This window comes from Cetorhinus maximus, chromosome 14, assembly GCF_964194155.1.
Source record: "Cetorhinus maximus chromosome 14, sCetMax3.hap1.1, whole genome shotgun sequence".
Taxonomy (NCBI): domain Eukaryota; kingdom Metazoa; phylum Chordata; class Chondrichthyes; order Lamniformes; family Cetorhinidae; genus Cetorhinus; species Cetorhinus maximus.
Window position 1 is genome coordinate 10493247 of NC_135892.1, and position 487412 is coordinate 10980658.

The window sequence follows — 487412 nt, forward strand, 5'->3', positions numbered from 1 at the left end:
CCTTGGCAGTATAAATAAACAGGAAATCATTTGAGGGTTATTTAAATGCTTTCACTGACATATGTTTTCTGCTTTTTGAAAATGCATTTTTATTTTTCAAATTGAATTTGAAATGTATTTTCAACATTTACAAAAGTGTAAGGACAATATTTGTTTAATTATGTCACTCAATATCTCCTCCTTTTATTGATCTTTTAAATATAATACATCAAGTGTTTACAAGGTCATAATGTAGACTGAACATAAAGTTGGACAAACTTAAATTGAGCAACAAAATTAATTTGCACTTACAAAGACATTCTTTTCTACTTGACATTATTTATAATATTTACTCCATGTTTTTGGTATTACTTTTATACCATTTCCAGCTGTGACCAGTACCTGTAAGTATAGTGCAGATGGTGGCGTAGCAGTAACATCACTGCACCAGTATTGCAGAGGCCCAGGCTAATGCTCTGGGGACCTGGGTTCAAATCCAACCATGGCAGCAGAATTCAATTAATAAAGGTGGAATATAAAGCTAGTCTCAGTAATGGTGAACTGATTGCTGTAAAAACCCATCTGGTTCACTGATATCCTTTAGCAGAAGGAAATCTACCATCCTTACCTGGTCTGGCCTAAATGTGACTCCAGACCCACAGCAATGTGGTTGACTCTGAAATAGCCTAGCAATTAGGGATGGGCAGCAAATGCTGGCATTGCCAGTGATGCACGCATCCCATGGAAGAATAAAGAAAAACCTTCTGTTGATTAATAACAATACATTTTTCCTCATTTTACTGAATTTTTCCATGAATCAGATTTTTTACCTTACTCTTCCGTCATACTATTTTTGGGCTGGAAGTGAGAGCTGATAAGAGGGTGGTGAGAGCAAAAGGGGATCTGATCTGCAAACTCAGTGTACGATCAGTCTAACAGTCTATTTCCTTAAACAACTAAGTTTAATGAAAAGGAAACAGAAAATGATGGAGAAGGAAATAAAAACGTCAAATTAAATACACAAAGAGGAGTGAAGAGACGGAAAGAAAAATTGGATTGGGAGAGAGACAGAAAGGAAAAGTAGATATTTTAAAATTTTACTGGTAAAAACCTTGAAGAATAATTTACTATTGCAAGAGTGAGGTTCCACAATTTTAATTATTCCCTTTCAGGGCCTCTGAGATTGAGTCTCATTTCAGGACCATAAATTCACATCATTAACTGGGTCCTTAAACCATGAAATAGCAGCGGTAGCTTTCTGCAGCAATCTGAATTCATGTTCATGCCCCAAATCCAAAAATGTTTTGAAATCCAAGAGGTTGATGATGAGCTCCTGCTCTCAGGAGGCTAACAGCAGAGGGCACAAATTGTCCAGCTATTTCTGACTATTCTGTATCTTTTCCTTGTCACAAGTCAGTGTTTTTTTTTCTTTACGCACTAATAGAAGTAGACACCATGAACTCATAACTCTTTTTTCAGAAATTTTTGACCCAATGAGAGTTAGAGGTAACTATTTGAATTTTTTTGGTGCTTTAGTTTTTGAGGTATTTTGTGGTTTGCTGCAGTATTAGCAGTTGGAAGCAGTGCACCATGACAGTCAAAGAACTTTTAATAGCCTGTTAAGTGCATGAGTAGATGGATTGAATGCAGTACTCTAATGTGATGATGTAAAATGCCTAGCTTCCAGCATTTTTAGGAGGTTTTAAAACCTTTTCTATAAGAAATTAGTAACTGGTTGTTTCACTGACTAATCAGTGGAGGACTAATAACAAGGCTGGCAACACTAACCATAGTTACTGGGTAAATTGGACAGCAACTTATGATGTCTGTGCATACACGGTTAAAAGCAGAAATCTAGAAGGTGCTTTTAGTGATACCATGCTCATTCACAGGCTGCACTGTAGCAGTCTTCGTCGATAGAATCTGCACAGAGATCAGTGTAATGGTGTAAATTTAGGCTAATTGCCCCCTCGTGTCCTATTAAAGGCAGATGTTAGATCACATTCAGGAATAACTGAGTTTTTAACAGTGTTAATTATTGATGAACAACCTCTTTGGCCCTGGAAAGAATAATTTACAAGTCTGGAGCATCATTCCCTCAGAAGAAAATAAATATTGCAGATTTTTTAAATAATAAAAATTAAAGTAGTTGTTTGAATAGCTTTTTTCTTTTTCTCTTATGCTTTTCCCTTAAACCTGTGTGTATTTCCTAATCTTTATTTTGCTTCCTGTACAATGATTTAATGTAATTCATATTTCCTGTTAATTTTTAACTTCCTGTTTTCCAGCCTGTATGTTTCAGTGAGGATTCTTCTGTTTGATTGGCTGATGAACCTCACTGCTGCACCTCCTCCTCAAAGAAGCCACAGATCCCTTGTACATGGTGCCGCCTCCAAACGGACAATGGGAAGTCTCTGCTGGCAAACTCAGTAAGTAATAGCCCGTGAGCACTGGTACGTGAGCTGAATTTCAAAAGCTGTTCACAGCAAAATCCAGATCATAGAGTTTTGAAAAACTCGTTAATCCACTTTTCAAAGATTTCAAAGGGCTATTCATTTTTTCATTGTTTTTAATTCAGCTAAATGCAGCATATAAAAGGGCACACACTTACATGCATTAATATATTTTAATACAGGACAACTCCTGATCAGCGAGAAAGAAAAGTAATTTCAATGATGGATACCAGATGTACTCTTCAGGAAATAAAAATTCAGGGCTTAAGTGATCCTTAAAGCTGGACATGGACTTTTACTGTAAGCCAGCTTGCAGTATGTGACACAATTCTTTTATACCCTCTATAGTCGAGTGCAGCCTCTACATAAGTAATTGCTCAGAGCATTAAGTCTGCCAATGCCCACATATCTGATGTGGCAGGTAGTTTCATTTCTCTTATGATGTAATCTGACTTGCTGCCATATGGTAGAATGATATAGCACAGAAGGAGAACATTCAGCCTTTTCATAGAATCATAGAACAGAACAGCACAGAAGGAGGTCATTTAACCCATCAGGTCTGCTCAGACTTTTTTTAAGAGCAGCCCAGTTAGTCTTACTCCATTGCTATTACCCGTATCCCTGCAATTTTTGTCTTTCAAGTATTTATCCAATTCCCTTTTGAAGGATACTATGCAATCTGTATCTGTCACCCTATGGGGAGAATTTTCTCCCTGTCGAGGGATGGGGCTGGGCAGGACCGGGTGCGCAGCCGATCATTGCCCGCAATCGGCTGTGCCCCGCCACTTTACGGTGGGCGGGCCAATTAAGGCCCACCCAGCGTGACGTGCACCCGGAAGCGCTGAGCGCTCCCTGTGCAGGCCGGGGGGGAGGAGGCTGAGTCAGAGCACAGAGCTGCCTCAGGGAGATTATTTTGATTTTTAAAAATTTAAATAAAGAAAGAAAAACAATTTTAAGACATGTCCCCTCATGTGACAGAGTCACATGAGCTGGGACATGTCTATGAATTTTATTAAAAATTTTTGCTGAAGTTTAAAAACCTTAAATGCAAAGGCCGCCTGGGCTCTTCGTCTGCCTCCCCGCCAACCTTAAGGTTGGACGGGCAGCTCGGTTAATCACTTTAATTAGTTTTTCAATGGCCTTAATAAGCCTTTGACAGTTCGGTGGGCACGCAGCTGACTCCGCTGCATGCCAACCAAACTGAGGATCTGAATGACGCGCGGCGACATCAGGATGCATGGCCGCCGTCACCGCGTGTCATTTTACGTTATGGCGAGCGGGGCCCACCCCCGCACACCGACCCAAAAGTTCTGGCCTATGATTCCAAACCTAACCACTTGTTGCATAAAAAAGTTTTTCCCCATATTGCCTATGGTTCTTTTGCCAATCACCTTAAATCAGTACCCTCTGGCTATTGACTCTTCAGACACAGGAAAATATTGTCTTTACTGAATCTTTCTAAACTCTCTGGGATATCTCCAATTCTGGCCATTCTTTATTTTAGTCATGCCATCAATGGTGGCCATGCCTTCAGCTGCCAAGAACCTAGCCTATGGAATGTCTTCCCTAAGCATCTCCACCTCTCTTCCTCCCTCTCCTCCTTTAAGATGCTCCTTAAAACCTAACTACGTTACTTTCCTACATTACAACAGTGACTACACTTCAAAGAATACTTCATTGGCTGTAAAGCACTTTGGGATGTCCAGTGGGCGTGAAAAGTGCTCTATAAATGGAAAACTAACTTTCTTTCTTTCTTTTTCTCTTTCACTCTTTCTCTCTCTCCATCTCTCTCTTTCTCTTTCTTCCTCTCCCGCTCTCTCTCCTTTTCTCTCTCTCTCTCTTTCTACCTCTTTGACTAAGATCTTCCCTATTCTCTTCTTATATGGCTCAGTGTCAAATTGTGTTTCACAATACTCCAGTGATGAACCTTGGGACATTTTACTAGACTAAAAGTGTTACAAAATGCAAATTATATGTTGTTGTAGTTGCATCTATTGATCAGCCTGCGAGGCTTTCAGACATTCCCAGTTGAAGCAGGAAGTACTGAGATTCTAAACAATCGCCATTCTGATTAAAGTTAATCAAGCTTTTGCATATCACATCTGTGCCATCGAGTCTACTGTCAAAGATTGCCTTTGGAATTGGATTCTCAGCATGCACTAATGTCCACTTAACATCCAGCATTGTTTGCAGTACTCAGGAACAGGAAGTCAAGGTAGGTTTCTCCTTCCTGCATTGAATCAAATAAGGGAAACAAGGAGAAATTTCTTTACTCAGAGGGTGGTTCCCAAACTGGGGACTGCAGACACTCAGGTGCCTGTAGTGGCTTTCCAGGGGGTCCGCATAATAATTGAGTGGCGGCCAGATGCAGCTGTTGGGAGATGTGAGCGGAGTGCAGTGCCGTGTGCAGTTCAGAGTGGGCTGGCTGTCTCATCTGGGGGAGTGCCCATGGAGGAGTCCTGAGAGTGACACGAAGATCACTATATCTGTAAGTAAATATCTGAAATCATATATACTGTTTTTTTTCTTAATGCATTATTAAAGCACTCTTTTCGTGCAGTGCTTTCATAGTCTTCTTCTTAGGCAGTCGATCGGTAGCGAAGATGGCTTGCTTCCAGTCTGGTTCGATGGGTTCGTAGATGGCTGATAAGTCCAATGCGCAATCTGCAGACTCTGCCACATGCAGGGCAGGTAGTGCTTGAAGGGTTGGGTAAATGGGCAGTCTGGAGGTTTGTATGCTCCCTCCGATGCCTCGGCTTTGCCTCTTCACATTCCTGACGAAGTCTCTCGATGTGTTTTGTGTTTTCCCGAATGAGCCTTCTGCTTTTGGTTAGTCACAGGGCAAGGTCTCCCATGAACTTGTATATCTGACCCCTTCAGAGATGCTTTAAGAACGTCCCTAAAGCGTTTCTGCTGTTCTAGGAATGTCCTGCTATGACCGAGTTGTGAGTAGAGTAGTTGCCTCGGGAGTCTGGTGTCAGGCATACAAACAACATGTCCCACCCAGCGGAGCTGGTTTTGAGTGTTAGTGCCTTGATGCTGGGCAAATTTGCTGTTAGACCACTTCCTTGCCACCTGATCTGGAGGATCTTGCGAAGGCACCGCTGGTGGTACTTCTCCCGTGTTTTGAGGTGCCTGCTGTAGGCCATCCAAGTCTATATAGTATATATAATTATACAGTTTTATAGGTTAGATAGAGGGTTCATGATTATTACTCTATTTGAAAAGAGATTCTTCAACCAAAAATACGAACATACGAAATAGGGGCAGAAATAGGCCATTCGGCCCCTCGATCCTGCTCTGCCATTCATTAAGATCATGGCTGCTCTGTTTATGTTTCGAATTCCACAATCCCGTCTACTCCCAATAACCTTTGATTCCCTTGCCTAACAAGAATCTATCTACCTCTGCCTTAAAAATATTCAATGACCCCGCCTCCACCACCTTCTGAGGCAGAGAGTTCCAAAGTCGCACAACCCTCTTGAGAAAAAAAAATTCACCTAATCTCTGTTCTAAAAGGGCAACCCCTAATTTTAAAACAGTGCCCCCTAGTTCTGGACTCACCCACAAGAGGAAACATCCTTTCCACGTCCACCTTGTCAAAACTGTTCAGGATCTTGCATACTTCAATCAGGTAGCTGCTCCTTATGGAATCCCACCATAGGAAATGGTCAATGCTATGCAGCTGGGGGGGTGAATATAATTGGTGGAGAAAAATAAATCAACACGTGTAAGCACCTTGCAGATTAAAATGTTAAAACATAACTTTCTGCCCTGATGCAAGGAGAACCCTATTCATTCTTGTGCATTTGGGTGTTATCCAAATTTAACAGAGGCTGTGCAACCAATGTTTACAAATTACAATAATTTTTCAAAATGCTTCAATTAAAATGTCTGACCTGTTTTATATGAATGTAAATGTACAGTTCCAAAGCATCTCTAAAGTTCTTCCAAGCTAAAAGATGACCGATTTTATATCACCTTGAGTTATCCGTAAGTATTTATTACCAACTAGGAAAGCTACTCAGGTAAACAGAACCGTCTGCACCCTCTTCCTGCCCCTCCTTCCGTCCCGAAACAAGACTGTGGATTCCACTGTGTGAAATGTCATTGGTGGCAAATGTTTACCCAGATGTTTGGCTGCTGCTTGTGAGGGAAACACTTTGGCAGCAAGGAGAGATTTGATCCAAGCAACCTCGAAGCACATAAGAGAAGAGGAAAAGATTGCAAACTGGGAAATTAGAATGGCACAGTTCGCTTGTTGTCTATTTCCACTTTTGTTACTTGGACTAACACAAGCTGCCAAAGCAGATTTCATGGACAAACTTGCAGGGAAGAAAGCCTGTGCTGATGAGGAATGTACTTGTAAGTAGATTTGCTTCACTTTTCAGGAAGGAAACTCAAAAATCTCCTTACACGAGCATGTTCATTGTTATTGCTAACATTTTGATACGTTCTACATTGAGCAGCCGCTGCAAATTTGCTCACAATTTTAATATGTTCTCACAGCTTTTTCCACAATTTAATCTAGCTGTTACTGCCCTGGAATACAAATCTCCCTTAACTGTGACAGCACGCCAGGCTTAACAAAGTACCTTCTTAGTCACTGTTAACGCATTTCCTTTAGCAGTCCAACACAGGAAACATACCTCACCGAATCATCCCATTTTTTTCCCTTTCTCCGAAATTGTCACGCTCTGCTATCACACAGCAGCCCAAACACACCCAATGAGACAAGTTTGCAATGGATTTCAATATGTGACACTTTCCCATTGCCCAGTGGCCTCCTCGTGCTGTTTATCTCGGATTAAACTTCCCCAAAAAATTATTTTCTACAAAGCACAAAAAACTGGCCTCCATTCAGATATTCGTTTCACTTCAAAGTGCCCAGCAACCTGAACCAGGGGGTGATCAATTACAGGGACTGGTTCCTTACAGGCATGAACAGCAATTGAAAAAGCAACCTCTGACCCGGGACTCCTGCCACCCAAGAAGTACAAATTCTGCCATTTGAAAGGAAATCTGAGCTTATCCAAGCTTTCACTATGTAGATGTCAGATGCCCTGGTCACATTGCTGATATTTGGACTTTGAAAAATCAGGCTTCGGGGATTCAACATTGTAATTTATTTTATATTGTGCCATAATGAAATTTAAAAAAAAAAGCCTAGGCAGACCAAATTCAGATTAGCTTAAATATCTGATCTAGGTTAGCCCGTACCCATAAGTCACTGCAATAGTAACATAGCACATATTTAAATGGGCTAAGCTTCTCAAGTTGTCGTTACCTTCATTTTGAGCTAAGGGGGAAAGATTTCTGAAAATCTTTGAGACACTCTGGGGGAGTTCAAGCAAAATGTATGGTTTGTCTTTCAGATGTTATCTCAATTGGCCAGGTAGTCGATGATTACAATGCACCAGACTGCAGGTTTCTAGACCTTAAGGAAGGACAGTTGGTGTACGTATACTCCAAACTGGTTCGGGAAGGCCGAGGTGGCGAGTTCTGGTCTGGCAGTGTAAGTCAGTGCATTTTATGAGTTAGTATTCCAGTGGTCCTCTGCTGGCTCTTTGTGTGTGATGGTCTGCTTCATGTTAACATCTTGATCCTCCCTTGACAGATTTACAGTGATCATCAGTTTGTGGATCAGATGGGTATTGTAGGTTATTTCCCCAGCACTATGATCACCGAGCAACATGTCTTCCAGAATACAACAGTGGAACTTCCCACGACTGTGAGTACTTCATTGGTGCCTGTACAAACTAGAGTTCACATTTTAGCTCCCTCACAACTACTTTTACACTATATTTTTGTCTCGGTCTAGATTACTCTCTGTTCACCGCCCCCCCGAACCCCCTTCCCCTGCTCACAGCTCTGCCTTGCCTTGATTTTCCCAATTTTCTTTCCCTGTGTGAAGCACTCTACTTCTCCATGTCTCACACAGTTTTCCACTTCTGATGAAGAGTTTCTAATTTAACCTAGCCTGAATTTCTGCTGCTTCTTGAGGTGGGAGCCAGCCTGGGAGTGGGGGAGCTGAAAATCGGAAGGAAGCCTTTTTTGTGCTGGATCCTACTTTTTCATTGGTAACTCCGCAACCTTCAGTAGGGTCTGTTGAAGGGTGGAATTGTGTTTGAACCTATTGAAATTATGTCAGGTACGCCCAGGGCTACGTACAACAACAGGAAGCAAGGGAAAGTGCCATACGGAACCCCCTGGAATCTATACACTCCTTCAATTTTGGCTGCTTGCTCTTTTCCAATTTCTGCTGCTCCACCAATGTGACCAAGTTCAGCTGCCTGGGCCCTAAGCTCTGGAATTCCCTCCCTGAGCCTCTCTGCCTCCCTCTCCTCCTTAAAATCTACTTGTTAAATTGAGATTGTGGTCACCTGTCCTAATATCCTTTTATGGGGGTTGGTATTAAATTTTGTTTGTTTACGTTTCTGGGGGGTGGGGGACGGCAGCTTGGAAAGTGTTACTATGTTAAAGGTGCTATATAAATGCAAGCTGTTATTGAATACAGGACTCACTAGGTAGAATTCATGTGGCAGTTGGATTAATCTTGTTTGAATCTAAGGGCTACCATCCAACTATCAGCAGAAGACTCTTGAATCTTCCTTCAAATCAGATTGCCTGTGGTCCTCTTCATTGCAGTGACACAGTTACTCCAAAATGCAGTGCAGTGCAGATTCAGTAGAATATTGCCAGGCCTCCAAGGGTTAGATTGTGAGGAGAGATAACACCCAAAGCAAACAGGGTTCTTGGATTTCTGATGAGGAGTCTTTGGTATTGCAACAAGAATTATTGATACAACTATAGATTATAGACAGTTATAGATTAGTAAACATTTGTGCGTCCAATCCTGGAGTGTGCAAGTTGTGTCTAGGATCCTTATGTGGCGAGAGATATAAATAAGATTGAAGCGATCCAAAGACGAATCAGTATGGGACATGCACCAGTGTCACATCGAAGATTCGGAATGAGAATCACTACAGAAAAGGAGGGAGAAAAATAGACCGACCATCTTCTATAAAATATGGAATGGGCTGGTGGGAATGGACAGAAACAAGTACCTGGTGCCCTCCAGCATATGACAAAACGCGAGACAGCCATCCACACAAGCTACAAAGACCATTTGTTTCCAAGACAGTGTGTCAACAATCTTTCTTCCCAAGGACAATCCCACAATGGAACAAGCTGCCAAAGGAAATGGTCACAGCCCCATCACTTAAATCTTGAAGACCCATCTTTAGATTATTTCCATTTAAAAAATGTCATGATCAGGATGACCATCACAGCAGCTCATGCCTGGTTTATCTAGCGCTACCCAGATAAATGTTGGCACAACATGGATATTAGTCTGTGATGTCGACACACCTAAAGCAGAAGAAGCAGATACTGGACTCTTATTCTGTGGAATATAGGAGGTTAAGGGTTGATCTGATAGAGGGATTTTAGGATTTTGAAAGCAATCAATGGGATCAATAGAGAGAAGCTTTTTCTGTTGTTGGGGCAAGTCTAGAACAAAGGGACATAATACTCTTGCTAGTAAAAAATTATTTATCTCACATTTAAAATAATTCATTGAGTTAGCACCTATCAATTTTTGGGGGAGATTTCCATACATCTATCAACCTTTGCATGTTGAAGTGTTTCTTAACTTTTCCTCTGAATGGTCTGGATCTGACTTTAAGAAACATTTCAACATGCAAAGGTTGATAGATGTATGGAAATCTCCCCCAAAAATTGATAGGTGCTAACTCAATGAATTATTTTAAATGTGAGATAAATAATTTTTTACTAGCAATAGTATTAAGGGCAATGGAGCCAAAACAGGTGGATAGATGATCCCATTGAATGCTGGAACAGGCTTGAGGGATGGAATGGTCTCCTCCTGTTCTTATATTCCTATGTAAAATCCCACCAATTCTGAAGGGTTGGTGCTCCTGTAGTCCCACTACTGATGCAAGTCCCCTCCCAAAATATGTTAATGACTCAGCTCCTGGGATTTGTGATTGGATCATGACAAGACCTCAATGTGCTATTTAGGAGTTTTGTCCCAAGCTTCTATCTTTTTTGCTGATGAACTAAAGAAATCTAGCATTTTCTGTTGTTGTTAAGTATTTATAACCTTTTTTTCCCCAGCATAAGTCACAAGTTCTTTAGACAGCTCATGAAATAATAAATGCACAACTGGGAAATTATATGCTTATGTGAAAGCATAAAATCAGAGACCCAAAAGAAATGTAAATGGATTTACTTTGCAAAGGCAGTCTAATTTAACAAAAGTCGACAAAATATGTAAAAGCCACTGTACCAGCTGCAATAAATATTTATGGATATTCTTCTAAATGTGACAGATTTCCTTCAACTGTTTTGACATTTTTAAAACGCACTAATCTGGATTTAATTTGCTTGACTCATAATCATTATCACTGTCTTTGCCTGAAATCTGATGTGTTTTCAATAGATGCTACACAATGTGCAAACATTGAACATCGATCTGATTTACAATTACTAAAATACATGGTGTGTCGCATAACATGCAAGACCTCCATCCCCATACTAATCTATTCATAAACTGTTCAATGTAAATACAAATATTGCTGATAACATTTCCTCCATGCTGTCTTGCTCTGAAAAGCCTTTCTTGCTTTCTTTATCTGTTTATTTGTTCACAGGATGTGGGCGTCGCTGGCTAGGCCAACTTTTATTGCTCAAGCCTAATTGCCCTTGATAAGGTGGTGCTGAGCTGCCTTCTTGAACCGCTGTAGCTCATGTGGTGTATTCGGTTGTTTTAAAGCTATACTGACTGATGTGGGAAATGCTTTGATGTATTTGTCTGATAATGACCCTGCATTTTTCTCAATTACTAACTGATGTTTCAAACAGGGTTTAAAGAAGTCGTAATTAATTGGCTTTAGAATCTGATCTTTCCATTTTGTTTCAAATTTCCACTCAGGCTATTGACTTCTACTGTGACTAATGTTAATAACCTACTCCTCAAAAGGCGTGATCAAAGAAAAAAATGCAGAGCAAATTGCAACTTAATTGCGAAGATCTATTTAGTTTCTAGGAGCATTAATTGTTGCGTTTCTAAGAAATGAATGTATGCATACAATGCCATGTGCTGAAAACTAAGGAAAAAAGATCTAAGTCACCTATTTTGTACCTTTCTACAGTTGCAGTGACTTTGTTTAATAAACTATTGGCAATTCATTTATTTTCCATTTATCTTCAATCTTTCTATCAAGTATATATGGATTCTACGTGAGTTTAGGAACAACTGATGGATTAAAGTTACAAGGAGACCTGCATTTGCTCAATGCAAGTTCACTAATAACATGAATGTTATCAATTTACTTAAATGTCGTGTTGCTGAATTTCACTGTACACACAAACCTTGAGCTAGCCATAATGTGTAGTTAATCAATGTACTCATATCTCATGTGATGCAAAAATGCATTCAAGCAAAATTAAAGCATATTTGCTTTGATTAATCCGTTTGTGTGTGCGCTCCATCATCTGTGTGTGTGTGTGGTCAACTACATCAGGACAACAGTTGTAAGGAACAGATGGCTGCTGTCGACTAATATACACAATGGCTGATAACCTCCATCCATTATTAGCATCTGACAGAAATTACATGCGGACGGAAGCAGTTGATTCAGTTGCACAGACACGTAGCACAAGGGTCAAGAAACAACTGGCAGGCTGCATTAGAACCCCCGATCAGACTTAATTCTTTAGCTCACCATTTTTGCGCGGGTGAGCTCAACTTCGATTGCGCCCCCAGTTGGGGGTCTTTGGCCATGTAAGAAACTGGCGCTACTCGAATTTGTCCTTCAGCAAGTTTCCAATGATATGAGTATTTCCTCACAAGAGAGACATAATCCTTCGATGCAGCATCTCCTCACTGAGACTGACATCCTTTTAGAGGAACAGCACTATTATTTCTACATATGTCATCATCTAGTTTCACATAGGGCATGTGGTCAAAGAGACCCATAAAGAAATAAACAAGACTTGCACTTATGTAACGCATTTCAGGACTTCCCAAAGTGCTTTACAGCCAAAGAGGAATGGCTGATTAGTCACTGTTGTAACGCAGGAACCTATCGAGGTGGTGGTGCAGTGGGCACTGCCTCTGCCTTTGGCTCAGAAGCTTTGGGTTCAAGTCCCACTCCAGGACTTGATGACCAAGGGGGGTGTGTTCATAATGTGGCCAAACAGGTTGATTATCAACCTGGAAATCCTTCCAACATACCTGTGGCAGGTGGTAAAAGCGGGAGAGTCTCTTGGTCACCCACGCTTGATGTAGAGTGCTGCCCCTCAAACTATAGCCTCTGGTGACAGGCTAGTGACCTGTTCCAGGGCAAAACTAGTTACAGGAACAGTTAGAAGCATGTGTCACAAGGTGTAAGTGCAGGAAACCAGTGTGTCTCATTATTGCATAAAACTTGACAACACATTAAGTGCTATGTTTTCCACTTAAGTACAGCAAGCAGTGTCTACAATGCAAACACAAAATGTGTTTAGTTATAGTTACATTAACAATCAGCGCAGTGTGTGTGTTGGTCACAGGAGGGATGTAACATGCAGATGGAAAGATGAATGTTTCTTTCTTTATATTCATGATAACAAAATAATTTTTAAAGTGTCTTGGGACTTCAGCCTCTTTTGGATTTGGATCCTATTATGTTGAGTTTGTCTCCTTCTAAGATTATTTTTTAAAACCGGGTCTTACACAGACGTATTAAAAAAAGACATTTTAAATAAGTCAGAGCAAAATAATGAAAGTACTGGAATGGATCTGGAGGTTGAATTTGTACTGGAGAAAAAGGGGAGTTGAGTTTGCTGATTCCAAATTGAACAGACTTCCCTACACCTTTTCTTACATTAGCTTTGTGACACTGAAATCAGTAGAGGAAAGAGATGTCACGGTCGATGGCAAGACGATACAAGAGCAGAAGAAATAGGAGCAGGAGAACGCCACTTGGCTCCTCGAACCTGTTCCATCATTCAATAAGATCCTGGCTGATCTTCTAAGCTCCACTTCCAGCCCTATCCCCATGTCTCTTGATTCCCTTAATGTCCAAAAATAGACTGACATCTCTCTTGAATATATTCAAAGCCCAAGCATCCACAGCCCTCTGTGTTGTAGAATTCCAAATATCCACCAACAAGATGAGTGAAGACATTTCTCCTCATCTCAATCCAAAATGGCCGGCCCCCTTGCCCTGAGACTGTGACCCCGTGTTTAAGATTCCCCAGCCAGGGGATACAGTCTTTCAGCATCTACCCTATCAAACCCTATAAGATTTTAGACATCTAAACACCAGAGAATATAGGTCCATTCTTCTACAACAAAATTGAGGCCAAATTACTTGATTTATAAGCTGCAACATTGTGCCACAGCGATCTCCCTCTGCTGGGTACTATCAGAATCACACACACACACACACACATACAGAAAGCCTCACCTTCCATAATCTCCCTCTGCTGGGTACTGTCAGAATCATACACACACACACACACAGACACACACACACTCTCACATAAAAACACACACTCACATAGTCACACAGACACACACACGCAAATGTAGAAACACACACAGACACAAACACACACACTCTCACCTAGACACACACAAACACACACATTCACATAGACACACCCACATAGACTCATGTAGACACATACACACACTCACGTGGACACACACACACTCTCACATAGACACACACAAACACATACATTCACGTAGACACACTCCCACACAGACTCATGTAGACACATACACACACACACACGTGGACACACACACTCTCACATAGACACGCACACACACTCACTCATGTAGGCACACATACACACACACAATACACACAGTCTCACGTAGACACACACCCACACACTCTCATGTTGACACATATACACACACTCATGTAGACACACATACACACCCACTCACAGACACACAGACACACCCACTCACAGACACACAGACACAGACACACAGACAGGCCGGGATTTTCCCTGCTCGATCGGGAAGATGGTGTTCTGTGGCGAGATTGGAAAATCTCGTGAGGAGGCTCTAGGCGTGTTTTCCAGTGACATAAATCCAGGAAGCGATTGCTCCCTCCTCCCCGCCAATGCCAAACTGCATTCCAGGCTACTGGGAACCTAATTTGAATACACTTGCATATCATTATTGTAGCCACAAGCTGGAATCAGACCCCAACCTCACGTCAAATTTAAATCCCGCGTCGGCAGGATTTACAACTGGCTTTAAAAGGCGTACACCTGGCGACCTGAACTTCTTGGGGAACTCGGAGGTAAAAACACACAAATTATTGCAGCCTCCACAGTGATCCCAATGCAAATAAGTGGCTCTGAGGACTCAGTGAGGGGTCACAGGCAAGTCTCCACAGTGGCTTCTTCATGGCTGGCTTGTGGTGCTGGGGCTGGGGTAACAGTGTCAGGGAGAAGGGAACCTCGGGGCTGGGGTAACAGTGTCAGAGAGAAGGGAACCTTGGGGCTGGGGTAACAGCGTCAGGGAGAAGGGAACCTTGGGACTGGGGTAACAGTGTCAGAGAGAAGGGAACCTCGGGGCTGGGGTAACAGTGTCAGGGAGAAGGGAACCTCGGGGCTGGGGTAACAGTCGGAGAGAAGGGAATCTCGGGGCTGGGGTAACAGTGTCAGGGAGAAGGGAAACTCGGGACTGGGGTAACAGTGTCAGGGAGAAGGGAACCTCGGGGCCGGGGTAACAGTGTCAGAGAGAAGGGAACCTCGGGGCTGGGGAACAGTGTCAGAGAGAAGGGAACTTCGGGGCTGGGGTAACAGTGTCAGGGAGAAGGGAACCTCGGGACTGGGGTAACAGTGTCGGAGAGAAGGGAACCTCGGGGCTGGGGTAACAGTGTCAGAGAGAAGGGAACCTCGGGGCTGGGGTAACAGTGTCAGAGAGAAGGGAACCTCGGGGCTGGGGTAACAGTGTCAGAGAGAAGGGAACCTCGGGGCTGGGGTAACAGTGTCAGAGAGAAGGGAACCTCGGGGCTGGGGTAACAGTGTCGGAGAGAAGGGAACCTCGGGGCTGGGGTAACAGTGTCGGAGAGAAGGGAACCTCGGGGCTGGGGTAACAGTGTCAGAGAGAAGGGAACCTCGGGGCTGGGGGTAACAATGTCAGAGAGAAGGGAACCTCGGGGCTGGGGTAACAGTGTCAGAGAGAAGGGAACCTCGGGGCTGGGGTAACAGTGTTGGAGAGAAGGGAACCTCGGGGCTGGGGTAACAGTGTCAGGGAGAAGGGAACCTCGACCCTGGGGTAACAGTGTCAGGGAGAAGGGAATCTCGGGGCTGGGGTAAGAGTGTCAGGGAGAAGGGAATCTCGGGGCTGGGGTAACAGTGTCAGAGAGAAGGGAACCTCGGGGCTGGGGGTAACAATGTCAGAGAGAAGGGAACCTCGGGGCTGGGGTAACAGTCGGAGAGAAGGGAACCTCGGGGCTGGGGTAACAGTGTCAGGGAGAAGGGAACCTCGGGGCTGGGGTAACAGTGTCAGGGAGAAGGGAACCTCGACCCTGGGGTAACAGTGTCAGGGAGAAGGGAATCTCGGGGCTGGGGTAACAGTGTCAGGGAGAAGGGAATCTCGGGGCTGGGGTAACAGTGTCAGAGAGAAGGGAACCTCGGGGCTGGGGTAACAGTGTCAGGGAGAAGGGAACCTCGGGACTGGGGTAACAGTGTCAGGGAGAAGGGAATCTCGGGGCTGGGGTAACAGTGTCAGAGAGAAGGGAACCTCGGGGCTGGGGGTAACAATGTCAGAGAGAAGGGAACCTCGGGGCTGGGGTAACAGTCGGAGAGAAGGGAACCTCGACCCTGGGGTAACAGTGTCAGGGAGAAGGGAACCTCGGGGCTGGGGTAACAGTGTCAGGGAGAAGGGGACCTCGACCCTGGGGTAACAGTGTCAGGGAGAAGGGAATCTCGGGGCTGGGGTAAGAGTGTCAGGGAGAAGGGAATCTCGGGGCTGGGGTAACAGCGTCAGAGAGAAGGGAACCTCGGGGCTGGGGTAACAGTGTCAGGGAGAAGGGAACCTCGGGACTGGGGTAACAGTGTCAGAGAGAAGGGAATTTCGGGGCTGGGGTAACAGTGTCAGGGAGAAGGGAACCTCGACCCTGGGGTAACAGTGTCAGGGAGAAGGGAATCTCGGGGCTGGGGTAACAGTGTCAGGGAGAAGGGAATCTCGGGGCTGGGGTAACAGTGTCAGAGAGAAGGGAACCTCGGGGCTGGGGTAACAGTGTCAGGGAGAAGGGAACCTCGGGACTGGGGTAACAGTGTCAGAGAGAAGGGAATTTCGGGGCTGGGGTAACAGTGTCAGGGAGAAGGGAACCTCGGGGCTGGGGTAACAGTGTCGGAGAGAAGGGAACCTCGGGGCTGGGGTAACAGTGTCGGAGAGAAGGGAACCTCGGGAATGGGGTAACAGTGTCAGGGAGAAGGAAACCTCGGGGCTGGGGTAACAGTGTCAGGGAGAAGGGAACCTCGGGGCTGGGGTAACAGTGTCAGGGAGAAGGGAACCTCGGGAATGGGTAACAGTGTCGGAGAGAAGGGAACCTCGGGGCTGGGGTAACAGTGTCAGAGAGAAGGGAACCTCGGGGCTGGGGTAACAGTGTCAGAGAGAAGGGAACCTCGGGGCTAGGGTAACAGTGTCAGAGAGAAGGGAACCTCGGGAATGGGGTAACAGTGTCGGAGAGAAGGGAACCTCGGGGCTGGGGTGACAGTGTCAGAGAGAAGGGAACCTCGGGAATGGGGTAACAGTGTCGGGGAGAAGGGAACCTCGGGGCTGGGGTAACAGTGTCAGAGAGAAGGGAACCTCGGGGCTGGGGTAACAGTGTCGGAGAGAAGGGAACCTCGGGAATGGGGTAACAGTGTCAGGGAGAAGGAAACCTCGGGGCTGGGGTAACAGTGTCAGAGAGAAGGGAACCTCGGGGCTAGGGTAACAGTGTCAGAGAGAAGGGAACCTCGGGAATGGGGTAACAGTGTCGGAGAGAAGGGAACCTCGGGGCTGGGGTGACAGTGTCAGAGAGAAGGGAACCTCGGGAATGGGGTAACAGTGTCGGGGAGAAGGGAACCTCGGGGCTGGGGTAACAGTGTCAGAGAGAAGGGAACCTCGGGGCTGGGGTAACAGTGTCGGAGAGAAGGGAACCTCGGGAATGGGGTAACAGTGTCAGGGAGAAGGAAACCTCGGGGCTGGGGTAACAGTGTCGGAGAGAAGGGAACCTCGGGGCTGGGGTAACAGTGTCGGAGAGAAGGGAACCTCGGGAATGGGGTAACAGTGTCAGGGAGAAGGGAACCTCGGGGCTGGGGTAACAGTGTCGGAGAGAAGGGAACCTCGGGGCTGGGGTAACAGTGTCGGAGAGAAGGGAACCTCGGGGCTGGGGTAACAGTGTTGGGGAGAAGGGAACCTCGGGGCTGGGGTGGGGTGGGGGAAGGGAAGGTGGTGGAGTTAAAAAGGATGGAAAATAGGATAAATAGGGGGATAAAAAAGGGGATAAAAACAATGAATAAATGAATAAAAATAAAAATGAATAAAAATAAAAATAATTGGATAAAAAATAAAAATGAATTTTGTAAAAAGATGTTTTGATAAACCCCACCCCCACAAGAGCCGTCTGTAACTTATTGTTCCATTCAGAGTGCTTCCCCACATTCCGCTTTCTTACCTTAGCCACTATCAGCACCTTTTGTAACCCTCACCACTACCATTGACACCCCTTTATCATTCTGTCCATGACACCTTTGTCAATATCTCCTTTGCCCCCACCTATCGCTAGCCTTCTATCCAACTTCATCTGCTCCACCCGCCCCCCTCCTTAAACAGCATCAATTTAATCACATTTCTACTTCTCTGTAGCCCTGAAGAAGGGTCATACGGACTCGAAACGTTAACTCTGTTTTTCTCTCTCTACAGATGCTGTCAGAGTTGCTGTTTCTCCAGCATCTTCTGTTTTCGTTTCAGATTTCCAGCATCCGCAGTATTTTGCTTTTATCTCTGCATCACTAGTCCAGTGACAGTACCAATATGTCACTGCCTTCCCCCTTGTTTTGTACCAGCTTGTCCTGCATGAATACAGATGGAGAGGGTGCCGGGCCAGATGTGAAGGATGCCTGGTATGTGTGGATGGTGAGTGGTGCCATAGACGGGATGAGGACATTTGGGCAGATGAAGGCGTCTGTGAGAAAATGAATGGTGATGTCCCTTGAACTGACAGTGATTGTGACCCCTGGGAATGTGTGATGGGTTTGCGAGTGTGTGAGTTGAGAACGATGAAAAGAGTGACTTACCCTGATGGAACGGAGGAGATCATTCATCCTCTTTCGGCATAGGGTGGAGTTCCTCTTTTGGAGTGTGTTGGTGCTGACCACCACTGCCACCACCTCCGATGCTGGATTGGTGACCTTGCTTGCTGGTCTTCGCCCAGAGCCGGGGTAGAGGGCATCGCGGCGGGGCCTCCTCTGCGTCCAGTAGGCGATCAAAGGAGGTGTCGCTAAATCTGGGGGCAGCATGTTTCCTTCCTTTGGCAGCCATCAGTTCCCAGCAGCTTCCTATCCCTTGGAGAGTGCCCGCTCTGTGCAGGGGTGGCCTTTAATTATAGCTCCCGGATTACTGAAGGCCTGAGGTCACTGAGAGGCGCCACCAGCGATCCCACATGAAACCTGTGCCTCTGAATTTTTTAAACAGCATTCCACACGATAGGGGGTGAAATTCGCCATTGCTGTTGGTGGATCAAACGCTGATTTCCGCATCTAATATTGGCCCTTGATGATTTCAGGGAAATCCTGGCCACAATCACACACACAGACACACACTCACACTCACCCAGACACATAGACATTCACACTCACACACAGACACACATACGCATTCACACACACAGACAGACACACTCACAAAGAAACACATACACACCCACACAGACACAGACACAAGAACATAGAAACACATACATGCGCACACAGACGCACACTCACACAGATACAGACATACACACAGAAACACATACACACACTCACAGACACACACACAGACATAGATACACTACAGACAGACACATACACACACAGACACACACACACTGAGACAAAGGCACACACACTCAGACACACATACACACACACTCACACAGACACACATTTACAATCACACAGACACAAACTTGCACAGAGGCACACACACAGACACACATAAACACTTACTCACACAGACACACACTCATACAGACACACTCACACAGACACATGCACTCACACACACAGACACGCATACACATTCACACACACACAGACACACATACACATTCACACACACAGACACACTCACACAGAAACACATACACACTCACACAGACACACACCCACACAGACACACCCCCACAAAGACACAGACACAAGAACATAGAAACACATACACGCACACACAGACATACACACACAGACACATACACACAGACACACACACTCACACAGACACATACACTCACAAAGAAACACACTCACAAACACAGAAACACTCACACATAAACACATACACACATACAGACACACACTCACACAGAGATACATACGCACACTCAAAGACACACTCACACAGGCACTCACACATACACACTGACACAGTCACACATACACACTGACACAGAGACACACACACAGTCACACATACACAATCATACAGATACACACTTGCACAGAGACACACACTCACACAGACACACATACACACTTACACGTACTCACACAGACACACACTCATACAGACACACAGACACAGAAACATACACACAGACAGACAGAAACACACACAGGCACACATACACAATCACACAGACATACATTCACACAGACAAAAACACACATACAGAAACACATACACACACACACACACACACACAGCCACACACACAGCCACACACACACAGATACACACTCATATGGACACACTAACACAGATACACATACACACACACAGATACACACACGCCCGCACAGATACAGATACACACACACTCATACAGACGCACTCAAACAAGACACAGTCACACAAACACACTCACATAGACACACATACACTTGCAAAGACACTCACACATACTCACACAGGCACACACACACACACACAGAGGCAATCACATAGACACACACTCACACAGAGACATATACTCATACAGACACACATACACAATCACACTTACACACATACACAATCACACAGACACACAATCAAACAGACACACACTCACTCACCCAGACACACACTCACACAGAAACACATACACAGGCACACAGACACACACTTACAGAGACACGCATACACACTCACACAGACAGACATACACACTCACACAGACATGCTCACACACAGACACACACTCATACAGACACTCACACAGCCACATACACACACACAGAAACACACACGCTCACACAGACACACTCAGACACAGTAACACAGACACATAAAAACACACTCACATAGACACACACGCACACTCACACAGACACAGACACACAGACAGACTCACACACACTCACACAGAGACACAATCACATACACACTTGCACAGAGACATATACTCACACAGACACACATACACACTCACACTGACACACATACAAAATCACACAGACACACACTCACACAGACACACATACAAAATCACACAGACACACAATCACACTCACACAAACACATACACACACACTCACAGATACTCACATACACACTCACACAGACATACACATACTCACACAGGAACACACACACACACACAAACATAAACACTCACATACACACACACTCACACAAACACACATACACACTTACACACACACACAAACACTCACAAAGACACACACTCTCACAGACACAAACACACACACGCACACACACACAAACACATACACTCTCACAGACACACACATACACTCTCACACACATACACACACTCACACTCACAGAGACACACTCACACATATGCACACAGACACGTGCACACACAGAGACACATATCCCCACACACACACACACACACACACACATGCACAGAGTCTTCAGGGATATGGATACATCCAGGGAAAGGATTTTGAGAGCCATAGGGGAGTTGAAACTTTGTGGTTGCCAGGGTGCTTGTTAAGGTTGCTTTGTTTTGGTCTCTGCAATGTTTGCAGACGGCACTGGAGCACAAATCCTGCCTCCACAAATCACAACTTTCCAGAAACTTTGCTCAAGTTTCTCGTCAGCTGCCCTGGAAATAATGGCACTTTGTGAGGGGGGAAGGAGGCTGGAACTTTTCCTGTTTGTTTTGTCCTGCTCTGAACCGTCCCCCCCCACCTTTCTACTGTGCGTCTGGTTTTAGAAACTTTCAGTAAGTTGGAATTGACCGAGAAAGTTGGAGCTTTCTGATGGAGCTGATACTTTGATACTGCAAGGATTTTTGGTGAGATTAACGAAAATTACTTTCATAAATACATCTTTTGAAAGATTCCACCCAGTCTTTTACTGCCACAGATTATTTTGTTATTATCTTAAAGCAATTACCTATTTGCTAATGAATATCCTGTGTGGTTTTACAATGTGTTCAAAGGAAAAGTATTTGATTTTATGGACAATCACCTGCGGTTCTTCCCTTCATTTGTCGACAGAGAAACAAACGGTTTACAAACTGGAGAAGGAACATCACGCCTCTCTCTGAAAACATCCCTTCATAAACTCTTTGCGTTTGAAGATACTGAAGTCTCAGAATGCAGAACAAACAAGCACAGCAAAATGCATTAGCGAGGAACATGACTGGAATATACCTGGGAATGGTACGTTTTGTTGCCTGTGGCTTAACAGTGAACAGGAAAGTACGTGTGAGACACAAGTTCTGCTGGAGCTTGAAATTACTGGTTGGTGTCCTTTGGTGGTAAGCTCTCAGTTATTGCATGTTTCTTACAGGCTTATCCCAACCCTGCTTCACTATTGCCACGTGCTTCCAGCTATTGCTTGGTTTAATAACCGCTCTGGGCATTACCGAGTGTGGGAGCTTCCTGTGCACAAATTGGCTGCCCTGTTTCCTGCATTACAGAAGTGACTACAATTTATAAAACCACTTCACTGGCTGTGCTATGCTTTGGAACGTCCTGAGGTCACTCAAGAGGATTGTGAGTCTTCGGAATTCCCAGGATGCTTAGTCCTCGAGTATATCCAAGACAGAGGTTGTTAGGTTCTTGGGCTCCAAGGGAGCCAAGGGACATGGGGATAGGGCGGGAAAGTGGAGTAGAGGTGGAAGGTCAGCCATGATCATGTTGAATGGTGGAGCCGGCTCGAGGGCCAAATGGCCTACTCCTGCTCCCATTTCACATGCGAACATGTTATGTTCTTACCCCACTTTGTGCCAAGTGTGTATGAGCTCGAAAACAACCAGTAAAACAGAACAGTTAATATTAACAATATTTTTTAAGGAATGTATCATTATTTAAGCGTGGAAAGAGATTATAAATAGGGTTATTTAATCTGTTTTCCCTACTATCTCCAGGTGATGGGTGTTACTCATCCCTGGTACTATAAATCTGCTCTGCACGCACTCCAAGGTCTAGACGTCCTTCCTCAGTGTCCCGAATTGGACACAATATTCCAGCTGAGGATATACTTCTGGGGGAATTTTCAGGGGGGGAAACACAACGTGGCCATTGGCAGCTGGAATCAAAAATAAAGCAACACCACAGCTCCTGCTGCAAAGATTCTTTCTATTTCCAAAAATATGCTTTATTCATAAAATTTGTACACGTACATTCCAAAACATTTCAGATTGAATATTACAGAAAGTGCAATAGAATTTAGCTTTTCTCTATTCCACACATTCCACTTTGAGGTGCCTCAATACAATTTCAATACTCTCGTTATTTACAATATTCATCCCATGTCAGGCATATAGCCCAAGGGCTTAACCCAGTTTCCAGCCCTTTGGTGTGCTATGGCTGAAAAGCCTTAGACTGTAGCCTTTCCCCCACTGAGTGGTAACAGGGGGGTAAAAAGGAGAAAAACTTCAATCTTTCAATCTTCTCACAATATGGCAATCAAGTCACTTTAAACTAATTATATTACAGAGGTTGGCACCTAACAGCCCAGTTTATATGGACAGGTTAAAAAAAAATGGGTGTTAAGTAAATGGAAATGATGGAAGATCGTGCAAATGGGATGCAATAGCTTTTAAGATACCAGAAGAGTTTGGCCAATGGGATCTCAGTGAATAGATTCAACAGGGCATCTCCTTAACCAATTAGATTTAGCAATAGAGTAATAATTGGACTGAGAAGCAGGGTGGATCAGAGTGGGCTGGTGCAATGTCAACTCAGATACAGAAAGAGAAATAAAGAGAGAGGAAGAAAGATTGAATTAAGAGGGAGAGAAAAGTGACAGAAAGGAAAAGTTAAACAAAAATTAAATGTTGACATTTTTAAAAGTTCCAATAACCCTGAAGGAATGAGACGCCATGGTTTTAATTGTTCACTTTCTGGGCCAGAGAGGTTTGTGGGTAGTCATTAAGGATTATTATGATGTTGAAAAGGCACTTGCAAAATATTGTTAATATTACCTGTTCTGTTTTACTGGTTGTTTTCGAGCTCATACAGACTTGGCACAAAGTGGGGTAAGAACTTAACACGTTGGCATGTGAAATGGGAGCAGGAGTAGGCCATTCGGCCCTCAAGACGGCTCCACCATTCAACATGATCATGGCTGACCTTCCACCTCTACTCCACTTTCCCGCCCTATCCCCTAGTTAATTGCCAGGCTTGATTCTCTGTAGTGAATTTAATGAGCAATTAGTGGGCAAAAGCAGCAACTTCATGATCCTGGTTTGAGATTAAACACGAGCTGCAGTTTTCGCAAGGCTAAGAGTGGAACAGCACAAAGCATCCAGCCATGGGTGGTGATCGGCAATTTACAGGGTACCTCGGCCATCTCACAAGTCGCTGGCTGATTTACGCACTGATAATAGTGTGCACTGTTCAGACTCCGTTATTTCTGTTCCATTTCAGACCCAGCATTAGTCAGGGCTCACCTTATGGGATCCGCAGCCAATTTTTCTATCAGGAGAATTTAATTTAATTTAATCTAATTTAATCTAATTTAAGATCAAATTCCAACGTTCCTGATTGGGAAATTTATCCGAATGAGTAAAATATTGACTATAAACTGACAAGCTGCTCTGAATGCCACCAAATGTTGCTGTTAAAGGACAAATAAAACATGAGATCATGAAGCAGAAATTACAGTGCTGGGTGATCTAGCTGCTAGGTGTCTTATGACCATTCTTGCATTCATTCTCTGTAATTAGAGGAATTCTCAAACCATTGAGCTGTTCCTTGTAACCAATGGGAGCAAAGAACATGTCGAGACTTGCCCATTAACATGTCTAACGCACTTAGCTTGAATCTAGTGTTAAAACATACTTTGGTTTGCAAAGCAATTGGAGCATTCACATTTCCATAATCTTGTTTTAGTCGCTCATTAAGGCTACTGTAATATTGTTATATTTGCATTGATGTGAAGTGGAATTTGGCACCTTCAATGTGAAAATGGTGGCATAATTCATAAGCCTACTGGACACACTGAAGGTCCATGCTGCAGAAGACTATCTTACTCTGGTTTACCTTTTAAGTCCAATCTATGATCAAAAGTTCCTAAACTGAAGCGAATACTTGACTCATTGAGAAGAATTTCGTACATTTTTTGGGGCAGATGTATATAGTGCTTTTGTTTTTATTTTTCCACAGTTAATTCGACCTTTGCTTTAATGCTTTAATATTTCAGCTATTGGTTGTGATGAGACAAGATAGGGGTGTTGGGGGTTTGGAATGGCGGTGATGGGGAGGGGGTAGTGGAGAAATTTGACCTGCACACAAAATTCAGGTGCAAAGTTGGCAAAGCAACTGCCCTTTGTGTTGGCCCATACTGCCCTGAGGCTTAGGAATGCCCCCATGCAGCTTGCCAGTGCAGGAGGCTGGCAAATCAGCCAGGTCAAGTTTGGTGGGGGATGGTGGGAGATGAGTAGGAGGGTTTTGTAGGAAGGGGATGGGTACCTCAAATGGGCTGGCAGTGAAGCGAGAAATGTACACTGGAAGGCATTCAACAAAAATGCATTTCCCTGCACACCACCCCACCACCCCTCCATTCTTCCAACTTTTTTTTTTTTGGGACTTTCTCCTCCTGTCTCCTCACCTGAAGTCATCGCCTCCTTGCTGGAGAATTGCTGTATAGGCAGCAGTTATCGCCAGGGTCCATGATGCCAGCAATTTTGTGAGTGTGGATTCAAGCTCCTTGTCTGTAAGGGACGTTGCTGTCAAGGTTGATGATGACTCAGGCGGTGCATTACAAATCCTAACCACTCATTCCATTAAAAAAAAACTTTACCTCATGTCACCTCCATTTCTATTACCATTCACCTAAAATCTATGTTCTTTGGTTATCGACCCTTCGGTCATTCTCTTTACCCCATTTAAACCCTTCATGATTTTAGACATCTCCAACATATCTCCTCTGCTTCACTGTTACACGGTGAACAACCTCAGTTTCTCCAGTCTATCCACATAACGTGTAATCCCTCATCTTTGGAACCATTCCAGCAAATCACTTCTGCACCCTCTCCAAAGTCAGGGCTGCCCACGTGTATGTAGACGTGTTGTATTGCACACCAGTTCTCAATTCTAGGGGGAAATCAGACGCATGGGAGAATAGGTGGACGCACTACTCCATGACACTTCCCTACACCACTTCCATATGCCATTCTGATGCCACTTCCGGCCCTGGCATCCCGGAGTCCAGGAGAAGTCGGGGAGTGATGATGGAGCATCTGGACCAGAGTTTCGAGTTACGCCAGCTCTAGTTTAGGAAGGATACCCAGGCCTTAGAGAGAATTGGAAAAGGAATACCATGGAATGAGGGGCTTTAGTTATGAGGACAGACTCGCAAAGCCTGTTCTTTATTCACTGGAGCGGAACAGGGGAAGAGGGGATCCGATGGTGTTCAAAATTGTGAGGCGTTCACGAGAAAACATATTTCTGCTGGTCACCGAGCAGGAGAGGATACTGGAGAGAATAAAGTGAAGACCATCAGGGAAAGAACAAAGGGGAGGTATTGGAGAACGTTCATCGAGCACAGAGGCATTTGAGGTCTGGAATGTCCTACCAGAAACAAGGGCAGAAATGATAGCTTTTAAAAGAGAACTGGTTCAATATTTGAATTAGGGAAATGTTAAAGAGTTTTCGGGAAAGGGGTGGTGGATGGGAATGAGTAGATAGCTCATACAATGAGCCAGTGCAAATACGGTATGTCAAATGATATGTCACCATGTTATGACACTTCCATGGGGATGAGAGTCAGTTATAACTGCCTGTAAAATGGGCATTAAGCTTTTGAAATTCGTGTCACGACCTGCCCTGGCGGATCCAGATGGTAAGTGTGACAGAAATACCGCCGCCCTGCCTTTGAGCCCGCTCGAATTTCTAACACCCTTTTAAATTGGCATCAAACGAATCAATTCCCCCAGTTGAATAATATTGAAATGACCCCGGGCGTTACCTTCTAAAACATTGGGCGACACTTGTATCTTTCAGGAAGGCTCTTCCCCGAGGTTTACTCACATCTCGGCTGTGCCACCTCTTTTCCGTAGGCGAAGCTTTTACCGGGCAAAAACCTCTGTGGAATATCAGCGCTACGTAAGTACTATGTAAGAACAGCCCAATTTTAACCGCGGCCACGTTCTGGGGACTGGCGGGAGGGAAGGGTGGGGCTGGCGGGATGAATGCGGCGCCTTCAGATTCAGAGGCGAGAGGGTTCCCACGGATTCAACGCTGACACACCCAGGGCTGAATTTTCCGCACGTGGTTCAATCAGCTAAACTAAACCCTGAGGTATTGGACCCTAAAGCTGTTCAGAAATAAGGGGGTCGCCCATTTAAGACAGAGGTGGGGAGGATTTTTTTCTCTCAGAGGGTCGTGAACTTTCTTCCTCAAAAGGCGGTGGAAGCAGAGTCTTTGGATATTCTGAAGGCAGATGGCAGGTAGGTCCTTGATGAGCAAGGGGGTGAAAGGTTATCAGGGGTAGGTGGGGATGTGGAGCTGAGGTTGCAATCGGATTAGCCATCGAATGGCAAAGCAGGCCTCGGGGGGCCGAGAGGCCTAATCCTGCTCTTAATTCGCATGTTCCTAAAACATCCTGGAAATGAACAACTTTAACCATTTCATTATTTCTTGCTACAAGATAAATCCACAATAAGCCATTTAAAAGTAAACAGGGAAGCCAGAAAAGCTAAATATATGTGATTAAACCAAGTCCTAACCCCATGCAGCGATGTATACATAGCTAGGGGATCTTGCAGTTCTTATTCTTTCTGTGCTTCTTTCATTGTCCTGTAGAGGACCCCCTTCCCCCACTCTGCATGTACCTTGCACACTCCTTCATGGATTCCCTGAATCGGTACTTTCTGCATTTTGTATAGGCTGTGTCTGCTTGGAGGTTGTGATCTGAACTGGGTTAGGGAGGGGGAGGCTATCCCTGACACTGCTGTAACATGCAGAGATGAGAGAGAGAAGCTGGCGAGGCCGGGATGCAGACTATATAACCTGCTCTTCCTCTTCAACACACGGTTGGACCCATGAGCAGTCCTGACGCCTCTCTGTGCTGTTGAAAAGCAATAAACAGGGGCACGAGCCTCATTGGGTGCAGGAGGGCTGGAAGCTACACTGGAGAGGCTGTATCCCACAGCCTCCGAAATTGAGGCAGCTAGGGAGTTCAGTCTGACCTGCGGAAGAAGCAAGTGGATCTTGCTGCTGGAGTAAGGACACTGTCCCCACTCTGGGCCCAACTCTAATGCCCCTCAGCCCACGTCAGAGGAACAGCCACTACCTCGCTGCCAGCATTTCATACCTCAGATACCCTGGCTATACTCTAGGCAGGTGGTTCAATGTATCAGCTGAAGATTGAGCACTGGCTAACTAGAGGAAAGTCCAGCCCATTTAAGAATATTTTAATTGCTAAATCTCAGGGTATTCCTTGCCGAATTTGAGGACAATTACAAAGCAAGCGGTTCAACCACTGGTTCTGCTTAATTTCACGGTTCACCTCAAGTGTTGCTGCTGTAACTGATTTGTACCACAGGGTGGAGCCCGGAGGCTTGGTAAAGTGAAGGAACCTTGCAGCATGCTTTATGACTGTCACCTGGTCACAGGGATCAGACAGTGCACAAATACACCGTATCTCTGTATGGTATTGCTCAAATGCTTCTTTCCTTGAGCCGAAATTAAAAAAAAATAACTAAAGCTCAGAGGACCTTTAATTTGCACAATCTTCTTGTTTGACGATCGTAGTTTCTATTTTAAAATTTATAAAACATTTACATTTATATAACGCCTTTCACAGCCTCAGAATGTCCCAAAGCTCTTTAAGCCAATGAAGTATCTTTTCAAGTGCAGCGACTGTTGTAATGTAGGAAATTCCTTGCTCTTCTGCGAAATAGTGGCCATGGGATCTTTTATGTCGATCTGCGAGGACAGACAGGGGCCTTGTGTTTAATGTCTCACTGGCAGAATGACATTTATGACAGTGCAGCACTCCCTTAGTACTGCCCTGCAGTCTACATACGTACATACGAACATATGAATTAGGAACAGGCGTAGGCCACTCAGCCTTTTAAGCCTGCTCCGCCATTCAATGAGATCATGGCAGATCTGATTGTAACCTCAACTCCACATTCCTGCCTACACCTGATGGCCTTTCACCCTTTTGCTTAACATGAATCTATCTATCTCTGCCTTGAAAATATTCAAAGACTCTGCTTCCACTGCTTTTTGAGGAAGAGTTCCAAAGGCTCTGAACCCTCAGAGAAAAAAATTCTGCTCACCTCTGTCCTAAATGACCTTTCATTTTTATACAATGGCCCCCTAGTACTAGATTCTCCCACAAGAGGAAACATCCTCTTCACATCCACCTTGTCAAGACCCCTCAGGATCTTATATGTCTCATTCAAGTTGCCTCAGACTAGGTTCTGTGCTCAAGTCTCTGTAGTAGGACTTGAACCCACAAATGCCAATGCTATCACTGAATCTCGGCTGACTCCATGATAAGGGAAGTGAGTCATAAATTGAGATAAGAACAGGGAGTTCAGGGTAAAATATATTGCAAGAAGAGGGTCACATCTTAGAGCATCAGAGCTCAGTACACATCAAAAGGTGGGAAAAGCACAAGAGAAACAGAATACTTGACAAATCAACCTACTGCTTCATAACCCTGGAATGAAACATTATTTTAATGTTTCATACCTACTTCCAAAGTGAACTGCACTCATCAATCCCTATATGCTATTACCTCTGATTCAATACGTGACATCAAATTGTGCACAGAATATACTTGTTCTTCAAAGTGGAAGACATTGCAGTTCAATCAGTTCCAGCTTGTTACCTCCAGAGATTTGATCTTCAACATCCTGTTGAATGGAGAGGCAAATAGTTCAACAATGTACAGCTTAACATGGGAAATAGGAGCAGGAATAGGCCATTTGGCCCCTCGAGCCTGCTCTGCCATTCAACTGGATCATGGCTGATCTTGTACTCAACACCACTTTTCTGCACTATCCCCAAATCTCTTGATATCTTTAGCATCCAGCAATCTATCAATCTCTGCCTTCAATATACTCAGTGACTGAGCCTCCTCAGCCCTCTGGGGGTAGAGAATTCCAAAGATTCGTCACCCTCTGAGTGAAGAAGTTCCTCCTCATCTCAGTCCCAAATGGCCTTGCTCTTATTCTGAGACTGCGTCCCCTGGTTCCAGGGAAGGAACAAAGGGGATTGGGACTAACAGGATAGCTCTACCAAAGAGCTAGCACAGGCATCATGGGCAGAATGGCCTTCATCTGTGTTCTATCATTGCATGATTCTATGCTTAGGGATAGTTCAAAGCCTACTACGTGATTGGCAAGTTCTGTGGTCCCTAGGCCGTGCAGTTTGAGATTAAACTCATTAGATGTTCAGTACAGGAAAGCAGAAATATTAATCCACAATTCCACTGCAAAATGGTCAAGGGTTACTTTATGGATTTTTAAATAATAAGTTTATTCTCCAAGTTTAGAAAGATTCCCCCTGGCTGAACCACAGGCTGATCTCATGGTGAATCGTTGCGGTTTGATGTGTTGCATCAATTCCCCACATTCAATTCTGATTATTTTTAACCTGGCTTTGCAACTTTGGTAAATGAAAGAAAGAGGGATATTATTCGTAATCACAAAGGGCATCATTTAGCTTTGAACACCTGACTTTGCAGACTAACTTCTCTTACTGCTTGATATTTTTAGAACACATGCTCTAGTGAGTTTCGAATTTGTCATGTGACTGTGTTGTAACTGTTCCTGTCCTGGCTATCCTTGCACAGTGTCAGCAGCGACAATAACAGTCTGCACTTATATAGCACCTTTAATGTAGTAAAACCTCCCAAGATGCTTCACAGGAGCGAAAATATGACACTGAGCCACAAAGAGATATTGGTACAGGTGACCAAAAGCTTGGTCAAAGAGGTAGATTTTAAGGACCGTTTTAAAGGAGGAGAGAGAGAGGTAAAGAGGCAGAGAGGTCCTTATGTGGCTTGGTGCCAAATTTTGCCTCATAACACTCCTGTGAAAAACCTTATATTTTTTTACTATGTTAAAGCGCCATAAAAATATAAGTTTTTGCTATGTCAACTTCTGAGACCTTTTGCCCCTCTCGTTTCTAGTCTCTCAACATTAAGAAAATGTTTGGATTTGTCTTTCTTGTACCCAAAGTGGATGACCTCACGCTTCCCCATTTTGAACTCCATTTGCTCATTCTCTTAATCTGTCTACAGACTTTTGTAACTCCCCAAGCCCATCTGCACCACTTACTGCTCCATCTAAGTTCGTGGCAACTGCAAACCTGGGTATAGAACTCTCGGTACCTTCATCCAAGTCGTTGATCGATCGTGGTGAGAAGCTGAGGCCTCAGTACAGATTCCTGGGGCAACACACAGCAGACATACATCTCCTTCCCCCTTACCTCTCTCTGTATTCTGGGTAAAAGAGGGAAGGTCAAGAACTATTTATCATTTTTAAACCACTGCATTTTTTTTTCTTAATTCATTCACAGGTCGGGCTAGCATTTATGGCCCATCCCTAGTTGCCCCTTTTTCAGGGATTTAAGAGTCAACCACATTGCTGTGTGTCTGGAGTCACATGTAGGCCAGACCAGGTAAGTACAGAAGATTTCCTTCCCTAAAGGGGATTAGTGAACCAGATGGGTTTTTACAACAATCATTTCATGGCCATCATTAGATCCAGATTTTTTTTTTTTATATATTGAGTTCAAATTCCACCATGGATTTGAACCCAGGTCCCCAGAGCATTACCCTGGGTCTCTGGATTACTAGTCCAGCACCAATACCACTACACCAACACCTCCCCATATTCTTATACATTTTGTTATCATGTTTTGTCTATTTTCTCCTAGAAAAAAATTGAGATGCTGCGACTCATCGAGTCCAGGCAGGGTTTCACAGGTGCTGTTGTCAAGGTGAGATTTCTCCATTATTTTCATCTCGCTGTACCAGTTAATTGACTTTCATTAAAAAAAAAACAACTTTCTAGAAAATAAGAACAGCCACCTCTATCGCAGTCTGAGATTTCTGACTTTTCAGATTTGCTCTTTCATTGGACGGTGTCACGTGTATGATAACATTTTATAATACTGTCTCTAATGCTGGAGTCACAATTTGTCTGTTTGATCAGGTTTAGAGATGACATTTATTCCAGTAATCGAAAAGTAGCTGGATACATTTTTTTGGCTTTATTTTAATAGGAATACTTGCATGTGTTTCCCTTGGCATTTTTGGAATTTTATAGCCTGTTTAGTCTGAAGCTTGAATCCAACATAATGCTAATGTTCACTAGTCTGCCTTTTGATGCTACCAGGTGTGACTTTCCCTTCCAGCTTATTCACCCCTGGGCTCTGATGTGTTGCTGCCTTTGCCCGATGTAGCTCAAATCAGGCCAGAAGTGAACCTCTGTCCTTACTTCTTCCATCATACTGAGCACCACAGTACCAACGCTCCCTCATCATAGCTGTCAATGCCCTAAGCTCTGCAATCTCTCCCTCACCCTTTTCACCTCTCTCCTCCTTTAAGTCTCCTTAAAACCTACTTCTTTTCTCAAACCTTTAGTCACTGTTACATTCTTCTTCCCTTTGACATAAACATACCAATCATGCACAAGGATTGGTGAAAAAATAATGTGGCTGAGGATAAGACTATATGGAGATAACCTTAACTGGGAAACTATGAGGCACATGTCTGACCTCAATCACTGCTGCTTATAGACTGCCTACAAGTCATTGGACTAATACATCACATCTTGCTGCAGTACATAATGACTGAAGTAGGTTAAAATATGCTCCCTTAAAGGTGAATGCACATCATATCACAAGAGTGACCTGTCCTTATGTGGCTCGGTGTCAAATGTTATTATATAATCACTCTTGTAGGACTGTATTGGGATGTTTTGTTATGGTGACCAGATAGAAGTCTTTAAGATTATGAAAGCCTTTGAGAGAGTAAAGGTTGAGAAGACAATTCCACTTTTGGGGAAGATCAGAAGTAGAGACCATCAATATAAGACAGTCACTAATAAATCCAACAGGGAATTCAGGGGGAATTTCTTTATCCAGAGAGTGGTGTGTATGTGAAACTCACTACCACAGGGAGTAGTTGAACCAAATAACATAGAGGTGTTCAAGGGGAAGCTAGTTAAAGAGATGGGGGAGAAAGTAATAGAACAATATGCTAATGGGGTGAGATAAAGAGGGGTGGGAGGAGACTGAAGTGGAGCATAGACACCAGCATGGGCAGTTGGGCTGAATGGCCTGTTTCTGTGCTCGAAATACTTAATAACATGGGGAGGGAAGTGTTAACATTTCAGGATATGATAATGTAAAAATCTAACCAGCAACATTCCACAAAGTTTGAACAGTGGTATAATGTCTTCTTTGATTCCAGTTCAGGCTTTAATGGTTAATAATATTTGATGCCTTATTATAAAAAGCTGTGTTGAATCCAGGGAAGTCATTAGGAAAAACAAAACACTCCGGTGGAATTGGAACTTTGGAAACGAGAAAAACATATCTGCATTGCTGAGTTGTGTTCAGCCCCACTGCACAATTCCCTTGTTAGATTCAGCTAATTATCGGCAATTCTAGTTGCTGGGGCAATTCTCAACGACCACGTTGGCATTCCAAACTCTGCAAAATGCCTGACGTAACTCCCCACAGACCACGTGCAAACTCAGTGCAATCCAGAAATAATTCCTTGCGTGAATCATTGCTGCTCAATGCTACTCAGCTTCCCACATCGTTATACTGACATTGAAGTCATAATGGAGCTCTTGACAAAAATAACCCATGTGTGAGGGGTGACCGATTATACAGGACCCTTACAAACCCCCTCTGTGGGCTGAGGGAACGACCTTGATTACGTTGCGCCACAGGCTAATTTTGCCCTTTCACGGGCACATGTCCCGGGGGCAGATTTTGCCCTCCGGGCACTTCTTTGGGTTGGCAGAGAGCTTGATCGTGTCAAATGCAAGACCCCGTCCTGCCTTGAGGGCTGGCCTTCATTAACAGAGGGACAGCAGGCTGCAGACAATAAGCAAAGGCCTCAGGGTACAGCCTGTTGGCCCTGCGCCGCTGCCACATTGGGCAGCTTTGGGCTCGGGAAAAAGTTGATTTCTGAGGGGGCTGTAGGCGATTTCTATTAGATTTGGTTGGCGATACTCAGAGACTACAGAGAAGCTTGTTCCAAACTGTATTACAGTCATTAAAGAAATGACAGATGGCATCAACAAGTTTAAAATACAAATAGTACACTTATTAAACAGTGTAAGAGTCATTGACTATCAACAAGGCTCTGAGGTGACTACGCTCCAATGACCTTGCTACCCACTTGAGCATGCCCCTCCCACCCTACTTTTCCTCATCCTCCTGTTCTTTTCTCTCCCTCCTCCCACCTTCCCTCTCCACCCCACTTCCTCATTCCCCACCTAACCCATCACTCTTGCTTCTCGTCCTTCCCCACCCTCTCCTCTACCACTTCTGCCCTCCCATTCTCTCCTCCTCCTCTTCCTCACCTGCTTTGCCCCCTCCCCAGTCCACTTTGCCGCTTTTCTATCTCTCCCTACCCCCTCTCCCATTTGCATCCTCTGACCGATTTTCTTTCCCTACCCCCCTACCTTATTCAAACTATTCTCCCAACTTCTTTAGCCCATCTGAAGCCTGCTCCTGGTGTTGGCCCCCACCCCACCTACCCCCCGCAACACCCCCACACCCCCCCAACACCCCCCCACCCCCAACCCCTACCTCACCCCCCTCCACGTGGCACCATGTGTGATTGGCTTCTTGTAAGTGAAACATCTGAAAGATATAATGATGAGGAAATAAATGATTATTGCCACCTCACAACAACATGGTCTGACCAGAGGAAACATATTTCTGTACATATGTATCTAAGCATGAGGTATCACTGACTGTTTGAAAGTTGCAAAATATCAAAGCTGTCAGCAAATTGTCTTTCAAGTGTTTGCCCTGCTGGCGTGTTGGTTTTTCTCTGCATTCAGCAAACATTCCTTTTCACTGCATTAACAAAGTGACTGATGTTTGTAGAATACACTGTGGCTGATTCCCAGGAAATCCATCCGGCCTAATAGGTCACATTAACTAGTCTTGTCAGGCCATCTCCGTAATTAGCCCACTTCTGTGCTTTGGCTTGGGTACACCTCATCTGTTGAACGCGATCAATGTGACCTGAAGTGTTTAAACATGCTCAAACACAGTGAAAGAACCGAATGTTTGCTCTCTGTGTTTGTGCTTTCCAGCCGATGTTAAAGTCAACTTTATCCCTCCTCCTCGCTGTGTTTTGCTTGATGTGGCTCATTCTCAGTTACCGTTGCGGGTTGCATATCTGCAGATGGGTGGCAAAAGTAGGATGAAGTGACAGGAGGTACAGTAGCAATTGGAGACTGCTACAGCACAGAAGGAGGCCATTCTGCCCATTGTGCCTGTGCCAGCTCTTTGAAAGAGATATCCAAACAGTCTTGCTTCCCCCATAAACCCTGCAAATTCTTCCCCTTCAAGTATTTATCCAATTCCCTTTGGAAAGCTACGATTGAATCTTTCACCACCCTTTAAGAGAGGGTTTTTCAGATCCAAAGTTAAAAAAAATTCCCCTCATCTTGCAGCTGTGACTCCGTGGGTAGCACTCTCACCTTTGAGTCACAAGGTTCAGGGTTCAAGTCCCACTCCAGGGCTTGAGTGCAAAAAATCAAGGCTGACACTCCAGTGCAGTACTGAGGGAGCGCTGCTCTGTCAGAAGTGCTGTCTTTCAGGTGAGATGTTTATCCGAGTTCCCCAGCTTTGGGTGGATGTAGAAGATCCCATGGCACTGTTTCGAAGAAGAGCAGGGGAGTTCTCCCTCGTGTCCTGAGCCAATATTTATCCCTCAATTGACATCTCACAAAAAATAGATTATTTGGTCATCATCACGTTGCTGTTTGTGGGAGTTTTGTGTGTGTAAATTGGCTGCCGCATTTCCTACATTACCACAGTGGCTGTAAAACACTACATTAATGCAGGTCTTTGTTTTCTCTGGTTCCTTTACCAATTACCTTAAACCATTCAATTCGATCTGTGCCTCGGCACTATTTACCCAACTTAGTTCCATCTTCCTTAATAACCACACCCAATAAAAATCTATTGATCGTATTCCGGAAATTTCCAGTTGACTTAGGCTCAACAGCTCTTTGCAAGGGAGAGTGGGACTTGAACCCACGACTTGATCAGAGTGTTACCCATTGAGCCATTAACACAGGCAATAAAGCAAAACAACAACAAAAGAATGATCATTAGGAATTTAGAATGGGTTCATAGTTATTTTTCTGCCCCCTATTTCTTTTCTCCCTCATTGCCCTCTGTTCAGTTGTTCCACTGATTTTATATTTGACTCTGTTGGCACAGTCAGTGTATCACCTTGAATCGGTGTTATTTGCTACCATCTTGGTTTTTGCAGACTCTTGCTATACAAAGGTGATTCTGACTTGTTGTTTTCAAAGGAAGTCCATAGTGTGAGCAATGTTAATGTGGGGAAGGTTGGTCTACACCACCCCCCACCCCCCCCCCACCTCCCCCAACCTCCACCTTCATCTCTAACAGGGAGGAAGCCCTGTAGATGCTGGGAGGAGAGACAGCAGTGAGCAATGGCGGCCAGAGAGTTGACTCAACATCAGGGCCATCGAGACATTCTGCTGCTCTTCAAGCTAATGCAACTGCCCCCATGCAACTCCTTCCCCCATGACTGCGCCCTCTATGTGACTGCCCCTCCATGCCCCCCACAATGTGCCTGCCCCCCACAATGGAAGCTTTCAAAGGGAAGTTAGATAAGTAAGCAAAGGGTAAAGGTTTGCAGGACTGCGAGGAAAGAGCGGGAGAATGAAACTGGATAAATTTCCCTTGCAGAGAGCTGGTATGAGCTCGATGCATCGAATAACTTCCTTCTGTCCTATAACCATTGGATGATTTTATCCTATGACACAAAAATCTGCCCCAATTTATTATGCTTTGTATTTCAACTCAAAAACCATTTTCAAATCGTCAGTCAGAAACAGCTTGAACTGAAATTCCCTTCAGAATTATTCACAGGAAACCAGCTGAAAGGAATGAAGCGCACATTGATTTTTGTTTTCCAAGTGCAAAAATAGAATAAAGTAGCATTTGCTTAATCAATACCAACATCTTCACATTGATTCATAGACCGACTAATAGAACTTGACAACACGGTACAAAAGAATATCACTTTGTCCTGCTTTAGCTGTCTACCCTAGCTGGTTAAATGTTAAGCAGTGTTAAAAATGTTTCTCTAATGATTCACATAAGGGATCTCATCTGGCTTTTAACTTAAAGCTCTTGGCCTTCATGTGTCTCCATGATTTCTATATGACTAAATTAATTGTTGAGGAACTGCACTTCAGGAAGGATATATTGCCCCTGGAGGAGCTGCAATACAGATTCAGCAGAACGCTACTGGGGTTAAAATGGTTAAATTAAAAGGACAGGGATAGAGTAGCCTTGTATTCCCTTAAGTATAAAAGATTAAAGATGATCTAATTGTGGTGTTTAAGATGATTGAAGGAGTTGATAGGGATGATGGAGAGAAAGTATTTCCTCTGGTAAGGGGGAGTCCAGAGCAAGGGTGCAGAACCTTAGAATTAGAGCCTGGCTGTTCAGGGTTTATGTCAGGCAACACTTTCTCAAACAAAGGGTATTGGAAACCTGGAACACTCTCCCCAAAAAAACTGTTGAGGTGGGCGGGGTTGGGGGGGAAAATGATAATTTCAAAGCTGAGGTGAATAGATTTTTAACATTTCGAGTCCGAATGACTCTTCATCAGAGATATTCGGACTCAAAACGTTAACTGTATTCTTCTCCGCAGATGCTGTCTGACCTGCTGAGTTTTTCCAGGTATTTTTGTTTTTGTTTTGGACTTACAGCATCCGCAGTTTTTTGCTCTTACCTTATTTGAATAGATTTTTGTTGGGTAAGTGTATTAAGGGTTACCGAGCCAAAAGTGGGTGCTTGGAGGTAAGGTACAGATCAGCTATGTAACCGAATAGCAGAACAAGCTTGAGAGGCTGAATGGAAATCTCAGTTTTGAATTTTTTTATTGATTCCTCCGACCACAACAGCTTTCCATGGGGGAGTGTTTGAGATTCCCACTCCTCTTTGTGTGAAGTAGTGCTTCTTGACATGATTCCTTATTCTGGACTACAGCAGAACAGGAAATGGTCTCTTTCTATCTACCCTATCCCATCCTGACCATCAATTAGATTGCCCTTTAATCTTCTATATTCGAGGAAATTTTAAGGTAAAACAATGTCTATTCAATTTCCTATTCACATGCACTGGTAATACACACACCTGATTCCCTTAATGTCAAGTTTGTTGAATGAAGTGGGTCCACCAATTCTGCTGTCAATACGGGTTAGTTTTTATGGAGACCTGCATGTCCACTGTGCACTCCACCCCATTACTGTTCAAGGTCACAAGAAGCTAATGCATTGGGTGATTACTGTCTACTTGTCTGAATCTGTGTTAAGGTGAACTAGCAACAGATTTTGCAGTGAATACACTTTTTCAGGACTCTTCCTGGTACATAAAAGTTTAACATTATTATGCCTCCTTGCTTCCTAGAAGCATGGAATAATAGAATGATACACAATGGAAGGAGGACACTCGGCCCATCATGCCTATGCCAGCTCTTGGAAAGAGCTATCCAATTTCCCCTACTCCCCCCAGCTCTTTCCTCCTAGCCTTGCAAGTGTTCCCACTTCAAGTATTCATCCAATTCCCTTTTGAAAGTTACTATTGAATCTACTTTCACCATCCTTTCAGGCAGCACGTTCCAGATCACAACTCACTGTGTAAAATATTAAAAAAAATGCTTTCCTTATCTTGCCTCTGGCCCTTTTGCCTCTTCCCCTTAAACCTCCAAACTGTTTGGCCAGGAAATCAATAAGATCCTGAATGATCTACTGGGAACCGAATCCAGAATCCTTTTTAGGAGGGAAACAGTTAAATATTTGAGAGAGGAGATGTTTAATAAAGAAAGATGGAAGATAATTCTTGTGTGAGTGCTGTTTAGGATAATTTGCTCTGTAATCTCCCTCCTGATGTGTGTGAAAATGTGGAGTCTATTTGTGCTACTTCCTTGGCCCTAAGAACCAGGCAGGATTGGAAACTCCTGATGTGATAATTCTGGCTGTAAGCCAAGGTTTCTCTATGCAACAGAGTTTTTGCTTATAATTTATAGACTTATTGGGAGGAAAATCAATATTTTATTAGCCATAAGCAGCAGTCATCTACTATAAGCAAAGAACTCTGAGTTGCATGCCTAAATTAAAAAGCCATTTGCACCACAGTGCAGGTCAGAGTTAGATGTCAGATTTTTGCCACACATGGATCACTGTTATATCCTCTGGAAAATGGTTCACCCTTTGCCAGTCAACTTGTTGGCACATGCTGCAGTTTAGAATTGTGGAAAAAAGTCCTCTGCTCTGGATATATAATAATCATCCATCTAACTGTAATTTGATTGCTGTCAGTGATATAAAGACAGTTACATCCACTTCCTGACCTTTACAGTGCTCGCATACAGAAGCTTCATTCGAGTCACGCACTAGATTGACAAATGTGGTCCTGAATACATCAATGCAATAGAATCCTGGAATGATGCAGCACAGAAGGAGGCCATTCAGCCCATTGTGCCTGTGCCAGCTCTCTGAAAGAGCCACGCTGTTAGTCCCATTCCCCTGCTCATTCTCCGCGGATTTACAGATTCTTCCCCATCAAGTATTTATCAAATTCCCTTTTGAAAATTATTATTGATTCTGCTTCTATCGCCCTTTCAGGCAGCACATTCCAGATCACAACAACTTGTTGCATAAAAAAATTCTTCTCATCTTGTCTCTGGTTCCTTTGCCAAATCTTAAATCTGTGTCCTCTGGTTATTGACCCTTTTGCCACTGGAAACAGTTTCTCCTTATTTACTCAATTGAAAAGCTTCAGGATTTTGCACACCAATTTAGGTCTGCCTTTAACCTTCTCTGCTCTAAGGAAAACAATCCCAGCTTCTTTAGTCTCTCCACGTAACTGAGATCCCTCAGCCCTGGTATCATACTGGTAAACTGCCTTTGCCCTCTGTCTAAGGTATTGACATCTTTCCTAAAGTATGGCGCCCAGAATTGGACCAGAAACCTCCAGCCAGGGCCTAACCAGCCGTCCATAAATTCCTTGTTTTGCTTTGTTCCTTATTTGGGCAGCAACGCCATATTTGGCGCATATACCAGCCTGGTCCACTCTTGCTGACAGCAATTAATTTAAAGACATTGCAGAAACTCAAGGCTGTGTGGTTGAGGGAGTTGTATTTGGCAAGCATTACAAGTCCATCTTTGAATAACCATTGGTAGTACAGAACTTGAGTATTGCTGAAAAAAGAGACATATCGAAACTTTTCATCTTGCACTCATCAGGACACTTGCAAGAATACCAATCTAAGGGGAAAACAACAATTTATACTGCATGAGAAGAGAGTGATTGGTTGGCAAATGGACTTTGATTGATAGATGCACCTTTATAATGGAATTCTTGCAGTGTCCTGATGAGTGCAAGATGAAAAGCTTTAACATGTCTCTTTTTTCAGCACAAAACTTTTGATTTAATGGGGAAATTTTTAACTTTATGACTTTCCAGGACTGAGGGGGTGCCAGTGGCACATGGGAAATCCAGAAATTGGAGCTTTCCTACAGGTTGTGTGAGTGATGTCACTGATAGGTTCCCTGCCTGTGATTGATAGGTTTGGCTTCCTGCTGGCTGGAAAGACTGGAGAAGAGGCTATGGTGGTGGTGATGGTGGGTTATAGTTCGCTCAGGGAGTCTGAGTTGCTGTGGCAACGCACACTTTAACATGCATGTTATAGTTTGCAGCTATGGATAATGATGGTAGAGGCTCCAACTTGCTTTCCGAGACATGGCTGACTAGGAACCTCTCCCACTCTTACCATCTGCTTTTGGTGTTTGTTGGAAGGATTTGCAGGTCGATACCCAAGTTTTTTGGCAACGTTATGAATGCACCTTCCTTGGGCAGCAAGTCCTGGCATGGGACTCGAACCTGGAGCTTCTGGCTCAGAGGCAGAAACACTACCCACTGCACCACAAGGCCTCCAGAAGAGTTGTGGTCAAGCATCAAAGGCCTGAAGGACTGGAGGACATGGGGCAGAGCAGGGTTCAGGGGGGTTGCTCTGGGATTGGAGGCCAAGGGGGTAGGGGTTCCAGGCCTTCGTGGAGAGATAAAAGGCCTCATAGAGAGTTTAAAGGGGAATCAGAAGGGTTGGGGGGTATCTAATTGCTGGGGGTTGGTGAAACAGGTTTCCTAAATCCAGAAGGTAAGTGGAAAGGCACTTACCTCCTGGGTCCTGTCTCCTCCCTTTAGCTGATAGGTGTTCTGAAGGTTTCAATTGGAAACCATTGAACTGATGAAAATCTGCCCTTTTACACTATTAATCTTGCCGTAAAAAACTCTTGTAAATATTACACCTTGTTGAGTGAGGTACAACTAGGTTTTTATCAGTGCGTTGAGGTCATAATTATTGATGAACAACCTCTCTGGTCTCTTTATATTTGTGGAATGTTAAATTTCTCCATTATGATACTTTCCACATACTTTAAAAATTTGTTCCTAAAGTTTGCTTAAGATATTTCAACTTCTCCTTTAATCTCACATGTATGTCCCTACCTCTTATTGCTTCCTGTAAAATGATATTAAAAAGTAAAGGACAATGCAATTTACACCTTTGTTTGCTGTCTGTGAGAATTCTTCAATGTGATTGGTTGCTTACCCTGCTTGCTGACATCACTGCTGCTGGACACCTGGAAATCCCCTTGACTTGGCGCCAGATTCAAACTGACATCGGAAAAGGAGAAATTCATGCCACAGAGATTCTTAGATTTTTCTGGGTAGCTTTCATCAAGGTCAGCAGTGAGGGTCACCTCTAACCGTGAAATTGCCTGGATGAGTGCCACTCCAACAACACTCAAGAAGCTCTACGTCATTCAGGACAAAGTAGCCTGCTTGATTGGCACAACATCCACCACCTTCAACGTTCAGACTCTCTGCCACCGACATGCAGTGGCAACACAGTGTGTACTATTTATAAGATGCACTGCAGCAGTTCACCAAGGCTCCTTCAACAGCACCTTCCAAACCTGTGACCTCTACCACCTGGAAGGGCAAGGGCAGCAGATGCATGGGTACACCTCCACCTGCAAGTTCACCTCCGGACCACTCACCATCCTGACTTGGAAATATATCGCCGTTCCTTTGTGGTCGCTGGGTCAATATCCTGGAACTCCCTCCCTAACAGCACTGTGGGTGAACCTGCACCATATGGACTGCAGCAGTTCAAGGCAGCGGCTCACCGCCACATTCTCAGGGGCAATTAGGGATGGGCAATAAATGCTGGCCTAGACAGTGGCGCCCACATCAAGTGAGTGAATAAATAATAAAAAATCGAGGTCTAAGAGCTGGGTCTGCAGGGCAGAATCTCTGATCATTTTTGAATGCACTTTTCCATTTGGGTATGCTGTGTGATGAGAGTCGCTGTTATTTTCTGTTACAGCCAAAGGTGAAGACTGTCAGCCCAGAGGTGGAATTACATCCTCACTATCACACTAAACCCCGTCTGCTAACTGCAGAGGAACTGAGGAACCTGACAAGGTATGATCATAACATTCCTGCTCATTTCAAATGAAAGGGTACAGTTCAGCTAACATGAAATACTTTTCAACCAAGATTACGGATAGATGGGATGTGCATTCAAATGTTTGGCATTCAATTAATTCATTAAAATATTTAGCTTGTTAAACAATTAATACATGAAAATGTTTTGCTGTAAAATAATTAATAATTTATTATATTTGGCTTGTATGTTAAACAATGAATTAAGTAAAACTTTTAGCTGGAAGAAACAATTAATACATTTAACTTGTAAAAGTTATTAAATTAAAACTATTTGTATGTCAAACAATGAATTTGTCACTGAAGTTAAAAATTTGCAGTTTTTGAACCTGTCATTGTGGTTGGGATCATGCTTCCTATGGTCCTCATGTACTATTGGAGATTCAGAGCACCTCATTAACGTGAGGTGGATACAGCCATTATGTTTGGTTATACACACAGGGCAACCAGCATTCAAGTGTTCACTGGGGAAGGGTTGCCCATGGTCCCTCCTCTCCCAATCCCATGCATGGACGCATCAGCTCTCTTGGGGCTGATTGGTAAATTCTTTTGTAAGAAATTCTGTCACAGGTAAGTCCAGATCTGACCCGGACCTAGACTCCACTGGTGAGGTCCGCATGCATCCATTCAGAGATCAGTGCACCTCATCTGTCTCGGTGTATCAGCCTCTACTGATACATCATGTTCCAACTGAGCCAGCAGGAGCTCGGATATAGGGGGCCAGACTTTCGTCTTCATTTTGGGAACAGTGAGTTGGGCCATTTCCCAATGTTGCATTCACGACTTCCAAAAGGCACCGCTTTTCCACAAAATTTTGGTCTCCGAGAGTCGGCAGTGAGCTGGAGTTGGGGCCACCGCTTCCTGAGGCAGGCCCAAGGCGGCAACGGAAGTGAGCAGATGCCAAGACTGGCAGGTTAGAAACCCACCTCCATTTACCAAGACAATGGCCCTATTCATCCCTCACATACCTCATTCCCACCCACCCTCCCATTCTATCATATACCCTCTGCTCCTCCATGACCCCAAACATCCTCCATGCCCACTCACCCAATATCTACTAGGTACAGAACTCATGAGCCATATAATATCACTGGCAAGTCTTTGAAATGCTCATGAAATTTAAAAAAAATCAGCCATTCAAATTCCCTTTGAAAACAATTGCCTCTCTTACAATCTCATAAAACTGTCTATCAAACACAACCAGTGAAAGTCCCAATAAAAAACCTATAATCACTTACCATCTCATAATTCTGTCCAAATAAATAAACAGGCATTTAAAAAAGAGAGTATCTTGCAACTGTATCAAGAAAACAGGCTGAACAGATGGGCAGACATCTGTTTTGCCAGATAGTTTCTGTATGAATGCCTGGCTGAGCTCTAAGACTCACTGATGGATTCAGCCCTGTAGGGGATTATTTACACAGCTTGAAGGGAACTTGGCTTGATTAACAGTTTTATGAGCTTGCAATAAGTCTATTTTCTTTGAAGCAATTTTTCAATGCCTTATGAACTGAGTATATCATTGTAGGAGTAGGACATTGTGACATATCATCAAACTATTTGAGTAACTACACAGGGTGGTGAGAACATGAACTTGTTACCATAAGGATTAGTTGAGACAACTAGCATTGATGTATTTTAAGGGGAAGCTAGATAACCCCATAAGGGTGAAAGGAATAGAAAGATATGCTAATAAGGTTAGATAAAGAGGGATTGGGAGGAGGCTTGTGTGGAGCATTAACACCAGCATGGACCAGTTGGGCCGAGTGGCCTGTTTCTATGCCGTAGACTTGATGTAATGTGTAGCACTAATGGTGTTTTTAGGAGACTTCGCTGCTGAATTTGAGACCATTGAGATTTCTAAATTGAACACAGGTGTGAGTGAGACCTGATGTTATTTTACTATTCGTGAAACGCTCGAGAAAATGCAGGAACACGTGCATTCTTGAAAAATAAAAACACCAGCCGGTCACAAAGCACTGGCACTAATGGTTTTTTTAAAAACATCTCAAATCGGTGGGGAGCCTCTGCAACAGGAATAATCTCCCAGATTTCAATCAGCCAGCTGTGGAATTGCAATTGTGATAGAGAATGGCCGGATGCCAGGAGAGAAGATAACAATTTATCTGCAAGCCATTTAATGTGCCTAGGGGCAAAGTGGTAGTCACAGAATCACGGAATGGTTACCTGATTGATGTCCTCAAAACCATCAAAGAATTTAATTTGGCCATTACACTGTGCAGTCTAACACCATTAATGCTTAACCTGTTTGTATGAAATTGCCATTTTAATGGAGGCTTTAAGCCATTTATTTTGTCAAAGTGTGTCAAGCGACACATACTGTCATCTTGGTGATGAAACAGCATCATGAAGTCGCTGATGATTTGGAACTTGTGCCCTTACATCTGTCACATATGAGTTACTATACTCAGGATTAGTAATTGCTTGAAGGGATGGATAGGATGGTTGCCAAATTTGCTGATGACACAAAGTTAGGTAGGAAAGTAAGTAGTGAAGAAGACATAAGCAGACTACAAAAAGATATAGACAGGTTAAGTGAGTCGACAAAGATCTGACAGATGGAGTATAATGTGGGGAAATGTGAATTGTCCATCTAGGAAGGAAGAATAAAAGAGAAGCATATTATCTAAATGGCGAGAGATTGCAGAACTCTGAGGTGCAGAGGGATCTGGGTGTCCTAGTGCATGAATCGCAAAAGGCTAGTATGCAGGTACAGTAAATAATGAGGAAAGCTAATAGAACGTTATCATTTATTGTGAGGGGAACTGAATCCATAAGTAGGGAGGCTATGCTTCAGTTGTACAGGGCACTAGTGAGACCACATTTGGAGTACTGCGTACAGTGTTGGCCACCTTATTTAAGGAAGGACGTAAATGTGTTGGAAGCAGTTCAGTGAAGTTTTACCTGGAATGAGTAGGTTGTCTTATGAGGAAAGGTTGGACAGACTAGGCTTATATCCACTGGAGTTTAGAAGAGTAAGAGGTGACTTGATTGAAACATATAAGATCCTGAGGGGTCTTGACAGGGTGGATGTGAAGAGAACGTTTCCTCTTGTGGGAGAATCTAGAACTAGGGGGCCACTGTTTAAAAATAAGGGGTCACCCATTTAAAACAGAGATGAGGCAAATTTTTTTCACTCAGAGGGTCTTGAGTCTTTGGAACTCTCTTCCTGAAAAGGTGGTGAAAGCAGAGTGTTTGAATGTTTTTAAGGTCGAGGTGGATAGATTCTTGGTAAGCAAGGGGGTGATAGGTTATCGGGGGTAGGCGGGATGCAGATTTGAGGTTACTATCAGGTCAGCCATGGTCTTATTAAATGGTGGAGCAGGCTCAAGAGGCTGAATGGCCTACTCCTGCTTCTTGTTCATATGTTTGAATGAAACTTTGATGCATAGTTCAATGGAAAACACCTGACATGCGGACAGCTTGCTGCAATGTGTCCCATATATGGTGGAATGCTCCATACTGACAGACCAGTGAGTGCATGCTAACATGATTTCCCAGATTTTATTTACAGGCTGAAAACACAAGAACTAAGATATTGAAAGAACAGAACACCTAAAAACAATATAACAACCTGCAGTTATGTAGTGCCTTTGCCATAGTAAGATGTTACAAGGTGCCTCACAGGAGCATTATCCAACAAATTTTGACCCTGGGACACACAAGGAGATATTGGAGCTAATGACTAAAGCTTGGTCGAAGAGATCAGTTTTAAAAAACGTCTTAAAGGAGGTGAGGGAGAGATTGAGAGATGGAGAGGTGTAGGGAGGGAATTCCGGAATTTAGGGCCCAGGCAGCTGAAGGCAAGGCCACCAATGAAAGAGCGATTAAATTCAGGGATGCTCAACAGGCCGGAATTGGAGGAATGTGGAGATCTCAGAGGGTTGTGGGGCTAGAGGAGATTACAAGAGACAGTGAGGGGTGGGGCCATGGAGGGGTTTGAAAACAAGGATGAAAATTTTAGAATCGAGGAAGACTTTAATTGAAAAATTGAAAAGAAAGCTGCCATGCTAAAGTTACGATGGTAAACAGCTGGCCTGAGTTTTCATGCCATAAGTGTGCTGATTGGAACTCTGTCTGCGGGTGGGTAGTTAAAAGCTGTAGGTTACTCACCCCCATGGAGTTCGAACCTTTCCTTCCATTTGAATCTGCAGGGAGGATGGAAGAGCCTGTTAGTTGCATCTATGCTTTTTATTCTGGAAGAATTCTCTGAATTAGACCCTGTGGGAACACGAGGAACATCTACAACAGAGGCACCACAATGCGAAGTGACTTGGGACATTTTACCAAATTAAAGGTGCTATATAAATGCAATTTGCTGTTGTTGTTGTTGGCTAAGTGTAAAACCTGGCTGGAGTTGCACCTGCGTGTTTGAAGGGGGTTCTCGTTCCTAGCTGTGTAGCAGCACCACTGCAAACCAGGGCCGTGGATGGTAGCATGCAGCACCAGCTGCTGGAGTTTTCATCATTTTCTTGGGATCATGTGGGCAACAGCTTCCCTGAAAAAGGGCGTTCAATTGAATGATGACTGCCTGGGGCACTTGTCTTCCTGGCCGCGTTGATGTTTCTGCAGCCTCATCCCCTGGGTCAGTTTCTGGATCTTGAACACTCCCCCCCGCTTCTCCACACTTAAACCAACTTTGTGCAGCAAAGTTGTGAAGTGTGTAGCAGAATTCGATGGTCATGGAGACCCTCATGATTATGCATGTCTTCTAAGGTGCTGCTTCAATATGCTGATGATATTCTCCACTGGTGCTAGTAACTGCATGCACCTTGCTGCATGTGTGCTCTGTTCCTGTCAATGACTTCTGCGAGGATTTCATCAGCCAGGGGTGGAGGGTAACCCAGCTTGGTCTCTGAGCAGCCATCCTTCCAATTGCCCCTCAGTTTCAATTAAGACCGTTACAACTGCTTGTCTCAAAACGGCTGCAGGGATGAGGGGGCTTCAGTTAATTATGGAGAATCTGGGATCATTCTCCTTAGAGCAGAAAAGGCTGAGAGGAAATTTGATAGAGACGTTCAAAATCATGAGCATTCTTGATTGAGTAAATAAGGAGAAGCTGTTTGCAGTCGCAGAAGGGTTGGTAACCAGAGAGCACAGAGTCAAGGTGATTGGCAAAGGACCCAGAGGTAACACGAGGAAACATTTTTTTACAGTGTGAGTTGGTGACCTGGAGGCAGCTGTACCACAGACTGCTGACATGGTAGATAGAGTAGTACCGTGAATAGCCGGCTTGCTTCTGGGGCCATCTGATATCCCTGGCAATCCTAATTTATTCAGCTTCTCCTCTTCCATTAAATCAACTGTGAAGAGAGCACTAAAAGCAAACCCCTGTTCACAACTACAATAACATCAAATTAGCGCTGCAGCACTGCTGCTGTCTTGCTTCAGCTTCTAGTGTGTGAGAATCTGATTGGTCTTTAGTGATTGTTTGAAATGGGTTAGATTAGCCCGTTGCCTGAATGCAGGAAACTTGGTGCCTCTTTTGCTTGAATGGTGTTAATTGGGTACATTTGAATGAATAATGAGGTGACACCTGCTGCAAGGAAGCTCCCTGAATGTGTTTTCCACACTGGACTGAGGGAGTGGAGAGTGTGTCTGTTTAAATAGTTAGAAATTTGCTCCCTTGCTGATCGGAGTACCCCTGGCTTAAGCTGTCAAGCCAATAATGCTTCCAGTTAAAAATCAAAAGAAAATAAAATCACAGTTGCAAACTACTGTACATTCCACAGATGTTTATATCTCTTTATGATATGCGACTGAAACATGTCCTTTAAGTAATATGATGTTACTCAGTGTGATTGAACTGCTAGGCTGATTTCCTGAAAGCTCACCTCCTGACAGGAATAGTCAGGATGGGGTCTTTGATTTCTTGATATGCACCCCTGATTGGCAAGGGTCTATGCTCGGTGTGTGCATTTGGGAACTTCCCCCTAAAGATGTTTAAATGGTGCATGGTGGATGACTGAGGATGGATAAATCTGTCTTTTAGTGTATTCCATTCTTAGCTACGACAACCAGCACGCGTATCTATTATCATCCCAGCCTGAAAGGGGAGCAGCTGCATTATGTTGGCATCCCACACGAATGGAGTGATTTCTTTGTTTGATAGACAATTATAGTCATAATCATGTTTCTCTTCTGTTCTCAAAATATTGTGACACCATTAGTTGAAACTTGCAAACTAAATAGCCTATCATGTTTTAAATTTGATACTATCGAGGTATTTCCTCTGATATTGTTGGTCCATAGCATCCAAAAGATTGGGCTGGTGTATCTCATTAGCAGACACTGAGCGGCCTCACGAGGTGTGGCCCAAGTGCTTTGAACACTCAGCATTGGTGCCTAAGGCTCTTTAAGCTCCCAGTTTTACATAAGGGCAAAGTCCCATAAAGAAACTGGAGCACCACATCAGCAGGAGTACCTCCATCTCACACATGCCCAATCCACCACCATGGTCTCAGTTTTGTTTCAATGTGTCTTTTGTGTTGTGCTGGGAGTACAGTTGAAGTATTTATTAGCTATTCTGCATTGTTCCACTTGGCACATACCCTGTGAGTGTCAATCCCATAAGCATTAACTGTCCTCCTCCTTAAGGTACCATGCCCTAAGAGGGCATTGGTGATCATAGACTTCCACTGGATTGGTCTGTGATTATGCTTGGCAAAGTACTGCAGTGGTTTGCCACTGCCTTCTGCAGTATGGCTGACCAGGAGACTCCCTCACTCCAACTGCCTGCCATCAGGCACATTGAAAGGATTTACAGGCTGATAATCAACCTGTTTGGCCACATTATGAAAACCCACCTTCTATGGCCATCAAGTCCCGGAGTGGGACTTGAACCCAGAGCTCCTGGCTCAGAGGTAGAGACACTACCCACTGTGCCACGAGACCTCCCACAGATTAACATATGGTTGGCAGGCAGGCGAAAAGGCCAAGTGGCCTTTGGATTTTTTTTAGGAAACCTCATCCACGGGCAGGATGAGGTTTCCAACAGCAAATAAAAATTAAACATTTCATTAATAACATGTCCCTGTTCATGTGACAGAGTCACATGAAGGGACATGTTTTTTTAACAATTTAAAATTTTTTCTTTTTATTTCTTAAAATCTTCATCTCCCTGAGGCAGCTGTGTGCCTCAAGGAGCTTTTCCTGCGCGCGTGCATGGAAGTTCGCACTTGCCCTCCTCCCCACCCCCCGCCCCCCCCGCACCGCACTGAGTGCTGCGGCATGCGTTTCACGCTGGGTGAGCTTTAATTGGTCCGCCAGTGTGAAATCATGGTCTGGCCCCAATCGCGAGCGGCAGTCAGCTTCCTGGCTGCTCCCGCCCGATCCCCCACCCAGCCCACCAGACGAGGTAAAAATTTTGGCCATAAGATTATTCAGTGGGCAAGTTTACTTGAGTTGTTGTGAAATATGTAACGGTTTTTGGGCTTTGTTTAAACGCTTATTTGGATATTCAAAATCCCTGCTACTGAGAAAGAAAATGGCAAATGAAGAAAATTTCAGAAGCATTTTGAGTGTTTTATGGGAACTCTGCCACCAGGTTGAAAGTTCTCAGTGTAACATACACTTATTATAAAATAGCAGCAACATTGTGAAACCTCTAACATGGAAAATACTAATCAGAGCATTATCCACAGGAGGTTCTTATAATGACTGAAATGAAATGTTTGCTACATGTACTGAATTTCTTATCTGATATAAACATGGATACAAAAATATTGTGTGATATTAAAATGGGAATTAAATCACATCTGATCCAAGCATTCCCTGAAATCTGTGCGAATTGACTTTGTATCAATTCCACGGTAGATCGACGAGTAACTTTGAAAGATTCCTGTTTAATAAAATGAATTATGTGTGAGTTCCCCATAATTGGTCTTCAGCAAGTCTTGAATAGGCTTTGTTGATTTTTTTTTTTGGAGATGTAAGGTTGATCAAAGCTGGATTTAATATGCATAAATAATTCATTCGTATTTAGTACTCATTGTACCAGCTTTTATTGTGTGCTTACATCACTTAAGGCAGGAATTTTCCAACCATTTGAATGCTGCATTCAAAATCAAAAATATTTTGGAGGTTTTCCCATCTATTAATACCATGGATTCTATTTTTCTATGCAGCCGTGGTTTGCAATGACCTGGGGCTTAGTAAACACGAAGCAAATGGCTCAAATGCTTTTAGCCTGTGTCTTCATGTTTCCTTTCTAACCTTGAAACAATTATGCTGCAATCTGTAATTTATGTGACATGCGTCAGTTCTGGTCGGAAAAACCAAAGCCGTTTTCTGCTTTGATGTTCTCAGTTTCCACAGTAATGGACAAAGAGATGTTGTGAGAATACTATGAATTGATTATGAATAGAACTGGTGAATGCGAAGAGAAGGAATGGGACTGACATCTTGGGAAAGTTTAATGCGTATATACCATCCAGGGATGTTTGCTGCTTGTCTTTGTGCCTATTTAGTGTGTGGTGTGAAGTGCAATGAAGCAGTTTTAAAAGTGAAGTGTAAGATGTGAGTGCCAAATAACATATCTTAAAGCACATTGGTCACAGCAAGGGAAATGAGTGTGAAGTAACTGTAAAACCTTTCTGCACGGTGTTATCATGTTCAAGCTAATCCCTTATCGTTAGTCATTTCTCACAGGCTGGGATTTGAAAAGCTGTTCAAGCAAAGGCAGCATTATAGATCAGCTGTAGCAATGCTTTGGCTTGGGACAACATATATACTCATTGTGGCAAAGAATAAAGGCAAGTCTGAAAATCTTTTGTCTTTCATATACTTGGACTTTCGCCTGGAGTGGCACAAACACTCTGCCATCATGAGCTGCGGTTTATACCAGTCTCCTCAGGGTAGGAACTGATTGTGAGCAATCAGCTGCAAATTGCACATTGGCTGGATACATACACACACACTGTGTGTACAGACACACACACATGTGCACACAGACACACAAACACACACGCATATAGACACAAACAGACAGCCACACAAAGAGCTCTATGTGAACCAAAGTGGAGATAACTAGTGCATGGCAGCAGAGTCAAAAGCAGGAGAGAGAGCACTTAAATTTGTGTTGAGAGAGGGATGATGTGGTGCAGGATCCTGACAAGGGTGTTCGCCGCCAACCTCACTGTCGCCGCTGGCACAGTCCACATCCTCACCAGTCAGCACCATGGCACACTCCTCAAAGTGAGTGAGGGGCCTAATGTGGGCCACTCCAGGCCTGGTCTGGGACCTCTCCTTCCTGTTGTGAGCCAGCTTCTCCTGCATGAAAACAGATGGAGAGAGTGTGAGCAGGACACAGGGCACTGCGTGGAGTGTTTGTGTGGTGAACGGAGCCATGGACAGGATGAGGATGTGAGCTCCAGAGGATATGAGCCTGATGGGGATGTGAGGGTGTGTGTGAGAGTTAGTGGTGTTGTCCCTTGGGGTGTGAGATCCCTGTGGATGTGCGATGGGTTTGGGAGTGTGTGAGTTGGGAGTGATGAGGTGGATGACTTTACCCTGGTGGAACGGATGGGAGCATTCATCCTCTTCCTGCACTGGATGTCTGACCTCCTCTGTGCTCCGATGGCGCTGACTGCCACTGCCAACTCCTCCCAGGCTGGATTGGTGACTCTGGTGGACCTCCTGCGGTGAGAGTGGGGGTAGAAGATATCGCAGTGGCCTTCCACTGCACCCAGCAGGTGACCCAGAGAGGTATCACTAAATCTGGGGGCTGCTGTCACCTTTGCTTTTGGGGTCATCTGTCGCCTGGAGCAGTCCTGGTCTGTGGACATGAAGTAGGCTACGCTCTGGTGAGCTTTAAATATGGCGCCTGGAGTGAAGAAGCACCGAGGCATGGCATGGCGGGCAAATCCAAGCCTGCCCGCCAGTGATCTGGCGTGTTTCCCGTGAATGCAGTATTAATGAGGTGGATCATGCGGGAAAGGGGATGATATGGTGCAAACCCACCATTGCAGCTAACGGGTAAACTGTCTTTTTTCACACCCGCTACCGCACTGGGTGCAAATCTGGGATAATTCCACCCTCTGTCTACTAACCAAGTCCCATGCCTAGAGTACAAGATAGAAGGACAATTTGGTCTGTCTTTCAGGTTTAACCATGACTGGTTGGGTTTCTGTATGGTCTCTCAAACCCTGGGAAACAACGAAAGGAAGGTGAGGCCAGTTACAGGGCAAAGCTTTTCACCTTTTCAGCACTGCTTGTGGGCCAGGAGGAGCAGGGGTACTTACTCCATGGCTCCCCAAGCAGTCTTTCCATTAGAAGCCCCCCTCAATCCAAAGGAACCCCATCCCATCCCAGCGATCAGACCTCCCAAAATTAGGAATCAGACCATCCAGGATTGGTGACCCCATCTGAGAATCAGAATCACCCACCGTTCCCCCGCCACCAACCCCCACCAAATCCCAGGTATGGTGACCATCCCCCTCCACCAAAATCCAGATTCTCACGCACTCCCACTAAGCAAGCTGCAGGCTCCTCCAGAGCATCCCTTGTCCATCAGGTTGGTTTCTGGGCAGAGAACCTGCTTGACACAAAAGGTACATGTTGTGATGATAAAACTTCACAGCAACTCCTCTGTCCCAGCTTACAAAACCTAAGCCAGCCCAGAACGGGGTCACAAGGGGACTGTTTAATAAGTATAGCAATGCCTGGAGGGTCCGGTTAGCCCAGGCGGCTGGACAACTGGTGTATTTGCTTCAGAAAAACGGCAACAGCATGGGATTCAATCCCCGACCTGGTTGAGGTAGATTTGGGGCCCACCTCCTCAACTTGCCTTGTCGCAGAATCACAGCATACGCCATGGCTCTGCAACCCTCAAATAAGCGAGGATGCTACCCAGAGAAGAAGGTACAGGAGCAATGTCTGGTAATAATGTTGGCATAATTTGCAGCGCATTAAATCTAGCTTAAATCCACTTGGCCTTTGCTGGCATGGTTTCTGAGAAGTTTTCCCACCAGGTATTGAAAATCTAGCAAGAATTGAACCTTTAAGCACACGCAAAACAATCCTCTAAATTATGTGCCTGGTTAAGTAAGCTGGCCTAGTTTTGATTATTTATTCTTGGAATGTAAGTGTCACTGGCAAGACTGGTATTTATTGCCCATCCTTACTCGTCCCTGAGTAGGTGGTGGTGATCCACCTGTTTGAGCATAACTGAGGCCATTTTAGTGTCAACCACATTGCTGTGGGTCTGGAGTCGCATGTAGGCCAGACCGGGTAAGTATGGCAGATTTCCTTCCCTAAGGACATTAGTGAACCAGAGGGGTTTTTACAGCAATCTTTATTATTATTTATGAGACTAGCATTTTATTCCAGATTTATTCATTGATTGAACTTAAATTCACTCAGCTACCACAGTGGGAATTGAACTCATGCCTCTAGAGCATTGGTCCAGGCCTCCAGAAGTACTAGTACACTAACTTGATCACAATGCTACCACCCCCAAACTAGCTGAAAACTTTGGAGAGAAGAGGAGATGGAAGTACTTGGAATATAATCATTATAGGTTTAAAAATTCTCATCCTTGTTTTCAAATTTCTCCTTGCTCCTCCCTTTCCTTGTAACCTTCTCCTGTCCTATAACGCTCTGAAACATTTGTTTCTGCACACCCCTGACTTTTAACAGTCCAATAGCAGCTTGTTGTCATATAGTGCATTGAACGCCATGAAATGTCCCAAGGCACACCAGAGGAGCGTTATCAGATAAAATTTGACACTGAGTCACATAAGGAGATTTTAGGACAGGTTTGTCAAGGAGATGGGATTGAAGGAGCCCTTACAAGGAGGAGAAGGAGTTAGAAAGGGAAGAAAGGTTTCAGGAGGGAATGCCAGAGCTCATGTTTGGTGCAGATTCAGCAGGTAAAGAAAATATTCTTGTGGACCAGTTGTATCTCATTGCATAAATTTTCCCTTTACTTCCGTGTGTGCTCTTTCACCATTTTCCTGTTCTGATGAACAAATGCCTGAGCTTTCTGGGCATTTTGCAAAATAGGGCAACGTAGAGAAAAGAAATGCCCAGGGCAAAGCAAACTTAAAACAAAACAGGAAAAAAGAAATGGAGAAACTATTCTTTTTCCAAAAAATTAAGAAAGCGTTTAAACTCCTCTGTGTTTTATGATCTCCTTTAGACAATCCATAGTCTGGGTTTAACATTCAGTACTCACATTGTATCTCTAAGTGGTCAGGGAGCGTTTTATCCTGTGTGTCACCCCCTGTGCAGACAAAGCAACAGTTTGTGTAGGAAGGGCTGTGCATTTATTGTGCTAATTCTGCAGTTGCCTGAAAACATCAAATCTTGCTCCAGAATTACTCACTGATCTTGAGTTATTGACTCTGTTGCCCTTCTGTGCACCCCTCTCCCCCCTACCCCCAAAAAGAGGGAGATAGCAAACACGGTGATCCCCAGCCAAACCTTCTACAAAGAAAGAAAGACTTGCATTTATATAACCCCACTCACAACCTCAGGACTTCACAAAATGCCTTGCAGTCAAGGAAGGTTTTTTGAAATGCAGTCACTGTTGTAATGTAGGAAACATAGCAGCCAATTTGCACACAGCAAGATCCCACGAACAACAATGTGATAATAAATGGATAACCTGTTTTAGCAATGTTGATGGAGGGATAAATATTGGCCATGAGGCTGGGATAGCACCCATGGTCTTCTTTCACATAGTGCTATAAGCTCTTTTATATGAGCCTTGAGAGAATCCTGCAGTGAGTGACTCACCTCCCGACTCCCCAAAGCCTGTCCACCATCTACAAAGCACACATCAGGAGTGTGGTGGAAAACTCTCCACTTGCCTGGATGAGTGCAGCTCCAACAACACTCAAGAAGCTTGACACCATTCAGGACAAAGCAGCCCACTTGATTGATACCCCTTCCACAAACATTCACTCCCTCCACCACCAATGCACAGTGCAGTGCAGTGTGTACCATCTACAAGATACACTGCAGCAACTCACCTATGACAGCACCTTCCAAACCCATGACCACTGCCACCTAGAAGGACAAGGTTAACAGATACATGAGTACACCACCACCTGGAATTTCCCCTCCAAGCCACACACCATCCTGACTTGGAAATATATCGCTGTTCCTTCAGTGTCGCTGAGTCAAAAACCTGGAACTCCCTCCCTAACAGCACACAAACTGCAGCAGTTCAAGAAAGTGGCTCACCACCTTCTGAAGGGTAATTAGGGATGGGCAATAAATGCTGGCCTTGCCACTGATGCCCACAACCTGTTACTGAATTTAAAACAAAGGTAAGACAGGGCTGCACTGTAATGCCTTACCCAAAAGATGGGCTGGTTGAGATTTGAATTACCCACCTGAAGTGAACAGGCCTTTGGCTGGTTCGTCAATTTTTCCACCTTGCCCGCAACGATCCCTGCCGTGGGTGGGGTCAAAAAAATCCCGGCCAGCAGCTCTGACAGGGCAGCACTCCTTCAATCCTGCATTGGCAACATCAGCCTGTTTTTTTGTGCCCAAGCCAATGGATGGACTTGGTCCCACAACCTTCTGATTGAGAGGTGAAGCACAACTGACACAAGCTCTTGTAGAAAGCTTTTCCTGTCCCTCTAGCCAAAAGGCAGTACCCTCAACTGTGCAGCAGCCCCTCAGTACTGCATTGGTGCATCAACTCTAACTTTGGTGCTCTCGTCTTGGGGTGAGACTTGAACTCAAACCTTCTGAATCAGATCCATGAGCGCTGATCGCTGAGCCACATAAAGCTTTTTAGGAAACCTTTCCCTTGCCTCTAGCCTATTCTAAATTGGAGGGATGGTGGCGAGGTTGTATTGGAAAATTCACTGTTACTGCCCGCCTCCCCCCATGCTATGGGTGTGAATGCACCCACACAAGTGGCACCTGCATCACAAGCTTTGGTATCACTTAGGTAACTCATACTTCAGACACTTCCTTTACAGAATTAACTTGTCCCATTTGCCAGCTTTCTCTCTGAACTGGACTGGGTTCCTTGAGCTAACTCTGTCTTCTTTTGCCACCTGAATGTCTCTAAGCCTTCTTCCTGCAGTCTTGGTCTGCTTGAATCGCCTCTCATTTTCATTATTTCTATTTTCAACCCAGCTCTGTCTGACAGCTAGGGCCGGCACTTTAAAATAGTCCGAAAGGATTGCCGCTTGGCTTTCCATCTTGGAGATTTGCTTTTAATCGTAAAACAAAAACCCCACTAAACTTTAATAGGCTTTTGTGGCCCTGAAAATGAGAAACCATATAAATCCAAACTGCAGACGACTGGTTGCTTCCTGCAATGTTATTAATCTTGAGCAGAAGTCCAACCATCTGTTACAGTTCTGCTCTTCAAATCAGATGCTCACTTGGCCATGTTGTCATCTGAGATCTTTCCCTTCAGGATTTAATAGCTTTGCAGTATTTCACTGTGCTCGAAATAAAGAAGGCAAAAATCATTTTTATTCCCTCCTCTGCCATTTGTTATATTTTTCATGGTCAGTCTTTAAACATGCGAAAAAGAGAGTTTTAACCCTGTCCTGCCTGAAACCAGTTGCTCTGGGATGCCAACTGCCTCGAAACCCTGGCAATGCAGAGGCGATGCGGAACTTAATAGCAGGTGCTCGTGGTCTGAATTTTATGCTCCTCACTGACAGGGTTTTCAGGTGGGTGGGGCAGCATGAAATTGAAGGGACGGGATTCCCTCTGGGTTCCCACCCAACCCAACCACACAGCGATTTTACACTGGGGCGGGCAAGGCCATGGACGGGAAATTTCCTACATTACAAAAGTACTTTACTGGCTGTAAGGTGTTTCGTGACGCCCCGTGATTGTGAAAGGTGCTTTGTAAATGCAAGTCTTTCCTCATTAGGATTTTTCAGCTTTGTTTGCTGCCCGGCAGTCAGCCAGATTGAAAGACTGCCAAGCGGGAAAGCCAGCAGCACAGGACAGCAGCTGGGGGATGGTCCCTGGCAACTGAAGGAGACTGCGGGGTGGGTGGTGGGGGGGAGGGGGCAGGGAATTAGAGTGCAGGGTGGAGGTCATCGGTGGGGGAGACTGGAGCTCAGGCAGGCAATAGATTACGAGGAGGAAGAAATGGCAGGTGTGTGGGGTTGGTCAGTCAAAAGTAAAGTACTTTTGTAATGTAGGAAATGCATGAGCCAACTTGCGCACAGCAAGGTCCCACAAAAGGCAATGTGATTATGACCAGATAACCTGTTCATTTAGTGCTCTTGATAGAAGAATAAATATTGGCCTGGGCATCTCTCCTGCTCTTCTTTGAGACAACATTATGTGATCTTTCATATCCAGCTGAGAGACAGGCCCTTGGTTTAATGTCTCACCTGATAGGCAGCACCTCCAGGAGAGATTATGTAGAGGGAGGCACATCATGGCAGGTTTACTTGTTTTCTTCTCCTAGCCCACAAGCAGTGCTGGAAAAGCTTCTGGATCCAGCCGCTCTCATCAGCCTTTAGCTGCCTGGTTTCATGAGCCCCATAACCCACCTTGCAGCCATTAAATTGAAATGGCTCCAAAACCTTAAGGGGCACAGCCTCATTAACATATCAAAATCACTAACCTACCTCTTGAGGGTAGATTATGCCTTTCTGCAGGAAAAACCAGGAACAACGATTTAGATTATTTAATTCAATGTAAAATACTTTACAGAAAGCAAAATATAGCCGGGGTAGAAAGATGGCATTAATTGAGTGAGAGAGTGACAAAAGAGATGGAAAGAAAAAGTTAAATAAGTTTTTAAAAAGATCTCCAACAAAAAAAGTTAAGATCCAAAGGAATGAGACTCTACACTTGTAAAGTTAATTTTCAGTGCCAGAGAGGTTGTTTGACAGTAATTAAAATTTAACACTTCATTAAAAATTCACTTACACCTAAATGGACAAGACCTAACTTTTTCTGGTGAGTTTATTGGGTTTCTAGTAGGAAAGTACCATAACTTTACACTGTCATGTGTTTGAATGCTGAGTCTCTCAGTGATGTACTGGTGCAGTGAAGCCTATGGAGGAGCTGGGCAGCTTGGACAGCAATTTCCTGATTTCCAAGTTTAACTGCACGTGTGTCCAATTTACTGTATAATATCTGTGAGTGCTGATAACTTCACTATCATTCCTGCCTCAAAGTCTGGGCTGTTTTAATGTGTTTTTTTAGTGATGTCAGCTGAGGGATAAATATTGACCCTCAGGACACTGGGGAATAACTCCCTGCTCTTCTTCAAAATAGTGACTGAGGGAATTTTGACAACCCACCTGATAGAGGAGGTGGAGACATGGTTTGAAATCCCATTGAGGAGAGGCTTCTGGAATGTCAGAGAATGACATGAATGAGCTGAGCATGTTACAAGGATGTGTGGAGCTCCTGAGTATGAATGCATTGTCACTCCCATGTGCTTGAACCTGAATAAAAGGACGCACAGCACTGAGCAGTTGTTTAGGGTGAGAAGAGAATATAGAGATTTCCCATTGCAATGGAAACTGGGAGATTCAGCTGGTACAGTAACATACCAAATTTCCCATCTTTTAGCTGACCTTGTTTCATCTTGACATACATCTGTTTATATCAAATTGACTACATGTAGTCATGACAACTTACTAATGTAATCGCAGTGGCATGGAGACGTACAATCATGGACAATGGAATGATTCTTTCAATGCAGCACTGATTTTTAATCAATTTGAAGTCGGGTTCCGAAGAAGTCATATTGAACTTGAAACGTTAACTCTGTTTCTCTCTCTACAGATGCTGCCAGACCTGCTGAGTATTTCCAGCACTTTCTGTTTTTATTTAAGATTTCCAGCGTCCGCAGAATTTTGCTTATTATTGTGTTGCACAAATTTTTGTTTCTTAACAAAGATGGAAATCTTTGGGCTGGGAAGTTACCACTTGAATTACTTAAATGTGATTTGTTTACTGACCCAGAGCTGTTGAGTAGGAACTTGCTACCACAAGCTGTTGAAGCAAATTGCATAGCTGATTCAGTTGATAGTATTTTTGCTTCTAAGTCAGGAGCAAACGGGGTTGAGTCCTGCTCCAGGGGTTGAACTCAAAGTGCAGAGGGAGTGCTGCACTGTCAGAGGTGCTGCCTTTCAGATGAGATGTTAAATTGAGGCCCTGTCTGCCCTCTCAGGTGGAAGTAACCAATCCTATCGCACTATTTCGAAGAAGAGCAGGGGCATTTTCACCAGTGTCCTGGCCAAACTTTATCCCTAAATCAAAATCACAAAACAGATTATCTAGTCGTTATCACGTTGCTGTTTGTGGGAGCTTGCCGTATGCAACCTGGCTGCAGAGTTTCCTACATTACAACAGTGACTACACTTCAAAACTACTACTCCATTGGCTGTAAGGTGCTTTGGAACACTCTAATGTTGTGAAAGCCGCTGTATAAATGTACGTCTTTATTGTAATAGGTACATTTAAGGGGAGATAGGGGGAATGAAAGGAATAGAAGGATATGTTGATAAAATGAGAGGAGATAGAGTGGGCGATGGCTCATGTGGAGCATAAACCCCACCCAGACCTGATTCTGTGTTTTAAACTCTATGTAATTAACTTTCAAATAATGGACAGATGGCTGGAAAATTGAAACTAACTTATTTGTTTCCACAACACTGCACCAATATTATATCTGTATCAGAGCAATTAGGCTTTTCAGTTATTGGGTACTTACTGTACAAGTCCTTTGAAAAGACTGTCAATGTTCTTTGAAAGTAGTTGCAGTATATTCTTTGACCTTGGGGCAGACAGTGTTCCATAGAAGAAATTGCTACATTGAATGAGGATAAATTTACACCTGTCACGTTTCAACCAATTGTAATGTCTTCACTTGAAAGATGAAAACATTTCTCTGAAATGCTACATCTTAACTATGCCTGCTTTTGGGCAGGAAATTGCTTCAAAACCCCTTTTTGTTATTCAACTTAAGCTTCATGCATTTAAACAAGCGTTTAAACTCAAAGGGCGACACAGAATGACAAAGTTTTCCAATCCCCACTGGGAACATATGTCCTCACAGAATTGCAAGAAATTAGGTGTCAGGTTTTTCGGCTGAGCAATTTTCTGAGGAACTGCTTAGGGGGAACGAGAAACTCCTTTTTTTTTTGTCTAATTTGCTGGAACTCCCCCAGCAGACTAGGACAAGGGCACCAGCATTCTGCGCTCTGCTTTGGAGTGTGAGGCCATTTCCAAGGTCTTTGCAGCATGGCCCTCCCAACAGGATTCAATACTCACACCTTTCCAGAAAGAAGGAAAGACTTTGATTTATGAAGCACCTTTCACAACCTCAGGACACCCATAAGCTCTGTGCAGCCAGCCATTGAGGTGTCATCGCTGTGGTTATGTAGGAAAGGCAGCAAACAAATTATGCGCACAGCAAGCTCCCACAAACAGGAATGTGATAATCGCCAGATCATCTGTTTTAAGTGATATTCATTGAGGGATAACTATTGAGCATAAAAACATAAGAGCAGGAGTAGACCACAAGGCCTGTCAAGCCTGTTCCACCATTCATTGTGACCATGGCTGATCTGGGTTTCAACTCCACTCTCCTGCCCACTGCCCATATCCGTTGATTCCTTGAGAGACCAAAAATCTGTCTATCCCAGCCTTAAATGTACTCAACAATGGAACATCCACAACCCTCTGGGGTAGGGAATTCCAAAGAGTCACAATGCTTTGAGTGAAGAAATTTCTCTTCATCTCAGTCCTAAATGTTCGGCCCCTTGTTCTGAGACTGTCGGTCCCCTTCTTAATCTTGAATATTGCTTTGAGATCACCTCTCATTCTTCTAAACTCCATGGAATATAGACCCAATTTACTCAGCCTGTCATCATAAGGCAACCCTTCCATCTCAGTGAACCTTCACTGTACTGCCTCTAATGCAAGTATATCCTTCCTTAAATATGGAGACCATAATTACCCACAGTATCCCTGGTGTTGTCTCACCAAAGCCCCATACAATTGTAGCAAGACTTCTTTATTCTTGTACTCCAATCCCCTTGCAATAAAGGCCAACATACCATTTGCTTTCCTAATTGCTTGTTGTACCTGAAGCTAACTTTTTGTGTTCCTTGTACGAGCATACCCAAGCCTCTCTGAGCATCAACATTTACAAGTTTCACACCTTTGAAAAAATAATCTGCTTTTCTATTCTTACGACCAACGTGAATAACCTCACACTTCCCCACGTTATACTCCATCTGCCATCTTATCCACTCACTTAATCTGTCTGTATCTCTTTGCAGCCTCTTTGTGTCCTCCTAACAGCTTGCATTCCCATCTAGCCAGGGATAACTCCCCTGCTCTTCTCGAAATGGTCTTTCGCATCCACCTGAGAGGGCAGACAGGTCCTCAGTCAATGTGTCATCTGAAAATGTCACTTCAGCAGTGTGGCATTCGCTCAGTACTCTGCTTAGAGTGTCAGCTTAGATTGCTGCACTCCAGTCTTGGGAGTGAGATTTGAATGCTCAACCTCCTGACTCAGAGATGAGAGTGGTTCCCAAGGAGCCACAGCTGACATCTTACCACAGTGATGGAAAGTCCAATGGCTTCCATGCCAGACCCTGGTCTCAATCTTGTCTTAAAGAGGCAGATGTCTAACTTGGAGATGCAGCTATTCACCTTGGACAGATTGATGGAGCAAATGGCCGAGGGATTTCAAGGAGTCACCCACCTCTCCAGTCTGCTCTGGCAATAATTGTAGGGCTACAAGCAGAAGCTTGGGCTTCCAAAATTCACTGGCCAGAAAGACCCCCATAAGCAACTGTCACCTTCCCCCAGCATTTCAGGCAAGTACAATAGGATTGATCACTTTGGTGGGAAAAGAATTTACTGCATAGGTTGTGGAGATTGATGAATGCTTTCAAAGTTCTTTAATGTGGAATTTAGGGAGTAGTGTAGGAGTAACAAGAACTACTAATATTGAGGGACTTTTTGTCACTTTTCAGACAAAGGGATTGAAGACTCCAAAAGCATTCTTAGCAACTGCTCCCTTGCATCTCTAGCTTTTTTAGAAATTTATTCATTCACAGGGTCTGGAGTTACTGTAAGGAGTTTTTGCACATCCCGAGCTGCCCTTGAGAAGATGGTGGTGAGTCACCTTTTTGAACCGCTGCAGTCCGTGTGGTGTAGGTACACCCACAGTGCTGTTAGGGAGGGAGTTCCAGGATTTTGACCCAACAATGATGAAAGGAACAGCGATATAGTCCAAAGTCAGGTTAGTGTGTGTCTCGGAGAGAAATGTCCAGGAGGTGGTGTTCCCATGTGTCTGCTGCCTTGTCCTTCTAGGTGGTAGAGGTTGTGGATTTGCAAGGTCCTGTGGATGATGCAATGCAAGGCTTCTCCTTCATGGTTCTTCCTCACCTTCATAAGATTCTTCTTCCCTGCAATTTTTTTTTCTCCTTCACATATTTATCCAGTTCCCTTTTGAAGGTTGTGATTGAAGCTGTTCCCACCACCCTATCAACTGGTGGCTGAAGCTTCTAATGTATATGAGATAGGAAAATTTTATTTGGAAATTGTTGTATCTGTTTGGTGCTTGGCACCAATGAGGCTTTCTGCTAAAGGAAATATAGAAGAAAATATGGAAAACTATGGAATCCGATTCCGTGGAAGACCACCAGCCTCTCAATGGCAATGTTGTGTCTCCATTGAGCATGAGTTCACAGTGTTATTGGATGAAGTGATGTATTAAAGATTGATCTGATCATTTCTATACTACCAGGTAAAAACAGCTTGCTGTATACCACGAAACTGGGCTAACAACTGTGACAGCCATTCATGCTTTAATAACTAAATTAGAATGCTGAACACAGACACAAAAAGTCATTTTTATCGACTATAATGAGCAACAGGTGTTGGTCTAAACAATCAGGGAAAATGACAAACTTACAAGGCTGGAACACGCCTGATTAAAGTCTGCCTTTAATGGCCACTTTCTTGTTCTGAAGTTGGTCATTTTCATTCAGTAATGTATTCTTAATCAGGTAGTGGTGCAAACTGATTATCATGTGTATCTAGCCTATCTAAAAATAAATAGAAGTCTTGTGCGTAGTAATAAAAACAAAAAATCTGCGGATGCTGGAAATCCAAAACAAAAACAGAAAAAGAAATACCTGGAAAAACTCAGCAGGTCTGGCAGCATCGGCGGAGAAGAGTACAGTTGACGTTTTGAGTCCTCATGACCCTTCAACAGAACTGTTGAAGGGTCATGAGGACTCGAAACGTCAACTGTACTCTTCTCCGCCAATGCTGCTAGACCTGCTGAGTTTTTCCAGGTATTTCTTCTTGTGTGTAGTACATGTCCATAAATTGTGGGAATATTGATTTTCACACTCAAGATTCCCCTCATGCAATGGCCCTAATTTTCAATCCTTTCAAAGGCATTCTTCAAGCAGAGGCGACTTCATTGGCTCAGGCATGTTCGCAGGATGGAAGACAGTTGCATACCCTGGGATTTTCTTTGTGGCAAGGGAGCTGGATCCAGAAGACTAATGGGAAACCCAAAGTTCCCTAAGTATCAATTCTCACACCCGAGAGACACTAACTGATGACAGAGGAAAATGGCGACATCACCTGTGGGCCAACATACGTCACCTTGACGATCAGTGGCTATAGCAGCTTGACAACAGGCACCAACAGCAAAAACAACGACCCCCAAAGACACCGGATAATCACTTCACATGCGGCACTTGTGGCACGTCCTGACTCTCGCGGATTGGTTGGTCTCTTCAGCCAGCAGCAAAAGTGCACCATATAAAGCTACTCCCTAATGGATCTGATTTGCTGCATGTCCATCACCTTACACAGATGGAAGGATGATGACGATGATCACACCCATTGCAATTTGGTGAAGAGTGTTTAGATCAGGAGCAAATTCTGCCAGAACAACAGCATCCTACTTTCATGCGAAGGTTCTTAGCCAGCTAAGGAATTTACCAACAACGATGAACAGTAAAAGAGCCTCTGGTCCATTCAGCCTGTCCCATCGCAATATATACACAAGTCTCAACCAGTCAGCAGTTAAAATGTCAATGGCGGTCCTACATAAATAGGATTCCAATTTGTCTGAACGTGTGAGGCTCCTGTCTGATTCAGGTGGGTTCTATGGCCGTCCAAAAAAGACCCGGTAGAGTTGAAATCAGCCGTAGGAAGGGAATGGATCGGTAAATTGGTCCGCTCCATGTCGACTCCAGTCTGTCCAGTTTCCGCCAACTGAAGAGAGTTAAAAATCCCTCCTCATGGATTCAGGTTATGGTTGGGATGCTTTGTGCCTTTAGAGTCCAGTTTGATTTTGATTTTTGTTAATATGATCGTCAGTCTATGGTTTTTGTTGCCTAGTCCGTCAAATCCTCCATTTATACAAATAAAATTGGATCGAGTCTGTGGGACAGAAACAGGCTATTCGACCCAGCTGATCAGAACTAGCCTTTATGCTCCAGATGAGCCTCTTCCCGTTGCTCTTTAACTAACCCTATCAAAACATCCTCTATTCCTTTATCCCTCATGTGTTTATCTAACTTCTCCTTAAAATCCCCTATTTTATTCACCTCCACTATTCCCTGTGGTAATGGGTTCCACATTCTCACCACTCTCTGGGTAAAGAAATTTCTCCTGAATTCCTGACTGGATTTATTTGTGACTATCTTACATTTATTACCACTAGTTTTGGCCTTCCCTCCAAATATGAAAGGCTGGGTTTGCTGGCGCACGCACAGTTGTATGCTGGCGTTAGAGCGAGGTTAGCGGCATCTTTAAAGGGGGCAATGTACAGCAGGATACATGCGCGGCTGCCATCTTTTTAGGGGGCAATGTACAGCAGGATACATGCACGGCTGCCATCTTTAAAGGGGGCAATGTACAGCAGGATACATGCACGGCTGCCATCTTTAAAGGGGGCAATGCGCAGCAGGACTCATTCGCATTCATCACTGTCCCTGGCAGCAGGAGGAGAGTATGTTGTGAATTTCTACCCTGGAGTCACAGTGATGGATTTTGGAAACTCCTTTTACAGGGAGCTCAGGAGGGGAGGATTTACACCCAGCAAATCCAAACCAAGAGATCTGTTTGTCTCTTCTGAATTTCTATCCTGACAGTGGACCTTGGAAACTCCTTTCACAGGGGGTTAGAAGGGAAGGATTTGCAGATGGGACGGTCGTAGTATTTCTAAACTCTGTGTCAATATTCCGGAAATGTAAGGGGATTGTAGGTTGCTGTGAGTGTTAGACTATATTGCCTCTCCTCATTCGTCCCCCTTCTGCCACTCTGAGTTCCAGGCTGCAGGCTCCAGCAGTGACGTTATTAGATTTCCGCACATTCACGGAGGGGCATCGGAGGCCATCTTGTGTGGCCATATTGCATTGGCAGGAGACACAGTGAATATAGAAACGCCTTCTCAATGCCTACCATGCCGAGCCTCTTCATATTCTTTCGCTCTTGCTGGCTTCAGTGTTTACTCTCCTAATGAGCTGTATCAAATCAATGCCACGTGAACAGGGTTAAATTTTAATTCCCGCAGGTTTTGAAGCCATGGTTTGCCATTAGCAGAACGCTGTTTATCACGTTCCGGAAATAAACTGGGGAAAGTTGCTTCTGACTGTTCATGAGAGTGATGAATGAGCTTACTGACGATGGAAAATGTCTCAATGTTCCCTTTTATGACGTTGCTAAGCTCTCGTCGACCGAGTGAGGTGGACGCCAGCTGCTACCTCCTTACGTCTCCTTCATTTACGTCAGCAGCACAGCTTCAGTTGTATTACATGAACAAAATAAGCGCTGGCCTCGTTTTCTTCAGTCCGAATGGATATGCTTCATTAAGGCTTTGTAACAAATGGAAAGAAAGGCTGAGAGAGCCAGAAATTTCTATAATGCCTTTTACAACCTCAGGATGTCCCAAAGTGCTTCTTGCTTGTCAAGTACTTTTGAACTGTGATGACTATTGTAGTGGAAGGGAAACACGTCACCAATTTACTGGCAGCAAAGGTTGCAAGGAAATTATTGATCAGGCAGACTTTTTATTTAGTGCTCCGGGTTGAACAAAAACAACAATGTATATTTAAATAGTGCCTTTAATACTATTGGGGGGAGGGGGAGGGGGAGGGGGAGGGGGAGGCAGTGGCATAGTGGCATTGTCACTAGACTAGTAATTTGGGGACCTGGGTTCAAATCCCATCATGGCACATGGTGAAAAAAAATCTGGAGGCCAAGAAACCATTATTGTAAAAACCCATCCGGTTCACTAATGCCCCTTAGGGAAGGAAATCTTCAGTCCTTACCTGGTCTGGCCTACATGCAACTCCAGACCCACATTGCCTCTGAAATACCTAACAAGTCACTCAGTTCTCAAGGGCAATTAGGGATTGGCAATGAATGCTGACCAAGCCAGTGATGCCTCTATCCCATGAATGAATAAAAAAACAACAAACAAGCCACATAACTAAAGAGGTAGGTCCTAAGGAGGCTTTAAAAGAGGAGAGACAGGTGGAGAGGTGTAGGGAGGGAATTTCCAGAGTTAGGGAGTGATTAAAATCAGGATGCTCAAGAGGCCAGAATTAGAGACCTCAGAAGGTTGTGGGGCTGGAAGGGAAGAAGTGAGGCCATGAAGGGGTTGTGAAATCAAGAAAGACATTGTTTCAACAGGAACAAATGTAGACTAGTGAGTGCAAGGATGATGGGTGAATGAGCCTTCAGTTAGGAGGTGGGCATGAGAATTTTGGATGGACTTAAGTTCATGGAGGATAGAATGTGGGTGAGCATGCAGAAGTGTGTGAGAATAGCCAAGTCGAAAGGAAACAAAAGCATGAATGAGGGTAACAGCTGCAGATGAGGCAGCGGTGAAGCCGGGTGATGTTATGCAGGTGGTCTCAGTGATGATGTGGATATGTGATTGGAAGCTTACCTTGGGCCAGATATGACACGGAGGTTGTGAGCAGTCTAGTCCAGCCTCAGGCAACTGCGAGGGAGAGAGATGGAGTTGATGGCAAGAGAGTGGACTTTGCGATGGGGCTGAAGAAAATGGGCGGGATTTTCTGGCCCCACCCACCGCCGGGGATTGTCCGGTCCCGCAGAAAGTTGATGGAATTTTGGCTGGTCCGCCACATCTCCTGTGGCAGGCTCCACCACACCGGGACTGTAAAATCCCAGCCAATGCCTTTAGCTTTCCCTATACTTAGTTGGAAGAAATTTCTGCTTCTCTTGCACTGAATGTTGGACAAGGAATCTGCTAAATGTTGGTTAGGACACCAGACAGCTCTGCTTTAAATAGTTCCATGGGATCTTTAGGTCTGGGGCCTCAGTTTAATGTCTCATCCAAAGGACAACACCCTCGACAGTGCAGATATCCCTCAGTATGACACTGGGGTGTCAGCCTAGATTAAGTCTCTGGCATGAGACTTGAAACTGTAGCCTTGACTCAAAGATGAGAGTACTGCCATCAATCCAAGGCTGGGAAATCCCCATCCCCTAGCCTGCAAAAATATGAAAGCTAATACTTTGAATTGATGTCAACACACGTAACTCAGTTACACATTCAATTCCAGTTATAATTAAAACGTACAAAAGCCATGAATAACGTTAGGCTCTATGTCTATAGTGTGATTTCAGATGTCAACTGAAAGTGGTTATATAATTTGGGACTTAGGCTACCAGACTGGATCCTGGGCACGGTAAAGCTAAACCCATACTAACTTACGTCCCCTGGAGTCTGTAGGAACGCCTGAGAACTTTCCACACTTAGAACGGCTTTTTGTTCATGTCAGAAGACAGTGGGCAGAATCATCTGTGCCCGCTGGCGTCGGGCATGTTTGGCGGCGGGAGCGGACAATATGGCGAGAAGGCCAAAAATCAGTTTCACTACCTCGTGAAACCAGTTTGTGGTTGTCCGCTCAGCCTGTCGATGGCGGATTGTGTTTCCTGTCCTCGGACGTCGGGAACCTCATTGTAATACATCAGCATATCATTATCAGGCCAGCCCGCAGTACTCATTCCCCCCCACCACCAACCCCCCGACTCTGGATCGTCCGCCCACATTGGCAGGAAAACATGCCAGTGCAGAACACGTCTTGACAACTGTGATGTGCGGAAGTCAGGATTTACCACCAGGGCCTTGCTCACATCGTGGACATCCGAGCAGCAGAAGATGCTGGAGCCCAACACCAAGGGCACACGGGAGGAATGTCCATGGCAAGCTGGGTGGATTCTCATGGACATGACTCCACCGCGAAGCAGCTCACGGAAGTCGGAAAGTCACCGCTGATGTTCACAACGGATGATGGTCAAAGGGGTGGAGAGGAAGGTCTAGGATCAACTGGGCGAGGAAGAGGTGTCGGGGGGGTGGTGAGGCTGGGAGAGAGGGGAATGAAGGTGTCGGGAGGGTGAGGTTGTGAGAGTGGGAATGAAGGCGTTGGGGGTTGAGGTTGGGGGGGAGGGAGTACGGGGAGGAGGGGGTAACAGGGAGAAGATGGCAACTGGGGAGGTAGGTGTAGGGGAAGGAGTTTGGAGGGGGAAGGAGTGCGGAGAGGGGATGGAGTAAGGGTGGAAGAAGGAGTCAGGAAGGGGGAAGGAGTAAGGCTGGAGGAAGAAGTGAGGCTGGAGGAAGAGGTAAGGTTAGAGGAAGCAGTTGGGAGGGGGGAAGGGCTAAGAGTAGCAGAAGAAGTAAGGATGTCTGAGGGAGTCAGGAAGGGTGAAGGACTAAGTGCGGGGGGAGTCTGGGGGGTTGGGAGGACTAATCGGGGGCAAGGGGATCCGGGGATGAAGGGGTCTGGAGTGGGGCATTTCTAGGTGAATGTGCAAGGGAGGGGTCTGATGGATCCATGAGTGCCTCCTGGGGAGCGAACTGAGGGTGGGCGTGGTATGAGGGAACATTGAGAATATCCGAGGGCAGAGTGAGGCAGTAGGGTGGGAGGGTGAGGGTTCGATGGTAGTGGTAGAAGGAACAGCGAGGGTGGTCGATGGGATCTCGGAGGCAGGCACGGACCCTGGGGGTGGGAAGGAAGAGTTGGGGAGGTTAATGTGGATGAGGGTGGGATTTTTGGGAAGGAAAGGAACATGCACGTTCACCTGGACATCCCCGAAGAAAAAGGGTTGTGGCTGGTAGGTGACGGAGGGGAGGCGGAAGGTGATGCTGGGAGGTAGGGGTTGGGGGGGTTGGTGGGGTGTGGTTCAACTGTGACAGGGGAAAGGAAATGTGTGACCGGGGGAGGGTAAAGGACAGGAGAGTGAACATAAAACCGAATAAGAACCATGCTGTCCAAATGGAAAGTGAAAAAAGAGTCGTGGTGGGTGAGATCGGGTGCTGCATGGGAGTGTGATCAGTGGGTGGGCGGAGATGCAGGTCAGCTCAGATGGGCAACTGAAAGCGAATCCCAGCAGGCAACAACCAACATGCTCAGGACATTGAGATGGGAGAGCACGAGGCTCTGAAAGACCCTGCCACACACACTTCTTCTCCCTCCAGAATCACCCATCGGCCAGCTGCTCCCTGTGCGGTGACAGAGGACAAGTTTGACGGGCTCCCAGGCAGAGTGGACTCGGAAGGAGTGGACAGCCTTGGAGATTCCTGAGTGGATGACCCAGGGGTGTCCAGCTGCCGCTCCTCCTTCATTCGGGTGCCCGAGGGCCCCGGTCTGACTCGTTGAGAGGAAGGAGCACCTGGAGGGATGTCGAGGTGCCCCGTTTCCCACTCGCATTGTCACTGCAGGAACTCACCCATGGCTCCCACGATGGAGTGCAGGTCTGCGCACATCTCCGCATTCTGCTGAACCAGGGTCTCCATGGCATCCACTATCCTCCCCATGAGACTTCCATACACGCACAAGTGGGCACCAAGTCATCAGAGAGCAGGTGGACGCACTCCTCTGACCCACATGCCACTTTGTCGAGGGCTTCCAACAGCTGTGCGTGTGTTCCCCCACCTTCTACTGACTCTCCAGGATGAGTTGGAAGGCCGAATCCAGAGGCTCATCATCCGACTCAGACCCCACAGATGCCTCATCTCCAGCCGTCCTCCGAGTGCTGGGGAGCTCGGCTGAACCTGCCTCCTGCTGCTGTGGACACGTGTCCATGCAGTGACCACTAGATTGTGAACCCAAGCCTGCCCTAAATCTAGATTTTACTGAGGTGTGTATCTCTGCGCTGGTGCAGGGTGTGGGTAAGCGCTGTGACGGGTCTTCCAGGCTGCTTATTTCCAGCTCTTCAATGGAGGCGGTGTCCTCTTGGCTGGAGGTGAGGACCTGGATGGAGCTGAGGGACTGACTGGCTGAGGGTGTCGGTCGCTTGGCAGAGCTCCCTGTGAACCAAAGTAGAGATAATTAGTGCACGGCAGCAGAGTCAAAAGCAGGAGAGCGAGCACCCACAGTTGTGTTGAGAGAGGGATGATGTGGTGTAGGTTCCTCACATGGGTGTTCGCCGCCAACCTCACCGTTGCCATAGGCAGGGTCCACATACTCACCAGTCAGCGTGATGGCACACTCCTCAAAGTGAGTGAGGGGTCTAATGTGGCCATCCCACCCATGGTCTGGGACCTCTCCCTGCTGATGTGAACCAGCTTCTCCTGCATGAAAACAGATGGAGAGAGTGTGAGCAGGACACAGGGCACTGTGTGGAATGTTTGTGTGGTGAGCGGAGCCACGGACAGGATGAGGACTCGAGCTCCAGAGGATATGAGCCTGATAGAGATATGAGGGTTAATGATGTTGTCCCCTGGGGTTTGACATCCCCATGGATGTGTGATGTGCCTGTGAGTGTGTAAGTTGAGAGTGATGAGAAGAGTGAGTGACCTTGGCGGAGCGGATGAGACCATTCATCCTGTAGCGGCACTGGGTGGCTGTCCTCTTTTGCAGGGCATTGGCGCTGATCACTGCCTCCCATGCTGGATTGGTGATGCTGCCGCCCCTCCTGGGGTCAGATAGTGGGTAGAGGACATCACGGCGGGCCTCCACGGCATCTAAAAGGTGCTCGAGGGATACGTCACTAAACCTGGGACATGCAGTCTTTTTGCCTTTCACGGTCATCCTGTCTTCTGTGCAGCAGGCGTGGTCTGTAAGCACTGAGAGGTGTGCATGTGGCTGGACTTTAAATATAGCGCCTGGCCTGAGGAAGCAGCGAGGTGATGGCGTGGCTGGCGAATGAGAGCTCACCTGCCATGGAAACGGGGTGTTTCCCGGGAATGCATAATTAATGTGTTGTGTTTGGGATGATATGGCATGGAAAGCCGCCATTACTGCACTTAGTGCAAATCTGGGGAGATTCTGCCCAGTGAGTGTAGCATTCAATGATTTAATTGATCTCTGTTTGGTTGTATTAGCCTGTTCATTGATCTATATGTTCTCTGTGCTTGAATTCTTAAGCCTGCAGGTGGAGCTAGAGGGCTTAAGTAAACTGACATTACACAGAACATTCCAGAATCTGGGCTGAGACCATATGTTTAGAAATCCTGTAATTGCTGAGATATTTGTAAGTACTGGAAGTAAACCTGTTGTAGATTTAGAACAGGTGTCATCTCTGCATTGCTGTGAGATAAATCAGACACCTAAGATATACAGCAAACTGGCGAATACATAACAGAGAGCACCATCACCCCACGCTCTTACAACACAAGGCATGGAGCCCTGGAGCAGTGTATAGAGACCTCTTTTGATTGGAAAAATTCTGATGTGGCCAGTAATACAACTCGGGTCTGCTGGATGAGCATCACGCCAGAGGGTTTATCAATGTTAGAATAGTATCACAGCAAAGATAAAGCAATATATGGTGTAAAATCAAATAAAACATTGCTGTGCATTGTGACATGTAATACTTCTGATATTTAATTGCACCGAGTGTTATATGAAAAACTATTTAGCCTTTTACGACCTCACAACATCCCAAAGCATTTTACAGCCAATGAAGTACTTTTTGAAGTGCAGTCATTGTTGTAATAGGAAACGTGGTAGCTAATTTGCACACAACAAGCTCCCACAAACAGCGACGTGATAATGACCATAGAACCTATTTTTAAAAATGATGTTGATTGAGGGATAAATATTGGCCAGGGCACCGGGAAAAACAGCCTTGCTTTTATTCGAAATACCGCCATGAGATCTTTAATGCCCACCTGAGAGGGCAGACAGGGCGTCGGTTTAATGCCTCACCCAAAAGGTGGCACCTCCAGCAGCGGCTGCACTCCCTCAGTACTGCACTGGAGTATCAGCCTAGATCCTTATGCTCAAGCCTCTGGAGTTAGCTAATTCAATCTAGACACACATTAAATATACAAAGCTTAATGTGCCAATAACAAATCCTAGATTTTTGTGTAGAAATTGGTATAAAATTAAAGCATTTAATGTTTCTTGTGTGTTGTTACAGGAAAGCCCTGAGGGATTTTGGAATTCCAGGCCAAAGCAACAGGGACAAGTTGGACAGAAGAGGCAAGAGTTCCGGTCTCCTAAATAGTCCGTGGAAGTCCCCAAACAGCAGCTGCCAGTCAAACATCCAAGATTTGTCTGTTGTCACCAACTGTGGCAGGACCGAAGACCCCTACAAGATATCTGTAGCTAAACAAGAACTGACGAGGACCAAGCCAGGTCACCAGGAAGTGTGCGAGGTAGGCATGTCGCAAATGCGGTCTAATACTAATCCGTCGAATAGTAACTTAGATGTGTGGTTCACAACATTGAAGGTGGAGGTGCATTGAAAAATCCTTGGGCTCTGTGTACTGCATATTTTAAAACTGTGACCATGTACCAGTTCCAACTACAATAGGAACTGCAGTTAATCCCCCCGCGTAATATTACAGAAACAGGAGGCCCACTCGAACCTCCCCTGGGCCATAACCGAACCAACTTTTTCTTTCATACATTCCCTACTTTTGCCGAGATTCTAGTTACTAGCACCCTGAGCCTCAGTATAATTGGCCCGTTGCCTCACCCCATTGAAATACCAGCAGAAATCTCACATTCCCCTTTTGGTGAGCTCAAAACTGGGACTTGTTTTGAGAGCAGAAATACCAGCTCTCATCCTGACATTGAGTTCGCTGGAGCTTGGCAATGAGGAAGCGGACCAACGTGCCACACCCTCAGCTGAAAATCGGTGGTCGTGCTGGAGGGAGTTTACCATGTTCAGAGAGGCGTAGATCTGCTGGAATGAAGAGTGGGAATTTCCAGATTTGGTAACCGGAAAAGGGAGTGAACTCCAACCCACCATGTTGAGAAGGAAATCCGGGGCGGAATTTTACGCTGGCGGGATTTTACCGTCCCGCTGATGTCAGTGGAGTTTTGAACAGCTTGTCGCATTTTACGGCTGTGAGGGGGCTGTAAGATTCTGTCCCTGGGAGTGGCAGGGGGAAGTTCTGCTAAACTTCCCCCAGAGATGATATTCTGGAAACACACAGTCTGTGAAGAGGAAGTGGGGTTGTATGATGGGCACCCAATGCAATTACCCTCCATTTTGACCTCTGCTAATGTTGAATTTTAATCCCAGTGGCACAGCAGGGGGTGATGCAAGATTAAGAAAAGTGGGTCCTTGTAGGTCATGGGTGGGTGATGCCTTATACCAGTCACTGGACCCAGCTGAGAGTCCAGAATGTAAATGAGACAGGGGTTATTGCCCAACCGGACCCCCTCCCCTGCATACCCAGCCCGCCCTGAACACAAGCCCGACTGCCAATACTTAAAGTATAAAGGTTTAAGGGCTTCCCTGAATCCTGTCCTTAAGTCCGAAATGTTCCATGTTGCTGTCTTCCCTCTCTATGTAGCCATGTCCTTGCACTATGCTGCTTTGTTAGCTGTCTGCATGCAGGAGATAGGCATGAGAAAACAAATGGAATGATCAATCTCCATCTTGCACCTCCTCTGCCACCTCTCCATTTCCCATGTGTCTGCCCATGATGGTAATAAGATTTTGTCAATAATTCTGTCAATTTCTGAGGCGATCTGCTGTCTGAAATCCCATGACCTTGATATGTTTTGTACCTTGCTGTCATCCCAAAGTGCTTTCTTTTAGGAATGGTATAAGATTTATTGTTAAAATGAGTCCTTTTGACATGGTTTATGTTATATTTTAAATTCAACCCTTACATTGAAAGGCTATGTTACGTTGAAAGGCTTAATCTCTATCAGTTCCTTCTTCAAAATAATTAAATCCCTAACATCTTAAAAAGACAAATAAAAATTTAGAGCATTGAAGCCGTCCTGTGGTACTAGTCATGCTGTCCTGTTATTTAATTACAACAGCTCTCCAATTATATCTAGTTAAGTTCATTATGAATTTAAATAGGAAAGTCTAGTGAGTGTTGATTTAAAAAGAAACACTTGCATTTATATAGCGGCTTTCACAACCACCTGGCATCCAAAAGCGCTCGCAGCCAATGAGGTACTGTCACTGTTGCAATGTAGGAAATGCAGCAGACAATGAATGCACAGAAAGCTCCCACAAATGACGATGTGATAATGACCAGAGAACCTGTTTTTGTGCTGTTGATTAAGAGATGAATTTTGGCCAGGACACCAGGGAGGACACCACTTTGACATAGTGACATGGGATCTTTTATGTCCACCTGAGAGGACAGGCAGGGCCTCGGTTTGACCTCCCGCCTGACAGACTGCACCTCTGACAGTGCAGCACTCCCTCAGACTGTCAGTTATCACTTTTGTTCTCAGACTTGGGCTGGATTTTCCCATCCTGACGTGGGGAGCAAATGTGTTGGACGGGCTTTAAAAATGGTGGCCAGGATCCAATTTTGGGATTCCTGGCCCCATTCCCAGTGCTGGCAATTTTCAGTGGCGCAGGATAAGGGGGTTGGTCGGGAGCACGTGCGATGATGTCCCACGTTGCTGGCACTGTTGGGGAAGTGAGCATTTCAGACTTTCCCCAATTTCCATGGAATCTGGCCGGTTTTGGAAGGCAGCTTGAATCACGGATTTTTTTAAATTCATTCGTGGGATGTGGGTGTGGGTGTTACTGGTTAGGTCAGCGTTCATTACCCATCCCTAATTGCCCTTGTTTAGGGGGCATTTAAGAGTCATTGACTGTGGATCTGGAGTCCCATGTAGGCCAGACCAGGCAAAGATTTCCTTCCCTAAAAGGCATTAGTGAACCAGATGGGTTTTTATGACAAACAGCAGCAGTCATCATTAGACTTTTAATTCCAGATTTCTATTGAATTCAAATTCCACCATCTGCTATGGTGGGATTCAAACCTGGGTCCCCGGGAGCATTACCCTGGGTCTGGGTCTGAAGATTACCAGTCCAGTGATAATACCACTACACCATCACCTCCCCAACAGAAGAGATGTCCTGAATAATGGGGAACCATAGTTTGGAGTCGGGAACTGTGTGACGGGTAAGTTCAAGAGGTGTTGCCAACTTCACAGGCCATAATGAAATGCTGTCTCATAAGTTTTTAATACATTAAATGATAAGAGGGTTTTGTTTTAAGTGACCATGAAATAACATGTTTGCCAGGTTGTCACTTGTAACATCTGGCTGGTTGTCAAGGCAATGAACAGCATTGTGAAGGTGGAAAAGTCTTTGGATGCATTAAAGTACATTATAGAGTCATAGAGGTCTACAGCACAGAAAAAGGCCCTTCAGCCCATCGCGCCTGCGCCGGTAAAACAAGTATCTAACTATTCTAATCCAGTTTTCCAGCACTAGGCCCATAGCCTTGTATGCTATGGCATCGCAAGTGCACATCCAAATTCTTCTTAAAAGTTTTGAGGGTATCTGCCTCTACCACCCTCTCAGGCAGAGAGTTCCAGATTCCCACCACCCTCTGGGTGAAAAAATTCTTCCCCACATCTCCTCTAAGCCTCCTGCCCCTTACCTTAAATCTATCCCCCTGGTTATTGATCCCTCCACCAAGGAGAAAAGTTCCTTCCTGTCTACCCCATCTATGCCCCTCATAATTTTATACATCTCAATCATGTCCCCCCTCAATCTCCTCTGCTCCAGGGAAAATAATCCCACTCTATCCAATCTCTCCTCATAACTAAAACTCTCCAGCCCAGGCAACATCCTGGTAAATCTCCTCTGCACTCTCTCTAGTACAATCACATCCTTCCTATAATGCAGATTCCAGAACTGCACGCAATACTCTAGCTGTGGCCTAACCAGCATTTTATACAGTTCCAGCATAACCTCCCCGCTCTTATATTCTATGCCTCGGCTAATAAAGGCAAGTATCCCATATGCCTTCTTAACCACCTTATCTACCTGTCTTGCTACCTTAAGGGACCGGTGGACATGCACACCAAGGTCACTCTGATCCTTAATACTTCCCAGGGTCCTACCATTCATCGTGTATTCCTGTGCCTTGTTTGTCCTGCCCAAGTGCATCACCTCACACTTACCAGGATTAAATTCTATTTACCACTCATCAGCCCATCTGATCAGCCCATCTATATCCTCCTGTAATCTAAGGCTATCCTCCTCACTATTTACCACTCCACCAATTTTCATGTCATCTGCGAACTTACTGATCAACCCTCCTACATTCAAGTCTAAATCGTTTATATATACCACAAACAGCAAGGGACCCAACACCGATCCCTGTGGAACCCCTGTGGCATCCAGTCACAAAAACACCCCTCGACCATCACCCTCTGCTTCCTGCCACTCAGCCAATTCTGGATCCAATTTGCCAAAATGCCTTGGATTCTTGCTTTGGGCTCTTATCTTCTTATCAGTCTCCCATGCGGGACTTTATCAAAAGCCTTGCTGAAGTCCAAGTAGACTACGTCAAATCCATTGCCCTCATCTGCACACCTGGTCACCTCTTCGAAAAATTCAATCAAATTGGTCAGACATGACCTCCCCTTAACAAAACCATGCTGACTGTCCTTGATTAATCCCTGCCTCTCCAAGTGAAGATTAATACTGTCCTTCAGGATTGCTTCCAATAGTTTCCCCACCACTGAGGTCCATGGATAAAGTGCTAATCTATATTGTACAATACTGAAATTCAGATCTGATGGTGTGGAATGAGCACAGAGCTTTGCTTTTATCCTTCCAAGTTCAGTTGAGCCATCTGGCTGTTTCAAATGGGCCAATTTGTGCTTGGCCTGCCTGGTGACTTCCAGGTTGCTATGTAGCTTAGGGGGAACATTGGTTGGGAGTTTATCTATTGACACTTTATGACTGTGCTGAAATCCAGAGCAAGTGTAGTCCTAATATAGAATGTGGGTGCCAATCAGTGAAAACTGTTGCACAAGTTACCCAGGCTTATTTTTCTGGCTGTTGTACTGTTTGCCTGCAACACACAGTTCATAAACCATGTTCAAATGTCCCTTTTGGAGAAAAACAAGGTTCACCACATTGTGTCCACCCTTTTTATAAGCTATGCATTATGATTAGGACATTATGGGGCCTTGAAGGGTCACATAAACTTCATAAAAATCTTATTTTTCATTCTGGGTATCCATCTGTTGGCTTTACATATCAGACAAACAATAGACTCATTATTTCCATTTTAAAATCCTTGACAACCCATTGCTTGTTACTTTAAAATCATATGGTATCGGCAGATGATAAAGGCTTTCAGAAGAAAGAACTAATACCATTGCGTTCGACATGACAATCTCACAGTATTATAATATCATATGTCAGGAAATTAATGTGACATGGGGTCACATGTCTTTGTATTACCGTGCTGCTGTTATTACACAGTGCCACCATGATAAGATTTTTGCTGAACAATGCAAAAAATAAAGTGTAACTCATGGTTTATAAACACTGATAGCTCTTTTAAAAATATATATTTTTGGGATGTGGGCATCACTGGCTGGGCCAGCATTTATTGCCCATTCCTAATTGTCCTTGAGAAGGTGGTGGTGAGTTACCTTCTTGAACCGCTGCAGTTCCATGTGGTGTAGATACACCCACAGTGCTGTTAGGGAGGGAGTTCCAGGATTTTGACCCAGCGACAGTGAAGGAACGGCGATATATTTCCAAATCAGGATGGTGAGTGACTTGAAGGGGACGTTCCAGGTGGTGGTGTTCCCATGTGTCTGCTGCCCTTGTCCTTCTAGGTGGTGGTGGTCATGGGTTTGGAAGGTGCTGTTTAAGGAGCCTTGGTGAATTCCTGCAGTGCATCTTGTAGATGGTACACACTGCTGCCACTGTTCGTTGTTGGTGGAGGGAGTGAATGTTTGTGCTTGGGGTGGCAATCAAGCGGGCTGCTTTGTCCTGGATGGTGTTAAGCTTCTTGAGTGTTGCTGGAGCTGCACTCATCCAGGCAAGTGGGGACTATCCCATCACACTCTTGACTTGTGCCTTATAAATGGTGGACAGGCTCTGGGGACTTAGGAGGTGAATTACTTGCTGCAGAATTCCCATCACTGACCTGTTCTCGTAGCCATAGTATTCATATGGTTGGTCCAGTTAAGTTTCTGGTCAATGGTAACCCCAGGATGTTAATGGTTGGGGATTCGTTGATGGTAATGCTGTTGTGATGGTTAGATTATCACTTGTTGGAGATGGTCGTTGCCTGTCACTTGTGTTGCATGAATGCTACTTGCCACTTATTTGGCCAAGTCTGAATGTTGTCCAGGTCTTGCTGCAGTGTCCAGGCCGTATACAATGCTCATAAGTGTCATTTACAAAATTCTTAATTCATGTATGAACACACCACCATTTCAATATATACATGTTCATTCACATTGGCTCTCATTATGAGATGGCAGATCTTTTATTTATTTGGTTCCTGACACAAAATAGCTTTAACTGGTAAAAATGAGTGAATTTCTATGCACAATGAGGTAACAATAATACTACTGGCCGGTGATAACCCATACTTTGTCTCCATGTATGCCTCCTGCTTCCTAAAAAAGCCACCTCAGCAGGTTTGCCTTCTGGCTCCTCAGCTTTACTTCCTCTGCTCTTGGTTGCCAAGTAAAGGAGGAATCTTCCTTCTCCACCTGCCCTGTTCCTCAGCCTCTTGTATTTCTCACACTTGCGGCAATAATGATTCTGGCAGGGCTGTATTGTAAGGAATTTCTTAATCTCTTTAGGCCTTTGCATTGCTGCTTCAAGCTGCCTGTTTGTGTGTTTGGTAATGATCCTGTGGCTGCTTACATCTCATTCTATCTGTGCTTCCAAGCTGTCGTGATATAAGACTGAGCCAAAAAACTTCGGTCTCCCAGACACCTTTGTTGTATTCTACTTTCTCAAGGGCAATTAGGGATGGGCAATAAATGCTGGCCTAGCCAGCGACGCCCACATCCCATGAAAGAATATAAAAGAAATCTAATAATCCTGACACCATTGGTTGCCTTAAAATGAAGGTCTTGTGACTGCTGTCTATTTTGATAGTTGCAGATGACTTACACATTTCAGTTACTGAAAGCCACAGATGCAAGTGTCATTTGTGGCTCAGTGGTTAGCCCCCTTGCCTCTGAATCAACAGGTTGAGGGTTTTCAGTCCCACTCCAGACACTGAGTACAAAACCTTTTGGTTGGCCTCTGATTGTGAAGTGCTAAGGGTTGGGATGTTAAACTTGGGCCCTGTTTGTTTTCTTAGTTGGTAGTAAAGGATCCCATGGGACTAATTCAAAGAAGTGGAGGGGAGTTGTCCCTGATGTCCTGGTCAATATTTATCCCCCAATCAACATCACAAAAAGAACTGATTATCTGGTCATTATCACATTGCTGTTTGTGGGAGTTTGTTGTGTGTGCAGATTGGCTGCTGCATTTCCAGCCTTACGACAGTGACTACACTTCAACTGTAATTCGTTGGCTGTAACGTGTTTTTGGATGTCCTGAGGTGGATGTCACTAACCTCTCCTGTGGCGATTTGGAATGAGTGGCACCAGTAAAATCTCAAGCCTGACAGTGCTGGAGTTCAAAGTGCAGGAGGTACCATAATAGTATCTTTGACACTGTAGTGATAACTTGCAAAGGTGGTTTCCCTCAACTTTCCTAGTCAAGAATCACAGGAAATTTCACATCCTAATGATCACAATATATTAACAGTACCTCTTCATGAACTGATGCTCCCACAACATAATAATTGTCCAAGCTTTTTGTTTGAAGGACCCCATTTCAAATGATCACTAATCACATGCCATTCACCTAAATTATAATACTATATAATTCTCATGAGAGTGCTGCATGTGAAGAGCGTTTAATAATGCTTTACAGATTGACATACATACCTGCTTCATTGGCACCCGATCCACCACCTTAAACACTCACTCCCTCCACCCTCCACCACTGACGCACAGTGGCAGCAGTGTGTACCATCTACAAGATGCACTGCAGCAACTCACCAAGGCTCCCTCGACAGCACTTCCCAAACCTGCGACCTTGACCACCTAGAAGGGCAAGAGCAGCAGATTCTTGGGAACACCACCACCTGCAAGTTCCACTCCAAGCCACTCACCATCCTGACTTGGAAATATATCGCCGTTCCTTCATCATTGCTGGGTCAAAATCCTGGAACTCCCTTAGGTGTTTCTGCTTCTCAGTGCAGATTCTGTCTATCCTTGTACTGTGCCCTAGGTGAGACAGTCAACCCTCTCTGCACTGTACGTATGCGGTGGGCAAGCTCCACTCCCCCCTCCCCAATGCGCTTCATGTTATTTTGTGGACCTCTGGAAAGTGTTGGTGTATCTCCAAGGGTTGGTGCTCCAGCTGTTTACTACAGAACTCCCAAATTAATCTCACTGCCCTGCATCCTACCCATTTCCTTGCATGTTCCTCCGCTTCATATATTTATTCATCTTGCTCTTAAAGGATGGAATTGCCTCTGAATCAACCACCCCCCTCAACCCTCTAGCTAAATTCTCCTAGGCTCTCTCCTTGGTCTTTTAGTCATCACTAAATTCCCTATCCAGATGAAATCATCTTTCCCTATTCATTTTATTGAAATAATTTGGAAAAAGTTCCACTAAATCTGTCCTTAGCTGCCTCTGATCAGTGCAAACAGCATGGAGTTTGATCCCCATTCTGGCTGGGGTGCATGCAGGGCCTGTCCCCTTGTTCTACCTGTGGTGGAGATCGTGGTGCTGTAGATCAGACCTGCCTTCAGGCAGAGAGCTGAAGAAGAAGGCCTCTGTGAACAACTGAAGAGGAGAGCGCAAAAACCAAGAGGCACAGAGAAATAGGCAGTGGAACTGCCCTTAGGCAGATCACTACTACCACCATTAAACAGTTCAAATAAGTGAGTTAAGGTTTTCCCATTAAAACATCAGAGAGGAATAGAAGTGTTAAATGTTCATAATATGGCATCACTAATGGTAATGACTCGGCACACAAATGATGAGTTAACAACGCGTATGGCTATTGCTGCTATCTTAATGACATAACAACAACAGCTGTTCCTTGTGTTGCCGCTGCACTAGTTACTTCACATTGATTTTTCTCTTCACTCTGGTGTTATTAGAAATGACTAAGAACCAACGAGATCAATACTAACATTTTATTTTGCATTAGCAGCCCTGAGGTGAGCTTTCAAATCTATTCCAGAGTAAGTTTTGCCATCCATTTCTGATTGTAAAAGTCAAGCAGTTGTAAAAATTTGTGATTAACTTTTACATCCATTTCTCGCTGGTAGTAAATTCTTGGACTGGCACAGAAAATTGGGAATGGAGCCAATTTATTTTATTTGACAGCACTTCACTTGTGGTGTAGTTACAAAACCAAACTGACTCTGAAAGGTGCATATGTAGAAAATGATAGAGATAGATAGATGTATCGTGGCACAAATGTCAAAGTGCCAGCTGAAATCAGCATAGTTGATCATTTTAAAAATTAGTCAGGAGGGGGTGGGTGGTTGTGGTATAGTATTATCACTGGACTAATACTCCAGATATCCAGGGGACCCAGGTTCAAATCCCACCTTGGCCAATGGTGAAATTTGAGTTCAATACAAATTCTGGAATTAAAAAGTCTGATGATGATCATGAAACCATTATCGTAAAAACCCATTTGGTTTACTAGTGTCCTTTAGGGAAGGAAATCTGCTGGCCTTCATTTGACTCCAGACCCACAGCAATGTGGTTGACTCTGAAATGGCCTAGTAAGCCATTCAGTTCTCAAGGGCAGTTAGGGATGGGCAATAAATGCTGGCCCAGCCAGCAATGCCCACATCCCATTAATGAATTTTAAAAATTGCTATTGTAGAGGATGGCACCACCATCTTGAAAGCAGTTGGACAACTTTAAACATCAGAGTATACAAGCAAAAACAAAAACAAAAACAGAATTACCTGGAAAAACTCAGCAGGTCTGGCAGCATCAGTGGAGAAGAAAAGAGTCGACGTTTTGAGTCCACATGACCCTTCAACAGAACTGAGTATAGTTAGGAGAGGGGTGAACTATAAGCTGGTTTAAGGTGGGGGGCGGGGGGAGAGAAGTTGAGGGTGGGGTGGTTGTAGGGACAAGCAAGCAGTGATAGGAGCAGATAATCAAAAGATGTCACAGACAAAAGGATCAAAGAGGTGTTGAAGGTGGTGATATTATCTAAGAAAATGTGTTAATTAAGAATGGAAGGCAGGACATTCAAGGTACAGCTCTAGTGGGGATGGGGTGGAAAGACTGAAAAGGTATTAGTTGTAGATTTAAAAATAATGGAAAAAGGTGGGAAAAGAAAAATCTATATAAATTATTGAAAAAAACACTCAGTTGTAACAATGCAAGGTCAGGTCTTTATTGAGACACCATAGCTCACAATCCAATATGTGTGCTCAGGTACATCACACTTCATAATTGCAGTATAGGTACAGCATACAAAATCTAGCTCATACTGTTCTACCTCTGACCTCTACAATTAATGCCTGCTACCACTCAAACACAGTACATCAAAGATACTTACAACTGACATCAAAACATGGAGCCAGCAAACATACACTTAACTCTTCTCAGACCTTCCTAGTCATTCTGCCACCATGCTTATATTGCCGTCATAAATTTGACTAAGCATCTATTACTATAAATATAAATGACCAGATTAACATCTTTCAGAACATGAGAGACATGGATAAGTGAACTTCTCACATTCCATCAGCTCCTTATCTCTTGCCTGCTTCGCGAATACTTCCCATGCCCAGCAGAAAGAATACCGGGTTTCCTCCTTTACTCAAAATGCTACAAGGATAGTCTTGACTAAACAAAGTTTCGATCTTTAGCTGACTAATTAAGCTACAGTATTTACATCGAAAGCCTCATTCCAAAATGGAAGCTTTATTCTGAAATGAAATTTGCAAAAACACTTTGTTTATATGGGGCTCTCACCTTTAAATCGTCCTTTAACATGTGACTCAGTCACCACCACAACACATCTGATATTTTGTCCTCCTGCAAGCATCTTACGTCCTTCCATCTCTCTTGTCTTTCATTTAAACTTCTTGTCTTTACCCTGCCCCAAGCCACATGACATCTTCTCTCTGAGAAGCCCTCCTTTCCCCTTCCCCTCACTCCCAGTTCTAAGAAGTTGTTCATCCTCTGTGATTCGCATCTTCATCAGCTCAACATCGCCCTCCAGTCTTCCCTCAGTCTCACCTTTGATATAAAGTCCTCTACTGTTATTCTTGGCCACGCCATTGATCTTGGACTTCCCATAGCTGTAGCCTTGATCACTGCCAAGTGTCATGACAGTATTATAAATTGTGAAAATGGTATTTTAAAGGTAACATTTTTAAAAATGGACTGTAAGTCAAAATGGACTCTTGTGGATTTCAACTAATGTCTTTTACCTCATGAGGAGACATAAGGATGCATTCCCAGGCATGAAAGACATTTAGAATTCAATGAATGCTCAGCAAATGTAAACAGACGCCATTGACTTTGATGGTTTCCCTTCATACACAAAGACGTTGACTGATGAGAAACTTTAAGGCATGAAAAGCCAGCCCAGTAGGTGGGAGGAGGAGTCTGACTGTGATTAAAATTAAATAAAATTATTTGGAAGATGACTTGGCCTTTGTGACAGGGTCACATGATACAGTGGCCATCTTTACTCCCCGTTAAAAATATAGCAAACTCCATGATAGAACTTCATCAGCCATCGATCTGCTGCAATGAGCTAGGCTAACAGAAGGGCCACACCGCAGCTCCTTGAACAAGCAATAAAGAGCCTCCTCTCTGCTCCCCCGCCCTGTCCGCCCCACTACCTGGTTCCATTTTCAAGCTTACCTGAGAAAACCAACCTCCTGCAGAACGACTACGGGAGCCATCACAACTGTTGAGACATCTCTGCAATTTCAAAGCCTTCACTTCAGGCAATGGGACAACTAGACTATGAAATAACAGGCCTGCGTCGAAACAGACTTGAGATTCATTCCATTTTTATAAGAATTGTTTTTTACCTTCATCTAATTCTGTGTGTGTGTGAGAAAGTGAGCGTGAGTGGCAGAGTGAGTGAGATTTTTCTTTAGTAGCCTTCAAGGCAAGGGTGTGGAAAAAAAACGAACCCTTTTCCCCTTTTAAATACACTAGGGTTTGCTGCTGGGTCGTTTAAAATTGACTCTCTCACTCCAAGGGTAAGGAAACACACACACTCACGCACAAATATAAATGATCATGGGCAATAAAAGGTAACACCTTAAAATTGTCCACGACCACAAGGCTATCTTTGAACACTTGCTCTTCTCCCTTAGTACCCACATCCACTTACCCACTTCCAACCTCACAAAGGAACATAATCTCAAAATTAGAGCTGGACCATTCAGGAGCGAGATCAGGGAGCATGTTTTCATGCAAAGGGTGGTAAAAACCCCAAAAGGCTGTGCATGCAGCACCAGTTGAACCTTTCAAGACTGAGATTGTTAAATTTTTGTTAGGCAAGGGTACCGAAAAAAGGAGATCTTGTGACAGAGGGTAACATCCATACCTCTCGGCCAGAAGCTCTGGGTTCAATCCCCGCTTCAGGACTTGATGGCCACGGAAAGTGTGTTCATAATGTGACCAACAGGTTGATTATCAGCCTGTAAATCCTTCCAATATGCCCGATGGCAGGCGGTAAGAGTAGGAGAGTTTCCTGGTCAGCAGAAGGCAACAGCAAGCGACTGCAGTACTTTACCAAACATAACCACAGACCAATCCACTGGAAGTCTATGGTTGCCAATGCCCTCTTCGGGCATGGTACCTGAATGAGGGAAATGGAGCAAAGGTAGGCAAATGGAGTTGAGGGTGCATACGAACATATATGTGAACATACAAATGAGGAGCAGGAGTAGGCCGCTCAGCCCTTCAAGCCTGCTCTGCCATTCAATAAGATCATGGCTGATCTGACTGTAACCTCAACTTCACATTCCTGCCTACCCCGGAGAACCTTTCACCCAGATCAGCTATGATCCCATTGAATGGGCAGCAGGTTTGATGGGCTGAATGGCCTGTCCCTAATGTTTCACCATCCACCCATGATCCCGAACTGTCTATAACCATAACTTCTGTTGGCTCTTGACTCATCATATCTCTGCAACTGTTGATTTGCTTAACCACTGCCTCACTGTGTTCTTAGGAAGCCCCTTATTTTTCCCCAGGAGAAAAACATTATAATGTTCTACCTGTCTAGCTCTACCTGTCCTACCCCATCTTAAACCAGCTTATATTTCACCTCTTTTCTATTTTTCCTTAGTTCTGTTGAAGAGTCATACGGACTCGAAACGTTAACTGTGTTCCTCTCCGCAGATGCTGTCAGACCTGCTGAGTTTTTCCAAGGTATTTTTGTTTTTGTTTCAGATTTCCAGCATCCGCAGTTTTATGCTTTTATTATAATCTCCCACCCTGGTTGTTCCCCCACTTCATCTTTTGAACCCAAGCAGCACAAATTTAAACATACCTGGTGACTGACAGCTCTTGCCGTCCATCAGCTATGCCACAGCAATGCACTGACCGCACCCAAAACCATCCATTATTCCAGGATCTTCCCCAAAACCAAGGGATGGGCTGGTCTAGCCAGCGACACCTGAATCCCATGAATGAATAATAAAAAAGAAAGCAAGGGTAACCTCGCAGACTTCTTTATTCTATGACTTGCCCCTTCTCTCAGCATTCACAGAATGCAATGACCTAGGTAGAGCTTGGAAAACTGAAATAAAAACAGAAAATGCTGGAAATACTCAGCAGGCCTGGCAGCGTCTGTAGAGAGACAAACAGAGTTAACATTGCAGGTCAATGACCTTTCATCAGGATGCAACGCAAAAAAAAAGTTGCATTTATATAGTACCTTTCACAACCACAGGATATCCCGAAGTCTGTCACAGCCAATGAGGTACGTTTGAAGCATAATATTGGTGTAATGTAGGAAACGCAGTGGCCAATTAGAGCACAGCAAGCTCCCACAGGCAACAATGTGATATGACTTTTTTTTTGTGATGTTGATTGAGGAGAACATCCCCTGTTCTTCTTTGAAATGGTGCCATGGGATCTTTTATGTCCACCTCAGTTTAATGTTTCATCTGAAAGATGGCATCTCCGACAGTGCAGCACTCCCTCAAGTACTGCGCTGGAGCGTCAGCCTTGGTTTTTGTGCTCAGGTCTCTGCAGTGCAATTCTGAACCCACAACCTCCTCCTGACTCAGAGGGGAATGCTCTGAACCATGGCTGACATGGCAGATTTAATCCCCCCCCCAACCCGCCTACCAATCAGAATGCCTGCTTCCACATAGTTTCTATTCAAAATCCCATCTCCACTGCAGCCCAGGTCTATGAAGGGCGCATCTTAAATTCACCGATTCTTACATTTAATAAACAAAGAATTGAGTTGTCTTAAAAATAACATTCTTAACTGTGTTTCCACCAAATTGTTTGTACTTTTGGGAAGCATTTCTCAAATCCGTTCTTAAACTGTGTCACTAGTCCTAGCCGTGATTAGCTCAGGTCTTCACAAAAGTTGAAAGCACTGAATATAACCATAGTCTTAGAATATAGGCTTTCAATGGGGACTTTCCTTTTTATTTCACGGGATGTGGGCATCGCTGGCAAGGCCAGCATTTTTTATTGCTCATCCCTAATTTGCTCTTAAAAAGGTGGTGGTGAGCCACCTTCTTGAACCTCTGCCGTCCATGTGGTATAGGTACCCCCCCCTCCCCAAACCCCCCCACCGCCCCACCCAGCGCTGTTAGGGAGGGAGTTCCAGGATTTTGACCCAGCGACAGTGAAGGAACGGCGATATATTTCCAAGTCAGGATGATGAGTGGAAGGTAACTTCCAGTTGATGATGTTCCCATGTGTCTGCTGCCCTTGTCCTTCTTAGGTGGTAGAGGTTGCGGGTTTGGAAGGTGCTGTTGAAGGAGCCTTGGTGAGTTGCTGCAGTGCATCGTGTAGATGGTACACGCTGCTGCCACTGTGCATCGGCGGTGGAACGAGTGAATGTTTAAGGTGGTGGATGGGGTGCCAGTCAAGCGGGGTGCTTTCTCCCCCAGTGATTGCCTGTTCAGTGATTGATCAGGTCTGTAAATGTTATAATGTACTCACGGATGAATAAATAGATGGTGGCTATGCCATACTTTAAACAGAAGTAATTGTTTTATTGGTATAATCAGGGGCCAAAGTAGACAGTAATGTTGTCGCATTACGTTCCTCAAAACAAAGTCTCTGCCAAATTGTTGCTCGAATAGATGGTTTTAACATTTGACTAGTTCCGTACAATGTTTCAGTTCAGTGAGCTGATTTTATCACCCACTCGTGGTGTAGCCCGTTGTCAGAAATGAACTAGTGCTTTTAGTTCTAGGCAATTGCAGGCCATGGGTACTATGGGGGTCACAAAGCAGGACAGCGATTGCTGGCAAAATTGACATGAAAGCTCTTAAGTGCAAGAAATGTAATGAGGTAAAACAGTGAATTCAGCAACTGCACAACAGGTTGATCAGCATCAGAGAGAGGAAGGTTTGTTAATGAGCCAAATCTTCTTGGAAAAATAATGGGGTGCTAACAGCACATGCGGTTATTCCTGCGCAAATCGACCAACAATTTTCAGGGAACTGAGAGACGTGCAGTGAGTTGTGAATCTCCAGAAGTTCTGGTCACTTTACACTGCTCTGCCAGTTTCTGCTCACTATTTCTCCTCGGGCCTCCTTGCCAATTCTAAATGCTTGCTGAATTTAACATTAAACTTGCTGCAGAAAGTTAGGGCTGGTAATTATTGATATAAGTAACCTTTTAACAACGGTATAATTTTAATGCAATGCCAATTCATCCCCCTGGCCCAGAAAGGGAACAATTTATACTGCTGTGTCTCACTCCTGCAGGTAGTAAATTGTTGTTAGAGATTTAAAAAATTTGTAATTTGAAAATTTTCTTACTTTTCCTTGCTCTGTCTTTTTCTCTCTCACTTAATCCAATCCTTTTTTCCCTTTCTTCATTTCTCTTTCTGTATCTAGCGTAACTCTAATTCACCCGATTTTCTTCTCTGCCGATCCAATGTTTCTTTCTCAATCCTTAAGTCTAATTGGTTAAGGAGCAGACTGAGGTCCAAGATTCTCCGTTGCCATCCACTGAGGTCCAAGATCCTCCGTTGCACTCTCCATGCCAATGCACTTTCAGCAAGTTCACCTGCAAATTATATTGGAGCTAAAAGGCTCAGGAGAGATTCAAACAGACAGACACACTCTGAGAATCCCCCACCCCGGACGATTTGGGCCAAAGTATTTCAGCTGTGAGCTGTCAGCTGAACATGTAGTGGGACATAATGGAAGAATAATTAGTTTGGAAGGCAATTTAATAACAGACTAAATGAGTTCATGAAAACTTCCTCTGGTCAGCACTTCTAACAGTTTACTTTCCTGGGGCTTGCAATTTTACTGTTGAGAAAGCAGCCAGAAGAAATCTTCACTGTACATAGTTATCAGAACAATTTCTGCTTCACCATACAGGCAACTTGGGAACAATAAGTGCATTGTGCAACAATCACCCAATTAAAAGTTTAGTAAACTTAGTAAAGTTTGACAATAATGCAGGCACACCGCTCTGCTCGATTGGATTACTGCCTGTAATTATTTGGGTGGAAGCTGTTATGCCTCTGGCTCATTCCTGGCTGGAAATGTAATACCAGCTCAAATGCTGCCTACATGTGCATCAAGCTGCAGATCTGTCAGCATGGGGTGTACATTCATCGCTTTTCACAAAGAATAACATGACGTGTTCATTGTTACTATTCCCGTGGAGAGCAGTAAGGTGAAAAAGCTGAACTTTCTGAATGACCCCGATGGAAACAAAATGATTTCACTTTCTAAAACTTTTTATGTAACATTTAAATCAAAGCCAACATAAATTAAACACGAATTAAGAGGCAAATTGGATTCAATAGAAGCTATAACTTACACTTTAAATAGCTGATACAACAAAGATAAGTCCCACAGATTTCTTAGGCATCACTCTTGACAGATATATGGCACCAAGTGCAGTCCCAAAGTCTTTCACAACTTTATCTTCCCCCAATAGAGTTCAACTACTCTTCAACATGCAGGATTTGATCCTCAAGTAGGCTCAACAACTGCTTTACTCAATCCAAGTTCCATGGATATGATTATCATGAACAAGATGCACTTCTGAGGAACCACCTTCACTCAGTTCACAGCAGTCTGATGGCACCATTTTCCCAGAGTCATCTGTATCCAACCACACAATAAAACCCTGCTATGTGGTAAGGTGGTCTCTGGTAAAAGCCACCCAGTCCCTCAGTGTGTGTTGACTGCTCGCACAGCTCTTTTTCCAGGCCTTTCAGCTGGACTCACACATATTGATTCACAGCCACTGGCTGAATTCTGACCTTGCAGCCTTGTTTATTCTTCCCAATTAGCTTCTGTTTCCCTAGGAACATAACAGAGGCTGATTTCTCAGAAGTCTGATGTCACAGCCAGGAAATCCAATTAACCTATCCCAACGCCCAGAAACCGGGAGCTTTTGGCTTCTCTTTCCTTTAAGGACTTTCTCAGGAAACACAGGTCAATGCAGACTGTAGCTTGCAAAGCTGGATTTCATCATACAGCACTGATGTGTTTCCCAGTGTAGAGATGTTGTCCTTAGAAGTCACATGTCTAAACTTTGTTCCTCTTGGGAGCCATTTTGTGTTACACTTATTTTAATCTGTGGGTCGTGAGCAGGTAAGTTTTCATTTCTATATTCCAGCTTGAATGTGTTTCCTGCTGAGTTGTGGATCTTTTCCAGATATAGGCAAAAGCTGTTTATGTTAAGGAAATGACACAAGTAGGCAAACAACCATTGCGAGTAAATGTGCAAGAATTAACAAGGTTTCTAAAGTGGAATATTGGACCATTCAACAACAACTTGTATTCACATAGCTTCTTTAATATGGTATATGAATCCCAAGGTGCTTCACAAGAGCATTATCAAACAAAAATTTGACACTGAGCTGCTTAGAAGATAGGAGGGAGAGGGAGAGAGAGAGAGGGAGCGGGGAGGGGGAGAGGGTTCTGAGGCTGGAGGACTTTACAGAGATTGGGAGTGGTTGGGGGTGCCGGGCATGGAGAAATTTGAAAAACAGATGATAATTTTTAAATCAAGGCGTTTCTGGACTGGAGGCCAATGTAGGTCAACAAGCTCATGGGTGATGGGTGAATCGGACTTGATTTTATTTATCCTTTCCTATGCTGTGGGCATCACTGGCAATGCCAGCATTTGCTCCCCATCCCTAATTGCCCTTGAGCTGAGTGGTTTGCCTGGCTATTTCAGAGGGCAGTTAAGCATTAACCACATCGCTGTGGATCTGGAGTCACATGTAGGCCAGACCGGGTAAGGACAGCAGATTTCCTTCCCTAATAGTGAACCAGATGGGTTTTTACAACAATCAATGATAGTTTCATGGTTACCATCACTGAGACTAGCTTTATATTCCAGAGTTATTAATTGAATTTAAATTTCACCAGCTGCCATAATGGGAATTGAACCCATGTCCCAAAGCATTAACCTAGGCTTCTGGGTTACTTGTCCAGTGACATTACCGCTATGCCAACATATCCTATGTTCAGTCACCTGCAACAACCCCCATGCAGTGTGGCCTCGTGTCGAATCCGAAACCAACCCTTACAAAAAATGTAATCAATCCTGTGTAAGATTTGTGATAACTCTGCTACTTACTTAGTTGTGAAGTCGGATAAGATAGACATCAAACCTGTCACTTCAAGCGAAGCGCAGCAACAATTTGATCCTTTTCCCCCCCTCACCCCCAACTTGTCCTCCAAGCAGCTCAAGGAGCGGTGGATCTAAACCAGGCCACTCTCCATCAGCAATGACTGAACTCTCCAGCTAAAGACCACTAACTGGGACTGTCCCTCCAAAGGGATTCCACAATGAACAACATCTCCAGCAATTGTGGCTGCCAAAGTTAGATACAATGCTGACCAGTCAAGGAAACGCCCGGAAGATAGTAGAATCCTCAAACAGTTACAGTGCCTGCATTGCAAAATAAAGGTGGCTTGGCAACCACAAAATATCCCTGATGTTTCATAATCTTTGCTCTGATTTCCTTATTACATTGATGAATCAGTGGCCCTGACTTTGTGGTGATAATGACGATGAAAGTGTCAGTGTTCATTGCCATTATTCATCTGAAACTGACAGCAACCTCTGGAGTCCACATGTGTAGTTAAATGGGGAAATTGGAAAGTTGCTATCAGTGACTTCACGCTTGCTCTGAAGGTGCCTTGTTGGGATCTCTGCAGACGACGACCAATTAGAAATTGCCCTACTGACAAAAACCTCCCCTTTTACACTGTGATATCACTGTTAAAACCCCCTCAAAAAGCTGCACCTTGTTCGTGAGGTTTTTAACAGCATACTAAGTCATAACTACTGCTGAACAACCTATCTCACTCTGGAAAACTAATTTTATATTTATAACATCAAATTTTTACATAGAATTACCAAGTTTTTGAATTTTTTTTAAAAAAAGGTTTGTTCATGATATTACAGCTTCTAATGTGCAAGTCCCAATCTTTATTATACTCTCTGTAAAATTTAATTGGAAGTGAAGGATCATCAGTGCATCTTATTTCCTGGTTTGTTGTCTGTGAGAATACTTTAGTGTGATTGGCTGCTTACCTGACTTGATGACATCACTGTTACTGGTGATCCCCTTGACTTTGGCGCCAGACTCAAATTAACATTGGGAAAGGGGAAATCCATGCCACAGAGATTTCTAAACCTTTGTGGGCAGCTTTCTTTCTATGGCCTATGGTGAGTACAGTCACTTCCCCGCTGACCCCAAAATCCAGGCCTATAATTTTTAAGGAAAATTACCATGAATGAAATACACTGATATGCATCAGAATTGATTTAATATTAAACCCTGCTATATTATCTCTCGAACTTCCTTCAGTCCTACAACCCTCCAAGAACTCTGTGTTCCAACAACTCTGGCCTCTTGTGCATACCTCACTCACTTAGCCCTATGAATGCTACAGAGCCTTCAGCTCTCTTAGCCCCAAGCTCTGGAATTCCCTCCCCAAACCTCTTCAAGTCTTTCTCCACTTTTAAGAGACTCCTGAAAATCTATCTCATTGCCCAACTCTAAATATTTCCTTATGTTACTCAGTGTCAATGTTTAACTGATAACTGCCCTAGTGAAATACCATGGGATGTTTCATTATGCTGGAGTAGCTATATAAATGCAAGGAAACTTCCAGTCTGACAGTCTATGCCCTGACTATCTGTTGAAGGGATGGTGTATTACCAGTAATATTCTGTTTGGGCAGATTAGATACTGGCGAGCGAATATGAAGAAGAAAGAGGAGATAACGAGATTGTATAATCATGTATTCAGTTCTATTTACTAAAAGGAAAGGGCAGATCCAATTTGATCTTGATGCATTTATAATGAAATGTGTTCAATTTCAACATTAAAGTTCTTCTGGGAAATTGAGCTGTGCTCTGCCGAGTGTCTGGAGCAAAAGAAGACAGTCTAATAAGTGAGACTTCAGGAGAAATTAGTGTGGAGAGACCTCTGGCTTCAATGGCACATTAGACCTGATTGCTTGTAAAAGACTTGAGGTGAAAAACAATGTGCTCCCTGTCAAGAATGTAATAAGGATTCAGCTTCCAAGTGTGACCATGGTAAGAGAAAGAGCAGTTCAATTTTATTTTACAAATGAAATGTCAGTCACAGGGCTGCAAGTTTTTCCTTTCCTTAACATAATGTATCTTGTTAGTTTGACAAGCAGTAACTGTTGTGGTATATTTAGTTTTAACTGTTGCATTATACATAGAGTCACAATGGGAGACAGTGGTGCATAGGGAAAATAATTAGTCATTGTATAACATTGTGACAGTCAATCTCTGAGCTGAGTAAGATTGGTACCCCTACCCAGTGATCATTATCTCCTGCCTGGTCTACATGCTGTGCCCTTAAGTTCTACCTTCTTGTGGAGGGAACGTGAGAGAAAACAATGGGAGATTATGATTCATTCGTAAGAACTGTACAACAATCTCTCATGTCCAAACCCTCTGTAAATTTGTACTCATCTAAAGCTCTGCTGCCCATAGCCTAACTGGCACCAAATCCCATTCGCCATCACCCGTGTGCTTACTGGCCTACAATGGTTTCCAGTTAAACAATCTCCTGATTTTAAAATTCTCATCCCCCTTGTTTTCAAGTCCTTCATGGCTTCGCCCCCCTCCCTATCTCTGTAACCTGCCGCAACCTCACAACTCTCCGAAATCTCTACCTTCTTCCAATTCTGGCCTCCATCACATCCCCGGTATTCATCGTGCCCTCAGTAGCTGGCCCCTTAGCTCTGGAAATCCCTCCCTAAGCCTTTCAGCATCCCTACTCCTCTCTCTGCCTTTAAGTTGTTCCTCAAAACCTACCTCCTTAATTCAGCTTTTCATCACCTGTCCAAACATCTTCTTATGTGGCTCAGTGTCAAACTTTGCTTTACGATGCTCTTGTGGGGCACCTTATGATGTTTTATTATGTTAAAGTCATTACATAAATACGAGTAGTCTTTTAGGAACATAGGACTTAAAAGCAGGAGCAGGCCATTTGGCCCTTCGGACCTGCTGCCCCATTCAATAAGATCATGGCTGATCAGGTTGTGGTCTCAACTTCACTTTCCTGTCTGCCCCCCCATAACCCTTGACTCCCTTGCCCATCAAAAATCTGTCTAACTCAGCCTTGAATAAATTGAATGTCCCAGCAATCTGGGGAAGAGAATTCCACAGACTAACCACCCTCTGAGAGAAAAAAAATTCTCCTTGTCTCCATCTTAAAAGGGAGACACCTAATTCTTAGACTAGTTCTAGTCTCCCCCAGGAGAGGAAAAATCCTTCCGGTATCCACCGGGATTTTTTTTTTAACTGCAGATAAATCCCTCCTGCTTGGTCAGCGCAAGTATTTAGGAAGAGTGTTAGCTTTGCACTGGTTGATTTTCCACAAAGGCTATTCGGCCTCTCAATGCATCAGCAAGAATTAACTCTCATTTTCACTTCAGCGAAATGTCTGGGTTCCCGCCCCTTTGAAGTTTCTTCAGTGTTATTGCCTTTCCCTTTTCATGGGGGAACCTGCTGTTTGTGTTTCAGAGTGCCGATCCTTCCCAGTCTGAGAGAAGCAGTCACAACAGCCAGCCAAGAAGCAGCAGAGCTCAGCATCTTCCTCTGAAGTAAGAGCATTGGTTTTTGTACCTAAAGGTAGATTTATTTTTTCTGCCTGATTGGTGCTACTTGCAGTTGTTAATTCCCAGGATTAAACGCAATACTTTCCTCTTTGATATTCATCAACACTCTGGGTGTTCTGCATGTTCTACCCCTGTTCGCCATAATTATTGCTAAAATTAGATGAATTCCTGCCCACAAAAGCTAGTACAATCCAGTAACAAACTGCAAGCCACATTGGCAAGGTTCGTGTGTGACTCAGCTAATAGCATTCTTGCTTCTGAGTTGGGAAGGTTGTGGGGCATACATATCAAAGCTGGCACTTGTCTGCTGCTGTCTTTGGGGGATGAGAGGTTAAGTTGCGGCCTCTTGGGGAGATGTAAAAGATCCCGTGGGACAACATTGAAGAAGGGCAGGGGAGTTCTCCCCGGTGTCCTGGCCAATATTTATCCCTCGGTCAACATCGCAAAAACAGGCTATCAGGTCATTATCACATTGCTGTCTGTGGGATCTTGCTGTGCGCAACTTGGCTGCTGCATTTCCTACGGTGCAACAGTGACTACACTTCAAAAAGTACTTCATTACAAGGCACCTTGCCTGATGTTTGTGAAAGGTGCAGCAGAAATGAAAGTCTTTCAGGGTCATGTCAGCTCATTCCGCAATCCAGAGATTTATCTGTTTGTGATAGGAAAGGAACTCACTTAAAATGAAGGATAGTTAGAGTTACATCGGAGGTACAGCAGAGAAATAGGCCACTTGGCCCAACCAGTTCACGTTGGTGTATTTACGCTACTCGAGCCTCCTCCCATCCTGCCTCATCAACTCTATCAGCATAACCTCCTTTTCCACTTTCCCCCATATGCCCACCTTGCTTCCTCTTGAAAAAAGCATCTATACTATTTGTCTCAAACACTCCCTTGTGGGCAATGAGTTCCACATTCTTCACCAAATCTGTGTAGGAATGGCGGCATTGTTCCAAGCCAGGATGGTGTGTGGCTGGGAGGGGAAGTTCCAGGTGATGGTGATCCCATGCGTCTGCTGCCCTTGTCCTTCCAGGTGGTAGAGTTGTGGGTTTGGAAGGTGCTGTCGAAGGAGCCTCGGTGAGTTGCTGCAGTGCATCTTGTGTATGGCACACACTGCTGCCACTGTGCGTCGGTGGTGGAGGAAGTGAATGTTGAAGGTGCTGAAAGGGGTGCCAATCGAGCGGGGCTGCTTTGTCCTGGATAGTGTCGAGCTTCTTGATCCATAATAGTTGCTGGGACAAGAATAACCTCAGGCCAAAAATAAGTAATATTGAATGACTCCTCTGCCGTTCCCTTTTTAAGTCCAACTGAATCTGACCGTGCCTGTTTGCAGATGTAAAATGGACACAATGAGGCCCAATTTCAGGGATCAGCACCTTGCCTCCAAGCGGGTGAGACAGGAAATTGCAAATGCCATGGCCAAGCAGACCGAAGGAGTAATGTAGAAAAGAGAAAGGGTGGAGCGAAAGGCTAAAGAAGGAAAAGTATCCCAGGGCTATCTCCTGCATCCCCATGACACAACTTACTATGTTTCTGGCCTGACCGGATGCTCCAGATTTAGATGGGTTGTGATTGAGTTTGTCGGCAACTTGGAAGGCTGGCAAGACATTATGCAGCAGAGTAGAGGAAATACTTGTGCACATGTATAATGGGACATCTAATTCACTCTGCATTCACCTTCCTCATTATTTTAAAGACCTCAGGACAAGCCACACCTGAAGGACCCTGATTTTGTATTTGATGAGTTAACTCGGATTGGATTAGTCGGTCTGGACTAGTTGGGTTCAACATTCAATTGGTCAAATCCTTGGTTCTCTTTACTCCCACTGTTGAATGCATTATTCCAAATTTTTTAATTGACATTTTTATTGAGATTCTCTTAAGAACATTCACAAGTTAAGCTTGAGGATGGGTCAGACTCCAGCCTTTGAACTCAGTCCATTGAGAACATGATTGCATCTCAAAACCCCCTAATGTCTTTCATTTCACTGCCTTATCTGGTAGATCACTCCAAATATTTATTTCCCACTGGGGTAATGATCTTTTTCCAAATCCACTTCAAAGCTACTTTTCTCGAGTTAAATGAATGACCTTCTAGTAACATTTTGAGTTCACCTTTTCAGTGCTATTTAATATTTTATATACCCCATGAGGTTAAGCTTCTCTCTGGTCAACAAGAGTTTAAATTTCTCTAGTATTTCATTGCGATTGTCCGACTGAGTATTTGGGATCAATGTTGCTGCACTTTTGTGCATTGTGTTCCAACTCCCATAAGTTGTTAGAAGTGTGATGACCAGAAATGAACGTAGGGAAAACAGGTTCAACGTTCACAGGCCAGAATCTAATGCTGGTTCTGAGGCGGTGGTCGGGGGGGATTAAGTAATTTGATGCCTCTGTTCAAAGGCACACAGTGCCTGATCGAGGGACCTGGCATCGGGAATTGGGATGCTCGCTAGGAGCCACCCTCTCCCCCTTCCTCCGGACCCCCCGGCCGGTGACCCACTCTCCACAACCCCCAACCCGTGTCACTGACCTTACTCCACAATGAACCCTGGTGAAGGCTCGAGTGAACTATCGGAAGCAGCCACCACTCCCAGTAGCCGCTGCCTAGTAACGGCTTGGATGGTGGGACTTCCGCCCTTGTGAGGGACATCCTGCAATTACACGTCCCTGGTAGGGCCAGGAGCTCCGGCAGCAGGGTCTCTGCTGCCAGTTAGGGACTTGATTCCCTCAGGGCTACTGGTTAGTGGGACTAGCACTAGTTTTGGTGGCTGATGTCAGGGCCCCCTTCATTAAATTTCACCAAATGAAGCAAGAATCAGAAGTAGCCTGCAATGCTGTAACCCTGAGTCTTGGGTTGATGGGCAGAGAGCTAGTGAGTGTCTAAGACAGTTATCCTGGTGTTCCAAGTATGTGCTTTATAAAACCACAGCAGAACCTCTGTTGACTGATCCTCCACTCCTTTAGCTACGTGTCCCTTTTTAAATTTTGTTTTCAGTTGCTTCTCCATGTTGGCTTGACATTTGAAAGTGTTGTGTTTTGGGCAAGTTTGTTCTTGACCATTTTAGCTCCTCAGATATCAATGGGATCCCAGTGTTGTTTTCAATCAGAGGGTTGCGCTTGCTCTGTCCATTGTTGTGTTGAATAATCACTACAAACAGTTCAAACAATTTTCAGTTAGGAGAGCAACCGTTTACTGTTGCTCCTGAGCCCTGAAAGTCGGCACCTGCAATGTCCAATGCTCTGCACCCCTCCCCCGCCCCCAGAATCGTCTCTCATAAAATGATACAGGAGGAGGCTATTCAGCCCATCAAGCCCATGCTGGCCCTCCTCCCACCATTTTAACTTGCCTGCACTGGTTGGGCCTCCCTTGCTCTCTCCATAAAACTTCACCCCTCTTCAACCACTAAACTGCAACAACGAATGGGCAGCCATACACTGGCACTGGGCGAGAGGCAGGATCACAACAGCAGCTTTCTTCCCTCTGCACAATGGAGTTAGTCACATGACAATTTACCCCAGTGTATTTCTGTCAAGGACACCTGATTAGTGGCCATTGCCATATTGACTTTGGATGTTCTTCAAGCATCAGGGCAGCTCCCCTGAAGCAGGCGCTAGGCCTTGTGCATTAAGGAGTTGACTATCACTTGTTTTGGGCCGCTGAAGAAAATTAGACTTCCTTGAGCAGAGCAGGATTTTCTCACGCTCTCCCCAAGGTTTTCAGGCCTCGGTACAAAAAAATGACTGGTTTCGTTTTTACTTTTAAATTCATGTAAACTCGTCTTCTTCTTTGCTCCTTGTCAATTTTGCCAACTACCATTGGCTCTCCTTCCCCTGTCCTCCATTATTCATGTATCTTCTCTACTCCCTCTCTCCCGTCTCCTCCCTGTGTCCTCTCTCCTCCCTCCCCCTCTTCTCCTCTCTCCTCCATCTCTCCTCCCTCTCTCCTCTGTCTATCCTCTCTCACTGTCCTCTCTCCCCAGCATCTAGCCATGGATCTGGGCAGGTGAGGTTAATAGTCCCAAGCTGGTTTTCTGAGTGGGTGAGCTCCCTAGGCTGCAGGGACAGTGACAGCAACTCGCCAAACACATTTACGGGGGGCATGAGGGCCCAATTTCAGGACGGTGTCAGGCATTCCTGGCTTTGCTTAAGCAATGCCAGTTCTGGGCCGGCTTAACAGAGGCAGACGTGTCTCTAAGCCCGAAATAAAAACAGAAAATGCTGGAAAAGCTCAGCAGGTCTAACAGCATTTTTGGAGAGAAGAACAGAGTTAACGTTTCAAGTCCATATGACTCTTCAGCTCCGAAGAAGTCATACAGACTTGAAACGTTAACTCTGTTTCTCTCTCCACAGAGGCTGTTAGGGCTGCTGAGTTTTTCCAGCACTTTCTGTTTTGTTTCCGATTTCCAGCATCCGCAGTATTTTGCGTTTATCTTATTGTCTCGAAGCCTGTTTGTCAGTGACTGTTAGCAGCAGCCTGCACCAACCTGCGTACAGTTCAGCCTGTCTGCTCCCCTAATGATAAATGCATTTCCAAACCAGCAGGTACCTCCAGAGCTCTCAGGTGTTCACAAGGACAGAGCAGCTCGGCAGAGCTGCAAAGATCCACTTGCAGAGCACCGGCAAGGACAAAACGCTTCTTCCGTCAGCATCTGTCAGTGGGAGTCCATTGCTGCTTCCTCGCAAGACTACACCTCTGGGACAAGCCCACTTGGCAGGGAGATGGGGTAAGATTCTAAATATAGTGCTGTGACCTTCAAGTTTCAACTGTTGGTGCTCGTCTGCGGCTTTTGGTTAACTGTTTAATGCCATGCACCACCTTATATCTGCAAAGGTTATAGAGGCACAGTCATATTGCAATAGCAGCACTTCAACCTCAAATTCCCTTGGAAGTTTCGTCAGACCCCCTTGTGACTCCAAAACTCCAAGTCTTCCAGGCTTCCCTAAGCGAGGGTGAGAGAGATCAGTATTTAGTATTGACTCACCAAATGGACCCCGATTGGAGTGCTCCTGGGCCAAAGAATCTTCCTCTAAAGAAGAGCAATCAATAAAATAACCTAGTTCAGCTCTCCCCTTACACAGAGTGCCATGACGGAGGAGGCACACGGTGGGGTGTAGGCCGAGGCACCTCCCTCCTCCACCAACCACCTTACCTACTCAGCTGGAGACCAGGGGGCTGGGTGATCCAGCGAGATGTAGGCATGGCCACCTACTGATGCCACTTATGTTCACCCCACGAGCCCTCAGGATGAGGGGCAGCGTGCGCACTCCCTGTGTCTGCGCCTGCCCCCGCAGTACCACCCCCCCTCCCTCCCCGGGACAGTACCAGTGGATTTCTGAGGCCTTAGGGTTCCTTTCTTGGCCTCAGCTCATTATCATCATTATGCGCAGCTTCGAGGGCAGATTAGGGTTGCAAAGGAACGCAGAAGCGGTGAGAGTGAGGAATTGAACACAGGCAAAATGTACAGTGATTTGAATAGTTAAAGGAGAGCGGCAGAATTGGGGGCAAAAATCCTTACAACAACAACAATTCATATAACGCCGCTAACACACCCAGGCGCTTCACAGGAGCAGTTACTGGGCAATATTCGACATCCAACCACGCATTAGCCCAGGTGATTAAAAGCTTGCTCAAAGAGGTGGGATTTAAGGCATGCCTTAAAGGAAGAAAGCAAGGTGAAGAGGCAGGGAATTCCAGGGCTTTGGGCCTAGGCAGTCGAGGGCACAGCTGCCATAGATGGAGCGATGAGAATTGGGGATGCTTAACATGTCAGAGTTGGAGAGGTGCCGAGACCTCAGAGAGCTGTAGGGCTGGAGGAGGTTACAGAGATAGTGACTGGGATTTGACACCAGTGAGTGGATGAGAGACGGGGCTTTGGTTGGGGCGAAGGGGGTCATGGGTGCGCAAAAAGTCAGGTTGGACGGTGGGGACTGGCATGCCTGCGCCTCCCCACTGCTGATGGCATTTTACCAGTGGTGGGAAAGATGGTGGACCACCCTTAATTAGCCAATTAAGGGCCACTTAAGGGCTTCTTCCTGCCGCTGCTAGCATTTTACCAGCAGTGAATGGGCCCTCCGCCATATGGGGAGACTGCCAGGTATGTCCTGGTGGGATTGGTGGAGGGGGGAACCCACCTGTTTGGGCACCTTGTGACCCACAGAGGAGGCCCTTGGCAGTAAGAGTCACAGCCCCCACACACACCATCCCCCGCCCACCACCCTCCCCCCCCCCCACCCAAACCCCCCACCTCCCCAGAAACACCCAATCCCTGTCCTCACCAATCATTTATCCCCCCGCCAGGGCCTGTGTGACCGGCCCCTGTGATCCCCGACTCCATGCACCTTGGTTCTCGGGTGGCATCCATGATGCCTTTCTGGGCCAGGTGCAGTGCCAGCAGCGGCCACCGCTCTTGGTGGCGCTGCTGGGACTGAAGAGCTATCAACCCTCTGATTGGCCTGTAGCTCTTGAAGATGGGGAGCCCTGATGCCTGGCTATTCCCTGATTGGTGTAAAATTGGGTGAGGAGGCCCAGAACCAGTCATGTCAGGGTGGCCCTGTAAAATCCTGGACAGGGAAGGCATGGGACCATGGGTGGATTTGATAACAAGGTTGAGAATCCTAAAATTCAGGTATTGCGGGACCTGGAGCTGCTGTAGGTCAACAAGCACAGGAATAATGGACAAATGGGATCTTGCTTTGTTCTTTAAGCTGCCATCTGAGATGCAGCTGATGAGTATCAGCTCTCGTTTTCTGGACATTAATAACACTGAGCTGCCTGTACAAACATCATCAGGAAACTGTGTGAGGGACAATCCCCCCATAATTTAAATACTTTTGTGTATCTCCCACCAGTTTCAGGCAGGTTGCATAAATCTCCACGAACGACATCCACTGAATCTTATGACTGTGAGTCCAGATGACCTGATCATACAGTCAGCTCCCATGAGGGAAGTGGGAGCCATTAGTTCAATCAATTAATGCTGGATCAGTCAACATTTAAACTAAAAAGGGATTGAAAGTTGCGCAGGATAAATATAGTTAGAGATAATTTCACGTGGAGCCTGAAGTGATTTCAGAAATGTCATGCCAAGTAAGACAGCTGCTGACGGGTGACTATTAGAGTGTACAGTCAGAGGTCTATTTTGGGCTTTTGCTTGAGTCATTTTTGGCGTTTCTTCTTTCTAAACTGTGCTGGCACAAAATCCACAAGGAGTGTATGGTTTGAATAAATTAATCCCAGCTGCAGGGAGATACTTCAATTGACATCAGCGACGCTGGAGGGAAAGGACAAAAATTAGCTCACCCCTTCCCCACCCCACTGGCACCAGTTCCTGCTGGAGAGCCGATAGATGTTGATTTCGAAAGATGACTGGCGGGTTAAGTTTCCATGTGTGATACCCCCATTGTAAGTACGCTCGAGTCTGACAACCAATATTTGGGGTTTGCACTGCAATCCTTTTATCACGTGATTCTTTCACACTCCAAACTGCTGGGATTTTGTCAGGCTGACCTGACAGGGGGCCTCATCCACCAGTCGGAGAACCAGCGGAGAACCCCCATCAGTCCCATGGGGGAGGCCCCAGTGAAATCCAGTGCCCTTCAGGCACTTATGTGGCCACTGTCGGGCCATCCCCGTGATTGAGGTCCCCCGAGGCGGAAGTCCCGCCCGCCAAGAGCTACTGGCCAATCAGAGCCGGCAGCTCCTCAGGCCGCTGGCATGAGTTGGAGCGGTAGCAGCTGGTGACACTACGCCCGCCATAGGCCCAGAAATGTTGTGGGAACCCAGGCCAAAGGTGGGCGAGGGCAGGATCCGGGTCACGGGATAGGGGGTGGGAGGCAAGGATAGGGGATTAGCTTTTGGCGCCACCCCTCACCCGATGCTGGGTCCCTTGACTGGGCACAGATTGCCTGGCTATGAGGGAGACCCCCGTGCCCCAGGTTGCCGCTGGCTAACCTGACACAGTTTGTTGGGTCACCTTCCGAGGACGCGGGAAGGCTGCGCAGTTCCCACTTAATCCCTGAGCCATGACTAAATTGTCGTGAGCTCGGGGATAATGGGTGTGAATTGGCTCATTAATGAGTGTAATTGACATCCCACTGCCAGTGGACAGGAATCCTCTTCCGCACTCTGACTTAATCGGGGAAGGTTTTGGCTCCGCTGGAAGACTGACGCGGGGCCTCTCCCACAATTAAATGGGCCCGGCTGCCTTGTGCCACAATTAGCTGCATTAAATCCAGTTGACAATGCAGCCGACATACAGAGAAATTAATATAATCATCTCATTCCTCCTCTGGAGGGAAACACAATCTTTATCAATCCTTTTGATCCTAACTCTCTCTATAAATTGTTACAGAAAACACAAGACCTTTATAGGCTTCTAGTCATGCGCATTGCCCTTGCTGGTTCATTACTGGCCTGGCTGGTGTTATTGTGAACCAGGGCCCCAGAAATGAGAGAGTAGCTTCAAACTTCTAGATGGTCAAAACAAAAACAGAATTACCTGGAAAAACTCAGCAGGTCTGGCAGCATCGGCGGAGAAGAAAAGAGTTGACGTTTCGAGTCCTCATGACCCTTCAGCAGAAGATGGTCAATTGGTTTACCATCTACAGAATGTAGCCAGTTATCCTGAGCTCATTGTACCATTTCCTATCTCAAGACTGTGTTGGCTCTCTCCTTTTACAAAGGGGAGACAAAGGTGAGCCAGTAAGGCACAAATAATACATCCTGCACCTCCACAGAAGCTAAACAGAATGATCAGCAAAATTGTACCTGACATGTTAAAACATGAAGTTTCCTGGGAATGAGCAACTTTCTATATTTTATTAATTCTAGTTTCTGTGCAAGTCCACAAGACATTTATAAGCAACAATAAAGCAAAAACTGTGTTCTCATAAAATTAAACAAAAGCCTAACTCTTTGTATGTATGTGCGTGTACACATCTAGTGTATCTTACAACATGGTCAAGCCCTGACACTACTGACACACACACACACACACACGCACACAAAGTCTGGCCTTTTGCCAGGCATTATAGAGTTTACTCTGTTTGTGGAACCATACCCAGCATCTATTGTGTTTTAATGAGAGGAGGATGTAAACTGAAGGAGCACAAACAAATTAAATGTGTTTTGCACTACAGAAATGTGCCATTCAAATTGTGCCTCTTAACTCCATGGAATTATTCATCTGGCCGTGTTTGTTTACTCCCTTCTCCTAATATTTGGTGTGCTGGTTGAATGAATTATGCAACCTTCTTTATCAGAAGCTTTTGTATTGAGAAGGGGGAGAGGATGGAGAGGATTTCTATGTGTTCTGTTTACATTTCTCCATTCTGTTGTAGGAGGAGAGACACACCTGTAGGACTTAATCCTCTGAATGTTTAGTATGTATTCCGAGCTACTTAGAAGTATTATAGTCTTATTTTTGAAAAATATATTGAAAATGGTTAATATGATAAGCTATATAGTTACGCCATTTGCTGAATAGAGAGAGACAGATGTGTGTCTGAGTTCACTCATGGCTCCATCTCCCTTTCTTTCATTCTAATTAGAGAAGCTTATTCTTTAACCAGCCTGCTAAAATATTTGGTAGAGGAGAAAGACAAAGAAGTAAGATTGCCTTTATATATTTAGCACCTCTCACGCTGCCCTTCTCCAACCCTGAGATGTTCCAAAGTATTTAAAACCAGTGAGTGGCTTTTGAATTTAATCTGATAATGCTCCTGTGAAGCGACTTAGGATATCTCACTGAAGGTGCTATATAAATGCAAGTTGTTGTTGTATCATCACTGTTAGCCCCCCCCCCCGCCCCCCCCAAAACAACTGGAGCCAATTTGTGCACAGTAAGATTCCAGTAATTGAGGTAAAATATCAGCAAATCCTTTTGGGTGGTGTTGATTGAGTGATGAATCTTGGCCAGGATACCATGACAATGCCACACTCTTCTTCAAATTGTGGCATGGGGTCTCTTCCACTCACATGAGCCTAGGCAAATAGAGCTATGGTCTCACAATAATTCCCAAAGACAGCACTTCCTTCACTACTGCAATGAAGTGTCAACTTAGATTAGTGTAACAACAGCTTGCAGTTGTATCGTGCTCTTGTCATGGAAAGAGATGTCTCAGAGTGCTTAACAATAAAGTGCTTGAGACTGATATTCTTTATAAAAAGTTGTCGATGGAAAATACACATGAATAGATTGATCCCATCACAGAAAATCAGCTTGGCTGATATTGACTCATGGGCTAACAGTTCTGTAAGGGAAGAAGACTGAAAAAACAGCATTTATATAGAGCCATGTGATCTTCTATGTCCGCCTGAGCCGACAGAGGAGCCTCAGTTTAACCCCTCAATGGAAATAAGGGCATCTCCAGCAGTGCAGCACTGCCTCAGTAGTGCACTGGGATGTCAGTCTAGATCAGGGTTCAGTAAACTTAATAGCGAGAGGAGTCGTTTTTAAAATTCAGTCAGAAAAAGAGTGTTTACCTCAGGTAACTGTGCAATTAGCTCATTCTGGTGAGAATTACACTGTAGCTCATAGACAGGAACATCTTGCCTAATGTTGTTTTGGCAAATTCATTGTGCATTTATGAAATTGGATTTTTAAAAATGCTTCCCTTTGTATGGTCGGTATCGATGCATTTCTGAACTGTGTAAAGTTTAGCTAGCTCCAATGTTATGGGCACAGAAATATCATTTTTATCTTATTGGACTAATGATCCAGGCTCATGAGTTCAAACCCACGAAAGCAGCCGTGAAATTTAAATTTCATTAATTAAATAAATCTAGAGTGAAAAGCTAGTGTCAGTGATAGTGACAGTGATGGGGGAGATGGTAGCATAGTGGTAATGGCACAAATTAGTAACCCAGAAGCTCTGGATAATGCTCAGGGGACATGAGTTCAAATCCCACCACGGCATCTGGTAGAATTTAAATTCAATGAATCAATTTGAAATTGAAAGGACAGTGACTGTGAAACTATTGCCAATTTTCGTAAAAACCCATCTGGTTCATTAATGTCCTTTAGGGAAGGAAATCTGCCATCCTTACCTGGTCTGGTCTGGCCTAGATGGACTCCAGACTCACAACACTCTTAACTGCCCTCTGAAAGCCACCCAGTTCTAGGGCAATTAGGGATGGGCAACAAATGCTGGCCTTGTCAGTGAGGCCCACATCCCATGAAATAATAAAGGAAAAAAGAAGTGTGAAGATGAAACTAAAGACACTTAGCCATGAGAGGGATGGTAGCAACCTTAAAATCAAGAAAAGGAAATCTGAAAGATAAAGGCCTAAAAATGCAGTGCCCACTTTTTCGGCACTAACCAGCCTTCCATATTGCGACTGGAAGCACATGTTCATTAGAAGAAGCAAGTGAACTTATTATTAATAAAGGCAAGAAAATCAGCCTACTGTTTCCTCCACTTGATATGGTGTTGGGTTTCAATCGATGGTAAAGCTTGCAGACAAATAAGGCAAATAAAATTTGAACAGGTATTTCAATGTGTTGTTAGAACAAGGCAGAATAGGATGACTGGGGAGAAAGCTGGTGATATTCAGCAGTGATATTTTATTGCACAGGACTCCAAGGGTTAACTTTCAAGGAATTAAGTTCCATTAGCTGAGAAATCTAGGACTAGGAGGGGGCATAGTCTCAAAGGTCAGAGCCAGGTCCTTTCAGGAGTGAAGTTGGGAAACGCTTCTACGTTTAAAGGGTGGGAGAAGTTTGGAACTCTCTTCCACAAATGTCAATTGATGCTAGATCAATTGTTAATTTTAAATGTGAGATTGATAAATTTTTGTTAACCAAAGTTATTAAAGGATATGGGGAAAAAGCGGGTATTTAGAGTTAAATTGCAGATTAGCTATGATCTAATTGGTTGTCAGTACAGGTTTGAGGGGCTGAATGGCCTCCCCCTGTTCCTATGCTCTTTCCAATGTTCCCAAAGGTATGAAATTCAGGAGGTGGAACAATGATTTTGGAACTGATGCTGATTTCAATTGTTAAGGAAAATGCTGATTAAATTATAATTTGACAAATTAAAATTGTTTGCATAGATTTGTTTGGGGTGCTCAGAATCATGAGGGGTCCTTTTTTTCTTTATTCTTTTGTGGGATGTGGGCATCTTTGGCAAGGACAGCATTTGTTGCCCATCCCTAATTGCCCTTGAAATGAGTGCCTTCCCAGGCCATTTAAGAGTCAATTACATTGCCAAGGGTCTGGACTCACATGTAGGCCAGACAGGGTAAGGATGGCAGATTCCCTTCCCTAAAGGACATTAGTGAACCAGATGGATTTTTACAACAATCAACAATGGTTTTATGGTCATTATTACTGAGACTGGCTCCTTGTTATATTCCAAATTTATTAATTGAATTTAAATTCCACCAGCTGCTGTGGTGGGATTTGAACCCTGTCCCCAGAACGTTAGCCTGGGCCTCTGGATTACTAGTCCAGTAAAATTACCACTCTGCCACCATCTTCCTCTGAAGAGGGAGCAGATAGGAAGAACTGTTGTCAGAACGGTTGGATTTAAGATGACTGGCAAAAGAAGCAATGGTGATGTGAAGATAAGTTATTCACGCAGTGTGTGTTTAGGATCTGGAATGTGCTACCTGACAGTGTGGTGGAGGCAGATTCAATCATGGCTTTCAAAAGGGACTTGAATAAGCACCTGAAGGGAAATAATTTGCAGGGCTATGGGAAAGAGTGGGGGAGCGGGACTAGCTGAGTTGTTCTTACAGAGAGCCAGCACAAAGATGATGGGCCGAACAATCTCCTTCTGCGCTGTAACAATTCGATGATTCTATAATTCTATCTGGCTAAGTCAGCTAACAGAAGTATGTAGCATTGGACTACAGAGCGTACATGACCTTTAAAAAAGGCTGGCTGCAGTTCTTGCCATTTGTTTAATAGAATTTCAGATCTGCTCAAACGCAAGGCAACTTGAAAATGCCCAGTGCTATTATTCTTTTGCGTTCATTCACTGCAAATGGAAGCAATGCATCTCATAACACACAACAACAACTTACATTGTGGCCTTAAGGTAATAACTGTGCCAAGGTGCTTCACAAACAGGAATAATGAAACCAGACATTAAGCCAGGTAAATAGAGTTAGAAAGCGTGATTGAGGACTTGAGTGTGAAGAGAAGAACGTTAAGGTTTTCAAAGCTGGAGAAAGAAGTGCAGAGAAGGAGAACTTTAGGGAGGGAGTTCAAAAGAGTAAAATCAATACTCATAGTCGTAGTCATAGAGTCAGAGAGGTCTACAGCACAGAAAAAGACCCTTCGGCCCATCAAGTCTGTGCCGGTCAAACAAATACCTAGCTATTCTAATCCTATTTTCCAGCACATAGCCTTGTATGCCATGGCATCGCAAGCGCACATCCAAATACTTCTTAAATGTTATGAGGGTTTCTGCCTCTACCACCCTTTCAGGCAGTGAGCTCCAGATTCCCACCACCCTCTGGGTGAAAAAATTCTTCCTCACATCCCCTCTAAACCTCCTGCCCCTTACTTTAAATCTATCCTCCTGGTTATTGATCCCTCCACCAAGGGGAACAGTTCCTTCCTGTCTACCCCATCTATGCCCCTCATAATTTTATACACCTCAATCATGTCCCCCCTCAATCTCCTCTGCTCCAGGGAAAATAACCCCAGTCTCTCCAATCTCTCCTCATAACTAAAACTCTCCAGCCCAGGCAACATCCTGGTAAATCTCTTCTGCACTCTCTCTACTGCAATCACATCCTTCCTAAAATGCGGATTCCAGAACTGCATGCAATACTCGAGCTTGGCACATTGAGCTTTATTAACAAGGCCCTTAGTTAATGTTCCCATCCAGGCTGATTTAGCATTCAGGTATTGAGTATGGAGCCTGCAGCACAGGCTTTTGTTGGAGGTCCACCTGTGGTGTTCTAGCTGAAGGTTCGTTCGATTAAAGCCTCCCGGGTGTCCCTGCCTCCCTGGAGTATGCCTGGGTCAGCATCTACCCCCTTAGCATTTCTCTGTGTGTGTTCATCCTCGGACTCACTGCTGGAATATCGTGTGCAGCTGCAGCTACTGCGTCTACATCTTCTTCGTCCACTGCGTCCCCCCTTTCCAGCGCAAGATTGTGGAGAGCGCAGCATGCAACCACTATCACCGATACACGATCTGGGGGTACTGGAGTGCGCCCCCTGAATGGTCCAGGCATTGGAAGTGCATCTTGAGAAGACCGATGGTTCTCTCCACCACAGCCCTGGTGGAGGCGTGGCTCCTATTGTACCACTGCTCAGCTTCTGTTCTTGGATGGCGGAGAGACGTCATGAGCTACCTTCTGAGGTGATAGCCCTTGTCACCCAGCAGCCATCCATCAAGCCGGGCTGGAGCACTGAAGAGCCTTGGCACCTGGGAGTGTCTGAGGATGTAGGCGTCGTGGGAGCTGCCTGGGTGCCTTGCACAGACTTGTAGAACCAGCATCCTGTGATCACACACTATCTGCACGTTCATGGAGTGGAAGCCCTTCCTGTTGACGAAGGCACCGGGCTCACCTGCTGGTGCCTTGTTGGCCACATGTGTACAGTCTATTGCACCCTGGACACGGGGGAAGCCAGCAATGGTCACGAAGCCTCTGGCTCGCTGTGCCTGGCTTGCCTGGTCCCAACGGAAGTGGATGAAGGTCAATGCCTAAACAGAGCGTCTGTAACCTGCTTGACACAAGTGTGGACAGCTGATTGGGAGACACCGCAAAGATCACCCACCGAGCCCTGGAAGGAGCCAGAGGCATAGAAGTTGAGGGCTGCTGTGACCTTTAGAGCCATCGGCATGGGGTGTGCACCCACACAGTTAGCGGAGATCTCAGGGGCTATCATCTGGCAGATATAGTTGACTGTCTCCATTGAGAGATGAAGCCTCCTTTGACACTGCACCTCAGACATATTGAGGTAGCTGCTTCACCGCCTGTAAACCCTGGCAGCAGGATAGTGGTGTCTTCTGCGGCCCTTTCCGCCTTGGACTTCCTGTTGGCCCTGCGCCCCTTGCGCCTGCACCTCTCCTCCCAAAGGTGGCTCCCCTGGAGGCTGAATGTACACTCCTGGCCTCCTCCCCCTTCTGGCCCTCCCATCCTCCTCAGAGGAGGTGCTTCCAGTGGAGGCTAAGGGGAGGCTCCCTGAAACCTGCAGGCCCCAAAAAGGATCTTCTCTGTAGAGTGCTGACCTGAAGGTTGTGAGTCCTGTCCACGCAGCTGGTATGAGTTTTGAAGTATTTCTGCTCACACTGGCAAGTATCAGTAACTTTCAAAAATAAATATCTGACTGAGCACATCTGTGACCCCACTCTTATCCCGCCCGTGGATGAGGTTTATACAAATGTGTCCTACCCGCCTGCCCGTTGCGCCTGTGCGCCGACCTGAAAATCGCACCGGGCCCCGTAAATTTGGCCGTCAGTTGGTACCTCATGGGCCTTAAGTGACCCGTTAATTAATGGCGGGCGCACATCTGAGATCATTGCGCGCCCGCCCACCGAAATATCGCGATGGCGCGCGGTGACATCAGGACGCTCGCCCGACGTTACCGTGCGTCATTTCACGTGTGGGGCCCGGGAAAATTCTGTCCCATGAGTTGTTTATTTAGCTTTCCAGTTAGCAACTGTCTCTTCTTACCGAATATAAACTCTCTCATCGCTATCCTCGTACTTATTTTTGTTGCACCTTCCATCTGCAGACATTATGCTTCCTAAAACTGAAATTCTTGCACCCATCCCCGTTCTCTTCCTTCCACGACCCATATGAATATTTCTTGGAGGTTTTGAGATATGCAGCGCTTTGGCAAAACAAATGTTCGCTTTCATTCCAAATGTCATGCCTGCTGTTACTAATCTATCTACTAGTTCGTCCAATCCTTCTTCCATTCCTTGCGATCTGCAAGTCTAACTGATGTTATCATTCACTCCCCAGCGTGCCCCCCCACCATCTTAATGTCAGATTCCTCATACTTACTTCATTTCAAATTTGCCTTAGGATACACTGAAAGTGGTTTCCCTGGATGTAAGACGCCTAGACTCAACACAGCTCTGAGATGTCATCTAATTTCCAAAACTTTGGAGCTAAAACAGAGGAGTGATGGCAGTGACAACAGTAAACAGGTAGGAAATACACAATTATACAATGCACGCTGTACAGTTTAGTAACTGTCAGGACTCGGGGAACAATCATTGCTTTTTCATGGTTGCTGTTATTCAGATACAGGAGAAGGTGATATTTATTGGAAAGTACTTTTTTAGTACTTATAAATATTTACACCCCATCAAACTTCAAAATGCAGACATCACATTTTTACTCTTCATAAATTTTGGCTATTGCTTTGTTACATGTTCCAGATAAAAGTTTTGTGAAGATAAGATTAGAGAATCTAGTATTAAGAGGGCAAACCTGAAAGAACCAATAAAATGGAAAAAGCTTAATCCACTTTATTGGAAAATATCAGTGTTGTATTTGTAATGGTGGGTCTAAAATAACTGTACAAGACCAGTAAAACAATTGCAAATCGACCTTCCTGTCACTTGCCATTTCAATTCAGCATCTTTCTCTCATCACAGTGCTGTTATGGTGCAGAAAGAGGCTACTTGGACCATCATGTCTGCACTGGCTTGCTGACCATTATGACTCAGTGCCATTCTCCTGCCTTTTCCCCGTACCCTTGCACATTGTTTCTATTCAAATAATCATCTAATGCCCTCTTGAATCCCTCGATTGAACCTGCCTCCACCACACTTCCAGGCAGTGCATTCCAGACCCGAACCACTCGCTGTGTGAAACAGCTTTTCTCATATCTGATTTGCTTCTTTTGCAAATCCCTTTAAATCTGTGCCCTCTCGTTCTTGATGCTTTTTACGAGTTGGAACAGCTTCTCCCTATCTACTCTGTCCAGCCCCCTCATGACTTTGAACACCTCCATCAAATCTCCTCTTAGCCTTCTCCTCCCCAAGGAGAACAGTCCCAGCTTCTCCAATCTATCTTCATAACTGAAGTTTTTCATCCCTGGAACCATTTTTGTAAACCTCTCCTGTACCCTCTTCAATGTGTTCACAGCCTTCCTAAAGTGTGGCGCCCAAAACTGTACACAATACTCCAACTAACTAGTGTCCTATACAAGTTCAACATAATCTCCTTGCTCTTGTACTCTATGCCCCTATTAATAAAGCCTAGGATAATATAAGCTTATTAACTGCTCTCTCCACCTGTCCTGCCACCTTTAATGACTGATGCACATATACAGCCAGGTCCCTCTGCTCCTGCACACCCTTTAGAGTTGTATTCTTATTTTATATTGTCTCTCCATGTTCTTCTGACCAAAATGAATCACCTCACACTTCTCTGCATTGAACTTCATCTGCCATCTATCGGCCCACTCCACCAACTTGTCTATGCTCTTTTGAAGTTCTACATTGTCCTCCTCACAGTTTACAATGCTCCCAAGTTTTGTATTATCTGCAAACTTTGAAACTATCCCCTGCAAAGCAAGATCTAGATCCTTAATATATGTCAGGAAAAGCAAAGGTCCCAATATCGGCCCCTGGGGATCTCCACTACAAACTTTCCTCTAGCCTGAAAAATATCCATTAACCATTACTCACTGTTTCCAATTACTCAGTGTGAGAATGAATGTTTTTTAAAAAATATTTTTTGGGAGTATTGTGTTATTCTGTGAAGAGGGCTGTGTGTGTAAATGATTTGATTAAGCTGAGGAAAAGTCACTAGAGACACGTTGTCTGGGAGCTATAAGACATGAAAGGATAGAGACGTGCATTTGTGATGAGGTATTATGGTGGATTTGAGGTACAAGTAAATAGGTTGGATCTAACATTTGCATTTTCAGATAAGTTGAGAGTTTGTTTGAATATCAAAGGGAAGTGAGAGGTAATAAGAAACATTTTTGCATCCTACAGGAGTAAGATGGGTAACATGGGTAAACAGAAGAGGGTATGTTACATTTTATTGACCTGAAAACAGAGACATAATAGAAATATGAAAGTTTTTATATTTGGAAGGATCTGAGCTTCAAAGAGGTGTGAGAACAATGGAACCTGAGATGAAAGCCGGGAAAAGTATCTTAGAGTTTCTGTGGAGAGCTTAGGGGTTGGCTGTTGGCTGTTGGCTGTTGGCTGTTGGCTGGGTTAGGAAGACCTGGAAACAGCTCTAGGCTAGGAGAAGATGCAGTTTGAATCCGCCATCCAGTCAAGCAAAAATGCCTTGGCCTGCAAAATGTAGTCTTGTTCTGAAGTTTTGAGTTTCCACAGCAGAGTGAAAGAGAGTTTAAGAGGTTGTGTGGTTTGCCTTTAGCTGCAGTAGTTTGCCTTGGGTAATATTACTGGATTTTTATAGTTAAACATCTGTAAGGGAGTGTTGCCTGGAAGGTGTTTATTTGTGAGTCCAACCAAGTAGGAGTCTTTTGGGGGATGTTTTGTAAGACTAATTTTAATTGTGTAACTGTAATCTTGTGTGCTTAAGTTTTCTTCTTGTTAATAAAACTCTTACTTTTAATTTTTTAAATCCCAGAAGTGTTTCTGGACTTCTTGCTGCTGAGATCAGTATGTTTTCTCCTCATTTCCAGAGTGCAAAAAAAAAGTATGGTCCATGATCCAAGTTTCCCTCTGAGATGTAGTTTGCTCAGCAATTAACATCTGCTGTGGTCATAACATCAGCCAATTTTGTATCGATGTTGCTATTGTCCCTCTTATTTCACGAGCAATAACTTTTCTCACAAGCCTGTTGTGTGGCACTGTACCTAATGCCTTTTGGGGGTCCAGGTACACCACATCAACGGCATTACCTTCATCAACCCACTCTTATACCTGATGCTCATATTTCTACCTTGCCCTGTTACAATGGGCATGAACATCCATGGAGTGGCAATCACACTTGGATTGCCACCCCGCTCCTAGTTTCTTAGCTGGAAATCCAGCCACTCCTTTCTTGCCCAACCTTCTGATTCAGGCCAGCAAAAACTGAGTAGGGCAGCACTCCTGAGGCCTTCAGTCAAGGGATGGAGAGTCGGAGGTAAAGAAGCCATGCTTTCTTTTTTACAGCACTCGCTGTCATAAATCAGGTAGGTTTAAAGGTCCTGCCACTTTCAGAAACCAGAGAGAAGATAAGTTTACAAGGAAAATGGTTATGATTGGGGGTGGGGGGTGGTGGGGGTGGGTTTTGGGTGGTTATTGGAGGGGGGAGCTGGGTGGTTAGTGGTGGGGTGAGGTCGGTCTGGAGGGGTTCGGTTTGTCAGTTTGAGGGATGGGGAGCAGGTGCTTAGTGGAGAGTGGGGGGGCTGGGGTGGTTGGATGGTTGAGGGGTTGGCAGGGGGGTGTTGGGTGCTCAGGTTGGCAATTGAATGGTCAGTGAATGTTGGAAGTCTGGTGGTTTGGGGAGTCAGGTGGTCAGTGGGGGTTCCGTGGGGGGTTGGAGGGTGGGGAGAGTCCTGTGGGGAGTCAATATTATAGTTACCCAGGAGTTCAAAGTGCTTTTAATTTTTCTAACGTTTTCTGGGTAACTATTGTGGTAAGTCAGGTGGAACCATTTGAAGTTTAATCGTACTTTCAGGTGGTTCCAATTGCAGGACAATTGGCTAACAGAAGTTAGAATTTCCTGGGCAATTGCCATGCAATCCTTAACCTGGGGACGTTGGATGGGGGGTGGCGTGTTCCTCAGTGCATCTTTCGGGTAACCGGCCCCACTTGCCTTTCCAGTTAAGATGCCTAGAAGCTCGGAAACCACGGGCCAATGTTCCACCTCATCTTCCGATTGGGCACTTTGCAGCCTTCTGGACTCAACATTGAGTTCAACAACTTCAGACCATGAACTCTGTTCTCCATTTTGATTTTTTTCCCCCCCAGGTGCCTGTCTGTATCTTGTTCTCATGTTTTTGCTTTCAGACAGTGCCAACCTTTTATCTGCTATTAACACATTCTGCTATTTTCCTTTCGAGTCTAATATGGCTTCTTCAGAACTGAGAAGGTGGGAATGTGATGGGTTTTATGCTGTTGAGAAAGGGGGCAGGGTCAGGTGGAGAAAAAGAGAAGGTCAGAGATAGGTTAAAGGGCAGGAGAGACTAAATGACAAAGATGCCATGGAACACATGACCTTTATTGCTGACCTTTGTTCTGCTATTAATACTTACTCTGGACCAAACCTTTAGTCTTCAATACTATCATTACCAATTCTTTTGTTTTGTGTTCCATGACATCTTTTGTCATTTAATCTCTCCTGTCCTTTAACCTATCCCTGACCTTCTCTTTTGCTCCACCTGACCCTCCCCCCTTTCTCAACAGCATAAAACCCATCACATTCCCACCTTCTCAGTTCTGAAGAAGTCATATTAGACTCGAAACATTAGCTCTGTTTCTCTCTCCACAGATGCTGTCAGACCTGCTGAGTTTCAACAGCATTTTCTCTTTTCATTTCAGTAAAACAACTCACTGTCTTTGCCAGTCAGAAACTGCCCAAATCTCTTTCCTTGTCTACTCAACTTTCTCCACTTGATTAATTTCAGCTCTTTCTACTTTTTCCTCCATCACTGCTGCTGTCTCCTCTTGGCTTCAGTCTCACAATCACACAGAGAATGAAGAGAGGATAATGCTGCCCTTGAGAAGGAGGTTCACTGGGATGGTATCAGGGGTAAAAAGACTTCATGTTTTGTGGAGAGACTGGAGAAACTGGGGTTGTTCACCTTGGAGCTGAGAAGGTGAAGGGGTAATTTTGTAGAAGTGTTCAAAATCAGGAAGAGCTTTCGTAGAGCAAATGAGGTGAAACTGTTTTCAGTGGCAGGAGGGTCAGTAACCAGAGGGCACAGATTTAAGATAATTTGCAAAAGAACCAGAGGTGACATGAGGGGAACAAAATGATGCAGCAAGTTGTTGTGATCTGGAATATGCTGCCTGAAAGGGCAGTAGAAGCAGATTCAATAGGAGCTTTCAAAAGGGGAAATTGGATAAATACTTGAAGAGGAAATTTTTGTATGGCTACTGGAAAAGAGCAGGATAGGTGGGACTAATTCGATTGCTCCTTCATGGAGCCAGCACAGGCACGATGGGCCGAATAGCCTCCAAGTCCTATGATTCTATGTATCTTTTGTGCAGGAAAGGAAATAAACCTCTTTCACTGATACTGAGAATGCTGAGATTGTTCTGTTCCATCATCACAGGCACAGTCATCACATGACCCCCTGTCTCCAAGTGCCACACCCACACACTCCAGCCATTGGCTGCCCCACACTTACATACTCATGAGTGCCTGCCTTCCCATGGGCAATTAATAAGTGAATATACTCGTGGCGATTAGCCAATTGGAAGATTCCTGAGCCATGCATGGCCAATATTTTTATAACTAATGAACTATACAAAAAATGCAATTGGGAGAAAAGTTTGTTACTAGTGGACATGTAGGGATGGAGGACATGCAGGGGGCACAAGGAATGATCCCTGTAACTGAATGGAGAGGTCTGAGGCTCACCTAATAGCGTAACTCTCTTCAGTATTTTAAGATGTTTGACATCAGGCCCTTTGCCAGTTACTACTTTTAAGTATGTTAGGTTGAATGGTAACCACATGAATTAGGAGCAGGAGTAGGCCATTAGACCCCTTGAGCCTGCTCTAGCATTCGATAAGATCATGGCTGACCTGATTTGGCCTTAACCCCACTTTCCTGGTACCACTCCCGCAGAATTGTTACACTCTTGTACCACCTTTACCTCTTATAAATTCCTATGTCACCATATTTATAATTGAAACTGCCTATGTAAACTTGTCACGCTGTAATTGCACCCTCTTGCCACCGCTGGCACTGTAGCACCCTAGTTCTGCGTGTCTCAGCTTCTTTGCCTGGGCTACAAAGTAACCCCTCTGATCCAACCAACACCACATCTCTATTTTCTTAATGCAGTAAATTGTGCCAGTTGATTAGAAATAATGACGTGAAATCAAGGTATTTGACAAAACTAAGGACTGTACACATGCCTCTAAAGCGGACGCTGAATTATGTCTATGTACACGTCCAATTATTCCTGACCTTCCAACCCCCTCCTTCACCTGAAGATGATATGCTGTCTTGACTCCTCGTTTGCAACACTGTGGGAGATTGATTAATGGTAGCACTTTGTGCACAGCCTGTCTTTAACAAATGAGAAGATCGCAGTGGGCTGTATGTCACCAACAGGTTTAATCCCAAAAATAGGCTGATGAAAAGATGAAACAGAGGTTATTGAAATATTAGTCTCCCATAAATCTTTATAGATATGAAATAGCCACATAAACCAGCCTGCAACCTCAAAGATACTGCTGTCCTACATTGACATGAGAAACAAAAATAAATTAACTGCCGCGCATGTGTTTTCTTAATTACCACAATTATAACTTAATGGTGGGCCATTACTAAGGTTAATTTTATGCATAAATGTAAACCAGCTTTGTGGAAGGAAAAACACTGACTCGCTGGATCATGTCATTCGTTTCACCCTCTCCCAAGCCTGGTCCTGGCATCTTCTATTTTGTTTAAGAGTCAACCTCCTGAGTTGCTGCACTTGGGGATTCAAGAGGATGTTTCAGGTCAAACAAGGCTAGAAGGTTGAGCGATAATTGAACTAAGGTTGGGGGGTGGGTAGAGGTAGATGGAAGAAGGAGTTGTGCAGGGAGAGTGGGAGCCTGGGGGAAGGAAGAGCGGAGGATGGGGACAGGAGAATGTGTAGACTGCAGACAATCTCAGCCGGGAGGTGGGGTGAAAGACGGCGAGGCTAAAAATACATCAGCTGGGGAGGAGGAGGGGGGTGCTGGAGCGGCAGGAAGCATTGGCCATTAAACTCTTTCAGCAAGGCGGGAGGGAGGGCAGTGGGGTGGGATTGCAAAAGGTCAAAAGCCACCTGAGTGTGGGAATCATGGGCAGACTAGAAGATAAACAGTCACAACAGGAAGTGAGCCAGGACAGTAACTCAGATTGGAGCAGATAGATGGGAACACCGCCACCGGGAAGTTCCCCTCCAAGCCACTCGCCATCCTGACTTGGAAATATGTCATCGTTCCTTCACTGTCGCTGGGTCAAAATCCTGGAACTCCCTCCCTAACAGCACTGTGGGTGTACTTACACCACATGGACTGCAGTGGTTCAAGAAGGCCGCTCACCACCACCTTCTCAAGGGCAACTAGGGATGGGCAACAAATGCTGGCCCAGCCAGCAATGCCAACATCCTGTGAATGAATTTGAAAAATGCAACGGGCTGGTGCTGAGTATAAAAACATGTGTGTGTGTGTGTGTGTGTGTGTGAGGAAGATCAGAAGCAAATATACCTATCCAACCTAATCTTCAATGTTATCCTCGTTTCCAACTTATTCACCAACCCTGGAAATAAATCCCCCGGCCTCTTTTTGTAAAGGTCTTTCTCATGCTACAATTAATCAATAGCACTTTTTCTAGGTTCCTCAGCTTGCTGGGAACAGTCAGCTTCTATTTATTTTGTCCCATTCTTTCATAAGAACTAAGGGAGTGCTGCACGGTCAGAGGTGCTGTCTTTTGTTAGAGAGAGGCCCTGTCTGCCCATGCAGGTGGATGCAAAAAATCTCATGGCACAATTTTGAAGACGAGCAGGGGAGTTCTTCCCATGGTGTCCCGGCCAAAATGTATCCCTCAATCAAAATCAAAAAACAGATTACCAAGGTCATCGCCGTTTGTGGGAGCTTGCTGTGTGCAAATTGGCTGCAGTGTTTCCTACATTACAACAGAGACTACACTTCAAATCTGTGTACCCTCGGTGACTGACCCTTCTGCGACTGGAAGCAGACTGTCTTGTACAGTTGGCGCAAATCAATTTTTTAGAACAATATTACTGATGAATTTGAAAATAACTCTCGGCAGCATTATTGACTGATTAATTCCTGAAACGCTCCCTTGAGATTTTATTGATCACTTTCAGTGAAAGAACTTTTCATCAACGATCCAGCGACAGGCTGGAAGGCCCAATCATCATAATTGGGACGTTTGTCACAAGTGCTTTGTTACGTCAGTGATTTTTATCCTTCTACCGATTCTGGGAAAGGCTGTTCCATAACAAGAAACCGTTTGCCTGCATTGCTGTTGTCCAGTCTCGACTTTCAACATTTGATGGCTTTGGTTGAAGAGCTGAGTTTATTATAATACGATTAGAGTTTTACAGTCAGATGGAGAGAATGCTTAAAGCATTCTGGTTCATTCAAAACATCTTTGTGATTATTCCTGACTTCCAGCCAATGCTCGTATGACACCCCTTGTTTGTTTAGGTTGACTGATTTTCCAGCTGCATAGAAATAGAAATTACTTGCTTTCAACCCCATTTGGCCAAGTATAGGCCTCCTTATATTTATAGAACATTTACACCAGAGTAGACTGAATTTCACCTTATTAGCCTGAATAGGATTTAACCTTCATTCCCCCCCACACATATCCCACTTGAGTGTTTCCTGCTTGTGCCAGGATGTGAAGTTAATCTTACATTCAACAATATTTTCTTCCAAACCCACATGGATGCACTTGTAGATTAATAAATGATTGGCACACGGGTGAAAAGTGAAAGTAAAAGATACTCAAACATTGAAATCATGAAACAAGCAATCTTACCCTTAAAGCAACAGTTATTATGGAGATCAGGAAAGATGTAAGAAGTCTATATCCTTGTCAGAAACAGGGATACACTCCTCCATTAACAAACTGAAAATTTGAACATATTTATTTGGCAATATTTTGGACAGATTTTTCAAGAATTTTATAATTAATGAACATCCTTCCTTGATTAATATATATACTACGACCACAGATTTCTTATATGCAGGATCACAGTATTTTTTATTCATTCATGGGATGTGGGCGTGTGGTGAGCTGCCTACTTGAACCACTACGGTCCATGTGGTGTAGGTACACCCACAGTGCTGTTAGGAAGGGAGTTCCAGAATTTTGACCCATTGACAGTGAAGGAACGGCGATATAGTTCCAGGTCAGTGTAGTGTGTGTCTTGGAGGGGAACTTGCAGGTGGTGGTTACTACTGCCCACTGCCCTTCTAGATGATAGAGGTCATGGGTTTGGAAGGTGCTGTCGAAGGAGCCTTGGTGAGTCACTGCAGTGCATTTTATAGATGGTACACACTGTGCATCAGTGGTGAAGGGAGTGAATGTTGAAGGTGCCAATCAAGCAGTCTGCTTTGTCCTGGATGGTGTCAAGCTTCTTGAGTGTTGTGGGAGCTGCATTCATCCAGGCAAGTGGGGAGTATTCAATCACACTCCTGATTTGTGCTTGTAGATGGTGGACAGGCTTTGGGGTGTCAGGAGGAGAATTCCCAAGGCAGAATTTTACGACAGCGGGATTTTACGTTCCTGCTGAAGTCAATGGGGTTTAGAATGTCTCGCCACATTTTACAGTCCTGTCCCTGCCAAAACGGGCTGTAAAATTCTTCCCCCAGTCTCTGACCTGCTCTTGCAATCTGTTCTCTGTGTTGTGTTGTATGTTTCCAAAATGTTTGTTGCTATGAGTAACTTTGTACAAAAGCAATCATTACAAAATGGAAAATTTAAATTGAAAATGCTGATTCCTTTCTGCTTCCAGGTGCCCCCGACAGCTACAGTGAATGGCACTGGTGTGACAAATGGATCAGGAAGGATATATGCATTGAAAAGTGAGACATTCTTATAACATACTGTCTGTTTACCTCCACCAGTATTAAAATTTGTTGTTTACACTGTTTTTTGCTGCAAAATTGAAAACAGGTTTGTGAATTGTGTTAAGGTGAGTAACATCAGTGCTGGGGAATAGATAACTTAGAAATCCAAACCTGGTTTCTCCTTTGAAGTATTCCATTTTGGAGTGGATTTGGGGAATAAAAAATTATTCTCAGGAACTACTGCCTCAAAAAATTGGAACCTGAATAGTCCTCACAAAACAAGCAGTAGCAACACATCACACTTCCACAGTTTCTTTGACATCGAAATAGTCTCAAGGTGTGTTTGAGGGGCATAAACAGATGAAAATAGATGCCAAACCAAAAGAGGAGTGATCAAATGCTTGGTGAAAGAGGTAGGTTTTAAGGAGGGTGTTAAAGTAAAAAAGGGAGGCGGAGAGTCACAATCACAGTCTCAGTCGCAAACTCCGTCCTCTTGCCACCAATTCCATCCCCCTCCTTGTCAACTGTATTAGGTTGAACCAGACTGTTTGCAATCGCGGTGTCATATTTAACCCCAAGATGAGCTTCCAACCACATACCCTTGTTGTCACTAAGACCACCTATTTCCACCTCCTTAACATTGCCTGACTCAACCCCTGCCTCAGCTCATCAGCTGTCGAAACCCTCATCCATGCCTTTGTTACCTCTAGATTGGACTAGTCCAACACTCTGTGGCTGGACTCCCACATTCTTTCTTCATGCTTTTGCTGCCCGTTTCTTAACTTGCTCAAGTTCTATTCGCCCATCACCTCTGTGCTCACTGACCCACATTGGCTCCTGGTTAAACAAAGCCTCCATTTTAAAATTCTCATCCTTGTTTTCAAAACCCTCCATGGCTCCTCCCTTCCCTATCTCTGTGAGCTCCTCCAGCCCCTCAACCCTCCGAGATATATCTGCTCCCCCAACTCTGGCCTCTCCCGCATTCCCTGATTTTAGTTGCTCTACCATTGGCAACCGTGCCTTCAGTGCTCTGGCTCCACAAAAATACTGCTCACTGAGGCCTAAACCTTTCTCTCTCCCAACACCACCCCCCATCCCACCCTAACCACCTTCCCCCCCTGCTGCCGATACACAGAAGCTACCAGTGGGCTCATTGGGAGTCACCGTTCTGGTGCCCCAGAAGGCAAATTGAGCTGTTCCTGGTTGGCGCAATAGTCAGTAAGCATTTGCTTTTGCCTGCTAAGGTAAACATTACAAGCTCCGGACTTTGAGAGATCCAACCATTCTGCACTCTTGTTGCATAGATACTCACTTCTCAGCATCATGTTCTCACGGAAACAAAACTTACAAAGGCACTGCAGGGTTCGATTATTCTGTGTTTGATTATGTGAGTCTGGTAACTGATCTATGCTCACTGTGCTTGATTGGTTAAGTCTGGCTGTGGACTCAGAGCAAAGTGAACAGGCACCACAGAAGCTGCTAGATGCTGGGCTGTGAGCATGAGTCCAGACATCTTGTGATTGCAGAGATATTTTAAAACTCTTGTAAATAAACCTGTTGCACACTGAGAAAGTATTGCCATATTTGCATTGTTCTGAGATGTATAAAATATATACAGCAAACTGGGGTGAAACAGAACAGGCAGCCTGCATGGCAGGCCAGGAAATGAGTTTGCGCTGAGGAAGGCTAATGTGGAACAGCTGCAGGAGTCTGGAAATGTTGCTTTTAGTAGAAGAAGGGAAGCACAGAACTATCAGAAATGCACTATTCATTAGAAGACCCTTTCAGTTTATAGGGTCACTGCTATGTACCTCCATCTATTTGTTGTTTTCTGGTCTATCATTTCTCCTTTGCTTATTTTCTTCTGAGTTTATCCCATGCCTGGAGCAAAACAAATGTCAGAACAATGACTTGGATGCTCCCTGCTCATTTGTCATGATCCACACATCGAGATTGTATTCCAGTTGACATTTCAAGTTTAACTATCCATGTCTCTTGTTTACAAAGAAGCTGCAAGGAGACAGGATACAGGGTAGGAATCCCATGGGGTCTAATTTCAGGGATAGAAGGGGCATTCTGCCTCAACCAGGAGACCTGCGGCTAGTCTAAAATTGAGCCCTGTTAGTATTACCCTGTCAAGTTGTTGCACTGGCAGAAGAATGGAAAGGGGCCGATTGTGGGCTGGTAGTTGGCCTGCAGGAGTGGTGTGGAGAAGGGAGAGGCGGCCCTCATGCTCTTACTAGCTCCACATCGTATCTTTTATTCAAAAACGCAACTCAATTCTTGGTGGTGGCTGCCTGCTGGAGCACATTCAGGTCTGGAAAGCTAGAGAAAAGCAGACCTGAAGCTTAAGGGCAGCCCAATTTCCCTGAGGCCCTAAAACAACTGGTAGGCCCCTCACTAGCATATGCTAGGGGCCCTAATGCTTGTTTTAAGTGATCGCCTCAGATACTTTAATGATAGCCCAGTCCAATAGTGGGTCTGATGTCTCTCAGGACATAGGAACAGGATGAGGCCATTCAGCCCCTTGCGCCTGTTCTGCCATTCAATGAGATCATTGCTGATTTGCACCTTAACTCCGTTCACCATTTTGCTAGCATTTATTGTTTTTTTGTGGGCAGGACACATTTTCCACACTTTGCATGAAGAATACTTCCGTCCAGTGCAGGACTTTGGTGCTGAAATTGGCACTTATTGTAGTTGTTTTATGCCCTTAAATGGGCTCATAATGGTCCAACTAATACCCCCATATGTTTTGTTGAGGATTCAAAACCCTCCAGAAGATAAAGATAAAGAAAACAAAGAATTGGAAACAGAAAATTCTTGTAATTGAGTAGGTCAGTCAGCATTTGGAAAGCCAGAAATCCCAGAAATGTGTTGGACAGAGATCCTTCACTGGATGCAACGGAAAATGTCACAGCAACCAGATTCTTTGCTAATTTTCCACCCAAGTCCCACAGTTCATTGGGAAATGACACAATGTCGTTAACAGAAATTGTAATGGGGAGAAAAAAGCATTATGTTTAGTCATTTACGTAAATTCCTTGACTGTTTTTTGCACAAATTTACCCAGCTCCCTCCTGATAACTGCCCTTGTAAAATGTTTCTCTACTTCTATATTTCTAGTTATTTTGAAAATATGAGGGGCTAGAAATTCATCAGCAGCGCGGGATGGACAGTATTGCACCAGCTACCCATTATACACAGTGTCTGGTTTTTAATTATATTGACGGCAGTGGAATTGAATCTCAGATGCTACATAGAGTGGGCAGTCAGTATCGTACTGCCGATCCTGCCTCGCTGCCTATTACGCATCTCTACCTTGAAAATTTATATCTGTAACCCATTGCGTTAGTGCAGCGAAAAATTAAAGAAGGCTACCTAAATGTTGAAACTCACACAAAATGTTCACCTGAGAATATTTTCTTAAACCGGGAGCAACACTTAGTAATTGTAGCAAGGTTCACAGTGGGTGTCAGCAATTGCCTGCAGTCATTTTCTTTTATTAGCACAGAATCCATTTTGCAGAGTCACCGGTGAATTGAATTACATTTGTTCCTTTACCCTTTAGCATGTACTTTTCAGTGTTGTGGCCAAAAGGTATGACAGTTCCATTAGAAATCAGTTAACTCCTCCAACATAACTGCACGATGATAAAAGGGGATAAATATTGTCAGGCCACAAGGGCTGAATAATATAATTGAAATGCCCTCCCGCACAACTGCTGAAAGCAGCAACATACATCTTCCATTGTTTTCTCATTACTTGTGGCTACAGTCTCAAAGTTATTAACCTTTTCAATTGTGTACCATCCATTCTGGGATAGAATTGTTATCTGCTGGAGAGGTCATGGATAGATTTTTGTCTGCATAAGATAAATTTGTTTTTCTCTGGATGTTGGTGTTCATAAAAACATAAGAGATAGGAGCAGGAGTTGACCATTCAGCCCCTCGAACCTGCTCCCCCATTCAATAAAGCCGTGGCTGATCTTCCACATTAATTCCACTCTCTCAGCCATAACCCTTGATTCCCTTTACTACCCCAAAGCTCTATTATCTCTGTCTTGAATATACTCAATGACTGAGCATCCACAGCTCTCCGGGCTAGAGAATTTCATAGATTGATAACCCTTTGAGTGATCACATTTCTCTTCATCTCAGTCCTATGGTCGCCTTTTCAGCTTTGTAGATACAGAGCATCAACTGGGCAGGGAAAAACCTCAAGGAAGACATTAAAGGATAGGATATTAAAGGAAACAGCTGCAGAGATAGTGGGTGCACTGGTAGTAATCTTCCAAGAGTCCTTAGATTCTGGAAAAGTCCCAGAGGATTGGAAAATTGCCAATGTAACACTCTTATTCAAAAAGGGAGGGAGACAAAAAACAGCTAACTATAGACCAGTTATTGGGAAAATGTTAGAGTCTATTATAAAGGATGTAATAGCAGAGTATTTAGAAATCCATAATATAATCAAACAGAGTCAGCATGGCTTCATGAAGGGGAAATCATGCCTAACAAATTTATTAGAATTCTTTGAGGAGGTAACAAGCAGGATAGATAAAGGGGAATCAGTAGATGTAATATATTAGGATTTCCAAAAGGCATTCGATAAGGTACCACACATAAGGCTACTTAATAAGCCAAGAGCCCATGGTGTTGGGGGCAGTATATTAGCATGGATAGAGGACTGGCTAACTAATAGATGACAGAGAGTTGGGATACGGGGGGCATTTTCAGGATGGAAAACTGTAATTAGTGGAGTGCCACAGGGATCAGTGCTGGGGCCACAATTATTTACAATATATATAAATAACTTGGATGAGGGAAATGAATGTACTATCACCAAGTTTGTGGATGACACAAAAATAAGTGGGAAGGCAAGTGGTGAGGTTGACACAAAGAGTCTACAAAGGGATATAGACAGGTTAAGTGAGTGGGCAAAAACTTGGCAGATGGAATAAAATGTGGGAAAATGTGAGGTTATGCACTTTGGCAGGAAGAATAGAGGAGCTGAATATTACTTAAATAGAGAAAGATTGAAGAAAGCTGCAGCACAGAGGGATTTGGGGGTCCTCATGCATGAATCCCAAAAAGCTAGCATACAAGTTCAGCAGGTAATAGGTAAGGCAAATGGAATGTTAGCCTTTATTTCAAAGGGAATGGAGTATAAAAATAGGGAAGTCTTGCTAAAACTATACAAGGCACTAATTAGACCACACCTGGAATACTATGAACAATTTCGGTCCCCTTATCTAAGGAAAGATATACTGGCATATAGAGGCAGTCCAGAGAAGGTTCACTAGGTTGATCCCGGGTATGGAGGGATTTTCTTATGAGTAGAGGTTGAGTAGGTTGGGTCTGTACTCATTGGAGTTTAGAAGAATGAGAGGCGACCTTATTGAAACGTATAAGATTCCTAGGGGGCAAGACAGGGTAGAGAGGTTGTTTCCCCCTGTGGAGAGTCTAGGACCAGAGGGCATAATCTCAGAGTAAGGGGGCACCCATTTAAAACAGAGATGAGGAGGAATTTCTTCTCTCAGAGGGTAGTGAATCTGTGGAATTCTTTACCACAGAGGGCTGTAGATGTTGGGTTGTTAAGTGTATTCAAGGCTGAAATAGACAGATTTTTAATCAGTAAGGGAATCAAGGGTTATGGGGAAAAGGCAGGAAAGTGGAGTTGAGGATCATCAGATCAGCCATGGTCTCATGGAATGACAGAGCAGACTCAATGGACCGAATGGCCTAGTTCCGATCCTACGTCTTATGCTCTCATGGTCTAAGAGCTGCGTAATTGTAATACCGTTGAGTTAACACAATGTGGCAGAGGTATGCGCTCTTCACTTGTTCTGAGACTGTGACCCCTGGTTCTAGACTCTCCAGCCAGGGGAAAGAGCCTTTCAGCACCTACCCTATCAAGCCCTTTCACCTCTCAATCTTCTAACCTCTAGAGAGTATGGGTCCATTATATACTATAGCCCTTATATATAGGTGTTAATCTAACTCTGTAATGTAGATGTTTTTAAATGGTTATCTTGCAGTGATGAAGAATTTTTGAGAGAACGTTTGAATGCCTTCCAGAATTTATAATGGGTTAGAATGAGCCCATGAATGACTGGATCATGGAACGGCTTATTTATAACCTTCAGAGAAATAACCCATGTCAGTTTTTGATGTGAAAGTAACCTACTTAGATATTCTTTTATAAAGCAAATTACAATAATCTCTCACGAAAAAGCTCAGTCGCACATTATAGGGCAGAACTTTCGTTAGTGATTTACTATGCAAAGCACTTAATGTGTTTGACCCAAATTTTTCTCTACTTCAAATGGACTTGCTAACCTATTTCTTTTTAACAGATTTTTATATGTTAAAACACCAAAGTGAGGAATTAGGCACCGACTTGTTAAGTGTTTGTAATGTAATGTTATCAGCAATCATTTTTACTCTTAGTACCCAAAAATCTATTGACCTCTGTCTTGAATATACTCAACTTAACATCCAGAGGTCTGTGGGCTAGGGAATTCCATACATTCAAACCCCCTGAGTGGAGCGATTTCTCCTCATCTCAGTCCTAAATGGCTGTCCCTCTTTCTAAAAATGTGACACAGTGGGCGGAATTGTCCCAGATTTGCCCAAAGTGCAGGAGCGGGCGGGGAAAAAAGTCATTTTACCTGCCAGCTGCAATGGCGAGTTTTTGTGCCATATCCTGCCAATCCTGCCTCATTATTCATGCATTCCCGGGAAACATGCTGTTTTGATGCCGGGAAGCCTCCGATTTGCCCGTCACACCCCATTACCTCACTGCTTCCTCAGGCAGGGTGCCACATTTAAACAGCAGCTGCGCACACACTTCTCAATGCTTGCAGCCCAGGACTGCTCCGGTGAAGATATGGCCCCAAAAGCCAAGAAGAGCGCAGCCCCCCGATTCAGTGACGTATCCCTGGGACCCCTTCTGGACGTGTGGAGGCCCGCCGTGATGTCCTCTACCCCCAGCGCTGGCCGCAGGAGGCCCATCAGTCTCACCACTCCGGCTTGGGACATGGTGGCAGAGGTAGTCAGTGCCAACGCTGCACACAAGAGGTTGGCCATCTAGTTCAGAAAACGGATGAATGATCTCATCCATGCTGCCAGGGTAAGGCAACCATCCCATCACTCTAAACTCACACACTCACAAGCCCATCACACACTCACTGGCATCTCACTCACTGCCAGCTCAAAGGACATCACCACACACTCTCTCACACACACCCTAAGGTCTCCATCTCGCCTCATCTCCTCTGGAGACTGCCTCCTCAGCCCTCACCACCCTGAGGCCACTTGTACAGATCATCATGTGTCTCCCCACATGCACTCTGGGATACCCCCCTCCCCCAGTATTGACCTCACCCTGCAGCCTCTTCCCTTGCCTGAGGCCACTTTTCCCCCCTCCCCAAGCAAGCCCTAGCCCTGCAGCTGTTGAAAAGCCACCCCTGCCTTATGGCTGGTCTGGCAGGTAGAGACCTGCCCATGAGCCCCCTAAAAGTGATGTGGTGCTGCCTGCGAAGCCTGGCGCTGATGACTGCAGGTGAGGCCTGAAGCAAGATAGGTAAACACACCTCGACGTCCTGAGAGAAGTGCAGCTCGCCAGGTGCACGTCGCTTATGTACAGTTGTGAAACATAACACGCCAATGTGCCTGGATGATACAGCGTGAGGGGGATGATTCCGGTGAGCAGGGCTTATAATGAGATGCTAAAGCATTGAAATTAGGTTTCCGACGTGCGGCGGTGGGAAACGTGGCCCACCATTGACGGGTGGAGCGGACGATCGCAAACTGGTTTCACGACGGCGTAAAACCGGTTTTTGGCCGTCTCGCCATATTGTCCTATCTGCCCGCCATGACACCTGATGCCAACTGGGCTGGAAAATTCTGGCCAGTGTTCTAGATCCCCTAGCCAGGGGGAAACATTTTGGCAGCATCTACTCTGTCAAGCTCCTGAAGAATTTTATACGTTTCAGTGGAATCACCTCTCACTCTTCTAAAATCCAGGGAGTATAGGCCCAGCCTACTCAACCTCTCCTCACAGGACAATCCCCTATCCCAGGAACCAATCTGGTGAACTTTTGTTGCACTTCCTCTAGGGCAGGTTTGACCTTCCTTTGGGGAGGAGACTAAAGCTGCACACACTACTCCAGATGTGGTCTCACCAATGCTCTTTACAGGTCCTGAAAGGTGCTGTAAGACCCTTTACCTGGTCTAAACGTTCTTGATATCTACTTGATATCAATGGCACACAACCACTTGGCTGTTGTTCCACTATATGTGGTATACCTTTATTAATACCACTAAGCAATACTAGGTACTTGTTTGACCGGTGCAGACTCGATGGGCCGAAGGGCCTTTTTCTGTACGTAGAGCTCTATGACTCTATGACTCTGTATACTCACAACATCTATGGAGAGAAAGAAGAAGAGTCATACGGTCTCGAAACCTTAACTCTGTCTTTCTCTCCACAGATGCTGTCAGACCTGCTGAATTTTTCCAGCACTTTTTGTTTTTGTTTCAGGTTTCCAGCATCTGCAGTAGTTTGCCTTTATCTACATACTCACAATACTGGTTACTTAGTAGCCTTGTGAGCTGGAGTTTGTCTCGGTGGTCAATCTGTTGACGAGGTCTCCGTGCACAACTTTGGAGCAACTGACCAAATCGTTCTAACCCTCTGCAGCAATGAAGTCTTTGTGTGCTCTTTCTTTATACTGTTTTTGGCTTTGGCCTTGTGCCATATAAGGTAATAGCTGTTCTTAGCCCATTTAATTGGTTTTCAATTACACTGGTGTCTTTTCCCTTGTCTTTATGTCCTGGGCCTCTCACAAGGCCATCCTTGAAGGAATGGGGCCAGCCTGACTCTGCTTTGTTATCTCGTGCACTGTTATCAAACCCCAGGCCGGTGCAGACAGACATCTTTACTACCTCTAACGAGCACAAAAGGGGTCTATCTTTCTCACAGTTCGAGGCCAGTTCTCCTGCACAGTTTAATTCATTTTGCAAACCTTGCTAATTCTGGCAAGGCTGTGCCTTGACTAAATTACCCATCATGCCTTGCGCCCACAATGCAGTTCTTCATATGTCTTCAATCAGGGTGCTGCTTCTCTTCCATGTTCCATGTTACTCCCATGAGACAAACTCTGCACACACAGGGCCACCAAGCTGCCGGTCTATATTCATTAATATAAAGGGATAACAAAATAGTTACAAGGTTAAAAAGTGATTAATGCATTAAAAGAAAGTAAATAATACATTGGCTTACAGCACAGATTCCCTGGCTTGGACCATAAGCGAGACCTCGGCGCTGCTCTGGCCCATCCACTAATGGATGAGGGAACATAAATGAATTTTGTTCATAGCTAAGAAATTCACTTTTTCATGATGTATGTTTCAAATCTGCATCCTGAACATACAACTGAATAACTGGTAAATGCAAAATACTGCGGATGCTGAAAATCCGAGATTAAAAACAGAAAATGTTGGAAATACTCAGCAGGTCCAGCAGCATCTGTCGGAGAGGGACAGAGGTAACGTTTCAGAACTCTGACAGGCCATCAACCTGAAATGCTAACTCTGTTCCTTCCTCTAAAGGTGAATAATGGGCAGTTTGTTCATTTTCTGAAGAAAGCCAAGAAGATCTAGTCAAGCTTCAGTTTTTTTTTTGATTTTGAAGGATACACTGTTCTATCCTAATTACCTCCATCCCTGACTGCAGCCTGTTTGCTCAGGCAATACCAGCTCTCTCCCGCTGTCTTATACGAACACACAATATATGACAGCAAGGAAAATGCTGGGGAGGAATTGATTTTGACCTCAAGCAATATTGCTGGCAGGATGAATATCCTGCCTTGTGTTGAACATGTTGAATTAGCTCTTACCTTGAGCGTTTTGGCAACATGCCAGCGTAGCGTAACATTTCAGAAATGCAGTTAGCAATCATGCACACACACTTGAGAAAGCCTCCTTCCCCTTCTACCCAAATAGATGGAAGTCGCATACTTTAGTTACAATGGACTACCGGTAATAACTTAAACTTGGGTGTCATTAAGAACAAGATTGGACAGAAAAGCATTTGTGAGTTAGCTGTGCGTTGCTGAGATGAAGCATGCACAAGTTGAAAAGGATTTGCATTCCCAAAGTTGTCAGTGGCATGATGCTTGTAGGTGCAGTTTTCAGCTTGCAAAATGGGCAGTAAAGCAGCCGAAAGTAGGCCATCCCCACCCCCCCCAACCCCCCCACCCACCCACACCTGCCACTGTTTTACTGAAAGGCAGTGATGGTTATCAGATAGTTTTTGTTGGTGCCAATTGCAGATTTTTCTTTCCGGTGTGTGTTCCCAGATTCTTACCTCAGCTCAGGAGTTCTGTTGGATTCCAGATTTAGCATGGATAGAATTCATCATGGAATGGTGGTGTGTGCTTTGGCATAAATAGCATAAATAGGTTAATTCCTCTGAATTATACATCCAATATCACCTCCAAAGAATAATGCAGAAAATGGTGGTGATAAATGGGGAATCGACAAGCTGGCTGATGGAGAACTTTCTGTTGTGTTTCATTAGGGTTTTGTTAGGCAGTGTGGTAATTGCAGTGGAACATTGAGACCAGAATGTGCAATATGATATATAATAACAAGGTATATTGTATGGAGACGAGAATATGTGATATATGATATTTACTCACAAGATATATTGTATATTGTTTGGTATGCATGTTTTAGCATGAAGTGCATTTTTTTCGATAAAACAATTGCATTTAGTATATTACCAGTCATGTGATTTTTAAAAAATTCGTTTATGGAATGTGGGCTTCGCTGGCTAGGCCAACATTTATTGCCCATCCCTAGTTGCCCTTGAGAAGGTGGTGGTGAGCTGCCATCTTGAACCGCTGCAGTCCATGTGGTGTAGGTACACCCACAGTGCTGTTAGGGAGGGAGTTCCAGGATTTTGACCCAGCAACAGGAAAGGAATGCTGATATAGTTCCAAGTCAGGATGATGAGTAACCTGGAGGAAACCTCCAGGTGGTGATGTTCCCATCTATCTGCTGCCCTTGTCCTTCTAGATGGTAGTGGTTGTGGGTGTGGAAGGTGCAGTCGAAGGAGCCTTGGTGAATTCGTACAACTTCAACACAACATCTTCCATTTATATAGTGCCTTTAATGTAATAAAACATCACAAGGTGCTTCAGTGTAGCATTATCAAACAAAATTTGACACCAAGCCACATATGGAGGTGTTAGGACAGGTGACCAAAAGTTTGGTCAAAGAGGTAGATTTTAAGGAGCATCTTAATGGAGGAGAGAGAGGTGGCGAGACTTAGGAAGGGAATTCCAGTGTTTAGGGTTTATACAGCTGAAAGCATAGCCGCCAATGGTGGCGTGATTAAAACTTAAATTTGTTCTTTGTTATGATCCCCAGCTGAGGTTACCACTGGACAAGCCTGATCCCAGAGTGGAACCCAGATTGATAGACCCTAACTTTTATTTGTTTGTTTAGATACGTGGAGAGTGGCTACTGAATAGAGTCACCGGAGTCAGCTAATGAACTTTTAACAAAAGCATAAAACATTTATTAAACAAGAAAAGATTAACTATATTACAATGCTCCTTTACCCACAACTACGCCTTTACAGATTTATACAGCTTTGTAAGGATAACACAAGTTACAAAAGCTATCTTATATCCTAATGTTCACAGTAAGTACAGTCCATGTAAATTAATTGGTGACCTTTGGTCAGACACACCACACTCTGAAACTAAGGGACAGGTGCCACCCCAGATGCCAAGGAATTCTCCTCCACTCCCCCCAGATGCTTCTCACACCGCGAACCAGCCACTCTCAAAGATCTCACTTTGGAATCTTCTCCCAACCTGACACTCTCTCCCAGACACTTTCCGCAAAGGTCCACCTCCAAGGTTTTGAACTCTTCTTCCAATGTTCCTCTTCCCTGGGTCACCGCATACATTCAAGCTTTCTTCCACGCACTCTCTCTCACCGACTCAGCTGTCAACAGTACACCACTGCTTTACATGCCCATAGCAAAGAGTTACAGACCTTCAGTTGCTGCTTTGGACCTTCTGGCTTCTCACAAAGCTTTATCTCTTTAAGCTTGTAGCTTGGAGCCTTTCTTTACCCCTCAATCTTAACTTCACTTAACAGGACCTTTTTCCAGATTCCTGTCCTTCCTTTGACTAGTAGATCTGCTTGGGACTTTCTCCTGTTCCATTCCCCTGGATTCTGGAACTTATCCTTTAGCTTGGGACTTGCTATCTATCCTTTTTTGCTCCAGTCTCTTCTGGCAGCTACTTTAAACCAATGTTAGCTTGGAACTGGCTATCTGAGCCTTCTGGGTTGCATCTGCTTGGCAGCTGCCTTCAAAACCAATTGAACTCAAATCTTCCAAATCAAACTACTGTTTCTCATTTCTTCTGTGTGTGTGTCTGTGAGAGAAACCTGCCTCTCTGGACCCCAATTCTAGGCAACAGCCCAGTTTTTTCTACTCTTGTGTTTGCTTAACTTCTCTTACAGTCGTAAACTCTCATTAGAAATGTCGACACCTTTTCAAGTGAAACTAAAACTCAACTTGACCATTTCTTAACACACAGATACAGAAATATGAATCAAACTTAAACATTAAAGCTAAAACTCATTCCTAACACCCACAAATACAAGTACTTAAACTATTTCTATTTCCTAACACTTCATATTAATTCAGTGACCCTTTTGCCAGTACCCCAGTCACACTCAGTTTAAAAAAAAAGGCTTTTCCAAGTTCCAATTATAATATAAAGTATAATCCTTGCCAGAAGCATATTAAAAGCTTTGTTACAGTTTATGCCATTATCAGAATTGAATTACCACATTGTAACTCACTGTCTGCATTATCATGCATTAATATTCAACCAGAGCTGAGTCCTCATACATTAGAAGGCAGCTCGCGTTTCCAAAGCAATGTGAATTAATAAAATGGAAATCAGTAGAAAATCAAATTGCAGGAATGGCCAATGTTATTACCGTCTCTCTCTGTGGTCGCCTTAGTTAAATGTGTTGAAAGAACTCATACTAGCAGCTAGCTACCTCAAAAACGAGGACAATCAACTCTTCTTACATTATTGTGCACCCAAATCACAAAGATGTTGACTTCAGCAGAACCAAATCATTGCATGACCTGAAATCCCTGCAGAAATCCTATCCATGAGGTATTTTTTCTGCTGTAAAATTTATTCTCAGCGTAAATGCAAATATACAAACCCATCAACAGATTCACTAATAAGTGGCTCTGGAGTTACATTCAGTGATGCAAAGCATAATTACAGACATTTTTCTGAAAATTGAGAAACATTAGTGAATAAAGCTCATATTTTCTCAATGTAGAGACGCATTGTTTGGAGATTGGATGGTCTGAAGTTGCTGATGGAGGGGTAGCATTTCCACTAGGTTGAACCCAATTTGCTGGAAATCATCCAAAGCAGCGCCAAAGACCTGGGCACTTTAAGCGCAAGTTACTTCCAGCACAGTTCAAGTTCCTCAATGTTTTGTGCTTATTTAAAAAAACAAATTGTACTGGAAACTGGCCCTACCCACAAAACTGGTCACAACCCCAAATTGAAATAATTGCCATGGTGAGTTTTTCACTAACTGCGCTGTTCGTGGACATTCGAGGAGGTTCTTGACATTAAGCTGCTTTGCGTAGATGCAAAGACACAAGTAGGCACCTTTTAATATTTCATTTACAAAGAAATAGATTACTATACGCCAATGGAATGAGTGAACGATTCTGGCTGGTTTTTAATGTCATTTGCAGTTATTTAAAATCAGGTTACTCACAGGCAGTGGACAAGACTCTGATTAAAAAAGGTTGTCGCTTGTGATGAACCCATTGTCAGCTAAATTGATAAAACTGCACCAAGTAACTGGAAAGAGAGAAAGATTTGCATTTATATAGTGTCTGTCATGGACTCAGGACATTCCATAAAGAACCTTTTGAAGTGTGGTCACTTTTTTAATGTAGGAAATGCAGCAGCAAATTTGCACAAGGCAAGCTCCCACAAAGAGAAATGCGATAGTGAGCAGATAATCTGTTTTCTTTCGGCTCCGGGGGTAACCCCACATCTCTTTGGAATAGCATCAGCTGAGAAGACACACAGGGCCTGAGTTTAATGGCTGATCTGACAGTGCAGCACTCTCTCATCACTGCACTGGGCGTGTCAGCCTAGAGTTTTGTGTTCAGGTGCCTGGCGTGAGACTTGAACCCACAACCTTCTGACTCAGATGTAACATACGTATGAATTAAAGCATTAAAGCAGGAGTAGGCCATTTGGCCCCTGGGCCCTGCTTCACCATTCAATGAGGTCATGGCTGATCTGATTGTGGCCCCAACTCCACATTCCCGCCTACCCCCAATGACCTTTGACTCCCTTGTTAGTCAAGAATCTATCTACCTCTGCCCTAAGAGATACATTGACCCCGCCTCCACCGCTCTCTGGGAAGAGAGTTCCAAAGACTCACAACCCTCTGAGAGAAAAAGTTTCTTCTCACCTCCATATTAAATGGGAGACCCCTTAGTTTTTAAACTGTCTCCTCTAGTCCAACCTTTCCTCATAAAATAACGCCCCCATCCCAGATTTCAGTTGAGTGAACCTTCTCTGAACTGCTTCTAACACATTTATATCCATTTTTAAAGAGGGACACCAAAACTGTGCACAGTATTGTAGATGTGGTCTCACCAATACCTTGTACAACTGTAGCAAAACATCCCTACTTTTATATTCCGTTCCCCTTGCAGTAAACAAAGCATTCCATTGCCTCCCTAATCACTTGCTGCATCTGCATGTTAACTTTTCATGATTCATGTACCAGGACACCCAGATCCCTCTGTACCTCAGAGTTCTGCAATCTCTCTCCATTTAAATAATATTCTGCTTTTCTATTCTTCCTGCCAAAGTGAGCAAGTTCACATTTTCCTACATTAAATTCCATCTCCTAAATTTTTGTCCACTGACTTAACCTATTTATGTCCCTTTGCAGACCCCTTATGTCCTTCTCCCAACTTACTTTCCTACCTATGTTTGTGTAACCAGCAAATTTAGCAGCCATACTTTTGGTCCCTTCATCTAAGACATGATATAGATTGTAAATAGTTGAGGCCCCAGCACTGATCCCTGTGGCACTCCACTCGTCACATCCTGCCAATCCGAAAAAGACCCATTTATCCCTACTCTCTGCTCTCAAGAGTGCTACCAACTGAGCCACATTTGACACCTTGAATGTGCTGCTCAGAAATGTATTGACTAATATTTGTAATGCATGGAAGAAAAACAATTATGCTCTAAAATGCTATCCAATTGCACGGGTTCATGGAGACTTTGAGTTTATAATGGTGCAAATGACTGAATGGAAACTTAAAGTACTTCAGAAAAACCAATGCAATTTCACAGATTCGCATGGATTCCTGACTGCACCCAAAGCGGAATCTCTACTGTGTTACTGAAAAATAGAAGTTTTGTTTCTAGCACACATCCACCGTGTCCTTCACACGGGGAGCCAGCTCTGTAAGACTGAGCATACCAGAAGAGGACTTGCTCTAAGTTAAGGCTTCAAACTGATGATGTTTGGTGGGTTTGATGCTCAACCCTGACCAGCTCACCAGAAACCCAACCCCAGAGAGAGAGAGACTCTCCTGCAGGCTTAACTAATATCAACACCCTGAACTTAGAGACACAGGAGAGTCACAAGTGATAAGAGGAACTGATAGTGGGGGGGGAATAAAGAGAAACCATTTTCATTGGGCGGGGACTCTAGAACCAGGGTATTTAGTCTAAAAATTAAAGGCAGACCTTTCAGGATTGAAATTAGGAAACGTTGCTACACAAAGGATGTTAGAAGTTTAGATTAAACAGTGATTGATGCTAGGTTAATTGTTAATTTTAAAACTGGGGTTGATAGATTTTTGTGAAACAGAGGCATTAAAGGATATGGGGAAAAGGCGGGCAGATGGAGTTAGGTCACAGATCAGCCATAATCTCATTGAGTGCCAGAACAGGCTCAAGCAGCTGAATGGGCTTCTCTTGTTCCTGTCATCCTAGGAAAACTTTTGGTGGGGTTGGTCTGAAAATTGCCCCCCTGCACACCAAGATCTAGATTATCAATATATATCAGAAAAAGCAAGGGTCCCAATATTGACCCCTGGGGAACTCCACGACGGAGATCATAACCACTGCTCCCATGTTTTTGGATGACTGATCCTGAAAATTATTCAGCTGTTTGCCATTCCCACCTCCTCTGGGACACGTCTTTTGTTTCTTTACTTGCCCCATGACCATCACTTTTTGTCTTGCACCATCATCCCTTTGTCATTTAATCTGCCTTCAACACTATCACAAATGTCTCCCTTGTCCTTTCCTCCTGTTCCCTGCTGCTCTACTTGTTTAAGATCTGTTGCATCTCCAACATTTTCTGATATTGATAAAAAGGTCACAGGCTCAAAACATTAACTCTGTTTCTCTCGCCAGGGATGCTGCCTGACCTGCTAAGCATTTCCAACATTTTCTGACCTTAGTTCAGAATCTAGATGAAAGCTTCAACGCTTTTGATAGCTGTTTCTGACTCAAAAGTAAACAAAGACGAAAGAACTTATATTAATACATAGCACCTTTAGCCATCTCAAAGTACTTCAGAGCCAACATAGCTCTTTTGAAGTATAATTACTGTTGTGAGAGAGGCAAACCCAGCAGCTGTGATTACCCAATTACAGAGCAATTGGATATGCTGGAGGGAAGAATATTTCACTTCAAGGCTTCCTGAGTGATACAGTTGAATCTGATTTTGTATGGGTTTTTAAAGAACCACTGTGGTTCTCTTGGAGCACATTCAGGCACAATCCCTGGCAAATCAGCATTCCCACAATGTCAGTGCTTTTTTAGTGATAAAGATTGAGCCAGAACATCAGGAGAATTCTCCTGCTTTTCTTCAAATAGTGCCTTGCGATCCATTTCAAGGGCCTTGTTTTAATGTCTCATCTGAAAGGCAACACCCTTGGCCAGGCAGCACTCCCTCATTACTGGCACTAAAGTGTTAAACTACAATACTCACTTCTGCAGTGGGGCTCAAAGTCAATGAGTAATCATTGCTCTTCATTGGTCTTGGTTTGTTCTGCTGGGCTGGTCTTGCCTTGTTTCTTTCTTTATCCCTTCATGCTGCATTCAGATGGCTGCTATGTCGCCATTCACCCCTCGCTTTTTAGTTTCACCACTCTTTTCAGTTTCTGCATCATGAAATCTTTTGTTATCACGGCCGGGATTTTCCGGCCCTAGCATGGCAGGCTCCACCGGATGCGGTAGGCCATTCAGAAGTCCGTTTACTTCGGTGGGACAAGAAGATCCCACCGGTGGGAGGGGCCGGAAAATTCCAGCCATAATCTCTCAGCCCTCCACCCTTTCACAGACCTTCCCTTTTGTCCTTCCTGTCCCCCTCTCCTTCCGCCAGCTTAAAAACGTTTCCATATCTATCTTTCTTCAGCTCTGACGAAAAGTCATCTGGACCTGAAATGTGAACTCTGTTTCTCTCCGCACATGCTGCCCGGCCTACTGAGTGTTTCCAGCATTCTTTTTCTTAAATCTCAGATTTCCAGCATCTGCAGCATTTTGCTTTTCTGAAGTGCTCATCCTACTGGTTCTAAATGACATGAGTTTGAATTGTTTCAATGGAGTTCCTGTTAGATCTGAGTCAAGAACGCAAAATGAATTTTATTGATGCTACTGGCGCTCTTGCCTTTGAGTCAGAATGTTGTGGGTTGAAGCCCCACTCTGGGGGGGGACATCAGCACAAAAATCTAGGCTAATACCCTAATGCAGTACTGAGGGAACGCGGCACTGTTGGAGATGCTGAATTTTGGATATCTTAAACCGAAGCCTTGTCTGCCCTATCAGGTACATTTGAAGAAGATCACAGGAATTTCCCCTGGAAACCTGCTATCCCTCAGTTGACATCACAAAAAACAGATTATCTGGTCGCAATCCCATTGCTGTTTGTGAGAGTTTGCTGAGTGCAAACTGGCTGCTGCATATCCTACCTGACAGCAGAGATTACACCTCAAAAGTACTTTGCTGGCTGTAAAGGACTCTGGGAGGCGTTGGGGTAGTGAAGATTGCTTTTTAAATGCAATTTTTTTCTTTCCAAACGAGCAATCTGGCTGTGGGATTTTGAAAAGTGCTGTAACATTTTGTGGCCTCTCAGAAGAATTTTGTTCGGGTGTTGGTGGAGAGTCGTAGCGTGTCCTGTATACATTTTTCGCAGTTTATATTATTAGACACAGGAATATATCTTTGCTGCATTTCATTTCCGTGCTCTGATGATAAAACCTTCAAAAGTGTTAAATGATGGTCTATAAATTTCAGCCTTTCATTCTGTTGTTGCTGAGTTCACATTAGTAGCCTAACAACCAGGTAAATGTTACGTTTATTTATTCCCATAGGATTCCACTGTTGTGTTAGTATTAAAAATGTAATTATTGTGTATGGACCTAATCTTAGGGCACTGTATAAAAAAAGCCTGAAGACAAAGCACACATAAGCTTGAGTACAGCACTTAAGGCTGTGGGTATACAGGTGTCCTGTGGATGAGGAGCTTGAAGTACAAGGAATTTCTGATTCATGCAGCTCAACCTGATTGTGCCCAATAAATGTGCAAAGGACTGGCAGGACAACGAGGCACTCACTGGGCACTTTCACGATCCAGCCTCGCTGAACGTGGAAAACAGGGACTGGAGTTTACATTAGCAATTGGGGTGGCTTGTCCCACCCCCCGTGCGAGCTTAAAATAGGGCGTGAGGATCATCAACGCCAGTCTCTCAAATTACAGCAGGGGAGCGGGCATGGAAATGGAAAGCCTGCCCGCCAGTTTGAAATTACTGATGAACACGCTACTGAGCTGGGTTTAAATTTGTAGCCGTGACCGACTTTCTGTTCATGGTCTGCTGCACCGCATCCTGATTAGGCGCGGAGCCCCCCCCATCTCTGCACCCCCTGTCTCTCTGCACCCCCCTTCTCTCTCTGCACCCCCTGTCTCTCTGCACCCCCCTTCTCTCTCTGCACCCGCTCTCTCTGCACCCCCCTTCGCTCTCTCTGCACCCCCCTTCTCTCTCTCTGCACCCCCCTTCGCTCTCTCTGCACCCCCCTTCTCTCTCTCTGCACCCGCTCTCTCTCTGCACCCCCCTTCTCTCTCTCTGCACCCGCTCTCTCTCTGCACCCCCCTTCGCTCTCTCTGCCCCCCCTTCGCTCTCTCTGCACCCCCCTTCTCTCTCTCTGCACCCCCCTTCTCTCTCTCTCTGCACCCGCTCTCTCTCTGCACCCCCCTTCTCTCTCTCTGCACCTCTCTCTCTCTCTGCACCCGCTCTCTCTCTCTGCACCCCACTTCTCTCTCTCTGCACCCCCCTTCTCTCTCTCTGCACCCCCCTTCTCTCTCTCTGCACCTCTCTCTCTCTCTCTGCACCCGCTCTCTCTCTCTGCACCCCCTTCTCTCTCTCTGCACCCGCTCTCTCTCTCTGCACCCCCTTTTCACTCTCTGCACCCCCTTCTCTCTCTCTGCACCCGCTCTCTCTCTCTGCACCCCCCTCTCTCTCTGCACCCCCTCTCTCTCTGCACCCCCCCTCTCTCTGCACCCCCCTCTCTTTCTTCACCCCCTCTCTCTCTGCATCCCCCCTCTCTCTGCACCCCTCCTCTCTCTCTGCACCCCCCTCTCTCTCTGCACCCCCCTCTCTCTCTGCACCCCCCTCTCTCTCTGCACCCTCCTCTCTCTCTGCGCCCCCCTCTCTCTCTGCACCCCCCCTCTCTCTCTCTGCAGCCTCCTATTGGCCTCCCTCCTGCCGGAAGGCCACTAATTGGCCATCCGATGCTTGATCCGGTGAGCTGAGGCAGTGGGGGTGTGCCCGCCACTCAGTTTCCATTCCACCTCCGCCCCACCCCCACCCTGTTGAAAAATGTAAAATCCGATCTTGCTTTGCTGATTCTCTGAACATCATCAAGGTGTTTGATTTCAACCTTGCCCCGTGTAGCCAGAAACTGTGCAGCAACCTGAATGGTGGGTGGCGGGCTGTTAAAATAACAGGAGTCACTTAGCTTCCCCCAACCCCACCCTCACCTCATCCCCACCCTCACCTCACTCCCACCCCACCCCTACCCCCAGCTCACCCCCACCCCCCCACCCCACCCTCACCTCACTCCACCCTCACCTCACCCACCCCCACCCCCACCCTCACCTCACTCCCACCCCACCCTCACCTCACTCCCACCCCACCCTCACCTCACTCCCACCTCACTCCCACCCCACCCTCACCTCACTCCCACCCCCACCCCCACCCTCACCTCACTCCCACCCCACCCCCCCACCTCACCCCACCCCACCCTCACCCCCGCCCCCACCCCCAGCTCATCCCCACCACCTCACCTCACCCCACCCTCACCTCACCCTCACCCCACTCCACTCCCACCCCCACCCCACCCTCACCTCACCCCACCCCACCCTCACCTCACCCCCACCCCACCCTCACCTCACTCCCACCCCCACCCTCACCTCACTCCCACCCCCACCCTCACCTCACTCCCACCCCCACCCTCACCTCACTCCCACCCTCACCCCCACCCCCACCTCACCTCCACCCCCATTGATGCCGTTCCTTCTCTTTTTATCTCCGTATTAACCTGCTCCTTTTCTGCAGGGCACTCACAGGAAGGAAGCTGAGCCCTGCTTTAAGTATTAAGAACATTCCGGAGAATGACGAGGACCGACCGGTTCTGCAATTGTAGGCCATGGTTTGAGTGGGGGACCGGATTGGGGGAGAAGGGCTGTCAGCTGCCCCCACCCGGCTGGCAGAACCTGTCAGGAGCTGGATCCCGGACCAGTAGAGGCTCCGGATATGAAGTTCCCATTTTATTTTTCAGGTTTTGTTTTTGTGGGCCTGCGGAGGCAAGAGTGTCCCCTGTACGCCACCCACCCACCCACCCTCGCAACCCCAGGCCCCAAAGAATATCTTGGGCCTGCCTTGCACTGTACTACCCAAACCCCACTCTTTCCCCTCCCACCAGGGGAGACACAACCCACTCGTCCCCACCTGCCCCCCCAATCTGGCCCCTCCCCCGAAAATCCTCCCCAATCCCCACCCCGGGATTCACAAAATATCCCACTAACTAGTGGGGATCACCGCCATGGTTCCCGAGCAATGACCATCCGCGCTTGCTTGGATCAGTCGGGTTTTCATGCCCCGATCTTGCTAAGAGACGTGCAAAGTCTAATCCATCTGGGAATGTGTGGGGTACTGAACGGGATAAAGGAAGTAAACTGCAGAGAATCGTCAGATTTCCTCAGAGATTTTCTCAATCGGGCTCCGTAAGTTTGGCAAGTAAATCATGGATTTTCCCTTTATGTCCCCATTCCCTCCCCATAAACATCAGGGAAAGAATTCCACATTCTCAACATCTTTGAACCTTTTTTGCTGGCTCTGCATTTAAGTTGATTGTATTTAAACAGGTCGTCCTGTGCATCCCAACAATTTGGCTTTACTAGTCCTGTCCTGCTGCACTATTGTATAAAACAGGCACCTTTGGGCTTCCATTTTCAGCTTCAATGAGCTTGATGTGATTGTCAGTTTGGGATAGTGTGGGAAATTTTGTTTATTCTATATTTACGAACATACGAACAGCAGTGGCCAGGAAACCTCCATCGAGCCTGTCGCACAAAATTGCGACACCTTGTGATTTAAGGAATATGAAGCAAGATGGGCGGATGGAGTTGGAGTTCAGATCAGCCGTGGTGAAATCGGCATGGTTTGAGGGCCTCCTTCTGATCCTATCTTCTTCAAAGCATTCTAGCTCAATGAACAAATTGCATACCTCATCACCAGTTAGTTCAGTCCATTTAGCAACACGTGACTCTTATATGCAGGCTTTGACATGGTTAACCACACCATCCTACCCCAACACTCTGTGGTCCAGCAAACTGCTCTCACCTGATTCCACTCTTACCTATCCCAATCGTAGCTGGAAAGTCTCCTGCAATGGCACAAGGACTCCTACTACTCGTTCCCATGCTGCCCCTTTGCAACACCATCTGAAGACAGTTTTGCTCATTAATTATTTCTCCTCTTTCTGAAGCTCTCGTGTATACAAATCCATGAAGATTGTAGCAGAGAAAGATTAGTGATGTGTTCCCAACCTCTGTCTTTTATCAGTTCATTTTTCTTTCTGCAAGGGTGAATTTTAAGATTGATTCTGGGGAATCCTTTGAACCACATCATTTATTTGACCTGCCACACTGAAAATAAAATTAAACATATGAGCTAATTTTAATCAGTATTATTATTATTTGCCACATTAGAAATATTTATAGACTATGTTTTGGTTGAACAGGCAGTGATGTTAAATAAAATATTTTCTAGCTTCTTAGTGACCTTTAGTCTTAGTGATCTTTGACCTAGAAGCAGTACAGAAAGGAAAATTTGCAATTTATTTAAAATGTCTGTGGAATCTGTAACTGTTTTAAAAAGTGTTTGGAAAGGACTTTTAAGAGTCTGAATCAATTGTGAAGGGATCAATTGTAATTTCCTTGGACAATAAGAAATACTGTGACCAGGCGACCCTTGAACTGGAAGCAGTTTCAACAGGAAGGAAGATAAGACCAGAAGCCACATGGCTAGCAGCCACAAGGGAGTGCTACAAACTAGAGGGTGAAGGAGGTCAGCACAAAAATGCAGACACAAAGAGAAAGCAGACAGAGACAAAAAGAGGAAGACAGAATTTTTGTGAGGAGAAGAAGCAAATCACCCTCAGGAAGAGGTCAGTTTTTCTGTTTGGTAGAAAAGGAGACAGGAGTTCTTGGAGGGACTGTGTGAGCTGGCTAAAAAGGCCTAAAACCTAGAAAGCTGTGTGAATAGCTAAAGAGCCGACTGTTTTCCTAGAAGTGACCAAATGATGAGCTGAGGTATTATTGGTTGTTTGGTTGAAAAGGAACTCTGGAAAGCCACACCATCAAGACCGTCATGATCTGAGGAAGAGAGGTTTCATAGAAGTGTGCCTTACTGATGATAATTGTAGCCGTGAAACCCGAAGGTGAAAGCTGCTGTCAGAAAGGACTACTGACCCACCCTACATGAATAAAGAACAGCATACTGTGGAATGGTGTAGCTATCTAGTGCCACATTTGTGCAGGTAGCGGGGTGTGGTGCCAAATCTTGAGGTGCCGGAGCTCTAAGAAAATGTGTTGGCCATATTGTTTCTAAATCTACTATTACATTATTTTCTTGTGTATTAATCATTGGAGTCCATTAAAGTCAGTAAAACTGCATTTTGAGTGAAAATGTATTAGTGCCTCGACTTTGACCAACCTCTTTCCCAGCCCTCCCTCCAAAAACTTCCCCTACCTTCCCAAAACTCTCACTCAAGCGCAGCCCCCCTCTTCCACCCAACCTCCCCCTCCAAACCAGCTTTCACCCCACCCCCTCCCCATCCCTCCTCCCCTCTGTACTCACCCCCAGCCTCCACCCTCTCCCCTAAAGCTCCACCCTCCCCTCTCAACCTCCACCCCAACCCCCTCCAACTTCCTTCCTCCCATCCCCACCCCCCAGCCCCCTCTCCCCACCCTCCACACCCCCCAACCCCTGAACCTTCCCAGCAGCTGTGCGGCAACGAGTGAAATTGACTTGACAGACTGGCTTCAAAAAATTGGAACTCTCAGCCTGGAAGTTGTGAGTTTATTTTAAGCCGGTCTGTCAGGTCCTCAGCTCTGGCTGCTCAGTGTGGCAGACAAGAACTCCACTTAAAACACTGAACTGGGGCCCCCTAGCCCCCAGGCCCGGTTTTTGGAACCGTCCACAGCATCCCCCCCTCTCCCAGGCCCTCGTTGGAGGTGCTGGAGCGGTGCAGTGATATGGGCGCTTGTTGTTGGGTAAGATGTATCTTTGTTTCATTGACTATTTAAAGCGAAACTTGTCTTTTTATCTGAAGTATCATTTGCCTATTAATTCACGTTTAAGTTGCATTGGCTCCGATTCATGTTAAAGCCAATGTAGAGTACGTCAAACAGTAGAAAAGAAGCTGCCTTTGCTGCCATGGTAAAGGTCAGCTAGAGTGTGGCAGAGGCTGCACATAGCTGTTGCCTTTCAAATTTTGCAAAATCTATCTCTTGTGATAGATAGCCATTCAAAGTGGATTGAGGGGTTTCCAATTAATTGAACAACAACCAGCAAAACTCTAGATATTTTGCGTAGTTTGTTTGCTGCCAATGGGTTCACAGAGCCATTCATTCTCATGAAATTTGAAAACTGTTAATTAAAACCGAGGTCCATTTCAGACAATTTCCTCTGGGAATTTTTTTAAATCCATGTGCAGCCTCTGCCACACTCCAGCTGGCCATTTCCATGGTTGCAAAGGTACCAATGATGGCTTCTTTTCCACTGCTTGACTGTGTCTCCTGTCCTTATCTAACCCTGGCCACCAGAGATAGCTACTCCCCAGGCTCATTCGTCAAGCTCATTCCTAAGTGTTGATCATGTAGATCACATCATTCAAAATGGAATTAGGCTGTTATTTGAAGAGGATGAATGTGTAAGGTTATGGGGAGAAGGTGGGAGAATAGCACTTAAGTGAATTGCTCATTCGGAGAGCTGGTGCAGCCATGATGGGCTGAATGGCCTCCTGCATTGCACTGTAACAATTCGGTGATAGCAACTGCGATGTGTAGCTTTCTGGAATTACAAACCTGGTTCCCCACATAACATAACCTTTATCAACTGGCAATCTTACGCATAAACAATGGCCTGATTTCTAAATCCAGTGTCTGTGTTGGCAACCCATTTGTGTTTATAGAGGTACACTCTTGCCAATACAGGGTCCCTGTGAGTTGTCCTACCAATGTCATTTCATCTACTTTTGAAAAGAAAAAGTCATCTTCCATGTTGGGCTCCATCTCTGATGGGGATGGCAACCTAGACATCACATTGGCATTGCAATGATCTTCCATTTGCCTATACTTAATGTCGCACTGAAACACAGACAAAATCAAAGCCCATCTCTGTATTCAGGGCTGCAGCTAAAGTGGGCACTAGAGACATTGGATTCAAAATAGCCATCAATGGCTCATGATCAGTTTCGATTGAGGAACTAAGACCATACAAGTACTTATGAAATCTTCTTACTCCAAAAATCAAAGACAATGCCTCTATTCTATCTGAGCATAATTCTGCTCACTGGCACTGAGGATGCATGAGTAATGCAGTCAGTCTCTTCTCACTATTATCCAACAAATGAGAGATCACAGCACCTACTCTGTATGGAGAGGCATCACATGCTTAATCTTTTTAGACACATCATAATGTACAAGCATTGTACAATCTACCAATTGACTTATACACATCTGGAATGCCTTATCACACACCCTTCCCCAATTCCATGGAATACCCTTCCTCATGAGTTCATCCAATGGATGCAATAAGGTTGCCAAATTTGGTATGAATTTACTGTAGTAATTCGCCAGGCCCAAAAACGATCTGAGCGCAGAGATATTCTCAGGATGTGGGCGCATTTTTTATCGTAGGACATAAAACCTCCTTGTCCGCCCTGTGGCCTAAATACTCTATAGAGTTTTGAAACATTTCACATTTGTGGGCCTTCATCCAAATCCAGGCTTTTCCATATGTTGGAGTCCCCTTACTCAGCCCTGTCATCATGAGTCTGCCAGCTTAGAACTTGAAATAAGTATGTCATCCGAATTTATACCACTCCCGGAATTCCTTGCAGAATTTGGTTCATTGCCTCTTGGAAAATTCTGGGGGCTGAAGAAACACACAATGGCAGCTGGATTATTACTTTATATTTCACAATCAGCTGAAATCGACCAATTTGTGCATTAATAGTCAAACATAACTTAGACTCATCGTCCAACTCAAGTTGCAGATAGGCAACTTTTCAGAACTAACTTTGAAAAACCTGGCCTCCTGCCAACATTGTGAACAGATCCTCCACATTTGGTAAAGTACTGGGTGGATTACATTCTGGTACCTGATTTACCTTATAATCCCCACATATTCTTACACTACCATCTGACTTTGGTACACCAGTACGGGAGTAGTCCAATTAGTTTGTTATACTTTAAGAGATAGTGTTCTCAGTCTCAAGTCTTTTCAGCTCTTGCTCTACTTTCTCTTTCAGAGCATTGGGTACCAGACAAGACCTGCCATAAACTGGTCTTGTGTTCCTCTGAACCCGGACGTTGGCCTTCTATCCTTGAATCTGTTTACCAGTTTCACTAAACACCTGAGGGTACTTTGTGACCATGTCATCTTGCGTTGTGAATTCCGCTTCTATGCAAAAACACTCAATCCAGTTTAACTTAAGCGCTGTTAATCAGCTTCTTGCTAACGAGGCTGCTTTCTCACCCATCACCACAATGGTGGGCAGTTTTACACATTGCTCCTTGTATGTGACTAGAACTGACTCATTTCCCATGGTGGGGCTTTTCTTTCCTCCATAATTTCATAATTCTATGTGTGATTTCTTCAGTTGATGCTGTCTCAACTTTTGATGGTATAACGATCCGGGAATCACACTGAGTGATGCACCCGTGTCGGCCTCCATGTTTAATGGAGCTCCAGCCAGCACTACTTGGACTTCGATGCCCTGCGTATTTCCACTAGACATCATTGTGCTTTGGAACGTATGGATCTCAATTGACCTCTCATCGACCTGGTGCTGTTCAACAACCACATGCAATGACTGCTGATTCCTCCGGCCAGCGTTTTCTCCGTTTACATTCTCTCAACATGCCTTGGCAAGCTGACCGTCCCCCTTGCAACTGTAGCACTCTGCCTGCGCAAATGGACAATTCTGTGCCAGAATTGGTCTAAGCACCAGTAATAGGATTTTGTCGCTTGGGCCTTCTGCTTACTCAGCTGCAGTTTAGTTACTGGCGCCCTGACTTTTCTTGAGTAACATCCCACCATGGCCGTGGACAATGCTGTTTGACAAGCTATGTCGGAAGTTAACTTTGGCAATGTCAGCAACTTACTGCAAATGCATCCGCTTCTCAAACCACACACAAATCTGCACCGCGATGCTCTCTCTTGAAATTCTCCAAAATTACAATGAATGGACAGCTTTTTCAAAGCCATGATAAACTCTCCAATGTCCTCACTGGACAACTGATTTCTGGTTCTGAACTGATAGCTTTCTGCAATCTCCAATGACCTGAGGCTGTAGTGCTGCTCCAGCTCAAGGTGCAAAATGTCTGACAGCGGTGTGTCCTTTGGCTTTAACGGGGTGTGCAAATTCTTAAGCATTTCATACACTTCTGCACCTGCTCCTGTCAAAAAGATCGCCCTTTTCCTCTCCTCTACTGCCTGATTAATAGCTGGATTGTTAGGAACATTGAGGATATTATTAACAGTGAAATACATCTCAAGCCACTCCGCATCCTGTTGTAGGGTTGCCGAGTTGTGCTATTAGTGATAGAGTTGATCAGCAGATACTTCTTAGGTGGAAACTTTAAGTTTATTTACAATATGCTCAGCAGCGGCTACACGTGTGCTTTCAACTCTAACTCTACACTGATTGCTGAGATAGCTCATGATACTCTCCTTTTGGTTACTACAGATCATGTGACCTTCCCTAACAAGTATTATTCTTAAAGGTACATTGCACACTAAATAAGACCATAATTTCTACACATCCACACCTCAATACCCTTGGTCATAACCATAATCTCCCAGTCACCCTGTTCATGCAGCCATCTTTGAAGGTTAGTCCACCCATATGGACAAACAGCCTTTCCAACAAGACTGGACTTTTAAAACCAGTCTCAGCAAAAAAAAAAAGCTCACAGTTCCTCTGCTAATTTGCTGGAAACTTTCCAACCAAATTTGTTCAGCTGGAGAATCCAGAATCCAAAACCCTACCTTCATTGTCAGACTGTGATATTTTTGCAGGACAGGAAATAAATGTCACATGGAAAGTTGGGTACCAACTGAAATTAGTTTAATCTGGTTTTGACTATGTATAAATACATACACAAGTGGCCACAAGTGTGTGATATCGTGCTATTACACTATGTAGGGCAGCACAATGTCCAGTTTGCTAACCCTGATTACTTTCAGGAAACAGCACTCGATTTTTTTTCTCTTTTTAAAGGACTTGAAATCGTGCAGCACAAGGGAGAGACTGAAAACTGCAGGGTACCTCCCAAAATCTTCAGACATCGATGGGCCTCCAGGAGCCAATTGTGGGCATTTCTAACGATCCTGCCCCAGGAGCTATACACGGTTACTGTCATCCCAGGAACTCCCTGCTTGACCCAGATGTGGGCTCCATGCAGGCTGCAACCAGTGGTGACTGTGTTGCTTTGCGAGTTTCTACAGAAAACCCTCTTGGCCATCATCTGCAGGGAGGGCCTCCTCTCCCTGGAAGCAGAGATTGTTACTGTGTAAAACATCCTACACACCAATGCAAGACCAGCTCAAAGTTGTCACAATGTATTCATACCTCAGAACTCGGCACTCCCTGAACATCTCCAGTCAAAGTATTCAGGTGTTAGTCTGACTTTCCCCACTGCTGCAGATATAGGCTACCCATCTTAATTATTGAACCGAGCCATCCCAGGAACAGTGACCAGGATAACGGCCTCTCAGCTAGACAAGGAGCCATGGATTTGAAACTTGTCCCTTCCCAAGCTCTCTGTGTCTGGGGATTGGCCGGTTGACCTGCCAGTCACAAAACAGTTACCACCTTCTTAGTTGTTTTCTTCCTTGGCAAAAACCCCCCACTGGACTCGTGAGAATGAACCCATTTCAGTACGGTTCACCCAACTCCCTCCCTGGATTCTGTTAACATCCTAGTCTCAAACTGATCTTGTCTGCAAGAACATCTGTCTTAAGGAGATGCTTTAACTGCAGCTCATTTACATTCCAAGAAAGCGTGTGGGTTGAGGATTCAATTGTCTCTGAACCAAACTTAACTTAATATGAATATCTCAGCACAAATTTCACAAGACCCTTCTTAAGGCTAAATAGACAAAAACCTGATTGCAAAGCATTTACAGCACAGAAACAGGCCATTCGCCCCAACCGGTCCATGTTTATGCTCCACATGAGCCTCCTCCCACTCTTCTTTGAACACGAATGGTATATTCCTTTCTCCATCCTATGCTTATCCGGCTTCCCCTTAATCGCAAAAAGGGAAATTCCTTTTCTTTTTTTTTTCCATTGTAAAAGAGATCTTTCTATGCTTTGCATTTTGACCCTGATACAAATCCTAAATTTGCAGTAATATGTCTCCCAGAGGTTTGAAGCAGCCTTATTGCTGTAATAATCACTTTACAACTTAAAATATGTGTAAAATTGTTTTTTAAAAAAAAATTGTCACCAATGTGAGAGATGGCAGGGAATAGAACGTTGTTTTCTGTTGCGGCTCAAACCAGAACATCTCACACCCGCAGGTCAGCTAAAGCACGGTTAGGTAAACCTGTCTCTGCCCTATGGCGACAATGCTACAATCCCAATCCCAGGGGGGCTGCCTTCAGTACGTCTCTGTGAACATTCCCTCTACCCCTGCTATACTCTGAGCGTGATTGCCAATTCACTCTGAACTGCGAGCAGGTTTCTGCTGTGACTTCATGCCCTCAAGAGTATCTGATGGGATGTAGGATCCGGCAGCCGGTCTAGGCTTAAACTCGTTAAAAAAAAGAGGCTCCAGAAACAGAGCCAGTTAGTTATTCTATGTCTGCAGAGATTCTCCTGATCATCTGTCATGACTTCAGAGAGAGAGCCATGGACAGCCTGGAGAAATGGGCACGCCCGTGGAAAAGAAATCTACAATATTTCATGGTGAAATAGCATTAGAAATTTGAGAATTAGCTCTATGTATTTACAGCAGGGTGCCCTGGGTTATTTTCCATACAGCCGAGTATTGAATAAAAACTAGCTACTTGTGCACATCAAAAGGTGGATTACAAACTAATGAAAAATGTATAAAAGCAAAGAACTGCGGATGCTGGAAATCCAAAACAAAAACAAAAGTACCTGGAAAAACTCAGCAGGTCTGGGGGCATCGGTGGAGAAGAGCACAGTTGACGTTTCGAGTCCTCATGACCCTTCAACAGACTCGAAACGTCAACTGTGCTCTTCTCCACCGATGCTGCCAGACCTGTTGAGTTTTTCCAGGTATTTTTGTTTTTGTAATGAAAAATGTACAATGTTTTCCTTCGCTCAAATACAATTGCACATGTTCTTCCTCCACTCTGACTCAACACCCCAAGGCAAGTAACTCACCAAAGCCTGTCCACCATTTACAAGTCAGGAGTGTGATGGAATATTCTCCACTTGCCTGGATGTGTGCAGCTCCAACAACACTTAAGAAGCACAACACCATCCAGGACAAAGCAGCCCATTTGATTGGCATCCCATCCATCACCTTAAACATACACTCCCTCCACCACCGATGCACAGTGGCAGCAGTGTTTACCATCTACAAGACGCACTGCAGAAACTCACCAAGGCTCCTTTGACAACATCTTCCAAACCTGTGACCTCCACCACCTAGAAGGACAAGGGCAGCAGGCGCAAGGGAACATCACCACCTACAAGTTCCCCTCCAAGCCACACACCTGACTTGGAACTGTATTGGCCATTCCTTCACTGACACTGGGTCAAAAATCTGGAGCTCCCTAACAGCACTGTGGGTGTACCTACACCACATGGATTGCAGTGGTTCAAGAAGACAGCTCACCACCACCACATTTTCAAGGGAAATTGGGGATAGGCAGCAAATGCTGGACCTCCCAGTGATGCCCTCATTCCAGGTAGGAATAAAAGAACTAAGCAGCCGTATCTCCGTAATAAAGAAATAAAGAAAGCCTTGCATTTACATCGAACCTTTCATGACCTCAGGATGTCCCAAATAGCTTAACAACTTTATTGAAGTGTGGTCACTGTTGTAACGGAATGTGCACAGCAAGCTCCCACAAGCAGCAGTGAAATAAATGACCAGGTAATCAGTTTCAGCGATGGCGATTCAGGGAAATCTCAGAGGGATTTCTACACACCCTGAGCTGCAGGGGAAGGTTCAATGGAACTAGTATGATTTCTAGCATGCTAACATGAAGTGAAACCCAACAGCAATTTATATTTACATAGCACCTTTAACATAATAAAACATCCCCAAGTGCTTCACAGGAAAGAAGAATTTGACATTGAGGCACATAAGGAGATATTTGGGCAAATGGCTAAAAAGAGGTAGGTTTGAATGAGTGTCTAAAAGAAGGAAAGAGAGGTGGGGATGTGGAGAGGTTTAGGGAGGGAATTCCACAGCTTAGGGCCTTGGCAACTAAAGACACGGCCGTCAATGATGGAGCGACTGAAATTGGGAATGCTCAAGAGGCCAGAATTCGAAGAGTACAGAAAGCTCGGAGGGATGTCAGGTTGGAGCAGATTCCAAAGATAAGGAGGGGTGAGGCCATGAAGGGATTTGAAAACAAGGGTGAGGATTTTAAGATTCATGCATTGCTTAACTGGGTCAGTAAGCATTGGGGTAATGGGCGATCAGAATTTGGTGCGAGTTAGGGCATGGGCAGCAGAGTTTTGGACAAACTTAAGTTTACAGAGTGTAGAATATGGGAGGCTGACCATGAGTGGATTGGAATAGCCAAGTCCAGAGGTAACAAAGACATGAATGAGGATTTCAGCAGCGGATGAGCTGAGACAGGGTGGAATTGGGCAATGTTATGGAGGTGGAAATAGATGGTCTTTGTGATGTTCAAATATGGAGGTGGAAATAGATGGTCTTTGTGATGTTCAAATATGTGGTCAGGAGCTCACCTCAGGATCAAGTATGACACCAAGGGTGTTCAACAGTCTCGTTCAGCCTAAAGTAGTTACTGGGGAGGGGGTTGGAGTTGGTAACAGAAACCAAAGACATTGGCTTTGTTTGGTTGTCATAATATTCAGTTGGAGGAAATTTTTGCTCATCCAGCACTGGCAAGTGTACACGTGAAGGCAACAACAAAAATAACTTGCATTTATATAGCACTTTTAATATAGTAAAATATCCCAAGGTGCCTCACAGGGGTGCCATCAAACAGAAATGGTGGGGGGGGGGGATGGTATGTGGGCAGATAGCCAAAAAGCTCACTTAAGGGATTGGTTTTAAGGAGCACCTGAAAGATGGAGTGAGATGGAGAACACCCACTAATTACAGAATTTTTTCATCACGGAAGGGTTAATCCCCATTGAGGAATGGGCTTGCAGCTACTGTGAGGGAAAAAAATTAATAAAATGTCTCATGTCTTGGCATTTTTTTCAGTCCTACTTGGACTGCTGACTCTTCCATCACCCCAGAGCTGCTGTGTCTCTGTAGCACGATCTGTTGTTTCCAGTGTGGCCATCTGCACCTGTAGAGGCGCGATAGGGTCACCCAGCATGACTGCTAGAGCAACTGTACCTGGGTTTTGGGATGTGATTACCAGGAGGTGGAAATTCCACCCATCACACTTGTGCAGGAGCAGCTGTGGCATTTTTCACACAGCTTTCTTAGCATGAAGCACAGGCACAATGGGCCGAATGGCCTTCTTTTGTCGCTCTATGATTCTATTATAGGAGTTAAGGAACAAATGTAGTCCCTTGAACCTGTTCCACCATTTGATGAGATCATGACTGATCTGTATCCTAACTTCATTTACCCACCTTGACTCCATATTCCTGAACACCCTTCACTTAGCATGTTGCTACTTTCACCAATTTAGTGTATTCTGCCTGACCTGTCTTCATTTTATAATTGCCTTCAGTAATATATTCTGCCTCACTTAGTTTGGTTTGGGATGTGCAACAGCAGCATGTTTGCTGTTGGTAGACAATTACTGAGGACCAGAAATCTGACTGGCTGGCCAGCATGTATGTAATTGGTTATGATGTAATAACAGACCAATTGGAGTGTAGGGTAACTAATGGCAGGCCACATTGACCAAGAGTTGATAAGCTCAGGGAGCGCCCATCAATCTAACTGACTTTCCTCGGTTACAACTGACAAGGCAACCCGGGGGAGGATTTCCTCTCTGAGTCATCTATAACAAAATTGAAAGAATGGGATTATGATTTTATTACACCACACACAAAGGACATCTTTGTATATTACTATTGTTGTTCAGAAACACCTGAGGTCCACTTCTACTGCTACTTTTGCAATAAAGTCTTGTCCGTTGTCTGCATTGTGACCAATTGGCTGCCAGTGAATTATTTTCCTCCTCAATGGGTATAAACCCATTTGTTTTTTCCTCTGTCTGGTTAGCTAGTTTCTGCTTTAATTACTCAACAAAGATATTATGCAAATCTTTCTCCACAGTGTAAATTTTCTCCTTATCATACTCAGGCAAAATAAAATCTACGTAATCACATTGCACCGAAATAAGATTCTGCTCAGCCATCCATGCCAGCTGCCTGCATTTTAAGCTGACAGGCAGCATTCTCCTTGTGTTAGCATGTTAGCCCTCACTAGAAAAAATCTTTGTTTTCAATAGTATTGGAGATTTTCAGGAAGGCAGGACTGTAACCAATTGACATCCAAAGACTTTTTCAGGTTCAACAAAGCTCTTCGGATGTTTATCAGCGAGGAAGAATCTGCAAGTTTGTATATGTTTCTGTATTCGGTCTTGGAATGTGAGTACCACTGACAAGTCAGCATTTATTACCCGTCCCTAATTGCCCTTGAGAAGGTGGTGTAGAGCCACCTCTTGAATGGTCCTTGTGGTATAGGTACACCCGCTGTGTTTTCTTATGTAGCAGTTTGATATAATTAATTGCCTTGCTAGGCCATTTCAGGGGGCAGCCAAGAGTCAACCACATTGCTGTGGATCACATGTAGGCCAGACTGGGTGTAATGGCAGATTTGCTCCCCTCAAGGACATTAGTGAACCAGATGGGTTTTTACAAGAATCCAGTAGTTTCACGATGATTATTAATGAGACTAGCATTTTATTCCAGATTTATTAATTGAATTTAAATATCCCCATCTGCTGTGATGGGATTTGAACTTTTGTCACCAGGGCATTTGTCAGGGCCTCTGAATTCCAATCCAGTACCGGAATGTTACCACAATGCCACTGTCCCCCCAGGTCTGGTGTCGTAAATCGTCAGAAGCTCCAAGTGAATTTTCTGTCCAGCACGGAAAATGACCTGAGAGAATTTAATGATATTTATACGATTACCAACTTCCTAATTTTGGGCCAGATAGACTGCAGCTTTCAGCTGGCTCTTTGGAAAATTTCTAAAATATGAACTCGACACATGGTGGGGTGGGGCGGGGTGGTGGGGACAGTTTTAAAAGCTTGTACTCCTGGTGTGATACCTCACTAAGTGGCAGGAGAGAGTGGACAATCTAGGCACAGGCTCTAGCCCAGCCAATTTGCAGCACTCCTAAGTTCCCTTTAATAATTTTTAAAAGCCTCGTTTTAAAAAGAGACCTATTTTTCCACTATTTCTGTATCTTAAGCTGTCTAGATTTTGAATTCATTTTCATTAACCTCAGAGCAGGGCAAAGCAAACCGAGAGTGAGGGTGCTGGTTGAGGAGGATGAAATTTAATGGGCCAAAGGACATTCTTCACCTCAGTCTATTTTCTAAATTAGTGATCAGAACTCAGGTCAGGATCTCATCTCTCGTTCCAACCTTTGCAATTGGCAATTGGCAAGTAATTCCACAGATATCTGTAAAGAAGAAATGCCTGACCCTAGTCTCTCAAACTCACAAAAAATTCATATTGTTTCATGCCTGCTTTGCTGTGATGGACATGAGATGAAAAAGTTAAATGATATATTCCACCTCCTCAGTGTCGGGGGGAGGCTGAACTTGTAAGGAGTGTAGGGTCAGAGACAGGGCTGCAACATGTTGACCCAGTTTCTAAACTCTGAGTGCAGCAATCCACAAGGTATAAAGTATCGTGGAATTAACCCTTAAGCCTGTTCAAAGCTCCCACTGTATTAACTACAAGACCATTAATGCTACAATTTTGCATTTGCCAGGCAAAGCTACATCCTCAGTAAAGGTACGCACTCCCTTCAACTCAGGAGCAAGGAATCCTCCCCACTCTGAAATAAATGACCAGGGTACTGGCAGCAAGAAACAGGGAGAGACAGAGGCATTTGAACGTGAGATTCAAGAACCATTTGAAGAAGAGCACTCCGAAGACTTGGTAACAGAACTAAGTGACTTGAGAAAGGTAGAAGACTTTCAAATGCCCAATTTCAATGATGACGAAGAGGATGAGGAGACATTAGAAATGGATAGCACCACGCAACTCGCAAAACAAATTGAGGTTATCATTAACTTGAAAACAAAAGTGGACAGCAGTGACTGCAGCAGTGAGAAAGACCTGGAACAAATAAATTTAAATGGAGCTCGTATCTGAACAAAGGGAAGTTAATTTTAGAAACACAGTATTAGTATCAGTGAATAACAAAATCCAAATTGTTTCCTTGCTTAATTTTCTCCACAAGAAACAGTACTTTGATCAATATTTAACTGATGTAAATATGTTTTGAGCTGAAAGCTGTAAACTGAAGCCATGTTGGTGCCAGTGATCACTTTTGACTTTAATGTTGACCCTGGATGACAACTGATGAAAGCTAATCTCAATTTAATTGTGCTGTTGTTCCCATGCAAAAGAGGGAAACACCATGTTAAAATATGTCTTGAGTGCCATGATTTGGTTGGAAAATACCCATGTTAAAGGTAAGATAATTCTGATGGGATTACCTTATTGACTGAAGAGAACTAGCATTTATATAGCACCTTTAATGTGCAAAAAATTCCAAGACGCTTCAAACACAATTTGACACTGAGACATATGAGGAGATATCAGGACAAGTGATCAAAAGCTTGGTCGAAGATGTAGGCTCTGGGACCCTCTTAAAGGAAGGAAGAGTGGTAGAGAGTTGGAGAAGGAGCATAGGGCCCCAGGCACCTGAAGGTGCAGCTACCAATGATGAAGTGATTAAAATTGGGGAGGCGCAAAAGACTAGAGTTGGAGGAGCAAGAGATCTCAAAGGGTTGTACTGGAAGAGATAAAGAGATAGGGAGGGAGCAAGGCTATGGAGGGATTTTAAAACAAAAACGACGCTGTGGTGATGGGTGAACAGGACATGGTACAAGTTAGAACACAACAGAGTTTTGGATGAGCTCAAGTGTACAGAGGATAGAAGATGGCAGGACAGCAGTGGAATAGGCAAGAATATCAATTGCAGGCTGTAAACTGTATGTTTAATTATGGTATCTCTTCATTGTAGATCTGTTATACAATGACAATGAAATACTATTTAGCAACCATTCATTTCAATTGATCATAATTTTAGTTTATTTCAAATTATCAAAATATCACCCCACAATTAAGGAACTCATAATATTAATGCTAAACACATTATGGACATTAGCAGGATCTTTTGGACTTTTTTCTCAGATGAGCGCTATATTGAATAGTCACATCCCCAGATAGAGCATTTCATTCGGCTTAGAGATGTCTTATTTAATTAGACTGTGTCAAATCAATCTCCACTCTTTTGAGCCAAAATGACTGTGACGCTTTTTCTGCTGCTTTGAGGTTATGAACATGCGTTTCATATTTCCACGGTGTACTCGGTGCTTTATCATTTTAGTTTTTCATCTTCATCCATATCAGTTCAGTTAATTTTCTGCAGGCTACGGTTGCTTTTGGTCTATAATGTGATTTGATGGTTTAGCATTCTCTTAACCAGCTGTAAAAGCTTTTTCTGCTATTTTCAGAAAGTCAATCTTCACGGTAGGATTATCAATAGAAAACCAATGTTCTGATGTGCATTACAGTACGTGAGTGATTGTGTTATTTTTGTACATTATCATTGCCCTGTTTATTAAAAATATTACTCTCTGTGCAGATAAACAAGGAAAAAATTGCTACCAGTTGCCTCACATTTTGTATCTTATTTTCAAAGCATATGTCGGGTGAAAGATGCAGATGGTTCACAAGAAAAATCACATTTATTCAGGGCATTTTACCAAGCTAAATTTGCTACTTTTTAAATTTTGCATTAAATCACTAAAAATAATGCTTAGCAATTGTCAAAAACAAAACCATCACCTGAAAAATGGCTGTAACCTCGAGGTAAGCTTAACTTATATGTTGAATATCTGGCCACACAGATCTGATTCTTGCTGTTGGCATTAACAACAATTAATAATTTACTTTTACATAAAACTAATTTCAAATTTTGCAAACTACTCCATTTGATTGCTTCCTAACGATGGGCACCTTCATCTATTCGCCTGTCATGGCTTAGAGCAAATGGCCACCTTTAGGACCTGAAGTAGTATAACACTTTTCCCTCCTGGCTTAATGAGGAAATGCAATGTCTGTTGCGGTACTGAGCTATACAGATCGAAATGCTTCAGGCTCGATCCCATGTCTGTGATGAGACTGCTGATCCAGCAGAAGTGACAGTGCTATAATTGGCAAGGGAGGGGGAAGAACAATCAGGCAAGTTGGAAAATGACCCAGCGGGGGAAGCCTCCACTCTGGGGATGTACAATTTTCCTGTAATACCCTTTATCCCTGGAGTTGGTTCGCATAAACTTAAAGAAAATGTGACGAATGGTTAAACTGAGTATCATGCAGACTGGAACAATATATGTAAATGGTTCTGCACTTATGATCTATGTAATGCGAGCCTTGATGTTGTACATTCTTTCTTCTGGTTTGATTGTAGACTATTAAACTGAGTAAAAATCTACAGCCCAAGTATTATTTTTACCCTTTAACGTTGCTTTTTTGTCAGGATTTATAGATAAAAATAAGGAAGTTGCATTTCTAAATACCATTTGATGTAGAACAACAACAAAGATCCATTCAAACATTACAATCAAGTACAACTAAAAAATATATGACACAGTGGACAGTACCATAGATATTTGCACTACTAGAGCATCCTTTCAAACTTCTGATTCATACTTACAAACAAGCACGGTTTGTTTTTTGTTTTGAAAAATTCACAGACAACTTTCCAAAATTAATACATTCTGCTCGACTTTCCCAAATTTATCCAAAATTAATACCTTCTGCTTTCTTCATTTATGAGATGTGAATGTGGCTGGTAAAACCGGCAATTATTTGCCCATCTCTAATTGTACTGAAAAAGGTGGCGGTGGTGAGCCACCTTGTTGAATACAACTGAGACCATTTCAAAGAGCAGCTAAGAGTCAAACACTTTGCTGTGGGCCTGGTGTCACACATAGGCCAGACCAGGGAAGAATGATAGATTTCCTTCCCTAAAGGACATTAGGGAACTAGATGGGTTTTTATAAGAATCTGGTAGTTTCAAGGTCACCATTGCAGATACTAACTTTTTAATTCCACATTTATTTAATTAGCTGAATTTAAACTCCCCAGTAGCCTTGGTGGGATTTGAACTCATGTCTCTGGTTCATTAGTCCTGGCCTCTGGAATACTAAGTCGTGAATATAATCACTATATTACCGTACAACTATACCATGCAAATGAATATATCCACTATATTACTGTACAACTATACCATGCATATTATAAATCAAACAAAAATATCTTGGTTGCTCGTATTTTGGGAGCACACTTCTTACTACACGCTAACAATGACCGAGGTTCCCTGCTACCAATGCATATTTGGAAAATTACCTGCTTTCTGCATTGATGTGTTCTGTTGACATGTACTTTTATAGAATAGATTCACAGCATTCCCACAAATGCTAATGACAGTACATACTGCTATTTATACCTAAGTGAAAAGTAACACCTTAAAGTTGAGGAACTAGTCTATTTCTCTGAGAACAAAGACCTTCTAAGATCTACTTAGGCTTTCTGCTGAGTGTGACCTGAAATATTTTCAACAAATGGTACATACCCCTCGACTTTGACAAGACACTAATTTCTAAACTGAAGAAGAAAAGCAATTGATTTGAAATTGGGTACCATATGTTTTAAAGATTAGCTAGTCTTCTATTTCTTATTTTAATTTGTAACTGAATTTTTAACACATTTTGAACATCTGATACATTAGCCCAGATGGTGTGGTCAGTGGCAAATGGACTGCATTCACTGTTCATTACGTTTACGCTCAACCACAGACTTTCTATGTCTTTTACAAAAAAAATTTGCAGTCATTAGGAATCCAAAACTGTATAGTCTATAGGGGATCTGTGGCATGCGTGAACATCATAAGCAACAGCATATCTCCTCAACCAATCGGATTGAAGATCCCTCACTAAGACACCAAGGAAGTGTAAGCTAGAATATTTAATTCAATGCAAAATCACATGCAGAAAGTGAAATAAAGATAAAGATAAATGGGATTATGAAACAGAGAGATAAGACAAGCAGAAAAATATAACTTTTTAAAAATTTTAATTTGTTGAAATCTCCAACAATAATTAAAACCTTAAGGAGTGAGACTCCACACTTGTGAAAGTTAATTTTCAGTGTCAGGGTGGTTGGCAATAATTAAGACTCATCACACCATTAAAAAATCATTTACTCCTGAGTGCACCAGCCCAAGCTTTTTCTGGCATGTTTAGTGGTTAGCTAGTAGGTATATACTTGCACCTTAATGCCCCTTCATATCTCAGCAAGTAAACAACATTGCAAATCTGGTAGAGGAGCAGGGCAACTCAAGATAGCAGCTTCCTGATTTCTGCATTTAACAGTACATTTGTGGTCACAATTTAGTCCTTAGTAATGTTGAATACTGAAAGCATTACACTGACTGCAAAATCCAAACCATTGTAATTTACTGTAAAGCAAATCAAACAATGTTTTCTGACGTAGTTATTTGGCCCATATTATGCATAATAAATAATATATTCTGGATAGATATATGGGAAGAGCTTGCAGCTGAAAATAATTGAAGTTACTTAATTGGAATAAGTGAAAAGATCCTCTGTCATGAACATAATGATGAAAGCAAGACCGTACATGTGGGAGAAAATTGGGAGAATAAAGAAGTGAGAACATGAAAGTTCAAGAGCCAATATAAATGTTTTCAGTTTAAACCATGTAAAATAAAGAATTATTACCTAAGGCATTAAATTTCATTTTAATACTTTATAATGTAAATCTAATAAAATAGTTGCAAAATAGCATATTTGTTAATGTATATAATTTGGCAATTGTCAGGGTGACTTTATATTAATTCTATCAATTTTTATTAAACATGCCTTTCTTCAGTGCAATTCAGAGATGCACACATGTAGAATCCAACCACAGTTAGACAAAATATTCACTGGTTTGGGCCACAAATTCCTTGCCTCTGCAGTCTGTTCTGCTTTATCAAATATTTTGCCTTAATTTTGGCCTGAAGAGATTATGGTGTCTTGCACCAAAGAACGAGAAGTTGTGGGTATGCAGGTCATCTGTGACAATGGAAGAATTTTCATTGATTGACTGTGAATTGTACCCCCAGGTGCATGCTTTTTTGCAGTAAGGATTTTCTGAGGCAGGATGACGATAACTATTTAACCAGTTCAGATGCAGCAATTGATTATCGACAAGAAACATTACACACCTGATTTATGAGATGTAACTAAAGACCAGTGGCAGTGATGATAATAAAGAAGTTAGGAGGTTTATTGTGACAATTGTTCCAACCAACATTCATTAAAAAACAGATTATATGGTCATTGCTGTGTGTGGGAGCTGGCTGTGTGCAAATTGATTGCTACCTTCCCCGCATTGCAAAAGTGACAACACTACAAAATGACTACATTGGCTCGAAACCATTTTGGGATATCCTGAGGTTGTGAAAGCCACTATATAAGTGCAAGTTTATTCATTCTTCCTATTATCATTGCTCATTCATCAATGCATTTGAGAAAAAGAACTCATGCCTCTTACCAGAATCAGCTGGTTCAAACATAAATCTGCCTGTCATATTGTAAATATCTAATTTCTGTTCTCATCCTGTTGGCATTTCTTTGGTTTCCATGCATCATTTTTTTTTTATTATTTGCTATTCTGACTGTGGCCAAATAAGGATTGAAATAATAGTGCTGACAAACTTCCTTGAACAATATTCAGATTGCCTTTGCATACAAAAAGATTATTAGAAAAAACTTCTCATATTTAAAGGGATTTTCAGTTGCTGTTTGTATGAAATGTGTCACAACTTGAGTAGCCTTGCATAAATGTGCAGCCTTATGTTACCTAAAATGCACAGCTTAAGCAACACTCCACACCATCTGGTGTGCCAATAAAGGACCTGTGGTAATGGACTGGATTTTACATCAGCAGAGAAGTGATGGTGTTTGCTACTGACCTCAAATAAAGCCACCTGCATTGATCTAGTGATCTCTGTGGCACGGTTGCTGAACACTGAAAAGGTGGGAATAAATTCACAGAGCCCAGCAGAGCCTGTATTAATAGAGTTTTGAATTTTTTTTGTGTTTTGTTTCTGCTGCTTCCATGCCACTGTTGTGCTATTTGCTGTAGTGCTAGAAAACATAAACAGGAATTAGTGAAAGATGAATTTAACTTTGGAAAATACTACTTTTTATTAAAATTTGAAACAAGCTACTTGGGTTATGCAGCCCATAGGGCTGCTCACCTTCCTGAACTACACCTAAGTGACTGTTCTTCATGTGTGAGTCAGAAACAATGACAAGTGCCAACCATTGGGACCTGCTGCCCTCGCATGCAATCTTCAAGCAATTGGGAACACCAATCTGGTTAATTTGCCTTTCTCTAGCCCAAGTCACTTAGATCAATTCATTGCTCTGGCTAACCTCAGCTAAACCAGCACAAGTTGGGGAACAGACCCCCCTGCTTTATCTGGATTAACTGTTAAATACTGAAGCAAGCTGAACCTTTCTGCCAGTGCTCTGAACATTTTTAGCCTTGTGGACAAAACTGCAGATGCTGATAATATGAGAGAAAAACAAAAAAAAAAGTGCTGGAAACATTCATCAAGGCTGATCAGCCTCTGTGGAGACAGCAGATGAGTTGATGTTTCAAGTGTAGATCCTTGAGTCAGAATGGATTATAAGATGGCATTTTCCTTAACTGCTGCCTCTTCTTGCATTTAGAACATAAGAACATAAGAAATAGAAACAGGAGCAGACTGTTCAGCCCCCTCAAGCCTGCTCAATTATTCAATAAGATCACGTAAGATCATGGCTGATCTGTTTGTGTTTCGATTTCCACATTCCCATCTACCCCCGATAACCTTTGATTCCCTTGCCTAACAAGAATCTATCTACCTCCACCTTAAAAATATTCAATAACCCCACCTCTACCACCTTCTGAGGCAGAGAGTTCCAAAGTCGCACAACCCTCTGAGAGAAAAAAATTCTCCTCATCTCTGCCCTAAATGAGCAGCCCCTAATTTTAAAACAGTGTTCCCTAGTCCTGGACTCACCCACAAGAGGAAACATCCTTTCCACATCCACCTTGTAAACACCATTCAGGATCTTGTATACTTCAATTGAATTACCCCTCACTCTTCTAAACTCCAGTGGAAACAAGCCCGGTCTGCCCAACCCTTCTTCATAAGACAGCCCACTCATTCCGGGTGTCAATCTAGTAAACTTTTGAACCGTCTCCAATACATTTACAAGCTTCCTTAAATAAGGACACCAAAACTGCACACAGTATTCGAGGTGTGGTCTCACCAATGCCTTGTATAGCTGAACAGTAACATCCTTACTTATATGTTCAACCCCTCTCGCAATAAAGGATAGCATTCCATTATCCTTCTTAATTACTTGCTGTACCTGCATACTAACTTTTTGTGACTTGTGTACTCGAACACCTAGATCCCTCTGTGCACCTCAGGATTATGCAGTCTTCTCCATTAGCTTTGATGTTTTGTATGAAAATATATTTGCATGTTTTGCTGATGACTGCATCATATGTTGCATAGAATTACATCGAAGTTACAACACAGAAACAGATCATTCAGCCTATTGGGTCTATCCTGGTGATAATGCTCCACACAAGCCTCCTCTCATCTTACTCCCTCTCATCCTATTAACATATCTATCATCCTAACATGTTTATCCAGCTTCCCCTTAAATGTGTCTATGTTATTCACTTCAGCTACCCCTCTGTAGCAAATTCCACATTCTCCCCACCCTTTGGGTAAAGAAATTTCTCCTGAATTCCCTGCTGGATTTATTGGTGACTGTCCGATATTCATGGACCCTAGTTTTGGATTCCTCCACAACTGGAAACATCTTCATTACAATTTTTGATTAATTCATGGCCTGTGGGTGTTGCTGACAAGAGCAGCTTTATTGACCATCCTTAGTTGCCCTTGAGGACCCCATCATAATTACAAAGACCTCCACCAGATCATCTTATGTCTCTATTTAGCGAAAAGCGCCCGAGCCTGTTCGGTTTTTACTGGCCATTCTCAGCTTCAGTTCTGGTATCGTCCTTGTAAATCATTTTTGTAGCTTTTCCAGTTTTTTTTTCCCTGAGTATGAGAGGCTGTTTTGCAAGAGGACCCCTAACTTCACTGTAATCAGAAATATTGGGACACTGGCAGGTTTGGTTGGCTAGCAGTCGGGATGTTGAAAGTGGAATCAATCAATGCATAATTCTAAAATACATTCGAAAAGTTAAAAACCACCAGCACAATCACTTTTGCTAATTGAATCATCTGTAAACTGTAGAAATAATGCTACAACCAGGACCTCAATGTGTCCAGCTGGGTCCGTTGTTTGAGAACAGACAAGTAAGTGTGTCTTTTTCCAGTGTGGCGAATGGATCAAGGTTTTCTCTCTCCCCCAATAAGGTGTCCAGTTACAGGGTCCATTTTAACTTCCATGTCACTCTGATGTGAAACGGTGAAAATCACGCATGTTTCATTTTTGAATGCGTTCGTGACATTGCCTCAGTGTGGTTCCCTCCCTCCCCTAAACATTATTCTGAATGTTTAATGGCTTTGACGCGCCTTCGACGTGATCCAGTGAGGGAGCTGGGATTTTCACCATGAATTATAGATCAGGCGCGGAAAAATGCAGGCTCTTTTTAACCCACACACAAAAAAAAAGAGTGAGGCGGTCCCTGAAGCTGCATTGCTCCATCCTCCGCCCGGATCCTGGGGTGAAGCCACTCCAATGTAGTGCAGGCAGCAGTTCTGCTAAACGTTTGTGTTCATTCCTCCCCCCCCCCTTACCTCTCTCTCTCTCTCTCTCTCCCCGTCTGTCTCTCTCCGTCGCTGCTCGGTTAAGCAGCATTGCCCATCGCCCGCGAGAGATGAAGCGAGGATTTATCAAGGATGCGCTCCTCATGTTGCTCAATGCCGCTGTCTTTGCAACATCCGCGGCGCATCAGAAGCTTTACACCAACCACTTCTTGGTGGAGTTACACGGAGGAGGGGACGAGATAGCCCAACGAGTTGCTGCAGACACTGGCTTCATTGGTGTCAGAAAGGTAGGAATTGTGCATCGCTGCCGATAAAATGTACCAAAAAAAAACCCCGACCCCCCCCCGCCCCCCCGCCCACCATCACCACCACCATGCTGAACATAATTAGACCAGAACTGTGCCAATTGCCACAAGCACTTCTTATCTGAATGTGCCCAATGTTATTCAATATTCTATTTTATATCTAGACATAACCCGCATTCTGCATCACCATGTCTTCTGTTGGATATTCTGCAAATTGGAAAATTGCTAGGGAGCCGTTTCTCCGTCTTTAATCGCCGGCAAAAACGACTGAGGTTTCATTAGCTGAAAATTCACGTTTGTAAAAACGTATTTATTTTTCTCGCCTTTAAACCCTGCGCTGCCGAAGTGTCCTTCCACAAGGGGCTGGCCATTGGTGGCAATAGAAACTTTCTATGCTTCCCAAACGGGTTAGCGAGGTTTCTGGTCGATCACTTCTGTTATTTCAGCTAATAAACCATCTGCCCAGATTAACCATCACTTTCAGCAGGTTTAAAATTCATCACCTTGATGCCGGGGAGTTCTTTTATTTTCAGTTTCTAAAAAAAACAAACCCCTGCTTTTTGGGGGCTTATGTCAACTGTCCATTAATTCGCCAGCAATCAGTTACTGATAGAACATGCGTGGCTCGCCTCCACCGTGTTAAATGTGGAAAACTAACTGTACATTTGCGTGTAAGCGGATGCTTATTTTAGTTTTGGTTAAGGCAGTATTGAAATGCGTCTATATTTGCATCTGGAAGGAGATAGGAAAAGGCCTCTGGGCGTTACACTGAGCATCTGTAAGGCAGGATCCAGTGGCGCGTTTTGGAAATAATTCTTATCAGGGTCATAGCTGGGAGATGGGGGGCATAATGCTTGGATTTGTTGAAACAGTACCCCCCCCCCTCCCACCACCCTCTACTTGCAATGCATTCGCTGCTGTTTTCGATGTTTGGGAATGACATTTTGCCCAAAAAAAACATCCACGAAGAGCCGATTCCAGAGAGGGTCCGTACCATAGGGCAGGCTATTTGTTGAAAACCGGCACTGCATCATTCCTCTTCGTCCTCAGAGTATGGCCAAGGTTCAAAGTATTGATCTGATCAAAAATTTAAACATTCGGACGTCCAAGAGAACTCTGTGGATTTGCCTTTGTGGGTGGAGGTGAATAGGCGCCAGTAGAATCCCTGACAAGATGCATTGTAACTAACTCTTTGAAGCACAGGAAGTGGGGGTGGGGGGGGGGGGGTGGTGGGTGGGTGGGGGGGTGGTGATAATAATTGGGGTGCAGCTCGCAAACTCCGGCCACACTGAGACGGACGGGCCAATTTCGGTTGCAATTCATTCATTGCGGCGCTGTTCTCGTTTTGCGCTCTCCGTGGTGCTGAACCTGGGGTTACAGCATCGCCGGACACCCCGAACATACTTTTAGACAACATTGACACGCGAACACAGAGTTATTATTAATGCTTTGAACTGGTAAACACCCTGCATCATGTCCACAGTTTGCGCTGGTCAATTTTAATAAAACTGAATATTTGTCGCTCAGAGATTTTGCAGTTGGTCGTCACTTTTGCTTCAGTTCCCCTTTGGGTTGACTCTCTAACCTTCCTTAGCTTGATATTTATTTTCACCCTGACTCTTGGCCCAGAATGACCAGCATCTTAACCCTTCAGCCTGTACCGAGAGGAAAAGGTACATGTAACATCAGAGAGTTTTAGAATTTCTTTACAATACAATCGCGTTTTACTAAAACTTCTGCTTTTAATAATATCTAACATTTATAGTTTAACAACGTGACCTCACCTTCACCCACTCAAAAATATTCCACCTTTCCAGGAATATTAACATTATTTTGCAGAATATTTCTTCACGAGGACTGGTGCCGTCGGTAACTGGGAACATAGCGGAGACTCATGTTTTATAAACTTCACCTGTCTTCAGCCCGCCAGACTCCAGACTCCGCGATCCCCGTTCACTTTCCTCCGTAAAGTCATGTCTTTTTTCAGGTGATCTGCCCCTTCAGCTTCCGCTAAAAATAGGGTTGATTTTTTTTTTAATATTATTAAGCCACTAAATTCTGCTGCGGTTTATCCATTTTGGGTTCCTTTGCATATTCATGTACTTTTTTTTTGCTTTAAAAACCGCCACAGGCTGAGCCCTCGGAGCTCTGGCAAACACTTTCCGTCCTTTGTGTGAGTTCGTTTAATCCACCCATTGAAAACCACCAGATATCTTTACCCAGAGAGTGAAGAGAATGCAGAACTCGCTTCCAAAGGGAGTGCTGGAGACGAATAGCGCAGATGCATTTGAGGGTAAGATTAGATACACATACGAGGGAGAAGGGAATGGAGTTGTGCTTCAAAAAAAAACACTAATGTGACGTGGGCACTGCTGGTAAGGTCAGCATTTATTGCTCTCAGGTGGGGGACTTGCTCGGTCGTTTCAGAGTCAACCACCTTGCTGTGGGTCTGGAGTCACATGTGGACCAGACTGGGTAGGAATGACAAATCTCCTTCTCAGAATGCATTAATGAACGAGATAGTTTTTTAAAAAAAATTATTAGTGAAAATCCAGTAGTTTCATGGTCGCCAGTTTTAAAATATATAAATATATATTTTAGGTTTATTTAATTGAATTTAAATTCCCAAGCTGCCATCCAGGGATTTGAATTCATGGCCCGGATTTTTGCAGAGTCGGGAAGACTCTGTGGACCTATAAAAATGGTGGGTAGGGCGGGAATGTGGTAGTCCCGCACTCAATTCTGACAGATCCAATTTTTACTGGCAGGGACGGGGTGGGGTGTGAATCTCACAGGTGAGAAACCCGAACTCAGCAGGACCATTAGAACATAATGCTGAGTTCATCATTTTGGCTGTTGCAAGAGCCTTAGCCTGCAGTGTGGGAGTCACAAATCGTTGGAGCAGACATTAATGCTCTTGAGGGGTGGATAAGGTCTGTTTAACTGTCACAGTCTGAAGTTTTAAAAAAATTCTCCGCTCGTTAAACTTTGGGAAAAAAAACAGGCTGCAGCTATCAGTGAGAGTTTAAAAATCCCTCTGCTGGACTGCTTTGAACAACAGGCATGGGTTAGAAAAAAAATGTATCTGTGCAGTTTCAATAGAGGACTTTGATGACAATTCCCCAAGTGCTAGCACATCTCATTATGAATACTTGGTTGAGTTTCAAAATCTACAATTATCTCAGCAGAGGTTCTGAGTTCACAGTTTGATTGGCAATCTAAAGACTACTAAAGGATTAACTGTCTTTGATGTGGGGTTTGAATAGAGGTTTGTTTGCTTTGTTGGTAGATTAACTACTTGAGGAAATTTAAGAGCTTTGAATGGGTTTATGAGTGGGAGATTTTTCACTGAAAAGTGTGTAGGAGTGAGAGTTGTGTTAGATTGTTAGAATTTTACTTTTTTCATCTCCATATGGTTCCTGAGATCTGCCTAAGATGGATACCGAGTGAGTGGTTATGGAAGTGGCATGGAGGGTATGAGGGGCCTCGGGTGGGGTGGGGGGGTTGGGGGGGGCATGAGTTGGCATGGAGGGTATAAGAGGCCATTGGGATGGGTGTGGTTGGGGGTGTGAGGGGTGAAGGCTAGGGTGCCTCACAATTGTTAAAATAATTGGGGTAAAGTCCAAGAGAACCAAGGAGGGTCTTCTAACCAGCCTGCCTCAGCATCCACCACCCCTGTGGCCACCCACACTCTGCTTTCGGGTCCAGCATGCTCAACTCTATCCTGCACATCCCTCCCTCCCACCCCCCTCCGCCCCGCAACCCCAGAATGAAAATTGTGCGATTCAGGGTACCTTTGATAGAGTTGTGTTCAGCAAGTCGGGAAGTTTCCCAACACGAACTACCCACCTTGGTAGCCAAAACCTGGCCCCATGTCTCTGGTTCATTAGTCCAGGCCTCTAGCTTACTAGTACAGTAACATAACTACTATGCTACTGTGCCCTATTGCTGATAGCATTTGACAAAGAGGGGTGGGTGGAGGCTCCTGTTGAGCATTAACACCAGCATGGAGCAGTTGGGCTGAATGGCCTGTTTCTCTACTGTAAATTCTCTGGTATCCTCACTTCAGGTTGCACATATTATCATATTCCTAATTTATTCTTAATGTGAATTAGGGGCTTGTTGTTCTGGGTGGATTCTAAAATCAATTAAATATCAGGAGAACCAGCAGGCATCTGTTTTTTTTTTGTTAAAGTAGAGACTCCTCATGTTAATAAGAAGATGCTGGGGAAGTTTCTACTTAGATTGATAGAATGTTCTCAAAATTAAAATGTGACATGATCATGTGATTCCTGAAATGTCATTCAGATCCTCAAATGTTATATGGGATATTGACAAATCACATGTGGTGTTGTTGATGATGAATTGGATGATGTGCTGTTTGATAAGCACAGGCATATTTCACAGAATTGTTACAGCACAGAAGGCCATTCAGCCCATTTAGTCCAAATGAGTGATGCACCTAGTGCCACTCCCCAACCTTCTCCTGTAATCCTGCACATTCATTCTTTTCAGATAATGATTTAATTCCCTCTTGATTGCCCCGATTGAACCTGCTTCCACCATACTCCCAGGCAGCACATCCCAGATCTTAACCATTATTCTGCTAAATTCTAGCTGTGTTTCTCTAAGGTCACATAGTTCAAATGTTGTTAACACAGGCCCAGTGAAGTTCAATTGCAATTGGAGAGCTCAGTTTTGGAAACTGGATCGCACTGTTGGTTTCAGGCTGCAGATCAGAAGCATCCTGCACTTTGAGATTGCAAAGCAGGTGTACAAAGTGTGGCATCTGCATGTGCCATTCTTCACTTGACAGTACATGAACATAGCTTCTTGTAATGTAAAAGCATAGGTTGGGTTTCCTTACCATACTTCACAGTCACAACATGCCGAATATAATAACTAATAGCATCAGTGTGATTCACTTCTCCACAAGGTTACTTTCAGTTGTTTGGTGCAGGATCACATAACCAGGTTGCATTTTTTAACCAGATTGTGCTTTTAAGGCAAAAGTGAAAATTATTTACTGGTAACTAGAAAAATGCAACGATGCCAAAAGCATTTCAGTAAAGTTAGAAATGCATATGTATAAAGGTCCTCCAAGGTATCACAAATAAATGAACAAAAGCTAATGCTGTTTATTCAATGGAATTGCTTTTATATGACTCTTTCTTAACTCCAGGCATATACAAAGTGTTTTCTTTTATCAACAGTTCTCACTTTTTAAAATAAAGAACACTGGCATTGTTATAATACAATTGGCATGCTATAGTATGCTTTTTGGACCTGAAACTGTAACTATCCACTATGCTATCCCATCACCTACATTATTTTGTGACCTTTAATCTTCAGTAGCTGCAAAATAATGTCCAAAAAACAACAGCCAGGTCGTGACAAACAAATCCTGCCAGTTTTAGTGAGAGAAATAAATAATGACATGGATTTCACAGTCATCAGTAAAACAATGGTATTCGCTAGTGAACTTGAAGGAAGTGTCACAATGATCTAAGATCTCTGTGACATAAATTTCCCCTTGATGTCAGTTTGAATCTGGTGCCAAGTTAAGGGCATCTCCAGGCATCTAGCAACAGTGAAGTCATCAAACAGAGTAAGCAGCCAATCACAGTGATGTATTCTCAGAGGCAGCAAACCAGGCCGTTAAATGTGCTAAAGTTTTCACCTTAAATTAAAATTTTACTGAGAGCAAAATAAATCACTGGGACATACATCAGGGATTAAGGTACAAGCTGAAATATCATAAAAAAAACTATTTTAAAAATGTTAAAATGATATACATTTTTATCATAGTGGGGAAATCTAACATTCTACAAATATACAATGAATTTTCAGGGCGAGTGAGGGTGTTTATCAGTAAATATGAACTTGGTACACCCCTAAAAGCCCCGTTCCATCTCAATCAACAAGATGCAACTTTTTCAAAGGTCTTTTACATCAAGACCAAGAGCATAAAGGGAAAGTTTTTGTCAATTCTGTGATTTCTAATTGATTTCAGATTAGGCAGGTCTTCAACAACGCACTCAGTGGGGAAGTGTAGAATCACTGACAGCAGTTTCTGGATTTCTGTGTTTAGCTTCCTCCTGAAGAGGAATTTCAGCGGAGTAATGACACGAACACTGACAGTTGTGCAGTCATTATCACCATAAAACCTGGGCCATAACCTCCGATAATGAATAAAATCTAGATACAAGTTAGTGAAATATGAACTTTGTTTAAATGAAATTCATTTTATTGGTATTTTTGAATTAAAAGAGATATGTAGAAAATGTACATATAGGATAAAGATGGCTGATGGTGAGATATAAAGAAGTAACTAGAATTAACATTTCTGATGATGAAATCTGTCTCAGCTTTTGTCTCACGTTTTCTAACACCATCAGAACCCTTTCAATGCAACCACTGTCTTGCACCCCGCTGCCTGCATATTCTGGGTGCTTATTTTGTACATAACTTGATTTAATCCAAGACTTCAACTCAGGAAATTAAATATATTTCATGAATACTTTTCTAAACAAGAGTTCTAATTTTGGCAGTGATAAAGCAATTTGTATCGTAGAACTTCAAAATGGGCTAGAGATTAAATGTTGGCAGGCTCATAAATAAACATAAATATCAATTGCCATTAATGGAAATTTTAATTACAGCTAATTAAGAAAATTTATATAGTTACACCATTGTTCTGTTTCAATAGGATAATCAGGTTTTTGACTTGATTTTCATAATTACACCCAAGATGTCACTTGTTCTTCATCTTTTTAGTTTTATGTCTTTATAGTTTATTGTATAAACTGTAGAAGGAATAGCTGAGATGTTTATGTGGGCAGCAGAATATTGTCTTATAACAGAATAACTAAGCCTGTGTGGTCTCAATGACTTGTGGAAGCTACTTTTTGGTAAAGAATTCCAGTTCCACAAAAGTATACCAGTCCCTAAAAATTGTGCTGAAGGGGTTGTTTTGCTATAAGATATTTCTCAAAACATGACCATGGTTATATAATTGATCAGAATTAATTGAGTGAAGAGGACATTTCCACGGTTGCTCTGTGGGGTATATTTTATGACTGAAGCTTGTGCTAAAACTCTCTTTGCATTTTTCTACTGCAGATGTTAACGCGACACATAAAACCTGCCAAAAAAATCCAATGTTAGAAGCTATAATTTGTGACCGGCACTGTTCCTATTATTTCCAATATAGAATACCAATGCACATTGTTTTATTAAAAGAGTTGCTGTGCCCTTTTCCAGACCCAGGATTATGATTTTGAGAAAACTGCCAAGTCAGAGAATGCCAGAAACACTCAGCAAACCAGGTAGAATCGGTGTAGGGAACAGACAAGTTCATGTTTGAGGCAGGACCGTGTGTCGAAAGAGTCCCAACACATCAACATGGCTATGCTGTCCAGAGACGCTGACTTCCCTGCTGAGTATTTCTTGCAATCCCTGCTTTTGTTTCAGATTTCCAGCATCTGTTGTATTTTGATTTTTTTGCTGAACAGGTGCCACAGGATGGCTAAGAACTATAAAAGCAATGATTATGCCTAATTGGAACAGTACATGTTGTATTTGACAGCAAGGTTTGTATCCTAGGGTGAAGCTAAGTAATTCCATAGATGACAATTTTATTTTTGGATGTGTTAAGAGAGAACTGGAATTATTTGAGTCACTGCATAATTGTAAATTTTATAGAAAGGATTAATAATTGTCCTTGATTTTATTCACAAAGCTATACAATAGCCTGCAGAGTAGCTAGAAGTAGCAGAATATTGAATAACATGCACCACCTACCTTCTCCAAATGGCATTTCTTATATTGGATTGTTTTTGGTATTTTCTAAAATCACGACAAAACAAAAAATAATGCATCCAACAGACAGCAGAAAACATTTCAATAGACTTAATATACACTCACTGTTAACAACATATTCAGCGCAGCTCAGCATCTCACAAAATCAACAGTAGACACAGTCTCCATAGAAACATGATTAGGCCATTCAGCCCCTCAAGTCTATTCTGCCATTCAATCACATCATGGATAATCTGCATCTCTACTCCACCTAGCAGCCTTCGCTCCATATTCTGTTTCCCAACAAAAACTTATCAATCACAATTTCCAAAATTTCAATTCATCCTGCATCCACAGCCTCTGGGGTTTCAGATTTACACCACCATTTGCAGAAAAAAATACTTTCACTCTTAAATGGCCGGTCCCTAACTTGAAGACTGTGCTTTCTTCTCCTGGATCCCCCTACCAGAGGGAATGCTTTCACTGTATCCATCCTGCCAAATCCCTTTTTTCATTTTAAAGAACTTGATTAGATCACCCTCAACTCTTTAAACCCAAGGGAATACAATAAGCCTCATAATTAACCCCTTAAGTCCTGGTACCAGTCTGATAAATCTGAACTGTTCCCTTCTAAGGACTTTATATCTTTCCTGAAAGGAGATTGCCAAAATTGAATGTGCTACTCCAGGTGGCTTTCTGAGCAAGGTTTTGTAAAGCTGAAGCATCACTTCTTTACTTTGGAATTCCAACTTCCTTGAGATAAATATTTCATTAGACTTTTTTTGTAGCTAAACACTGGCTTTTAGTTATCTGTGTCTATTGACACTTTAAAGTTTCCGCACCTCAGGAGCTCCTAACCTCTCACCATTAAGAACATGTTCCTTCTCTAACTTGCATCCTCACACTTCCCCATATTGAACTCCATTTGCCAAAATACTGTTCATTCACCCAAGGTATATGTATTTTTAACTTCCTGCTTCAACCAACACAACTTACCTTACCTCTTTACTTAGTGTCACCTGCAAACCTGGATATAAACTCCCTACTCCTTCATTCAAGCCATTGGTACACAAGGTAAAAAGCTGAATTCCCCAGTACAGATCCCTGGGGAACACCACTCATCATATCTCATCAATCTGCAAACATTTCTTTTCTCTTCTTGTCTGTCTGCTACCTCCCAACCAAATTATGAAACAAGGTTACATCCAATTCACTGACCTCTCATTTTTGTAAATAATCTCTTCTGTGGAACCGAATCCGATGCCCTCTAGAAATCCACATGAACAAAATCCATAAACTATCCACCCTGACAGTGGCCACCTCAACAGAGTCACTACAAATTCATATTGTCTTTACTTGATCAGCTGACACTTGTCCAAGTGCTCAGTCACTTTGTTCCTGATGATAAATTTCAACAACATCCTCACAATTGATGGTAAACTGGCAGGTCTTTAGGTATCTGGCTTCTCTTTCCCTTTGGAGTGAAATTTGCAGTTTTCAAATCCAAAGGCACAATTCCTGAATCTAGAGATCTTTGGAAAATTATGACTATAATGTGCACGCAATTTCCTCAACGATTTATTTTAATACCCTGAAACCATCAGGTCCTGGAGATTTGTCAATCCTAAGTCCCATTATTTTCTCTATTATGTTGTATATGTTGTACAATCCTGACAATAATCACCTTCTCAAGGGCAATTAGGGGTGGACAATAAATGCTGGCCTAGCCAGCGATGCCCACATTCCATGTATGAATAAAATAAAACCTTAATTTTAACTCTTATTAAACTTTCCAAGTTCCTCCACTTAATGTATTAGGCTTTATTGTAACATTAGTATTTTCTTGTTTCTCTCTGTCATAAAAAAACAATACACGGTACCTATTTAACATCTGCTTTTGCTTATTACCAATTATGATGTTGTCTTTAATGGGGCCCATATTACTGTTCATCATTCCCTTTTGCACAGGTATATCTATAAAAGTTTTTGCTGTTAGTGTTGACATCCATTACAAGTTGTTTTTTATACTCCCTTTACCCACCTCTTATTACTTAATTTCCAGCCCTTTGTAATGTTTTATAACTCTCCCGATCTGCTGGATTTCCACTTTCATAAAATTATCTAAGGCTTTTTCTTTCAGCTTGATACTGTTTCTTATCACATTTGTTGAGCATGATTGGTTTTGTGACACATTGGAGCCACTCATTGCCTTTTGGAGGTGTGTACTGGTTTTGTTGCAGCTCTTGTGGCGGTGGGTAGCATCCCTGCCTCTGGACCATAATCTCTGGGGTTTGAGTTCCATCCCGGGACTAGATGGCCGAGGAAGGTGTGTTCATAACGTGGCCAAACAGGTTGAGTATCAACCTGCAAATCTTTCCAACACACGCCAATGGCAGGCGGTAAGAGTGGGAGAGATCCCTGGTCAGCCATGTGATGGAAAGTATGTTGGAGCCTCTACCATCACTATCCATAGCTCCAGGCTACAACATGCGTGTTGTCACGGCAACTCGGATTCCCTGAGCGATCTGAAATGCACCACTGCCGCTGGTTTTGTATTGAGCTAATTTCTCCTTCGAATAAACCCAACTATTTGTCTGTGGATTCACCCATTAACTGTTCAGCCCCGCTCATTTCTCCACCTTTCCAAGTCTGCCTCGCCCAGATTGAAAAATTTGGATTTCTGACTGCCCCTCTCAAACCTAATATCAAACTCAGCCAGGTTATTGTCACTACTTGCAACATGTTCCCTTACCCATCGGATTATTAACTCATTCTGGCTTATTACTTCTCCAGAAGAGACAAGCTGATCGGGATGAGGGAGGAGCTGGCGAGGATGTGGTCGCCAGTCATTTTGTGGAGCTGGGAAGTGCAGCTTGCAACTCCGCAGAATAATAAAACCCAAGCCTGGGCCTTTGATTCAGCAAACTCCAGCAGTCCTTTTAAGAACTGTTGGTTAGGCTGCTCTAGACCCAGAGATGCCAGATGTCTGATTTAGGCAAATGCGGTTAGGAGCCTGAGTCTGAAATGAACACAATATTGAGATATGCCAACAGGGCATGCAGCAAAAAAAACCCCCAAAACACTGCAGAAGCTGGAAATCTGAAATTAAAACATGGAATGCTCAGCAGGCCAGGCAGCATCTGTGGAGAGAGAAACAGAGTTAAAGTTACGGGTCAATGATCTTCCATCAGAACTGGAACTAGAGGTGTAACAGGTTTTTAAGCAGCTAGAGAGGCAGGGAAAAGGGGAGGCAAGAAAAAAGACAAAAGAGAAGATCTATGATGGGTTAAAAGATGGGAGAGGTTAAATGACAAAAGGGATAATGGTATGAGAACATAAGGATGTAAGAAATAGGAGCAGGGGTAGACCATTCGACCCCTCAAGCCTGCTTCACCATTGAGAGTGATCATGGCTGATCTTGGACTTCGACTCCACTTTCTTACCCATTCCCCGTATCCCTTACTTCCCTGAGAGACCAAAAATCTGTGGCAAAAGAGGGCGATAATGGGAGAAGTAAAGAAACAAGAGATTGATCTAGAGGAGGTGTAAATGACAGCTGCAAAACTGTTACCAGAAATCACTGCAAGGGATCTGATGTGAAATGGAAACTCATTGTTGAGCGTGGAAGGTTGTCAAGTGTCTAATCTGAAGTGAGCTGCTTCTCCTCGAGCTTCTGTTGATCTTCATTGGAACAGTGTACAGAGGCCGAGGACAGAAAGGCCAGAGTGCGATGTGGAATAGAAATGACAAGCGTGCAAAAGCACAGGCTCACGCCTGGGGACTGAACGGCAGCTGAACTTGAATGTAAAAAATGGAAAAGACACCAGGAGGAGGTTCTCCCTCTAGTTAAACCATAGGTGAGAAGTTCATCCCACGCACTGCTGGCTTTGAGTGATGGACATTATTCCCCGTTTGGGATGTCATAGCTGATTGTGAAAATGTTGTACAAGCTGTCTGTTCCCCGGCGATCTCTGACTAGCAGTTTTAAAGTTCAAAAAGAAGCAGAGATAAAGAAAAGGCAAAACATTGCAGATGCCGGAAATCTGAAACGGAAACAGAGGGTGGAAATTTCTGGTGATAGTTTATTTTCAGCTTTCGGAACCATTTCTAATTTCTGACTCCCTCCTGACACGCGCACCCTGGCTGGATCTTCCGGCCTCTAATTGGTCACCTCCATGCCCACCGCCCAATCGAAGACGGCAGGCAGGTTCCTGAGGCTGCTGGCCAATCAGAGGTTACACAGTTTTGGACGGCTGGCAGCCCCACTGGGAGAGGGGATGCTGTTCGGGCAGAAAGGAGAGCGCGAGGGCATCTCAAAATGGAGGAGGCCCTCGGAAATGTGCACAACATTTCAAAAATAAACAGATGCGAAGCTGCCTGGGCCATCAGAGCAGAGGGCAGGCCCCTCTGGAGGAATCGTTTGGGATGTACGTGTGCATCCTTCCATACCCATGGTCCTGTCACTAGGGCATGGAGCCTATGGCTCCGATGGCCACTCTGGCTGTTGCTGGGAAGCCGCCACCAAGGAGCTGATGGGCTCCGTGTTCAGCGGGAGTTCGTTCCAACACTGGGAAGATCCTCCACATCCCCCTCATTAGTGCTGCCTGCCGCTTCCAGGTAGGTTACAGCTGCTGCTGTTGACCCGCCTCCGGCAGGATTGCTGGGAAGCGGTAATGTGCCAGGGTGGCGTCCTGGCACTGACCTGGTGCCCTGATCTCTGACATTACTCCTGAGTCTGTCTTCAAATCCGCCTCCACCTGGCCGACAAGACTTTGCCTGGAATAACATTTGTTGAGAGAACAAACAGCATTGTTCTTCCGTCTTGGTTTGAGCTTCATCAGAACAGTGTACAAGGTCAGAAGTCAACATGGGAAAGGGAGAGAAGGCTAAGGTGTTGAGCTACAGGTAGTTTGGGGTTGTGCTCATGGACAGAGGAGTTGAAAAGTAGTCACCTAAACTGCATTCATTCCCCTTAATGTAGAGGACTTCACATCATGAGTAACGACTACAGTATACTAGATTAGAAAAAGCACAGGTTAAGTTGTTGTCTACCAACGAAGGAGTCTATCAAGTCCCACACAGTGATGTGATGTGGGAGATGTAATTATTATTGGCCTCACACACCTAGGGCTGGATTTTACATTTATTGACAGGGAAGTGGAATGGAAACTGAGTGGTGCATCTGCTTCCGCTCCTGTTGTCTCTGCTCATCCAATCAAACATTGGATGGCCAGTTAGTGTCCGTCTGGCCAGAAGAAGGTCAGTTAGGGGTGCAAAGTTGCGGGGCAAGGGCTCCGCACCCAATGCGCACATCATGCAGCAGAGGGGTAATGCTGGGAACCAGGAAGTTGGTCACAGTTACAAGTTTAAAGGCCGCCTGCTCTCAGGATGTCTGTGAAAAGCTAAAGAAAAGATTTAAGATGAAACGCCTTACCCAGCAGAATCTGCTGCTACGTTCAACCATGGCCTCAGTGTCAGACCTTTCCTTCCGCCCTTGGGCCACCTTGTTGTAGCTGCCGTAAAACATTCCCAAACCTTTTCAGGTCCGACATGTGAAAAATGCAGGGGGCAATGAAAATTTCCACACAGTTGGATCATTAACAAGCTCAATAGCGTGTTCATTAGGAATTTCACAATGGCGGGCAAGCTTCTGATCACCTTGCTTGCCTCGCCTGCCTAACTTGGGGGAGACTGGTGCGATAACGTATTGCCGACTCAATAGGGTGGCATCACGCCCTATTCATCATGCCCTATTTTACATTCACACGGGGAGGGCAGCTGCCCTGATTAGCGGATGTAAAATCCACCCTTAAACTCCGGGGGATCCCATTTTTTTAACCTGTCTCTCATTTAAGGACATAACCGTCCATCACTTTTTCAGTTTTGGCCAAGGGTTCACATTTGAAAAGTTAACCTGGCCATTCTCTTCACAGGGATTGACCGACTTGTGTGTTTCCAGCACTTTCTGACTGTGCTTCATAAAAGCATGAGGGTGCATCTGCATTTTGCATTTGTGTAATTTATTCAGGTGTAGGAGTTGGTACAATTTCCTGCTCCACTCAGAACTGTCCCAGCTAATCCTTTGCAATTAACGTAACAGAATACATTATGGTAATGCTGGTCAAAATTTACGTTCCTGACTCGTTGGCATTATAAATAGCCTCATCTACATTTGCAAATCAACAATTAGAAAGGAGTGAGAAAGCCGAGGGAGTTGGGGGAAAAAAATCGACGCAAAGCCCAAAGCTTGCCAAGGGAATATTTTTGTAAAAGGAGAATGAAATGTTGCTGAATAAGTTTATGCCATTTTGCAAAAAAAGAGACGACCTCAAGTTTCAGCAAGTTTTGCATGATTAGGGAGGTTAGAAATTAAGGGATGATTTGATGACATTTTTTGAAATTATGAAGGGCTGGGACAGAGTAGGTAGAAACAGGTTGTTTACTGTAACTGAGGGGTCCAGAATAAGAGCACATGGGTATAAGAACGTAAGAAATAGGAACAGGAGTAAGCCATTCAGCCCCTCAAGCCTGCCTACCCGATAAGATTGTGACCAAACTTCCACATCGACTCCACTTTAGAACCATAGAAAAGTTACAGTGCAGAAAGATGCCATTCAGCCCACCATGTCTGCACTGGCCATAGAAAGAGAGAAAAAAAGAAACTAGCCGTTCATTTCTAATCCCACTTTCCAGTTCCTGGTCTGTAGCCTTGTAGGTTACACCTCGGGTGCAGATGCAGGTACATTTTAAAGGAGTTGAGCTGACCCTAACCCCAAATCCGTTGATCGTCTTCCTGCTCAACAATCTGTCAGTCTCAGCCTTGAATATACTCAATGACTGAACGTCCATGGTTCTCTTGGGTAGGGAATTCCAAATATTCACAACACTCTGAGCGAAGAAATTTCTCCTCATCTCAGTCCTAAATGGCCGACCCCTTACCCTGAGATTAAGACTGTGAAGCAAACCAAAAGTTCCCACACAGGCCGTGCACACGTTGGCGGTTTTAAATTACCACGCCTCCGCAGTCATGCAAAAAGATTTAAAGGGGCCATGCACTTAAGCAAATCATTTGCATGCTCCAAACAAAACAATTAGAGGGTACATTGACCATGGCCCCTAGTTCCCCATCAGGGGTTCCCAAACTGTGGGTCATGACCCCCATTGGGGTCAGGGGATGAGCAATTGGGATCACAAGCTCTGAGGCAGCAGTGGAGTGGAGACTCAGATGTTGCAGTCCCGGGATTGTCTCTGAGCTTTTTGCCCGGCATGCATATGTACTTTTTTTGCTGGTGGGCATGGCCTAATGGAATGAGCTCTGAGGCCGGATTTCTGAGCCTGCGAAATGGTAGGTGTCCGAGATTTTCTTTTTAACGCCTGCATCACTGCAGCTTGAACTTGCCACCCTTCTTCCCTCCACTCAACAACTGCATCCTCCCGCCTCTGCCAAAAACTTTCACTCTGGGCTCACACCAATTGTCAAACATTAAAATGGGGTCACAGGGGGAAAAAGTTAGGGAAGAACTGAAGAACTTCAGTTCTGCCGAAGGGTCATGAGGACTCGAAACGTCAACTCTTTTCTTCTCCACCGATGCTGCCAGACCTGCTGAGTTTTTCCAGGTAATTCTGTTTTTGTTTTGGATTTTCAGCTTCCGCAGTAGCTTTTAGCTTTTTGTTTTTATAAAAGTTAGGGAAGCCCTGTTCTGGACTCTCCAGCCTGGGGAAACAGCCTCTCAGCATCTACTCTGTCAAGTTTTCTAATCATTTTATATGTTTCAATGAGATCACCTCCCATCCTTGTAAACTGCAGAGAATGTAGGCATACTCTACTCAATCTCTCATCATTGGACAAACTCCTCATCCCACTGCTGGGGTCTCAGTACAAAGCTCTTCTGCACTTCTGGAAAAACACAGACAATGCTGCACATTACCAAGGAGTGACCCATCGACAGACTAATGGCCTTAAAATCAGCAAATGAGGAGACTATCGTCTGACTTCTCAGATTTGCATTCGCTAAATAAAAATAAATCAACCTGTAAATCCTTCCAATATGCCTAAATTGGGTGATAGGAGAGAGGAATCTCCTGGTCAGCTGTGCTTGATGTGGAGAGGTGCCCCTCAAGTTATAGCCGCTGGCTTCAGGCTAGTGACCCGTTCCAGGAAATGTGAACTGAGGAAACAAACGTAAGCATTTGCTTCATCTGCCTCATGCGTCTCTAGATGCAGGAAACCTTCTAAATGTAATAAAGATAGCAGACAATGGGATTAGGCCTGAGGAGGATAAACACCAGCATGGATAGGTGGGGTTGAATGGTCTGTTTCACTGTTGTAATTGCTATATCAAACTGAAGGGTTCCCACTCTTTAGGATAAACCTGCCTGATGGTATTAAAATTAACTCATGCTCTTGTAATATCCAGGATCCAACAAAGTAAGGGAGTCCACATGTTTCAAGTTGCCTCTTTTGCAGTTGTTTAGAAGAATGTTAGCAAGTGTTTCATTGCTCTAATTTTGTTGTTAGTCCCCATTATAATGTTTGCAAAGGTCTCTGACTCAAATGTTCTTGACAGCAGTGAATGCCTCATTAGGTAGAAGAACGAGAAGTATTGGAACATTTTCAATGCAAGGTCTTTCTTTCAGATTAACAGCATGAACATGGTGAAGGGAGTTATGCTTGCCTCTTGTAATGATTAACGAATCTGGAATATAAAAACGTTTTATTCAGCAGGTGAATCAAAGCAACGGTGGGGGTGAGCAGAATAGGTGATGGCTCAGGAGAGGGTAGTGATGTTACCGATGAACAGAGTAATGGGCAGGAGAGGACACTCTGCTCCATCCAGCCTGTCCCACCCAATTGTGACATCTCAACAAGACAGGATTTACACTGAGTGCAATTTGCCCCTAACATTTTGCGATACTTTTTGCCAGTTATGCCGATGAGTGGTTTGTGTTGAAAACTCCAGTGCAATCGAGCAAAAACTCCCAACTGCACTGTCAAATTGCTGTACGAAAGACTGCATAACATTGCAGTGCTGATGTCTTTCTCACAGGAGAAGGTGGTCCACAGGTGTTGGGCAGCTCAGGTTAGAGGTAGGTGCTTCCTCCCAAAACAGACCCCGGATCCCCATCCCAAGGAAGAAGCCTCAGCCGGCTGGCTGCAATGGTGGGTTTTTGCGTTGCCCTTCCCACCTTGTTAATTATGCAGCCATGGGGAACACGCTGTTTCACTGGCGGGCTTCCTCCGATTCGCCCACCACGCCATCACCTCGCGGTTTCCGCACTCTGGGTGCCATATCTAAACTACAGCCGCGAGCACAGCTCTCAATGCTTGCAGCCCAGGACTGCTGCACATAAGATATGGCGCCGAAAGGCAAGGAGACTGCAGCTCACCATTTTTCTGACGTGTCCCTGGAACACCTTTTGGACGCCGCGGATGCCCGCCGTGATGTCCTCTAACCCCGCTCTAGCTGCAGGAAGCCCATCAGTGTCACCACTCCAGCTTGGGAGGTGGTGGCAGAGGTGGTCAATGCCAACATTGCAGACAAGATGTCGGCCATCCAGTGCAGAAAAAGGATGGATGATGTCATCCATGCTGCCAGGGTAAGTCAACCATCTCATCACTCTAAACTCACACACTCACAAGCCCATTACACATTCACTGGCATCTCACTCACTGCCAGTTCAAGGGACATCACCACTCACTCTCTCACACACACCCTCACATCTCCATCTGTCCTCATCTCTTCTGGAGACTGCCACCCCAGCCCTCACCATATCTTGAGGCCACTTGCACAGATCAACATGTGTCCCCAGGCACACTTTGGGTTACCCCCCTTCCCCAGTACAGCTCTTCCCTTGCCTGAGGCCATTTCTCCCCTTCCCCAAGCAAGCCTCCGCCCTGCAGCCGTTGAAAAGCCACCCCCGCCTTATGGCTGGTAGCTGCCCGGGAGGCCCCCCTAAAAGTGATATGGTGCTGCCTGCGAAGCCTGACGCTGATGACCACGAGTGCTGCCCGAAGCGATATAGGCAAACAAACCTTGGAGTCCCGAGTGAAGTGCAGCTCGCCAGGTGCACGCCACTTATCTTCAGTTGTATAACACGTCGGCACGAGTGTGAGAGGATGATTTCAGCGAGCAGGCAAGATGATGAGATGCAAACTTAGGTTCCCAACATTGGATGGTGGAAAAGGCAGCCCGCCATTGATGGGAGGAGCGGATGATCGCAAACTGGTTTCACGATGGCGTAAAGCCAATTTTTGGCCTCTTCGCCATATTGTCCGCTCACACCCGCCATGAGGCCCAACGCCAACAAGGGTGGAAAATTCCGGCTGCAGAAGGGATAGTGTCAGCTGCAAGTTTGTCTGAGCCATCTGCAACCTGCGTTTATAATGGTTGGCAGCACAGAGTCACAAGCAAATGTCTAGTGGAGATTGAAGGTCCTTACAGAAGTCAGCCCCTGGTTCCTTGTGGACTCAATTCTCTGGGGTCATGTCCTAAAGAGAAAGATGCAGAGTCAGTGTTAGAGTCCATTGGAGGCATCTCAGAAGAGCTGAGGCAGTGATCACAATGGAGTCTGACGCTACCCTCTATGCCAATATCTCAGAAGATTTTGACATGAAGCAGTGCTAACTGGCACAATGATAGCTACAGGAGCTTATGCGCCCATTCTCCCCTGCCATCATAGTCAGTGTATTTCACTTTTAAGACTGACCTTTAAGCCCTCGCGGACTCTTTCGAGAGAATGATGTAAAGCTGCTTCTGAGAGATGTGCGGCACCATCTCTTGGAGTATGCAAGTTGTACCTAGTGCCATCAGGACTGGCCTCCCTCCCTGAGCACAAAGAAGCATCAGGGTTAGCACATCAGGCAAATGAAGAGGGCACTCAGCAGAGTGCAAACCTCCACCACAATGTGTTAACTCAAAAGTTATTACAGTGACACAGCTCTTCCTTGAGGCTTTTCCCTGCCTGGTTGATGGTCTGCAACAGCAAAGCTGAAAAAACAAGCCTTTTTATTAAAAGCTTCCACCTCACTGATGAGGCTCCTGACCAATTCACGCTCAACAACCTGCTCTGAAAATTCTGCTCACATTTTTACAGCTGTGACAGATTTCACCACAGCAGCTGAGACAATCCACAACATTCTAAAACAATCAATAACATATGAAATCAAACAATCCATGATATTCTAAAAGAAAAAGTCAACTTGTCCTATTAGACGCTTTAAAAAATTTCAGGATCTGGATCTGCATCTTAGCCAAAAACTAATCTGTTCTTCATTGGCATACCTTAACTGTGTACCAAGTTTCAATGAAACCTATTCATTAGTTTTTGAGATATATTATTTACAGACAAACAGACTAATAAATGGGGTAGAAACATTATCTCTGCCCACCTTCAGTGACAAAGGTAATAAAAACCACATTGTCAATATATATGTGCTCAATAAAAACAATTTGTGATGTGAAACCCAAGGTATCTTTATTAGTGGCAGGTTCTGTTGACCTGGTGACAGGATGCCCCATAATTATTTTCTCTTGCAGGACTTGGGCAGAACAATCCAGGCTGACACTCTCAGTGTAGCACTTAGGCAGTGCTGCACCATTGAAAGTGCCTTCTTTCGGATGAGAAATTAAGCTGAGGTGGATTTAAAAAACCCCGTGGCACTATTTCAAAGAGGAGTAGGGTTGTTCTCCCTGATGTCCTGATTAATATTTACCCCTCAACCGACATCATAAAAACAGATTACCTGGTCATTATAACATTGCTGTCTTTTTCGTGTGAGCTTACTGTGCACAAATTAGATGCTCTGTTTCCTAAATTGCAACAGTGGCTACACTTCAAAAAGTGGTTCATTGGTGTTTTTTTTTATTCATTCATGGGATGTGGGCTTCGCTGGCTGGGCCAGCATTTATTGATCATCCCTAGTTGCCCTTGAGAAGGTGGTGGTGAGCTGCCTTCTTGAACCGCTGCAGTTCATGTGGTTCATATGGTAAAGCGATTGGGGCGTCCTGTGGTCTTGAAAGCCTCTTTTCTATTGGTATGCCCAGTTAATTTCCTCTTCCTCCTGCACCTGTATGCCTCCATCATTAAGATAAATGGGAATGTTCATGATGAGGGTACCATGACAGACGATTCAGAAGAAGTAGGACTCTAATGCCTGAAATTATTGAAAAGCAGTTTGCTGAATCCTTCCTTAGCAGCACTTTTTGATGGTTCTGGTAAAAGCTGATGCTTCAGATAAAATTTGTGGACATCCATAGCCCGTTGACACAATCAATCCCTGGTTTGGTAAGTCATGCAGACAGCTTTCGGAGTGCAGTCGCACCTTCCGCTGGGACCCTGGTCCACCAGACTGTGACAAGTGTTTTGGGATGTGCATTTGATTCCCTCTCTAAATTCAAAAGCTATGGGTGAATCTTGTGCCTTCCTCTGTGGTGAGTTTGGTGGTGTGGGGCAATCAGGCGGGAGGGTGACAGGTGGGGAACCCCCACCACCTTCCTGCCTCCAGCACCTTCCTGCCTCCATCCTGATTAAGTCTGTGGCAGGAAGGCCCATGGATGGCCTTCCTGCCCCTTTGCCAATTGAGGCCCTTGAGTGGTCAACTAATGCCCCATTACTGGTCACTGCTGATATTAACCCAGCGAGCGGCTGGGGACTTGCCATGCGGGGAGCACGACAAGCAAACCCCTGGCTTGCAGACTCCTGGGGAGGCATCTCACTCAAAGGCACTCAGTGCCTCATCAATGGGTCTGGCATCAGGAAGGAGAAGCTGAGGAGAGCCAGCTGGAAGGTGGGATTAGCCTGGACATCCCATTTTTGACCAGCATGGGCAAGATGGGCTGAATGGCCTCCTTCTGTGCATAGATTCTCTATGTTTCTATGTTTTCCCTTGCTGCCGATGTTCCTGCCCCCTCTCCCCTGTGATCCACTCCTGCCATCGCTCAGCTATGGTCTGGGACCCAGCAATGATCCCAGGCCTCAACTGGATGTCGTACCAGCAGCAGTCACTGCCTTCCCGGTGGCTCTGCTGTCCAACAGAGCTGCTTGGCAGCCTCACCGGCTCTCCAGTCAGCGGTCGAGGGTCCCTTTGCACCTTTGGCCTAAAAAGATGGCACTGTGAGCCACTGAATCCGGAAAGGGCTCGATTAGGAGAAGCTTTATCATATTATATGGAATGCAGCACTGATTCATGCTAAATCAATTTCAGCGATTAAGAAAGGTTCTGGACAATTACTTAATGAAGAATAAAAAAGCATGTGGGGAGAAAACAACAAAGTGGGATTGGTTTAGCGAGAGAGCAGGATAATAGGACAAAATCAAAGTCCAAAGTGGAGGTGGGGTTTGTGGTTTGGGAGGTAAATTCGGGGCAGGTAAGAAGTACTGAGTGTCTTCCTGCAAGTACATAAAGTTGAGGGACCTAGTTGGAGTGGATAGGAAGAGCCCATTCCCTTAGTAGAAAGGTCACTAACCCAGGGTTAGAGATTTAAGGTAATTGGTAGAAGGATTAATGGGAATTTGAGGAGAAAATATTTTCACTCAGAGGGTGGTGGGATTCTGAAACTCACTGCCTGAAAGGGTGGTAGAGACAGAAACCCTCATTACAGTTAAAAATCACTTGGACATGCACTTACAGTGCTGTAGATTGCAAGGTCATGGACCAAGAACTGGAAGGTGGGATTAGCCTGGACAGCCCATTTTCGATCAGCATGGGCAAGATGGGCCGAATGGCCTCCTTCTGTGCATAGATTCTCTATGTTTCTATGCTTTTCCTTTTGTATTGCAATGTTTTTTTTTCTAGCAGGCACCGAAGTGGAGAGCTATCAGTCAAATTGAAAACGAGCCATTAACTGAAATGAGCTAGCTACGGGGGATAAGCAATTCCCTTCTCATATAAGGCAAACTACTAACGAGAAATAAATAATGACTTCACACTATGCAGAGGAGAGAATAAATGGTGCAATGAGCCACCCAAGAGAGTGAAAACTACTGAGAGCCCGGGGCAGAATTTTACAACCGTGTTGTAGGTTTGGTGGGGGGGTGGGGGGCCGTAAAATGCAGTGAGCTGTTCAAAGACCATTGACTTTGGCAGGACTGTAAAATCCCGCCGGCGTTAAACTCCACCCTGGTTTGAAGGCACCGAATGGTAAACGTTTTCAAATTTGGGAGTACGCTAGTTGGCAGAAAGACCCTCAATGTAACCCCAAGAAAAGTATACAATTTTTAGAAAAACTAAAAAGTCGGATTTTGACAAAAGGGGGAAAGGAAGGGCTCGGTATATTTGCAACTAGAGCGTAAAATTGGATCAGTTTTTATATTATGCAAGCAAAGCATCTTGACTAGTTTCTTCCAAGTCTGTACTGCGAAACTCAATCACCATTCTGAGTTAGTCATTCAAACAGAAAGACTTGAATTATTAAAGATATGACAAATCCTCTTGTCTGCTTTATTGTCTCAACTGCACATTGCAATTATAGCGATTTGTATGTAAAGCTAAGATACCCACGTGAAAAGCCAGAAATATTAATTTGATTCAATGGAGCATGTGAGTATTAGGCATGGGGCGGTTTGAGTGGAGCAATATATGATACAGTAATACATGGAGGGGTTTAGACACAAAGTGTTAAACTCAGAGATTCTTGGACAATTCATATGACGCCTCATTCAAAAATATCTAATGCGACCATTCAGCTCTATTCTAAATGTTTTTAACGTTGTTACCCTTTAGCTAGCCTTTTCCAAACTTGTACATTCTCTATTTGTGTTAGTTAAATATGTGAGGACATTTGCTCAGGGAATTCCAACTTCTTCAGGCCATGGAAAGATTGATGTAATCAAGGTATAAACTGTAAGGAATGTAATATGTAAGAACATAAGAAATGAGAGCTGGAGCGGGCCATTTGGCCCCTGGAGTCTGCTCCGCTATTCAACAATATCATGGCTGATCTTTTAACCATAACTCTGCCTTTCCGCATTATCCCATATCCAAATAGTCATTTGGTGGTACTTGGGTACTGCTGAAAAAAGAGACTTTTTTGTTGGAGTTTTTCATCTTGCACTCATCAGGAGAATTCACAAGAATACCAAATGTAAAGGGAACAACAATTTATACTGTATGAGAAGAGAGTGCTGATGGGTTGGCATGTGGACTCTGACTGGTAGAGGCATTGCCATGGAGAATGCACTGCTTGATGATGACTGACAGTTAACTGTCAAGTATTTAAACCAGACAGTTTGACTCTGATTGGTCAAGGCATTGCCCTGAGGAATGAACCAGCAAATTTGTTTAGCTGAAACAGGCACAATGTGTGTACACGTTCTTTCTGTCTGTAAAGAACAGGGCCCTGTGTATTAATATATGTAGCTTTCAGTACATGTAAATACAGTACATTGCGAGCCCAAGTGACAATCTTAAATTGGTTGTCAGCATATTTCTTAGCATACTGAGGAATATTTAGCAATTTTTGTTCAATCGCTGAATCACATCTAGCGTTGGACACTGTGTTTTGAGTTTTGCAAGCAAGGGTTGGATACGGTCTGTACCTTGCCCATTGCAGACAGTGGAAGGGACATGCTGTTCGATATGATTTGCCAGTCTTTGGGATGTACGACCTATATACCTAGCATCACACTGGCACTGAAATTCATATACCACATTACTCATTTGTGTGATAGGCAGAACGTCTTTTTGGCTTGACAGCAGCATCCTGTTAGTGGCGAATACCACTCGTATAGTGACTGCATAGTAGCAGCTTGAAACAGCTAGCTTCACCTGTTGCTCAAATTTTTGAGATATCACTTAACTGCTGGAACACGAAGCTATTCTGCAGCACAGTAAGCTATTTGGAGTCTCTTCATCAACAGTGTATAAATGTAATAGAAAATCTTTCTGCAATAGTCTAATATTTCCTGGCAATTACAATGCAAAGGGCTGATGCATAAAACCCATTGAGTGCGGAGCAAAGAGCTTGAAGGAGCAATTTTAAACGGAATTGCGTGATATTACTCATTGATTTTCATGGACAATAAAATTGGATGGGGTGTAAAATCCCAATTGCGCCCAATGCCATCCACTTTCCACTCAACAAATTAGATTAAGATTGTCCCCTCATGAAAGTGAAAGTTATAAGTGCCTGGACATTTATTCTTGACTGAAGGTGCCATGCAAAATACTCAGGGTAGTCACTGCATTACTAACAAGATGTCCTCATATACGTTCTATTTTACCACAGCTCCCATTTGCAGAAGAACTCTATCACTTCACTCATAGTGGTATTCCAAAGGCCAGAAGAAGACGCAGTATTCGGCATAAGCTTTATCTGGTGAAGGACCCAAGGGTAAGCTAATGTTTCTCCACCCTTCAGCAGCCGTTACCTAGGCAACAATTTGTAATGTGGTCAGCTAATCAGCGGGAAACAAAAGCAACTGTTCTCTCTGGCAATGAAATTCAGAAAGGAAAAACACAACCTTTGAAATAGCCTGATAATTCAAGGTGTTCTCTGATTTTCTTCAAATTTTATCAAATGTAATTTGCATCAGATAAGGTTACCTTGAGTTTATTGCTGAACTGGGTCATATCATTACAATAGATGTGGAGCTAAGGGAATGACATTTTGTTACGTCTGTGCAGTTTCACTGTGGGTTAGATATCAACTTGTCAGCAAAGGCCAGTGAGAATGTGATTCGAATGTTGAGGAGGTTTAATACTCCCCTTTCTAAGATTGTATCATATCTTGGAGGGTTAAACTTAATTGTTCGTATAAAGAGCAAATGCTGAATGGAGGATGCATTGTGAAGAAATAGCAACAAATGGGCAATGAGTACAAAGTGACTGAATTCATGTGACAAATAATTAGAAATCTACCATCAACATTGCCATGTGGCTCCTCATATTAAGTCATCCTATTCAATTGTATTAGCAAAGTAAAATAATGCAGGGCATTATATACAATATATTAAATTATATTCAGTTCGGTCTTTTAGGGGGGAGTGAGAGGAGTTTTCAAATAAAGTATATGAGCAGAGGCCTGGGTTATTTAAATTAATGGAAGGACATAAGAATCTTATGCACAATAAAAGGGGACACAAAGACTGATTTGTTTAGGTAATCCTTTGCTCGCTCCGATTCTGGCTAAATGGGTTTGAGGTACAGATGAGCCCTGATCTAATTGAAGGGCAGAAGATGGGCTGAATGGCCTCCTCTTGTTCCTATAAAATTCCATTATGATGGAAAACAAATGTGAAAGCAAATGATGGTGGCATATGCTTTAGTGGAAGTTTCTGTAAAATTCCCAATTTGGAAATATATTAATTATTGACAGTGTTGCTGTCTTTGCAACACCAAAATCCAGGCTCATGTCTTATGCACATGCCCTTGTTCAAGTTGCCAACCCTCCAGGAATGATCTGGAGTATCCAGGAATTGAGAATTAATCTCCAGCACGCAGCCAGGAGCAAACCTGGAAGAAAATTCATAGGGTCATTAAAAAGATGATGCTTCTTTTCCATATTCATTGGATAATTTTGCTTATTAGTTCTAGAAATATCTAAAAATCTAGAAACGGGGGAAAGAAAAGATCAGTTTTTGTGAAGCAAGGCTGTTTGGGTGTGAGAAATCATGTGACAGAACCTCCAGGAATATGTCTGACTAGAGTTGGTAACTGTTGTGCAGCTCTCTTACCTTTCTGAAGGTTGATTATAACACTTAGTGAGATGAGGTCAGGCATAGAATTGTTAAGCTGCTGTAATTCAAAGTACCGAGCAGCAGATGCAAACAGATCTCACCTTAATTCACTTGTCTCCTCAAAAACAGGAAAAGTAAGTTTTAAGAAGGTGCTACACTAGCCCTATCAGTAGGTGTGCTTAACATTTCCAGGTTAGAATATTCTTTCTGACCAGCTCTGGGCTCAAGGTGAGTGAATCGCCCCTCGCTAGGTCAGGCTTTCTCTCCCATCTGAGAGATTGACCCTAGGAACAGGGGGAGGCCATTCAGTCTCTCGAGCCTGCTCCATCATTCAATCAGTTGATGGCTGATCTGTATCCTAACCCCATCCTTCCGCCTTGGTTCCATATCACCTTAATAACTTGGGCTAGCAAAAATCTATTGATCTCAGAATTAAAATGTGGGATAGAATTCCACACTTCCATCCCTCTTTTTCTGAAGAAATGTTTCTGAACTTCTCCGACAAAAGGCCCTTGTGTACTTTTGCCCCTCTTTGTTCCACAAATCATATGGCTGTTCCTTTGATTCTTTGCCTGTTAATGGCATGATAATTATATTGTTAGGATACGTAGGTGAAGGGCATTGTCTAATTAAGTACTTAGAGCATTTATAAAGAGAGACTGCTGGGACTCTGGGCTGGGAGATAGGAAGCAGACATATGAAATGCTGCAATTTGTGAATAATCCTATTGTCAAGAAAAGTATTCACATCTAGTTTCCTCATTCACCAGCTGGCTTGGGATTGATACAGCATGCCTGTTCACTGACTCACCTTTAGGTCTATTAATAAAACAGGATACCTCACTCCCTCTTTCCCCTTGGCATGTGTTTTTAAAGAAAACATCTCCGCCTGTTCTCAGAATCCACAAAGGCCAGTCTGTCTTAATTGTCCTGGAATGAGACAGTTATATTTCATTGTCTCAGCTTTGAACAGACCGTGAGTTATATCATTCTAAGTGGCTGTTCCGTCTCCAACAGTGTCTTCAATACCTGGGCCATCAACAAACAAACTAGTTCTCTTAGGTGCATTTTTTAAGCCTATGCTGAATGTCTTTGTTTTAAAGCACTGTATTAACTGAACTCAGTCCCAAATCCTTTAATGTGAAGACAAAAAGCAAGAACAGAATCCTAAAACATAACGGTGGCTATTTTATAGGTAGCTAATAGAGTTCTTTATCATTTCTTTATATTGCTGCATATATCATTATTACGTTTGTTACATGAATCACAATAAAGGCTTGATGGTTTCCTGATGTAATCTCACTCAAAAGTTCTATGTTCAAGTGAAATGCACATAATAAGCTTTCAGCACCCTGAGTTGCTCATGAGAAATCTACCTCATTGTATATCTCTTGCCAATTCTCCTCCATCTTTCCTGAAGACATTGGCTCTTTGCTAGTTTATGGCCCTTTAGTACTTGTTCAGAGGTTCATTGATATTTGAGTCTCCATAATGAAAATCAACAAGTCACTTGACAGCTGACGATTACAAACAACGACAATCCTACCCTCCCCTCACTTCCAGACAAATGTACATGCACTTCCAGGAAGCGTCACTCAGTAAAAATTGAGGAACCTGGCTAATCTGTCCCTCCCTAATTCAGGTGCTGGGACCCAAGTGTATCACCATTACTGAGGGATCATGTGGAGGACATAAAGGAAGGAAGGAAGGAAGGGATAAGAAACATATATGTCTCATTGAGTGGATTTTAATCTCATTCTGGAAAACCCTGAACGTGCTAAAGGCAAAATGTTGGGCAGGATTTTTCAGATGGCAGAGTTTCTCGCCCACCGCCCAAAGAGCCAACAGGGAAACACATCTCTGCCAATACCAGCTGACTTGCAGCCATTTTACACGTGGCAGCGTGTTAATCGGCGCAGGGTGCGTTACTGCCCCCCTCCTGGGGAGGAAGTCCCACCTTAGAGAGCTGCCAGCTAATTGGATGGCCGGCAGCTCTGTAGTCCCAGTGGCGCCAGGTTCAAGCGGAGCCTGCCACTGGGACTACAGGCAGCCCCTGAAGAAAAGGAGCAAATCGAGGCCGGACTGAAGGTAAGTCTGGGGTATCATCAGGGCCTGGCTGGCAGGTCCCAGTGAGGGGAGTGGGACGGGTTGGGGGGGCTGGGCTTGAGAGGCCGGTGAGGGGGAGGGTTAAAGGGTGTAATACCGTGGGGGGAGAGGGCAGGCTGCCTCCAATGGGCACAGTGGAAGGAGGTCCCGACCTTGCCCAATACCAGCCAGTGCAGCCAAAGCTACCGCACTACCTGCTTGGCCTCATGGGCATCCCTCAACCATAGGTAAACTTGAAGCAGGAGTGGGACGAGGCACTTAAGTGGGCCTCCACCATGCCCCGCCCCCTGTAAACAGATTGGGGGCGGGCAGGTAGGCCACATGCTGCATTTATGAACACCCCTCCCTTCAAACCCACCAGTCTTTACTCTTTCTGTGGGAGTTTTTTTCACTGTAGTGGTGCAGTGCAAAAGCTTCTGTCCATGTTTGTTGCAATACTCCAATTCCCAAGACCGAGAAAGTCAAAAACATTCAATCTCTCCAGAGTAAAGTTAAGTGGCTGGAGCAAAGTCATAAAGCCTAGAACTGGAAATGATTTATATTGAATTGGTAAAGACTAAGATGAAAAACTAATCTATTTTCTCTGATATATGTTGAATTGTGCTGGTTTGCACTTGAGGATAAACCTGACTGAGTGCTTGATTAGAAAGAGGAAAAATGCTATTATGATCATGATTTGGACACAAGCATTTCTATCTGCACATCTAGAAAGCAGAGTTAGCTGGATTGGAGAGCAACAAGAGGAAAACTGATGGCCTTGTCCTTTTTTAAACTTAGTGGGGATTCTCCAGGTTATCATGACAGGACAGTATCTGATAGTCTGATGGTCGGAAGCTTGCGCACCAGATCACCGGGGGTGGTGGGGGGGTGGTGGGGTGGGCTCAGGGGCGTGGGGGGTGGGGGGTGGGGGTTGGGGGGGAATAATTATTTTAACCCTTTCCTGTGCCTAAACAGCATTGTTGCCAAATTTCCTCTGTGGCTTTCACGTGGTTACACTTGAATGCACCTGAAGAGGTCACAGCAACAAAAACCACATGAAAATAATTATCAAATGTCTCTTGGTTGGTAACAATACGGGTGCAGTTCACCAGCAGGTTGGCCCCATAATATTTTCCTACATCACCACTGTAACCCCACTTCAGAAGTGAAGGCTGTGAAACACTTTGGAATTCCCTCCCTAAATCGCTCCGCCTCTCTCTCCTCTTTGAACGCTTTCTTTAAAACCTACCTCATCGAGCAAAGCTCTGGCCATTCTGTTCCTGATATTACCTTAAGTGGCTCGGTGTCAAACTTTGTTTGATAACCCTCCTGTGAAACGCCATGGGATGTTTTACTACACTGAGGGTGTTGTAGTTGAGAGAGCAGTGTCTCTGTAAAGTGCTGGGAATGAGGCGGCCCTTTGATCTCCTGAATCAGAGGCCCCCTGGTGGCTCCCACTGCAGGTTGTGAACTCTCCACCGTCTTAAGGTTGCCCATCTTCATTTTTTTTCTCAAATTGTCCTCGGTTTTTATGGGCGGAATTTTCTGCCTGCCAGGCAGGCCGGTTGGGAGCGGGCGCGGGTGGGCGCAGAACCAATTGCTGCCTGTGATCGGCTGCGCGCCGCCATTTAACGTGGCTGGGCCAATTAAGGCCCGTCCAGCATGACGCGCGCCCGGTAGCGCTCAGCGCTACCTGTGCGGGGTGGGGGGAGGAGGGAGAGTTGGGGCCTACGCTCTTTCGTGCACGCGCACGGAACAGCGCAGCAATCTCCCTGAGACACGGAGCTACCTTAAGGAGATTGAGTTCAATTTGAAACGTTAAAATTAAAGAATGATTGAAATTATTTAGACATGTCCCCTCATGTGACAGTGTCACATGAGCTGGGACATGTTTACTAAACGTGTAAAAAATATTTATTAATTTAATAAAACTTTCATGAAACCTCATCCCGCCCGTGGATGAGGTTTCATGAAAAACACGAAGGCCGCTTGGGCTCTTCGCCTGCCTCCCCGCCAACCTTAAGGTTGGACGGGCAGCCCTGTCAATTTGTTCAATTGGTTTATTAATGGCCCTAACAGGCCTTTGACAGTTCGGCAGGCGTACAGCTGCCTCCAGCGCGCACCCGCCAAACGGAAGATTGGAATGACGCACGCTGATGTCGAGATGCACGCCCGACCTCACCGTGCATCATTTTACGTGTCGGTGAGCGGGGCCCGCCCCCTCACGCCCCTTCAATTCAGAAAATTCTGCCCTATGTTTTTTTTCACCTTCAGTTGGCGTGGGGAGGGTACAAGGTACACAAGGCATCACAATTGTGTGGGACATGCTAGATGGACCAGAGGCTAATTTTCTGTCCGACCTTTGCATCTTTGTGAGATGAATACTGAAAAGCAAAAATCGCTATAGGACCTGGGCGGAATTTTACGCTGAGGGGATTTTACCCACTGAAGTCGATGGATTTTTGATCGGCTCCCTGTATTTCGCAGCCCTGCCCCCACCGCGACGGGGCCATAAAATTCCATCCCCGATCTTAGTGTGTTTGTTCAAAAGCATTCTGAGAAAATAGTGCCTGTTCTCTGAATCCCAGTTGTGCTTGTGTCCCTGATCAGCAAACAAGCTGCAGCAAATAATGTAATCAGTCTGAAATGTTTAATTGAAGCTTCGTGATCCTTATGCCTGATCTAATATTAATGTATTTACTCACGCAGACTGCTTCTCTTGCAGGTAAAACATGCCCTGCAGCAAGAAGCATTTAACAGAAGGAAGCGAGGATATCGAAGCATCAGTGAAATTGGTATCATGATGAATGATCCTTTGTTTACTAAACAATGGTATCTTGTAAGCAACATCTGACTTACCTACACCTTTTTTACTTGTGCTCAACATTTACCTGTGTCTGTTACCTTTTATTGAATTTATTTTCTTGGGATGTGGACACTGCTGGCATTTATTCATCCCTTGTTGTCCCAAGAAGAGTGGTGTTGGGCCACCTTCTTGAACCACTGCAATCCATGTCCCCAGGTAGGGAGTTCCAAAATATTAACCCAGTGACGATGAAGGAGTGGTGATAGATACCTAAGTCAGGCTGGTATACGACTTGGTGACGATAACTGACCTGCTCCTTCTCGGTGTCAGGAATTAGAAGTAAAGACTTGGTAACGTTCGACATGGATCATCATCACCCTCCTTCAAAGGTTGTTTCAAAAATTCCCAATTAGATCATATGCACAAATGCATTTTTGTTATCAAAATTAAAATGGGATTTACATATTAATGGGATTATATTTTAAATCACTCTAGGATGTGAGCATCACTGGCAAGGTCAGCATTTATTGCCCATTCCTAATTGTCCTTAACTGCTCGGCCATTTCAAGAGGGCAGTTAAGGGTTAACCACGTTGCTGTGGATCTGGAGTTACATGTAGGCCAGACCGGGGAAGGACAGCAGATTTCCTTCCCTAGAGGACATTAGTGAACCAGATGGGCTTTTACCACAACTGGCATTTGTGTGCTCACCGTTGCTGTAGCTAACTTTTCGTTGCCGATTTATTTATTAAATTTAAGTTCCTCAGCTGCCATGGTGGGATTTGAACTCAAGTCTCTGCATTATTAGTTTGGTAACATAACCAGTGCTGGAGGTGCAAATCTAACATACGCACACCTTACCATGCTGTTGCTGCTAAAGGCTTTCTAAGCAAGAGAAACAGCATGTGCATCTCTAAGGTGACTGAGCATTCAATTTGGTGTTCTTCTGTTGAGACATTGAGAGGACATGGGGTTAATGAATATCAAAACGTGGGACATTAACTACGCTATACAACCTATCGCATGTAGCTTGATATTCCTGCCCATGTAGAATGCAGGAGAAGGCCATTCAGCCTCCAAGCCTGTCCCGCCACTCAATCAGATCATGGCTGATCCCCATCTACCCCCTTGGGTTCCATAACCCTTATTACCCTTACTTGACAAAGATCCATTAATCTCGGTTTAGGAATTTACAATTGGCAAGATACTTGGCAGTTGTCACTTTCTGTGGAAAATCTCGGGAATGGTGAGGACAGTCATAGATCCAGAAGAGTGGCTGGGGACTAAGCTTCCAGTGTGTCCTGACGGAGCTGCACTGGTGCCTGACATAACCACGGCAGAAAAGCCTTGACCAATAAGTTCCAGTAATTTTCCTCCTCTTTTCAATCAATGAAAACAATGTTGGTCAAAATGCCTCAAATTGTTCCCCACAGTGAACCGTTTTTAGAGCCATTCTGTGAGCAAATATGAAAAATTGCTGGAGTATCTTCATTTCTGTGAAGATTATAGTCGTTTCAACTGCAGAAGTTAAAGCATTAGTTGGGTTCTAGGTGTAATGTTATTTTACACTGTTCAGCTCACACATGGTGAGACTGATTCTACTGTTTCTCAGTTTCTAAATTGGCCAGTTGATTAGAGGGTCAACAGCCCCTAAGATGAAGGTTGTTCCATAATCTGTCTGGGTTAACCTGCTACCATCTGTGTTATGGTGTTTGCTCATGAGATGAATAATTCAGCCATCTTCTGTCATTGAACACAATCAGTGACTGCATACATTTTTGAATATATTAACTTTTGGGATTTTGGCATCACTGGCATTGGCTCGTCCCCAGTTGCCCTTGAGAAGGTGGCGATGAACCGCCTTCTTGAACCCTTACAGCCCATGTGCTGAAGGTGCACCCACATGCTGTTAGGTAGGGAGTTTCAGGATTTTGGCTCTGCGATGTGTGCCATGGGGTTAAAAGAACATAAGAAATAGAAGTGGGAGTAGGCCATTCAGCCCCTTGAGCCTGCTCTACCATTCAGTAAGATGATGGCTGGGCATCTATATCTTTACAGCACAGACTCTTGCCCGTGATTATCCATCCTCTGATCTCAATCATGACCTACCAAGTGGAAAGTAGTCACTTACGCCAGGAACAGAGACCAGTTGTTGCATGTCAACTTAATTTGCCGCTAACGTGAAAGCAGAATTGACAGAGACTTGCTAGCGCTCAAGTGTGCTTTCTGTTTGAGGACGCACAAGGTGTGGGGAGGTTGTGACAGAGTCAGTAGAATAAAATTAAATAAATTACAGAAGAAGAAATGGTTAGTGCTAGAACACCCATCCTTACTGTTCAAGTGTTTTGATTTTGTGCCAACTCCCAGATACAGCTAATATAAAACATGGTTTTAATCTGGGCCGGGGATGTGGCGGGATTGTGTCTTGAGGGAATCACGCCTGATGGCATTGGCCTGACACAGGAGCCATTTTAACTCCTCGGCCTCCTTTCCATTTGGCAATGCTGGTGATTGAATATGTGAGGCTGGTGGAGGGGTCGGTGTGGGGGGGTGGGGGGAGGGTGGTAGTGGGAGGAGCTTGCTGTAGGGACTCAAGAAGGAAGTCCCTGGCAGTCAGGTAAATCGATCCAAAGTGAGCTGGGGAACAGAGGGAAGCTAGGGAACAGGAGAGGCCTGAGGCTCCCTTAGAATTCTTCAGCCCTGGTTTGCAGTCGTCCCTGAGACAGTGTCCGCTCCGACTGAATCTTTACTAAAATCATTTTGGTGTCTGAATTACATCCTGCCATGTTTAATAGTCATGATGGCCCACACCATTTTATTCTTTCATAGTATGTGGGCATGACTGGCTGGGCCAGCATTTATTGCCCATCCCTAATTGCCCTTGAGAAGGTGATGGTGAGCTGCCTTCTTGAACCACTGCAGTCCATGTAGTGTAGGTATATCCACAGTGCTGTTAGGGTGGGAGTTCCAGGATATCTTCCCAACGACAGTGAAGGAACAGTGATATGTTTCCAAGTCAGGATGGTGAGTGGTTTGGAGGGGAACTTGCTGGTGGTGGTGTTCCCATGCATCTGCTGCTCTTGTCCTTCTAGGTGGTAGAAGTCGTGGGTTTGGAAGGTACTGCTGAAGGAAAAGCCCCTGCACGAGGCCTTGAAACCCCCCCCAAAACCCAGGAGTTAAAATGGTGGGGGGCTGTGGCATTATTGGCACAGGTCACACCTAGCCAATATGCCATTTTAACCCCTCTCCCCCCGGCTCTGTCCCTGCTCGGGCAGGCAGGGCTGCAATTGGGTTTAGGTTCTGAAAAAGAATGGTTGTATATATCAAAACATGTTCACCCTGTGCGTGCACTTACTTCTGTTGACACAGGTAAACACAGGTCAAGCAGATGGAACCCCTGGCTTAGACCTTAATGTTGCCGAGGCTTGGGAATTGGGTTATACTGGAAAAGGAGTGACTATAGCGATCATGGATGATGGTAAGAGCAGAGTGTCGTTACTGAAAGTCACTCTTGACGATATGTGCTCGCGTGTTTCTCTGTGTCTTTGATGAATTTTGAGGAAGTGAGCAAATCTATCATGTGTCTTTCCCCTATTATAATTGACCTTTAACCTCACAATACTCGTATTTAGGCTTAATAATGTCCATTAAATAGTATCCTGCTGAAGGAATTGTTCCTCTGATCCTAGAAGCCCATACCATAATTGTGCAAACGTATTTCACTCTAGATATTTCTAATGCCCCTCCCCAATGCTTCAAATCCCCTCAAAGCTGCCGAAAATGTAATTTGATTGCTTTGCTGAACCCTCCTTTTATGATTTTAAACCCAGTTTTATGTAATGTATGTATTGTTTTAATGCAGGGATTGATTACTTGCACCCTGACCTTGCTGAAAACTATGTAAGTACATAGTGGATTTTCTTGCTTGTTAATTTATTTTTTTATAGAAATGGTGGATGTGTTGATAGATGTCGCGAGTAATAAAAGATAATAACTGATTCTACGCAGACGGCGAGAAAATGCTCCTTCAATACAAAATGAACAGGGACTTTAGCCCGGCAGAATTCCCAAACTTTCATTGATATATAATGGCCCAGATCATTCGAGCAGCAGCAATGACCGTCGGATTGCTATTGCACTCATAGGTTCCCCCGACTCAACGCTGCTCCACATTCACCCCGGCTTTCCCAGAAATGTGCAGCACAGTGTCCTTCGGGAAACTCCGGCAGAGTAGAGCCAGGAGGAGACAGTGCATGTCCCCTTTTTACGGCACAGCTGCCGTGTGGTAAGTTTAAAGGTCCAGTTAACAGAATGTTAGCGAACGGATGAATGGGCCAGCGGGTAGGGTGGGCAGGTGGTGAGGTGGGTAAGTGGGTGAAATGGGTCAGTGGGTAGGTGGGTTGGTGGGTGAGTGAGTAGTTGGGTCGGGGGCGTGGGGTAGTCGAGTTGGGTCGGAATGGTAATTAGGCGGTCAGGAGGGGGAGTTAGGTCAGGGGTGTAGTCAGGCCGGGTTGGCAATGTTGGGTGGGTGGGAGGTAGTTGGGTTGGGTTGAGGGTTAATCAGGTGATGGAGGGGTAGGTGGGTCAGGTTGAGGTGGTAAGTTGATTGGGGAGGGTAGTCAGTTGAGGTCGGCGGGGGCAGTTGGGTGGTCAGGGGTAGTTGCATGGAAGGTAGTCGGGTTGGATCGAGGGATAGTTGGTCTGGGTCAGGAGAGTATTCAGGGGTCAGTGGGGTAGTCAGGGGAGGTCGGGGAAGTTGATTGGGGGGGTTGGCTGTGTAGTTACCCAGGTACAGGGAAATTGTCCATCGGAAGTTTAAACTTCCCAGGCAATTCCCACATAGGTCCATGCGCCAGGACTTCCACAGGGTCCTGACATGTCCATCTTTAGTCGTATGTCTGGTCTCTGACAATCCAGAGACTGGAAGATTTGGCCCCTTCTGTTACTGAAGACATGCTTGATTGTACAAATTAGATTCAGAATTGAGACAGCTACGCTTGAGATTTCCTCATTGCCAGATTACTTTGATACTAGAATGTCACAACAGATTAATTCTCACCTATTTGTTTGCTGGTCCACATGAAGGCATCAAAGTTAAATCTTGATGTGTTTAAGGGGAAGTGTACGGTCTGGACACCATATTACAGGAAGGATGATGGCACCTGAGAGAGGACAGGAGATTTATGAAGATGTTGCCAAGAATGGAGAATTTTAACCATGAGGAAAGATTGGATAGGCTGAGGCTGTTTGTATTGGAACAGAGGAGGCTGAGGGGAGATTTAATTGAGGGGCATAAATAGAGTGGATGGGGAGGACCAGGGGGCAGACAATTAAGGTAATTGATAGAAGGATTATAGAGGGAAGTTAAGGAAAAATTGTTTCTCCTGTGCCTGGTGAGGGTATGGAACTCAGTGCCTGAAAGAGGCAGAAACCATCATCACATTGATAAACCTCTTACTTGGAATGCTGTAACCTACCGGGCCATAGACCAAGAGCTGGAAAGTGAGGGGCCTGGATAGTTCTTTATTAGCTGGCATAAACATAATGGGCTGAATGGATTCCTTCTGTAAATTTTCTATGTTTCCAAGTTTCTAAATAAGCACACTACAGAGAAAGAAATAGAAGGATTTGCAGATAGGGTTAGATAGAGAGGGATGAGGGGAGGCTTGTGTGGAGCATAAGCACCACATGGACCTACTGAGCCAATTGCTTTTGTTTTAGTGTTGTAGATTTAACAATAATGACAGTCCACTATCCCTGATAATATCCCTGTCAAAGCTTCGAGAAAACAATGAGTTGGAAAATGCTGTAACAATTCAATTTACAGCATTCCGATAGTCTGGCTTTAGAAAAAATTTGGTGATCCTCTCAATCACACAGCCAAAGATGGCTGTCACAGATTTGGATCACTACCCCTTGGGAATTCTAGAGCTCTACAAAATAGCATACTTGCCTATCCTTATTAAAGAGTTGGTCTTTTGTTTTTTGAGCCTCTGATCTAGATTTAAGGTTTATTTTTAAGCTGCTCACAGCATCGAAACTGCCTTGAACAAAGTCACCAATGACATCTGATGTAATTGTCACTGTGACACGCTATCTCTTTTTGCCATCCTGGTCCTTTCTGCATCATTCAATGCCACTGAGTGCTTCAAACCCCATTACATTTTCACTTCGATTACCAAGGTAACCTACAACCATTGCTCCTTCTCCCTCAATAACCTCATTGCGGCTAAAGCCCTTATTCATGTCTTTGCTCAAGATAAGTTAAGTCAAGTAATTTCAGTGCCCTTTTAGCAATAAGGTAAGTGTTAATTACTGCCAATTCACCTCTCTGGCACTGAAAATTAACTTTTACAAGTATGGAGTCTTATTCCTTAATGTTTTAATTGTTATTGGAGATATTAAAATCATACATTTTTTTAACTTTTCCCTTCTGTCTCTTTTATCTCTCTCTTAATCCAATCTTTCTTTCCCTCTTTTCATTTCCCTTCCTGGTACCTGATGTGACATTGAATTCACTCACCCTAATTTAGACATCCTTCTCAGTCCTAATGCTGTTAATTTCACAACCTTTCAGTTTAAGTGGTTGAGGAATACACAGCAGCTCTTGCACTGTTCACTGAAATCCCAGTCGTACTTCACTCACTGTGTCATTATCAGCTCACACTTCAAGCAACTTGTCATACAAAATATTTAAAAACTTTAATGAATAAGAGTGAGTCTAGATGGCCTACCAAGCACATTATGGCCCAGTGTCATTGCTTTGGTCCAATTATCTCCCAAGCATCTAAACCCTGCTTCACTAGCTGATATAAAATATACATTGAAGCCTTTCTTGTGAAAGTAATTACCAAAAACAAATGAGAAATTAATTGAAATGATTTTCATTCCATTATTTTGTCGCTAAATGGAATGAATTACAATGAGGTGCAATGAATATGCAGACTTTTTTTTTAGAATTTCACTTTGTAACTTGACAAAGTGTTAGAAAATAAAGGCAGGTTGAACCAGGGATTGTTAAATGCAGGCGATGATATCCCTGTTATTTGATCAGGGAGTTAAAACTCCTTCAGGCTCTGGCTGTGTCACTGCAATAGCAGACTCATATGCTGCTCTTGGCACATTAAAATTCATAGTACTCTCATCGCTAAGCTATTGTTGAAGAGAATTCTTAACGTAATAACAGCTGAATCATCCTGAACACCCTGGGGGGTGGGGGTTGGTTGAGGAACAGCATTGGAATATGAGGTTCACACGCTCCAGACAGAGTTTGAAGCAGAAAGATAAAATGGCTCCATCAAACATCAGATACTAAAAGTAAACTGACATCCTGTCAACTACGGTGCGATGATAAACTGAGGGGAAAAAATGAAGAAAATTCAGAACAATTTTGCTCCATGCATAGGAACAGGAAGAGGCCATTCAGCCCCTCGAGGGGAACCAACGGAGGCACAAGGTTTCTTGATAGTAACCCAGAGGGGTCCTCCAAATCCACCTCCAACTGGCCAGCAAGGAAATTAAAAAGGTTGCAATGACAACCCTTATTATTTAAATAACCTCGGGAGACATTGTAGAAAATAGACTATTTTTCCCAAACCGCGCTGATCTTCAGAGGCTTAACGACTCTGTGGGGGTCAGCCACAACATTATAAAGCAACAACATGAAGCTCTCAAAACTACTGAAATAGCTTTTGATGGTTAGGAGCTGACAGCATCTCATTGCATAGTTTAGACAAATCTAAATCCAGCTTAGTAAGTACAATAGCGGAATGATTTAACATGTTTATTTAGCAAGTAAACTTAATTTTAATGACAGTTATGATTTCAGAAAGAATCTTGTTGGAAGCTTGTTCAGTTACTCAAGAATGCCGTTTTACAATTTGCTAATTAATGTTTGTATGAATTTTGTGTTGCGAATTATCTCATTGAAATGTATAAAACTCTTAGAGGGCTTGACAGGTTGGATGTTGAGAGTCTAGAACTAGGGATCATGCAGCAGGATTTTCCCCAATTCTTCCGGACCAAATGAGGGTCCCAGGTCTGCACTTGCCGGCAGTGAGAATGGAAGAGCTGGATGCTGCTGTGGCAGGTCGAGATTCACGAGGGCGACTCAACAAGGAGGCACCCTTGCTGGCTTGCATATTGGTCACTAAATAACAGGGACTTAGACTGGTAGATCCATCAGGATGGAGGGGAAACCTCTCTACTGGATCAGGATTGGCCATAATTGTGGCCTTTTATGAATGAAGCCCCCCAAAATGGGCATGGACTCTCCGGCTCTGACAATCCCCCTAGCCTGCCACATGGAGGCCACCTCCATTGAGCTGGTGGTCTCTGCACAAGGCAGGGGAGCTGCAGTGATCGTGGCAAAATGCTGGCGAGGCTGAAAAATTCCCCCTAATTGGACCCTTAACCAGCATTAGGCTGTCTCCCTCCCTGGACGTGGGCAGCAAATCCTCTTCCCTGCCTGTCCCGGGAAAGTTCCCTGGTGGCAAGTATGCATTGGGGAGTCGCCCCAATGTGCCTCCTTCCTATTTTTCTGGGTCCTCCACTTCCAAGCCCATCATCGCAGGGCACCAAATCACAGGAACACAGATAGGAGCAAGAGTAGACCATTTTGACCCATCGAGACTGCTCCACTATTCAATACAATCATAGTTGATCTTGGGCTTTAACATCACTTTACCTCCCATTCCCCATATTCCTTGATTCCCTGAGTGACTAAATATCTGTCTATCCCAGCCTTAAACGTATTTCCATCCACAGCCCTCTGGGATAGTGAATGCCAAACTTTCAAAACCCTTTGAGTGAAGTAATTTCTCCTCATTTCAATCCTAAATGATCGGCCCTTATCCTGAGACTGTGCCCCTTAATTTTAGATTCCCCAACAGTGGAAACAATCACCCAGTGTTTACCCTATCAAGCCCCTTCAGAATCTTCTATGTTACAGTGAGAGAAATGGGCCGAGAAAATCCAGCCCATTGTCCCAGGAGATAAGGAGTCTACTATTTAGGACTGAGGTGAAGAGAAATTTCTTCAATTAGAAGGTTGCTAATCTTTGGAATTCACTACCTGAGGGAGCTGGGACTGTTCAGTTGTTGAGTATGCACAAGGCTGAGATTGATAGATTTTGGATGCTGTAGGTTAATGGAATGCTATCCTTTATTACAAGAGGAATTGAACATAAAAGTAAGGATGTTATGCTTCAGTTATACAGGGCATTGGTGAGACTACATCGCAAATATTGTATGTAGCTTTGGTCTCCTTATTTAAGGAAGGATGTAAATGTGTTGGAGGTGGTTCAGAGGAGGTTTACTAGACTGATACCTGGAATGAGTGGGTTGTCTTATGAGGAAAGGTTAGATAGACTTGGCTTGTTTCTACTGGAATTTAGAAGAGTGAGGGGTTATTTGATTGAAGTATACATGATCCTGAATGGTCTTGACAAGGTGGACGTCGAAAGGATGTTCCCTCTTGTGGGTGAGTCCAGAACTAGGGGGCACTGTTTTAAAATTAGGGGTCACCCTTTAAGGACAGAGATGAAGAGAAATTTTTCTCTCAGAGGGTTGTGTGACTTTGGAACTTTCTGCCTCAGAAGGCAGTGGAGGTGGGGTCATTGAATATTTTTAAGGTGCAGGTAGATAGATTCTTGTTAGGCAAGGAAATCAAAGGTTATCGGAGAAAGATAGGAATGCAGAATTCGAAACACAAACAGATCAGCCATGATCTTATTGAACAGCAGAGCAGGTTCAAGGGGCCGAATGGCCTACTTCTGTTCCCATTTCGTATGTTCATAGTAATTAAGGGATATGGAGATAGGGCAGGAAAGTAGAGTTGAAATAGAAGATCAGCCATGATCTAATTGAAGCGGGGAGTAGACTTAAGAGGCTGAAAGACCTTCTCCTGCTCCTATTTCTTATTCTCTTGTGTCTTGTTTTATTCATTCATGGGATGTGAGTGTCGCGGGTTAGGCCAGTACTTTTATTGCCCATCCCTAATTGCCCTTGGGAAGGTGGTGGTGAGCTGGCATCTTGAACTGCTGCTGTCCATGAGCTGCCAGGGATGGAGTTCCAGGTTCTTATCATTGGCTTACACACTTTCCTGTTAGTCTCACTACAGGTGTACCATAAAGCAAAAATGCTAATGAGGCTTCAAGTCGATCCATGGCAATTATGAAGTTATTACATTTGGATGATTGAATCAAATCTTACAAGTGGGTAACATAATGTACTGCTGGTGGTGAATTGCACTGTGAGAATCCATGAAACAGCATCAATATGACTCAATATTAAATATGAAATGCATGCTTTAACTCATATGCAAAAGAACATTCCTTGTTCAAGGGACTGCAATACATTTATTTTAGAAATTAAAATTTGAAAATATCCAATAAATAGTTAAACAGAATCAGCTGTACATGAATGGCTGCTGTTCAGAATATCACTGAGTCCAATGATGATATGTTGGACAAACCTTCAGTACAAATCCCAATTTTAGTTCAAGTGTTTTTTTTAAAATTCTGATCAATAGATGATCATTGCCTTATTACAGCCTTAATGCTATTTACAAACTTGTAATCAGCACTGAAGTTCTTGATTGGGGTGGGCATTGTGGGTAGGGAACAGGGTAGGGAGCCTGACAGTTTGCGGTGGGGGGTTTGGGGGAGTGGGAGGGGGGCTGCCGGGCGGAGTTGGAGGGGAGGTGCAGCCTCTGGATCTGGGGGAGTGGTCATCAATTGCAGAAGCGCCCGATACCAGGGTGGAGTCTGACCATGAGAGTCGGGGATGGGGTGTGTGAAGGCAGGGTCTTTGAATCAGATAGGGGGGTTCTGCAGGCAGTCAGAGCGGAAGATAAACACGTTGGTGTGTGAAAACGTACTCCTGCTCCTCTTGGCCCACAATCAGTGCTGTAAAGACACTTAACCTTTTTATCCTGAGGTGCCTTTGCCTTCCTAGATGCCAACATTCCGGAGGCCCAGGAAACCCAGCTGGCCAGAGCTGGACCTCAAAAACAGCTTAAATATGAGCCATGCAGCCTTGCTATATTCTTAAATGACCAACCTGCCTCCTGGGAGTGGGTTGGTTCCTTAACCACCTCCCCCCACCCCCACTCTGTTAAAACCGGGAGAGATGGGTGGGGGGTTGGGCTTTAGGGTCAGGTTGGAGCCCAATTTGAGATTTTTAAAATGTTAAACTCCCACCTGACCCAAATCCACCCACTTTTTCTGTTGCTAAAATTCCGCCTGATGTACTTCCTTCAATAAACATATTACGGAAACATGGGTGAATATTGAGTTATTCGTGACTCCTCAGACAGAAGGGTGAATAATCATTAATTCATTGCTGTGCTGAGAAGTTTTCAAAAGTACAGCATTTGGTAAGAGCAGACATTAGATGCTGAGAGGCTGGAGAGTCATCCATGACTCTGTTACCTCTACACTTGGGTATTCCAATGATCTCTCGTCTGACCTTCCATCTTCCACGCTCCATAAATGTGAGCTCAGAAATTGTTTCCTGCATCCTAACTTGCACCAAGTCTTAAAAACAAAAAGCTAAAAGCTACTGCGGATGCTGGAAATCCAAAACAAAAACAGAATTACCTGGAAAAACTCAGCAAGTCTGGCAGCATCGGCGGAGAAGAAATCAGTTAACGTTTCGAGCCTTCATGGCCCTTCGGCAGTTCTGCCGAAGGGCCATGAAGGCTCGAAACATTAACTGATTGCACCAAGTCTTGTCCATCCATCACCCTCTGTGCACAATGATCTATATTGGCTCCCAGTCCAGCAATGCTTTGACTTTAAAATTCTCATCTTTGTTTTCAAATCTCTCCAAGGCTTCGCCCCACCCTATCTCTGTGAATCTTCCAGTCCCACAGCCCCTTGAGATCTCTGTCCATCTCCAGTTCTGACCTCTTGAGCATTCCTGATTTTAATCACTCCACCATTGGCAGCATGCCTTCAGCTGCCTGGGCCCTAAGCTTTGGAATTCCATCTCTCTGTCTCTCTCTCCTCCTTTAAGATGATCCTTAAAACCTACATCTTTGACCAAGCTTTTTGTCACCTGTCCTAATATTTCCTTACGTTGCTCAGTGTCAAATCTTCTTCGATAAGACTCCTGTGAAGCTCCTTGGGACATGTTTACTATCTTAAATGTGCTATATAAATGTTGTTTCCTTTCAAATACACTTTGCAACAACAGTATCGATCTTAATGACCACTTCTTTAAATTGACTTATGCTTCCCCGTTTAACAAGCAGAGTAAAGATTAACATTGAAACAGTGCATAGAGAAATGAACTATAATGTCACATTAGTAGTCTTCGGGACAACAGGAAAATGCTGTGGATTCTGGAAACCCAAATTAAAAACAGAAAATTCCGGAAACACGCAGCAGGCCATAGAAACATAGGCCTGAATTTTTTCCCGCGTCCAGTGGGCTTAGCGCTACCTGTGCGGGGGGAGGGGGAGGAGGAGGGAGAGTCGGGGCCAGTGCTCTCGCACATGCACGTGAAAGAGTGCGTCAATCTCCCGGAGGCAGCTCCGTGCCTCAGGGAGATCGAAGCAGTTTGTAAAAACATTTTTACCGAAATTAAGAATTTAACGAGACATGTCCCCACATGTGACTGTGTCACATGGGATGGGACATGGTTTTATTTTTCATATAAAAATTTTTATTTAATTAGTAAAAAAGCTTTAGGAAACCTCATTCTGCTCCTGGGTGAGGTTTCCTAAAAAATGCTAAGGCCGCTCGGTCTTTTCACCTGCCCCCCAGCCTTAAGGTGGGACGGGCAGCATAAACAATGGCATTAATTCATTCGTTTATTGCCTTAACAGGCCCATCAGTTACCGGCGGGCGCGCAGCCGACTCCAGCGTGTGCCCACCGAACGAAACATCGCGAGACAGCGCACGCTTGACATCATCGCGTGTCATTTGACGCACCGACGTGTTGGGCCGGCCCCCGCACACCGACTGAAAAATCCTGGCCATAGAAACGTAGAAAATAGGAGCAGGAGTTGGTCATTTGGCCCTTCGAGCCTGCTCCACCATTCAGTATGACCATGACTGATTCTGTAACTCAACGCCATATTCCCGCTCTCTCCCCATACCCAGCATCAGCGGAAAGAGAAAATTAAAGTTACTATTTCAAGTTGATTTCTTTTCACCATTAGACTTCAGGGCAGTTTGATTAACTCTTTCCTAGCAGTACATTAAATGTGTCCTTGAATTTTATACCTTATATTTTGATGCCAGGTAATGGTCTGTCTAACATGTAGCAACCAATGCAAATTGATTGAAGATTTTCCCCACTGTTTGGGACTATCATATTATATAGCTGCTAAAATGTGACATCTGATAGTTTGCGTGTTGTTCCCCATGTGAAACAAAACCCGTATTATAATTTAATGTAAAATGTGCAGTTTTGCATCAATTTCATTTCCAAGTAAAGGGACCCTGTATAAAGAAAAGCTATCTATTCATATGAAAGTGGTCATAATTGTCAATTACTTTTAAGTCTGAAAAGAGAGACATGTTGCTGAAGCTTTTCATCTTGCACTCATCAAGACAAATGCAAGAATGTCAAATTTCAAACAATCACAACTATTTATACTACAGGAGAAAACTCATCAGGACAAACATAAGAATGTCAAATTTAAAACATCGCAACAGTTTGTGCTCTGGGGGAAAGGGTGCTGATTGCAATCAGCATCCTTTTTTCTGAAGTATAAATTGTTGTGATTGTTTGAAATTTGGTATTCTTGTGTTTGTCCTGATGAGTGCAAGATGAAAAGCTTCAGCAACTTGTCTCTCTTTTCAGCAATATTCAAGTTCTGTACTACCAAGCGACTATTTGTAAGTCAATACATTTCATCCCTATAGGATTAAATTTTATATATGTATCTCTTACAGAATGCAGAAGCCAGCTATGATTTCAGCAGCAATGATCCATATCCATACCCACGCTACACAGATGATTGGTTTAACAGGTAACTTCGATACAGCTGGGTCATTCTCTAGTGCTGCCAGAAAGCATTGAGCAGGCTGGTTAAATGATGGAGTGCATACACACTTGCTGAGTTATAAATATGCTGGGCATTCTGGGCTATTTATTGATAGTGAAGAGCAGTGAGCATCTGGGTTACATTTGGCATTGATTTTTTAAAAAACATACATTCTGCCCAAAACATTTTAATGCACTATGTTCTAGTGCTTGTCCACAATAAAATGTATGTTCCTTTAGAGGCTGAAGGTCTTGGGTTTTGCATAATTCTTGCTAATCTATTTAAATTGGAAATGCCTCTGAGCTTATTTGATCTATTATCTTGTATTTAAGTTACTGCACTGAAGCAGCATGCCAGGAAAAAAGCCCTGGCTGCACTACTTTCAGAGAGGCGCAGCTTAGAATGGTTGGCTAGTTTTGTGTTTAATGGATATGCTTGAAAACTTTGCTAAATTATCTTCCATGTATTTAAAAATGATCACCACGCACCCCACCTCCAAAAATAAATGCAATAGCTGAGTAGACTTAAATTCGTAGCACTTCAGAAACCATAACTCCACCCGATAATGCTGGTATAAACCACCATAATGGCTTTTGATGGAAATTTGTGTGCAGTGATTGGAAGTATTCTGATGTGACAGATGACTACAAGTGAAAGTATTGTATTGTTTTGATTATAATAGTTACCTTGTATTTATTTCACTTCAAAACATAAATAATAATGCTTAAAATCCATTATAAAACACTGAGAGAATTGAGTAGTATTAACTTAGTTGCCTGTAACAGATGTAGCATTAATGTCCAAAAAACTACACGTTAAATAATTATCAAAATTTTCATTTGATGTTAGAATTTATAACAATAAAATGATACCAGTACTGAAAAATTATAACTATCAGGGCTGTACCTGGCTGGGGAATCTAGAACATGTGTTCACAGTCTTGGGATAAGGGGTTGACCATTTAAGACTATGAGGATAAGCTTCTTCACTCAGAGGGTTGTGAACCTTTGGAATTCTCTACCCCGGAGAGCCCTGGATGCCTACTTGTTGAGTATATTCAAAGTTGTGAGCTTTACTCATAGAGTGGTGAGAATGTAGAACTCACAGAATAGCATAGCTGTGTTTATAGAGAAACTAGACAAGCAAATGAGGGAGAGAGGAATAAAAGGATATGTTGATGGGGCGAGATGAAGAGGGGTGGGAGGGGGCTCATGTGGAGCCTAGACAGCAGCATGAACTAGTTGGGCCGAATGGCCTGCTTCTGTTTCTGGCCATTCTGTGTAATGTGCATGGCTGGGAATTTTCTGGGGGCTGCTCCCATTCCACTGCTGTGGCTTTCCCAGAAGGTGCAGTGAAAATGCCATTTCAGCATCTGAATTGGGGTTTTCTCAGTAGCAACTCTGAGTAAACTCTGGGCTCATGGTGTGTCAGCAGAATCATTTTTAATATTCATTTCAGGTCCTGAAGGCTTGCCTGTGAAGTAACTTTCTCCCTGGAATATGCTGGCTTTTGTGAAAAAAGGAGTAGCTATAAGCATCTCAATGCCTTCATTAGCATCAAGATATATGATTAGTACACGATTGAACCTGTTATACATTGCATTGACACTTCTGACTAATTGTCCAGTAATGCTAGTTGTAGATGTTAATAATTCAAGGAGCTCACAGTGGTGGCAAATAGCTAAAGAATATGTATATACACAAAATAACCAACACAAGTTGCATTAGGAGACAAGGCTAATCTATTGGCAATAATCAACAATCAGGGATTGCTAAACTCAAACATTGTCTGTATTTATTGTCCTACTCTTGGCCACAGTTATTGCTGTATTTACAGTGGGTTGCACATATCCTTAGTAATAATAGGGTATTTCCATTCATAATGACAATTTTTCACAGTGGCCAGTATATCAAGGAACACAGTTAGTTTCGGAACTCCCAAAGTATTGTGGTAACTTGGTATCTCAGGTTTTTTGTTAAATCTATGTTGCGCAAGCTGTGCACACTTCACACCGAGACTGATCATTTTATTTCTTCCATTTCCTCAATCAAGATCCTCAATGAGTTACGAAGCATCATTATTCCAAGGCCGGAATTTTATGGCCCCGTTGCAGTGGGAGCGGGGCTGTAAGATGCAGCGAGCCATTCTAAACTCCGTTGACTTTGGCGGGAATGTAAAATCCAGCTGGTGTAAAATTCAGCCCCAAGTGTTTCTTGAGAGGGGGTGGCATTGGTTTCAGGTTTAATGATTAAAATCGAAACAAAATGTAATGTTGCCTTGTTTGTAGCTTCTTATTTGCCACAGAATATCTACATTTAACCCGTTATCTACAAAACATATGAAAACAGAATCCTAAATGAGTGTGGCACTGAATAAAGATTCTATCTATAATTTCACGTACACCTTAAGGGAAGAGAATTGTTGAAGATTTTTCTAAAATAAAGTTTTCTGCACAAACAACAAAATAAAATAAAGTTACTCGCGCATTGTTTTCAAAACAATGGCATTATGGCCAAGTGCTAGTGAATGGGATTAGGTAGGTAGGTCAGGTGTTTCTCACGTGTCGGTGCAGACTCGATGGGCCGAAGGGCATCTTCTGCACTGTGATTCTGTGATTGTGTGATTATGGCTAGTTTGGAATGGTAGCATGGTGGTTATGTGACTGGATTAGTAAATCTGCTTAAGCCTTAGACTAATGATCTAGCGATATGAGTTCAAGTCCCACTATGGTAGCTGTGGAATTTAAATTAAGTTAATTAAATAAATCTGGAATAAAAAGCTAGTGGTGGTGACGACGAAACTAATGAATTGTCATTAAAAGCCCATCTGCTTCACTCAATGTCCTTCAGGGAAGGAAATCTGCCGTCCTTACCTGGTCTGGCCTACATGTGACTCCAGACCCACAACAACGTGGTTGACTCTAAAATGGCCTGGCGGGTCACTCAGCTGTCAATAAGGCAGCTCACCATCTACTCGATGGCAATTAGGGCTGGGCGATAAATGCTGACCTCACCCCGTGACGTCCACGTACCCTGAATGAATTAAAGAAAATAACTTGAGTGATTGTTTTTTTTTTGTCTAATGATTATGGAACCTTCTTCTGCAGCCATGGAACGAGGTGCGCTGGTGAAGTATCTGCTGCTGCCAATAACAACATATGTGGTGTGGGGGTGGCTTACTCATCAAGAGTGGCAGGTATGGCATAACCTTTAAAGCTGTGTCAAGGGCCAACAATAGAGATGAGATAGGGGAGAAGCAGAAATGCCCATTGCCTTTTATGAACGCAAAGCAAAATTAAGTAATAAGGAGAAAAATAACTATTCTTTTGACAAAATGATCACCCCCTTCAAGATGACATTCATTTATTTTTTGTCTGATGACATATTTGTGAAACCTCTTGGGATTGAAATTGCCAAAGAAATGCACCCATTATACGCAATGAGTTTCATTTTCAATGTTATACTCAATGAGTTTCATTTTCCATTTCTCGTTTATTTTAAACGAATAGTATTTCCCTATGATTTGATGGCTCTTTGAACTATAACATAAATGAAAACTCATTTGTGGTGCAATGAGTCTTCAATATTCAGTGATAATGTGCACACATTATAGTGAAAGGGTGGGAGTCAGTTAGCTCAGTTGACTAGCTGGCTAGTGTGTGATATAAGAATGACACTAACAGCATATGTTCAATCCCAGTACCAGTTATGGTAGCTCATTGAGGCCTGTCTCCTTGCCTTGCCCCATACTTGATGTGGAGCGGTGCCCCTTGCACTCCTAATGTTTTTTTAAAAAGAGGTCCCTTGGTCCCTTGAGGACTATAGTTAATTACTTCATGCTTGTTATGGCTGTGGTGGAACACTCTACCCGCTCAGACCTCCTGGGCTGCTGTGAGATCTGATTCCTGTCTGGATCTCTCCAGGATGTGACATAACTGAAGACTGATTTTGAGTGCTGGGTAGGTGGGGATAGTAATTGCTTTGCAGCAGATCTGAGATATTGCCCTGTTACGTATGATTTTTAAAATTCCTGACATTAAATTGCCACGTACCATACTAGGATTGACAACTGATTCTGTCTGAACAATATATTGATACCATAAAGCACTGCATTCCTGCATGTGACATTCTGTTTTCTTCTCAATATTTTCAGCGTTATTCAGTAACATGATCCGCTTGGACAAGTATTTCATCCAGTAGTTGTCCTCCATAGGTATTCAGATATGAGATACTTTGTCAATTTTGTGCTCCCTTATTTTCATAAAATGATCTGGATAGAGAAATAGGTTTCTAATAACAAGAATAAACTAAAATGTTCTACTACACGATCAAAAGTAATTGTTCGTAAGGTAAACACGCACCATACAAAACTGCAGCCTGAACTTGCATCAAGTCCTGTTCACTCATCACCCCTGTGCTAACTGACCTATACTGGCTCCCTGTCTGGCAACATCTCGATTTTAAAATTCTCATTCTTGTTTTCAAATCCTTCCATTGCCTCACCCCCTCTCTCTTTCTGTAATCTCCTCCAGCCACACAGACCTCTAAATTTCTGCACTCATCTAACTCTGAACTCTTGTGCATCCCTGATCTGATCTGCATTTAATTGTTGTAATATGCCTTTAAGGGATAGGAGCATGACATCACTAGAAAGGAAGTATGTCATATGATCCCGTTTAGTTTCACTTTTGCTTTTAAGCAGAGCATAGCGCAGACAGCTCTGCTGCTGGTATCTTCAAGGCTTTCTATACAGCCATCACGCTGCGATTTAAACATTGCAGTCTGACCAGAACATCAAGGGTTATTTCATGCACAATCTAAAACTGTTCACCATGTCATAAATGTACTGAATCTTGCTGCTAGAAGCTAGGAAGAACCACTGCGACGCACCATGTCATGTTTTGAAGGCATGGGTTCTGACCCCACTGCTGCCACCATGTTGTATTTTATAATGTATGATGTAAAGGCACCAATCACTCATAAGGAATTTAGTAAACATATTATGGGTTCATTTTTTGAGATTAGACACATGGGGACATTTATGCAAAGATATAAAACCTGAAGCCAGAGCTATCTGTGCTGTGCTCTACTTAAAAGCAAAAGTGAAACTAAACTGGATCTCATGACATACTTCCTTTCTACTGATATCAAGCTCCTATCTCTTAAAGGCATATTACAACACTAATTGCAATAGAAATCCTAAAAATATCCATCTGCCATTCCAAACACAAAGATTTCCCCTGCATTGTAATTCAGAGAGCTGCTTTCTGTCCTCATAATGCAACTCAGATAGAAAATCGACCCTCCCTTCATACACGCCAAGCACCATTGGTGTGGTTAATCTTCCTAAATTCAGTTCACACACTGACAGTTGCTTGGTGACCAGCAATGGGCTGCAGCCACTGAATATGATCACAATTTCTACAACCCTCTATCAAGCATTCTACAGAGAATATGCATTTGAAAAGAAATAGGTCTTCAGTGCCAAGAAACAGCATGAGGTCATTTTGACTCTGGAGGTTAGGATATGTTGTACAATATTGGCTTGGCCTCTCCATTACTCCTGTTTTTTTGGTCTATTGTATAATGCACTGTTATGTACGATTTCAAATAAAAATCAGCCACTTAACTACAATATCTACAAGAGCAGGTCAGAGGCTGGGAATTCTGTGGTGAGTAACTCACCTCCTGACTCCCCAAAGCCTGTCCATCATCTACAAGGCACAAGTCAGGAGGAAGATGGAATACTCTCCACTTGCCTGGATGGGTGCAGCTCAAACAGCACTCCAGAAGCTTGACACCATCCACCCACTTGATTGGCACCCCATCCACCACCTTCAACATCAACTCCCTCCACCACTGACGCACAGTGGCACCACTGTGTACCATCTAAAAGATGCACAGCAGCAACTTACTGAGGCTTCTTTGACAGCACCCGGGATCTCTACCCTCCAAGAAGGACAAGGGCAGCAGATGCACGGGAACACCACCACCTGGAATTTCCCTCCAAGTTATGCACCATCCTGATTTGGAAATATATCGCCATTCCTTCACTGTCGCTGGGTCAAAATCCTGGAACGTCCTTTCCAACAGCACTGTGGGTGTAGCTACACCACATGGACTGCAGTGGTTCAAGAAGGCAGCTCACCGCCACCTTCTCAAGGGCAATTGGGAATGGGTAATAAATGCTGGCCTAGCCAATGACACCCACATCCCGTGAAAGAATAAATGGTTAAAAACGTTGACCAGGACAGCTGACTAAGGTGCACACAGATTCAATAATGCCCAGCTTACATTCTGGTTCAAATTCCAATCTACACCTCCCACCAACATGTGACTATTCAATTTACACAATGACGAATGACGACTTTTACATTCGTACTAACCCGTTGGCATATTGATGGCTGCAATTGCTCTTGAGTGTGAGGTAGCCCTGTGACATTAATGTGTAAATCCCATTAAGAAGATTCAAAGACAATGGTGCATCCACAGGCAGGTTTGAGGCAGCTACTTACACTGGGAGTTACAAAGTGAATTGGCTTCAATAATGTCCATCAAAGCTAATCAATATTGAAGTGAATTAATTTATAATGAAACAACTCCCACGCTGGTTCTATAGAGCAGACAACAATGTTGGATAATAAAATATTTACTCATTCTGTCATGTAATAAAACATAATCATAATATGTTAAATCATAAATCAGTGTTCTACTTCAGAACCTACAAATGATCGAGTATCCCTCGGAATAAACCGGACATTCCCATCACTCTGCCATAAAAACATAGGAAATTGGAGTAGGGGAAGGTCATTCAGCCCCTTGACCCTGCCCCACCATTCAAAAAGATCATGGCTAATTGTTATGATCCCCAGCTGAGGTTACCACTGGACACGCCTGATCCCAGGGTAGAACCCAGATCGATGGATCCTAACTTTTGTTTCTTTAGATATGTAGAGAGGAGCTACTGAACAGAGTCACAGGAGTCATCTAGTGAACTTTTAACAAAAGCATAAAACATTTATTAAAAAAGAAAAGATGAATTAGATTACAATACTTCTTCACCCGCAACTATACTTTTACAGATGTATACAGATTTGTAAGGATAATACAAGTTACAAAAGCTATCTTATACTTTAAGGTTCACAGTAAGTACACAGTCCATGTAAACCAATAGGCATCTTGTGGTCAGACACACCACACTCTGAAACCAAGCGACAGATGCCACCTCAACCAGATGCAATGGATCTCTCATCAACTCTCCCCAGATGGTTGTCCCACCATGAGCCAACTGTCTCACTGAACTCTGTATTTCATAGGAGGGTTGCCAATCTCCACTCTCAAAGAACTCGCAAACTGACGCTTTCTCTTAGATACCTTCTGCATGGGTTCACCTCCAGTCTTTTGAACTCTCCTGATGTTCCTCTCCCCTGGGTCACCACATACATTCAAGTTGTCTTCCACACACTCTCTCTCACCGACTCAGCCATCATCAGTACACTACTGCTTCACATGCCCATAGCAAAGAGTTACAGACCTTCAGTTGTTTCTTTGGACCTTTTTGCCTCTTGCAAGCTGTTCTCGCTTTAAATCTGCCTTTTTCAGCTTTTGTCTCTTTAAACCTGAAGCTTGGAGCCTTTCTCTCTGCCCTTCACTCTTAACTTCACTAAATAGGACTGTTTCCAGGTTCCTGTCCTTCCTTTGACTAGAAGGTCTGCTTGGGACTTTCTCCTGTTCCACTCCCCTGGATTTTGGGGCCTTTTCTTTAGCTTGGGACTGGCTACCTGTCTCCTTTTCTCCATCCTCCCCTGGCAGCTACTTTCAAAACCAACTGAAGTCAAACAGCTTCCAAATCAAACTGTTGTTTCTAGTTTCTTCTTTGTGTGTGTCTGTGGGAGGGACCTGCCTCTCTGGAGCCCTGTTGCTAGGCAACAGGTAACTGACTGTTACATATATATTATGTATGTATATACATAATACATACATGTTTTATGTATTAAACATAATACTTTTGTTTATTTAACTTAGCTGCCACAGTTGTAAAACTTTCATTAGAAATGCAGGCGTCTTTTTAAAGTGAAACTAAAACTCAATTTGACCTTTTCTTAACACACAGATACAGAAATACAAATCAAATTTAAACATTAAAGCTAAAACTCATTCCGAACACCCACAAATACAAATATGACTTAGTTAAACTATCTCTATTTCCTAACATAATCTTCTACCTCAATTTTACTTCTTGCCCAATCCTCATTTCACTCAATTCCCTTTGAGTCCAAAAATCTATCAATCTCAGTCTTGAATATACCCAACAGCTGAGCAAACACCAACTGTCTGGGGTAGAGAATTCCAAAGGTTCACCACCCTCTGAGTGAAGAATCTTCTCCTCATCTCAGTCCTAAGTGGCCATCCCCTTATCCTGAGGCCATGACCTCTAGTTCTAGACTCTCCAACCAGGGGAAACAGCCTCTCAGCATCTACCCTGTCAAAGCCTTGAGGAATTTCATACATTTCAATGCGATCACCTTCATAGAGTATAGGCGCATTCTACTCAACCTCTCCTTATAGGACAGGATCAGAAATCAATTCATGAACCTTTTTTTCCCAATTCTGAGAGCTGCATTTTCTGGTGAGTGGGTGGGGGAGGGGCGGTGGTGGGTGGGGGGAAGGCCGTGGAAGGAAAGTCGATCAACAGCCAACACGCCCTTGACAAGCTGGGGGGATGGGCTAGACTAGATGAGGGAGGGACTTTAGCCCCTCAGCAGGAGGAAGTCCCGCCCTCATGAGCTGCTGGCCAATGAGATTCGGCGCTGCTGAAGCTACAGAAAGATCAAGGCTGCCACAGAAATGTAAGTCCCAGGCTTTTAGCGCTAAGAGAGATCCGCAAGCCCAGGGAGGAGGGGAGAGGGGGATGGGGGGGCAGGTTTTGGAGGCGAGGAGGAAAAAAGGGACTGACACTGGGGGCACCCGAATGAGGTGACCCCCCCCACTTCCTTCCCACCCCTTTTCATCGAGGCCACACCTGCTCGCCTGCTCAAGCCAGCCGTATGATATCTTGCATGGGGCAGCCTGTTATCCCAGCCAACAGGCTAGCTAACAAGCCTAATAGATCTTTAATTATCCATTTGAACATGGTGGGTGGGCGGCTGATTTCGGCACCCGCCCATCAAGCATATTATGAAGGTCAGCTTGAGGGTGGTGAGCTCACTACCCAACATATTTCAATGTCCCCACCCACCAGCCGAAAACACGCCTGGTCGGGTGGGGGTGGCCAATTTGTAAAATCCGGCCCTAAGGCAAGTCTATCCTTACAGAGTAATGGACCATCACATACACAGTACTCCAGGTGTGGTCTTACTAAAGTCCTACATAATTGCACCAAAACTTCCTTGTTCTTATACTCCAGCACCCTTACAATTAAGGCTCGTATACAATTTACCTTCCTAATTGCTTGCAGCACCTGTATCTTAACTTGCAGTAATTCATGAACCAGACTGCCCAAATCCCTTTGAAAATCCTGTACAAAGTAAATAATAATTAGTTGTTGTAAAATAATAATGTTTAGTAAAAAAACGCCTATTTGTATTAAAATAAAACTGCTTTATTTCCAATGAACTAGAATTATTACATTATGAAATGGATTGAAGCTAATGACCTTTCAATATCCCACAGGTATCCGTATGTTGGACCAGCCATTCATGACTGACATAATAGAGGCTTCTTCCATCAGTCACATGCCTCAGGTTATAGACATCTACAGTGCCAGCTGGGGGCCAACTGATGATGGCAAAACAGTGGATGGACCTCGTGAGTTGACCTTACAGGCCATGGCTGATGGTGTTAATAAGGTAAGGATGGTGTTGGAGCAAGTACCGAAACTGGTTGCTGCAACATGTTTAAACCAGTATGAGAAAGAGGAAGGCAATTGCTGGCACAAATATGACAGGCTGAATGGCCTCCTCTTGCGCTGTTGGATTCCATGCTCCCGGAGTGGAAGTTGTATACGTATCATTTCTCTTAGATTGAAATGTTTTAGTTCTGCGATTGTGTCTGTAACAGTCACGTTGACCAGAGCTGGAACCTCACAGTTGATGAGATAACCGCGGAGAGTGAAATATGAAGATAATCGCATTCTGCTGGATGTTCAAAACTCACACGAAACTGAGTTTTGGTATCAGCTGTAGAAGCAAATGATGTTTACTTGCTGAAATTTGTGCCTAAAAAACACATGGCTATATATCACATAAAGCTTTGATTGCAGCAATGTTTTGGTGTTTCGGGTTTATCCTGTAAGTGATCTTAAGTAATAATTCTACAGAATGTTCATACGGCATTTCAAAATAAATTGGAAATCTTCCTCTGAACACGGTTATGCTCCAAAACTCCTTAGTTCATGAGTACTGAACTACATTTTTCAATCTTAGAAATGCTAATAGCCCCTGCTCGTGACAGAGCAGTAATCATTCCGTCTGTTTTCAGTCAACCAATCTAAGCAACAAGTAGCCCTTCTGTTAGGTAGGCTGCAGCAACAACTAGCTAATGTGATTTGTCCCTCTTTCAGAGGTGGAGCTATTTCCACTGATCACTAAAGACTGAAATTGTTGACTAACCGTGAACAGATACAGCTTCAGTACCCGTAGAGCAAATAAGGCCATATTTTCAAAGTTTTAACTTTTACGATTATCCACATCTGAAGCTGTCCATTGCTATAACAAATGAAGTGTAAAAAGGGCCATGCCCCCATTCCCCCACCATCTCTTTAACCTCCTCCATCCCTAAAACCCTCAGAGATCTCAGTGCTTCTCCAGTTCTGACCACTTGCATGTTTCCAATTTTAATCGCTCCACCACTGGTGACCATGTCTCCAATTACTTAGGCTCTGGAATTCTCTCCGTAAACCGGTCCGCCTCTCTATCTTTCACTCCTCCTTTAAGATAACCCTGAAACCTATCTCTTTGACGAAGCTTTTGATCAACTGCCCTAATATCGCCTTACGTGGCTTAGTGTCAAATGTTATTTGATAACTGCTCCTGTGAAGCATATTGGGGTGCTTTACTCAGTTAGAGCTACCATATGAAAGAAAGACTTGCGTTTATATGGCACCTTTCATGACCTCAGAATGCCCCAAAAGTCCTTTACAGCCAATAATGTACTTTTGAAGTCTAGTCACTATTGTGATGTAAGAAATGCGGCAGCCAATATTCACACAGCAAGATCCCACAAACAGCAATGTGATAATTACCAGATAATCTGTTCTTTATTGTTGTTGGTTGATGGATAAATATTTGCCCCAGGGCACTGGGGAGAATTTCCCTTTCTTCTTCAAAATGGGATCTTTTACACCCACTTGAGAGGGCAGTTTGACATCTCACCTGAAATGGGATTAACCAGATAACTCGCAAACAAACCCCAGTGTACTTCCCAAGTGGGAATTGTATTGTTGCTTCTCACACCTAGGGCGGAATCTTCCAGTCCCATCAGAAGCGGGTGGCAGGGCAGGCGGAGGGGGGGAGCTGAGTTTGGCGTGTGGCCAAAAATCAGCTTCCCGAAGTCGGGATGAACTGTTAGAATTCTGTTTTTGGGACTTTAAAGGTGGCTTAAAGCAGACAATGTCGGGAAGCTCTTTTGCATGCATTAGCATCTCATGCATGCTTATTAAAAGGTCACCTCATCGGAATTAAGCTCCCCCTCTGAATTAAGTTCGAGAAATTAAAATGTTTACTTTTATGACTGTATATGAGTTGTGTCCACCTGGTGAGCTTCACTTCTTTCCCGGCTTTGAGGTGTGTACACACTCTTGTCACATTCTTGGGGACAACTCACAACTTGACTCATATCAGGTGCCAGTAGCACAAGCTGTTTGAAGACTGGATGTGGGAGGCAGGCTCAGAGTGGAAGTGAGGGGAGGCAGGGGCATAGGGTGAAGGGTCAAATGGGGCTGGACATGGGAGGCAGGCTCAGAGTAGAAGTGATGGGGGGGTGTGGGCATAGGGTGAAGGGTCAAATGGGGCTGGACACGGGAGGCAGGTGAAGAAGTGAAGAGAGGGAGGCTGTTAAAGGGTGCCCTTTAAATATGGCGCCCGAACCTTCAAGTCCATGGTGTAATGGCTGGGAGGGCAATTTCCTGCCTGTCCCCACCATGAGATTCGCCGTGCTCTGCATGCATGCATAAGTAATGAGCTGAACAGTGCAAGATCGCACTTGGTCAGCAGCTGTCCCTCCCACCCCACCCCGCCCCAGCTGGAATCTCTCGCACTTCCGTGCCCACCGCCGAACTTGGACTTCAGCGTGGAAGATGCCACCCATCTTCACTTTGCAGCTGAAGTGAAGTTAAATAGAGCATTTAATAGAAAATTGAGTGTTTTTGCCAAGATTGATGCTGTTTGGCCTTGAACTCCATGTGGTGATTTGGTTATTTTTAGACCTGTTTTTCCACTGAAGTATTAAAAATCAAGAACTTTCGCCAGTTTAATTGGCAGGGGGCTGTTTTTGTGTGACCTTATATTTTTATCGGCAAATCTATTAAATATTATTGCTCTACTGAGGTGAAAATATACTAGCAGAGAGGAGCTGGGTGATGTGTCAATGACAGGCTGAATGTTAGTTCAGAGCAGCTGTGGGGTAGGGGTGGATTTACAGTGTACTGCAGATTGTGCCACTTTCCACAAATATATTTATTCATTAAATGTAAGATGCGAGCGATACATTAGGCAGGCGTAATGTGATCTGTAATCATGGAAAGCATGCGGTGTTGGCAGCTACCTGCAACATCCAGGTCACAATGTGCATCAAACTGATATTATTTCCTTTATTCTAAATAAATCCCGCTGACTAGGATTTCTCCTTTCATCGCTGAGGCTCTGCAAAGCCATTTCTGTCTCTCCAGCAACCTGATTTTTGGCATGACTAATTTCCTTTTCAAAGAAGAAACTTCCGCTGCGATTATGCCAGAGATTTCCCTGGGTGGATTTCGAAAGGGACCCTCCTGCCTAAAACCAACAGGAGCTGAGAATCAAAATGACAACCAGGGTCCTGCATTAGTCCAAGAGCAAAAGAAATAGGAGTTGGAGTAGACCATTTGGTCCCTTGCATCTGCTCCTCCACTCGATAAGATCATGGTTGATCTTCAACCTTGGCTATACCTCCCCGCACAGTCCGTACACCCCTTAATTTCTCTACCCTCTGGGGTAGAGAACTCTAAAGACTCATGACCCCTTAATGATCCCAGATGTCAATTTGGTTGCCAATATCATTGCTACCGACAGCTCTGCAGTCCACCCACAGGCCATTGGCGATACAAGCTGCCATTTTCCTTGATACGTTAAAGGGTTTCCCAGCCGCTCCCAGGTGACTCACTTGCATCTTTTTGCTTGACATTTGATTTGATGAAACATTGTGGTGTTTGGTTTCTTAGATCTTATGTAACTGCTGGTACCTGCTTTTCTACCACTGAAGCCCTGGTCAAAGGAAGCCTGTGTGTTTATCATCGTGGGGGCCCATTAGGAATTAAACTATATTCAGAGCTGGAGGAGGAAGAGATGGAGGAAGAGGGGATGGAGGAAGAGGGATTGGAGGAGGAGGGGATGGAGAAGAAGGGGTTGGAGGGGGGTGATGGAGGAGGAGATGGAAGAGGAGGAGATGGAGGAGGCGATGGAGCTCGTGATGGAGGAGGAGAGGGGATGGAGGAGGAGGGGATCGAGAAGAAGGGGATGGAGGAAGGGGGATGAAAGGGGTGATGGAGGTGGAGGGGGTTGGAGGAGGAGGGCTTGGAGGAGGAGATGGAGGAGGAGAGATGGGGGAGGAGAGATGGAGGAGAAGGGGTTTGAGGAGGGGATGGAGGATTACAGATGGCAGTGATGGAGGAGAAGCTGGAGGAGGAGGGGCTGGAGCAGGAGGAGGAGGTGGAGGAGGAGGGGATGGAGGAGGAGGAGTTGGAGGAGGGGATGGAGGATGAGAGCTTGAAGGAGGAGGAGATAGAGGAGGAGGGATGGAGCTGGAGGAGATGGAGGAGGAGGGAATGGAGGGGGAAGGGTGGAGGAGAAGATGATGGAGGAAGGGATGATGGAGGAGGAGGATATGGAGGAGGAGATGGAGGAGAAGCTGGAGGAGGAGATGAAGGAGGAGATGGAGGAGAAGGGGTTGGAGGAGGAGGGGATGGGGAGGAGGGGATGGAGGAAAAGGAGATGATGGAGGGGAAGCTGGAGGAGGAGGGGTTGGAGGAGGAGGAAGGAATGGAGGAGGAGGGGATTGAGGAGATGATGGAGGAGGAGGGGTTGGAGAAGGAAGAGAAGAAGATGGAGGAAGAGGATGAGGGAATGAATGAGGAGGGGATGGAGGAGGAGAAGCAAATGGAGGAGGAGATGGAAGAGGAGGTGGACCAATGGTGGAGGAGGAGATGGAGGAGGAATAACTGAATAGGACACAACAGCAGAAGTTACAGAAGGGGGAGAGCTTAGGGCTGCCACCTCTGATCGGAGGCATTCCTGGAGAATGGTCATGTGACATCTGATCATGTGAGGTCCAATCCCGTGACGTTATTGCGTTTACCATGTCCCCTGTTGTTGGGTATTTCTGCTCATTGTTTCGCAGCAACAGCTGTTGTGTGAGAATCAGGAGGCCTGCCCAGGAGAGCCATAGAAAGCAACTGTGGGAAAGGGAGAGAAGGTGGGGAGAGGGTTATTTAGGGAACAAAGTAGAACTGGGAAAAACTTGATTCCATGAGTAAATGACTGTAAATAACTGTGGTAACACTCAGCGCTGCCTATGAGGGGGGTGCGGGGGAAGAGGGTGAGAGCCCACTGCGCGCATGCGTGTGAGTGCCCACTGGAAAAGCTTGCTGAGGCACAGAGCCACCTCAGGGAGATGAACAGCTTTGAAAATAAAAGATACCGATTTTTAAAATGTTAGCAAACATTTGTGACTCTGTCCACATCCTCCATCTCCTCCACCACCACACTCTCAACGCACGCTATCAACTCCCCCACACGCCTGCCGACTGAAATATCGTGGGTATGCGCGGGTACGTCGGGACACTTGCCCGATGCCACCGTGCGTCATTTTACGCTCAAACTGGTTGGGCGCGCGCCACCCGCTCAGTGAAAAACCCTGGCCAGTAACTCTTTGATCACGCCATAGAATGTTAGAATCTTACAGCGCAGATGGAGGCCCTTTGGCCTGTCATACCTGTGTCGGCTTTTTGAAAGCACTGCCCTAACTTTTTCCCCATAATCCGGCAAATGAGCCCTTTTCAAATACAAGACCATTTGCAACAATAGGTGTAAAGCTCCTAAAGTTCTAACCTGGCTGGTAACATACTCCTTGAGGACTCATGTGTTTTAATGAGGGCTGGTTTTAGTTTGCGCAAAGTGGATTTAGCCAGAGAGGTGTGGCCTAGCCGTAATAGAATGGTTACAGCACAAAAGGCGGCCCTTCAGCCCATTGAGCCCATGCTGGCTGTCTGCAAGAGCAACTTTGCTAGTCTCACTCCCCCATCCGTATCCTGCGAATGGTTTCTCTTCAGGTGCTTATCCAAGTCCCTTTGAAAGCCACGATTGAACTTGCCTCCACCACACTCTCAGGCAGTGCATTCCAGATCCTAAACTACTCTGGAAGCCGTAAAAAGGTCTCTGTCGCCATTGGGGTTTTTTTTGCCATTCATCTCATGACCGTGTCCTCTCGACCGTCCCTCCAGTTGGAACAGCTTCTCCCTGTCTACTCTGTCTAGACCTCTCATGGTTTTGAACACCCCTGTGAAATCTCTTCTCAGCCTTCTCTTCTCCAAGAAGAGCAGCCCCGACTTCTCCAGTCTATCCACTTAACTGAAGGAGATATTTTAGAGGGTTTTAAAAATGCGCAAATCTTCACATTTTGCTTTAATATCTACTTTATAACAAAGTGAGACATCTGCTTTATGGAAGTCAGTTTGTACACTATGGCCGTGAGGATCCTTTTCATTTGTTGGTTAGTCCTGGTTTACTGTGTCTGGCAAATGAACCAGCGCGACTGAACACTCAAAACAGCATTTGTCCACAAGCTGCTGCAATGTGTGAGAAAGGATTAGCTTGTGTGTCTCACGTTACAATGTTAACAAGAATCGGGGATTTGATTCAGTGGTGAATCAAAACACTGGCCTTTCGCCTGTGCATTTTGGATGAAACTTCTAGACAAAACTGCTGGGTTGAAGGTTTCCCTGCTTTGCTACTAATGGTGGTGCCAGGTCTGAACTATCAGACTGGTTAGTAAGAGTTTCGAGTCCGTGACACAAAGAGCCTGCAATTATGCACTAATTAGAGATCTCACTCTGAGCCCTCGAGGATGAGAAATGTTTCACAAATTATTTTTCAATGGACCTGGAGGGACTGGCGAAATAAGGATTTACTCGAATGATGTCAGAACCGTGAGGTTATATCAGTCAGGAAAGGATTGACAGGCTGGGTCTCTTTGCTCTTGGGAAGTGAAGGCTAAGGGCTGATCGAATAGAGAGCTTTAACATTATGAGAGATTTTGATAGTGTGGACACAGAGTCAAATGGCCTAAAATTTCCAGTCCTGCCCACCGTGGAATTCCTAATGGGCGGGATGGATAACTTGACGGACCAGCACAACATCCATTGACTTTGGACGGGAATTTCCAGTCCTGTGGTGGGTGGGGCCAGAAAACCCTGCCCAATTTTGCACTTGTGGAGAAGAGCAAAACTAGACACCATCAATATAATATACCACAAAGATCCAGGAGATGCAATCTCAGCAGTTGAGGCAAACCTTTTTCTTCCCCTTTACTCTTTCATGAAAGATGGGCATCACTGGCAAGGCCAGCATTTGTTGTCCATCCCTTAAACTGAGAGGTTGCTCAGCTGGAAGGCAGTTACAAGTCAGCCACATTTGTCAAGTCAGGAATCACACAGGTAAGGATGATAGATTCCCTTCTCTGAAGGACATTAGTGGAGCAGATGGGTTTTTACAACAATTAATGATAGTATCACTGAGACTAGTTTTGGGTTACATTTTTTTTTTGAATTAATTGAATTTAAACTCCACCAGCTGCCAAGGATGGGATTTGAACCCTTGTTCCCAGCACATCAGCCTGATCACTGGATTACTAATCAAGTGACATTACCACTACACCACCATCTCCCCCCTTTGTTTATGCAGGAACCAAATAAACACACAAGGGAGGAGGGAGCAGAGGGTGATGCTGATAGAGTGAGAAGAGGAAAGGTGGAAAGAAACTTAAGTGCAGCATGAACTCATTGGGCTAAATGGCCTGTTTCTCTGATGTATATTCTATGTAATTCTATGTTTCCAGTACAGGGTGGGATTTTTCCAATTCATTTCCCTCTCCTCTTCTAATTTTTTTGTCCAGAAGGAGGTGATTCCTCTTGGATTTTTGGTTCCTTGGACCCAGTCTCCCACTGGTACGTCACCCAAGTGACCACTCTTTACATACAATCCTGGCCAATGAAAGCCGATAAGCTTTTCAGTCAAAAAAAACTCAGCAGGGAGCATAGCACCAGGGTTAATCTCAGAGGAGAGGGGCTATCATAGTGGGGTCCAGTCATGGACCTAAACTATATTAACCCAATATCAAACCTTCCTTCCATCATAAGGTCAGAAATGGGTGTTTGCAGATGATTGCACAGTGTTCAGCACCTTTCGTGACTCATGAACGGTGCTGAACATTGTGCAATACCCAGGCTTTAGCTGACAAATGACAAGTAACATTTGTGCCACACAAGTGCCAGGCAATGACCGTCTCCAACAAGAGAAAATCTAACCATCGCCCTTTGACATTCAATGGCATTACTATTGCTGAATCCCCCACTATCAACATCCTGGGGTTACCTTTGACCAAAAACTGAACTGGACCAGCCATATAAATACTGTGGTTACAAGAGCAGGTTAGAGGGTAGGAATCCTGCGATGAGTAACTCAACTCCTGACTCCCCAAAGCCTAAACACCACCTACAAGACACAAGCCAGGAGTGTGATGGGATATTCTGGATGAATGCAGCTCCCACAACACTCAAGAAGCTCAACACCACCCAGGGCAAAACAGCCCGCTTGATTGGCACCTCATCCACAAACATTCACTCCCTCCACCACTGACACAGTGGCAGCAGTGTGTACTATCTACAAGATGCATTGCAGGAATTCATCAAGGCTCCTTAGACAGCACCTTCCAAACCCACGACCACTACCATCTAGAAGGACAAGGGCAGCAGACACATGGGAACACCACCGTCTGGAAGTTCCCCTCCAAGTTACTCACCATCCTGACTTGGAAATATATCACCGTTCCTTCACTGTTGCTGGGTCAAAATCCTGGAACTCTCTCCCTAACAGCACTGTGGATGTACCTACACCACAGGGACTGCAGCAGTTCAAGAAGGTGGCTTACCACCACCTTCTCAAGGGCAATTAGGGATGAACAATGAATGCTGGCCTAGGCAGCGACACCCGCACCCCGTGAATGATTTTTTAAAAACTCATAGGGGAACATGACACTCAGGTTTAATCTTGGAACAGAGGAGAGGGGCTATCATGGTGTGGTCCAGTCCTGAATCTAATCGATATTAACCCAATATCAGACAGCATCACTGAACTAGATTACCTGGGCATTATTGCGCTGCTGCTTGTGGGAGCTTGCTGTGCACAAATTGGCTGGTGTGTTTCTGGCATTACAACAGTGATGGGGTCAGTCAGGAATTGGCCATTTAGGACTGAGATGGAGAGGAATTTCTTCACTCAGAGGGTTGTGACTCTTTGGAATTCTCTACCCCAGGGAGTTGTGAATGCTCAGCTGTTGAGTACATTCAAGACTGAGATCATTAGATTCTTGGACACATGGGGAATTAAGGGATATGGGGATAGGACAGGAAAGTGGAGTTGAAGTAGAAGATAAGCCATAATCGCGTTGAATGATGGAGCAGACTCAAAGGGCTGAGTGACCTACTCCAGCCCCTATCTCTTACGTTTTCACTTGCTCTCCATCTCCCACTCACCCCCATCCAGTTTCTTGCAGGTGGGAGAGTTAAAATCCTGGGGTCAAACAACGTGATACAATTGTCTGCTGAGTCACTGGGAATCTCTGTTGGCAACGCTGATCTAAGTTTTGCTCATCTAATTGCTTTCAACCACACAAATAATGATAGCCATAAATAAAATTATTATATAACAAAAATCTATTTGCGCTTTTTTAGTTGGCCCCTGTCAGTTGAGCAATATTTCTTTATCTCTATTCAGCTGTTTTACCATTAATGGAACAAGGGTACATGTAGCAGCACAAATGCTGCAGAGATTAGATGTTCTACCTCCTGCTTTTCGCTGCTACCTGACATAGTAGCATATCCTTTCATCAGAGGTAGCATTCTTGCCCCTACGTCTTCAAGCTCCACTCCAGAGACTTTTGGATGAGATGTTAAACTCTCTGCCCTCTTTGGGGACGCAAAGTGGATCCCATCAATGGTCACTATTGGAAGAACACTGTAGTGGGGGTGGGGGGAAGCTGTCCTCCCCCCACCGTGTCTTGGCCTTAGCCAACATTTTAAAAACATTGTGGGCCGGGCACTATCAGAACATTAGGACTAGGAGTAGGAGTAGGCAATTCAGCCCCTCGAGCCTGCCCGGCCATTCAATACGATCATGGCTGATCTCATTTCGGCCTCAACTCCAACTTCTCGCCCTCTCCCCATAACCTTTCAACCCATTACAAATTAAAAATCTGTCTATCTCCTCCTTAAATGTATTCAGCATCCCGGCATCCACTGCCCTCTGAAGTTGTGAACTCCACAGATTCACGACCCTTTGAGAAAAGTAATTATTTCCTTGGTGTTTGTGGGATCTTGCTGTGCACCACTTAGCTGCCATAATTCCTACATTTACAACAGCATCACTTGAGTCAAACCTTTGGATCCCCAAAATCCAGATCCCACAAAGATCCAGGAGATGCGATCTCAGTGGTTGCACTATAAGTCCACCAGCGTATCTGCGAGAGGGTGAAAGAGGGAAACCTAACTTTGTATGGGGCAGAAACAAGTGCCTCCTAGGGTGCACCTCTGACACCGAACTGCTCCATTCAGCCAGAAAAATCAAGCACCAGCCCTGTTCCATGCGTGTTTTATCATAATGTCTGTGTTGTGTATTTTATGTGCCTTGGAGCTATGCAAAGATGACACACCAGCTTCTACAAGTGCAACAGGAGTTTTATTCAATGCTTTTAAATGTCTGCTTTCTCATGCTTTCAGCAGCTTCTCAGTTTTCTTTTTTTTCTAAGTCATCACACCCAGTCTTAACTAATCACACCCAATGACCAGAGAACAGGCAACAGACACACATAATCAAACAATGAACAATTGAACACTACAATGTCTTTTTAAAAATCCACATGAAACATATCTCGTGCATTTTCTTCATTCTCTTATAACAGCTTTATTGTTATTTTTTCAAAGAAGTTGTAAATTTGAACAAGAATGACCTTTCTTTTCGAAATCCATGCTGACTGGCCCTAATTGATTCATATTTCTGCATATTTCTCCAAGTAGTTCATAATTTCAAGCTGTATTATAGATTCAAGTGGTGTATCGCCTACTGAAATAAAATTAATTAGTCTTTAACATGTAGTCTTCTCTACACTGGAGCGACCAAATGCAGATTGGGTAACCACTTTGCAGAGTCCCTCCATTCAGTTCTCAAGCTTAACCCTGAGTTTTCTGTCACCTGTTACTTTAATTCTCCACCCTACGCTCACTCTGACCCCTCTGCCCTTGACTGTCCTACGTTGTTCCAATAAAGCTCAACAAAAGCTCGAGGAACAGCAACTCATCTTGAGTTTGTCATTTTACAGCTTTCTGGGCTCAACATTGAGCTCAACAATTTCAAGTCATAGCTTCTACTCCCATATTTACAGACGGGAGATTCTGGTAATGCTTTACTGTTGACATTTATGCCTTCTTTACTTGTCCATTTATACCCCCAACCCTCTCCTTTAGCCTTGCTCAATCATCCCATTTGTCATTTTAATATCCTGTCTTCCACCCTATCACAGACCTTCCCTTTTGTTTTTATTCTCTCCCTCCCCACCACCTCTTCGTGCCTCTTTACTTGCTTAAAACCTATTCTATCTCTAGCATTTCCTAGTTCTGATGAAAGGTCAACGACCTGATACGTTAACTCTGTTCCTCTCTCCACACGTTGCCTGAGTTGCTGAGTGTTTGCAGCATTTGCTACTTTTATGTCTCTTTTTCAGCATTCACAGTAGTTTCCTTTAATTTCCAGCCTTGGCTCCAGCTCTGTTCAGCCTTCTGACCCTCCAGCCTTCTGACCCTCCAGCCTTCTGACCCTCCAGCCTTCTGACCCTCCAGCCTTTGGGACAGCTTTCTTTTCCAAAGGACTCTTTCACTGCTTCTCTGTGCTTCCACAGGATTTGCAAATGTAGATGACCTGATCGCCATCCTTTACATGCCTTAAGTTTGAGTAATTTGTCAGTACCATTTCTCTGTGAATACTAACCTGCGTTAACTGTTCTAAATCCAGCTCTGGTGGCTTCATCTAGCCACCTCTTTGAAAACTGAGACAAAATACTCATTTAATATTTCACTTCGGTGTGGCTCCATCAGTTCCTAGTGACCAACCTTACCTGGACTATCCTCTTCCTATGAAAATGCCTCATTAACATGTTCCTATTGCTCATGATACTTTTTGCTCAGTTTCTCATATCTTCCCACTTAACCTTTCTCATCTCACTTTTGTAGTTTGCCTAAATTATTTATATTTGTCCATTTCTTTTTAACCTGCCACTTCTCACAGTTTGGCTCACTGCTTGAGACCTATTGCACTCCCAGTAAGTTGTGTTGCACTTTTGACTTATTGAGACTTAAATAAGTGTTCCTGTAGGTACAAATTTATCTGTGGGAAATCCGTGTTCCCCATCTGTTGTAGGTTGTCCAAAGAGCAGCCAACGATTTAGAAGACAATATATATATAGGAGATGCCAGAACTTGTGACAGATGAGATAGCTCCAGTTAAATACTTGGACAACTGAAGGCATTGTCTTCAGTCCCTGCCACAAATGCCTTGAAATTTTCCTTAGATAACTTCTTACTAATGATCATTGTCACCATTGATCCTGTGTTTCTGTTTTTGTCACTCGAAACACAGCAAGACTGCGTATCTAGTAAAAGAAAGACTTGCATTTTTATAGCACCTTTCACAACCTCAGGATGTCCTGAAGCACTTCACGGCCAATGAAATACTTTTTGAAGTGTTTGTTGCAATGTTGGAAACCTGGCAGCCAATCTGCACGCAGCAAGCTCCCACAAGCAGCAATGTGATAATGAGCAGATAATCTGTTTTTGTGATCTTGACTGAGGGCTAAGTATTGGCCAGGACATCAGGGATAACTCCCCGGCTCTTCTTCGAAATGATGACCATGGAATCCTTTCTCGCCACTGGAGAGGGCTGACAGGCCTTCGGTTTAATATCTGAGCTGAAAATAGATTTATTTCCAGCGAGTGTGGAACCTTCCTGTTGTGCACACAAATGTCACTCTCCATGTGGTGCTTTATCCGGTGAAGCCATGCGCTCTCGCGAAGGCAGATCATTTCACTTGACAGATTAATTTTCTGTTACAGGGCCGGAATGGAAAGGGAAGTATCTATGTGTGGGCCTCTGGGGACGGGGGCAGCTATGATGACTGCAACTGTGATGGCTACGCGTCGAGCATGTGGACTATCTCCATCAACTCTGCCATTAATGACGGGAGGACAGCACTTTATGATGAAAGCTGCTCCTCAACCCTCGCCTCCACATTCAGCAATGGGAGGAAGAGAAACCCAGAAGCTGGCGTGGTAAGCGGTGATATTATTGTCTGGGTCATGCTGTTTCATATGGAGCAGCAGCTGTTCCTTTGTTGGAGATAATTTCAAAAAGCACGAGTGAGGATAATGCTATGGCTGCCGCTTAGTGATATGTGTAATTGATATGGCCATTCTATCCTTGAGTATGCAACAGAGAAGCTGTTTAATTAAATAAATGACCTAATGATCTCTTTTCTCCGATTGCTTTATTAAAGGCAACAACTGATTTGTACGGGAACTGTACTCTCCGTCATTCTGGGACATCTGCCGCCGCGCCAGAGGCCGCTGGTGTTTTTGCCTTGGCTTTGGAAGCAAAGTATGTATGAGATGTTTTCTTTGGCCTGTCAACAGACCAGTTTCAATAATTACGCTACTGCTATCAGAACCGAGGGGCTGAATCTTCCGGTCGGCGAGCAGGGGGCGGGCCGGACTCGCCGACGCATAAAATGTTGCGCGATGGCGTCGGGCGTGCGTACCAACCTCATCGCGCGCCATTGCGACATTCCGTTCGGTGGGCGCATGCTGGAGTCGGCTGTGCACCCGCCGAAATGTTAAGGGCCTATTAAGGCCATTAAAGAAATTAATTAAAGTACTTAAGAACGCTGCCTGTCCAGACTTAAGGTTGGCGGGTGGGAGGGGCAGGCGAAGAGCCCAAGCGGCCTTCGCGTTTTTCAGGAAGCCTCATCCACGGGCGGGATGAGGTTCCCTGAAGTTTTTATAAAATAAATAAATAAAATGTCCCACCTCTACAAACATGTCCCAACTCATGTGACACAGCTCCGTGCCTCAGGGAGATTGCTGAGCTCTTTCGTGCGCATGTGTGAAAGAGAGCAGGCCCCGACTCTCCCTCCTCCCCCCACCCCGCACAGGTAGCGCTGAGCGCTACTGGTTGTGCCTTACGCTGGGTGGACCTTAATTGACCCGCCCGTGTAAAATGGCGGCGAGCAGCCGATCGCGGGCGGCGATCGGCTCTGCGCCAGCCCCCGCCCACTCCCGCTCAGCCTGCCCGCCATAGGGAAAATCCAGACCGTGCTAATATATTTTTTCACCCAGAGCGTTGTTGGGGGTCTGGCACTGACTGCCTGAAAGGGTAGTAGAGGCAGAAACCCTCAACTCATTTAAAAGGTGTCTGGATATGCACCTCAAGTGCCGTAACCTGCAGGGCTATGGACCAAACGCTGGAAAGTAGGATGAGGCTGGGTGGCTCACCTCTCGACTGGCGTAGACATGACGGGCCGAATGGCCTCTTTCTGCACCGTAAACTTTCTATGATTCTATACAACCAAACTTTATAGTCCGTGGACATTATATTAGTTACGAAATGTTTTAAAACCAACTTGTATCATAGTTTGTTAAAGAGCAAGATATAATAAACTATTATCAATTTACTGCTTTGATATATAAGGACAGGAGGAAGCCATTCAGCTCCTCAAGTGTGCCCCATTCAATTGGATTATGGTTGATTTGTATCTCAACTCCATCCTCCCATCTTGGTTCCTTATCCAACAAAAATCCATCTTAGTTTTGAAATTGTCAATTGACCTCCAGCCTGAACAGCTTTTTGGGGGAAAGAGTTCCAGATTTCCCTTTAAATGGGGAAGTGATTGCTGACAGCCTAGTTCCAATTTTAAGGTTATGCCCCATTTGTTCTGGACCAACCCCCACCAGAGGAAATAGTTTCTCTCTATCTAATGTCTCAGACCCTCTAATCATCTTAAACCCCTCAATTAGTTCATCATTTAACCTTCCATTTTCATACTGTCAGCTGTACCATCTTTTGGATGAGACACTAGGTCGTATTCCTGATAAAAGCAAAATACTGCGGGTGCTGGAAATCTGAAACAAAAACAGAAAATGCTGGAAAAATTCAGCAGGTCTAACAGCCTCTGTGGAGAGAAAGACAGAGTTAACGTTTCGAGACTCTTCTTCAGTTATTCACAATATATATTAATGATTTAGATGAGGGAACTAAATGTAATATCTCCAAATTTGCAGATGACACAAAGCTGGGTGGGAGGGTGAGCTGTGAGGAGGATGCAGAGATGCTTCAGTGTGATTTGGACAAGCTGAGTGAGTGGGCAAATGCACAGTACATGCAGTACAATGTGGATAAATGTGAGGTTATCCACTTTGGTAGCAAAAACAGGAAGTCAGATTATTACCTGAATGGCTATAAATTGAGAGAGGGGAATGTACAACGAGACCTGGATGTCCTTGTACACCAGTCGCTGAAGGTAAACATGCAGGTGCAGCAGGCGGTAAAGAAGGCAAATGGTATGTTGGCCTTCATAGCGAGAGGATTTGAGCACAGGAGAAAGGATGCCTTGCTGCAATTATACAGGACCTTGGTGAGACCACACCTGGAATATTATGTGCAGTTTTGGTCTCCTTATCTGAGGAAGGATGTTCTTGCTATAGAGGGAGTGCAGCGAAGGTTTACCAGATTGATTCCTGGGATGGCGGGACTGACATATGAGGAGAGATTGAGTCGATTAGGATTATATTCACTGGAGTTCAGAAGAATGAGGGGGGATCTCATAAAAACCTATAAAATTCTAACAGGACTAGGCAGGGTAGATGCAGGAAGGATGTTCCCGATGGTGAGGGAGTCCAGAACCAGGGGTCACAGTCTGAGGATACGGGGTAGACCATTTAGGACTGAGATGAGGAGAAATTTCTTCACCCCGAGAGTGGTGAGCCTTTGGAATTCACTACCACAGAAAATAGTTGAGGCCAAAACATTGTATGCTTTTAAGAAGGAGTTAGATACCGCTCTTGAGGTGAAAGGGATCAAAGGGTATGGGGAGAAAGCAGGAGCAGGCTATTGAGTTGGATGATCAGCCATGATAATAATGAATGGCGGAGCAGGCGCGAAGGGCCGAATGGCCTACTCCTCCTATTTTCTATGTCTCTATGTTTCTATGAAACGCAGCAGTCAATTTGCACACAGCAAGCTCCCATGAAGAACAAAGTGGTAATGTTTTTGGTGCTGTTGATTGAGAGATAACTGTTAGTCAGAATGCTGGGTAGTAACTCCCCTGCTCTTCATTGAAATAATGCAGACAATGCCACAGTTAACATCTCAACCAAAAAGTCAGCACCTGCAACAGAGCAGCACTCCCTCAGTACTGCACTGGGATATCAGCCCTGAATTTTGAGCCCAAGTGTCTGGAGTGGGATTTGAACCAACAGCCTTCTGACTCTGAATTGCTGCCTACTGAGCCACTTACCTTGCTGTACACAAAATACACTTTCAAACAAAAAGGAAAAATAAGGGAAAAAAGGGAAAATAAAGCGAATAGTTCATTTTGAAAAAAAATGCTTATTGCGCACATTTTACATTTCTTTAAGATGTTTCTTATTCTTGCAAAGTCGACTCTATGAGTTGCAATTGACAACAGCTGTGCAAACTTACACAGTTTTCCCTCTCTTTTCCCACCTTCTGATTCTCAGTCCCATCCTAACATGGCGGGACATGCAGCACCTGACTGTACTGACCTCCAAACGCAACCAGCTGCACGATGAGGTCCACAAGTGGAGGAGGAATGGTGTGGGTCTGGAGTTTAATCACCTCTTTGGTTACGGAGTGCTTGATGCTGGCGGTATGGTTAAAATGGCCAAAGACTGGAAGACAGTTCCTGAAAGGTTCCACTGTGTAGGAGGATCAGTTCAAGAGCCACAGTAAGTAGTAACTTGCATAATTCTATGATATTTACGATACTTCTCCAAGAGAACTTAAGATTTTATAGGAACAGGAAACGTCTTCTCAGGCCAGCAAGTCCGGGCCAGGTTTTTAAAGAGTTGTGGTTCACAGCCCCTCAGGGTCGTGAACCCTAGTCTGTATGAGGGGACCTTTTAAAAGGTGAGTTCAAAAGGTCTTACCCTTTCCCACCACCACCCCCTCACTCATGTCAAGGTGGTGTAGTGGTAATGTCACCAGGCTAGTAAATCAGTAGGCCCAGGCTAACGCTGTGGGGACATGGGTTCAAATCCCACCATGGTAGCTAGTGGAATTTAAATTCAATTAATAAATCTGGAATATAAAGCCAGTCTCAGTGATGGTGACCATGAAGCTATCATTGATTGTTGTAAAAACCCATTTGGTTCACTAATGTCCTTTAGAGAAGGAAATCTGCTGGCCTACATGTAACTCCAGACACAAAGCAATGTGGTTGACTCTTCATTGCCCTCTGAGATGTTCAGCTCAATGGGCAATAAATGATTGCTTTGCCAGCAATGCCCAAATCCCATGAAAGGATAAAGCAGTTAAGGGTCTGCCCCCATGCCAAGCTATGGCACTCCAGCACACCCCACCTACATCATGGTGGGTCTGCCCCCATGCCAAGCTATGGCAACCCAGCACACCCCACCTCCATCATGGTGGGTCTGCCCCCATGCCAAACTATGGCACTCCAGCACACCCCACCTCCATCATGGTGGGTCTGCCCCCATGCCAAGCTATGGCACTCCTGCACACCCCACCTCCATCATGGCTTTCCATGCTCCCTCAGCCAAGTTATGACACTTCCACACCCACTGATCTACTGTACACTGTACAGAACCAATAAACCCTACAGTGACAGTAGGGTGTGTAAAAAAAGTAATTCATTCCTTATTTTCCACTATGTTAAAAAAAAGTCATTTCACAACAAGCCAATAAAAGTGTTAATCTTTTAGACCCTCTAAAATACCCCACCACCATCACCCCCCCGCCCCCTGCCATCCCAACACAATGAAAATCCTGCCCTGGTCGGCACTTTCTCCCGAGGCAGGCAGTCCAAGCCTGGAATTTTCCTGACCCCCGCTACCAGCCTTGAGGATGAAAATTCAGGCTGGAGTCAGGATAAGTGGGTCATTTTCAGGTTGGCAAACTGTGACTTGTGCAGCACCACAGGGATCACTGCTCGAGCCTCCACTCTTTACAATCGATATTAATGGCTTGGATAAAGGGATTGACTGTATTGTAGCCAAATTTGCAGATGATACAAAAATAGGAAAGCAAGTTATGAGGAAAATACAAAAAGCCTGTAAGAGGGCACGAGTAGGTTAAGTGGGTGGGCAAAAATTTGGCAGATGGAGTATAATGTGGAAAAATATGAGGTTGTCCACTTTGGCAGGAAGAATAGGGAAGCAGGATATTATTTAAATAGAGAGAGACTGCAGAATGCTGCAGTACAGAGGGATCTGGGTGTCCTGGTACATGAATCACAAAAAGTTAGCATGCAGGCACAGCAAGTGATTAGGAAGGCAAATGGAATGTCGGCCTTTATTGTAAGGGGATGGAGTATAAAAGTAGGGAAATCTTCCTCCAACTGTACAGGTCATAGGTGAGATTGCACTTGGAATACTATGTACAGTTTTTGTCTCCTTACTTAAAGCTGGATATACTTCCATTGGAAGCAGTTCAGAGAAAGTTCATGAGGCTGGATCCTGGGATGAAGGGTTTTGTCTTAAGAGGAAAGGTTGAGTAGGTTGGGCCTATACTCATTGGAGTTTAGAAGAATAAGAGGTGATCTTATTGAAACATATAAAATTCTGAGGGGACTTGACAAGGTAGATGCTGCAAGGATGTTTCCTCTCGTGGTTGGGGGGGGGAGGCGGGGGGGCTGTGGGGGGTGGGGGTGGTATCTAGAAAAAAGGGGGCACAGTTTAAAAGTAAGAGGTCTCCCATTTAAGATGGAGACCCTTCTCTCAAAGGGCCACTAGTCTTTGGAATTCTCTCCCAGAGAGAGCAGTGAAGCTGAGTCTTTGAATATATTCAAGACTGAGTTAGACATAGTTTCGATTGACAAGAGGGTCAAAAGTTATGGGGAACAGGAAAGATCAGTCATGATCTTATTGAATGGTGGAGCAGGATCGATGGGCTCCTATTTCTTATGACCGTATGATGAATTTGATATCTACAAGGGTTGCTTAAATTGCTGATAAATTGCTGTCAGAATTGTGACTGCCTAGCGACAATACCAAACATTACCTAACAATGTCAAAGTCAGAGGTGCAATTGGTTTCAGTTATATAAATCAACCCTTTTATTACTCGACAATCTCATTGCTATGGTGTCACTAGCTCAGTTGCCTGATTAACGCCGCAAAAGCCTAATTTGAGTGTATTAAATTATTGAACTCCGAAGTTGCTTTGTAAAAGAAAAGATTACTACTTTATTGGACCTCATTTCTGATATTATTTTTCCCCAGTGGCAATCCCAATATTTAGCAAATACTATATATTATTATGCGGTGGGTGTAGATTGATATCAGGGACTTCCAATGTAATATATTTATAATGTTAACACCTACCTGGTACTCTTGGCTATGACTGTTATCTGTCACATCACTTGGTGATACTCTAATGGGGATTTCAGAGATTCCCTAGCCTGCTTATTGCTCACAAATGATGGAAAGGGATCTTTCAACTGGTGTTAGTACCCTAACGTAAATGAGTGCATTAGTGTGACCAATGCCTGTGCAGGTTGGGTGCAGAATGTCCCCAGGCTGTTAAATTAGTCCAAAAGTATGCTGTTCATATCCTAACGCATAAGTCCTGTTCAGCCACTGTGCTTGCCTACATTGGCTCCTGGTTGGGATATGCTTTGATTTTAAAATTCTCACCTTTGTTTTCATATCCCTCTGTGGTCTTGCCCCCTCCCTACCTCTGTAATCTCTTCCAGCTCCACAGCCCTCCAAGATCTCAAATTCTGGCCTCTTGCGTGGTGGTCATCGCACCACCACTGATGACCATTCCTTCAGCCGTTGAGACCCTAAGCTTTGGAATTCGCACCTCACTATCCTCTCCCTCCTCCTTTAAAATACTCTTCAGAACCTACCTCTTTGGCAAAGCAGTTGGTCAACTGTCCCTAATATCTCCTCATGTGGCTTAGTGTCAAATTCTATTTGATAATTGCTCCATCTTACAATGTTAAAGGTGCTCTCTCTCTATATATATAAGTTGTTGTTATAGTCTGCTTAGTGCCCCGAAAAAAATGGACACAAGAGCAATCCAATTTTTAACCCAAAAATGTGCTTCCACAGTGCTCATCGAATTAAAGGTGGGAAATTAGGCAGTGAATAGTATGCAGCAACACCTTGAAGTGGAGATGCATTTTCTTTTAATATAAGTTAGAGAAGGGATGCAGAGACTGTGGGAAAGGTTTTGAATGAATATTTTGTCTCCATGTTTACAAAGGAAAGGGAGGATTTAGATATAGTAGTCCAGGAGGAACACTGTGAGATATTGGACGGGATAGTCGTAAAGAGAGAGGAAATACTCGAAGGGTTGAAATCCTTGAAAGTTGATAAGTCACCAGGGCCAGATGGATGGTTTCCGAGGCTGCTGAAGGAAGTCAGGGGGGAGATAGCAGATGCTCTGAGGATGATTTTCCAATCTTCACTTGATACAGGGGAGGTACCAGAGGACTGGAGAAATGCAAACGTAGTTCCATTGTTTAAAAAGGGATCAAAGGAAATGCCAAGCAATTATAGGCCAGTTAGTCTTACATCGGTGGTGAGCAAATTAGTAGAATCAATCCTGAGAGATAGGGTTAACTGTCATGTGGAAAGGCATGGACTAGTCAGGGATGGTCAGCATGGATTTGTTAAAGGAAGGTCTTGCCTCATAAATTTGATTGAATTCTTTGAGGAAGTGACAAGAAGGGTTGATGAAGGTAGTGCAGTGGATGTTATGTACATGGATTTTAGCAAGGCATTTTACAAAGTCCCACATGGCAGATTGGTCAGGAAAGTAAAAGCCCATGGGATTCAGGGTATTGTGGCAAACTGGATAAAAGGTTGGCTTTGTAACAGGAAACAAAAGGTAATGGTCGATGGATGCCCTTGCGAATGGAAAGTTGTCTCAAGTGGTGTTCCACGGGGCTCGGTGTTGGGACCCTTGCTGTTTGTGTTATATATTAATGTTTTGGACGTGAACGTGGGGGGTCACGATTGGGAAATTTGCAGATGACACAAAGATTGGCCGAGTAGTGGATAGTGTAGAGGATAGCCATAATCTCCAAAATGATATAGATGGGTTGGTGGAGTGGGCGGTAAAGTGGCAGATGGATTTTAACATAGAGAAGTGTGAGGCCATACATTTAGGGAGGTTAAACAGTTACAGGGATTACAAAATAAATGGGAATATACTTGGGTTATTTTCCTTAGAACAAAGAAGGCTGAGAGGTGACTTGATTGAGGTTTACAAAATTATGAGGGGAATAGATAGAGTGGACAGGATAAAATTGTTTCCCTCGATGGAGAGTTCTAGAACCAGGGGACATAAATTCAAGATAAGTGGCAGAAGGTGTAGGGGGAGCATGAGGAAGAACTTTTTTACGCAGAGGGTAGTGGATGTCTGGAATTCGCTGCCCAAATTGGTGGTGGAGGCAGAAAATTTAAACTCTTTTAATAAGTACCTGGATCTGCACCTTAAGTGCTGTAAGCTACAGGGCTATGGGCAGGGTGCAGGAAGGTGGGATTAGAAAGGGCACCTGGGTGTCCTCGGGCTGGCATGGACAAGATGGGCCGAATGGCCTCCTCCTGTGCTGTAACTTTTCTATCATTCTATGGTTCTATGGAACTACACTCTCTGACAGTGGATAACGTAGATGCTAAATTTATAGTGCAAAGCAGGCCTTCAAATGTGTTAAGGTGCAAAACTCAAAACGACTGGCAGAAAAATGTTTCCTGAAGCTCCATCCAGTTTTACCCTGATTGAGAGTCTCTTTACGCATAACCAGAAATTTTCCCTTTCCAACTTTTTGTACCCCTGGTTGGGAATCAGGAGTTGGAGGTGTCAGGCGTGCTGAGGTCAAAATTGGCCCTGTTCTGCATGAGGCTGTTTTTGACAGGAATGCTGACCATGGGGACTCAGTTCTACTTGAAAATCAAACATCAAAAATGGAAATCACTGGAATTAGTAGCAGCTCCATTTTGGTTCCTAGGCTGTGTTGCTTTTGAGATGAAAATTGCTCCCTCCCTCAGAGACATTCCTCATCTTAATTTGAGTTATTTTTATCTGATTGTGAAAGAAATGAGTTTGAATTTTGAACGCAAAACAGAAAAGCCCTGATTATGTTTGTTTCGTCAGTAGATAGAATGTTACATGTTTTCACTGCTTTGAGGCATAAGCAACACAGGTCAAGGGACCAATCAGAGAACACCAAATTCAGTGTTTCCTGAGTCTCTTCACAAACTTGCGAAGTAGAGCTACTGGACATTCCCCCTTGTCTTCAGCCCCATCTCTCCCCCACCCATTATATGACCGTGCACTAGAGCATGAATCTCTGAGGTTACTTGGGGTGGAGGGGGGAGGGTGTGGTCGGGGATTAGCAAATAAAGATTGGGAACCCCTGGTTTACATAATGACAGACAGTTTTTGTAACACCTTCCCAGCACAATTTTCAGTCCTTTTTTTATGAGGTTTTAAACACTGCCCTGGTTAGGATTCTGTTGCATTTAACATTCCCAATCTTTAGTGCTGGTTTGTTCAATACCACCCAGATTGCATGGATATTATTGGCCTAAATGAGCAAAAACTCAAGCCTTGAATTTATTTCATCTGTTTACTCAAAGTAGGACCTTTTCTCTGGAACGTCAAACGATTTTTGTTTGGGGAGACACCTGTCAACACCTTCGTGTTCCCATTTGTCTATCATTGCTGTTTCCTGTTTGTTATCTTACATTTACCTACATGAAAAGGCAGAAACTATTATTTAGCCCATCAGCTTAATTGTTCAATAACTTTGTCAATGCTGTTTATTTCCCTTATACTCAGTCATATACTTGGGAATCGCTGTCTCATTTAGGTAAGACCTCAATAATTCAAATTCAATAATTCTTCAAAGTCCAAGGTGAATAAGGTACACTGTAGGAAAAACAGAACACATTCTTCTGAAACTCTGCTGGTCCTCACCACCAGCCCCCTCCCCCGACAATGCCTTTCCCAATTGTAATATGTTCTCACACAGCGAGTGGTTAATGTCTGGAATGTACTGTCTGGGGGTGTGATGGAGGCAGGTTCAATCATAGCATTCAACAGGGAATTAGACTTACCTGACAAGGAAGAATGTACAGGGTTACGGGGATAAGGCAGGAGAATGGCACTAAGTGAATTGCTCATTCGGAGAGCTGGTGCAGACACAATGGGCCAAATGGCCTCCTCTGCACTGTAACTGTAATTCTGTGAGTCTGTAACGTTCCAGCATTATTCAATCCTCAGGGCAGATTGGTCAGTAGATTACTTGTAATTAAAGAATTCAACAGTCACTTACAGGCGTCGTAAATAGATATATCATGTGGCAATGTGAGTTCACACTACCCATATATCTCAAATGTACCTCATTGGTAATGGGATCAGCACATAATATGTGATTATGATAAGTCAAAACCATAAAACTGCATTCTACCATTAAAGATGCTAAATATACTCCAAAAGTGAAACAGAGACCCACGAGGCACTGCGGAAGGAATTCTCTGGGCAGTCAGAAACCGCAGATACATTCGTCAGAACTATAAACCTGAAGCGATGCTTTGCCTACACAGACGGCATCAGAGTTATGGATTAATAGCATTCTGTGGGTGAAATCAGTCTAGCAAAAATGCCCTCCCACTCTTTTCCTTTGCCTTGAGAATATTTTAGCTTTGGTGCAGCTTTCAGGTGCTTCATAAAGGATGAGAAGGTGAAGGAATGGGATGGTCATATATCCATGTCTTGAGGGTCAGGGACATGATGTTTGGTCACTATTTATAGCAATAAAGTGATTGAAGAGCTTAAGTGGACCATATAACCATGATAATAGAATCATTGGAAGAGATTGAGATGAACATCAGTGTATCTTTGTGGCTCCATGTTACCTGAAATCTGCATTGTCTGTATTTGAATGTATTGTAGTTTATTGTGAGTGTATATGGAATGTAGAGATCAAAGGTCAACTTGGTATAAATGTTTTAACTAACCACTGTTTGCTGTAGTCAGGCTGGAATTGTAACGCTTGGTACCTGGGTTCTTATAATGCGTTGTGAATTCAATAATAAAGAATCATATAGTTATTTGGATTTGTACTGTATGATTTGACTAAGTACACATGTTGGATTGTCTAACATGAGCTCATTAAAGACACGGTTGTTACAACTGATAACTGTGTTTAAAATAATGAAGAAAAGATACAATAGCACATCAAGTAAATAAAAGAAACATCAAATGCACACAAGTATGACTTTGAATGGTCATATTTGTTCTCGAAACCTTTAACAATTAAAGCATTAATTAACTTTTGGTGCTGACTCAGTAACATTTAAAGACAAAATAAATGCAGAGACACTATTCAGGCTGAATGGTTCCCTGTTGGCATGTAAACTGTGTAATGTGTAATTTCTTTTATGAATATAGCTAGGAATGCAATTACCATTTAACAGCAAGGGGCATCGCTGAATCCAGCCAACTAAATAAAGCCTCAATCATGGAGAAGTGGCAGAGCAGTATTCTTTAGTGTGCACCTACCTAAGATGAATAGCTTTCATTTCACATTTTAAGATGTTAGGTTAGGTGAGGTGGTGATGCAAGTTTGGAGCCCATGATCAGGTAACTTAATATTGTGGCTTCAAAGTAAATGCCCATAAAAAAAAAAGAACAGTATTAATGAAAAACTCAAGGGCTGGGGAATCAGATGTGCTGGGCTGCAACACTTAACGGTCAAGATGTTTCAAGCTGCACCAAAGCTAAGAGCTTCCCAAGGCAAAGAAAAAGAGTGGGAGGACAGTTTTGCTGGATTGATTTCACCCACAGAATGCTATTAATCCATAACTCTGATGCCGTCTGTGTAGGCAAAGCATCACTTCAGGTTTATAGTTCTGATGAACATATCTGCAGTTTTTGACTGCCCAGGGAATTCCTTCCACAGTGCCTTGTGGGTCTCTGTTTCACTTTTGGAGCGTATTTTGCATCTTTAATGGTAGAACGCAGTTTTATGGTTTTGATTCTTCATGAACCAAACTGCATCATCACTAGGGAAAGAGTTAATGCTTTTATTAACAGAGAGAGAGAGAGAGAGAGGCAGAACATTTTCTCAACAAATTGTTACTAATAATGGAGCATAAGAATCAAGGTATTGTTGACAATTATTTCATGGAAGCCATTTTATGACTGAACGCTCAGGTAAAAGGTTAATTGTGTGCATTTTAGGGCCTCTGTAACATCTACAGTTGAACTACTACCATAACTGACAGATTAATGGTCAGTTCTTCTATTTATGATTGCAGTTAGAGTGTTTTTTCCTGTTTAATGGCTTAGTCATGCTCTGGTTTCATTTTCCTGTCACAGGATAATCTCATCAGGTGACAAGTTGGTCTTAACAATATCAACTGACGCGTGTGAAGGGAAGGATAACTTTGTCCGTTATCTAGAGCATGTTCAGGCTGTGATAACCATGAATGCCACCAGACGGGGTGACTTAAATGCCAACATGACCTCCCCCATGGGCACCAAATCCATTCTGCTAAGCCGGAGGCCAAGAGATGATGATTCTAAGGTGGGCTTTGACAAATGGCCTTTCATGACAACACACACCTGGGGGGAGGACCCCAGAGGGACTTGGATCCTAGAAGTTGGTTTTGTTGGGGGCACTGCACAGAAAGGTGTGCTGAAGGAATGGACTCTGATGCTGCACGGGACTCAGAGTGCCCCTTACATAGACCAAATAGTGAATGATTACCAGTCCAAATTGGCCATGTCCAAGAAGGAGGAGCTGGAGGAAGAATTGGATGAAGCGGTAGCGAGAAGCCTGAAAAATCTGCTGAAGAAGAATTAGGCCTAGTAAATGCTGCATGTCCGTCTTTCACTCCCAAATCCCACATCCTAGCCGCTTTGTGATTTACAACTACTGAAATTAATGTTTCCTGTAGCAAAATTATCACACCTCGTTGTGATCTTAAACTTGTCTGTTGTATATTGTCAGTTAATAATTAAATTTAAATGACAATTTTTTACACCAATACTGTTAATTCCACAAATTTTATGTACAGTTTGTGACTGTAAAGGATCCTTGGTGTGTGAAATTTAAAAGTGAAATCTTGCAAGCAAAGCAGTGGCGGGTTCTCTTTATATTTTTGTGATAAATGTTTATATAAAAGAAGTGCGTTTCCAATTTACAGTTGATAGGTTTGAGCATATTTCCTCTATTCAAGCTTAGCCAAGTTGAAAGCAGACTTTTATTGGTTGGGATAGCACTTTACACTGTGTCACTGAAGGTGGATAACATTGAATCATACACACCCACCTCCACTGGTACTCAATAGGCAGAATGATTTATTTCTCTACCTTGGAATAATACAAAATAAAACAGACCATGCATTAGTAGATTACTGTTTTGTGACCGATTTCTGCCCATTTTGTAACTGCGAGCACTTCTGTTTTGTTGCACTGTTCCATAAAAAAAAAATGAACCCAAAGCTGAAACTTTGAAGATGAAGACTTAGTTTGCTAACTGTTTATATCCCAGGCCAGAATACCTGTAGCCGCTAATAGTGCAGTAACGCTGAAAATTTATGCACCCTCCCTATGCTGCATTAGGTTATACTGAGCATGTACAGTGTTTACTACATCACCTTTGGCAAGTTGCTTTACGGTGAAATTAACAATGTTTAAACATCATATTCTGGTGTTTGGGAAAAGATCAAATTCACAATAATGTGCTGAGGAATTGAACCAATTCACCATTTGGAAATTGATACATGAGGAAAGAACGAAAGATAAGTGGTTCCCAATCCTTGTAGCATAGAAACACACGATCAGGAGTAGGCCATTCAGCCCCTTGAGTCTCTTCCACCATTCAATTAGATCATGGCTGATGTGTATATTAACTCTATCTACTCATTTTGGTTTCATAACCCTTAATATTCTTGCCTAACACAAACCTATAAATTTCAGCTTTGAAATTTTCAATTGACCCCCCCAACCTCAACAGATTTTTGAGGGAGAGAGTTCCAGATTTCCACTACCCTTGATGTGAAGAAATGCTTCCTGACATCAGCCTGGCATGGTCCAGTTCTAATTTTAAACTCAGGCCCCCTTTGTTCTGGATGCTCCATATCAGAGTGTGAAATTTCTCACTATTTCATCCTTTAATCGTCTTATTCAATGCCTCAATTAGACGTTTACCTTCTATACTCAGCACTATTAGAGAAATGCTTCCCCAATTTTAAGAGAAGCAGCAAGGCTTGCTTCACATCACCCAGGTAGGTATGAAGAGAAATGTCGAATGTCACACTGCTAAACGTATTTAGTTCCGGTAGCAAAATATGCAGGAAAAAAGAATGGGCAGGATTTTCCGGCCCTGTCCGCCGCCGGGATCGTTCGATCCGGCCGAAAATCAATGGACTTTTGGCTGGGCCGTTGAATCTCCCACAGCAGGTCCCGTCACCATGGGGCCGGAAATTCCCGCCAAAGCCAACCCAAGTTCACACGTGAATTATACTCGGGTGTTTGATAGAAAACTTTGGCACTTACACTCCACTCAGATGATTTAATAACACTGGGGTAAAACATTCAATTAATATTTGCATTGCCTGCTGCATTCCATCACTTTCACCATCTCAGCAGCAAGGAGGTGGTACCATTCAATCCTTTACTGCCATAGTATTAAATAATGTTGGTGGCTAATTGATGATGGTGCGCTGGTCATAACATATTCAGTCATGTGCATTTATGGGATAAACACACTCTTGAAGGTTGGATATCTAAACCGGTTATCATCCCAGGAAATACTAATTATTGTCAAAGATCTCCCTCTCCCTCTGACAGTATGAGATTCAAAGCACTGTCTCATGTCATTTGCCACATTTTGGTGTCTCTACATTCAGAAATTAAATAGCTCATTGAACTGGGTAAGCACCACAAACTCGATTCGGTTTCAGCCCAAAAGGAATGAACTTCTCATTTCTGGTAGCCATGTGGCGGCAGTTTCAGGGTCCCAGTAGGTGTGGGGGAAGTGAGGGATGGGTGGGGTGGGGGTAACGGGTGTGGTGTAAAATTGGAGGCCTTGGGAAGATTGGAAGCATGGGGTGGGGGGAATATCAGTGGGGGAGGTGGGTGGGATCTAAAGTGCCTGATCAGGGGAGGGTGGCCAGGCAAGCACTCTGGGGGTGAACTAACAGTCCAAAGGCCTGATCCAGCAGTCCCTCAGTTTAGCTATCAGGTTTCATGAGGCTTTCAAGTTTTGAATGGTGAATAAAAATGAGTCTCGCAGCCTCATCATAATATTTAAAGTGCCAACCTTGGAGCAGTTTGATTACCCGTCCCCCACTCCTGCCTCTATTAAAACAGGAAGTGGACAAGTTGGAAGAGAGTTGGGGGTCAGGATTCAGGCTTTTAACATTTTAATCCCCCATCTCTACCAAAAATCTAAACCCATTCAATTTTTTGGGATAAAATTCCCCACGTGGGATCATAAGTGAAAAGGATCCAGGGAATCTCAACATGGGAATCACTGGATGGAAGCCTAAAACCATCTCAACTGTCGTATTCTGAGATTCTCATGTTCGTAAAACTTAATAACAGGAAAGATGCCCTCTCCAAGATTTAACAAGGTTGTAAACCTGCTTAGGGAAGAAGTAGTTTATGGTTGTTCTGCAAAGAGGAAATGTCTCCTATGATATATTTTCTTTCACCTCCAGGTGCTACAAGGTTAACACTTGCTCATATTATTAGCTGCAACAGAGGGAGCTCAAATGAAATGTCAGGTTCAACATACTGAGCTTCTGCAGAGGTAGCAAAGTGTCATGATGCTTATGGTTTTGTTCTACTTACATGTTTGGTAACTGTCTTGCTATTCACACATGACACAAACTGTAAATGGTTAGGATTAATTATCATTTTCACAAGAAGGCAGGGGACACACTATGGCTAACCCTGTCTCCAAAGCAAACTGTAAAATGATTTCCTTTTAAATCATGTGGTTTAACCTTTAAGCTTTAGCCTTCCATATTCCTCTGGATATGTTTGTGCAAATTGTAATTGTGGATGGTCCCAAGCCAACTCCAAACTGCTAAAAATGAAGGAAAGGCTTGCATTTATAAAAAGTTTTCCACAATCTCCACAACACAGCACCTTGTATCTATATAGAACCTTTAATGGAATAAAACTTCCCAAGGATCCCACAGGAACATTATAGGATGCCAAGCCACATAAGGAGATATCAGGGCAGATGGACAAAAGCTTGGTCAAAGGGGTCAGTCTTGATTTTAAAGGAAGTGAGAGAGGTGAAGAAGTTTAAGGGAGAGAATTCCAGAACTTAGGGCGTAGGGAGCTGAAGGCACGGCCTCCAATGATGGAGCGAATAAAATGGGGGATGCTCAGAAGGCAGAATTAGAGGAGCGCAGATATTTTTGGAGGGTTGTGGGGTTGGAGGGGATTATAGAGATAGGGAGGGGGTGAGGCCATGGAAGGATTTGAAAGCAAGGATGAGAATTTTAAAATGGCATTGCTTAACTGGGAGGCAATGTGGGTCACTGAGGATAGGGGCGTGAATGAACATGACTTGGTGCGAGTAAGGACAAGAACAGCAAGATTTTGGATGCCTCAAACTTAGGGAGGGTAGAATGTAGGAGGACGGCTAGGAGTGTGTTGAAATAGTCAACCCGGAGGAGAAAGGAATGGGTGAGGATGTCACTAGCAGATGAGCCTGAGGCAAGGGCACACTCAGGTGATGTTACGGAGGTGGAAATAGGGGGTGTGAACGATGCCGCGTATATGTGATTGTCTCAGTATATCCCAAGGCACTTTACAACTAGTGAAGTACTCCCGAAATGTAGTCGCTGTAGTAATGTAGCCTGAATCAAAGCATCTACTTAATTTAAGATAATATTGCGATAATGAGCCTGGGCCACTAGGCTTGAGGTCAGGAGTTTTATTCCTACCCTTGCACATTGTGAAACTTTATTTATTAACTCTGGTAATTTCTGAGCTGGTACCAGAAAGGTAACCATGAATATCTGAACATAATAAATAGGAGCAGGGGTAGGCCATTCGGCCCTTCAAGCCCATGCTTCCATTCAATAAGATCATGGCTGACCTTCTACCTCAACTCAGCTTTCCTGCACTACTGCCATATTCCGATTCCCTTAGTACCCGAAAATCTATCGACCTCAGTCTTGAATATGCTCAATGACTGAGTATCCACAGACCCCCTGAATAGAGACTTCCAAAGATTCACAACCCTTATGGTAAAGAAATTTCTCCTCATCTCAATCCTATATGGCCGACCTCTTATGCTGAGACCATCCCTAGTTCAGGACTCTCCAGCCAGGGGAAACGGCCTCTCAGCATCACCCCTGTCCAGCCCCTTATTATTTTTTACATGTTTCAATTAGATTAATTCTCATTGGGCAGAATCTTCTGTTCGGCGTGCGGGGGCAGGCCTCACACGCTGACCCGTGGCCATGCCAGGCGTGCGTCCCGACGTCACCACGCGTCATTCCGATCTTTAGCTCGGTGGGCGCGCGCTGGAGGCGGCTACGCGCCTGCTGAGCTGTCAAAGGCCTCTTCAGGCCATTAATAAACCAATTGAAGTAATTGTCAGGGGCGTCTGACAACCTGTAAGGTTGGCGGGAGGGCAGGTGAAGAGCCCAAGCGGCCTTCGCATTTTTCATGAAACCTCATCCACGGGCAGGATGGGGTTTCATGAAGGATTTATTAATGAAATAAAAATTATGATAATTCATAAACATGTCCCAGCTCATGTGACACTGTCACATGAGAGGACATGCCTGAATGATTTTCTTTTTTTCAATGTATCATTATGAAATTAATCTCCCTGAGGCATGGAGCTACCTCAGGCTCTTTCTCGCACATTCGCGAAAGAGCGCAGGCCCCGGCTCTCCCTCCTCCCACCGCCCACACAGGGAGCGCTCAGCGCTTCCAGGTCTCGCTAGGTGGGCCTTAACTGGCCTGCCCACGTAAAATGGTAGGTGGCGATTGGCTCTGTGCCCGCTCCCGCCCGGCCTGCCTGATGGGGAGAAAATTATCCCCATTGTTCTAAACTCCAGAGGATATATAGACCTCCTCTAACCAATTTCTCCTCTTAGAACATTCCCTCATTCCAGAAACCAGTCACTAAACCTTTTGCTGCATTTCTTCAAGAGCCAGTATTTCCTTCCTTAGGTGGGGAGACCAAAACTACACACCGTACGCAAAAGTGTGGCCTCACAAATGCCCTGTTTAATTGTAGTAAGCTGCTAGGTCGTTACAACAACCCAACTGATTCCCTTGGGAATCCAAAAGGAATTCCCAAGGGAATTCCCAAAGGGAACTTGCAGCTCTCTCCTGGCCTTGTCTAAATATGATTCCAGCTCCACAGACTTCAGTCATTCGGCTGTGACTAAACCAGGGATGGACAATAAGTGCTTTCCTTGCCAGTGATGCTTTCAGAATAACTAAAAATAAATCATTCAAATATAATTGAAAATGTTGTAATTTTAGGATTGCATTAATTATCCCCAAAATACATTAGGTATAAAAACATCGACTCTTGATTTGAAGTTACCTAAATTATCTGTTCATTTGATTTTAAATTATGCATGATAAACACTTGTGCCGTTAAATAACATTAATAGCTGAACCTACTGAATAACTTGAATTTTTAAGAGAAACTGACTGAACAGGAATAGATTGTACATGAGCTGTATTTAAGGGCAACCTGGGAGATTTCGCCATAGGCAACTTCAACTGCTTCACAAAGCATGAATATTGAAAACATTGGTCCAGACCATCCTCAACCAGTTGGTTTTATTGCAGTTTTCTTTACAAAGCAAATTATATTGATCACTGGAAGACATTCATTCAGAGTATATGAATCACGTAACAAATTGAGCTTTAAGTTGTTCTACTTTATTTGTCACACACTTGGTCAATAAGATTAAGCCCTTTCATTATTACTAAAGATTCCCAAAAACTGTTCTGTCAACTTCTTTTCTATTAAAACCTTGGGGTGAACTAATTGCTTCAGAAATTAAACTCAATTCATGACATGAAACAAGGCTCTTAGCAGAAATGAAGTAGTGTGACCCACGCTGTCTTCATAAATCCTATATTAATGCTTTCAAAACTGTTCATTCATAAATAACACACACAAACTATTAAATGCTTATCTACAGTTTGATCCTGGCGTTGATTTAATTTCTGGAAAACAAGGTGAAGTTCACTGTGTGCGCACACTGTTGTGAAATTTTAGTCCTTTAACTCTGAGACGCAAGTTACATTTTTTTTAAATTGTACATGTGAAAGTCCCTAATTTAGAACCTCTTTGTTCTCTTTTCCTGGTTTGTCTTTTCCACTGTGGTCTCCACAATTGTGGAAGTCTCTGCATAACCTTGCAGTTTGTTGTCTGTAAATGTCTCAACTGCTTCAGTCATTTCTATCTTTTCATAGTACCTATACTTTGGCTCCTCTGGGTGTTTATTCTCTGTAGGCTGTGGTTGTGGGGGTATGATTCTCCTGGCTCTGTCCTCATCATCTTTCTGTTTGTCTCCAGAAGGGGCACCTTTAAATGCACATTTGTCAGGTGCATTTGGATCCGGCTCTGGTGTCGATGGACCACTGAAAGGTGTCGGCTTATAGTCCGAGACTTGTGAAGGTTCTGGCATTGATGGGGTTGGAGGTGAAATCGATGGCGGTAGTGTCGGTCCCTTGGATTCTCCGTTAGCACCTGATTTTCTGTCGCCTTGCTTTTCATCTTCAGTCTTGTCTTTGCCACTCTCTTTAGTGGAGTCAAATCCTTTCCCGCCATCATCACTTCCATTGTGTTTTAAAGGTGTGGGCTGATCTGGCTGTGGAAGAGAGTCGATATCAACGGGAAAGCGTTGATCATCAAAAGTAACAGTTACTTGACTCCTAGCAGGAACTGATGTACAGAAGAAAGGGTCCATATAACTGGATTCACCTGTAACTAGCACATAGTGCCCTTTGGTATAGAACTCCGCTACGGGTAGTTCTGGTTTTTTGTGTCTTCTCATTTTCTCTCTCACCATGTTACTTAATGCGTGATAAATCCTGCTGATCTGTGCTCCGTCTGGTACATCATCTGGTCTTTGATCCTGTTCTCCCTCATCGGAGTAAAACTCTTCTTCCTCATCTTCTTGCTCATCCTCTTCTACACTGATTTTCCGGCCTTTGCTCATTTCGGAAGGTTTCTTTGCACATTCCTGGTCAACTCCATCAGTACCCATGCCATCTGAAGATGCAACGTCCTTTCTCTTTACGACTCTTCTAGAATGGACTTTCTGACTGGGTTTAGCACGTGTGCCGTACTGTGTGGCCACAGTGAAAGCTAAAAAATAAAATGCAATCTTTTTACTGATTGATATGCTGAGAATGTACTTTATCAATTATTAGCCAAATCAAAAGAAGCATTTTAACATTAAAATCATGGTGGGACCATTATCACTGAGTCACGTAGAGACATACCTCTGTCCTAAAATGGTTTCAGTGAAAATCTTCAGTGTGGGTACTGACTAACGGGGAGGAGAGAGAGCCGGAGAGCTTTAGTCCGGGATTTTCCGGTCCCGCCCATGGCAGGAATCGTCTTAGGCGGGATGGAAAATTTGATGGGATTTTCCGGTTCCAAGTGGGACAAAGGGAGCGAGGGATACAGAGGAGGAGGAGGAGCACAGAGGACTTGGAGGGTTGTGGGGCTGGAGGAGGCTAAAGAGATTGGGTGGGGTGTGGCCATAAAGGAATTTGAACACCAGAGTGAGAACCTTAAAATTGAAGCGTTGCAGGAATGGGAGTCAATGGTGAGCACAGTGGGTGATGGGTGAATGGGAGTTGGTATGAACTAGGATATGGGCATGCATGAACTCACAGTACATTTGTGGGTTAGGCCCATGATAAGCCCCTCCCCCCACCACACTAAGGGTCAGTTGTGTCAGCTCATGTAATTAAGAAAATACCTCATACCTTCTTGGATTATGTTGAAGCTAAGAGTGACGATGGGTTCCAGGGAGCCTAGGCGCTCTTGATGCCTAGCAGAGCTAAGGGCTTGGAGCCACATGGAGGACTCCATCAGTCTCAGGGCAGTTTTGCATTCGAAGTGATTGCAGATTGAGATCCTTGCTTACACTTGGGTGGGGGAGGTGGGGGGCAGGAGCAGGTCAGCAATATTTTCCTTGTCTGTTCCCAAGACAGGGTGAGGGCCTCCGCTTTCCCTCCCCACTCCCAACCCCACAACCAGGCCAAAGCGGGTGCGTCAAAGGTTGTAAAATACCCTGACCCTGAGAGTTCTATAATGGGGGACGAAACCTCTGCTCCACCTCCTCTCCCCTTCTCCCAAAGAATTTCAATGCTGTCCGGTCTGGTTAGAAACCTATTGGTTGCTTTGGTATCTCAAAATCTCAGGAACAGATTTCTAAAAAAATGTCAACCCCCTGCCACCTAGTTGTGCATGGGGTCACCGCCAACTCCAAGTTCCCCTCCAAGTCACACAGCACCCTGATTTTGGAAACATACCGCTGTTCCTTCAGCACCATTGGGTCAAATGCCTGGAGTTCCCTCCCCAACAGCATCGTGGGTGCACCTACATCACCCAGACTGCAGTCGTTCAAGAAGACGGTTCACCACCGCCACCATCTCAAGGGCAACTGGGGATGGGCAGCAAACGCTGACCTCTGCCAGCGATGCTGACATCCTTTGAATTAATTAATTTTTTTTTAAGTTTTCCCTCCCGCTGAGTCTTCAGAGTGTCAAAACTGTTTGGAAAGCCACTCAAATGTGTGAACACAGTCTCGGGATCTTTTCAAAATGATGGAAGCTTTTTGTCTGTAGCTAACAACAGCTTGGACAACCCTTCAGTTCTGAAAGTTATTACAGAATAATTCCAGCTTTCAACACTACTCATATGAAATAAAAGCTACCCCAGAATCTCTGGAGACATTAAAAACTTTAATTTTTAATTAAATTTTAATTTGCATCTGACCTTTGCTCTCAGGTATGACCTCTGTGTATTCATACCGATGACTTGTGGACAATGGGGTGGTTTGTGTTTCACTCAGGGCAGATAGTGATCTGAAAAATGAAAGTAATCTGTTTAGCTGCTGGAGAAAAATTATTTATTCATAGATCTCTTTAAAATGCAACAGGAAATCCCAATAGAAATCCTGCCCCATCAAATAACTCCAAAGCTCACTAACTCCAACGCCAAGTAGGTGATATCTCCTGATTTAACTTTACTTATGCACACCGCTGCTGCCCTTACCCCCAATTCTGGGTGCTCACAATCATCCAGTTTTCAATAACTTGGGATGCTTCACTATGTTAAAGATGCTCTGTATTGCGGTTGTTGTTAAAATGGGTTGGGGAGGGAATCATAGCAGAGTGGGCACATGTGAAGATTTACCCATTTTTTTCATTCTTTCATGGGGTGTGGGCATCGCTGGCAAGGCCAACATTTGTCGCCAATCCCTAATTACCCTTGAACTGAGTGGCTTGCTAGATCATTTCAGAGGGCAGTTAAGGGTCAACCATATTGCTGTGGGTTTGGACTCACTTGTAGGCCAGATCGGGTAAGGACAGCAGATTTCCTTCCCTATAGGACATTAGTGAACCAGATGGGTTTTTTTCCTGACAATCGATGATAGTTTGAAGGTCACCATTACTGAGACTAGACTTCAATTCCAGGTTTATTAAATGAATTCTAAATTCCACCAGCTATCAGGGTGGGATTTGAACCCATGATCCCAGAGCATTAGAGCTCTGGTCCAGCAACATTACCACTATGCCACCATCTCCCCATTTTGGGGGCAATGGCAGAGGTCCCTGTAAGCACCGCTGCTTGGCTTCTCAACAGTTGGCACCAATGCCCGTGCAATGGATGCTCCATGCATTGGTGCCTCAAAAATGCATTAGTGCACCTTCAACTGGACAGGACCCCAATCTGCAAAATACATTTGGGCTGAAGCAGGCATGTCCTTGGGAGCTGGATCAAGAGATGGGAGAAAAGAAAGTTTCCACGTGGGCCAGAGGATGCAAAGTCGTTCAAAAAAAAAACTGACTGTAAAAGGTGCTATAATGATTATATTTCAAAATGAATGTTATCACTTAAGAACCACAGCACACTGAGGTCCCCATTTATCATTGATACGTGTAAATTGTACACATATCAAAACAAGTTGGTGGCAATGTGCATCGCTATGATAACGCCCGTTGCCAGAGTGGGAATCCTTGACTGTTTAGTTGGTACGCTGCTTAATTTGAAAACTGAGCAGGCTCTACCAGCAAGGTGGGGCAAGTGTGACTGGAAGGCAGAGCCATGCCTGAGTGGACTTTCCTGACAGTTTTAAAAGCCACAAGTCAAAGGTAAGATCGCAAAATGTACCCACTCTCACAGCTCCTTGGGATCAAAATAAGAAAAGAAAGGGAATTTACCTGAACATGATTCCCAAAATATTTAAAGTACATACATGCCTCTGGAAAGTTACAGTGCCCCCAGATTTAATTTATATTAGAAATCCACATGATAGAGTTTGACAGTGTTTTAAGTTTTTGGGGCTTGATTGGAAACTGCTTAAGCACCACCCAAAACTCTGCTACTTAACACACACCAAGTCCCCTTCACCCATCACCCCTGTGCTCACTGACTTATGTTGGCTTCTGGTCAAACAACGTCTTGATATTAAAATTCTCTTCTAGTTTTCAAATGTCTCCACCGTCACACCTCTCCCTATCTCTGTAATCTCCTTCTGCCCAGCACCCCTTCCTGATCTCTGTACTCATCTAGTTCTGGCCTCTTGAGCATCTCAGATTTTAATCACTCTGTCAGTGAAAAGTAATTAATTATTTAAAGCTCTCTTTAACATGCAACAGGAAAGCCCAAGAAAAATCCTGTTCCATCAAATAACTCCACTAATTGATAACTTCAAGGTAGGTGACAACTCCTAATAAATTTACTCATGGACTGTCCTGTCCACTGCTGCTCCCCTCACTTCCAATTCTGAGTGTCCACAACCAACCAGTCTTCAGCTACGTGGGCCCCAAGCTTTGGAATTCCCTCCCTACGCCTCTCCACCTCTCTACCTCACTTTCCTCCTCTAATTCACTCCTTAAATCCCACCTCTTTAATCAATCTTTTGGACATCTGGCCTAATATTCTCTCAGTGTCTAATTTTGTTTTATAATGGTCTTGTGAAGCACCATGGGACATTTTATTACTTTAAAGGCACTATATAAATGTAAGTTGCTGCTGTAAGATTGACAACGCCGTTAAATAATATCATGTGCAACTTTTGTATGGGATTATTTGATGGTGTCTTACATTCATTGGTAAAGACAAAATTGATTCCATGGTTACATTTTACAGCAGACAATAGCCTACTCTTCTGTCTAAATAATCTCAAAAGAGTTGCATGGAATGAAAACTGAGCATTATACCTTATTGTGCAACAATCCTAAATCAGGGCTGAAAATGTTAATAATGTAATTAATTATGGGCAATTGAAACGATGAACCCTAATGATCCTGTTACGCACCTGTAATCTTCATTTGCAATGAACCTCTTGTAGCTCTCCAATTCATCGTTCAGTGATTGTTGGAACATGATAACTTGTCGACACTCATTGGCACACTTTTCCAAGTTCCACTCAGCTTTCCCCATCCTTTCCCTCAAGTCTTCAATTTGTTCCCTGTATGGTTGCATCTGATTCAGGTAATCTTCCGGCATGGCCATGATAGTCTGCTCCAGCGTTGCGAGTTTTAACACAAGGACATTGAAATAAGCTCCGTAAGTATTAATTATGCCGTACAAGACGATTCAACTAAATACAGCAGTAACGTAGTGTTCATTACTCAGGTGGGTGATAAGCTACAGCTACAATCTTAGCCTCAATTCAGTGGGATCATTCTCCTACCTGTCAGAAGATTGTGAATTTGAAACGTAGGGCCGAATTTTACAGCCCCTCCCGCCAACAGGGATTTACGGTCCTGCCGAAGTTCAATGGACTTATGAACGGCTCGCCGCCTTTTATGGCCCCGCCCCCCACTGCGACAGTGCCGGAACATTCTGCACTTGGACACACAAAGAATGAAAGAGCTGTATTTGCATAGCGCCTTTCACAATCTCACGATGCCCCAAAGCCCTTTACAGCCAATTAAATACCTCTGAAGTGTGATCACCGTTGTAATGTAGGAATCTAGACTGACATTCCAGTGCAACACTGTCTGAGGCACTGCTTTTAAACCGGGGCCATGTCTGCTCTCTACCCTACCTTGTTATCCCTTAAAATCTTGAAAACTTGGATCAAATCAACCCTTAACTTTCTAAATTTCTAAAATGCAACCCTAGTTTGTTTAAAGTCACCTCATAATTTAACCCTTGCAATCCAGGTATCATTGTGGCCAATTTACCCTGCACATTCCGTGATGAGAGCAATGGACTATGTATAGAAAAATTCTTTAGGATTAATGTTGATGGAACAGTATAAAAATACATAAAATATTTTGGAATAGTTGGCCATTTGGCCTACTTAGCCAATTCCTACCCTATATATAAAAAGAAAGACTTGCATTTATATAATGCTTTTCACAACCTCATGATATCTCAAAGTGCTTTACAGTCAATGAAGTACTTTTGCAGTGTAGTTACTGTTGTAATGCAGGAAATGTCAATATGTGCACAACAATGTGATAATGAGCAGAAATGTTTTTGTGATTCTGTTTGAGGGGTAAATATTGACCAAGACACTGAGGAGAACTCCCCTGCTCTTCTTCGAAATAGTGCCATGGACTCTTTTACATCCACCCGAGCAGGCAGATGGGGCCTCGGTTTAATGTCTAATCCAAAAGGCAGCGCCTCCGACAGTGCAGCACTCCTTCGGTATTGCTGTGAAGCGTTCGCCTTGATCTTTATGCATAAGCCCTATGCACAATCCGCCCTACCTTAATCTCCACCCTAACGTTATAACCTTGAGAAAAGATTCTAAAAAATTCCTCTTTGGCTCTTTTCCTCAGTCAAGATAACTGGCCTGTAAAGCTTATTGTCACTTACCAGGCCGACATCTATGATTCCTGATTCCCCTCCTTACCTTGCTGCACAGAACTATACATCTCCTCACAGGCTGTTCCACCCCAGTCATGTCATGCAAGGAGGCCAGGCCCGGGAATCTGTTTGATTTGCCTCCTTTCTGCCTTCATTGTCACCAACTGCAGGGGGTGTCATGGGTGGCAGTAAAGCATTGGATAACAATGCAAGTCCTGTCACTTCATTCATAGGTGAGGTAGTGTCTAGGAATGGCCACATGTCCCTCTGCTGCCCATGTCCTGACCAATTCCCATCACCCATCTCACCCTGTACTCGTTGACCTACGCTGGCTCCCGGATGGTCAATGCCTTAATTTTAAAATTCTTGTTTTCAAATCGCTCCATGGCCTCACCGCTTCCGGTTTCTGTAATCCTTTCCAGCCCCTACAACCCTCCGAGCTCTCTGCACTCCTCTAATTCTGATTTCTAATGCATGCCTGATTTTAATCGCTCCGCTGTTTGCGGCCATCTTCAGCTGCCTGGGCCCTAAGCTCTGAAATTCTCTTCCTAAACCTCCCCGCCTCACTACTTCTCTCTCCTCCTTTAAGACACTCCTTAAAATCTACTTCTTTGCCCAAGTTTTAACCTTCTGTGATCTGGTATCAAATTTTGTTTGATACCGCTCCTGTGAAACACCTTGGGATGTTTTTCAAGGTTAAAGGCGCTATATAAATGCAGGTTGTTGTCATGGTAGTACAATGACCCTAAACCCTCAATTCCTGAAGGTATACAAATGAAAAATGGCTTTCCAATGCTCCTTCTCCTTTTAACTTTGTGAACCATGTGTTCAAGCACATGGAGGGCGGCAGAAGGTTTGATAACCAGAGGGCATAGATTTAAGGTGATTGGCAAAACAATGAAAGGTGACATTAGGAAACCTTTTTTCAATGTAGCGAGTTGTTGTGATCTGGAAGGCAATGTCTGAAAGGGCTGTGGAAGCAGAGTCAATAATAGCTTTCAAAAGAGGATTGGATAAATACTTGGAGGGAAAAATTTACAGGGCTAAGGGGAAAGGGCAGGGGACTGGGAATAACTGGATCACTCTTTCAAAGAGTTGGCGCAAGCACAATGGGGCTGAATGGCTTCCTACTGTGCTGTATCGTTCCATGATTCTTCCCAGTGGTAACCCATTACAAAGAGGTTAGACCTGTACCCATTGGAGTTTAGAAGAATGAGAAGTGATCTTATTGAAACATATAAGACCCTGAGGGGACTTGACAGAGTGGATGGTGAAAGGATGTTTCCCCTTGTGGGAGCGATCAGAACTAGGGGACACAGTTTAAAAATAAGGGGCCTTCCATTTAAGATGGAGATGAGGGGACTTTTTTCTCTCAGAGGGTCGTGAGTCGGGAATCCTCTTCCCCAGAGAGCAGTGGAGGCAGGGTCATTGAATATTTTTATGGCCGAGTTAGATAGATTCTTGACTAACTAGGGAGTCAAAGGTTATCAGGGGTAGGTGGGAATGTGCAGTTGAGGCCACCATCAGGTCAGCCTTGACCTGATCAACGGCTGTGCAGGCTTGAGGGGCCGAATAGCCTACCCCTGCTCGTACGTCGTATGTTTGGATGAAAATCAGCCTGACAATGTTCAACGATTGCGTAAAATATGTTAATACGTCAGCAGAAACCATTGGATGTGCAGCCGCAATCTTAGCTATTCATGTTGCGTGCTGCTACCACAACAGCTGGATTTTAATTCACAAGGGTCAACACTGCATTGAGGTGACCTTTACACAACTATAAAATGAAACCCAGATGGCACTATCTGACAGACGATGCATTTAATCTTTCAATGTGAAACAAAAGCGATATTAAAGAGGTTTCTCCCCCTCTCATAATAAAATAAATTGGAATAGTGCCCAGAGCAGACTAATGGTAGATGATGCTGCTGCCTCTTGACAAGCTGCCAAAAGACCTTAACTGCATGTGCTATGTATACATTAATCCTTATATACAGTCGACAAGCCAACATTCCATCCAGAGAGGCCAGGCTGATACAGTTTGTCAATGTGATTTTTAAACACTGCAATACTGGTGTGTAATCTTTTGGAACCAATAAATTTTTAAACAAGATTTTAGTAGATGTTGAGTCCTGAGTTACTTACACACATATCAGGCGATACACGTGCAGTTGGCAGGAGATAGCAGCTTGTAATGAAGAGAAATTAAACAGGGGTGAGATGGTTCGGCATTGTGCATGTAGATCCAATGTTGTGCAACACCATCTAATGCATGGCCTGGGAATACAATATCTGTACAGCAATAACACCTTGCATTTATATAGTGCCCTTAGCGTGGTAAAACATCACAAGGTGCTTGACGCAAAATCTGACACCAAGCCACATAGGGAGCTATTATGGACAGGTGACTGCTAGAACTTGATCGTAGAGATAGATTTTAGGAAGCATCTTAAAGGAGGAAAGAGAGGTGGAGAATCAGAGAGGTTTAAGGAGGAAATTCTAGAGCTTAGGGCCATGGCACAGTTGCCAATGTTGGAGGGGTTAAAATTGGGAATACTCAGTAGGCCGGAATTTACGGGATGTGGACTTCGCTGGCTAGGCAAGTATTTATTGCTCATCCCTAATTGCCCTTGAGAAGGTTGGGGTGAGCTGCCTTCTTGAACCGCTGCAGTCCATGTGGTGTAGGTACACCCACAGTGCTGTTAGGGAGGGAGTTCCAGGATTTTGACCCAGCCACAGCGAAGGAACAGCGATATATTTCCAAGTCAGGATGGTGAGTGGCTTGGAGGGGAAATTCCAGGTGGTGGTGTTCTCATGTATCTGCTGCCCTTGTCCTTCTAGATGGTAGTGGAGGCGGGTTTGGAAGGTGCTGTCGAAGGAGCCTTAGTGAGTTTCTGCAGTGCATCTTGTAGATGGTACACACTGCTGCCACTGTGTGCCAGTGGTGGAGAGAGTGAATGTTTGTGAAAGGGGTCCCAATCAAATGGGCTGCTTTGTCCTGGATGGTGTCAAGCTTCTTGAGTGTTGTTGGAGCTGCACTCATCCAGGTAAGCAGCATCCATCACAATCCTGGCTTGTGCCTTGTAGATGGTGGACAGACATTGGGTAATCAGGAGGTGAGTTACTCACAGCAGGATTCCTAGCCTCTGACCTGTTCTCCTAGCCACAGTATTTATATGGCTAGCCCAGTTCAGTTTCTGGCTAATGATAACCCCCAGGAGGTTGACATTTGGAGTTTCGACGTTGGCAATGACATTGAATGTGAAGGGGCAATGATTGGATTCTCTCTTGTTGCAGATGGTCATTGCCTGGCACTTGTGTGGCGCAAATGTTACTTGCCATTTGTCAGCCCAAGTCTGGATATTGTCCAGGTCCCGCTGCATTTGGACGTGGATGCCACTGTTGTAGCTGTGCTGGAACAGGTTGGCTAGGGATGCGGCAAGTTCTGGAGCACAAGTCTTCAGTACTATTACCGGAATATTGTCAGGGCCCATAGCCTTTGCAGTATCCAGTGCCTTCAGCCGTTTCTTGATGTCACATGGAGTGAATTGAATTGGCTGAAGACTGGCATCTGTGCTGCTGGGTACCTTTGGTGGAGGACGAGATGGACCATCCACTTTGCACTTCTGGTTGAGGATTGTTGCGAATACTTCAGCCTTTTCTTTTGCACTGATGTTCTGGGCTCCTCTATCATTGAGGATGGGGATATTTGTGGAGCCTCCTCCTCCAGTGAGTTGTTTAATTGTCCACCACCATTCACGACTGGATGTGGCAGGACTGCAGAGCTTAGATCCGATCTATTGGTTGTGGAATCGCTTAGCCCTGTCTATCACTTGCTGCTTATGCTGTTTGGCGCACAAGTAGTCCTGTGTTATAACTTCACCAGGTTGACACCTCATTTTTAGGTATGCCAGGTGCTGCTCCTGGCGTGCCCTCCTGCACTCTTCATTAAACGAAGGTTGTTCCCCTGGCTTGGTAGTAATGGCAGAGTGGGGGATATGCCGGGCCATGAGGTTACAGATTGTGGTTGAGTACAATTCTGCTGCTGCTGATGGCCCACAGGGCCTCATGGTTGCCCAGTCTTGAATTGCTAGATCTGTTCAAAATTCATCCCATTTAACAGGGTGGTAGTGCCACACAACACGATGGAAGGTATCGTCAATGTGAAGATGGGACTTAGTCTCCATAAGAATTGTGTGGTGGTCACTCCTGCCGATACTGTCACAGACAGATGCATTTGCAGCAGGCGGGTTGGTGAGGATGAGGTCAAGTATATTTTTCCCTCTTGTTGGTTCCCTCACCACTTGCCGCAGACCCAGTCTTGCAGCTATGTCCTTTAGGACGCGGCCAGTTTGGTCAGTAGTGCTGCTACCGAGCCACTCTTGGTGATGGCCATTGAAGTTCCCCACCCAGGGTACATTCTACACCCTTGCCACCCTCAGTATTTCCTCCAAGTGGTGTTCAACATGGAGGAGCACTGATTCATCTGCTGAGGGAGGGCGGTACGTGGTCATCAGCAGGAGGCTTCCTTGTTCATGTTTGACCTGACGCCATGAGACTTCATGGGGTCCAGAGTCAATGTTGAGGACTCCCAGGGCAACTCCCTCACGACTGTATACCACTGTGCCACCACCTCTGCTGGGCCTGTCCTGCCGGTGGGACAGGACATACCCAGGGATGGTAATGGTGGTGTCTGGGACATGATCTGTAAGATATGATTCCGTGAGGATGACTATGTCAGGCTGTTGCTTGACTGGTCTGTGAGACAGCTCTCCCAATTTTGGCACAAGCACCCAGATGTTAGTAAGGAGGACTTTGCAGGGTCGACAGGGCTGGGTTTGCCATTGTCGTTTGCGGTGCCTAGGTCAATGTTGGGTGGTCCGCCTGGTTTCATTCCTTTTCATTGGCTTTGTAGTGGCTTCCTAGGCCACTTCAGAGAGCATTTAAGAATCAACCACATTACTGTCACATGGAGGCCAGATCAGGTGAGGATGGCAGACTTCTCTAGAGAACATTAGTGCACCAGGTGGGTTTTTACGACAATCAGCAGTGGTTTCATGATTTCACATTCTCTTAAAAATTCAAATTCCATGGTGGGATTCGAACCCGGGTCCCTAGAGCATTACCCTGGGTCTCTGGATTACCAGTCCTTCTCTGATTATGCCCCTCAGGTGGAACCTGGGAGGTGGATGAGAAAAGGTGCCCTCTGGCAATGCCACAGCTGCCCCAGTGAAGCCTGCAATGGCCTGCACCTGACTCTACTCACACAGAAAGTTGCCAACGCCATTCAATAGGATGAAAATCAGGCAGAACCTTGAATAGTGGGTACTCTGCTCCAGTCAGATTACTGCCCGTGTGGATAAAGATGGAAGCGTCTTTTAGAGTCTTCTTCTTCGGCAAATTGAAATTAAAGCTATAACTTTATAAAATAATCTATAAACCAAAAGCCCACCCACAGAGCAGCATGCAGTGACCTTCTGATTCCAATTTTCCAACTGTAATATTCTCAGATTTACTGCTGAATAAATCTTTATGATAGCATAACCTAGGTGGACTTGTCATCCACTGCCCTGGCTATCATAGCGCTTTGACAGCTTGTTTTATTAACAATTGCCTCACCACATTGTCTAGCAATACATCCCAGCTGTCATTTGGAGTCAGCCTCTCTCGTTCATTGTGCCCTTACGTAACTCCAACCATTGTATAATACTTTCCATTTGTCAGTCTGACATTTTATCTTCCATCTCTCTGCTCATTTGCACAAGTAAATCCTTTGGGATTTATTCCCAGGGCTATAACATTCAAAAGAGGTGAAGTTATGTTAAACTTGTATAGGGCTCAGGTCAAACCTCACTTTAAGTACAGTGCACATTTCTGGTTCCCATACTGTAAAAAGGATGTGGAAGCATTGGAGAAAGTACAGGGACAGTTTCATGATGGTACAGCTATTAGGAAAGATTGAACAGGTTGGGGCTTTCCCTTTCAAAAAGAGAAGACTTAGATGAGACCTGACAGAATTCTGTAAAATGATGAATGGATTGGACAGGGTAAAGGTGCGCAGGACGTTTCCACCTGTGGGAGAATTCAAAATTAGGGTTCGTAAGTGCAAGATAGTCAGGAATAAATCCAATAGGGAAAGGAAGAAAAACATCTTTACTCAGGGAGTGGTTAGACTGTGGAATTTGCTACCACAGGAGGTGGTTGAAGTAAAGAGGTTGCGAAAGGTAATGTGAGAGAAAAGGGAATAGGAAGATGTGCTCTTGCAAGGCAGGTGGAATTTTATGTAAAAATTCTTCCTCAAATGTTCTATTTGAATTCCAGAGCTTAGAGCCTATGTAACTGAAGGCACAGTCACCAATGGTGGAAGGATGCGCAAGAGGCCAGAATTGGTGGAGCGCAGATATAGAATCATTACAGGCCAGAAGGAGGCTATTCAGAGTGTTGTAGGTCTCCACTCTGAACATGCGGATGTTCATTTCATTAATAGCCTGGATTTTCTGGGGAATCTGCCAGGCATGTTTTATGTATCACTGTTCCTTCACTGTTACTGAGTCCAAATCCTGGAACTCCATCCCAAACAGCACTGTGGGTATACCTACACCAGAGGGACTGCAGCAGTTTAAGAAGGCAGTTCACCACCACCTTCTCAAGGGCAATTAGGGATGGCCTAGCCAACGATGCCCACAACCCGTGAATAAATTTTTAAAAAAATACACTGACTGACCTCACTCTGTTTCTGGCTCTGTAACTGAGAGGGACCACCCTGGTAGTCATCCAACTGAGAAGTCATCAAAGACTCACTCTTCACAGCCAACTGCTCCTCTTCTTCCTGTAACAAGAGGAATAGACAACAGGAGAGCTGACTACAAATGTGCTCACACGTGATTTATTTCAAAGTTGACATTTTAGAACTGATAAATCTCAAAGGTAAGTCTTTGTGACTTTCTGCATTCTGCTATGTTGGGTTACCTCACGGCTTAATGTGGTTGAAGATTTACAACTTGTGGACTGGCGGACATCCTTTAGAACATTCATGTAGTCCTGAATTTCTGCTAGATTCTGTGGAATGTGAACATTGAAGGAAGATATCAGAAAATAAAACAGTGATCATCTTACAGACCTAACCCTTGAAATTCCAATTTCCCATACTAATTCCAGTAGGACTCTATCATTCTCCCAATAGAGTTACAACACTGGTAACGGAGAGAATCCTTGTGCCTCCCAATGCTTTTTTACGCAAAAATGAAATACTGTTAAATTGCTTCAATAATGAGATAAAAACCATGAAATTAAAATTTCTTTCAAATCAACAGTTAACTTTTATCAACTACTTTGCTACAACTTTATTCCTGCATTTATTTCACATTGAACATACAGCATGGAAACAGGCCTTTCAGCCTCACTAGTCTGTGCTGCTGTTTATACTCCACAAGACTCTCCTCCCATTCCATCTGCCTCATCTCAGTCTTTCGGCATAACTTTATATTCCCATTTCTCTCACGTACTCATCTAGTTTCCTTTTGAGAGCATCTAAGGGATTTACCACAACCTTTTCCTGTGGTAGTGAGCTCCACATTCTAACCGCTCTCTGAGCAAAGACATTTCTCCTTATTTCCTTATTGGATTTGGGTAGATAACCATTGTCCCACCCAAGAACAACAATGCATATTTACATAGTGCCTTTAACCTGGTAAAATATCCCGAGGCACTTCACAGGTGCATTCTAAAGCAAAATTTGACACCGAGCCACATAAGGAAATATTAGGGCAGCTGACCGAAAGTTTGGTCAAAGGAGCAGGTTTTAAGGAGTGTCTTAAAGGAAAAAAGAGAGGTTTATGAAGGGAATTCCAGAATTTAGGGTCCTGGAAACTGAAGGCACAGCTGCCAATGGTGGTGCGATTAAAGTCAGTGATGCTCAAGAGGCCTGAGTTGGAGAAGTGCAGGGATCTCAGAGGGTTGTGGGGTTGGAAGAGAGACAGAGATAGGGAGGGAGGCCCATGCCATGGAGGGATTTGAGAACAAGGATGAAAATTTTAAAACTCGAGGCATTGCTTGCCCCAGAGCCAATGTAGATTATTGAGCACAAGGGTGGTTGGCATAACAGTATAAAAGCAAAATGCTGCAGACGCTGGAAATATGAAATAAAAACAGAAAATGCTGGGAAAACTCAATAGGTCTGGCAGCATCTGTGGGGAGAGAGACATGGTCATCGGAGGCGATTGGCAGGTGGAACTTGGTGTGAATTAGGATACGGGCAACAGATCTTTGAAAGACTCCAAATGTACAGAAGGTGGAATGTGGGAGGCCAGGCAGGAGAGAATAAGTAGCTCCCTTTTCCCCCACAAATCCAGGTTATCTTTCTCAGTCAGAGATAGGAATAGTGTAACTTAATGGGTGGCATCAATTTCAGTTTTTATTTTTACCTTCCCAATTGGAAGTGGTGTATAAAGCAGATTCATCCCATTCTTGCTATCCCACACCCAGCCTTTTTATGATAATGCTGACCTGCTGTTGTGAGTATCTACCATGCAGTTGAATTAAGAATCAGCCTGGCCATTTTGAGTCAGTAGCCATTGATAGAGAGTCTGCTGAATCAATGTCAGCCCCTTGCTGATAGATTCTATCACTGACATCAGCTAAACACACGTCAGGGCTCCCATGATCTGGCTTCAAGCATCTAGTTTCCACAATTACACAGCTCAGAGATTGCAGGCTGCAATGATTCTGGCAGAGTTTTAATATTAAAAATTGTAATGCTAGCCAGGGAAGAATTGCTTTGTATTTCCTCACAGAATTTGCTTCCCCGTTAACAGTATTCAGAAACAGCCCATGATTTAATTTTATCTGCAGTAGTCTTATGGCTGTTCTGTAGAAAGGATATAATGGGCAAATATAAATTAACCATTTATCTTGAATTGGGGCCGAGCAATAACAGGAATGTGCTGCCCACAAGTTATAAGGTCCTCCTTACTGGCGAAACGTAGATAAATATTTCACACTTGCTCATTGCAGGTGCCTTTTATGTGTTTATTTATGCAGCTGTCAAGAAAACTGTCACACATTCTGAATCAAGTGCAGCTTCAGGCGAACATTGTTAAGATTTTGGTCATGCACAACTCTGCAGCGCTTTCAATCAAAGTAAGTTCCAAGGCATAGATGGCGTGCGCTACTTATTATTGGCGTGTGTGAGTTGCTTGCTTTGCTTACCATTACTCAGTGCGTTCAAATAATCGACCGACCATGGATAGTTTGCACCTACCTTCCTGTTTCTCTCTTTAGTGGAGTGAATATCTTCCTGTAGGAATTGGGTACGGATCTGGAGCTCCAAGTTCTTTAATAAAGCTTCATTTGCATTCTGTAAAGAAGCCACAGTATATTGGATTTTGAAAGCTTTCCATTTTAGTCATTGAGGCTTTGCATTGACTGAATCGAAGCTGCAATATCCCCTCTCAGTACTGGGAGAGCTCCATTGTCGCATTCAGAACCATGTTCCACTCCAAATAGCTAGGCAGTGAAGGATGGAACTGGAGCCTATTATTTACACACTTTATAAGATTTTATTTACAGAGGTACACCTTACAAACATACACCCCCAAACCCAGTTTCAGCCCTATATATATGCTCTTTGGATTAAACCAATAGAAAAAGGGGACAAATAAACAAATTAACAAAAAAAATCAAGTGAACAAATAAAAGGGGCAGCCCCTTAAAGGGAAACTGCAACAAAAAAGACAAAACACAAAGGAAACTTACAAAAGTCAAATTAAGATGTGATTTTCGAGGTCAATGATCCACCCCAGGCCCGCGGTTCCCACCGGTCACAGTAAGCCTTGCTCCTACACACAGGAGCTCAAGTGAATCCCCAGTTAGTGCCCACCACATGAATATAATTAAACGGTCAATTAATATACAATTAACAACCACACAGGGCATGAGCACTCTTGAGTTAATTCTTGGCAGTGAAATGAGTTGTTTCATGACCTCTAATGCGTAATTCAATCCCCTCCTACTCCAATGAGTTTAATAGTATCTCCCCCTTGCCCGCCAACCTTTCATGACTGGCTCAAATGAGCTAACCAAGCACAGATCGATATTCCTCCCGACTCACTTACTCATTGAGGTATCAGTGGAGCCCTGTGTTAACTTCTGCGCTCCAAGCAATGAAACAGCTTGTTTAGGATGTCATTGATTTCCAGTGGCACTAGCAAAATGTGCAAAGGTTGATCTTCACTGAGGCTTAATTGTAGATAAGTCAATTTTTGCTAGTTAAGGGTAGCAAGAGATATGGAGCCAAGGCAGGTGAATAGATTTAGGACACAGATCATCCATAGTCTTTTTGAATGGCTGAACAGGTTCAAGGGGCTGAATGGCCACCTCCAGTTCCCATGTTCCGATATTATTAGACTGCTCTACATTGTAAGCTCTGACTGGCGACAGGCATTTTCAGTTCAAACCTTGAGCATTTTGTATCGTGTTATATTTGTGAATAGTTTTCTTAGCCTGATGGAAAACTGCACTTATTACTTCAACTGAAGATAAATTTATGTTTATTTTGTTTCAAAAGCCTCCTGCATTCCTCGCTTTGTCCCATTATTTATTTTATGATTTATCTGAAATATCTTTCAGATACAGAACCATAGAGCAGACACCTGATTTAATGGGGATTTTATGATATTTTACAGCAAGACATCCTGCAGATGGTGGCTAGGCTACTGTGATCAGATATTGTTTGCTACTGGCTGGGTCATGCTGCAAATCCCCTATATTGTTCCTGCCACTCTATCCCACAATGCAAAGACAACATAATACATGTTTGTTTAAATCCTGAGATCAATACACTTCCTGTTCCCAAAAATCTTTTGTTCTGAAGTTTAACTTGTTAAATAAAATAGACCATAGTTTAGTTTTTGGCTAATCATTTGCCTGTTTGGGTCCTGCCTCCAGATAATTACCACAAAAGTCCTAATCTATGATTTTATGCAATATGTAGTATACCTTTAAGAAGGATGTTATGAAGGAAGATCACATGATCTTATGTAACCAATAGAGGAATAGCACGGGCTCCCTCTGTAGTCAGTAGTCTGAGTTAGTAAGGAGAAGTATGGAGACGTGGTTTGAGTTGAAAGCACACAAGTGTAACTGCTGAGGACCTTTGTAAATAAACAGAATGTGTTCCACCTAAGGACTGTCTGCTGGTCAACTCTGTCTATCGAACCAACTCGGCCATCAAAACAAGCGGGCAACCCGGATCCATAAATCCTAACTAAACTGGAAACCAGGATCCAACAACCTTCAAGGCTTTGGAAAATGGGTGAGTTTAGTGCTCATGTAGAAAATTTAAGATATGGAATATTACTTAAAAATAATGAAAACAGCAGGTGAAATTCATAAACATTCAAGTTGAGAAAATGGGTAAAAGGGAAACGTGATAGCAGGACAGCAAAAATAAAACTTATTAATTTTAATTTAATTTATTTCTGTTTCGTCCTTGTGCCACAGGGTGATTATGACAACAATTAAGTTAACTGTTCATATCTAAGTTTCATTAATATGAAACTATAAATATAAAACTTATGATTAATATTAGGATTTATTTCAGAGTCATGGGGCTGGATTTTCGGCGAGTTGGGATGATCTGGCAGACGGGGCACAATTCCAGGATTCCTTACCCCATTCCTTGGGTTTCCGATTTTTGGAAGTGCTGTTTAAGGGTCTGGGCTTATTCAGGTCTAAAGCCCGCACCCGGCACTCCTGACCTGGCCAACTCCATTGCAGGGACAGGCATGTCCTAGTCCTCTGCAATTTTCATGGAGTCAGGCCTGCTGTTCAAAGGGTTGCAGTTCACAGCACCTCAGAGGTGTCGTGTTTGAAAGGAATGTTCAAAAAGGCCTCCTTATGACCCCCATGCCAAGCTATGACCCCCATGCCAAGCCATGCCCCCCAAACAGTCCCTATGGCCCCTCATACACCCCCCATGCCAAGCTTTGGCACTTACATGCCTGTTCATCCACTATATACTGTATAGAACCAATGAACCCTGTAGTGACAGCGGGATGTGTGAAAAATGCTTTAAAAAATAGTCATTTATTGATAACTTTCCACTTTCCTAAAGAAAATTCCTTTTTACTACAGTCCACTTGAAACTGCTTTATCTTGTGTAAATAAACTTTGTGAAATTAACGGCATAGATCAGAAAGCCACAGCTGTGAACCAAGCAATATTTTCTCTGGGGCTCAGGTATTTTATTACTCTAATGGATTTCTGGGCTTTCAGCCAAGAATACATAATGAGGCTTTGCTGACAGCCCAGACATCCATTAGTCTGTTGAAGCACCTGCGCTCCAGAAAAAACATAGCTTGATTGACAGTTCTGGATCACTAATCTATGCTGTCAACTCCACAATGTTTATTTACACAAGATAAAGAGGTTTCAAGTGCTTGGAATTTCTGCTATTGAGACACTTTTATTGGGCTGTAGAGAAAAGGAGTTTTTTTTAAGAAAGTGGAGCGTTATCAATGAATGACTGCTTTCATAATGCATTTTTTACACATCCTATTGTCACTTTGGGTTTTTTGTTTCTATACAGTGTATAGTGGGCCAATGGGCAGGGAAGTTGCATAGTGTGGCATGGGGAGGCATGAAGGAACATAGGGGTTGTTTGGGGGGCATATCTTGGCATGATGGGCATGAGGGGCCATAGGGGTGGGTTGGAGGCATGAGGTGCCATGGATGGGGCATGGGGAGTGTGTGAGTAGTGAGGAGGTGTGAGGGGTGAGGACTGGAGGGCCTTCTGTTTGTATTTTAACTGGGACAAATTCCCACAGCACCGAGGCGGGCCTTTTAAATAGCCCACCTGCACACTCGGCAGCCCCTGTGGCTGCCCCCAAACTTTTACCCGGGTTGGCTGGCCTGACTCCAGCCCGCGCCCGTCGCCCCACCACCCCGACAACAAAAATCGCACCCTCGCGGGCACCTTCTCCTGAGGCGGGTGGGCTGAGCGAGGATTTTCCCGACTCCTGCTCCCTGCCTCGAGGGTGAAAATCCAGCCCATTATAACAAAGGGACGAGGCCCAATTTTAATTCATTCAAAACCCATCCACTTACAGAGGGTTAAAACCAGGCCCTGTCGGATCTCAGGCACGGGCTGGTGAAGAGGGATGCGATACTCCCTGAAGTTGGGCCAGAGGTTTCAAGAGTCACAATTTGACAGTAAACCTTAACCTTTTGCCCTATTCTCCCTTGGGGTGCTGCATCATTAGAGCGAATAGTCAAAGCAAAGACTCTCACCTTATTCAGGTTTTCAAAGGTGTCCTGAAGCTCCTCATGGCTCTCACATTCAGTTCTATATCTGAAAGCAGCACAAGTGCCTTGAAGTGCAATATTTCCACAATTCATTCATTTTTACACACGTTATTTTATAAACATTTTCCAAAGGTGAGTCTACAAGAGCAAGGTCCAACATTAATACATGAAAATTAATAAACCAGAGTCATTCCAAAACTGTTATAATTTCTCCTTCATCACCACCTCTAGCGGGGGGGGGACCTTTCGGCCGGTCGTCCTTTTTGGTCTTATACAGTCAGGGACACTTTGATCACGACAGTCAATGGAAATGGTGGTTGTACTGAGATAGTCGAAGGGTACCTGTCAGGAAAGACTAAACAGGCTGAGGTGCTTTTCTCTAGAAGGAAGACTGAGGGGGTGACCTGACTGAGCTCTTGAAGATTATCAAAGGATTTGATAAGGTAGACCTAAAAAGAGAATGTTCCCGCTTGCGGGCGAGACCAGAACTTGTGGCCATGGATATAGGATAGCCGTTGATAAATCCAATAGGGAATTCAGGAGAAGCTTCTTTACCCAGAGAGCGGTGAGAATGTGGATCTCGTTACCACAGGGAGTAGCTGGCACAAATGGTGTAGACGCATTTAAAGGGGGAGCTGGATGAACATGTGAGAGAGAAAGGGGTAGAAAGAAATGTTGCTGGGTTCGATGAAGAAGGGTGGGAGGAGGCTGGTGGGGAGCATCAACTTCAGGATAGACCAGTTGGGCTGAATGGCCTGTTTCTGGACTGGAAATACAATGTAGGAATATATGTAATTATGATGGCTGTGATGATAAAGCTGTGGTATTATTGTTTTTTTCCAGCAGCAACAATGATTTACCGAAGTAAATACTGTACTTCTGTATTCAGTATCCATCATAACGGGATATTAAATTTGATCTGAATATAAAACTCTTGGTATTAACAAAAAGAAAATTCAAGTGAGAAAATACCATCCATCACCACTCCTCCTGCAGGTACCATGCCCAAAGCGGGCATTGGTGACCATGGACTTCTCCATGATTATGCGTGGCACTGCACTGCAGTGGTTTCCATGGCCTTCTGCAGCATGGCTGACCAGGAAAATCTCGTGCTCACCATCAGGTGTATTGGAAGGATTATCAACCTGTTTGGCCACATTATGAACAGACCTTCCATGGCAATCAAGTCCTGAAGTGGGACTTGAACCTGGGGTTGGTGGCCCAGAGGTAGGGACATGACCCACTGTGTCACAAGACCTCTCTCAACAGCCACTACAAAATCTATTTCTGCGGACAGACTTTCGGTCCTCACCTCCTTTCTTTTACCTTTCGTTAAATCCCTCCATTATCTTGTCCCTCCTCTCCCTCCCTAAACCTCTCTGCCTCTCTGTTCTGCTTTATGACGCTCCTCAGAACCTTTCTCTTGGACCTCTTGCTTAAATATCTCCTTCTATGGCTCAGTGCCAAATTTTGTTTGATAATGCTCCCATGAAGCCCTTTGGCATGTTTCAGTATTGTACGTTAAAGGCGCTATATAAATGCAAATTGTTGCTCTTGTTATGTCTGCTCCCCTCCCCTATGTATAGAGCACCTTGAGATGATTCATTATTTTAAAACCAAGTTCTTATTGAGCTCTGTATCTATGCTTAAATGACAGAACACTGAACAGGTCCTGGCCCTAGTATGGGACACATATTTGGAGGTTCAGACCCCAATCAGTCACAAATGATTATGTATAGGATACATGGCAATAGAGAAGGTGATCCAAAACCCATCTTTCCCTCACACATTCACATCACAAACTACTGTTATAATTGCTTTATTATGATTTCATTGTCTCTTTCCACATTGCTGATTAAATGCCCGTTAACAGATACATTAGTTTAAGCAATGGAATTGAAAGGGACAGCGGGATGACAGGTAATTATAGCAGTCGTCAAGGAGACTGTAACAACATCTTTCACCATTAACAGTTCCCAATAATTCTTCAGACCAGACATGGATTCTATTCAATATTCATTACAACAGGTCCACATTGCCCAGTCCCTGTCTTTAACTGCACCAGCAATCTCTTTTACATTCACACCAAATTCAAGCTGTGTTCCACAAACTAGAATAACTTCCCATTTCTTTAAATTGTTTCTTTTCATTTATTATTTCACGTGACCTGGGCATCACTGGCAAGGCCAGCATTTGTTGCCCATCCCTAATTGCCCTTGAACTGAGTGGCTTGCTAGGCCATTTCAGAGGGCAGTTAAGAACCAACCATAGAGGTACATATAAGCCAGACTAGATAGGACGGCAGGTTTTCTTTCCCCAAGAGCATTAGTGAACCGGATTTTTTTTTTTTAAAAAGGAGTAACCAATAGTAGTTTCATGGTGACCATTACTAAGACTAGCATTTAATTTCAGATTTTACTAATTGAATTTAAACTCCACCAACCACCATGGTGGGATTTGAACCCTTCCCCCAGGACATTGGCCTGGGTTTCTAGATTACTAGCCCAGTGACATTACAGCTCCAGCACCTGTCTCTTCACTCATACTGATGCTTTGAGAAGAACAGAATGAGAGACATTACAACCTTTTCTTCTCTCGTGAATTTAGTGCTCAGCACATTCAAAAGTGCCAGTCCCAGGAAAGGTAACCATTTCAAGCACTTTGGTGTCAGGGTCAAGTAATCACTCCTCGATTGCAACACGGCTGGATGAAAGATACTGTTCCCACTGCACTGCCCAGCTACACCCTCATGGTAAACATCGACTCCACACCACCCCCCCAACACCCCTGCAAAACACACCTGCACCCTACAGCTTGAATATTATTTGCACTGTAACTTGCTGTGAGTGTGAGCTGATAGCAGTGTGGTGAAGATATTGGGGTATCTGGGACCTCAGTGAAAGGTGGTCTATCTCCTCAAGCGATGGGGTTTAAGGACTGTGAAAGAAACTGAGGAATCACGGAGAAGGAGAGCGGAGTAAGGTCGCCAGGCAGCGAAAGAGAAATAGAAGGAAAGAAAAATTGAACTAAGAGACAGAGAGAGCGAGAGAGCAGATAGAAAGGGAAAGTAAGAAAATAATTTCAGATTGTTCTCAGCGGCCACCAGCGCCTTAAGCCAACGCGGTATTGATCATGGTTCCCATGCTATTTGGCTGCAGGAGGTTTCCCCCTTGAATTGAACCCTCTGTGCCCACAGTTTCTGCCCAGAAAATTGGCACAACAAATTCCCATTTCACCCACTCTTATTTTACGCTGATCAGGCGGGTGCGCGCCTGACCCGATCAGGCGTGAAATCACGCGAGATGACATCGGGCGGGCGTCCTGATGTTACCCCGTGCTCACACGATATTTCGGTCAGTGGGCGTGTGCAAAAGTCAGAAGAAGCGCACCAGCCGACAATTAGGAGGGCAATTAAACCCATTGACGGCACAATTGTCTGTCATTTTACGTGGCCCGCCCGACCTTACGAATCAGAGCGAATCGGCCAGGCGGCCTTTACATTTTTCATCAAACCTCATGAAAGGGCGGGACGAGGTTTCCGTTATTCAATAAAATAAAAATAGGAATCTGTGAACAGTGTTTTTATAATCTATTGCGTTCGGGTGCCTGATTGTGACGCTTGGACGTTTTTTTTTTTCTCCCCTGATTTTAAAAACTTTATTCCCTGCGTTTCAGGTCTTCAGCCTCCTGAGGCAGCTCACTGCCTTCCAAGGGAGCTTTCACTCAGCGCTTGCGCACCCCCCCCCCGCCCCCGGCATTGATGTCATCGCCTGCCATCCTCTTGCCCCACCCCCACCACCCCGGCAGCACTGAGCGCGCGCTTCACGCTGGCTGGCCGTCAGCGTGAAATCCTGGTCGCGAGCCGTTGGCGGTTGATCCCCCAGAGGATCCTGGACCCACCGACCACGGCCGGCCGAGCTGAAAATTCAGGCCTCAGTTTCTGCCTTCGAATCAAATGATCCCATTCTCGATTGTTTTTTTTTTCTCTCAATCACCCGTTAGTGAGAATAACCTTTTAAGGTTTTCCCTCATCGCTTCGCCGCTTTCGAGACCAGAGCGAAACCATGAACGAGAAGCAAAGCAAAGCAACGCCGGGTTGCCCAAATGGAAATGTCAAAAGCAGCCTCACTTACTTGGTGCAATATTCGTCCAAGGCCCGCTGAGCGTCCTTCAGCTCCTTTTCCAGGCGGTTGAGGTCACGGAGCAGCTGCCAAATGCTCCGCTGGTTGTGGTCAATCTGTTCCGTGAACACCCCCTCGAGACCCGAGAGCTCCTCGATCTGCTGCAGGCCCTCCAGCTGCTTCTCCAGCACGGCGGTGCTCCGCTCCACCGCCCGGGCCCGCTGCACGTACTTGCTGAAGCGCTCGTTGAACTCCTGCAGGCTCCCCGAGCTCGGCTCCGGCCGGGGACCCGCCCCACCCCGCTCGCCGGGCGGGTCGGACCCCCGCCCGTTTCCCTGCCCCGCTTGGCGCAGGCTGCTCGTCCCGAACATCTCGGGGGGGTCGTGGCGTGGATGCCGCTTTTCCCCCTGCAACTCTACCTCCTCAAGCCGAAACGCTTCGCTTCGGGTCAAAATAGAAACGCTGGACGGCCTCCCCTGCACTGGACAACCACCCCCAGACCGCACAGCATCACCAGTATATGAAGGGCCGGCGCAAACCTTTTTTACGAGAATAAATAGATTTCCAAACAACGGGAGAGTTCCAGACAATGTCCCGTTGCTTAGTATTGTCCTTCCAGCATTTTACAGCAGCATTGTCAACGAATTAATTCCGCCTGGTCAGAGCATTTCACTCGCCATGCGCCTCCATAAAAAGGCTTGCCTAGAAAATTCCACGGACGCACACAGTCAGCTTTCTGTGCTTCAAACTTGCAAACTGTGCCTGATTTATTTGCTCTGGTGACAATGACTGGCACGATGCATTGTTAAGCGTTTCAGTGCTCAAAGGCAGTAAACGTGGAATAAGCTGGATTATTATGTCACACGGTCAGAGTGGAGGCTGGGTGGGGTGAGCAAGAAAACGTTAAAAGTTACATGGCGATGTTTATCGAAGATGCATAATATCGAGGTGAGAGGATTGGGGGAAAAAAAAAATAACAAAAGACATGTGACACGATACATTTATGTTTTTGTAAACAAACACTAACCCCGCTCTGCACTCCTTCTATTCTGCTCTCTCGAACATCCCCGATTTTAATTGCTCCATCATTGATGGCTGTGCACTCAGCTGCCTTGGTCCTAAGCTCTCGAATTCCCACCCTTCACCTCTCCATTTCTCTTTCCCCTTCTAAGACAATCCTTAAAACCAAGTTCTGGTCGTCTGCCATATCCTTATTTGGCTCGGTGTCATGTTTTGTTTTATAATGCCTCTATGAAGTGCCTTGGGATGTTTTATTATCTTAAAGGTGCTATATAAATACAAGTTTTGCTGCTTTTGTTACAAACAAAAATTACGTAAGGTTTTCCTAATATAATAAAACAGGAAGTGCTGGAAAAACTCAACAGGTCTGGCAGCATCTGTGGAGAGAGAAATGGAGTTAATGTTTTGAGTCCAATATAACTCTTCTCTGGAACTGAAGGGAGGTAGAAATGTGATGGTTTTTATGCTGTTGAAAAATGGGGGGGGCGGGAGCAGGTGGAGCAAAATAGATCATCAGGGATAGGTTAAACGGCAGTATTAACTGGATCCACACTGGTTCATGAAGCTAAAACCAAGGCACAGCAGCTTTCTTTGCTGGAGAGAGTTTATTAACTTAGTTCACAGTCAACACTACTCCCAACCCCCCCAGTGTCCCAGCTATCCCCATTTATAGATGTACAAATACCCATCACCTGTTTAACAATGTAATTGCCATTAAACCTTAATAATATAATTAATAGGGAAGAGAGATTAAAAGACAAAGATGTCATGGAACACAAGACAAAGAGAGTTGTAATGATTGTATTAAAGTCTAAAGCTTTGGTCCAGAGTACGTGTTAATAGCAGAATAAAGGTCAGCACTATCTGGAAGCAAAATAGCAGATTGTGTTAATATCAGAGAAAGGGTCAGCACTGCCTGAAAGCACAAGCATGAGAACACGATACAGACTGGCACTTGGGCATAAAAATTCAAACTGGAGGACAGAGTTCATGGTTTGAAGTTGTTGAACTTAATGTTAACCCAGAAGGCTGTAAAGTGCCTTATCAGAAAGTGAGGCGCTGTTCCTCCAGCTTGCGTTGGGCTTCACTGGAATATTGTAGCAGGCCAGGGACAGAAATGCGAGCATGAGAGCAAGGATGGTGAATTGAAATGGGTTGAACCTAAGAGAATGGAGCGCATTAAGTTCAAAAGGAAGTTGGTTAGAATGGGCGAGGGGAACGGAGAAATTAAGATGGCCGATGTCACGCTGACAGTTCTCAATGTAAAGGTCAAGAGCGGGTCAGGGGCCAGAGGGAGGGGTCCAGGTGGAGGGAAAGTATTGGAGGTGGGTGAAAGGGTCCGTTGAGCTGGGGGAGGGCTCCTGCTCAACGAAGTGGGCACGTAGGCAAAGGCGACAGAAGAGGAGTTCAACATTGTACCGAGTTCAAAGTTCATTGAGTTTGGGGTGAAAAGGGATAAGTCCTTTGCTGAGCACGGATTGTTCAGCAAAAGAAAGGGGACAGTCAGAAGGCATGGTGAATACATAGCAACAGCTGTGAATAGGAGAAGGGATGGGGTCAGAGGGAAAAGTAGGGGAGGAAGGATCTGGAGGGGCGTCGGTGCCATTAAGTTGTTGGAGCTTGCATTCTTTAACACCTGGAAGAGAATAAGTTTCTTGTTAAGGTGTCAGATGAGACAAAGAATAAAATGGAACTGGGGGCAAGGACAGCCTCAGGATAGAGTGAGTTGGTGCTGCTGCAAAGAGAGGTCGGGTGTGTTCATATTACGGCTCATGGCACTGAGTGTGGATCTCAGGGTGCGGTGAGAACAGCAGTCCGAGGAACGTTGTGTGTCTCGGAGATAGCTACAATCCTGGGCGGATCCGGAAAAAGAAGGATGGAACTTTAGTTGGAATCCATGTGGGGTAAGTCGGAGCTGGAGACAGTTCTCCTACTTCTTGTTTATGAAGACATTGCCCTTTTAAAAACTGACATTACCACAAGTTGCTTCTATCTCAAAACACTGTCCACGGTGGCCACAGAATGAAAGAACGTGTATTTATGTCATACTTGATTACTAACTATTACTTACATTTACAGCACAGAAAGGGCCCAATTTGTCCATGTTAGTGTCTGCACACCACTTGAGCCTCCTTACACCCCTCTTCATCTCATCAACATATCCTTCTACTCTTTCCTCTTTCTTTCATTCAGCTTCCCCTTCAATGCATCCACACTATTCCCCTCAATTATTCCCTGTGGTGCTGAGTTCCACATACTCACTGCTCTCTGGGTAAAGAAGTTTCTCCACAATTTCCTATTGGGTTTATTAGTGACTATCTTATGTTTAGGGTCCCTAGTCCTGCTTTTGCCTGCGAGTGGAAACATACACGACCGTTATCAAAACCTTTCACAATCTTAAAGGCCTCAATCAGGTCACCCTTTTCCTCTCTGGAAAAATTAGTCCAAACTCATTCAACTTTTCCTGATCGGCACAACTTCTCAGACGACCCCAGAGATAGGGAGGTCGAGAGGCCTGGACTCAGGTCTGAGGAGACTGGGCCTCTACTCTCTGGAGATTGCGAGATTGTAACGTATAAGATTCGGAGAAGGGCTTGATGCTGATAGGCTGTTTCCCCTGAATGGAGAGTCCAGAATAAGGGTCGCTGTCTTAAGGTAAGGGGTTGGGCATTTAGGACAGAGGTGAGAAATTTCTTCACAAAGAGCTGGATTGAGAAAGAATTCTGTCCGCCACATGTTTGAGGGTACTCAGTCATTGGATATATTCAAGACTGAGATAGACAGATTTTCTGACACTGTAGGAATCAAGGGATATGGAGATAGGGAAGGGAAGTGGAACTGAGGGCAAGGATCAGCCATCTTACTCAATGGCAGAGCAGGCTCGAGAGGCAATGTGCCTTATTCCTGTTCCTATTTCTTATGTTCAGTTCTGGTATCATTCTACTAAATTACTTCCAAAGTGTTCCAAAGGTTGCTATGTACCTTGAAATGCAGTCACTATTCGGTCCGGAGGTAAGTGTGGGAAGCCATTCTGCACACAGCAAGGTTGTACGAGGAGGGCCATGAATCATAGAATCATTCCAAACTACAGCACAGAAGGAGGCCATTTGGCCCCATGGTTCCTGTGTTAACTCTTTGACAGGGCAGCTGTGTGGTTGATTCCACATCCCTGCTCTTTGTCTGTAACCCTGTATGTTCCTAATTCTCAGGAACCTGCCCAACTCCCGTTTAAAGTTATCTAGGAAATCAGTTTCCACCACCTTTTGAGGTAAAGCGTTCCAGATCCTGGCAACTCTCTGAGTGAAAACATTTCTCCTCCTCTCCCCTCTAGATCTTTTACCAATCACTTTCGATCTCTGGCCTCTGGTTTTTGACCCACTCGATCCAGAGGGAACCTTTTTTCTCTGTCCACACATCAATCCCTCTCATCACCTTGTAAGCCTCTATCAGGTCACCTCTCAACCTCCTCTGTTCCAAGCTGAACGGTCAGAACTTTTCCACCTTCTCCTCGTAACTGAAGTCCCTTGTCCATGGAAATATCCTGGTAAACCTCCTCTGTGCCCTCTCTAAGGCCTTTACATCTCTCCTGAAATGTGGATTGCGGAATGGTCCACAATACCTCAGCTGTGGCCTGAGCAGTGATTTATGGAATTTTAGACCAGACATGTCCAACAGGCAGCCCGCAAGCTACAAGCCCCTCTATGTGGCCCAAGGAGCCACTGTTCAAAAGCCAGTAAGACAGGCCGGTAAGTTCAAAGTGCAGGTAAGTGAAATTCAAGATTTTTCAAAGGGCTGCTCCTCCAATCACAGGCTCACGACTGAGCCTATCAGCAGCAAATGAGTGAGAGAAACAGGAGGAGTAGTGAACACCGGTGGCTGTAGTGTGCTGAGGGCTGCAGGGCACTCGGGAGGCAAAGGGGCAGCAGGGCTGGAGCCTGGGGACACAGCTGGCCGGGCCCGAGGCGGGAGAAGTTTTGGTGGGTACAGGGAGTGAGAGAGTGAGTGTGTGTGTGGGGGGGAGTGAGAGAGTGAGTGTGGGGGGGAGTGAGTGAGAGTGTGTGTGTGTGGGGGGGAGAGTGAGAGAATGAATGTGTGTGTGGAGGGGAGTGAGAGAGAGTGTGGGAGGGAGTGAGTGTGTGTGTGTGGGGGGGAGAGTGAGAGAATGAATGTGTGTGGAGGGGAGTGAGAGAGTGTGTGTGTGTGCGTGGGGGGAGTGAGAGAGTGCGTGTGTGTGCGTGGGGGGAATGAGAGTGAGTGTGTGCGCGTGGGGGGAGTGAGAGTGAGTGAGTGTGTGTGGGGGGAGAGAGTGAGTGTGTGTGCGTGGGGGGAGTGAGTGTGTGTGCGCGTGGGGGGAGAGAGAGTGTGTGTGTGTGTGGGGGGAGAGAGAGTGTGTGTGTGCGTGGGGGAGAAAGTGAGTGTGTGCGTGGGGGGAGTGAGAGAGTGAGTGTGTGCGTGGGGGGAGTGAGAGAGTGAGTGTGTGTGGGGGAGAGTGAGAGAGTGAGTGTGTGTGGGGGAGAGTGAGAGAGTGAGTGTGTGTGGGGGAGAGTGAGAGAGTGTGTGTGTGTGGGGGAGAGTGAGAGAGTGAATGTGTGTGTGGGGGAGAGTGAGAGTGAATGTGTGTGTGGGGGAGAGAGAGAGTGCATGTGTGTGTGTGGGGGAGAGTGAGAGAGTGAATGTGTATGTGGAGGGGAGTGAGAGTGCGTGGGTGTGGGGGGGAGAAAGAGTGAGTGTGTGTGCGTGGGGGGAGTGAGTGAGTGTGTGGGGGGAGAAAGAGAGTGAGTGTGTGCGTGGGGGGAGTGAGTGTGTGTGTGGGGGGAGTGAGTGAGTGTGTGTGCGTGGGGGGAGTGAGAGAGTGTGTGTGTGTGCGTGGGGGGAGTGAGAGTGTGTGTGCGCGTGGGGGGAGTGAGAGTGAGTGTGTGTGCGTGGGGGGAGAGAGAGTGAATGTGTGTGGAGGGGAGAGAGAGTGCGTGTGTGGGGGGAGAAAGAGAGTGAGTGTGTGCGCGTGGGGGGAGTGAGAGAGTGAGTGTGTGCGTGGGGGAGTGAGAGAGTGTGTGTGTGTGTGGAGAGGAGTGAGAGAGTGCGTGTGTGTGGGGGAGCAAGAGAGTGAGTGTGTGTACTTGGCGGGAGAGAGAGTGCGTGTGTGTGTGGGGGGGAGTGAGAGAGTGCATGTGTGTGTGGGGGAGAGTGAATGTGTGTGGGGGGAGAGAGGGTGAATGTGTGTGTGGGAGAGAGTGAGTATGTGTGTGGTGGAGAGTGAGAGAGTGAATGTGTGTGGGGGGGAGAGAGAGTGTGAGTATGTGTGGGGGGAGCAAGAGAGTGCATGTGTTTGGAGGAAGTGAGAGGGTGAATGTGTGTGGGGGGGAGTGAGTGAGTGCAGGTATGTATGTGCGGGAGCTAGAGAGTGAGTGTGTGTGGGAGAGTGAGTGAGTGTGTGTGGGAGAGTGAGTGAGTGTGTGTGTGGGGGAGCGAGCGAGTGAGTGTGTGTGGGGGAGCGAGCGAGTGAGTGCGTGTGTGGGGGAGCGAGCGAGCGCGTGTGTGGGGGAGCGAGCGAGCGAGTGCGTGTGTTGGGGAGCGAGCGAGTGCGTGTGTGGGGGAGCGAGCGAGCGAGTGCGTGTGTGGGGGAGCGAGCGAGCGAGTGCGTGTGTGGGGGAGCGAGCGAGCGAGTGCGTGTGTGGGGGAGCGAGTGAGCGAGTGCGTGTGTGGGGGAGCGAGCGAGCGAGTGCGTGTGTGGGGGAGCGAGCGAGCGAGTGCGTGTGGGGGAGCGAGCGAGCGAGTGCGTGTGTGGGGGAGCGAGCGAGCGAGTGCGTGTGTGGGGGAGCGAGCGAGCGAGTGCGTGTGTGGGGGAGCGAGCGAGCGAGTGCGTGTGTGGGGGAGCGAGCGAGCGAGTGCGTGTGTGGGGGAGCGAGCGAGCGAGTGCGTGTGTGGGGGAGCGAGCGAGCGAGTGCGTGTGTGGGGGAGCGAGCGAGTGCGTGTGTGTGGGGGAGCGAGCGAGTGCGTGTGTGGGGGAGCGAGCGAGCGAGTGCGTGTGTGGGGGAGCGAGCGAGCGAGTGCGTGTGTGGGGGAGCGAGCGAGCGAGTGCGTGTGTGGGGGCGCGAGCGAGCGAGTGCGTGTGTGGGGGAGCGAGCGAGCGAGTGCGTGTGTGGGGGAGCGAGCGAGCGAGTGCGTGTGTGGGGGAGCGAGCGAGCGAGTGCGTGTGTGGGGGAGCGAGCGAGCGAGTGCGTGTGTGGGGGAGCGAGCGAGCGAGTGAGTGTGTGGGAGCGAGCGAGTGAGTGTGGGGGAGCGAGCGAGTGAGTGTGTGGGGGAGCGAGCGAGTGTGTGTGTGGGGGAGCGAGCGAGTGTGTGTGTGGGGGAGCGAGCGAGTGTGTGTGTGGGGGAGCGAGCGAGTGTGTGTGTGGGGGAGCGAGCGAGCGAGTGTGTGTGTGGGGGAGCGAGCGAGCGAGTGTGTGTGTGTGTGGGGGAGCGAGCGAGCGAGTGTGTGTGTGTGGGGGAGCGAGCGAGTGTGTGTGTGTGGGGGAGCGAGCGAGTGTGTGTGTGGGGGAGCGAGCGAGTGTGTGTGTGTGGGGGAGCGAGCGTGTGTGTGTGTGGGGGAGCGAGCGTGTGTGTGTGTGGGGGAGCGAGCGTGTGTGTGTGTGGGGGAGCGAGCGAGCGAGTGTGTGTGTGGGGGAGCGAGCGAGCGAGTGTGTGTGTGTGGGGGAGCGAGCGAGTGTGTGTGTGTGGGGGAGCGAGCGTGTGTGTGTGTGGGGGAGCGAGCGTGTGTGTGTGTGGGGGAGCGAGCGAGCGAGTGTGTGTGTGTGGGGGAGCGAGCGAGTGTGTGTGTGGGGGAGCGAGCGAGTGTGTGTGTGTGGGGGAGCGAGCGAGTGTGTGTGTGAGGGAGCGAGCGAGCGAGTGTGGGCGAGTGAGTGAGTGTGTGGGGGAGCTAGAGAGTGCATATGTGTGTGAAGGGGGAGTGAGTGAGTGAGTGTGTGTGGGGGAGTGAGTGTGTGTGTGAGAGTGTGAGTGTGTGTGAGAGTGAGTGAGTGTGAGTGAGAGAGTGCGTGTGTGTGTGAGAGTGAGAGAGTGCGTGTGTGTGAGAGAGAGAGTGCGTGTGTGTGTGGAGGGGAGTGAGAGAGTGCGTGTGTGTGTGTGGGGGAGTGAGGGAGTGCATGTGTGTGTGTGTGTGGGGCGGAGTGAGAGAGTGCATGTGTGTGTGGTGGGAGTAAGAGTGCAGGTGTGTGTGTGGGGGGAGTGAGGGAGTGCATGTGTGTGAATGTGTGTGTGTGGGGGGGAGTGAGAGAGTGCATGTGTGTGTGTGGGGGGAGTGAGGGAGTGCATGTGTGTGAATGTGTGTGTGTGGGGGGGAGTGAGAGAGTGCATGTGTGTGTGTGGGGGGAGTGAGGAAGTGCATGTGTGTGAATGTGTGTGTGAGTTGGGGGGGGTAGTGAGAGAGTGCATGTGTGTTTGGGGGGTTGAGGGGGGTAGTGGGTGGGAGTGGGGAGGGAATGTGGGTGTGGATTGTGTGGGAGTGTGGGACGGAGTGAGGGTGTGTGTTTGTGTGTGGGAGTGAAAGAACGAGAGAGTGTGTTGGAGAGAGGGAGAGAGTGAGAGTCTGCCTTATTCCCAGTTTCAGGTTTCTCACTCACTCGCACCACCACCCACCAACACAGATACACTATTTTTTGGAAAAATATTCTTTATTCATAAAATATCCTAAAGAACATTACATAACATTTCTAAATGACCATTACAAAAAGTTTCAAGTTCTCCATACAGATCACGAGGTGCTTCAATACAATCAATGAACTTTACAGATATTTCAATATGGTCATTACAGACAGCCAGTGCAATAGTATTCAAGTTATCGACATAGATCATGTTGCCCTTTGGGGTGCTTCAATACAATTATGATTCATTTAGTATTCACTACATACATTCCTTGTGAGTCATACAGCCCGAGGGGTCTATACAGTTCCTAGCCCCTCAGTGCACTATGGCAGAAAGGTCTTAGACAGCGACCTTTCCCCATTGCGCCTTTGCGGTGGCTGTCCCAAGCTTTAGTGCGTCCCTCAGCACGTAGTCCTAGATCTCGGAATGTGCCAACACTCGGTCTTCCAGCGCGAAGAGTTGTCCCCGACCAACAAGTTTCGGGCAGACCAAAAAGCGTCTTTCACCAAGCTGATGATCCTCCAGCTGCAGTTGATGTTTGCCTCGGTGTGTCCCCCTGGGAACAGCCCGTAGAGTACAGAGTCCTGTGTCACCGCGCTGCTCAGGTTGAACCTCGACAGAAACCACTGCATCTCTCTCCAGACCATCTTTGCAAAGGTACAATCCACAAGGAGGTGAACAATGGTCTCGTCCCCACCACAGCCACCTCGAGGACAACGTGCAGAGGGAGTGAGACTCCTCGCGTGTTGGAAGGATCTGACGGGGAGGGCCTTTCTCACCACCAGCCAAGCTACATCTTGGTGCTTGTTGGAAAGTTCTGGTGCTGAGGCATTCTGCCAAATGACTTTGACAGTCTGCTCGGGGAACCATCCCACAGGATCCACCCTCTCCTTTTCCCTCAGGGCCTCTAAGATGTTACGTGCCAACCACTGCCTGATGGACTTGTGGTCAAAGGTGTTTCTCTGCATAAGTTTCTCCACAGCAGTGTGGCCAGACCCATCCTTCGCAACACCGGGGACAGGTAGAACCTCTTCATGTAGTGACACTTGGTGTTTGCGTACCGAGGGTCTACACACAGCTTGATGCAGCCGCACACAACGGTAGCCATCAGGATGAGGGTGATGTTGGGCATGTTTTTTCCTCCTTTAACAAGAGGTTTGTGCATCACGCCCCTGCGGACACGATCCATTTTCGACCTCCAGATAAAGCGAAAGATGGCTCGGGTGATCACCATCGCGCAGGAGTCTGGAATGGGCCAGACCTGCGCCTCGTACAGCAACAGCGAGAGTGCCTCACACCTGATGACCAGGTCCTTACCCGCAATGGAGAGGGAGCATCGCTCCCACATGCCCAGTTTTCTTTTCACTGTAGCCACTCGCTCTTTCCAGTTTCTAACACATGCCCTGGCCCCCACTCACAGTGGGTGAATGTGAGTGAGCACCCTAAGGCTGTGAGTGAGCCAGGGACACACACTCTGACTCTCTCACACTCTGGTCATTTTTATTAATTATTTTTCTTTAACTTAACAATTTATTGTTTTGACGTTACTTTACTTTTGCTCTGGAATTGTTTCTTTTCTTAATACCTCAATTTATTCAGTTTAATTCAGTTTAATGTTGTGTCAAACCTTGTCTTTCTGAAATTTGCTCATCAGACCTAGAGTGAAGAAAAAATGCAAATATACGTCCCTACCCTGCACCGAGCGAAAAGGGTGGACAAACCTGGTCGAGATCATCTGAATGACCAGTTAATCTATTTATCTGCTGAGATTTGGTAGAGGGAAGGTTTCCAACCAGGACACCGAGAAGTGCCAAAAAATGCACCTTTGGCCCTTCCCAGGTCTTGTGTGGTATTCTGGCTCCCAGCATAAAAAAAGAGGGGAGGCATCTCTATCATGCAGGTAAAGGCCTGAGATATTCACCTTCAACTACTCAAATTACTCGGTAACCGTGATTCAGGACGTGGGTCAGTGCCTTTCGCTTCAACCATCAGAGCAGGGGCCCAGGATCTATGTTATTTATATAGTGTCAGTGGTTCATTATTTGTTAGAGAAGCTCTAAGCATCATTAAACAATGCTAACAAATTCACTTTCACTAAAATTGCGTGTTTGAATATGCATGCTCCCTTTATTAGGGGCTGTAAATATAATAAAGAATTAAGGTTGTTTAATTCCATTGAAAAGAGGAAAATACAATACAATACACTTCCCTTCCCTTCCTTGACCTCTCTGTCTCAATTTCTGATGTTAGACTGTCCACCAATATCCATTACAAGCCTACCATCTCCCACAGCTACCTCGACTACAGCTCCTCACACCCCGCTTCCTGTAAGGACTCCATCCCATTCTCTCAGTTCCTTCGCCTCCGTCGCATCTGTTCCGATGATGCTACCTTCAAAAACAGTTCCTCTGACATGTCCTCCTTCTTCCTTAACTGAGGTTTTCCACCCACGGTCGTTGACAGGGCCCTCAACCGTGTCCGGCCCATCTCCCGCGCATCCGCCCTCGCGCCTTCTCCTCCCTCCCAGAAACATGATAGAGTCCCCCTTGTCCTCACTTATCACCCCACCAGCCTCCACATTCAAAGGATCATCCTCCGCCATTTCCGCCAACTCCAGCATGATGCCACCACCAAACACATCTTCCCTTCACTCCCCACTGGCGGCATTCCGTAGGGATCGTTCTCTCCGGGACACCCTGATCCACTCCTCCATCACCCCCTACTCCTCAACCCCCACCTATGGCACCTCCCCATGCCCACGCAGAAGATGCAATACCTGCCCCTTCACTTCCTCTCTCCTCACCGTCCAAGTGCCCAAACACTCCTTTCAAGTGAAGCAGCATTTCACTTGCATTTCCCCTAACTTAGTCTACTGCATTAGTTGCTCCCAATGCGGTCGTCTCTACATTGGAGAGACCAAACGCAAACTGGCTGATCGCTTTGCAGAACACCTGCGGTCTGTCCGCAAGAAAGACCCAAACCTCCCTGTCGCTTACCATTTTAACACACCACCCTGCTCTCTTGCCCACATGTCTGTCCTTGGCTTGTTGCATTGTTCCAGTGAAGCCCAACCAAACTGGAGGAACAGCACCTCATTTTCCGACTAGGCACTTTACAGCCTTCCGGGCTGAATATTGAATTCAACAACTTTAGATCTTAAACTCCCTCCTCCATCCCCACCCCCTTCCCATTTCTTCCCCCTCCCTTTTGTTTCTTCCAATAATTTATATAGATTTTTCTTTTCTCACCTATTTCCATTATTTTTAAATCTATAACTGTAATACCCTGTCGTCAGTCTTTCCACCCCACCCCCACTAGAGCTGTACCCTGAGTGTCCTGCCATCCATTCTCAATTAGCACATTTTCTTAGATAATATCACCACCTTTAACACCCCTTTGTTCCTTTTGTCTGTGACATCTTTTGATTATCTGCTCCTATCACTGCTTGCTTGTCCCTACAACCACCCCACCCCCCCAACTTCTCTCCCCCTACCCCATCCCCCCACCAACCTTAAACCAGCTTATATTTCACCCCTCTCCTAACTTTACTCAGTTCTGCCGAAGGGTCATGAGGACTCGAAACGTCAACTCTTTTCTTCTCCGCCGATGCTGCCAGACCTGCTGAGTTTTTCCAGGTAGTTCTGTTTTTGTTTTGGATTTCCAGCATCCGCAGTAGTTTTTTGTTTTTATCTCTGTGTTTAATTGACTGCCACTCCTCTTCAAGAAATGCCTACCTTGAAGAAGTATTGCTCTGTTCTCCGACAGGATTTCCACCTGTCTCTTCTGCCTTGTTCACCTTCATTGCTTTCCATTTCTCTCCTGGTGTTTGACAAGGTGTTTACTAAAACCCGCTTTCACAGCCATATTTCCTTTCTCAGTGACTGTCTCCATCTCCGACTCACCCCACGTGGATTTCAACTGAAATTCCATCCCTCTTGTTTCGAACCCACCCAGGATTATAGGTATCTCCGGGACATAAAACGTTTCTCGGACTGCTATTCCCGTCGCATTCTGAGATCCACACTCAGTGCCATGCGCCGCCATATGAACACACTCGACCTCTCTCTCCAGCAGCACCGCCGCACCCTTTTTCAAAGCTGCGCGTGTCCCCAGTTTCATTTTATTCTTCGTCTCATCCGACGCCTCAACAAGAAACTTTTTCTCTTTCTCTCAAGTGCTAAGGAACGCAAGCTCCAACAACTCATCGACACCAACACCCATCTGGGACCCTCCACCCCTGCTTGTCCCTCCGTCCCCACCCCATCTTCCAATCCCAGCCCCAGCCGCGTATTCACTATACCCCCTGACCTTCCCCTCTCCGATGTTGAACGTTCAGTGCTCAGCAAAGGACTTAGTTTCATACCCTTACGCCCTCATCTCAATGAATTTCGGGATCAGCACGATGCTGAACTCTTCTTCCGCCGTCTTCGTCTCCGTGCTCACTTCTTTGGGCAGGAGTCCTCTCCCCGTTCAACGGATCCTTTTACCCACCTCCAATATTCTCCCTCCACCTGGACCCCTCCCTCTGGATTCTTACCTTCTCTTGATCTTTTCATTGAGAACTGTTGGCGTGACATTAGTTGTCACAATTTCTCTACTCCTCTCACCCATTCTAATCTGTCTCTCTCTGAACTTACTGCACTCCGTTCTCTCAGGTCCAACCCCAACATTGTCATCAAACCCACTGACAAGGGTGGTGCTGTTGTTGTCTGGCGCACTGACCTCTACCTCGCGGAGGCTGAGCGTCAACTCGCAGACACTTCCTCCTACCTCTCCCTGGACCATGACCCCACCACTGAACATCAAGCCATTGTTTCCAGGACTGTCACTGACCTCATCTCCTCTGGAGATCTTCCTCCCACAGCTTCCAACCTGATAGTTGCCCAACCTCGGACGGCCCGCTTCTACCTCCTACCCAAAATCCACAAACAGAACTGTCCCGGCAGACCGATTGTGTCAGCCTGTTCCTGCCCCATGGAACTCATTTCTCGTTATCTTGACTCCCTTCTCTCTCCCCTTGTCCAGTCCCTTCCCACCTACATCCGTGATTCCTCTGACACCTTACGTCACATCAACAATTTCCAGTTCCCTGGCCCCAACCGCTTCCTCTTCACCATGGACGTCCAATCCCTCTACACCTCCATCCCCCACCAGGATGGTCTGAGGGCCCTTAGCTTCTTCCTTGAACAGAGGCCCGAACAATCCCCATCCACCACTACTCTCCTCCGTCTGGCTGAACTTGTTCACACACTGAACAATTTCTCCTTTAACTTCTCTCACTTCCTCCAAATAAAAGGTGTGGCTATGGGTACCCGCATGGGCCCCAGCTATGCCTGTCTCTTTATGGGGTATGTGGAACATTCCTTGTTCCAGTCCTACTCCGGCCTCCTCCCACAACTCTTTCTCCGGTACATCGATGATTACTTCGGTGCTGCTTCATGCTCTCGTCGGGACCTGGAAAAATTTATTAATTTTGCTTCCAATCTCCACCCCTCCATCATTTTCTCATGGTCCATCTCTGACACTTCCCTTCCCTTCCTTGACCACTCTGTCTCAATTTCTGATGATAGGCTGTCCACCAATATCCATTACAAGCCTACCGACTCCCACAGCTACCTCGACTACAGCTCCTCACACCCCGCTTCCTGTAAGGACTCCATCCCATTCTCTGAGTTCCTTCGCCTCCGTCGCATCTGTTTCGATGATGCTACCTTCAAAAACAGTTCCTCTGACATGTCCTCCTTCTTCCTTAACTGAGGTTTTCCACCCACGGTCGTTGACAGGGCCCTCAACCGTGTCCGGCCCATCTCCCGCGCATCCGCCCTCACACCTTCTCCTCCCTCCCAGAAACATGATAGAGTCCCCCTTGTCCTCACTTATCACCCCACCAGCCTCCGCATTCAAAGGATCATGCTCCGCCATTTCTGCCAACTCCAGCATGATGCCACCACCAAACACATCTTCCCTTCACCCCCCCTGGCGGCATTCCATAGGGATCATTCCCTCCGGGACACCCTGATCCACTCCTCCATCACCCCCTCCTCCTCAACCCCCACCTATGGCACCTCCCCATGCCCACGCAGAAGATGCAATACCTGCCCCTTCACTTCCTCTCTCCTCACCGTCCAAGTGCCCAAACACTCCTTTCAAGTGAAGCAGCATTTCACTTGCATTTCCCCTAACTTAGTCTACTGCATTAGTTGCTCCCAATGCGGTCTCCTCTACATTGGAGAGACCAAACGCAAACTGGGCGATCGCTTTGCAGAACACCTGCGGTCTGTCCGCAAGAAAGACCCAAACCTCCCTGTCGCTTGCCATTTTAACACGCCACCCTGCTCTCTTGCCCACATGTCTGTCCTTGGCTTGTTGCATTGTTCCAGTGAAGCCCAACCAAACTGGAGGAACAGCACCTCATCTTCCGACTAGGCATTTTACAGCCTTCCGGGCTGAATATTGAATTCAACAACTTTAGATCTTAAACTCCCTCCTCCATCCCCACCCCCTTCCCGTTTCTTCCCCCTCCCTTTTGTTTCTTCCAATAATTTATATAGATTTTTCTTTTCCCACCTATTTCCATTATTTTTAAATCTATAATTGTAATACCCTGTCGTCAGTCTTTCCACCCCACCCCCACTAGAGCTGTACCTTGAGTGTCCTGCCATCCATTCTCAATTAGCACATTTTCTTAGATAATATCACCACCTTTAACACCCCTTTGTTCCTTTTGTCTGTGACATCTTTTGATTATCTGCTCCTATCACTGCTTGCTTGTCCCTACAACTACCCCACCCCCCCCCCCCAAACTTCTCTCCCCCCACCCCATCCCCCCCCAACCTTAAACCAGCTTATATTTCACCCCTCTCCTAACTTTACTCAGTTCTGCTGAAGGGTCATGAGGACTCGAAACGTCAACTCTTCTCCGCCAATGCTGCCAGACCTGCTGAGTTTTTCAAGGTAATTCTGTTTTTGTTTTGGATTTCCAGCATCCGCAGTAGTTTTTTGTTTTTAAATACAATACAATATTTGTTAATGTTTGCTGCCACCTTCAGTTACATGCTAGAACCACGTTAAATATTTGTGAAAATGTTCAGGACAGTTGCAACAGCTCAGCGATTTGAAAATGATCCTATCTGAGTCAGCCGGAAAAATGTTTCTACGTAAGAATAATTTGCAATTTTCTTCAATTTTTATAAACAACCTGTAAACAATGTAGGGAGCAGCATTTATACAGTTTGCAGAAAATCATGATGAGGGGAATTAATAGATTTAGGATGATGCAGACGGATGGTTTGTTTGTTTGTTATCTTTCCTACACACTTTCGCCTTTTTGAGGAATAGTGAGAAGGCTAATTATCAACCTTTTTGAACCAGGCCTTGAACCCTCCTTCCAGGGCCACCAAGTCCTGGAGTGGCACTTAAACTGAGAGGTTCGGGCAGAGGGGCAGGGGCACTATCCGACTGAGTCACAAGAGCACCGCACTGGGATGGTGCAACGGGTAGAAACATTGCAGATGTGGAGAGGTGTGAAGTAATGCACGGTTATGGGAAGACAGTGTGCTATCAACTGCACAGTTTTGAAAAGCATAGACGAACAGAGAGGCCTTGTTGTCCAAACCCACAAATCCTTGAAGCTGGCATGAGAAGTTGACAAGGTGTTTAAAAAGCACATGGGTTAACTTGGACTTATAAATGGAGCAATAGAATATAAACAGCAAAGAGATTGTGGGCTGGGTTTTCATCTTCGAGGCGGGTAAAGGAGAATTCCCGTCTGCCTCAGGAGAAAGTGCCAGGAAAGATGGGATTTTTATTGTTGGGGTAGGTGGGGGTGGGGGGGAGGGGGGGTGGGGGGGTGGGGGAGATGTGTGGGTGAGGGTTGCAGTCAGGCCAGCCAACCTGGGAAACAGCCACAGGAGCTGCCGGGTGCGGAGGCAGGCTGTTTAAAAGGTCCACCTCGGTGCTGTGGGACTTTGTCCCAGTTACAATGAAGAAAGTAAGGCCCTCCAGCCCTCACCCCTCACACACCCTTACCCCCACACACTCCCCATGCCCCATCCATGCAACCTCATGTCCCCCCGTCAAAGTAAGCCCCCCACCCCACCCCCTATGGACCCACATGCTCCCATGCCAAGTTTTGGCACTTCCATGCCCATTCACCCACCATGATTGACACTTTTATTGGGCTGTAGAAATAAGGATTTTCTTTTAAGAAAGTGGAAAGTTATCAATGAATGGCTTTTTTAAAGCTTTTTTTACATATCCTATTGTCACTATAGGGTTCATTGGTTCTATACTGTGTATAGTGGGTGAATACTGAAGCCATATCTTGGCATGGCTTAAGTAACGTTGATATGGCGCAATATTATTACAATTAGGCCTAGCCAATAAAATGGCCTCCACCTCACACAGACATCATCAGGTCACTGACACCTGGAGAGCTCGCTGTTCTAAGTGACTGGCATTGGTTTTACACACCTAATCTGTATGATGTAACTACGCTCCATTTGCTGCAACCTGCTGGAGAAATCACTCTTTTATCAGGACAAGTTGCTGTCATTTCAATCACCGTTCAGTGAATCAAAATCTAGGGTCCATAAATATAAGAGAGTCGCTAATAAATCCAACGGGGAATTCTGGGGAAATATCTTTACCAAGAGAGTGGTAAGAATGTGGAACTCGCTACCACAAGTAGTTGAGGTGAATAGTATAGATGCATTTAAGGGGAAGCTAGATAAACTCATTTAAGGCGTAGATGGATAAGTACATGAGGGAGAAAGCGATAGAAGATTATCTTGGTGGGGTGAGATGAAGAACAACGGGAGGAGGCTTGTATGGAGCGTATGGACCAGTTGGGCTGGATGGCCTGTTTCTGTGTTGTACACTCATTGCAATTCAATCAGTTCTGTTTGATGCAGTTTGCAGAGATTCTTTTTAAATAGATTCTCTAACAGGCTTTGCTGTAAAATACTGTTTGCTGCAGGTCTGGCCATAGGTCCAACCCTACCTCCAACTCATTGGCTGATACAATGGTGTCAATAGGCATTCCAGCTATCACTTAACACAAGCAATTAACTTGTTAAGCACATTTCGCGGCTGGTCACAAGCCTACAAAAGACATAAACCCGTCCTCACAAGCAGACGACCTTGATCTGGCAGGCAACTTAACACTTCTGCATGGAGATGGATCATAAACTCAAGTCACTAGCCTTTGCTGTAATGCTTTCCCCTCACTCAGTCCAGTGCTGGACATAGCGATGGACTATTACAGAAAACAACAGACTGCCAGACAGTTAAAGCTGAAATAGTTGCCTTGCTCTGTTGCTTGGTAGCTGCTGCAATTTTTATAGATTTTCTTATATGCTTTCAGATTTCAAACAAAACCCTCTTGAAAAGAGTATTCCATTGCATTTTTGTTATATAATTAATCAGTGGATTGTGCATGACAGTTTTGAATGTATATTAAAAAGGACAAATTATAAAAATTATTAGACATAAAGGGAATAATTTTGGCATTGGCTGATAGTGTTAAATAAGGGCATCTGCTGTCCATTATACATCCCTCTGGATGACCCTTTTATCCCCCCATTATCTTCTTTCCCAAAGTCATAATTACCTGCAAAGAGTTTGTTCTGATCATCCAGGAGTGTGGCATGCATGGAAATCTGTATTTGAGGGTATCATTTCCATTCTAACTGTAGCATTCACTGTGAAGTAGTCGAGGTTTGCACCAAGTGAATGCAGCCTGAGTCTGGTGTCAGGGCTCAGCTGACTTATAGAGGTATGAGACTCTGGACCCTTGCCTTGGGGGTCAAGTCAGGCCTGTGAATGCATCGTAGAATGAGGCAGCACAGAAAGGGGGCCATTTGCCCCATTGTGTCTGTGCCAACTCTTTGAAAGAGTTATCCAATTAGTCCCATTCCCTTGCTCTTTTCATATAGACCTTGCACTCCTCTCCCTTTTGAGGTATTTATCCAATTCTCTTTCAGATGTTACTATTTAATCTGCCTCGACCACCTTTTCAGGCAGTGTGTTCCAGATCACAACAAGTTGCTGTGTAAAAAAAAAAAAAAAATTCTCTTCATCACCCCCTTGGATTTTTTGACAATTATTCCATACCTGTGTCCTTTTGTTACCGGCTATCTCCCCACTGGAAACGATTTCTCTTTCTTTACGCTATCAAATCTGCTCATGGTTTTGAAGACCTCTATCAAATCTCATCTTAACCTTCTCTGCTCTAAGGAGAACAATCCCAGCTTCTCCAGTTTCGCCATGTAACTGAAGTGTCACATTCTTGGTACCATTCTGGTAAACCTATTGAAGCCATTCTGGTCAATTATCTAGTCTTAGTCACAAGTTAGTCACAAGATAGCCACGAGTAAATCTAATCGAGAATTGAGAAGGAATTTCCCACAGAGAAAGAGGAGCTGGCTACCATAAGGAGTAATTGAGGTGCATAGCATAGAGGCAAAATAGAAGCTAGATAAACACATGAGGGAGAAAGGAATAGACGGATATGAGGATAGGGTGAGATATCGTGAGCTAGGAGGAGGCTCATATGGAGCATAAATGGCAGCACTGGGCTGAATGGTCTGGTTCTGCATTGTAAATTTCCAGGCAATAAGACATAATTTAAGCAGACAAGAATCATACACCTGTTGAATGTATGAAAATATACTCACTTTTTCAACTTCTGCTTGTGTTTAAGTAGTACCTAGGATAACTTGATGGCACACACCTTCACCAAATAGTGAAACACTTCACTTAATCATGTACTTAGAGGCAACAGTCATAAACCAGGATTTCATAGTGCGTTTTGAGAAAAAACATAATTGACATCAAATTGATTAAGGATGCTTAATAACATCTGCAACACAATTGCAGTTTTATAAATATAACTGAGGAGGTCAGCACAGCACTTGAATAATTGTAAGCCAAATACAGATATATGACTGAAAATAATCACGGTTTGATTTGTGAGATTCAGGTTAAAATGACTTGTTATTTCAGGAATATAACTGTAGCCATCAACACCAATTGCAACTCAGCAATGTCAAATGTAATGTTAAATAGAGGCTGGAATCAGTCAGACCAAAATCATTCAGAAAACAATGGAACAAAATAATAGAAGGGAAAACAATCAGAGAATGACAAATGCTGAAACTCTGAAAGCATAGGCACCAAAAAGGTACAGCTGATTGCTCATTTGACACGGAAAGATAGATCAGTGACAAAAACAGAATAGGTTGCAAAAACTCAGCAGGTCCAACAGCACCTGTGGCGAGAAAAACAGAGTTAATGTTTCAAGTCCCGATAACCCTTCAGGGCATTTTCTGTTTTTGTTTCAGATTTCCAGCATCTGCAGCATTTTGCTTTTATTTAAGATAGATTAGTGTCCAGGTTTCTTTCAAATACAGAGTGGCCACGTGTGAAATTCCCGGTCTTTATTTCAGAATCTTCAATTGCACATATCCAGTGAAAGTGAGTCTGCAAAGAAATTGCAAACTCAGAAAGACCCAATTTGAACTACAGAGAATATTGTGCACTGAAACACTGTATTGAGCTACAGCGAATATTGTGCAGTGAAACGCTGTATTGAGCTACAGAGAATATTGTGCAGTGAAACGCTGTATTGAGCTACAGAGAATATTGTGCACTGAAACGCTGTATTGAGCTACGGAGAATACTGTGCAGTGAAACATTATTGAGCTAGAGAATATTGTGCAATGAAATGCTATATTGAGCTACAGAGAATATTGTGCAGTGAAACACTGTATTGAGCTACAGAGAATATTGTGCAGTGAAACACTGTATTGAGCTACAGAGAATATTGTGCAGTGAAACACTGTATTGAGCTACAGAGAATACTGTGCAGTGAAACATTATTGAGCTAGAGAATATTGTGCAATGAAATGCTATATTGAGCTACAGAGAATATTGTGCAGTGAAACACTGTATTGAGCTACAGAGAATATTGTGCAGTGAAACACTGTATTGAGCTACAGAGAATATTGTGCAGTGAAACGCTGTATTGAACTACAGAGAATATTGTTCACTGAAACACTGTATTGAGCTACAGAGAATATTGTGCAATGAAACACTGTATTGAGCTACAGAGAATATTGTGCACTGAAACGCTGTATTGAGCTAAGAGAATATTGTGCACTGAAACGCTGTATTGAGCTACAGAGAATATTGTGCAATGAAACACTGTATTGAGCTACAGCGAATATTGTGCAATGAAACGCTGTATTGAGCTACAGAGAATATGATGCACTGAAATGCTGTATTGAGCAGCAGAGAATATTGTGCACTGAAACACTGTATTGAACTAGATAGAATACACTGCACTGAAACATTCTTTTAAGCTAGATAGAATACTGAAATACTGTATTGTGCAACATAGAATATACTGCACTGAAACACTCTATTGAGATACATAGAATACATTTTACTGGAGCACTGTATTGAACTACATAGAATACATTGTACTGAAACACTGCATTGAGCTACGTAGAATATACTGCATTGAAACACTATTGAGTTAGTTAGGAAATAGAGATAGTTTAAGTAAGTTATATTTGTATTTATGGGTGTTAGGAATGAGTTTTGGCTTTAAAGTTTAAGGTTGATTTGTATTTCTGTGTCTGTATGTTAAGAAAGGTCAAATGGAGTTTTAGTTTCACTTTAAATAGTTGCTTGCTTTTCTAATGAGTTTTATGACTCCTAAAGAGAAGGTAAATACATAAGGGTTGAAGGATTAGAATGTTGCCTACCAACAGGGGCCCAGAGAGGCAGGTCCCTCCCACAGACACGCACACATAACACACAAGAGAAACAGCAGTTCTTTTGGAAGCTGTTTGAGTGCAGTTGGTTCTGAAAGCTGCTGCCAGGAGAGACTGGAGCAAAGGGGACAGATAGCCAATCCCAAGCTAAAGAAAAACCCCCAAAAAAATCCAGGGGAGTGGAAGAGGGGAAAGTCCAAAGGAGATTTTCTAGTCAAAGGAAGGGCAGGACCTAGGAAAAGGTCCTGTTAATGAAGTTAAGAGTGAGGGCAGAGGGAAAGGTTCCATGCTTCAAATTTAAAGGGACAAAAGCTGCAGAAAACAGAGGCAAGAAGGTCCAAAGAGATGGCTGAAGGCCTGTAACTCTTTGCTATGGGTATGTGAAGCAGTGGTGTACTGTTGACGGCTGTGTCAGAGAGACAGAGTGCATGGAAGACAGCTTGAATGCATATGGTGACCCAGGGAAGAGGAACATCAGAAGGAGAGTTCGAAACCCTGGAGGTGAACTCTTGCTGAAGGCATCTGAGAGAAAGTGTCAGTTTGGGAGAAGATTCCAAAGTGAGTTATTGGAGAGTGCAGATTGAAAGCCCTCATGTGAAAGATGAAGTGTAGTGAGACTGGTTGGCTCACGGTGTGACGAATGTCTGGGGGGAGTTGAGGAGAGATCCATAGCACCTGTTTGAGGTGGCACCTGTCACTTGGGGCAGAAATTTTCACATGGCGGGCGGGTGTGCACCCGACCCACATTGATGTCGGCTGAGTGTGCCAATGTCAATGTGCAGTCGCGCGATAGTTTGGTCGGCGGGCACGCGCTGGAGCCAGCAGCGCACCCACCGACAATTAAAAGGCCTGTTAAGGCCATTAAGTAATCAATTAACCTAAATTTTTCCCTGTCCGTCCAACAAAGCGGCCTTTGCATTTTTTTGGAAACTCATCCAAGGGCAGGATGAGGTTTCCAAAAGCAAATAAAAACAAAATAAAAACTTTAATTTTTCTTTAATAATTTTCTGTTCATGTGACGGAATGACATAAGGGGACATGCTTTATTACCTTTTTATTGTATATTTTATTTCTCTTCATCTCCCTGAGGCACAAAGCTGCCTCAGCGGAATTATGCAGCGCTCACTCGTGCGCATGCATGAAGCTCGTGCTCAGCTCACTTACACTCCCCCCTCACAGGCACTGCTCAGCGCTGCAGCTCGTGTTTCACGCTGGGTGGGCCTTAATTGGCTTACCAGCATGAAATCGCAGTGCGGTGCCAATCGCGGGCGGCAGTCGGCTTCCTGACTGCCCCCACCTGCCCCCCCCCCCCCCCCCCCACCAGCTGAGCCTGCCCGCCAGGGCCAAAATTCTGCCCTTGGTTTCAGAGTGTGGTGTGTCTGACCACAGGTCACAATTGTTTTGAATGGACTGTGTACTTACTATGAACATTAAAGTATAATATAGCTTTTGCAGCTTGTGTTATCCTTACAAATCTGTATATATCTGTAAAGGTATAGTTGTGGGTGAAGGAGTATTGTAATATAGTTCATCTTTTCTTGTTGGATAAATGTTTTATTCTTTTGTTAAAAGTTCATCAGCTGACTCCTGTGACTCTGTTCAGTAGCTACTCTCCACGTATCTAAACAAACAAAAAGAAGTTAGGATCTATCCAGCTGGGTTCCACTCTGGGATCAGGTTTGTCCAGGGGTAACCTCAGCTGGGATCATAACAAAGTGGGGGCTCCTGCGGGATTTTGAAACGAGGACAGCGGGTGATTGGACGCGGAATAATAATTGGTCTGGGACTGGAAATCCTTGACATTGGTGGGATCTGTGCATCCTTTTAACAAGTTTGTGGAGGTAAAGAGGTGCTGGACATAGGAATTGCAGTCGCTGTGAGGTATATTATATGGGTTGGAATTTGAAATGGCGCTGAAGGTTGCTAAGATTTTTTTACAGATGGAAAATGTAACTCTGACTGCTTTACAGAAATTAACCAAGAGTAAGCTGCTGGAATTGGCAGATAAATTGGGGTTCAAATTACCCGCAGGGGCGAGGAAAGCAGCCCTAGTTGAGATAATAGCACAGCATCTAAAACTGGAAGGGATAAAAGAGAGACCACGTTTTCCAGGGAGTGAGTCACAGCTGGAGATGGTGAAGCCTCAGTTGCAAATGAAGAAGCTTCAACTTGAACAAGCAACGGAAATGAAAAAATTGGAACTAGACGCAGCAGAAAAAGAAAGGGAATTTCAAAGGGAACAAGTGGAAAGGCTGGAGAAAGAAAGGAAGCTAGAACTGGAACTCCAGGCAAGCGAGAAGGACAAAGAAAGGGAGGCAAGGGAAAGAGAGAAGGAACGAGGAAGAGATTCCAGATTAGAAGGCAGGAAGTTTAAAAAAAACCCTCAGATTCTGAGGAAAGTTCTGATGAAGAAAAAAACCTAAAACCCAGTGATGAGATGTTTAAGTTTGCGCAGGCTCTCCCAAAGGTTGAGGAAAGATTTTTGGCCTTCTCACCATATGGTCCGCTCACCTCTGCCATGATACCTGCCACCAGCGGAACCGGACGATTCCGCCTCTTATCTGGCACAATTTAACAAGTTAAACCATAAAGGAAAGGATTTAGGAGTGGGTGGCGTTGAGAGGTGGTTCATGTGTAATGTGATGGTGGCTCCTCATCAAGCAACACCTTGACTTTAAAGTTCTCACCCTTGTATTCAAATCCCTCCCTATCTCTGCCATCTCCTCCATCTCCACAACCCTCCGAGGTATCGGCACTCCTCTAATTCTGGCCTTTAGTGCACTCCCAATTTTAATTGCGCACCATTTGTGCCTATGCTCTAGAATTTGCTCCCTCTCTTTGTCTTGTTATATATTTTAAATCTCGGATCTATGCAGAGATGACGCAAGTTTCTATGTATGTAACAGGTTTTGTTCCCTGTGCTTTAAAATGTCTACTCCATGTTGCAGTTTTAGCTTCCAGCTCTGTCTACAGCCTCTTTACTTTTCTCTGAGTCCACACCCAAGCTTAACCAATCAAGCACAGTGAGCATCAATTGTAAACAGACTCACATGATCAAACACAGAACAATTAAACATCATGGCCAGGATTTTCCATGCCCACCGGCATCGGGCGTGTTTGGTGGCGTGAGCAGGCAATATGGCGTGATTGGTTTCACGGAGATGTGAGACCAGTTCGCGATCATCTGCTCAGCCCGCATTCTCCGCCATTGGACGTCGGGAACTGCGTTGTAATACATCAGCATATCATTATTAAGCCAGCCCGCCAGTAACATTTCCCACCCCGCCACCCCCCCACACCCCCCACATTGGCCAGATGGAGATGAGAGTGTGTGTGAGACAGTGAGTGGTGATGTCACTTGAGCTGACAGAGAGTGAGATGCCAGTGAATGTGTGATGGGCTTGAGTGTGTGAGTTTAGAGTGATGAGACGGTTGCCATACCCTGGCTGCAGTGATGAGATCATTCATCCTCCGTCTGCATTGGATGGCCAATCTCTTCTGTGCAGCATTGGCACTGATCACCACTGCCACCGCCTCCCAAGCCTGGTTGGTCACGTTGCTGCCCATCCTGCAGCCAGAGAGGAGTAGAGGACATTGCAGCAGGCCTCCATGGTGCCCAAAAGGCATTCAGTGACATTCCAGGTCTCATCTCCGCCGGAGACTGCCTCCTCAACCCTCACCATCTTGCGGCCACTTGCACAGATCAACATGTGCCCCCACACACACCCTGGGTTACCCTCCTTCGCCAGTACAGCCCTCGTCCTGCAGCATCTTCCCTTGCCTGAGGCCACTTCTTCCCTTTCATCAAGCAGGCCCTAGCCCTGCCATTGAAAAGACACTCCTGCCTTACGACTAGTCTGGTAGGTAGAGACCTGTGTAAGCCCCCCTAAAAGTGATGTGGTGCTGCCTGTGAAGCCTGGCTGTAAACCTGGGCACTGCAGTCTTTTTGCCTTTCGTGGACATCTTCCCTGCAGTAGTCGTGCAGCACTGAGATATGTGCGCGTGGCTGGACTTTAAATATGGCGCCCAGCTTGATGAAGCGGCGAGTGATGGCATGGCGAGTGAATGAGGGCCCGCCTGCCATAAAAGTAGCGTGTTTCCTGGGAATGCATAGCTAATATGGTGGGTTTGGGACGATACGGCATGAAAACCTACCATTGCTGTTTTACCCACCCACTACCACACTTAGTGCAAATCTGGGACGATTCCACCCCATATGCCTGTCCACCTCTCTCTATTCCTTTAAGACACTCCTTAAAACTTTGACCAAACTTTTGGTCATCTGACCTAATGTCTGCTTAATATGTGGCTTGGTGTTAAACTTTGTTTTATGGTGCTCTGGTGTAGGTCCTTGGAATGTTTCATTACGTAAAAGCACTATATAAATATAAGTTATTGCTGTCCAGGGAATAGTCTGCCAATTTTCTCTGCATTACAAGAACCTACATTTATATTATACATTTAAAAAGCTGGCGCAACCTTAATGGGATGAATGGCCTCCTTCTGTGCTATATCATACTATAAGATGCCTCATGGGGATGCAATTGGAGAAAAAAATTGGTTGTTGAGCTGGGTGAAGACCAATGCTGGGGCAAAGGGAGAGGGCCTATTTGCACAAGAGGCCAGAGGAGTGGAGAGTATCAAGGAGATGAGGTTCTGGAGCTGGAGGAGATTAGAGAGATCATGGTAGACAGGTCTCAGGAGGGTTTCAAACACAAGGATGAGAATTTTACACTTGAGGCTTTGGGAGCCAGCAACGATGGGCAAGTATAAATGGAATACAGGCAGAAAAGTTTTACATGAGCTGAAGTTTACACATTACAGTACAAAAATCAATCCTCTTCACCAACTTTCAACCATTTTAAACTTCAAGTATAAGCAGCAAAGTCGAGAATGAGCTATGGTTGGTTTTAAATGGGAACAGAGTTCAAAATTGGTCAGGACATATTTTATTCATACTTTGGATTATAAATTCTGTTTTAAAGTAAGTGACAATTATTTTTAAGGCATGACATTTTATTAGTTCTTATGCCAGCTAATAATTGCCCTTTTGCCAAACTAAGTTTTGAAAATTTTCAAATGAGGGTTATCTAATGACTTCACGAATGCCACTGATCAGTGAATGATGGAATTAATACCTACACTAGCTTTGTGACTCTGATAAGGCGCATGGTGGGAATATTATCATTAAAGCTGAGTTTATGAAATGCGGAATGCAAAAAATATTTCAGCACATGTCCCAAGTCACATAAATGTCCTTTGAAGTGAACTGGAGCAGCTTTTTCCCAAGCTAACCAAACTGTTAAATATTTTATGTATAGTCCCAGTGATCAAAATCAACAGCAGCCAAAATTTTAAAGTTCTCATCTTTGACGTTCCCTATCTCTAACCTCCCCCAACCCTACACCCTCTTAAAACTCTGCAGTCCTCCAGTTCTGGCCCCTTGTGTATTAACTCTCTGTCAACAGGAACGACAGCTTACATTTATATAGCGCCCTTGACATAATAAAACAGGAGCATTATAAAACAACGTATGACACCGAGTCACATGAGGAGATATTAGGTCAGGTGACCCAAAGCTGGTAGGCTCTAAGGAGTGCCTTAAACAGAAGAAAGTGAGCTAGAGAGGTAGAGAGGTGTCGGAAGCGAACTCCAGAGCTTGGGGCCTAGGCAACTAAAGGCACAGCCACCAATGAGTGGAGCAATTAAAATGTGGGATGCTCAAGAGGCCAGAATTACAGGAGTGCAGAGATCTCTGAGGGTTGTGGGGCTGGAGGAGGCAGGGAAGGACGAGGCCATGGAGGGATTTGAAAACAAGGATGAGAATTTTAAAATCAAGATGTTGCTTGACCAATGTAGGTCAGTGAGCACTGGGGTGATAGGTGAATGGGAACTGGTGCGAGTTAAGATATGGGCAGTGGAGTTTTGGATGACCTCGAGTTTATGGAGGGTGGAAAGTGAAAGACCGGCCAGGCATCTTCCTTTTAAGCTACATTTTATAACTGACCCCTTTGATCAAGCTTTTCGTCATTGCCCTAATCTCTCCATATGTGGCTTAGTGTCAAATTTTGCTTGATAATCAGAGCTGTGAAGCACCATGGAACATTTTAAAGGTGCTATATGAATACAAATTGCTGCAGTTGTTAATTGTTCCAGTTTGAAGTTTTGTCCTGCATGTGTGTGATTGAATTTAGAAAGGATGGGTTAGAAATTCTTGCCATCCATCGCTAAGAAGGGCAGACGTGGACAGGCAAAGTTCAACTGGGAGACAGAACTCAGTTCTGCCCTACCTCTGCCCCTTTTAGTAATTTTGAACATTCTGACGGAGGTGTGGGCACCTCATGCATTCAGCATGCCCCTTGCTAATATTTCTCACTAAATTCATTTCCTCACGAAGGCATCATTGAGCACTGTCACCATGCCAACACTTATAAAGTGACAGCACTGGCATGGACTAAAATCAATATTGAAACCAAGTCTGAAAGTGCAGAAAATCTGGGAAAGAAACAGAAGATGCTGTAAATTTACAACAGGGACAGTAACATCTGAATAAAGAAATGACAGGTTAGTATCCTTGGCACTAACTTACCAGAAGTGAGAGCAGTTCCATTTTAAAGTTAATTTATGCTTTAGGGTCAATGCACTATTCAGAGAGAACATATCACCTTTTTAAGACACCCAGTTTCACAGAACGAAACATTCATGGGTTTTATTCAATACCATGTTGTGTTGCTACTTTATAAGTGCTGTCATGGTGACCAGTGCTCAATGACATTAACAGGAGGAAATGAATACAGTAAAAAAATATTAGCATGAATTCCATTCCCAGATTGAAGTTGTAAGTTATAGTTTAGAGACCACTTCAGAATATGAAAATAATATTATTCTCATGCGTATATTTGTGGTAATAAAGTTTACTGCACTTCAGGTCAAATCTGATAAAGAAATATTTTGCTTAAGCACAGCATCATCCTCTGTTTAAAGTACATAAAAAGTAAATAGATTGATAGTGGGACTGAGAGGTTATACCTACCAGGAAAGATTGAACAGGCTGGGGCTCTTTTCTCCAGAAAAGAGAAAATAGAGGGTGTTGCCTGATAGAGATCTTGAAGATTCTGAAATAAGGTATACAGAGAGAAGGTGTTTCCACATACAGGCGAGACCAGAACCAGGGGGCCATTTGTATCAAATAGTCACTCATAAATCCAATAGAGAGTTCAGGAGAAACTTCTTTACCCAGAGAATGTCTAGAACGTGGAATTCACTACCACATACAGTGGTTGAGGTGAATAGTATAGGTGTATTTAAGGGGAAGATAGATAAAGACATAAGGAAGAAAATAATAGAAGGATATGCTGCAGTTCTAACTGGGTTAAGGTAACAGAGAGCAGGTCCCTCACTATGCCACTACTCAGTGTCCCCTCACCATATATCATCACTCGCTGAGTACTCACTATACACTGCCACTCACCGACCCCTCACCATAAAACATCACTCGCTGACCCCAAACCATAAAACATCACTCACCGACCCCTCACCATAAAACATCACTTGCTGACCCCTCACTATGTTCCATTTCTAGTCTGGAGCGAATGACAATAAACCTTACAGCTGTATTCAAGACTACAGCACAACTTGTGGTAACACCAACAAGTATGAAAAAGACATGTAGGGAATCCAGCTCTACGTAAGGTATGATCGTGTATTGACATTATACATTGTTTGTGTGAACGAACACCAAGAAGGGGGAATGGTTTTAAAGAACAAAACTATTTTTCTAAAGATGCTCCACAGATATTGTGGGTCAAACTGTCACAAACTTTGCAAATCATATTTTCTTATTTTTTTGTTCCGAAACCCAGATTTCAAATGAATATCTGGTCGTATTGTAATTATTGGCCTCAGCATTAATCAATAGGCTATTCCCTATGTTAAGTTGTTGACCTGTCTCCACAAGTGATGAAATGCAAATTAAGTGGTGATCATAAAGTCAGAGTAGACATAGCATCATGAATTAGCAAAATGTACTGAATATTTGTCTGTATGACTGTAAATAGTACATTTTACAATACAATTTAAAAACAGAATTTAAAATGACAGGATGCTTACAATTTACTGTCCTTGTGCATTTAGTTCCTCTAGTTCACAAATGCAGACTCCATCATTTACAATCAAGTTTGATAGGAACACATTTGTCCCATTCAGTTTTATGGCACTAAATTTAATTTGCAAGTAATCTGTTCTTCTAAATATTTTTGTTGGTTATCAAAGGTGATCTTGAACTGTTTTGTTCTTTGTGTCAGTTAAACGACTTGCAGCTAAAGTGGCTGCAGCTGCCTCATAAAGTTAGTTATTATCCAATGTATTTACTGCACTGTTCCCGAGATGTATTTTCTCCATGGTTAAATGGAATGGATTCAGTGGTCTGCGGTAAATTGCACTGCAATTTTTATTTTATTCGTTTATGGGATCTGGGCGTCAGTGGCAAGGTCAGCATTTATTGCCTATCCTTGTACAGCTGAGTGGCTTGCTGGACCATTTCAGAGGACAGTTAAAAATCAATCACATTGCTGAGGGTCTGGAGTCACATATAGGCCAGACTAGGTAAGGATGGCAAATTTCCCTCCTTCAAATGAACACGATGGGTTTTTATAGCAATCCACAAACTCGTTCAAAAGGGCTAAAACCAGTCGATGCATTAGGAGCGTCTCTAATAGCAAATAACAAAAATGGAATTCCCATATACCAATCCTGTGCATAATTCTGACTCTATGTTCTTAACATAGTTTTTAAAGTTTGATGCCATCTTTCCAAAGCTCCTTGTGACTCCAGATGATGAGCTGTTGACTTAAACTGTTTTATCCCCAAACTGTTCATTACTTCCTTAAACAGCTGCGACATGAAATTTGATCTGATTGTATTTCTTTAGTTAAACCATATCGTGTGAAAATTTAATTAACTCCTCCGCAATCTTCTTAGTTATAATATTTATTAAAGGTATCACTTCAGGAAACCAGGAAACATCCATTATTGTTAGTAAATACTGATTTCCACTTTTAGTCTTGGGGAGGGGTTCTACACAATCAATCATGACCCTGGTAAAAAGGTTCTTCAAATGCTGGTATTGGGATTAAAGGTGCCGGCTTAATCACTGCTTGTGGTTTTCCTGTTACTTGACATAAATGACAGGTTCTACAGAATTTGAATACATCCCTATACAATCCTGGCCAAATAAATACCTCTGTATCTGTTTCTGTGTTTCCCTAATTCCTAAATGTCCCCCCATTGGAATTTCATGAGCAATCCTCAGAATCTCATTTCAATAACCTAATGGGATAACAATCTGATGCACCTCCCTCTATTTTTCATTTGCTGAAACATAATCCGACTGCCACTTTCTCATCAAAATACCTTCCCAAAGATAATAACATACCGGAATACATTTTGCATTGTTTTCTGAATAAGCTTTCTGATATAACCGTTTTAATTGCAAATCATTTTTCTGTAACTCCACTAACCTCTTTGAGTTAAACACTTCAACTGAACTGTTCTGCATTCCTTCCTCCTGAATAATGTTATTAAATACAGTGCCAGCTAATTGGATTTCGACACCTTCTTCTTGCCTTTGAACTGCCTTCTCATCTTGTTTATTTTGTTCAAAAACAAAAATACCTGGAAAAACTCAGCAGGTCTGACAGCATCTGCGGAGAGGAACACAGTTAATGTTTCGAGTCCGTATGACTCTTCAACAGAACTAAGGAAAATAAGAAAAAAGGTGAAATTTAAGCTGGTTTAAGGGGTGGGACAGGTAGAGCTGGATAGAGGGCCAGTGATAGGTGGAGATAACCAAAAGAAGTCATAGGCAAAAGGACAAAAAGGTGTTGAAGCTGGTGATATTGTCTAAGGAATGTGATAGTAAAGGTACAGATAGCCCTAGTGGGGGTGGGGTGGGGGGAAAGGATCAAAATAGGCTAAAAGGCAGAGATAAAACAATGGATGGAAATACATTTAAAAATAATGGAAATAGGTGGGAAAAGAAAAATCTATATAAATTATTGGAAGAAAGGGGGTGGGGATGGAGGAGAGAGTTCATGATCTAAAATTGTTGAACTCAATATTCAGTCTGGAAGGCTGTAAAGTGCGTAGTAGGAAGATGAGGTGCTGTTCCTCCAGTTTGCGTTGAGCTTCACTGGAACATTGCAGCAGGCCAAGGACGGACATGTGGCCATGAGAGCAGGGTGGTGTGTTGAAATGGCAAGCGACAGGGAGGTCTGGGTTATGCTTGCGGACAGATCGAAGGTGTTCCGCAAAGCAGTCACCCAGTCTGCGCTTGGTCTCTCCGATGTAGAGGAAACCGCATTGGGAGCAACGAATGCAGTAGACTAAATTGAGGGAAGTGCAAGTGAAATGCTGCTTCACTTGAAAGGAGTGTTTGGGCCCTTGGACGGTGAGGAGAGGGGAAGTAAAGGGGCAGGTGTTGCACCTTCTGCGGTTGCATGGGAAGGTGCCATGGGAGGGGGTTGAGGTGTAGGGGGTGATGGAGGAGTGGACCAGGGTGTCCCACAGGGAACGATCCCTGCGGAATGCCACCGGGGGGGTGAAGGGAAGATGTGTTTGGTGGTGGCATCATGCTGGAGTTGGCAGAAATGGTGGAGGATGATCCTTTGAATGCGGAGGCTGGTGGGGTGATAAGTGAGGACAAGGGGGACCCTACCATGGTTCTGGGAGGGAGAGGAAGGTGTGAGGGCAGATGCGCGGGAGATGGGCCGGACACGGTTGAGGACCCTGTCAACCACCGTGGGTGGAAAACCTCGGTTAAGGAAGAAGGAGGACATGTCAGAGGAACTGTTTTTGAAAGTGGCATCATCAGAACAGATGCGATGGAGGCAAAGAAACTGAGAGAATGGGATGGACTCCTTACAGGAAGCGTGGTGTGAGGAGCTGTAGTTGAGGTAGCTGTGGGAGTCGGTAGGCTTGTAATGAATATTGGTGGACTGTCTATCACCAGAAATTGAGACAGAGAGGTCAAGGAAGGGAAGGGAAGTGTCAGAGATGGACCATGTGAAGGTGATAGAGGGGTGGAAATTGGAAGCAAAATTAATAAATTTTTCCAGGTCCAGACGAGAGCATGAAGCAGCACCTAAGCAATCATTGAGTTGTGGGAGGGGGCCGGAGTAGGACTGGAACAAGGAATGTTCCACATACCCCATAAAATGACAGGCATAACTGGGGCCCATGTGGATACCCATAGCCACACTTTTTATTTGGAGGAAGTGAGAGAAGTTTAAGGAGAAATTGTTCAGTGTGAGAACAAGTTCAGCCAGACGGAGGAGAGTAGTGGTGGATGGGGATTGTTCGGGCCTCTGTTCGAGGAAGAAATGGAGAGCCATCAGACTATCCCGGTGGGGGATGGAGATGTAGAGGGATTGGTCGTCCATAGTGAAGAGGAGGCGGTTGGGGCCAGGGAACTGGAAATTGTTTATATGATAAACAATTATTTTTATTATTTTTTGCTTTTATCTTATTGTTTATTTTGTTCTTCCCGATGGGTCTTTGATCTCATTATAACATAATCAGGAAACAATCCAGGATGTTCCTTCTACAACACTTCTGTTGATAACACTTCTACAGGCTGCTCAACTACCATAGGCATCACCCACATTTGTGATCCAGCTATATCATTATCCAGAATAAATTGAACCCCTGCAATGGGCATTTTTTTCCACTGCTCCAACTATAACTTTGCCAGTATTCCATTTGTTCTTTAAATTTACCTTCCACAACGGAATAGATTTAGCATCTCCATGAACCCCACTTATTATTACCTTCTTCTGTAATACTCCCTCTGAACAACAAATATCACTATCCTACAACCTTAAGGATTGACTAGCCCCTGTGTCTCTTAAAATTTTAACATATTTACCCACTCCACCCTGTACACATGGAAAGACTTCCCCTTCATATACAAAATCTTTAAATATTTCTGCAACTTGCTCCTCAGAAATCTCTTGAGTATACTGTGAACACATTCCCACTTCTTCACCTTTCACTGATTCTCCCTGTTTGACCTGTACACAAACAACTAGTTTCTCCTGTTCCTGAACCTCAGAACCCATGGTCCTTTTACTTCCAGAGCTTTTCTGTATCTCAATAATTCCTATAGATTTTTCCTGCAACCTCCAACACACTGACTTGATGTGCCACACTTTATTATAATGAAAACACCTCAATTTTCGAAGTCACTTCGAATGGGCCTTCAGCACCTTCCGTTTTATTCTGAGAAAAAGCTTCCCGGGAACTTCCAGCTACTCCTCTATTCTGACTACCTGCCTTCCTTTCACCTTCCCACTTTTTATCCTTTTCCAATTTGAAATGGTGATGGAAAAAATGTTTAGCTCTATGAACTAACTCACAATCATCAGCTGTCTCTGCTGCTTGTCTTACAGAATCAACCCTCTGTTCCTCACATGAGTTCTCACTACTGAAGGGATTGAATCTTTAAATTCTTCCAAAAGAATAACTTTCCTAAGAGCTACAAAGGTTGTTTCTATTTTTAATGCCTGTATCCACCGGTCAAAGTTACTTTGTTTTACTCGTTCAAACTCAATATAAGTTTGCCCAGGCTGTTTTCTCATATTCCTAAATTTCTGCCTGTATGCTTTTGGAACCAATTCATATGCACTGAAAATAGCTTTTTTCACCACATCATAATTCATTGACATTTCTTCTGAAAGTGAAGCATATACCTCATGTGCCCTATCTAACAACTTAGACTGTAATAATAATGTCCTGTTTTCCTGTGGCCATTTCATCTGCTTTGCTAGCTTCTCAAATGAAATAAAGAATGCTTCAATATCTTTTTCCTCAAACTTTGGAAGAGCTTGTACAAATTTAAACATATCCCCACTGGATTATACTCCAGAGATAAATCCTTCCTCACCTACTGACATCTCTTTTCTAACTGCCAACATTTGCAGTTGGAATTCTCTCTCTTTTTCTTTCCCTCTTTATCTTCACAATGTCTAATTCCCTTTTAAAAGCCATTTCTCTGTCCTTTGCTTCAAATTCAAGCTTTTTCAGTTCCTTTGCTTGTTCAAATTCTAGAGTCTTCATTTGTAACTGAAGTCTCACTACCTCCAGCTGTGACTCACTGTCAGGTTTCACTTCCAACTATAGATGCTGTGCTATACTTTTAACTATATCTGATTTCCTAGCCCCCGCAGGTAACCCCAATTTTAAGTTAACTGCCAACTCTGTTAGGTTACTTTTGGTTATTTTCTCCAACCCAATTAGAGTTATCTCCTTTACTCCCAGGCAAGTCTTAGCAATTGCCAAAGCCATCTTGCAGTCTCACCACGTCTAAAATACCTCACCAACTCCTGAATTCAAAGTGCCTCTCGTACTCGTAAGCTTAAAATTCACCAATTCCTAACCAATCAAGGAATTAGAAATATAGTTTAGCCTGGCACATACCCCAATTGTTATGACAGTGCAGTTGGTAAAGCTGAGTTATTTAAAATTCCCAGAAGGAAACTTAAAACAACGGTCTTAACCTATAATTTTAAGTGTTATGTTTGAGATACGGAGGTATTTAGGGAAGGAATTCCAGAGCTTATGACCCAGGCAGCTGAAGGCACGACCACCAATGGAGGAGCGATTAAAATTGGGAGAGCTCAAGAGACCAGAATTAGAGGAACGTGGATATTCTAGAAGGTTATAGGGTTGGAGGAAATTTCAGGAATAGGAGGGGTGAGGCCACGGAGGGAGTTGAAAACAAGGATGAGAATTTTAAAATTAAGGCATTGCTTAACTGGGAGCCAATGTAGGTCAGCGAGCACAGGGCTGATAGACAAACTAGACTTAGTGCAAGTACAGGCAGCAGAGTTTTGGATGACCTCAAGTTTACAGAGGGTGGAATGTAAGAAATTGGGCAGCTGTACCTTGGAATAGTCAAGTCTAGAGGTAACAAACGCATTGCTGAGTAGTCCAGTAATATAACCATTTAGCTGCCATACCCCTGTAAGTTGCACTGTGGTAAATAGGGCTGTCATAAATTGCACTAGTATATTTTGTCAGTGAATTCCAGATGTGAATCTGCAGCAGTTTAAATGGGTTCATCCTTAGCTGTATGTATAGGCAATTGATACAACCTCACTGGGTGCCAGTAACTGTCAGGTATCATCTTCAAATGTTTATGGTCATGTTTGAGTGTCAGCAGGTTAGTTAATCACCCAAACCCTCGTGGCAATATTCAGTTGACCTCAAACACTCTGACTTTCCAGCATAGGTCAGTTCATCTTGTTTAAAAGCAGGAACCCAGGCAGGTTTCTATTTGCTTCTGTTGTGGGAAAAACAACCACTCGAGTCTGTAAGCTGTGAGTAACCTAGCACTTTTATTTGCAAGCATATGCTGGGAGGACACAGGCTGGTTCTACAAGGTGTGTCTCTGATACAAAGGCTGCATAATATATTTATATCTTTTAGTTATCACTTTTCACTATACTGCCTAGTACAACCCCCAGTTATATACCTAATGAGCAGAATTATTCAGACTGCAGATATCTCTGTTATCTCACTGGGAAACAGGGAGATGCCTTGGCTCTAATGCCTCCCAGTCTGTGCTCTTATCGCCCTAACATTTGTTTACCCATCCTCTCAAGGTCATTAAGTTTATGACTTGTGATTGTTTGTTGGGTACCCACGGTACTATACCCATCATACCTATGTGTTGGCTATATTTCTCATCGTGCTTAGAAAGAGCTCTCATAACTACATTTGACTACTCTAAAGCTATTAATACATGTCCATCCTAATCAGTTACCCCACTTCAGTTCCTTTCTACTCTGGGTGCTGAGGCTAATTCTAACACCGTATACTGCAGCCTTGACTCTAGTCAGCTAACTCAGCCTGTCCAATTATCCTAACGTAGTTTGATGACTCTGATCTCAGTAAGGGCCTCCCCATTGATAATGCATGAAGCCAAGCAGTGATATAATCCAGGAAACACCAAATACTTGACTTATTCCAATAATGTGCCGAATTAAACACAATATAGCACTGTGGATAGTGGAATGGAAAGTCATTTTAAAGTAATTATTTAGGCAATTGAGCCTTTCCGCACCTGAAGGAGGAAACTATAATCTTCTCAAGATATCATCACCACAACTTGGAGATGAATGAAATAACCGGAAAAATGTATTCCTCTGTTTTCAGTTCAATTAACATTTATTACTTAAGGCTGAACAAGAATCGTTATTCTCAGAGCTTTTGAATCAGGATTTACAATTTCTTAGTGTGTCCACTGATGCATCCATTCCCAGGGCATTTTACTTTAACCATCGTCTGTTCCGGTGAATTTTAAACACTTTGAACCTTTGCAAATTGATAGATTTTCAATCAACGAGAAGAATTAAAAGGAAAATTAAGGGACAAATGGATTTATTTCGATGGACTACCATAAGGGCTGCACTTCCTCCAAAATTACACAAACCTCTTCTTCACTTTGCCCTGTCGTGCCCCTATTTCAGAGGCAAACATCGCTCTCCAATTCACAATTGCATGCTTCATATTTCCCCACCACCACCCTCAACCCCCCAGTTTATAATGACTCTCGACCCTGCTGATGAATTTCTCATTGTCCCGACTCAACTATTCCAATGTTCTCCTGGTCGGCCTCCCGCCTTAGAGACTCCAGAAATTTGAGCTCATCCAAAACTCTGCTGCCTATGTCTTAACTCACACCTAAGTCCTGTTTACTCATCACTTCTGTGCTCACTGACCTACATTTGCTCTCAGCCCAGCAACACCTCAATGTTGCCCCCTTGTCCAGCCCTACAACTGTTTGAGATCTCTGCACTCCTTCAATTCTGGCCTCTTGTGCATCCCAGATTTTAATCGCTCCACCACTGGTGGCCGTAACTTCAACGGTCAGGGCCCCAAGCTCTGGAATTCCCTAAATCTCTCTGCCTCTCTCTCTCTCTCTCTCCTAGTTAAAATCTCCTTGAGATTTGGGACAGATGAGGAGAAATTTCTTCACTCAGAGGTTTATGAATCTTGGAATTCTGTACCTCATAGAGCTGTGGATGCTCATGAAAGACTGAGATCAATACATTTTTGGGCACTAAAGGAATTGAGGGACATGGGATAAGGTGGAAAAGTTGAGTTGAGATAGAAGTTCAGCTATGGTCTTATTGAATGGCTTAAGAGGTCGTATGGTCTACTACTGCTCCGATTCTGTATGTTCCTGTGTTTTTACTTCTTTGACCAAGCTTTTGGTCACTTGTCCTAATATCTCCCTGTGTGGCTTGGTGTCAAATTTTGTTTGATAACTGTTCCTGGACTTTGGGATGTTTTGCTACACTGAAGGTGCTATATAAATGCAATTTGGTGTAGTTGTTGATGAGCAAATGACTGATGTTGAAGGTGGGTAAATCAGCCAGGTTCAGGGAAGAATGAGACCCTCGTGAAAACATATGAGGCCTCTATCCAAGACAATTCTGCCTCTGTTCCAATCATCTCTGTAAACTTATGTCTCTGGAGGTTTTGCTTCACTCCTAAAACTTTATGCCCTGAGGCAGAAGAAGTTCCAATCTTCATCAAAGATAAGGACTAGCCTCACTGACAGGACAAAAGGTAGTGACTCCTGGCTCAATGGAGTTCCGGGGAGCTCCAATTTGGGTGGAATGCAAATGCTGTATCAGGGATCCACGCCATATTCCAGTCCCTGGGCCAGTATTACAGCCATTTCGCTCCCTCCCACTACCACAAAAATTTCTGGGCCATGGACAATCTGAACCTAGCCATTTGTCACATTCCCCAGTAATCTAATGCAAAAACGAATGTACGACCAGAGTAGCAATAGGATATCACATTACATTCCTTTTTCGGGACAAGCCTGCTAACTCAACACAGTCTCTTAAACAAGGCTAAAGTCACCAGGTGCCCACCACCAGCCTTGGTAACTGAGGGTCTACTTGGCAACCTTCATGTCACTCTCAGGGGCTTCTCCGTGCACTGCATATGTGGCGGCTGCACTCCACACCTGCCTCCTGGCTTGCATCAAGCCTGCCTCCTGCCACCATTCAATCACTTCCCTGAAAAATCTCTACTGATCCCCAGGGACACACAGACCCCAGTTTGAGAACCACGTCATTGTTATTCTTGTTAGCCATGGCTAGTCTTTCCTCTGAGTCAGAAACCTGTGGGTTTGACTCCCACTCCAGGACTTGAGCGCAAAGGTATGGGCTGACATCCAGTGCAGCACTGGAGGAGTGCTGCACTGTTGGAGGTGCTGTCTTTCACATGAGATGTTAAACTGAGGCCCCATCTGCATAAAAGTTTCCTGTGGCACTATTTTGAAGAAGAGCCGGGGAGTTATCCTCGGCGTCCTGGCCAATATTTATCCCTCAATCAACATCACCAAAAAAAAAAATGATCTGATCATTATCATATTCCTGTTCGTTGGGGGTTTGTTAAGCGCAAATTAACTGCCGCGTTTCCTACATTGAAACTGCGGCTAAGCTTCAAAAAAGGACTTCATTGGATACAAAGTACTTAGAGACATCCTGTGGTCATGAAAGGTGCCATATAAATGCAGGTCATTATTTTGCTTTTCGTCTGAACCAGCACTCTTATCCACTGAAATACCAACTACATATCATTCAACACAACCTCTGCCTTTCTGATAATTTAACTTTAACTCTGCCTTCAAGAACTCCAGACGTTGATTGGCTGCTTCCAAACTGTGTTTTAAAAATATATTAACATGCTTCTCCAACTGAATGTTAAATTCTCACATGTGCTCTGCAACCTCATGATTTACGAAACAAAGCGACGGAGCATCCACACCTCTCTGGGGTAGAGAATACCAAAGATTCAAAACCCTCTGAATTAAGAAATTTCAGCACGAGATGGTCAACCAGCTACCCCGAGATTGTGACCCCTAGTTCGTACCATTAGCCAGTACTGGCTTAGCCACCCAATGTAAACCATTTGGAAACTATCAAGAAAATGGTATACATCTCAGACGACAAAAACTATCATTCTACATTTTGAGTTTCAAGGGTAAATTTTAAAAATCACAGAATGGAACCCTGAAATGGTTACAGCATAGATGGGAGTCATATGGTCTGACTTATCTGTGCCAGCTCCCTGTAAGATCAAACTCAGCTAGCCCCACTCTCCCACCCTCTCCCCATAGCCCTCCAATTATTTTCTCTACAGATGTTTATCCAATTTTCTTTTGAAAACCTCCGTGGGTCCTGCCTCCACCTGGATGGGGCATTCCAGATTCTAATCACTTGCTGTGCAAAGGAAGTTTTTCCCCATGTCGCCATTGGATTCTTTTGCTGATCACCCTCAACTGGTGCCCTCTGGTTCTCGACCCTTCCACCAAAGGGAACTCTACTCTGTCCAGCCCCCTCATGATTTTGAACACCTCTATCAAGTCTCCTCTCAATCTTCCCTTCTCTAAAGAGGACTGCCCCAGCTTCTCCAATCTATCCACATAACTGAAGTCTCGCATCCCATAAATATCTTTCCCATAAATCTTTTCTGCACCTTCGAATTCTTCAACTCCCTCCCAAAGTGAGGCGCCCAGAATGGGACAGAATGCTCCAGTTGAGGCTAAACAGTGTTTTATTTTTTTCATCATTATTATTCTTTCATGGGATGTGGTTAGGCCAGCATTTGTTGGCCATTTCTAATTGCCCTTGAGAACATGATGATGAGCCATAGACAGATATAGTCCGTCTGGTGTAGGTACGTTCACAGTGATAAGGTTTACTGCAACTTCCTTGCATTTGTACCCTCCCTAGAAGGGCAATTTAATGTGTAAGAACAGCACCGTGGATGTTCCTGTGACTCATGGACTGCCACGGTTTAGAAGGCAGCACGTGGTGGGGGTGAGGGAAGCGGTCACGCATTAGGGAATCTTTGTTTAAAGTGAGCATTCCTCAGCAGCTGAGACAGTTCCGATGCAGCCACATTGAAATGCGTGGAGTCTTTAGCTTATCTGCCCACTCAAGCAACGTAGAGGCAAGCAAGTGCCACCAAGGGCTCCAGGGCTTTTCACCCCTCGGACACAGGTTGCAAACTAATGAGCATTTTAGTGGGCTGCAGAACAGTTGGACGACTGGGCACGTTGTACAATCTGCTTGCTAAAGCTGGCCATGGAGCAGTCACTGGTGGAGGCGCTCACAGCCCTTTGCAATGTCACCATCCTGGTTTGGGCCAGTGTCCCCCATGGTTTAAGCTAACAGCACAGCCTTGCAGCCCGGGTTAGGAGAATGGCTGTGCTTGAGCTGAGGGCACAGCCTGCAGTCCAATGGGCAAAAACGTTGCCAATCGGTCAGATGGACTGGCGTGGAGGTGATTGGGGTTTCGGGCACCCATGCAGCGCACTAAACTCTGGCCATCCAAGTGGTGGCCAGCACTCTCCAGGACTTAACCAAAAGAGGCTCTTAGCACACCAAGCTAACCCATGCTTCTCTCTCTTTCATCCTACAGGAGGAGTACACCAGGGACATGGAGCCTGGTGAACTAGCTGCCTCGTGGCATACAGATGATGGAGAAGAGAGTGACGGAGGTGTCTGACTGCCCAGGGTGAGGAGCAGCACCCTCAGGAAGAAGGGGTGGCTGGGCGTCTCACACACAGAGCTGAAGAGTCACAGCGAGCTGTTGCTGGCCGGCACCTAGCGACACCCAGGGTCTGCAGACACCACCTTTCAATCCTGCAGATGACTGACAACCAGTGTTGCCAAAGACTGTGCATATCTAGGGAGCTGTCCGGTCATATCTGCCAGCTACTGCAGGATTTGGTACCAGAGGGATATGAAGGGCATCCATTACCAGCAATCGTGAAAGTGATGGCGGCGCTCAATTTTTACGCCAGTGGCTCCTCTCAGGGCTCCAGGTGTGACCTCTGTGGAATATCACAAGCCTCCACCCACAAATGCATCCATGAGGTCATGGATGCCATCTTTGCGAGGGCACACAACTTTGTGCATTTTGCCCGGGATCAGGAGAGCCAGGATGTAAGAGCAATTGGATTTGCCCAGACCTCGGGTTTCCCACAGGTGCAGGAAACCATCAACTGCACTCACGTGACGCTCAGATCTCTGTCGTAACAAGGGGTCAACTATGTCAACCGCGAGGGCTTCCATTCGCTCAATGTGCAGCTAGTGTGCGACCACCACAAACGCATCCTGCAGTGACTGCGCACGGTTTCCAGGTAGTGTCCACAGCTCCTACATTCTCAGTTGGCTCTCAGGCTCCTGATGTCATCCAGGATCCACAGAGGCAGCAGGCTTGGCTCCTCGGGGACAAGGACTATCTACAGAGGCCGTGGCTGATGACATCCACGCAGCGGCCTCAGACTGCAGCAGAGCGACGGTATAATGAGGCTCACGCAGCAGCTCGCAACTTGGTGGAGCAGACAATCGGGATGCTGAAAATGAGATTCTGGTGCCTGGACCAGTCTGGTGGTGCCCTGTAATACAGTCCACAGAGGGTGTCACGCATCGTCGTTGCCCGCTGCGCCCTTTACAACCTGGCACTGCAATGGGGACGGGAGCTGGCTGAGGAGGTCGACAGTGATGAGGATGAGGATGTCCTCAAAGGCGACGATGACGGGGATGAGACTCTCGCACTTGCCAGACAAGGCAGGTGCGCTTGGGAGGCCCTCATAGCTGCTAAATTTGTGGAGGATGATGACAACATGCAGTGAGGACACTCCATAGATCTTCACATAGCCTCTGAGAATGTCTGACTCCTGTCTGGCCGAGGGCAGCTCACTTGTGCTCTGTGGTCAAGGTCATATCATAGAGATGGCCATGAAACGTTAAAAGCATCTGATCCACTGTCCACCTTCAGCACCTGTCCCCTCCAGGAGCGCAGCGTCACTGGTCACAGATGCTGAAGAGATGGGGACCAGCCCCACCTTAAAGGTGCTGAGAGCACACAGAGAGAATGACGGAACTCTGTGACGTCTGCCCACAACATTCTGGCAGCAATGACCAGCACCATCGAGATGCAGGTATCAGGAGTGTGTCCAGGGTATGTGAGGCTGGACCATCACTTTGGTCTGACAGTTACACACTGCACAGGGAAGAGGCCCTGTACTGAGACACTTGCCTTTATCTTGTGCAGGAAGCCAGATGGTAAGTATGCCTAGCATGTGTGGTTGGTGAGTGGTCCCAAGGACAGGATGAGGATAGTGAAGGTGTGTGTGAGAGAGTGACTGGTGATGTCCCTTGCACTTGCAGTGAGTGAGGGCCCTGTGGATGTATGATGGGTTTGTGAGTGTGAGAGTTGGGAGCGATGAGTGACTTACCCTGGCGGAATGGAGAAAATCATTCATCCTCTTGCGGCACTGGGTGGCTGTCCTCTTTTGCAGGGTTTTGGCGCTGACCACTGCTGCCACGGCCTCCCAAGCCGAATTGGTGATGTTGCTGCCCATCCTGTGGCCAGAGCGGGGGGTAGAGGACATCACAGCGAGCCTCCACTGCGTCCAAAAGGTGCTCGAGGGATGCGTCATTTAACCTGGGGGCTGCAATCATCTTGCATTTCAGGACCATGTCTCCTGTGTAGCAGTCGTGGATTGGAAGCACTGGGAGGTGTGCACTTTAAATATGGCGCCTGGCGTGATGAAGCGGTGAGGTGATGGTGTGGAGGGCGAATGACAGCCCGCCTGCCATGGAAACAGTGTGTTTCCCAGGGATACATAATTAAAGCGGCGGGTTTGTGACGATACAGCATGAGAAGCCACCATTGCCACACTTCGTGCAAATCTGGGATGATTCCGCCCTCCGTTTCTCTCTCCACAGATGCCGCCTGACCTGCTGAGCTTTTCCGGCATTTTCTGCTTTTACTTCTATTGTATTCTGTGCTGTTCCATTGAAAAATAGCCCCAGTTTATCAAGTATTTTCTTTATATTTGCATTTCTCATACTAGGCAGCAAGTGCTTGTCAATCGGTGCTCTGCTGTTTCTAAGATCTCAACATCCTTCCTTTGACACAGAGTCCAATAGAGCTCATAATATTTGAGGCCTTGTTAAGATTTCATTTAGGCTCATTATTATCTTTTGGTTTTATGTTCTCTACCTCCCGTGATTAAAAACTAGAATTCTATTCATTTTTATCACAGCCTTTGTAGCCTGATGTGCTCTTTTCCATGTCCTTTTCTCCCAAATCTCATAAGAACAGAAGTAGGAAATAGGAGCTGGAGTAGGCCTTATGGCCCCTCTAGCCTGCCCGCCATTTAATAAGATCATGGCTGATGCTTGACCTTAATGCTTTCTTGTTCAATTCTCTTGATTCATTTAAAGTTCAAAAATCGATTGCTCTCAGCTTAGAATATGCTCAGTGAACGATCTCTTGGCTTTTCAACAGCACCTAGTCTACTTTCCATTCGCACTCTAATCATCTCACTCTCAATCACTTAGGGATTCATTTCCTCTCTTTTATACTTCAGTTTAATGAAGACCAATCTGAAATACTTACCAAATACGCCTGCTGTTATTGATTAACATCCACAACTGGCGTTCCTCTCCTCTCAAGTGTTTCTCCTCGCTGTTATTAATTCTCTCTTTACTGAGATACTTATAAAAATGCATCACTGTTCCTCGATGCTTTTTTTAAATTTACTTTCTTTATAGGCTTATTTAATTGAGCAGTTTCTGCACTCATTTCCCCTGTGGTGCAAACCTGCTGCCTTTTGCACACTAGAACTTAGCTCATTTGGGCCTTTAGACTCTGGATTTGATGCAGTAATATTTAACAAGAAACTAGCATCCTCTGGAATACCCTCCCTGTTGTATATATTTTATATATCTCCGAGCAATGCGGAGATGGCACCAGTTCTAAGTGTGCAGCAGGTTTATATGCAAGAGTTTTTAAACACCTTTGCAATCACAAAATGTCTGCACTCATGCTTACAGCTCAGCTTCTAGTAGCTCCTGTGGTGTCTGTTTACTTTGCTCTGAGTCCACACCCTGGTTTAACCAATCAAGCACAGTGAGCATAGATCAGTTACCAGATCCACATAATCAAACACAGAACAATTAAACACTACCCTCCCCAAAACCCCCACTACTGCTCCACTTCCTTAAAACCTGTATCTTTCACCAGGTTCCTGCTTACCCATCCTAGAAACTCATTTGGCGAATCAAATTTTTTTAGATGACCACCCCGCACAATGCCCACTTTGATATTTTTCTATGTTAAAGGTGAACTATGAATGTTATTGTTGGTTAAGCTTCCTAACGCATTATCATAGTCCCGGTTTTGCCCCAGATTTGCATTCTTTCTTTCCTTGTTGTCCTTTTGGAATTAGAACATGTGAGATGGCGACAGGCTTCTTTCCTTTTTTTTATTGTTGATTGTTATGGTGCCTCTTTAATATTCTGGCCTAAAAAATTGGTTTTGCCCCTGTTTCCAAGTGTAGATTGGGTGGTGTCAGAAGCTCAAGTCTTGACTGAATTTGGGCACTGAGCCCGAACAGTCAATCTCAGACAAATTGTGGGGTGTCCAGTGTTAATGGTATGTTAATTATATTAGGATACACAGGTGAAGGGCATTGTTTAATTAAGAACCTAGAGCACCTATAAAGAGAGACTGCTGGGACCCTGGGTGTTAGTAGGAATGTGACAGACATATGTAATGCCGCATTCTGTAACTAACCCTATTATCAAGAAAAGGATTTGTGTCTCATTTCGTACTATGCCATCTGGCTTGAGATCCAGTTTATCATCCGGAATACTCTCTTAATATTGCAATACTTCCATATCATTCCAGATTCCACCAGGGTCCCAACAGTCTCTCTTTATAAGCAGGTGGTCTCTATGTTTGCTTTGTAGCTGTAGCCTTCCAATTATACTTCCTTCATGTTGCCTAGGGAACAACATGTGCCTTTGTAGGGAGTATTTTATATGTCAGGTTGAGAGAGAAGTATTGAGAGTGTGGAGAATACTTACTTATTGAGAAGGACAAAGAGAAAACTTTTTAAGGGGTTACTCAGAAAAAGCTTTCCTCCAACAAGTTGAGAGGCTCTTGCTAATAATGAAGGGTTGGCTCCAAAACCTCCTCCCCTCCCTCAGGCTCCACAGCGAGATTGTCTCATCAGCCCCAATTCCAGGGGCTCCAAAATCCCTCAGACACTATGCTCTGGGGAATTCCATCCTCTAGAAATCCTTTACTAAACCCCATCATCACTCTCCATTTCCTTTAAGACCCCTCCTTGAAACACGCATCTTTGACCGTGGGGGGGGTGGGGGTTAACAAGTTTCCAAATCTTCTCCAACTATAATAATGATACCTATAATAATATGAAATTCTCCGCTTTAAAGTAGTTTGTAAAACTATTATTTCAAATACTTATGTTGATTTCAGTCAAGCCCCCAATACTCCCCAGTGACAGTAGACTTGGTGAAGCCCCTCTCACCCAGCTTCCTGGCCCAGGCTGGCTGCACGTGCTCCCTGCTGTACGTTGCCCCCTATCAAAATGGCAGCTACACATGCTCCCTGCTGTACGTTGCCCCCTATCAAAATGGCAGCTACACATGCCCCCTGCTGCACTTTGCCCCCTATAACGATGGCGGCTGCACATGCTCCCTGCTGCCCATTGCCCCCTACAAAAATGGCAGCTACAAATGCTCCCTGCTGCATGTTGCCCCTATAAAGTGTAGCAGAGTGTTGGCTAAATTCAATAGGTCTAAAACAGTCGTTGTAGTCATACATAAGTTAACGGTAAGTCTTTATTGACTCTTAGGACTATTTACAAATATACAGTAAAGGGTACAAGCTAGGCTGTCTCCATGCTTGCTGGTACACATGGCTCTGTCCAACACTAGACTGAACCTGGGTGCAGATCATGTGATCTCTTACACCATCGTGTGGGCGTTACTGTACTGAGTCCCACATTAACCCCATATGTGACAGACCCTTATACTACATAAAGATGGCGGCCGCACATGCTCCCTGCTGAACATTGTCCGCTTGCACATACTTCTCTAGGGACCACCTTGTGGCAGATGATGCGAGTGCAGCTGTGCAAAGAACTTTAAAAATCCAGGACAAATATAGTCCCGGGAAGAAACAATAAGGGATTTGGGATGAAGAGCGAAATTGCGGGATGGTCCCATAAAAAATGGGACAGTTGGTCACCCTGTCTAATAATTCAATCTGTGCCTTGATATCATTTGTTCCGATGATATCCCTGCGATATTTTTCTATGTTGAAGGGGTGTTATGACTGCTGTTATCACCTAAGCTTCATAGCTCACTGGAATAGCACATTATCCCTGGCACATGGCTTCAAATCCCAACCTACTCCGAATGGGTTGGAGAGTCATGAATTTGGGAAATCTCAGTCCAGTTCATGCAGCACAGAGCTGGCCCTGACTTGACACTAAATTGGCGTTCTTGCTCAAAGTGGCCACAGGATATCATCCTGCATTGCTTTACTGAGGTCATGACTGAGGCATACTGTAGCAGAGTAGGCAGGAAGATGAAAGAAAGTCTTGCATTTAGAAAATGCCTTTCATGACCTCAGCGCGTACCAAAGTGCTTCACTTGCAATGAAATGCTGTTGTAATGTAGGAGAGAGTTATACTGTGCACGTAACAATACTATATTGACCCTGAAATAGGATGCCTTCCATTTCTTAGGACTAACATGCTTTATCTTTTTTTTTTGTCAGCTTTCTTTTGAAAGCTGAGATCTGCTCTGATTCCTCCATAAATTGAAAACACATTTTAACTTTCCAGCCCTTTGTTCCCCTGCCAACTCTTTACTCATGCAGGTGTTTAACTCCTTACATGGGCCTGATGTGTCAGCTGTGGCTCAAGTGGTAGTACTCTGGCCCCTGAATCACAGGATTCTGGATTCAAGTCCCACTCCAACACAAAAACCCAGCTGACACTCCGTGCCGTACTCAGGGAGTGCTGGACTGTTGGGGGTGCGCCTTTTCGATGAGGTATTAAACTGAGAGCCCGTCTGCCCTTCCAGGTGAATGTAATAGAACCCATGGCACTATTTCAAAGAGGAGCAGGGGTGATTGCCCTGGTGGCCTGGCTGATATTTGTCCCTCAAACAACATCACAAAAACAGATTATCTGGTCATTATCACATTGCTGTTTGTGGGAGTTTGCTGTTACATTACTGCAGTGGCTTTATTCCCAAAGTACTTAATTGGCTGTAAAGCACTTTGAGATGTCCAGTGGTTGCGAGAACATAGGACTCAGGGGCAGGAGTAGGCCATTCGGCCCTTCGAGCCTGCTTTGCCATTCAATAAGGTCATGGCCGATCTGGCTGTGGTCTCAACTCCACTTTCTCATACACCCTTGACCTCTCCCTTGTTGATCAAAAACCCATCGATCTCCACCTGGAACAAATTCAATGACCCAGCCTCCACTGCTCTCTAGGTTAAGAGAATTCCACAGACTAAAGACCCTCCGAGAGAAAAATTTCTCCTCGTCTCCGTCTTAAAAGGGAGACCTTTTATTCTTAATCTGTGTCCCCTGGTTCTCGCCTGCCCCACAAGGGGAAACATTCTCCCAATCTGCCAAGTCCCCTCAGGATCTTAAATGTTTCATTAAGATCACCTCTCATTTTTCTAAACTGCAATGGGTATAGGCCTAACCTGTTCAACCTTTCTTCACAAGACAACACTTTCATCCCAGGAATGAGTTGAAATGTTAATATAAATGCAAGTTTTCCTTTTATAAGCTGCTTTGTTAGAAAAGGACGGCAACGATTTAAATATTATTCAAACAGTAACTACTAACTCATTAAATTATGGACTAAACAGCAAAATAATTCTGAATTGCAAACTCACTGGGGGAGGTCTTGTGGTTGGCGGAATGGCCAACAGTGGGAGGACAGGTGTTCATAAGGCCAGAGTTAAAAGATTAGAGAAACCATGGGGGTGCATTGTAGAGCTGGAATATGGTAGGGCCAGGTCATGAAAAGGTTCAATCATGAGGATGAGATTTTCAGATCAGTATAATTTTAAAAGCAATGGTGGAAAATAGCAGTATATTCTTGATGTCATTTTCAATTCAATGTGGCTTGGATTAGATGTATTATAAAAAACGCAACAATATCTCCGACTGTGTTAAATGCTTCCGGCTCTAACACAGTCGGGTGAAACGACCTCGAGGACCCGGCTTTGAATTCAGACCAAACTGAGCGATTACGCTTGGCGTCCAAAAATGGGAGAGGGATTTGGGCATTATCTCCCTTCCCTGAAATTACTCTGTCACAGTGTGACTCTTATTGACACGGTTAATCGAGGCGGGATGCACTGCAAACACTCAACCAATTGTGTGGGTCCTTTAATTTTGCAATTCTTTCCCGCGCTGCACCATAAAGCTGACTATCAGTTTTCCTCGCTTCAGATAGAAAGTCCCCAAATTGGTGAGGGTGAGTGAGCGGCAGATAGGGTGACCTTTGGAAAGATTATCCATTACGTTCTGTTGAAGTCATTCCAAATTCACAGCTGAATTCAGTCTTGATTTATGAAGATTTATTTTTCACTGGGGAAATTAAATAGAGCGCATAACACAGGTCTTTTAAATACTGGATTATGTTCTTAATAATTGTTTAACCAGAAGACATGAGTGTTAAATTAACAATTTAAGTGGATGGGAGCCACATTATCTTTTTCCGCCCATTCCACTGTAAATGAGCAAGAACAAAAGCTCAGCATAATCGGATCCAGTACAAAGACAATCTAAAAACAAGATGGAATGAGATAAATACAAAAAATGCTGGAAAAACTCAGCAGGTCTGACAGCATCTATGGAGAGAAAAACAGAGTTAACATTTCCAGTCCGTATGACACTTTTTCAGAGCTGAGATATGTTGGCTTTGAGCTCCAGTTGGGTGCGTCGTTTATTTCAGTGCAATTTCCTGCAATATTGGCATAAAAGATAACGGAATTTTAACCGCAAATTGCGCGTTCAGCGCAGCTCGGGTTTCCACGATTTTCCGAACTAGTTCTGCAAACGTTGTGCTGGAAGCAGGCCCCAACTACAAAACTGGCCATACCCCCAGCTCTCATTGATCCTCGTTGAATGTTGATACTAATCATGCTGTTGGGCCAAAAAGACTTCCTGCCTAGCACACATTTGAGCAACCTTTCACCGATTGGCCAATCAAATAAAACAGCATGTTCCTTTGCTTGTTTGTAATAAGTAGAGCACAGGCCAGACTCAATCAGCCCATGCTTCCAAAACCCCAAAAAATGTCCACTGTTTGATGTGATTCTGCAATTGGGCAGCACTTACTGAACAATCCTGAGTGTGCTAATAGCTATACTAACAGCCAATTTAAGATAATCAGTTAAGCTCGGAATGTGGCTCATTTATGCTCACTAGAAGCGACGTGGGGATCCCTTTTCTCAAACAAAATATGCCCAAGCCTCACACCTTTTCTGAATTACCCATGAGCTTGAGGAGCCTAAAGTTCTCTGTTGGTCTCTCCTTGGCAACAACTCGGCCAAGCAGAGTCAACTTGCCAACCAATCAGCATCTTTTTCTCCTGTAGTATAAATTGTTGTGATTGTTTGAAATTTGTCATTTTTCCATTTGTCCCGATGAGTGTAAAGCAAAAAACTTCAGCGATCTGGCTTACTTCTCAGCAATATTCAAATTGATGCTAATTGCCTCATTAGGGAGCCATCAAAAAGGTTCTAATGTTAAACTGGTTCTTTTGAATGCAAGGGCACTAATAGGAACCTTTTAAAAGGTTTTGAGTGTAATTGTCTTAAATTACTAAAACGAAAACTGACTATTGTACCTCAGTGTAAATAGGAAAAGGCTCTGCATAGTTTTAGAGTTATTTTTAGTTATTTCAAATCAAGTTACTTGCAATTGCTGGGCTAGACATTTTGCTTATTGTTTGTGATGAACCCATTTTCACCTGTATTAATCAAACTGCACAAAGTGCAATTTGATGAAAACAGGTCAAAATGGGTTAATCACAAACCTTCAACTGCATAATGGAAAGCCTTCAACTGCCCAAAGGAATATTTTTTAAAGAAAATCTTTTCGAAAAATAAAATTCTAACAAGCTCCTGATCATATTACTTTACCATTGAGATACTTCAAATGGTGTGAAATTGCTGTGTTTGCTGGGTAGATATAAACTAAATCTTGCCACAAAAAGTTAAATCAAGTCTTTCCAATCTAAGTAGCCTTTTAATGATGTGATAAGTATTAATTACTGCCAGTCTACCTTGCTGGGTCGGGAAATTAACTATTACAAACGTGGAATCTCATGCCTTCAATTTTAATTGTTGCTGGAGATTTTAGAAATGCAAATTTTTAAATTCAAAGCTTTTTTTTACATTTCCTTACTGTCCCTTTTTCTCTCTTTTAATCCAATCTGTCTTTTTCTCTCTTTATTTTTCTTTCTGTACCTGATTTGACATTGAATTCACCTACTTTAACTTACACTTACATCAAGGTTCGCAGACCCCAGTTTGAGAACCACTGTACTAATTCACAGCATTATCCAAGGAATAAGGAAGATTTCAGCAAAAAAGGTAGGATTGTGTGGTAAGTGAATTGATTAAGATATTAGCCTGTTATATAATGTTTTTGACAAACAACATTGTGATTGTGGAATAATCCTCATCAGTACCATCTCTGCATGTTGTTGCAACAGAGTTTATTAATGAGATTAACCACTGCATTTGTGCTTCTTGAGTATTGCTAGAGCTGCATCCCATCCCAGCAAGTGGAAAGTATTGCGTCACACTCCTGATTTGTGTCTGGTGGTGGAAAGGTTTCAGGGAGTTAGGAGGTGAGTAACTCACTACAAAATAACTAACCTCTGACCTAGTCTAGTAGGCAATCTGTTTATGTGGCTGGACCTGTGGTCTGTAGTCAATAGAGATTCCAGGATGTTGATAGTGTGGAATGTGGTAACGGTAATGCCTTTGAGTGTCGGGGGAGTCGGTTAGGTTCTATCTTTTCCAAGATGATCGTAGTAGAGCAAATGTTACTTGCCACTTATCCATATATTGTTCAGGGCGAAACTTTCCCAGACTTTCACTAAGTGTGGTAGTGGGCAGGCAAAATGGTGTCCTACCCGCCGACGGCGATGGTGGGTGTTCGCGCAGTATTGTCCCAAACCCGCCACATTATTTATGCATTCCCAGAGAACACGCCGTTTCCATTCTCTCATTCGCCCTCCCGCCACCACCCCGCCATTGCATCATGCCGGCCGCCATGTTTAAAAGGCAGCTGCCAGCACAACACTCATCGCTACCAGCTCACCACCGCTGCCCAGGAGATATGGCCAGCAAAGGAAAAAATACTGCAACCCCCCCACTCCGCTTCAATGACGGGTCCCTCGAGCGACTGCTGGATGCCGTGGAGGCCCGCCGGGATGTCCTGTACCCCCGTTCCGGCCACAGGATGGGCAGCAACGTCACCAACCCAGCTTGGGAGGCTGTGGCAGTGGTGGTCAGCGCAAATGCCCTTCCGAAGAGGACAGCCAGCCAGTGCCTCAAGAGGATGAATGATCTCCGTTCTGCCAGGGTAAGTTACTCTTTTCATCACTCCCAACTCACACGCTCACAAACCCATCACACATCAGCAGGGCCCTCACTCACTGCCAGTTCAAGAGACATCACCATTCAGTCTCTCACTCACACCTTCATCTGCGCTGCAGATTGTGTCCTCATCCCATCCATGGCACCACTCACCACCCGCACAGGCCAGGCATGCTTATCATCTGGTCCGGCAGGTGTCCTGATACACATCTCCCCATCTCTATCCATGCAGGACAAACTGCTCACAACAGAAGGGAATGGTCACAGACTGGTAGAGGAATGCCGGAGTTCAAGGCCCTTATGGAATTTGAGAACAGAGCCATCCAGCTGGCTGGCGATGACCAGGACCGGTCCTGTGCTGATGGTGAGGTCAGCGGTGCTCTACCAAGTGAGGATCCAGCAGTGCAACATCCATCAGACATCCATGCCGTGAGTGATGTGTTCCCTGCCACAGGCCACTGCCGTGCACTAATTATCTTCCCTTGCTTCCGCAAGCACATCAAGAGCCGATGGAGTTCATGACCCAGGGCCTCCAAGCCAGTTCGGAAGGGACATCCGAAGGGGAATCGGAATGCACCACCCTACAAGTTCCGTCACAGTACTCACCCACCCCCTCCACCAGTGCAGAGACACACATCTCGGTTGGACCTAGCTCTAGAATAGGCACAGGATCACATACTGGTGAGCCTAGTGCACAGTCTGATCCGCAGCAGGCAGTGGCAGGGACTTCTTAGGTCCCTGGCCTTCGGAGGACTGCTGGAGGCCAAAAACCTATTGAGTCTGAGTCACATGACAAGCCTCTGGACTCGATCGTGTCACAGTTGCTGGAACTGCAAAGGCAAGCTCGGGAACATCAGGAAGGGATGTCCGCTGCACTCCTCAGATTGCAAGGCGTGATGGAGGAGTCCGTCCGCCTTCACTCTGAGGTGATAGCGCCGGCATGTCAATGCACCGAGGTCAACACTGATAGGATGGCAGCCGCCATGGAGACCTTGGTCCAGGACGTTGCTCCTGCACTGCTGCACAGACTTACTCCATCACCGATGCCATAGTTGACTTCCAACATTTTGTATGTGAGAGGGGTGCCGGGCAGCTTGATCTCACTCCAGCTACCCCTTCCCCTCATGGAGTCAGCCAGGGGCCCTCGGACACCCATAGGGCGGAGGATCAGCAGGTGCACACCCCAAGGTCATCCACCCAGGTGACTTTGGGAGTGTCCATACTATCTGAATCTCCTCTTCCTATGACCTCTGCAGCTCCAGCTCCACAGGCCGAGGAGGGTCCACTGCCACACGGCAGGACCCCAAAAGCAGGCCAGGGCCCTCCAAGTCTCTGCTCCTCCAGAGGACACTGCCAAAGTCATCACAGACAGGGCGCCACAGTCAGCGGGTTGCCTCCACCTCCACTGTGGATGTCTGGGGAGCACCAAGACGTAGCGGCAGGGTTAGGAAAGTTAAGGAAAAGTAGTTGCACAGCCTGGGCATGGGTGTTGGTCAATTGTACATAATGTTCACTATTGTCAATAAACTCCTAAGAATGTCTCCCTGCCTGTGGCTCCTTGTTCTGATGAGCAGTGTTCTTGTCACTCGAATGTGAAACCTTTCTGCACATGATAAAGACAGGTGTCACAGTCCAGGGCCTCTTCCCTATGTTTTGTGCAGTCTTCAGACCACAGTGATGTTCCGGCCTCACACTCCCTGGAAACATTACTGATGCCTACACCTCGGCGGTGCTGGTCATTGCTGCTATAATGTAGTGGGCAGGTGTCACAGAGTTCCCTCATTCTCTCTGTGTGCTCTCAGGACATTTAAGGTGGGGCTGGCCCCCATCACACCAGCATCTGCGACCAGTGATGCTGTGCACCAGCTCCTGAAGGGCTCAGGTGGTGAAGGCGGTCACAGCATCGGATGTGTCTAAAGTTTCTTGGCTGTGTCTCTATGAGGTGGCCCTGATCATGGAGCGCAAGCAAGCTGCCCTCAGCCAGACAGGAGTCAGAAAGTCTCAGAGACTATGTGAAGACCTATGGAGTGTCCTCACTGCATGTCATCATCATCCTGTGATTGCATCTCCATGACAGGAGCATTCTCACAGAGGATATTCGCGCTGCCATAAGCCAGACTGAAATCGAATGTTCACAACTGCAATGTGAGGATCTACGGGGACATCTCACCGCATGTCGTCATCATCCTCCACAAATCTGGCAGCTATGAGGGCCTGCCAAGTGCGCCCACCTCGTCTAACCAGTGCGAGAGCCTCATCCCTGTCATCGTCACCACCGAGGACCTCCTCACCCTCATCCCCACTGCTGTCTTCCTCATCCGAGGAGACCCCCAGCTCCACCATCTCCTCCTCAGCCAGCTCGTCTCCCCATTGCAGCGCCAGGTTGTAAAGGGCGCAGCTGATGACGACGATGTGTGACACCCTCTGCGGACTGTACTGCAGGGCTCCACCAGACCGGCCCAGGCACTGGAACCTCATCTTCAGCATCCCAATGGTCTGCTCCACCAAGTTACGAGCTGCTGCATGAGCCTCATTATACTGTCGCTCTACTGCAGTCTGAAGCCACTGCACGGGTGTCATCAGCCACGGCCTCTGTGGATAGCCCTTGTTCTCGAGGGGCCAACCCTGCAGCTTCTGTGGATCCTGGAAGACTCCAGGGATCTGCGAGTGACTCAGGATGTAGGCGTCGTGCACACTCCCTGGAAACCGTGCACACACCTGGAGGATGCATTTCTGGTGGTCGCATACCAGCTGCATATTCAGTGAGTGGAAGCCCTTGCAATTGATGAAGTCCACCGAGTGTAGCGATGGAGACCTGAGCGCCACATGAGTGCAGTCAATCGCATGCTGGACCTGTAGGAATCCAGAGGTCCGGGCGAATCCCATGGCCCTTGCATCCTGGCTGTCCCAGACCCTGGCAAAATGTACAAAGTTGTGTTGCCATGGAGAAGATGGCGTCCGTGACCTCTTGGATGTATTTGTGAGTGGCGGCTTGTGAGATCCCACAGAGGTCACCTGTGGAGCCCTGAAAGGAGCCACTGGCATAGAAATTGGGCGCTGCAGTCACTTTCACAGCCACTGGCAGTGGATGCCCTCCATGACACCTTGGCACCAAGTCCTGCAGTAGGTGGCAGATATGAGCGACCAGGTCCCGAGACATGCTCAGTCATCAGCGAAACTGGTTCTCAGTCATCTGCAGGAATGGCAGGCAGTGTCTATAGACCCTGGGTGTCACTAGGCGCTGACCAGCCACGGCTCGCTGTCACTCCTGGGCAGTGTGTGTGCGGGAACTCCTGCTGCCCTTTCTTCTTGAGGTTGCTGCTCCTGCCTTTGCACAGCCAGGTGCCTCAGTTGCTCACTCCTCCATCTTCTTTGCTCTCTGTAGGCCATCAGGCAAAAGGCTAGGTTATCAGGTTCCATGATCCTGATGTGGTCCTCCTGCAGCATGAAAGAGGGAGACGTGGTTAGCATGGGTGTGCTTAGCACCTTTCCTGTCCCTGTGCGACTGCCCCTTAATGCTACCCAGAGAGTGCTGGTCACCCCCTGGATGGCCAGAGATGAGGGCGCTGCATGGCTGCCCTGTCAAATTGAGACATGGGGGACACTGGTCCAAACCAGGATGCTGAGATTGCAAGGGGCTGTGAGCTCCTCCAGCAGTGACTGCTACATGGCCAGCATTGGCGAGGAGATTGTACAACGTGTGCAGTCCAACTGCTGCACGGTCCAGTAAAGTGGTGGCAGCCTGTGCCGGGGTCTGGAGGGCTGGGTGGCACATTAGTGCCTCCGTATTGCTTGCGAGGGTGGGCAGGCTAGGAGCCCAACCCCAATCATATCACCTGTGTCTGCGCCTGAACTGTCCCAGTTGCAAAGGGATGGTCAGTTTATACAGGATTACAGTTTATACCTCAGTTCCCCCAATGTGAAGGCCGCCAAGCGCATATCGCCTGGGTGCCATTGTGAAGTATGTTGGGGGGGAGGTCCAGAGCCTGGCGGGATGGCCTTTTATTGAGACGCTGATGTATTACAATGAGCTCCCCGCCGACCACTGGCGGGGAAGCAGGGCCTGCCATCAGCGGGCTGAGCAGACGATCGTGACCTGCCTTCCCACTGTCGTGAACCAGATCGCGCCATATTGTCCGTGCCCGCCACCTATCACGCCCACTGCCAGCGGGCACGGAAAGTTCCACCTAAATGGTGGTAAGCATGGAGCAATCATAAGCAAACATCGCCACTTCTAAACCTATGACGGAGGGAAGGTCAATGACGAAGCAGCTGAAGAGAGTTAAGCCTGGGACACCCCTGCAGCGATGGCCTGGGGCTAAGATGATTGGCCTCCAACAACCAGAAACCCCAACTTCCTTTGTGCCAGACATTACTGCTGCCGGCAAAGGTATTTTCTCCTGATTCCCACTGACTTCCGTTTTACTCGGCCCCACTGAAGTCACACTCGGTTAAGTGCTGCCTTGTTGCTGGGATCCAACATGCGGTGTTCAGCACAGGCTTGTAACTTGCATACCAGAGGGGGAGGCCCAATTTCTCTGCTGAACACATCGCAGGCTGTCCCATTACAAGGAGACCGTGTCAACAAGCTTTGGTGTTTCTGCTGGGCGTGGAGGGCAGGGGTGGGAACACAACCTTTGAGCTCCTTAGTTCAAAGCTCATGATAAAGTGAAGCCTAAGTGGGGACTATGTTGGGAAATTAACTTAACAACATTCGAAAATGACCAATCAGAAAACAGCCAGTTAGTTAGTAATACATTCTGAAGATGTCAAAATAGGGTTACAAAGTATTTATGGATTAGAAACATTTATAGCACAGGCCATTCAGCCCACCTGGTCCATATGTTCCTCACAAGCCCCCTCCCACCTTTCCTCCTCTCATCCCATCAACATATCCTTCTATTCCTTTCTCCCTCATGTGTTCATTTATCTTTTCCTTAAATGCATCTGCGCCACTCAACTTCAACTATTCCCTGTGCTGGCGAGTTCCACATTCTCCCCGCTCCCTGGGTAAAGAAGTTTCTCCTGGATCCCCTGTTGGATTCATTAGCGACCCTCTTATATTTATGACCCCTAGTTCTGATCTTGCCCACGTGTAGAAACGTTGGCCAGGGTTTTCCAGCCCCGCTGTGGTGGGGTCGGCCGCGGAGGATGGGGCGGGTCAGCCAAAGGCCCATTGACTTTCGGTGGGATTGGAAGACCCTGCCGGCGGGCAAGGCCGGAAAATCCCGGCCATCCTCCCTACATCTACCTGCCAAACCTTTTTATAATCTTGAAGAACTCTATCAGGTTCATAGATTGAGATTTGACATTTGACATTTTATTAGTCCTGCTGACCCCTGGATCAGATGATCAACACTGAACTATTCATTAACAGATGTGAATAGATAAAGTGAATGGGCACCAGTGTAGCGAATGGATTTCAGTGCAGGCAAATGTGAGGTCACCACTTTGGAAATGAAAAAGACAGAACAGGGTACTTTTTAAATGGGAAGAAACTAGACTTGGGGTGGGGTGGGGGCGGGGGTGTTGCAGTCCAGGTGGAGCTCACTAAAATTTCATGAACAATTACTGGAAATAATTAAAAAGGTGAATGGAATCCTGGCCTTTCTATCTCAAGGACTAGAATACAAAGGGGTAGAAGTCATGCTTCAGTTCTATCAATCCCTGGTTAAACCACACCTGGAGCATTTGAGCAGTTCTGGCATCACACCTTAGGAAGGACATATTGGCTTTGGAGGATGTGCAGCACTGATTTACCAGAATGATAGCTGGACTCCCAAGGGTTAGAGGAGACAATACATAAACGAGGTCTCTATCTCCTGGAATTTAGAAGATTAAGCATTGATTTGATCAGAGTTTTCAAGAATTTAAGGGGAACAGAGAGGGTGGATAGAAATAATTTCCACTGGCTAGGGAGTCTTGGACCATGGGGCGTGCTCTGAAAGTTAGAACTGGATCTTTTCTACACACAAAGGGCAGTAGCAGTTTGAAACTCCCTTCCATGAATGCATAATTGTTGCTAAGTCAATTGTTAATTTTAAATCTGTGATTGATAGGTTTTTGTATTGAAGGACGTGGGGAAAAGACAGGTAGATGGAGTTAGGTCACAGATCAGCCATGATCTCATTGACTGGTGGAAGAGCCTCAAGGGGATAAATGGCCTCCTCCTTTTCCTATGAACTCACACGAGTAGAAATGCATGAAAAGAGGCAATAAAAGTAAACAGCTCTAGGCCTAATGGTGATTCAACTCTTAAGTCCACTCAAACATGCAAGGAATAAACAACTTTGGTTTATTTTGTAATCTTGTCCCAGTTCTCAGATTTTTCGCTTTTGAAATTGGATCACTGCGATTATTTATCATTATTACTGAATTCCTTTTAAACCTCAGCATATGTGCCAGATGGTAACTTACATAAAACCCGGCCTTACTTTAATTAGCTGATGTTTGGAAAACTCAGCAAGTGTCGAAACAGAATTTAATTAAAATTTTACTGATCTCGTCACTCAGAGATAAACGCTAGGATACAATTTCACGAAAGGATATTGAGCGATGTGTATACAGAAGACAGGCTTCCCATTGCTAATTGCATTTCCAACCATTCGATATTGGCTTATGTTCAGAATTAAGTCACAATACTAACTACAACAATTGTACCTCTTAAATGTTCTTACGCAATTGACAGGAGGTAACAAAACATCAAGACACTTTCGATATTAACAAGTTATTATGTAAAAATATACATAATATCCCTAAATCCTCAGTTCCCAAAGGATGAATTATTTCTTTTATACCAATTAGCTTTCCTGATACCTGCTAAAGCACAGAGCCATAAATATCAGAACGGTTTTGGGTTCAAGTCAGACTTTCCTGAATTAACAGATCTCAGCTAGATAACAACAGATTTGTTAAAATTGTCATGATTGCCCCTGCCTCAACTCATCTACTGCTAAAACCCTCATCCATGCCTTTGTTTGCTGAAATTGAGTTTGTCAAAGCTTCTGCTGCTCATATCCTGATATTGACATCAAGTCCTGTTCACCCATCCCCCACTAATCTCAATGACTTGCGTTGGCTCTTGGTGTGGCAACACCTTGAATTTAAAATTCTCATTCCTATTTTCAAATCATACCATGACCTTGCCCCTCCTTATCTCTATCACCGCCTCCAGCCCTACAATCCTCTGAGATCTCTCCGTTCCTCCAACCCTGGCTTCTTGAGTATCCCTGATTTCCATTCCTCCACCATTTGTGGCCATGCCGTTAGTGGCTTGGGCCCTAAGCTCCACAATTCCCTTCTCCACTTTGAATGTGATGAATTGTCCCTCCTTGACCACTCTGTAACCTTTGACACATCGTTGCACCCTGACCTAGAGCCAGCACATTGGCTACTCTTCAGCTACCAGTCTTCTCTCCCACACCCTTCACCTCCGCACGTTCAGGCAGCACATTCCAGATCAAAAGAATTCACCGGGGAGGATTTTTCCCTCGTTGGGCAAGCTCAGTGGGAAGCCGACCACCGCCCGTGATTGGGGCTGGACCGCAATTTCACGTTGGCGGGCCAACTAAAGGCCCGCCCAGCGTGAAACACGAGTGGCAGCGCTCAGCACTGCCTGTGTCGATGGGGGGGGAGGAGGGCGAGCACAAACTTCACGCATGCACGCGATTGCGCATTTGAATATCTCCCTGAGGCACAGAGCTGCCTCAGGGAGATGAACAGTTTTCAAAATAGAAATAAAGGTTTCCAAAATGTTATAAAATATGCCCCCGCGTGTGACCCTGTCACATGAGCAGGGACACGTTGTTAATTAAATTTTAAAATTTTTATTTTTATTTTCATTTGCTGTTGGAAACCTCATCCCGCCCGTGGATGAGGTTTCCTCACAAATGCAAAGGCCGTTTGACCTTTTCGCCTGTCCGCCAACCATAAGGTTGGACGGGCAACGAAAAATTTCTTTTAATAACCTTTTGAATGGCCTTAACAGACCTTTTAATTGTCGGCGGGCACGCTGCCAACTCTGGTGCGCGCCCGCCGACTAAAATATCGCGCATCATCTTACTCCCGGTCTGGTCAGACATGCTCCTGCCGGCCGAGCTAAAAATTCTCCCCTTTGGTTACTGTAAACTGTCACTGTAAACAATTTCTCCTTACTGACTCTCTAAAGAACCCTCATACGAATGTCTCTATTTAATCTTCTTAATCTTCTCTGCCATAAGACGAGCAATTCCAGCCTCTCGTGCAATTGAAGCCCCTGGTCCCTGCTACAATTCTGGGAAATCTCTTCGGCCCTCGCTCCAAGGCCTTGAGCTCCTTAATCGCTAAAGTGTGTGCTTCCCAGAATCAAACACAATACTGCAGCTGAAATCTAGCCAGTGATTTATTAAATTTTAACACAACTTGCTTGTCTTTGTTCCCTATGCTTCAACTTTTAGAGCCGGGGTTCCTAGACCCTTCAAACAGCATTATCAATTTGATCTTCAGAGTAGGGTTGCCAACCCTCCAGGAATTGATGGCTAATCTCCAGGATGTGCTATCCTGGAGAAAAGTCATCAGGACATTAAAAAAAATATATGCTTCTTCAAGTTTTTTTTGAACAGTTCTCTTTGCCAGATATAAAAATACTGAAAATGGAGAGGGGGGGCAAGGGGGGGGTGTAAGGGTATTTGGCTGACAGCCAAGCATCATCCAATTGGGTAATGAGTCTTTTTGCTTTCCAGTTGGTGTAGGAAGGCCGTACATCTCAAGGATGGCTGTGTTGGCCGACTAATTGAGGAGCGTGGGAGTAGGTCATGTGATGAAGCCTCTAGGAATACATTTAATCATAGTTGGCAACCCTGCTTCAAAGGATTTTCAGCTCAGTGTGTGGCTGGTGCCGGACATGCATGAGCGTGGAAGAGCGCATAATGACATCGGGCAAGCGGCCTGGCGTCATATTCCGATTGGCGGGCATGCACGAGAGTCGACAGCACGCCCGCCAACAATTAAGAGGGCTATTAAGTCCCTTAATCAATTAATTAAATCGAATTTTTCACTGCCTTACGGTTGGCGGGCAAGCGAATAGGCCAGGCGGCCTTTGCATTTTTTGCAAAACCTTCATCCACAGGGGGGACGAGGTTTCCAACAATGACCAAAAAAAAAATAAAAAATTTTAAAACTCCCATTACACATGTCCCTGTTCATGTGAAAGAGTCTCACGTTTTCCTTATTCTTAAAATCTTTATCTTTCAGGTTCGAAATCTTCAGCTCCCTGAGGCAGCTCTGTTGCCTTCAGGGAGCTTTCACTGAGCGCACCCCCACACATGCGCACACTTCAGCGCTAGCGCTCCTCCTGCGCCCCACCCCAGGCAGCGCTGAGGTTTTCCGCGTGTGTTCTGGGCTGGCTGTTAATTGGCCAGCCAGCGCGAAATGGCGTTCGGGGGCTGATCGCGGGTGGCGGGCTGTTTCCCAGGCCCACCCACCATGCCCACCCGACGTCCTCAAAATTCTGCCCTATGTATATACACCCTCATGTCTCTGTTCCTGCACCCCTGCTAAAATTGTACCATTCGGTTAATATTGTTTCTCCTAATTTTTCTTTCCAAAATGTGACTTCACGCTTCTCTCCATTAAGTTTCATCTGCCACAAATGAAGCTGGTCTGTAAAAACTGAAGTGGCAACAAGTCGAAACCGAGGACGAGGGCTTGCCATTGTCCTGATAGCCAAAGAAATGGAAGACCTATGGAAATGTAAATAATGTGTAGAAATAATTCTATGTTTCTATAGGATATGGGGAGAAAGCGGGAGCAGGCTATTGAGTTGGATGATCAGCCATGATCATAATGAATGGTGGAGCTGGCTAGAAGGGCCGAATGGCCTACTCCTGCTCCTATTTTCTATGTTTCTATAATATGAATAAAATGATAAAGCAGGAGAATGTGGAATCCACTGCACTTTTTTGGAGAGGCCTTCGCCTGGCATCATGGGGATAGTAAGAGCCTCAAAATGGAGTTATGACATCTTCATGGACCCACTAACAATGGTGAAACATCCGCCTACCTTTAGATGTCTGAGGCACCTGCCTGTTTCAGCATGTGGATGCTCAGCCATTGAGTATATTCAAGTCTGGGATCGATAGTTTTTTTATTTGTGGACACTAAGGGAATTGACGGTTATGCGGATGTGAGGGGGAGGCGGTGGGGGTGGGGGAGGAGAAAGTGGAGTTTAAGTGGTCGTAAATATTGTGAGGGGCCTTTAAACCTTTAGAAATGGTAGGCAGGACATGGATGCAGAAGTCCCACCTCCATTTCTGACACATCTGATTTTTGCCGGCAGGGGTAAGGGGGCAGTGCATGAATTACACAGGTGGGAAACCGAAACTCAGCCGGGCCATTTCAACTTAGTGCTGAGTTCAAAAAGACTCCCTTTTGACTGATGCAAGGCTCTTAACCCACAGTGTGGGAGTCAAGTTTTGATGGAGTAGACATAAACATTCTTGAAGGGTGGACAAGGACTGTTTAAGTGTTATGCTCTTAAGTTTTTAAATACCCAGCTCTTTAAACATGAATAAATGTTGAAGCTGTTAGTGAACATTTAAAAAGAAACCTCTGCTGGACTGCTATGATTGACAGACCATCTGGTGTAGGTTAAAAATACATTACCATCTGGTTGTGCAATTTCAATTGAGATCTTTCTTGACATTTCCCAAAATGCTATTATTATGTCACTATGAATGCTTGTTCAGTTTCAAAAGCTACAATTATCTCAGCAGGGTGTTCTGAGCTCACAGTGGATTGACTGTTTAAAGACCCACTGTTGGAAAGCTGCCCTGTGCAGTGCATTCCTTGGCTCTGTTCCCTCAGCTGTTCCTGTTTTCTCCTGCCTTCATCGCTGCTTCACCTGTATCCTTGTCAGCTGTGGCTCAGTGGGTAGTCTCCCTTCTGAGTGATAAGGTTGTGAGTTTGTCCCACTCTAGAGAGCTGAGCTGAGAAATCCAGGCTCCCACTCAGTGAGAGTAAGAGGTTTAAGCCAACAAGGCTCTGTAAGTCCTCCCAGCTAGATCTAGCAAATGCCATGGCAGTTTAGCAGATCAGGGGAGTTATCTCTGGGATAATATTTATCCCTCACTCAAAATCACTGAGTTCCACATTGCTGTTTGTGGGACTGTGTAAATTGGCTGTTGCATTCCCTGCATATCAACCATGACAACACTTCAAAAGCATTTTATCGGCTGTAGTGTGCTTTAGGATGTCCTGAGGTGGGGAAAGGTGCTATAGAAATGCAGGTTTTTCTTGCCAATTCGCTCCCTAACTGCAGCAAAATTGATATGAAGGCAGCTAAATGTAGCCCAGCACCAGAACAAAAAAACACTTAGCAAAAGTCAAAGGCCAGCTCTCGAAGCCAGGAAATAGGCTGCTGGTTAATTTTTGGTCAAAGCACCTCTAATTAAAGAGTCATGCACTAGTAATTAATTGATTGCGAGGGCTGCTGAAATAGGACTGTTAAGATATCCAATGCAAAAGCAGGCAGCAATCCATAGCATTCTCACAGAAATTATGTTCCTCTCGCCTCTGATTCATCAATCTCTTAACAAGATAGATTGTGTTATTGGGAAGATCCTCGAAGGATCTTTAACTATACTGCAAATCAATGGACTGTCATTATCCCACCCCCCTCCATCAGTTTTGTTCTCTATTTCCTATTCTGAAGTCAATGCTCATTATTTTTGTGTGAACCTTGGTAATAAGCAGGCTACCCGGCTTTCTAACCAGCGAAGACAGATCTGACCCTCACTTCATATTCACACTGGGGGGGGTAATTTACACTGGGGGAAATCAGGGTTAATGGGGGTAAGGCTCGAGGCAAAAAGGGTTGTTAGCCTGATTGTTCCACGAACTCTAACCTCGCTGTAACTTTCCTGCACCCTTTCTCAATTTGTTCACAGAATCACAGGATCATACAGCGCAAAAGAGGCCCTTCGGCCCATCGAGTTTGCACCGACATGTGAGAAACACCTGACCTACCTACCTAATCCCATTTACCAGCACGTGGCCCATTGCCTTGAATGTTATGACGTGCCAAGTGCTTATCCAGGTACTTTTTAAAGGATGTGAGGCAACCCACCTCCACCACCCTCCCAGGCAGCGCATTCCAGCCGTCACCACCCTCTGGGTAAAAAAAATTTTCCTCACATCCCCCCCAAACCTCCTGCCCCTCACCTTGAACTTGTGTCCCCTCATGACTGACCCTTCAACTAAGGTGAACAGCTGCTCCCTATCCACCCTGTCCATGCCCCTCATAATCTTGCACACCTCAATCAGGTTGCCCCTCAGTCTTCTCTGCTCCAACGAAAACAACCCAAGTCTATCCAACCTCTCTTCATAACTTAAATGTTTCATCCCAGGCAACATCCTGGTGAATCTCCTCTGCACCCCCTCCAGCGCCAGGAGGGGGAGAATTTTCTGACAGGGCAATAAAATTGGAGTAAGCAATAAATGTTTTAAATCTTCTTTCTCATGGATGATGTAAATGTAGAACAATCTCTAGCATTTTCTATTGAGGCAGTGTCAGGAAGATATAATAATTTTCAGAATGATATTGGAATTTATTGTAAAGCAGAGTAATAGTGGGGTCCGTGTCTATGGGTATGTGTGTGGTGTGAGACTTAAGTGAATTAAAGACAGCTGGTTTGAAGGCTTTGATGTATCAGAAGATAAGCTAGGAATGTTAAATAGGTAAACATGAGGGAGGTTTTAGAATGTGAGGTATAAAGGGAACATTTGCATTTTTAAATAAACCAGGTTAGCTTGAATTCAAAAGAAGGGGTGAAATGTTTCACTTAGCCAGGAGAAGTTAAGGAACAGTGTGTTTTCCCCAAAGATTACTGGTAAAATTGGTACTATGATATATTTTTAGCATTAGAGAGGTAAAGTCCAAAGATATAGTGAAACAATGGGAATTTGCATTCAAAGGGGAAAATATGTATAAAGGAGAGAAGGCTGTGTGCAAGGGAAGGAATTCTAAGATCTAACAAGTGTGAAAAACCTCCAGCATCTAAGCCTCCAGCTGTTGTCTACAAGGAACTGAAGCTGAGAAAAACTGTTCAGGGCATCATGTTACTTTGCCTGGGTCTTTTAAATCTACGTGTCTTACTCTTGCCTTAACAGAGGTGTAACTGGGAGTTATTTTTTTATTATTTAGAGGCAGCAGAAAAAGAAAAAGAAAGAGCATTCCAAAGGCAACAAGCAGAAAGGCAGGGGAGAGAAAGAAAACAGGAAAGGAAATTGGAAATGGTGAGGTTAGAAAAGGAGGAAAGAGAAAAAGAGAGAGAATTCCAGCTTAAAATGCTGGCAGTTAAAAAAGGGACATCAGACGGGGAAGGACTTATTTCCAGATCAGAACCAAGTGGGGAGGCGTTTAAATTTGTACAATCCATTTCAAAGTTTGAAGAAAGAGATGTGGAAGCATTCTTTATTTCGTTTTAGAAGATAGCTAAACAGGTGAAATGGCCACAAGAAAACTGGACATTGTTGTTACAATCCAGGTTGGTGGGCAGAGCATATGAGGTTTATGCTTCACTGTCAGAAGAAATGTCGGTGAACTATGATGTGGTAAAAAAAAAGAGGCTATTTTGAGTGCATATGAGCTAGTTCCTGAGGCATACAGGCAGAAATTTGGGAATATGAGAAAACAGCCTGGGCAAACTTGAGTTTGAGAGAGTAAAACAAGGTAATTTTGACCAGTGGATATGAGCATTATAGATAGAGACAACATATGCAGATCTTAGAGAGGTAATTCTTTTGGATGAATTTAAAGATTCAACTCCTTCAGTAGTGAGAACTCATGTGGAGGAACAGAGTGTTCAAATGGTAAGACAAGCAGCAGCGATAGCTGATGGTTATGAGTTAGTTCATAGAGCTAACCTTTTTTTTTGTCACCATTTTAAATCAGAGAAGGATAGAAAATGGGAAGGTGAAAGGAAAGTGGGTAGTCAGGAGAGAGAAGGAGTCGGTGGAAATTCCCAGGGAGTTTTTTCTCAAAATAAAAAGGAAGGTGCGGAGGTTAGAGGTGACTTTCAACAGTTGAGATGTTTATTGTAACAAAGTTGGACATACGAAGTCAGTGTGTTGGAAATTACAGGGAAAAACTTAACATTATAGGGGTGCAGAAAAGTACTGGAACTAAAAGTACTGTGGGTTCTGAGGTTCGGATACAGGATGAACCAGTGGTTTGTGTACAGGTAAAACAGGAAGAATCAGTGATAGGTAAAGGAGTGGGAAGGTGTTCACAATTTACCCAAGAGAATTCTGAAGAACAGGTTGCAGAAATGTTTAAAGACTTTGAGCTGAAATTTCCCCCTGTCGAGGGCAGGCGCATGGGGGCGCACTTCCAATCGGTGCCCCCGATTAGAGGCATGGCGCCATTTTACATCGGTGGTCCGATTAAGGCCCGCCCAGCGTGATGTCCGCACGGAAGCGCTGTGCGCTCCCTGTGTGGGGGGGGCATCCCAAAACCGAGAGTGCACGCTTTCGCGCATGCACACGAAAGAGCGCACTCATCTCCCTGAGGCTAAGCGCTGCCTCAGGGAGATCACCACTACTTTCAAAAATATTAAAAATAGAAAAAGAAATTTCCCTTACATGTCCCCTCATGTGACAATGTTCATAATTTCCAAAAAAACTTTATTAAAATTTTTAAAACCCTGCCTGCGGATGAGGTTTCATGTATTTTATACATCCCGTCAGGGCTCCTGGCCTGTCCGCCAACCTTAATGTTGGATGGGCAGGTCCACTAATTACTTAATTGACTCTGTCAATGACCTCAATTGGCCATTGACAGGTCGGTGGGCGCATAGCTGATTTTGCTGCACCCCCACCTTCCTGAAAATTGGAATGGGCAGGATGACGTTGGGAGTTCCGCTTGACGTCACCGCGCATCATTTTACACTTCAGCGAGCTGGCCCTGCCCCCGCTCGCCGACGGCAAAATCCAACCCTTTGTATGTGAAGGGAAAGTCTTTCCATGTGTACTGGGTGGAGTAGGTTAAGATGTTAAAATTTTAAGAGACACAGAGATATTGGGATAGTGATATTTGTTGTTCAGAGGCAGTATTGCAGGAACAGGTGATAAAAAGTGGGGTTCATTGAGATGCTAACCCTATCCCATTGTGGAAGGTGAATTTAAATGGTAAGTGGAAAACAGGTGAGGTGATCATTGGAGTAGTGGGAAAATTGCACATTGCAAGGGTTCAATTTATTTTGGGTAATGATATAGCTGGGTCCCAGATGTGGGTGATGCCTATAGTAGTTGAACAGCCTGTAGAAGTGTTTTTAACAGAAGTATTGCAGAGAGCACATCCTGGATTGTTTCCAGATTGTGTGATAACAAGATCACAGGCTCATATGTTGAAACAAGAAGAACAGGAAGTTCAAAGGCAGAGAAAAGGTGTGGAAGTCCAATTAGCTGGCACTGTGTTTGATGACATAGTTCAGGAAGAAATACTGGAAGACAATGCAACTGAAGTATTTTTACTCAAGATATCTAGTGGCGTTACAGAAAAAGGATTCACAAATAAGACAGTTATATCAAACAGCTTACTCAGAAACAGAGGCAAAATGTATTCCTGAATGTTATTATCTTAAGGGTAATGTTTTAATGAGAAAATGGAGACCGTATCATGTTTCAGCAAATGAAAGCTGGACAATGATGCATCAGATTTTAATACCATTTGGAAATAGAAATGAGGTTCTGAGGAGTGCTCATGAAATTCCAATGGGGGGACATTTTGGAATTAGAAAGAAACAGGCGAAAATACGAAAACATTTTATTGGCCTGGATTGCATACGGATGTAGTCAAATTCTGTAGAACATGTCACACATGTCAGATGATAGGGAAACCACAAGCAGTGATTAAGCTGGTACCTTTAATTCCAACTCCAGCATTTGAAGAACCTTATACTAGGGTCATGATTGATTATGTAGGACCCCTCCCTAAGACCAAAATTGGAAAAGAGCACTTACTGACAATAACGGATATGTCTACCAGGCTTCCTGAAGCAATACCTTTGAGGAATATTACAACAAAGAAAATTGTGGAAGAATTAACTAATTTTTTTTCAAGATATGGTTTACCTAAAGGAATACAATCGGATCAGGGTTCAAATTTCACATCACAGCTGTTTAAGGACGTAATGAATGGGTTGCGGATAAAACAATTTAAGTCAACAGCTTACCATCCTGAATCACAAGGGGCTTTGGAAAGATGGCATCAAACTTTAAAAACTATGATGAGGGCTTATAGTCAGGGTCATCCACAGGAATAGGATGGAGGAATTCCATTCTTGTTATTTGCTATTAGGGATATTCCTAATGCATTGACTGGTTTTAGTCCTTTTGAACTAGTTTATGTTCATGAGGTAAGGGGACCACTGAAATTGATTCATGAGAAATTGGTGGGTCAAAATTCAGAAACTATTCTCCTGGATTATGTATCAAATTTCAGAGAGAGATTGGACAGAGCATGTGAGTTGGCTAGGGAACATTTAAAGATATCACAGCAACTGATGAAAGTGAGAGCAGACAGGAAAGCCAAAGCCCGTAGTTTTGTTGCTAGGGAGAAAGTGCTAGTACTGTTACCAGTACAGGGTGACTCATTAAAGGCAAGGTCTAGCGGGCCTTACAGGATTGAAAAGAAATTGAGTGAAGTAAATAATTTAATAAATACTCCAGATAGAAGAAAGAAGCAGAGGGTGTGTCATATAAAAGAGGACCAAAAGGAGGTATTAGTGGGGGTAGATAATGAGAAAGCGGTAGAAATGCAGGATTCTGCATGGGGGTATTTGAAAATTTAAGTGTAATATTGAGTTACCTTCCAGGCAAGTGTCAGAATGATTTGGGGAAGCTATTGCAGTCACACAAAGATATTTGTGGTAATAAGCTGGGGAGGGTGAATTTAGCTATACATCTGATGTATTGTAGAAGTTTCATCTTTGATAAGGCAACATCCTTATAGATTAAATCTGGCAAAGTTCAAAATTTCAAAAACAATGGTTTTCCCCTTATATTGGTATTCTTGCAAGAGGCCTGATGAGTGCAAAACAAAAAGCTTCGACATGTCTCTTTATTCGGCAATGCTCAAGTTCTGTACTACCAAACGACAACCAACAAATTGTTATTTAATACATTTTCAATGCCCTAAGAGAAAATTCACTTCCTTAATATCACCGTGCAAAACAAACCTTTATTTTTCAGTGTTACGAATCAGACTAATAGATTTGGTGAACTTTGCAACTCTCCCGCTTTCTGAACCCCACTGATTTATCCATTACTTTTATATTTGTGAAATGGCCATCACAGATATTGAAAGGAGCACAACAAAATGGCAACAAATATCCATGAGGGTGGGTGATAAGGTCCAGTCTTTGACAAAAGAGTTTGAAGATAAATGGGATAAGCGAAAATGCAAGAGCAGACTCCGAGCTTCTTCACAAAATGTTCTTTGCCTGATGGTTAATGTACCCTTAATCCACTTCATAAGATTGATCCTGGCAAATTGTTCACTCCAGTTAAGAATTGAAGCAGCTGGGATATAAATTGAAAATAAAGAGCAGGAGTCAGGAGGAATGTGTGATGAATGTTTTTTACATGGCTGCCGATTTTAACCCAGAGGAGATTTCTAATGAGCAGAGGTGGAGTGAATGTGAAACAAACACTTGTTGGCCTACTCTGCAGGCCTGGGGTATTTTAAACACAAACCTTGTTAAAATGCTGTTGTAGAACTACATGGAGTATACCGCATAGTCTTTCGGTTGAGTTGTTAAACTGATGATCCATCTGCTCCCTCATGTGGACGTGAAGGATCCCATGGCACTATTTTGAAGAAGAGCAAGGGAGTTCTCCCCGATGTCCTGGCCGATATTTATCCCTCAGTCAACATCACAAAAAAACAGGTTATCTGGCCATTATGATATTGCTGTCTGTGGGAGCTTGCTGTGCACAAATTGGCTGCTGCCTTTCCTGCATTACAACAGTGACCAACATTCACTTGCTGTAAAATGCTTTGGGATGCCTGGTAGTCATGAAAGGTGCTATATAAATGCAAGTCTTTCAAAGTCGGTGATCTGGTCTAACAATTTTAGTGGCAGACAAGAAGAAAATGGACCAAAAGGGACATAAGATCAATTTAAAGTAACAGCCTAGTGATTAAACTGGAGTCACTCATTGTTGAGATGTTTCACAGAAATTGCCACTTCTCAGCACTCAGAACTTGAAATAAAGGATTGGCTGTCACTGTCTAGGATCTAACAGAAGGAAGTGCCAGACAATAATTTCTGTAAGTCCTTTCAGAGTTGTGAGTTTTTATGAAGAATGCATTTGATTGATGCTAGATAAACAGTGTGTCTGCCACTATACTTTACTCCCCAATCAATACACTGCAGACAAGAAACTAAAATGTTTGATGGAGGCGACGGGCGTCTTGTCAGCTGTCTGGACTGCTGACACGAGCCCCTCGTCGCCTCTCTTAGGGAAGGCCAGCCATATTAAGTACCACTCGGGCACTTATCAGGCCAGCAGCGGGCCTTCCTCAGGATCAAGGACCCCGGGGCATAAATCCCGCCTGCTGAGAGCTGTCAACCAACCAGAGACTGGCAGGTCTATTGAATGGCTGCGCCACTGGGGAGGCAGTGGCTACTGCCGGTACGACACCCGTCCAGGGGATGGTATCATTGCTGGATCCCAGGCCACAGGTAAGTGATGGCGTGAAGGGGGTTGGTGGGGGGGTGGGTGCAGGGGGCCGATTTGGCCACAACAGGGTCTGCTTGTCGGGTTCCCAGCATGGTGAGACCCCTGCCCGCCATTGCATTAATACCAGCGGCAGCGCGGTGAAGCCCTTAAATGGGCAGCCATTGCCCACCTAAGGGCCCCAATTGGCAGCGGGGCAGGAAGACCGTTCGTGAACTGGACTTAATCAGAGTGGAGGTGGGAGGGTTGCGGGGGCCCCATCTGGAACTAGGTTTGCATTTCTCCAGTCCCTCCCCTGTATCTAGTGAAGATTGGAAAACCATCCTCAGAGTGTCTGCTATCTCCTCCCTGACTTCCTTCAGCAGCCTCGGAAACAATCCATCTGGCCCTGGTGACTTATCAACTTTCAAGGATTTCAACCCTTCGAGTACTTCCTCACTCTTTATGACTATCCCGTCCAATATTTCGCAGTGTTCCTCCTGGACTACTATATCTACATACTCCCTTTCCTTTGTAAACACGGAGACAAAATATTCATTCAAAACCCTTCCCACAGCCTCTGCATCTACACACAAGTTTCCATCTTCATCTCTGATAGGTCCCACTTTTTCCTTAACTAACCTTTTAGCTTTAATGTATTGGTAAAACATCTTTGGGTTATCTTTAACTTTACTCACTAAACTTTTTTCATGCCCTCTCTTTGATTTCCTTATTTCCTTTTTTACCTTGTCCCTTCACTTCCTATATTCGTCTAGGCTATCTGCAGTGCTTAGTTCTTTGTGCCTATTGTATGCTTTCTTTTTCTGTTTGATCTTCCGCTGTATTCCTCTAGACAACCAGAGAGGTCTAGATTTGGCTGTACCACTCCTATTTTTGTAGGGGACATGTCTACTTTGTACAATTAGGATCTCGCTTTTTAGTGCTTCCCACTGATTTTCCACTGTTTTATCCTCCAGCAGTGCTGTTCAGTCCACCTCAGCCAAGTCCCTTCTCATTTCTGCAAAATTTGCCTTCCCCAGTTCAAGACTTTTACTCCTGCCTTATCCCTGTCCTTTTCCATGGTAATGCTAAATCTAACTGAATTGTGATCACTGTCCCCGATATGGTCGCCAACTGTCACTTCACCCACTTGCCCTTCTTCGTTCCCCAAGACTAGGTCTAGAATTGCATCTCCTCTTGTTGGGTTTGTCACTAATTGGTTGAAAAAATTTTCCTGGACACACTGCATGAATTTTTCTCCCTCAGTGCCCCTTATATTGTTTGAATCCCAGTTGATATTAGGATAGTTGAAGTCTCCTACCAATATTGCCCCCTTGTTCTTACAAGCAGAAATTTGCCTACATATTTGTTCTTCTATCTCCCTTTCATTATTTGGGGGTCTGTAGTATACTCCCAGTAGTGTGACTGCCCCTTTTTTATTTCTAAGCTCAATCCATAAAGCCTCGTTTGTTGACCCATTTAGTATATCATCCCTTCTCACAACTGGAATTGATTCTTTAACCATTAGTGCTACCCCCCTCCTTTTTTATCTCCTATTCTATCGTGTCTGAAGACTCTATAACCAGGGATATTAAGCTGCCAGTTTTGTCCTACTTTAGCCAAGTCTCCGTTATAGCAATGACATCCTGCTGCCATGTGCCTACCTGTGCCCTGAACTCATCTACCTTGTTTGTAATACTCCTTGCATTGAAGTATAAACAGTTTAACCCCGTCAATTTCCCTTGCTGGACACTTTTTAAACTTTGCTTCTCCTGTAACTCCATGTCTATCACAACGTCCCTAGCTAATGTTCTACCACCATTTTTCTGATCTGAATCTGACCTATCTGATCCTACTCCTGAGATCCCATCCCCCTGCCACACTAGTTTAAATACGCCCCAACAGAACTTGCAAAAGCCCCTGCAAGGACACTGGTCCCAGCTCTGTCTGGGTGCAGCCCGTCCGGTTTGTACAGGTCCCACCTTCCCCAGAACCAGTTCCAGTGCCTCAAGAATCTGAATCCCTCCTGGCTACACCATCTCTCCAGCCACGTGTTCATTTGGTCTATCCTCTTATTCCTGCTCTCGCTAGCACGTGGAACTGGGAGTAATCCTGAGATTACCACATTTGAGGTCCTGCATTTTAACTTATCTCCTAACTCCCTGTACTGAGCTTGCAGGTCCTCATCCCTTAGTTTACTTATTTTGTTGGTACCAATGTGTACCATGACCACTGGCTGTTTACCTTCCCTCCCCAGAATGTCCTGCAGCCGCTCCGTGACAACCAGGACCTTGGCACCAGGGAGGCAACATACCATCCTTGGTTTACATTTGCGGCCACAGGAGTGTCTGTCTGTGCCCCTAACTATTGAATCCCCTATCGCTATAGCCCTGCCACTTGTTTCCCTCCCACCCCTCTGAGCAGCAGAGCCACCCACGGTGCTGTGAACTTGGCTTTTGCTGCTTTCCCCTGAGAGGCCATCCCCCCCAACAGTATCCAAAGCGGTATATCTGTTAGAGAGGGGATGACCACAGGGGACTCCTGCACTACCTTCCCGAGTCTTTTACTGTTCCTGATGGTCACCCATTCCCTTTCTGCCTGTGTAATCTTCACCTGCGGTGTGCCCAACTAAACGGGCTATCCACGACTTGCTCAGCATCGCGGATGCTCCACAATGAGTCCACCCACAGCTCCAGCTCCGAAATACTAGTTAGCTAGAAGCTGCATTTGGACATACCTTCTGCACACATGGTCACCAGGAATGCTGGAAGCGTCCCTCATTTCCCACATCCTGCAGGAGGAGCATATCACGGGTCTGAGTTCTCCTGCCATGATGTCCCTCTCGATTAAGCTAGTTACTCCCTTAAAAAATACGCTAGCTTGGGACCTTATTTATATTAGCTAGGAACCTTGTTTCTTGACTAATTATACTTGTACAGTACTATTCTATACTTTTTTTTAGCTCCTACCTCAGTATTAAGCAATGAATTACTTTAATAGATTGAAAAAAAACTCACCAGGATTTACTCACCAATCAGCTGCTTTTTTTTAAATCCACTTTTAGAAGAGTGTCCCTCACAGGTCTGGTGCACTCCTGAAGGTACTGCCTCTCTCTCTCTCTCTTTCTCTTTTTTTTTGGTTTGAGGAGGAGGGAGGGATGGAAACACTACAGCAATGTAATGTTTGGGGCTATTCCGTTCTTTGACAGTGGGTCCTCCTCGATCCCCTTCTGAGTTGCAGTGACTGCGCTGACTTCTCCCAGAATACTTCTCAGTCACTTCTCACTACCGCCCTCTGTTGTAGGAGGGCATTCAATTCTGCCCATTGTACCAGAATTTATTTTTGAACTTTATGTTAAAAGATCATTATTTTTATAAAACGGTACTTAAAGCAACCACCAACTATTTAATGCACAACATTTGCTGAATTAAAATAAAGAGCTGTGGATTTTTGTCACAATATAAAATGCAACAGGAGGTGCCTTTGGCATGGAAAATGCAAATTGTCATCAGTCAATAAATTGCACTTGGTGGAGGAATAAAGATGAATTTCCTGACGCTAGCTATTCTGCTAGGTTACAATATAACCCCGAAATCGGAATTTGGGTGAAACCTAATAAGGCCCTACAACTCAGAATGCCAACACTGCTATGATGTTCTGGTTTCATCTCACCAGCCCATCAGTCCCACTGCAGAATCGTTTCTGAAATGGCTCCAGAACCAACAGAATCCAAAATGTTCACAATGAGGGATATTTGCTGCAAACAATTACTTAACATTTGAACTTCAATTGCAGGAGGATTACCATGAAAGGGATGAATATTAGATTGGGGGTGGGGGGTTTGCAATAAAAATTCTGACCTAACTTTAGTTTTTTTTATTTGATCCATTGCTATCCCTTTTGCTTTGCCCCATCGACCCTCTTCTTTTAGTCAGTCCTGCTTTCCACCCTAATGCAGGCCTTGCCTTTTGTTCTGAACACCAGCAAATCCCCCCCACCCGACCCCACACCGGCTCCCCCATCCCACGTCCCTTTGCCCAGAACTTCTGTGGAGTGGTAATGACAGCCGGATTGCCCCCTTACTCCTATTGACTCACACTGAGAGGCTGCTGCATCTTTCTGGCCTGGCCTTCTGACTTGGGCTGGGTCAGACATGTGAGGTGCAGCTGTCCAGGAACCCTCTCAATCACGTGCAGGAGATTCGGGGGAAGTGAAGACCCCCCCCTCCCACCCCCCTTTTTACAGCACTGGCTGCCGGAAAGCGGGTAAGTTTATAGGTCCAGTCTCTTTAAGGAGCCGGGGAAAGGTAAGTGTGTAAGGTGAGTGGGTAGGCTTGGCGGGGGTGGGGCGTTGAGGTGAGGTTTTTGGTGATTAGTAGAGGGAGTCTGATGATCAGTGGGGGTTTTCGGTGGTCAGTGGTGGGGTGCGATTGGGTGATCAGTGGGAGGGTCGTCTGCGGGGAGGTCAGATGGTCAGTGTGAGGTTTGGGTGGTCAGTGGGGGGTTCGGATGGTCAGAGGGGGGAGTCAGGTGGTGTAGGGTTGGTCGGGTGGTCAGTGGGGGGGTCAGGTTGTCAGAGGTCAGGTGGTCAGAGAGGGGGTTTGGGTGGTCAGTGGTGGGTGTCAGTCGGGCAGTGGGGAGTCCAGATGGTCAATGGGGGTAGATGGTCAGTGGTGGGTGTCGGTTAGTCAATGGGGGGCGGGTGTTGGACGGTCAGTGGGGTGGGGTGGATGGTCAGTGAGGGGGGTGTCGGATGGCCGGTTGGGTGGTCAGTTGGTCAGTGTGGGAGGGTCTGGTGGTCAGTGTGGAGAGGTCAGCCAGTCAGTGAGGGAGGTGGTCTGTGGGAGGGCTTGGATGGTCAGTTGGGGGCGGGGTTCCAGATGGTCAGTGGAGTGTGGTCGGGTGGTCAGTGGAGGGGTCTCAGCTTGTCGGGGAGGGGATTTGGATCGTCAGGGAGTGTCAGATGGTCAGGGGGTGAGGTGGTAAAGATGGGGTCGGAGGCTGGGTGGTCAGGGGGTGGGGATAGTGGGGAGCATGGGAGATATTCGAACAGTCAGGAGGGTATTGGAGCTAGTCAAGGGGTCGGCAGGGTAGTTGGGGTTGGAGGGTTGGGGGGGGGATGGGGGGTGCAGCCAGGGGCTCTAGTGGGGGGTAGGTGCGGGTCAGTACCATAGTCACCCAGGAGTTAGAGGTGTTTTTAACTCTTCTAACCTTTCCTGGGTAACTACTCTGCTAAGACAGTTGGAGCTATCTGAAGTCTCCGGTTTAAATCGCAGCTTTGGATGGATCCAAGTGCAGGGTAATTGTCCATTGGAAGTTTGAACTTCCCGGGCAATTCCTGTGCAGTCCTTACATGAGGACTTCCTAGGGAGGTGGGGAGAGGGGATGGGGGCTGGGGGGGAGGGGGGTAGTGGGAGGGATCCCACCTGAGTACACACACCCCCTCCCACCTCCCCCACAGCGGAGATCGGAAGTTCTGAGCCACTAACTCTGCTCGTCTCTCCATAGACACTCCCTGGCCTGCTGAGTATTTCCAACATTTTCTGTTTGGCTTTATAATAAAGAATTAGCTTTCTCACCATCGCCTGCTCCACATGATTGTGTCTTAAATCGTTAAATGTTCATTTACTTCTCATTTTAATCTGCATTTTTCTACTTGTCCTGAGATAGCCAGACGTTGCTGGGAGCCTTAACATTTTGTATCATTTGTAGGCTAAGCGTTTCCTTTTTGAAAGTGTCCCCAATTGTTTTACCCGCCAATTCTTTTATATATATATATATCTGGGACAAGTTTAATTGTTACTAGAGTTGGCTTTCTTCCATTCCAGAAACTTTTATCTTAGACTGTTTTCTGTCTTTTTCTTCAATATTTATCATACCTGATTATATAAACTTATGGGAAAGAGCCACAATCAGTGGGAAACCAGATCTCCCTTTACAATTTCCTTGGGCACATTCAAATTTGCCAGAAAATTGGATAGAAACTTTCTGGAAAATCAAGGCTGTGACTAACTTCCCATTTTGCGTTGCTGCAAAATCAGCAACCTAACTCGGGGATCAGCAGGTCTGATAGCCTCTGTGGAGAGAGAGAAACAGAGTTGGCGGGAGTTGTGTTTCTCTCTCCACAGAGGCTGTCAGACCTGCTGAGTTTTTTGCCAGCATTCTCTGTTTTTGTTCCAGGTTTCCAGCATCCGCGGCATTTTGCTTTTAACTCAGGAGTCAGACTGGCCGGGCTGAGTTTTACCAGCCCTCGGGGGGTGGGGTGGGGTGGGAGGCGGGAAGGCTGGCATAATGGCACGGGAAGTTGGCAGGAAGCATCCCCACCATCTTCCCGCCAGGATGCCATTATGTCAGCATTGGGAAGGGTGGCAGATGGCCCACATGCCAAGAGCCCAATTGAATCACTTGCATGGCCAATTAAAGGACTGTTCCCACCTCCGCTGGCATTTAACCCCAGCCACTGGGGAGGGGGGGAGTCTGCCACATGGGAAGACTGCCTGGTGAGCTCCAGGGTCTCGTGTCGGGGGGGGGGGGGGGGCTCTTTTTTGGGCACTCTTTGGCCCACGGAGGGGGCCCCTGGTTGCAACAGCCACCCCTGAGGCAACACCACCCCTGCCCTCAGTGACTTCCTCCCTCGTATCTGGGGCCTGCTTGCCTGACCCTCGACCAACATCCACCCCCCCCCCCTCCCCCTGCAACCCCCAGCCCCCACTTACCTGACTTTGAGGCTGCACAGCCATCAACATGCCCTCATCCTGGGGGTCCAGCTCCAGCAGTGGCCACCGCTGGTCGTGGTGCTACGAAGGCTGCTGGGCTACCGGTCCTCTGATTGGCTGGGAGCTCTCGTAGGGGGGTGAGGGGTGGGGGGGTTGGGGGTTGCAGTCCACCATCCTTAACAGCCACTTAATTGGCTGCCACTGACAAGATGTGGCCCTAGGTGTGACTGGCCGCTTTCAGCCCCAGTGCCGGAGCCCCTGCTACCCACACAAAATCCAGTCTGTTATCTCATTCCCCAGTAATTCATCAAGAAATGGAATACAGCAAAATCAGTGGTAACAATCTCACCATGGAAATAAACTGCTGGTTAGTTTTGTCACATCCATCGGCTTTAGGCTTGAAGAGTGCTTGTTGTTGGAATAACACAGTTGTACTGTAGGTCAAACTTTAAATCTTTTTTTGTAGCTGAAAACTCCAAAACTGTTGTGTGACACTGAACCAAGCTCCATTCAGGACCCAAAGTACATTGCCCATTAGATTTCAAAATCCTGGAATCATAGAATGATATAGGAGGCCATTCAGCCCATTGTGCCTTTGCCAAATCTTTCAAAAGCACTATCCAATTCGTCCCAATTCCCCTATTCTTTCCTCATTGCCTTGCTAACTTTTCCCATTCTGAGTCCATATGACTCTTCTTAAGAGCTGAAGAAGGGTCATATGGATGAGAAACATTAACTCTGTTTTTCTCTCCACAAGTGCTGCTAGACCTGCTGAGCTTTTCCAGTATTTTCTGCTGTTGTTTTAGATTTCCAGCATCCACAGTATTTTTGCTTTTATCTTTCCAGTTCCCTCTGGAATGGCATTATTGAATTACTGAGTCTGCTTCCACTGCCCTTTCAGGCAGCGCACTCCAGATCATTGCGATTTGTGGTGTAAAAAATGTTCTCCTCATCTCATCTCTGGTTCCCTTGTCATTGTAAAGTCATCAATAAACACTTCTGTTCCTGACCTAATGACAAAGGAAGGTCATTGATGAAGCTGCTCAAGGTGGAGGACGTGTTCCCCCAGCAGCCCTGCAGTGATGCCTTGGTGTGTATTATTTGAGGAGCTCACCATGACCACCTTCCTTTGTATCAGGTAGGACTCCAACTGTTGAATGGTTGTCCCATTGATTTCAGTTTTGCTGGTCCTCGTTGGCAGTATTCTGGGTCAAATGTTGCCTTGATGTGAGAGGTATTTACTATCACTCTGCTTCTGCATTCAGCTGTTATTTTTACCTCTCTAGGTCAATGTTGTAACAGAGCTGAATGGTTTTAGCAGAGCCTAGACAGAGCAGTAAGTCCTTGGTGAATAGATGATATTTGAGCCTCAATGTCGAGGAGACTCCAACAAACAATCACAAGCCAGCACTAGTCAAACCAAGTGAGAAGTTCTGCCTAGTGTAAGCACTTTATGAAACACGGGGCGTTTCTTGGACAGTTTACAAAGGGGAATATATTGTTTGTGTTTAACTGGTTGGGTGTACCACAGAGTCTATGTGATGGGCTGGTTCAGGTGTACACCTTGCCGGTGGCAGCCAATTAAGTTTCACTTGCGGGTGAAATGCGTCAGGGCTCTTGCTGAGATGACATGGACCATTGGATGGTGACGGATGGTCTTCATTGCGAGGAACCTGAAACAGCAGCTAATTCATCTCGGGTCCCTCTCAAAGCCTGAGTCACCCACCAACTCCGCCAGGCACGGCAGCAAGAAGCAAACAGTTGGGCCAGAAGACAGAATGGGCAAACGCGGTGGACTTTCCGAAATAGGGGCTAGAACAAGACCCGAAAAACTGGCCACGTTTCACAGCGGTGGTAAGGGAATCAACTTCATTCGCCCCATGTCTTTGTAGACTGTGCATTTCACAAAGACGCGGCTCGTTTCATTCTTGTTTTTTTTAAAAAAATGTTTACAATTACCTGGTGCAAAAAAAAAGCCCCAGAAGTTTCGTCCCGTCAGTGTAGCAGGAATTTCAGTTTTGCAAAATCGGAGAGGGCGCAGAAATGACAGTTTCTGTGTGAGGAATTCTAAATATGTCAACACCGAAAAACACAACTCAGTACAATATGTATTGGGCCACTTTTTGAGCTGTTCTAACTTTTTATTCATCTTATTCACGTAGACCCGAATGGTAAAGGCGGTCTCCCTGTATTATAATGCACCGCCCATTAAATATCACTTTATATGCTTTATGTAGAAATCATTAACAATCTCAACTGGTAAAACGCCGACAGATCTCCTATAGAATCACTTACTCTCACTGCTCACATACTTTAATACCGAAATCGCAGGTTAAGATGGTTTTATTGCCATTTTGTTCTCTGCTGTAGATTTTTGACAAGGTGTCCCACAATATTAGGATTTAACAAGTGTCGGTGATCCACTGACAGCTGTGTCTCTAGCCTCTGACTCCCAGCTCTAATATACTATTTCATTTCTTTGTTTGAAAGTGTTTTCATCTGTGAGAAGCCAAGAGAAAGCCCCACATTTACCATGAGCGACCAGTGCGGCGACCTGGCCGAAGTTGGTCAGCCTTTCCCCGACCAGCTGGAGCTGAGAAACCTGCTCTTGTCCCGGAACCTGAGCTGCGGGGACTGGGACTACGACATCTCCCGGTCTGAGAAGCAGGATTTCACCGCCGACAGGACCTTCGGGGCGGCCAGGACAGTGGTCGGGGTGGCTCTGGTCTGCATCATGTTGGTGTGTGGCGTCGGCAACTTCATCTTCATCTTCACGCTAGCCCGCTACAAGCAACTCCGCAACCTGACCAACCTCCTGATCGCCAACCTGGCCGTCTCGGACCTCCTGGTGGCGGCCGTGTGCTGCCCCTTTGAGATGGATTATTATGTGATCAAACAGCTTTCCTGGGAGCACGGTCACGTCCTCTGTGCTTCGGTCAACTATCTCCGCACAGTCTCACTCTATGTGTCCACAAATGCCCTCCTGGCCATTGCAATAGATCGGTGAGTGGGTTAAAGGGAGAGGTACAGCCCACAGCATCAGAACATCTGATGTACAGGCTGCTTAAAATGTGCATACAGATTGTGGCTGAGAGGCGTTCAGATTCGAGTCTTTAACCAAAAAATGAAATATCTTTCACCGACATGTCAAAACAAAACCCTTCTCTCTCTTCTTTAAAAATAAAGGTTCAATCTCACGCTTTTTCATCGTTATAACACGTATAATCTGTTTTATTTTCTTATTTTGAAACCTCGGAAAGGATGAGTTGCGGATTTTGTCATTCGCACATCAGCAGAAACGGCCCAGGTCTCTCCCATTCCTGGAATCGTCAGGAATGTCTCTAAACTCTGCCTTTCCCTAACACTCCGTCAGTGAAATGTTGGACCAGCCTTTTAATAATAAAGAAAAGTGAAACAAGCAATATTTCCACCACCAACCCCCCCTGTTCAGACAATACACAGTGTTAATAGAAACAGGACACGCTGGAAATCTTCAGCAAAACAGGCAGCATCTGTGCAGAAATTCACCTCCCAAGCGGCTGAACTTTCATCTGAACCGTTTCCCTCCCTCCACAGATCCTGCCAGACCTGCTGAAGATTTCCAGCATTTTCTGTGTTTTTTTTTTCACAGTCAGCTTTCCAGCGTCTGCAGCATTTTGTTTTTTTGTTTTTGTTTTATTCTTGTGTTAATATTTTTAATTGTACTTTCCATTCACGTCGAAGCCAGATCACAACAAACGGTCGTGTGCATTTCAGCCCATTTAAACATTACCCTGCTCTTTATTGGTATTAGAAAGAGATAGATGCTAATAGATTTTTAAAGATAAACTTGTCTGTGACTCTGTTAACGAGTGATTCCCGTGAAACTGTTTTACTTACACAACACAATCATTTTTTAAAAATGTCATGCATAGGTGTACAGTAATGGATTATCGGGTTATGTGTCGATAAATCACTGTCATACAGCGATGGATTAATACAGTTTATAAAGTCTTTGTGCAAATTTAAACTACAATAACTTTGGGATGCACATATGATGAAAACAAACTGTTAATATATGAAAGAATAATTCATAAAGTTTTAACAGATAACTATCACATTTCTAGGCTTCAATATAACTGTCATCTTTTTTGGTAAATTGTTCCATCTGATTTTCCAATTTCGCCATTTTCAATCGGTTTCCACATCACTAACCTTCAGAACATTATGAATTATGCTTTAATATGCCTTTCACAGTCTGTCTCTGTCATGTGCAGAACCAAAGTTATTCGAGTTTAAAGTTGCACCTGCACTTTATGAAAGCCTTGTGTATTGTATGGATCTTGTACAATGGATGTTTTACAGTGTGGGCCTTGTAAAGAGATGGATGTTGTACGGTGATGGATGTTTTATGATGCGGGTGTTGTACGGTGGGTGTTGTACAGTGGGTGTTGTGCAGTGGGTGTTGTGCGGTGGGTGTTGTGCAGTGGGTGTTATGCAGTGGGTGTTGTACGGTGGGTGTTGTGCAGTGGGTGTTGTCTAGTGGGTGTTGTGCAGTGGGTGTTGTACAGTGGGTATTATGCAGTGGGTGTTGTACGGTGGGTGTTGTGCAGTGGGTGTTGTGCAGTGGGTGTTGTGCGGTGGGTGTTGTGCAGTGGGTGTTGTGCAGTGGGTGTTGTGCAGCGGGTGTTGTACAGTGGGTGTTGTACTGTGAGTGTTGTGCGGTGGGTGTTGTACGGTGGGTGTTGTGCAGTGGGTGTTGTGCAGTGGGTGTTGTGCAGTGGGTGTTGTACAGTGGGTGTTGTACGATGGGTGTTGTGCGGTGGGTGTTGTACGGTAGGTGTTGTACGATGATGGATTATCATTGTCATTTCCCTTTACCACAGATATTTAGCCATTGTGCACCCGCTGAAACCCCGAATGAAGTTCCAGACTGCCTATGTGCTAATTGGAGTGGTGTGGGTCGCCTCTCTGCTCATGGCCATCCCATCCGCCTACTTCACCGCCGAGACCACCATCCCACACGCCAGGGCACAGAACAAGATCTTCTGCGGGCAGATCTGGCCAGCAGAGCAGCAAGTGTCCTATAAATCCTATTTCCTCTTCATCTTTGTCCTGCAGTTCTTGGGCCCGTCGCTCAGCATGGCTATCTGCTATGTACAGATCTCCAGGGAGCTTTGGTTTAAGAGTGTACCTGGTTTTCAGACTGAGCAGATTCGGAAGAGGTTAAGGTGTAGGAGGAAGACTGTGTTGGTGCTCATGGGCATACTGACTGTTTACATCCTCTGCTGGGCTCCTTATTACGGCTTCACCATAGTCCGCGATTTCTACCCCACGCTGGTATTGAAACAAAAACACTACATAACAGTCTTCTACATGGTCGAGTGCATTGCCATGAGCAACAGCATGATCAATACCATGTTTTTTGTCACAGTTAAGAACAACACGATGAAATACTTTAAGAAAATGCTTCTGCTGAGATGGAAAACCACTTCTGGTGGGACCAGCAAATCAGTCCAAGAGCAAGACCTGAGAACAACCATGATGCCAGGGTCGGATGAGATAAATCAACTGCAACTCAAATAGAAACTCCCGATGATGTGAGGATCTGGGAGGCTTATTCACCTGCTGTAGTGTGTTCAGAAACAAGGGATTTAAGACAACAGCCTCTGCCCTTGTAGCTTTGCCTTGTACTTATGGTTCATCGTGCGCATTTCAAACCTCATCGCCCATTATGTTGTAAATATTGGACAATTGCTGCTAGGATCTAGTATCAGTTACTTGGAAAGAAGTGTTGTAATGTGTTGTATTTAGTCTTGAATTTCTCTTTCTTCCCCAGTGTGTAGCTATTTCAGGACCAAATTGCAATTGTTATTTATTTATAATTGGATGCACTGTCGAATATTGAAAAATGGTTGCCCTTGACATTCCCAGTGCTTCAGCTAGACGGATTTGCCGTTTCCATAATGGTTTTTCGAGTCAGCAAACATTGTATAGAATAAGGTCGATATGGTTAAAGCAAATATCATGAATAAAATGAATTATAGCAAAACCATTTGTTTCCGTATGTTTATTTTTATAATTTAAATCAATTCGGAGGAAAACTCTTGTAACTATTGTCTGTGAACAAATATTTGATATTTTGAGATATTCTGATTTGTGAATTTAATTAAGGAAAGTGGCCAGAGCTGCTTCATGAAGGGAACTTTGTGGATATAATTATTAAGATATAATTATTAATAATAAAATGCTGGGAATACTCAGCAGGTCTGGCAGCTTCTGTGGGCAGAGAGACAGAGTTAACACTTTGGATTGGTGATCAGAAGGGAGAAGTTAGAAATGTAATAGGTTTTAAGCAGGGAGGAAGGTGGGAAAAAAGAACAAAAGGAAAAGTCTGCGATAGAGTGGAAGACAGGAACGCAAGAAATAGAAGCAGAAGTAGACCACACGGTCCATCAAGCCTACTCCACCATTCAGTACAATCATAGCTGATCTTGGGTTTCAACTCCATTTTCCCACCTGTTCCCCATGCCCCTTAATTCCCTGAGAGACCAAAAATCTGTCTATCCCGGCCTCAAATGTATTCAACGATGGAGCACCCACAACCATGGGTGGGGGGGGGGTGGGGGGGGGGGGTAGAGAATTCCTAAGATTCACAAGTCTTTGAGTGAAGTAATTTCTCCTCATCGCAGTCCGAAATGATCGGCCCCTTAACCTGAGACTTTCCCCCCGTGTTTTAGACCCCCCGACCAGCGGAAGCAACCTCTCAGCATCCACCCTATCAAACCCCCTCCAGAGTATTGTAGGTTTCGATGAGATTGCCTTTCATTCTTCTAAACCCTGGATATTGTAAACCAGGAGAGATTAAATGTCAGATTGGTTGATGGTGCAAGACCGAAGGTAAGGGGACACGGTTCTTATTGAAATGATCACACTCTCCGTGTGAGCGCAAATGCAGAAACTGCTGGTGCCCTATCAGGAATGCCCTTTTGATATCTTTCAAACTATTTACCTCAACACAAGCATTGAGGCAGCTTCAGCTTTCCTGTTAACTGATGCTGTTCTGCTAATAACTGCCTGTTGATGTCCATCAACCACCCATTTTATATCCTGAAAAGAGAAGTACTTTAAAGAAATCAGCAAAGCCCCAGGAACTGAAACAAATATCTTAAGGTATTTCTTCAGAAGATAAGCAGCTGTTCTAATCAGTTTAAGGCTCCACATATGAGTTAAGCGGCTGCAGTTTGAAGCACTTTTCTTAAATTCTGAATAATGTTCATTGTCACACCTGTTGTATGTTTTCTGCCTTTTGTATAAAAGGCTTAATTTAAAATAAATTTGGTTTTAAATGTGGTTCGGTTTAAAATAAATCGATGCCCTTGGTTCTGGTTTGCGTAAGCTTTTTGTGATGGTTCTGAATCCTCTCTGTATGTCTGCCTATCCCTCAGTCCTAACATCTATCCAGTGACAATATTTTGATTAAGTACCATTTTAAACCTCAAAATACAAATGTGACTTCAAGCTGCATCTTTTTTATTTTTGATGGGAAATTTGTCTTTTCCTTATTAACTAAACACAGAATTATGCAGGCATTTTATAACTGGATTGAAATTATTTTAAACAGAAGTATAATATTAAGTGCAAAAAGCAACCTCCCAAAAGCACTTAAACGTTTATCGAACATTTTTTCAAGCCCGTGCACTTGCTTGTGAGCACATACCAAGTCTGCCAGCAAAGTTTCAAAAATACAACCACTTACACTTCATGATTACCTTGCACAGAATTTCTTTAGATATTAACCTTGCTGGTTAAACGGTATCAGTGACATTTTAACTTAACTGGGTTAGTTTGCAAACCAAAAATGAAAAACACTCAGAATGATCTTTGAAAATATGACTATATTTGAGCTGTCAGCAATACAATCCTGATGTTAGTTGGTCATTGGCATTTTCAGGACACCTAATGGAATTATTCCCAGCAGCCGATTATTTTTAAACATTTATTGGTTATTATGTTTGAGCTGAAGAACTTGAATCCTGAAAGGAGAATTTTTGACACTGTAGACATAAGAAAGTACTGCTGGGAACTGTGACCAGAATGAAAGTGCAAAGATAAAACAGGTTACACACCAGCACAATTAAATCTTAATGGACTTACACAGCAAGGTCACCAAGCCTGATATTTGTGTTTAGCTGTAAGCATACCAATTGCTGATTTAAACATTTAGGAAAATTTCTTTGATAAATTACATTTATTTTCAGCTGCTTCTGCCAGCTAATGTTACCAGCTAGATGTCACAATCACAGAGCTGAAAAAATACTTCACTATTATTTCACTTTCAAAGACCAGATCAAAAATTAGCTGCGGTTCTAACTCGGGTGATGGTTCAATATTCCAGTGGTGACCAGAGGCAACGGTGTTTGGAAACAGTAATTTCCTCAGTTGCCTGTCTGCCATTTCAAATTGCAATTTAGGTCAGAATCACAAGAAGAGATGACAATGAGGATGAAAGGACACTCGCTTTTCTAATGTTCTAGTTTTCTTGATGGGACAAACAGCGCACGGTTACATTTTATTGCAACATTTAAACTAGATTGATTTTGATAAAACCAATCCTAATGTTAATAATACCCAACAACAGGGGACACAATCAAAACTAAGTTTTTGTACCAAAAATAGATACTTCGGAAGCATCAGGTCCTTGGCTGGATTATAAATGGTGGGAACAGAAACTCAAGGATGGAACATTTACCAAATATGGGTTTACATAATCTCAGGGCTTGTGAGTTCTTCAGGGAATTATAAACCACTTCCTTCTCATGATAACAAAACTTTCCATCGCTGGAGTTCAATAATGTCTTCTTCAAATGATGAATTATAAGTGAATTTTCCACTAGCAGTCATGAGAGCTGCCTATATTTTTAATGTCTTATTTTTAAAACCCAATTCACCTAAACTCAGGTTATCAAATTAATTCAAGGAATTTACAATTCAAAGTTCAGACACACAATGATTATGGTGCTTTTTTATATTCTTTCATGGGGTGTGGGTGTCGCTGGCTAGGCCAACATTTACTGCCCATCCCCAATTGCCCTTGAGGAGGTGGTGGTGAGCTACCTTCTTGAACCGCTGCAGTCCATACAGTGTAGGTACATCCACAGTGCTGTTAGGAAGGGAGTTCCAGGATTTTGACCCAGCAAAGCAGCGAAGGAACGGCGATATATTTCCAAGTCAGGATGTGACTGTCTTGGAGGGGAACTTCTAGGTTCCTATATGTCCACTGCCCTTGTCCTTCTAGGTGATAGTGGTTATGGGTTTGGAAGGTGCTTTTGAAGGAGGCTTGGTGAATTCCTGGGGCAGAATTTTTCCCCCGTTGGGGGGGAAGTTGATGGGTGGGCGTGTGCAGGCACGCTTCCGATTGGCGCCCCTGATCAGAGGCGTGGCGCCATTTTTGCATGACGTCCGCAGGGAAGTGCTATGCGCTCCCTGTGTGGGCGGGGGGAAATCCCTAAAATTGAGAGTGCACTCTTTCGTGCATGTGCATGAAAGAGTGCACTCATCTCCCTGAGGCTAAGCGCTGCCTCAGGGAGATCACCTCTCCTGTCAACAATATTAAAAATAGAAAAAAAAAATGCCCTTACATGTCCCCTCATGCGACAATGTCACATGAGTTGGGACATGTTCATAATTTCCATAACAACTTCATTAAAATTTTTAAAACCCTACATGAAACCTCATCCCACCGGTGGATGAGGTTTCATGTCTTTTCTAGTTCCCGTCAGAGCTCCTGGCCTGCCCACCAACCTTAAAGTTGGACGGGCAGGTCCACTAAGTACTTTAATTGATCTGTCAATGGCCTCAATTGGCCATTGACAGGTCAACGGGCGCGCAGCTGATTTTGCTGCACCCCCGCCCTCCTGAAAATTTAAATGGGGCGCAGTGACATCAGGAGTTTCGCCCGACGTCATCCTGCGTCATTTTATGTGTCGGCGAGTGGGTCCCGCCCCCACTCGCTGACGGTAAAATCCTGCCCCTGCAGTGTGTCTTGTAGATGGTACATACTGCTGCTACTGTGCGTTGGTGGTGGAGGGAGTGAATGTTTGTGGATGGGGTGGCCAATCAAGTGGGCTTCTTTGTCCTGGGATGGTGTCGAGCTTCTTGAGTGTTGTTGGAGCTGCACTCACCCAGGCAAGTGGGGAGTATTCCATCACACTCCTGACTTGTGCCTTGTAGATGGTGGACAGGCTTTGGGGAGTCAGGAGGTGAGTTACTCATCGCAGGATACCCAGCCCCTGACCCGCTTTTGTAGCCACAGTATTTATATGGCTAGTCCAGTTTGGTTTCAGGTCAATGATAACACCCAGGATGCTGATAAGGGGGTGCATAGTGTTATGGACAGGAGAGAAAGGCAAAACTGATCTCCTTTGTTCTCCCATCATCTGTCTGTAAGCAGAGGTTTTTTTTATATTTTAAAATAGGCTGCACAATTAGTTCAAAAACCCTCATTTTGTGTAGCCAATTTTTATAGTAACTCACAGCAAACTCTCTTAGGATTAAATTGGAAGTTTAGTTTATTCACACATTCAAACCTGAGGTATGATCACAGCTTCACATGCACACATAAAAGTATACAATAAGGGGGATAGAAAAGAGGGGTTTTATAACTCTGAATAACTTAACAGTAAAAGAACCACAGAAATAAATAGCTGTTCATGCGATTTCTGGAACCCAGAAAGTCCAGATCCAGAGGGCATTCCCTCACAGGGAAGTTCCTGGTTGAATGCAGAAGTGTAGAATTCCTTTAAGATGATGGTGTCACAATGAGATTAGGTTGATGTTCAGAGGCTTGTTCTGCTTGACAGGCAGTGGCCAGTGGCTTCCAGATAAACAGGCTTTGAGCAGGGCTTGTTGCGGGCTGCTTAGTCAACCTGGAGTCCTTCTGTCAGATGTTTGCTGGTTAGAGTTAAATCAGCAGACTGGCCTGCCTCTGAGTTCTCAGTTGTATATAGAGATTCCCCAGTGGCCACTCAAGTCATGTGATTCCTCCACAATGATTTCATAAAGGGATGTTTATCTGGTGTCTTTTGTTTTATGCCTTATAATCTCCCAGTCATTAGCCTCTGGAAGAATTATTATCCACATTAATGACCCTCTTCCAGGTAGCTTTTGCCTTGGTAGGCCCTCGGAGTCCACTAGAGGGATAAGCTTATAAAGATGTAAATGATACCCATTTCATTTCAGTTGTTCCTTTTTGAAATGTACGTTGACAGACCCAATATGAGATTCCATGAGCAACATGTCAGAGCATGTCTCCAGTACAATTCAAATGATGCCTTAGTGGCAACCTTACAATTCCAGACATCAGGTGACTTGTGGCAGCTATCTTTTGGTTCAAGTGCATTTTTAAATAAACAAAAAGAATAAAGTTTGATTTACATAGTTGATGATTTCTTTCATGTCTTACTGACATGTCAGTAGCAATGATATCATTTTAAATAGTCATTCCTATACTTGGTGCCCACAAATTTAAAGGACACAATTTAAGTGAGTATTCAAATCCACCATGGTTGGAAGTAGAGAGTTTATTTAGATGGTAACCATGTTAACTTAGCCCATCCCCTTCCCCATTTGCCTCACTACTGGAGGTCATGATTTCAGCCACATGGGCCACATTCTCTTTCCTTCCTAAACCCCTCTATCTCTCTGCCTTCCTCTACCTTGTTACAAAATCCAGACTTACCTTATTGGCGACTGAGGGCCCGAAGTTACAACTCCCAGCATGCCTGAGAAATTTCCGCTTATGGGAAATTTAAGGTTTTTGTAGTTCTTTGGGCTGAAGATGTGTCTAGTGTGCCTGTGTAAAAAGAAAATGGCACAAAAACCCCGATCATGTGACAAAGAGTGGAAACCATAATTGGAAATGAGTCCCAGGCAGGGGACAGGGAGAGGGGCCAGGGAGAGATCCAAGTTAAGAACAAAGAGGAGCAGAGAAAGAAGCTTCAGGCAGAAAACAGGCTTCTGCTGGCAGATTTTAAGTGGTAACCCTTTGGAGCCATAGTATTCTGCTCTGCGTGGCTGAAGGGGTGAAATTGTGCTTGTGAGTTGGTTCTGGAGTGCAGACTCGGGAATCCAGGGAAGTGAAGTCTTGGGAGATGAGATTTAAACCCTGCAAGGTAGGCAGTTGTCGACGCCATCTGAGCTGGAGCGGCCTTTGGAGAGAATTCCAAGACAAGATCTCCAAAAGTGAACACTGGAATCCCTCATGAGAGAGATGGAGTTTCAATGGGATTGGTTAATTCACAGTGTTCACAAGTGTTTGGGTGGGTTGTTGACAAATCCATGGAATCTGTGTTGGTTGCATCTACCATTTATTGTGCAGAGTGGTGTGTTCAACTACAGCTTGCTTGTTAATTTATATGTACCTCGTAATAACACTGAATAAGATAGATATCATTTAATTGTTTTATCTTTCTGACCTTGCACAGTAAACTTTACTTTTGTTTGTTTGGCACCTGTGGAATCCTGTGACTTTATTCTCTTAGCAAGTGTCTTGAATATCAAGCCTTGTCTACTTTAAAGAAAAAGAAGGTGCTGGTCCCTAACCAGATTGTACCAAACATTTGGGGGTCCGGTCTAGGATCATAACAACCCCTTGAAGACTTTCCTTTGTTTACCAAGCTTCTGTTTGCCCTTTTTAATTCCTCCTTCTTAGATCCAACATTTGTATTTTCTATTGTCTCCTTGGAACATTAAATCCTCATCTAAATGCAGCTTTAATGCACTTGTTGAACAATGAAAGAAAACAACACTTGAAGTATTATTCACGTTCTCAAGATGTCCCAAAATGCTTTCCAGCTGGTGACTGAAATGTAGTCATTGTCGTAATGGTGGAAACACAGCAGTCAATCTGCACACAGCAAGCTCCCAAACACAGAAATGTGATAATGAGCAGATAATTTGCTTTTGTGATGTTGGTTGAGGGATAAATATTGGCCTGGACACCAGGGAGAACACCATTACTCTTCTTCAAAATAGTGCTATAGGGGCCTTTTAGGTCCAGCTGAGAGGGCAAACGAGCCCTCAGTTTAATGTCCCATCCAATGGATAGCACCGCTGACAGTGCAGCACTCCCTCAGCACTGCACTGGAGTGTCAGCCTAGATTTTTGCATAAGGTGATCAGAATTTCTTGAGTTATGAGTTTGTCATTGTCCTGAATAATATTGTGAGTATTTTTTTTTAACTTTTCATTCTGGGCAAGGAGTCTTACCCACCAGAGTTGCATATTGAAGATATGGTCATTTGTTATTTTCCAAACAACCATACATAGCTCACTTCCAAATTTCCGATATGTTCTTCCAACCAGCAATTCTCTAAACTAGGAACACAAAGTTGAAAGTTATCCCTATAAAATGTACTTCAAAGATAAACTGCTGAATGTGATTCATAGGCCTGTGTATATACTTCTTTTCACATTCCAACAACACTTTTAGTGCCAACAGGTTTATGTTCTGAGTTCATCTCTATTAATAGCTGGACTACGATAACCAAAATCCAGTACACAACCAGCAAAAGATTTGATGAAAGAATCACTTTATATTGTCCTAAAAACATAGTCACTTTCCAATTCATTGCATAGCTAAGGTCCTAAAAATAAGGGATAATATGGCTTTACAGATAGCACCATACCCACACAGCCTAGATTCCAATTTTTTTTTACATGTAACTAGATTCACGGAAGTGGGCCAGATTCCTGTTTCTCATGAATATGCAACAATTCATATTAGAAATTATGGATGTGGCCATCGATTGAACAGGGCATAAGAATCATTTGTGATTTTCTTCCTCATGTCACAGCTGAATTGCAAGCTGAGACTCACAGTGAAGAACAAAAATGTATAATGGCCCCAATGGGCAAATAACCAAATAAAAGTCGGTGTCCATTGGACTGTGAGGAGGAGGGAAGAGATAAAATTGGCAAATAATGAAATGAAACACCCACATTTCTGGACTAAACACCGGCAAACGATCCAAACCTGGACTGCTCTCAACTATCAAGGCTGCAGTGGACAAATTGGCACAACTCTAATCCTAGACTGATGGGAATGATACGATGGTCCAAATATCCATGTTGAAAGAAAAGAACCTCAGTGAAACTGAGTAGTTTGCGCACTACATATAAAGGGAGAATTTTGGGAAACCCAGTACTGTGCAGAAAAAGAAAATATTTTCCAAAGAAGAATTTGCCTGTTTTTGATTCATATGAAACTACATCTTTGTGTAACTGCCTAGAACTGAATTTAAGCACAGTTTTCATGAGCAAAAAAGTTTCCTTGAAGTATATGGGAGCCATGTCTTGATGCATAAAAGGGGATCGTGTGTGACTGAGAAATTAGCATTGACTTTATTGGGTAATCCAAGTGCTCATGGAGTGTTGTTTAGAGATACTGTAATGGCAAATTAAAAAAGGGCAAGAGAAAATACTAAAGATGTGTAATGGAAAAGATAAGGAAAGTAACCAAAGTGGTAAAGATGACTCTCCCTGTTTGCTTATTGTCCAGTCCCTTCCCCCTCCTGATCTTCTGCAAAGTTTTGACACAGAATAAAGCAAGAAATAATAATTTTTGCTCACCCCAGCCCTGCATTAATAGAATGTAATACCACTCTAATGCTCTCCCACCCTGCAATATAGAGTGCCCAATCTCTGAACAACATACAGCTACATTGACACTTGGCACTGCAGGCTGGTGAGTTGCTATAGAACCACACTGCAGGCAATGTCCTTTGAAGAAGGGAAGCTGCCACCACTGCCCAACCTATGATGCAGTGCACCACTCTTCTGGCCCTAGTCCTTCAGATGCCCATCACCACCTTCTAAGGGCTAATAAAGACTGGCTATAAAACCAACTCCATCCATCTCACCCACAATAAGGGCAATGCAAGATCCACCAACCAGATGAATAAGCAGGGTGTGGTCATGAAACTAGAAGATTTCAATAAGAGTTTGGAAGTTTAAAAGAGTGGTAATTATTTGAAGTAAAACCTCATCCAGCACAAATAGTTTATTAGTCAGAAAGGAACTTCCCAGAGGTTTTTTCTTGTAATGTTTATTAGTTCCTTTAAAAGAAGGACAAGGGCAGATGTTTGTTTAACAATAGGATTGGCAGCTATAAAAGCTCAAGGTGGAAATTGATGACTAAATGCTTCTCCGCATTTGGTCCATGACCTTTGCTGACTGAGGAAAAATATAACATAAGATTTTAGAGGTTTATTTATTTTGTTGGTTGCTGGGCCCCTCAACTATAGGGAACAGTCTATCTCTATCTAATCTGCTCACCCTTTCATCATTTTAATTACTTCCATCACATTGCTCAGTATTCTGCCCTGTTCTAATGAATAAAATTGTGATTTTCAAATATTTGTTTTTCCTCAAGTTAGACATGACCCTAGTGACTCTAAAGTCTACCCTCTCAAAAACCTCAATGTGTGTCCTACAATGTGGGACCTGCTACTACACACAACGCTCTGACTCTGGTCTTATTGAGGTTTTATGAAGGCTGATCATTACCTTGTGGCTTTTGTATGTTTTCCCCCCACCCCCGTGATAAAATTTAACAGTTCCATTTGCTATCTTTATCACTTTTCCAACCCAAGGATTTGCCTTTAAGGCTTTAACACACCCAAACATTACATGGCAATTAAGCTCCACAACAAGAATGGTGGAACCATTTTTAAGATGCAAGAGGGCTACCTTGAACCTCCCAGCAAAATACCAACCAATTCAGCACCGAACCTGCTTCCACTTGATATTTCTTTAAATAAATTCCATCATCTCACATTTTTACTGACATTAATATTCCATTTGTCACTTTTTAGCCCATTTTCCATTTCATCCAGATCTCTTTGCAGCTTCTCCTAATCTGCTAAGATTTAACTATGCTTCCTATTTAAGACTCACCTGATTGTTTTTCAGGCAATTCCTTCCTTCAAACTCTTTCGAGTTATCAACAGTCACAGATTGCAACTCTTTCGAGTACAATCACAGTTCTTGGTTTCCAGGAGTGGGACATGAACCCACAACCCTCTGATTCAAAGGCGAGGGTGCTATGAACTGAGCCACAGCTGACACCTCCTAATTCCTTCCTTCAATGTGCACAGTGATTAGAAGTAAATCCTGTGGGGTACCATTACCCACATCAAATCATTCTGAAAATCTCTTTTTTTTTGTTCATGGGGTGTGGGTATCACTGTCCAGGCCAGCATTTATTGCCTACCCCTAATTGCCCTTGTTCAGAGGGCATTTAAGAGTCAACCACATTACTGTGGGTCTGGAGTCACATGTAGGTCAGGCCAGGTAAGGACAGCAGATTTCCTTCCCTAAAGGGCATTAGTGAACCAGATGGGTTTTTGCAACAATCAGCAATGGTTTCGTGGCCATATTTTTATTGGATTCAAATTTCACCATCTGCTGTGGTGGGATTTGAGCCCAGGTCACCAGAGCACTACCCTGGGCCAATGACAATACCACTATGCCACCGTTTCCCCATCTCTCTGGTTTCTCCTTGTCTGCCCAATTCCTGATACTGTTTGTTATTCTTCCTCTAATTCTGTAGCCCTTAATCTTCTCCAGTTGGCTTCCACATGGTACCTTGTTAATGGTTACTAAGGGAATTGAGTGATATGGGGATACTACGGGAAGGTGCAGCTGAGCTAGAAGATCAGCCATGATCTTACTGAATGACGGAGGAGGCTCCAGGGGCCGAATGGTCTACACCTCCTCCCATTTTATTTGTTCTTATTATGATCGATCCTTTTGAAATGCATGCTTGCTACTTCCAGATATTTTCTCTTGATCTAGATACATGGTAACCACATAAATGTTAGCAAGGACAATAAATCCTGGGATCAATGACACAATTTGAACCTTGTTCCCCATCTTGTTGCCATTAATCACAGATTCTTTTCTAAACTCCTCCATTAGCTTTTCTTCATTTATTGCTTTATTGATTTATTACTTTTAGTTTGTGTTTCTTTTACTGTTTTGGTTCTTGCTTGTAACTAAGTGATTTGGCCCGTTGCATAGTCTACGTACCTTAACAAGCAATAATTCTTTACCGCAATATCAGAGGCTATTGGTTTTTCATGTGAATTACTTTTGGGCTCAGTTCTCCTCTGCCTGTCATGTGATGTAAAATATATCTTACAGGATTACTCTTATCTTATTATTTGAAAAATTGTTAGTCTGAGGTAATAAAATATGTTTTATAGGAGATCGGGTCTTCTAGAATTGATATATCTCACATGGACTTGAAAGCTTTTCATCAAACTCTAGACAGTCTCATTGGGATGATGCCAAGTTACTTCTTCTATCGTCATTTTAGCTTTGATATTAAGATCTTGGTTCAGTTGAACTCAACAAGTAACTCGGCATCTGTAAAACATTCAACGTCAATGAAAGGCACACAGATGATTTATTAATTCAATAAGTACCTTATAGGATAATACCGGTACAATCCCTGCTTTAGAGACCACTAAAGAGATTGTCTGACACAGAGATGATAAAGTGGTTAAAATATGTAGTGCAGTAAATACAATCCTGTTTACATTCCTACAAATTAATTTAGTAGTAGCATTCTTGATGCATTTAATTAGCATTACCTGTACTTTATCGAAAGTAACAACCAGGAATAGACTAGAGTGCAAACTAGCACCAAGACTGTAAATGTTAATGTTCACCATCCAGGTAACACCCTGCATAACACGAAATCCACTCATGCCCAGTGGTGAAAGCTAAATTGTACACAAACCTGGGGAAAATCTTGTACAAAGCCAACATTACATGGCAATTAAGTTCCTCAGCAAGAATGGCGCATATATTGGTCCAACCTTTTCTAAAATGCACGCCAGGCCTACCTTGAACATCCCAACAAAATACCAAAAACTTCTGATCGTAAAAATGGCAGGGTTCAGGTTATCCAAATAAATAAAGTACTGGGGATGCCAAGAATCTGAAAAAACAATTGAATTGCCTTAAGCAGGAGACACTGAAATGTCCAAGAGTGAAACGATGCATCCCACCTCAAGAAAATGCTTCTCAAAAGGTTGTTACCGATTTTTAATATGGGTGATGGGGAGTCTAGAACTCCTTGCAGTGCATCTAATCTTTCATCACCATGTGGAACATTGGCAATAGTGAATCAGCCACTCATTATAGAACTTTGCCCAATTCTCCTTCTATTAAAGTTTGTTAGCTTCATATCTTCACACTGGGGAGATTTTGGAAAGCTGATTATCAACCCATTGAACCACATCATAGCCGCTTCTTCCACAAGCTAACAAGCCCTGGAGTGGGACTTAAACCCACAGCTTCCGGCTCAGAGGCAGGGGCACTACCTATCCAATCACATGAGCTCCCTTCTATTGAAGTCAAAATTAAAGTTAAAGAAAGACCTGCATTTATATTTTTCTCAACCTTGGCACATCCCACCTTGGTTCAAAGCCAATGAGGTCGCCATTCTTAAGCCTAGTTACTGTTGTTGTGAAGGAACATGGCAGCCAATTGGAGCACAGCAAGCTCCCAGAAAACAGCAATGAGATAAATGACCAGATTATCTGTTTCACTGATGTCGCTTGAGGGATTGGCCAGGACACCAGGGAGAATTTCCCAACTCCAATCCCTGGAGTGGAACTTGAGCACATGACCCAGGCTGCCATGTTTCCCACATTACAACAGTAGCTAGATTTGTAACATATTTCCTCTCAGAAGAATCTTCTGACTATGATGCGAGTGTGCTTCCAACTCACCCAAGTCTGACAATTGTTACAACTGGTCCCCGGGTGAAGTCCCCTAATTTGTTAGTTCACCGAAGAATGGGACCCCAATTTTGTTATGTTCCTGGGTGAGGAGAATGAGTTGGCTCCCCTTCTTTATTCAACCCCCTCGGTTGGTCACCGCAAGGTTAATTTAAAAGGAATCCCTTCCCCCCGTGGATACATTTTCCCAGTCCAAATGTACTTATTTTTTGGAAGGAGCCAATTTAACCAGGCTTTCTTGAGTCAAAGGAAAAATAAGTTTATTAGTTACTAAAACCCAAGAAAAAATAATGAAAGCACAACACACATACACACAGATCAGAAATGAGAGGTTAATAGTCCAAATAAAAGTTTTAAAAAATAAACGAATTAGTCTTTGTCTTGTCCATGAGGCATAGATGGAGGTACATTGTGGTCGTTAAGTTGGGTGATTCCAGTAGAGCTGACTTTGGCAGCTTTGCAGTTGGTTTGGAGGCACTTGGTTCTGTAGGGTGGCTGAAAAGCTGTCCTATATCCCTATTTCCTTTAGATTGGGACTTCTGCTGCATTGCCTCCAGCAACACAGAGAGAGAGAGAGAGAGAGAGATCCTTTTGCCTGCAAGTGGCAGCGGGGTAACTAGCTTGTTCTTCTGCTTGCTGTTGCACACAGTCACATAGTGCACTACTCTGTAACTAGCTTTTTAGCTGATTTTTTTCCTGAATATTCCAGAAGGGGAAGTAGTCATCTTTCATGCATCTCAGAACTATTTACACATTCTGAGATATAGATCAACAGGAGATGGACTTTTGTTGACTGCTGAGATGTGGTAATAAGTCTTTTGTCTCCGCAACTACAGGAGATTAAAGTTCAGTCTTTTGCATCTTTCCTATTTCCCTTTCAAGTGTCTCTGCTTGAAGAAGGCCATGACAGCTATTCAGGTGCAATATTCCATGTTCTCTCAGGACAGATCTGTCAGTATAATCCACATAGGAATTTTCCAGAAAGTGGTCACTTTACATTAGCAGCCATCTTTTGCTCAGTGTCCTCACTTGCATTTCTTTAAAAACACGTCTTCCTTAAAAACTTCAATATTCCCGTAAGCAATTGGCGACTCTAATCTGCTTTCCATGACACAATCTAATGGGCTGAATGCTTAACTCGTCATGGGCAGGTGCCAAAATGGTAACTTAACCTTGTTTTTTTCATTATTCGTTCATGGGATGTGGGCATTGCTGGCTAGGCCAGCACTTACTGCCCTTGGGAACCAAATAGCTTGGTGGCCATTTTAAGAGTCAGCCACATTGCTGTGGGCCTAGAGTCACATGTAGGTCAGACCAGGTAAGGACAGCAGGTTTCCTTCCCTAAAGGGCATTAGACTTTTAGTTCCCAATTTTTTTCTATTGAATTCAAGTTTTACCATTTGCCATGATGGGATTTGAACCTGGGCTCCCAAAGCATTACTCTGGGTCCCTGATAATACCACTGCACCGCCACCTCCCCATTATGGTTACATATCAATTAGCAAACATTTATGTCCTCCTTTTTGCCTCTAGCGTCGGTAATATAATCATAGCAATAACATTATGTAAATAAATTAGGCAAGCTTAAATATTTCTGGTTGACTAGCCCCACCTTTAACTGGGTAGAATGAGGTCAGATATGGTCCCTTGGTACAGACCTTAATTTAAATGAAAATAGTATAAGCCAATACATTATTTACTTTCTTTTAATGTATTAATCACTTTTTAACCATGTAACTATTTCATTATCCCTTTATATTAATGAATATAGACCGGCAGCTTGGTGGCCCTGTGTGCGCAGAGTTTGTCTCACGGGAGTAACATGGAACATGGAAGAGAAGCAGCACCCTGACTGAAGACACATGAAGAACTGCATTGTGGGTGCAAGGCAGGATGGGTAATTTAGTCAAGACACAGCCTTGCCAGGATTAGCAAGGTCTGCAAAATGAATTAAACTGTGCAGGAGAACTGGCCTCGAACTGTGAGAAAGATAGACCCCTTTTGTGCTCATTAGAGGTAGTAAAGATGTCTGTCTGCACCGGCCTGGGGTTTGATAACAGTGCACGAGATAACAAAGCAGAGTCAGACTGGCTCTATTCCTTCAAGGATGGCCTTGTGAGAGGCCCAGGACATAAAGACAAGGGAAAAGACACTAATATAATTGACAACCAATTAAATGGGCTAAAAACAGCTATTACCTTACACAGCGAAAGGCCAGAACCAAAAACAGTATAAAGAAAGAGCTCACAAAGACATCATTGCTGCAGCGGGTTAGAGCGATTTGGTCATTCGCTCCGAAGAGACGCACGGAAACCTTGCCTGTGGATTGGGCACTGAGGCAAACTTTGGCTCGCAGGGCTACTAAGTAACCAGTATTGTGAGAATGTAGTATTGTTTTGTGGTAATAATAAAGTTATACCACATTTAGTGGAACAATATATAAGTGGTTGTGTGCCAAGTAGAAGCAAGAACTTTTAGACAAGGTAGAGGGTCTTACTATAGCAAATTGCATTTATTCGTGCGAGGGATGTGAGAATCACTGGCTGGGCCAACATTTATTGCCCATCCCTAATTGCCCTTGAGAAGGTGATGGTAAGCCCCTTTCTTGAACTGCTGCAGTCCATGTGTTGTAGGTACACCCGCAGTGCTGTTAGGAAGGGAGTTCCAAGAATTTGACCCAGCGACAGTGAAGGAACGGAGAAATATTTCCAAGTCAGGACGGTGTGTCACTTAGAGGGAAACTTGCAGGTGGTGGTGTTCCTATGCATCTTCTGCCCTTGTCCTTCTAGGTGGTAGAGATTGTAGGTTTGGAAGGCTATGTCAAAGATGCCTTGGTGAGTTGCTGCAGTGCATCTTGTAGATGGTACACACCGCTTCCACTGTGCATCGGTGGTGGAGGGAGTGAAGGTTTAAGGTGATGAATGGGGTGCTAATCAAGTGGGCTGCTTTGTCCTGGACGGTGTCAAGCTTCTTGAGTGTTGTGGGAGCTGCAGTCATCCAGGCAAGTGGAGAGTATTCCATCACACTCCTGACTTCTGACTTGTAGATGGTGGACAAGCTTTGGGGAATCAGGAGGTGAGTTACTTGCTACAAAATTTCCCAGCCTCTGACCTGTTCTTGTAGTCACAGTATTTATATAGCCGGTCCAGTTCAGTTTCTGGTCAATGGTGACACCCAGGATGTAGATGGTAGCAGGTTCAGCAATGGTAATGCTGTTGAATGTCAAGGGGAGATAGTTAGTCTCCCTCTTGTTGGAGGTGGTCATTGCCTGCCACTTGTGTGGAGCAAATGTTACTTCCCACTTATCATCCCCAATCTGAATGTTACCCAGGTAACATGTGGACAGAGTCTGCTTCAGTATCTGAGGAGTTAAAAATGGAACTGAACATTGTGCAATCACCAGCTTCCCCACTTCTGGCCTAAAGCCGGTGGGAAGCTCATAGATGAAGCAGCTGAAGATGTTTGGGCCCAGGGCACTCTTTGTTGAAGTTGCAATGTTATCAGAAAATCAAAGAACCTGGCAGTCGTGATTGTAGATTTGCATATAAACAAAGAAAGGGAATACAAATCACTCTTCAGTGTTGCGTTTTGCAATTAAACACAGTTTTAAGAGGGTCGGAAAAAATAATAAATGAAAAAATATGGACAGCACGTTTAAGAATTAAGAAAGCAATTGTTTTACAGCTAACGGCTGAAAGAATTGGATTCACTTGGTAACTGCGAACTAATTAATTTAGGCTCAGTTGTAAGGAATGTGCAATATCTCTCAACATCGCACAGATTTAATTCCAATTTAGACCTGGGGTCTGTCAGTTTGAAAGGCAGCTGAGGAATACCATTAGAGACAGGCGGAAAGATAGTTCATAATTCAAATCTATTTACCTGAAAGAATCACACTGCTTCACATGGTGAGTGTTTGTGAATAACAAATTGGTTTTTTCAAATAAATTAGCAAATTGGTGAGGATTCTAGATCTCATCAGTGCCAAAGCTTTAGGAAATGACCTTGGCGAAGAGTTTGATGACTTCTAAAAAGGCATAAAGTTAATTTAAAAACTCTCTTATCTGTTACCTAGAATAGGGGCTGGTTTTGCTTCACATTTGCGCTGGCTAATAGGGTTTAATTCCTACAAGGTGGAAGGAAATAAGTTGGGGCCCATTCCAATAAATTCCTGGCCATTTCCTGCCATAAGTGAGGGAAGGCGTACGATGGCCCGGAATTTTCTCAGCTACTGTAAACTGAAACGTTAAGGCAAAATTTCCACCAAACTGTCGTCAGCAAGGGAATTTCCTGATAATTGGCAAAGGCAGGAACATAAAAACGGGCGTGAAGCAAACAGAAACCAGTGTAAACCATCTGGGCCTGAGATAGAAGTTGTTTAGCTGTGGCAGATTTGAGATAAACTATCACACTCAATCTTCTTCTTGAGACCTGCAAAGATCATTTTTGTTCCTGGGATATGCTTTTTCTGATTTTCCAGGCAAATCCTGAGAGTGTCCTTGTCCCAGGTAATATCTTTGTTCTTGTTTGCTTCAGTGTCAGAAAATCCTTTAGCCTGGCCAGTCTTGTGTCCAAATAATCCAGACAGGTTTGGCCCAGTCTTGTGTTTGCCTCCACTTTCAACAACGTGATGTTAAGCACACTTCTGTACAAAGATCTTCTCTATATCACCCAGGAAAAAATTACATCATATTCTTTCTTTCTTTCTTGCGTGAAGACTAATGTTTGAAGTAAACAAATCATCATTAATGCATGGCAGGCACAACATGTTGAAGAATCGCAATCATGGAAGCTTTCCAATTATTAATGTAACTCAATATGCTATCTAGAAAATATTGAGAATACAATGTAGGTCTTAAAGGGGGAGAATTTTTGAAAAGGTTGCTTGAAATATCATCATGATACACCAAGTTCTGCTGTGCTTAAAAGGTTCAGTGCAAATTTAATTCCATTCAGAACAAACCTAGATGTAGGAAACTTGTGTCCAGTCATGTGCATCTGTCATTGTAACCCATAGAAGGAGCCTTTAGTTTGTGGTCTCAAGGAGGTTAAAAATCATTATATTAATTCACACTATTCTCACTGGGATGTTGAGCCAGAGGAACATATCTATAATGTACAGTAGAACATGTAAATGAAGTGGAGCTACATAAAAGGCAAAGCTCATTCTTGATCCAAGCCATTAAATCTCAGTTATATCTTCTAGATATGAACTGTTAGATGAGCTGATAAATTTGGGATTTAATCGGTCTTCTGCCGGCTACATGCTGTCAAATTTTTATATTGTCTCCATGCGCGGGACAGGATGGACGTGAGTTTAAACTAGGGACAACTAATGTTCATGTATGTAATAACACTGGAACCTTCTCACCAACCATTTTTCTGGACTGCAATAACTGGGAGGCTGATTTTGCGGTGGATTTTTAAAAAATCATTCTTGGGATGTGGGCATCACTAGCAAGGCCAGCATTTGTTGCCCATCCCTAATTACTCTTGAACTGGGTGGCCTATAGGTCATTTCATAGGACAGTTAAGAGTTCAGCCAATTTGCGGTGGATCTGGAGTCACACATAGGCCAGACCGGGAAAGGGTGACAGGTTTCCTTCCCTAAAGAGCATTAGTGAATCAGATACAACAATCGATGCATGGTCACCATTATTGAGCCTAACTTTATTAACCAGATTTTTAAAAAAAATCAAATTCCGCCAGATGCCATTGTGGGATTTGAACCCAAATCCCTTAGCCTGGGTCTCGTGATTACTAGTCCAGTGATATCAGCACTATGCCACCATTGGCCTGATTCAAGGGATGCCGGGCCGGTGGAATTCACGCAAAAGGAACTCTGCCTACAATGACCCATGTCCTGCCTGTAACTCCGATTCAGGCCACTTAAATGGACCAAGTGCTCATGTGGAATATTTCAATGCTCTGGGAGCAACTATTACCTGGAAAGTTCAGCTGGTTGGTTGTGTTCTCAGATGGTTTGTCACATGGCCTTCCATCAGCAACCACCCCACCCCCACGCTCTTGTCATTGGTCGACTGGCATCTGAATCCTCACACAGTACTGCCTGCCCACACCAATTCCAAATGAATGAATCTTGACTGTGAACCAGTGGCCATTTTGTCATCTCCAGTATTTTTATGGCTAACAATCTAAAGGGTTCAAAGAACTTTTCATTGGCAAAAACGCAATTATTTTAATGTCCCAGTGATTTTGTTCCCAGCTTTGCTCACAGCAGTGTCCTGGAGAATAACCTTTAAATCCCGGAGATTCCCGGAAAATCCCAGATGGTTGGCAAGCCTACCTCGGCTTGAGAGAGCTGCAGCAGTTGGAATGTGTGTCCAGTCTGTGGTTCTCTGGCTGCCATCCAACACACGACAGTCTGCAGGCCTCCAGCCTTGAACCACGATGCTGGAACAATTCAGGGCAAAATCTTCCGGACTCCCACCAGAAAAATGAGAACTGAGGCTTGCAGAGGAGCAAGAGAAAGACTTGCATTTATACAGCGCACTTTTCACAACCACAAGATGTCCCAAAGTGCTAGAGAGATGTACAGTCAATGAATGAGTTTTTTGATGTGCAGTCACTGTTGTAACATAGGCAATGGGGGTACTAATTTGCACATAGCAAGCTGTCCCAAACAGCAAGATGTTACTGACTAGATAATCTGTTTTTTTATGATGTTGATTGAGGGATAACTGCTCTTATCCCTGCTCTTCACCAATATAGCATCATGGGATCTTTTACATCCACTGGAGAGGGCAGACAGGGCCTCAGTTTAACACCTTGTCAAACGCCAGGAGGGAAATGGGAAACAATGAAGGTGAACAGGGTGAGAGAGATAAACGGAAATCCTGTGAGAGAGAAGAGCAGCACTTTTTCAAGGTAGGTATCCCTGGAAGAGAAGTGGCAGCTCTGAAGAAGAGTCATCCGGACTCGAAGCATTAACTTGGTTTCTCTCTCCACAGATGCTGTCAGACCTGCTGAGTTTTTCCAGCATTTTCTGTTTTTATTTCAGATTTCCAGCATCCGCAGTATTTTGCTTTTACCTCAGTTTAACATCTCATCTGAAAGGTGGCACACCTGACAGTGCAGCACTCAGCACTGCATTGGGCACACCAGCCTGTTGAATTGGTGCCTAACTCCTTGGAGTGGGACTTCAACCAACAGACTTCTGACTTAGATACACAATCACTATTCGCTGAGCCAAAGCTGACATCAAAGCTTAATACATTTGTATAGTTGCACACCACTTGGGTGCAGCCACTGAACCACCCTTGGGTGTAACGTAAAGGAGGAAGAGTGCCAACATCATGGCTCTTTGTCTTTTTACTAGGGCATTGCACCTGGGGAAGAAGCACTTCCCTGGTACAAAGTGTAAGGGAATTGTTAAGTGCAGTTGGAATTCTCTCCTCCCTGCGAAATGTTGGATGTATGCAAATTTCTAATGATGTACAATGGCCTCAAGAAGTTATTATTAGGATTAAACTGGTGAATATACTAATGAGATGGCAAAAAGAAAACACAAAATGCATGTTGACAGTTCAAATCCACACTCTTTGATCTGAATAATTGTTGATCACATAATTGTCAGCCGAATGAGAAAGTTGCTTTGATGGTGTTTTTTTTTAATATTCTTTTCTGCCATCAGAAAGCTAAAGAAATATTTAATAAGTGAGAGTTTTCACTGCTCCCTCATTTCCCAGTTCTCTAGTGTTAGCTAAAGCAACATCAAGACAGGACTTTCTGGAGTAAAGGAACAAACAGTTTAGAAGCATCAAAAGTCTCTGTTATTAACGCTTCTGGAAATGGCCCCAGACACTTTGACAGAGCATCAGATTACTAATTATTCTGCTGAATCCCTTTTGCATCTATGTAATTATAAACCTTTTACAGCAAATTGGTCGTTATCTGTGGTCCAACTAATGTGCTGATGGAGTGATGCCCTTTCAGTGAGAACAGGAGTCCACAATGGATTACTTGGTATGCAAAAATAACTTGGGGGGGGGGGAAAAAAAAGTGGAATGGTTAATTCAGCCATTCAGTGTTAGTAATGCTAGTGCATAATCTGTGTAGATTCTGTTTCAATAAGATGTCATTTTTCAAGATTTCTGGACTGATAACAACTAGATTCTTTAAATCGTTTTTCATTTTTACTCAACTTATTAAAAATTTGCTCATGGGATGTGGGCACCACTGGCTAGGCCAGTATTTATTGCCCTTGTTCAGAGGGCATTTAAGAGGCAATCACATAGCTGTGGGCCTGGAGTCACACATAGGCCAGACCAGGTAAGGACAGCAGATTTCCTTCCCCTAAAGGACCTTAGTGAACCAGATGGGTTTTTTACAACAATCAGCCATGCTTCTGTGGTCATCATCAGACTTTGAATTGCAGAATTTTATTGAATTCAAATGTCACCATTTGCCATGATGGGATGTGAGCTCAGGTCCCCAGAGCATTACCCTGGGTTGCTAGATTACTAGTCAGTGATAATACCACTATACCACTATGCCACCACCTCCCCTTTCTGTTGCACACCCTGCTTCATTCTGCAGGATAATATATTATGATGCATTTACCAAATTAATTTTGGCTAGAGTTGCATGCTCTAACTGTATTCTATCAGGTTTGCTAAGATTCATGACTGTTAACAAAAAAAATTGGTCTTTTTCACCTTTATTTCCAAGGGGAAATTCAACACCGTGAACTTTCCTACATAATTAGGAGACTGGGCTTCCTTTATGCTGATAGGCACAATATGTATTCCTGAAAAGTAGAGTTTAATCAGCTGAAGATGGGTTGAGTGGACTTTTTTTATACAGCTGAGGTCTCATAAAGAAGGATGTAATTAAGGTGAAGGATGCTGATGGAATGTACAAGTACAGTGAAGTGTTTCAGGAAAATATTCAGCTATGAACTGAAGCTTTGCTAACAACATGAAAGTGGGATTTTGGCGAACTTGTGAATAGGTGAACCAGTCAGTATCCAGTCCAACTTATCTGCTTAAGTAACCACTGAATCGGGTATCCATGGCACTGTCTGCAGGGTCAGGTGTTTTGCACCATGTGTAGGAGTCTGTAGAAGGAGAAACATTAAATGACCACTGATTTTCTTGTTTACGCTCACTGACCTGCATCCGTTCGTGGTCTGCTGGTGCCATGGTTTAAAAATGATCGTCTTTGTTATCAAATCCCTTTACATTCTCATTTGTCCCTATCTCTGTAATTCCCCTCCAGTGTCACAACCCTCCAAAAGGTCTGTACTCCTCCAATTCTAGAATGGAGAAGACTGGGCACACACCTTTTTTACAGCATGAGCTGCCTGATGGTAAGTTTAAAGATCCAGTTTAGATAGGAGTGAATGAATGTTAATGGATGGGTGAGTGGATGGGCGAAAGAGTGAATGGGTAGGTGGGTGAGGTAGGCAAGTAGGTAGGGAGATAGGTGGGTAAGGGGATAGGTAGGTAGGATGGTGAGGTGGCAGGTGGGTGAGGTGGAAGTTGAGTGGGGTGCGTAAGGTGGGTGAGTTGGTAGGTCGGTGAGGTAATAGTAAGGTCTGGGGGGGTGGGTGTAGTCAGGTGGTCAGGGGTAGTTGGGTCAGGGCAGGGGGTAGTTGAGTAGCCAGAGGTAGTCGGGTTGGGATGTAGTCAGGTCAAGTTGGGAGGGTGTTTGGGTCTGGTCGGGGAGGGGGTTAGTCAGGTGGTTGGAGGGGTAGTTGGGTCGGTTTAGGTCTTGGGGCGGTAGTCACTTGGCCGGGGGGTGGGTAGTCGGGTTGGGGGTTAGTTGGGTTGAGAGAGTAGTTGGGTTAGGGTTAGGGATGTGGTTGGGTGATCAGGTAGGTAGTTGGGTCAGGTTGGGCGGTAGTCAGGTGGAGTTTGAGGAGGTAATTGGTCTGTTGGGGGTTAGTTGGGTCAGAGGGCTGGTCGGGCCTGGTCTGATGGGTAGTTGGGTTGGGTCGGCTTGGGGTGAGGGGGGATAGTCAGGTGGGGTTTGGGAGATAGATAGGTGGGGTCGGGGGGAATAGTCAGGTGAGGTAGTTGGGTGGTCAGCAGGTGGGTAGTCAGGTTGAGTTGGGATGGTTGTAACTTTTCACTTCCAGAACAATTCTGTGCATTTCTAGCTTTTAATTTTCCATTTCCACTGTTGAGTGTTTTTTTAAAAAATCTACATTAAAATTACCCCTAAAGTATTCTGAATTAAATGTAGTTATGAGAGGAATAAATATACAGCCATGGTTGAATTCTGAGCAGTATGTGCTGGTTAAAGTATCTGTTTAAATTTTAGTAACTTCATCACAAATGTTCCATGAAATTTGCACCAGAATTTGCTGTCAAAGAAGCACTGAGGCTAATGGTGCTTGCTACTAACTAAGCACCAATGATAAAAGCAAAATACTGCGGATGCTGGAAATCTGAAACAAAAACAAAAATTGCTGGAAAAACTCAGCAGGTCTGACAGCATCTGTGGAGAGAAAGACAGAGTTAATGTTTCGTGTGACTCTTCTTCAGAACCGATGGTACAGTGCAAGATGCAGATGGATGGTTAAACTCAAAGATCCAAACGTTGTTGTCTGACATGCATTGTTTTGCTGTTAGCTTTGTGAAAATGGCATCTCCCTCTGTCTGCTTCATCATTGATCTACACTGAATGCCCTGAACGTACTGTATTTGCACATCAGATACAAACTAAACCTATCACAGATATTTAGGGCTAGTAATTAGTAGGCTAAGTGCCTTTGTAATGACATGCTAATTGTTAATTACTGACAAATAACCTCTTTGGCTCTGAAAATTAACTACAGTGAAATTGCAATCAGTCAAACTCAGTTATGGTTATGTTGAAATCGTCAACCATTCCTGCAGGCAGAATAGCAAATGCCATAGAATGATGGCCATGATAAGGCACAATTTCACACTGGAAACTCTGGATTAGCCGAACTTGTCATATAACCATGCTGACCAATCAGAGTTAGATCACACAAGAGCAAGAAATCATGGAGCACTGGGCAAGCCACCATTTGACACTGAGATCTCCCTGTGAAAGGATGCACTAAGCCTGTGAGTATGGCAAAGCCTGTGAGAATGTTCAAATTGTTGTCAATCGAAGATTGGGTTCAAACTGGTTACCATTGCACGAGATGTCGAGGACAAGGAGGATCAGGATGAGGCCAACCAACCCAATGATGAGGCACTTTTCACTCGCTGGAGCGTGGGATGGAAATTCCAGCAGAGACAACCATGGAAATCTACACAGAGGTGGATGATGACGTACGCTACACGGTGGAACTGACAGATACTGCAATCTTAGCTGCAGTACATTCTTCAGCCAAGGAGGCCGATGACCCTAAAGAGTCCATATCGCCCACCCGCTTGCCCAAGCAGAAAAAGATTACAGAGCTTTTCCAAAGCTAATTCCTGACATTTTTCAATGCAAAGCTTTTACATAACCAGGTCTTTGTGAGGTGCGAACAAATTGAATAAAGACATTTTCACACATTTACCACTTTACTGTGTTTTCATTTGACACTTGAATCTGTTGCTTTTGATATAGACCACATTTGTAGGCATATCGAGCTACATTGCGATGGGTCTCCTCAGCTATCATGAAACTTCACTTAACACAAATTTGTGGGCGGATCCCCTGGGGTTCGACTCATCGGGATTTGACTACATTACAAGTATGGAGTCTCATTCCTTTGAGTTTGTTGGGAGACTTTTTCCTTGGAGAAAAGAAGACTGAGAGGAGACTTGATAGAGGTATTCAAGAGCCTGAGGGGTATGGACAGGGTAAATAGTGAGAACCTGTTCCCACTCAAGGGTAAATCAAGAATTAGAGGGCAAGATTCAAAATAATGGGCAAAAGGAATAGAAGTGATGCAAGGAAAGTCTTTTCACCCAGAGGGTGGTTGGAGTCTAGAACAAACTTTCTGAAAGGGCAGTGGAGGCAGGTTCATTTGAAGTATTCTAAAGGAAATTGGATGGCTATCTGAAAAGAAAGGATGTGCAAGGTTATGGGGATAAGGCAGGGGAGTGGGACTGAGTGGAATGAGAGCCAGTGCAGACTTGATGGGCTAAATTGCCTCCTCCTACACTGCAAAGATTCTGTGATTCTGTTTTTAAAAAAATGTCACATTTTAAATGTATGTATTTTTTGCTTACTTCATCTTTCTGTCTCTTTTTCTCTCTTAATGCCACCTTTCTTTCCGCTCTTTATTTCTCTTTCTGAACCTTATTCAACATTCAAAACAATCCCTTGTTTTGAAGTTAGGTATTTGTTTATTCAGAACCTACAGCAGAAAGCAGATCATTGTTTTGTGCATGAATTACCAAAAAATGTCACGGGTCTCACTGGGCTCCTTTGCATTAACATAATTTAATTAACAGATGTTAAGGCTCACAATAAAAATGAGGCCTTGGTACGTACAAGACTGTGATCAGTTGTCACTTTGTTTATTTTAAACAGAATGGGAAGCAGTGGGTCCACCTCATGAGGCACTGAATCTCAGGCCAATATCCTTCAGATTCCTAGTGGCTTCCAAACTAAGAATTGTTCCCAGCTGCTGGTCCAGAAATAACAACTCGTATGCCACAGGTCTGAATCATTCTTTTCCACTCTTGTTGCTGCTGGTCTTAACATTTTTTTTTACACAAGTGTCTGTCATGAAACCTTCACCAACACCAACAGGCCTGGCAGGCCTAAGCTTGTACATATCTGTGCAATGCACGCTCTCCTGGCCTGAGAGAATGGCACCTTTTCACATATGCACTGGGATCTGCTTATATTTTTATGTGATGGGGGAGCTGGGTTGACTTTCTCCTGAACAAAACTCTATACTTTAACTTTAAAACCTTCCAGGTTATCGAAAGGATGGTCCGGGTGCATTTGAAAAGGAGGGCTGTTGATGCTCAGTCATTGAGTATATTCAAGACTAAGATCATTACGTTTTTGAATAATAAAAAAAATTATTCTTTCATGGGATGTGGGCATCACTGGCAAGGCCAGCATTTGTGTCCATCCCTAATTTCCCCTTGAATTGAGTAGCTTGCTAGGCCATTTCAGAGAGCACTTAAGAGTCAACCACATGGCTGTAGGTCGGGAGTCACATGTAGGCCAGACCAGGTAAGGATGGTAGATTTCCTTCCCTAAAGGACATTAGTGAACCAGATGGGTTTTAAACAACAATCAATGATAGGTAAATCATCACCATTACCGGGACTTGCTTTAGATTCCAGATTTATTAATCAAATTTAAATTCTACTAGCTGCTATTTGAATTTATGCTCCCAGAGAATTAGCCTGTGTCTCTGGGTTGCTGGTCCAATGACATTACCAATATGCCACCATCTCCCCAAATACTAGGACGATCAGGGGATATAGGGATAAGGTGGGAAAGTAGAATTGAGCAGATTCATTGATATTGATGCTGTTGAGTGTTATGAGGAGATGGTTGGATTCTTTCTTGCTGCGGATGGTCATTGCCTGACATTGTGTGACATGAGTGTTAAGTGCCATTTATCAGCCCAAGTCTGAATATTGTCCACGTCCTGCTTTATGCAGGCATGGACTGCTTCAGTATCGGAGGAGCTGCAAATGGTGCTGAACAATGTGCAATCACCAGTGAACACCCCCTCTTCTGACCTTATGATGGAGTGAAGGTGGAACCGAATGGCTTGGGCGGAACCCAAACTGAGCATCAGTGAGCAGGTTATTGCTGAGCAAGTGCAGCTTGATAGCACTGTTGATGATTGAGAGTGGACTGATGGGAGAGTAATTAGCCAGGTTGGATTTGTCCTGCTTTTTGTGGAAAGGACATACCTGGGCAATTTTCCACATGGTTGGGTAGATGTCAGTGTTGTAGCTGTACTGGAAAAGCTTGATTAATGGTGTGGCTGGTTCTAGGGCACAAGTCCTTAGTACTACAGCTAGGATACTGTCAGGGCCCACAGCCTTTCATGGATCTAGTAAGTTCAACCATTTCTCGATATCACATGGATCAAATCTGTGATGTTGAGGACTTCAGAAGCAAGCTGAGATGGACCACCCACTCAGAATTTCTGACAGAAGATGAAAATGCTACATCCTTGTAGTTTGTCCTGATGTGCTGGGCTCCACCATCACTGAGGATGGAAGTTTTTTTGGAGCCACCTCCTCCCGTTACTCTTTTAATTGTCCACAACCATTCATGACTGGATTTGGCAGGACTGCAGAGCTTTAATCAGATCTGTGGTTGTGAGGTCACTTAGCTCTGCCTAAAGCACACTGCTTCCAATTTTTTGTACCCATAGTGCTGTTAGGAAGGGAGTTCCCGGATTTTGACCCATGGTATGGCACAGCGGATGGTAAATGCCGAGCTGTTCAAATCCCAGAGGGAAACTTGAAACAGCTGACACAACTGTTTTGCAATTTGTATTTTATTTGGAGATGCATGCCTTGAATTCAGCAGTAATAAGTCCACTAAGTCTTAGGGTTTTTCTTTTTACAAAACTAAATTAAACATTTATTAATAGAAGAAAAGATTTTAAGCACATACATAAATCTACAAATTATTACTGTAATAACTCCTAAATCCCCTAATTAATCTGACTCCCAGTTACTCCTCCGTTAAGGCAACAGTAAAAAAATACATAAGTTTAACAGACCCAGGCAAAGCACACATTACCCTGGACAGTGATATTCAAAGTGAATTTTCTTAGCTTCAGTTCCTGTAGACAGCAACTTGATGCACAGAGGTTGGAGGCTTTTCTCACTTGCGTTAGATCTTAGAATGCCTTCCCTTTTCCACATAACCTCATCTCCTTTATACATGTTTCTCCCCTTTTAATGTAAATTCCATTGTTCCCATATGTTTTTGCAACTTCACTTTTCTCATAACATAAATCTTTCATAGTACTCGTATTATCAGTAACCTTTGTGAAAAATAATTACTCTGTTTGGCTTAGCTTCTTATGGCCAGGTGTAACATCTTACCATCTCTTTGAAATTCAAACTAACCTAATTTATCTAAAAATGCAAATATTCCCCACACCTCACATTCTAAAACTTCAGCCATGTTTACGTATTTAGCACTTCAAACCTAGCTTCTCTTTTGATAACTCAAAAGCTTCATACCAGCTGCATACAATTCAATTAAATCCCCCCCACACACACACACACATATCCACACAGAGAAACTAATCCAGAGCCCACTGCTGACCTACCCTTACAATAAATCACAATAATATTATGAAAGTTATTATATTTTCATGATATCCAGCGACAGTGAAGGAACAGCGATCTAGTTCCAAGTCAGGATAGTGACTGGCTTGGAGGGGAACTTGCAGGTGGTAGTGTTCCCATGTGTCTGCTGCCCTTGTCAATCTAGATGGTAGCGGTCGTGGGTTTGGAAGGTGTTGTCTAAGGAGCCTTGGTGAGTTCCTGCAGTGCATCTTGTAGATGGTACACACTGCTGCCGCTGTGCGTCGATGGTGGAGGGAGTGAATGTTTAAGGTGGTGAATGAGGTAGAGAATCAGCAGTTGCTGCCCATGTTTTTGATGTACATTCCCTTTAAGCAGGTTGCCTCTGAGAGTGTGGAATCTGCGTAATCACCCTGTAGAATGTACCTTGTGGTTTGCATGAGTGCAGAATCTTGCACTGGAATATCTTACCTTAATTTACATCAATTTAATAACACTGCTGAAATTGACTCAAACCAAAATTAAGTTCTCTTCTAAGGACTACCTAAGGGAACAAAGCAATCAATACATCAGGGACATTAGGTACATTGTGCAGGCCACTTCCTGCCTATGTGGGCTACTCTACTGATTCCAATTAAAGTCTTATGCCTGCCAGCCATTTAGAGTTAGTAATATTATTATCACTTAACATTAATTAAATTAAAAGTTTGGATAGCAACCAGCTCTATTATCCACATAAAACCTGTGCAATAAATACATTCACTTCATCAAACTCATTCTCAGAAATTCAAATCCAAACTTAATCTTCCCATTTAGAACTCAGTTTTCGCATCTCCCAGAGTAAAATACTACAGATGCTGGGAATCAGTAATAAAAACAGAAAACGCTGGACATACTCAGCAGGCCTGGCAGCTTCTGTGGAGAGAGAAACAGAGCTAACGTTTCAGGTCACTGAACTTTCATCAGAACTCAAAGGTCAGTTCAACAGCTTGGGTGCCGAGAATTATCGAAGAGTCCTTTCTGGTTTTTAAGGAGCTTCTTAAGTGAGAGTGTGTTGGTTATTCTAGACAGACAAGGTTTCCTCTCAGCCATTATGCACATGCAAGCATACATTAGAAATAAAGACAACCAAAGAAGATTTCAACACAGTTTGCATCCCACATTTGCTTAAAATGGTCACGCCAAATAACTCTGCAATATCTAATGGAGCAATGCAACTATCAAAGCATAAGGAGTATTACTAGCAGCTAACAGTGCCTGAAGCAGCCAATGTTAAACATTTCCATAGAGGAAAGGATGGCAAAGCGAATGCCATTTGTGAAAGAGCCTCTTTTGGACGACGGCCTGCGGGCCATTGTTAGCCTTGACTGATCAGCCGCTTGGCCTGGATTTGAGGTCTTCCAGTTAGACAGAGTAGATAGAACCATAGAACCATAGGGCAAAACGTTTAGCTCGGTGGGCGGGCATGCGCCCTACCCGCTCGAGTGTAAAATGATGCGCATTGGTGTCGGGCAAGCGCCCCAACGTCAACACACAGTCATGCGATATTTTGGCTAGCAGACATGCGCCAGAGTCGGCAGCGTGCCCGCTGACAATGAAAAGGCCTGTTAAAGCCATTAACAAGGCTATTCACAGAATCACAGTGCAGAAGAGGTCCTTCGGCCCATCGAGTCTGCACCGACACATGAGAAACACCTGACCTACCTACCTAATCCCATTTACCAGCACTTGGCCCATAGCCTTGAATGTTATGACATGCCAAGTGCTCATCCAGGTACTTTTTAAAGGATGTGAGGAAACCCGCCCCCACCACCCTCCCAGGCAGCGCATTCCAGACTGTCACAACCCTCTGGATAAAAAAAATTTTCCTCACAGCCCCCCTAAACCTCCTGCCCCTCACCTTGAACTTATGCCCCCTTGTGACTGACCCTTCAACTAAGGGGAACAGCTGCTCCCTATCCACCCTGTCCATGCCCCTCATAATCTTGTACACCTCGATCAGGTCGCCCCTCAGTCTTCTTTGCTCCAACGAAAACAACCCAAGTCTATCCAACCTCTCTTCATAACTTAAATGTTTCATCCCAGGCAACATCCTGGTGAATCTCCTCTGCACCCCCTCCAGTGCTATCACATCCTTCCTATAATGTGGCAACCAGAACTGCACACAGTACTCCAGCTGTGGCCTCACCAAGGTTCTATACAACTCCAACATGACCTCCCTACTTTTGTAATCTATGCCTCGATTGATAAAGGCAAGTGTCCCATATGCCTTTTTCACCATCCCACTAATGTGCCCCTCTGCCTTCAGAGATCTGTGGACACACACGCCAAGGTCCCTTTGTTCCTCAGAACTTCTTAGTGCCATGCGTTCATTGAATACTTCCTTGTCAAATTACTCCTTCTAAAGTGTATCGCCTCACACTTTTCAGGGTTAAATTCCATCTGCCACTTATCTGCCCATTTGATCATCCTGTCTATATCTTCCTGTAGCCCAAGACACTCAACCTCACTGTTAACCACTTGGCCGATCTTTGTGTCATCCGCAAACTTACTAATCCTACCCCCCACATAGTCATCTATGTCGTTTATATAAATGACAATTAATAGGGGACCCAGCACAGATCCCTGTGGTACGCCACTGGACACTGGCTTCCATTCACTAAAGCATCCTTCTGACATCATCCTCTGTCTCCTACAACTAAGCCAATTTTGAATCCACCTTATCAAGTTACCCTGTATCCCATGTGCATTTGCCTTCTTTATGAGTCTCCCATGTGGGACCTTGTCAAAGACTTTGCTGAAATCCATATAAACTACATCAACTACACTACCCTCATCTACACACCTGGTCACCTTCTCGAAAAATTCAATTAAATTTGTTAGGCATGACCTCCCTCTGACAAAGCCATGCTGACTATCCCTGGTCAAACCTTACCTCTCCGAGTGGAGATAGATTCTCTCCTTCAGAATTTTCTCCAATAGTTTCTCTACCACTGACATGAGACTCACTGGCCTGTAGTTCCCTGGCTTATCTAAAAGAAGTTTTTCGCTGCCAACCCAACCTTATGGTTGGCGGGCAGGCAAAAAGGCCAAGCGGCCTTTGCACTTTTTAGGAAACTTCATCCACGGGCGGGATGAGGTTTCCTAAAGCAAATAAAAATAGAATAAAAGTTCTCAAATTGAATTAATAACATGTCCCTGCTCATTTGACAGAGTCATATGAGGGGGCATGTTTTATTACATTTTTCAATTCTTTATGTTTTTAAACAACTTTTCATCTCCCTGAGGCAGCGCTGTGCCTCAGGGAGATTCTCAAGCGCGCACTTGTGTGCATGCATGAAGTACACGCTTGCCTTGCTCGCACTCCCCACACCCTCCCACCCCCACCCCACCCACACAGGCTGCTGCTCGCGTTTCACGCTGGGTGGACCTTAATTGACTCGCCCAGTGTGAAATCGCCATCCGGCCTTGACCGCGGGCGGTGGTCGGCTTCCCGACCGCACCCCCCCCCCCCCCCCCCCCCGCGCCCGACAAGGGTTAAATTCTGGCCATGGAAAGGTTACAGCAAGATAGGGAGAAACTACTCCCACTTGTGAAAGGATCGAGAACGAGAGGGCACAAGTTCAAAGCGATTGGCAAAAGAAGCTAAAGCGACGCGAGGAAAAGCTTTTTTCACTGGGCGAGTGGTTAGGGTCTGGAATGCACTGCCTGAGAGTGCGGCGGGGGCAGGTTCAGCTGAAGCATTCAAGAGGGAATTAGACTGTTATCTGAAAAGGAAGAATGTGCAGGGTTACGGGGAGAAGCAGGGGGCATGGCTCTAGGTGAGTTGCACATTTTTAAAGCCGGTGCAGACATGATGGGCTGAATGGCCTCCTTCTGTGCTGTAACAATTCTGTGATTCTGTGATTCTAAGTTCGTGGAGCCTTCATGAAGCTATGATTGAGTGCCATTTCCTTCAAACGGTCTCTGTTCTCCTTTAAGACAAACTATTAGAACACAAGGTTATCTCATTTTAATTACAGCAAGATTCTTATTAAAAGGAATGTATTTATTAGAACCATTGGACTCCTAGTATTTTATTAAGTTTGCCTTCTTTTCCAATGGCAATGCCTGACCTCCACCTGGCAACTTTCTACAAGAGTGAAATAGAAACCAGAAGTTGGCCATTTGTGGAATCATAGCAGACATTCTCTTCCTCTGTACAACATATTGCAGCATTCTGGAGAGGGGCCCAGGAACAAGGTGTTGGGCTGGGATTGTTAGGCTGAGCCAAAACCTTACCAGCAAGCACAGGAATGAAGAACGGCTTCAATACTGACCATAACTGTTTTTTATTCACATTCCTGGGATGTGAGGGTTGCGGGCGAAGCCGGCATTTATTATCCATCCTTAATCGCCCTTGACAAGCTAGTGGTGAGCTGCCTTCCTGAACCACGGTTGCCCCATGAGGTGTAGGCACACCCACAGTGCTGTACAGGGAGGGAGTTCCAGGGTTTCGATCCAGTGACAGCGAAGGGACGTCGATATTGTTCTAACATATATAGCCATTCTCGCTTCGATATTGACAGGGGCAGGTTTTCCAAGCCAGGGAGTTTCAGTTGGAATTGCTGCTGCTGCAGAGTTTCGACTTCACACCGTGCACCTTTTCCATCAAGAGATTCACCAACCCTTAAGTCAGTCTGATTGACAGGCTGGACTCCCATTTTGGGTGGGGAGCTCGGGAGAAGGTAGGGACCCTGCAGTAGCTAATGGGGGCATGAGGTGGTTTCGATCTCAGGGGGTGGGTTTGGTGGGTTCAATTTTGGAGAAGTATGATCGCTGACCTTGGGGAGGGGGCACGGGGTAGAGGGCGTGCTTTGGATTGAAAAGGGGTGGCCTGATAGAGAAGGAGCAAGCAGCTTGGTGGACTGGGAGGAAACACTCCTAGCTCTCTTGGCCCACATGCCGTGCTGTGTAAAGGTACTTAACCTTCCCCTGAAGCTGTCCGCACTTCCCTTGAGCTGATGGGATACCCAACGCCCAGCAAGTCTGGCTGGTCAGGGTTAGAACTGTCAAACACGTTAATGAGTGCCTACCAGCCTCATAATATTTAAATGGGCAACCTCCAAGGAGTCCGCTGTTTGCTCAATACTCACCCCCACCCAATCCCACCTCCATTAAAGTTAGGGCAGTGGGGGGAAGCCAAGTGTGGGGGTTGAGGAGGAAGGGATGGTTGTGGCCAAGATTGGAATCTTAAAAATTTTTACATCTCCCCCGATCCCAACCCATTTTGGGTGTTAAAATTGCCCCCTCTGTATCTAAGCTTTCCAGCAGAGAAATATCGTGATTCCAATCAGCTATTGTGCTGTGGGCCTCAATTGGAACTTGACTCAGCAGCTTAAGAGACTATTGTAGAAAACTTATAGATACGTCACCATCCCTCACTGCTCTTCAGTCTCAACAATATGTTCCAGATGAGTAGTAGTCATTATACAATTCCGCTCTTATCTAAACCATTTCCCCGTGTTACACAGGAATGTGTCCATCTGTCCTTTTCGGTTTTGTGCCAGAATGGTTTCTGGAGCATTCTCAATAATACTCTGACACACATGCTTTGTTTCTCCAGTCTAGCACTCTTGGCAATGCGGATCTATGCAGCACTGGACCTTTTCCCTCTCACATTGTCAAGCCTTCAATGTAACAGTGCAGAAACTGGGCTTGTGGATCAAATGGCCTTCTGGGAAGGGTCAGTGATGGTCACATCCTGTGAATGAATGATAAAAAAGAGATGAAAATGCAAGGTGTCGGTACCACCTGTGCATTTAATTGCAATTTGCAGAAAAAAGGCACGGCAGTCACTACCAGAGCAGCTGCATTTGTCCTTCAAATAGATGCACTCTTGGAACAATACTGCAGATTATGGGCACACAAATGTTTAGGAGCGGAGTTGGTTGGCGGGGTGGGGAGGGGGGTGAATGGGGAATAAGGGATCAGCTGCTGAAACTGAATTTGCTATATTTCTAGGCAACTGGTTTAATTGGTAGTGCAGTGACTTATTGGAAGAGAGCAAAAGTCTCTGAAATAAAACTGGGCACACAGCCTGTTAACCCCAATTCACAGTGCACCGTGTTTTCCAGCAGGCAAAAAATAATGAGAGTTTCAAATTGCCTTGACGACGCAAGGTGATACTGAAGTGTTAGCATGAAACCTACAGAGGGTGCGGTAACATGCACATGCATCAAGCAGCAACATCAAATGGGAATATTATAAATGTGGACATAGGAATTTATAATGCAAAGACAAAAAGCAAATTTATGACCTTAAGGTGGGCATTGAATTATTGGTATGTACTCTGGTCTAATTCCTCCCGTCGTTGATCCATACGTTATCAAAAGTTGACACTGGGTTTTGATTTTCATGGGCATTGCCACAGCTGGTGCAATATTAAGTAATAATGCAGTCTGCAATAAACTTGGACACAATAATTTCTCAGTATAACATTAGGGTGCTTTTGTAAGGGGCCAGTCTTATGCAAATAGACTGGTCAATTTTGTACAAGTTTTTCTGCAGGCTTGTTGCACTATTGACATACCAACAAGACATTCCCAGATGAGATCCTCTCCAAATATTTGTCTGACTTATTTTTCTTTTCACATTATAAACGGACAGAATTTTTCTACTAGCAAACTCAGCAAGGCAGAGATTAGCCCGGACAATACATGGCTCCTCAATCCTAACTGTGCTTTCCACAATGACACCACCGCTGGCTTGCTTTCCCACTTTCTAACTTTTACTTCTCACTCACACATTAATACACAGTATGCATAAAGAAACGTCATATTTGTAGACATTCTAAATGATGATGCGTCAACTCAGTAAATGTCATAAACATACATCATACTTGCGTGGACCGAAACAAAATTCTTCTAAGAGAAAAAAACCATTCAAGATTAACTTTGGAGAGTTTTTAAAAAGTTTTTGCAAACTCCATAGTGGAAATCAGCCGACATTGTCCATCATAGATCTGCCAACATTTTGATCGAGATTTGTAGGGTCTTAACACTTCTGTTTTAGATCAGTTAGTTGTAGTCAATTTACATAAACTTACCCTGGAGATATCTTGGCAGATGAGGCACTCTGCTGGTTAACTGGTCTGAAGCTAATCAGAGTTTAAATGAGTTACATTAAACTGGGGTGCAAAACAAATAGTGAAGTGCAGCATTTTAGTATAGGCAGAAAGAACTCAAAATATTTCCACTGACCCTTTCAATGTGGTTCAATCCACTACCAGAGAATTTTTTATGACATGATAGAATCTTAAAGCAAGCAAAAAGAGTGATCTTGTTGTAATTTCATTTGCTTCATTATGGAGCTGGAGACATCAAAAGATGAAACATACATGCTTGTTTCTGACTCTTGTTGGTTTGAAAGTGATGTCTTATCATCTTCACCACAAGAAACCACCTTGATCCAGAAACGCCTCTGGCTTGCTTCACCAGGCTGTCAGCAAAGCAGATCAACAGGATTTGATGTGTTGCATCTGGGTGGATGTCAACTCATGTGAATTCCAGTGAAGTATGCAACCTAGTTATACTTCAACTGTATTTTTAATTAATCACATCAAGTTACTGTTCTAATAAACCATCTGCTTTACTTCAATCAGTTGGATTATGTTCACCTCGTCTTCAAAATAATACCACGGAATCTTTTATACCCACCCAAGGAGGCAGTTGGGGCCTCAGTGTTAACATCTCATCCAAAAGATGGCATCCCTGACAGTGCAGCACCCCCTCAGTACTGCACTGGAATGACAGCCTTGATTTTTGTGCTCATGCCCTGCAGTAGGGTTTATGATTTAGAGAGGAGGGTGCTATCAACTGAGCCACGCCTGATGTGCAAATGCAATGTATGGCATGGAGTCATGAGTAGCTCAGGTTAGGTGCTTTAGTAGACGTGCCAGCTCTGTCCCATGAGAAACACCCTTGCCTCTCAGTCAGAGGGTTGGGAGTTCAAGTCCCACTCCAGAGACTTAGTACAAAAATCTAGGCTTACATTTGAATGCAGTACTGCGGGAATGCTACACTGTTGGAGGTGCCATCTTTCACCCCCATCCAAAGACCCCAATTCCCCAGATAGGGCCCCTCTGGACTGGGGATTGACAGCCCTGCTCACCCAAGATTGGGGATTGGATCCCCCATCCCTGGGGTTCGCTATTGTACTCTAGCTGGGATCAGATCCACCCCATGCTCCCACTGAGGTAACTGTGGGCTCCTTATTTGGCCCTGGTGCTTTGGCCTCATCCAGGGCATTCTTCATCTGACAGGGAGGCAGGCCTGTCATTCAGGGTAGCATCTGGGAGACAAAACTGATGGAAAGAAAAGACACATGCTGAAGAACCAAAATTATCCAAGATCCATCCTCATCACTCAAGGACTTCACACCCCAGTTAATATTGGGATCAATTTCTCCATCTCCACCTGATTAAACTCCTTCATTATTTTAAAGACCTTTATCAAGTCTCATTTTAGACTGCTCAATCTTCCCTGAGAATTACATTCTCTCAATTCTGGTAACATCATTGTAAATCTGTTCTGCACTTTCACCAATGCTTTAAAATCTTCTTAACATCATGGAAACCGGGACTGTGCACGGTATTCTAATGAGTGTGATCTAACTAAAGCTCTTTATAAATTGAACATTATCTCCCTGCTTTTGTATTCTATTCTCTCAGAAGGGAACCACAATTCTTTATGGCCTCTTAACCGAACTTCAAGGGGAATGAGGAAGTAAGTGCAACCTAACGTTGCACAGCGCTTGCGAGGGTCGTCTGATGGACTTCAAGGTTGAGGCGCTCGCGCGTTCAGACAGGGGCAGGGGCAAGTCGCTTTTCCCCGCTGACTGACACTGCGCTGCCGGGGCAAGGGCTGCTCTGTGGTTGGTGGGGGGGGTGGAAAGGCAGGACACTGTGAAGCGAATTGGGGGGGGTGCATGGGCTGCACTGCACCTGAGGCGAGTTGCGGGGGGCAAGGCAGCCCAGGTTGAAGGCAGTGTATAGGCGCCTACGGGGTGCGGGGGGGCGGGAGGGGTGAGGGAAGCGGTCACGCTTTAGGGAAACCTTGTTTAAAGTGAGCATTCCTCCGCAGCTGAGATCGTTCAGGCGCAGCCACATCAACATAGGTAGGGTCGGGCCTCTAGCTTATCTGCCCACTCGAGCAACACAGAGGCATGAAAGTGCCATCGAGTGCTCCTGAGCTTTTCACCCCTCGGGCACTGACAGTGAACGAATGAGTGTTTTAGTGGACTGCAGAACAATTAGACGAATTGGCACATTGTACAATCTCCTTGCTAAAGCTGGTCATGGAGCAGACACTGGTGGAGGTGCTCACAGCCCCTTGCAATGTCATCATCCCGGACTGGACCAGTCTCCCCCATGGTTCAGGCTAACAGTGCAGCCTTGCAGCGTGGGTTAGGAGAATACTGCACCTGAGCTGAGGGCACAGCATGCAGTCCGGTGGGCAAAGCTGCTGCCAATTGGTCAGGTGGACTAGGGCAGAGGTGGGTGGGGTTTCGGGCAGTGATGTAGCGCACTAAGCTCTGGCCATCCAAGTGGTGGACAGCACTCTCCAGGATGCGTTATGGGGGCTTCAGTCTTAACCAAGAGAGGTTCTTAGTACAACCATGCTAACCCATACATCTCTCTCTTTCATCCTGCAGGAGGAGTACATCAGGAGCATGGAGCCTGGTGGGTTAGCTGTACGCCTCATGGTTTACAGGGAGCGGAGATGAAGGAGAAGAGAGTGACGGAGGTGCCTGGCTGGACAGAGGGAGGAGCAGCACCCTCAAGAACAAGGGGTGACTGGGCCTCCTGCACATGTGACTGAAGAGCCACAGCAATCCGCTTGTCATTCCTGCAGATGACCGAGAACCAGTGTCGCTGAAGACTGCGCATGTCCAAGGAACTGGTTGGTCACATCTGCCACCTGCTGCAGGATTTAGCACCACGGGGACACAGAGGGCATCCACTGCCAGTGGCTGTGAAAATGACTGCAGCACTCAATTCTTACGCCAGTGGGCCTTTTCAAGGTTCCACGGGTGACCTCCGGGGGATATCGCAAGCCTCCAACCACAAATGCATTCAGGAGGCCACGGACACCATATTCACGAAGGCACACAACATTGTGTCTTGTGCCTGGTATCAGGAAAGCCAGGAAGCAAGAGCGCTGGGATTTGCCCAGATCTCAGGTTTCCCACAGGTCCAGGGTACCATTCGCTGCACTCATGTGGCACTCAGATCACCATGGAAACAAGCGGTCAACTACATCAACTGCAGGGGCTCCATTCACTGAATGTGCGATCACCACAAACACATCCTGCAGGTCTGCGCACGGTTCCCAGGGACTGTCCACAACTCCTACATTCTCAATAGGTCTCAGATCCCTGGCATCTTTCAGGGTCCACAGAGGCTGCAGACTTGGATCCTCAGGGACAAGGCCTACCCACAGACGACGTGGCTGATGACGCCTGTGGCGGCCTCAGACTGCAGCAGAATGACGGTATTTAAAAAAAAAAGATTTTTAATTCATTCACGGGATGTGGGATTCGTTGGCTGGGCCAGTATTTACTGCCCATCCCTAATTGCCCTTGAGAAGGTGGTGGTGAGCTGCCTTCTTGAGCCACTGCAGTCCATGTGGTGTAGGTACACCCACAGTGCTGTTAGGGAGGGGGTTCCAGGATTTTGACCCAGCGACAGTGAAGGAACGGCGATATATTTCTAACTCACAATCCTGACTTGGAAATATATCGGCCGTCCCTTCACTGTCACTGGGTCAAAATCCTGGAACTCTCTTCCTAACAGCACTGTATGTGTACATACACCACATGGACTGCAGTGGTTCAAGAAAGCAGCTCACCATCACCTTCTCAAGGGCAACTAGGGATGGGCAGTAAATGCTGGCCTGGCCAGCGAAGCCCACATCCTGTAAAGGAATTTAAAAAAATACTGTCGCTCTGCTGCAGTCTGAGGCCGCTGCACAGGCATCATCAGCCACGTCCTCTGTGGGTACAGTGAGGCTCATGCTGAAACTCGCACTTTGGTGGAGCAAACCATCGGTTGTTGAATGTTGAAAATTAGGTTCTGGTGCCTGGACCGGTTTGGTGGAGCCCTGCAATATAGTCCACAGAGGGTGTCACGCATCATTGTCGCCCTCTGTGCCCTTCACAACCTGGTGCTGCAAGGGGGAGAGGAGTTGGCTGAAGAGGAGATGGAGGTGCTGCACGTTTCCTCCAATGAGGAGGACGTAGACAGGGATGAGGGTGAGGAGGTCCTCGAAGGTGAGGATGATGGCGAATGCGGCCAGACGAGGCAGGAGCGCTCGGGAGGCCCTCATAGCTGCTAGATTCGAGGAGGATGATGATGACATGCCGTGATGAGACACCATAGATCCTCACATTGCATTTGTGAATGTTTGACTCCTGTCTGGCTGGTTGCAGTGTATCTACCCTTAGAGGTACAGCTCCTGTCATGGGGATGTAGCAGTTGCCCATAGTTCCTACATTCCAGGAGGATGACGATGACGTGCAGTGGGGACACTCCATAGATCCTCACATACCTTTTGTGAATGTCTGATGCCTGTCTGGCTGATGGCAGATCACTTGCGCTCTGTGAACAGGGTCATATCATGGCAATGCAGTGGGGAAACATTAACTCTTCCTGGTCCTTTGACATCCTTCGTGAGCTGATGGCAGCCGCCATTCTACCAGTGTTGACCTCGGTGCGTAGGCAGACAGGCTCCTCCATCGTGCCTTGCAATCTGAGGAATGCAGCGGACATCCCTTCCTGATGTTCCTGAGCTTACCTTTGCAGCTCCAGCAACTGAGGTACGACGGAGTCCAGAGGCTCGTCATCTGACTTGGACTCAGCAACGTTCTGGCCTCCAGCAGTCCTCCGAGCGCTGGGGACCTGGGAAGTCCTTGCCTCCACCTGCTGTGGATGTGCTCATCAGATTGTGACCCTGAAGCTACTCTAGAACTAGGTCCCACCGAGGTGTGTGTCTCTGCGCTGGTGGAGGGTATGGGTGAGCGCTGTGACAGGACTTCAATCAGGGTGTCATTAGATTCTTATCCGAGGTATCTTCGGGGCTTGAGTCGAGGATCTGAGTTGTGGACCCCTTCTACTGTGATGCACCTTTGAAAGCGAGGAGAGATAATTAGTGCATGGCAGGGGACTGCGGAACAGAGGAACTAACTCACGGCATGGTTGTCTGATGGATGTTGCACTGCTGGATCCTCGCTTGGTTGAGCACTGCTGACATCACCATCAACACAGGAATGATCCAGATCGTTGCCGGCCAGCTGGATGATTCCATTTTCATAGTGAGGACCTTGATTTCAGGCATTCCTCCACCAGCCTGTGACCTTCCTTTTGTTGTGTGCCAGCTTGTCCTGCATGAATACAGATGAAGAGAGTGTAAGCAGGATGTCTACCAGGCCAGATGATAAGGATGCCTGGCATGTCTGGGTGGTGAGTGGTGCCATGGACGGGATGAGGATGTGATCCGCAGGGCAGATGAAGGTGTGTGTGAGAGAGTGAATGGTGATGTGCCTTGAATTGGCAGTGAGTGAGATCCCTGTGGATATGTGATGGGTTTGTGAATATGTGAGTTGAAAGTGATGAGAAGAGTGACTTATCCTGGCTGAGTGGAGGAGATCATTCATCCTCTTGCGGCACTGGGTCACTATCCTCTTTTGCAGGGTGTTGGCGCTGACCACCACCTACCATGCAGAATTAGTGACCTTGCTTACTGGTCTTTGCCCAGATTGGGGGTACATGACATTGCAGTGGGCCTCCACTGAATCCAGTAGGTGCCAAGGGAGGCGTCGGTAAATCAGGGGGCAGCATTTTGGTAGCCATCATTTCCTAGCAGCTTCCTATCCCTTGAAGAGTGCTAGGGGCGACCTTTAAATATGGCGCCCGGTTTACTGAAGGCCAGAGGTGATGACGGGGTGGGCGAATCAGAGGCTGCCCTGTCAGTGACCTGGCACGTTTCCTGGGAATGCATAATTATTGAGGCAGGAATGGGGTGAAATGGCACGAAAGCCCACCACTGCACCCAGCTGGTAAAACGTCCTTTTTCTCGCCCGATATCCCATTTTAGGGCGGAATTATCCCAGATTTGCATTATGTATTTAATTTTTAGGACTGGGGGATTTTTTTATTCCAGTTGATTTCAGGCAGCTACTGCTATACTAGAAACCAAGAAGTTACATTTTTAGTAAATATCAAGGGCATTATTTGAAACTCATCAATTTCTTAGATTTTGCTAAACTATGCCATTAAAATTCTATAAGCATGTACGCAGGTAATTAGATTCAATGGAATGAAAGATGTGGCTCTTTCTTCTTTCTTTCTGAAACTGCTGCACTGTCAGTTCAAGGGTAGAACTGGAAGAGTTATTGCTAACAGAAAGTTTGATAAAAATTCGACTGTAAATAACTCCATCTTTTATTTTTATGAGATGCATAATTCAAATTGATGCAAATCGGATGAGAATATAAATTATAAGTAAAGGATAGTGCACCAAATTAGGGCCCATGATGTTGTTTCATGGAGCATTCGTAAAGGTCTACCATCATTTGAAAAAAACATAGGTGCAATTGTAAGTAGCTATATAAAGCACCAATTGGCGAATCATGGAATGATACAGCACAGGAGGGCATTCTGCCCATCATGCCTGTGCTGGCTCTTTGAAAGAGCTATCCAATTAGTCCCACAGCCCTGGTGTTCGATGTATGTATAGGACAGAAAAAATAGAATCTGGACCCAGCAGTATCAGCAAAATAGAACAATATGCACAGTTTTTAGGACCGTTGATCTTCACAATGCTTAATGATCTGGATGAAAGCTTTGGAGGAATGGCACTGATGTTCATGAATGGTAAAAAGATCTGTCCGAGTGTTGGTACCTTGAATGGAAAAAGTAGAACTATCAGATCTCGAAGTGAATTTTTTTTTTCATTATTCACTCAGGGGATGTGGGCACCACTGGCTGGGCCATCATTTATTGCCTAATTGCCCTTGAGGAGGTGGTGGTGAACTTCCTTCATGAATCACTGCAGTTCATGTGATGTAGGTACACCCACAGTGCTGTTAGGAAGGAAGTTCTTGGATTTTGACCCATTGAAGGTGAAGGAATGGTGATATATTTCCAAGTCAGGATGGTGAGCAGCTTGGAGGGGAACTTCCAGGTGGTGGTGTTCCCATCTATCTGCTGCCCTTGTCCTTCAAGATGGATTCCTAGCCTCTGACCTGCTCTTGTAGCCACAGTATTTATATGGCTAGTCCAGTTCAGTTTCTGGTCAATGGTAGTAGGGGTGATGGTTAGGTTCTTTCTTCTTGGAGATGATCATTGCCTGGCACTTGTGTGGCATGAATGTTATTTGCCACTTGTCAGCCCAAGCCTGGATATTGTCCAAGTCTTGCTGCATTTGGACATGGACAGCTTCAGTATCTGAGGAGTTGCGAATGGTGCTGAACATTGTGCAATCATCAGCGAACATCCCCACTTCTGACCTTATGATGGAAGGAAGGTCATTGAAACAGCTGAAGATGGTTGGGCCCAGGACACTACCCTGAGGAACTCCTGCAGCGATGCCCTGGGACTGAGATGATTGGCCTCCAACAACCACAACCATCTTCCTTTGTGCTAGGTATGACTCCAACCAGTGAAGAGTTTTCCCCCTGATTCCCATTGACTCCAGTTTTGCTACGGCTCCCTGATGCCACACTCGGTCAAATGCTGCCTTGATGTCAAGGGCAGCCACTCTCATCGCGCCTCTGGAGTTCAGCTCTTTTATCCATGTTTGAATAGGCCCAAGACTGGCAGATGCCATTTGTATTTATACAAGGCAATGTTATACATGTGGCTAGGAATAACACCAGGCATCCATGGCTTTGAACTAAACAGGGTTGATGGTGAAAAAGACCCAGGTGTTATAGTACGCAAGTCTTAAAAGTTTCATGCCCACTGCCACGGAATTGTATAAAAAGCTTAAAAAGGTATTAGGATGTAATGCTAAGATAATTCAAGTCAAGATACAGAGCACCAGAATGTCCTTGCACAATACCTCAGTTGGACCTTATCTAGAATTCTGTGTCCAGTTTTAGTGTCTTCACAGGCGGATGATATAAACATTCTGGAAATCATTCAGAGAGCCACTAGATTGATACTGAAAGCCCTTAGTTATCAATTGGCCTAGAAAGCTGGGGTTTTTTACTCTAGAAAAGTGTAATCTTCAGGGAAATGTCATTAAGGCCTTTAAAATAATGAAATAACTCAACTCTATCCATACGAGTAAACAATTTACTTCTTCAGTGTGTGCGTGTGTGGAATTTCAGCAGTTAAGTGCAAGGTAGGGAACTTTTTTTTAAAAGAATATTTTTTAAATGATGAGAGACTTGCATTCAGAGGGACCTGGCTGTCCTTCTACATGAAACACAGAAAATTAGCATGCAGGTACAGAAGGCAATTAGGAAGGCAGATGGTATGTTAGGTTTAGTTACAAAGGGAATAAGATATGAGAATAAAAAGTCTTCCTCCAATTATACAGATCATTACTGTGGCGGCACCTGGAGTATTGTGTGTTGTTTTGGTTTCTTTACTGAAAGGTGGACATACTTGCCTTAGAGGGAGTGCACTAGGCTGGTTCAGAGATTTTTTTCTTTATTCTTTCATGGGATATGCATGTTACTGATGAAGCCAGCATTTGTTACCCATCCCTAATTGCCCTTAGTCTCAGTGGACTGCTAGGCCATTTCAGAGGACAGTTAAGAATAGACCATAGTGCTGTGGGTCTGGAGTTAGAAGTAGGCCAGACTGGATAAGATGACAAATTTCCTTCCCTAAAGCACAGTAGTAAACCAGATGGGTTTTTACAAAAACTGCTATCATGGTCACAGGTCATTACTGAGACTAGCTTTATTTTCCAATTCATTAGTTGAATTTAAATTATACCAGCTGCTGTGGGTGGGATTGAACCCTTGTTCTAGGCCTCTGGATTAGTCTAATGACATTATCACTACATCACCATTTCTCCATTGGCCTCTGGATTAGTCTAATGACATTACTACTACATCACCATCTCTCCATTGGACAATGATGAGAGTTTGAGTAGACTAGGTCTATGTTCCCTGGAGTTTAGAGGTGATCTAAGCGATAGATATTAAGAAAATGTTGCCTTGGCTGGGGAATCTAGAACACGGGGTCACCATCTCAGAATAAGAGGTCAACCATTTAGGACTGAGATGAGGAGAAATTTCTTCACTCAAACGATTGTGGATATATGGAATTCTGTACTCCAGAGAACTGTGGATGCTCAGTCATTGAGTATATTCAAAGAGAGAGGTTGATAGATTTTTGGATACTAAGTGAATTAAGAAATATGGGGATAGTGCAGGAAAGGGGAGTTGAGCTAGAAGATCAGGCATGATCTTATTGAATGGCAGAGCAGGCTCAAAGGGCCTACTCCAGCTCCCATTTCTTATGTTCTTAGTTCTTATGCAAGAGACAAGATACTATGCCTTAACAAGTCAAATTTCAGACAAAAGTTGCATTTTTTTCTGATCACTGATGTTTAATTTGATGGAAGTTGTGTGTGATGATCTGCTGGGTGCACAGTCCAGTAGGATGGAGATTAAGAACAAGGTGAACATGCTCAGTTATGAGATTGGGTAGGGGTGGGGTGCAAAGGGAGAAATAGGATAAACCTAGTTAATGGAAAGTAGAGAAAGAAATTCAGTAAGAGAAAAGTCAGAGATGGACCATGTAGAGACAGATGGAAATTTGCAGCAGTTACTGAAATTACCTAGATCAATGTGTTGGCTTAACCTATTAGAAGTGAGCTCCAAACCAAAATGGGAACCTGGAATGATTTATTCATTTCATCTTGATTTCCTTCCTAGTTTCTACCGCCTCTCAACTCACAAATATCACAAACACAATGATGCTTAACTGTGAACTGTTGAAATTATGTCAGATGACTATCAGAAAGCAAATATTGTGGAGTGTCTCCAGAACAAAATGTCCTGGGAGGAAATTGTTTTATGTTGGCAACCAATTTTGTATTTCTTTTTGTTGGTAACTATCAACAAGTGTTAAGAGGCAAATGTGTAGATATGGCTCAAATCTTTCAATCTGATTGGTTCCAATGGTTTGGAAGGACATCACTGTTCAAGCCTAAAGGTTAGCAGCTCTACATTGCTGAAGTCCAGGGAAAACATTGGAATAGCCTAGAGTTGCAAATACAAAAAAAAACCACAGCTATTAATTCAACCGAATTAATTTTCAAAAGAGCAAAAGTTCAATTTTAGTGGGAGCATAATATTGTAGTGTGGGAGGTCTGTTTTATTATTACTGGGGTACAGTAATTAATTTCCCATTTAATCACACTTCCTGTCTAGTCTGTAAATATCTGGACTTACATTTGAAAGTGATATTGCTCACATACAAGTCTGCATCAAATTAGCATTGAGAAATGTGACAAAATTCTTTTCTGAATCCTTAAACATGGCACGAAAATAGATGGGTATCTCATCTGGCCACAAAGGCTGGTGTTGTTGGAGCGTAATAGACAGTGGGGAGCCAGAAAATGTGACTCAGATCTATAAAGCCAGGTCCACAGCACTTTAATGCTGAGTATGATTTTCCAGCAGATCTCTCAGATTGGCCTAAATCACCTCCCTGTAGCAGAACCAGAGGTCCATTCAAGTATTACAATGCATTGAAATGAAATGTAACGCAGCTTACAATTCGCGTAGGCTGCAATTCCACTGAGTTAGCCCTTTTGCTATCTGGGCAAGATAAAGCTCACATGCAATTCTTAAAGGGCCAGAAGCATTTTAACACTTTTTAAAAAAAGTATGTCTCGGGTTCTGGGTTCCTTTAAGCTTTGAAGTCATTTTATGAAAAAAAAAGTTATTTTTCTCTCTAAACAGTGATGTAATATTTGTGTGGGACCTAAAATTGTCCAGCTATTTTCTGTTATTTCACCAGAAATTTAGCTAGAATTGTCCATAACCAGAGGTCACAGAATTAAGGTAATTGGCAAAAGAACCCAGGAGGATTTTTTTCATTATGCTGTGGTCTACAATACATTGCCTGAAAGAATGGTGGAAGATTCAATAGTAATTTTCACAGAGGAACTAGATAAATACTTGAAAAGGGAAATTAGCAGGACTCTGTGCAAAGTACAGGGACTAATTGGATAGTTCTTTCAAAGTGCCTGAAGAGGCAGTATAGACCAAATTGGTTCCTTTTTTAAAATTCGTACAAGGGATGTGGACAGCGCTGGCAAGGGCAGCATTTGTTGCCTATTCCTAAATGCTCGAGAAGGAGGTAGTGATCCACTTTCTTGAACCGCTGCAGTTCCTGTGGTGTACGTACACCCAGACTGCTGTTAGGAAGGGAGTTCCAGGATTTTGTCCCAATGACAGTGAAAGAACGGAGATATACTTTCAAGTCAGGATGGTGTGTGGCTTGGAGGGGAACTTACAGATAGTGCTGTTCCTATGTGTCTGCTGCCCTTGTCCTTCTAGATGGTAGCGGTGGTGGGTCCATCTCAGGAGCCCTGATAAGTTTGTGCAGTGCATCTTGTAGATGGTACACACTGCTGCCACTGTGCATCGGTGGTGGAGGGAGTGAATATTTGTGGATGGGGTGCCAGTCAAGTGGGCTGCTTTGCCCTGGATGGTGTCAAGCTTCTTGAGTGTTATTGGAGCTGCACTCATCCAGGCAAGTGGAGAGTATTCCATCACACTCCTGACTTCTGACTTTTAGACGGTGGACAGGCTTTTGGGAGTCAGGAGGTGAGTTACTCGCCACAGGATTCCAAGCCCCTGACCTGCTCTTGTAGCCACAGCATTTATATGGCTGGTCCCGTTCAGTTTCTGGTCAATGGTAACCCACAAGATGTTGATAGTGATGGTAATGCCATTGAATGTCAAGGGAAAATAGTTCGATTCTGTCTTGTTGGAGATGGTCATTACCTGGCACTTGTGTGGCATGAAGGTTACTTGCCACTTATCAGCCCATGCCTGGATATTGTCCAGGTCTTGCTGCATATGGGCACAGGCTACTTCAGTATCTGACAAGTCATGGATGGTGCTGAACATTGTGCAATCATCAGCGAACATCCCCACTTTTGACCTAATGATGGAAGGAAGGTCATTGATGAAGCAGCTGAAGATGGCTGGGCCAAGGCCACTGCCGTGAGGAACTCCTGCAGTGACGTCCTGGAGCTGAGGTGATTGACCGCCAACAACCACAATCATCTTCCTTTGTGCTAGGTATGACTCCAATTCGTGGAGAGTTTTCTCCCTGACTCTCCTATTGACTTCAAGGGCTCCTTGATGCCACACTTGGTCAAATGCTGCCTTGATGTCAAGGGCAGTCACTCTCGTTTCTTGAGTTCAGCTCTTTTGTCCATGTTTGGATCAAGGTTGCAATGAGGTCAGGAGCTGAGTGGCCCCAGTGAGCAGGTTATTGCTGAGTAAATGCCGATTGATAGCACTGTCAACAATCTCTTCCATCACTTTGTTGATGATCAAGAGTAGATTGAGTGGGCGGTAATTGTGGGTTAGGTTTGTCCTGCTTTTTGTGGACAGGGCATACTTTCCACATTGCTGGGTAAATGTCAGTGTTGTAGCTCTACTGGAATAGCTTGGCTAGGGGCGCAGCTAGTTCTGGAGCACAGGTCTTCACTACTATTGCTATTATATTGTCAGGGCAAATAGCCTGTGCAGCATCCAGTGCCTTCAGCCATTTCTTGATATCAATTGGAGTGAATCAACTTAGCTGAAGACTGGCATCTGTGATGGTGAGGTCCTCAGGAGTAAACCTTCTTGTTGCACAAGTCTAAGTAAAGGAACACATGAGGAATAAGTAGAATAGAAGCCAACAACTGAAATTCCAAAACATTCCTGTCATGTAGCTCTTTGGTTCATCACTTGGTGTTTAATTATTTTAGCATTAGCAGTTTCCTCCAACTACAACAACATATTTACACAGCACCTTGAATGTAATAAAACATCAAAATTAAACTCCCATGAGTAACGGGATAGTTTTTAAATATTATTAAACTTATGATTTTAACAATAATTCTAAACTGATTTTGCCTTCAGCCTCCCAATTATATAGCTCATGAATTTCCAAAGACCTGAAAAATAGATCAAGGAAATTTATACAAATTAACTGCTTTCCAATTCTTCTAACATATGAATTTGAAAAATAGAACTTTTTTCTGCAGACTGTAAGCTTAGATCAAAAGGTTCATTTCATGATTTAATCCTTCAGGTTCATTATGTTTGTCAAGTCTGATCTTCCCTCCTGGGTCTTGTAGTTAACTGAAATGCCATTGATTTGGTTCTCCAATTTACATATTTCATCAAAATTGCCCTTTAAATCCAGATCAGCCATTATCTTATTGAATGGCAGAACAGGCTCGAGGGCCTTTGTGACCTATTCCTGCTCCTATTTTTTATGCTCTGACAACAGTCTTATGTTCATCCTTATTTTAATACACTTTTGAATGTTAATAGAGCATAATACAAAAAGGGAGTGATCAGGAATCATTCTTTCACACAAACACACAGCATCAGGCTAGAACAATATGTTGTGGATCCAACCAGGGATCTGGCTATTTTGGATCTGGTAACGTGCAATGAGGCACGTTTATTAAATGATCTCAAGAGTAAAAGATCCCCTAGAAAACAGTGACTATAACATGGTAGGATTTAGTATTCAGTTTGTGAGGGAGAAACTTGAGTCGGAAACAACTGTGCTAAGCTTAAATAAGGGTAATTACAAAGGAATTGGCAGGAGTGGACTGGGAAAGGAGTTTAGCAGAAAAGTCGGTTGAGGAGCAATGGCAGACGTTCAATAGTTCATGACTCACAACAAAGATATATCCCAGTGAGAACGATCATAAGACATAGGAGCAGAAGTAGGCCATCGAGTCTGCTCCACTATTCAATGAGATCATGACTGATCTGATAATCCTCAACTCCACTTTCCTGCCTTTTCTCCATAGCCCTAGATTCCCTTACTGATTAAAAATCTGTCTATCTCAGCTTTGAATATACTTAAAGACCCAGCTTCTACAGCCCTCTGCAGTAAAGAATTCCACAGATTAACTACCCTCAGAGAAGAAATTCCTCCTCATCTCTGTTTTAAATGGGCAACCCTTACTCTGAGATTATGCCCTCTGGTCCTAGACTTTCCCGTAAGCGGAAACAACCTCTCAGCATCTACCCTCCTAAGAATCTTATATGTTTAAATAAGGTCACCTCTCATTCTTCTAAACTCCAATGAGTACAGGCCCAACCTACCAACCTCTCCTCATAAGAAAATCCCTCCATACCCAGGGTCAACCTAGTGAACCTTCTCTGGACTGCCTCCAATGCCAGTATATCTTTCCTTAGGGGGACCAAAACTGTTCACAGTATTCTAGGTGTGGTCTAACTAGTGCCTTGCATAGTTTTAGCAAGACTTCCCTATTTTTATACTCCGTTCCCTTTGAAATAAAGGCCAATATTCCATTTGCCTTCCCTATTACCAGTTGAACTTGTATGTTAGCTTTTTGGGATTCATGCACAAGGACTCCCAAATCCCTCTGTGCTGCAGCCTTCTGCAGTCTTTCTCCATTTAAATAATATTCAGCTCCTCTATTCTTCGTGCCAAAGTGCATAACCTCACATTTTCCAACATTATATTCCATTTACCACTTTTTTTGCCCACTCACTTAACCTGTCTACATCCCTCTGTAGACTCATGTCATCCACACCACTTGCCTTCCCACCTATTTTTGTATCATCCGCAAATTTGGCGATAGTACATTCACTTCCCTCATCTAAGCCATTAATATATACTGTAAATAATTGTGCCCCAGCACTGATCCATGTGGCACTCCACTAGTTACCGGTTGCCATCCTGAAAATGCTTCCTTTTTCCCAACTCTCTGTCTTCTATTAGGTAGCCAATCCTCTATCTATGCTAATATATTACCCCCAACACCATGAGCTCTTATCTTATTAAGTAGCCTTACGTGCAATACCTTATCAAACGCCTTTTGGAAATCTAAATATATTACATCTACTGGTTCCCCTTTATCTATCCTGCTTGTTACCTCCTCTAAGAGTTCTAAAAAATTTTCAAGGATGATATCCCCTTCACGAAACATGCTGACTCTGCTTGATTAGATTACGTGGGTTGATCTGAGGTATGGAGGGTTTTCTTATGAGGAGAGGTTGGGTAGGTTGGGCCTGTACTCATTGGAGTTTAGAAGAATGAGACGTGTCCTTATTGAAACATATAAGATTCTTAGAGGGCTTGACAGGGTAGATGCTGAGAGGTTGTTTCCCCTTATGGGAGAGTCTAGGACCAGAGGGCATAATCTCAGAGTAAGGAGATGCCCATTTAAGACAGAGATGAGGAGGAATTTCTTCTCTCAGAGGGTAGTCAATCTGGAATTCTTTACCGCAGAGGGCTATAGAGGCTAAGTCGTTAAATATATTCAAGGCTGAGATAGTCAGATTTTTAATCAGTAAGGTAATCAAGGGTTATGGGGAAAAGGCAGGAAAGTGAAGTTGAGGATTTTCAGATCAGCCATGATCTCATTGAATTAGCAGAGCAGACTCGATGAGCCAAATAGCCTACTTCTGCTTCTACGTCTTATGGTCTTATTATGATCAATTTTTTAAAACAAAACATTACACATTTTACTTCAATGAACTTTTCATAAGTTGTTCATTTTTCAATATTTGGAGAAGTTTCTAAATAGAAAATGCTATAAACTGAGGGAGAATATTCCCATCAGTATAGTCGAATGCAAAGAACTGATGTAAGCTGGAAAACTTGGGAAGGAAACTACACACGCTTAGATTACATAGCTCTGGGCAAAAAGATTAATTCAAACTTTTGGGGGAGACTTTCAACTTGAGGCATTCAACTAACATCTCTAAAGGAGGTATTAAAAGACACAAAAATTGATAAATGTAATCACGTTATGAAATATGCAGCTTTTAAAAGAATTTTTTCACTTATTTTGGACTTATTTCAGTTAACAAAGGTAGTGCATGAAAAGAAATTCAGAACACATTTTGAATGATTTGTAGGAATCTGATGGTTCTAATAGATATTGTGTCACACAGTACAATCTTTAGCATGAAAACAAAATCTACTACAGGCATAATAGATATTTACTTGGTAGTATTGAGCTTGAGTATTGCTGAAAAAAAGGGACACACTGTTGAAGCTTTTCGTCTTCCACCAGGACAGATTTGCAAGAATACCAAATCTCAAAGGAAACAACCTATACTGCATAAGAGGGTGCTGATTGGTTAGCAAGTGGACTCTGATTGGTAGAGGCATTGCCATGGTGAATGTACCAGGGAACAGTTAACTGCCAAGCTTTTGTTTAAATTCAAACCAGGCAGGTCAACTCCGATTGGTCAAGGCATTGTCATGGGAAATGAAGCAGGGGATGGCTGACTCCCATGCTTTTGTTTAGTTGAAAAAGGGAGCAATGCATCTGTTTGCAAAGTACAGGGCTGTGTGTGTGAATATATGTAGCTTTTAACACACATAAGTGGGCCACACTGCAAGCCCAACTGAAAATCTTAAATTGGTTGTCAGTATAATTCTTAGCACAATCAGGATTGTTTAGCAAGTGTTGTCCAATCGTGAAATCACAAGTAATATTGGGCACTACGTTCTGAGTTTTGCAAGCACAGGCTGGTTGGCCATGTCAGTACTTTGCCTGTTGTGAACAGCCGAAGGGACATTCTGTTTGATACGATCGCCCAGTCATTGGAACGTATGGCTTACAAACTTGATATCACACCAGCACTGAAATTCACATACCCCATCACTCATTTGTGTGGTAGGCAGATCGTCTTTGTGGCTTGATTGCAACATCCTGTTAGTTGAAAGTACCACTCATGTTGCTGTTACGTAGTAGCAGTGTGAAATGGCTAGCTTCACCTGGTGCTCAAATCTTTCAGACATCTTACTCTTCCAGGGTACTCTGAGGTAGACTGGGCACTTTTCAGGACTGAACTTGGTGGCCTTAGGCCCACTCATGAGTTTGCTCGCTGTATATCGTGCAATGACCTGATCAAGGTAGCCATTATCCTGCAGGATGTCTTTGATATGCCCTAATTTGGCATCAAACTTACATGGTTAGCAAATGGCTCAGGCCCTATTTACAATGTAGCCAATAAGGCCAATCTTATACCAAGTGGAACTGGAGGAATCTCAACACATATTGACCAGTGAAAATGGGCTTGCAGTAGACAATATCATGATGAGTGCAAGACAAAAAGCTTTGACAGCATGTCTCTTTTTTCAGTATAATAGATATGCATAATTAGTTTCCAATGAAACACAATTTCCCCACCTACCGAATTTAATATATAAAGTAAACCAAAACAACTGAAATCAGCAAGACAATGTGTATTATATTGCCAGATCTGTACACCGATTATTTTCCAATGGTTTCATATAAACAAGCTTCTGCATTATAAAAGTAAAGAATTATTTCAAATATACATTCAATCTACAAGGTAAAAATGTTCTGATTTTAACTCTTTTTTTTGGTATATCTACAAGCAGTGCATTGTACAGAGGATCACACTTAAAATCAATGTTTGTAAGGCTGCATATTGCACTGGATATCTGAATGATGGAGTGCCATTAAGTAGTAGGACTTGAGCTTATCCCACCAGGGCAAGTTTCCATTTTGATCTTTCATGTTGTCATTGCCACAGAGCTTTGCCACGTGAAAGGGGGTGGATGGTTTCATCAGTTAACAGGAAGGGGACAGATTTACTGGGGATGGGCAGTATAGGACTACACATGTGATATTTTACTGGGACATTCACGATCCATGTAAATGAGGCTTCCTTCAGGAATGTTTTACAATTTACAAATGCTTTCATCCGCTGCAATGTGAAACTCAGCATTAACAGCAACTATCTGGAATCCAATTGACATTAAAAATTTCATCTACCTTTTCTATTCTATTTATGGCCCCATTAATCTACAGCACTATCACCAGCGCCAGCCCAGACTTCAGTAGTAGTACTGTAATGAGGGCAGGCTCTGTTGGTGACAGGTATGAATTCTGTTGTTGGGGGTGCCAAAGGCCTTCTGTTTCTAAGCTCAGATGGGCGGAGAGCCCACACAGGTTAGTTGTGGAATCCCCTTGGCGGTTGGATGGCTCAGATCCACACCAGCCATCGTGAAACGATGGCTGCCAAAATCAGAAGTCAAAATTTACATCAGACTCTTCTGCGTATTAGAGCACTGTTTCTATTTGAAGCAGCCCTGTCATAGTAGGCTGCATCACTTAAATTCCCGGGATTCCACCAACATCACAACAGGCTCAATGGGCCGACTGCTCCTAGTTCCTTATGTTCATAATTTGTTGGCGACTCTGGGAGATCAAATCAGAACTTTGGCATTTTGGATGAGTTGACATCAGTGACACAGACATTTCATCTTTCAAATCATTTTCTTATTGCTTTATGTCTGGATTCATGAAGATAGACAACTGGAAGGAGAGAACATCTGCTGTCAGAATAGTGGTACGCGCCTGGCATTCAAAAGCACTATTTGTGATGTGGAGCTCCCTTGCTTCTCCATTCCAAAACAGAGGTGTTTTGCAAATGACTGCACATAAGCAGTTCTGCTCAATTCTGGTGGGAAAGCCTGAATCAGTCAACAGAAATGTAGACACTATCTGCACAGTAAAACTCTAATGCTTCTTTTCTTTTTGCTCTTTTCTTACCTATTACAGTCCTCATTTTTTTTTTTTTAAAAACAAAATCAAACTTTGCACTAACACATTTCAAAAACCTGAGGACTCTTGTGCTACAACACCTAGTCTGCTACTGAGGAGAAAGCTGCAAAGGAGCTGGATCAGAAATAAGCCCTTCATTTTCTCTAGAGCAAGGGCAAAGTAACAATATACTGAAACTTCCCTCCTTCATGTTTTTTTAGCAACAAGCAAAGTTGAAAACTTTATGCTCATCTCCTACTTGTAACTGCTCATAGAAGCTTTCAGACGACATTAAAAATGCTCAAAATACATTTCCAGGGCTCCCTCAGTGAACTAACTTTCATTTCAAATTGACAGGAGATAATAATAATAGATTTGGATAACTATCAAGAGGACATAGTGTGATCCTCAACTGTAAAAGAAACTCAAGCCAACAAGCGTCCTCTTCAGTGCAACCAGAAGGAAACAGAATCAATTGGTGCTCAAAGTTAAAAAGATGCAAGGACTAGTCTCATTTTTTATTCTTTACAAATCTATTGGCTTCTTTTGTAAGGGTATCAATATCTTCATTGCTATCTGAACTTGGCTCCCAATCAGAATCTTCATCAGTAGGGTCCAAATCATCCTCTTCATCATCAATAAAACTGTCATTCACGTCATACTGGTTGGGTTCACCATCATCGTCATTCTCATCACCCAGACCACTTTTACCTGGGCAAAGAAGGACATTTGTAAACCAGCAATTATTGGCAAGTAGTCAAGCTTTACAGCAGAATAGTTGCCACACCTCAAGTAAGTGTAGCTACCAGCACAGGAATGAAGAACAATGAGCTCCTATTAACTGAAAATATTTAGCAACTTCAATCCAGCTGGATCTTAAGCTTGCTTCTGTTTGCAGTGCAGAGTTGTAATTCTTCTTGAACAATTCAACTCACTGCTTCAAATCTCCCTGAAGTGTTTATAAGGTTCAGAAATATGGCTATTTTAAGTCTCCCAATATGGATTTACAGAGCTGGAAGTTGAGATATTAATTTAAGATCATTTAGGTGTAGTTGTGACATACTGCTTGGCAACTGATTCTAATTACGTTGTATGAATGCATTTGTGTATGCACTTAGTGGACAATAGTGCATGTCTACACAGAAATGAGCCATTTAGCCCTTTGAGCATGTTCCATCATTCAACTAGGTCATAACTGATCTGTACCTCAACTCCATTTACCCACATTTGATCTGTATATCTTGATACCCTTATACCTCTCAATGCCCTTGTACCTACCAAAAATCAATTAACTTTGGTCTTGAAAATAGGTAGGTATATTAATACAAAAGCCAAATACTGCAGATGCTGAAAATCTGAAATAAAACCAAACTGACGGAAATAGCAGGTCTGACAAACAGAATTAACATTTCAGGTCTGTGACCCTTCGTCAGAACTGGAGAAGTTAGAGATGTAACAGTTTTTAAGCATGTTCAGGGGCAGGGCAAGTGGAAAGGGGGCGAAAGGCCAGTGACAGAGTGGCAGGCAGAGAGAGATTAAATGACAAAAGGGTTGATGGTGCAAGGCCAAAAGAAATGATAACAGGATAAGTAATGAAACGAAAGAGGAATGAAGAGATGTAAAATGAAAAAGCAGAATCATCACCAACAGCTGCCAAAAACAGGAATAAAGAAAAAACAAAATAGGGTAGTGGAGAGGGGGTGAAAGGTAATGATGTGAAACTGTTGAACTCAATGTTGAGTCCAGAAGACTGTAAAGATCCTTATCAAAAAATATATTTATCTACACAAAGCATGTCTGAGACAATGATTAAAAACTGAAGCATATTGTGGACATATTTAAGAAAAATCAAGAAAATGGAGTGTGTATTTGGCCCATCAAAGCTTTTCCTTCTAGTATATGACATCATACCATCTAATTGTATATGAAATAACACCAATATTTTTGCCTTGTTTGGTAGATCACTTCTCAACATTTGAAGAATTTTATGATATCTGATATCTTCTAAGTTTACTTTTCACTCATTTCAGTTTGTTTCTGGGTCCTACGCATATCAAATCTCAAACTGAGAATCTGGGTTTACTTTCACTAGGCTATCTGACATTGATAAGGTTGCCCCACAGAATCAAATGTACTGTTCTGTATCCTCTCTAATCCAAGAACATCTATTTTCTGTAACAAAAACTGAACACAATATTCCAAGTGTGACCTGACCAGAACATTGTAAACTCTTAGCATAACTTCTGCAGATTTTTCCAATGGTTCTGACCAAATTTCTTAGCTATTGGCTTTATAAATCACTCTGTCTGGACACTGAAATTAATGTGTCCAATAACTACTCTCCAGTCATTTGTCTTGAAAATTTAAATTGAAGGGGCTTTTAGAGTGAAAAAAATTCCACATTTCCAGTAACCTTGATGTGAAAAAATGTTCCTGATTGGCCTGCATATAATTTTAAGATTGTGCCCTCTTGTTCTGGATTCCCCCACTAGAGGAAATAGCTTCTCTTCATCTAGCTCATCGAAAAACTTCAATTACATCATCCCTCAAATAACGATGCATGTAAATACAACTTGTTTATGCAACTGTCCCCATAATTCAACTCTTTAAGCTATGGCATAATTCTGGTGCAGTGCCCAAAACTGAACACACTTCGAGATGGAGTGTGACCAAGACTCTATACAATTAAGGTGCCACTTCTTCCCCTTTGTATTGCAAACCAGTCGAGATGAAGGCCAGCATTCTGTTAGGCTTTTTCATTATTTTTCGTAACTGCAGAAGGGACTGCCACCTGTGAACCATCTTCTACAGCTACAAAAGATGATGTTCAATCCAGAAGTGACATACACCCTGGGCACAGTCCATTGTCTCCCAAGGCAGACAGACGCCATTTTCCATTTGTACCTGCGCACTAACTTTTAGTGAATTATGTACCTGCACACCCAAATCCCTGTGCTCCTCCCGTTTCTAGTCACTCACTATTGAGGAAATATTTTTAGATCCAAAATGAATGACCCCACACTCTCCCATATTGAAATTCATCTGACACAGTTTTGATCACTCAATTATCTCTGTTCCTCTGTTACTTCCTGCTCCCATTTTCGCAACTTATTTTGCCTTCTAACTTAAGTGTCTTGCGCAAATTTCGGTGTACAACTCTTAGTGCCTCCAAGGAAATCATTGATATTTATGGTGAAAATCTGAGACACCATTACAGATGCCAGGGGAACACTATTTATCATATTCTATCAATCAGGGTACATTATTTTCATCCCTACTCTCTACCTCAGACACCGCCCCTCCTGCCCAACCAATTACAAATGTTTTCTTCATTTACCATGATGTTGGCCCAATTGCATAATTAATTTTCAGCACTCTCAATTGCTATTGCTCTTAATTTTTGTGTCCCCAGCAAATTGAACTATCCTACAATTGGGTTTTGTATCCAGCTCACTTGTAAAGATTAAAAACAATAAGGGCCAAGCGGTCAACAATTTTTCCAAGGCTCATTACACCTCTCATGAGTACTCTCTGTTTTCTATTTCTAATCAGTTTCTTATCCACTTCAAATAACACTGAAAACCAGAATCATCCATCATGGAATCTGGTGCACTTGAAAGTAATTTATATAGATTGGCATTTTAAGATCCACCCCTGCAGGTTTCATATGAAGGAAAATATTTGCCATGTCTCGACCAGAAATATAAATTTCTACAACTTGATGAATTAAAATAAAAGAAAAAGATGTTGTCTCCCTCATTTGTACTTAGTCGAAGCTTTTTTTAAAAAAAGGCAGTATAGGTTTGTCTTACATTTAATTTCCTTCAGATATGGCCAGTCCTTTGCAAACTTTTAATACATTATTAAACCGATGACTTTCTCAACAGCATGAGAGGAAAGTTTAAAGAAATACAAAGGCTAGTTCAAATACTACATAAAGAGGCAGAACAAAAGGTGACAACAAAAAAAAAAGGTGCATTTATATACTTTTCACAACCTCAGGATGTCCCAAAGTGTTTCACAGCTAATTAATTACTTTTGAAGTGTCATCACTATTGATATGTAGCCAAACGTAGCAGTTGATTTGCATACCACAAACAGTAAATGACCAGATAATCTCTTTTCATGAGCATTAGTCGAAAAACGAACGCAAAATCAATCTTATCAGAGTGATAAAACAAACAAAGTAACTCCTTACCTTTCTGAGCAACATTCCTTTTCGGTCTTCTTAATTCACTTTCTAAAATTAAAATGTTACCACGTAAGGCAACCCAAATAATATGAAAATGAGCAGAAATTACAGTAATCTAAGTGTCAACATAAAATTCAACAACAATGAAGTGGATAAGTATTTTATGGGTGATGAGGCTATTGTCACCACATGATGGAAGAATCACTTTCATTAATGACTGACTACAACATATCATTTTATCACTTGCAAGACTCTGTACTACAGTGGGTTAAGCCTACTGTTACTCATCTTTAGAGCCTGGGCCTCCTTGCTGGCTTTAACCATCTAAATGAAAAGGATTTGAGCAGTGTTGAGTCAATTTCTGTTGGCCATAGGCACAAAGCATAAAACTGGCCCTAATTTGGAAGTAACTTGCATTTTCCCTTCAAAGAAGCTGTAAAGGAAGGCAGTGTCAAGAAATGGAAAAATATTATGATTGATGCAGTACAGACTCCTGTTCTTTAAATGAGGTTGTTACCTTGTTGGAGAATTACTCTACATCCGGCTGTAATAAACTTGGTCCAGGAGAGTTTAATTCTGAGCTTGAGTGCTTTAATGAAAAAGGGTTCAGTTCCTCCATGCCGACATTCTTTTCATTGTTCGGCATCATCTAGTGACTCTTTATAATATCCTGATCACAATTTTAAAAAAAAATTCATTCATGGGATGTGGGCATCACTGGCTAGGCCAGCATTCATTGCCCTTCCCTAATTGCCTTTGTTCAGGGGGCATTTAAGAGTCAACCACATTGCTGTGGGTCTGGAGTCTCATGTAGGCCAGACCAGGTAAGGATTACAGATTTCCTTCCCTAAAGGGTATTAGTGAGCCAGATGGGTTTCCATGGCAATGGTTTCACGGGACAGAAATTTTTGCTTGGCGGGTATGCGTGCGCCTGACCCGCTCAAGCGTGAAATGACGTGCTGACGTCAATGTGCAGTCGCATGATAATTCAGTTGGCAGCACACCCGCTGACAATTAAAAGGCCTGTTAAGGCCATTAAGTAATCAATTAACTTAAATTTTTCACTGCCTATCCAACCTGGGCGCTGTTGCTCACATATCACGCATGAAATCACAGTCCGGTCCTGATCGTGGGTAACGATCGGCTTCCCGAACGCCCCTGCCTGTCCCTACCGAGTCCACCTGTCAAGGGCAAAATTCTGCCCATGGTCATAATCAGACTTTCAATTCCAGATTTTTATTGAATTCAAATTCCACCATGGCATTCGAACCATGGAAATTTATGTCAAAAATCAAGATACCAATTAAACTTGCAGGATACTGAAATCAACATTACCTGGAGGTTGCGTGTGCTTGTATTCCTTCTTGTGTTGTGGGTTTTTCCTACAAAGATGTGAAACACATTTTAGTTTACCATTAATTAAATACATGTGGTGAGATTGCAGTGCACTTCACTCCAATAACCAATTCAGAATGGCAGTAGAATTATTTAGTCAGAAAGAAGTGTGGTTAAAAATGTTCCCGGGCTACATTTTTTGGTTTTATTTAATAACATTCACTTTGCTTGCCAATTTTCTTTCCACTTCTATAATGAAGGCCTTTTATTTCTGTTGGGGCAAGATTCCATAAATTTCAATCCTGCTCAAAAAGCCCATAGAGGGTTTTGATGTCCTCCATCATCACGTAGGCTATCACACCGAGGCACTATTTTTGCAGATGCCACCTGGGAGGAAAACTAGCATGCAAACTAATGACAAGCAACGTTTCATAAGGGCCTGACCCGTTTCTAGTTGAGACGCACACCACCTCTTACAAAAGGAAATGACTTTAGGGAATTCTGGGTCAGAGTGATCTCCTGGACCAGTTCTGATTGCCTAGAAGGGTCGCACAAAAAATCTCCCAGATTTTTTTTCCTCCCCGATCCCCTTGGGTTTTTTATGTTTTCTTTTCACCTCTTCCAGTCGAACACAAAGTTTATGGGTGGAATGGGGATTGTATATACTTTGATGCAACATGTCTTGCAATTGTGTGGGACAGGCTGGATAGACCAGAGGGTCTTTTACCTGTTTGTATAACTATTTTGAACATATTCGATTGCCAATACTGCAACAACAATGCATTGCAGAGGTATGTTACATTATTTAACTTGTGTCTATGACAGTTCCACAATTCCTTGCAGCTACTCTGTTCAATATCGGAAAACTCTGAGAAATTCTGCATGAAAGGCTCATGCGCCAATTTTGAAGTTGAGGTCAATCAGCAGGGGATTCAGTGCCTTTGTATATGTAAATGCATATGTACTTGTATATGTAAAATAATTTGTAAGGATAGATTTATATTTTACACTGTATGAGTAGATGGGTTCCAAAAGTGGTCAAATATATCCATTATAATCTACAAATTGTTATGAAGCAATAGATGGTTTCCAGACAGATAGAAAACGAAAGTCTTCAAATAGTCATTTCTGCAAAAAGACGACAAGTCATTTCACAGCAGTAATTGTTCCCTTTGTGAATGACATCATAATAACTTGTGGACTAAAACAGATATACATGGTCATTTTTCAAATGGAACCCATCTATCAAGTCACTCATGTGGTAGTAACCACAAAGTGGCAATCAAGTGTGAGTGTACATATTTAAATGTGGATTGCAAAACTGGGCAGGAGTGGGAGCTTACAGCAAATAGCTGCCTGTATGCAAACATGAGAGGATTCTGAGCAGTGGAAGGGGGAGCTTTTGGTTCTATACTTTTCAAAGTAAATGAAATCAACAATTAACAAAATATAACTTTAGCTTTTTTTCCTCTTGCGTCCCACAGGATTGCTTGGTTGGCTACCAGTTCAGTAGTTATGAGGCAATCCTGGAGGTGCTCATTGCAGAATTCCCCACAATTGATTTGATAAAACTGATCTATAAAAGTGCAGATAGCTTTAAATAGGTGCTGGTAAATGAACACACGGTCATTTTTAATGCTAATTACTGTAGCATAATTTACTGACCTATAGCAAGTTGTACCAAAAGGACACTCTGGTTTGTCATCATCCTCCTCCTCACCCATTGAGTCTTCATAATCAGCATCGCCAGGGTGACTCAATTCTTGAAAATGCAGTGGATTTTTCCTGAAACAGAAAAAGTAGATCTTATACTGCCTTTAACAAAACCACTGTCATTTTTATTGTTACAATTAAGCAGTTTATAAGTTAATTATATTTTGGGACTGTGTCTTTAAATTTAGGATAAAGAGATGTGACCTGTTCCAGACAGCAAGACTGGGTGGTTTGATTGTTGGAGATCAAAGGAAAACTGAGATTGTTTTACTGACGGGAACATGCAAGGTATTTACACTTAGAGCCAATGGCAGCAGTCTCTACGTACACCATGAATAGACTCTTGGTCTCCCAGGTCCTAGAAAGGAGTAATAGCTATCGGATTGTAAACAGTTGTGCCATTTACTTCTAAGGTGAAAGAGAGTTGGGATCAAGAATAGCTAATCAGCATTTCTACCTGAATACAAGGTTAATGTGTTTCAAGTTGTCATGGGAAGAGAAGGCAGAGGAAGTCATTTTTTGATATCAGGTTACAGGCTCCCCTTCAAATCAATGAATATCTCAGACAGTGGTTTTGTGTGGTTAGCAGAAAGAAAAGGCTGCTCAACTCTGCAAGCTACCACAGCCGGATGTGGGGAGAGACAGACTCTAGTCGAAGAGATGCAACCTGCAGCCAACTAAGGATTCCAGTAGATTAGTCCTGGCACGGTCAGGGGACAGAAAAATCATCAGAACACACTTTACTGCTGATGGTGGTGGATTTAAGAAACTCTCTGAAAACCGAGGAGAGCGCCTGGAGGCAGTCGGTGAAACTACTCAGCAAAATGGAGATGTGAGAACCTGTTCGAGGCTGGGGTAACTGTGGACTATTTGCTATAGAGACTGTAATTCCATAGAGAATGCAATGGATGTTAAGTATACAGGGGGAATGTCACTTTCTGTAGTTAAAGTACAAGTCACCTACCAAAAAGAAAATAGAATCTAGTCAAGTTCTTTTAGTCATTTGTTACAACAAAGGTTTTAAAATGTGAAATCTAGTTGGGTCAGTCTTTGTTAATAACTGGAAATTCAAATCTCTTTTTAGAAGTTATTGGTCTCTATGAAGATCATAACATTATAGTGTGAAAATGTCTAAATGATTTGAAATATTTCTGACATTACGAGATAACTAAAACTTACAGGTATAGTTAGAATTGGCAATAGTTATGTCAGTGAGAACATTTCTAAACGTGACGCTTTTGCCACGTGGAGAATTCATTTGCTAAATGCTTTAGTTTTATAGTTCACTGTTAGGCATTCAGTTGTATAATGAGAGCATACACACTTCTGGTTTGCTCTAAATCCTTTGTCAATGCAACATAATCAGGAGTGGCATTAACAGCAAAGAGAAAACATTACCAAATAGCTCAAAGATGTGGTGAACTCAATCTCGACTAGAATGCATCCACTACCCAATCAGGAAACATCATAGAGCCAATAAAAAGCAAAATAGTAACAAAATCTTCCATTAACTGGCTTTATATAAGGGGCTTATTTGGTATGAAAGGAAAGTTAAAATGATCAAATAAAACAGAAACTGCAAAACTGGGTTATTTGAAAACAGCAAACTATGTCTGCAATGTGCAGGTTTTCCCAACTGGAATCTTCCAAACTATTCACATATAACATCAGACTTCTTTCCGAATAAATGGAGAATGGAATGATTTTGATTTTGAAATTAAGTTCCACACAATAAATGGTAGTCGATATTTCTGCCCTTTTGGTGTAGTAAGGAGTTTTCAGTAAATTCCAACTGATCAACACACACTTACACACAGCATAAACTTGTCAACTGTACAGGATCTCAAACTCATTCCAACTTCAATGTTTCAGCAAGCGTTCCAAACTCTCAAATGACCGCGAGATAACCACATTTACACAGCGATCTCTCAACAGACCAAGGATGCACTTCTGAAACGCCAAAGAGCTGCAAACACAGACACTATACTAACTTTAGTTTCTTCTCATTTTTCCTCCCTGTAGATTCTATTCTCTCTTTTCCTTATTTTCATCACTTTTGTTCACTGCTCACTTTTTTCTTACCGCCCATCTAAGTTATTTCATAGCGGTTCCGAAGTAATACTGAATCTTTCTGAACGGTCTTGCCTTCACAGTCCCTGTGCTGCTTACTGAAGTAATTTTATTTCCCTTTTCCAAAGTTTGTGTTTATAACCTATTTTTTATGTCATTTATATTGTCTTTAAAAGGTTTTTCCCACCCACAACCTAACCCATAACGTGTTTTCTATTTTTCTGAATTGTCTTGCGCTAACTCACTAAATTTTATTGTCCTAACTTTCCAGATATGCATAATTCTAAAGTGTGACCTTTATCTAATAATTAAAGATATATTTTTATTAAAACAAGCATTGTCAGAAACCTTTACGTTTGAGATATTGCCCCCTTGTGGAGAAGTCAATGTAATGTGCATTCTTGGCAGGTACAACTACAGAGAACTTTGTAGGTAATCAGACAACCATGTGAGTGATTATACATGTTTGAAGCTTCAAGGTCTCTCAATGACCAGCAGCATGTAAGCACTGTAAACAGAATTTTTTTTTGTTATTTTCCTTCTTAAATGACATTCAAATACAATTACCCACTGACAAACGGTCATACGAGAACCGATGAATCAAGACAGAGACGATAAATATTGGGATATAATAAAATTCAACATCGGAACTACAAAACATTTAGCTTGAGAGGTGCCTTAGGAATCCAGGTAAAGTTTATGTGATGCACTGGAGCAGGAGACATTAACGCACATCAGCAGAAGGTGAAAGGGTTAGAGCGCTGAAGGTTTACATCATGAAGGCAGGAAGTTAAGCAGTTGTTTAAAAAAGAAAACCTTGAAAACAAAAAAACAAAAGCATCCTATTCCTGGGCCTTGGATTTTAAATTGTATCAGCCATTTGTTTTTGTTACTAATTCATTCTCGGAACGTGGGAACTATTGGTAAGGCTGGCATGTATTGCACATCCCTATGTCATTTCAACGGGCAATTAAGAGTCAACTACCTTGTTTTCTCACCCTTCCCTTCATTCCTATTGGCTCTCCCTTCCCCTTTATTCATTCTTCACCATATTCATTTGCACTTTTTCTGCCATCATTGCAGCTCACTGTTGTATCTAATTTTCATCTCTTCCATGACATCTCCTCCTAACTATGTTATTCAGGCCTGTACATCCTCATCCCATGGTCATATATCTTCTATGCATCCACAGCAGCCTGAAAGGAAACTCTTGCATTTATTGCTGACCACATAAATTTGCACCTTCCTCTGTCAATGTTGATTCCTGCTATTTGACCCATCCTAAGACCCATGGAAACCTGAGAGACAAGCCTCCTCCCACCCTTGCTCACTTACACTTAATCCCATTCTTGTAGATGGCAACGTCTCTCCTCCCATTCCCAAATATGCTCAACACCACACCAAGCGTCAACCCATCCTCAAGGTTGCCCATGTTTTCACCGGGATGCCTACAATCTGGTTTTAAACTGCTATTGCTAACTCTGAAGAGTCAGCCTTAATGTCAACCACAACAGTTTGAGAAGTCAAATGGACAAGAGTTCTGGGAGCTATAACCTGGTAGCCTGAGTTGCTCATGCCAACACCAACGGGTCTGGAAACCATCATGGACTTGTAACTGTTTTCACTTTGGTTCAGTCTCCATTTCTAGGGGCATTTCACTCTCAAACTTAATCATTTTATGAACTGTGAAACTTGTGTCTCTATCGTGTTACAAACTGTATTTCCAGTAGTAAACACCCAGCACAGCAGAGAAGCCAAAAAGGATTTTCAAAAAATATTTTAATTTGTTTCTCAATTCCTTTCCTTCAATTGTAAATTTTGCTGGCTACTCATTTTGAATTGCTATTTTTACACGTACTACTGAAGTTTATAAAGCCCTTTTTAAAAAAAAAAGTTTGATCGGTAATTATCAAAATCTTCAATTGTGATCTGTCACAATCATAAACAAAACAAAAAAATTGGTATTTGGAAGATATGATGGATACAGCCATAAGAAGTGCACATAACTTTTTATGTATATATATCATTATACATAGATTTCAAATACCTGTAACAGTTTCTTCCATACATGCAAGGGGCTCTCCGAGGCTTCTTGTGCTGTATGGTTTGAGAAGCACATGCATCTTCTATTGGTTCTGATTCATCAGGTTCCAAGCTTCTGCTTTTATTGAGAACATCTTGCCTGCGTGTATGTGAGGCTTCCGATTGCTGCACACTCTCCTGCTCACCTTGTCTGCTCATCAGTTCAACTTCTTCCTCCTCCTCTTTATCACTCATTACCCGGTCGCTTACTTCACATGGTTGCCGTGGGTCATGGTTGTGTTGGTTTTTGCCTTCGTCATCATCATCGAACCTCTGGTTCCTGTTAGCCTTGGAAGCTGCATTGAGATTGTTCTTCATTTCCCCTGTCACATTACTGGAACTTGCGCCAAGAGTATTTCCTTTAGTATTGCTCTAGGACGCACAGAATTATAACCACCTGTCAGTAAAGCTATTTACCAACTTTGCACAGAATTAAATAAAATTGCAACAACAAACCATTTATACAGAAGCACAATAGTGCAGATGCTGGAAATCTGAAATTAAAGCAGAAATACTCAGCAGGTCAGGCAGCATTTGTGAAGAGAGAAAGAGTTAACGTTTCAGGTCGATGATCTTTTGTCAGAACTGGTAAAATTAGGGATGGAACAGGTTTTAAGCAACTACAGAGGCAGGGAAAGGGGTGGGTTGAAAAGGTGAACCGCCCACCAGATCAGATTTTGAAAGAGAAAGACTGGCTACACCTAAAACGCGAACCTTTCGTTATGTTTCAAGCATATATCATCTTGCAACATCATTGCTCACCACGAGCAAGTTAGTGTCATGACAACCAGTCAAGAAAAGATTAACATGTACATATTAACAAAGACTGCTTGCTGATGCAGATAACACACCTGAACTTTCAAAAACAATCTTTTTCCTTTACAGATGCTGACTGGCCTGCCCTACATTTCCAGCATATTAAGCTTTTACTTCAGTCTTGCAGTCTTTCCTCTAACCTGTTAACTCTTTAATCTGTTATGCAAACGAATGCCTTAAAAATCCTGCTATTTACAATACTTATTCATTTTCTTCGATTAAACAAAGAGGGCACTGAAAGTGTTCCCACTAGAATTTCCTTACTATTTAATGCTTAATATTTTTTTCCAAGTTGCAAGCTCAGGGAGTGAAATGCTAAGAAATAGGCATCAAGAACGGTGTAGAAAAATCCATGATTAGTAGGAAATGGAATACACTCTTGAGATTAAGATTGATAAGAGATAGAATTGTCCAGCTGCAACAATTATCCTGAAAACTGACTTAAAATCATAAGACCATAAGACGTAGGAGCAGAAGTAGGCCATTCGGCCCATCGAGTCTGCTCCATCATTCAATGAGATCATGACTGATCTGATAATCCTCAACTCCACTTTCCTGCCTTTTCCCCACAGCCCTTGATTCCCTTACTGATTAAAAATCTGTCTCTCTCAGCCTTGAATATACTTAACGACCCAGCCTCTACAGCCCTTTGCGGTAAAGAATTCCACAGATTGACTACCCTCAGAGAAGAAATTCCTCCTCATCTGTTTTAAATGGGTGTCTACCTACTCTGAGATTATGTCCTCTGGTCCTAGACTCTTCCACAAGGGGAAACAACCTCTCAGCATCTACCCTGTCAATCCTCCTAAGAGTCTTATATGTTTCAATAAGGTTGCCTCTCATTCTTCTAAACTCCAATGAGTACAGGCCCAACCGACTCAACCTCTCCTCATAAGAAAATCCCTCCATCCCTAGTTAGTTAGTTCACCTAGAATACTGTGAACAGTATGGAACATTATATTCCATCTGCCATGTTTTTGCCCACTCACTTAACCTGTCTATATCCCTCTGCAGACTCGTGTAATCCTCACTACTTGCCTTCCCACCTATGTTTGTGTCATCCGCAAACTTGGCGATAGTACATTCAATTGAAGCTAGTCGAGATAGAGATGCAGCTCATTCATACCCTAAATATTGCAGTTAAGGGTGAAAAGAACATGTTAAACCTTTACATTGTCTTACCTTGCTTTGCTTTTCATCTTCATTTGGTTCCATTTTCCTCCTCCTACCTTTTTTCTCCTGTGGTTGATCCATTGCTTCATTTTCTTCGACATTCTCAAAGTTCTTGTGTCTCTTTCTCCCTGGCTGGGTTACCTGAGTTTTGGTGTGCTCTGCATCACTTCTTTCTCTTCCCTGTCCCCTTTTGTTACCTGAAGTAAAATAAAAATGTACAAAGTATGAACCTGATAAATAATTGGAAGTGCACTAAAACAAACAGGGCATTGCTGAAAAAAGACATTTTGTCGAAACCTTTCGTTTTGCACTCACCAGGGCAATTGCAAGAATACCAATGTCAGGGGAAGCAACAACTTTATACTATATGAGAAGAGTGTGCTGATTGGTTGGCAAGTAACCTCTGATTGGTAGAGGCATTACCATGGAGAATGCACCAGTTATTGGTGACTGACAGTTAACTGCCAAGCATTGTTTGAATTTCAAACCAGGTAGCTTGATTCTGATTGGTCAAGGCATTGCCTCGAGGAATGAACCAGCGAATGGCTGCCACTCATTTTAGTTGAAACAGATGCAATGTGTACCTGTTCTTTCTGTCTGCAAAGAACAGGACCCTGCATATTATTGTTTTTCCAGCAAGATTCAAGTTTTATACTACCAAACGACTATTTAAAACAGGGCAAGTTATTTCTTAAGATAAAGCAGTTCCCAACAAATTCTGCCACTATTTCCACAATAGATGCATAGGTGGATTATAAATATAACAGATGCCTAAAACTGGAAGGAAATGGCTTGTAGAGAAAACATGATCATCATATAGTTTTCATAATGTGAACAGAATTGTACACTGCATTGGTATCTGATAGAATTAACAAATTATGACTGTTGTCATATGATTCCATAATGAATTCATTAATAATGCATCAGCTTAAATGCTGCTAATGTCAATGATTAGAGATATTCTGGATACATCTAAAAGCACCTTGATATATCATTATGCCACCAGACCCTCCTCCTAACAGGAACTTTGATTGCCTACAACAACTCACATTTCTGTACCTTTCACATGCAGAGACACATCTTGCAACACGTTATTGGGAAAGAGACAAGGGCTGTGCGGGGAAAGGGGCTGTTGCTGATCCTCCCTATTGCATAAAATGCTTTACTTTCTGTAACTGCAGGTATTTAATTATCTACCTGCAGCAAACATAGATTCTCCCATCCACCCCAAGCCTCTCCAAAGAACCAAACGTTCTTCACTGCTTCCCTCCGAACTTGGAAATAAGTTTCATAGTAGAGATATGCCTCTATCCCTTCAATAGCAAAACTACGGACAAACATGGACAAACCATGAACAATGCCAAGGAAAACGACTAATTTAAAATACATTTTCACCTCTTTTTATGTTTCACCCATCTGCATGAAATAGAATTTATCTCACCAAACTGTATGCCATTTCATGAGTTTGGTGAAGATTAACATACATGAAGGAATACTGAGAATTCATCTGCTAAGGATATTCTGATTGAGCTGTGGTTGAGAGTAATATCTGGATTCTCAGCACAAATAAAAAATATTATTTCTGATGTTCTGTTTGGAGCAATGTTATAACTTATTAGTGAGCAATTTTTTAAATTTGCCTGTGAATTATCAGCTTATTTGGCAAGTAAAAATTTAACTCTAATTGAATTAGATTTTCTTTTGGTTTGGTTTACTTATAAAAGCATTAAGACAAATAGCTTGAGGATGGACATCAGCAAGATCTTTCAGAATGTTATATTTAGTTAACAAAAGACAGGGCTAAGTTCAAATGCCCATTCTCACAAAATGCCTGTATTTAAAAGCAAAAGCTGCCAATAGGCCGGGATTTTGTTGAGCCAATGGGTTCTCGCTCACCCATTAGGGAATGAGTGGGGAAACATCATCAGTTTCATGGGGGAGGTCCAACCGAATCAAGTGCCTTTAGGGGCTTAAAGTGGCCACTGTTGGGAATTCCCTGTGATTGAAGTCCCCAGTGACAGAAGAGCTGCCGGCCAATCAGAGGTTAGATGCTCCTCATGGCATCAGTGGGTCTGGTGGCTGCTGGCGGCACTGCACCCACTAGATGTCCAGGATCATCGTGGGACCCCAGTCCAAAGGCGAGTGAAGGCAGAATGGGGGTCACGGGAAAGGAGGGATGGTCATGGTGGGTTCAGGGATAATGGGTGTGAATTGGCTCATTAAATGAGTCTAATTGACACCCTACCAGTGGCGTCTGGGAATCCCGCAGCAACTCCTTCCACCCTCAGATTTAATTGGGGGAGGCTGTGGCGCTGCCAGGTGACTGAGGCGATGCCTCTCCTGTGATTAAGTGGACGTGACCATCATGTTTCCCACTGCAATGGGCTGTATTAAATCCAGCCCATAGTTTCACAATTATTTTTGTCAAAAGTTAACACCGGTTCAAGGAAGCTAATGAAACAGATCAACAAAAAAAGGCATAGACAGCAAAATAACAAATTTTCTCATTTGACTATGGCACAGATTAAACAATAAAAAATCCCTTAGCAATGGAAAAGCCATTAAAAAACATTTTGATTACAATAAAGTCTGTTGGAAAATACACTATTTAGTCCAAGTGGAATAGTATTACAGAACATTATCCTAATTTTACTCCAGTAAAAAGGCAGCTCTGTATTTGGTTTCACAGATGAAAGGAGAACCTAAAAATGAAAAAGGTTTTGATTAGAAATTGCTGGACTCACTGGCTGCAATTCTCACAATTGGTTAACTTTTTTAATTAGAAAGGACTCTTGCTCAACAAAACAGTTTGTTCTTCAGGGAAAGGGCAGAGTCTTGCAAGGGATTTCAGTTTAAAAACATGTGCAAGTGTTTAAAGTATAATGAATGTACCATGATTTTATTCTAATAAATTGAATGAACGACATATAATCCCTCTCAACATTTAACCCATCAACATTGAACAAGATGGAGTACAACCTGTGAAGTAACATTTCACTCAACACTAACTTCCTGGTTACAGTGTTCCCACTTACACGCAAACAGCTTTGGAAAACGTACGTGTTCTCATACTTCCCAATGTACCTACCAACAATAATCCAGTTGGATTCACAATCTGACCCATTGTTCTACTTAATGACTACTCTGCTGAGCACAGGATCTGCTAATTAAGAACAGTTTTCTTTTTAAATGTTGAAAGGTAAAGACAATGTGGACATAAGCAGGTTATCAATCATAAACTGTAATTGAAAAACTGAAAATACAAATACAAATACTGGCAATCCTTGAGAAAGACAAGATGGTTTATCAAAATTCTCTCCCAAGCAGCATGCTGTTGGAATGGCATTCAGGATTCACTGTGTTTGCGCAAAATCTTAATTCACCGGTTTCGTTCATAAAGAGTTGAATCAATATCTTATTAACTAAAGGGTGGAAGATTATAAAGATTAGGCAGACATATAATCATTTCATAAAGAGCTGGATGAATATCTCATTTAATAATAGCCTGTAGATTATGAGGATCAGATGGCAACTCTCTCAAGAAACGGAAGCAGGAGTAGACCATATGACTGGTCCAGCCTGCTCCACCATTCAACATGATCATGGCTGATCTTGGGCTTCGACTCCATTTTCTGCCTGCTCCCAATAATCCTTAATTCCCTAAAACACAAAAAATCTCTCTATCCCAGCATTAAATGGAGATAGAGAATCCACAACCCTCTGGAATAGAGAATTCCAAAGATTCATAACCCTCTGAGTGAAGTAAGTTCTCCTTATCGTAGCCCAAAATAATTTGCCCTCAAACTATTCTCCAGGGTTTCAACAAAACTCTGTACAATTGTAGCAAGACTTCTTTATTCCTGTACTTCAATCCCCTTGCAATAAAGGCCAACATGCCACTTGTCTTTCAATTGTTTGCTGCACCTGCATGCCAAATTTGTGCTCTTTGTACAAGCATACCCAAGTCTCTGTGAACATCAACACTTACAAGTTTCACACCTTTTAAAAAAACATTTTGCTTTTCTATTCCTACGACTAAAGTGAATAACTTCAGACTTCCATACATTATACTCCATCTGCCATCTTGTTGCCCACTATCCTGTCTAGGTCTCTTTCCAGCCTCTCCGTGTCCTCCCCACAGCTTACCTTCCCACCTAGCTTGGTATCATCAGCAAACGTTGATACTTTACTGTCTCTTCATCTAAGTCATTAATATAGATTTTAAATAGCTGAGGCCCCAGCACTGATCCTTGTGGTACTCCACTATTCACTGCCTACCAACTTGAAAAAACTCAATTTATGCCCACACTCTGCTTTCTACTCGTTAACCAATCTTCTATCCAAGCTAATGTATTACCCCCAACTCCATAAGCCCTTATCTTTCCTATCAACCTTTTGTTGACATCTACTGGTTCACCTTTATCTACCCTACTAGTTCCATCCTCAAGCAACTCTAATAAATTTGTCAACCAGGATTTTACTTTAGTAAAACTATGTTGACTTGTTCTAATCATACAATGCTGTCCTATGATGGATACACTGTAGTTCCTGTGCTGCTAGTATTACGTAGGTGTGACTGGCCAGATAAACAATAAAAACTATAATGTTAGCCTGATACCTGAACAGTTTCTGTTCAACATCCTCAGTTAGGGAGAAATCTGACATTAATTCATTCTCTGGAAGTTTTATCTGTGGTATTCACCTTCCCCAGGATATTAACTAAATTGAGCAAAATCTCTAAACTAGCAAATTGCTTACATGCTCCATTGAAAGGATGGGGCTCAATGGGCCATTGGCCTTCTGTCATGTGTCAAGGATCGTTTTTAGTAAATTGAAATGGGTTACTTTGAACGATCATCAGTATTCATGGAGAATTGCTAATTCAATTATCGCAACAATTAAAAGAAAGAACAATTTTAGCTAGTGGACAACTTTCTTTTAAAAAAATTGCAAATTAGTTCAATTCAATTTGGGGCAGTTGCCACAAAGATACAGTGGGGAAAGGCCACTATTTAAGACCTTTCCACCATAATGCATCAAGGGGCTGGTAACTGTGTAGAACCCCTCGGGCTGTATGCTCATCATTGAATGTATATAGTAGATGCAATTGTATTGAGGCACTTAAAAGTGCAACATACTCTATAGAGTAAAATTAAATATTATTACACTTTCCGTAATGTCCAATTTGAAATGTTTTGGAATGAACTTTTAGATATTTTATGAATAAAGTATATTTTTGGAAAAATAATTGTACGTATTGTGCTATGGAAAAAAAATCCACCCTTTTTAACATTCAATGAAACAGAATAGGTTGTTTTATTAAGGAAAAAAGCATAGAAAACTGCTGGTTGACTGGATGCCACTGTTAAAAGTTACACCTATTTCCAATCCTCCTCCTCAAAGTGCACACTAACAGTGAGATGATGACAGTATTGGGTTTCACAGTGAATTTATGCATGGTTGATTACATTGGCTACAATAAATGTTTAGTCTCGCATATTACAAGTAGTCACGAGAGTGACAAGGCGGACAGAAATGGGTGCCCATGCCACCCGTACTGCACCAAGAGTCAGTGCCTTCAGGGGAGAAGGGGACAAACAAGATAACTTTTTAAGGTTAGTTAGTCGATCCTTCACTATACTTACTCACACATCTGTTGCTATGAGGTCAAGGAAGTTACACAGCTAACAATTCAAACTAATTTCAGAATTTCTACTTGCATAGTCAAAAGTTTTACTTAATCTCAGCATGCAAATGAAATCTAAAATCCTTTGAGGATAAGATTCCATCTTGAGAACAGTTTCTTGTCGTGAGCACTAACAGTATGAGAGCATCGTTACCATGCAATGTGCACCAAAACATATGGTAATACGATAAACCAGTTTCCATTATCTACTAAAGAAGATTTCCCTTTCTACATTCATTTTTTTGGATTGTTTACTGCCAAAATAGAAAACTTCAGGACTTTTAGAACTGAAGTGGAAAAAACCCATGGCAACCTACCATTCTGTTCAAACCACGCTCCCCCTCCATTCCCATATGTTTGATACCTGGTTCCAGCTTCTGCTCCACCTGTTCCCCGAATCTGAAACTGCTACATCTCTTCAGGCAACTTCCCATGCAAGATATATTTTACCTTATGTAGCCAAAGACACTCAAACTGTATCCGTGATGGCACAAACACTGCAAAAGGATATGCTCACAACTGTTGCAGAAGGACGACTTCCTGATGTATAAGACTTGTTCAATACATGTGATCTAGAACAGCTGCGAACTGCTACCCTACTGAACACAGCGGATCAGTGCATTATTACTGGAGACACATACACCCAGGAAGAAAAAAGCATAAAGTAACCTAGGAAAATAAAGTGAAGCATTTAGTCAAGTGCAAAGGGTTGCCATTACTTTCTCTGGCAAGACGTATCTGCATGCTTTTCCCCATGTGTTTTATATGGCTTAACTTCATTAAGCATATGGATAAACTGGGATCTGCTCCAGAAAAAGCAGGAGGTTTTAACTACAACAGCCAGTGTTCCATATCTTAACTCATTTTACTTTTTTTTTTGGTTAATATTCAAATATCGGAATTGAGTCTTTATAAGCCCTTCCCCCAGCTCTATTTCTTCATTTTTTCCAACCCTTCCACTGTCTCTGTTGTCTATCTGCTTGTATGACATCCAATCCTGGATAAGCCGCAATTCCTCCATTTAAAGACCAAAGAATATTGAAGCCACCAGGGGAAAAATTCGCTTGCGTTCACAGGCTTACCCTGATTCCTCAGGGGCAGGCGAAGCAGCACTACATAAACAAGTTTCTCCCCCATAGTCTTTTATGGTGCCACAATCTCTGTATTCTCACTTATGATTCCATTTCCTCCTCAGCTACTCGCTGGTAGAACCAGACGTCTCGGTGTCCTTTATGACCGTGAGCCTCTTACCCCATATCTTCTCCACCATAAATACTGCTTACACCCATCACAAATATTGCCCATCTCCGACCCTATCTTGGCACATCTGCAGCAGAAACCTTTATCCATGCCTGGTCACAAGGCTCAACCATTCCAATGCTTTCCTGACCTCCCAACCTTCACCTTCGGTAAACTTCAGCTCATGCACAAGTCTGCTACATGTTTTCTATCATACTCCTAGTCTCACTCACCTTTCACCCCTGTGCTTGTTGATCTACATTGGTTCCCAGGCACTCAACAGCTCATCTCTCCCCATCTTTTGTAATCTTCTCCTGCCTTACAACTCTCCAAGAATTCTGTGTTCCTCCAACAATGGCCTCTTGTGCATTACCATTTCCCTTTAACCCACCAATAGCAGCAAAACCTTCAGCTGACCAGACCCTAAACTCTGGAATTTTCTATGAAAATGTTTTCACCTCTCCAGTTCCCTCTCTTCCTTTAAGACCCATTGTATCATAACATAATTTTCTTTGCCTCGTTGACAATGTTACTTGGAGCATACAAATGTAGGGCAAAGTGATAGAAACCTATAAGATTCTCTATTCTGTCTGAGTAAATTTATTAATATTTTGACTTGAAAGCCTCAACTGCTCTTAAATATCAGAACACACTGTGGTGATTTACCCTAAAGCTATCTCTTTGTGCCAGCAACTTGTTGGAGAGCCCAGTCTGTGCATGCACAGCATGAATTTCTCCTTGCCACTGGCAAGAAATGTCCTCATGAAATTACAGCCTTCTTCGTCAAAACACGCAAATAAAACAGGAATTTCAACTAAGATTTTCAAGGTTTAAAAAACAAAGGCACATATTTATATTCTTATTTATATTCTGGACCTTTATTCTCTGAAGTTTAGAAGAATTAGAGGTGACCTTATTGAACGCATAAAATTCTTGCAGCATTTAACAGATACCATGAGGCTGTTTCCCCTGTCCAGAGAGTCTAGAAGTGGGGGCCATAGACTCAGGGTAAGGGGATGGCCATTTTGCACAGTGCTGAGAAGTCTCTTCACTTAGAGGGCTGTGAACCTTTGGAACACTCTACCCAGAGAACTGTGGATGCTCAGTCAATAAGTATATTCAAGGCTGAGATCAATTTTGGACTCAAAGGAAGTCAAGGGACATGGCAATAGGACAGAAAAGTGAAGCTGAGGTAGATGTTCAGCCATGATCTCACTCTATGATGGAGCAAGCTCAAGAGGCTGACCCCTGCTCATATGTTCTTGTAGGCATAATACCAACAGTGGAAAATAGTACAGAAATCTTTTAGGTGGTGAATATACAGAGACAATGAAAAGTACATAGCTTGATCACTGAACATGTGGTGGTTGGGGGGAGATGGTGGCCTATGAAAGCTTTAAAAATTTTGGATTACAAAACTAGAACAGTTTCACAGAAGCTTCACTGCAAAAGTTGGTGCTGCAGAAGATTCCTAGCCATTGCAACACCTGGTAGACAATATGGTGCCTGTGGAGATAATGTAACAGATTAATCTATCTGAAAGCTGCCTAATGCCACTTCAACTCGCTGATTCAACATTCACACACTAGTGTAAACTACGGCCATTTATTTGCGACGATAAGCTAATGGCACTATCCTTTAAGAAATTCATATCATTATTCTGCCATTTTAATTTGCCGATCCTTCCTCCTCCCTCCATTATATTCATGGGTTTGTTTTCAATCACAATGTTATTTCTTTGAGAAGGCAGCAACAGGACTGTAACTGTTAAGTGCCAAACAACAAAACTAAAGCAGCTGCAAATATTAAGTTGCAAAGGGAGTTGTGTGTAGAGTGCGAACTTCTTTCAAAGACCGAGGACCGGTCATATGGAAACTAATTCAACATTCTTCCTCGCTCATTAATTTTCATAATTGGAACTATACCAAAGTAAAGCAGAGATTGCTGACAGAACTCTGAAGAGTCCTGAATACGCAGAATAGCATAGAGTACTGGAGTTCCAAAGGGTTTTCACCGAGCTGTTGATAAAGAAAATATTAGCAAAAACATATAAATTAAGGTAGCAGCCTTAACTGTAATTTTAAGAGGAAGCCTTTCCAACTTGACCCTAGATCGTTCCCTCCGGGACACCCTGGTCCACTCCTCCATCACCCCCTACTCCTCAACCCCCACCTATGACACCTCCCCATGCCCACGCAGAAGATGCAACACCTGCCCCTTCACTTCCTCTCTCCTCACCGTCCAAGGGCCCAAACACTCCTTTCAAGTGAAGCAGCATTTCACTTGCATTTCCCCTAACTTATTCTACTGCATTCGTTGCTCCCAATGCGGTCTCCTCTACATTGGAGAGACCAAACGCAAACTGGGCGACCGCTTTGCAGAACACCTGCGGTCTGTCCGCAAGAAAGACCCAAACCTCCCTGTCGCTTGCCATTTTAACACTCCACCCTGCTCTCTTGCCCACATGTCTGTCCTTGGCTTGCTGCATTGTTCCAGTGAAGCCCAACGCAAACTGGAGGAACAGCACCTCATCTTCCGACTAGGCACTTTACAGCCTTCCGGGCTGAATATTGAATTCAACAACTTTAGATCTTAAACTCCCCCTCCCCCCATCCCCACCCCGTTTCTTCCCCCTCCCTTTTTTTTTTCAATAATTTATATAGATTCTTCTTTTCTCACCTATTTCCATTATTTTAAAATCTACAACTAATACCTTGTTAGTCTTTCCACCCCACCCCAACTAGAGCTGTACCTTGAGTATCCTGCCATCCATTCTTAATTAGCACTTTTCTTAGATAATATCACCACCTTCAACACCTCTTTGATCCTTTGGTCTGTGACATCTTTTGATTATCTGCTCCTATCACTGCTTGCTTATCCCTACAACCACCCCACCCTCAACTTCTCTCTCCCCCCGCCCCCCCACCTTAGACCAGCTTATATTTCACCTCTCTCCTAACTATACTTCAGTTCTGCCGAAGGGTCATGAGGACTCGAAACGTCAACTGTTTTCTTCTCCACCGATGCTGCCAGACCTGCTGAGTTTTTCCAGGTAATTCTGTTTTTGTTTTGGATTTCCAGCATCCGCAGTAGCTTTTAGCTTTTTGTTTTTAATCTAGCACAAGTAGTATGGATTCTGTATTCCTAAACTCTAAAGCAAATGGATGTAGTCAACCACTCAATTTACTAATTGCTTAATTAGTTTATGCAGTATTTGTCCTCACAGAAAGCTGTCCACATAAAACCATCTATGCAGCTATCTATAAAGAACTATCTCTGTAAGAACCAAAAGGTTGCGCACAACTAATTATTTCCTTTCAGTGGAAAACATTAACGTCAAATAACAGGGAAACATCCTGAAGGCACCTGAATACAAGTAAAATAAAAAGACTAGCATTTACTTGGTGCTTTTCATGACCACCAGACATCTCAAAGCACTTTACAACCAATGAAGTACTTCTGGTCACTGTTGTAATATAGGAAAACACAACAACCAATCTGTGCACAGCAAACTCCCACAAACTGCAATGCAATAATGACCAGATAATCTGCTTTTGTGACGTTGATTGAGGGATAAATATTAGCCCAGGGCACCTGGGATAACTCTGGTGCTCTCCTATACAGTAATACGGGATCTTTTATGTCCAGAAAGGGCATTCAAAGCCTTGGTTTAATGTCTCATCCAAAAGATGGCACCTTGGATAGCACAGCACATCCACAGTATAGCACTGGAGTGTCAGCTCTGATTTTGGTGCTCAAGTCCTGGAGTAGGACATGATCCTCGAACCCTGTGACTCAGAGGCGTCGGTGCTGCCAACTAAACTACTGCTGACAAAAGTGAAAAGAAGTTTTTCCAAACTTAGAGACATCACTAGTGAGGCCCAATTTGGAATATTGTGTACAGTTTCAAAATAATTCATTCTAGAATGAGAAACTGTTCATAGATAACTGCACATTTGCAGTGGATAAAAATTACTTACACAGTATTCTGTTTATTTAAGTCGCTGTAAAAACTGCTGCAGCTGACAAGAAAAAACAGAACTAAATGGTTTAAGTTTTTGTGGCAGCACAATGGTTAATCCATCTGGGTAACAATCTTTTCGATGACACTTTTAACACAGTTGTTAAGTCCTTTAATTTCAACTAATTGGACTAATGACTTTTAACGTGGGAAACCAGGCCCTTAAGAATTTGTGGCAACAAGATTTAATGTAAAACTGATAAAATTGACAGCAAAATAGTGCATTTTTTTCCATATTTCTTACTGATTGTATTCTCCTTCCCCACTGCTGAGGGAATTAGAACGATATCCCAGAAGATGAGAACCAGTAAACAACCCCACCCCGCTCTCCCCTCAGCAGCTTGCCTGAGTGGCCTTTACATTCATTAGGCAATGAATATCAGGAGACTACAATTATGAGGCATTGTATTCTGTCCTACGCAACATCCACACACAAGCATTTTAAGCATCCAGGGATGGAAACCTTGGCTAATTTTTCTTTGCCACAATTTGCAGCACCAAGTCTAACTGACTGCTCCAGCTCAGATCAGCCCATTTAGCATCAACCATGCATCTTTTTAGCTTACATTGCGTAGCTACTCACTAAACCATTGTGAAAATCTGCTATTTTTTTAAATAAAAGAAACAGCATTGCCATGAGATTACTCAACATGGAATTTGTAAAGATGAAACATGTCAGCAAGAGTATTGCTGAAAAAAAAGTGACATACTATCAAAGCTTTTCGTCTTGCACTCATCAGGATAGCTCGCAAGAATTTTCCAACAGTAACGGGAGAACAATTTATACTGCATGAGGAGAGAGTGCTAATTGGTTGACAAGTGGACTCTGATCGGTGGAGGCGTTGCCATGGAGAATGCAGCATGGAACAGTTAACTGCCCAGCTTTGTTCAAATTCAAACCAGGCAGGTTGACTCTGATTGGGAAACAGGAAATACGACCTGCCTGGTTTGAATTTGAACAAAGCTGGGCAGTTAACTGTTCCATGCTGCATTTATGGCAACGCCTCTACCAATCAGAGTCGACTTGCGAACCAACCAGTACCCTCTCCTTATGGAGTATAAATTGTTCTTCCCCTGTTACTGTTGGCAATTTCTTGCAGCTATCCTGATGAGCGCAAAGCAAAAAGCTTTGATAGCTTATCTCTTTTTTTCAGCAATACTCAAGTTCCGTAGTACTAAATAACTATATGTCAGTAAGAATTGTGGCTCCTGCACCCCCCAACCCCCCTACTTCACCAAATGGATGAAGGAAAAGAACTGAACTTATGATTTAAAAAGACATTTGCAAACTTGATTTTTTTTAACATCATAATCTGAATGTAATATTAAAAATCGCCATTCTAGGTTCCTAAAAGGTACACAGAAATTCTACTGAGGTTTCAATGGGCAAGTCACAAGCTTACCATATGTGTGTATGCCAGTAACCCTGGGTTTATTAAGTACCTTTAGAAGATTTAAATTGCTCTGCACAGGAGACAGAGTTTGAAGTGATAACAGTGTCTGGCAGTAAATGCCACAGGGAAGAGACAGATGTGAAATCTCATCCTTGGAACTCCACGTCTACTCTCTGGATAGATGCACACTCAGGAAGTGCAGCTGCAGATGATCATGCTCCAAATGCGAGTAGAGTTCTGGCTTAAGAAATAAAAACTTCTGATGAATTCCAAACATAATAGAAACAAAAATCCTTGAGAATTTTTAGTTGATTCATGCTTTATTTTTATTGGCTCTACTTAATAGAAGTATCTAAAGGAGTTGCAGAAGATTCAACAGATTATTTAATCTCATTAGCAACAAATATAAAGAAGTTTGCATCAAAATAATGTAAAATGCATCAGCAACATTTCTGACTGTTTTGACAAACGCATGACTTTCATTCAGGTGGGATGCTTTCCCAAATTTAATTGTTGAGATTTTTTTTAAAATTTCAATGAAATCACTGCCAAAAAGTCAACCAAGAACAGCAACTTGGAATTACTTCAATAAGCCACAGTCAAAATAAAAGAATTATTACAGTACTAAATGAGCAGAAATTGCCTTCAATTAAATATTGGGAATACCAAAGTCCCTGCTACAAACCCCAGTCCCTAAGCTCCATCCCTCTCCCTGGCAGTTGTCTGAAGCTGAATCAAACTGTGTGCAACCTTAATGTCACATTTTACCACAAGATGAACTTCCAAACACATATTTGTGCCATCACTAAGGCCGTCTAATCCCACTTCCTAAACATTACCCAACTTCACTCCTGCCTCAGCTCATCTATCACTGATACCTTCATCCATACCGTTGCTCCTCTACAATTAACTACTCCAATGCATTTCTAGCTAATCATCCATTTTCTACCCTCCTGAAACTTGAGGTCATCCAAAATTATGCTGCTCACATCCTAACTTGTACAAGTCCCGTTCACCCTACATCCCTGTGCTCACTGATCTGGACTCGTTCACGGTTAAGCAATACCTTGCTTTTTTTTTAAAATTCTGATCCTTGCTTTCAAATCCTTCCATGGCCTCAGCCCTCACCATCTCTGTAATCTCCTCTAATTCCATGACCCTCCAACATATCAGTGGTCCTCTACCTCTGGCCTCTTGAACATCCTGATTTTAATTGCTCCACTATTAGCAGCCATGCCTTCATTTGCCTAGGCCCTAAGCTCTGGAATCCCTCAGTAAACCTCTCCTCCTCTCTATCTCTCCTCCCTGAAGCTCCTGAAAATCTACCTCTTTGGCCAAGTTTTTGGTCATCTGCCCTAATATCTCCTTAAGTGGCTTGGTGTCAAATTTTGCTTTAAAACACTCCAGTGTAGCACTCTGGGGCGGTTTATTATGTTAAAGGCGTTATATAAATATAAGTTATTCTTGTTGTAACTGTCTCCTTAAGTTACCTATCAAAAGCTGCCACAGTTCAAGAAGATAACCCATAACCGCCACTAACCACACAGGGCAACTAAGGATAGGCTGTAAATATAAAGACACTCGCACCACAAGAATAAATACAGCATACAAAACATGGGACTGTAGTACAAACAGTCCATAACAAGCAGGCAATTCTAGACTTTATCTTGCATCAATGGGCAATTATAACTTCACCCATTCACAAAGTCATTGAATGGCTTCATGCAATGAGTAGATAAAGGGAGCACTGCCAGAAAATGTTAAGCTGTTCCTAAACTAATAAACCAAATGATATTTGCAAACCTTGAAAGAACTTGCATTCATATAGCAACTATCATGTGACCTCAGGATGCCTCAAAATGTTTCAATCAATTAATGAAGTACTTTGAAGTGCAGACATCATTATAAAGTGGGGGATTTAAAAAAAAATTCATTCATGGGATGTGAGTGTCGCCGGTTAGGCCAACATTTATTGACCATCCCTAATTGCCCTTGAGAAGGTGGTAGTGAGCTGCCTTCTTGAACCGCTGCAGTGGTGTAGGTATACCCACAGTGCTGTTAGGATCGGAGTTGCAGGATTTTGACCCAGCGACAGTGAAGGAACGGCGATATATTTCCAAGTCAGGATGGTGAGTGGCTTGGAGGGGAACATCCTGTAGGTTGTGCTCCCATGTGTCTGCTGCCCTTGTCCTTCTAGATGGTAGTGCCATGGGTTTGGAAGGTGCTAAGAAGTCTTGGTGAGTTCCTGTAGTGCACTTTATAGATGGTACACACTGCTGCCACTGTGCGTCGGTGGTGGAGGGAGTGAATGGGGTTCCAATCAAGTGGGCTGCTTTGTCCTGGATGGTGTCAGCTTCTCGCATGTTCTTGGAGCTGTACTCATCCAGGCAAATGGAGAGTATCCCATCACACTCCCGACCTGTGCCTTGTAAATGGTGGACAGGCTTTGGGGAGTCAGGAGGTGAGTTACTCACCACAGGATTCCTAGCCTAGCTGATTTTCCTACAAGTCCCTCAAGCAGCAATGGGATAAACTAGCAGCACAAAATGATGGGTAAATCTTAGCCTACACAATAGGAATATGCCCCAGCTTTTCTTTCAATAGTGTCATGGAACCTTTTACATCCATCTGAGAAGACAAAAGAGGCCTCAGTCTAATATCTCATCCAAGTGACGGATGAGGATGACAGTTGAATCTTCTAGCAAAGTTTAAGTTTTGAACCAGTGATCATCATAAAGCTTTCCGAATCGGTTTTTAAAAAAAACGTTGTTGCAGAACCTACAGCAAGTTTGCACTTTGGTGTTTCTTTTCTTTGAGAAACAGCAATGATATATAACATTAGCAACATGGCTACACAAAAACGCTGTTACAAACAGAAGATCTGTAGGCCATAAAGATGGTGCACGATTGCACAGCCATCCTGGATATTTCTGGGCAAAATAGTATTAAGTAAAAGTCTTGCGTCAAAAGGAAATTTAATCAAGATTAGTTGCTGTTAATGCCAGGACTATCTTTAGCAGTCTGCAGTCCTACCTTTTTTACTGATTGCAGGTGAAGGGTTTTGTATTTCTGACATAACTTGAAGCATCCACGCTGGCAAGGTCCTTTTCCGCTGCACAGAGTTCAGTGGTGCATGACTTGTCTTCAGTAGCTCACTCTTTGACTGAAAGAACACAAGGTTGGCTTGGTTAGTGGATGACATATTAGACTGCCTCACAATCCATTTGAATGTTTTACCTCAAGTGGAATAATAATATGGGGGCATCACAACAGTACTCAATCACATCCTCATTTGATATTTACACAGTCACAATCAAGACCTAAAGTTGTGACTGATTTATTCTTCCTGACCTATCAACCAACCTGAAAGCACTGATGCTAATTGAGTGACCCCTCATCCGAGATGAGTTAACTAGCTTGTATGGTTCAGCAGCTCATTTGATGATTTAACTGATACACTGGGAGAGCCCAGAAAGTTTCATTTTCAAAACTCATCAGAAAAGACTCCTTGATCATTTAACAATAAAAAAAAAAGTTTTAAAACCTTGATTGAATTATCAACTTGTAAAACCTAGAAGTAAAGGCAGTAATATAATGCATCTTTGTAACACAATTAGAAAGCTATCAGTCTCTTGCTTCAATTCCAAGAAACTTAAACCCATATCTCATGAAAAAATACTTTCAGCTAGTTCGCACAAAATTGGAAAAACAGTACAATTGCGGATGACGTATGTAATCCAAATTTCTCAACCTGCTTTAGTTATTGCATAATTGAAAATATTCATATTGAGAAATCGGGAAGTAACTTTAGGATGACAATAGGTTTAACACAAAAGTCCTGTGTGCGGAAGCATCTGTGGTTCCAAAGTAGGGAAAGGGCCAACTGGACCACAAAATGCTTTCCAAGGCCAAAAGCATAAATGGTACTGTAGCAATGGAATTCATTGCCACAGAAGGCTATGGAGGCCTGGTCATTGAGTGTATTTAAGACCGAGATAGATAGGTTCTTGATTGGTAAGGGGGTCAAAGGTTACGGGGAGAATGGGGTTGAGAAACTTATCAGCCATGATTGAATGGCGGAGCAAACTCGATGGGCCGAATGGCCTAATTTCTGCTCCTGTGTCCTATGGTCTTATGGTCCTCCAGACTCTTGACAGGAAGAAAAAGACTTGCCTTTCACAACCACTGGACGTCTCAAAGCACTTTACAATCAATTAATACTTTGGAAATGTAATCACTGTTGTAATGCAGGAAACGCAGCAGCCAATTTATGCACAGAAAGCTCCCACAACCAGCAATGTGATAATCAGGTAATCGGACAACCAGATAGTCAGTTTTTGTGACGTTGATTGCGGGATAAATATTGGCCAGGACATGTGGGAGAACTCCCCTGCTCTTATTCAAGATAGTGCCATGGGATCTTTTGCATCCACCCATGAGGGCAAACAGAATCTTAGTTTAATATCTCATCAGAAAGATGGCACCTCCGACAGTGCAGCATTACCTCAGTACTGCACTGGAGTGTCAGCCTTAATTTTTGTGCTAAAATCCTGGAATGGGACTTGAACCAAGAACCTTCTGTCTCAAAGGCAAGAGTGCTACCAACTAAGTCACAGCTAACACTTCAGACTTTGTAGAAAATGACTAATCCACTGCTAAGTCAATAAACTTTGTCAGTACTTCACAAGTACTTTGATACCTATTTTGCTGGGAGTAAAATATAATTTGGGTTTACAAGCTATTTCCATCTGCCAGTTTATTACAAATAGTTAATTACAGGATTACATCCATAGCTCACTTAATTTCCTTTCAGTTTTCAATCAACTTCTGTGAATTTAGAGCATTTTCTGTTTTTATTCTGATAGTTCATATCCAGCCCAGGACTCTAAACATTCACCAGTAAGAACAGTAAGAGCTGCTTGTTTTCTTTTTAAAAATAAACCTAATACAGGATAGGATTGAATTAAAACTTCGCTGACTAGATTAGATCTAGTTAACTAGATTAACTAGATCCCCATTCTCCCACTTTTCCTTTGAAGACCATTCTTAAAACACACTCTTTGATCAAGCTTTTGGTCACCTTCCTGGTATCCCCTTCTTTGGCTCAGCGTCTATTTTTGTCTGTTGAAGCCCCTCGGGACAGTTTACTACAATAAAGGTGCTATACATATGCAAGTTGCTGTTGTCGTGGCAATTCAATGTGGGGATTAGAGGTGTGTACGGTTTGTGAACTTAGCTAAGTATTTTGCTAACCTTGAAAGATATAATAACTAAATTGAAGTGACAATGTTCCTGTTTGTGCCATCCTTATAAGATGATGCTAGGAAATTGAAATTCATTCAGCATGTGATCTCTACATTGAAATAACTCCTATTTCCAAGCATTCCTAACAAGATTAGATAGTGTAACTATACAATGATCAGCCGCAGCACATCTTAGCATCTATGCTGCTAACCTTTCAATCATAACTTGCATCACTCCACATAAAAATGCTAATCAGATTTTTAGGGCATCATTTTAAGTGAACTGTTAGAAGGCATGGTAACTTATTCACAAAACACCACAGAGTAGCTTGAGTTTTGATGTTACCCTGTTGGTTTAAAATCAATTGCTGCACAACATGGTGCTTACGAAACAACAAAGCCAAGGATTTTCACCGTAGATAGTCCTAGATCAATACTTAGACTCACTGACAGGAGCAGCAGTACGAGAAGCCGCTTGAATCTCCAGGAATATTCAAATCTAAAACTCGCCATCACATAGTCTGTCTACTCTGGCTGCTTAACACGTGTTTATGCCTCAGCTCATCTTGCCTTTGTCACTCCAAGACTGGATTATTCCAATGCTCTCCTGGCCACCTTCCCATTCTCTAAGCTTCAGTTTACCCAAAACTCTGCTATCCTTATTGGATCCTGTACCCAAATTTCACTTGCTAATTACTTCTGATCTCACTGAGCTACATTAGCACCCAATCTCTCCAAATCTTTAATTATAAATTTTGATCCTGTGCTCAAAGTTCCTTCATCGCCTTGCCCCCTTCTATCCCTGTAGCCTCCTTCAGCCCTGCAGTCCCCCTCTGGTTCTCTATTCCTCCATCTAGGGCCCCTTCTGGCTTCCCCTGCTGCCCACTCTGTTGGAACAGCAGTTCACACGAGCTGAGTACCTAAGTGACCTGAATGTCCTGGGCGCCTGTGGGGCCAGCGCACAATTAAATAAAGCCCTAAAGAGGAGTTAAAACAGCTTTCAACTGAATACGGGGCTGTAAGCTATGCACTGTGCAAGGGGCCGAAAGGCAGGATATCTCCAGAAATTAAAGATAGAGGATGAACGTCATACAATCCATGAAAGGAAGCACTCAAGAATTTCTGCAATGATCTGGAATCTGATCACTGGTGCAAATGGAGAATGGTAATGAGCTAAGGAAATGTAACCATGGCAATTGGACAATTGGAAGGGATTAAAAAGAACATCTTAGCCCTGTGCAAGCATCTTAGTATAACCAATTACTTGAAGTTAAACAATCACCTGTATGCATCTTTGCTTCATGATTTATTAGCAATTTACATGAAGTGTAGTGATCGAAATACAAGTGTGAGTAAATCACTGTCGCACTCATACGGAAATTGTGAGTATGGTGTCTCAATAAAGACCTGATCCTATATTGTTACAACTGTATGTATGTGTGTATACTCTGTTGTTTAAGGCAGCAAGACAAATTTAAATGGGAAAGGAGTTGAAAGCTCCCCTATGCCATCAGCTGCGTTCTGCAATCCCCATTCTCCCTCTTTTCCTTTGAAGGCCATTCTTAAAACACACTCTTTGATCAAGCTTTTGGTCACCTTCCTGGTATCCCCTTCTTTGGCTCAGCGTCAATTTTTGTCTGTTGAAGCCCCTTGGGACAGTTTACTACAATAAAGGTGCTATACATATGCAAGTTGCTGTTGTCGTGGCAATTCAATGTGGGGATTAGAGGTGTGTACGGTTTGTGAATTTAGCTAAGTATTTTGCTAACCTTGAAAGCTTGAATTAGAATTAAATTGAAGTGACAATGTTCCTGTTTGTGCCATCCTTATAAGATGATGCTAGGAAATTGAAATTCATTCAGCATGTGATCTCTACATTGAAATAACTCCTATTTCAAAGCATTCTTACAAAAGACTATATATTCTCTACGGTTTACAGCAGAGAAAGTGGCACAGTGTCTGTGCTCTGTTACAGCATTCCAAAACTCACCTAGAAACTATGGGAAATAAATATCCTACACAATATATCAATTTTTTTTATGGTCAACAAAAATCTTAGACTAATGAAATTCATAAGTTATGAGTGTAAGAGAACGTTATAGGGCTAAAGCAAAGTGACAGTCTCTGAACAAAGCTCTATAGTAATCAAGTTACTAGAATTAGATTAAATAGCAATTCAATTAAGAACCATTTAGTGACAACTTGTAAAACAAACTGGTGGATAAAAAAAACGGCTGTTCCTTTCGTGCAAGCCCAATATTAGTAATTTAAATGTGGAGCCAGTCTTGTTTTCGGTCGATCACACAAGCGCACACACAAACACGCGCGCGCGCGCACACACAAACACGCGCGCGCGCACACACAAACACGCGCGCGCGCGCACACACAAACACGCGCGCACACACAAACACGCGCGCACACACAAACACGCGCGCGCGCGCACACAAACACACGCGCGCGCGCACACACAAACACACGCGCGCGCGCACACACAAACACACGCGCGCGCGCACACACAAACACGCGCGCGCGCGCACACACAAACACACGCGCGCGCGCACACACAAACACACGCGCGCGCGCACACAAACACACGCGCGCGCACACAAACACACGCGCGCGCACACACACAAACACGCGCGCGCACACACACAAACACACGCACACACACACAAACACACGCGCGCGCGCACACACACAAACGCACGCGCGCACTTGCAGCAGGAAATCAATAGATAGTAATCAGTACTAAGAATCCCGAACTCAGTCCATCTTCTCCCTGGTCTGGGAGCCATGGCCAAATAAGATAGTCTACATCAAACCCTTTTGGACACTAACGTTGATATGCTTACACTTAAATTATCCTGCAGGGTAAGTCAAAACCCGCAGCAGTTTCAACTCCAAAAGCCTCAGTCTGAATCCAGGAGATTCCAGGATATAAAACAGGCCCTTACTCAAAAGGCAGAGTGTTAGACTGGGGCTAAGAGAGTATTAATTGGTTTAAAATTTTAAGACAGAAAGTTGACTAATTACACAAATCCTTACCGTGTTCTCCAAAATGCTCTTTGGTTCAGTTGCACTGGATTGCTGTCGGGAATGATCATCTGTTGTCAAAGCCCCAGATGATGCAGTGGGCTTTTCTGTGTAACCCCGAGATACATCTTGGCCTTCGTTGACATCCCCTTTACCCATGCGCAAACTTCCCTGAGAATTGGACTGCTCATCTGTGATATCCTCAAAACTTGACAGATCACTGTTTCTGCGAGGCATTAATTGTAAAGGTGGCATAAATACATTTCCATTACCTCAATTAAATATAGACTTAAAAAAAATTATACACATTAATTAAAATTCTTATTTGAATTTGAATGCCAATATATCAGCCAATTTCATGTGAAACTAAATTCCCTCTCATGGTTCTGTTCAAATTGGTGCAACCATTTAAATGCTCCAACAAAACAAATCCTGACTGCAAAATACTAAGGACTGATAAAGCCCATGTGAAAAGAACCTTTATAAATTTACAAATGATTCATGTTTAATGAGTTTAGTAAATATTATATCCAATTATAAGTTTATGAATATCTGTTAATTTCCTCAAGGTAGGTTCTTTGAATGCCTTATTTGAGATACACTGTTCTGCAGTTTATAATTGATCACACTTAACAGAAAAGTAATTTCTGTACTTCAATTCAAAGGCTTCTTCAAATTAGTGTGGTGCTGCAGTAGTGCAAGTTATGTATTCCACAAATTTTACTTTAAATATAAATGTCACTAACTCTTAGGATCAGTCGATGCAGGGTAAGGAAAAAGCTGAAGGATGGGAAGAGGTTTAAGGGAAGGAAACATTTCTGAGCCAGAAAAGAATTGTTGAGAATCACACTTTGCATAGGTGTTTTTTGTTTTACTTTTGCAACAGAACAAACTGTAACCTTACTGCAATGTTCAACCCCTACGTGAGATGGAACATCTCAAATGCTGATGCACAGGAACACAAGAAGAATTACAGAATACAATGATCCACTAAATTTTGCCTGTTGTCTATCTTACATTCACATGGAACATGGAGCAAGTTTAAAGCAGAATTATCCATAGATTTATGGTGAATCACCACCACTTACTGAGATCTGCATGTAAAATTGGCAATTGCAAAGCGAACAGCATCAATCAATTGCCATACAAAAGTAGCGTAAGATTCATACCAAGGTTTGAATGCTACAATGTTTGAATGTTACAAGATTTATGGATTTGCTTGTACTTATTAACAATATATTATGATAGTATGTTCATCAAAAATTACTTTTCTAAACTTTATAATGTTGGAATGTGAAGTCAAGTATTAGAAAGGTAACAAGGTTATATTATTCATGAAAACATCACCCTATTAATGTTGAATATATCCACACCACATAGACGTGATTAATGTTTGTCTGTTTCTGAATTAAACTGAGTCACCTTAAAGTCTGGTCAAAACTGGGAGTGATGACTTTATATATATATTTGTCTGGCAGCAAAGAAAAGGAGTCGCCTGGGTTCAGCCAGTGCCATTTATCTTTCTCCAGGGGCATAAGCTGGTCTCCACTTGAGGACCGATAGAAGCATGGATTAATGTGCAACTGGAAAAAAGAACAAGAGAGATGACCAGTACCTGATGCAAACTGACATCCTAACAACAGTAAATGATCAAGGAATGCAGTGTTTCTCAAGCTGGCGTCTGTGAAGACTTTCCAGGAGGTCCACAATATAGTTGAGCAGTACGCAACATTGCCCAATTCCACCCCGCCTCAGCTCATCTACTGCTGAAACTCTCACGTATGCTTTTGTTACCCTGAGTTGATTTATCACTGTTAAAGGTGCTATATAAGTTGTTGTTGTTGAATGTTAAATCTCTAACTTTTTCCAATCTGATAAAAGATCAGCCGCCGGAAACACTGCTTCTCTCTCCATGGATGTTGCCTGACCTGCTGAGTGTTTCCTGCACTTTTCTGCTCTTATTTCTGATTTCACACTGGTTTCTGGGGTTTCTGTTTCATTTCGAGAAACACATTCTGACATTCCAACAATTTTTCCATGAAAACTGCATCATTTGCCTTGACAAAAGCCATTGGAGTTTTTTGGTAAAGAGATTAAAATTGAAATAGTTGTCTTTTAGTACCTGAAGGAGTAGAACTATTAAACCAACTAAGCAGCATCATTTTCAAAGAGTTCTTCCATGAGTGCACAAAATTTCAATCATAATACATCATCAATACCCTCTCAGCAATATAGCAAAACTTGTAATTATTGTAAAATGGTAGGTCTAACTCAAGGCAATGGCTATCACCAACAAAAGAGAATTTAACCATCTCCCCTTGACATTCAATGGCATCATCATTGTTGAATCCCCCTATATGAACATCCAGGGGGTTGGCATTGACCAGAAATTGAACTGGACCAGTTATATAAATACTGTGGCTACAAGAGCAAGTCAGACGTTGGAATTCTGCGGTGAGTAACTCACCTCCTGACTCCCCAAAGCCTTTCCACAATCCACAAGACACAAGTCAGGAGTATGATGGAATACTCTCCATTTGCCAGGATGGGCACAGCTCTAACTTGACACGATCCAGGACAAAGCAGCTTGATTGGCATCCCATCCATCACCTTCAACATTCAGTCCCTCCACCACCATTGCACAGTGGTAGCAGTGTGTACCATCCACAAGGTGCACGGCAGCAACTCACCAAGACTCCTTCTTGGTGAAAGAGTTCACCTTCCAAACCTGCGACTTCTACCACTTAGAAGGACAAAGGCAGCGGATGCATGGGAACACCATCGCCTTCAAGTTCCCCTCCAGGTCCCACACAATCCTGACTTGGAATCACATTTTCGTTCCTTCGCTGTTGCTGGATCAAAATACTGGAACTCCCTAAGAGGACTGTGGGTGGATCTACAGCACAAGGCCTGCAGCGGTTTAAGAAGGTGGCTCACCACCACCTTCTGAAGGGCAATTAGGGATGGGCAACAAATGCTGGCCTAGCCAGTGACGCACACATCCCATTAACGAATAAAATAAAAGTCAAGTGCCCTGAGGCCATTATTAGCAGTATTTTGGGATCAGATTCCATAATTCCACCCTTTTTGAATTGCGTCTTGGTTTCCAGTTGCTTAATAAGCCAAGTTCTGTTTTTCACTACATTGGAGTCTGTGATTTTTTTTATTAATGTTTTAGAAACCATGCCCAGTCACTTTAAAAATGTGGACTCCCCTCTCAGGCATTTGGAATATATCAAGCTACATGGAAGTGTATATCACCTAGCTCTGATCGAAAATGCTGCAGAAGCACTAGATTCCTGCAGTAAATTTGACAGAGTACCTCAACATAAAGACAAGCATCGTCATGTATTATAGTTGTCAACATTTTCAAATTCAAGCAGGCTGACACTTAAATGCAGACAGGGTAAATGGCCAACAGTTGGACATGCCACCCATCTGCCATTAAGCACTAACCTGAACTCACAGGAAGGAGATGCTAGGCTCAAGTTTCATTAGTTAGCAATAGATGGAGGGTGACCACGCCAGCTACCTCATGGGATAAATTTCCTAATTTAAGAAACAGACAAATGAACGATGAAAGTGCAGCCCAAATATATTATTCTCTGCTACTGCTCATCAATCATTCCTTTGCTTGCATTTAATAAGTTTCAGCAGAATCATATCAGTATCAAAAAGTTTTGCTCACTTGTGGATAGTTTCAGAGAGGTGTAATTGGCTAACCATTATTAGTTCATGCTTATTTTTCTGAAAAGTCCCAATCTGAACTAGTACATTGTAACATAAAATTGCACTTTGTGTTAATATAAATTCTTTTGGACTTGTCAATGAAACAGATTAAACCCCAGGGTTGAAGAGAGCATGAAGAACTGTCCTATCATTCTTATTTACAGCTTACTAGGTCTCACTGCAAAAGGCTGCTGTTTTGCTTCTCCAGGGTTAATTTTAAACATGAAAAAGATAACAGTAATATAGAATGACAGCTGAATGGGGATAACAGAGTAAAATCTAATATTTTGAGCAGACAGATGTGATAATCTGCTTGTATGTATTTAGAAAGTCTATTTGTAGACTGCTGCAGCAACTCTCATTCATACTTCTGTTATCTCTAAACTTCGCTATTTATATATAAATTAAAAACAAAAAATGTGGCAAATACTCAGCAGGTCAGGCAGCATCTGTGGACAGAAACTGAGTTAACGTTTCAGGTCGGAATGACCTTTCATCAGATCCACTATTCCAATGCTCTTCTGGCCAGCCTCTCATTATCCACCTCTGTAAACTTCAGCTCATCCAATGCTCTACTGCCCATACCCCACAATAACTACTATTCACTCATCAGCCCTGTGCTCTTTTGACCCACAGTAGCTCACGGTCCAGCAACACCGTAAATGTAAAATTCTCAACCTCAAGTTCAAATCCCTCCATGACTTTACCCTTCCCTATCCCTGTAACCTCCTCCAGCCCGACAACATTCAGATCTCTTCATTCCTCCAATTTCAACCTCTTGCAGCCCTAATTTCCTTTGCCCCACACTGTTAGCAACTGTGGCCTTCAACTATCTCGGCCCTAAGGTCTGGAATTTGCTGCCTAAACCTCGATGCCTCTCTGTCCTCCTTTAAAGTGTACTTCTTTTTAACCTGTCCTAATATCTCATGCGGCTGAGTGTCAAATTTTGGCCAGGTAATGATCCCATGAATTGTCTTAGAATAATTTACTATGTTAAAGACAATATAAATGCAAGTTAGTGCCTGCTACAACAATATGAAAATGCAAGTTCTTGTTAGCAAGAGTAAAATTCTATTCCCTAATGTTGATTAGACATTATTTGCAACTACTGGCCAGACTCAAAAGTAGTGATTAATAGGGATTAGCTGCCCTCTACAGGAATCTGGTGCAAAACACCTCGAAGAACTTGGTTCTGCATTCTAGCAAAGCATTCTACATCCCATTCCCAAGTAACACCAATATTTGAAATAATCAGCTTTACTAATAATAGTCACAATATTTGTGGAAAAGTTAAACCAACAAGTGACTTTACATAGATACAAGAAGAAACTTATGTTTAATGTTCAAATATGACAGGTTCTGCACAACGTACAATGAATGCCACTCTTCTAGATAACAAATATATTTCCAAAAAAAAACACATTACTGATGATTAAGTCAAAATTTCCTTCCCCTCTTGTATTGGCAGAAAATGTGGCTAGAATTCAGGTGTAGTTTTTTAACCCCATTTATTTAATGGTCCTTGCGCTGTTATGGCATGGCTGATGGTAAATGCCGAGCCAAATCCCAGCAGATATTTTTGCAATTTGTATAATATGAGGAGAAGTTATGGAATCGAGAAATTATGTCTCTGAATACCTGTGATGATTTTATAGTAAACATTTATTAAAAGAAGAAAAAAAACACAATAACACTTCAACAAAAGAATGGCTTCGCACAGTAGACAGCGCTTTAAAGCAATTCCACAAGATCTTAATTTAACTACCCTCAGAACTAACCATCCCCTTTTTTGTTCAGCAACTATCCTTATAGATTTTAAAATCTATAGAATTCCAGTAATTTTTACCACACAGTGCCATTTTCTTCTTGGGGTGTCCTCAGAGGTTGAATGCCTGGTTCTCCCAGTCTGCTTGGTTCACACTGTCTTCTGGGAGTTCTGACTAGCTATCCTGCTGTCTTCTGGGAGGTCTAAACAGCTATCCCCAACTAGGCTTCAGTATTTCCTTAAATGCATTCCTTCCCTTTGATCTCACTATTGTTTCAACCAGTCTCTTCAGAAATACTTTCTTCCCAGAATTGATTAGACGCTTCTTTACTTAAGCTCTTAGGCTTATAAAAAAACCAAACTTACCCTATCTTTACCTAATTTACAGCTTTTTACAACCTGCATATATCCCCCTTTGAACTAAAACAACTCAATTCAAAATTACTCCCGTTATTGTTTTATGTAAAATTCTGACTGAAGTTCCTCTTGGTTCATTACCATATCAAAACCACTTCTTACTGTTGGCTTTAGACTCTTGCAGTCACTCTGGCTCTTACTCCAATTACCATATTTACAAATTCCCAACAGCCTGTCTTACAGTACATAAGAAATATGACTGGGTTATTAACAGAAGGAAAATAATACAATTTCTGGTTTTCTTGACAGCACATATAATCCGTTTGGCCAAAGATAATGTTTGGTCACTATAATGAGCATTCTGCTTAAAAGAAAACAATAAGGTACAAATTATAAATGCCTGGCAGATGGACACACACACTCAGCCAGACTTATTGGCAGAAAGAGTTGAATTTTCTGCAAACCTCAGTTTCTTTTTTGGGGATTAAATTACTCGCTGATCCATTCAGACGATAAATTGGTATTACAGTAATGAGTAAAAGCCTAAATAAAAATGACAAATGTTCAACATCTGTAACACCCATGGAACAATAAACAAAAAAACAATAATTACTCAAAGAAACATCAAATCTCAGTAATCGAAGCTGAAAAAATTGGTATGACCTTCCCATCTCACAGCCATCCATTTATTCATGGCCAGAATTTGTAATTAAGTCCCAAGGCCCTGATTCACTGAGAGCATCTCCTGCCCTTTAAGGACCAAAGATGAACACTTTGCAGCATTGAATGAAAGACAAAGACTGAAATTCTCATTCCCTTCCATGAACCTCAACAAAATCTTCTTCCTGGTTGTCTAACATGGATGGAAAGATGGAATAATGGAAACGTCTCTGAAGTCCACCATGACCTTTTAACCAATCTCTGGGAGACTGGGTTGTGAAATAATTTAATCCAATCAAATCCAGCTGAACAAAATCAACCCTCAGCTTCTTCTGAGACCTATGTCTCTTAGTCTATGTTTAGGCATGATATCATAAAATAGTACAGCACTGCTCTTTCCTATATCCTTGCAATTTTTTCACCTTCAAGCATTTATCCAATTTCCTTTTTAAAGCTATTATTGAATCTGTATCCACCATCCTATCAGCCAGTGCATTCCAAATCCTAACCACTCATCAAATAAAATGATTTTCCTATGGCTCTTTTGCCAATGACCTTAAATCTGTGTGCTTATTGGCCCTCCAACCATTGGAACAGTTCTCCTTTATTGACTCTATCTAAACCCTTCAAGATTTTGAACACCTCTAACAAATTCTGCTCTTAGCCTTCAATGCTCTAAGGAGAATAACCCCAGCTTCCCCAGTCTATCTACGTAACTGTAACCCTTCATCCCTGGAATCATTCCAGTAAATCTCTTTCATATCCTCTCTAATGTCTTCACATCCTTCCTAAAGTGTGGTGCCCAGAATTGGATGCAATTTGACTGAGGCTGAACTAGTGTTTTACTGAGTTTAGGCACAACTTCCTGGGGTTTTTGTACTTTATGCCTCTATCTATCTAGAAAGCCCAGAATTCGATTTCCTTTATTCACTACATTGTCAACCTGCATCGACACCTTCAAAGATTTGTGCACAAACACCCCCAGGTTTCGCTGTCCTTGCACCCTTTTTAAAATTGTACCATTTAGCTTGTACTCTCCCTCCTCACTCTTCCTACTAAGATGCATCAGTTCACACTTTACTACATTGAATTTTATCTGCCACATGTCCACCCACTCCACCTGTCTATGTCCTCTTGAAGTCTGTTATATTCTTCACCTTTTGTAGTAGTTGGCATTAACAAGAGGGCACATCACATTATGTGACTGTGCTTACCACTGGTTGAATTTTACACAATTCTTCAATCAAGTAGAGGAGCCCAGCTCACTTTTTTTCTTTCTTTATTCTTTCAATGGATGTGGGTGTCACTAGCAAGACCAGCATTTGTTGCCCATCCCTAATTACCCTCGAGCTGAGTGGCTCACTAGGCCATTTCAGAGGGAAGTTAAGAGTCAACCACATTACTCTGGGCCTGGAGTCACATGTAGGCCAGACCAGTTAAGGATGGCAGATTTCCCTCCCTAAAGGACATTAGTGAACCGACAGTCAATCATAGTTATCATGAGGCTAATGTCTTAACTGAGGCTAGCTTTCAATTCCAGATTTATTAACTGAATTTAAATTCCAGCAGCTGTATGAATAATTAATTTAGCTTTCATGACTTTTGAGGTTTATAAAATGAAGAAACCAAAATATTGATTAAGATATTTATAGAAACATAAAAAAATAGGAGCAGGAGGAGGCCATTCGGCCCTTCAAGCCTGCTCCCCGCTTTCTCCCCATTTCTTTTGATGCCTTTCGCCCCAAGAGCTATATCTAACTCCTTGAAAACATACAATTTTTTGGTCTCAACTACTTTGTGGTAGCGAATTCCACAGGCTCACCATTCTCTGGGTGAAGAAATTTCTCCTCATCTCAGTCCTAAATGGTCCACCCCGTATCCTCAGGCTGTGATCACCAGTTCTGGACTCCCCCACCATCAGAAACATCCTTCCTGCATCTACCCTGTCTAGTCCTGTTAGAATTTTATTAGGTTTCTATGAGATCCCCCCTCATTCTTCTGAACTCCAGTGAATATAATCCTAACCGACTCAATCTCTCCTCATATGTCAGTCCCGACATCCCAGGAATATATACATATTTATATCTATCTATTGTTACAAGAGTATAATTTTCACAATATTTTTCTGGTTTATTGTAAAGTAGGTTTATGGGTGCAAGTATAGTCGGGTCTGTGTGTTTGAATTACATTTGCAGTCAGGTAGACCGTAAGCCTGAAATTATGAAAAGAAGCTAGGTGTAGAAATGTACTTGAAATGCTAATGAGTAAACATGGATGCTGTCTTAGCATGTAAGGTGTGAAGGGAATTTGCATTTTTAGATAAGTGAAGGGATTGTTTGGCTTTCAAAGGGATGCTAGTCTGTTTACAACTAGCCAGAGAAACAAGGCTAGGAAGTGTGTTTATTTTTCCCAAAGGTTACTGATAATATTGGCATCATGAAAGTTTTTATATTATGGGAAAGGTACCGTTCCAAAGACATATGGAACAATAGAATTTACATATTAAAGAGAGAGAAACATATATAAAAGGAGATTGAAAGGTTATGTGAGGTGAGGGCCATGTAAGATCTAACAGGTGTGTGCAAAACAGCCTTCAAGAAGCCTCCAGCCATTTGTGCATAAGTCAGCTGTGTCCAGTAACTAAAGTTGGAGAAAGTAATTTAGAATTCCACTGCCAAGTGGGTACTGTGCTAACTTGCTGTATTTTTTTTAAATCTAAAATCTATTTTGGACTGTTGCCTTAAAGGGGTGTGTAACTGGGAGTTGGGTTAATTAGAAATTTTAGGAGTTGTTATAGAATTAAGTAACTGCATTCTAATGTGCTTGAAATCTTTTATTTTGTTAATGAATATTTTAATTTAATGTTTAAAATCTCTAAAGGTCTTGGTGGACTCATTACTTCTGAATTCAACGCACACATCTCAAAAAATACAAATTGCAAAACCGTTGTGATAGCGTGGCCAAGTTTCCCTTCTGGATTTGGTCCACCTGACACACATCATCTGCCATGTCATAACAATATATATAAATGTGTAATACACCTCAATGTGGTGAGGTTTTTATATTGCTAAACTCACTTTTCTCCAGTATGCTCTCCCTCAATTCAGCATGAGCCCTGCATTCAGAAACTAAAAGACACACATTAGCCTTAGTTCAAATAGTGGAAATTTTTTTAATCATTCATCTTTGGGATGTGGTCATCGCTGGCTGGACCAGCATTTACTGCGCATCCCTAATTGCCCTCGAGAAGGTGGTGGTGAGTCACTTCCTTGAACCGCTGCAGTCCATGTGGCGTAGGTACACCCATAGTGCTGTTAGGGAGGGAGTTCCAGGATTTTGACTGAGTGACAGTAAAGGTGAATCCTTTCACCAAGAGCTGAATTGGAGACACAGCTGAGTCAGAATTTCATGATTTTCAAATATGAACAGTGCCTTTGCTTGATTAGGCCAATAAGGGTGACAAACTGAGTTACCTCAAGATCACTAACCAGAAGAACAGCCCCAGAGTTGCCCCCTATCGGAACATGGGTCCAGTCAAACTCAGAGGCGCTAATATTGAAGTTAAGACATAAAATTAACCGGATCAATTAAACAGTGTATGCCCTGAAATGCCCAGCAATCACAGAAAACCTTGAGCGTTATAACCTACTACACCTGGTATTCTGAGGCAGAATGCCATTCAAGTACTAACCAGGCCTAACTCTGCTTCACTTCTGAGATTAGATGAGATTGGGTGTTTTCTGAGGAGCCTGACTGCAGATATGAACTACTGTATGTGACTATAGAAGAACTGGAAACGCTGTTCAGGCAGAATCCTACTCACTGGTTTGATGCGCAACTTCCCATCAAGCACCTCCAGCAGACCATGGTTTCTGGACACTCGTTTATCGGAAACCTAAAAATGAAATACACCCCGCCAAAAAGAAAAGTTACTTATTATTACAACAACATTGGATTTCCTATTTGAAGCACACTTAAGATCCCCAATTGCAAAGGCGCTCATACTGGCAATAGAGTCAACTGAGTAAAAGGTAGGTCTCACAGATGAGTTGACAGACACCATGACAGGAGATACATTAAAAAAAGTTGGGAGATTTGTGTGTTCGGGGGACAGGGGTAACGTCCCCTCTAATTTTTCTCTGTTGTACGTAGTCTACATGTTGTACAGTGCTGTCCCTTTAAGATTGCTACCCAGCTGCGCACACACCCATTTTAAAGGCAATGTTGGTTGTGCACGGCACATTGACAATTGTTGCATTGTCACTAGGCAGCTTATAGGGGAACACTGGGCATGGGGGAGCCTAGGAGAGGTTTCACTTTGTGGGTAAGGGGAAGCAACAGTGACAGCTGAACAGGAGATCTCAAACTTAGTGACAAAGAAGTTCTTAGCTTCCTCACATCTGTTCTTAGAGATGAGGTGCAGGCAGCAGGGGAAGGGAGTTCATGGAGACAATTCCTAAGGGAGAGGGGAGGTGAAGGGGGAATGTGAGGGGGATGTGAAGGGGAAATATGAGGGGGGGGGGGTGAAGGGGGAATCTGAGGGGGGGGGGTGAAGGGGGAATGTGAGGGGGGGGGGTGAAGGGGGAATCTGAGGGGGGGGTGAAGGGGGAATGTGAGGGGGGGGTGAAGGGGGAATGTGAGGGGGGGGGTGAAGGGGGAATGTGAGGGGGGGTGAAGGGGGAATGTGAGGGGGGGTGAAGGGGGAATGTGAGGGGGGGTGAAGGGGGAATGTGAGGGGGGGGTGAAGGGGGAATGTGAGGGGGGGGTGAAGGGGGAATGTGAGGGGGGGGTGAAGGGGGAATGTGAGGGGGGGGTGAAGGGGGAATGTGAGGGGGGGGTGAAGGGGGAATGTGAGGGGGGGGTGAAGGGGGAATGTGAGGGGGGGGTGAAGGGGGAATGTGAGGGGGGGTGAAGGGGGAATGTGAGGGGGGGTGAAGGGGGAATGTGAGGGGGGGTGAAGGGGGAATGTGAGGGGGGGTGAAGGGGGAATGTGAGGGGGGGGTGAAGGGGGAATGTGAGGGGGGTGAAGGGGGAATGTGAGGGGGGGTGAAGGGGGAATGTGAGGGGGGGTGAAGGGGGAATGTGAGGGGGGGGTGAAGGGGGAATGTGAGGGGGGGTGAAGGGGGAATGTGAGGGGGGGGGTGAAGGGGGAATGTGAGGGGGGGTGAAGGGGGAATGTGAGGGGGGAGGAGGGGGAATGTGAGGGGGGGAGGGGGAATGAAGGGAGGGGGGGTGAAGAGAGGAGAGGGGTCAAGGGTGGGGTGGTGCCGAGGCAGGGAGTGTGGGTGAAGGGGGAGTGTGGGTGAAGGGGGGTTGGGGGGGTGAGGTGATGTGGGGGGGTGAGGTGATTCGGGGGCGGGGGGGTGGACGCAGGAGTCCCGGTGGTGGGTGCGGGATTGGGAGTTGCAGCCCCCGGCTGGGCGCGGGATCACTTACCCGGAGCTTGGGGCCCCGGCCGATAGCGGTCAGACCGCTCTCTAAAGCGATGCTCCCACTCCCATCCTCCGGCTCCAGCTCCATCTTTCCCCCTCGATACCGGGAGTTCACATTCCCCCACCCCTCCCGCGGTTACAGTCAGCCTTCCGCCTCAACACAAACTCTCCCCAGGCCCGAAACTCAAAAAGCCCGAACTACAACTCCCAGCCTCCCCCACGGCGCCTGCGCCCGCCTCACGGCAGTCAGCCACTGCGCCGGCGCGCTTGCGCCCATTCACGATAGCCGGTCGTTGCGCCTGCGCACTTCAGCCACCCTCACGACGGCCGGCTCTCGCGCCTGCGCGCCGCCTCCTGGGACTGTCACGGAAGCGGGAGCTTGACGTTTCATGTAAACAACCGTCAACCGTCGGAGATTTAAACCCCCCCAAAAATGAAAAAAAAATGTGAGAAAGTGAAATAAAGGGGTAATGGAGAGAGAGAGTGGGGCTAAAGGGGAGAAAGTGGGATTAATCAGGAGAGCGGTGTTGATGGGGCGAGAGAGTCGGATTTAAGGGGGACGGAGGGTTAAAGGGGTGGGAGGAGAGCGGGTTTAATGGGAGGAGAGCGGGGTTCATGGGAGGAGAGCGGGTTTAATGGGAGGAGAGCGGGTTTAATGGGAGGAGAGCGGGTTTAATGGGAGGAGAGCGGGGTTCATGGGGGAGAGGGCGGGTTTAGTGGGGGAGAGAGCGGGTTTAGTGGGGGAAAGAGCATGTTTAGTGGGGGAGAGAGCGGGTTTAATGGGGGAGAGAGCGGGTTTAATGGGGGACTGAGCGTGGTTAATGGGTATGAGAGAGTGGGGTTAATGGGAGAAGGTGGTGCCTCCATAAATGAGCAGCAGTTGGCCTGAAAATGCTGTCCATGTAAAATGAGGACAGTTGGCATCTATGGAACACGACTTAACCGAGTGAATTCTGACACAGAGCAGAGAACATAACATGGAATAAGCAACACAAGCCATGGATCAAGATAAATGAGTCATGGGCCATGTGATGAGCCCAGGAAAATATTGGCATAAACTGGATTTTAAAAATCCTTAATTTGAGATGAATTTGACAGGTATAAGGCGTAAACCTGGGAAATATAAATGTGTTAAAAAGACGGTTTAAACTGGTGGGAAATCATTAAACCAGATGGATACAGGGATGAGCTTTACAGATTCAGAAGTAACATGAAGAATGCCTTGATAACTTTAGCCTAGAGTGGGGATTTGCAGGCTGTGGAAGTGGGAATCAACAGACAGATCTCAGTTTATAGACTCAGGTACAAATTCAGGATAACATGGTGTAACCTGGCAATTTACAAACCAGGGCACAATGACATATTCAGGATTTAAACACAATAGGCCAGGAGTTAAATTTGACATGCCCAAACCCTTTCTGCTAATAATTTGCTGTGTGTCTTGAATCTTGAGAAAGCTAAAAAATTGATTAAATATGTAACAATATTTTTCAGAGTGGAACACAGACTGAAGAGAGGAGACAGAAGAACTGAAAGACTGCCAAAAAGAAAGAGACCAAAGGAAAATGACAGGCCAAGACAATTACACAATGTATGATACCCACAAAGTAAGGGTGGATGACAATTAGAAAGACAAAAGCAGTCTGACGCCAGAGACTTATGTCTGTATGGCAAGCTACAGAAAATAAACTGACAAGACAAGTAAAACTTGATTTTTGTTTGTTTGAAAATACCTCTGAAATTCTGAAACAAAAAAACTATGCAAAGGTCTTGCAAAAGAAATAAGCAGATTTCTATTAGTAAAAATGTAACTCTGTTCTCCACTGAACAGAAAAGATCTCAAAATCGTTGTGACTTTGCCCAGATTTTGCCTCAAGAGCTAACTCTGAAAATTTTTAGTGAACTGGACGTTCGAAGCCTGTCTAATGCTGCAATGACGTGCAAAGTGTGGAATGATCTGATCGAAAACAGTGACAGCCTGTGGTACAATCACTGCTTGACAATATTGGCTGTCTGTAAAAGAGAGCTGCAATGTGATCGAGCAAGTGGACATTCATGGAAGGTTAGTGCAGTTTGCTATGAAAAATTGAGCATTTTTATTACTCAATCCGCTTCCTCCATTTGTATCTGAGTGTGTTAGTGCCCCCTCTGTTGAAAACAAGAGAAACATTCTCCCTGCATTTATCCATCACATAGTAAATACAAACATTATAGAAATGGAAACACTTTAAGAGTAATGACCATTCCATCCAGCAGAGAGCTTGCACTTCTGAGGTAAACAATTAGCAGAGCACAAGATAGACATGTAATGTCAGCCACTACGTTAGGTGAGATGAGGGAGACAGTGGTAGACGTTAAGAGGACACAGATGGCCTAGTGTAAGGGACAAAACATGGCAAATGAAACTTGATGGGGAAAAATTGTGAGATGACAGTTTTTGGTAGGAAAAATGAGGTGAGGCAATGCAGGCTAAATGGTACAATTTTACAGGGGTCGCAAAAAGAGAGTGACTGGAGTGGGAGGGGTCTTTGTGCTTCGGGAACCTGTATGGGCTCTAGCTATGCCTATCTTTTTATGGGATATGTGGAAGATTCCTTGTTATAGTCCTACTTGGGCCCCCTCCCTCAACTTTTTTTCCTGTACATTGATGATTGTATTGGTGCCGTATCTTGCTCTCAACCTAAATTGGAAAACTTAATCAAATTTGCTTCCAATTTCTATCCTCTCAGTTTAAGATAGTCCATCTCCAACTCTTCTCTTCCCTCCCTTGACTTGTCTGGCTCCATTTTTTGGGTGATAGGCGATCAATTAATATTCATTATAAGCTCATTGACTCTCACAGCATCATCACCTACACTTCCTCATACCCTGTAAGGACTCCATTCTATTCTGCCAGTTTCTCTGCCTCTGTTGCATCTGTTCTGATGACGCAGCCTTACACACCAGCATTTCTGACACGCCTTCATTTTTACTTAATCAAGGATTCTTCCCCCTCCCTCCAAGAACTATGATAGGATTCCTCTTGTCTTCAACTTTCACCCCACCAGCCTCCATATTCAACAGATCATTTTCTGACATTTCTGCCACCACGAAACACATCATCTCCTCTTCTTTCAGCATTCCAAAGGGAATGTTCCCTCCATGACACCCTGGCCCACTCCTCAAACACCCCCAACGCCCCGTCCCCTTCTCCCGGCACCTTTCCATGCAAATGCACGAGATGTAACAGCTGCTCTTTTACCTCATCTCTCTTCACCGTCCAAGACCCCAAGCACTCCTTCCAGGTGAAGCAGCGATTCACATGCACTTCTTTCAATTTAGTATAATGTATTTGCTGCTTACAGCGTGGTCTGCTCGACACTGGGGTGACCAAATGCACATTGGGTGACCGCTTTGCGGAACACCTCCATTCAGGACACAAGCATGACTCCGAACTTCCAGTGGTCTGGTACTTTAATTCTCCACCTTGCTTTCATGCTGACATCTCTGTCCTTGGCCAGTGAGATTCAACGTAAGCTTCAGGAACAGCACCTCATCTTTTGATTAGGAACTTTGCAGCCTTCCAGATTCATCACTGAGTTCAGTAATTTCAGACCATAGACTCTGTGCCTCCCTTTTTGTTTTCTTTGCATGTTTTTTTCCCTTATGTTTGCTTTCAGACAGCAGCACACCTGCTCCAGGCACATCTTTTGTTTCTTTGTTTTTTTTTTGTTTCCCCATCACCATTCCCTTTGATAAAAGCAAAATACTGCGGATGCTGGAAATCTGAAACAAAAACAAAAACAAAAATACCTGGAAAAACTCAGCAGGTCTGACAGCATCTGCAGAGAGGAATACAGTTAACGTTTCAAGTCCATATGACTCTTCATCAGAGCTAAGAAATATAAAAATGAGGTGGAATATAAGCTGGTTGAAGGGGGGTGGGACAGGTAGAGCTGGGTAGAGGGCCAGTGATAGGTGGAGGCAAAGAAGAGATTGCCAAAGATGTCATAGACAAAAGAACAAAGGGGTGTTGACGGTGGTGATATTAGCTGAGGAATGTGCTAATGATGACATTAAGGGTAGAAAGCAGGATGAGCAAGATAGCCCTAGTGGGGGTGGGGTGGGGGGAAGGTAGAGATAAAACAAAGGATGGAAATACATTTAAAAATAATGGAAATAGGTGGGAAAAGAAAAATATATATAAAAAATATATATAAAAAATTATAAATTATTGGAAAAGGGGGATCGGAAAGGGGGTGGGGATGGAGGAGAGAGTTCATGATCTAAAGTTGTTGAACTCAATATTAAGTCTGGAAGGCTGTAAAGTGCCTAGTCGGAAGATGAAGTGCTGTTCCTCCAGTTTGCGTTGAGCTTCACTGGAACATTGCAGCAGGCCAAGGACGGACATGTGGGCAAGTAAGGGAAATGCTAGAATCTATTATAAAGGATTTCATAACTGGACGCTTAGAAAATAATGGTAGGATTGAGCAGAGTCAACATGGATTTATGAAAGGGAAATCATGTTTGACAAACCTGCTGGAGTTTTTTGAGAAAGTAACTAGCAGAATAGATAAGGGGGAGCCAGTAGATGTGGTGTATTTGGATTGTTAGAAGGTTTTCAATAAGTTCCACACAAGAGGTTAGTAAACAAAATTAGAGCACATGGGATTGGGGGTAATATATTGGCATGGATTGGAATTGGTTATGGATAGAAAAGGGAGAGTAGGAATAAACAGGTCATTCTCAAGTTGGTAGGCTATGACTAGCGGGGCACTGCAAGGATTCGTGCTGGGGCCCCAGCTATTCACAATCTATATCAGTGATTTGGATATGGGGACCAAATGTAATATTTCCAAGTTTGTTGATGACACAAAATTAGGTGGGAATGTGAGTTGTGACGAGAATGTAAAGAGGCTTCAAGGGGACTTAGACAGGCTAAGGGAGTGGGCAAGAACATGGCAGATGGAATATAATGTGGAAAAATGTGAAGTTACCACTTTGGTAGCAAAAACAGAAATTCAGAATATTTCTTAAATGGTGAGAGATTGGGAAGTGTTGATGTCCAAAGCGTTGGTGTCCTTGTTCATAAGTCAATGAAAGCTAAAATGCAGGTGCAGCAAGCAATTAGGAAGGCAAATTGTACATTGGCTTTTATTGCAAGAGGATTTGAGTATAGGAATAAGGAAGTCTTGCTGCAGTTGTTTAGAGTCTTGGTGAAACCACACCTGGAGTATTGTGTACAGTTTTGGTCTCCTTACCTTAGGAAGGATATACTTCCCATAGAGGGAGGGGAACATAGGTTCACCAGACAGATCCCTGGGAGGGCAGGATTGCCCTATGAGGTGAGATTGAGGAGACTAGGACTGTATTCTGTACAGTTTAGAAGAATGAGAGGTGTCTCATTGAAGCATACAAATTTCTTAGAGGGCTTGAAAGAACAAATGCAGAAAGGACCTTTCCCTGGTTGGGCAGTGAGGGTGGGGGGTTGGTGGTGGGGCTAGAACCAGGGGACACAGTCTCAGAATAAGAGGTAGGCCATTTAGGACTGAAATGAGGAGGAATTTCTTCACTCAGAGGGTTTATATAGTATCATTAGTGTAATAAAACTTCCCAAGGTGCTTAACAGGAGTGTTATAAAGCAACATTTCTCGCCAAGACACATAAGGAGATGTTGGGCAGGTGACCAAAAGCTTGTTAAGAGAGATGGGTTTAATGAAGCATCTTAAAGAAGGAAAGAGAGGTAGAGAGGCAAAGTGGTTTAGGGAGGGAATTCCACAATTTAGGGCTGAGGCAGCTGAGAACACAGCCACTAATGGTGAAGTGATGAAAATCAGGAATGCTTAAGTGGCCAGATTTAGAGGAACACAGAGATCTCCGAGGGGTGGGGACCTGGAGGAGATTACAGAGATAGGAAGGGGTGAGACCATGGAGGGATTTGAAAACAAGGATGAGAATTTTAAAATCGAGATGTTGTTTAACCAGGACCCAATGTAGATCAGCAAGTTCCGGAGGCTGTGGGTAAGGCCACGGCCAACAGAGTAATCAACATAGTACACAGATTAATAATAAATAATAACATTAATAGTATGAAATCATGAAATGCTAGAGTAACATTGGATTCACAACTTAAGAAATCTGCTCAACCTCTTTCCTGAACTATTAAGAAATTAAATCATAAATCCATGTTTATTGCATAGCAATTTCATGAAACTTAACTGCACTACAATGCAAATAGGTTAATGGTAGTTAGAACTGTCTTAATTGTCAAAAAAGCATGCGTGCACAGTTCTGCATTCATTCAGTTGACGATAAAAGGAACATTATGATTGTCTAAAGAGATTACATTTTGTTTATCTTTAGGTTACCCTGGTGAGGAACTACAAGAAAAGCAACATAAAACGAGCATGGTTAGATGGTCAATACAGTTACATTCATTCTGCAACCGAGCTTCTGCACAATAGTATGTGTGAAATGGATGCAGATGCTTGGGGAGAGATACTGGAGGCCGAGCTGGAAAGATAGTGTTGTGTTAAGTTGGAGCATTTTATTTCAGCATCATGCACTTAAAAAGAAAGCTATAATGAAAGTATTTGTTTTATTTTGTCAAATAGTTTATGCCTAAAATAGTATATATGAGTTTTTATTGCATTGTAATCTTTCATTGGATGGTTAATTATAGAATCCATAAAGACTTATTGCAATATTATTGAAAGGTTTTAAAGTATAACTCCTTTTTCAAAAAATGTGTTTCACTGTTTTAAGCACTTTTGATATTTCTTTGGAAAAGCATCGATCAGGAGATGTGATGATAATGCTGTCGTTTTGGTTCCTTTCTATTTGTACTGTACAGTCAGAAATAAACCGTGGACTTAGCTGCCTTGTCTCATCAGCCTGCAGCAAATGTTGGCAGTTCCGCAGTTCAGTGTACAACATGAAGAATGTGTCAATAGTTTATGGTCTTGAACATAAAAAGTCATAATTCATATGCATAACAGATATACCTAATGGTCAGCAAAATTAGAAAACATTATCCAATTAACCTAAAGTTGTGCCACACAGACTGAATATGATCACCAGCTTTTTCAAATCTTAATATTATTAAATAATATGTCAACACCCACTTGCTTCTGGTTTCTGTTAACTTTGAGGGTTTTTATTTAAGTACTGTGATTATGGCTTCCCTGATGACTTGGTTGGTCAATTCTGAAACTGAGGAATGCAGACTAGGAAGGTCCCAGGTCCATTGCTGGCTTGGGCTAAATTAGCGAGCCTCAGCTGAAATCGCAGTGGAAATATCACAGTTGATCCTTGTGTCCTCTGTTGGAATTAAAGGCAGGAACCTGGATAATAATCACAATAATTTGTAATCATTTCTTCTAATTTTTAGAATGAGTTCTGACCCTCACACTCAAGATCCTGCTAGAAATTTGATACCTATTGGATAAATAGAATCTTACTAATGTTAGTGAGCACTAGTAATTGCTTCACTCCTGCAGAAAAAAATATTTTTGTTCATTGGGATGCCCTGAAAAAAGCTAGTGACCTCCTTAACGACTGAGTGGATTGCTCGGCTAATTCAGTGGGTAGTTAAGAATCAACTGGGTTGCTGTGAGTATGGAGTCATAGACAGCCCAGACTGGATGAGGATGTCAGATCTCCTTCCCTAAAGAACATTAATGAACCAGATGGGTTTTGACAACAATCCAGTTGTTTTGTGGTCACCCTTACTGATACTAGCCTTTTAATTCCAGATTTTTTTTTTAAAATTCAAATTTCACCACCTGCTATGGTAGGATTTGAACCCATGTTCCTCCAGCACATTACCCTGAGTCTTTGGATTACTAGTTCAGTGACAATACCACCCCCCCCTCTCCTTAGTGGGATTTGAGGTCCTTTTTCTGGACTATTAGTCCTGACCTCTGGATTGCCAGTCCAAGAGCATAATAACCACTTTTCTATCATTCCATACTCAGGATACTGAGGCGAATTGTGATGTCCCATCACTGCCTTGGTGTAAAGCAGGCACTTCAGATTAAACATTAAATCCCTGAACAGAACTGGAAAATTTGCTTTTGAATATATTTCACTTTGTTTACCAGCTTGCTATTGGGACACATTCGGTGCGATGAAAGATTAATTCATTAGTCCTGTACCTGGATTTTGGGTGAACCTGGAGGGAGACTCCTTTAGACAGCATGTGCAAGGCTGTAAATTTGGAGAAACCCTTCAAATTTCACTTAAATACAACTTTTGAGGATTTATCTGCCAAAGATATCCTCAGATTGACAAGAGTTCTGCCTATAAGAAGAGGATTACCCTCAATTGCATATACCATATATCGACCCCTGACTTTTGGCCGAAACATCATTCCTTTTTCATATATCTTGTCTATACGTCAACCCCGACTTTTAGCCAAAAAATCCAAACTCTTCGTACTTACCACCTGTTCACTCCTGAAGTCAAACTCCCTCTGGAGCAAACCTACTTATTAATAGAATCTTAGAATAGCTCAAGATTGAAGGCATGTTCAGCCCTCCATGTCTGCACATGTCAAAATGCAACAAAAATACTTTTTGGCTATTTTTGGGGGCGGGGTTGGCGGGAACTGTCTCTGACCTGACAGTTCTGCGATAATGAGATGACGAGAGGGTGGATTTCAAACTCTCACAAATATTCATGTAAAAGTGGACCCCCTACATTTTGACTAAAAATTTAGTTTCAGAAACTCAACTTTTACTCTATATAGTAACTTGTGCATACTCCCATTGTGCAAGTGTATAGTGTACAAAAGTATATGACCGCAGGAGGTAAAGTACCACATGCAGGAAGTTTCAGATTTGCAAGATTTTTAATGAGATGCAGATCTATACATTTGCATTATTATCAGAGAACCACATTTGCTATTTTTTGAAAGTAGCAGCTATCTTAAAAATAGATAACTTAAATTGCATTTTAATCTGTCATGGTTGCATCATCTGTGTTCCATTATGTGGATGCATGCAATAAGCAAAGGAAAAAAGAAGAGGTCACCATGACCAGGCTCCATGATTAAGGTTTGCACAGTAACTTAAATGCAGGCATAAATTACACCTTTGTATTCTGCAGGTAACCTATCTGCTCCTTACCAGCACAAACAAGCTTTAAAATGTTCTCATAGTCATAGAGTTCTACAGCACAGAAAAAGGCCCTTTGGCCCATCAAGTCTGTGCTGGTCAAACAAGTGCCTAACTATTCTAATCGCATTTTCCAGCACTAGGCTCATAGCCTTGTATGCCATGGCATCGCAAGTGCACATCCAAATACTTCTTAAATGTTATTAGGGCTTCTGCCTCTACCACCCTTTCAAGCAGTGAGTTCCAGATTCCCACCACCCTCTGGGTGAAAAAATTCTTCCTCACGTCCCCTCTAAACCTCCTGCTCCTTACCTTAAATCTATGCCCCCTGGTTATTGATCCCTCCACCAAGGGGAAAAGCTCCTTCCTGTCTACCCTATCTATGCCCCTCATAATTTTATACACCTCAATCATGTCCCTCCTCAATCTCCTCTGCTCCAGGGAAAATAACCCCAGGCTATCCAATCTCTCCTCATAACTAAAACTCTCCAGCTCAGGCAACATCTTGGTAAATCTCCTCTGTACTCTTTCTAGTGCAATCACATCCTTCCTATGATGCGGATTCCAGAACTGCATGCAATACTCTAGCTGTGGCCTAACCAGTGTTTTATGCAGTTCCAGCATAACCTCCCTGCTCTTATATTCTATGCCTCGGCTAATAAAGGCAAGTATCCCATATGCCTTCTTAACCATCTTATCTACCTGTCCCGCTACCTTAAGGGACTGGTGGACATGCACACCAAGGTCCCTCTGATCCTCGGTACTTCCCAGGGTCCTACCATTCATCGTGTATTCCCGTGCCTTGTTTGTCCTGCCCCAGTGCATCACCTCACACTGATCCAGATTAAATTCCATTTGCCCCTGATCAGCTCAACTAACCAGCCCGTCTATAACCTCCTGTAATCTAAGGCTATCCTCCTCACTATTAACCACCCCACCAATTTTCGTGTCATCCGCGAATTTACTGGTCAACCCTCCTACATTCAAGTCTAAACGTTTATATATACCATAAACAGCGAGGGACCCAACACTGATCCCTGTGGAACCCCACTGGACACAGGTATCCAGTCAAAAAAACACTCCTTGACCATCACCTTCTGCTTCCTGCCACTCAGCTAATTCTGGATCCAATTGCCATAATGCCTTGGAACCCATGATAACCTTTGTTATCAGTCTCCCATGCACTTTATCAAAAGCCTTGCTGAAGTCCAAGTAAACTACGTCAAATGCACTGCCCTCATCTACACACCTGGTCACCTCTTTGAAAAATTCAATCAAATTGGTCAGACATGACCTCCCTTTAACAAAAACAATGCTGACTGTCCTTGATTAATCCCGGCCTCTCCAAGTGTAGATTAATTCTGTCCCTCAGAATTGCTTTCAATAGTTTCCCCACCACTGAGGTTAGACTGTAGTTCCCTGGCTTATCCCTTTCTCCCTTCTTGAATAACGGTAACACATTGGATGTCCTCCAGTCCTGTGGCCAGAGAGATATTGAAAATTATTGTCAGCGCCCCTGCAATCTCCTCCCCTGCTTCACTCAACAGCCTGGGATACATTTCATCTGGAGATTTATCTACTTTTAAGCCTGCCAGACCACTTAGAACCTCCTCCCTTTCTATGCTAATTTCTTTAATTAAATCACAGTCCTTCTGCTAGATTTCCGTACCAATGTCGTTCCTCTCACTTGTGATCACTGACACAAAGTATTCATTTAGAACCCTACCTATGTCTTCCAGCTTCACACACAAATTACCACTTTGGTCCTTAATGGACCCTACTCTTTCCCTAGTTATCCTCTTACTCTTAATGTACTTGTAAAATAACTTTGGATTTTTCTTTATTTTACCTGCCAAAGCTTTTTGCTCTCCTAATTTCTTTTTTAAGATCCCCCTACACATTCTATACTTCTCTAGGGCTTCTGCTGTTTTGAGCCCTCAGTATCTGCCATAAACCTCCCTTTTTCTCTTTATCCAATCCTGTATATCCCTCAACATCCAGGATTCCCTGGATTTGTTGGTCCCATCCTTTACCTTTACTGGAATATATTGGCCCTGTACTCTCCCTATTTCCTTCTTGAATGAGTCCCACTGCTCTGACACAGATTTTCCTAAAAGTAGCTGCTCCCAGTCCACTCTGGCTGAATCATATCTGATCTTATTAAATCGGCCTTCCCCCAATTTATAACTTTGATTTCTGGCCCATCCTTATCCCTTTCCATAACAACCTTGAATCCAACGGATTATGATCACTATCTGCAAAATGCTCCCCCACTGATACCTCTACCACTTGACCGGCTTCATTCCCTAAAATTAAGTCCAGGACCACCCCCTCTCTTGTAGGATCTTCTACGTACTGGCTTAAAAAGCTCTCCTGGATGCATTTTAAGAATTCCGCTCCCTCTAAACCTATCACACTATGACTAACCCAGTTAATGTTGGGGAAGTTGAAATCCCCCACTATCACTACCTTACTCTTTTTGCACTTCTCTGAAATTTGCCTACACATCTGCTTTTCTATTTATCTCTGACTGCATGGAGGCCTATAGTACACTCCCAGCAATGTGATTGCTCCTTTTTTGTTTTTAAGTTCTACTTCATTTGAAGAGCCTTCTAAGATGTCATCCCTCCTTACTGCTATAATTGATTCCTTGACCAATATTGCAATACCCCCTCTTCTTTTACCTCCTTCCCTTTCTCGCCAGAAGTCCCTAAATCCTGAACTTTACCCTTACTTAGTTTAATCTATTTTAAACTGGAGAAAAACACTTACCCACTGCTCACCAATCAGCTCTCACCTTTGTGCTGACGTCACTTTTTGAAGGATCCCCACACTCGCGCTGGTTCTGATCTCTCCGCCGCTCTCTCGCGCTGTCTTGTGATGTCACTCATGTTTTTTTTTTGGAACAATATACTTTATTCATTAAAACATCTGAAAGAACATTACAAAACATTTCTAAATGGCCATCACAAAAATGCAACCAGATTCAACTTTTACACATGGATCACGAGTTGCTTCAATACAATCAATGAATATTACAATCAATTCAATATGGCCATTACAGGCAGTCAGACAGTGCAATGGTGTTGGAGTTATCGACATACATCATGTTGCACTCTGTGGTGCTTCAATACAATTATGATACATTTAGTATTCACTACATACATTTATTGTGAGTCATACAGCCCGAGGGGTCTATACCTTTCCCAGCCCCTTGGTGCACTATGGCAGAAAGGTCTTAGACAGCGACCTTTCCCCATTGCACCTTTGCAGTGGCTGCCCCAAGCTTTACTTGTTTTTTTTTTGCAAAAATATACTTTATTCATAAAATATCTTCAACAACATTTCAAACCATTTCAAAATCACCATCACAAAAGTACAATCAGGTTCAACTTTTACAACGTGTATCACAAAATGCACCAATACAATAAATGAATATTACAATCATTTGCAGACATTCATTTTGAGCTGTATAGCCCGAGGGGATTTAAACAGTTCCCAGTCCCTCGGTGCACTGTGGCAGAAAGGTCTTAGACAGTGACCTTTCCCCAAGCTTTACTTGTTATTTTCAACAAGAACTGACTGCAGGACACTCTTCCCAGGCTACTTCACCACAACGCTGACTGCAGGACACCCTTCCCAGACTGCTTCACCTTGATGCTGACTGCAAGACACACTTCCCAGGAAGAAACTCAAGGAAGCTTCCGGACAGAAAGAAAAGGATAAAAACACTGCTTGTTCACTGCTTGCTTGTCCCTACAACCACCACCCCCACTGCCCCACTTCTCCCGCCACCCCACCCCCACCTTAAACCAGCTTATATTTCACCCCTCTCCTATTTTTAGTTAGTTCTGTTGAAGGGTCATGAGGACTCGAAACGTCAACTTTGTTCTTCTCCGCCGATGCTGCCAGACCGGCTGAGTTTTTCCAGGTATTTCTGTTTTTGTTTCAGAAAGAATAGGAGGCCTTTCATTTTACATACAGGGAGTATCCCAAAGTGCCTTACAGCCAAAGTTTGTTGTTACAAAGGCAAATTTAGAAGCCAATTTCGTGCACAGCAAAACGCCACAAAGCAAATGAAGGAAATCTGTTTCGTATGGTGTTGGCTAAGAGAAGAATATTTGCTAGTAGACTGGAAGTACTCCTTGTTCTTCAAATAGTGCCCAGGGATCTTTTGCATCCACAAGAAGTAAGCACAAGAATGGGCACCAGCTGCAAAAGAGTAAGTACCACACTAAAATAAAAACAGGCAGTAACTGGAAAATAACACTACATTGGAGGTCGAAAGTCTAGTATCACTAAATAAATTATATACATTCCTATATCTATAGGCGGGATTTTCCGCATCCGCTTGCCGCCAGGATCGTCCGGTCCTGCTGCAAGTCAATGGACTTCTGGTCAGGGCGCCGCCTCGCCCCGCCCGCAGGGGTCCCGCCCGCGATGGGGCCGGAAAATCCCGGGCCAGAGTGTTGCACTCGGTAAGACGAAAATTTTGCATTCAGAAAACTGCAATCAATAATGTACAGAATGTCAAAATCAACACCTAACAATGGAAATAAAAAGTTCAAAAAAGTTTGTATCAAAAGGTATGAGTCAGCAACAGCTACCAATTGTAGGGAATAGAAGGTGAACTACTTATATCCTTCTTGATACTTTTTGATATTTCTGCCATTTTCATTTCTCGACTCAGTTGAGGATCTCACTCCTGTAACTTTGAAAGATATTGTAAATGACCAAATTTGTAACTTACTAAGGAGAGAATACACAAACTAGGGCCGTATTCTTTGGAATTGAGAAGGTTGAGACTAATTTTATTGAAGTTTTCAAGATATTAAGGGGAACTTAAGGGTAGAAGCAAACTGTTTGCACTAGGTGAGAAGTCTAAGACTTGGGTACATGCTGTAAAAGCGAGAGCCAGGGCCAGGATTTTACAGCTCCGCCGAGATGTGTCTCCCTGGCAGATGCGGCGAGCCATTTAAATCTCCATTCAGTTTGGCGGGACCGTAATATCCCGCTGTGTAGGAGGCAGATCTGGCCCAGATCTTTCAGGAGTTAAATTAGGAAATAAGTCTATACACAAATTTTGGAAGAAGTTTTGAACGCTTCTACAAATGGCAATTGATGCTAGATCAGTTGTTAATTTTAATCTGAGATTGATAGATATTTGTTCACCAATGGTATGAAGGGATATGAGGCAAAAGCAAGAATGAGGATGTAGGTTGCAGGTGATCCCTGATCTGATAGAATGGCAGAACAGGCTCAAGAGGCTAAATTGCCTCCTCCTGTTTCTGTGATCCTAAATGATTATGCCTTTCATCACAACAGCATTTTCCATGCTTAAAATGTACCAATATCATTTTCTACAAGAAACCTATGCCTCCCTGACATGAGTGGGGTTAGAATTTGTAGGGATTCCAAGGATGTTAGCTGGAAGCAAAGGGTTGAAGTACGTTATTAATGCATTAGCACTCAATATGAAAAGTAGATGCAAAGTTATTCAAATTTGAAATAGGTTGCAAATCTTTCTCATTTGTCGTCGATCATAAGGCCAATAATTCTCCTTAACAATGATATTCTGCGGTATACAAACCCTCCTCCTCCCATGACTCAACACACCAGCATCCTAGGAATTGCAAAGCAGATAGCCCCGGGTTGATTATACTTAAAAATCCTTGTTTTTTTCTAAGGATTCAATCAAACCTGAGTAAAGGCAGTCAAGTCATCTCATTGGACGACCGACCCAGCTATGCCTGTCTCTTTATGGGGTATGTGGAACATTCCTTGTTCCAGTCCTACTCCGGCCCCCTCCCACAACTCTTTCTCCGGTACATCGATGATTACTTCGGTGCTGCTTCATGCTCTCGTCGGGACCTGGAAAAATTTATTAATTTTGCTTCCAATCTCCACCCCTCCATCATTTTCACATGGTCCATCTCTGACACTTCTCTTCCCTTCCTTGACCTCTCTGTCTCAATTTCTGATGATAGACTGTCCGCCAATATCCATTACAAGCCTACCGACTCCCACAGCTACCTTGACTACAGCTCCTCACACCCCGCTTCCTGTAAGGACTCCATCCCATTCTCTCAGTTCCTTCGCCTCCGCCGCATCCGTTCTGATGACGCTACCTTCAAAAACAGTTCCTCTGACATGTTCTCCTTCTTCCTTAACCGAGGTTTTCCACCCACGGTCGTTGACAGGGCCCTCAACCGCGTCCGGCCCATATCCCGCACATCCGCCCTCACACCTTCTCCTCCTTCCCAGAAACATGATAGGGTCCCCCTTGTCCTCACTTATCACCCCACCAGCCTCCGCATTCAAAGGATCATCCTCCGACATTTCCGCCAACTCCAGCATGATGCCACCACCAAACACATCTTCCCTTCACCCACCCTGGCGGCATTCCGTAGGGATCGTTCCCTCCGGGACACCCTGGTCCACTCCTCCATCACCCCCTACTCCTCAACCCCCACCTATGGCACCTCCACATGCCCACGCAGAAGATGCAACACCTGCCCCTTCACTTCCTCTCTCCTCACCGTCCAAGGGCCCAAATACTCCTTTCAAGTGAAGCAGCATTTCACTTGCATTTCCCCTAACTTAGTCTACTGCATTCGTTGCTCCCAATGCGGTCTCCTCTACATTGGAGAGACCAAACGCAAACTGGGCGACCGCTTTGCAGAACACCTGCGGTCTGTCCGCAAGAAAGACCCAAACCTCCCTGTCGCTTGCCATTTTAACACTCCACCCTGTTCTCTTGCCCACATGTCTGTCCTTGGCTTGCTGCATTGTTCCAGTGAAGCCCAAAGCAAACTGGAGGAACAGCACCTCATCTTCTGACTAGGCACTTTACAGCCTTCCGGGCTGAATATTGAATTCAACAACTTTAGATCTTAAACTTCCCCTCCCCCCATCCCCACCCCGTTTCTCCCCCCTCCCCTTTTTTTTCAATAATTTATATAGATTCTTCTTTTCCCACATATTTCCATTATTTTTAAATTTAAAACTAAAACTTTGTTAGTCTTTCCACCCCACCCCCACTAGAGCTGTACCTTGAGTATCTTGCCTTCCGTTCTTAATTAGCACTTTTCTTAGATAATATCACCACCTTCAACACCTCTTTGATCCTTTTGTCTGTGACATCTTTTGATTATCTGCTCCTATCACTGCTTGCTTATCTCCACAATCATCCCACCCTCAACTTCTCTCTCCCCCCGCCCCCCACCTTAGACCAGCTTATATTTCACCTTTCTCCTAACTATACTCAGTTCTGCCGAAGGGTCATGAAGACCCGAAACGTTAACTGATTTCTTCTCCACTGATGCTGCCAGACCTGCTGAGTTTCTCCAGGTAATTCTGTTTTTGTCTTGTAAAACACAAGATAGTTAAATTACACCACTTACGAATATCATTGAATTGATCAGTTTTGGCAGCCACATAAAACAGTGAAAGGAAATGCTGCACTTATTTTTAATTTGCAGCATGCATGTTGTCAATGAGCTTCTTTCATAATGCAACAAATATGCAACAAGTTATGAGAACAAATGTGGCACAACACAGGGTTTATTTTACTTGATTGGTGTGATTTTTAAAAAAAACTTTATTCATAAAATATCTGGAAGAACATTACAAAACATTTCAAAATCACCATCACAAAAAGTACAATCAGATTCAACCTTTACACATGGATCACGAGGTGCATCAATACAATCAATGAATATTACAATCATTTCAACCTGGTCAATGCAGACAATCAGACAATGGTACTGGAGTTATCAACATACATCATGTTGCACTCTGAGGTGCTTCAATACAATTATAATACAATTAGTATTCAATACATACATTCATTTTGAGCTGTACAGCCCGAGGGGCTCTCAACAGTTCCCAGCTCCTCGGTGCACTATGGCAGAAAGGTCTTAGATAGCGACCTTTCCCCATTGCGCCTTTGCGGTGGCTGCACCAAGCTTTAGTGCGTCCCTCAGCATGTAGTCCTGGACCTTGGAATGTGCCAGTCTGCAACACTCGGTCGGGGACAACTCTTTGTGCTGGAAGACCAACAAGTTTCGGGCAGACCAAAGAGAGTCTTTCACCAAGTTGATGATCCTCCAGCTGCAGTTGATGTTTGTCTCGGTGTGTGTCCCTGGGAACAGCCCGTAGAGCACAGAGTCCTGTGTCACAGAACTGCTCGGGATGAACCTCGACAGAAACCACTGCATCTCTCTCCAGACCTTCTTTGCAAAGGCACAATCCACAAGGAGGTGAGCAACGGTCTCATCCCCACCACAGCCACCTCGAGGGCAACGTGCAGAGGGGGTGAGACCACTGGCATGTTGGAAGGATCTGACGGGGAGGGCCTTTCTCACCACCAGCCAAGCTACATTGATTGGTGTGATACATCAGCAGGGTCTGCAACACCAGGTGGGATTGGATACCAGGCTTTATCAGGTCAGGAAGTAACAATAAAGGGTACACTTATTACACAGCATAAACCAAGTGCGCATGTCACTCTATTTTTCTCTGGCTTTCCTCGTAAGCTCAATTTCTGCAGTTATTTGTGAAATAAGTGACTACTAATAATTTGTAACTTACAAGTCTGAATTAATATTCTTGTTTTTAACTCATATATAACGTAGGGATAGATTTTCCTGCTGCTGTGTGTTGAATCCTTAAGGCATTGTGGTTGAAATTAAGTTACTGGTTAGAAAATCAGATGGGCTCACTTATGCGGTTGCATTCTTCCCAACTTAATTCTTCTGTATTCATTGCACCTAGACAACCCAATACAGCCAATATAGCACCTCTGATCAATAGTAAATTTATTCTACTTCAAGATGATTAAATTAGTCTACTTGAGGTTCGTGCTTGAAATTCATTTTGTTTCTCAAATGTAATCTTTATTGTAAATTACAAATGGACCTGCTTTTGAAATAATCAGTAGCACATCTCATTAACTACAATGTATATTTTGTTCAAAAAGCTGAAGATTTATGAAAATCCAATTTTCTGTGGGATTTTGTGAAATTTGGCTTTCAGCTATTCATGAAGACAAGCTGGTAGGACAAAGTAATAATCAAACTCCACTTTGAGTTGCATTGTACAAGTCTGATGAAAACAGGCTCATTGCATGGCCACCGGACACTTTCCACCCGTGACAGTCTAAATCATCTTCATTATAAGGCTACATCCTTCCCCCTTCCACTGAACAACAGGTTGAATACTCCACAATGAATTGGATGCTCTCTATTAGATTGCCCTTAATAAGAATGTAAGAAATAGGAGAGGGGTATAGACCACATGGCCCATTGACCCTGCTCCGCCATTCAGTACGATAATGGCTGATCTTGGGCTTCAACTCCATTTTCATGCCTGCTCCCCAAATCCCTTAATTCCCTGAGATCTGTTCAACTCAGCCTTAAATGTATTCAACGGAGCATCCATAACCCTCTGGGGGAGAGAATTCCAAAGATTCACAACCTTAATAGTGCACCATGGCAGGATTAAAGAAACCTTGATCCTCTGTAGAGACCTTTATATGTCTACATACGAATCAGCAGTTTGCAAATGGAGTATAATGTGGGCAGGAAGAATAAAAGAGAAGCATATTATCTAAATGGTGAGAGATTGCAGAGCTCTGAGATGCAGAGGGATCTGGGTGCCTTAGTGCATGAATCACAAAAGGTTAGAATGCAGATACAGCAAGCAATGAGGAAAGCTAATAGAATGTTATCATTTATTGCGGGGATAATTGAATACAAAAGTAGGGAGGTTATGCTTCAGTTATACGGAGCACTAGTGAGACCACATTTGGAGTACTGTGTACAGTATCGGTCACCTTATTTAAGGAAGAATGTAAATGAGTTGGATGTAGTTCAGAGAAGGTTTACCAGGCTAATACCTGGAACCTGGAATGGGCGGGTTACCTTATGAGGAAAGGTTTGACAGGCTAGGCTTGTATCCACTGGGGTTTAGAAGAGTAAAGGTGACTTGATTGAAACATATAAGATCCTGAGGGGTCTTGACAGGGTGGATGAGGAGGGGATATTTCCTCTTGTAGGAGAATCTAGAACTAAGGGTCACTGTTTAAAAATAAGGGGCCGCCATTTAAAATAGAGATGAGGCAAAAAAGTTTCACTCAGAGGGTTGTGAGCCTTTGGAACTCTCTTCCTGAAAAGGCAGTGGAAGCAGATTGTTTGAATATTTTTAAGGCAGAGGTGGATAGATTCTTGGTAAGCAAGGGGGTGATAGGTAGGCGGGGTACTGATTTGAAGTTACTATCAGATCAGCCATGATCTTATTAAACGGCGGAGCGGGCTCGAGAGGTCAAATGGCCGACTCCTGCTCATCTCGCGTGACATTGTCACATGAGGGGGACATGTTAATAATATTTTTATTTTTCTATTTTTAAAGTTTTTTAGACTGTCACTAATCTCCCTGAGACAGTGTTTAGTCTCAGGGAGCAGTGCGCTCTTTTGTGCGCATGCGTGAAAGAGCGCACTTTGACAGCTGGGGATTCCCTCCCCACCCACCCCCCCACCCCCCCCAACCCTCCAACCCCCCAGCACAGGAAGCGCATAGCACTTCCTGTCGGACAGGCCGCTGGGCGGGCCTTAACTGGCCCGCCCACTCAAAATGGCGGCGGGCCCCGTTTCAGCGGCGGGGGTCAGCTGTCCGCCCACCGCCGAGCCGGTGGGGTCCGCACGCCCACCTAGGGAAAAATCCTGCCCTCTGTTTCACTCTCCACAGACGCTGTCAGACCTGCTGAGTTTTTCCAGCATTTTCTGTTTTTATTTCAGAGTTCCAGCATCCGCAGTATTTTACTTTTATCACCACAAACATTTGCCGTGGCCTCAACCAAAATCTTTCGGGGGGGGAAAATATGTAAGGTTGCATTGTTTAAGGAAAGACCATCTGTGAGTATTATTAGAAAGGATTTCTCTTTTATATTAATGAGGAGACAATTCCACCATCCCTTTCCCTCCAACATTCAAATGAAGAAGGTAGTGCGAGAATGAATCGTGTTGTGTTGGTAAAGTAGTTGGTAAAGCTGAGTTATTTAAAAATCCCAGAGCGAAACTTTAAACAACTGTCGTAACCCATATTTTTAAGTGGTATGTTTGAGATGCAGCTCTAAATTCAGGAATCAGACCACCAGTTCTCGAGAGGTTTTATATCAAAATATATGATTCAGTTATTAATTTACACAAGTTAAATATATACACATGGCTACAAATTACTACTATCATAACTTTTAACAAATTCCCAAACTAATCTCCATTAAGGCAACAGCAACTCATAGGGCGAAATTTTATGGCAGCGGGATTTTACGTTCCCGCTGAAGCCAATGGGGTTTAGAATGTCTCGCCGCATTTTATGGCCTTGTCCTTGCTGAAATGGGGCTGTAAAATTCTGCCCATTGACTTTAAGCAGACACCAGGCAAAGCATTTTCACCTTACAAATTCAAAATGAGGTCCCTTTCACTTTGGTTCCTTTGCAGACACAGTGATAGGCTTACAGGCTTTGATCTCACATTGTCTCTGCCCTGCACACATGAAACTGCCCTCTATTATATCCAGCACATCTCACTGAATGTAAATTCTCATTGTGTCACCAGCCCCTTTGAACTCCACCTCTTCTAACAATAAAACCCCTTTCATAGTACCAATTCTATTAGTAATATAAACATTGCTTGGTCTCTGCTAGCTAGGTGCCAGATTTCACTCCCCTTCTTGAATGCTTTATTCAATAAAATGCAAATGCTCTCCACCTTTCTTACATCTCAAAACTAGTATACAGCAAGGCACCCAGACTAGCTGTCTTTGATCCAATTAAGACACACCCACAGGCTAAACCTCTATTTAAAAAAAACTTTCCAATAATGTTTTTTAATTCATTCATTGGATGTGGGCTTCGCTGGCTGGGCCAGTATTTATTGCCCATCCCTGGTCGCTCTTGAGAAGGTGGTGGTGAGCTGCCTTCTTGAACTGTTACTGTCCCTGTGGTGTAGGTACACCTACAGTGCTGTTAGGGAGGGAGTTGCAGGATTTTGACCCAGCGATGGTGAAGGAATGGCGATATATTTACAAGTCAGGATGGTGAGTGACTTGGAGGGGAACTTCCAGGTGGTGATGTTCCCATGTGTCTGCTGCCCTTGTCCTTCTAGATGGTAGTGGTCGTGGGTTTGGAAGGTGTTGTCTCAGGAACATACATTAATAGTTCCATGACAGTTACCTCACACCAATGGTTGATCTTACAGCTCATGAACATTTGTGGAATCATAGGAAGTGGCGCCCAAACAGCACAGCTTCACAGCTCAATAAGGCCACAGCAAGTCATAGCCAGATTTCAAAAATTCAGTTATGTGCAAGTTGCTCCGAAGTGAAGTATCAGTTACTGCTCCTATAATCTCATTTGTGTGGAATTAACAAACATTGACGCGTGAAAAATACCACAGGTTGGATATGTGGTGACTTTTTGGTAACATTGAGTGCTAGGGTTTCGAGTACTTTGTACAATCAGCCAAATGGCACACAATAGATGTTGACTAAAGACATGCCCTGTGGAAATTAAACATAGTTGATTAATTAGTCTAGGCCAACTGTTATATTTTACATTTGTTTTCCACTTATGAGTTCATCTTTTAACTGTGTAAAAATAAACATGAACTTCTTACATTCCCCGTGAGTCACATCAAGTTTAAACCCAACTTGGGGTCAGAACCTTGTGGGAGGAATTTCAAGTATTGTCGACAATTCCTCAATTTGCATACACTCTTTCAGAATCGCAGAGTTATACAGAACAGAAGACGCCCATCATGCGTGTGCCGGCTCTTTGATGATACTGTCCAACTAGTCCCATTGCCATTCTCTTTCCTCAGAGCTGTGCCATCTTTGTCCCTTCTAGTATTTATCAAATTCTCTTTTGAATGCTGCTATTGAATTTACTTCCACCAGCCTTTCAGGCAGTGTGTTCCATAATGACACGCTTTTCCTACAGATGGAGACAGCAACCATGGAACATAAAGCAGATTAAGAAAAAAAAAGAAAGCTTAGATTTATGTACATAATGGGCAGGATTTTCCCCTCCTTGGGAGCGAAGTTGAAGTGCGGGTGCAGGTGCGGGCGTGGTGGGCCTCCGATCGGCGCCCCCAAGGCCCGCCCAGCGTGACATCCATATGGAAGCGCTATGCGCTCCCTTTGCGGGCAGGGGGGGAGGATTCCCTGAGCCGAGATTGCGCTCTTTCACGCATGGACACGAAAGAGCGCACTCATCTCCCTGAGGCTAAGTGCTGCCTTCGGGAGATCATCTCTACAGTAAAAAATATTAAAAATAGAAAAAAAAATTCCCTGACATGTCCCCTCATGTGACAGTGTCACGAGTTGGGACATGTCCATAACTTTTTAAAAAACTTTAATTAAATTTTTTAAAACCTACATGAAACCTCATCCCGCCCGTGGATGAGGTTTGATGCTTTTTCCTAATTCCCGCCAGGGATCCCGGCCTGCCCGCCAACCTTAAGGTTGGACGGGCAGGTCCATTAATTGCTTCAATGACTCTGTCAATGGCCTCAATTGGCCTTTGACAGGTCGGCGGGCACACAGCTGATTTTGCTGCGCCCCCGCCTACCTGAAAATTTAAATGGGGCGCGGTGACGTCGGGAGTTCCGCCCGACGTCACCGCACGTCATTTTATGCGTCAGCGAGCGCCCCCCCCCCCGCCCCGCTCACCGATGGGAAAATCCTGGCCAATGTCTTTCATGACCTCAGCATGTCCTAAAGTGCTTTATAACCAAATTAAGTGCTTTTGAAGTGTAATCACTGTTGCGATGTAGAAAATGAGGCAGCCAATTTGTGCACAGCAAGTCCTCACTGACAGTAATGTAATATGTTTTATTAACAGACATTGGTTGAGGAGAAACATTTACACATATGATGTTGGTGGAAGAAAGCCAGGAAGAACTGTTCTGCTATTCTTAGAATAGTATCATGTGACTTGAACCCACAATCCTCTGACCCAATCAGCATGCTACCACAGAGCTAAGGCTCAAACCAGGAACTCAAGTTTCTCGTTCAAGGTACAGCTCTGCTGTTAGTGAGTTGTCCAGTGAGGACTACAGCAATAAACTCAAAGGGCGACCCGGTTCTTCCAAGAACCGTCTGCCAATGTTTCTTCACTTGTCAACATTCACATAATCAAGACATCACAGCTGCTTCCTGAACGATGGCATTGACGTTCCTAGTAATGTTTCTGCGGTCTCTATCACCCTGAACATATCTGACCATAGAAATGGCATTTTGTGCATTACTGTTTTTAAGTGAGTACAGTAGCACAGTAGTTATGTTACTGGACTAGTAATCGAGAGGCCTGGACAAATATTCTTGACACATGAGTTCAAATTCTACAGTTAATTAAATAAATCTAGAATTAAAAGCTAATATCAGTGACATGTCAATAAGACATGAAAGAAATCAAATTTTATTCTTTTTTTTACTATTTTTAAATGGACGTTTGTTGAACCAAAAGATGGCTGTTACAGGCCACATGACTCACAGGATTGGCCATCTGTCTTGGAAGCTTGCAATAGGAGTTACAAGAAAAAAAGAGTTCCCCTCTCATCCTTGTGGAATCTCACACCCCATTGTAAGGACCTTATAATCACAAAACCAGGGGACTCCCAGAGATCGAAACTCATTATTCCTGCAGAGTTGTTAACAGACCCATCTCACACTTGGGACTGTCTGGTCCATTTTAAAAGGGGACCATTGAGAGAACAATGGGTTCCATTTGCATCTTGATAAGCTTACACTCTAGCAGAGTCACAGGGTCTGCCCAGACAATGGCTCCCTAAACAAGATCCTCAACATGGATGGTGACTCTTTCCGAGTCTAATGACTGGGGCATTTTAAGCCATAAAACAAAAGCCAGACCCAGACACCAGATAAACACCTCATCAGAAATCACTGTAGAGGAAAGAAGCCACATGATTTGAGTGACAATTTTGAAATCTCTATATTCAGTTATTCAGTTGAGAAATAAGCAATCTGCTGACCACCTCCGACCTGTACAGGATAACAGCAGGACTCCTGGCTGGCCACCATCTCTCAACTCCTCAAAGCCTGTTTTATTTAGACACATCCGATCATTGCCTGCCAAGCAGTCTATGTACAGAAGCCTCATCGTGCTGCATCATCCTTCACTTTAAAGGACTTTTGTGCTGTTGTCTCCAACCAGGGACTCATCTGAACTGAACTCCGTCTCGAAGGAAACTCCATCTGGACTTCGACTTTCTGGACTCTGGAAATCAAAAGAACTAATATTCATTTCTGTGGTTCTTTTACTGTTGTTATCCACGGTTGTGAAACTCCCTCTACAATGTGTGTGTGTGTGTGTGTGTGTGTGTGTGTGTGTGGTTGCATACAACCCCAACCACCCCCCTCACCCACCTCCAGGTTTCAATGCGAAATAAACTAACCTTCTGAGTTAATCATAAAGGAAGCTTGCTGTGAGTTATTTATAAAATTGGACCACACAAACTGAAGGTTTGGGAACCCTACCATTGTCCAGTTTTTAAACAGTTAAAAACACCTCTGCTTATAGACAGACAGTGACAATCCAGTCCAAAACAATTGGTAATGGTAAGCATGAAGCTACCTGATTATGGTAAAAAGCCATCTGGTTCACTAACACCCTTCAGGAAAGGAAGTCTGCCATTCTTACCTGGTCTGGCTCCAGACACACTGTAATGTGGTTGCCTCTTAACTGCCCTCTGAAATGACCAAACAAATCATTCAGTCATAGCAAACCGCTATGAAAAAATTGAAGAAGAATAAACTGGACAGACCACCCGGCACAAGAGAAGTACAACCAGAAAAGCTAACAATAAGTCATCATTAACATTTGTGTTCTTGAACCAAAATTGGGAGAGCTGTCCGACAGACTAGTCAAGGAACAGCCTGGCATAGTTATACTCACAGAATCATACCTTGCAGACAATGTCCCAGACACCTCATCACCATCCCTGGGTATGTCCTGTCCCCTTTGAACCAGAAGGACAGATGCACAGGAGGTGGCGGTGTGATCGTATACAGCTGGGAACGAGAGTCCTGAACATTGACTCTGGACCCCATGAAGTCTCAGGTTGACCACCAGAAAGGAAACCTCCTGCTGATTCCCACTTACTACCTCTGTGCAACCATTGAATCAGCGCTCTTCCATGTTGGAAGAAGCACTTGAGGATATTAAGGGCACAGAATGGGTGAGAGACTTCAATGTCCATCACCAAAAGTGGCTCGGTAGCACCATAACTGAGCATAAGAAGGACATATCTGCCTGACTGGGCCTACAACAGGTGGCAAGGGAAATGACAAGATGAAAAAGCATATTTGAACTCATCCTCACCACTCTATCTGTCGCAGATGCATCTATCCTTGCCAGCATTGTCAGGAGTGACCACAGCACAATCCTTGTGGAGATGAAGTCCTGTCTTCATGCTGAGAATATCTTTCATTGTGTAGCACTATCAGTGCGCTAAATGGGATGGATTTTGAACAGATCTAGCTGGACATCCTTAAGGTGCTGTACGTCATTAGTACCTTTGCAGGATTGCATTCCACCACAACCTGTAACCTCATTGCCCGGCATATCCCTCACTCTACCATTATCATCAAGTCAGGGGCAAACCCTAGTTCAATGAAGAGCACAGGAGGGCATGCCAAGAGCAGCACCAGGCATACCTAAAAACAAAGTACCAACCTGGTGAAGCTACAACACAGGACTACTTGCATGCTAAACAGCGGAAGCTGCATGTGATAGACAGAGCTAAGCGATCCCACAGGTACAAATCTGGTCCAAGCTCTGCAGTCCAGCTCCATCCAGTCGTGAATGGTAGTGGACAATTAAAACAACTAACAGGAGGAGAAGGCTCCACGAATATCCCCATCCTGGGGAGCCCAGCACATCAGTGCAATAGACAGGGCTGAAGCATTTGAAAACATCTTCAGCCAGAAATGCTGAGTGGATGATCCACCTTGGCCTCCTCCAGAGGCCCCCAGCATCACAGATGTCAGTGTTCAGCCAATTCAATTCATTCCATGTGATATCAAGAAACAGCTGAAGGCACTGGATACTGCAAACGCTATGGGCCCTGACATCATTCTGGCAATCGTACTGAAGACTTGTTCTTTAGAATTAGCTGTGCCCCTAGCCAAGCTGTTCCAGTACAGCTACAACACTGGCATCTACCTGATAAAGTGGAATATTGCCCAGGTATGTCCTATTCACAAGAAGCTGGACAAATCCAATCTGGCCAATTACCATCTCATCAGTCTACTCTCGATGATCAGTAAAGTGATGTGATGGAAGGTGTCATTGACAGTGCTATCGAGCAGCACTTACACAGCAATAACTTGTTCACCAATCCTCTGATTGGGTTCTGTCAGGAACACTTGGCTACAGGCCTCATTATAACCTTGGTCCAAACATGGATAAAAGAGTTGAATTCCAGAGGTGAGAGTGAGAGTCACTGCCCTTGACATCAAGACAACATTTGACCAAGTAGGACCTCAAGAAAAATTGAAATTGATGAGATGACAGAAAGAATTGATGAGGGTAATCCAGTTGATGTGGTGTATATGGACTTCCAAAAGGTGTTTGATGAATAGACTTGTCAGCAAAGTTAAAGTCCATGGAATGAAAGAGACAGTGGCATCATGGATATAAAGTTTGGTACAAATTTAAAATCTGCAGATGGGAACAGAGAAATATTGTGAATTGTGAGGAGGACAATGATAGACTTCAAGAGGACATAAACAGGCTGGTGGAATGGGAGGACATGTGACAGATTAGAGTTAATGTAAAGAAGTGTGAAGTGTTACATTTTGCAAGGAAGAACAAGGAGAGAGAATATAAAGAATATAGGGCGCAACTCTAAAAGGAGTGCAGGATCAGAGAGATGGACTGCAGCGGTTCAAGGGCACAGCTCACCACCACTTTCTCAAGGGCAATTAGGGATGGGCAATGAATGCTGGCCTAGCCAGCGATGCCCACATCCCATGGATGAACTTTAAAAAGTGTGCACAGATCGTTGAAGGTGACCGGGCATTTGAGCAAGTGGGTAAAAAGGTAAAAACAAAAAGCTACTGCGGATGCTGGAAATCCAAAACAAAAACAGAAACAGAATTACCTGGAAAAACTCAGCAGGTCTGGCAGCATCGGTGGAGAAGAAAGGAGTCGACGTTTCGAGTCCAACATGACCCTTCAACAGAACTCTGAAGGGTAAAAAGGTATGCAGGACCCATGGTTTTATAAATACAGACATAGAGTACAAAAGCAAGGAAGTTGTGATAAAACTTTATAAAACATTGGTTAAGCCACAACTGGAGTATTGTGTCCAATTCTGGGCACCGCACCTCTCGAGCCTCCTCTGCTATTCAATAAGATCATGGCTGATCTGAATGTAACCTCAGCCCCACATTCCTGCCCACCCCCGATAACCCTTGTAAATCAGGAATCTATCTAGCTCTGCCTTAAAAATATTCAAAAGCTCTGCTTCCGCCGCCTTTTCAAGAAGAGAGTTCTAAAGACTCACTATCCTCTGAGAGAAAAAATTTCTCCACATCTCCGTCTTAAATGAGCGACCCCTTATTTTTAAACAGTGACCCCTAGTTCTAGATTCTCCCACAAGAGGAAACATCCTCTCCACACCCACCCTGTCGAGACCCCTCAGGATCTTAAACGTTTCAATGAAGTCACCTGTTACTCTTCTAAATTCCAGTGGATACAAGCCTAACCTGTCCAGCCTTTTCTCATAAGACAACCTGCCCTATCCTGGTATTAGACTAGTAAACCTTCTCTGAACTGCTTCTAATGCATTTACATCTTTCTTTAAATAAAGAGACCAACACTGTACATAACACTCCAACCGTGGCCTCACCAATGCCTTGTACAACTGAAGCATAACTTTCCTTCTTTAGTATTCAATTTCCCTCACAATAAATGATAACATTCTATTAGCTTT

The 487412-nt window shown here is 43.9% G+C and overlaps 7 protein-coding genes and 1 pseudogene across 11 annotated transcripts; 5 read left to right on the forward strand and 3 right to left on the reverse strand.

The window, feature by feature from the left end:
- The first annotated feature begins 2283 nt into the window (after window positions 1–2283).
- LOC144689405 (otoraplin-like) lies at window positions 2284–11926 on the forward strand. 2 transcript variants are annotated; one of them, XM_078556477.1, is made up of 6 exons: window positions 2284–2408; window positions 5016–5123; window positions 6565–6797; window positions 7808–7947; window positions 8050–8163; window positions 11389–11926. In XM_078556477.1, exons 2-6 carry the CDS (start codon window positions 5113–5115, stop codon window positions 11410–11412), a joined length of 522 nt encoding a protein of 173 aa, XP_078412603.1. In that variant the 5' UTR covers window positions 2284–2408; window positions 5016–5112; the 3' UTR covers window positions 11413–11926. The 2 variants fall into 2 exon arrangements, with proteins under 2 accessions (XP_078412603.1, XP_078412602.1); XM_078556476.1 differs by lacking the exon at window positions 2284–2408 and adding an exon at window positions 4405–4920.
- A 9832-nt stretch (window positions 11927–21758) lies between these two features.
- On the forward strand, window positions 21759–158835 carry LOC144690070 (uncharacterized). 2 transcript variants are annotated; one of them, XM_078557578.1, is made up of 12 exons: window positions 21759–21913; window positions 22119–22283; window positions 27075–27176; window positions 31971–32033; window positions 42730–42827; window positions 73203–73440; window positions 95309–95388; window positions 99946–100130; window positions 111400–111524; window positions 120992–121061; window positions 149236–149326; window positions 156109–158835. In XM_078557578.1, exons 2-12 carry the CDS (start codon window positions 22218–22220, stop codon window positions 156176–156178), a joined length of 1188 nt encoding a protein of 395 aa, XP_078413704.1. In that variant the 5' UTR covers window positions 21759–21913; window positions 22119–22217; the 3' UTR covers window positions 156179–158835. The 2 variants fall into 2 exon arrangements, with proteins under 2 accessions (XP_078413704.1, XP_078413703.1); XM_078557577.1 differs by lacking the exon at window positions 156109–158835 and having other exon boundaries at window positions 149236–151031.
- A 6297-nt stretch (window positions 158836–165132) lies between these two features.
- Window positions 165133–245816, forward strand: pcsk2 (proprotein convertase subtilisin/kexin type 2). The gene is made up of 12 exons (XM_078556478.1): window positions 165133–165515; window positions 189560–189664; window positions 195819–195932; window positions 199268–199376; window positions 199761–199798; window positions 209805–209881; window positions 213003–213091; window positions 219568–219743; window positions 232523–232738; window positions 232963–233063; window positions 236201–236428; window positions 245057–245816. Exons 1-12 carry the CDS (start codon window positions 165339–165341, stop codon window positions 245541–245543), a joined length of 1917 nt encoding a protein of 638 aa, XP_078412604.1. The 5' UTR covers window positions 165133–165338; the 3' UTR covers window positions 245544–245816.
- Window positions 245817–251500: 5684 nt separating this feature from the next.
- Window positions 251501–277549, reverse strand: bfsp1 (beaded filament structural protein 1). The gene is made up of 8 exons (XM_078556479.1): window positions 276188–277549; window positions 272040–272100; window positions 268012–268107; window positions 265722–265811; window positions 265477–265581; window positions 257248–257450; window positions 254700–254788; window positions 251501–253055 (listed from the first exon to the last, which is right to left on the reverse strand). The coding sequence occupies exons 1-8, from the start codon at window positions 276544–276546 to the stop codon at window positions 252022–252024; spliced, it is 2037 nt and encodes a 678-aa protein (XP_078412605.1). The 5' UTR covers window positions 276547–277549; the 3' UTR covers window positions 251501–252021.
- Window positions 277550–355073: 77524 nt separating this feature from the next.
- Window positions 355074–359616, forward strand: prokr1b (prokineticin receptor 1b). Its single transcript, XM_078557579.1, has 3 exons — window positions 355074–355441; window positions 356078–356590; window positions 358453–359616. The coding sequence occupies exons 2-3, from the start codon at window positions 356121–356123 to the stop codon at window positions 359150–359152; spliced, it is 1170 nt and encodes a 389-aa protein (XP_078413705.1). The 5' UTR covers window positions 355074–355441; window positions 356078–356120; the 3' UTR covers window positions 359153–359616.
- A 16985-nt stretch (window positions 359617–376601) lies between these two features.
- On the reverse strand, window positions 376602–377055 carry LOC144689993 (cytochrome c pseudogene; annotated as a pseudogene).
- A 36810-nt stretch (window positions 377056–413865) lies between these two features.
- aplf (aprataxin and PNKP like factor) lies at window positions 413866–459558 on the reverse strand. Its single transcript, XM_078556480.1, has 11 exons — window positions 459306–459558; window positions 457693–457764; window positions 448781–448941; window positions 447371–447584; window positions 442116–442245; window positions 426752–426939; window positions 424719–425125; window positions 420554–420673; window positions 418889–418935; window positions 417560–417601; window positions 413866–414072 (listed from the first exon to the last, which is right to left on the reverse strand). The coding sequence occupies exons 1-11, from the start codon at window positions 459387–459389 to the stop codon at window positions 413873–413875; spliced, it is 1665 nt and encodes a 554-aa protein (XP_078412606.1). The 5' UTR covers window positions 459390–459558; the 3' UTR covers window positions 413866–413872.
- A 49-nt stretch (window positions 459559–459607) lies between these two features.
- On the forward strand, window positions 459608–466403 carry fbxo48 (F-box protein 48). 3 transcript variants are annotated; one of them, XM_078556483.1, is made up of 3 exons: window positions 459608–459692; window positions 460796–461363; window positions 465644–466403. In XM_078556483.1, exons 2-3 carry the CDS (start codon window positions 461061–461063, stop codon window positions 465803–465805), a joined length of 465 nt encoding a protein of 154 aa, XP_078412609.1. In that variant the 5' UTR covers window positions 459608–459692; window positions 460796–461060; the 3' UTR covers window positions 465806–466403. The 3 variants fall into 3 exon arrangements, with proteins under 3 accessions (XP_078412609.1, XP_078412608.1, XP_078412610.1); XM_078556482.1 differs by having other exon boundaries at window positions 459616–459747; XM_078556484.1 differs by lacking the exon at window positions 459608–459692 and adding an exon at window positions 460212–460399.
- Window positions 466404–487412: the final 21009 nt, after the last annotated feature.

Coding starts and splice junctions, on each gene's coding strand:
- LOC144689405 (XM_078556477.1), top strand. Junction 6,798..7,807: donor TGCTGATGAGGAATGTACTT/GTAAGTAGATTT, acceptor TTTGTCTTTCAG/ATGTTATCTCAATTGGCCAG. Junction 8,164..11,388: donor CAGTGGAACTTCCCACGACT/GTGAGTACTTCA, acceptor ATTTCCACTCAG/GCTATTGACTTCTACTGTGA.
- LOC144690070 (XM_078557577.1), top strand. CDS start 22,218: ATGCAGAACAAACAAGCACAGCAAAATGCATTAGCGAGGAACATGACT. Junction 42,828..73,202: donor GAACTGAGGAACCTGACAAG/GTATGATCATAA, acceptor GTGTTGTTACAG/GAAAGCCCTGAGGGATTTTG. Junction 73,441..95,308: donor GTCACCAGGAAGTGTGCGAG/GTAGGCATGTCG, acceptor TTTGTGTTTCAG/AGTGCCGATCCTTCCCAGTC.
- pcsk2 (XM_078556478.1), top strand. CDS start 165,339: ATGAAGCGAGGATTTATCAAGGATGCGCTCCTCATGTTGCTCAATGCC. Junction 199,377..199,760: donor TATAGCGATCATGGATGATG/GTAAGAGCAGAG, acceptor GTTTTAATGCAG/GGATTGATTACTTGCACCCT. Junction 213,092..219,567: donor TTACTCATCAAGAGTGGCAG/GTATGGCATAAC, acceptor AATATCCCACAG/GTATCCGTATGTTGGACCAG.
- bfsp1 (XM_078556479.1), bottom strand. CDS start 276,546: ATGTTCGGGACGAGCAGCCTGCGCCAAGCGGGGCAGGGAAACGGGCGG. Junction 272,101..276,187: donor TTGGACGAATATTGCACCAA/GTAAGTGAGGCT, acceptor TGCTGCTTTCAG/ATATAGAACTGAATGTGAGA. Junction 257,451..265,476: donor AGAGCCAGAAACAGAGTGAG/GTCAGTCAGTGT, acceptor ACGCTGGAGCAG/ACTATCATGGCCATGCCGGA.
- prokr1b (XM_078557579.1), top strand. CDS start 356,121: ATGAGCGACCAGTGCGGCGACCTGGCCGAAGTTGGTCAGCCTTTCCCC. Junction 356,591..358,452: donor CTGGCCATTGCAATAGATCG/GTGAGTGGGTTA, acceptor CCTTTACCACAG/ATATTTAGCCATTGTGCACC.
- aplf (XM_078556480.1), bottom strand. CDS start 459,389: ATGGAGCTGGAGCCGGAGGATGGGAGTGGGAGCATCGCTTTAGAGAGC. Junction 447,585..448,780: donor AGTTTTGACCAGACTTTAAG/GTGACTCAGTTT, acceptor AATGCCTCGCAG/AAACAGTGATCTGTCAAGTT. Junction 414,073..417,559: donor AAGGAATGTTGCTCAGAAAG/GTAAGGAGTTAC, acceptor TTCTTTGCCCAG/GTAAAAGTGGTCTGGGTGAT.
- fbxo48 (XM_078556483.1), top strand. CDS start 461,061: ATGCAAAGGTCTTGCAAAAGAAATAAGCAGATTTCTATTAGTAAAAAT. Junction 461,364..465,643: donor CAAGTGGACATTCATGGAAG/GTTAGTGCAGTT, acceptor GTTTATCTTTAG/GTTACCCTGGTGAGGAACTA.